At 41.0% G+C, this 455776-nt stretch overlaps 9 protein-coding genes and 1 long non-coding RNA gene across 16 annotated transcripts in view; 7 read left to right on the forward strand and 3 right to left on the reverse strand.

Moving 5' to 3' along the window:
- Window positions 1–3070, forward strand: part of rgs8 (regulator of G protein signaling 8) — a gene marked incomplete at both ends in the record, with an annotated part of 9146 nt that extends 6076 nt beyond the window's left edge. Inside the window, 2 exons of the mRNA XM_080431722.1 lie at window positions 1979–2145; window positions 2873–3070. Of these exons, the coding sequence (XP_080287848.1) occupies window positions 1979–2145; window positions 2873–3070 (365 nt within the window). The remainder of the gene's footprint in view (window positions 1–1978; window positions 2146–2872) is intronic.
- A 21364-nt stretch (window positions 3071–24434) lies between these two features.
- Window positions 24435–26382, forward strand: rgs16 (regulator of G protein signaling 16; the record flags this gene model as incomplete). Its single annotated transcript, XM_080429872.1, has 5 exons — window positions 24435–24478; window positions 24738–24821; window positions 24932–24993; window positions 25329–25495; window positions 26176–26382. The coding sequence occupies 5 exons, from the start codon at window positions 24435–24437 to the stop codon at window positions 26380–26382; spliced, it is 564 nt and encodes a 187-aa protein (XP_080285998.1).
- A 23085-nt stretch (window positions 26383–49467) lies between these two features.
- Window positions 49468–61571, forward strand: rgs5a (regulator of G protein signaling 5a). Its single transcript, XM_080432014.1, has 5 exons — window positions 49468–49707; window positions 50589–50702; window positions 51441–51502; window positions 56399–56565; window positions 58515–61571. Exons 1-5 carry the CDS (start codon window positions 49664–49666, stop codon window positions 58677–58679), a joined length of 552 nt encoding a protein of 183 aa, XP_080288140.1. The 5' UTR covers window positions 49468–49663; the 3' UTR covers window positions 58680–61571.
- A 12031-nt stretch (window positions 61572–73602) lies between these two features.
- rgs4 (regulator of G protein signaling 4) lies at window positions 73603–80283 on the reverse strand. Its single transcript, XM_080430333.1, has 5 exons — window positions 80133–80283; window positions 79659–79760; window positions 78368–78432; window positions 75355–75518; window positions 73603–74788 (listed from the first exon to the last, which is right to left on the reverse strand). The coding sequence occupies exons 1-5, from the start codon at window positions 80174–80176 to the stop codon at window positions 74552–74554; spliced, it is 612 nt and encodes a 203-aa protein (XP_080286459.1). The 5' UTR covers window positions 80177–80283; the 3' UTR covers window positions 73603–74551.
- A 22268-nt stretch (window positions 80284–102551) lies between these two features.
- On the forward strand, window positions 102552–109388 carry fetub (fetuin B). The gene is made up of 7 exons (XM_080430357.1): window positions 102552–102817; window positions 103017–103130; window positions 103848–103935; window positions 104549–104715; window positions 104999–105118; window positions 105873–105944; window positions 107881–109388. The coding sequence occupies exons 1-7, from the start codon at window positions 102608–102610 to the stop codon at window positions 108622–108624; spliced, it is 1515 nt and encodes a 504-aa protein (XP_080286483.1). The 5' UTR covers window positions 102552–102607; the 3' UTR covers window positions 108625–109388.
- Window positions 109389–111421: 2033 nt separating this feature from the next.
- Window positions 111422–115778, forward strand: LOC308086352 (fetuin-B-like; the record flags this gene model as incomplete). The annotated part of the gene is made up of 7 exons (XM_080429873.1): window positions 111422–111634; window positions 112302–112415; window positions 112669–112747; window positions 113286–113452; window positions 114992–115105; window positions 115287–115409; window positions 115512–115778. 7 exons carry the CDS (start codon window positions 111422–111424, stop codon window positions 115776–115778), a joined length of 1077 nt encoding a protein of 358 aa, XP_080285999.1.
- Window positions 115779–118800: 3022 nt separating this feature from the next.
- Window positions 118801–130539, reverse strand: LOC308086588 (cytochrome P450 3A56-like). 3 transcript variants are annotated; one of them, XM_080430197.1, is made up of 14 exons: window positions 130414–130539; window positions 129553–129652; window positions 128343–128395; window positions 127193–127292; window positions 125674–125793; window positions 124752–124837; window positions 123460–123608; window positions 123003–123127; window positions 121535–121610; window positions 121169–121329; window positions 120318–120544; window positions 119404–119566; window positions 119075–119191; window positions 118831–118876 (listed from the first exon to the last, which is right to left on the reverse strand). In XM_080430197.1, exons 1-13 carry the CDS (start codon window positions 130491–130493, stop codon window positions 119114–119116), a joined length of 1518 nt encoding a protein of 505 aa, XP_080286323.1. In that variant the 5' UTR covers window positions 130494–130539; the 3' UTR covers window positions 118831–118876; window positions 119075–119113. The 3 variants fall into 3 exon arrangements, with proteins under 3 accessions (XP_080286322.1, XP_080286324.1, XP_080286323.1); XM_080430196.1 differs by having other exon boundaries at window positions 118801–119191; XM_080430198.1 differs by lacking the exon at window positions 125674–125793 and having other exon boundaries at window positions 118801–119191.
- Window positions 130540–132129: 1590 nt separating this feature from the next.
- On the forward strand, window positions 132130–146516 carry uhmk1 (U2AF homology motif (UHM) kinase 1). Of its 3 annotated transcripts, none has more exons than XM_080431718.1 (11): window positions 132130–132600; window positions 133046–133192; window positions 133886–134146; window positions 135134–135281; window positions 138759–138945; window positions 140156–140353; window positions 140993–141087; window positions 141281–141357; window positions 141452–141550; window positions 141910–141998; window positions 143735–146516. In XM_080431718.1, the coding sequence occupies exons 2-11, from the start codon at window positions 133072–133074 to the stop codon at window positions 143879–143881; spliced, it is 1422 nt and encodes a 473-aa protein (XP_080287844.1). In that variant the 5' UTR covers window positions 132130–132600; window positions 133046–133071; the 3' UTR covers window positions 143882–146516. The 3 variants fall into 3 exon arrangements, with proteins under 3 accessions (XP_080287844.1, XP_080287845.1, XP_080287846.1); XM_080431719.1 differs by having other exon boundaries at window positions 133892–134146; XM_080431720.1 differs by having other exon boundaries at window positions 133895–134146.
- Window positions 146517–164828: 18312 nt separating this feature from the next.
- Window positions 164829–165921, forward strand: LOC308087668. Its single transcript, XR_013933359.1, has 2 exons — window positions 164829–165687; window positions 165744–165921. It is a non-coding gene; the product is annotated as an uncharacterized lncRNA (long non-coding RNA).
- A 4093-nt stretch (window positions 165922–170014) lies between these two features.
- On the reverse strand, window positions 170015–451671 carry nos1apa (nitric oxide synthase 1 (neuronal) adaptor protein a). Of its 3 annotated transcripts, none has more exons than XM_080431716.1 (13): window positions 451086–451671; window positions 449929–450000; window positions 365848–365940; window positions 360464–360522; window positions 328139–328247; window positions 311864–312005; window positions 300105–300292; window positions 279387–279554; window positions 258184–258349; window positions 250705–250881; window positions 222749–222945; window positions 220377–220489; window positions 170015–170763 (listed from the first exon to the last, which is right to left on the reverse strand). In XM_080431716.1, the coding sequence occupies exons 1-13, from the start codon at window positions 451188–451190 to the stop codon at window positions 170109–170111; spliced, it is 2244 nt and encodes a 747-aa protein (XP_080287842.1). In that variant the 5' UTR covers window positions 451191–451671; the 3' UTR covers window positions 170015–170108. The 3 variants fall into 3 exon arrangements, with proteins under 3 accessions (XP_080287842.1, XP_080287841.1, XP_080287843.1); XM_080431715.1 differs by having other exon boundaries at window positions 279387–279560; XM_080431717.1 differs by lacking the exons at window positions 449929–450000; window positions 451086–451671 and having other exon boundaries at window positions 279387–279560; window positions 360464–360519; window positions 365844–365864.
- Window positions 451672–455776: the final 4105 nt, after the last annotated feature.

Below are 455776 nucleotides of genomic sequence, written 5' to 3' on the forward strand. Positions count from 1 at the left end.
TAACTAAATAATAACTATGTTGGATCCACTGGAACACTGGTTATTTTCCTGAGAAGTAATGGTTTTGAACATTAGGCATGTAACGATTACTCAACTCACGATACGATTCAAATCACGATACTACAGTAGGTTCACGATACGATTTTTCACAATTTCTTTTACACAAAATTAGTTTCCAGACAAATGACCAAAAAAACGTTTTAAAATGATTTCTCTTACACAAATCCAATATTTTCTTCTTTATTTTTTATTTTTTTACAATACTGTGTTTTGTCTTATCCTCTTTTCAATACAGTAGCAAATGACTGAAAACTCTTTGTATCAATTCTCTTACAAAGATCCTGCATTTTCTTCTTTTTTTCCTGCTGTTTGCATCTGTGCATCGCGAGTACATTTTCTATTAAACCGATTTCAATTGCCACCAGTTTGAATCAATTTTAATTGATTTACAATATATCGTTACATGCCTATTGGACATACAAGGTTTCCGCTCAACACCGACAATAGACACGTGCACGCACCACTTACCTGTGCACATAAGTAGTGTGAGCAATAAGGACATTACCGCTTGTTGTTCCCAGGTTAGGACGTACAGTAGAGAATGTTCTTGCTTTTAAATTAGATTTCCCCCTGAATTGATTTAAGCCATTCAATCCGGGAACGCATCTGTGTCACTTTCGATTTATTTGCCTATTCAAAAATAGCAGATATACAAGCTCACTCGTAGATCTGCTATTTATTTTTTTTATCGTGAAAATGGGTGCAAGATTTCTGCAAATCTTTGAATATAATTTTTTTAAAGCGAACATTAAGTTCACTTTAAAAATAGATGTGTTCAACGATTTGCACAAACTTTCACGATTTTTCAAAAATAGCAGATCTACAAGCTCGTATATCTAGCTTGTATATCTGCTATTTTTATAGCCTATTTTTATAGCCAAATAAATCAAAAATGACACAGATGCGTTCCCGGATTGAATGAGTTAAACCATCCTCACACTTCCTGTGCTTTGTAGCTAACTGTATTTTCACGACTGGCCTTGAGCCAAATAGCCTGTCTACGCCGATGGGTTCTCAAAGTGGGCTCCGGGGACCCTCAGGGGTCCTTGAGGCTGCTGTTTTCCAAAGATATTGAAAAACGTTGTAGATTTTGGAACACAAATCTTGTATAGGGGTCCCTAGCACGAAAATATTTCAGATGCGGGCATGAGTGGCCAAATACCAATTAATTTGTTTGGGGTTTTTTGTATTTACTTTTTGTTTTTGAATGAGATATAAAGTATTGTTTTACTATAAATGTTTTTGCTTGTGTAAATAATTTGAATTCTTCTTCTAGATCAGGGCATTTAAATGAGAATGGCCAGTAATTGTTAATTGTCCTTATTTGCAATTCCTTAATTAGAAAATGAAACAAAATAACATTTATTTATTTCTTATTAGACTAATACAGCACTTGTTTAGGGTAAAGTCGCCGATCATCTCACTACAAATAGTTTCTGTATGCAGCGACTAACCCTTTGTAAAGCCAACCCGATGAGGAGAAAAAATAATGTGGAAACAGCATGCCACCATGACACAGGCCAGTAGGAAAACATGCCCTCCCTCCTTGTTATCCTTGGATGATCACTTATCTTGAGTGATGAAGACAAGAAGAAAAAAAACATAAGGCTTTGACAAGAGCCTTGTGTGATGACTTGTTTGTGTTCCATTCGTGGGAGACAGTTTCCTGTGTCCGGGAACATGAGGGTGACCCGTATCAGGACAATATCGGTGTATAGAATGCACATTAAATTGCTGCACGTTCCCCATGATCGAATACTGGAAAAACACCGGTAGCAGAGCAGCAGGCACGCCGTGCTGCTTAGAACACGCAGTGCCAATGCTGTGTGATATATCCATCACTTTTGTAACAGTTATTGATGTTTTACCGCCTCCTCCTCGCTCTCTCACTACCTGATTCATTGTGTCCATTCTCCAGATGGCCTGGCTGCCTTCAGGGCCTTCCTCAAGACCGAGTTCAGTGATGAGAACATTGAGTTCTGGATGGCCTGTGAGGAATATAAAAAAGTCAAGAACTCGGCCAAGCTGGTGTCCAAAGCTAACAAGATCTATAAGGAGTTCATTGATGTTAAGGCACCCAGAGAGGTAGGGGTGTGCGGCTACTGCTTATTATCAAAGTCATTGTAAATAATTCCCTATGTAAACTGCTCAAATCACCAGTGGTGTAAAGTAACTAAGTACATTTACTCAACTACTATGTACTGTTTTTACTTTAGTGGGGTATTTTGAATTTTCAGTACTTTTACTCAACTACATCTCAGAGGCAAATATTGTACTTTTACTCCACTACAAATATTTGAAAACTTTAGTTACTAGTTACCTTTTAGATTTCGATTTTTATCACTAAAGATACATTAACTCTACATATATTTCGGCAATTTGAAAATAGCCGATTTACAAGCTCACAACGTGTCGCTATGCGACGCGTTGTGAGCTTGTAGATCTGCTATTTTCAAAAGGAAATGGGACATTCTGCATAATGACTACTTTCTACTTTTGGTACTTTAAGTACATTTTGATGGCAATACTTTTCTACTTTTACGAATTCCGGACCTTTACTTGTAACGGAGTATTTCTATATTGCAGTATTGATACTTTTACTTAAAAGTATAACATTTTAGTACTTTTTCCACCACTGCAAATACAGTATAGTGAAGAGAATAATGGACTGTTATCTAGCATAATAAAGGCTATTTTATACTTCATACAAGCCTGTGTCGTGTTGCTCGATGCTTATCGACAACACAATGAAGTCTGCATTCCACTGGTTTTGAGAGCAAAACACATGAGTTCTCATTTGTTCACCATCAAGGTGAATATTGACTGCCACACCAGAGCGAGGACAAAGCAGGGCTTGGAGGAGCCAAGCCCAGCCAGCCTCAACGAGATCCAGGCCAAGATCTACAGCCTCATGGAGAAAGACTCCTACCCGCGCTTCCTCAGGTCCAAGATGTACCAGGACATTGTTGTCAACAGGACGCACTCACACAACCAGCGGAGGTCTGTCTGAGGACGTCTGACGAGGACCCCAAAAGGACATTATAACCATCAGTCACATTCTGACATGAATTCTCAATAGGCCCTATGCACAGCAGCCATATTTTCACTTCCTTCACAGGTGTTACCAATGATACTAATGAAGGCTCTGTTCCATTTAGAGTAGCACAGTGGTTCTCAGTTTTTTTGGGCGGTGAAACCGCCCCTATAAGTGAGGTTTGGATATTTGTACAACAAATCCTGCGCTGTGATTGGCCAAAAATGACCCCGCCTAACCCTGCACCGTGATTGGCCAATTACAGTCTATTCAGGACTGTGATTGGCCAGTGTCACATGACACATGTGCATAGCCCTATATAAGAAACCATAACTTAAAAAAAAACATAAATTTGTTTTTTTTAAGTTATGGTTTCTTCCATCATAAAGAGTGTTTCAATAAATGTATTTATTCTTTGTACATGATTGGTTGACTCCATTCAGTAATGTGATTAGCTAGCAAGACACCGCCCACTTCACACAGGGTGTGATTTTTCCATTTCCACGACCCTCATAACTCTGAGAGCGTACAAATGGAACCATTTGGTTCCATTTGTACACTCTCAGAGTTACACACCCGTAACGGGCCATTTGGAAACCCCTTAAGGAGCCATGAGGGTCCCTGAACCCACATTTTAGTCCCACTGGTGTTGCAGAGTGTATCCAGTGAACCAACATGCACAATATCAGCACCCTGACTCTGTTTGATAAGAATGGAACAGAGCCTTCATTAGTATCATTGGTAACACCTGTGAATGTCTTCACACTATGGCTGCTGTGCATAGAGCGTATTCACTGTGAATCCCAAAGCAGTGGTTTTCAAACGTTTTGTGCCCAAGGAATATCTCAAGGTACACTGTATTCATAGCAAAAATAGCCGATCTTACAATCTCACAATAAACATTGTAGGCTTGTATATTGGCTATGTTTGCTATTGCAATTTGGTCTGTGTGTGTGTGTGTGTGTGTGTGTGTGTGTGTGTGTGTGTGTGTGTGTGTGTGTGTGTGTGTGTGTGTGTGTGTGTGTGTGTGTGTGTGTGTGTGCGTGCGTGCGTGCGTGCGTGCGTGCGTGTGTGTTTGTTTGCCTATAAAGATATGCCCAAAATAGGGATGCCGGATTGGAAGTGATTAAAATATCTACAGTATTTTTAGGGTATAGGATTTGCCTGCGTATTGGGTAATGAAATGTCAACAAAAAATTCGGATATAGCACATTTAAAAAAAAAAAAATTACAGTTGTATACAGTTGTCTCACAGCACACAGTCTGGGAACCAAACATACAGGATACAAATGATCGGACAATATTATGTTTTTTTATTTAGTCAACAACGTGATTCTTTTAGATAACACAGGTTTGCGGGCTGCACTGTACAGAGAAGGAGATTGGAGGAGAAGGAAGTCATTCTTTCTTCAGAATGAGGTCACCTGATCTGATGTGGTTGTTTAGTATGTTTATAAGAACCGTTCCATGACTGAACACTTATTGGTATGTGGGGGTACATTAGAATCGAGCAGAAATTAGTAATTCACTCACTCCAGGAAGCTGAGATTTGCTTAATAATAAGCAAATGTAGTAATACAAGGGAACCAGGGGACCTGGTACTGCCAGACCCCTAGTGGTTGAAATCTGAATGGCCGGAAATCCGAATGGCCGACAGAGCACTACGTCACGCTAAGCTTGGCCAATCAAAAAGAGGGACATGCAAGCACCATATATGGACAAAAACGTTGAACCGGGAGGAAAAACATTGACCGGGAGGAAAAGAGGGACCGACAAAGCCTCATGTAGGCCTGACCCCCTGGGTCTGGCAATAATTAGAAAAGCACATATGTCCACCAGACTGGGTTGCCTATCCAGGGCTGTGTAAGTCATGGGTTGCAGCCCTCAGGTCATGAGGAAGCTGGGGGGGATAGCATGTGATTAGCATCATTTTTGGAAGAAATAGGCCCAGCCCACACATTTTTTGAACCAATTACAGGGCAGGCAAACATTATGGAATATCAAAACCATGTTTGACGCTCATTGTCACATGACTCCCGAGAACATTTGTACCTAATTTGGTGATGCCATTTTTAACATTTACAAAGCCAAAGTGCAGTGACTACGTATTTGGACACACCAACTTATTTGTGTATTCCAAAGGTCAAATTAGCCTTCGTGATTTGGGGCATGAACAATTACCTCAAGAACAGATGTACATTTATTGTAATATCACTTATATGCGGATATCTCATTTGGCTGACCAGTTGAATCAATTTTATTTATTTATAAAAAAAATAAAAAAATCCCACGATTTTGTAACCCTTTTTCACCCGGTGCCTTTTTCACCCGGTGCCTTTTTCACCCGGTGCCAAGGAAACACTGGTTGGAAAGTTATTCCTAGGGTATGGGCGCTGATGACACGGAGGAGAAGACACGCCCACAGAGTCCCCGGTGGGAATCGAACCCATGACCCTCTAGCTGTGAGGGGACAGCGCTACCGACTGCCCCACCGTGCCCCTGAATCACTTTTAAACCCATTTTTCAGTGATTTTTGTTTCCGTAGTTACTGCACTTTGGCTTTGTAGGGCTTCCAATTTTGATGTTTAGAGGCTCCTCAATGTGGGACCCAAATTTGGTATAGATTGAATACTGCGTTCATGATTTTTGCAATTTCTTTGTGAAATAGGCCACTAGCCAATCGTAGCCTCTATCGGAATGGAATATGAAAAATCGTCGGAATGGTTCATATTTATCAAATGACTGCAGGGGTAATGTGTACGGATCTGTGTGAGTTGTGGACTAAATCTGTTAGTAGTAGCAAAAAGCATGTTTTGAAGAAAATACTAAATGGCAGAAAATCCAATAAGGCGTGGCGAGGCGTGTAAGTGGTGTATATTATGTAAAGTTGCATCATGATCCAATTCTGAATGAACTGACCAAGCTCAAGGAATAAAGCATGAAAACTGACTCATATCACTGACTCATACTGTATCACATTACTTATATGTGTATATATATATTATATATATGTGTGTGTACAGTATGTATGTACTGTATGTATGTATGTATGTATAAATAAAATATGTGTTGAGAGAAGACATGCATAGTAAATGTTGCACTAATAGACACTGATTCTTCAGAATTTGTGTGACTGTAAAAAAAGAAAAAGAAAGAAAAACTAGAAAAAGTGCTCCTCTGAGCACAGGTCTCCACCAGGTCAGGTAGGCTATTGTGGCCTCCCTATGAAAGGCCAATGTGAAAAGGGTGCCATTTGTTCTCAGGCCTTTCACGGCTCACAATTTGAGACATTTTGTTCCAGAAATGTGTTTTGCAAAAATCTACAGTACCTGCTGGTGGTGCTATAACAGGCCAATGTGAAAAGGATGGCATGTCTTCCTCTGCCTAGTGGGAATGTGCGCGCAACATTTCACTGAAATCGCACGCTTGCGTTCATGATTTGAGGCATTTTGTTCAAAATAGAAGCCAATGTTAGCCAATTAGGATGGAATATGAAATATATCGGACAGATCCGTCTTGACTATAGATACTGTGTACCGATTTGCGTGATCTTTGGACATAATCTGTAGGAGTAATATCCAAAAATTTGTTTCACAAAAGTCGGCCTACTGGTGGCGCTATATAAAGCAAATGTGAAAAATGCAGGGCAGAGGCGTGCAAAGTTTCACGCAGATCGGTGCAATTATAGGTAAAAAAGAATCAGCCTGTTATAGCGCCACCATGAGGCTGATTTGAACATTTTCAAGGGGATTTTTTTCCTCAGCCTAGTGAGAATGTGCTTGCGCAATTTTACGGAAATCGCACACTGCATTCATGATTTGAGGCATTTTGTTCAAAACAGACCAATCCTGCAAACTTTGGAAGCCAATCTTAGCCAATCAGGATGGAATATGGAAAATCGGACAGATCTGTGTTGATCACATGACTATAGAGATACTGTGTAGCGATTTGCGTGACTTTTGGACAAAATCTGTAGGAGTAATATAAAAATTTTTTTTTGCAAAATCTGCCTCATGGGGGCGCTATAACAGGCCGATCTGAAAAGTTGGGGGCAGAGGTTCTGCTCTGTCATCCATGGAGTGTGTGTTTCACAGCGACCGGGCCAACAGTGCCAGAGATTAGCTGCTCGGAGACAGACGGACACACGGACACACGGACGGACGGACAGGGTGCAAAACATAGTCACCTCCGCAGGCCGAAGGCTTAGCCGAGACTATGTTTTGCAACCTGTCCGTCCGTCCGTCCGTGTGTCCGTCTGTCTGCGAGCAGCTAATCTCCGGCATAATAGTGTTTGGGAGCACCACCTACCATCAGCTTCCAGTACTTGCCTTGAAACAGTGCCTGAGAGAGAGAGAGGCCTAATAGTGGAGTTGTGTTCCTGTAGAACAAAGCCTACAGGAACACAACTCAACTATAACTCACATGCCTTGTGTGTGTTGTGTGCGCAATATGTGCATGTGTGTCTGTATGTTTATGAACAAAGTGTCAGTCACATTGCAATAGAATAAATGCATGTAATCAGTAAACTCATGTATGTGGTTCAACTGAAGCAGCATGACTAAAATATCCCTAGTGCACAGACTGGAACTCATATAGGCTGCTGGAATGCAGAATTAATATGTTGTTATTGAATGAATGTTAATAAGCGTGGTCCTAAGGCCAGCTCAGCATCACAAAGCTACATTATAATTCTCCATCCTGTCAGAGGAGTCATTCTTTCGCACAGATAGTGTGTCTTCATCACAATATGCCCAAATATGGATTACTGATGTCATAGTACTGACACAATTCAAATCATAGATTTTGCTAAAATAGCCATTCAGGTTGAGTAACGTCATTAGCTATTCCATATAATTATGGCATCACACAATGATATCACAACATCATTATTACATCAGATTGTTCTTTTAAATGTCGGTATTGCAGGGCAATTTGTTTCCAGCAACTTCTGGAACCTCTTCTGTAAATTAGTTGCGCTGATTCACAAAGTGGTGCTGGTGTGTGAAATGTTTCACTGGACGATAAATCTGAAAGGAGGACATAAGAATTACTACCCAGTTGCTGTGGTAGTTGGACACAGGCTGTACTCATTTGGAGGATATAATAACAACAACAACAGTGATCAGATTGAAGTCCACATATTCAACACAGTGTCCCTACGCTGGAGGAAGTTGCCCCCATGGACAAATGGAAGAGGAGAACGTCGCCTTGAGGTTCCCTGCGTGCGCAGGGGCCACACAGCTGTTCTGGTAGAAGATATTGTCTACATCTGGGGGGGATATCCTTACTGTAACGTGCTTTATTCATTTAATGTTGACAACCACAGATGGTCCAAACCCAATATTGCCGGTACTGTTCCAAAGGAGAGGTACCACCACTCAGCCTGTGTCTTGAGGAAGGTCATGTATATTTATGGAGGAAACACCCAGCTGACTGGACGCACTAATGACATCTACAAGTTGGACACCACCCCAATGGTCTGGTCTTTAATTAACACCAGAGGAACGCCACCAATTTCATCATGGCACTCTGCCATCATCAACGGGACTAAGATGTTTGTATTTGGGGGCTGGGGGGGCCAGGGGGACGTCTACAACAATATCACAGTGTTTGACACAGAGACCAACTGCTGGCTGAGCAAACCCTCTGTACAGCTTCATGCAGTACGCAGTGGTCATTCAGCCTTTGCATACAATGGAGAGCTGTACATAGTTGGTGGCGAAAACTGGAACCAGACCTTCAATGATCTGTGGAAATTCAATCCACAGACCTTCTCATGGAAGAAGGTTGAGCCCAAAGGGAAATCCCTGTGTGGTAGGTATTGGATGGCTTGTTGCATGGTGGGAGAACGTATCATAATCTTTGGAAGATGCAACACACCTGGTGACCTGTATACAGTTAGTATCTTAGATTTAAGTCCTAATCTGAAGACGTTATGCAAGCTAGCAGTTATTCAGTACGGTGTGGAGCAGTCTGAACTACCACATGACATCAGGTGGGAACTGGCTGTCATGACTGCCAACAATAACTGAAAACAGCATAGCCCTATAAAAAGAGAAAACAACTGTGATCCCACTATAAATACATAAACAACTAAACAACTAAACAAATACATAAAAAGTGCTCCTCGGAGCACAGGTCTCCACCAGGTCAGGTAGGTTATTGTGGGCCAGCAATGTTCGGAATTCGCCAGTCAGGATGGAATATGAAAAATTAAACATAGCCGTCTTGATCACATGACTATAGAGAGCATGTGTACCGATTTGCGTGAAATTTTGATCAAATCTGAAGGAGTACTGTAAAAAAATGTGTTTAGCAAAAAACGGCCTCCTGGTAGCGCTATGACAAGCCCATGTGAGAAATTTGTGAGGTTCTGCACTGGTATCCAGGGAGTGTGTGTGCACAGTTTCGCTGCGATCAAGCCAAAAGTACCGGAGATTAGCTGTTCACAGACGGACCGACACACGGACACACACACGGACGGACGGACAGGGTGAAAAACATAGTCTCCCCATGCCATCGGCCTGGCGAAGACAAAAAGGTTGACTGACTGTATGTGTCGGAGAACTTAAGATTTCCAGACAGAAAACGTCAGTATTGGGGCACTTGAGTGGTGCAGGGGTAAAGTACTTGCCCACCACCTCTAGGAGTGTGTGTGGGCGTTCAAATCCACCTCAATGCATCCAGCTTGGCCGAGCATCAGATACGAACACACACAACTGGCCCATGTTCCAGGGAGAGAGATATCTGTCACTGATATTTGTCCCTACAGGCTGGGGCAGCACCTGTCAGTGGAGATTGTCGAGCAGGAGGAGTATACAGTATAGGACCATGACTCAACCTCCTCCTCACTGGCAGGTGAGCCAGGAGGGCATAACAGCAGTGGCAGGCAGTAGGAGGAATTAATTAGCATAATGACTATGGGAAGAAAAAGGAGTGAAAAATTGGCTACTCTGAAAAAATACAATAAAAAAAAATATCTGTATTTAAATTTTAAGAACACATATAGAACTGCTTGCTGTTCCAGGAATAATAATAATAAAAAAGTATTTATCAAAACAAACTGAAAACAATGAGCAAGAAGTATTATTTTCTTTTTTATTATAGAAAGGCCTTTCGATACAAGTATGTTTTAAAGTGTCATTTATAACAAAACACTGATTTAGCAAGCCTGAGCTCTTCAGGCGTGTCAGTCCTGACAGAGTTGAGGAGCCCTGACAGCAAAGGCACAAAGTCACCATTGTCTTCAGCCTCGGTCAGCAGGTAACTAATAATGTTTTCAAATGTAGCCCACGTGTAATCTTAACATCCAAAGTTGCACATCTAGATCAAGTCAATAGTTCTGATAGTTCTGATGCTCTAGTTTGGTGTGTCAGACCTGAAATGAGTCAAGGTTCAAGGTTTAAGGTTGAGTTTATTTGTCATTCCATCATTCTGTATACATACAGTATGAAAAAAACTACATTCCTCAGGACATAATATAGATATAATATAAAGATACATGGACAGTTTCAATTGAGACCAGTGCTATTAGGCCTACCAAAAGCTACAATTTAGGACCTGAGTTGAAATATATATTAAAAAAAATACCATAATATGAAGAAAGTATAGTGCAATATTTTGTATTATTTTCTTTTTTTATAACTGCTAACCACACTGAGTCACTGCTTCCAAGTCTTGACTCACTAAAAGCAAAGCAGAAGTACAGTAAATAGAAGTAAAAACCAGACATTTATGGGTGTTCTTTCATCATACAGTATGCTTCCACGGCTCTCTTTGCCCTTTCAGTATCTGGGACACCAGTGGGATGGAGCTGCTGCCCACCATGCAACAAACCACTACACATCCATTGATTTTCTTGTTGCCTTGGCTGTGTTTAGTCACTCTGGGAATGAAGAGCGTGTTGAAAGTAGGACAGCTCTCTAATACTCTGCAGGAAAAAAAACACACTTGCCTATCTGGGCCACTTCTAGATAGAAGAGAACATAGTTTCATTGTCATTCATCAATCATGTAATAGTGAAATTGAAGGTGTTATATGCTATTGGTTGTTGGTTACGAAACTTTAATTCCAGTGAATGTAACAGAACACTCGAACACTGTGTGTGCGTGCGTGCGTGCGTGCGTGCGTGCGGGCGGGCGGGCGGGCGGGCGGGCGGGCGTGCGTGCGTGCGTGCGTGCGTGCGTGCGTGCGTGCGTGCGTGCGTGCGTGCGTGCGTGCGTGCGTGCGTGTGTGTGCGTGTGGGTGTGTGCTTGCGTGCGTGCGTGTGTGCATGTGTCAGTTGAATCTACATCATCTACATAAGGGATTATACAAGTGCGCCATTGAGCATTGAGCCATTCTTTCCTGACACTTGTTTCCTTCTCTCTCTCACACTCTCTTGTTGTCATTGCCTCTTCCTGACCCTCTTCTCAAACTTTCTATTTTTCTCTTTTTTTCCTCTTCTCTCCCCTATCTATCCCCTCTAGTCTCTCCGGTCACTTAATCAAACACAGACAGTACCCATGGTGGACCACTGTAATAACTATGATCAAGTACAGGCTAGGCAGCTGATGGTGCCCTGTTAGCTGGCTCCATTCAAGACACAAAGAACATTGGCAGACATAGAAAAAAGACAGACAAATAATCTAGGCTAAATGGCACATCTCAATTCAATTATGCAGGAGGCTCTATAAGCAAAATATATATGTTGCTATTTCTCCCTCACTATCTCTTTCTCTCTAATTAGAATTGGACCAAAAATATCAACACGGAATGGATCACTTCTCTATTTGTTCCCCTTCACTTTCGCTCACAAACAAGTAACCTGCTTGTCAGATATTGACATCTATTGTTTGTTATGATCTCCAAGGTAGAAGGTACATTCACACTGTGATGCTGTGATCATTTGAAAATGTTCAAATATCACTCTTATTATTTCAGTCTGACATGTTGAAATCCATTTGCGGGGGTGTGGGAGAAAAACAAAGCCACTCAGCGTGGAGTTAATGAGTGACTTCCCCACTTTGAGCTAATGTGGTAAAAGGACCAAACACGCTGAGTCATTCTACTACCGTTCATGGTTTTGTTGGAATGAGCAACACGTGGGTTCAGCAATCAATTAAGTGGTTTATTATTAAGACCCATAGGCTGTGTCAACTGGACTCCAGGGAGTGTGCATGCACAGTTTCACACCGATCGGTCCAACGGTGACGGAGATACATGGACGGACAGGGGCGAATACATAAAAATCTAAAAACACTACCAGCAATGAATGAGAGAATGAGTATAATGACAGTATGCCCAACACCTCATCCTGCACAATGCAGAAACAAATGCACACAATCAGTGTCGTCAGGGTGTCAACAGAATACACTGATATCAATACAGTGTCAACAGTATTATCAGTACAATGACCACACCCAGTGTCACTGAGGAATAGAACACACTGATGAGTGATGATAGTATGATACAGTATCGCCCTTCTTGCTCAATTGCCCATGATAGCTTCCAGCTTCGACACTGTTCCCCAACAGCCTGTTCAGAATGCTTGTATCCCCAACACTGCTGTAACTCTCCCAGCAGGCAATTGCAAACAAGAGGGCACTAGACACACTACAGACTGATAGAACATCTGCAGCACCCTGAAGGACCTGACCCTTCTCAGTTAATAAAACAACATGCTCCCACCCTTGCTATATACAATACTGATAGCTATCAGACCAGCAATGTATTGCCTAGTTGTCCATGATCTCTGCCAACCTACATTAGTTAATCATTAGTTAAGCAAAGTTACTTAATACATGAATTCATGATGAATTCATGATGAATTCATGATGAATTCATGCTTGATTAATGCTTAATTAACACTTAATTAACGCTTAATTAACGCTTAAATAATGTATTAAGTAATCATAAATTAAGTGTTAAAGAGCTGGTGCCATATTTTTGCACTTTTTCTGTTTTTCATGTGTCTATGAGGTTGATAGAACTTCATTAAGCCCCCCGGTGGTGTTTTTATGGTGTTTTATGTCTTCTCTGACTATTTGGAGTTTCTTCCTGGAGGCTGAAACCTTGAGAGTCAAACGTGCCAATAGAGAAACAGCGCTTTAGTGACATCACAAAGCCATACCCTCCCCCTCATTATCATAACACAACAGGCGTGGGCATGAGGAGGAGGAGGGACTAGGACAGGTGGGTGGTGCTAAGGTGGTGGAGGAGGTGCTAAGGTGAGAACCAGGTATACTTAATGAACTGGAGGCGTGTCCACATAAAAACAACATTTTAACACTTACTGTCATTTTTTTTTTTTTTTTTAATCCTTACATAATAATAATACCTTATGATCAGGTTTTAGGGTTGAAAAATATCATGGCACCCCATCTTTAATTACGGGTACCTTATGAGCAAAGTGTTACCAGCGAACTACTGGGAGTGACATATGTGTCCGTGTTGAAGCGGAAGTCGGAGGCGTAGAGGGTGACAGCACAGTGGTGACAGGAAGGGTGACAGCACAGTGACAGTGCCCTGTGACATTCATAAGTGTGTATGGGAAAACCCATCACACTCCATCCCAGGAAAAGATTCACAGAGAAAATTGCAGGGACAGATCATTCAACCCTTGAGGCTGCAACACTTGAGGTTGAAAACGAATGGCTGGATTCTGAAACATGCCTTTGTTGTGACTGATTACATTTCATCCATCCTACTGATGGCACTTTGATGTTTTATATTTTATGTTACATTGGAACAGGTACACCAAAATCATGGCAATGACTCTAGTTTTAATAACGACCGATATGAATCGGTTGTCGTCCCATCTCCACGACAGCAGTTAAAATGAATAAATGTGTAAGAATGTAATCTGTAATCTTAATTCACACATTATGCAGGCATACCGAGGTTTAATGCACACATCCAACTGCAAGTGCACGCGCGCGCACGCACACACGCACACACACACACACACACACACACACACACATGCACGAATGTGCAGACCTAAAAACCATGTGCACTCACCCTCTACACATAGTCTACCTTAAATGAGAAGCACCACCTCTAATACCAAACATCTGAACTTTTTTTTAGTTTTTTTTTTAGTTTTTTTTTCAAGACTCACTGCTTATCAGGCTCGACTGAGTTCAGTCAGGACAGGAAAGGAGCTCCAGGGGAGCTGTTATTGTCCATGCTGTTGCCCAGAGACACACTTCACTGGTTACTGTTTAATAAAGAGTCACACAGAGGCACAGTGAGCATCTGGCTGCTTGAGCCCCCTGAGGGCAGTCAGACAGATGAGCACCCTGAAGCTCTCTCTCTCTCTCTCTCTCACACTCACACACACACACACACACACACACACACACACACACACACACACACACACACACACACACACACACACACACACACACACACACACACACACACACACACACACACACACACACACACACACAAACACACACACACACACACACACAGTAAGTGGGACCATCGACACATGTTGGGGAAGAACATTAAAATGACTATTAACCGTAACTTGTGCCATATTTTGTGTCATATATATTGTTAAGACAGCTGAGATTTTAATGAACCCTTTTTCTGGGCATGTCATAATAGCAACAGGGTCTTTTCTTTTCTTAGAATAAAATGTCCAATATTATTTAAGCTATAATAATATTTTTGTTCTTCAGTTTGTGACATCCATCTGTCTATACATTGCAGGAATGTGTGTGTGTGTGTGTGTGTGTCTGTTTGTCCCAGGCATAACTCGGGCACCGTCCGGCCGATCGACTTCAAACTTGCTGCGTGTCACCGATGCTATATTATATGGAACTATACAGGAGATGGGCCCCTACTGGGCGGGGCTTCTTTCGCTCTACAGGAGTTGGGAAGCCCCTTCGGTGGGCGTCACATTCTAATACAGCCCAAATACCAAATTGCAGCACTGGCCTCAGTGGCTTGCCTCGTTAATCTTTAGACTCCCAACCCACACCTCATGGGGTCGAATCCCGCTGCCACCACTTCTTTTTCCAACAACCGTGGACTTTGAACCGACAGAGGCGCGCCGTCTCAAGCGAACTTGAGCCACGGTTATGTACCGATAGGCACAGGATTGTAAATACATGTTGTGGGAGATCGTTTGCCCCAACTGCCACTCAAAGTGACTGCTGGCCTGGTCTTTTCCGGGACTTTCCCAACTCCAGTGCACTCAAATAGCTGGCGTCACCTATGACGCCTGGATGGTTTGTTTGTACCGAGTGGGAAATTGGCTTCCCTGATCGGCCACTCCAACCCATTGGCTTCCCGGACTGAACACGCTTTGAGTCAGACTTTCAATTGAGGTCATTCAGCGTGAGTGACCATTTCGAGAGACCTTCAAATACAAGTAAACAAACAGCAGAGAATATACCAGGAAACATGACAGACACTTCCTGTGGCATTGAACTGAGACTGCATGTGGTCATTGATTTTACTTTCTGTATTTCTCATATAAAGGAAGATATTTTTCCTCCTTGTGTGTGTATGTGTGTTTTGTATGGTGTATGGGTGAGCATAAACTCTGACATATCTTCAGGTGATGTTTGCCTGAAGATAGGGGGAAACACATCCCTGTTCACCTCTTTTACTTGCAGTACATTTACCACAAAATAATCATCATTATTAAAATATTAACATAATACCTATGCTCGCGCACCTAACCTCAGGTAGTCTGCACCGATATACTATGTGTAAATATGTAGGTGCATTGTTGTTTTTATATTTATCTTTCCATAACTTTCCATAAATGTATTAACCATAACTTGTGCCATATTTTGTGTCATATATATTGTTAAGACAGCTGAGATTTTAATTAACCCTTTTTCTGGGCATGTCATAATAGCAACAGGGTATTTTCTTTTCTTAGAATAAAATGTCCAATAGTATTTAAGCTTTAACAATATTTTTTTCTTCAGTTTGTGACATCTGTCTACATTGCAGGAATGTGTGTGTGTGTGTGTGTGTCTGTTTGTCCCAGGCATAACTCGGGCACCGTCCGGCCGATCGACTTCAAACTTGCTGCGTGTCACCGATTATATACTATACAGGAGATCAATTTAGTGCCAATATTATTTTGTACTTGTAAAAATATTTTGTATTTGTAAACAAATTTTGTATTTGTAAAAAATATATTTGTATTCGTAAAAATAATTTGTACTCGTAAAAAATATCTGTATTCGTAAATAAAAGATTTGTATTCGTAAAAAAAAGATTTGTATTCGTAAAAAAAAGTTTTGTATTTGTAAGCAAAAGATTTTTATTCGTAAGATAAAAATGTGTCCATAAAAAAAAGACTTTTTTGCTATATATATTTTTTTGTGTGTTTGTAACATGTGTTAAACATGTTGTAATTGTAGAATTATATTTACAATGAACATTGTGACCAGAAAAAAAATAACTGTTTCTACGGATTGCAAAACTTTCTACAGATTGCAAAACTTTCTACAAGTTGCAAAACTTTATTTTTGGCACTCTGCACTTCCGGGTCTGAGCCAATCACGTGAGGCCTTTCCCACTACCCAATCATAAAGCTCCATAGGTCTCCATGGCAACATGGCAAACGGGGTTGCCATGTTGCAACCCCAAGAGTTTTAGCTGCAACATAATTCCATTGCTCAGGAAATAAACAACGGATTACAATAATATAACATTCCCTATAATCAGTAACATGTAGGTGATACCTATGTCTATCAAATATGGTTTTATTATCAAAGGCTAGATCGAGTTTAGAAAGCAAACAGGTAATGTCAGGGGGCCTCAGTGCGGCTGCAGAGTTTGATTGAGCGTGAGACTAGGACACTCATTATCCCACATGCCATATGTCAAAATGACCGGCTTCACCGGGAATCGTGCGCGTGTATTTTGCTAAGAGATTGGTTACATAGTTTAATTGATATTAATTTATTAGTGCATTAAATTTCCCCATCCACTTTAATGGGAAAATGAGAAAACTTGATTTCAAGTATTTTTTTCTTAGAAACTGTAAGGGCTAGACTAAGACTTGGAGGGGAGGTTCATAATTTAGTCCGAAATTATCCAAAAACAAAAATACACCAGTCGGCCTCATGGTGGTGCTATAAAAGCCCCCTTTACGTTTTGGCCTTTAACTTTTGAACCGTAGGTCGTAAAATAAAAATCTTTTTTTCGCTAGCTTCCTTGGGTCATGACGCAACTCCCCATATAGGCCACGCCCATCTGCGTGAGGATAGATTTTCCGCCATTTTGAATTTTCTTCAAAACACACTTTTAGCTCCTCCTCCCACATATTTTGTCCAAATTTCACAAAATTCGGTACACATGATCTCTGGACACATCCCTGTTCACCTCTTTTACTTGCAGTACATTTACCACAAAATAATCATCATTATTAAAATATTAACATAATACCTATGCTCGCGCACCTTATGTTTAACCTCAGGTAGTCTGCACCGATATACTATGTGTAAATTTTTTATATTTATCTTTCGCTCTCTTCTTGTTCCCCCTGCCCCCCTCTTCTTCGTCCTTTCTATTTTTACGGAAATAACAACGACGATGGAAAAATGAATTACACCCACTGTTTTACACCGGTAAACCTGTGATGTGACAATAAAGTTGATTCTGATTCTGACCTGCTAGCATTGCGTAACACCCGTATGACTGTGTAAAATACTTTAACCATGCCTTAAGTTACATGCTCATATTTTGCCAAACAGTACTGTACACATATTGCAAATATGAATGGTTTAAATTCTAGTCTTACTAGCCTTAGGGGTGTGCCGATACACTAATTTCACCAAACGATACGATACGATATTTGGCTCACAACTTCGATACGATTTCGATACGATACGATACGCACTTTTTTTATTATGAAAAATATATGGGGGAGAAAAAAAGCAAATGCAAACAAATAATTCTGTTTTTGCATTATTCAGATATGCGAACTTGTAGCTTTTCAGCTACAATAGCCGTTTTGAATCAAAATAGGGCAATAGTGTGATACCTGACCCGAAAAAAAAACATGTTGTCACCCTTTTCACCTCGGGGCTGTTTGCATGCCTGATTATTATTATTGTAAAAAAAAAAAAAAAAAAAAAAAGAAGTTTTTTTTTTTTTTTGAAAACGATATTTTTTTTTTCTCAAAACGATACATATCGTCACGAAAACGTATCGCGATATATCGCGGGACGATATATCGGCACACCCCTAACTAGCCTACATCTTGTCCTTGTATTTAACAAACCACTGCTACACAAAGTGTTACTTTAATCTGGACTCTCTCAGTTAAAATAACACCTGTACACTGTAGGTTCCCCTCACAAGCTTAAACTGTACAATAGGCAGTTGTTATTATTATTAACTGTTATTATTAACTGTTGCACCTTCAAGACCATAACCCAAATTCATGCAGACGCCCAACTTGCCATCATATAATCCCGTTTTATCAGTTGATGGTTGACGTAATGCTCTAGAGCAGGGGTAGGCAACCGTAGGCACGGGTGCAAACATTGGCACAGGGGAGGGTGATCACTGGCACACTGGCATAAGTGTGAGAGAGAGATTTTTCTTTTAACATGTATTTATTTCTTTTTTTAACGTTTAGTTTCAGTTAAATTAAGTCTCCTCACATCTATGTACAAATGTACACATGCTGCACATAATTCTACATTCAATAAAACTCCTAACTCTGACTGGGAAGGGAGTCTGAGAGATAGGTGAGGTTATTGCTCTGAGTCTAATGATCATTAGCCTGGCGTTGCCCAGACTGATAACGTGGATTCACACTCACGTTCCTCTGATACCGGGGAGGAACATGAGAGTGAATCCACGTTATCAGTCTGGCCAATGCCAGGCTAAATGATCATTACATCCTGATGTGAAAGAAAATATTTATAAAGAAGAAGAAGAAAATAAAGGTTGTTATGCATATAGCCTATGGTATGGTATGGTGTGGTCATAATCAAACTTAATGTTGATATTGCACACTGATTATCAAGAAAATGAAAACTTGGCACTTCATGTCAACTACGTTGCCGACCCCTGCTCTAGTGGTTGTATCAGTGCAAGTATATAGGCCGTTTTCTCTGGTATCTTATATATACACGTGACAATACCTCAAGAAGGGCATCATAACAGCACCCCCCCTGTGGAGAATTCTTCATAAATCATACTAATTCCTCCTTTCTCGAGCTCACAGCTGAACCTATGAAGGTCATGTCTGAAAGCTCCACGCTGAGCTCAAGATAATCTCTCCGTCTCTCTCTCTCTGTCTCTCTCTCTGTATCTCCCTCGCTCTCCCTCTCTCTACTGTAGATGAAGAATCGAGCAGAGGAAGAAAAAGAAAAGAGGACATGTAACTGGAGTGTAAGGTAAAGGGAACTAAATGCAGATAAGGAGGAGCGTATTGTGAATGCCTTGCATGGGAGCATTGAAGAATCTGAAGAAGACAAGTCACAGTCATATGACTCATATGACATATGACTCAAGTCCATTAAAAGGACAACCTTGTCAGTCTTTTCTTAACGCTTTTTTCCCCTAAATTTAGAGTAGCCAATAATTGTTTTGCCCTTTTTCTCCCCAATTTAGTCGTTATGCCAATTAATTCCTCGCCACACACATTTCTGTGTTGTCACTGCTGTCATATCCTACTGACTCACCTGCCAGTGAGGAGCCTCCACCAGGAGGACGTAGAGTCTTCGTCCTACTCCTCCCGCCCAACACTCCCCGCTGACAGGTGCCGCCCCGCCCCCAGCCCATAGGAGTACGCGCAATGACCGATATCAACCTCCCCGCCCGGCTTCCCTCCCTCGAACACGGGCCAATTGTGTTCGTCTAGGCGCTCGACAAAGCTGGAAGCACCACGGTGGATTCGAACTCACAACCTCTGTGGAGGTGGGCAGGGACTTTACCACTGCGCCACCCGAGCGCCTAACCACTTGAACCCTAGTGTCCCTATTATGGGGGCGAACCTGCAGCGGTAATAGCCATTCTACAAGCTTACAACACGTCACATTTTGCGCCAGTAGAGTGGTTAACCATGATTAGTGACATGATTAATTGCATTCTTATGCAGTTCTTAAAAACCACATACAGTAGAAAATGCATAAAAAGTACGTGTGAAGATTTCATGAATACTGCACAATATCTTCCAGGCAAGTAAGATGATATTGTTTAGTTGACTGTTTTATTTTACTTTTTGTGCCCAAGTCATACCAACGGGCAAGACAAAATCTCAAGGCACCGACAATGCAAAACAAATAAACTTTTTGTTTTAACTTGAAAAGTGCACTCCTCTAAGCGCAGACCTCCGCCAGGCCAGGTTGGCTACCCAAAACGGAATTAGATTTAAAATCTTATTAATGCATCTTCATCACACGACTTCAGAGATTACAGATTTGTGGTCAAAATCTGTACGAGTGGTAGCAAAAAGATTTGTGGTACATTTTGCACAAAATGTACCCCTCGCGCAAACTTTGAAAGCCAATTAAACATCTGACAGATACATCTTCATCATCTGACTGCAGAGATAATGCGAACCAATTTGCATGCAAATTGGAGTGTTCAGAGTTCAGACAAGCACTCCCTGACAACTGGTACTGGACGTAGTGCACGAAACTCAGTACTGGGGGCAGCGTCACTAACAGACTTGCCAAACAAATCCTCTTCAAAGGCATGCATAAACACCTGACATGCGTGCATATGCATGTCTGTTAGCCCGCCTCTGATTGGACAACAGACCCACGTGACAACCAACCAGTCTAGGAAGTAAATAGAAGACCTAACTAACACCTGAAAGGGGGTTCAGGTGGAGCATGGTTCAGGTGGAGCAGAAGGCGGTAGCGGAGCCTCTGTGGCGCTGAGCTGTTGGTGGCCAGCAAGGGCTCCTGGACACTGGGCGAGGTACACTGGTGGCGGTGGGAATGATGCCGACCACGGCTACTCCTGGTGGCCCCAAGACGGACAGGTTCAGGGAGCACTGGGTCCCAGGCTTATGCACCCAAGCTTTATTGATGGAGCAGGCTAGGTCGCTAGCCAACTGGAGGCTAGTAGGCCGGGTGCTAGCTGACAGCAACACAGGATGGGAAGCAGGGGACACTGGAGCTACTGGTTCAGTCTTAACAGGGCGGTTGCTGGATAGCAAAGATGCCAACATGGTGGTCAGTTGTCTTGCTCTTCCATCCACCAGACTGGCAAGGTTTGGTCTCGTCTTCGTAAAACAAATAAACCTCTCTCAGGGCCAACCTGAGAGCCGTCTCCTGCTGCCGAACACAGGTAGCTACACATAGCTATTGATAGCAAGGAGGTCGTCGTCAATTTCCTGGAGTTCTGATGGGTCCATTGTGGCCAGTTTGTACTGTCACGGTGTGTCATGTGAAGACCCAGAAGCAGAACCAAGCAGGCAGACCGAGGAAGTGATGATGTATTAACAAAACTCACATTGCTGTGTAGCAGGGGTATTTATACACAGACAGGAACACACTGTAACATTGACTACAAACTGGCAAGGGAATACTGAACACAGGGACACAGGACACAGGTGAGCACCATAAGGACAATTAACGCATCAGGTGAACACATTTGCTAAGTAAAACAGGAAACTAGGACAAAATTACATAATAAAAGTAGGGGCACCGTTTTATGTCTGCGCTATTGGGTGCGCAACGTGCGCGAGCAACGCGCGCGGGCAACGCGCGGCCAGCGTGAAAATGTAAAAAAGTTTTTTTGCGGGTTTGTTTTTTAATGCAGTTAATTCGGTTAATTTGGTACAAAAAATTGTTTTTTCTTTTTCTCTTTTTGTGATGAGTTTGTGATGGGTGCTCGTCATTTCTCCTGGATGCTTTAGCCCCGAGGCACCCACAGTATCGGCGCCCTTGTGTGTGTGTGTGTGTGTGTGTGTGTGTGTGTGTGTGTGTGTGTGTGTGTGTGTGTGTGTGTGTGTGTGTGTGTGTGTGTGTGCGTGTGCGTGCGTGTTCCAAGGACAGTAAATCCTCATTTTGCCGGAAACCTACTTCAGTTAATTGTGCCTTTACACCACCTTGAACACGAGCCATTTTCCTTTCCCATGTGACTGATGGAAACCTAGATGGAGGTTGAGTGGGCTGACATCATCACAGTGGTGTGTGTGTGTGTGTGTGTGTGTGTGTGTGTGTGTGTGTGTGTGTGTGTGTGTGTGTGTGTGTGTGTGTGTGTGTGTGTGTGTGTAGGCGTTTGGGTTCCCACAGGCCTTTCAGACCAACACAAGCCTTTGATTTCCTGATAATAAAGGGTACAATTGAATGTTCCCTTATATTGCGGTGCTAAAGAGATTAGGTAACACTCAAATTGTTCTCTTCTCCCCTATGAGCTATCCACAGTACATCCGCAATGTTACAGATGGATAAATGAACACGGATTGAGGCATTTATTACTACACATTGGATGGCCAACGTTACGCAAATCCTACATTTACTTTTACTATCTCCTTGCTGTCAGGCAGAAACCTCATAACTCCATAATTCAAAGTATTTAAGTTTTTCCGTAAATGAACGCCCTATTTCATCATACAAATACGGCCATTTTCACGCAAAAGAAGAGGAACGGTTTTGGACGTTCTCCACCCAACACCGGCGATGAGGCCGTTTACAGCAGGGTTCTTCAACAGGGGGTACAGGACCCCTAGGGGGTCCTCAGAGTTACTACAGGAGGTCCCGCCAAATCTTTGTGTCATAGGATATATATTTTTTAATTTAATAGCACCAATAGCAGCAATAGCATCCCTATTCTAAGGAGAACTTTTGCCAAAAATAGCAGATCTCACAACACCTCGCGCTGCAAGGCGTTGTGAGCTTGTAGATCGGCTATTTTTGGCAAAGAGAAGGAAAAAGGAGCAGACTAAGTACATAGTGAAAGGTCAACTTTACTAAGTATTGACGGTTTAAGTGGTTAGATGTCTGAAAATACACATGAATCTAACATACACTGATGATAGTGCTGTCAAACAATCTATGAAAAAGTTTAAACCGCATTTCCGATATGTTGTGGGGGGGGGGTCCATGCGTCATCTCTCTCTCAGATAGGGGGTCCTTGGCCTGAAAAACGTTGAAGATCAGTGGTTTACAGCATATAGTGTACATTCTTCACGCACAATTATTTCCATACACTGTTGTGTAGAGTAGACTGACTGTTCTCAAGGCTGATTGAACCGTTTTCCCACAGCATAGCTCAGAGGTGAACAAACTGGGTCATGAGAGATGTCTTGCAGAGTGTGTACAGCAATATCAGAAATGCAATGAATTAGTCGATAATCATGTTTGTTAACTGCCATGTTGTTAGATGGATTTGTTTCTGTATTTTTATGAGAAGGCTTTAGTGTGCCTTAACATTAATAGTTTGCCCGAAGAAGACCTTGCTTTTGGTCAAAACATGTTGTTTGTCCTCGGCTGAAAAAAGACAAAGCAAACAATATTTGCTTGCAAACATTTTCATTTTTATCTCCACAACAAGTGCCAAAGGCGCTGTGCGTGCGTGCGTGCGTGCGTGCGTGCGTGCGTGCGTGCGTGCGTGCGTGCGTGCGAGCGAGCCGCGTCCGGAATCTTCTTCCTAATTCATTCAAAATTGTTTGTTTATTTACTAAAAGAGTGACTTTCAGACCTGTTTCACCAGTGGAAGTCGATTTAGATTTCTCGCTAATATGTGGACTTGGACGAGCATAATTACGCTTTGCTAGAGGTTTGAGGTTGTGTAGTTACCACAACCTCAAACCATTACCAAAGTATAATTATGCATAAAGTTAATGTCCACATCTGATTAGCACCAACATACAAAATGTGTTATTTTCCCTACACCAAATAAAAAATATAGACAGTTATACACACACACATGTCTGAGCACATGTGCAACACACTGTATGGGAAGTTCCTATTGTGGGTTTAATGTTTTTGGAGAGGCCGGATACAGTGAAACAATTTTTACCATGGCAACATTTCAGGGACACTGAAAATTGGAACACAGAATTATAAGCTTACAATACATCGTTTTTATCAATTTGTCAGCTAATGTACTGGCTTGTCCTTGCCCCCCACCCTTTCCTCCCATTCTGCTCTCTCTCTCTCTCTCTCTCTCTCTCTCTCTCTCAACCCCCACCTCCTCCCGCCATGTGATTGGCTGAGAGGGCTGATGACGCGTTAGAGGTAGCAGTATATAATCTCTGTTCCGCTACGTTGCAGACACTGCTGCTGCTGCTGCTCCGCCTCCTCCTCTCTTGAGGTTTGCCTGACGGATAACACACTACAAGCTACTGTACGACGCCTGCAGTACAGCACTGCGCTGAGCTGAGCATCACCGCCGCTGCTACACAATGTGCAAAGGACTTGCATCACTGCCTAACTCCTGTTTGGAAAGGTACGTCAGACCTTCTGGCTTTTATGATTAAAAATTAAATGATTTGGATTGTAATGAGGATTGGGGGTAGAGTATAGTTTACAGAAATTAAGTAATATAATATAAAATAAATACAAGTGCATTGCCATGGACTACCAAATTGAATCGTTAACACAACCGGCACCTCATATACATCAATTTACTTGTAATGAAATGTTTCCGTAAATATGTATTCAAAGACTACGTTAAACTGATCATGTTTTTGTTTCCTTTTTTCCAGGGCTAAGGGACTGAAAGCAAGGCTTGGAAGTATTTTGCTGAAACCAGATTGGAGTCTTTCTCGCTGCAAAATATGGAAAAATAGGTAAGCCTTGGGAATATTACATCCTATTTAATGTGCATATAAACAGCTTGATGCATTTATTAAAATGCCAGGTCAATCCTAATAGTGCTGGGTCCCTGTGTGTTTCCCAGGCCTGACCTGCAGGAATGCTTGAGGTGGAAAGAGTCCTTTGAAAATCTCCTTGCAAGTAAACGTAAGTAGGCTTTTTAGACTTGACCAATGTCTTGACACCTTCACACAAATACACTATACATAAATGAGCACACAGGCACACACGCACGCACGCACGCACGCACTCACGCATGCACTCACACACCCACACCCACATGCACGCTCATGCGCACGCACGCACCCACACACACGCGTGCACACGTGCACACACACACACACACACGCGCGCGTGAGCGCACACACACACACACGTGCACACACACGCACACACGCACACACGCAGACTATCACATACACAGTGCCATAGGAATCATGTTGTTTGTCAGAATTAACACCGGCCTCTCTCTGCTCCCTCAGATGGACTGTGTGCCTTCACAGATTTCCTGGTGTCTGAGTTCAGCGAGGAAAACATTGCGTTCTACTTCGCCTGTGAGCAATACAAGTGCATCAAATCTGCTGCAAGGCTGCCAGCTAAAGCCCAGAAGATCTACGATGAATTCATTGGCATTGATGCGCCCCGAGAGGTAAGAAGCAACCTTATTTAAATTGAGTCCTAGAACTTGAATATAGACACATTATCTATTATTATACTTGTCTACACCAGTGGTTCTCAAACTTTTTCATGTCAAGGACCCCCAAATTTACACTTATTAGCCGGCGGCCCGGCGGACCCCCATTTGAAAAGATATGCCAGGGACCCCCATAAGAGAACATTTTTTACAGCTCTAGCAGTGATTTTCAACCATTTTAATTTCAAGGACCCCCAGTTTGACATGCATTATTAGACTACGGACCCCGATGTAATGGCATTTATATCTCTGGGACCCCAATTTATATTGTAAAATCAATGTTAATTTAACTCTGAGAGTGTACAAATGGAACCGAATGGACCCGTTAGGGTCCATTCGGTTTCATTTGTACACTCTCTGAGTTACAGAACCATAAGGGTCCATTTGGTTCCTAACTATCCATCATTTAAGCTGGGGACCCCCTGGAACTGACCCCTGGGGGTCCCCAGACTCCACTTTGAGAAACAATGGTCTACACTATAGTTTCTACAATATAATTGTTTCAAAAACAATAGTGCTGCAACAATCTTATGTGCTGTACAACAACACACACACGTCCACAGAGAACGACGCATAATGACCAAAGTTGCCGTGTACTAACTACCTGCTGTCTATGCTTCACTCTTTGTCTCTAGGTCAACATTGACCACGAGACACGTGACATCACCACAGCCAACCTGCTGGCACCCTCTGGCTCTTGTTTTGATCTGGCTCAGCACAGGATCTACATGCTGATGGCCAAAGACTGCTACCCTCGCTTCCTGCGCTCCCCAGTGTACAGGGAGCTGACCATCCAAGCCGGCAGCAAGACCTTCAAACAGCCCCAACAGGAGAACATATGAAGGTGAAGAAGACGTGGTCGCCTTAAGGGTGGTTGAGAATACATGGAAGGCTCGATGGCCGTTAAAGCGCTTGATGTTTGCGGGATGAGGCCCGGACAAACGCGGAGAGACCGCGGGAACTTGTCAAGGTGGCTTCTAGAAGTGGATGGATGTATTGTGCGGGCAGCCGAACGCCATCTAACATTGAGGTGCATTGAGGAAGAAAATGAGAAACGGAACGGGAGAAGGGGAGAAAGAAATGAGAAGCGCGCAGAGGCAGAACGGGGAGGTTCCTCTAAGTGGACTGTTGAAATGCAACATCAGTGGAGCTGATAGAAATATCAAGAAATTAAGGTCTTTTGTTCATGTGCTGTAGTAAACAGGCTACGTGACAATCAGACAAAATGCCAGTTGTGGGAGAATGCCTTTTCTTTGCCTTTAAGCAGACTCTCTCAATTTTGATGCGCAATCGACAGAGACTAACAATGTTTATGAACAGGCACATAATTTGTCTTTATTTATTGTATTTATTTGTTCCAAGTCTAAAATATATTGTATTTATTTGTTCCATGTCTAAAATATATTGTATTTATTTGTTCCAAGTCTTAATTTATATATATATATATATTTTTGTTTTTACAAAACAGACCAAAAATAATGCCATATTTATGGTGCCATATTTATATTAATGTGTTGATGATGTTTTTTTAGTTTTGTTATTTCAAAATACTGTTTAATAATTCTTTGAAAAATAAAGTATGACAAGAAATGTGTTTTTATTTTCATTACATTTTCTTACAAATAATATTTTTTACCAAACATAACCACATCCATAACCTGTTTTGTCCTTTGTAATGTTCACACTTTTTTCCTTTTTTCCCCTCAAGTGATTAAATTAAATTCCTGAAACATCCTCAAAACTATACGTGCAATCCCTGCAACAGTTAAAGTATTTTACGAAACAACAAATAAAATATGATAAATATAATAAAAAAAAATGAAATACTTAAATAAACAAAGACAAACATGGCAATTATCAGCATAGTGTCAACCCTGATTACATAATGATGTACCTTATACCAGTGGTTCTCAAAGTGGGGTTCAGAGACCCTTAGGGTTCCTCTCTAAATGGACCCTTACAGGTCTGTAACTCTGAGAGTTAAGGGGGTCTCGCCTCTCTGTTTGTCCACAACATTTCATCCACATCACACCTGATATTGTGCGTTGCATTGCACAGAGGAGAAAGCCTTCTTGTATGCCGAAGCTATGCCCTGCAAGCCTCAACCGTGATGTCCTCACAAAAAAATTGCTTCAGTATAAAGTCATTAAGGTTATGGTGATTGTAGAATTCCACCTCCGCTGAGAAGAATTAGGCTACTCAGTAGGGTTGGGAAAAGGTCAATAGGGTGGTAGGAACTGTGGGTACCCACCGAATCTAGTTCACTTTACCAGCCATGATGCCATGCTACACTACAGTATAGTTTCATATGGATTGCACAGATTAATAGAGTTCTCTTGACTTATTATTATTATTATCATTATTATAATCTTAGTTCTCTTTCAGGCTGCTGATGAAACTCCTGACTTTGTTCAGGTTGAATCCTGTCTCATCTACATACACATTTAATGTGTGGGGGGTTTTAATTGCTTCCAGCTCCATTACACTCTGCAAAACATACAAAACTAGAAAAAGTGCTCCTCGGAGCACAGGTATCCGCCAGGTCAGGTAGGTTATTTTGGCCTCCTGGTGGCGCTATAATAGGCCAATGTGAAAAGGGTGCTATTTATTCCTAGGCCGTGCACGGCAATGCATGATTTGAGGCATTTTGTTCTAAAAATTTGTTTTGCTAAATTTGACCTGCTGGTGGCGCTATAACAGGCCAATGTTAAAAGGGTGGCATTTGTTCCTCAACGTAGTGCGAATGTGCATTCAAAGTTTCACCGCAATCGGACGCTGCGTTCATGATTTGCGGCATTTTGTTCAAAACGGGCCACTCCTGCAAACATTACATGTCAATGTTAGCCAATCAGGATGGAATATGAAAAATCAAACAGATCCGTCTTGATCACATGACTATAGAGATCATGTGTACCGATTTGCGTGAAATTTGGATCAAATCTGAAGGCTTAATATAAAAAAATGTGTTTTACATAAGTCTGCCTCCTGGTGGCGCTATAAAAAGCAAATGTGAAAAATGCAGGGCAAAGGTTTTTCCTTGGCCTTTAGAGAGTGTGCATACAAAGTTTTACACTGATCGGTGCAGTTATAGGTAAAAACACGAATCGGCCTGTTACAGCGCCACCATGAGGCTGATTTGAACATTTTCAAATGGCATTTCTTCCTCTGCCTAATGGGAATGTGTGTGCAAAATTTCACAGAAATTGCATGCTGTGTTCATGATTTGAGGCATTTTGTTCGAAACGGAGTACTCCTGCTAACTTTGAAAGCCAATTTTTGCCAATCAGGATGGAATATGAAAAATCTGAAATGAGCCATTTCTTTTAATGACTATAGAGATAATGTGTACTGATTTGCGGGATCTTTGGCCAAAATCTGTAGGAGTACTGTCCAAAAATGTGTTTTGCACAAATTGGCCTCCTGGTGGCGCTATAAAAGTCCCATGTGAAAAAGTTGGAGCAGAGGTTCTGCTCTAGCATCCAGGGAGTGTGTGTGCACAGTTTCGCTGCGATCAAGCCAACGGTGCCAGAGATTAGCTGTACACAAAATGACAGAATGACGGACGGACACACGGACGGACGGACAGGGGGTAAAACATACTCTCTCGCCATGCCTTTCGGCCTGGCGGAGACAACAAGGTAGCTTAGAAAATACAGGAACCCTGTACCCAGTGTTGCCAGATTCTGTGAGAGAAACAAGCAACCAGGTCTAGGAAAACCAGCCCAGAAGAAGCGACTATGGGCCACATGAGTACTTTAACATGTACATCAGCTATTTGAAAATAGCTGATCTACAAGCTCACAACGCGTCGCGATGCGACGCGTTGTGAGCTTGTAGATCGGTTATTTTAAAATAAAATCTTGCGGGGAAATTATAATAAGCAGATCTGGCAACCCTGCCTGTACCTGTATACGTAGTTGCTGCACCCTGTGGAGAGACTCGCCGTGTTGATCTGAAAGATGTCATCTTGTACAACAGCACTCTGAATCTCCACAAATGAAATCTAATGACATTTGACCTCACCCTGACTAGACTACTTCTAATGTATCTCCTTTTTTACATGTAAATACTGCTCCTCTGTTACACACAGAGGGTCAATTATATAATTATATAAATGGAAATAAAGGGAAAAGATTATTGAACTGAAAGTCAATGGATACTGATTGAAATGTTATGCAACGACTGAGTTTGCGCTAATGATGTTAAGTACTCTACTGTATGCAATATGTTGTATAATCAGTAATCACATCATTGTTCATGAACGTCTGGGTGAGATGAGGCATCATCATTTGTGTGACTGAATGCAGAAAAGATGGTTATTGAAAAGGTTTGCTTTTCAATAGAGCTACAAAATGAGACATCACTTGTATAGATTGACCCAACAGTTAGAAGTACACCTTATAGAAATATGTGTATCTGAAAACTGTCATTCTGAGGAAAAAGGTCTTCATAAGTTTTTTACAAGGCTCAGCCTTAGCCATAATTTGCCCGTGGTTGACCGTGTGGTCCACAATTGTTGCTTCTGTGTTCTCGTCTCCCCCATTGCCATACCACAACTCGTTCCCCTGACAACGGCTTGCTCTTGCTCCATTCTCAGCAACACAATTCACTTGTAACCTTGCTGTACAATGTGCTAATCATGAGAATTGAATCTTCACAATTTGTACCTGTGAAAGCAGAGACTGGTTATTATTACCTTCTTCAACTTTGAGAAAATGATGTAATCTGCATTTCCTTACTGTTACCTCACATCTTTGTTTACTGCACACACGGATGATCAAATACCCAGCGAGTTGACACGTGTGATTATTTGCAATTTCCTGATAGAGCGGATAATGCCTGTATATATATTTGCTCATTGCCACAGCACATTCAGCAGCTCAGGTGATGTGATAACAGGCCTGTTAGTCCCATGATCACCATGGCAACCATTCTAAACTGCACTGCAGGACTCTTAACAATGGTGAAAAGGGGATAGTTTCAGGCTTTTGTCCAGAGACATCGACCTAAGAACGGTGGTGTGAATTTGACAACATCATTTCTTGGAAACCGGAAGTGCGAGGAGATGGTAGTAGACTATCAACGTAATACCGACAGCCATAAAAATTGACATGACACATTGTGTTTACACAAGCCATCTCAACCTTGCCCTATAAATGACAATAAACCTGACTCAATGACAATAAAGAATGGCTGGAGAATTGGCCGCTGCTCTCTCTGCCAGACAAGCTTACAACCATGGCATTTGCAGGGCTGCTAATGGACCCCAATCATTTCATAGAGAGGACGGACAGTATGTAAAACCTCTGAAGGGTCAATTTAGATCATGTTTACAGGTGGTGGATGACAATGCTGACTATCTGCTTTGTGTTCTTTCAATATGGGAAAGATGAGTGATTGGTTGGTTGGTAAATTGCACTGCTACTGCAGCAAATGCACAAAAGCGTGGCCGAATTTCTGCTTTGTGTATTTAAATGTCATCAATGAGTAGGGGGCCAGTATCAGGTGGAAGACAGCTGGTATGCACACACCTGCTGCATATTAACATCCCATAATGCAGCCTCTTACTCCATGGTAACCCACAGACAGTAGCCTAATATCTTGTGTGGAGAAAAGAGCGCTTAATGTTGAATACTGATTTGCCATTGCAGTGCATCAGTGTCATTAAAGAGCAATACAACTAAGGTTTCCTTTTCTTGTACCCTTAATAAAATTGTGTTCTTATAACCACTTATACCCTATACGTTCTTACATTGACCGGGGTACCACAGGGGTCTGTACTTGGCCCCTCTTTTTTGTCTCCACCAGGCCGAAAGGCATGACCGAGACTATGTTTTGCACCCTTTCCGTCCGTCGCTGCGAAACTGTGCACACACACTCCCTGAATGCCAAAGCCGAACCTCTGCCCCGAATTTTTCAGATTGGCTTGTTATAGTGCCACCAGGAGGCCGATTTTTGCAAAACTAATTGTTTTATATTACTCCTCCAGATTTTGTCCAAACATCACGCAAATCGGTACACAGTATCTCTATAGTCATGTGATCAACAAGGATTTGTCCGATATTTCATATTCCATCCTAATTGGCTAACAATGGCTTCTAAAGTTTGCAGGATTGGTCCGTTTGGAAGAAAATGCCTCAAATCATGAACGCAGCATGCAATTTCCGTGAAATTTTGCACGCACATTCCCACTAGGCCGAGGAAGAAATAACACCATTTTCCCCTTGGCCTGTTATAACGCCACCAGCAGGTCTAATTTAGCACAACAATTTTTTTGGAACAAACTGCCTCAAATCATGAATGCAGTGTCCAATTGCCGTGAAAGGCCTAAGAAGAAATGCCACCCTTTTCACATTGGCCTATTATAGCGCCACCAGGAGGCCACAATAACCTACCTGACCTGGTGGAGACCTGTGCTCCGAGGAGCACTTTTTCTAGTTTCCCCTAATATAACAATCTCTCCTCCTAAAATAGCTGATCTACAAGCTCACAATGTGTCACGTTGCAACTATTTTCTTTGTTAAATAGGGACGCTATGTTGGTACAGGTGGTGGAGATGGAGACTGAGCTGCACTGATGACTCATCAATGAGCACTTTACTGAGTGAATGTGTTGTGAGCTTGTAGAATGGCATGCTTTCAGCGCACAACGCCAGCGCATGACTAAGTAGTGCCTATACTGTACCATGTACTGTAATTAACTACTATAATATAGTATGGTAATTATAGAACAGTATTTATTGTACGGTAATCATTCAAAACAGAAAACTAAGACAACTAAAAAGCAAGCAGGACTTCATTATTAAATGGTGACTTTTCTTTTCTTTGCATGGATCATCTATATGATATTGGCCATGCAGCATGAATAAGCAACTGTAACTTAAGGCTGTTTAACATGGCCAGTTTTAGCAAGTAAATGCAATAACATAGGCGTAGCATTCAATGGATAGATCCAAGAATAAAATGTATCCTTTTAATGTAAAAAACAACAACTACTGGTACTACTACTAGCCTACAACTGATTGTTTTTGCTGTATATAGGGCTGAAGTTTTGTAATAATAATAAAAATCTACAAAGTAACTAGTAAGTAAAGTTTTCAAATAATTGTAGTGGAGTAAAAGTAATATTTGCCTCTGCGATGTACTGTAGTAGAAGTAAAAGTAGTGAAAATTGGAAATAAAGTAAAGTTTTACAGCAAAGTAAAAAAAAAAACTCACAATTTTACTTGAGCACAGTACTTGAGTAAATGTACTTAGTTACTTTACACCTCTGTGTTTAGCTGTCACATACAGTACCACATCTATGTGAGTATAGCACCATTGGCTGTAGGTACTGTAGCACTGACACCTAGTGGACATATTTGACATTTAACAATATTCCTACTCACCTAACTTTTGACCATTCATAAATGCACCTCCCCAAAGAACACGCACACGCACGCGCACGCACACACACACACACACACACACACACACACACACACACACACACACACACACACACACACACACACACACACACACACACACACACACACACACACACACACACACACACACACGTTTGTTTCTTTAAAGTTCATGTTTTTATTTACAGCAGTGACGTTGACTACATGACAAACAACAACAAAAGGCAATGCGTATGCAACTTTTTTCATGGACGATGGTTATTCCATACTGTTGACGATAACTGAGTGAATCATTATTTCATTTTTTATAGTGAGAAGACCTTTGTGGGTGTTATCTAATAGCTCATGATAAATAGAATTGAAAATTGGGAAGGGCTTGCACTGAGACTGAGCTATATGATCTCAATTCAACTATACTGAGAATAGGTGATGAAAGCTATAGCTACTAAGCTTGAGAAATAAATCCCAAGAAAGAGAATACAACTCTGTCTAAAATGCCATTGTGTGATACGAATATGATCACAACCTAACGATAATATTATATAATAAACTCCTCCACATGTGATTTTTTTTTGTTAAAGATATTTTTGGGGCATTTCTGCCTTTATTGGATAGGACAGTGAAAGAGTGACACACATGTGATTTTGAATTAAGTTTCACACTAGGGGGCGCTGAAGGCCTGTGAGTAAAACAATATATTATCGTTTGACTTTTATGGAGTGCTCAAACACTTTCATATAGGCTAGGGCTAGTCTTAATTTGGTATTTCAAGTGGACATATTAATGTCAGTATGAATGCATTTCTTTAGATATACAGGACAATGTAATATGTAAGACAACAAGGGGTTAAAACGATTTTAAAAGAGTCTTAAAGAGAGAAAAGAGAGTTTTAAATTCATCCATTTGTAACTGACAATGATGTAGATATAGGGGCTGTGGATGTGTGTTGGGCAGAGGACAAGACCTTTGACAGAAAAAGTACTACATTTTTTTCTTAAGTAAATTAAAGTATCAATACTGCAATGTAGAAAGTGAAAGTCTGGAATAAAAAATGTACTTGAAAAAAGTACAAAAGTACTGGGATCAAAATGTACTTAAAGTGACAAAAGTAGAAAGTACTCGTTATGCAGAATGTCCCGTTTCTCAAGGTATCATAATGTATGTATAAAAAAAATACAAACTGACAACGCGTTGTGAGCTTGTAGATCAGCTTATTTTCAAATAACCAAAGTTAAATAGGGCTGAAGTGGTTAATGTATGTTTTTAGGCCTACTAATAATTCAAATCTACAAAGTAACTAGTAACTAAAGTTCTCAAATAATTGTAGTGGAGTAAAAGTACAATATTTGCCTCTGAGATGTAGTAGAGTAGAAGTAAAAGTATAGCAAATTGGAAATACACCACTAAAGTAAAAGTAAAAAAAAAAAGTAAAAAAAGTAACTCAATGATACTTCCAAAACGTAAATGAAGTCCACGATCATAACACCAGAGGCAGCTCCGGCGGATCATGTTCAACCCAGATTTGGCTCAACAAAAGGGAATGAACTCGTTCTCATGCTATTCAACAAAAATGTGGAATGCCCTATCAAAAGGAGTAAAGGAGTGTAAAACCCTACTCACTTTCAAAACTGCCCTAAAGAAACACCTTCAGGAGGCTGCAATTTGAAAATGGCCCCTGTCAGAGTCTTAACCTACGTCCCCCCCTAACCCCCCCCCCCCCACCACTGAAATGTATGAGCCATATACAGTAGGCTACTGTACAGTGCATCTACCTATAGAGCCTGTAATATGGGCATTGTGTCGATAAGATAACATCCTACATTTATGTTTGGTTTCAAAACGTACTGGTTTTAAATAGCTGACGGTAATAAGCTGTATTTTATCTCTGTGCTTTGGGAAGTACACATGAGCACATATTTGTTATTTTGCCCTGAGCGTCAGATTGAATCTGTGTGTGTTACATAACTAAGTATAGCATGCCCTAGTGGGGCCCCGTCCTATTAGTCTACCCTGGGGCCCCTGCCACCATAACATAGTTACGGCACTGACCCTCAGGGTGTACACATGAAACACATGAAACACTTACAGGTCCATTTGGTTTCATTGATTGATTGATTGATAGATTGAGACTGAGAGAAGACAAATATAAAAAATATATTATGAATAAGCATGAAAAGCATTAAAAAGGTGTCACTGGGAATAGTAATCCTTTGTTTGTTGCATATAGCCCATATGTAACTAAAACTAGTAGTCCACATGATCAGATTTAAATGAACCCATTAAAACAGGAAAAGCATAATTTTCCTCATTTTGTGTGTCATTTTAGATTTTTGCGTTGGCTATTAAAAAAAAAATCTGCTATTTTTGAATAATACATTTTTGAAAAATCGTGAAAATGGGTGCTAATCTTTGAATGCATATCTTTTTTAAGCGAACATTTTTAACTCAAATCTTTGCTTCTGGGACCCCCTGGAACAAAATATTTTGAGATGGGGGGTCCGCGGTCAAATATATAATTTTGGGGTCCTTGACATGAAAAAGTTTGAAAACCACTGATATTATAGCAAAACATAATGTTTTTTTCTTTGTTGGGATTTAGAAGACATTTGTAGAAGGAAAAATGTTTGCTTTAAAAATTGCTTTAAAAAAAAATCCATGATTTTTCAAAGAAAATAGCAGATCTACAAGCTCGTAGCGCGGCACTCGGTACACATATGCGTTCCGGGTCTTAAAGGGTTAAAAAAGGATTTGACTGTGCATCGTGGCCTAGAATGCACCCACAGATAATAACTTTTGAGTGATGGACACATTCACATAATCACACTCTACATACATGTTAAGGATAGAGTCTGGGCCCCTCTCCATAGCCATGAAGACAGGAGAAGCTCCAGATGACCCGATGTGCACATTCCATCTGCATCTCCCCCAGGATATCAGCTCCCCAGTCGGGCCGCACCTCTCTGCTTGGCCTGGCCTGGGCCCCCCCTTGAGCTATAAGCCTCAAAGGGAATACGTTTCCTCCCCGAAGTCTCTCGGTACTGTACCCCACGCAGCAAAGTTTCCATCATATTTTGGCAAGTCGACATACTTGATGTTGTCATAACAGAGGAGAGAAGGAAAGAGCTCATGTGACCTTGATATTATTATTTTGTCATTTGAGATTTTCCTTTTTCTTATGATTATCTGCAATTTCTGAAAGCTTGTACGTAAAATAATTTCACCCACTCCTTTACACCTGTAAAGTTGAGATATAGATGTGACAATAAACTTGAAGTTGAATTTGATGTGACTACTAGTAGGAGAGGCATAGGATGCAAAGTACAGAAGTACAAATTCTAATACTTTGTAGTGTCAACCTCTATTGCTTTGAGGTGACCGCAAAGTAGACGAAAGGATAATTGAGGAGTATTCGTGAAAGGACAAACTGAATGCGATCGAATGAATATATATGAGAGAGAGAGAGAGAGAGAGAGAGAGAGAGAGAGAGAGAGAGAGAGAGAGGATCAGAAAGGATAAAAAATGACAACACTTGAAGCGTGGGAAATGTCTTGTCGAGTGTCCCAAGTGGAAGAGGAAAACTGTGGTATCGGTGACCCTGGGATGCTCAGGGTTCAGACCTTCTGTCCCCAGCACACGCACACGCACACACACACACACACACACACACACACACACACACACACACACACACACACACACACACACACACACACACACACACACACACACACACCATAGCATAGAGCCATACAGCTTCAGATGCTGCAAGTCTGTTGCGTCATTCACTCTCCTGATCATGAGATCATAAAGAGTTCAGCTGCTCACTGTGTTTTGACATTTACTGACAGTGCAGCTATTTCAGTTACAGTCAGTGGTGGAAAAAGTACTAATTTTGTTTTACTTAAGTAAAAGTATCAATACTGCAATGTAGAAATACTCTGTTAGAAGTGAAAGTCCGGAATTCAAAGTTGACTTGGGTCAACTTTGACCCAAGTATTTATCACGACGCATTGTGAGCTTGTAGATCGGCTATTCTCAAATGACCGAAATTTAGGGCTGAAGTGGTTAATGTATGTTTTGTAATAATAAATAAATAATAAATAAATACACTTGTTTGTGAAAATGACAACATGAAAGCGTCCCTATTCTGGGGCAAACATTTGGTGAAAACAGCAGACCTACAAGCTCAAAACACATCGCCTTGCAACATATTGTGAGCTTGTAGATCGGGTATTTATGGTGAGAGATTTGGTGTAGAGGGAAGAAAGGGAGCGGACAAAGCCATATGGGGGACCACTGTCAACTAAGTCATTTGTATTTTATTTTTGGAGATTTCATTGATCCCACTGGGGTGATTCAGTTTCAGCTTCAGCCAGCTGATTGCTGCTCAGATGGTCATGATGAGCGCTCAGGGGGCAGAGGTTGTTTGGGGTTAAGCGTCTTGCTCAGGGACACGTTGACACGTAGACACGGGCGGGCTGTTAGGCGAACTGGTGACCTTCTGAATACCAGACGGTCTCTCTACCCACTAAGATACGGCCGCCCAAGTACAGTATGGTTTAAGTGGTTTGCCTTAACCTTGACAATGGACAACATAGATGTACTGTAGGCTATACTGCAATCTGGGAACCCAGCGCCAAATGAAAAGGAAAAACAGCGCCCTCTGCTGTTTTTGACTATCTCAGATGGCTCAGGGAGGAAGTTGACGTAGCACCCGTGCGCAAGGAAACCAGGGTTTTGGTCTGCCTTCAGCGCATCACTTCCGGTGGTGCGACTATGTTTTCATTCCCACTAACAATATTTCTACACGGAACACTAACACCACTTCTCCCGGAGAACATGGATCGATTTGGTTATAAGCCCATTTGTTTCTATGATGAAAGAGCAAGTTAAAATGTGAATATCTTTCCGTGGTTTTGTCTTCTCCGCGGACGCTATTGTTAAATTAGTTTCAGTTTGTTTCGAGTGGGGAAGGATCGACGGACACGTAAATCCCGCCCACTACATTTGATTGGGTAAAGCGCGGCCTGCTTCCTGATCTGAAGGCACGCCCACTTGTAGGCCAGTGCGTACGCGATATGACGAACCCGAACCCCCCCGCCAGATTCAAACGCAGAGCAGAATCTGTTCTTGAGAGATTAGCTACTGTAACCGGTGGTGGAAAAGTACTCACATTTCTTACTTAAGTAAAAGTATCAATACTGCATTGTAGAATTACTCTGTTACAAGTAAAAGTCCGGAATTCAAATATTACTTGAGTAAAAGTACAAAAGTATTGGCGTCAAAATATACTTAAAGTACCAAAAGTAAAAGTACTCATTAAAGAGAATGTCCCATTTCAAGTTTTCAAATGTATAAAAATCGCGACGCATTGTGAGCTTGTAGATCGGCTATTTTCAAATGGCTGAAATGTATATCGGGCTGAAGTGGTTAATGTATGTTTTGTAATAATAATCTAAATCTGCAAAGTAACTAGTAACTAAAGTTTTAAAATAATTGTAGTGGAGTAAAAGTACAATATTTGCCTCTGATATGTAGTGGAGTAGAACTAAAAGTACAGAAATGTGGAAATACTCCAGTAAAGTAAAACAAACCTCAACATTGTACCTAAGTGCAGTACTTGAGTAAATGTACTTAGTTACTTTCCACCTCTGAACATTGAAGATACAAATCTTCAGTGACGTATATTTTTGTGTTTAGTTCACGTAAAGGCTTTGAACGCACACCTGCCAGATCTACTCACACGTGGGTTTTTAAACACAATGATCACACGGACATATTTCAGCTGTAGACGCAATAATGACGACCAGATGTTGGAACCAAAACAAAGCCTGTCATCTAAGTAAGAGGATTATAGCAGAGTATTAGATATTGGTCAGATGTTGAGAGTCAAGGGGCCCTTTATTTCTACCGAACTGAAAGCTCTTTTGTCATATTTTCATAACAAGCGGGCTCTGGGTCTAGTCTATCCTGACTTGCTTTCTCTAGGTCATATACTTATGGGACATCAACCAAAAGTGTCTGTCTGTCTGGTTCCATAGAAGTTGGAACATTTAGTGCAAGATATCAGCTGTTAAAACACATTTTAGAGACTGTTTTTACACAGTACATATACTTACTTTGCCCACTAGCCCACTGGTTCTCAAAGTGGGGTCCGGCAACCCCCAGGGGTCCTTGAGGGAGTTCCAGGGGGTCCCCAGCTAAGTGATGGATCGTAGGAACCAAATGGACCCTTATTGGTCTGTAACTCATAGAGTATACAAATGGAACCAAATGGACCCTAACGGGTCCATTTGGTTCCATTTGTACACTCTCAGAGTTAAATTAACATAGATTTTAGAATATAAATTGGGGTCCCAGAGATAGAAAATTAGAAATGTAATTAAATGGGGGTCCGTAGCCTAACGCATGTCAAACTGGGGGTCCTGGAAATGAAAATGGTTGAGAATCACTGCTAGAGCCGTAAAAAGCTTCTCCTATGGGGTCCCTGCAGGCATATCTTTTCAAATGGGGGTCCGCGGGCTAATAAGTGTCAAGTTGACTTGGGGGTCCTTGACATGAACAAGTTTGAGAACCACTGCACTAGCCTGTGTCTTGTTTTGTTTTCCTGTTTTATTCACAACCAAGAAACTTTTCTGGTCAAGGACTAAAACCTTATAGAGGCCAAAAAAAGGGAATAGAAATACCAACTTCAGTGACTATACTTACAGTTATACAGTAATCTTGAAGCCTAATTTTAATGTAAGACATGATAATTGACTTTGTTGTAAATACCACCATGGTATTGTTGTATGCGAGCACAGAAAACCGCTTGATTATAAGAGACATGTTCACATTAGCATCATTATCAAAATATCCTGCTTATTGCATAATCAACCATGAACCACTCAGTCGCTTCCCACGTACACGACTAGCACTAGGGTTAGGGTTAGGGTTAGGTGGGGGGTGGGATCCATGCCTATAGACAAGAAAATGCCGCCACAATCTGTTTTTTTTTTGTTTTCTTCACTGGTATCAATAAGCAGTGGCCTCTATTCACTGATCAATCTTACAAATATATGTGGCTATTATTGATATAATCATTTAAATGTGACACTTTAAAAAAAACCTAATTCTCAACCTCTGGCAACCGCCAAATTTTTTTAATTTAATTTTCAAAATCATTCACAGCAGGCAGCAATGTTATAGTTTACAAAACCTCTGTCAGACCTGAGAAGCATGCACAGACATATTCCTTGGCAGGAAGACCATTTCCTTTTCACTGACTGGGACCAAATCAATGTTACAGTTCCCACGTGGGAGTCAGTTTGACCAGCACATAATAAACACAGAGCACAGCTGAATTAATGATACGTTATATCTCCCAAAAAGCCGACAAAGTGGTCATATCACATCTCCATTAATGTGCTCCTCGGTGCATTAACCCCTCCTCCATGTGAACATGCCAAACATACTATGGACTTGTATGAGTTCTATAGGCAACAACAAGCTATTAAGCTATTAATTTCCCACCGTTGGAGCTATTATGCAACCAGCTCGGTCTTCCGTTCACTGGCCATTTCCAGCTTCACAGAAGCCAAGCGGTCACCTCAAACTGTTGCTATTTTCCATAGTGGCTTAGCTACAGTGTCAAGTTTGGTTTGGCCAGTGGTTATCACATCAGTGTAAAGGCTATTTGTTCTGGTTTTTCCCCCAAAACCTATGAGAAACCAAACACAGTTATACTACTAGAGTACAGACCTAGACTGAGAACTTTGTGATAATCACTTGATGTGCAGCTGAGGTTATCTAGTAGTTCATCAGAAGCTGATTTGGAAGTTTCTTGATTGTACAAACCAACACAGCTTTGCAAATGTTTCTTTTAGATTTCTATCCAGTGTACCAGGATTTTCGCAGCTCATATTATGTTATCTACTATCTACTCATATCTATGTTAAGTACTTAAATCAAATTATTAACTGCAATAGTTATTAACAGGGTTAGTACTACAGTATCCGTTATGTACTGAACAATAAATATAGTCGTTGGGGAGGTATGATAATTGTTTAGTTGGAATATGGAAGATATGGAAGATAACCTGATGAATTAATTTGTTTGGCATTAGTGTTACATTAACACTATACAGACCGACAACAGATTGACTGTTGATTATGTTTTCTCTGAATGAAGAATGATTTGTTTCTCTAAGCCTGGAATGATAACCAACACACCATTATTTATACTCAGATTTTGTTCACCCCTTAATATTCAGGCCTGGTTGCATAACAGACAAAGGCATTGTAATTCCAAAGAAAACAGCTTCTGTAGCTCTATCCTACTCTGTTTAACCCTTTCAGACCGAGAACGCATCTGTGTCATTTTAAGATTTCTTTGGCTATTCAAAAATAGCAGATATACAAGCTCATAGCGCTGCACCGAGTGCCGCACTATGAGCTTGTATATCTGCTATTTTTGAAAAATCTAGAAAATTCGTACACATCTATGAATATACATTCTACAAATGTCTTCTAAATCCTGACAGTTTTTTTAAACAATATTTGCGACAATATCAGTGGTTCTCAGACCTTTTAATGTCGAGGACCCCCAAAATGTGTATTTGGCCGCGGACCCCCATCTCGAAATATGTTGTTCCAGGGACCCCCCCAGAATCAAAGATTTGAGTTAAAGATTTTCGCTTTAAAAATGAATACATTCAAAGATTTGCACCCATTTTCACGATTTTTCAAAAATAGCAGATCTACAAGCTCATGGTGCGGCACTCGCACCTTCCTGGTCTGAATGGGTTAAGAACCAGGTTTACCGGAAAAGCCTTCGCAAATAAACGTCTTTGTGAAAGCAATTAATCGTGCTGTGGGAAAACCAGTTTAATTTCCTTTCGCAGGCCTCTGGACACAGCACAGAGAAACTGGACACCTTCTCAGGCCTTCGGCCCCATGTCCGAAGATCAGCCCACAGGAAAGAACATCCACAATTTCACAGTAGCGTCGCAATATCAGTATAGAGTGATGTTACATACAGTTTTTCGTTTTGCATTGACTTGATGCTGTCAAAATGAACACCATGAACCTCAACATGTCATAATAGGCAAACATTACTCGAAAATAGCAGATCTACAAGCTCACAATGTGTTTGCAACGCAATGCATTGTGAGCTTGTAGAGCTGCTATTGCCGGCAAAGAGATTTGGTAGGCTATAGAGTGAAAAAAATGTACCTGTTGCAAAATGGGGTGTGGGATCATCAAAGTGATAAATTCAGGTTAGATATATGTAAACCGTTTGTACGATTTCACTTACATTACATTACAATCATTTAGCAGACGCTTTTATCCAAAGCGACTTACAATAAGTGCATTCAACATAGGTAGGGAAGGAAACTACTAATCACCAGAAGTCTTAAGTGCATTCTCTTCTAAAACAAGCAACTAAGAGTATACCTAGCGCTAAGGTAAAAGTGCAATATATCAGCTACCTACTTTCTTAAACAGATGAGACAAATAGGAAAATCAAATGAGCTCCAATAAAACAAGAGCTCGTACAACTAGTTAACAACAAGTAGGCAAGGTGAAAAGGAAGGGTAGTGTTTCCTTAAAAGAAGGACATATGGTGGGATTGATTCATGTTTCCAAATCAATTGACAAGTTGAATCAAGGTTGAATTCAACTATGCTCCTATAGAGCGGGCCAACGCGTCGTCACCACGGGGGCGGGGGGCGGGGGGAGGGTGGCATAGTAGCGCAGACATGTTTGTTTTGGGCAATGTTAAGTCAACCTGGTTTATACCCCTCAAAGATGTCCGCTGCTACCAAAAGACACTTGTTGACGCCCCCTTCAGGATTTTTGGCACGCTCTAGGCACACCAGAATGCTTCAGTAAGTGTAAATGTACATGGAGACGAGGAGCTGGTTCAAATTGAGAAGTTGTACCTTGACACAATGAGACATGATAAGAGGAGAGGGATCAATGTATTTTATATAATGTTTGTCAACAAGTATTTGTCTGGCAGGCTGTTTCAGGACAACATCTGGGGACTGTCAGAATAGTGAACAGAGAATCTTTGTTCATTTTATCACAAAAGGCCCTGCTGCTTCTGACATTACTGTTGGTCCTAGCCACTAACTTTCTCCCAATCACACGTATATTAGTCCGCTCAAATATATTGAAGCGCACGCACGCACGCACGCACGCACGCACGCACGCACGCACGCACGCACACACACACACACACACACACACACACACACACACACACACACACACACACACACACACACACACACACACACACACACACACACACACACACACACACACACACACCACTCTCTCTTGCAGCACCCATAGCTGGCATTTATCTCAGAGTTCCTATTGTTGACCTTTTGCCTAAGGGGGAAGTGAGTCAAACGTCAGTAGAACTGTCTGAGATCTCCAACTGCTGAGCCGTGGAGTCATAACAACCCAGAGAGATTAGCCTACGATCAGTGTTCATTGGCATTTCTCGAATAATGTCAGGCAGAGATTACATTTGCCTTCCTGTTTGGCTATAAAGTGTTTGTTTTATTTTCTGCCCTGAAAGAGAGAGATTATGGCAAATACCACCTGTTATTGCACTCAGACAACAAAACAATAGTAGCATGTAACCGCTATCATACAAACCATGGCGAAAGGCTGGTACATTTTTCCTTGCCAATTGACAATATTCACACGGTGGCCATTTTGCTTTTATGTTATCTTCGGCATAAGAGAAAAAGTGTTTACTTCCTAACTTTTGTTGAGATGAACAAAAAAAAGCATAAATTCTAAGATCAAATATCCAGACTTTGCAGCACAAGTGTCATCAATCATATTTTGTATACAGAGGCATCACTTCAGTAAAAACAAACAACAACAAAGAACTAGAGGGTGGCAAAAAAGTGACCTCTTCAAAAATATTTTGGAAAATATAAAATTAACCAAATGTGTTTTGCCTATAATGACAGGTAGAGAAGATGTACATAAAATAACTGAATTTGAGGTTAATGTGAACGCTCTGGGGTGGAAATTGCCATCCCCTGGGACTCCAAATGACGCCCACGGTTGTATAACATGTTTCATGACCTCATCATCAAGGTTGAGTTCTGGGTTATAGTTGTAGCTCCCAAACTCTGGAACGAGTTTCCGTTGGCCTCTACGTCACTGTCTATCTTTAAATCCTGTCTTAAAACACATCTTTATTCCTTTTTATCCTTTTATTTCCTTTTAAATCACTATGAGAATAGCTTTGTTTTTCTTTTTTTCTCATGGTCTTATTGCCTAGATTATCTTATTGTCCTTTTTGTCTTTTAAATTGGTCTTCACGTTTTTATTGAGTTGTTTATGGTTCTTGTTATTTTTGATTGTACAGCATTTTTTGTATGTGCTTAATAAATAAAGGATTGCATCAACATTCAAAAGCACTTTGCATTAGCACTCATGTACAATGAAATTAGTCAGCATTTTAATCGGTACACTCGTGAAACTGCATGAAATCACATCAGACGTCTCACACTTCCAATGTTCAGGCACAAGTTCAGAAAATACAAAAGGGTCGCTGAAGAGTTTCGGAGCCGCAAATGAATTTCAACAGACGGCGTTCATATTGGATATCTTCTGTTTCATGTATTCTTTTTCCCTTTCAAATCCCTATTCACCATCTCTTCATATGAATCCATACTGTATGACAGTGATGACAGCATACTGGAGACCATTAAGTCCGGGTGGGAGTCTTTTATTATGTTGGTTGTGCTTTCAGCTGCCGATATTCACTTTCTGAGGGTAAGAGCTGTCAGTGGGGTAAACAAAGCGCCCGGCTGCCAACCACCGGTCCCAGTTTATTTGAACAGTACTCAGGCAATTGCCACAGTGCCTAAGTACACATCCACTCAAAGGGCTTTCTCTCGCTGACCTTGTCGCTTCCAGTAATTCAGTATAATGAAAACAAACTCCTGTGTGACATTGTATGCATGACTTGTCTGTGGACCACGCTACTTTAGCTTTTTGTCCCGGCTTGCTATAACTAAGCAAACATACAGCGTTTCTTTTTTAAGTCGCCATAGATCAGTGGTTTCCGAATCTTTTCTGGATCAGGGCCCACTTGAATATCGCAAAAGCGCACGTGGCCCAGTCCACCCCATCTGACCACTTAATACGGCTGCCGAGTTAAGTGGGTCAGGTGGATCAATGGAAACAATGGAGTATACTGTATTTTAAGTTCCTACTGTATTTAGACGCAAGTTTACGGATCTGCTATTAACTAATAACTAATAACTAATAGAAGAACTAATAAAAGAACTGTAGAGACAAATTGGTCTTAACAACAGTCCAGGAGCAACGACACACATTCAACACATGTAATTGGTGGTGAAATTAACCCATTCAATCCGGGAACGCATCTATCTCTGTCATTTTAGATCTTCTTTGGCTATTCAAAAATAGCAGATATACAAGCTCATACATGAGCTGGTACATTTGCTGTTTTAGAAAAATCATGGAAATTTGTGCAAGTCTGTACAAATGTCTTCTAAATCCTAACAGTGGAAAAACGTATGTTTTCATATCAGTGGTTCTCAAACTTTTTCATGTCAAGGCCCCCCAAAATGTTGTTTTTGGCCGCCGATCCCCATCAAAATATGTTTTTTCCAGGGACCCCCAGCAAAGATTTGAGTTAAAAATGTTGTTTAAAAAAAGATATGTATTCAAAGATTTGCACTTAATGTTCAAGATTTTTCAAAACTCGCTGCCGCGCTAAGGTAAGCTGTAGCTAAAATCTAAAATGACACAAATGTGTTCCCGGATTAAATGGGTTAAGTAATAAGAAATACTGGCCCCAACAACGCCCTCACTATAGGGCAGTGGCGGCGGGAAGCATGGGCAACGGCCCGGGCAACAGGCACATTAATCACCGTGGCAGCTCTCAGACCAGTGAGAGCGTACAGTTCACTTCGCTACATAAGACGGCACTATGTGGGGCAGACCGTAGCGCATTGTTGGCGCACGAGACAGGAAGTGTACGGGGAAGTGTAGGGACGAGGTGGGCAAATTCAGTCCATGTTTCAGCGGGAGGCAAGAGCTCAAACTGGCAGGGCAGTTGCCCAGGCTGCCACTGCTTCTGCGCTACACACCGAAAAATAAAAGGTGCCAACTGGAAACAAAACTAGTTCTTCAAAGTGTCGCACTGCGACACGTTGTGAGCTCGTAGATCTGCTATTTTTGATGAATGTCTGCCTATTAAGACATGGTTTAAGAGTTCAAATGTTCCTCAAAGAACTAGATGAGGAACATGAAGAACCATTCACTAGATCAAATTGTTCTTTAGTAGTTGATGGTTCTTTGTGGAACCGTATAGCCTTTTAAAGAACCATTTAAGAACCATTATTTTTCTGTGTATACAGTGAGGGTGTTACAGTATGTTGTTGGGGCCTGGGGGGGGGGGTTGGGGGGGCATTTTCCCTGGCATGGTTTGGGTGCACTTGTCCCCTTAGAGGGAAGGGTCACTGCAATTGTCATGGTCAGTGTCAGTGATCACCTTTATACTATATGGAACATTTCTATTCTCATGCTGGGAGCGGTCACAGGATGACAATCTCATCTACAGGCCATGAGGGGTTTACGGAATGATTTGATCGATATGAAAATGACGTGAATCATATGCTATAGCCTTTGCAGTCACCAGATCTCAACTCAATTGAATACCTTTTTTTTTTTTTTTTGATTTTGGACGGCTCTCCACCACCATCATCAAAATGAGGGAAATGAGGGAATTACTTTTGAATGGTGTTCCATACCTCCAGCAGAGTTCCAGAGACTTATACAATCTCTACCAAGGCGCAAATAAAGCTGTTCTGGAGGTGTGTGGTGGCCCAACACCTTACCAAGTGTGTTTTTCCTTTCATTTGTCACGTCTATATGAGCCATACCGTACTGTATGTATATTTTTATATTCATTATGACCACCTGCAACAGAGCTGGATGTAGTTTGATTGTTAGCAGAATATCTCCTAGGTTATGAATGAATTCATATTAAACTTAGTGGGAAGGTTGGATGGTTCCCGCCAGGGACGCTGTGGGCGCTGGGGGGCGTGTTCTCTCCTCCGCGTCATCAGTGCGTCATCAGCGCCAATACCCTACGTGGGGTTGGCGAAAAAGCCTCTCTGTGTGGAGTTTGCATGTTCTCCCCGTGTCTCCTAGGGTAGGTACCCTCACAAAAACATGCAGTAATCCTGGTCTCTATACTGCCTCCCCCTGGTCAGCCGGGGCGCCTGATGAAGGGGAAAGGAACTGGTTGGAATAACGTGTTCCTTCCACACGCTACTGTCGGGTGAAAAGAAGCGACTTGCTAGCTCTCATGCATTGAAGGAGGCATGAGCTCGGCTCTAGGCTCTAGCTCCCTAGGCTGGCAGAGGGAGTGTAGCGCCAAGGATTACATAGGCAATTGGTACTGGGTGAAAAAATGGGTTACAAAATCGTGGAATAAAAATCTAGTAGAGAGGAAGGTAGGATGGGGCAAGGGAGAAGTGATTAACTTATTTAAATTATAACTAATTTGATTGCTCAAAGGGGTTTGTTGCAGAGGGTGTGATTTCTCATAAAAAATACATACTGTATAACTTCTGAGCAGTTCCATATAACACAAAATGGGGGCGCTGGAGTGCTCACTTTTGGCCACTGAACATACAGTACACTACAGTATACTGTAGTGTAGGTAAACTATCCGACATGTGAATAGCATTTCTTGACAATTACTGTATCTAGGATTTGCGGAGGTATGCACTGAGGGCCAGTGGTGCATGGAAAGTAACTGTAGGTACATTTACTCAAGTACTGTACTTTTTAAGTACAATTGAGGTATTTTTACTTTACTGGAGTATTTTACATGTTCAGTACTTTTACTACTCCACTACATCTCAGAGGAAAATATTTCACTTTTACTCCACTACAATTATGAAAACTTTAGTTACTAGTTACTTTGTAGATTTGTAATATTTGTACAAAACACACTAACCACTTCAGCCCTATGTATATTTCTGCCATTTGAAAATAGCCGATCTACAAGCTCACAATGCGTCACGATGCAAGGCATTGTGAGCTTGTAGATCGGCTATTTTCTAAAGATTTTTTATACATTTTGAACTTTAAGTATATTTTTATGACGATACTTTAGTACTTTTTACTCAAGTACATTTTGATACGGGACTTCTACTTGTAACAGAGTATATCTAAATGTCAGTATTGATACTTTTACTTAAGTAAAAAAAATTGAGTACTTTTTCCACCACTGCTGAGTGCCAACTCTCGAGTTTAAATACTGTTTGGAGCTACAGCCTCAGAGCAGGTTATTACAACCTACATGATTAGGTGCACTTTCTTAAGGGCACTTGGGCTATAAAGTGCCAAGAACTAAACAGTCTCCTTGATGGTCCTGCCAACACACCACTCACATTTAAGAACACTGGAACCCAAATAACCATGTTCATGAAATTGGCCTTACATAACAAGGCTGTGGAGCGTTTGGCATTATTTTTGTTTTATTATATATGTATTATTTTTGTTTTAATGACAAATGTGTCCAAAATAGGTAGCCTACAGTATGCCAGGGTGAATGTGGTTTTATGCTGATGAAATTGTGTTAAAATTAGATGCCACGCTTAGTTTTACCATGACAAGTGCACCTTGTCTTTATGATGTCCATAACTATAGATCATTGGATATGAAGTGTTTGTGCCAATATTGTTTCTGGAGTAGACTGCAATGTATAGATGTATGTTTTTAACTGAATGCCATGTCTTGAATTAAATCTCCAGGGAGTTAAGTAATATTTTGTATATATATATATATTATAAAAATGTCATAATACGGTTCTACAAGTGATAATATTATTGTCATTGCCTATATGAATTAGACAATTTTATAACCATAACCATAACTCTGATCCCAAATCAAACACTTCTCTTTCACTCAAAGCGGGAGTGTGTCTATGTTCCCTGGGTTCTATGTTCCCAGGGTTCTATGTTCCCTGCTTACCTAACCCTAAACCTAAACCTAACCCTAACCCTAGTGGGGAACATAGAACCCGGGGAACATAGGGATGACCCCCCCTAAAGCAGTGGTTTTCATATCAAGGTCCATTATTTATTCGGCATTTGAGCCATGGACCACCATTTGATGAGATTTTGCCTCTCAGACCCAAAACTTAGAATGTCTAATTCTTGGATAAGATTTTGTCCACAATTCCATGCTGTATTGATGTTGGTACCATAGGAGAGATAACAGGCAAACGTTTATCAAAATGAACAATTATTTAATTAAGTAATCTATAAGGGTCCATTTGGTTACCAACTCTCCATCATTTAGCTGGGGACCACCTGGAACCCCGTCAAGGACCACCGGTGGTCCCCGGACCACTGATTGAGAAAGGGCTGACTGAGTCCATCCCATATTGTTCCTAGACCAGTTGTTCAATTCAAGCCCTTCCTTCCCATCCAGAAACCCAGGCTCCACAGCTGCTTGGTGTTAGACAGTAGATCCTAATCTGATTGGACTAGCGGTTGGCCCAGAGCCCAAAGGGCGTTTATTCTGTATGTATATACTCCATGTGCCGAAAGCCACATTCAGAAGGAGACAGACTGAGATACAAGCACTTTGTTTTGGATTTTTGGACTTTTTGGATTCACAGTAAACTTTGGAACTGAGCGCAGTTGGATAATGTGTAGAGGATTAGCAGCCTTACCCCAGACATGTCTGGTTAGGTGAGCTATGTCCTTGATCTATATGTATTGTTGTTGTTGTTTTTTATTACATACTATGCTTAGATGGGTATGTGTATTCCTGTGGGTATATTCATGTTTTTTGGACCACTCCAGTTCTTACTGTAGAATCTCTCATTAATATGTGTTGATATTTTACTCCAATGGTTTCTCAATAGATTTTATTTCTTTTTTTGTTTTGTTTTAATAATAATTTTCCATTTAAAATTTTCAGTTGTCAAATGAAGTTCTACATATTATGCAGTGCTAAATTATTTAACAAAAATATCAAATATCGATAAAAAAAATAATTTTAAAGCTAATTGTGACTTGCAGAGTTGACTCGTGAACATGTTTTGCATAATAAATAATGGCATAACTATAATCATACTATATAATAGTATAAATGTAAAATGTTGCAGATTCTTTGTTCTACATGTTGAACATAGAAAAATATACATTACGAGGCGCGGATGGCCTAGTGGTTATGGCACGGCTCTGTTGCAGCCTGACAGCGAGTCACGAGTTCGATTCCCGGGCCGGTGGATCTTTCCTTTGTGTCACTCTGCGACTCTCTCCCCGTTTCCTGTCATATCTCCACTCAGTCCACTGTACTATGAATAAAGCCCCTATAAAAATCTACTACTACTGGCTCTTTAGTACAATTATTCATAGGATCTCTAAGATTTGCCGTTACTGTTTACCTCGTTTCTTCATCTTTAATAACTAAACTTAGTTATTTCATACAAATGTTTTCTTCTGTGACAAATTTAGGTTGGAAATAATTTAGTCTCAGCTTACAAATCAAAGGGTAAATGTTTTATACATTTTGCATGAATAAAACATGATTTTTGTCATCATGGTATCTGTCTTCTATTTCCCAGGGCTAAAGAGATTAAGAGTAAACTGGGAGTTTTTCTTCAGAAGCCTGAGAATGCCATTGACCTGATCATCCCCTACCCGGAAAAAACTGAGAAGAAGCCAGAAAAGCTTCTGAAGTAAGTACTCTCCTTTTATCTTTCAGCCTAATAAAGCGATAGATAGTCATGTCTGGTGGGGTAGATATGTACTTCTGTGCGGAAAAATAACTTCAACTTCAACTTTAAATGACTTTATGTTCCTTTCGGAACTTCATTTTTGCAGCGGTGAAAACAATATAGAAACAGATTACGCTTCATAATTGATGTCAGAAAAGATCCAATTGCAGGTATGAGATGTGGAGATCAATGGTTTGAAACATCATCTTCCCATTCACAGGCACTGATTGCACTAAACAATTTTTAGGGCGACAGAATGAAGGGGATCTCTGATAATCAAACCAAAGAAAGATGGTCCCGCTCACTGTCTGGAACATGAAAAAATGTTGACGTTTCGGTCGTTAGACCTTCATCAGGTCTAACGACCGAAACGTCTTCTTCTAAAAAAAACTATTGCTACAGTACAGAATACCAAGGTTTTTGGTATTCTGTAATGCATTACCATGTGGGAAGGACTGGGATTGAAATAATTGATTTATAACAATATATAACAAAATGATTGTACGGTATACAATGCACACAATATGAAAAGCTATGCAGTCCTCTATCTTTGAGTTTTTATACATTGTTTTAATCATTTGTCACATTTGTCACATTGCGCTCACTTGCTAATGTCAAAGTGTAAGTGTGTATACAAAATGTAACTTGTAATATGCCAGCTGTTCTCGATTTAAAAACTCTCTTTCTCTCTGTTTCTAGACCTACCCCTGAGGAGGCTGCTCAATGGAAGGAGTCACTGGACATGGTTCTGTCCCACAACTGTAAGTTTGACTGATACTGTACACACACACACACACACACACACACACACACACACACACACGCAAGGACTTTTATGAACGGACCTGTTAGACAAAGTATTTTAAATGTAACTGTGCTGTTTTACATTTTTTGCCTAATAAAAATATTCAATCAATCAAAGGTAGGGTAAGTGATTTACTTTGGTTAAAATAAGTGTTAAATAGCTCTATATTCTGATAGAACTCATTGCTATAGAGTGTTTGTTCAGTAAAAGGAGTCTCCCATGTCTCTCCAGCTCTTTATTAAACAGAAAATGCATTTTCAGTGCTCTCTCCTGCAATTTTGTCACCTACCTGAAAATGTACAAATTCTGTTTAGTAAAGAGCTGGAGAGACCCCTGTGACCGAACAAACGCTCTGTAGCAATGATTACTATCAGAATATAGTACTTTAACCTTTTAACAAAATATATATATATATATATATATATACCAAAAAATATCACTTACCCTACATTTAACTATAAGTCTGAGACTCAAAGTTCACAAACAGTCATAGACACCTGGCTGTACCTTAAATCACTAGGTTTGTTTTCTTTTTAATCTGTTGTATCACAACCGCCATGGTACAGAGCGGTCTACCTTCGGTTTCCCAAAGTATTTGTAGCAGTGGTGGTCCCAGTAATGGTCCCATTTCGCAAGTTTTCAAATGTATAACTTCTTTTGAAAATAGCAGATCTACAAGCTCACAATGCGTCGTTGTGAGCTTGTAGATCGGCTATTTTCCAATGGCCGAAATGTGTATAGGGCTGAAGTGGTTATAGGATAAGGATAATTCCTTTTAACAGGACGTTCATGAAAGTCCTTGCGGGCTTGTTTCCAATGAGGGCCTGTGAGCAATTAGGGGTTAAGAGTCTTGCTCAGGGACAAATTTCATTTCATCGACACACATGCTGGCGTGGCCTGGAATCGTACCTGGGGCAACCAGGGCCTCTGGCTCCCTAGGCGGGCTCACTAACCACTCAGCTAATGTATGTTTTGTGATAATAATACAAATCTACAAAGTAACTAAAGTTTTCAAATAATTGTAGTGGAGTAAAAGTGCAATATTTGCCTCTGAGATGTAGTGGAGTAGAAGTGAAAGTACTGAAAATTTGGAAATACTCCAGTGAAGTAAAAAAAAATACCTCAAAATGTTACTTAAGTACAGTACTTGAGTAAATGTACTTAGTTACTTTCCACCACTGATTTGTAGCCAACTTAATATTAGCCAATGTCTTGCATTTTTCCACATACACATTCTTACAAAGATTTTCCAACATGACAAAATACATATTTTTTAAAAGGCCCTTGTTGTAAGCTATTATTGTATGATGACTGTGAGTCAGCTAGCTCAGTGGTGACGGCATCACTTAAAGTAACCAAATCACGGGAAAGAATATCCAGAGTATTTTGACGTTTATAAACGATCCACAGTCTCAAGAGTTATTTATCAAAGTAGTGTACAGTACACAGATGCACATAAGGGTTTAATCACCTTACGAGTCATCACTTTGTTACCGTAGCAACCTGATCCATTATTCACACAGCACACGGCTAGGTATGCATTACAAAGCTCATAAAGCAGCGGCAAGACGTCTGTTTGATTTATTAACGTACTGTAAGGCTTGCTTGGCAGGAATTAGCCCTTGTATAAAGACAGAACTATATATAGAGCTAACAGTACACAGTCCCAGGGGCATTATTGGTCATTAGGAGAAACAGAGGAGTTAAACCTTGGGAAACAAGCCCCTGTGTACGCCAGAGACCAGACACCGGGCTCCGGTGTTTACACCTGTGTCGGAAAAGCACACAGAAAGACCCCAGAGCAGAGCAAGATTGATCGTTAACTCTTCCTCTTTGGTATTGGTATGTGTAAACTCTCCGCTAAAAAACGCACCATTTAATAACTTCTGTGTGTCTAAACAACCTTGATTCCAGATGCTTGGGACCAGTTAAAATATACAGTGACATGGTCTAATTGTGTTGTTTAAACTTTAAATATGCTTATTTGGCATGTGTGAAAGTGAGTTCTCTGTTACACCATGGGTTACAACCATGGAACAAGATTCAATGGGTGGCTAAGTTTCTTCAAGCAGCCCCATCAATTAAATATTCAGTGGAAGAGAGCAAGGCACTGGGAAATAGAGGGGGCATCAGAGAAAGCAATAGGGAGGACGACTAATAGAAATATACAGTGAGGGGGACAGAGGGAGAAAGATATTTGCTTATTTATACATGGCCACTTGAAAGTGTGCGTGCTTTTTGTGTGTATCTTACCACAGACATGTTTTGTGTGTTGTGGTAACATCTCTAGGGAGGTCTCAAGGCTTCTCACAACATTATGCAAGTAGCTGCAAAATACTGTGCTGTTATTATTTATCCTTTACATTACATTATTCTTTATGGGCATGTTCATTCTTGATTCATACGGGATACTCAATACATTATTATTATGTCACTCAAATCTGGAAATATTTCGGACAAATAATTATATAAAATATTGCTATAATACATAATGTAATGTATATCATGCAAGAATAATGGCATCACAGGTTACCACTGTTACACTTATTTTTTTTTCTTTCAGGTTGATACAGTGTACAAGCAATTGTAGAATTGTGCAGTGAGTTTTATTGGAGTGCCAGTGTTGCAAAACTGTTTCCTCTAATAAAGGACAATTTAATTTAGTTTGAAGGTACACAGTTTGGAGTTTGGAGGCTGGTACGCAGCACTATCAAAGTGCTGTTATAGTGTCAAGTACATACAGTATTGGTGAGGTCTGGTATTAGTTAATTAATTAATGAATTCATTACTATGTTGACTAATCTAAGAAAAACATAATAATAAAACAAGGCTGCATGAAAGGCATGAGTGATACATGATTGCACAGTCAAAACATGAAACAGTTTGCAGTAACGAACAAACGTTAACATTTCTTCTCTGGCGATTGAGTTGCCTAAACAGTGCTGAGCATACAGTCAGTGGAGTTATTATTACAGTACATTAAAACAGCGGGCGACGTCGAGGCGAGCATTCTGCGAAAAGCCGATCTACAAGCTCACAACACTTTGCAACTTGGCACGTTGTGAGCTTGTAGATCAGCCATTTTTGGTGAAGCGATTTGGCATATAGACGGAAAAAGGAGGGGAACCAAGCAGAGAGCCCTAGTGTGACCTCGGTCAGCTAAGTATAGGGTTTTAAGCGGTTCACTAAACTGAGAGTGGCCGAGGGCAGGTTGATGAACCTGCCTGAACCTGGTTGATACCTATATTGCAAGGACAGTGTGAGAATATTGTGCAGCTAAATTATGTTGAAAATTGTGGACAAATGAATGGGCAGACAGAAAGTCAGACAGACAGACAGACAGACAGACAAACAGACAGACATTTCATGTATGTCAGAAGTGCTTCCGTATACAAACAACCTCTCCTAAGGAGAAGAGGATGTTTCGGTGTTCTTGTGACATTAAAAAGTGCCATCATGTGCGTGGGACCGTGGGTGTAAACTGCGTACTTTCACATGGTTCTGACGCCAGTGAGACTGAGGGTCCCTTCACAGAGACAGAAATTTGCATTGACAGAGCATTTTACATACTTAATTTACGCAGAATGCTCGCCTTGCCGCCGCAAGTGAGTTTCACAGTTGGTATCCATAGCAATGGAGGGGAATGGAGGGTAACCACTCAAATTGATGTCCACTTATGTGGAGATCAATTTGAGTGAGAGGTTGTTGGTCTGGTCACACACACTCGCACGCACGCACGCACGCACGCACGCACGCACGCACACACACACACACACACACACACACACACACACACACACACACACACACACACACACACACACACACACACACACACACACACACACACACACACACACACACACACACACACACACACACACACACACACACACACACACACACACACACAATTGTGTGGGCATGGGCATGTTTTAATTCGTTGTCCTCGCTTGCCACTCAGTGCTATTTTGAACCAAGCTAGCCATTAGATCGCAGATAAATGCCTGCAGCAGTGACAGAATGCTTATCATCATCAGCATGTGTTTTACAGACAATGGGAAACGTCATGGGTATTGTATTGCATTACAATGCTCCTCATAATAGCACATGTTTCCACACAATTCCACTCATATGTAGCCTAGCTACTAGTGTAAACTATACTATACACTTTCCAGCATTCTTTTTGTTTCTGTAGCTGTTTGACTATAATTCATCACAGTTAAGTCTGGGTTTTTGGGGTGGTGAAATTTGATACCTATCTTAGATTTGTTACAAAAAATGCTAATACAAAAACTCTAATTAAAAATATATTTTTAGCATTTGTTATTAATCTCTGAGCATTTTAAGTGGATAGCATTTAAGTCGTCAGATCCTCCTTCCAATGAGTAAAATGTTAAATTTCTATGTCTGTAGTGTTGACTGCAACTGGCGTACTCAAAGACTATAATATCAAGAATATGTTTGAGAGAGGAGCTTGTGTGTCTTTGGGACGGGGCAGGGTCAGTTTAGCTTGTTTTGTCTCCCATAACCAGGCAAAACATACACAAATTACAATTTCAGCAAACACAACATTGATAAGTCTAAACCCTGTTATCCATTCATATAACATTCTAAAATACTAAGACTAAGTGGTGTGTTCATTTCACAACCTCTTAGGCCTATCGTGATTGGCAAACAAAGAATGTTGTCAAAGTTAACACTAGGATGGTTTATACTATAGCAACATCCCCATATTACTTCTCCTATCTCTGTCTCTGTTTACACTTATATATTTCTCTCTCAACCACACTTCCTCTCTCTCTCTCCGCCCACCCATCTACTGTACCTATTGTGTCCCTCTGTCTCATAGATGGAGTGGCTGCCTTCCGTACCTTCCTGCAGACTGAGTTCAGTGAGGAGAACATTGAGTTCTGGATGGCCTGTGAGGAGTTCAAGAAGACCAAGAACCCAGTGAAGATGGCCACAAAGGCCAAGAAGATCTATGAGGACTTCATCCAGACCGAGGGGCCCAGAGAGGTCAGACACTTACAGTATATGGACTACTATGAAATAAGCCTTTTTTTTTCAACCAAACATGATAAGAAACAGAATTATGACAGTGAGTTTCAAATGTAACACAGCTGCCTGGTGAAAAACAAGACAGAGTTTAAAATCCGTGCCAGCAGCCCAAACTGTGCTGCCTCATACACCCAAACGAACCAAAGTAGCTTGAACCGAGTCGCCAGTGGTTTAAAGTAACTAAGTACATTTACTCAAGTACTGTACTTAAGTACAATTCTGAGGTACTTTTACTTTACTGGAGTATTAAAAAAAAATCAGTACTTTTACTACTCCACTACATCTCAGAGGCAAATATTGTACTTTTACTCCACTACAATTATTTGAAAACTTTAGTTACTATTTACTTTTCAGATATAAATTATTACATTATATAACATACATTAACCACTTTAGCCCTATTTTATACATAGGCTATTTGAAAATAGCCGATCTACAAGCTCACAACGCGTCGCACCTGAGCTTGTAGATCTGCTATTTTCAAACAGTTTAGTACTTTTACTTTTGGTACTTTAAGTACGTTTTGATACCAAATTTTGAATTCCGGACTTTTACTTGTAATGGAGTACGTCTATATTGCAGTATTGATACTTTTACTTAAATCAAATATTTGAGTACTTTTTCCACCAGTGCGAGTCGCCGACATTGCCATCCTTAGCGTCATTTTTTTAAATATTGTTTGGGAACACTGTGTTGGGCAGTGTTGGCCCACGCCACTAGGGGCTAAAAAGTGAAAGTAAACTGTCTTCCTGTAAAAGCTGTTTTTGATAGACTCACCAGCTAAAGCTACATTTACCAGAATTTCCTTTAGTGTTCCCGGACGTACTGCAAGGGATTTACAGTGCATTGCCTGAAGGTGATAAAAAATACATTAGCAATTGTCACATTGTTGATGGAAGGATGGAAGACATTGACTTTGGACATACTTTTAAAACTACTTTCTGTGGCATTAAATCAGAAGTCCTTGATAAAAGACATACTGCTGGAGAGACAGAGGGGGTTTATTATGGTAGTGCAGGACTTTGAGGGAGACTGGGGGTGTCATGAGGGAAGTTGTAAAACACAAATGGATAAATGTTTTCAGGAATTATGACTCATGGAAAAAGAGATTTAAAAGCCCTTGAGTGCACTGACTCTACAGTCAGCATCCTTTCCAAATGATTGTAAGCCAAACTTTCTAAGTTTAACTTTTATCCATTAAAATGAGTAAAGTGTACAAGCGTTTCCAGTTTCCTTTTGGATGACTTTTAGATTAATCTGTTTGGGATTAGGGCAATTGCTGCAGTGATAATGATGACAATGATGATGATATACTGATGATGATGTTGTATGTGAGGCCCCTACTTCCTCCTCTCATCTTTTTCCTCTTCCTTCTTTCTCTTCAGCATCATCAGTAACATAGTGATCATCATCATCATGCTGGTCATGAGCATTATCATTTCCATTAACCCATTAAGACCTGAGGCCGATTCTACAAAATGTCTCCTAAATCCTTTTTTTGGAAAAACGTATGTTACTATGGCAGTGGTTCTCAAACTTTTTCATGTCAAGGACCCCCAAAATAATATGTATTTGGCCGCGGACCAATCTCAAAATATGTTGTTCCAGGGACCCCCATGAAGCAAAGATTTGAGTTACAAATGTTAGCTTTAAAAAAAGATATATAAAGATTTGCAAAAAAAATCACAGATTTTTCAAAAATAGCAGATATACAAGCTCATAGCGCGGCACTCGCTGTGTAAAAATAATGCTTTTTAGCTCAAATAAAAAAATGACACAGATGCGTTCCAGGTCCTAATGGGTTCAATTCCATATCTCCGATCCTGTTCACTCTCATTGTTTTTGAATGCAAGTCAACTGCACACCTTGACCGTCCTGTCCTGTCCCGTCCACCCTCCCACCTATAGGTGAACATTGACCACTACACCAAGGACGTGACCCTCAGGAACCTGGTGAACCTCTCCTCTGAGACCTTTGACGTCGCCCAGAAGAGGATCTTCGCCCTGATGGAGAAAGACTCCTTCGCTCGCTTTCTCAGATCAGAGCAGTACCAGGAGCTGCTGGCCAACTAAACCAGCTGTGTGTCGGGGTGGTGTTCCAGCAACAGTTATCCACATAACAAAAAACTAAACAAAAAACAGGGAAGTGATTTGAAACTAAGGAGAAACTAAAGCATTATCTTTAATATTTGCCCCTTAAAGGCAAATCGCAGATATCTAGAACATAGTACAAGTTTAAGATTCGTATAAGTTTAAGATTCGTATGCACTATTTACATTTTCTGAAGGCATTTTCTGAAGGCATTGTACATTACCTCTGAAAATAATTAATAAAGTGGAACACCCCACCCATTCACACCTGAGTGTTAAGCATGAGGGGACAACATCTAGAACGTGAAAACAATTTGAAAACAACAAAATAATTCTTACCACTTATTCAGTTCTACTGTAGTTTTTTTCCTCACACATTTTGAATATATAGGCTACAGAGTTGTGATAAAAGTGCGACCACCAAGACGAGTTTCATTTTAACCAGTGAAACTCAAAGTCCAGCATGTTGAAGGTTGTTATATTGCTTAAGACTTAAAAAGCCTTAAATTGGCCATTAAAAAGGTTAAAATGAAAAATGACATGATAAAAAGTTGTTTTGATTTGTTAACTTTCAACCTCTATCAGACAATGACGACAAAGTAAGCCCTATTATCCACATAACAGCGTGATTCTTACTTCATCGCACGGCAGTGTCGCAAGCCAAAAATAGCGGGATCTAAAAGTTCACAACTTGTTGTGGATACGACGGCTTGTGAGCTTGTAGGCCTGCTATTTTTGGCTTGCAACGGAGCATACATTGGGCATTATTCAGACAGGAGATGCAGTGACAATGAATTCTGTCTACTTTGTGTAGCTTTCTCAAGGAGGGACATTATGAGGAAGCTTCATTCCAGAGTTTCTGGAGAGGGTAGTAAGTCTGACCTTCCATAGCCAGATCTTAGTCACACAGTATCTAGTCCAGGAGTTCCCAAACTTTTCCAGATAATCAACTAATCACTTCAGCCCTATTACAAAAATGGTGAAAAGAGCTAATCTACAAGCTCAAGACATGTCACGATGAGCTGGTAGCTGTGCTATTTTCACTATTTCGACTGATTGTTTGCAAATTCTTGAAAAATCGTATTTTATTTATTTTTCAAATCATTTAAATAATAATGAATAACCCCAAAAAAAAATGTCCGTGACCCAAAATTGGGTTCCGACTCAGTGTTTGGGAACCACTGATCTAGCCCATCCAAACTTCTGTCTGGGGGTGTACAGTACAGTAGGTGGGATAACGGATGGGGAAATCTTTTTTATCCTCTTCAGTATTACATTCACACAAACCTTTTCAAGTAGTCAACGGGAAAGTAATGGATGGACTAATACAATAAAAATAGAGCTCTCTCACACACACACACACACACACACACACACACACACACACACACACACACACACACACACACACACACACACACACACACACACACACACACACACACACACACACACACACACACACACACACACACACACACACACACAGCAAGTAAGTTTAGATTTCAACCAAACACCCTTTGGTTCTAATGCATTCTGTTAGAGCCATCCATGGGAACAGTATGGTGTAGTTGGCACAGTGGTTAGACTCGTTGAGGCTACCACGACATGGCAAGTTGAGATGGGAAAACCGAGTAGGAGGGAATCTCAGAATAAGAAGTGAACACAGCAGTGGTTTTACAGAAGGTTATTTCCCCACCCCATTTTCCCATTTGAATCATAATAATGCTAGTCCTCGTAGGATTAGTTACTCAATAAGGCAATACCCAGCTATACCCAGATATCCTGTTCTACAGTATGGACATTAAGTATGGGATTTGAAGAGCATATTAGCCAAACGTTTCAGACACCAGCAGGATTTAGCTGCTCTCTCAATAATTCCCAATTATATCACATTGACAATTCAGAGCTGGTCTTTGCGTGTGTTAAAAACATTATATGCTCTGCTCTTACCACTAACAAGGACCCTTGCTAATCCGCAAAATAACAATAAATACTACTTATAACAAAATGATAATCACACAAATAGCTAAAATTCTGAATTCATATTCATTTTGGCACTTGATGGTTTCACAGTTGACTTTTACTAATAACCTAATACTATGTCACTCTTTTCTTTCAACGATTTGAGACAAAGATGGATCCAAGAGTGCATTCAATGTTCGCATGCATAATGAAAGAATCTCACTTATAAACGTAGCCTATAGACCAATGTAGCAGTCCTTATTTGTGATTATATTTACTGTTGCATGCTCTTAATACTTAAGTGTCACATTCATTAACAAGTATATTACTATCTAGCATAATGTTTAAGTCTTAGTTGTCCCCACCTTTCCACACAATTAAGTCAGGTGGTTACTAAATATTCCTTGCATTTTAAACACACAGTATTTCACAACCAATCAAACATCTTAAGTGTATAGCAAATCTGAATGATAGACGCGTGTTCACGTTCCATGCCTGAACCTCATTTACAAAACAAAAAACATATTTTCGCAGTGGCTTTGATGACGGAGGGTTCCCATTGGCATAGATTGACCAATCTAGTGCTGTAACCCACTGTCAGCATTCACTAACTAATGGAAAGAAGCTCAATAGGGACTTATTCAATGCTGGGTAGTGGGTACACATTATTTGATATAGCATATGCATGTATATGTTTTGTAGTCAACCACATAAAAGACTAAATGCATAACATTCCTGAAGATGTATTTATTTTTTACATGTAAATATCTACCAAAATAAGTGTTTGTGTCTTAAATTATTCTTAAATACAGTGGAATCCATAACTCTCAGAAATGGAGCGCTGGTGAGGATTATCCATAGAGAAGAACGTGTCTTTTCACTGTCATAAAAGAGGAAACATCTAACTCTCCATTGTCACTTTGTTTTTCTTCGCAAATATCAATTTCTAATGTATCTTTGCACACAGGAATCATGAGTTATATACATACAACATACACTCATTATTTGCTTCATCAGGGATAAGATTACCACAAAACATGGCCCATGTCTAGGCCTGCCTAATCCCCACAGATTCAATATTTGAGATACACAGCAATTTGATTGTTTGTTTTAGGTTAATCAGTAATGTTTAACCTGTTTTTTAAATATACATGAATACTAAAGAAACAACAGAAGCAAAACAAAACAATTAGAGGGAGATCTATTACTCCTCATCTGGAAATCCTTTCTTTCTTCCCTCAGCCTCAGTTCTCTGTTACAAGAAAAGGTCTGGAATTAAAAAAATAAGTACAAAAGTATTGGTATCAAAATGTACTTTAAGTACCAAAAGTAGAAAGTACTCAAAAATCCTTTGAAAATAGCAGATCTATAAGCTCACAATATGTCGCATCGCGACGCATTGCCAGATCGGCTATTTTCAAATGGCCGAGATGTATATACAGTAGGGCTGAAGTGGTGAATGTAATGTTATGTAATAATAATCAAAATCTACAAATTAACTAGTAACTAAAGTTTTCAAATAATTGTAGTGGAGTAAAAGTACAATATTTGCCTCTGAGATGTAGTGGAGTACATGTAAAAGTACTGAAAACTGGAAATACTCCAGTAAAGTAAAAAAAATACCTCACTTGAGTAAAATGTACTTAGCTACTTTATACCACTGGTCTAGGGACCTTACCGGGTGCATGGCTCAGAACAGCTCATATAACAGAAAGAGCATGGGCAGCATGCGGGTGATCTTTCTGCTTCCACAGAACAAAGCAAGATGAGAGGACTGCACCACATAGAACAGGGGTGGGCAACTTTGATGATGGAGAGGGCCACTATATTTCCACTCTCACTCCAGAGGGCCACATTGCATATACTGTCAGACACCTCTTATCTCCATATTTTAACTTTTTTTTCGTAAATTAATGCCGTACTAATGGCATTCTTTGTCACACAAAAGTAGCAAAAATAGCCGATCTACAAGCTCAAAACGCGTCGCAGCGCGACGCGTTTTGAGCTTGTAGATCTGCTATTTTTGCTATTTTTGATTTGGAATCCCGATTTTTTTTTGTGCAATTTTTTTATTGGAATCCTGAAAAGTAGCATTTTTATTTAATTTCAGATGCATTTAGTTATACTTATGTTAACTTTATTAACTTAAATACAAATACATTGGACATAAAAAAGACAATAGAATGTTTATACTAGTCATTAAGCTACTATAATATACATGTAGACTGAAGTAGCCTAATTAAAGCGGGTCATGTTTGCATGTTTGGAATTGTAGCAGCTGAAATCAATAATAATATCAGTATACCGATATTAACCTATGGGCCGCATTAAGTGAAGGTGGGGGCCGCATGTGGAACCCGGGCCGCCAGTTGCCCATGTATGACATAGAATAAGCAAAAATGTCAAAGAGCTGCGAGTAGAAAACAGACGGGAAACCGATGTTCTGCACGAGCGGCTGTCAACACAAACACTGTCAGACGCTATAGCATGGATGCATTCATTACTGCCACAGATCCTAGAAATAAACGAAGGATCATGGCCTTTATAGGTCCCCAAAGGAAGTAATGACATTTCTGACAAAACGTCTCATAGGCAAAATGCATTGCTTGTACATGTTATGCACCATCTTCAATGTTCTCCAGTGGCCACCTTGTAGCCCGATAATCGTGACAGGTCTTGCAAACAAACCTCACTTTGAAACAGAGAAAAGTCCACAAAAAAATGAGCTGCTAAAACAGATAAAGGTTATATAAATCAAAACTGACATTTTGACTATATGATGGATAATAGAACGTTATTAATCCCTGCTAAAATTATGAGGGGCTGATGAGAGAGCTTTTTTTCCCCCCACATCCTTTTTTCCACGTCTGAAATATGACCCCTGTTCTACCAAATGAACTAGAAGATACGATCTTTCATTTGAGCCGAGAACACAGGGCTGACGGCATTACCTGATAAGATCATCACAGAGGTTTCAGGAGACTGATTGATGTGCTCCGCTTTGCCAACGATCGCTATTAGCCCCTCTATTAACAGAAGGGAGCCGCAGACATGTTTTCAAATATGCCTCCTGGAGCACTAAACAGTGACTGGACAGGAGATAAGGAGCCACACAAGTTAAAAGACTTTACTTATACTTAAGTAAAACATTTGAGTACTTTTCCCACCACTGATATTCCCATTACGATTTTTTTGGGGAAAAAAATATACTCCCACTCCCAGTGTCTAAAATTAGACTATGTTGATTGAGACTGAGACCATACATATATAGAGTATTGTTAATGTTTGCTCAAGCTTCATAAAAGGCAGAGGCCATGGGTACCCTACTGTGTAGGCTCTGTGAGGCGACTCGAATCAGATTGTACACTTGGCTCCACTTAAAAGACATGGGAATGTTCTGAGAAACTTTGATAACATTGTGTCAACGTGTTCTCATGGCTTGAGCGCGTATGCGCTTATTTTTTTGCTTTTGTTTTTACATTCATATTTTAATAATGACTAGCTGTCCGCAGCAATTGGTCTTCAAAAAAACTAACCGTATAGCTCTGTACCGTGACGCTCCTTTAGACTGTAGGCTACATACTGTATAGGCAACTTCTTATTTATAAAGGGTTTGTGCTTTCAGAATCAGTTTTATTGACACATACAGGTTTAAATCAGGAGGTGAAATTTGTTTTAGTGCAAACTCCATCATTTTGTTGTTTTCCAGAAAAGAGAGGGAGAGGAGGGGGAAAAAATCAAAGATATCTACACATCCTATGTTAAAATTGTCTTAAGGGAGGACCGGCGGGCAGACCTCTGACGTCACGCTCATGTCACGCCCAATGCAACCACGCCCAAATATGGAGTGTGTTGTCTAACCTCAATGTGTCGCCATGGCATCAGGCGCACACAAATCAGGAACCTAATATCCAGTCGCACATGTTTGGGGTGCAGCTCGAGGTCTCTGAGCTTTGTGTTAAGCCTTGCTGGCACTATGGTATTGAATGCTGAGCTGTAGTCCATGAACAACATACGTATGTTCTTGTCCAATGGATCAGTTTTGACAATATGCAAATTGCCAGCCTCTCAAAGCATTTTCTGACTATTGGGGGAGAGTGGCAGGTCTACAATCATTCAGGAATGTCACTTCGGAGTGCTGGGGGTGGACATTTTGAAGCCTGCGGGGACCACAGACCCTGGGAGATCGAGGGGAGAGGTTAAAAATGTCCGCAAAATCTCCCGCCAGCTGGTCTGCATATGAGGCCTGGGATCCCGTCAGGGCATGCAGCCTGCTGACGGATGTTCACGCGTTTGAAGGCTGCGCTGCACGTCAGCCTCCGAGATGTTTAGTGGGTGGACTCCCCAGGTGGTGCTGCTCATCATCATCGCTGGTTAATGTCAATGCTATCCGTCAGCTCAGTTTGGTGCTGACCCCGTCAGGTTGCTGTTGGGTGGAGCTGGTCTCGAACCGGTCATAATGGCTATTCAGGTCACCGGGGAGGGAGGCAGGTCGGTTCTTCGCATAAACAGTACATATAAGCTATGTATGTATATTTCATATGAAAGTAATTTTTTTAAAACAATGTCAATGCAAGCTTTCACTAGCCTGGTTCCAGACCATAGACCCCGCCCACTCTTTGAGTGAAGCTCCACGCAGCTTCAGTCTGATAATCAGGCTAAGCTTTCACATCAATGACGAAGTTTCGCAGAGCGAAAATGCGGCTCTTATTTTTTCACTCCGCGGTCGAATTTTGCTGCCGACTGCTACACCTCTGACCAATCAAAATGGTAGGCCAGGGGTCTTCAACAGGGGGTCCGAGACCCTTAGGGTGTCCTCAGAGCTACTACAGGGGTTGAACCCCGAGCATCCCCTATGGGGGGAACATTCACAGAAAATAGCCGATCTACAAGATAACAACAACGCGTCGTACACTACTTGAACCCAGTTGGGAACCTCTGTGTCACGGGGCAACCCGTGCCCTATAGACAAGAACAGTAACTTTACATGCACACAAACTATATAACTGCTTCCAGTTAAAGGGGAAATCCACCCATTTTCAATATTTAACTATGTCATTAATATAGCATAAAGGAGTTGTGTGGGAATAAGAAAAAATTAAAAAAAAAATTAACATTGCAAAAAAATGTAACATTGCAAAAAAATTAACATTGCAAATTACACCATGATGAGTCATCACAGTGTAATTTGCAATGTTAATTTTTTTGCAATGTTACATTTTTTTGCAATGTTAATTTTTTTTTTTTTTTTTTATTATTTCCACACAACTCCTTTATGCTATATTAATGACATAGTTAAATATTGAAAATGGGTGGATTTCCCCTTTAACATCAAGCCGGCTTGGAAGTGTCTTATTTTGTATTGCATGTTTTCTTACAATCATCATGGACATCTGTGCATTCATTGACAAAGATCACAAGGACTATTCAATGGTTTTAAGCTTTTCTATTATATATTTGAAAGTGTGTGAAATGAGTGATTGTTTGTCACCTGTCTCTCCTTTGCAGTACTGGCGGCAATCCTGCTTGCTTGGGAGGTGCCAAGTACTGTAGAGGAGGGGTGTTTGTCCATGTTTAAGAGTACTCTGTTTTAAGTTTGGGAATTCATTGGTGCTTGGGAAATGTATTTGAATTGTTGGTAAATTCCTTATGTAATTGTGCAAGTAACTCATGGCCCATAATGTAGCTTTATTTGAGTTAATTGATTACCAATTACAGGGTCATTGTCTTGGTAGGATCCACCTGGTATAAAGGGCAGGTTGGGTAGGCCAAGTTTAGTGTGTGTTTGGCTGGCAACAGACAACAGTCAGGGGAGAGAGCTGCAGGGCCTTAGTTGTAGTAAGGTATAGCCTGGTACAGTATAGCTCTGCCTGAGTTGTTTTGTCCTTTTGTCCGCAGTTATCCATTTTTTTTAAGTCTACATTTAGACGTCTTTATTATTTTTGATTCCTTTCGGTTAACCTATGAATTTTTCCTAGGCCTGCACTGTAAATACTGCACAGGACTGTTGGTGTTTGTTGTTTTGGGAGAAATAAATATACCCAAACCTACATTCTGGACTTTGTCAACCTTTTTGGAGCCTTGAGCCATCGGCCAACCATCACACTCTGTATTAGAGGAAGACCCAAAAAGGGAAGCAGGCCTGACTATAACAGTGCATTTCATATATATTTTTAGGTGGATTGCTCAATTGATCGTACATTAACCACTATACCACTATACGTTCATAATAGGCAAGCATTCTGCTAAACTAGCCGATCTGCACGATCACAGCACATTGCGAGGTTCTGAGATTGTAGATCGGCTATTTTCGGCGAACAGTTTGTTACATAGGGGGGTGGGGGGAGGCCAAGTAAAATGACATTGCATAAATGGCCCTTTAACGTGTACCGACGATGAGTCACACGTGTGATTTAAATCAGGTCAGAGACAATCAGCTTCAATAATGTTGCAGTAATAGGACAAAGATAGAACACACCAAAGAGATACGAGTCATTTCAGATACCCTGCAGTGTCTCTGTTCTCTCCACTGGACACTAGACCAGACATCCAGACCCATCCCTCATCCCATCCATGTGCTGTACTGTGTGTGTGTGTGTGTGTGTGCGTGTGCGTGTGCGTGTGCGTGTGTGTGTGTGTGTGTGTGCGTGCGTGTGAGTGTGCCTGTGTATGTGTGTGTTCATTCATAACGCAGACAGTAGTGTGAGCTGCGTGTGACAGAGTGAGCATGCATGTGTTTGTACGTGCTTTACTGCATGGTAGCCTCTGTGTGATCACGTTAGACCCACAGAACCTTCTATTAGACCTTAATGAGCAGGCCTTACTGCTGCCTGGAGGGACAGGGTCAGGACACAACAAAGAGAAGAGAGAACAGAGATAAATCACCTCAGCAGTTCTGGAAAAAAAAACATGCAGACCAAAGTAACAGGGTGAAGCTTTGGACCATTATGAAACTTCAAAGGCCGCAATAGAAAATGATTCATCAATCATCAGTAATAAGTTATTTACATTATGGAAAAATAAATAATATCCAATTCATGGGGGGGATACTTTACTTCATTTTAATTCCTCATTATTATTATTGCTTTTCTTTATTTATTTTTAAATATCTTTAGGACAAATGTACTTGATTTACTAGGGCCTAGGGCTAGGCTATTCTCGCTCCATGATTTTGTCTCTCTCTGTCTGTCTGTGAATCTGTCTGTGAGCAGCAAATCTCAGACACCGCTGGACCGGTCTGTGTGAAACTTTGTACACTCATTATCAGAGGGCCAAGGAAGAATCTCTTTTGCAAATTTGGAAAAATCTGCCTCATGGTGGCGCTATGACAGGCCGCTTCACGTTTTGGCCTATAACTCTTGAACCGTTCAGTAGGGCGTGAAAAGAAATGGTCTTATGAGTCATGTGACAGTGACCATTAAACTGGGTTTTTTTATACTCTATACCGTTTGCCTGTAATTGCCTTCACAAATTTGTGGGCAGGGCCTATTTCTTACAATGAACACCATAGATCATGAATGCAACATCCAATCATATCCAAATTGGAATCACAGTGTTTTGTTGAGGGGCCTCTATAGACCATATTCACACGGCGGCCATATTGGAATTTAACCACCCCGTTGCCGTGGAAACCGGGGTGGCACTTCATTGACTTAATAGCAACATGGCCGCCGTGTGAATATGGTCTATGGAGCGCACCTCCAAAACCGCTTTGACTTCTACCCATAGGGGGGCGCCACAAACTCAAACAGCTGTACCGTCTGTCGTTGGAGCGTCCTTGTGTGATGGCTGGATAGAACTGATCCAGCTCTGGTGGAGATCTTTGCTCAGAGGAGAGCACTTTTCTAGTCTGCAGTCTGTACTCATCCATCACCGAAAAAGCCTTTTTAGTATCTCATAATGAAGAGATGTATTCTTTGTGAACTGTAGCTGCACTTAGGCTATGGGTCCGGTTTGTAGACCGGGTGAAAGTTTAAATTGAAGATGACCCCAACATGGTACATGACATAAGACTTCCTTGTTTCTCACACTAGCTTAAAAAAGTGGAGTCCTATTACTCCTATCGCTGGCAAGTATGGGTCACCACTACCAATCTAACCTAGATGCCTAATTTACAAAATCATCAAATTTATCCTCTCACATGTTTACAGTGGTGTCAGTGATAGTAGATTACATTAATCTGACAGTGTGGGTATTACATATTTCATTGACAAATAGCATGCTGTGAGTATAATAATTCTCTTGAAAATGCCTAAATAGGATCAGTGAGAACATTCATGAAGGCACAGGAATGGTAACGGCAGATGGGAGATGGAGACTTAAATATGAAACAAGTACCGGTGTTAAGAGTTTTTCATTGCAGTTATACCAGAGCTATATATATGTCTCAGAAGTTGTTTTCCTTCTCAACCCACACGTTTATGTTTTTAACATACAAGCCCTGTGTGCTTTGTGTTATGGGTTGGCTGTTTTCCCCTACCCCCCCTATGTGTCTGGTCTGTCTTGTGTGTGTAGTGTAGTGTTGTAGTGTACTGTAAGCGTACTGTAAGTGTCTTCCTGGGATTGGCATTTCAATTCCCTGATGATGTGGAGCTGCCTGCACACCTGGGATTCATCTAATCATCAATCCCTGGTTCTTCATTCCAGCCTTTGCTAGTTAGTTCAGTTGCCAATGGGTGTTGACACTGTGCCTCGGCTCCTCAGTTTAGTTTGTTAATTTAGCTCGTCTCAAGCAATTGTCTCCCTGTGCCTCCGATTACACCCGGTGACAATCCACGCCTGCCTGCCAACCAGCTGCCTTGCTTCATTTGCATCATTCATCTCACTCCCGTAGAGATGCTGATCACCCCTGCCAGTGACACGTTATTATGAATTCCACCACCGTTATGGGATAGACCCGCCTTACTACCGCTTTTCTAGGGAGACTGGCCGCTGTGATTGGCCAGTAGTCACTGTGATTGACAGTTCTTGTTTTTGCCACTATGCCTAAACCTAACCTTAACCCTAACCTCAGAAAAACTATGCCTAAACCTGACCTTAACCCTAACCCTAAATCTATGCATAAACCTAACTGTTGTAATTGCAGGCTGTTAGCTGGTTTGTGGAATAGCACTTGGACATCGGAATACCAGTTAAAGTATTAGGACCAGGTGACCAGGACCAGATGGATAAAATATTTAACAGTTCTGTTTTATTTGTGATGGCAATGGCAGACAGGTGATGGACATGATGATGCAAGAGTTGATGGAAACAGTGATGATTTTAAGGCTATGGAAACAAAGAAAACCATAGTAGTAAAGTACACATAATAACTAGGAAGGTACTTACTCAAATAATGCATCAAAGGAACTCAGGGATAACTAGAAAAAGTGCTCCTCGGAGCGCAGTTCTCCGCCAGGTCAGGTATGTTATTGTGGCCTCCTGGTGGCGCTATAATAGGCCAATGTGAAAAGGGTGGCATTTATTCGTAGGCCTTTCATGGCAATTGGACACTGCATTCATGATTTGAGGCATTTTGTTCCAAAAATGTGTTTTGCTAAATTAGACCTGCTGGTGGCGCTATAACAGGATATCGTGAAAAGGGTGGCATTTCTTCCTCGGCCTAGTGGGAATGTGCGTGTGAAGTTTCACGAAATCACATGCTGCGTTCATGATTTGAGGCATTTTGTTCAAAACTGACCAATCCTGCAAACTTTGGAAGCCAACCTTAGCCAATGAGGATGGAATATAGGAAATCAGACAGATTCGTGTTGATCACATGACTATAGAGATACTGTGTACCGATTTGCATGATGTTTGGATAAAATCTGTAAGAGTAATATCCAAAAATGTCCACAAATCGGCCTCCTGGTGGCGCTATAACAAGCCCATGTGAAGAATTTGGGGAAGAGGTTCTGAATTGGCATCCAGGGAGTGTGTGTGCACAGTTTCGCAGCGACCGGGCCAACGGTACCGGAGATTAGCTGCTCGCGGAAGGACAGGACACACGGACGGACGGACGGACGGACAGGGGGTAAAACATACTCTCTCGCCATGCCATTCGGCCTGGCGGAGACAACAAACAGGAAACTAAACTGAACAGGGAACCAAAACACAAATGACAGCATGCCTCTCTCAACCTGCAGTGAAGTGGCTGCGTTTTAAAGGGCCCACTGCAATTAGGTGCAGGTGGTGCTAATCACAATCACAAAGGTGTGCAGTGTGAATACTCAGTCTATAGCTACTCCCACCTGGGACTGTGCAGGAGGGGATTTTCTACACTAACCCTAACCCTAACCCTATAACCTTGACCTTAACCCTAACCCTAACCTTAACCTCAGTAAAACTACTGTATGCCTGCCTGTCAGGGAGCCAATCAGACACAGGTATGGTGGATCTATCCCATAACGTTGGTGCAATCCATAACAACGCGCCAGTGACACTGTTTTCTACTGAAATCCTGCCTGCTCTATGTTCCCATCTCTCGAAAACAGTCAGTGAGTCTAATCTCACTTAGACACTATAGCCAGACTATCCTCCGTTACATCAGCTTGTTAGCTTGACGGGACCTCTGCAAGAAGTGCTGTTACAGTGGAATGGACAAGTTTGAATTTTTTTCACACAAATTACAAACATGCACACACTAGTGTCATTTTCCCAAACAAAACCTTACATAGTTACAGATGACCTTTTGTCAAATTCACATGACACTCTCAATTATCATGAAGTTGGTGTTTTGGCACGGAAAACTAGAACTGCAATCGTTCACGAAGCAATCCACACTTTGCTTTTTAATGCTATTAACAACATTGCCACGTTGTTCTGACCGGGTAGAAAGAGTTGAGAAAAGAGGAGAAGGAGAGGAGAATAGACAAGAGGAAGGGAGGATAGTTGAGAGGAGGAGACACAACAATGCGTTGCTGCGCAACTAAGGCGTGCAACTAAGTATAAATCAGGCATTACTGATTCAGACTCTAAATATAGCCTATATCCAGGCTCCTTCTCATCGGACGGTTTCAGAGAATTCTGCAGCAGACGAACACACTGAAAGAGCAAGTGTAAATATTTAGGAATATTTGTCCCTGTTCTGTCTGTTAAAGTCAGATTTACACAAGCGTTGGAATTAAACAAGCACATTTATACCAATTTTATTGGAGGGAGAGAAGTAAGCACGAGGTTGTGCATCACAATACACTGTCCTTAAATAGGCATGTGATGAGACTTGTCTTCATGGAGGTAAACCTAAACTAACATGTCTACAAGTGCTTTTGGTTTTATGGCTGGGTATTTTCTTTTTCTTTTTTCTCTCTTCCTTATTCTTTTTTTGGGGGTGACTTTTATTCCTTGTATAGTAACTCTGCATTCGAAAGTTCATTGGATTGTGCAACCATATAAAGTATACAAACTTGGAGTGATAGATGGATTTTCTTTGAAGCACTTGAACAAAGCAGAGAATAAAATGAGAAACAATGTGCAAAATTGTGAAAGCTGTATAGGGTTGTGATGTTTTCAATAGTTGTGTGTGTTTATGAGTTCCTGACAAACACGTCTCTAGGTCATCCTCAGGTGAAGCCCACAAAGACGATATGTGTGCACAGTGACCAGCCAGCCTCATTCTCCCGGCAACCATAAGTATCTTCTCTCTCACCCTTGGTTAGTAACTGGCTGTACAGATGCTTGTTGTATTGTTGCTTGAACGTATAGGCCATATTTTGTTTGTGACTTTGTGGACATCAAACCAGTTGATAGGGGAACAAATTGTCGTCCCCAATTTGAATTTATTGAACTTTCATAAGGTTAGGGTAAGGGTTATGCTTAGCCCCTTTTGGGCTATAAGCATTGTAAACTAAGCATTGTAAACCTTATTTTGAATTTGGGATGACGGTCATGAGGGTCATCCCAAATAAAATAAAAGGGTATACACTATACAGGGTTCCGATCGGGGCTAGGGTTACGCTTAGCATTCATCTGTTAGGGTTATTGTTAGGTTGCTTATGGTTAACGTAAAGGGATACAGAATTAATTCATAAGCAGTGTCCCTAGGAGTTTGTAAAGCAAATGTGTTCATGTGCTAGTGTGCATAAGAGCAATGACTTCAGGAAGGGGAGGTGACAGTTAAAATTACCTCCCATTCCATCCAAACTACATAACTCCTGTTGTCCATTTACAGTATCTTTAGCTGAATTTATGTAATCAAATGATGGGGGTGTTTCGGATGGGATCGTTTTCCTTGGTTAGGAAACTTTGTCATTCAAATTGGTGTCATTCTCCAATACTTTGCCCAAAACAGGTTCATTTCATTCTTTTTTATTTTTTATTCATAAATAAGTCACATACAGTACATGCAAGATACAATTTATATAAACACTGTAAAAAATGCAGTTTTACTGTTCTTCTGCTAAGAGCATTTGTCGTTTATAACATAATCCTATTCACGTATCCTGCACACAGTTTAGGCATTTAGCAGACACTCTTAATCCAGGATTAAGAGCGTCTGCTAAAACATGTCTGCTAAAACACATGACTGATACATGACTAAATCCAAACAGTTTGATGAAAAGTAGGTATAAAACAGAGATATCGGTTAACAACTTTTACTTCAAGTTCAAATGTTTAACATTCAAATGATATGTATGAGCTAATGATTACTGTATAATATTGAAGTGAGCTCAGCACTCTCAATAGAACAATACGGAAGAATACATTGTCAGGTACAGTACAGAATGTTTTCATTATTTCACAGTTTAAGTGCTGTGTTATAGTACATCAGGGCACGCTGTTACCATCATTACATTTAATGATGTGGAAAGACTACTTTGTAATGGTTCAGATGATGCATAACATGTTGTTCAACTGACATGATTTAACAATGGCAGTTAACATTGAGACATTGAGACATTGTAACAGACATAAAAAACATTTTCATAATACAGTATATCTGTATATTTGAGCAAGTGCACGTGTTATCTGTGTGTGTGTGTGTGTGTGTGTGTGTGTGTGTGTGTGTGTGTGTGTGTGTGTGTGTGTGTGTGTGTGTGTGTGTGTGTGTGTGTGTGTGTGTGTGTGTCAATATTAACCAGTCCTGACTCTGATACCCAGTTACGAAAGGTGAATTTCTGCAGCATATACAGTATAATATAATTATTATTTTTATTATTATATATTTGTTTTTAGTTTTTAGTTTAGTTTAGTTTTTTTTTTTTGTATGATTTATTGTTTCCTGTCTCTCTAGTGAGAGACAGGAAACCACGGGCAGAGAGAGTAAAGACACGTGAGACAAGACAAGGAGTCAATTCAAACTCGGGTCCTCACGTTCATAAAGAGCCATAGATAAGAGCACACGATCTGTACACCAACTGACTGAGTCGCCAGGCGCACCACTACAGCTACGATACACACTATACTGTACATATCCACTAGAACAGCTTTAAACAATTGCTTGCATTCGAGCTTATTCATTGTACATGTAGAAGCCCTTGACGACTGACAATCACAGATCATTTAGGGAAACATAATGGCAAAAAAATAATGGCAAATTTATTCTTTGCCACATGACCCTTTGGATGTGTAGGCTAAGTGCTGCTTGACTGAAAAAGCACAGACATTTATTCCAGTTGAAATAACACCATTCACTTATTGAAAGGGTAGTGATTACAATAATGACACCGCTCAAAAAATGCACCTTTGAGGCATTAGAGAGGGTAATTAAAAAAACAAATAACCTTAATGTTAAATCACGATGCGAGACAGCGATAAGCTCCCACTTGTGTGTCCTTAAAGCAAGATACATTTTCTTTACAACACATCGGTCATAGAGCAAATAAACACATCCTATTGCCTTTCTAAAATAGCTACCTTCTCACTGACATACACATTTTCCATCTGTTGCACGACATAGCCTGGTCTTTCTTTCTAGGCACCGTTGGTCAATGCCTCCCTGCTTTCTAAAATGTTTCTTTTCTTGCCCTTCCTCTCATGAGTGGCAGACGTCTGAGACAGGTCCTGGATCAGTTTGGAGTTGAGGAAGCGTCTGTACGAGTCTTTCTCCATCAAGGTGTAGATCATCCTCTGAGCCTCGTCGAAACAAGACGGGCCGGCACTCTCAAGGTTCTGCCTCGTCTCCTCTCTGGTTGCAGCGTCTAGATTTACCTTCAAAGACACAGGGATAAATGTTTAGGTTGATGCACACGATGTATATAGGAATGGGCAAACAGTTGCAAATCTTCATGCCAAATGTGTTTTAAGTACATCTAGGACATGATCACCATAGTTCCAAAATAAATCTTAAAAAATAATAAAATGTAACAAAATGAAACATCTTTTTAATAGTTTGTGTGGAACATGGTTATTATCGGACTCATGTTTGACTAAAGCTGAGATTTATATAACTTTGGCTATTCCACTTGAAAGCTGGAAGAGTTTTTTTGTATTTACTCAGGCAGCCAAGTGTTAGATCATCAAAATGTGAGTGTTATCTAAATGTGTCCTTAGCACACCATTCATATCGAATCCAAGGCCTGCACAACTAAAACTATGTGCTGAACGATTGATTATATTACTGCCACGTTTACAGCAGTACCTTGGAAATACAGTGTAACACTTGGCTCTGAACCAAACCATTATTCTCATGTAATCAGTGCTGTAAGTTTAGTGGTTAATGGATATGTACAGTACTATCTTTTCCCCCTCGCAAATCAAGGGAAACTTTGAATTACCTCATTCGGTGACTCTACTGCAACATACTGCTGATAGATCAGCTTGGCTCTTTCACACATCTTGTCAGTCGTGATCTTCTTGTAGTCCTGGCAAACTTTCCAGAACTCCATGTTTTCCTCACTAAATTCTGACCTCAGGAATTTGGTGAAGACCACACAGCCACCTATAGCACAGAGTGAAGAAATGATGACACTGTTAACAAAATGTTTAAGATATATTTGCTGTATGATTTCTTTCTGGTCCATAGAGGACCACAGGAGGAAATAAATCCACGAGATGGGAGCACAGTTTTTTAAAGTAGCAAACTGTACACGCCTCCATAACTCTATTTGTGTTATCCTACAATAAGGCCTGTTTCTCAGATTTTACACTATTAGCTATATTAACTATATTAGCTTTCATGTTATCTATTTACAGATGAATGTTTGTTAACCACTTGAACCCCCAACACCCCCTATTCTGGGGGGGGGAACATTTGGCAGAAATACACGATCTACAAGCTCACAAAGCGAGAGAAGCTATCAGGGATCCTAGTTCGACCCCTGGCTCCCCCTGGCTTTATGTCGAAGTGACCTTGAGCAAGCCGCCTGACCCCTAACAGCTCCCGATCAGCAGGTTTCATGGTTGCCTCCGCCGTCGGTGTGAATGTGTGTGTGAATGGGTAAATAAAACACATTTTAAAGTGCTTTGGATAAAGACGCTATAGAAATGCAGACCGTTTGTTCCATGATTGCAGCTGTAGAGCAGTGGTTCTCAAACTATGGGTCGGGACCCCCAGGGGGGTCCCCACATGATTGTGAGGGGGTCCCCAGATGACAGTGAAAGTGAAGTGACAATTTAAGGACTTTTAAGAGCTTTTTTAATACCTTAGGCTCAAACAAAAAGAAAGAAAGAATAGAAGAAGACCATTATCTAGTCAAGTAATCAAGTTATCAAGTAATCAGCAAACTATACTATCAAAACTGGTCAAACATTGGCCACATAGTCAAATAATATAAGAAAAAGGCAAATATTTTGAAAAGAGAACATCTTCAAGCTCTTGCGAGGCGTGTAGATCTGCTATTTTCACAATATTTATCTGTGGAACCGAGTCAAACTAAATGTAATGCCTCAACTCCTACATTCCAAGTGCTTGTCAGGGTCCCCCAGTTCAATTACGATTATTTCGGGGGGTCTGAAAAGGTTGAGAACCACTGCTGTATGCAGCGCAATACATAAAACCTCAATGAGAATGAAGATGAGAAGAGACTTCACTGAAAATTATAATATTCAGTATTCTTCCGGGAAATGTTTACTGCACCACTGTTGGCGTAACGGTGCTGCCTGGTAATGACGTTGATATACCGACACTACACGACGGCTAACACTAGAACATAAAATAAGCAAAAGAAGACAGGGACGGATGAGAGGAAGTTGTACAGTAGACAGATAGGTTTGGGAAGAGATGGGGAAGACATCACAGTGTTGGGGGGTCAGTGGCTGAGGCTTTGGAATGCAGGAGGTCAAGGCCCTGCTGGTTCTCATGAGGCCATTGCTCCCACTTTGTGTCAACAGCCCCAATGCTCAGGGGACCGACATACACCCACGCATAAACTTACATGCACACAAACTATTTTATGCACACACAAACACAAACACATACACTTACAAACACACACACACACACACACATCACAGCACACTGCAGTTGGCCTTTAAGGACCACTGAAGCAGTGTCTCCAGACACGTAGGATGCATCTGTCTTATGAGAACGCATGAGTGTCTACGCTTCCGTGCGCGAGTGCGTGTGTGCGTGTGTGTGCGTGTATGTTGAATTAGCATGTGTTTGTACTGTATGTGTGTGTTCCAGCCAAGTCTCCCTAACTTCCTATTAACGTCATAAATAGCAACTTCCCAGTGCATGAGAAGATCCATTACCCGAGAGACCAAGTAAGGATGCAAATTTAAAGGAATTTTTCCATCACCAATATGTGTTACCCTTAACGAACATTCATTGGTTAATAGACAACATGAAAGCAAAATATCTTATGATATACAGAATACAAAATGCATGTTATATTCCTCAAAATCTGAGAAACAGGCATTATTGTAGGATAACAACAAAGGTAGAGTTATGAAGGTTTGTATGCTACTTTGGGGGGGGGGGGGTGGGGGGCATGTCATTTCCTCCTGTCCATTCACTGTTGCTAGATCATATCAGTCCGTCTTTCATATGGTCATTCAGTTAAAAGATTGCTTCTCTCCGTCATGTCAAGTCAAAAGACAATTAAGGACAAATTGTAGTTAAAATGATATTAGTTTGAAAATGGAAAAGTCACGTTCTGTCTTCAGGTCCGTGAAAAAAGATGTGTGAAAGTGAGTGAGGTGTTGCTATGGAGATACATTTAATTACAACTAAATTTAGCTGTGCATATATGTGACGGAAGTGACTGGTTGTGTGAGTGAACTTTGGTGCATGTATTTTCCTTATAGACATCTCAACCAAACAATGAGTTGTCTTCGTTTAAATGGAATGAAGCTATTCATATGTATCCCTAAGTTAGGGATAAACATAAATGGAACGAACCTATTCATATTTATCCCTAAGTTAAGGATAAATATAAATCGCTTTGTTCCATTTAAACGGAGACAGCTCATTGATTCAATTGAAATCTGAAATGTAAATCTCATCACTTAAATTCTTATTAGCAATTCATCTAAAGTCGATTATTTGTTAACATCCCTGGAACCAAGCCACACAACTACATTAGTACACCAGCCACAGAGACTATAGAGAAGTTAAAAGTTCTCCAGTTAGGGATAATTATTTGTAAATGACAGGCGTGTGTTGGCCACATAATTGCAACATCCAGCCACAGCCAGATTGGATCAGTGTTTACCTCGTCATCCACTTTGACATGAGCTCTGCTGGGCAGCCGCGGTGAGCCACCACTATGAGCAATTTGGGGCTTTTAGTTGAGCTCATAAAATGCTATACCAGTTGGACTCTATTTGAACAAGTGGGGAACTTACTTTCACTGTTCAGCAGGTGGTTGAAGGACTCCTTCCATTTTGCCACCTCAGCTGCTGGAGGAACTCTAAACCGAGAAAATAAAATGCAAAAGGTTATGAAAAGACAATGGTCTTTTAATTGCGGGGGGGGAGGGGGTGGGGGTACCAGGGGGTCCCCAGCGAAATTAATTAACATAGCGTCACAATCATTTTTACCACTTAGCTTTGGCTATTCAAAAATAGCAGATCTGTGTGCAAATCTTTGAATGTATGTATTTTTTTAAAGTGAACATTTTTAACACAAATCTTTGCTTCTGGGGGTCCCTGGAACAAAACATTTTCAGATGGGGGTCTGCGGCCAAATATACATCAATTTAGGGGTTGAAAAAAGGGTTGAAAACCACCGCTGTATACAATTGCACACAAGTGCATGGGACTGTCTATCCACGGTATATCTGTAGTATTATTGTCAGCTACATACTGCAGGGCATGTCAGCTATAGGCACCATAATAATAATTATTATCTAACCCTATTACGTGATCTGACTCATGATATGACTCAATATGATGATAACAGTAATATGCATTATAGTATGTATACAGTATCATGTTGGCATGGTGTAAACAGGGGGATGAACAATGTTGCTGCTTAGTACATGTGATTATGGGATAAAGTGATTATTGAGGATTATCTGTGTCTGTAGAGGATCGGGTTCTTAGAAAGGCTATTGGAAGGCTAATGCCAGATGCTGCAGACAGTTAATCTGCTCAGAGAGAACAATAAAAGCTCTCTCCTCGGTACAGATCCTGACGACTGTCATTGTAACCTTTCCGTCCTGAAACAACCTAATGCTAAAAATAAACATAATGGCATTGGACACTTAATCGATGCTCTAATCCAATTAAAACAAAGGGCATATTGTATTGATCGAATCTGGTCTCACATCCATTTGCCTGTTATGGCCTCATTTATTCAAGTGTGGATCGTTGCCCAAAAGGGTCGTTAATGGGGAACATTAGCATGTGTGTATGTAATTTCAATGTTTTCCAATATTGTGATATGATATTACATGATCTGTAAAGTTGTAGTTCTGTACCTTATTTCACACCGTTTCTACGCAGTAAAATCCTCAGTATTTAATTAAAACTTGGAATTAGTTAAATTAAACACTGAAGACTACATGTATCATATTATGTGTAGTGTAGGTGTGTCACTGCAATATGTGTTGATGACCATAGAAAGAATAGTTGGAACAATAGACCATAACAGATGAATGAAAAAAAAGCAGGTGTTGGGTTTATTTCTGCTAACCTCTTTTCAGTGGCAGCCTTTCTTTTCACCGTCTTCTGATCATCTCCATGTGCTTCAGGCTTCTGCAGTAAGAAGCCTATCTTGTGCTTGATTTCTTTGGCACTGCGAGAGATCAGCAAATACATCCAGTTACACATGTGAACTGCAATGTCATGCTCTTGACAACCAAATAGAGGCTTAATGCGTGTACAAACACAATCTAATCAATGAGCCATTATAGAGAATAACTATGGTGTAGATTCTAGCTTCTTTAGAAGTGACATTATTATTCTCTTGTCACCATGAAGAGTTAAACCAGTATTTGTAACTGAAAAACATTTTATTTCAAATGGAAAGTGACCACACTCATAGACTCATCTGCATTTTATAATCTGTAAACTTAACATCACTGATTATGCAAAATGTCCTATGATTTAATCTAAACGGCTAGAAGCTATCTTGAATGACCTGTTGCATAACCAAAACAAGTCTTACCTTTTCAAGCATGTTGCAGGGAGTGCTGCTAATCCTTTACACATGGTGGACTACAGATCCGGGATCCAATGGACAGTAAGAATTATTATTAACACGGGTCGACAGGAACAATAATATGTGTGACTTCAGGCTTGTACTAGAATCTTCTTAGCCAGTGAGATGTGTATAGACCCTCTCCACCCCCAAGAGTGGTTTTATAGCATCACAGTCCTCAGAGTCAAGTGACTGTCCAATCACACCAGCCTTTTCTATTTTGTGTGTAGCCTATGTGTAGAGAGAGAGAGGGAGAGAGGGTGGGGGTTGTTTTCATCTTCTGTTAGGGGAAATTTACTGCAGGCAGGAGAGTACTGTGCGAAACAAAACCAAAGGCAAAGAATATTTCCACTCAAGGGGAGAATGGATATGGCTTTTCATCTTCGTAAAAAAACATTGTACTCTGAGTCAGACAATGTACTCTGACTCAGACAATGTACTCTGAGTCTGACTAAGTCTTTCCAAATGGTGGCTATATTTTTCAATCCAAGTCTAACAGGTATATAACCTGACACTTATAATATGAACCCATTAAGACCTGAGGCCGATTCTACAAATGTCTTCTAAATCCTAACAGTTTTCTGAAAAGCTACTGTCGCTATATCAGTGGTGCTCAAACTTTTTCATGTCAAGGACCCCCAAAATGATATGTATAGGGACCCCCAGAGGCAAATATTTGAGTAAAAAAAAGGTCCCTTTAAAATATACATATATTCAAATATTTAAAAACAAAATTCAAAAATAGCAGATCTACAAGCTCACATTGTATATCTGCTATTTTTGAATAGCCAAAGTATAAAATATGGATAAAGTGGTTACACATGATGCTTTCCCGGTTTGAATGGGTTAAGGCAGTGAGTAATGGTGATCATAAATGAGCTGACAAAATTTAAAAGTTGAATGTTAACCGTTGTTGAATTCCAGGTATGCCCAATTTTGCAAGGAATATTTAGTTCATTTGGTCAGAACTCGGCCATGACATATATGGGTACATCGGTCCGATCGACGGTTCTGGACAACCGGATCTCAACCGGATCTCAACCGGATCTCAACCGGATCTCCATAATATATGCCTATGGGCATATCGGTCAGAGTGGGAATACATGCCCAACCCGGTTGTGCATTACCCCTGGTACCCGTCTGTCTGAGTCCCTTTTGCCCAAGTATGGAGTTCCGTGTCAGGTATACCAAAATATTGAGTCTAGCCCAGTCTGTGATCATCATACTCCCTTATAGAGAGTTGCGGATTTATGAATATTTTTGGGAGATTCGCTGACCCTCGGGACTTCAAGAGAGGAAAAAAGTAAAACAAATCAACAAAAGATATCTACATACACATAGCATATCCATCCAGTACAGTACATGAGGTTAGATGTAAGGTGCATCAGCATAGCAGCTAGTACTGTACATGATATTAGACATTGGGCGGCAGTGGCTCAGGGTTAGAGTGGCCGGACAGCAACCTTGAGGTTCCCAGTTCGATCCCGGGCTCCCCCAGAGTTGGTGTCGTAGTGTCCTTGAGCAAGACACTGAACCCCTAATTGCTCCCGATGAGCAGGTTGGTGCCTTGCATGGTTTCCGCCGCCATCAGTGTATGAATGTGTGTGTGACTGGGTGAAAGTAATGCACAATCTATGTAAAGCGCTTTGGATAAAAGCGCTACATAAATGCACCATTTACCATTTACATTAAGGTGCAAAAACAATATCAGCATGTTGTAGACGAGATCAGTGTCAGGGCATTGTCAGGTTCAACCACATCGGCCTCAAAAAGGTAGCTTTCACTGGTACAATCCACAGGAAAAAAACAGGGAAAGGGAAAAGTCCCATGGCCAGTCAGCTCTACGTAGCCAGGCTCACCAGTAAAATTCCTTCTTGTGTAACAGAGATGCACTGTTTTGGGGTAAACTATACCCTAAAGCAAGAACACACGTTAGACAGACGATCAGGGTCTCCGCTTACAGATACGTCTGTTGACATCGAAATTCAATGTAGGGGCTAGAAGTGGGTGGAAACTATTATGGGAATGTAAAGATTTACGATGGACCCTGACTTTTTGGTCCTGGGTCTATGACCAGGCTCGGTGCCCCCTGGGACAGAATTCTTTCCTCATCAAAGAATTCCAAAGCCTTGGAATTATTTTCTTACAAGTCTGCCGTCCACACCTTTTGGGAGTTAAGCAGTACTTCTTTGAAAATCCTTTTTTTTTGTTCATGAATTCATGTGCAGAATCTGGGGGGGATGAGATCAGTGGAGTTCCCTCTGGTGTTGTGCCCGTGGGCGTTTCTCACTCTTTTGAAGTACGTAGTTTGACAGGTACATGTGCACTGGTCCCTTGAGTATCTTGAAAACCAGGCCCATTGCAAGTTGCTGTACTGTACTCTGTCCTCTACCCTGAGCCATACCACCCTATAGCATAATGAGCAGGGGTTAAGGTGAGTCCAATAGGTGTGAGGTCTAGAGATTGGTTTGTTTTGAGAGGTCTGTACATGTATTTCTTGACATAATTATTGTGTTCGTTTACAGAGACCCCCATTCAATCAAATTAATTAAAACCATAATCATAATTTATGATTTTAGAACAGCCATTTGAACAGCCATTTGCCATTAGCTTGTTCATGCGTTATTCCTTTCTACGCCGTGGCGTGATTCAGTGAAGACCCCCTCTGATTGGCCAGTACTCACTGACTTCCCACTGGCAATGACTCTAGTCAGCGGCCGCGCCACTAACCATGACCTTACAAAAACGATGCCTAACGATGCCTTTTTTTTTTTTATTGAATGAAATAACATAACCGTAACATAACCCTAACCCTAAAAATGAAATAAAGTAACCAAAAAACGAAAAGAAACTAACAAAATCCGCCCAAAAAACGGCCCCCCCAGGCCCCCCCCCCACCCCAGGGAGCAGGGGGGGGGGCACTTCAATTTGAGGTCGCCCGGGGCACCACATAGTGCTAATCTGGCCCTGCTCCCTCCTGTCTTGCATTAGGGTCTTGAGCTCTGCAGTGTTGCTAGCTCCGCTGCCACACCGCAGTGTGTCTACTTAGGTGGAGTGCCTCTTTCCTCTCGTAGTGTGCTGCCTCCCACAGTGTTAGTTTGCTCGTGATCAGTTTCGGGTGCCTGACACCAGTGTTGATTTCGCCGACTAAAACAATGCCGAAAAATGTCGTCGACTAACTTTTTTCACTGACGAAAACTAAATAAAAACTAAATAAAAGCTAAGCTATGATGACTAAAACTAAGACTTAAAGGGGTAGTTCACCCCCAAAATAACTTTTTTTCTATTGATTACTGACCATCTGGAGCCTTGAATTCATAGATATTTTTTTGTTTTTGTCACATTCCTAAGCCAATAATTTGATTATAATAAATGTGTCCCCATTGATTCCGGTAGGAGACACAAATGCATTTGTGTCTCCTACCGGAATCAATGGGGCTAAATTTATTATAATCAAATAATAAAGGAAGGAATGCGACAAAAACAAAAAAATATCCATGAATTCAAGGCTCCATGGGGTGAGTAATCAATAGAAAAAAAGTTATTTGGGGGGTGAACTACCCCTTTAATATATTGACAATTTCGTCAACAAATAAAAACTAGCCTAAAATGTTAGTGAGGGAATAGTGGAGAAGAGATCCAGTAGAACTAAGACTAAGTCATTTTATGGTTGGTTGCGCTAGGGTGTTGCGCTCTGAAAACAGCAGATCTACAATCTCACGTGTCGCGCTGCGATGCGTTGTGAGCTTGTAGATCGGCTATTTTCAGCACGCAACCAAGAGTAAAATCAGCCATTACGACACCATCAAGGCCAGCCAAAATACATTTTAGTCGACTAAATCAACTGTAGATTTAGTCGGCTATAATCTTATGATATTTAATCAACTAGAAATAAAACATTTCAGATGACTAGAATGTGACAAAAACTAAATGGAATTTTATTCAAAAGACTATGACTAAAACAAAATCTAAATTTGCTGTCAAAATCAACACTGCCTGACACATGCCCTGCCAGCCTCATCCTTCTCTCTCTGACCTATAGTCCGTGACCCACGGGAGGCTTCCATAAAGGGCCACGTTTCTGATGTGGTCCGCCCGTGTTACATCAAGTGCCATTCGTAGCATTCTTGTGTAGGCGCCATCCAGGGCCTTTAATTCCTGCTGTATAGTGAGTGTCCATGTCGACCCCGTATACAGCAGCACTGATTACTGTAGCCACAAACAGCCGCCTCTTGAGGTCATCTTCCATTTTAGATTTCCAGACATGCATTAGAATCAAATGTATTTATACACACTTATTCTCTCTCTCTCTCACACACACACACACACACACACACACACACACACACACACACACACACACACACACACACACACACACACACACACACACACACACACACACACACACACACACACACACACACACACACACACACACACACACACACACACACACACACACACACACACACACAATGTATGACCTCACACCTGACCCCATAGACCCTCTCCTTTCATCTTATTCCAGGAATCAGCCCAGATTCCTTCCTGGCTGATCTAAGAGCAGTGTAGCTGAACCAGACACACATACCTCTCTGCCGATTAGCAGGACAACCACATGTTGGCATTTAACGCCCTGGAAGGGTGCCACACAACCCACCTACCCTGCTGATCTTACAGATTGTTCTTCTACTAGGACATCTGACACGAAATAATGTGTGCTCTATTGAAATGGCTTCGTATAAATGTCTAACAGTAAATTGTGTGTGTGTGTGTGTGTGTGTGTGTGTGTGTGTGTGTGTGTGTGTGTGTGTAATTATGCTTGTGCATGTGAGCGTGCGTGTGTGTGTGTGTGTGTGTGTGTCTGTATCTGTGTGTGTGTGTGTGTGTGTGTCTGTGTAATTATGTGTGCGTGCGTGCATGTGTGTGTGTGTGTGTGCGTTTGTGTGTGTAAATTGGTGCCTTTATTGGTGCATGTATGATGTAATGTTTTGGTTCAACATAATAAAGCATGACATCTTAAGAGCAGTATCTCATTAAGCAGTCAATGTACCTTCAGCTGTAAAGGAAATGACCTGGGGCATAGTAAATGTCCTTGGAGAGAAAATATGGTTTGAGTCACAGAGTCTATGGAGTGCACACACACACACGCACACACGCACACACGCACACGCACACACGCACAAGCACACACAGGTGGCCAAGACCCAACAGTGATTAGTGTGTCTTGCAGAGATCGTACGATCAAATGGAAAACATCTGGCAGATGTTAACGGAATTTTTGGTGTGTGTTTGTGTGCGCGTGTTTGATATAACAATCTAATCTAAGACTATTTTGAGTTTGCAACAATCTCTAGTCACGTTCCTGATGGTTACACACTGCTGCTAAATGCACAGTTATAGCTCAAAAACATGTTTCTATTTAGATTGATCCCAGTTTGTTTGGATCACCTTCTCCTGTGAGCCGCTGAATTAATGACTGTGAATCTGCTTGTGTTGTTGATGGAATGACACCCATACTCAGCTGCAGGGTTGTAGTGTTACATTGACATTGACCTATCATATACTGTGACTCAAGAGGTCCCTTATTTTGGCATAACTGCAGGTTAACTGCAGGTCAAGTTGAAGTTGTTTTTGCGCATATGTAGTGTATACACTACATCAGACATTTCAGCCTTGTGGGATTTCAGTCCTTTTCACTTTGATCAAGACTGCAGTTGTTTTGTTTTATTATCTCCGCCAGCCCGAAAGGCATGGCGAGAGAGTATGTTTTGCCCCCTGTCCGTCCGTCCGTCCGTCCGTGTGTGTGTGTGTCCGTCTGTGAACAGCTAATCTCCGGCACCGTTGGCTTGATCGCAGCGAAACTGTGCACACACACTCCCTGGATGCCAATTCCGAACCTCTGCCCCAAGTTTTTCACATGGGCCTTTTATAGCGCCACCGGGAGGCCGATTTGTGCAAAACATATTTTTTGTCAGTACTCAAAAATCATGCAAATTGGTACACAGTATCTCTATAGTCATTAAACGAAACATATCAGACTTTTCATATTCCATCCTGATTGGCTAAAAATGGCTTCCAAAGTTTGTAGGAGTGCTCCGTTTTGAACAAAATGCCTCAAATCTTGAACACAGCATGCAATTTCCGTGAAATTTTGCACGCATATTTCCACCATGCCGAGGAAGAAATGCCACTTGGAAATCTTCAGATCAGCCTCATGGTGGCGCAGGCCGATTCATGTTTTTACCTATAACGGCACCGATCTGTGTAAAACTTTGTATGTGCACTCCCTAGAGGTCAAGGAAAAACCTTTGCCCTGCTTTTTTCACATCTGCCTTTTATAGCGCCACCAGGAGGCCGACTTATGTAAACAAATTTTTTTATATTACTCCTTCCAATTTTATCCAAATTTCACACAAATCGGTACACATGATCTCCATAGTCATGTGATCAAGACGGATGTGTTTGATTTTTCATATTCCATCCTCATTGGCTAAGATTGACATCTAAAGTTTGCAGTAGTGGCTTGTTTTGAACAAAATTCTGCAAATCATGAACGCACCGTTCGATTGCGGTCAAACTTTGCACGCACATTCACACTATGTTGAGGAACAAATGCCACCCTTTTAACATTGGTCTGTTATAGCGCCACTGGCAGGTCTAATTTAGCAAAACACATTTTTTGAACAAAATGTCTCAAATCATGAATGCAGTGTCCGATTTCCGGCCTAAGAAGAAATGGCACCCTTTTCACATTGGCCTATTATAGCGCCACCAGGAGGCCACAATAACCTACCTGACCTGGCGGAGACCTGTGCTCCGAGGAGCACTTTTTCTAGTTACGTTCTGTAGCACCCAGAACACATGTTCAGCGACCTCAACCCAATCCCAGCCACTCAGTACAAACAAATGTGGTAAGAAAATGTTACAGCCTTGTGCCTAAGAATAATGCTCATGCTTCCATTTGGCAACGAATAGGCTACTCAGCCCTGGATCTCAACCTTCCATCGTTGGTGCATTTGATTGACTGATGGCACTGTGCCATATTAAAAGCATTGACTGCCTGTACAGTTGGTAGTCTTTGAAGTTGGTCATTTTTTTAAGTTAAAATTTCAAGTTACATTTTAAATGAATAAATGTTTACATAAAAATCATAAGTATGGAAAAATCATTCCTCTTCAGTACAAGAGATAGGAGCTGGCTGGGGCGCATGTTGCCTTCACCCAAAAATATATACACATACAGTAGTAACCGTATTGATTGTTACTGCTGCTTATTCTGTCATATTGGTCATGGCAAGCTTCACCTTCTAGTGCATGTATGTCTATTGACGCACTTGCAAATCATTAAAATCATCACAACTTGTGGTTTGGTTGTTACAAATGCCAGACATGCAGGTAGGATACAGGACACTTGGTTAAAATGCAGTTTTCCATTTGACCATAATACTAGGCCTAGATCGTAACGATAATAGCTATAAAACAAAACAGGTTTTTGTCTCCATTATATAATATACATGAAATGTGCATTGTGTTTTATTTTTACATTGTGGAAATGGTTTTTCAATCTGTACGTTCCGATCCTGCTTAACTTTGCAGGTCAGAACACAGCTCATCAACTTATTTACTGAAATAAATTAACATTGTGAAAAAAGGCAATTAAAAATGTAATGGTGTAACACTGACAATCTGCTTTCTAATATGTTCTATCGCAGTGAAAGGACACAAATATTTATTCGAAGACATTATAAGTCCATAAAAGTATGGACTATTGAAATTCATTATACAGTATACTGTAATATAACAGCATTTTATCAATAATAGCCACAGAACATCATCAGTTATGTCTGTCTTTCACAAACAATTTACTACTCCTATGATCTGACTGCCCAGCAAATACAAATAAAACTCACTCCTTAATTGTATCATCGATTGTTGCCGATCTTTGAGGCTAGTTACTAGACAGATGCTGGTTTGATGTTTGCCTGGTATTCTAGTTACTTTATATAGCACTTCATTGATTTATTTGCGCAATATTTACTTGATTATCCTGTCATCTGTTGACTGTTGGGTCATGCCACTTACTCTGATCAGTGATCAGACAAACAGGAAGACATTTTATTCAACTTAAAAACAAAGTGATTATTTAAAACTAAATTTGATGTCTTTGCTATTCTTCACACAGTTATTTTATTATTTGTGTTAACTGAGAGACAATTCGGTTGAACACAGCAGCAGCAGGACATGCAGCAGGTTATGGCTTATGAAACGGTGTGAGGTGTTGACATTTTGTTCTGTTTCATGCACACCTGTCTGCCTGATAAAACCTCAGCAGCAATGGCCTTCTCTCAACAGTCTTCTTTTAACTATAGGGCTCCATACAGTGCCTCATTGTGTCTGCAGAGTCTGAGTGACAAAGGTACAGGGTCTTACGTCAAATGTATTTAACACACACAAGCCTGTTCAAACACAGTGGGAGGTTCAGAAAAGCCTTTTAAATTGAGGCAGCTAATTTCTGGAGTTACATAAGCGTTAAGACAATAACATAATTAAGAACTAGAAAAGTGTGCTCCTCGGAGCACATATCTCCGCCAGGCCTGGTTGCCTACCCAGGGCTGTGTCAGTTGTGGGGTGCAGCTGTCAGTACACGACGAAGCTGCCGGGGAATATAATTTGTACGAGAGACTGTGCAACTGTTCATGGCCAGTGAAATTTAGTTTTTTGTGATAAATAGGGCCCGCCCACAAATTTGTCAAGGCAATTATAGGCAAACGGTATGGATAGCCAATCTGTATGGAATATGACAAATCTGTATGATACATGTTCATCACATGACTCCAGACATTTGGGGCAAAATGTTTAGGAATAGTAGCAAAATGTGTTTTGAAGATAATGCTAAATGGCGGAAAATCGAGTTGGGGTGAAATGGCCGTGGTCTAGATGGAGAGTTCGGTCATGATCCAAGGAATCCAGGGGAAACAAATATTGATGGGACGACCTAATGGTTATAGGGTAAAGCGGCCTGTTATAGTGCCATAGTTTAGTTTGGCCTACTGTCCCAGATAAGCAGTGCACAGACAGACACACGTACAGGGGGAAAACATAATCTCCACCTCCAGGCCAGGGAGATTTATTTATTCTATCACTTATTTACATATTAATATCTTTCCGGGCCAGTGATTATATTAGTCCTAAATCTTGAATGCAGTGTTTAGTTACCACGCGTTACCTGGACAGCCCATAACAGCTACTCATGTGACGGCTAATTAGGCTGATGTGAAAGGAATCCTTTACTTCTATTTTAGGCTGGGTGGTATAAGTGAGGCATGTTGCCAAAGCAAAGTATCATCCTTAATGCGTACTGTGCCGCCATCTTTCTGTGAGGACTGTTGTGGCCACAACAGTAATTGACCGATTTTCAGTCAATAGGAAATCATTCAAAAGATAATTAGCGTGCAATGACTGTGCTTGTGCTTTTGTAGTGTGAAAGCTGTTGCATGTGTGCATCTGTGTCCATTAGCCCCAACAGTCAGACACGAGAGAGAGAGAGAGAGAGATTTGCAGATGGCTCGCTCTAAAGGTCAGAGACAAAACAGTGGCTGCCCTTTTGACCATACTGTCAGCCCTGCTGGAAGATGTAAGCCTCATAAACCACATCATTTGACAGGGAATGGTTCCCGCAAAGTGCCCCGTGTCTGCGAATCACATCTGCTACACCTCGACCTGTCTTCTCGCCTCCTCGCTGATGGGTGAGCTAACAGCAGAGCCCACACATTAGCCTTTTGCTTCATTACCGGTGCAATGGATCGAGCTACATCTGTCATCCTCTAGACTAGATAGGCACATGTCATGTAAAAAGGCACTCTATCAAGTAGGGATGAGAGGAGAATGAAAATGAGGAGGGGAAAAGTGGAGCTCATTGAGAGATTCATTGATGCACAAGATAAAAAATTATAAATAATAAAGATATGTGAGGAAAACCATTTATTCCAGTTTTTAGTTGGCTCACGATATTCTGGACAGCCCCAATTAAAACGAAACGTACCTTTGAAAAATAACATCACAATGAAATGTAGCGCGCTGGATTCTCAAAGAAATGTATTTTCATACGGTACTGAAAAGAGAGGTAAACATTGGCTTCTTTGAAGACCAAACAACCACGGTATGCTTTGAGAAATGGTCTCCCTTTCCATGATAATACTGGAACAGTTCTATTTAGCCATGTATACTTGAACAATAACTCACTTCAGACCAACAATCCCCATAGCAGTGATATGATATATATAATATATGCCGGGAGTATAGTATATATATATATATATATATATATATATATATATATATATATATATATATATATATATATATATATATATATATATATATATATGAAAAGGGATGGACCTTCCATAAGGAAGGGACTGCACACTCCAGAGAACAGAGATGGACAACTTACTACTGCATTAATTGATTTATTAGCACAACGCGTTTTGCGTTGAGCTTCGTCAGGTGCTATATGGTATTGCACCTGACGAAGATTGTAAAAACAATCAATAGTTGCAGCTACATCAAACAACTTGTTTGTATCAAGTTGTATATAAACATTATAAAATGTTTTTCCTGACACTGATCATCAAAGCATTTGATGGCCTACAATGATGTTCATAGCCAATCAATGTCCTCTTTCTGCATCGTCCATTTAAGGTGGAAAAGTGGGCTTTTCCAGCCTGATCGCCAGAGAATTAGTATACATTGCACGGATCCAGTGCATGTCATTCCGTGCATAGTCGCCTAGAAACCCCGAAATTCCGTGCATATGTACGGCGAGTCCCACGGTGGGCGTAACCAGTCGCAACCCGGAAAAACACGGAAGCAGAGCAGTCCCCACAACAAAATTTACGATTCTGTGCCTATCGGTACATAACTCAAACGGTGCTGAGTAGGCACAAGGGAATGTCGCAACGTTCGGGACGGCAACTCGCTCGCTTTAGCTCGCTCGGTGGCCCCTTACGTGGCGACAATTCCCTTGAGACTGCGCGCCTCCGAAATGGTTTAGTCACAATGGGGGAGATGTGAGGCGGCTATGCACGGAATTTCGGGCTTTCCAGTTGTCTATTCACGGATTTTCAAAAACGTTCAAAGAGAACGTTTCCTCTGGCGATCGGGTTGGCTTTTCAGTTGAGACTTGCTCTATCCACTTCTACTCTCAAATCAATGGAGATCAAAGTTCACCTTTAATTATTTTATGGATATCTCCTTGACCTACCCTGATGGTTTTTCTCAGCTGAGAATTAATGTAGAAAGACATTAGATTTAATAGCCATGGTAAATGATTATTATACCACCCCTATCAACCAATTAGATTGTGATTTGTGTGATTTGACGAACCCCTTTAATAATTAAGAAATAACTCACAACAGCCCATATCATTATCCTGTATCCCAGCTAAGGGAGGTCCTTTGCATTTGGCAGACAACCCCCAGCTATGATATAATCACAACATAGCTTGGAGGGTTATTGCTTTTAAAAAATGGTTACTAAATATGGCAGCATAAATAATGTAGACACGTTCCAATTAAAGTTAATAATAACAATTTCATTTCATTTCTACAAGAAATTACCCCCCCCCCCCCCCCCCCCCGACTGCCTTCAGTCTGCATAGCAACAAAGCAGTTGCTATGCAACATTTACCTTCTTTTCTCCCAAGTTTGTCAATATCATCTTTCTGCAGTTCTGTGTATCATCCTATTTTAGGTGGTGTTTTCCCCAGAGACATGCATTGCACTAACTTCTATAGTTAGGCCTCTATGGAGGTCAATGTTACCCTTATGTAAATGTTGTTATTGTTATTGTGACATTGCGATTCAAATTTGGGGTTTGATTGGATGTTGCTTGATATATGGATTTTTGTGGCCCCTCCCACTCATTTTGGAAGCCAAATCATTCAACACAATTACATCTTTGTTCTTTTGTGTTCCTGTGTAGGAGGAGGAGGCCAGCCTGCATGCCAGAGGTATAATATTTTCAGATGGGGGTCCGCGGACAAATACTTCTGGAGGTCCTTGACGTGAAAAAAAAGGGAACCACTGGTTTAAAAAACCTTAGGACGCAAGCCCAAATAAGCAACTACACTTTAAAAACAAGGCCCAAAATCCAAAACCCAAAATGGCAACACTGGTAAACAGGAAACCTGTTGATATGGCCGGGGCTCCCCACCGCTCCCCAAATCCTGCTGTTGGATGGAGTGGAGTGCTGGAGGTGCAATGAAAATGATGGTACTTTGGTCCACATGCTGTGGTGCTGCACAGAGATACAGGAGTTCTGATTCACTATCCATAGCTAGCTCTACATTCAAGCAATCACTGGCCAAGACACACCACAGCAGATAAACACCAGCAGGCACAGCTCTGGGGTGCATCAGTCATACTAACGAAGAAATAATAAGAAACAGAATCAAGCACTCAATTTGTCTTGGTGTATGAAACATACATGAAACATGTGACAATTGTGACAGCAACCTGCCTAACCGTCATATGGTTTTTTTCACCAACACTGAACAGAATCGTATAGACCAATTATTTGTTTTCCAACATTGAGACTGGATGCACAGGTGATTGTTTCATGCAATCAATTCTCAACCTGTTGTTTCGGGGTGCGCACCCCAACCCCCTCTTGTGTGTTGGCTAGTGCTGCGCGCCCTAGCGAGACCTGACAGAATGGGTTTCATTTGCAACCAGTATGACGCTTGCAACCAGTGTGACGTCGTCTGTTAAGGGGTCTATTAGTTTCCTGACAGCATTTCAACAAGAAATGTTGTTTCATGTCACCGACATAAAAAGACAAACGCGGCCAAGTGTCTACGTGAGCCATTTCTGGGTCAGTTCAATGGTTTTGTTTATGCATGACAGTTCATGCACCACCTGGGACTAATAATGAGCGACCACTAACAGATTTACCATTAAAGAAAGCCTTCTGTCTGTCAATTGATGGGAATTACAGTAGCACGAGGAGGAGAAAACAAGCAAGCAAACTTTTTCCAGCTTCTTTACCTAATGAGCCATTAAACGGCTTCTGTGATGCTGTTTGTGTGGAAGAAGAGGGGTCGGTGCACATGTGGCCACGGTTTATAAGCCTGCGTATGCTCAGGAGCCGCTCACATGCTCAGCTGTGTGAGCCATAATGAGCTGTGATGTGGCTACGTGTGGAACAACACGCACAGATGTTGTCAGGCAACCACCACCCCCACCTTTGATCTTATGCATGGAGAGCAAGATGATGGATAGAACGGCGTGTGTGTGTGTGTGTGTGCCCGCGCGCGTGCGTGCGTGCGGGCTGCCAACCCTTCTGCACTGCAGGAGTTTCCTTGATTTCAACCACATCTCCTTGAGGACTCCTTGATTGTAATTTGTCCATGATTTTCCTTTGATTCTGCTGCTTTGCGTGGCAACCCGTGTCAGAGGTAAACATAAGACTGCCCCTCTGCTCAGTACACACCCCACTGATATGCAGCCAGGGCTATTCATGTTCATTTTCTGGGTTTAGTTTGTTGGGTTTCACAATTCACATGCAAATCAAAGGTTAGCCTACCCTTTTAGCTTAGCTTCCCTAGCTTAGCCCCCCCCCTGTTTAATGGTTGACTGTTGCCTACCGGCCGATTGGCCCCGGATATAGCATATAGCTGTTGGTGTGTGTGTGTGTGTGTGTGTGTGTGTGTGTGTGTGTGTGTGTGTGTGTGTGTGTGTGTGTGTGTGTGTGTGTGTGTGTGTGTGTGTGTGTGTGTGTGTGTGTGTGTGTGTGTGTGTGTGTGTGTGTGTGTGTGTGTGTGTGTGTGTCTGTGTGTGTGTGTGTGTGTGTGTCTGTGTGTGTGTGTCTTGTGGTTAGAGTGTCCACTCCAGCCTGAGACTGGGAGGCCAGGGTTCATACCACAGACTATAAAACATGTGTCTCAATGCCTCCCTGCTTGGCTCTCAGCATCAAGGGTTGGATTGGGGGCAAGTCCCTGACCTATGGGGCCACTGGCCACTGGCCACATGGCCCGGGAACCGCTGATTGCCAAGGCTATACTTACTTCGGTGTGTGTCATTGCTGCGCGCCAAAAACAGCCACGATGTGAGCTTGGAGATCTGCTATATTTAAGCCTCTCACTTACCATGAAACAGGCTCTTTCCAAGAATATTTCTAATGTCCCAATATGGGCAATATGGGGGGGGGGGGGGGATAAAGCAAGTATCATGACAACAAGAAGATATTCTTCCGATATCAATAAATATGACAATATAATATAATTAGGTACGGTTAATCACATGCCAAATTATCTATGGGTTATGTTGGATTGCAGGATAATGGGAACTCAAACTATAGACACAGTATTGCTTTGTAATGATCATTTAATTAGAGAATATGTGTTTTACAATATAAAAATCCCATGATACAATTACAGTGATACTGCAGATGATAAGCGATAAATATCAATATTGCTCAGCCCTATCCACCGATTAATAATGTGTTTGCCTGTGTAGATGATATATTGGATTTCACTGCTTTGTGGAGTACTCATCCAAAAGCACTTTCAATTCTGCCCATAGCTGCTGCTACAAATGCAGTGCAAGTTGCAGTGTATGGCGTATAAATGCTACCAAAGGCCAGATCCTACAAATTTGAAATTGACTTGCACCAAATGACACGTTCCACATCCATACTATGTGACCACAACAAACGGGAAACTTTCGTCTTATGTAAGCTCTGGCTAGGATAAGTGTGTGTGTGTGTGTGTGTGTGTGTGTGTGTGTGTGTGTGTGTGTGTGTGTGTGTGTGTGTGTGTGTGTGTGTGTGTGTGTGTGTGTGTGTGTGTGTGTGTGTGTGTGTGTGTGTGTGTGTGTGTGTGTGGCATGCGCGTGTGAGAAAGAATGTGAGGGAGTGGGTGTGCAAGTGAGTGTTCCATGGATGACGTTCTGCTTATGTTTGTATATCAGCCACTATTTTGGTCCAAGAACAGTTATTCTTTTTCTTTTTTCTCCCCCCATATCACACTCCAGTGACTTCCCGGAGGAACAGCACAGTGCAGCACACAGGGATGGGAAACTAAGTTGGCCCTTCAATTTACAGCTCCTCCATTGCTGTCATATTATCAATCAGTAACTACACTAATATGGTAGAATATGAATTGCAATACAGATGCAGATTGTACACAAATCTCAGTGTTAATTTAATTCTGAGAGTGTACAACTGTACACTACTAGACAGACAGACAGACAGACAGACAGACAGACAGACAGACAAGAACAGGCCGTGTGTTTCAGTGTTTTTGTCAAGCTAGCAAGTCCAAGCATATCCCATGACTTAGTCTTTGTTCAACCCAGATTTGGCACAAACAAGGGAATGAACTCTTTCTCATGCTATGCAACAAAAATGTGGAATGCCCTACCAAAAGGAGTAAAGGCGTGTAAAACCCTACTCACTTTCAAAACTGCCCTAAAAAACTATTATTCTCAAATTCCTATATAGCGCAACAACTTGAATTGTTTGTTTGCTCTTAGGCAGGAAAAATACTGGAATTGTGTTGAGAAAAAACAAAGGTAGGCCTAATTTAGGGAAAATAAGAGGAGTTGTAAAAAGTATAAAGTGCTTTCAGAGCTCCAACAGAAACACTGTGGCGGGTAAGATCAATGAGGCTGGACTAGTCGACAAGATAAAATGTTTTTGAGGCCTCCCGGTGTCAACACTATGGTGAGAACCTCCAATTTACTCCCCTTTCCTGTCCATAATTCCACTGACCTCTCCCACCCCATCTTCCGCCCAGCTGATCTAAGTCACCAATCCCAGTTAAAACAACCCTGGTCTTGACATCTAAGATCGGTCACGGTTCCCATGTGGATTATTCCTTGCATCATAGCGATGACGTTCTTACTCAGTGGTGGATAAAGTACTCAACTCTACTCCAGTACAGATGCTCCTGGTCAAATAGCCTATAACTCAACTGTCAAAACTGTACTTGAGATAAAGTACTGGAGAATTTGCGTTTAAACAAAGTATAAAACAAAACAAAAAACATTTTCAGAAATCTATCTATATTTGTGCAGAATCTCTGCATGTGAGTGAGTGTGTGTATCGGTCCTTCGGCTATCTCAAGAACAGATTGAAACTAGAAAATGTGCTCCTCGGAGCACAGGTCTCCGCCAGTACTGTTCCTGATTAATCCTGTCTTACCTATTTATATTACATATTGTCACGTGTCACTTGACCAATGTTAGCTTGGCTGATGGAAGCTCACTTCAAAAAATATAAATGATTTTTTGAAGTGACACACCTATTTATAGGTTTTTATTTCGTCATGCGTCTCGCTAGCCAATCAAAAGCATTGGTGACAACATAGTGTCACGTGTCACGTGAAGCTTGACCAATGTTAGCTTGGCTGAGACGGGGGGACACACGGAAGGACAAGAACGTGACACGTGACAATATTACATATTGTCACGTGTCACTTGACCAATGTTAGCTTGACCAATGTTACCTCACTTCAAAAACATAAATGGCTTTTTGAAGTGACACACCTATTTATAGGATTTTATTTCGTCATGAGTCTCGCTAGCCAATCAAAAGCATTGGTGACAACATATTGTCACGTGTCACGTGAAGTTTGACCAATGTTAGCTTGGCTAGGGGGGGGACACACAGTGGGACGGGAACGAAAACATACTCTCCACCTCTGGCGGAGACAAATATATCTATAAATTCCCCAAATCCCCATATATGGTCTTATCAGCGGTTGTGATCTCCATATAGGGCCAGGCCATATAGACAGACAGATTGAGATAAGATCTCCAAATAAAAGGTACACAGTCAGCCAACAGGTTTTTGCCAGACCCAAGGGGTCGGGCTTACATGAGGCTTTGTACCTGTTTCGTCCATACATGGGCATGGTCACTTTGTCCTCCGGCCCCAGCCAAAAAAAAGTCTGTCACTTTGTCCTCCGGCCCCAGCCAAAAAAAAATCTGTCCCCCTTTCGTCCCCTTTCGTCACGAACTATTCATGACATCATTATTATGTCACAAGTATGTAATTAAGTAAAGCTCATCATACTAGAACTTCATTCTGGGTCTGGCAGAACCAGGTCTCCTGGTCTTGTTTATAATAACAATAGGCTCATAATACATGCATCCACACATAAGTGAGAGCATGCAAAGTAAGACTGGGTGAAGAAGACAGTGGCCGTCTAGGAGATTACTTTGAATACTAAATGAGTGTGCCATTATATCTATTGTTAAGTTAACGTGTGAAGTACTTTGACACTCTCATGGCCAGTGGTCATTGTCACCTCAGTAGCCACACCCAAGCCTTCACATGGAAGTGCTCGGACACACACATTATCATCTGAAAAAGGCCACTGAAGTGCACATTCTTCCTAGCCCCAGCCCCTCCTCCAGCATATCAGGTACGCTAATTATTGTGGTTTGAGTATTACTACGTATAGCGTATACTGGTAGAACACACCACTTGGTGCAACAGGTATTGCAGAGCCAATGGGGGCATGTGTTCCCAACAGACATTGGCCTAGTCAAAAATGGTTGTGGAATGTGGATCGACTATTTTCATTTTTCCTAGAAATGTAGTGGAGTCAAATGTACAATATTAGTCTTTGAAAAGTAGCAGAGTGAAAGTTCAGGTATTTAAAGAAATTACATAAGTACATTACTCAGGGTAATGTACTTTTTTATTGTCCACCGCTGTCCTTACTGAGAGAATAAGAATTAAGTAATATTAGGGCATACACTACTAATATTTTGTCTTTAATAATGAATATACAGTAGGGTTTGGGTTACTGAATAATGTCATATAGGTCCCGGACCCCCTGTTGAAGACCCCTGCTTTAGACTAAATGCACTTCTGAATGCAAGTGCTTTATGACTTGAGTTGTTGTCCTGACAATGTTTGGAACTATAGCACCACCCTGTGTTTGGAATTGGGTATGGCAACCTTAAAGCCAAATTCACCCTTATAAGCATGTCCAAGTGAAAATAATTTATATTGGATTAAAACAAAACCTGGAAATATCAGTGGTTTTGCATAGACCATAAAGCATTGTAATAGTCTCCATAGCAGTCTCCGTTTCAGAGTAACACTGAGAATACATGGTTGTGATTAGAAATGTGCCAAAAACCAAAAGGTAAACATCTAAACTGTTTAGACAGTTAGACACGTATTATCCTATGAACATGTACATTTGATGTTAAAATTGCATGGGTTGGTGTCACAAAACGTGTCACTAACCGGATTTGATTCTGAGAGTGTACACAGCGTGTGTGTGTGTGTGTGTGTGTGTGTGTGTGTGTGTGTGTGTGTGTGTGTGTGTGTGTGTGTGTGTGTGTGTGTGTGTGTGTGTGTGTATGATTGGAAAACCAGTGTCCGTTTTCTTCACGCCCCCCAAACCGGGACTAGGGGGGACGATGATTTACGATTGTCCAAGACTAAGTTCCTATTATTGTGGGTGAAATGTCAAAGACAATGTTTGAGAGTATTAACAGACTGTGAAATCGAAACATTAGTTGAGGCGGTAGCAAAAAAAAAAAAATTATTTGGTGGCCTATTAGTGGCAATGCTGATGCATATCAAACAAAAAGGAAAAGGGGAGGGAGTGGGAAATATTTGCTCATGTTGTAAATACTTTCACTGTGAAAAAGTTTTGGGACGTCAAACGGGGGGCCAAAAAGCTGAGCGGTGCACTTAACCACTTAGACCCTATATACTTACTATATACCTTTTACCTCAACACCAAATCTCTTCTGTGAAAATAGCCGCTCTACAAGCTCACAACGTGTGAGGAGCCACAGCCCTCCAGGGGGAGGAGATGACACTGTAGCGTTCCAGACCACCACATGGCTGGCTGGTACCTGGAGCCAAACAGCTGTCACTGGAATTGTCAGCAAAGTCCAGGGAGAGAGCGATGCCCAGATATTTGGGACAAAATGTGTCGGCCCATTCTTTCATAATGATTTGTACCAGTCGATAAAAATGGCACTGAACCTGAGAGAAAATACTTTTTCATGTAAATATAATGTAGCAACTAAGTAGCAAATTCTTATCTGATCCTGGCCAGATACACCAAAGGAAAATCGCTCAAACGTTATGTTGCTTTGACATTTTATTGTCGTATTGACTACTCCACGGAGTCAAAGAACAGTAAAATCATCAAACTTAGGTTCCTGCAAAATCTCTCCTCGTGAGCACTTGCTAAATATCTGAGTGCACCAGAGTATGTGCACCACGTATTGTCTTATGTCAGACTTCCTTTTCATAAAATACACGCACATGCAGAACCACCCCTCCAACACGCTCACATACCTACTGTGTACAAAAATGATACACCCCCACCCACACAAGCACACTGCCAGACACACTATCACGTATAGGGATCGGAGTGTATGCCACTCAGTTTGTGCGTTTACTGTAAGTTAAACAGGGTATAGTCATGCCCAGACAATTCTCTCTCTTATATAACTGTACCTGACAGCTATTGCAACAGCAACAGAAAATGTATTGATTTTCTTGCAAAGTTCTGTAGATTCCAGGGACTGTTTGTTTGGTTCTTAAAAAGGTCAAATGATTCACTGCTGCTGTGCAAGATATTGCCAACTTGTATCTGAGTTGTTTGGTTAAAAGCGAGGGCTTTGGGGCACCCAAGGCAAATGCACAGAGGCAGGGTTAAACAATTGAGGTCCACAGACATTCAATATCACTATGGAAAAATGTAGCAATATAGCAGTGGGTATTGTGTCATCGTCTCTTATAGTAATAATATCAACTGAAGTGATATGCAGACTGTGGCAGACTGTGTAGGCAACACAACACGGTGAGTGCTTGTTCTGCAGACTGATGGTTGCATGTGAAAAACCTGCAAAAAAAGACAAAAGACACACACATCCCATAACCTGCTAGGCTGCGTGCTGGATCAAAAGTTCAACGAGTGGAAAAATAAATGAAATCCGCACATCAGTGTAATACTCCCAATTTGTGGAATTTATTGGTAACGTTTCGAGCCGGGATTGAGGCTCTTCTTCAGACCTTAATAATCGGTGCAGACACAGGCAGCTTAAATTCAAGTGTCATGCAGGTGATACCTGTTCAGAAGTCTGGTGCAATGACTTCTGATGCACTGGTCCGGCATTGCTTGACTTGCTTGCCGAGGCCACAGTAGCGGTGTGAACAGTTGGGGTGGGGTGATGAATGGCCCTGGTGGTGATCCACGTCTCAGCCTTTCTTTACACACCGTTTCTAGCATAATATTCCCTGGAGGTAAATGTAAATGCCTCACTGTAGAGGATTGGTAGCAGACAATGGAAGAATTAGCTGCAACTCCCAAATGTGAAGTTCACAAAAACCTAAGCTGTTAAAAACTCTATGAGCATTCAATTATCTGCAGTGCTGTGATGTACCTAGTTGTCTGAACAGACGTTACTCAATAAAAGCTAATAATAGCGATTACACTTGATTGCAAGGTATAGGTTGCAAAGAAAACTGACCTTTATACTAATAGATGTAAAATGACCTACTTTAAACCAAATTCAACAGTTACACAGCGGAGTTACTAAAATGAGTAGAGTCAACAAAAATGTGTACCACTTTAAACAGGCTTCACTCAGGCTTTGTGGAAGATTACTGACCTTAGCCCATGTAAACAATCACTGCAACTAGTGCATTATTAGCTGAGCTCCTACCTCTGCAACTAAATCTAAGACTGTCTACAAGAGGTAGGAGAGTACTTTGACTGCATGAGGCTGTCCTATATTGTACTATCACTGTATGACAATGCTCAAGGAAAGAGTTCATGTGTATAAGTGGCCTTTATTGAAGGACTTCTCATTGCATATTGTGTTGATGTTTCAAAAGGAGGTCAAGCGATGGCACGTTTCACAAACTAAATATTGAAATTGTTACATTATTAATGTGCAAAAAAAAACTATAAACAAAGTTTAAAATCAAAAGGAGGTCAAGCTAAAGTCATGTCAACTATACTAAACTAAACACAGTTTAATTACAATTAAGACAAAGAATTGGCTCTTGGACAATCAGGCTACTTTAGCTTAATCAAACAACTGCATTTTCACTAGTAGTAACCTTTAGACATTGATTTTCCTGTGTGGAAAGCAAGGAAGAGAAAAATCACCAATACATTTGGAAATAGCAGGCTGCTATGGCAAAACAGAGTATGGATTCTCGCACTCTCAACGCTCAACAAACATTGACGTAGCACACTGTGTTTAAGATTGAGCTCTTTGTTTTGAATGGGCGCCATTTACTTTGAGCACTTTTCTGCACTTTGTACCTTTTAGCTGATGACTGCATTCCCCCTTGTCATCCTGTGGAGAATATGAACTGACTTGCCTTTGACCTAATAAGAGATGAAGAAGTCTAGCAGCATTCAGGACTGTTAAGCCTTTCTTTTCTTTGTATTATCATCCATAATTCCTATTTATTCCACCATGGTACACTGTCTTTATTGTATACTCTAATCTTATACTATACGTATGTACGGCATATATTTTCACTGTAGATATTGCATAATGTGGCCATTAGTGTTAAACTGCTAGACTGGGGATCCACACAATGAAGACATGCAGTGTCATGCCAGAGAGTGAGAGGAATATGCTGCAGGGCTGAAAGCTCCTGGTTGATGAGCTCCGTTTGCAAGTCTATGCAGAAACTGATGACATCTACTGATTGATTGGCAGATAGATGGATTCAAACCAGCGCAGGATTCCATAGACAAGGGCGTGTGACAGGGAGCATAAGTGTGTGTGTGTGTGTGTGTGTGTGTGTGTGTGTGTGTGTGTGTGTGTGTGTGTGTGTGTGTGTGTGTGTGTGTGTGTGTGTGTGTGTGTGTGTGTGTGTGTGTGTGTGTGTGTGTGTGTGTGTGTGTGTTTTGAGTCAAAAGGTCAATTTGACCTGGAGCCATGAAGGGTGGGTGCCCACGCTGAGTGAGTGTTTGCAGGGCCTGAGGGGGAGGTTTGGCACCACAATCAGGAGAAGGAACAGACAGGAGGAGGAGGCGTACAGGGTTGGGGGCAGTGTTGCCAGATTCCGTGAGAGAAACAAGCAACCAGGTCTAGGAAAACCAGCCCAAAAGAAGCGACTCACTATGGGCCACATGAGCACTTTAACATACACATCAGCTATTTGAAAATAGCAGATCTACAAGCTCACAACGTGTCTTGTAGATCGGCTATTTTCAAATAAAATATTGTGGGAAAATTATAATAAGCAGATCTGGCAACCCTGGTTGGGGGGTGGGGGCTTTAGAGGGGACTAACATTTGGAGCAGAGTATATAAGGCCCTCCCTCTCCCTACATTTATCTCTACCACCAAAGTATTTAGTCAGTGTGTGTGTGTGTGTGTGTGAGAGACAGAGAGAGCTTGACAAAGACAGACAGACTAGGTACTCCACCATGAAGCAGTGTGCGTTGACCCTGTTGGTGATCGGGTTGGTGTGCGTCCACGGCGCACCGGTGGAGCAGGGAGGCGTGGAGCCAGGCTCGTGCCAGGACGCACAGGCACTCGGCGCAGCGGGTCTAGCAGTCACCGAGATCAACAAAGACCGTCAAGAAGGCTTCGTCCTGAGCCTGCACCGTCTGGCTAATGTCAACATGATGAAACACGTGAGTCAAGAATTTTATATGATGAAAATGCAGCAACAAAATACCCAAATTGTGTAATCCTAACGCAGTCTTTGGTGCTTATGTGTACATTTTTTGTACAGGACAGAAGGAGTTCTGTGATAGGCTGGAAATTTATGTTGAGTTCATCCTGGTCTTCATGAGAATTCACGTTTTCTCATGTAACGTATATATTTTGCAGGGAGAGACAGGAGTGGTGTTCTACTTGACACTGGACGTTGTGGAAACCAACTGCCATGTTCTCAGCAGGAAGAACTGGAAGACCTGTGAAGTTCGCACTGCTGATGACACACCGGTTAGTAAAACACATTTGCTCATTTACACACACACACACACACTTTATTTGCATCTTCTATTCAAACTAAAACGTGTTAATTGACTAGGGCTATGCATATTTATATCTTTTGATACTTAAATGTGGTGCTATCTGTCTTTTGTCCAGGAACAACAACCTTTATTTCAATTCAAATAGCACACACACACACACACACACACACACACACACACACACACACACACACACACACACACACACACACACACACACACACACACACACACACACACACACACACACACACACACACACACACACACACACACACACACACACACACACACACAGCTTTTATGTTATACATTAATTGTACCATCGACCCTATCCTCTTCATATTCATTAAATATATTTAAAAAAAAACATATTGCAAAATTACAAACAAAAACTTTAGGTAGCACATAAGGAAAATGTTGGCTTGATGTTTTGGGGGTTTCTTTTGACATGCTATTTGTAACATAGTGGGGAAGATGTGTATTGGAAATTCAATTGTTATCATGGAAGTCTTCATTTGAACCAATAGGTAATGTTGGCTCTAATTTAGATTAACTGTGCAAACACACTTATGTCATGTCAGCAAAAAAAAAACAAAAAACACAATAATTATGCAAACACATTGAAAATGTCACTGTTCAAATCCACATCCAGTATTAATGTATTTTTTTCTGCACTGTATAGGTGTATGGACAGTGCAAAGCATCCATTTTCATCAGCAGGGTGCACAGAGTGGTGCGTCTCTACAAATACAACTGTATGATCAGACCAGGTAAAAACAAAACTGTGCAAACTGTATATTGAAATAGGTTTGATTTCCAAAACTGACGTCCATTTACCCTTGCCCATTACTACAGGTACAATATGTATAACCCAGTGTGTATGAATTTGTTTTTCCGCACTCAAATTGTACTCAATGAAAAGCAGTAAAATAAACAATTACCACTGTTTTCATTGACTTAACCCATTAAGACCGGGAACGCATCTGTGTCACGCATCAAGATCTGCTATTCAAAAATAGCAGATCTACAAGCTCATAGCGCGGCGCTACGAGCTTGTAGATCTGCAAAAACAAAAATCAAATCGTGAACATTTGTGCAAATCTATGAATATATATATTTTTAAAGCGAACATTTGTAACTCAAATCTTTGCTTCTGGGGGGTCCCTGGAACAAATTATTTTGAGATGGTGGTCCGCGGACGAATACATATCATTTTGGGGGTCCTTGACATGATTTTTTTTGAGAACCACTGATATAGCAACATAGGTTTTTTTCAAAAAATTGTTAGAATTTAGTAGACATTTTGTAGAATCGGCCTCAGGTCTTAATGGGTTCATCACGCTCCATTCAATGTACACTAACACACCATCTCTCCAACTCCAGTTCCAGCAGAAAAGGTGCATGAGGTGTGCCCTGACTGCCCCTCCCACATTGCCAAGGATAACACTGAGATCCTGAAAGCAGCCTCCCTCTCCCTGGAGAAGTTCAACAAGGATAGTGCGCTAGCCAATAACTTCGCCTTGCTCAACATCACTCGGGCAACCACCTCGGTCAGTGTGTGTGTGTGTGTGTGTGTGTGTGTGTGTGTGTGTGTGTGTGTGTGTGTGTGTGTGTGTGTGTGTGTGTGTGTGTGTGTGTGTGTGTGTGTGTGTGTGTGTGTGTGTGTGTGTGTGTGTGTATTGAGTTAGCAGTTATTCACTTGTTGTTCATAGAATATATGCTTTTCACATTTATACGCTTTTCACATTTTTATCTAACTTTGAACCATGGAATCATTGAATTGCGACATGTTATCTAATGACTGTGTATGTGTGTGTGTGTGTGTGTTCTCAGATGGGCGGTATGGGTATGATGCTCTACAATGTAGAATACACTGTACAGGAGACCGCCTGTGCCAAGAGCGCTGACTCAACAAAGGCGGATCAGTGCCCCCCAATGGAGTGCGAGTTTGCTGTAAGTTACAACGGTTTGCAAACCGAGAGGGTGTCAGACTTTTTCTTTTCAAAATATTTTCTAAGTCTACTAGTGTATGGAAGGAATTAGACCAGGGGTCTTCAACGTTTTCAGGCCAAGGACCCCTTAGCCGAGAGAGAGATGAAGCAGGGACCCCCCCACTACATATTGTATACAATTGTGTTGCAGATTACAATTTTTCATAGATTTCGTAGAGTTTCATAGACCTTGACAGCACTATCATCAGTGTATGGCATGCTGGATTAATGTGTATTTTCAGACATTTAACCACTTGAACCATCAATACTTAGTCTGCTCTTTTCCCCCCCTCAACATCAAACCTCTTTGCCAAAAATAGCCGATCTACAAGCTCACACGTTGTGAGCTTGTAGATCTGCTATTTTTGGCTAATGTTCCACTCAGAATAGGGATGCTAGGGTTCAAGTGGTTAATGTAAAAAACATGATCCTATCACACAAAGATTTGGCGGACCCCCTGTAGTAACTCTGAGGACCCCCTACAGGTCCCGGACCCCCTGTTGAAGACCCCTGAATTCGACAGTACAAAACAAAATAATTAATCCTACATTTTAAATTCAAATTATAAACAGGATCTCAAATAACAAAAGGCGCTTAACTCGGCATAATTAATGATGGGTGGTGGTTGTTGTTGTTTTGTATAGGCTAACACCAGTGATTTCAAGCATGTAAATTCTAATGTCTTTTTTTGTAATCTCTTCTCCTCTCCATCACAGCACAAAGGGCATTGCAAGGGTAGCACACATGCTGATGACGTCTCTGTAGAGTGTGAGATCTATGAGCCTGAGGTAAGATTTCTCTTAAGTCTTCCACTCTACACACACACAGTGGTGTAAAGTAACTAAGTACATTTACTCAAGTACTGTACTTAACCCTCGTAGGGTCTTCGTGTTTTAGTCACACCCAGGGCCTTCGGGTCACTTAGACCCGAAGGCCCTGTGTGAAAATTTTCATTTTCATGAAAATGAAAATTTTCATTTTCATATCACATGTTTAGTACAGTAAATAAGGCAAATAGAAGAAGTTTCATAGAGAAAAAAAAATGTTTACATACGTTTAATTCATGTTGAAAATGTTAAACCGGGTCAAAAGGACCCGAGGACCCTACGAGGGTTAAGTACAATTTTTTTAGGTACTTTTGCTTTACTGGAGTATTTACACTTGTGTATACTTTTACTCCATCTCAGAGGCAAAAACAGCCCAGTGTAAACTCAGTCCTATAGACAGACCTCGGACGGGCGTGCACTCCCGTTTATATTCATACCCCTACCCAGGAGAGGGGGCGTGGCTGTGGAAAGGGGGCGCGCCTGTAAAAAAAAGGCTACGGCCAGAGTATATTTCTGTAACACAGTAACGCCACTAGATGGAGGCAGTGGGCTTTGTGGATCACAGGTCATGTTGCAGAACGTGCTTGTACAATGATACATACAGGCCTCTATTTTGGACCGAACTGGCTATTTCCACTAATTTGGGATTTAGGACAAGGCAAGGGGCGTTGCCCTGCAAAAGTTGCCATTTTGGGACACCTGCCTTACCCGCAAAACACCTGCACTACCCGTTACATTAAGCATAAGTGTGGTTTGGGCGTTACAATGATAAAAAACAATCACTCTGCCAGATGCCATTGCCTTTAAGAGAAGATGCGCAAGCCATTATCCCCAATCCAACCTTACGCAATCCTTTAAGTCTGCTTAAAGGAGTAAATTGCGTGACTCTCACTCTCAAAGGGTGAGACTTGGCAGCAGGCTACTGCTTGACAAGTAATAATCTGTCTCATATTGGTCCGTGTTCATTGAAGATGTGTGTTGTTGTGCCGTGCGCTCAGCTAGGTTTCGATTGTGTATATATACTTCGTTTGGCGGGCGGTATCACGCACCAAAAATAGCCGATACAAGCTCACAACACCTCGCGTTGCGACACGTTGTGGGCTTGTAAATCGGCTATAATTCTGCGCACGCACTGCATGGCATGGGGCTCAATTAAGTAAATTTTACTGTCTGCAGGTGCGGGCCAACGGATGCACAGGGATTTCTACAGTTTACAGACAGAGGAGACTAGGGGGCATTCTTACAAAATTAAAGGCTGCATTCCAGTTCAGGAGAGTTTTGACAGAGGTAATTCTCTTGAATGCTGGCCTCAGTGCCTTCGAGTACAGCATGGAGAAAGGGCATTTGTTGTTTTTTTCACCATTATAAATGCTGCATCCATGGTTTGGCGAGGGCACTTTTTACCGACAGACATAAAAGGGCAGGGGCTCAAGCCCCCTTTGATGTCTATGTGTGCACGTGCATGGCAGGCGCTCTCTACCAAACCAAGTTTGCATTGCGGGTGGTTTTAGATTCAACTATACACTTTCCCAAACGTGTGCGGACAAAATAGCAATTTTGGGGATAATGCAACAACACGCCCAAGGCCACACCTCCAGCCGCAAATAGTGGAGTCGGCATAATGAATAGCGGGTATAGCGGGCCCAAAATAGTGTTTAGGGACAGTGTCAGCTCCCTTATCCCTAATTCACGGGTAAGGGGACGAAATTCACAGCTAGGGGGCCGCGGGTGCGGCTTTAACAGTGCAAAAATAGAACCCAAAGATCTTAACACATGTAATCTGTGTCATGCACAACACATACTGTACACAGTCGAATTGGATATGTTTATATCCAATTAATTCTTGTTAATCTTTGTTCTGTATGTAACTGGCTGTTCTTGACGTCATTTTCCCCAGGCTGCTGAGAATGAAAAGAAGCTCCACCTGCTGGGAGGAGAGACAGACCACAGCCACACCGACTCCCACGCGGAGGGCGTGGACCAAACACACGATGCCGCACACAATGCCACGCAAGGGCACCCCCACGACCACGCGCACGACCACACCAAGAGCCACCAGCAACACGACGCGACTCTCACACATGGGGAGAGCAGCGACCATCACCACACGCACGACCACGAGGGGGGCCAAGCGCACTCTCACGACCACTCCCACGACCACGGGCACGGACACGACCACGTTCACGCTCACCACGCCAAGGCACACGACCACAGCGGCGATCTACCCAACCAGCACCACGCGTACCACCCCGACACGCACACGCACGACCACGACCACGAGCACGCCCTGGACCATGACCACAAGCACGTTCACCTGCACGAGCACGAGCACCACCACCATCACCACGAGCACAAGCACGAGCCTCACTCGCATCCAGAGGGCATGGTGAGAGTGCTGCCCGCCCTCGGCCAGCCCATGACCCTCCCCTCCTTCCCTGACCAACCGGCTGCAGGCCCTGAAGTGGGAGTCACCCTGCCCCTCACCCAGGACCCCCAGATCCCCGGCCAGCGGGAGCCCACCATCCTGCCCTTCCCCTCGTCCGTCGCTCCCGATTGCCCGGCCAAGGCCCCGACGAAGGAGGGAATTGACCTGGTGTCAAAGCTCTTTGCTGAAGATCCCATGTTCAAGGTTGCTGCGTGAGGAAGACAGCTGCTGCTCCCCGGGGAACGGAACTGATCTGGACACATGCGTGCGACATACACATCCTGAAATATTGTGTAAAGTCTGGCTAATGGGGACTTTAACAGAGAGGAAGATGGATGAGAGGAGAAGTTTTACTGTCATTCCATTCCATTGCTCTCCTTATACAATGCTTCCACCTACCTCACATAATATTCTGCATAATCTAGAAGGATGACTATATTATCAAGAATCAACCCCTATACTGCCTCTCTACCCATCACTAAACTGTGAATTCCCTATTCACCACTACATCATCCAGTCTCTACTGCACAGTGAATAGGTAAATGCCTTTAATGCCTTATAGCCGTACATTTGATAAAGTCATTGAATGTCCCGGCATAACAATACTGTTCCCAAGACTACACCAATGTCTCATTGATCACATGACACAGCACAGATCTAAGTCGTGATGTTTCACCCATCAGTCGAGACCGAGGGTGTCTATCCACCTTTCAATGTGCTAGACCCCTGGGAGATGGATTGCTCAGGTGGAGCGTTGCGCCTTTAGGTCCCAGTACTCACGGCACGACTTAGTTACCCAAGCTGTGCTATTTGTTCACCTAAAAACATGTTTATAATGCAGATTCATGCCTATGCATGCTGGTAAACATTTACGTGTTTATATATTGTTCCATGTTCACGTGATTGACTGCACAAAACAATAAATACCAGCGACACTCAACTGTTTTTTTTGTCTTCATTGACAAAGTTAATTCCATAATGCCTGATATATCGTTGTTTTACACCACAAACCCAACAAGCTTAACAGGAATTCTCATTTGTTAATTTGTACTTGAAATGTATGAATATTAAGGTCTTCATGTTTTGTTTCCAGTGTGCTGGTGCAGTAAAATAATACAAAATAAAATGTCTTGCTACAATCTTTCTACCAACAGCCTTCAACAAATCCATCATTTATTTTTACAGAGATGACAGTTCCGTGCTTTGAAGAAGTGTATTAGATTCCTCATGACAGGTATCCAAAACTACAATACAATTAATCTCTGGAATTAAATAGTTACACAGACTATTGGAGGTGTCTTGATGCTACAGTATATTGACAAAGTGTGCATATTGAATGTGTAGTAGATTTGAGTCAGAAAACATTGAAGTCTCTTTTGGATAATAAAGTATACATACATTGATGCAAAGATCCCACATATAGGCCTGTTTTAAAAGAATATGGCACCTCAGTTTGTTATTAATTTTGAGACTTATTTTACAACATTCAAGAGACAGGAAGGATATGGGATATGAGTGTCAGGTTTTGTTGCTTAACATACTTCATCCATACATACGGATGTACACCATTTTTGGGTATACACTAGTTTATAGTGAACTTGAGTCAAAAGCTTATTATTATTATTTATTATCATTATTATAACAGCCACAAGATAATCACTGTAAATAGCTCCTGTCTGTGTACTGATCGACAACTTAGAAAACAGACAACCACAACTGTACCTCCTTGAAAATAAGGTATGTTTTTGTGACAAACCTTTTACTTTATTTTCAAATCATACATTTAGTTATACATGCGATATGTGAAAATAATTAGGGCTGACACAATGTTATTTGTGTCAATATTTGGGTAACATTTCTACACAGGGAAAACAGTATAGGAGCCAGAAAGGGTTTCAGAGCAACCATATGACAGATTTACAATGATGTAATTACAAAAAGCTGTCACTGTAATTCACCAGTGCAGTGTGATTTCTCTCATCCTGAGAATAGCCTACTTCCTAAACCTAAGATTTACACATTAGAACAATTATGGCTCACATTATATTCAGACCCAAAAGGTGTCACATAAATCATATACAATCAGCCTGCAATATTTGTGCTTTTTTAAACTATCGCCTGATAGGGCACAAGTTTTATCTATCAATACCATACCTAAAATCAATAATAGTTAAATAATATGTATACCATTTAATATGGTATACATATATTTTAATACCATTAAAATATTTCACCATAAATGTGTGGTGTGGACTACTGAAACAAATATTTCAAGAAGTCAAATGGAAGGAATCTTTTGTATAGGCCTACATGTAGGAGTGGATAATGGATCTGCAGTTGACTTCTGGAAATAACTCAATTCCATCACTGAATGACACTTGAATCAATGACACTGATTCGAAACACCTGCTCCTTAACCTATAAATTATCCTTGATGTTAAGGTTCCTATCAAACCCTGACTACCTCTGTCCTCTCTCAAAATGTTGGCTCAGCAATTTATACATTTTTTGCATCGAAACTCAGTCTAGACACGATAGCCTAATTGGGCTATTTGCTCAATGATGACATTCTCTCCATTTAACAAACAACCATGATCTGATATACATACCATTTACCTTACTCCCCCAGTGTCCTATGACCCCGTTAGGTTATCAGACCAAGCCATTGGCCTATAGCAGATAGCAGCTGTTTGCTTGTCCTTTGAGAAAGGGGGGAAAGTCCAGCAGTCCCCATCGAGCAATTTGTAGCCCAAAACACATCATTCTATAGACTCGTTCTTCTCACATGTTTAGCTGTCAGAATAGCTGGCTGCTGTTTGGTGATTAAACTAGCAGTGCGAGATAAGAAAGATCTGTGCCAAGGATTGGCGTAGGCCTTCCCGCGGTCATTAGCATTGATGCTATACTGTAGCCGCTGAAGCTTCAGAGTTTCAGTATAAACTAGCAGTAACGGTTAAGGGTAGCGGCCGGCTTTTAGCTGTGGTGGGAACACCGTGTTTGTGTGTGTTTCGGGATGACTGCAAATGTGTGCCTGCTGGCCCTGTGTCTGGCCGCGCTGTGGCAGGGGACCACGGCCACGCCACAACCAGACAACCCTGGCTGTGGGAGCCCTGAGGCAGTGCGGGTGGCGGAGGAGGCCCTGGAACAGATCAACCAGGACCGGACGCAAGGATACATCCTCAGCCTCAACAGACTGTATGACATGTCACACTCTGCAGCTGAAAAGGTGTGTACAACGCACGTACGCACACACGCACACACACTCTCTCTTTTTACAGCCACATCTTTGTTAAAGACGATGAAATGCTAATAATGCCTGATTTAGACATGTCACGCAACAAAAACAGCATAGCCTATACATATTTCTTTCTTCTATATGGAAAAAAAACGAATGAAAAGGTAATAGGGCAAAACCATGGCCCTCATACAATACGCTCCAATTATAAATCAGGCTTATACTATGGCTGGTCTCTAGTATGCCATCTTGAAAGACATAAGTCAACAACAAAAAGAAAAGGGAGAGTTGCAAAGAGTGCTTGTTAGCACTAGTAGAAGTGTACTAACTATTAAATCATTCAACCAATTGTGTGTTTTATTCATGGGTTTCTGTGTTTCTGCATGAAGTTAAAAGCAGGAGCTGTCCAACATGCTGGCACACAGCAGCTACCACCTAAATGAAACACTCCCACAATGTTATTTACAATGTTATTGTGTGTTTACCCGTCAAAATATCAGCTGTGATAAGGGCTAATACCTGTAACCTTATTCAGAGACTTAACTGTCATTCAGTGGCATGCGAAATTGAAGTAGTTTGTGTGTTTGTTTGTTTGTTTGATTGATTTGAAAGTCTTCCCATCTCTTTCTCTCACGTCTATTTATTTCTCTCTGTTCAGGAGAAAGGTGGCCTGCTCTACAAGTTGACCATAGATGTCTTAGAGACCAAATGTCACGTGACCAGCAGGAAGCCATGGAAACAGTGTGAAGTCAGGGACATTGGTGCAGTTCCAGTGAGTATCAGTAGGGGATGCTACCATATCACTCAAACACAAACACAATACACACTAGCAGTGTCTCAGAGCTTTTTCTAGTTAATTAATTATCCTAAGTCCTACTCCTCAAATAGCCTACTCATTCAGAAAGTTAGATCTAGTTTCAGTTCCTGTGTGTGTGTGTGTGTGTGTGTGTGTGTGTGTGTGTGTGTGTGTGTGTGTGTGTGTGTGTGTGTGTGTGTGTGTGTGTGTGTGTGTGTGTCTTGGACAGGTGTATGGAGAGTGTCAGGTGTCCATTCATGTCGGTACTGAAGTGGAACTACAGAGCTACTTGTGCAAAATTCGTCAAGGTACAGTGCTGAAATTCGCACAGGATTAGATAACAGGTTAAAACATTAACAGTGCCAGTTGAGCAACTGATTTAAGGGTATTTTGATGTATTTTGAAGTGGTAATGAGGAGTAGAATTCACACAGCACAAATCTATAACAGCAAGAAGCCGCAAGCTCACAGAAATGTCAAGCATTTATCTGGCTATCCGGAAATGAACAAGTACACAATCTGAAAACAATACATCTCAGAAGTGGCTGGGTAATTAGTGTCACAGAGGAAGATTTAGCATTGCATCAATGAAGGGAAAGAGGTCAAGCAGTTAATTCGTCAGATGGTAAAAAAGAACAGGTTTCTTCCCCCCCCCCCCCCCCCCTTTTTTTTTAAAGGCACTTAAGAAGTAGAGAAGTAGTAAATTACATGTCAGGAACAAACTATAATTTATTTTATAACAGTGCACTAAAAAGTGTGATTATCAGAGCTAGGTGCTGGATTGTTACCTAAACCAGAATGCAATTTGACAGTTTGACATCTCATTAATTTAACTCGTTGTGTTTAGTTCCTGCCACAGCAGTGGTGGATGTGTGCCCCGACTGCCCCACAGCTGATAACCTAAATGATCCCATCGTCATGGAGACAGCCAACCTGTCACTGCAGAGATTCAACACAGAGAGCCGCTTAGCCAAGTACTTCACCTTGGAAAATATTACAAAAGCCAGTTCACAGGTCAGGTTTCAACAAACTAACCAACCCCTCACACACACACACACACACACACACACACACACACACACACACACACACACACACACACACACACACACACACACACACACACACACACACACACACACACACACACACACACACACACACACACACACACACACACACACACACACACACACACAATAAAAAGATGAGGGAGGGATGCATGATTACATGATTTAAAGGCATCATATAAATAGCCAATAGGCCTGCCCTACATAAAGATAAAGAAAACACAACTAATACATACAGTACATACATACACAAATGCAATAAAATACAACTAAAATGCATTCCAATAACAGTAGTGATCATGGCCTGTATAGGGGTTGGGTAGTAGGATTATTATTTTAAATGTTCTTATTTAAAATATCCAGTGCAGATGGCACAAATGAATTCTTCTTGTACACCTTTTTAGTTAATGGGACCCTAAGCCTCCTGCCTGATGGTAATAGCTGAAAAGATGAGTGAACAGGGTGGGTAGAGTCATTATAAACCTGAATTGCCTTTTTGGTTATGGAGCGGTTGTACAGTAGGCTATATCTCCTGAAGTTGCATTTGTTTGTCTCCAAGTTAGTTGACTACCGGGGTGAGCTTGTTCCTCTAACTGAGAGGTGTTAAAAGTGAGAGCACTCTCAGTGAGTGACCTGTAGACCATGGTCAGCATGTGTTTACTAGCATTGAAACTTCTCAGTTTCCTGAGAAGATGCCTTTTTATAAATGCTATCGGCATTGGTCTGAAAGGTCCAATGCAGATATCTCACTTATCTCACGTATAAACCAAAGTCAGTAGACAAACTAGACCTAGTAGGTCTACATTTCACATGTGTTTTAAAGAAAGGAACCAACAACATAGGAAGCCTCATTATCTTCAACTATTAGCTAAGCCTGTGTCTGCTCTGCACTAGTGTTGATTTCTTCGACTAAAACTATGACGAAAAATATTCGTCGACTACCTTTTTTCACTGACGAAAACTAAATAAAAACTAAGCTATGATGACAAATACAAAGACTAAATATATTGACAATTTCATCAATAAATAAAAACTAGACTAAAATGTTAGTGAGGGATCTAGTGGAGAAGAGATCCAGTAGAAATAAGACCAGTCATTTTATGTTTAGTTGCGCTCGGGTGTTGCGATCTGAAAATAGCAGATCTACAAGCTTGTAGATAGGCTATTTTCAGCATGCAACCAAGTGTAAAATCAGCCATTACGACGCCAGCAGGGCACCGCTAAAATACATTTTAGTCGACTAAATCAACTGTAGATTTAGTCGACTAAAACTGGACTAAAATATGACTAAAACTAAATAGAATTTTTAATTTTAAAATTAAAACTAAATCAAAAGGTGCTGTCAAAATCAACACTGCTCTGCAAGCAAATCATTTCACAAAATATGCCATCACAGTTCAATCAACATCCAACTGACAGGATGACACACGTGCCTGCGTGCACGCACACTCACACGTGTGTTTTGGGGTGTTTGTATTCTCAGTGGAATGAAGGCCCATCATACTTTGTGGAGTTCACCATTCTGGAGACAATATGCTCCAAGCAAACTGCTCCTGAGGAACTGGGCAACTGCACACTCATGGACTGTCAGTTTGCTGTGAGTAGTACGGCGCGAGCACGCACACACACACACACGCACACACACGTCAAGGATTTTAAGAATTGGACCAGTACTCAGCAATAAAACTGTAGTGTTTCAGATGACTGGTTTGTGATAACAGATAACAGGTTAACAACTTTCATATGTGCAAGTCCAGCTATTCTGTGTTATCTCCCAGCATAGGGGCTTTTGTTTGGGCTCACACACAGCCCATGAGGACCAGTTTGAAGTAAGAATGCCTGCCAAAGTTAAGGAGAATAGACAGCCAGTGGATGTGCAGTGTGAAATCTACGAACCTGAGGTATCTGACTACACTACACAGTAGAGCTTACATATCTGACTGCATTCCACTTGACTTGTTAAGTCAGGACCTTGTTCAAGGTTTTTCTATTGTTCTCTATAGGCTGCCAAGGTGGAGGAGCGGGCCCATGCCAAAGCAGACAATGGGCAACACAGTGGACATCAGCAGCACAACCATTCACATCTGCACCCCCACGAGCATGTCCACTCTGCAACACTCACTACCACCCCTAGCTCTGGCCTGACCAAGCCCAGGGGCTCTCTAGGGGCTATAGTTGAGCTTCCTGCCTCTTCGAGGTCTTCCCCAGTAGCAAGCTTCTGTCCTGGCCCTCGCAGGCATCACTTGGGATTGGACAGACTTAAACTCTGATCACCCGTACCTGGGCTATTGGTTGAATTGGGGTTGGGTCAATGGATGTTTCCGATTGACTGTCCAAACTGCAACTTTCCTACCATAAACTGGAATGAACATGGGGTAATATGAACCTGGGGTATAGCCAAGGGGCAAACCCCTGTTCGCTGGAATTGAAGCTCACTTCCGGGTTCTCGTTCGGCCTGCTGTTCCTATTAATGGCCCAGCAGATGTCCGTAATTCACTTTCTACTGGTCTCAATAAGATATCTCAATACAACTGAATGAGGTTTTGGGGCGGACTTTATACTTGATTTTATTACCTTCTAAACCTTTTCATAAACACTTTGTTTTCAATCGCTAGTTTAAAGTCTTTTTTAAATCATCATGATATGGATTTAGTAAATTATGGTCCCATTAATTTTAAAATGGAATATAAAGTAGGGAATGTTTCTAGGGTTTCTACTGAGTGAAGACCCGCCCTCGCTGCGGTTGCAGCCAATAGCATTAACAGTGGCGTCAATTCAGAAAAAGCTAAGGTATGGCAAGGTCATATGACGGCATTAATATCAAAGGCCACCAAACACTCATAGGCTAATAGTATGCCAAACAAAGGCTACATTGTAACTTGTCAATGTGCACAAATGGCTTGACAACATAAGCCTTTTCAAATGCAGTCTCATCCCTCTACTACAAACATAAATAAATCAAATACATTCAAACGTCTTGTACAGCATGAGACGACGGGTTTTGCACTTGAAATGTCTACAATTGAATTTTAGTTCAAACCTTCAGTTAAATATCTCTCAAACTTTTTAGTGACTTGTTTCAGTGAAGGTGTTGAGGGCGTGAATTGCTGCCCTGCCTGCCCACTTGCCCAGTCTTTTGCTAAGTAATATCAGTCGCCTAATCACCACAACAGCAAGCAGAAATGTACATGCAGTTTGTGATAATCCAACGGTATGGACATTGGACACGTTTGGAGTAGCTGTCGGGGGGAGATTTTCTGCCCGTCCATCTATCGTTAAGCAGAGACGTCAGGGGGGCAAAGCGTTATTGTTCCCCCCCCCCCCCCTCTTCGGTCAGTCTTTCAGGCCAGGGCACGCAAGAGCTCACTTGAGTGGGCAGCTTTCCTTGCCTCTATGAAGGATATGCTTCTAGCCAACACAATGTGCTGATCAACTGTCATTTTCTTTAACATAAGCAATTCCGTTTTCAGAGTGGCACAGTTAGAGAGCAAAACAGAGAAATAGCCTTCTTAGAGATTCTATTCATTAGCCTACTATGCAACAGCAAAACACAACATTATCACATGAACAGACCAGTTACAGAGAAGACCAGTTTCACTCCAAACGCAGCAAATAAAAGTTGAAGAGAATAAGCAAGCAGTAGCCTAAGCCTACTGATGCCTTAAAAGTGAGCATATATACATTTGATGTCACACAGACACACACATCAAGGAAGCAAAAAAAATAAGAAAGACAAGTGACGAAAGGTACACAGATTGCTGTCTTACCTTAAGATGATGAACTTAATGAAAACAGGCATGATGATTAGTCCAACAGTGGATATAGTATTATTTTACCAAAAGTAAACAACTGTCTGCCACTGACTTGAAAAAAAACCTGCTAATTAACAATAATGCATTGCACCTGTGCTGACCTACTGAACCGGGGAATATACCATCTGTCAAGATAGGGGGAATATAGGTGTTGAGAATATAATATAAGCTTGTGAAAGCCATTTGTAGTTATGTTACAGTAATTTAATAACAGAATAATCAACGCTGATAGACATAGAGACATTCATGAATTTATTTTATAAAGCACATTTTATTTTTTCCATTAGCCACATACCCAGACTGACTCTCTTGTGATTGGTGGGTCCCTATTACCTGGCTAGCTAACACAATACATTTTACTTAAAACATTGCCCCATGTATATGCACCCTCAATACATATTTACATTAACCACTGAGCCTACTAAATATACACACCCCACATACATGGTTAAATTAATTACAGTCGACGCCAATCTCCCCTCTATCCACTTCCCACTTGGTATCACCCTCCCGGAACTAATATATAGGGTGCGTGTTCCTGGGAGAACCTCTTTGACCCGAACACCTCCCTTGGAAGGGGGTGAGAAGAGACAGAGGTAAGTTTAGACATCAGAGATTCACATTCCCTTTACAATCCTCTTCACCAGTCTAACCATTATACTAATTAAAAAGTATGCTACTACTGTGGAGTCCGACTAATGTGCCCTATCTGTTCATTCGTAGGTGTATGATGAGATCGGCACCTCCAGAGTGAAATAATAAATAAAATGTAATATAATAAATGCATTTGTCACAATCGGTGTCTTTATTTCCCTATAGCCTACAATACCTATGCAGAGCTGTGTTTAAATATTAATTAGGTCCAGTAACGGCGACCCGTTGTTACAACGCTGACGTCATCAACATGGCGTCACAGACTGGCTTAGACTCCATATTTGATCATGCCCGACATGAACTCCACATATGGGCATTGGTCCAATGGAGCCAGAGATTAACTGTTCACAGACACACGGACAGACAGGGCGAATAAAATTCTTATAATTTGCCTGATTTAACTATAGGAAATTCTAGGAAATCCAGAGCTTAATATCGGACAGACATGACAATAAACAGGACACATTGCCTGCAATACCGGATTTTGGTGGGATGTATTGTCATTATAAGAGTGGAAATGAATGTCACAGGTACACATTATTTTATCAAAGGGAAGCATATAGATGGAACACAATAAAGGGCCCAAATGGATCTCTGCGGATCATCACATGGGATGCTAGAAGCGTTACTGTACCAAAATGTCCACCAGGGTCCAGCCATTATGAAACTAATACTTGACTTTATAAGTCATATTTCATTTTATAGGACTTCGTAAGTATAATAAAAGGTTTCATAATGTGTTATGATTGTAATAAAGCATTTAAGAGTGCTTAAAACTATAATTACAGACTTATAAGCATATTATAATAATTATAATGCAGAAATTATAAAACATATGTGGAAAAACTAAATGTGTGGAGGTACTGTACTAAGTTGGCCTACTGGTAGTGTGCAAACAAAGTCTGGTGCTAATCTGTCCAGCGGGTTGCAAAATTAGCTCCAGACAAACACACACACAGAGACACGCCGTAAGAAAGTTGTAAATATTAGCAGCCATCGTATAATTTTATGCTCTGTTGAATCATATTTGATTTTTTGTAGCTTTCATCTTTTTATCTCCATTAGCCATCATCAGAGAGAGACAAAATGTATCACTAAACATATTTGTAGATGCCCCCGAGAACAGTTACTGCTTCTCCTTAGATACAGTTTCTCGGAGCAAACTTCAGTTGGATTGGCTTAACTGGCTGGAACATATTGTTAAACTCCAAGGGAATCTGAAAGAAGAACATGGAGTTAAAATCAGAACCCAGAGAGTATGCAGCCTTTCATTCTAAACACATAATTACACCAGCAACCTGGTCTGGTTTCACTTTAGTGAAATCAGTAGGTATAGTTTGTATTCCTACTAAAAACCTACATACTCTATGCCATACAGTATGTGGTAAAGTTGAATGAAATGTGCATTTGAGTGCAATTATAAGCTCACTATTGTGTCTTTGCAGGTCTCCACATTGTAAGTCTGCAGGAGACGTACAAGCACCATCTTCATGGTCAGGACAGCAAAGCGCATCCCAACACAATTACGAGGACCGATTCCAAACGGCAGATAGACGTATGGGTTTATATTGTGCTTGTTTTCTTTACTGAACCTGCAAAAGCAAAAAAGCACACACAAAAGCACACATACTAAACTGTTAATGTTAAAATACTATTCAGAGTAACTGAATAGTATTTTATTTTATTGAATAATATTTTAGTAGGTAATATTGAAGGTAGTCTATACCCAAAAAGTATAATTTGTGTATCAATTACTCACCTCCTGATGCCGTGAATACCTGATGACAAATGTTTAATTTTGCATGCCCCCAACAAAAAAACAAAAATACCCTCATGGACTAATGTGTTTCCCACGAATCCCACATGAGCACATGCTGCACAAGTAGTTTGGCAATTTGTTACTTTTTTATATTTTGCTGTTAAACATAATCTCTGACTCTTTTGCATTAAGAATGGCTTATCGGCCCTATCCATTGGCTTATTGGTATTCGTGTTCTGTGTGAAGTTTAAAAACAAACTACTCAATGCAACAATTGGCGAGTAATGAACACATATTTTTTGGGGTATACAATCCCTTTAAGTTAGTGAGAACAGTTTTGCAACAATTCTGCAATGAGTTGTTGTAAATGCACCAGCAATTTAGTTGGTTAAATGAATTGCCAAATGCCCCCTTTCTTCTGCGTGTTTTGTTATTATTGACATATTTTATGAACACATTGGGCCTGAATTCACTAAGCTGTTTACACCCATATTGTAAACAGCTTCATGGTCTTAAATGGGGGCGTGTAATATCCTTCTCTTTTAAGATGGCTCCTTGACAAAAAAAAAAAAGCATGTTGATACCTTTCTGGTTGGAAGAGCTCGGGGTCGTTCCAGTACTGCGGGTCCTTGTGTAACACCAACACAGGGATCCCCACCAGGGTGTTCTCAGGGATGGTGATGCCGTTGACTTGGATGGTCGTTTTGCACGCCCTCTCCAGCCGAGGTGCGGTAGGAAGCAAACGCATGGACTCACTAATGACCTGATCCAGGTACTGTAGGTCCATCAAACCCTCATATGAAAAAGGAGCCTGGAGCCAAAAGGTAGATTTAATAAAAATGAGCAGACAGGAGATGTACCGTATGTGATGAACACTGATGTTCTTGAAATGCATACAGTAATGCCATTGACAGCTTTCATCATGTGCTGTGAACTGGCAGAGATTCAAATAAAAAAGGATTAGTTCACCCAGAAATAAAAATTAATCTTCTCACCCTCATGCCAGTTGTAATACAGGTGTTTCTTTGTCCACATCGGGCCAGAACTACAGCAGATTCTCAGAAAAGAACTGAAGTCAACAGTGACCAGTTCTTTGAGTTGCCAAATAGGGCAAAACATTTCCATAAAACTTTTTTTGAAAATGCATGCGCACCCAAACCTCAGACATTTAAACGCAGAGAAGTGTGGGGAATTTTACATTCTGAAGTAGAGCATAAGTATAGTTATTTTTAAAAGAACTATGTACCATTAACTTCACTTCTTTTAGAGACTCTGCTTTTTGCGCTGGCAAACTCCCTTTGTAATGTAGAGAAAGAAACTTCATCTGTGTTTCAACTGGTATGAGAGTGACTGGATAGTGAATTCATATTTTTGGGAGAACTATCCAGGCAGCTGACACAGAATGTAAAATATTTACAACATAAGATTTAATTACATCTTTTGGGACATTGGCATCTATTTCTTCCTGCAAGGTCCGCATTACGTCAGGGTTGATTGCCAGGTTATAAAGGATGAAGCTCAGAGTGGTACTGGTGGTATCATAACCACCAAAGATGAAAATAAATGACTGGGAGAGGATCTCAGTTTCAGTTAACCCTGTAGCAAAAATAAAAATAACTTTACTAAAAACACACACAAATACAATGTATCCATACAGTATTCACATACTGGGCTTGGTGGCATACCAATAAGGCAATGACAAGGCTTTTTTTGTATTTTTGAAGAGGTTAGAATGACTCAATTTAATCCATTTATATGTGGCGGAAGAAAATAAATGTAATTGAAAAATATACCATCATACCTTTGCTCGGCTGTTCATTCTTTAGTGCCGTCTCTGATATCTCATTCTGAATCATCAGCTGTAGGAAGTCTCGACTCTGGACAACAAATACAAATCCTTACATTGATGTATATGTCCTGATGAAGATCTGAATAGATCGAAACGCGATAAAAACACAGCAGAGCTTTTTCTGCATCACCAGTGTGCGTGCACTACTTTCTTCATACATCCTTACATCCCCCTTGTACCAAAAATGATGTTTAGCAGCTCTTAATTGCTATATGATTATCTTTTTAACATGGCTAAAAATTGTCTATTGGCGCTCGGGTGGCGCAGTGGTTAAGTCCCTGCCCACCACCACGGAGGTTGTAGGTTCGAATCCACCGTTGACGGAATTGTCAATCCCTGCTATTTCACTGTGTTCTGTGAGATCAGGCTGGTAGGTGAGTCAGTAGGATACGACAGCAGTGACAACACACAGAAATGTGTGTGGGGAGGAATAAATTGGCATAACGACTAAATTGGGGAGAAAAGGAATTGGCTACTCTACCTTAAAAAATAAAATAAAAAGGTCTATAAAGAGAAAACTGCCAATATGCTCCCACTGTTTATTGCAAGTTCAATGCTTTTGATCACACCTGGACCTTCACCTGATGGAAGATGACGTGATCGAAATGTTGAACTTGCAATAAACAGTGGGAGTGGAACAGTGGCGCAACAAGCCAACACTGGAGGCGGGGCGGTCAACGTGCTGCTAGCAACAGCTACTGGGCTCTGCCAAAATTCTACTACTGCATCTCTGTATACAGTATTATTTACTATTTTATGGCACGGGTGGCTAGGCCTGTCACAATTATTATTACATAATAGTGTATAATTGCGATAGTAATCGCAATTATTTGAATAATCGCAATTCTTTTGTCATAATCGTCAATCAGTTTCAGCTATTTACGCTATTTTATACCTTTCTTTTTAAGTATAAAATGTATTAATATGTCAGTAATTTCTTTGCAAATTTCAGTTATTTGTCATATCTACCCTGTGCATTTTTTTTATAACGAGGCAAACATATTCATATGTTCAATGCCAAAAACACAATTAAATCGTTAATCCCAATTATTAGTGTGATAATTAATCGTCAACTTAAATTTGTAATCGTGACAGCCCTACGGGTGGCCCCTAAATGTCACAGGGCCCCAACGCAACTGCGTGGTATATTACACCCCTGGAGTGGACTTTGTTTTCTATGTTTTTGCTGCACCTGGACACTAGAGTGGATGTGCAAGCACTAGGTTTCTTATCTATAATAACCCTTTAAGAGCACCCATCCATTAGTCACCTTATCGGTTTTTGTCAGAGCAAGGTGGAATCTAATCTTTTTGCTTACCAGCTCTGATAAATATTTTGAAGAAACTTTCTTAGTCATTTCATTAAATGTTGTTAGTTTTTTTACCCAAAGGTCATTTGCAAGTAAAATAATGAGGCTTACAGAGTTATCTGCGTGATGCTGGCCTTTAAATCTCTTGATGACATTCAAGCAGAAGTCCACGCTGTCTTTCGGGAACATTGAAACACCCAACAGCTTCAAAAGATGTGATGAGAAGGGGACAAACACTGAAAAGAGAAATAATTGGTTATCAGCATCTTAGCTTTTGCTTCTGTGCTGTGATTTAGGCCATGCATTAAGAGATTCCCTTCACTCTCATTGTACAGTAGGTCTGTGAAGGTTCTAGAAATCATACTTTTGACACATAAATTAACCCCAACAAAGCAGCTTCTGTCAATATAAACGATTACATTTTTTGTATATAATGTACACACAAGAATGTAACAAAATATGCTTCATAGACTGCCCTTACTTACATTATTACGGCTTGTCAAAGACATAATTCACTATTGATGCTATTGTGTAATTTGAAAATGTACCAACAGATCAGACTACATACTTATGAGAAAAACGAGCCATAGTCTCCCGCTTATGTTCACAACGTTCTTGACGTGACTGGCAAGAGGGTCATCTGGGTTGTTGACAGAGTTCGTATCCACACCAAACGACGCGCTGGTCACAACATCTAAACTGTAGGGCGCCACGAACCTAAAACAAAAGGTTTTATTTTTGTTATGATTTATTTATGGCTTTTATATATTTAGTTTGAACACATTAACACCACAAACATCGTTCCCCGAGACATAGCATAAACATGACATAAGACAAAAGACATAAACCACATACTACAAAAACAGAGGGGAAACAAAAAAAGAGGGTTTCTTTGAGGGATCAAGACAATTGGGTCTCAGTCAATTTGTTAGAACACAACAGACAACTTTAGGCCCGTCACAATCATTGCATAATCATTTATTCAATTAATATATATATTTTTAGATAATCACAATAATTTTTGCATAATCATATTACATTATCATTTATTCAATTAATCAATCATTTGAGATAATCACAATTATTTTGCATAATCATTTCCAAGTTGAAAAATAGTATATTTTTTAATAACGGAAATAACAGAAGTTCACAACGCGTCGCAATGCAATACGTTGTGAGCTTGTAGATCGGCTATTTCCGCCATTTTTGTTTTGAAAATATAAAGTTATTAAAAATGTCAGTATTTTTTTTGTATATTTAAGTTATCTGTCATATCTGCAGTGTGGAATTTTTCTTTACGAAGCCTAAAAGGCTAACAGAAAGGTAATTATTGTCTATATGTTCCAATGTTCATTGGATACAATTAAATCATTAATCACAATTATTTGTATGGCAATTAATCATCAAGTAAAACTATTATACACACAAGGCGACTGGGTGCACTTGTTGCGAACGCGGGAGGAGGCGCGGCGAAGCCGCGCCTCCGACCAAGTGGAGCTTACTATATCATCGTGCTTGCGGTGTGTGTGTGTGTGTCCCATATTTATGGTCTCTTTCCGTCTGTGTTCACGCTCTCATTCTCTCATTGGCTCGCCGGCGAGAGATTGTGCCTGATCCCATTGGTTCACCGATCTGTCCGTCAACCCCCGCCCCGTTAACACAACATTACGAGCGACGCCCACTGCACTCTGGTTGGTTGCGAAATGAAACACTTCCTCATACCGAGTACACCGACCCGCTGGGCCAGGCTTTTATTTTTTAGCAAAACTAAGCAATAAAAGCCTGGAGATCGAGGCGAATCTGCGTTCGCCTCCAGCGTTCGCGCGTCTTACTTGTAGGTTATACTGCTTGAAAACATACCTTTTAATGTCAACAGATTCATCCAAATTGGTTTTCCCTATAGTCTCAACGAGTCTGTCTGCATACTGCTGTACATTAGGGAACACCTTCACGATAGGAAAAAAACAAACAAATCAACAAACCATTATGTAATTGTATCCATGATATATACCCCACAATTGTACAAATGGTTTGCTTGTTTTTGTCTTCATTCCTCATAGGAATACACAAAGAGAGAAATTAAGCTGTCACACACACACACACACACACACACACACACACACACACACACACACACACACACACACACACACACACACACACACACACACACACACACACACACACACACACACACACACACACACACACACACACACGATATCTCATGATTGGTCAGCTAACCGTCGTATTGCCTTTGTGGTTGTCAGTTATCAGCACAATGGGGTTTACCGCACCAACAGCAGAAACCATGTTTGGTGGCTGAGTTTTATGCAATGTCTGATATGGGAAGTTCCTTAAGCAGTGAGCAGAGAGCAATTTTTCTGTGCTGACAGGTTCCGTATAACGTAATAAAGTAAGATACAGCAGTTGACAAATCAGCACAAATTATCACCCTATACCTACCTTCACCTGGGGCAAATAAACAGCATGTGATCAAATGTCTTGTATATTACACAAATAGCTGTGTTAGAGGGGAACTTGCCAACTTGCGTGAACACGTCTCGTGTGTGAAAACATGATTAACAATTCCCAATGCGTTCTGTGGGGCAAGAGTTCACTTGGCACTCTCACCACTGAATATTCACAGCCAACATGATGTGATTATGAATTATGTAGGCTGGCGGGGAAAGTCCCCCTTTAAGATTAGTCAATTTGTGAATGACAATTGACACATGCCATTTCACTACATAGTCATATTAGGACCAAAATATGTTATTACCTGCCTCAGCCTTCCGCTAGTGAAAGACGGAGATACAGTACTCCGAATTCTCTTCCACCTTTCATCTTTAACCACTGACATTCCATCTGCCATGGGCCCCATAAAGTCTTTATCCAGGTCCTGTGAACATGAGCATACCTGTGATTAGCACCACATGTGTCTATGAATGCATCCTATTCTTATGCCACTCGTACTACTGTGATGGAGAGACAGCAAAGAAGGCATAGATGGGGGAGATCAGTCTGTTACACCCATAGACTGTATAAAATGAATGGACAGCGTTACGCCCCTAGACTCTACAGACAGCAAATGAAGCCGATTGTTCAGCTGTGTGCAATCCGCCATCTTTCAATATCGCGCCATATCGCGTCATATCCTGCAGAATGACAACAGACCATTATTGGTTGGGTAATCTCTCAAGAACAGATTCTGCTCTGCGTTGGAATCTGTCGGGGAGGTTCGTCATAACATGTACGCAGTAGCCTACAAGTGGGCGTGCCTTCAGATCAGGAAGCAGGCCGCGCTTTACCCAATCAAATGTAGTGGGCGGGATTCACGTGTCCGTCGATCCTTCCCCTCTCGAAACCAACCGAAACTAATTTAACAATAGCGTCCGCGGAGCAGACAAAACCACGGAAAGATATTCACATTTTAACTTGTTCTTTCATCATAGAAACAAGTGGGCTTATAACCAAAACAATCCATGTTCTCTGGGAGAAGTGGTGTTAGTGTTCCGTGTAGAAATATTGTTAGTGGGAATGAAAACATAGTCGCACCACCGGAAGTGATGCGCTGAAGGCAGACCAAAACCTCGGTTTCCTTGCGCACGGGTGCTACGTTTTCTTCCTCCCAGAGCCAACTGAGATAGTCAAAAACAGCAGAGGGCGCTGTTTTTCCTTTTCATTTGGTGCTGGGTTCCCAGATTGTTGGTTGTGTAGCTTGTCAATCAAATCATCCCGCCCCTCGTAGAGCATAACCGACTTTATCGTCAATTTGAAAATGAATGGGACCATAGTTTACCAAAACGCATATCATGATGATTGAAAGGAGACTTTAAACTAGCGACTGGAAGCATATAGTATTTATGACAATTTTTATTAAGGTAAGAAAATCTAGTCTAAAGTTTGTCAAAAACCCATCCGCTTGCGTTAAAATAAATTCTTTCTGACACCAGCAGGGGTAAAACAGCGAAACTACAGGCCATTCATATGAACTGTCTCTTGTACATTGGCGCCAATGTAAAAATCTCAGGCTGGCCCCTTGGTTATACCCCATGGATCATAACCCTGTGTTTGGTAAACAGAAAAGCTCTTCTGAACTTATGGAGTTATGAAGTTCAATGTTCATGACAATGATAGCTATGGCCATAGGGGGAAAAAAATTATTAAAGATACAATTGAAATGTAATATTAGCTCAACTATACCATGACCTGAGCACACATACAACCACTGGTTTCAAATAACATCTGACTGGCAGAAGTGTTGCATGAATATGATACTGTGTGTGTAGCCATCTCACCCTGCGGTTGGTAAACACGGAGTAGCATTCCTTCACCAGGATAGTTTTAATCATCTCAGGATCTGCCACCATTACCGTCGGTATGCGTCCTTCAAATGTCCTACACATGAACACCATGATATCACAGTATGAAGAAATTATTAAGTTCTTAGGAAAAACTATTTTTTTCTCTCCGTGTGTGTGTGTGTTTGCCTGCCATGTATGTGCCGTATTTGCGCGGCGTGTTTTCATAGAGGCGAGAGGCGTGTCTAGTACCATAGCTTGGGAGGACGAGACCGCCCGTTCAGAGTATGGGAAAGTGGCTCAAAGGACAGCCAGTGATTGAAAACATGTCGCGAATATGTCAAACACATGGATGACTAGTAGGTCAGTCTCTTCTTAGACCAGATTGCAAGCTGGTAAAAATAGACATGCAATGATGCAAACAGAACATTATTTTGGGCGTGTGGCTTCTTATCCTTTCTCAGCACCAAATAGAAGATGAGGTCTTTGTTTGTCTGTAATGTTCAGCTGACATGGCCCTTGTGCCTGCAGCTCTGTGATGCCTGACACTTGTAGCTTTTGCCCACTACAAAAGCTACAGAATAAGGTTGAGCTGCTACAAAAGCTACAGAATAAGGTTGAGCAGGCTTCAACTCTTTTTTCTTTCTTTCAGGTAAGCTTCACATGCAATAATCGCAGGCACAAGCTGGCAGGTTAACCCCAGCCACAATAAAATGAATGGAACGAATAATTAGGCCTGACCTCTAGTAGTCGACTAATTAGTCGAGGGGTGTCTGAGTCGACTGCCAATCTCTTAGTTGAATTGTAAAAATAAATACAAAATATAAATAAATAAATTGTCAAAAGAAATTGGCCTAGTTTGTTATATTATATAATAATAATTAAAAAAATAAAAAAATGTATGTGTGGTGTTGCATTAGTCGACTGCCAGTCGACTATTATTGGCAATTAGTCGCCAATCAGATTCGACTATACAAATCCTTAGTAGAGGACAGGCCTAATATATATATATATATATATATATATATATATATAAACATAATCTACTGTAGGCTCTTGCAGAGTTATCTGGCATAATTATGTAGTTCTTGTGGAGTTTCTTAGTTCTTAGTTCTAATTCATACAAACAGATGAACTTCATACTTACCCCCACACATTCCCATACTTTCTATAGCATTCACGGTCAAAACCCTCAATGCCCTGCAACATTTCAGGAACAGTAGTATTAGTATTACAGAGAATGCAGAAATGTCAAGAAGGAAAAAGTAACCAAAACATTCTAACACAGTGACAATGGTGATAGCATTATTAGCCTACTATGACAATCAAAAAACTTAAGAGTTCAGAATAGAATACTAATTGTTTTTGTGGTCATTGCATGATGAACTTGATAATAATAGTAGTAGTAATAATTATAATAATACAAATAATGATTAATATTCAACATTTCATGCCAAAAGGCCATTTCAAAAAGCTTGAACCTTTAGTAATTCGACCTAACTGGAAAGGTCCCATTATATAACCTGATAGAAGTAGGCCAAAGTCACCTCGGTTCACACTTGAGCACAGTAAAACATGCATTTGGCGACCTCTGGAGTCAAATAATTCTATGAATGAGCTTTATTGGCATGAGAAAACACACGTTTACATCAAAATATAATAAAAACAGTTGAAAATGGGGAAAGTATATACAGTTGGAGGGGGTACAGCATTGTGTAAACAGAACTATGTCACATAATTGCGTCATTATATACATGTTATATATACAGGGTATAAAGCTTTTTGGAACAAATAGCAATCTTTTGCAGTCACTTTGGGACAAAGAGCAGCATTTTTTTCTCTCAAAACTATTTAAATAGTATACAAAAAAAGCCTCAGATTTAAAATGTGTTTAAAGGTACAGTAGGAGCTCTGTTTATATGTGCAGATTCTCTGCAGAAGGTCTAGAGCAGTGGTTCTCAACCTTTTCAGGCCGTGACCCCCCAAAATAATCATATTTGAACTGAGGACCCCCCACCCTCCTCAATTAGCACTTGTAATTGAGGAGTTGAGGATTACATTTAGTTTGACTCTGTTCCACAGATAAATATTGTGAAAATAGCAGATCTACAAGCTCACAACATTTCACAATATTTACGTCTTTCTTATATTATTTGACAATTTGGCCAATGTTTGACCAGTTTTTATAGTGTAGTTTGCTTCTATGCAGTAAAGTTGTTTTATTTTGTATTAAAAAGGTCTTAAAAGTCCTTAAATTGTCACTTCACTGTCATCTGGGGACCCCAACCCCAATACCATGTGGGGACACAAACCGAGGTCTACTCGGCTGCACTGTTGCTTGGATGGAGAGCACTTACTTTAGTCATGGTGTATGACAAGGTTCCAATGAAAGGCAGGGGCTTCGGTCCTTGAATCCCCAGCTTCTTGTAAAAGCCATAGTATGGCCAAAGACCATATCTAGGTGACGCAAAAGCAAGGACACCCATAAATATTGTTGCACAATCGCATTGTATGGTCAGGTGCGGCATCATCATAAAGATTGTGCAACAGTTATGATTGTTATGATTGAGGAAATGTAGAGTAAATGTAGAGCTGCTGAGCTGATTAGTTGTCACTATTATTTATAATAGTCCTGATTGTCCATGATTTATAAAACTCCTGCTGTTCGACCATAGTAGCCAGTGGTGGAAAGTAACTAAGTACAGTAGGCCTACTGTACTTATTTACAATTACAAGTTTTTATTATTTTTTTTAACTTTTACTGGAGTATTTCCAATTTTCAATACTTTTACTTCTCCACTACATTTCAGAGGCAAATATTGTACTTTTACTCCACTACAATTCTTTGAAAACTTTAGTTTCTTTGCAGATATAAATTACTACATTATAAAAACATACATGATGCTGTCTGTTTAATAGTAAATATCATAATCATAATGATACTTGTTTCCCTCATTTCAAACAGTATAAGTTATACTGTTTGAAATGAGGGAAACAATGTTGAGCCTAGGTGTAGACTACTTGTCTGTAAATATGTAGAAAATAATTGTCACAACGTATAGTTCTGTCGAACGTGACCATGACATAAGGCAAAAAAAACGGTTTAAGGAAATATTCAGACATGGATATGGCAGCTGGCCAACTGCGCAACTTGGGGAATGCAACACAACAATCCAAGTAAAGGCAGAAAGAAGGATGAATTCATATTTCATACTCACAATAACAGCAGAGTGAACAACAGAACAAGGAGGGTCCACGTAGTCGCTGAAAACAACGGCAAGGCAAACATTCCGATCATATTGTTAGTTGTTCGCCTGCTTCTATGTCTCTAAACTAAATACAACTGATTTACAAACAACGTCATTTAGCCTAATAATCAATCACCCACAGGCTGGGAGGAGCAAAGATCAGTGTAGGAAGTAGGAGCTATGGGCTCAACGTCAGTCTCAAGTTCAAAGCCTACTAGAATATTCATTGACAGATAGTCAGTGTTAAATTGTGCTAGAGTAGGACTGGGTCTGGTTATATTATACCTCTATGGTCTGGGTAGCCTTAGATCAAGACTCTCGTAGATTTGATCGATTTTGACTTTTAAAAAAAAAAAAAAAAATATATATATATATATATATATATATATATATATATATATATATATATATATATATATATATATATATATATATATATATATATATACGAGAGTTTTAGCTACCAACCCCCCAAATTGCCCTTAAATGTCAGCTCCAAAGCCCGTATTTCTTCAAACATGTACAAATGCAAAATATAAGGTGCTTACCCGCTTGCCCCAAATATTAACTCGGTGTCCGTTGTGTTTGTGCAATGTGTTAACCCATATTTTTCAATAAAGAAGTGTTTTAATCCCGTCTGTGGCCGATTCTGTCGGAAGTTCCCAATGGGCAGTAGTCACGGGGCGCATCCGGTGAAAGCCGGAATTACACTCAATGTAAACATGAAGTAAACGAGGGGGAAACCATACACCCTCCTGTACGGTAGGTGGCGCAAAGCCTCTACAGCAGCTCTATAGTTGTCTCACAAGCAGTGTTGCCATGTCCGCTTATTATAAGCGACTTTGGGCTTGTTTTTCTGTAAAGTTGCTTGAAAATATTGGTAGTTGCGGGTTTCCGTTTTTAGGGCTTGTTTCTAAAGTGTAGTTGTTTATTTGGGCTTGTTTCTAGAGCCTAGCCCCCCCCCCAACTGTTTACTGTACATATTTTTGTTTTCAAACTGTTTTTATGATGTTTTGCATAATCTGTCTGTCATGAAATGTCTCCATGTATTGAGTTCAAAGGACCCCAATGGAAACAAGCCATAGGCTTTCTTGGGTTTTAAATCCTCTTAGCAGACCTTGTATTGAACTGTACTTTCCTGTGCTTTTTTTTTTGCAAACTGCTAATAAAGTATTCAATCAATCAATCAATCAATCAATCAATCAAAGTGTAGTTGTTTATTTGGGCTTGTTTCTAATGTGTAGTTGTTTATTTGGGCTTGTTTCTAAAGTGTAGTTGTTTATTTGGGCTTGTTTCTAAAGTGTAGTTGTTTATTTGGGCTTAATTGTTTCTAAAGTGTAGATGCTTATTTGGGTTTCTTATATTTGGCCATGGATCAGAAAATATGTTGCGTCAATTAAGGTCCAGGCCAGGGACCCCATACAAAATGTGTGTAATTAAAATGTTTCAAAAACATTTATTCAAGACTTTTCTTTGAAAATAGCAGATCTACAAGCTCACTACGCGTCGTGGTGCGACGTGTTGTGAGCTTGTAGATCTGACATTTTCAAATAGCCGCTGCATATCGGTTTGAAGCTTCTCTTTTGGGCCTTGTTTTCGTAGACCTGGTTGCTTGTTTCTCTCGCAAAAAAATATGGCAACACTGGCCCGGAAGTGAGGTTGATCTAGTGAAAACATCAACAAGAAGCAGCATTAATGCTCCTCTCAGCAGCTTAATGAGCTGAAACTTCAGCTGTCATTGAAGCCGAAGAAATATATCATGTTACTATTAATTTAGCTGATATATACGTTGCTTTGCTTAACGCTTTAATGCAATGTTATGGGGCGAAGATTCAACATTCACACTGTTATAAAACGGTTGGTTTGCTGCTCCAACAACTCTGTGGCTAGCCAGTACTCCAAAAGGAACTAGCTAACTTTGTGTGAAGTCATTCAGGAGGCTTCATTCAGCAAACAATCATCTTATTAATAATAATGCAGTTTATTAGTAGTTTTAGTCCAGTGCTGGTAATGGTTGCAGTGTTCTTGTTAACTGGCTGCTGTTGACCGGTCGTTGGAGTTGGTAGAAATGCTCCTGCAGCTGCTGGAAGCTGACAACAGTGGTGGAAAGTAACTAATTACATGTACTCAAGTACTGTACTTAATTACAATTTTGAGGTACTTTTACTTTACTTGAGCATTTCCAATTTTCAGTACTTTTTAATTTTACTCCACTAACATCTCAGAGGAAAATATTGCACTGTTTACTCCACTACAAAGTAACTAAGTACATTTACTCAAGTACTGTACTTGATTAAAATGTTGAGGTACTTTTACTTTACTTGAGTATTTCCAATTTTCAATACTTTTACTTCTAACCCCACTACATCTCAGAGGCAGATTTTAATACATTTTGAAAACCTTTGACATGGGTTATTCTGCATAAATGGGTACTTTTACTTTTGACACTAAGTATGGTTTGATGCCAATACTTTTGTACTTTTTACTCAAGTAAATTTCGAATTCTAGACTCTTACTTGTAACAGAGTATTTCTGCCTTGAATCTCTCATTTAAGTACAACATTTGACTACTTTTACCAACCACCTGCCTGTCAAACTCTAGCTGGCTGCGGCTCCATCGCTTCTCTAATGGCTCACTGCAGCTCCTCTGACCCGACAACAACAACAACAACACGTCCACAACAACAACAACAACAACAACACACCACCATGATGGCAGAGGCACCAGGAGGAGGAGGGGATGGAGGAGGTAGGGATGTCACCATTACAAATTTAAGTTGACGATCAATTGTCACACAAGTAATTGCGATTAACGATTCAATTGCGTTTTTTTGGCATCGAACATTGGGAACATAGTGCAATTTTAATTTCTGTTTGTTTTTTTATTTGCCTCATAATCACACATTGCACATGGCAGATATGACAAATAACTTAAATATACAAAGAAATGACTGACACATTTGGTCATTTTAGTAAGTAAGGTACGTATTTTTTTTATTGCAGAAATAGCAGATCTACAAGCATACAACACGTTCGTGACGTGCTGTATGCTTGATGCTGATCTGCTATTTCTGCAATTTTTGGAAAATGTTTGAAAACGTATGAATATCTTCCCACATATATATATGTGGAATATATATATATATATATATATATATATATATATTTTATATTTTATATTTATATATATTTTTTTTTTCCACATTTGGTAATTTTATATTTTCCAAAGACAAGTTTAAAAAATATATATTTTTGGAAAATGTTTGAAAACGCAAAAAATATTTTTGGAAAATGTTTGAAAACGCAAACAATATTTTTGGAAAACGTATGAATATCTTTCCACATGGAAACAATTATGACGATTATACAAAATAATTGCGATTACCTCAAATAATTGCGATTTAGACGTTTATGTAATAATTTATATTATTAATAATGACAGGCCTAGGAGGAGGAGGAGGAGGAGGTGGTGTCGTAGACCAGAGCATGAAGCCAGTCCTGTTCGAGATCTTCGGGGAGATCTGGAACGTCCAGTCGCGCCTGGGCCAGGGCGTCTCGGCCTCCGTGTACAGGGTGAGCTCGGGCAGAGCCACCACCACCACGGCCGCCGTCAAGGAGTTCACCGCCGGCACTCAGGGAGGAGACTACGGGTATCACAAGGAGCGGTCCGTGCTGGAGGACATCCAGGGGCACAAGAACATAGGTAAATAATCACGTTTCCTTCCTCCCCACACACACACACGCACCACCGTGTACTCGCGGTAAAATCCTGTGTTACAAATGGATAAACTGAGGATTTGACCATGCACGTGCACACATAGACATGAACGGGGGGCTTGAGCCCCTGCCCTTTTACCCCTCTCCAGACTGATCTTTTTCTTCTTCTTTTAAACCAAAAAAGACATTTCAACTGCCCCTAGCGGCCTAACGGTAAGGCTGAGATGGCAGTGGATGTGTTAGATGCATGCAGCTCAAAGCGAACTTTCCTCAGGTATCTAGTTTGTCGCCGTCCGACCTTCCTAGCCCGTGTTATTGAAGAAAAAGCTGGCTTCATGTATTGAAGGAAGCATGAGCTCATGAGTTCGGGGCTCTCCCTAGGCTGGCAGGGGTAGAGTAGCGCACAGGGTGAAAAAAATGGGTTACAAAAATCGTGGGATAAAGATTATAAATAAAAAATGGAATGCGACAAAAACAAAAAAAATCTCCATGAATTCAAGGCTTCATGGGGTGTGTAATTGATAGAAAATAAGTAATTTTGTGGGTGAACTACTCCTTTAAATTGTGGAATTTAAAGGAGTAGTATATTTGCCAGACCCAAGGGTACATGAGGCTTTGTACCTGTTTCGTCCATACATGGGCATGGTCACTTTGTCCTCCGGCCCCAGCCAAAAAAAAGTCTGTCACTTTGTCCTCCGGCCCCAGCCAAAAAAAAATCTGTCCCCCTTTCGTCCCCTTTCGTCACGAACTATTCATGACATCATTATTATGTCACAAGTATGTAATTAGGTAAAGCTCGTCATACTAGAACTTCATTCTGGGTCTGGCAGAACCAGGTCTCCTGGTCTTGTTTATTGCGTGATGACTATGAGAATTCTGCATGATTCATATCCCAAGCCATAGTTAAAACATAGGAGAAAGGCAAGTTTATAGTAATATAGATTTCCTTTGTTCTTTTTTTTGTTGTTGCCAGTGACGCTGTATGGAGTGTTCACCAATCACAGCTGTAGTGTCGGTGTGTCAACGCGCTGTCTGCTGCTGGAACTGTTGGATGTCAGTGTGTCCGAGCTGTTGGTGAGAGGGATTGCTCTGGCAGCCAGTAGTGACACCCAGGGTGACAGGTAGGACATTGTTTCTTCTATGGACTTAGTTATGATAGGTCTGAAACGTCCATCACCACCATAAAAAGATTCTCCAAACTAACCCATTAAGACCTGAAGCCGATTGCCGATGTGGTGCCCGGGGATCGGCTACTGCCGGTCCTCTGCAGGTAGACTCGTGCTCTAGGCGTATAGCGTACTTCGACATGAAGGTGGCCAGGTCGTCAAAGGTGACCTTCACGCTCTTAAACTCTTACCTCCGCTACGAGCTCGAACCACTTCCCTTGCGCCTCGTAGGGTAACCTCCTGGCGATGCCCAACAGGCTGGAGGAGCCATCTCTGAGCTTGCTGCACGTCATCGGCCGTCATCTTCTTATCGACACTCTGTAGGAACCCGGCGAAGCGCTCGTAGTCCCCGGCCGTTCTCAACTCGGGCCAGTTGTGGGCCTTCATGTGGAGCGCTTCGAGGACGTTCTCTCCGTAGGTCTCGTCGAGTTTCTTGATGGCGGCAGTGAGTGCTGTCTAGGGGTGTCGGAAAAAATCGATTCGAATACGAATCGCGATTCTACTGTTGGACGATTCAGAATCGATTCTCATTTTAAAAAAATCGATTTAAAAATAAATAAATTAAAAAACAATATATATATATATATAATTTTTTTTGGAGGATCTTGGATTTACCTTTGTGTTTGCATTATTATCAGTTGATAAAATGATAAAAAGATCCTGAAATCCTATGTTTTGAATCAAGAATCGTTTTGAATCGAGAATCGTTTTGAATCGAGAATCGTTAGTTTTGAAAAAATCGATAAAAATCGGAATCGTGACACCAAGAATCGGAATCGATTCGTGAGATAGCAGACGATTCACAGCCCTAGTGCTGTCTTGGGGTTTGAGTGGAATCGGCAGTCTTCGACTAGCTGGTGGGGTCTCCCCTTCGTGAGGGAAGACAGGAGGTCGAGTTTCTCGTTGTCGTCCATGTGTTCGGAGCAGGCCTCCACACTGGATAAGAAATTGAGATAGACGAGATGGTCGCCGTCGAAGGGTGGAATGGTGGAGGTGGGAAGGCGTCTCGCCTGCTGCAGTTGCGATGTCAAGAACTGCAGCACTTCCATCATCTGCTGGTGGTGCTGAACCTGCACTGGCATCATCTGCTGGTGGTGCTGAACCTGTTTTCGTTGGAAGAAGGTGGCTTCCAAGTGGGTGGCGGTGGTGGACGGCTCTGGGTCCGGGTTGTGGGTGGCGGTAATGGATGGTGTGTGTGCGTGCGCGCCATGCGTTTATGCGCTCTATACGTGCTGCTGGTACATGCCATAACATACTGGCTGCAAAAAACTGTCGGCCGCGCACAACCTGCGTTCCAACAGCGGGCAACCATAGTTTGGTGTGGCCGTGCCCGAACAGAGTATTTCTGCATTGCAGTATTGATACTTTTACTTAAGTAAAACATGTGAATACTTTTTTCCACCACTGTACTCAACACAGCATGGAAGAAGGCTTTAGGTGCAGCACTGCTGGAAAACAGCTAAGTGCATTTACTCAAGTATATGCTACTTTTGGATTTTGAGGGTACTTTACTTGAGTGTGTCCGTTTGTCAATACTTTATTCTTCTACCCCACTACATCTCAGAGGCAAGTATTGCACTTTTACAATTCAGTGCAATTATTTGAAAACTTTAGTTACAAGTAGATTACAAAACATACATGAACTACTCAAGCCCTATTTCATACTAACTTGATCTATTCCAGCGGTTCTCAATCTTTTTTTTTTGGCCAGCGACCCTCTTTCCCTAACTGGGTCTCATTATTGATCACAAACGGCAATCAAAAAGTGCCCAATTGATGGAGGTAGCAAACAGCAGCATTCTTATTAATATGTCCACTGTAACATGCATAAGAGCATTATGGACTGTGATCACGTGATCTGTCTTTTATGAATCTGTGCCAGTGAGTATTTATTTATTCATTTAGTTTTTTGTTTTTGTTCTTCACGGACAGTTTTTCTCTGTTGCTTTTGGTAGTCATGGCTGCCAGTTCCCACCTGAGGTTATGAGGGAGTTCCATCTGCTCCGGGCCGTACTGAATAACTGCTAGCTTGCATAACGTCTTGAGACTAGGACTAAAGTCCAAGATGGCCAGGTCACTGAGAGTGTCGTCTCCTCCAAAGATGATGACACGATCTCCCACCATGCAACTACAGCGACTCCCTGAACGTGGGCCCTCCCCTTTGGGCTCAACCTTCTTCCAGGAGAAGGTTTTGGGATTGAACTTCCACAGATCACATAAGTCCTTTTTAAAGTTGCGGCCACCAAATATGTACAGCTCTCCATTGTAGGCAAAGGCGGCATGACCACAGCGTCTTTCTGGACGAAGCCGTGCAACAGGCGTGCTCAGCCAGCAATTGGTCTCTGTGTCAAACACTCTGATGTCCCCGACATCCCCGTTGGCGTAGCAGGATCGTGGCCCCAGGCCACAAAACAAAAACATCTTTGTGCCGATGATGGTGGCAGTGTGGCTTGGTGAGAATGGTGGAGCGCCTCCGGTGTTAATTGAAGACCAGGCCATTGTGGTGGTGTCCAACTTGTAGATGGTCAGCAAGCTGTATGCTCCAAGCATATACATTACTTTCCCCAAGACACAGGCTGATTGGGCCTCCATCAACTGTGACACAGTCCCAGAAATATTAGGCTTGAACCATCTGTGGGTGTCGACATTGAATGCATAATGCCTGTTGCAGTGAATATGCCCTAGCCACATGTAGATGATATCTTCCATCAGCACAGCTGTGACCTCACAGGGATGATCTTCTCTTAAAGTTGTCCTCGCTGGTGGCAGCTTCATCCAGCATAAAGACACTGTGTTGAAAACGTTCACATCAATTCTGATGCAGTGGGTCACATGGTGTACACTTCCAAAGGTGTACATCTTGTGAGCCACTGCAATAGCGGCACAACCGAATCCTTTTGATTCTCCATGTAGACGCACGGTCCAGCTGAACATTTCTCACACCGTAGATGGTTGATGCAGCTGCCTTTATGTGAATGAGAATGATGTCATACGATCGTAGGGCGACGTTACGCTGGCGTCGTGTCCATAATCGGGCGTAATGTCGCGCTGTCATCGTCGTCTTGGCAACACCGATTCTACAAAATGTCTTCTAAATCCTAAAAAAAACTATGTTTCTAAAGCAGTGGTTCTGAAACCTTTTTATGTCAAGGACCCCCAAAGTGATGTATTTGGCCGCGGTCCCCCATCTCAAAATATTCTGTTCCAGGGACCCCCAGAAGCAAAGATTTGAGTAAAAATTTTACCTTTTTTTTGTATTCAAAGATTTGCACACATTTTCACGATTTTTCTAAAATAGCAGATCTACAAGCTCGTAGCGCGGCACTCGGTGCCTTGTATATCTGCTATTTTTGAATAGCCAAAGTGTCAAATAATGCTTTTTTTAGCTCAAATGCAAAAGTGACACAGGTCTTAATGGGTTAATCCATGCAGGCCCCATCAAGGCCACTCCATGTGGATGGTGCAGCACTGTGCCAGGGATGTCCTGGAAGCCCTGGCCTTCCTCCACAGGGAAGGATACGTCCACGCAGACCTGAAACCACGTAACGTCCTCTGGAGCGCCGACGACGAATGTTTCAAGCTCATCGACTTTGGCCTCAGTTTCAAAGAGGGAAACCAGGTTTGTCTTTCTTGGCTGCGTTCGTTTTTCTGGTGTGGGGAAAGAGGCAGTGTGAATCCACGCCGGTGAATCTTAAAGGGGTATTTTGCTTTGAAACACTCATTTATTTTATTTATTTCATTTTCAAAAGAAATTATTTAAAGAAAATGAAAAAGTAATTGAAAAAAACACGGCCTTTCCTGACGTATATTAGAAAGACAATATCAGACACCAGAACCAGGGCCCTGTGTTTTCAATAAGTCTATCATGGTTAAAATTGGAGTCTGAAGTTATAATGGGTCTTATATAGGATCTGATTGAAAAAAATATTTCAAATATCTAATGTTGAATCAAGCTACTTTCTGGGGTGCACATAAAAGTCAGAGTAGACGTTAAAGCGTTCATGACATTCAGTTTTACAACACATTAAAAGTGTTTGTCATGGTCCTTCAAACGTGTATAAAAAGTTTTAACTGAAAATTCATGCAGGTGTTTTTCTCTCACATTTCTAAAGCCTTTTCAACTGCAATGAAAAAAATCACACCCAGTGTGAAGTGGGCGGTGTGGTCACAGTGGTCATCACAGTGATGGAAGTTCACTGAAAGAAAAGTAATATTGTGGACCAACCATTGTACACCCCTAACTTAAAAAAACCCATAAATGTGTTTTTTTTAAGTGCATAGTCCTATTCATAGGGCTATGCACATGTGTCATGTTTCACTAGCCAATAACAGTCCTGAATAGACTGTGATTGGCCAATCACGGTGCAGGGTTAGGGGGTACACTGGTGGCCAATCACAGCGCAGGGTTGGGGGGGTGCAATTTCCAAACCTCACATATAGGGGCGGTTTCACCGCCCAAAAATAAATCTTTGTCTGCGGGTGTCGCTGTTGAGGGATTTTGCCTGTCAATCATCGCCTCTGCTCTGCCCCCCCCCCCCCCCAAAGGAAAGGATAGGGGAGGGGAGGGGCGAGAAGGAGTGTGGGCGGGAATAATGGACCGTGACCTCACAGTCCAAGGGCCAATCACAGATTACTTTTCAGCCTAATTATTCAGAAAACCCCAGACCACAGAAAATCCACTGAATGTTCAAAGTTCAGTTTTTTGGGGTCTAATTGAAAACATGAAAAATTAAAAAAGTGAAAATGAATGTCATAGAACATTTAAAATGACCCCAGAAGTGTTTTAAAGTGAAATACCAAAAATAAAATCAATCAATCAATCTCCCCAGGATGTAAAGTACATCCAGACAGACGGGTACCGCGCGCCAGAGGCTGAGCTTCAGAACAGCTTAGCCCAGGCCGGGGTGGAGATGGAAGGGGACTCCGGCGGCACCGCGGCCATCGACCTGTGGAGCCTTGGCATCATCCTGCTGGAGATGTACTCAGGAATCAAACTCAAAGAGACTGTCCGCTCCCAGGAGTGGAAGGTATGCTAAAACAAGCCTTAGAGATCATGGGTGGATTATAGATTGATGGATTGTTTTTTAACCGGGAAAGCATCTCTTGTCATTTTGATGTCTATGGCTATTCAAAAATAGCAGATATACAAGCTCATAGTGCCGCGCTACGAGCTTGTATATCTGCACATTTTTAATGGCAGATATAAAATTAAAAAAAATCACACCCAGTCTGAAGTGGGCGGTGTGGTCATCACAGTGGTCATCACAGTGATGGAAGCTCACTTAAAAAAAAAGCTTTTTTTAAAGTGCGTAGTCCTATTTATAGGTTATTAATTTCATCATGTGTCTCGCTAGCCAATCACAGTGCTGAATAGTCAGCCAATAGAGTCAGCCAATCACAGTACAGCTAGGTGTGTACTAATGCTAGGGCTGTACTAATTATGAGCCAATCACAGTACAGCGAAGGGTGTACTAATGAGGTGTCCCAACCCCACTTATAGGGGCGGCTACACCGCCCCAAAAAGTATACAATTATGGTTATAGCTCAAATCTAAAATGACACAGATGCGTTCCCGGATTGAATGGGTTAATCTTGCTATGTGTCAGTAAAAGGAAACAATACAGTAGAACGGCATCCTTATGCTTTCTGTTTTCTGCTGCTTTTAGGACAACAGTGCTGCCATAGTAGACCACATCTTTGCCAGTAACAGTCTGGTCTGCCCTGCCATCCCTGTGTATCACCTCAGAGACCTTATCAAAAGGTAACTAACACACACTTAAGATTAATATGCCATAGCCCTCAAAGAAAGATTTTTGGTATTTAAGAATGATGTAATGATTCTGTTCTTTCCAGTTGTTATGCTACTTTAGTTTTTACCATTATGCAGAAAAATGTACTGCCTCTTAGTTGCACAGTTGATTTACTACATTTACGTTGTGTGTTTGTATATGCAGCATGCTTCACAATGACCCCAAGCACAGATGTACAGCTGACACTGCCCTCCTGAGCCCACTCTTCAGCATTCCCTTTGGTATGTGTCAGAAATATCAAGCACAACATAAAGAACAGACACGCAAACACACCAATGCTGTCCACTCACCCAGAATGAATGTCTTTCCTCTCAGCCCCTCACATCGAGGACCTGGTTCTGTTGCCCTCTCCAGTCCTGCGTCTGCTCAACCTTATTGATGACAGCCACTTGCACAATGAAGAGGAGTATGAAGGTATAGCGCCATTAGAAATATGTTTGGTGTCCAAGTGTCTTTTAGCGTTTTTACTCATTATCATTAAATGTAAAAAGGCAAACGTGTGTTGTGATAACAGACTTTCTGGTACATAATTAGATATTAAGAGTACAAGGTAACTGTTTTGTTTTTTCTGTCAGAAACAGAAACTCACACTGGCGCGCGCGCACACACACACACACACACACACACACACACACACACACACACACACACACACACACACACAGAATCCATGACAAAGTTCTGAAACCCCAAAAAGTTAATCTGGGTGGACTTACCTGAGTTTTCTGAATATTTATTTTCTTTGTTAAAGACTAATGTCTTGTTTTCCTCAGACATACTGGAGGACATGAAAGAGGAGTGCCAGAAGTATGGTTCAGTGGTTTCTCTACTCATCCCTAAGGAGAATCCAGGAAAAGGACAGGTTAGATAACCCCAACCCCTACAGAATCAGAATCATCTTTATTGTCACGTCACAGGTGTACAGGTGTAAAACAGTGGGTAATTTTTTTTTTGGAGCAAGTTCCATAGTTTTTCAGAAAGACAGAGAAAAAAAGAAAAGAAAAAAACAAACAAGGTATCTACATATTAACACATAGCATGTCCATCCATACGGTACTGTACATGAGGTTTAGACATGAAGTGCGTAGCAGCTGGTATATACTGGTCATGACATTATTAACACATTGACTGCCAATCACGTAGATCTACGCGAACCGATTTAAAGCCGCCACGTGCCAATCGCGTAGATCTACGTGAAGTGAATTTTTTTAAATTATTTTTTTAATGTTTTTTTTTCTTCAATTTCACCCAAAGACCAAGGAGATATGATTAGTTGAAGATCTAGACTCCTATCCACTTCCTTGTTAACTTAAAACTTAAAAAGTCTGTATTTCGGCTCCTGAGTACTTTTTTTTTTCCAATGAAAAACTCTGGCACTGGCTAAAGAAATATGAAAATAATTCTGGCAGTTAATGTATTAAGGTGCAACTGCTGTGTTTCCCGACATGTTACCTGAGCCACTTTCACATATGAGCACTGGAAAAGGTCCGGGGAATCAGGTCGGGACATTGTCCGGTGTTGGTCGTTCATACATGTAGCATGCAACAGGAGAATGTCCGTTTCAGATGCGTTCACACATTAACTCATTCAGTGCCAAAAATATTTCTGGCTATATCACCCCTGTGCCCAGGCCAAAAATACATTGTAAAAGTGCTTAGGAGCCGAGATACAGCCTTTTTCAGTAAGAAGTTAAACAAGAAGTGAATGGAGCAGAAAATCTTCAAATCATCATATCTTGGGTTCTTGGGTTTTAATTATTATTTTTTTTCATGACGTCGGCGACGTCATTGGCGCTCTGGGCTTATAAAAACGTGACGTCAGTGACGTCAATGGCACTGAATGAGTTAAGGTAAAAAATACTCCCATTTGATAAGGTGAGGGGCGGGGTCTGGGTAGTAGACACACACATTAGCTACTCTCACTTAAAAATAACACAGGCACAGCCTGAGGGAGATGCCAGGTCTCTATACAGCCAAGTGCACACTGCTCGTTGTCTACAATTAGGCCACTGCGGTAGTAAAGAGGGACGTTTATTTTCGATCTGTTAATATTCCAACTCGAACGCTAATAATCTGTGAATATTCCAACTCGAACGCTAATAATCTGTGAATATTCCAACTCGAACGCTAATAATCGGTGAATATTCCAACTCGAACGCTGATAAAAAGCACAATGATCAAACTGGTTTTCAGTTCTCTCTCTCTCTCTCTCCAAACACCTCGGGAGGACAATAGAAGCGTCAGCAACACGTCCACGCTGAATGTAAATTCACCGGACAATCACTGTGTCCATTAGTCAATGGTCCTGCCCGCATAAAATATGTTGCATGTCCGATCCTACTGATCCAGAATATTGGATTTATACATACTGTACAGCCCCTCCGTTTGAACTCTGGAAAACTTCCATAATACAGTGCCTGTTTGAAAGTGGCTCTGGTTGGTTATTTTCTGTGTTCCTTACCTGACAAAGAATGTTTAAAGACTATGCTTTTTTGTACCAAAATATATTTTATGTCCGTCTCCGTGCTTCTCACCATCACCTGTGTCTCATTCATTCAATAATTAACTTTGCCTATGTGTTTACCTGTGTTTTCATCAGGTGTTTGTGGAGTACGCCACCTCCAGTGACTCCAAAGAGGCCCAGAGGCTACTGACGGGCCGTACCTTTGACGGGAAGTTTGTGGTGGCTACCTTTTATCCCCTTAGCGCTTATAAGAGAGGCTACTTATACCAGACTGTGCAGTGAGGTTACCTCACCCAACAGTTCGATTTATACTTCGGCGTGTTGAAAAGTGGTTTCCCAGCTGTTTTGTCTGAAAAGACAGTAATCCAATTATTTTGAATCATGAGTTAATTGCAGAAGTAAAAAAAACAAAACAAATTGTAACCGTTGCATGTTCCTGTGTGCCGTTCACCAGATAACTGTGATTCATGCAAGAGTATAAATCGAACTTATAGTGAGGACCGCAGACAGACAGTCCAGGTATCTATTGTAGTTGCTATCGTATCATTGCACATCCATTTTGATAATTTCCTGACCTGCGTCCGTTTATGTTGAACTAATCTAAAGTCACATCCGAGTAAATTAGTTTAGATTAACCTATTTATGCAATTAATTCAGGGATGTGATCTGCGGTACAAAAAGCTGCGAAAAGGTAATCTCCCAGCAGAAACAAAATCCTGAAATCCTGATGCACGTTTGAAATGACATCCCTGTGGACTGAAATATATGTGTGGTGAAAAGGTAGTGTTATTTACCTCCGTTACAAAAAACACTGATACAACTACATTTGTCTTCCTTTGTGTTGGTTTATAAAACTTTAATGAGAGGAAGAGAGAATAGTACACATGGTATGTATCCTGCTTGTGTTGGGCGCCCTCCTAATGGTTTGTCGTGACCCATCCACACAGTAAAATCCTCACCAAGGAACCAAATGGACCTGGGATTTTACTGTGTAGGGTCTACCACAATTTTTGTTGCCACTCTGGGCCTTTGTGTCTCAGTGCTCTGTCCTGTAGCCTTATGCTTTGTAGCTCATTATTTACAAAGATATACATAGTACGTGTGTACACACAATATACAATCAGCTGTGACCTCCTGTGATGAGAACATACAGTGAGCTTTGTAAATATTGCGGCAGCACATTGTTTTTGGCCTCCTCACTCGTGATTTATGAGCTGAAGTGACATCGACTATGCATGTCATTTCAATTTGTGTCTCAATTTCAGGTAGTATATAAGGGCACCTTCAAAACCTGATCTTATCAAGTTATCAGCCATGTGCAGAACACAGCACACAGTAAGCTGCTAAGAATCACTGACTGAACCGGGGCTGCGTTTCTCCAAAGTGTTCGCTTGATGTGGCGTAAAGATATCTTTAAGTTAAAGCAAACAATCTGTACTTTTGCCTCAACCACTGTCATTTCACTTCTTAAGTCACTGTACTGAGGCAAAACTTAAAACAAATGTGCGTCTCTCTCCCAGCTCGTATTAAGCTAAATACTATAGACATCACCATATGATGTCGCCATTGTAAAGGTTCCACTTTTTACATGCTTGTGGTACTATTGCTCCATCCGAAGAAGAATTACTTAAAAAAAAGTCTTGGTACACATACAGAATAGATGCATGCCTAATCACTGGACAAGGTGTTAGGTTAATGTGAACAGTACCACGTGAAACAAAGGCTAGTTGTGTAAACTGTCATTGCAAAAGTTGGACAACAGATTAGAGATAAAAGTATTTTACGGATCGCTTGACACCGTCCTCCTGCCGTTTGACTTGTGGAAATACTGTAAATAATGCCCTGTACCAGTTGGATGTTTGTAACAGTAGGGGCACAGATGTTTCCTAACATTAGATGACAAGAATGTGAGATCATTTCTTTGAGCACAAGTCAGATGTGATAAGCCTGGCCTGCAGAAACAAACATCAAGATTATTTTTAAGACGAGATTATATTACTGCACCTTACGTCTTATCTTACTACATTCACAAATAATTTTGATGGTTTGAAGAGATGTTAACACTAGTTATACCTTCAAGGATTTTAACAATGTACACGATCAGAAATAATGGAAATGTCGTGAATCCAGCAAAATTGTCAAACACATGGTAAGATAATTGTCTTAAAATATAAGAATAGGTTGATAAATCCTACATGAGATAATGAGTTGCTAAGTAGAGAATATATACAGTATATATATATGTGTATATATATATATACTGTATATTATCATTGTTATTTTGGCCGTACAATCTAACACCTTACTATAATATTTAGAATCCAAAACGTGGTTGTTTTCTCTTCTTTGACGCCATCTAGTGGTTGATACATGTAGCACCAATTACAGCACTGCTGTCACAGCTAAAGGCCAGATGAAATTTGCACAAGTGCCCTGAGACTCACAAGCTATAACCAAAATGTTGCTACAGCAGCAACGCTGTGCTGCAACTTGTGTGCATAAATGTATGATGTAGCCCAATCCTCCGTGGATGGATGCCTTAGAAAACCATTCCCTTGTGAAGTCCTGGCCCTGTGATAAGCAAAGCATTGTTTTTGTTTTTTTTTAGAATAGAGAAGCATATAATAAAATGGATCGCTATTTGTTTATTTCTACATATCAAGAAATTGTGGAAGTTATCCCATCTTGTAGAGCACAATTTACAGTGCTAAAGTCCTATCCTGTCAAAATGCGTTAGAAGTTTTATATGACTAAGGAGATGGAATTTCTGTTATATGGATCCAGTCGGTGTTGTTCAGCAACAGCTGGGTGTAGTAAGTCTCTCGTTCAAAACCCTATGTTGAAAAAAAGTTACAATGTCATACCCTCCAAAGTACAACAAAACATGTTATTTTATGTAGCCTATATGAAAGGTAGGGACCACTTTTGTGGCCTAAGGGTAGACTCATAATTTGTTCCAAATTAGACTCCACCTGACTATAGCACTTTTTGACTATCCATCTGTGGTGCATTAGTAAAAAATCCACCTATTTTTGTATTTTTTTAAAACATATTTATATATTGTATTGCCTGCAGTGCGATCCACCCATATTTATTGCAGATTGGTCTGATTTTTATGAGAAAGCTAGGTTGGCCAGCCAAGCAGAACTGAAACGGATCTTACAGCTGCATGCTTATCAAAAGGGTGCTGTTTGTAATAATAGTTTGGCAGTACAATTCCAGTGGTAGTCAGACATTTTGTTTAATCCAAATGTGGAGAGAAAGGAATATATATGGATACCAAGGCATTTAAAGTGTAGTGGAATATGTGATATCACATGGAGTTAGATAGATACAGTTTGGCATCATAGCATCTCTAAATGAACACAAATGGTCAGGGTATTTATAATTTAGTTTTCTGTAGCAATGCTGAGCCTGGCTAATAGACCAGCTACACAAAACACATCTCAATTAATGCTAACCTGGAAGGGCAAACAAATAGGTTAGCGTTTTCTTGGGCAAAGTTAGAACATGGGTCTTCAGCTCCATTGGGTTATATTGTGCTACGGAGAGACGTTAGAACTTGTGTATTTAAGCTGAAGAACATAAGTTGGAATTGCTAGTGTATGAGCTTTTTTTCCCCATTGTCTGTTGTTGTTTTGATAATGCATGACAAATCTATGTGTGGATGTTATGCTATGATCAGCCTAGCGTGATTTGTCTTATTGAGGGTGTGCAAGTGTTTGTACGTCGTCGTGAACTTGAGGATGTTGCATGCACTGGGATATTCTTTGACCGTACTGTCAGACGGCCATGCTGTTTGTGACCTCACTGAATATGATCTGAAAGGCAAACGTAATGTATGCACTGAGAGGACTCGGATATCCGTGCTGTGGAAATGGCTGAGTTTTGTCTAATTTTGGTTGTTGGAATTGTATTCATATTTTCACCAGCACAGGTATATTGTGTTTTGAAATAGAATTCTTCCATTTATCCATTCGTAGTCTTCCACTTATGAACTGAGCTTGTCTTCCACAGCTCTATACTGCCTGGTCCCAGCTGAAACACTGATCAGGTTGTCCCACTTCATGTTAGCACTGATCCCCCTTCAAAGCCCAGAATACATGAGCACAGGGACAAGCGGTTAAGAGTCTGAAGTGTTGTTTCATAAAAGATAGTAATACATATATTTTATTTTCTTCATTTTATCAATGTATTGTATCATACATTTTTCTTTTTTTGTGACAAAACTATCCAATGAATAGCCACTTTTTAAAACACACTGCCTTTATAGATACATACCACACATTTGATTAAAGCACTGGTTAAATTGACCTAAACGAATTCCATAATCTCAGATTTGGAATGTTGATATGAGTATTGATTGATATTGAGACAATTTGTGTTGGTTGTAGTTTACACAGACAAGGCTGTACTTTATTTATGTTATTACCCTGCCGGTATGAATTTTAAGTTATTTTAACTGAATTCAAAGAAGTCAGTGTATCCAGCTACTGGTACTGCCTGTTTCTTGCTAGTCTGCAGCAAGTGCTGCTCAGACTTTGGTGCAAACGTTAGTCCCCCGTCACTTTTCTGACTGCAAAGCTTGGTGGTGTGAGGGTCGCATATTAGTGACACTATGCTTGCACCTGTATGTTTTGGGAGGATGATATCAAACTATTAGACCCAAATATTTGTTCCATGTGACCTAATTATTGTAATATCAAGTTGCTTTTTTTGCTGTAAGGTCCTCTTCTGTTATAGTAGTTCAAAATTGTAGAGAATTCGGATATGGAAAATTTGTCATGGAGCTTTTTGTCATGTACACTGTTATTAACTTAACTGATGGCAATTTGTCTCATTTTAGACAAGAGAATAGATTTAATTTAGATTGTCTTTTTTCTTCTTATTTCCATTTAGAAGATTAATACCGGTATGAAATTCATATCCTTGTTTGCTATTTTGATATTTATTCTTATGTTAAGTGTGGTTGTAGGTCTCTTCTAAAGACATCTGCTGATAAAAGAAAAGTGAAACATTAAATTAAAGCCCTATTTTCACAGAGCCAAAGTGCAGGAAGTATAGTGGAAATTTGGAAATTCATCTCACGTGAAAACGGCCACTGATCTTGCATGGCAGACGTTTTGGCTTTCGAACTTTTACGGCCAACTACCTACTCTAGTAATATTTCCTGAATGTACTGGGGGGATAAAAATGTCCCTTTTGTGAAAACGCATAACGTAATTTTACCGGATAGCGTCATGACGTTGAGCATTGATTTCAGCCAGAGAGAGACCGTCAGTCCGTCACCACAATGATACTTTAGTGAAAACGGTGGTTTATCAGGCAATACCAGAACATTTGCTGCCAATGAGGGCATGTGAAAACGGCCTCTCCCATTGCCATTCCAGCAAGTTATGCTAATTATTTTAGCTGGAATAACTCTGGCACTGTAGTGAAAACGTGGCTTAAATGAAGGCGTTGACAAGCCTTGAATGAAGACATATTTAGGTAACAGGGAATCCTAGTGATATTGAAAATAGATATTGGAGAGGTCCAGAATGAGTAGGGCACATAAAGGTTCTCTTGAACTATGGTGGAGATGGACTGCAACTCTGGTAAATGTGTGTACACACCGATCAGGTAAAACTTTGAGCAAAGGAGAGGGCGGAGAAGAGGAGAGAGATTGAGAATAGTGATTTAAGTGTCTCAGACAGCGTAGCGTCACACTTTGCTTTGGGCCTCAGGCATTTCTTGAAGTGACAGTCAATGTTCTTTATCTTAATCTGCAGGACAGCCTCACCCGCATATCCCAAAGTGCTTCATGTCACAATGCAGAAACAAGTGGGCAACTCCAACTGCCTGTTAACCCTGGGCTCTTTACGAAGGGAGCGATGCCTGCATGTCATTGAGATGCAACATTTCCAGTGGTAGAAAAAGTACTCAAATGTTTTACTTAAGTGAAAGTATCAATACTGCAATGCAGAAGTACTCTGTTACAAGTACAAGTCCGGGATTCAAAACGTACTTGAGGAAAAGTACAAAAGTATGGGTATCAAAATGTACTTAAAGTACTAAAATGTTTGAAAATAGCAGATCTACAAGCTCACAACGCGTCACGTTGTGAGCTTGTAGATCGGCTATTTTCAAATAGCCTAGGTATAAATAGGGCTAAAGTGATTAATGTATGTTTTATAATGCAATAAGTTATATCTGCAAAGTAACTAGTAACTAAAGTTTTCAAATAATTGTAGCGGAGTAAAAGTACAATATTTGCCTCTGAGATGTAGTGGAGTAGAAGTAAAAGTATAGACAATTGGAAATACTCCAGTACAGTAAAAGTACCTCAAAAATTGTAGTTAAGTACAGTACTTGAATAAATGTACTTGGTTACTTTACACCATTGAGCATTTCTGATGTATCGTAGTTAACATGGTGTGGTGCTTCTATTACAGTCAGGCAGGCACATCACAGAAATCAGGCGCTGGACCTTTCTTCCTCACTTACAATGCTGCCCTCCACTGACCTTGCTTGATCGGACATGACCTCCTAGTCTATCAGTTGTTTTTTAGTTGGTATGCATGAAATCATGCCCGCTGTGCTTGAACTCTCAGAACTCTGAGAGACTATGGCTTTGCTATTTGGGGCAAGACAGAGATGAATGCAGATGGAGAAACAGTAGAGACAGGGGACCCCATTAGATGGGAACGGGCAGGGGTGAAGAGCAGCCTGATATGCACTCTGCTCCGGGGCTCATGGGGTGATAGAAGTGATTCTGGATCTTATGTACCAAGCAGAAGAAGACATTACAGGCTTGTGGTCCTGCTTTAGTTGTCAGTTTTCTTTAATCTCACTTTGGCCTCTGACACTATTATCTCTCTGCGTCGTTCATTGGACATGACTTCAAGGCCTAACATTAATAAGCTCTGCGTGTGTGTGTGTGTGTGTGTGTGTGTGTGTGTGTGTGTTGTTTTAATTATGTGTGCAGGCATACTGTATAGACATTTTGTGGACTTTGTGAAAATGCAAGTTCTGGTAGGCAGAGAGTTGGAGATTGCAAGTGCTCAAATCAGCGATGCAAACACATGTAGGGTGGAAAAAAGAGAGCTACCCGAAGTAAAAAAAACAAAAACAGCGTAGGTGGCCTAACCAGTACTTTGAAGTCCTTCTGGTACTTCTTAATTAATAATTACACAGACATACACGCACGCGTTTCGGAGCCTTCCTCAGCATGGAACACGTTCCTCTGAGGAATACCATGTATAGACCCCTGCAGGACCCCGGTCGACTAACTATAGGGTTTATGTGGATAACAGTGTAACCATGTAACAAACTCCTCATTTGCTGACGTGAATTGGAGATGCTATTTGTATTCAGATCAGCCAAGAGACGGGTTGTAATTTTATTTCCAGAATAAGACAAAATGACTGACAAATGGGAAATTGTTTGCATTTTCTGCTGTGCAAGAGTAGGATAATTACATCCATCCATGAGTAACTGTTGCACAAGAAGTGCATCACTTTCCTCAAATTCTCTCATTCTGAAAATGAGTGGTACGGGTGCCACATGCAGTATTAGTTGCAGCAGAATGTATTTAAAAATGTATATATATATATATATATATATCTGCATTAGAGTATAGTAACCAGTTCGTAAAGTGGCCAGAATATGGGGGGACCTTGCACTCCAGGACCCTTTGAAAGCCGATTATGATAATGTATAACAGAGAAATGTATCATATAATTTCCTATTGGTGAAATATTATTAATACTTGCATTTTCAAATTGGATTTTAGAGGTTAGAGTTGGGAAATCTGGTGTGGGTGTAGAATTACTCACTCCTAAAAAGGTCAGTAACTGTGTTGTTGGAGCTAACCACCATAAAAGTTCCAGCGTTTCTAAGGTAGTGTGTCCACCAAAGCGTCTTTTTCCTGAGGCCAGCATATTCTTTTAATTATTTGCAATGGGAGCATCGCATATTTATACAATGCTGCAAATGGCAGCAGTGTGAGGAGGCACTGAGCACTACACGTTTGGCATTTCTTTCCTGGTCGCTTGATAGTTGAAACATGTTCAACTTTGGGTAAAAACGCTGCACTCATCAATGTCACTTTTTTTAACAAGCCGTCCAACCACAGTGGAGGAGGTGCGGGACACAAAGACTAGCCGTCACATCTGTACATGACATCAGTTCTCGCCAAGATGTTTCCTTGTCCACAAAATTTCATGAAACTACATAGATAGGCAGGTCCATCCGTCAACTCCCTGCATGTTTCAGCCTTCCCTTAATCCAAAGCAACAAGGGCCTGAACAAGTTTGTGGCGACATTTGTAAAAAAAGAAAAAAAAAAAGAATATTTCGTCTAGCAACCAAAACGTCTCAACTAAAAAAAAACGTTTCCGAGGCTGGGCATTTTTGTCAGGGAAAAACACTTTCGCTGTCATATGGACTGCATTATAGTTTGAATGACTGCAGTTCGTTGTACCGCCACTGGGGGGCATTGATTTGATCTGCACAAAGGGAGAAAGTTGCATTGGAATGCTGGTGGAGGAAATGTATCTCCTCTGTTCTGTATTACGACCAGGTCTGTGAAATTAGTTTGGCACCGCCGTGTTCCAGTCGCTGCTTGGTTTGGTGCTTTAGTGGTTGCAGTTGTTAAGTGTGGAGTGATAACTCTAACTGAAAGGAATAAGAACACACCTTGGGTGAAGATAATCACTGCTACAATCAACAGTCTGTGATACATGTTACATACATGCTTGCGAGTGGGTAAAAAGGGTGATAGCATTGTGTGGATAGAGAAGAGTCTGCCACAACAATAGCGGGGTCCTTGGGCATGCTTCCCCGGAAGAAAATGGTGCAAGATGTTCGCTTTACATGCTCATTTGTAGTTACTTTTAAGTATGTTTGTTTGTTATATTTGTTAAGACGCTGTTCCACTGTCTTTACAATTGATTTTACCCGTCAGTTCGTTAGGTATCGAACCAATATGACTAGTAAGTATATCATCAGATATGTCGATGCTTGTTCTTGACTCCGTTTTTTCAGGTTTATCATTCATAGCACCATGAGGAATAGCTTTCTGTTATCAGTTATGTGACCTATATAGATTTCTATTTAGAGAAGTGGAGAATTTGAGGAGTTTGCCAATTGCAATCTCAGTATATGTCGAGATGTCAGTCAGAACTCTTTGTGATATTTTCCTCCATGCAAATCTGAGTGTGTGTGTGTGTGTGTGTGTGTGTTTGTGTTACCACTGAAGCGCTGTTTGCCTGCACTGAGCAATCTTAAAGTACAAAGACTTTGTGAGACTAAAATAGAAACTGAAAAGCTATAAAGAAGAGTGCATGTTCCAAAGTTGTCAGACATTTTTACCCTGATGACTATGATAATCCATTCCTTTTAACAAAGCACACTTCAGTACAAAACGACAATTCTTTACACTACAGCACACAAAATGAAATCTTTAATGATATTTATAAAGTTTCTCAGCGAGGGAACCATAGATTAGGTTCCATCCATCTAATTTACTGGATTATTTCACTCAAGTTAAAGCTGACCAGTCCCTTTGACCAAGAAGACAAAAAAATGATGTACCGTAATATCTTTGGGCCTCTGGCCACTTGCTTAGACTGTGACTGAGTTTGTTAACGACCCAACTCAAACCTGATGAAAAAAAAGTTTGTTCAAACTTGAAACGAGGTCCAATGTAAACTGACTGAAACTTTAATTTATTTTTAAACAATGTTGTCACATTATGCAACAACAATGCTCAAACCTTATTTAAACCTGACTAAGTAATCAATTCAACCTGACATGACTTGAATCTGCTGTAGTCTTGTCTTGGCTTAAGAATTACATGTGAAACTGTCAGCTTCTGGCTTTGACAAACTGTTTCTGAGCTTAATTTAGAATATATAAAAAAAATATTATGGATTCATTTGTGAATCTATTACAAACTTTATATGTTCTAGTTTTATTACATTCAAAATGGCTCAATAAAACGTTTTCTTTGTAATTTGTCAAAAGACAGTTCTAATTTCCATTGTTGCCTTTACATCATGACATCCTGTCAAACCAAAAACAACTTCCCTTGTTTTTCTTTTTTTTAAGCCTGCTTGGTTAAGATTGATGAATGTTGTGTTGCTGTTGTACACAGGATATCAATTTGATAATTTTGGAAAGGACAGTGAGATATTTCTAGAAGTATGATTACCTAGGTCTGCATGCTCTCATTTTTTAAATTGATCATGCAAAACATTTTGAAGAATTGGTACAAATGTTCCCATTTGTTTTTGTGAGAACCTAAATGTAAGTTAAATTAATGATTTAAAGGTTTGTGAACTTAAAGGATACTACTACTGTACTTCACACACAGTAGTAGTATCCTATCAGGACTTGCATAGCAATACTACAAAGACAACTATGTAAACCTGCTTCTTGATGAACTACAAACGGATGAATGTAAAAAGTTGAATCATAGTACTCGTGCTGTTGTTTCAAGATCTCACAATAAAAACTATGCTTTACTTGAACTGAAAATGTGTCTCAGCTTGTTATTCCAATTTCCATTAAATCACCTTTACTCACTGAGAGAATCCACTGTTATATTTATGGTGTGGGCAAGTGTGTTTCTGGATGTAACCTCCAATTTTGAGAAAATGTTTTACGCACCTGTTAAGTAAAAATGTGTGAAACCCTCACTGATGTAAAAAAGGAAAGAATGTCCAAAATGAAGTCTACTGTTGAAAACTCGATTGATTCACAATGTGTGCAAAAAGTGTTTTTCTACATGGGTGCACATTTCTCCCATTTTACCTCAATATTGAAGAACTAACAAAATTCAGGAGTAGCAATCAAATCCCTGGATCTGATTGCTACATTCACCTTCCTTTTAGCCCCCTAGCCTAACCCAGACGAGTCCCCAATATAGCCACCTGGATTTGAACCCTGGTCCAGAAGGCAAACATCTACTGCTAACCCAAAAGAGAATTTCCCCCTGGTTGTCTAAGCCAAAAACCTGTTAAATTATCAAAACGCTAGAGTGTTTGACCACCAGCTTCTCAAGGCAAGCAGGCATTAGAAAGCCACAACAGAAACTTGAAATGCAGTATGATATTCTTACCTACAGGGAGCAGCATAACCTTGCAACAAGATGTCTCAAACTCCTACCGTAGTAGATTCCTTTACATTCTTTCTGTTGTCCCTACCTATTGACCAGTCTGCTGCTAACTACGCTGACAGCAAAGCCGACCTCACAGGCACAACAAATAAATATATCATTTAACAAGCTGGCCATCGATTTCCATCACTCTGGGATGGATTGTTATACCGTGTACGTTTTTACCAAGTGATGAAACGCTTTCCACGTGTTTCTGTATCTATATAGATCCAGAAATATATATATATATATATATATATTCTTAAACACCCATTTTGGTGCTGTAGAGTAGCCTTTAGGAAGTTATTTCTGTACTCTACAGAACATCTGATATCTGGACCTCTGATGGTGCTCAAATCTAATCGAAGAACCATTCAGATGTTAGATTGGATCTTTAAATGATATGGTTGTATAAAACACATTTTATTTCACAAAAATTGTTCGGAACAATCTCTTTAGGAATCAGGGTTAGGGGAGTTGAACAGAGAGATGTGGAATAGATATGTCAAATTCTGTAAAGACGTTGTCTGCAGGGAGAAGTAACGAAAAGCTCAGTTTTTCCATAGTACTTAAAAAATAAAGCAACCTACCGATGGTGATACTCTCACTAACCTGGGTGTAGCAAAGTGGTGTATGCTTTAAGCTGACTGACCTGACTGCACATTAATAATTTCCGATACAAAATGGGAACAGGAAGAACGCAGTAAAAAAAATAGAGTACCTAATGCTGGCAACTTGGCAAACGCAAGAGTGGTTGAATATACACGGGCACTAAGGTTTTATGCATCAGTAATCTTGCTGGAGGGGTTTTGTCTGGAGTATGATCAGAATTATGAAAATATATGTATATGAAAATATACAAGGACATTGCCTTAGTGAGGTTGGTGTAGTACAGAAACGCATGTTTAAAAGTAGAAAAAACTCTTTGGCAAAGAAATTCCAAAACAAGGTTCTCTTTTAGTGTAAGTGGGTGACAGTGAAGTTACATGGTAAAACAAAAGGGGGAAGACCAAGGCACTCTTGTGGGAACATTAAAAAGCCTTTATTGTATGTATGTAATGTAATGTGTATTGTACGTCAAAACTAGGCTGATGAAAGCTGTGTGCCGCAAATCTTAGGTGCACTATAGTTTTTATTCTTGCCTATGCATTTGCCAATAAAATTGTCCACATGAGTACCGTGGTCTTCTCCCTTATTTGACAAATATTTAAGTATTTACATGTTATGCTCTCAGAAATATAATTGTATATGCTGAGTTTCCAGCACCACACCGCACCTTATGGCCTTGCACTGCCCAGCACCCAAAATATCTCCCGTTTCTATAGAACAATAGTACCCCCTCTCAAGTCCACAGCTATGCGTAGCAGACTACGGTCATTGACACTCCTTTGTAATGTACCTACACACCTGGAGGAGCGCAAATACACTTTAGTCTAACAAAACATCATGACCACGGCCAATCGGTAGCAAGCAGTGTTACATGTCACTGGTTTGGCCCTGTTTGGCCTGCCCGGGTCCTTGTATATGGAGACAACGGCACAAGCAGGCGGTGCGGGGACTGGTATGTGGCAACGCAGCCTAAGATACACAACATAAAGCATAAGACTACATACAGTACAGTACATAGTCTTATCCTTTTTTTTGTTTGTATGTACGTATGTGTTGTGAGCACTGACCAACACCAATACAAGAGGCAGAGAGGCTTGAATTTCAAAGTCTTTTAATACAGGAAAAATCTTACAGGATTTTCAATTGTATTTTTTCAATTGACAACAAGAACAAACCCAGAAACCTTACTTTGTCACACGTTATAGCAAAGTAGCTCTTAGATCAAACACATCAAACAAAAACTGGGACATTGAGAGTGACAGTTCTTTACGGGAGGTATTCAGTGAACCCCCAGAAATGAGTTCCAGAAGGGCCCCAACTATCAAAGACAAAATAGTCAGGAGTTACCTTCCTGTTTCCAAACATGACACATGGCTTTGCCGACCTAAGGGTAATTTATGTTGTGGTACTTGCAATTACTGTGCAAATATGGTAAAAACAGACTTTTTCATATACTGTATGTGTTTTGCAACAAAACCTATCTTATCACCAGTTTTATACACTGCAATGCAACCCATGTTGTGTATCGACTTGAATGCACTTGTGGTTGCTTTTATTTACTGTAGGTCTTACAAAAAGGAGAATGTGTGACAGAGTAGCCGAGTATAGGTATGCTATTTGTACTGGTAATGTGCATTATCCTAAGGCCAAACATTACATTGAAGCCCAACATGGGAGTGATACAACTCTAAGAGTGTCTGGTATTGAAGTCATCAGCTCTGATGCCAGGGGTGGGGACAAAATCAAACGCCTCAAACAAAGAGAGGCATACTGGATTTATACCCTTAAGGGCACCAGTTACCCGGGCCTCAATGAGGACTTTGACCTCTCATCCTTCCTATATTTATTGCCTTGGTTCTGAATTATTTAAACATTATATATATACCATTCTTGAGAAGGATTATCTTTTTTTTAATACCCTTCAATTGTGCCAGGAAAAACATATTTAAAAGATCCAAGTGTTGACTATTAAAAAAAGTAATGGGCCAACATCACTTTTATATTTTATTTATTTTTATTTAGATAAAGTATTCCATAAGTTGGCATATCGGAGTTGTTATCTTACGTAGTTGACTAAATGTTATAATTCATTCAACAGCACAGTCCTAGTGAGTAGCCAATAATTTGTTTCAATGTTGCTAAGAGTTCTCTTAATGCTAATAAAATTACACAAATTAAACCATAGGAAAGACTTCAGGGCCTCACTGGGACACATCTGTGTAGGACTACACCTATAAATAGGGTTACTCTGTGTCTCTTTGTTTCATTACACCCTGAAGAAGGCGCAAGCCGACAGCGTTGGTGTATTTTAATGTCTCTAGCCCAAATACAATACCTACAAAATCCACCTTGAGTGCCTGAACCGGGATCTTTTATGCCTTTTTTACAAATTCTTTCCTCTGAGGGATGCCAGTAGCACTCCTGTAACTTATTTTTTCCCACTTCAAATATGTATCGTTCCACTTCAAAAATGTTGTGTTCATGATGTGTTCCACTGGAAAAATGTATCGTTCCACTTCAAAGGTGTGAGCTTAAAACTCCCAGGTATAATATTAACATAACCTATTTTTTTATCACATGCTTTGAAAGGAAAGTTGGAAACTGTAAGCCAGTTTCCCAACAAGATGAGTGGTGTGCTGGAGAACCCATTACCCCACATGTCTGTCTGTGTGCTGGAGAACCCACTATCCCATCTGTCTGTCTGGGTGCTAGAGAACCAGCAACATCTCATCAAATGGTGGTCCGTGGCTCAAATGCCGAATGAATAATGGACCTTGACATGAAAAAGGTTGAAAACCACTGTGCTAGAGGAAAGGTCATGGCTGGTCGGGGTTCATAGCATCATTCAAGGCAATCCGCCCATTAGATTTTGAGATATCTTGTGTGCAATTATAAATGACGACCTGACGACGGTGCTAGGCCAGAGGAAAGACCATGGGTGGTCACCACGGGGTCACCAACATCATCCCCCAGGGAGTGCAGAAACTTTCATGGCAATTCAACCAGTCGTTTCCAAGATTATGACGTTTAACCCATTAAGACCGGGAACGCATCTGTGTCATTTTAGATTTTAGTTATAGCCATTCTTTTATACTTTGGCTATTAAAAAATAGCAGTTCTACAAGCTTTATGAGCTCGTAGATATGCAAAAAAAAAACAAAACATGAAAATCTGTGCAAATCTTTGAATATATGTTTTTTAAAGCGAACATTTGTAACTTATATCTTTGCTTCTGGGGATTCTACAAATGTCTTCTAAATCCTAACAGTTTTTTTGGAAAATAAATGATGTTGCTATAATATCAGTGGTTCTCAAACTTTTTTCATGTCAAGTACCACCCAAAATGATGTGAATGTATGTCCACGGAACCCCCTCTCAAAATATGTTGTTCCAGAGACCCCCCAGAAGCAAAGATTTGCGTTAAAAATGTACATATTCAAAGATTTGCACACATTTTCATGACTTTTCAAAAGAAAATTGCCAAAGAAATCTAAAAATGAGTTCCCGGATTGACCAAAGTGCTCTGGACTGACTGACTGTCCCCACGTCGCCTTAGAGCATTGCTGCAAGCAGGGATCAAAATACATGAATAAAAATCCTGCCAAGGACCACAAACACCAAAGATGCTTCACAGCATGCCAGAGTTGTGAAAGACGGGTGCAATCACTGTGTCAGACCTGCTTCCCCAGAGAGAGAGAGGGAGAGAGAGAGAGAGAGGCAGAGAAAGACAGGTGTGAAGAACAGAATAAGAGGAAAATAAAACTGCCATGGAAGGAAGACCAATGGGAATGTGATATGCTGAAAAGCTCTCCCACGTCTTTCTCTCTGAATTCACTTGTTTTTTTTCCATTAACCTAGTTCAGTGGTCTTCAACCTTTTTCATATCAAGGTCCATTATTTATTGGGCATTTGAGCCACGGACCACCATGAGATTTAGACTCTCAGACCCAAAAAACTTGTCCACAATTCCATGCTGTATTGATGTTGGTACCAATAGAAAAGATAACAGGCCAACGTTGATCAAAATAACAATTATTTAATTAAGTAATGTAGATGTTTAACAATAATTTAACTCTTGATAGCGTAAAATGAAACCTAATGGACCCATCAAGCTCTTTAAGGGTTCATTTGGTTATCAACTCTCCATCATTTAGCTGGGGACCACCTGGAACCCCCTCTCAAGGACCACTGGTGGTCCCCGGACCACTGGTTAAGTACCACTGATCTAATGTATGAATTTTATGTGGTTTAATTGTGTGGAATGTACTATAACTACCTAACCAGAGGCTCAGTGGTGTTGGCTTGCCTTGGATGACATATCTCTCTCTCTCTCTCTTGCTCTCTCTCTCTGTCCCTCTCTCACACACACACGCCCACAAACTTTCCCCACTGTGTGATCCATAAGCATGATAAGAACTCTATCCAGCCAGCTGGCAATGACTAATGCCTTGGCAGGCAGCTTCTCCTAGGGGTCAAGGATTCTTGGCTGTGAGCTGGGAGTCAGCGAGCATTCCTGCGGAGAGACTGAGTGGATTACACCTCTCGATAGAATGTGTCAGGAAGAAAAGAGATGGGAGCTATAGAAAGAGGAGAAGAAAGGGACAGAGATTCACAAGACAAGGACTCACCTTGTCACCAGTACTCACCAGTTGTCTGTGGATCTGTCTGTTATACCCTTATTGTTACTGACCATGATACTGACATCATACATATATATACTGTATATCTGTCTGTCTCTTATATGTCATCATGATTTGTGTGCATGGGAACTCATTTTAAACATGCTTAGTGCTTTCATGAGTTATCCAGTTTAGTAGACCTTGTATTGTGAATCGTACTTCCATCTACTGTTTCTCATGTCTTACTAAATAAAGTACATCAATCAATCAAACCATGACACTGACATGATACTGACCATGATACTGACATGATACTGACCATGATACTGATTTTAGGAATGATTCAATAACCGTTCATTACCTTGTATGCAACTGTTTATACCGATTCTTGTCAACTAGTGTATATTTTGGTGCCAACATTCTGCAAAGATATCAGATATTCTAGCTCACAACACATCGCAACGTGACATGCTGTGAGCTTGTAAATCAGCTATTTTCGGCGAAGAGATGTAGTGTGTGTGTGGGGGGGGGTACCAAGTACAGAGCCCTGGGGGATCCCGGTCAAGCACATAGGGTTTTTAATTGAACTGGCTAGACCTTGTGTTAACACTCAACGGAGCTGTCACTCTTTTTCTCGTGCGTGTTTTCCCCAGTTCTTTGGCTCTCAGCATCTCACCCTCCATCCATCAATGCATCTGGATTTTCCAATTTGTCCCTTAAGCGTGTGCCTCGTGTGAGTTAAGGCGAGGACACCCGAGGACCGTGGCACCACTGACACAGCCTCTTAGAGTAATGAATGAGTCGTTCAACGCAAATTAATTAAATTCAGCATTAATTAATTAGATCTTTCATTGATCCGACTCTCCGCTACCCACTTGCCAGTTTGCACCAGTCAAACGGAGAACGAGTGTGAGAATTGGGGTGGGTGTGTGTGTGTGTGTGTGTGTGTGTGTGTGTGTGTGTGTGTGTGTGTGTGTGTGTGTGTGTGTGTGTGTGTGTGTGTGTGTGTGTGTGTGTGTGTGTGTGTGTGTGTGTGGTGCTACTACTGCAGTGTTTCTCAAATGGGGGTACATGTACGTGAAAGAAAGTGGAAAATGAATGAAAGAACAAACAAAAGATTATGTTTAACTATGAAACATGAAGAAACTTTGTGTGGACCTAATGATCTGTAAAGTTTTAAACCAAACGAAATCAAAAACTTTATAGCACAACTGTTACTGAGTAGAAATTAATACTTATTTGCACCACATATTGACATAAAAATTAGAATTTTGATGTCAATATTTTCTATACATGCACACTATGCAGTATTCTTGGATTCAGAAAGCAGGTAAAGGGGGTACAGAAGTCAAAAAAGTTTGAGAAACACTGTACTACTGTATAACGGTGGTCTTAACACCGCACAGCACTTCTCACCAACAAAAAAAATGTCAAGCTATCATTCTATATTTTAGCTGACCGTGTCCACTTTAATAACAAAGGAGAGGTGTCAATGAATGACTAATGGCTACCAGAAAGGCTGTGCAACTAGTGTGAGCTTCAGTGAATTGGATGCATTGCAGTGAAGCCCATTTTCTAAGTAGCCTATGCACATTATTATAGTATTGAGTGTGAGTGTGCACCTGCTCTCCACAGATAGGTTAGACCTACAAGCTCACAACGCGTCACATTCGCGGTGCGTTGTAAGCTTGCAGGTCAGCTATTTTGGACGCGCGACACCGGCGTGTGACGAAGTATGAGTGGGGCTTAATCATCTTGGCCCTAAACACATCTTGCCCCTTTTACAGTGGAACAAAAGTTATCTTGGTGCTAAAGCGAAGGCAGTACTGGACTTAACGAGTGAACCGGATCATAATGAAACATTATCAACAGGTGATAAAGTCTAAATTAATCTGACAAATTGTTAAAAAGCATCCAAGTACACAGCGTCCATGTACACTGTCTGTTTAATTACAACACATAGTAGTAATCTGTCCCCTTCTTGAGCTGTCCTGCCGTTCAGCACACAGTACCAGTGGTCGACCAAGTACTGAAATGTTTTACTTAAGTAAATGTATCAATGCCACAATTTAGAAAAACTCTGTTACAAGAAAAAGTCTTGTATGCAAAATGTATTCGAGTAAAAGTATATACGTATTGGCATCAAAATGTACTTAAAGTACTCATTATGTAGATTATGTCTCATTTCACAAGTGTTCAAAATCTTTTGAAAATAGCAGATCTACAAGCTCACAACGCGTCGCTTTGCGACGCATTGTGAGCTTGTAGATCGGCTATTTTCAAATATCCAAAGTATATAGGGATGAATTGGTTAATGCATGTGTTGTAATAATAACAAAGATCTACAATGTAACTAGCAACTAAAGTTTTCAAATAATTGTAGTGGAGTAAAAAGTACAATATTTGCCTCTGAGGTGTAGTGGAGTATAAGTAAAAGCATTGAAAAGTAAAGTAAAAATATCTCAAAACTGTACTTAAATTAAGTACAGTATTTAGTTACTTCCCACCACTGCACAGTAAACTGCGTAGATACTAGTCTGGAATCTCTGTGTGGAACCTGCATTTCCGAGGGGCAAATAAAAAAAATGGTCTCTGTTGATAAACCCGCCCCCATATTTGCATACTGGGCCCTGATTGGTCGCTCACAACTTCGGAGGAAGAGAAATCCAATTTCTATTGAGAGGGGCCAGACCTAATCTGCCGAGGGCACTTTATTTTTTGCCATGGCAGGTTCGTCAGGAACCAGGCTACAGTACACCCACATGGCGAGGAACAATGAGCCAGAGAAGGAAAGAAAAATGTGAACATGAACACGTTTGATATCTAGATAGTGAAAAGGACACGACAGGAGGTTTTATCTCTTCCGTCTAGTCTCTCTCAAATCTAAGAAAAAACATAAGTGTCCATGCAGTGGTGGAAAGTAACTAAGTACATTTACTTAAGTACTGTACTTAAGTACAACTTTGAGGTATTTGTGCTTTACTTGAGTATTAACAGTTTCAAATACTTTTCCTTCTACTCCACTACATCTCGGATCCAAATATTGTACTTTTACTCCACTACATTTATTTGAAAACTTGAGTTACATTGTAGATTTGATTATTTTTTACAAAACATACGTTAACCACTTCAGCCCTATTTACATTTTGGCCACTTGAAAATAGCCGATCTACAAGCTCACAATGTGTCGCATTTTCAAAAGATTTTTATACATTTGAAAACCTGAAAAAGGACATTCTGCATAATGAGAACTTTTACTTTTGGTACTTTAAGTACATTTTGACACCAATACTTTTGTACTTTTACTCAAGAACATTTTGAATTCTGGACTTTTACTTGTAACAGAGTATTTCTACATTGCAGTATCGATACTTTTACTTGAGTAAAAAAAAAAGGTACTTCTCCCACCACCGTGTACGTGCACAACCGCTGACGCTTATGTGATGTGACATGGACTCGGATATGAGGCCACTAGACGTGTACAAACAAAGACACCTTCATGTTAAGTCCCATTATCCTGCTTTTTCTGTCTTTTATATCGGTTTGACATTCACCCCCATTATCTGACAAATCTGAGTGTTCAGCCTGGATGAGGATGCCCTGCTAATCTCCAGCTCTTATGGGGGCGACAGTGTCACAGCGCTGTTGATGCAGGCACCGGCTGCCTGCTTTAACAGAATGGACACAGAGATGCATTGCACTGATGTCAAGCGACTCGGCAATGATCTCCTGCTCGATGCGATGGCTTTGTAAATCACTCAAAGAACTTCTCATTATTCAGTTCATACTGGTTTTTCAAAGCAGGTCATCACAGAGCTGATCATTTGTTGCCACTCTGCTCGTTCCAAGGACAACCTGCAGGACAATTTCACTCTCAGATTTCCCTCAAGATGCATACAAAATCAGGAAAAATGCATTTGTGATTCCAAGTGATAACTGACATTCCTCTTCTCACAGAGGACCAAACGCTCGAGAGACATTTTTTAGCATACTTTGAAACCGAGTTTTATAGAAGCTGCAGCCAGAATAATAACCTAAAAAAACAGTGAGCTAAGTTTAATGTTTCAAGTACTTGATACGAGGACATTTTGAAGACACTTCCAAATCTTTCGTCTTTCAACAAATCCTGGTTGAAAGAACAGCGTGCCAGTCAGCAAGCAAGCCAGACAGCCAGATGGGCAGACAGCCAGATGTCGAGGACATTTGTTGTATTATGCATGAAGGCCCAGTTTCTTTTGCAAATAGAATGTGAAAATAAATAAGCATTTGAATTATTAATATATTGCAAGACGGGTCTTAGTTAATTGTTTGTTCTCAGCAGCATTGAGCTCGGAACTAAATAAATCAACGCATGCCGCAGTACCTCCATGGGCATGGGTGTTGTTTAAGGTCACAACAGTATCACAAACAAGGCAAACATACATCCAGATAAATAAAAGGTGTCACCACAAGATAATTATGCCCAACACATTTTAATTGGGCATTATATATTCTTAGGGGATTTCATGCTGAATTTGCATCATTGTAGCAGTCTTGGTCGTTATGGTTATGAGGAAGACCTTTCTGTCATGGGCATGTAAGGTCTTCATTTACTACAAGTTTAAAGAATTGAGATACAACGATGCAAACCCCACGAAAACAGGAAGTGTGGCTGGCAGTGTTGAATGGAAGACTGGTTGCCATGGTTATAGGAATGTAATGACAACAGGCATTAAAAGGGCAGGATATGCCCAGAATAAATGGACAAAATAATCTGTTTCAAAGATTCAAGCAGGAAAACAGCTTGGTACTGCTGGCAGTGGCATGTTAATCTATCAAACAAACATCAAGAAATTCACAAAAGTCAAGAAATTGTGATTAGGTCTAAATTTCATTTCCACAATTTAAAGGTTTACAGTAGTTACAGAACATAATACATGTAAAAAGAGATATATCAATAAAAGAAAGTGGAATAAACATAATTTCCATAGAAGAGATTTCAATTAATATTCAAATAGTAATATAAATCAAAATAAAATAAAATAAACATCTGATGTTTGCTTGAACAGGTCTTTTGTCTATTGTGTCGACAAACACAAAAGCTTTCATGTGCAAACATTAGCTTCCTTCATGACAATCACTGAAATTCTATTGACCTGTATTAGCTCGCAATTAAAAATAACATGGAACATTGTATGCAATATGATTGACCAATTCCTGCTCCTGCTAATATAAAACAGATCATTGTCTTTACTAAATTCTATCATTGTATATCAAAATAAATCAATTTCAATCATTTGTTTGAACAGCAATATTTCTCTCATATTCACATAGACATTTGAAAAAGATAAAGATATAAAATATACTGATAAAATGTACATCAACATTCCTTCATATAGCTCAATATATATATGTAAAAAATAAAAAACCTGTACTTCAGTGGTCAGCAAAGCATCCATAACCTTGACTAGGGCTGTAGTGAAAAGAATGCCTAAAAATGCCCTTTGCCCTGCTTCGATTTTGTGGTATTATAAAAGATGTCAAGGAGAGGTTTTGAGGATGTATAAGGCATTTTATATTATTTTAATCCAACATTGGTTGTAGCTATATCTATGAGGCACCTGCAATGGTCTAGTGTTCTAACATATTGAATCCTCACCTTGATAAAGAATGCTTGTCTGTGTGTGTGTGTGTGTGTGTGTGTGTGTGTGTGTGTGTGTGTGTGTGTGTGTGTGTGTGTGTGTGTGTGTGTGTGTGTGTGTGTGTGTGTGTGTGTGTGTGCGTGCGTGCGCGGGCAGTGCATTTCTTTATGACTGAAATAGTGAATATGCAGCTTTTATCGTCGTTCATCGCTGTTGGGTATAAACCTTGTTTCTCAATCTTTAAATGATTTTTTTCTTTCTCTCATAAATTAATGCCCCATTTCATAATGTCGTTACGTTTCAATGACATAGTGTCATTGAAACGTAGCGAAAATAGCCGATCTACAAGTTAATAATGCACTGCATCGCTAGAAATCAATGTTTCTGCTCGTCAGCGACAGAAGCTTTCAGGTGGTTATCGTTTGGTTATGTTCTGTAAGGTAAAAAGAATCTTCTAAGCCGGGTATCAGTTATGCTTATCCAACTAGTACATTCAGATGTTAATGACCTTATCACTCGTATGATACTGCATTATCCTTTTCAGGTTAAGTAAAAAACAATAGCACTTTTTAACTTGTTAAAAAAATGAACTTAAAACTTGTTTTGGTTGGCATACATGTGGGAGTCTGCTTTTGCAACATGTGACACAAATGTCACATGCTATTCTTATTTTCAGAAATTATTGATATATTACCCCATAATCACTTCTAACTCATTAACATGCTCCCTTATGGCAGGAGGGGCTTTTGGAAAGCATCACGTAATTACCAGAGTTACAGGGTAACACTGTTTGATAACAGGCAATATGGATACTGTATACTTTAGGCCTCAGCAAAGGTGTTATCTCAGCTAAATACACATGACACACCTTATGTATGTAGTGGTTACATTTGGACCCTGGTGAGATGACTCACCTTCTTTAATTTAAAGCACAGCCCAAATGCAAGCGCTATTAATCAAAGTACCTCTGCAGGGCTGCCCCACAGAATGCTCCAGAGCAGCAATTCATGCAGTGTGTGTTACATCTATTGATGCGGTCTTCTCTTAAAGGGATATTTCACTTTCAAATAAAATAAACATAAAACATATATATAAAAAAATAATGACAAAAGTAATCACAGCCCCCTCACACATTAGAATGTCCTACTAATGCGTGAGGGGGCCGTGATTTTTTCATTACTTTTTTCATTTATTTTTTATACATTTGTTTTATGTTTATTTTATTTAGCAACTTATTGGTTACATCTGCCCCTAAAAGAGCAGATGTACAAGCTCACAACACACCACAATGCGGCACGTTGTGAGCTTGTAGATCTGTTATTTTGGAAAGATTGAAAATATTCACCTATAATGTCATGGCCAAAATAGGGATGCCAGGTTGAAGGTGATTAATGCAACAAATGCAGATAAGTTAGGTTTGTGAATAACTTGCCCCTACTGTATGGAATGGCTTGACTTTGGTACTTTGCATATTAAACTTGCCACACACAAAAAAAGAAAGAAAGAAATGCATTAAAATCTATGGACTGGCTTTTGTGATATCTTTTTTGAAACATCTTCAGCAGACTCGAGTCTCTCTGTTTCTCCTGAAAATGGCTTTTAATTACAGTCACTTTGGCTTGTCACTTTCAGGTCAAATGAACCTACTTTGCTGCTTTCTGTTTATGGCTCATTGTCTCTAATCTCGCTCAAACTAACTTGTCATTGATTCCCTCTTCACATACCATCCATCCTCGCCCGCTGTGCCATCTTTCAGGGTTGGGAAATGTTGGGAGTTCAAATCTTAGTTTTTAAAGGTATCCTTTCTTGGCCTGGATCAAGTCCCATGAATCACTCACGTCACTGTCGTGTGTAGCTCTCATTAGTCTCACTTAGCCTGACAATCGGAGATCTCCGTCTACCGGGGAATTTCTGGGGGCGCATCGGCCTGTGATTGGCTGAGACGGAGGGAAGGGAGCGCTCATTTTGCCTCACGGGATTAACGATTCCGTCCACCACGGCTTTGCTAACTCTGACAGCGCGCTCGTCGACACGTGCGGCCACCGGCCACACGCTCACTGGGGCCGCGGCCTGACAGCCTCAGGCTAAGCGCATCTTACCTTGTTGACGTAAAAAAAAAAAGTCCCATGTTTCCAGAAGGCGGCATACCCGTTTCCTGTTCATTTTTCCATATCTTCGTTTGATTGGCTCGGCCAGAAGATTCGAACCGTTCAAACTCATATGAAAGTGTCATGTGCAGTGGTGGAAAGTAACTAAGTACATTTACTTAAGTACTGTACTTAAGTACAATTTTGAGGTATTTGTACTTTACTTGAGTATTTCCAATTTCCAATACTTTTACTTCTACTCCACTACATCTCAGAGGCAAATATTGTACTTTTACTCCACTACAATTATTTGAAAACTTTAGTTACTAGTTACTTTGCAGATATAAACTATGATATAATAAAACATACATTAACCACTTTAGCCCTATTTTATACATAGGCTATTTGAAAATAGCAGATCTACAAGCTCACAACGCGTCGCGATGCGACGCGTTGTGAGCTTGTAGATCGGCTATTTTCAAATATTTAGTACTTTTACTTTTGGTACTTCAAGTACATTTTGATGCCAATACTTTTGTAAGTAAATTAAATTTAAAGTAAAGTAAATTTTTTATTCTGGACTTTTACTTGTAACAGAGTATTTTTATTTTGCAGTATTGGTACTTTTACTTAAGTAAAGAATTTGAGTACTTTTTCCACCACTGGTCATGTGTCTCCGGTTCAAATCTTCTGCCAAGCCAATAATAAGTAAGTAAATGAACCGCTCTGGGAAAGTGAACCGGAACAGGAAATGAACACAGTATGCCACTTTCTGGACACATGGGACTAACAGTTATGCACAGAGCCTTTTGTGCTGTTCATGGGACAGGAAGTAGTTACCAGTCTGAGGAGGCAGTTCAGGCACACAGGGACGCATTATCGTCATGTGAACAAAACCACTCAGTTGCCTTACATTGTCCAGGGATAAAATAGGGGGACAATAGCAGGCAATTGACCTTATACTCACACGGCAGCCGTGCCTGTCTCATAAATTCCCGAGACCTGTGATACTGGAGCCATGCCATCATTACGTTAATTTGAACGTAATAATGAAATATTTAATGACCCTACCCGTAAAACTATGTTTCACTTCAAATTCTGAGTGAATTAAAAGTGAACTGACTAACATACCATCTATCATCCTTCCACATTACTTCACGTCGTGCCACTTCCACCTTATGCCAAAAAAGATTGCATTCAGGATTTAAATACCATTCTGTTTGAATTCAATATCTGGTGACTGGTCAGGGTTGAGTGTGTGACAGATATGCAGAATCATGTTTTACCCATTTCACAAGTAACATTACTAGATTAATAAAACATCATGGAGCACTTAATTTAAGTGTTCAAAAATCATTATGAAGGCATTCTGTACTGTAATATCCATACTACATGTTATCAAACAAAATCAACTAGCTTCATAAAATGATATGTCAATGAGAAATGCTCTATTAACTAACATTAGAATCCATTATTATCTGTATTATAAAAGTATTACCAAGATTCCCACTTCAGTTGGAATGAACCAATTTTTCCAATAGTTTTTTCATGCATCGGTGAGTGCAGGTCACTATGTACTTGATACCATTTGTTTGGACAAGAGACGTGTCTTTGTGTCAGACTTGTTAATATCATCCTACTACTCAGAGATGCTTGATAGATAGTAGAGATGATGGTGAAAGTCTGATCACCTGTGATATGTTATACAGCCTACTGGATGAAGCCCACATATCCTGACCCTGTCCTGCTTAAGAAATGCTTTTAACAATTCATTTTCCTCATTGAGATCGTCCAAGCAACTCGATCCACTCCATTTAATCAGACTAAAAGTCAAAAGGCAGTGACATATAACCTTTCTGCTGGGCGGGCTGAGGTCAACAGAGTTCAATTAACTCACTCGCTGCTTAGGTCCAGAAAAGGGCAAAATAAAATACAGTTTCAAATCATCTAGTTATGGTGCATTTGGATTATCTTTGAAGACTCTTCAACAGCCTCGTTAGTGGAAGAAAAACAGAGCTAAATCAGATACATTTTATTCCCAATTAACCCATTAAGACCGGGAACGCATCTGCGTATTTTTTTTTATTTCTTTGGCTATTCAAAAATAGCAGATATACAAGCTCATAGCGCGTATTTTTGAAAAAAAAATTGAAAATTTGTGCAAATCTTTGAATATATATTTTTAAAGCGAACATTTATTAAATACGTTGTTCCAGGGACCCACCCTGAAGCAAAGATTTGAGTTATAAAGGTTCGCTTCAAAGATTTGCACAAATTTTCAAGATTTTTCTAAAGTAGCAGATCTAGAAGCTCATAGCGCGGCACTCGGTGCCGCGCTATGAGCTTGTATATCTGCTATTTTTTAATAGTCAAAGAAATCTTAAAATGACACAGATGCGTTCCCGGATTGAATGGGTTAAGGTCGTCGACCTCCTCACTCGAACGACAACAGGTCCGGGTGGGGTTCCGCCTCCTCGGCATTATTCAGCCCCAAGCCCCTCCTGCAGAGGGCGCCGTTCTCCAGCAGCCCCTCCTCGCTCAGGCTGATGCGGTGGGGGGCTTTCCCGGAGCGAGGGGTGGAAGCCAGCCGGGCCTCGCCGCAGGGCTTATTGGCTCTGGGCTCCGGCAGAGGGTCTTTGTGTATGACGTCCGGTACCGAGAGCTGGAGCTGGGTCTGATGATGGCTCTCCGCGTCTCCCTCGCTCCTCCTCTCCTCCTCCTCACCTCCCGAGCCCGACACTCCTCCGTCCGCCTTCCCGTTGCTCTCGGCCGTCTCGTCCGGCGGGGAGGCGAGCTCCTCCATCCCTCCGTTCTCCTCCCCCTCCGCGCCGTCCCCCTTTTCGCCTGCGCTGCGCGGCCCGGGCCCGCTCGGCAGGGTGTGGTCCTCCTTGCCGATGAGGGGCGTCTTGTCTTGCGGGGTGGAGGAGACAAAAGAGGAGGAGGAGGAGTCGGGCGGCGTCTCGGGGGAGGCGACCACGGGGTCCGAGGAGATCATCATGTCCTGGGTGGTCTTCAGGGCGCGGGGGAGGCGCTTCTTCAGCGTCGGGGGAGGGGGGTCCAGCCGAGGGAAGGAGTCCAGGGAGATGTGGCTGAATATTCGAAGAGCAGTGGGAGATGGAGAGATGGGAGAAAAAAAGAAGGATAGACATAGAGCAGTGGTTATCAAACTTTTTCACGTCAAGGTACCCCCAAAATGATATGTATTTGGGCGCGGACCCCCATCTCAAAATATTTAGTTCCAGGGACCCCCAGAAGCAAAGCTTTGAGTAAGAAATGTTTAAAAATATATATTCAAAAGTTTTGCACAAATGTTCACGATTTTTCAGATCTACAAGCCCGCGCTATGAGCTTGTACATCTGCTATTTTTGAATAGCCAAAGTATAAAAGGTTGAAGTGGTTAAAACTATTGTGATGCTATATTAATACATTTCGCTTGGGACACCCTGGAACCACCCCAAGGACCCCTGGGGGTCCCCGGACCCCACTTTGAGAACCAATGACATAGAGGATAAGTTGTCAATTATCATTACTAGCTATATTATGAATTCCAGAAGCCGATAGATAGCAAACAGCAGACAGACAATAGAGCAGGCACCCTGATATCACCTTGAACAGCAATGGATAAAACATGTCAGGTTGACAGTGAGATGACAAATATGGAGCCAGGCTGAGTTAGGCTAAAATATGACATTATTATATTAATTTGACTGGTTAGATCTATAAATCTAGATCTTATCAATATTGTCCACAAAAGACATAGTTTAACTCCATCAGGGGGCAATAGGGTTTAGTTTAGAATATGTTATTTCTGTGGTTGCTGAAGTGCTGAGCTTAAAATGTACAAGAAATATCAAAGCAAGTCAAAGCGTTGTGTGTCAGTATAAAATAATTAAAATTCTTCATTTGGAAAAAGTGTTATGGGCATAAAAGGGACACAGGCAGACAGATACAGAGATCTCCATACATGGGCATAAACGGAACACAGACATACATATAGTATAGTTGTTGCAGACATCACTGTTTATACTAAATAATTGCGTTATAATGCAATGACATCACACTGTCATCATCACAAACTGTGTGATTTGTCCTTTAAATGACGTGTCAAATAAAGAAAGCAACATTTAGCAACTTTTAGTGTGTCAACTAATATTCTATCAACTAACCCCGGATAATTACGGTAGTTGGTAACATTGTTTGACGGTGGTGCTCGTGTGTAAAATGTTGCAGTGGACGGTACATCTGAGAGAAGGACCAAAGGTCGGTCGTGCTGCTGCTGTTGCAGTAGGACACAAGGTGTACTGCTTCGGAGGGGAAAATAACATCAGTAATCAGATTGAAGTCCACATCTTTAATACAGTGGCTTTACGCTGGTTAAAGTTGCTCCCAGTGACAACTAGAAGAGGAAAATGTCCCCGTAATGTCCCCTCGAATCGCCGGGGCCACACAGCTGTGCTGATAGGAGATGTTATCTACATCTGGGGCGGGTTTGGATACTGTGACTGGCTCTATGCATTTGATGTCAACACCCACAGATGGTTCTTGCCCAGGGTTTCTGGGACGGTTCCACAGGCAAGTTGGGGCCATTCAGCCTGTGTTTTGGGGAAGGTCATGTATATCTATGGAGGAAACCGGCTTAGTTCTACCTCACGCACTAATGACATCCACAAGTTGGACACCACTATAATGGTCTGGTCTTTCATTTACAACAGAGGCACACCAGGACCTCTTTCAGTATATCACTCTGCCACCATCATCGGGACAAAGATGTTTGTATTTGGGGGCATAGGGTACATGAACCAATACAACAACTTAGGAGTGTTTGACACAGAGATAAACTGCTGGCTGAGCACACCTTCTTCACCTTTTCCTCCAGAAAGTCGCTACGGTAATTCAGCCTTTGCCTACAATGGAGAGCTGTACATATTTGGTGGCAAAACGAACGAAACCTTGTTCAATGATCTGTGGCAATTCAACCCAGAGACTTCCTGGAAGAAGGTTGAGCCCAACGGAAAAGGCCCGTGTCCAATCTCTAGTATGCACTGTTGCATTGTGGGATATCATGTCATCTTCTTTGGAGGATACAAAGAAGACAACACACTCGCTGATGACCTTTACATCTTAGATTTGAATCCAAGTTTGAAGATGCTGTGCAAGCTAGCAGTAATTCAGTACGGTCTTGAGCAGTCAGAACTCCCACATGACATCAGGTGGGAACTGGCAGCCATGACTAAAAACACTAGCCTGGCATTGCCAAACTAATATCACTGCATATAGATATTAGTCTGGAGTCTCTGTTTGGAACCTGCATTTCAAAGGAACGGATAAAAAAAAACTGTGATAAACCCGTCCCATATTTGCATACTGGTTCCTGATTGGTGCACCACAACTTCGGGGGCAGTGAAATCCAATCACAACCGAGTGGGGCCAGACTAATCTGCCGAGGGCTATTATTTTATTTATTTTTTACACTGGCAGATTCGTCTGGTTTCCAGGATAAAAAGAACACTTGAAAGGTTCACATGCTCAGTGGAGCACACATCTCTGCCAGGAAGTGCAAACAGTCTATAACGTGAGTCGTCTATGACATATCAATGACGTATGACTCCATAATTGTTTCAGCCAGATTCAACAGACATTGACTTCCATAATAAAATTAAGGTTAAATATGTCATAAAATATATATAACAGATTTTGGGGAAAAAAACATGTATGTGTAGGAGGGTACTTCTGTGGCCCAGCAGCATGCACAAAAAAAAAGGAGTAAAGACAAAGAAAAATTGTGCCATGGTTATCAAACTTTTTCACGTCAAGGTACCCCCAAAATGATATGTATTTGGGCGCGGACCCCCATCTCAAAATATTTAGTTCCAGGGACCCCCAGAAGCAAAGATTTGAGTAAGAAATGTTCGCTTTAAAAAATATATATATTCAAAAGTTTTGCACAAATGTTCACGATTTTCAGATCTACAAGCCCGCGCTATGAGCTTGTACATCTGCTATTTTTGAATAGCCAAAGTATAAAAGGTTGAAGTGGTTAAAACTATTGTGATGCTATATTAATACATTTCGCTTGGGACACCCTGGAACCACCCCAAGGACCCCTGGGGGTCCCCGGACCCCACTTTGAGAACCAATGACATAGAGGATAAGTTGTCAATTATCATTACTAGCTATATTATGAATTCCAGAAGCCGATAGATAGCACACAGCAGACAGACAATAGAGCAGGCACCCTGATATCAGCTTGAACAGCAAGGCCCTGACTTATGGATAAAACATGTCAGGTTGACAGTGAGATGACAAATATGGAGCCAGGCTGAGTTAGGCTAAAATATGACATTATTATATTAATTTGACTGGTTAGATCTATAAATATAGATCTTATCAATATTGTCCACAAAATACATAGTTTAACTCCATCAGGGGGCAATAGGATTTAGTTTAGAATATGTTATTTCTGCGGTTGCTGAAGTGCTGAGCTTAAAATGTACAAGAAATATCAAAGCAAGTCAAAGCGTTGTGTGTCAGTATAAAATAATTCAAATTCTTCATTTGGAAAAAGTGTTATGGGCATAAAAGGGACACAGGCAGACAGATACAGAGATCTCCATACATGGGCATAAACGGAACACAGACATACAAATAGTATAGTTGTTGCAGACATCACTGTTTATACTAAATAATTGCGTTATAATGCAATGACATCACACTGTCATCATCACAAACTGTGTGATTTGTCCTTTAAATGACGTGTCAAATAAAGAAAGAAACATTTATCAACTTTTAGTGTGTCGACTAATATTCTATCAACTAAACCCGGATAATTACGGTAGTTGGTAACATTGTTTGACGGTGGTGCTGGTGTGTAAAATGTTGCAGTGGACGGTACATCTGAGAGAAGGACCAAAGTTCGGTCAAGCTGCTGCTGTTGCAGTAGGACACAAGGTGTACTGCTTCGGATGGGAAAAGAACATCAGGAATTACATCAGTAATCAGATTGAAGTCCACATCTTTAATACAGTGGCTTTACGCTGGTTAAAGTTGCTCCCAGTGACAACTAGAAGAGGAAAATGTCCCCGTAATGTCCCCTCGAGTCGCCGGGGCCACACAGCTGTGCTGATGGGAGATGTTATCTACATCTGGGGCGGGTTTGGATACTGTGACTGGCTCTATGCATTTGATGTCAACACCCACACATGGTTCTTGCCCAGGGTTTCTGGGACGGTTCCACAGGCAAGTTGGGGCCATTCAGCCTGTGTTTTGGGGAAGGTCATGTATATCTATGGAGGATACCGGCATAGTTCTACCACACGCACTAATGACATCCACAAGTTGGACACCACTACAATGGTCTGGTCTTTCATTTACACCAGAGGCACACCAGGACCTCTTTCAGTATATCACTCTGCCACCATCATCGGGACAAAGATGTTTGTATTTGGGGGCATAGAGTACATGAACCAATACAACAACTTACGAGTGTTTGACACAGAGATAAACTGCTGGCTGAGCACGCCTTCTTCACCTTTTCCTCCAGAAAGTCGCTACTGTAATTCAGCCTTTGCCTACAATGGAGAGCTGTACATATTTGGTGGCGAAATGAACGAAACCTTGTTCAATGATCTGTGGCAATTCAACCCAGAGAGTTCCTGGAAGAAGGTTGAGCCCAACGGGAAAGGCCCGTGTCCAATCTATGGTATGAGCTGTTGCATTGTGGGATATCATGTCATCTTCTTTGGAGGATACAAAGAAGACAACACACTCGCTGATGACCTTTACATCTTAGATTTGAATCCAAGTTTGAAGATGCTGTGCAAGCTAGCAGTAATTCAGTACGGTCTTGAGCAGTCAGAACTCCCACATGACATCAGGTGGGAACTGGCTGTCATGACTAAAACACTAGCCTGGCATAGCCAGACTAATATCACTGCGTATAGATATTAGTCTGGAGTCTCTGTTTGGAACCTGCATTTCAAAGGGACGGATTTTAAAAAATGGTGATAAACCCGTCCCATATTTGCATACTGGTTCCTGATTGGTGCACCACAACTTGCGGGGGCAGTGAAATCCAATCACAACCGAGTGGGGCCAGACTAATCTGCTGAGGGCTATTATTTTATTTATTTTTTACACTGGCATATTCGTCTGGTTTCCAGCATAAAAAGAACACTTGAAAGGTTCACATGCTCAGTGGAGCACACATCTCTGCCAGGAAGTGCAAACAGTCTATAACGTCAGTCGTCTATGACATATCAATGACGTATGACTCCATAATTGTTTCAGCCAGATTCAACCGACATTGACTTCCATAATAAAATTAAGGTTAAATATGTCATAAAATATATAAAACAGATTTTGGGAAAAAAAACATGTATGTGTAGGAGGGTACTTCTGTGGCCCAGCAGCATGCACAAAAAAAGGAGTAAAGACAAAGAAAAATTGTGCCGTAGTTATCAAACTTTTTCACGTCAAGGTACCCCCAAAATGATATGTATTTGGGCGCGGACCCCCATCTCAAAATATTTAGTTCCAGGGACCCCCAGAAGCAAAGATTTGAGTAAGAAATGTTCGCTTTAAAAATATATATATTCAAAAGTTTTGCACAAATGTTCACGATTTTTCAGATCTACAAGCCCGCGCTATGAGCTTGTACATCTGCTATTTTTGAATAGCCAAAGTATAAAAGGTTGAAGTGGTTAAAACTATTGTGATGCTATATTAATACATGTCGCTTGGGACACCCTGGAACCACCCCAAGGACCCCTGGGGGTCCCCGGACCCCACTTTGAGAACCAATGACATAGAGGATAAGTTGTCAATTATCATTACTAACTATATTATGAATTCCAGAAGCCGATAGATAGCACACAGCAGACAGACAATAGAGCAGGCACCCTGATATCAGCTTGAACAGCAAGGCCCTGACTTATGGATAAAACATGTCAGGTTGACAGTGAGACGACAAATATGGAGCCAGGCTGAGTTAGGCTAAAATATGACATTATTATATTAATTTGACTGGTTAGATCTATAAATCTAGATCTTATCAATATTGTCCACAAAATACATGGTTTAACTCCATCAGGGGGCAATAGGATTTAGTTTAGAATATGTTATTTCTGTGGTTGCTGAAGTGCTGAGCTTAAAATGTACAAGAAATATCAAAGCAAGTCAAAGCGTTGTGTGTCAGTATAAAATAATTCAAATTCTTCATTTGGAAAAAGTGTTATGGGCATAAAAGGGACACAGGCAGACAGATACAGAGATCTCCATACATGGGCATAAACGGAACACAGACATACAAATAGTATAGTTGTTGCAGACATCACTGTTTATACTAAATAATTGCGTTATAATGCAATGACATCACACTGTCATCATCACAAACTGTGTGATTTGTCCTTTAAATGACGTGTCAAATAAAGAAAGCAACACTTAGCAACTTTTAGTGTGTCGACTAATATTCTATCAACTAACCCTGGATAATTACGGTAGTTGGTAACATTGTTTGACGGTGGTGCTGGTGTGTAAAATGTTGCAGTGGACGGTACATCTGAGAGAAGGACCAAAGGTCGGTCGTGCTGCTGCTGTTGCAGTAGGACACAAGGTGTACTGCTTCGGAGAGGAAGAGAACATCAGTAATCAGATTGAAGTCCACATCTTTAATACAGTGGCTTTACGCTGGTTAAAGTTGCTCCCAGTGACAACTAGAAGAGGAAAATGTCCCCGTAATGTCCCCTCGAGTCGCCGGGGCCACACAGCTGTGCTGATGGGAGATGTTATCTACATCTGGGGCGGGTTTGAATACTGTGACTGGCTCTATGCATTTGATGTCAACACCCACAGATGGTTCTTGCCCAGGGTTTCTGGGACGGTTCCACAGGCAAGTTGGGGCCATTCAGCCTGTGTTTTGGGGAAGGTCATGTATATCTATGGAGGACACCGGCATAGTTCTACCTCACGCAATAATGACATCCACAAGTTGGACACCACTACAATGGTCTGGTCTTTCATTTATACCAGAGGCACACCAGGACCTCTTTCAGTATATCACTCTGCCACCATCATCGGGACAAAGATGTTTGTATTTGGGGGCATAGGGTACATGACTCAATACAACAACTTAGGAGTGTTTGACACAGAGATAAACTGCTGGCTGAGCACACCTTCTTCACCTTTTCCTCCAGAAAGTCGCTACGGTAATTCAGCCTTTGCCTACAATGGAGAGCTGTACATATTTGGTGGCGAAACGAACGAAACCTTGGTCAATGATCTGTGGAAATTCAACCCAGAGACTTCCTGGAAGAAGGTTGAGCCCAACGGGAAAGGCCTGTGTCCAATCGCTGGTATGAGCTGTTGCATTGTGGGATATCATGTCATCTTCTTTGGAGGATACAAAGGAGACACGTCAGACAAGACACTCGCTGATGACCTCTACATCTTAGATTTGAATCCAAGTTTGAAGATGCTGTGCAAGCTAGCAGTAATTCAGTACAGTCTTGAGCAGTCAGAACTCCCACATGACATCAGGTGGGAACTGGCAGCTATGACTAAAAACACTAGCCTGGCATTGCCAGACTAATATCACTGCATATAGATATTAGTCTGGAGTCTCTGTTTGGAACCTGCATTTCAAAGGGACGGATTAAAATAAACGGTGATAAACCCGTCCCATATTTGCATACTGGTTCCTGATTGGTGCACCACAACTTGCGGGGGCAGTGAAATCCAATCACAACCGAGTGGGGCCAGACTAATCTGCCGAGGGCTATTATTTTATTTATTTTTTACACTGGCAGATTCGTCTGGTTTCCAGGATTAAAAAAAACACTTGAAAGGCTCACATGCTCAGTGGAGCACACATCTCTGCCAGGAAGTGCAAACAGTCTATAACGTCAGTCGTCTATGACATATCAATGACGTATGACTCCATAATTGTTTCAACCGACATTGACTTCCATAATAAAATTAAGGTTAAATATGTCATAAAATATATAAAACAGATTTTGGGAAAAAAAACATGTATGTGTAGGAGGGTACTTCTGTGGCCCAGCAGCATGCACAAAAAAAGGAGTAAAGACAAAGAAAAATTGTGCCGTAGTTATCAAACTTTTTCACGTCAAGGTACCCCCAAAATGATATGTATTTGGGCGCGGACCCCCATCTCAAAATATTTAGTTCCAGGGACCCCCAGAAGCAAAGATTTGAGTAAGAAATGTTCGCTTTAAAAATATATATATTCAAAAGTTTTGCACAAATGTTCACGATTTTTCAGATCTACAAGTCCGCGCTATGAGCTTGTACATCTGCTATTTTTGAATAGCCAAAGTATAAAAGGTTGAAGTGGTTAAAACTATTGTGATGCTATATTAATACATGTCGCTTGGGACACCCTGGAACCACCCCAAGGACCCCTGGGGGTCCCCGGACCCCACTTTGAGAACCAATGACATAGAGGATAAGTTGTCAATTATCATTACTAACTATATTATGAATTCCAGAAGCCGATAGATAGCACACAGCAGACAGACAATAGAGCAGGCACCCTGATATCAGCTTGAACAGCAAGGCCCTGACTTATGGATAAAACATGTCAGGTTGACAGTGAGATGACAAATATGGAGCCAGGCTGAGTTAGGCTAAAATATGACATTATTATATTAATTTGACTGGTTAGATCTATAAATCTAGATCTTATCAATATTGTCCACAAAATACATAGTTTAACTCCATCAGGGGACAATAGGATTTAGTTTAGAATATGTTATTTCTGTGGTTGCTGAAGTGCTGAGCTTAAAATGTACAAGAAATATCAAAGCAAGTCAAAGCGTTGTGTGTCAGTATAAAATAATTCAAATTCTTCGTTTGGAAAAAGTGTTATGGGCATAAAAGGGACACAGGCAGACAGATACAGAGATCTCCATACATGGGCATAAACGGAACACAGACATACATATAGTATAGTTGTTGCAGACATCACTGTTTATACTAAATAATTGTGTTATAATGCAATGACATCACACTGTCATCATCACAAACTGTGTGATTTGTCCTTTAAATGACGTGTCAAATAAAGAAAGAAACATTTATCAACTTTTAGTGTGTCGACTAATATTCTATCAACTAAACCCGGATAATTACGGTAGTTGGTAACATTGTTTGACGGTGGTGCTGGTGTGTAAAATGTTGCAGTGGACGGTACATCTGAGAGAAGGACCAAAGTTCGGTCAAGCTGCTGCTGTTGCAGTAGGACACAAGGTGTACTGCTTCGGATGGGAAAAGAACATCAGGAATTACATCAGTAATCAGATTGAAGTCCACATCTTTAATACAGTGGCTTTACGCTGGTTAAAGTTGCTCCCAGTGACAACTAGAAGAGGAAAATGTCCCCGTAATGTCCCCTCGAGTTGCTGGGGCCACACAGCTGTGCTGATGGGAGAGCCCAGGGTTTCTGGGACGGTTCCACAGGCAAGTTGGGGCCATTCAGCCTGTGTTTTGGGGAAGGTCATGTATATCTATGGAGGATACCGGCATAGTTCTACCTCACGCAATAATGACATCCATAATGACATCCACAAGTTGGACACCACTACAATGGTCTGGTCTTTCATTTACACCAGAGGCACACCAGGACCTCTTTCAGTATATCACTCTGCCACCATCATCGGGACAAAGATGTTTGTATTTGGGGGCATAGGGTACATGAACCAATACAACAACTTACGAGTGTTTGACACAGAGATAAACTGCTGGCTGAGCACACCTTCTTCACCTTTTCTTCCAGAAAATCGCTACTGTAATTCAGCCTTTGCCTACAATGGAGAGCTGTACATATTTGGTGGCGAAACGAACAAAACCTTGGTCAATGATCTGTGGAAATTCAACCCAGAGACTTCCTGGAAGAAGGTTGAGCCCAACGGGAAAGGCCTGTGTCCAACCTCTTGTATGCGCTGTTGCATTGTGGGATATCAAGTCATCTTCTTTGGAGGATACAAAGGAGACAACACACTCGCTGATGACCTCTACATCTTAGATTTGAATCCAAGTTTGAAGATGCTGTGCAAGCTAGCAGTAATTCAGTACGGTCTTGAGCAGTCAGAACTCCCACATGACATCAGGTGGGAACTGGCTGTCATGACTAAAAACACTAGCCTGGCATAGCCAGACTAATATCACTACATATAGATATTAGTCTGGAGTCTCTGTTTGGAACCTGCATTTCAAAGGGACGGATTTAAAAAATGGTGATAAACCCGTCCCATATTTGCATACTGGTTCCTGATTGGTGCACCACAACTTGCGGGGGCAGTGAAATCCAATCACAACCGAGTGGGGCCAGACTAATCTGCCGAGGGCTATTATTTTATTTATTTTCTACACTGGCAGATTCGTCTGGTTTCCAGGATAAAAAGAACACTTGAAAGGTTCACATGCTCAGTGGAGCACACATCTCTGCCAGGAAGTGCAAACAGTCTATAACGTCAGTCGTCTATGACATATCAATGACGTATGACTCCATAATTGTTTCAGCCAGATTCATCCGACATTGACTTCCATAATAAAATTAAGGTTAAATATGTCATAAAATATATAAAACAGATTTTGGGAAAAAAAAACATGTATGTGTAGGAGGGTACTTCTGTGGCCCAGCAGCATGCACAAAAAAAGGAGTAAAGACAAAGAAAAATTGTGCCGTGGTTATCAAACTTTTTCACGTCAAGGTACCCCCAAAATGATATGTATTTGGGCGCGGACCCCCATCTCAAAATATTTAGTTCCAGGGACCCCCAGAAGCAAAGATTTGAGTAAGAAATGTTCGCTTTAAAAAAATATATATATTCAAAAGTTTTGCACAAATGTTCACGATTTTTCAGATCTACAAGCCTGCGCTATGAGCTTGTACATCTGCTATTTTTGAATAGCCAAAGTATAAAAGGTTGAAGTGGTTAAAACTATTGTGATGCTATATTAATACATGTCGCTTGGGACACCCTGGAACCACCCCAAGGACCCCTGGGGGTCCCCGGACCCCACTTTGAGAACCAATGACATAGAGGATAAGTTGTCAATTATCATTACTAGCTATATTATGAATTCCAGAAGCCGATAGATAGCACACAGCAGACAGACAATAGAGCAGGCACCCTGATATCAGCTTGAACACCAAGGCCCTGACTTATGGATAAAACATGTCAGGTTGACAGTGAGATGACAAATATGGAGCCAGGCTGAGTTAGGCTAAAATATGACATTATTATGTTAATTTGACTGGTTAGATCTATAAATATAGATCTTATCAATATTGTCCACAAAATACATAGTTTAACTCCATCAGGGGGCAATAGGATTTAGTTTAGAATGTTATTTCTGTGGTTGCTGAAGTGCTGAGCTTAAAATGTACAAGAAATATCAAAGCAAGTCAAAGCGTTGTGTGTCAGTAAAAAATAATTCAAATTCTTCGTTTGGAAAAAGTGTTATGGGCATAAAAGGGACACAGGCAGACAGATACAGAGATCTCCATACATGGGCATAAACGGAACACAGACATACAAATAGTACAGTTGTTGCAGACATCACTGTTTATACTAAATAATTGCGTTATAATGCAATGACATCACACTGTCATCATCACAAACTGTGTGATTTGTCCTTTAAATGACGTGTCAAATAAAGAAAGCAACATTTAGCAACTTTTAGTGTGTCGACTAATATTCTATCAACTAACCCCGGATAATTACGGTAGTTGGTAACATTGTTTGACGGTGGTGCTGGTGTGTAAAATGTTGCAGTGGACGGTACATCTGAGAGAAGGACCAAAGGTCGGTCGTGCTGCTGCTGTTGCAGTAGGACACAAGGTGTACTGCTTCGGAGAGGAAGAGAACATCAGTAATCAGATTGAAGTCCACATCTTTAATACAGTGGCTTTACGCTGGTTAAAGTTGCTCCCAGTGACAACTAGAAGAGGAAAATGTCCCCGTAATGTCCCCTCGAGTCGCCGGGGCCACACAGCTGTGCTGATAGGAGATGTTATCTACATCTGGGGCGGGTTTGAATACTGTGACTGGCTCTATGCATTTGATGTCAACACCCACAGATGGTTCTTGCCCAGGGTTTCTGGGACGGTTCCACAGATAAGTTGGGGCCATTCAGCCTGTGTTTTGGAGAAGGTCATGTATATCTATGGAGGATACCGGCATAGTTCTACCTCACACAATAATGACATCCACAAGTTGGACACCACTACAATGGTCTGGTCTTTCATTTACACCAGAGGCACACCAGGACCTCTTTCAGTATATCACTCTGCCACCATCATCGGGACAAAGATGTTTGTATTTGGGGGCATAGAGTACATGAACCAATACAACAACTTACGAGTGTTTGACACAGAGATAAACTGCTGGCTGAGCACGCCTTCTTCACCTTTTCCTCCAGAAAGTCGCTACTGTAATTCAGCCTTTGCCTACAATGGAGAGCTGTACATATTTGGTGGCGAAATGAACGAAACCTTGTTCAATGATCTGTGGCAATTCAACCCAGAGAGTTCCTGGAAGAAGGTTGAGCCCAACGGGAAAGGCCCGTGTCCAATCTATGGTATGAGCTGTTGCATTGTGGGATATCATGTCATCTTCTTTGGAGGATACAAAGAAGACAACACACTCGCTGATGACCTTTACATCTTAGATTTGAATCCAAGTTTGAAGATGCTGTGCAAGCTAGCAGTAATTCAGTACGGTCTTGAGCAGTCAGAACTCCCACATGACATCAGGTGGGAACTGGCTGTCATGACTAAAAACACTAGCCTGGCATAGCCAGACTAATATCACTGCGTATAGATATTAGTCTGGAGTCTCTGTTTGGAACCTGCATTTCAAAGGGACGGATTTTAAAAAATGGTGATAAACCCGTCCCATATTTGCATACTGGTTCCTGATTGGTGCACCACAACTTGCGGGGGCAGTGAAATCCAATCACAACCGAGTGGGGCCAGACTAATCTGCCGAGGGCTATTAATTTATTTATTTTTTACACTGGCAGATTCGTCTGGTTTCCAGGATTAAGAAAAACACTTGAAAGGTTCACATGCTCAGTGGAGCACACATCTCTGCCAGGAAGTGCAAACAGTCTATAACGTCAGTCGTCTATGACATATCAATGACGTATGACTCCATAATTGTTTCAGCCAGATTCATCCGACATTGACTTCCATAATAAAATTAAGGTTAAATATGTCATAAAATATATAAAACAGATTTTGGGGAAAAAAACATGTATGTGTAGGAGGGTACTTCTGTGGCCCAGCAGCATGCACAAAAAAAGGAGTAAAGACAAAGAAAAATTGTGCCGTGGTTATCAAACCTTTTCACGTCAAGGTACCCCCAAAATGATATGTATTTGGGCGCGGACCCCCATCTCAAAATATTTCGTTCCAGGGACCCCCAGAAGCAAAGATTTGAGTAAGAAATGTTCGCTTTAAAAATATATATATTCAAAAGTTTTGCACAAAATGTTCACGAATGTTCAGATCTACAAGCCCGCGCTATGAGCTTGTACATCTGCTATTTTTGAATAGCCAAAGTATAAAAGGTTGAAGTGGTTAAAACTATTGTGATGCTATATTAATACATGTCACTTGGGACACCCTGGAACCACCCCAAGGACCCCTGGGGGTCCCCGGACCCCACTTTGAGAACCAATTACATAGAGGATAAGTTGTCAATTATCATTACTAGCTATATTATGAATTCCAGAAGCCGATAGATAGCACACAGCAGACAGACAATAGAGCAGGCACCCTGATATCACCTTGAACAGCAAGGCCCTGACTTATGGATAAAACTTGTCAGGTTGACAGTGAGATGACAAATATGGAGCCAGGCTGAGTTAGGCTAAAATATGACATTATTATATTAATTTGACTGGTTAGATCTATAAATATAGATCTTATCAATATTGTCCACAAAATACATGGTTTAACTCCATCAGGGGGCAATAGGATTTAGTTTAGAATATGTTATTTCTGTGGTTGCTGAAGTGCTGAGCTTAAAATGTACAAGAAATATCAAAGCAAGTCAAAGCGTTGTGTGTCAGTATAAAATAATTCAAATTCTTCATTTGGAAAAAGTGTTATGGGCATAAAAGGGACACAGGCAGACAGATACAGAGATCTCCATACATGGGCATAAACGGAACACAGACATACATATAGTATAGTTGTTGCAGACATCACTGTTTATACTAAATAATTGCGTTATAATGCAATGACATCACACTGTCATCATCACAAACTGTGTGATTTGTCCTTTAAATGACGTGTCAAATAAAGAAAGAAACATTTATCAACTTTTAGTGTGTCAACTAATATTCTATCAACTAAACCCGGATAATTACGGTAGTTGGTAACATTGTTTGACGGTGGTGCTGGTGTGTAAAATGTTGCAGTGGACGGTACATCTGAGAGAAGGACCAAAGTTCGGTCGTGCTGCTGCTGTTGCAGTAGGACACAAGGTGTACTGCTTCGGATGGGAAAAGAACATCAGTAATCAGATTGAAGTCCACATCTTTAATACAGTGGCTTTACGCTGGTTAAAGTTGCTCCCAGTGACAACTAGAAGAGGAAAATGTCCCCGTAATGTCCCCTCAAGTCTCTTGGGCCACACAGCTGTGCTGATGGGAGATGTTATCTACATCTGGGGCGGGTTTGGATACTGTATCTGGCTCTATACATTTGATGTCAACACCCACAGATGGTTCTTGCCCAAGGTTTCTGGGACGGTTCCACAGGCAAGTTGGGGCCATTCAGCCTGTGTTTTGGGGAAGGTCATGTATATCTATGGAGGATACCGGCATAGTTCTACCTCACGCAATAATGACATCCACAAGTTGGACACCACTACAATGGTCTGGTCTTTCATTTACACCAGAGGCACACCAGGACCTCTTTCAGTATATCACTCTGCCACCATCATCGGGACAAAGATGTTTGTTTTTGGGGGCATAGGGTACATGAACCAATACAACAACTTAGGAGTGTTTGACACAGAGATAAACTGCTGGCTGAGCACACCTTCTTCACCTTTTCTTCCAGAAAGTCGCAACTTTAATTCAGCCTTTGCCTACAATGGAGAGCTGTACATATTTGGTGGCAAAACGAACGAAACCTTGGTCAATGATCTGTGGAAATTCAACCCAGAGACTTCCTGGAAGAAGGTTGAGCCCAACGGGAAAGGCCCGTGTCCAACCTCTTGTATGCGCTGTTGCATTGTGGGATATCAAGTCATCTTCTTTGGAGGATACAAAGGAGACAACACACTCGCTGATGACCTCTACATCTTAGATTTGAATCCAAGTTTGAAGATGCTGTGCAAGCTAGCAGTAATTCAGTACGGTCTTGAGCAGTCAGAACTCCCACATGACATCAGGTGGGAACTGGCAGCCATGACTAAAAACACTAGCCTGGCATAGCCAGACTAATATCACTGTATATAGATATTAGTCTGGAGTCTCTGTTTGGAACCTGCATTTCAAAGGGACGGATTAAAAAAACTGGTGATAAACCCGTCCCATATTTGCATACTGGTTCCTGATTGGTGCACCACAACTTCGGGGGCAGTGAAATCCAATCACAACCGAGTGGGGCCAGACTAATCTGCCGAGGGCTATTATTTTATTTATTTTTTACACTGGCAGATTCGTCTGGTTTCCAGGATAAAAAGAACACTTGAAAGGTTCACATGCTCAGTGGAGCACACATCTCTGCCAGGAAGTGCAAACAGTCTATAACGTCAGTCGTCTATGACATATCAATGACGTATGACTCCATAATTGTTTCAGCCAGATTCAACCGACATTGACTTCCATAATAAAATTAAGGTTAAATATGTCATAAAATATATAAAACAGATTTTGGGGAAAAAAACATGTATATGTAGGAGGGTACTTCTGTGGCCAAGCAGCATGCACAAAAAAAAGGAGTAAAGACAAAGAAAAATTGTGCCATGGTTATCAAACTTTTTCACGTCAAGGTACCCCCAAAATGATATGTATTTGGGCGCGGACCCCCATCTCAAAATATTTAGTTCCAGGGACCCCCAGAAGCAAAGATTTGAGTAAGAAATGTTCGCTTTGAAAATATATATATTCAAAAGTTTTGCACAAATGTTCACGATTTTTCAGATCTACAAGCCCGCGCTATGAGCTTGTACATCTGCTATTTTTGAATAGCCAAAGTATAAAAGGTTGAAGTGGTTAAAACTATTGTGATGCTATATTAATACATGTCGCTTGGGACACCCTGGAACCACCCCAAGGACCCCTGGGGGTCCCCGGACCCCACTTTGAGAACCAATGACATAGAGGATAAGTTGTCAATTATCATTACTAACTATATTATGAATTCCAGAAGCCGATAGATAGCACACAGCAGACAGACAATAGAGCAGGCACCCTGATATCAGCTTGAACAGCAAGGCCCTGACTTATGGATAAAACTTGTCAGGTTGACAGTGAGATGACAAATATGGAGCCAGGCTGAGTTAGGCTAAAATATGACAGTATTATATTAATTTGACTGGTTAGATCTATAAATCTAGATCTTATCAATATTGTCCACAAAATACAAAGTTTAACTCCATCAGGGGGCAATAGGATTTAGTTTAGAATATGTTATTTCTGTGGTTGCTGAAGTGCTGAGCTTAAAATGTACAAGAAATATCAAAGCAAGTCAAAGCGTTGTGTGTCAGTATAAAATAATTCAAATTCTTCATTTGGAAAAAGTGTTATGGGCATAAAAGGGACACAGGCAGACAGATACAGAGATCTCCATACATGGGCATAAACGGAACACAGACATACAAATAGTAGTATAGTTGTTGCAGACATCACTGTTTATACTAAATAATTGCGTTATAATGCAATGACATCACACTGTCATCATCACAAACTGTGTGATTTGTCCTTTAAATGACGTGTCAAATAAAGAAAGCAACATTTAGCAACTTTTAGTGTGTCGACTAATATTCTATCAGCTAACCCCGGATAATTACGGTAGTTGGTAACATTGTTTGACGGTGGTGCAGGTGTGTAAAATGTTGCAGTGGACGGTACATCTGAGAGAAGGACCAAAGGTCGGTCGTGCTGCTGCTGTTGCAGTAGGACACAAGGTGTACTGCTTCAAAGGGGAAAATAACATCAGTAATCAGACTGAAGTCCACATCTTTAATACAGTGGCTTTACGCTGGTTAAAGTTGCTCCCAGTGACAACTAGAAGAGGAAAATGTCCCCGTAATGTCCCCTCAAGTCGCTTGGGCCACACAGCTGTGCTCATGGGAGATGTTATCTACATCTGGGGCGGGTTTGGATACCTTGACTGGCTCTATGCATTTGATGTCAACACCCACACATGGTTCTTGCCCAGGGTTTCTGGGACGGTTCCACAGGCAAGTTGGGGCCATTCAGCCTGTGTTTTGGGGAAGGTCATGTATATCTATGGAGGACACCGGCATAGTTCTACCCCACGCAATAATGACATCCACAAGTTGGACACCACTACAATGGTCTGGTCTTTCATTTACACCAGAGGCACACCAGGACCTCTTTCAGTATATCACTCTGCCACCATCATCGGGACAAAGATGTTTGTATTTGGGGGCATAGGGTACATGAACCAATACAACAACTTAGGAGTGTTTGACACAGAGATAAACTGCTGGCTGAGCACACCTTCTTCACCTTTTCTTCCAGAAAATCGCTGCCGTAATTCAGCCTTTGCCTACAATGGAGAGCTGTACATATTTGGTGGCGAAACGAACGAAACCTTGGTCAATGATCTGTGGCAATTCAACCCAGAGACTTCATGGAAGAAGGTTGAGCCCAACGGGAAAGGCCCGTGTCCAATCGCTGGTATGAGCTGTTGCATTGTGGGATATCATGTCATCTTCTTTGGAGGATACAAAAGAGACACGTCAGACAACACATACGCTGATGACCTCTACATCTTAGATTTGAATCCAAGTTTGAAGATGCTGTGCAAGCTAGCAGTAATTCAGTACGGTCTTGAGCAGTCAGAACTCCCACATGACATCAGGTGGGAACTGACAGCTATGACTAAAAACACTAGCCTGGCATAGCCAGACTAATATCACTGCAAATAGATAGATATTAGTCTGGAGTCTCTGTTTGGAACCTGCATTTCAAAGGGACGGATAAAAAAAACAGGTGATAAACCCGTCCCATATTTGCATACTGGTTCCTGATTGGTGCACCACAACTTCGGGGGCAGTGAAATCCAATCACAACCGAGTGGGGCCAGACTAATCTGCCGAGGGCTATTATTTTATTTATTTTTTACACAGACAGATTTGGCAGATTCGTCTGGTTTCCAGGATAAAAAAAACACTTGAAAGGTTCACATGCTCAGTGGAGCACACATCTCTGCCAGGAAGTGCAAACAGTCTATAACGTCAGTCGTCTATGACATATCAATGACGTATGACTCCATAATTGTTTCAGCCAGATTCAACAGACATTGACTTCCATAATAAAATTAAGGTTAAATATGTCATAAAATATATAAAACAGATTTTGGGAAAAAAACATGTATGTGTAGGAGGGTACTTCTGTGGCCCAGCAGCATGAACAAAAAAAGGAGTAAAGACAAAGAAAAATTGTGCCGTGGTTATCAAACTTTTTCACGTCAAGGTACCCCCAAAATGATATGTATTTGGGCGCGGACCCCCATCTCAAAATATTTAGTTCCAGGGACCCCCAGAAGCAAAGATTTGAGTAAGAAATGTTTGCTTTAAAAATATATATATTCAAAAGTTTTGCACAAATGTTCACGATTTTTCAGATCAACAAGCCCGCGCTATGAGCTTGTACATCTTCTATTTTTGAATAGCCAAAGTATAAAAGGTTGAAGTGGTTAAAACTATTGTGATGCTATATTAATACATTTTGCTTGGGACACCCTGGAACCACCCCAAGGACCCCTGGGGGTCCCCGGACCCCACTTTGAGAACCAATGACATAGAGGATAAGTTGTCAATTATCATTACTAACTATATTATGAATTCCAGAAGCCGATAGATAGCACACAGCAGACAGACAATAGAGCAGGCACCCTGATATCAGCTTGAACAGCAAGGCCCTGACTTATGGATAAAACATGTCAGGTTGACAGTGAGATGACAAATATGGAGCCAGGCTGAGTTAGGCTAAAATATGACATTATTATATTAATTTGACTGGTTAGATCTATAAATATAGATCTTATCAATATTGTCCACAAAATACATAGTTTAACTCCATCAGGGGGCAATAGGATTTAGTTTAGAATATGTTATTTCTGTGGTTGCTGAAGTGCTGAGCTTAAAATGTACAAGAAATATCAAAGCAAGTCAAAGCGTTGTGTGTCAGTATAAAATAATTCAAATTCTTCGTTTGGAAAAAGTGTTATGGGCATAAAAGGGACACAGGCAGACAGATACAGAGATCTCCATACATGGGCATAAACGGAACACAGACATACATATAGTATAGTTGTTGCAGACATCACTGTTTATACTAAATAATTGCGTTATAATGCAATGACATCACACTGTCATCATCACAAACTGTGTGATTTGTCCTTTAAATGACGTGTCAAATAAAGACAGCAACATTTAGCAACTTTTAGTGTGTCAACTAATATTCTATCAACTAACCCCGGATAATTACGGTAGTTGGTAACCTTGTTTGACGGTGGTGCTGGTGTGTAAAATGTTGCAGTGGACGGTACATCTGAGAGAAGGACCAAAGGTCGGTCGTGCTGCTGCTGTTGCAGTAGGACACAAGGTGTACTGCTTCGGAGGGGAAAATAACATCAGTAATCAGATTGAAGTCCACATCTTTAATACAGTGGCTTTACGCTGGTTAAAGTTGCTCCCAGTGACAACTAGAAGAGGAAAATGTCCCCGTAATGTCCCCTCAAGTTACTTGGGCCACACAGCTGTGCTCATGGGAGATGTTATCTACATCTGGGGCGGGTTTGGATACTGTGACTGGCTCTATGCATTTGATGTCAACACCCACACATGGTTCTTGCCCAGGGTTTCTGGGACGGTTCCACAGGCAAGTTGGGGCCATTCAGCCTGTGTTTTGGGGAAGGTCATGTATATCTATGGAGGATACCGGCATAGTCCTACCTCACGCAATAATGACATCCACAAGTTGGACACCACTACAATGGTCTGGTCTTTCATTTACACCAGAGGCACACCAGGACCTCTTTCAGTATATCACTCTGCCACCATTATCGGGACAAAGATGTTTGTATTTGGGGGCATAGGGTACATGAACCAATACAACAACTTAGGAGTGTTTGACACAGAGATAAACTGCTGGCTGAGCACGCCTTCTTCACCTTTTCTTCCAGAAAGTCGCAACTTTAATTCAGCCTTTGCCTACAATGGAGAGCTGTACATATTTGGTGGCAAAACGAACGAAACCTTGGTCAATGATCTGTGGAAATTCAACCCAGAGACTTCCTGGAAGAAGGTTGAGCCCAACGGGAAAGGCCTGTGTCCAATCTCTGGTATGAGCTGTTGCATTGTGGGATGTCATGTCATCTTCTTTGGAGGATACAAAAGAGACACGTCAGACAACACACTCGCTGATGACCTCTACATCTTAGATTTGAATCCAAGTTTGAAGATGCTGTGCAAGCTAGCAGTAATTCAGTACGGTCTTGAGCAGTCAGAACTCCCACATGACATCAGGTGGGAACTGGCAGCCATGACTAAAAAACACTAGCCTGGCATAGCCAGACTAATATCACTGCGTATAGATATTAGTCTGGAGTCTCTGTTTGGAACCTGCATTTCAAAGGGACGGATTAAAAAAACTGGTGATAAACCCGTCCCATATTTGCATACTGGTTCCTGATTGGTGCACCACAACTTCGGGGGCAGTGAAATCCAATCACAACCGAGTGGGGCCAGACTAATCTGCCGAGGGCTATTATTTTATTTATTTTTTACACTGGCAGATTCGTCTGGTTTCCAGGATAAAAAGAACACTTGAAAGGTTCACATGCTCAGTGGAGCACACATCTCTGCCAGGAAGTGCAAACAGTCTATAACGTCAGTCGTCTATGACATATCAATGACGTATGACTCCATAATTGTTTCAGCCAGATTCATCCGACATTGACTTCCATAATAAAATTAAGGTTAAATATGTCATAAAATATATAAAACAGATTTTGGGAAAAAAACATGTATGTGTAGGAGGGTACTTCTGTGGCCCAGCAGCATGCACAAAAAAAAGGAGTAAAGACAAAGAAAAATTGTGCCATGGTTATCAAACTTTTTCACGTCAAGGTACCCCCAAAATGATATGTATTTGGGCGCGGACCCCCATCTCAAAATATTTAGTTCCAGGGACCCCCAGAAGCAAAGATTTGAGTAAGAAATGTTCGCTTTAAAAATATATATATTCAAAAGTTTTGCACAAATGTTCACGATTTTTCAGATCTACAAGCCCGCGCTATGAGCTTGTACATCTGCTATTTTTGAATAGCCAAAGTATAAAAGGTTGAAGTGGTTAAAACTATTGTGATGCTATATTAATACATGTCGCTTGGGACACCCTGGAACCACCCCAAGGACCCCTGGGGGTCCCCGGACCCCACTTTGAGAACCAATGACATAGAGGATAAGTTGTCAATTATCATTACTAGCTATATTATGAATTCCAGAAGCCGATAGATAGCACACAGCAGACAGACAATAGAGCAGGCACCCTGATATCAGCTTGAACAGCAAGGCCCTGACTTATGGATAAAACATGTCAGGTTGACAGTGAGACGACAAATATGGAGCCAGGCTGAGTTAGGCTAAAATATGACATTATTATATTAATTTGACTGGTTAGATCTATAAATCTAGATCTTATCAATATTGTCCACAAAATACATAGTTTAACTCCATCAGGGGGCAATAGGATTTAGTTTAGAATATGTTATTTCTGTGGTTGCTGAAGTGCTGAGCTTAAAATGTACAAGAAATATCAAAGCAAGTCAAAGCGTTGTGTGTCAGTATAAAATAATTCAAATTCTTCATTTGGAAAAAGTGTCATGGGCATAAAAGGGACACAGGCAGACAGATACAGAGATCTCCATACATGGGCATAAACGGAACACAGACATACAAATAGTATAGTTGTTGCAGACATCACTGTTTATACTAAATAATTGCGTTATAATGCAATGACATCACACTGTCATCATCACAAACTGTGTGATTTGTCCTTTAAATGACGTGTCAAATAAAGACAGCAACATTTAGCAACTTTTAGTGTGTCGACTAATATTCTATCAACTAACCCCGGATAATTACGGTAGTTGGTAACATTGTTTGACGGTGGTGCTGGTGTGTAAAATGTTGCAGTGGACGGTACATCTGAGAGAGTGGACGGTACATCTGAGAGAAGGACCAAAGGTCGGTCGTGCTGCTGCTGTTGCAGTAGGACACAAGGTGTACTGCTTCGGAGGGGAAAAGAACATCAGTAATCAGATTGAAGTCCACATCTTTAATACAGTGGCTTTACGCTGGTTAAAGTTGCTCCCAGTGACAACTAGAAGAGGAAAATGTCCCCGTAATGTCCCCTCGAGTTGCTGGGGCCACACAGCTGTGCTGATGGGAGGTGTTATCTACATCTGGGGCGGGTTTGGATACCGTGACTGGCTCTATGCATTTGATGTCAACACCCACACATGGTTCTTGCCCAGGGTTTCTGGGACGGTTCCACAGGCAAGTTGGGGCCATTCAGCCTGTGTTTTGGGGAAGGTCATGTATATCTATGGAGGATACCGGCATAGTTCTACCTCACGCAATAATGACATCCATAATGACATCCACAAGTTGGACACCACTACAATGGTCTGGTCTTTCATTTACACCAGAGGCACACCAGGACCTCTTTCAGTATATCACTCTGCCACCATCATCGGGACAAAGATGTTTGTATTTGGGGGCATAGGGTACATGAACCAATGCAACAACTTCGGAGTGTTTGACACAGAGATAAACTGCTGGCTGAGCACACCTTCTTCACCTTTTCTTCCAGAAAGTCGCTACTGTAATTCAGCCTTTGCCTACAATGGAGAGCTGTACGTATTTGGTGGCAAAACGAACGAAACCTTGGTCAATGATCTGTGGCAATTCAACCCAGAGAGTTCCTGGAAGAAGGTTGAGCCCAACGGAAAAGGCCCGTGTCCAATCTCTAGTATGCACTGTTGCATTGTGGGATATCATGTCATCTTCTTTGGAGGATACAAAGAAGACAACACACTCGCTGATGACCTCTACATCTTAGATTTGAATCCAAGTTTGAAGATGCTGTGCAAGCTAGCAGTAATTCAGTACGGTCTTGAGCAGTCAGAACTCCCACATGACATCAGGTGGGAACTGGCAGCTATGACTAAAAACACTAGCCTGGCATAGCCAGACTAATATCACTGTATATAGATATTAGTCTGGAGTCTCTGTTTGGAACCTGCATTTCAAAGGGAGGGATTAAAAAAACGGGTGATAAACCCGTCCCATATTTGCATACTGGTTCCTGATTGGTGCACCACAACTTCGGTGGCAGTGAAATCCAATCACAACCGAGTGGGGCCAGACTAATCTGCCGAGGGCTATTATTTAATTTATCTTTCACACAGACAGATTTAGCAGATTCGTCTAGTTTCCAGGATAAAAAAAAAAACACTTGAAAGGTTCACATGCTCAGTGGAGCACACATCTCTGCCAGGAAGTGCAAACAGTCTATAACGTCAGTCGTCTATGACATATCAATGACATATGACTCCATAATTGTTTCAGCCAGATTCAACCGACATTGACTTCCATAATAAAATTAAGGTTAAATATGTCATAAAATATATAAAACAGATTTTGGGAAAAAAAATCACACCCAGTGTGAAGAGAGTGGTGCCTTTCATGAGTTCATTTCATTAGTTACTTTTTACAGACTTTGATGACTTCAAAGTATTTTGACTCATTTTAAGTACTTTAAAATGTTTGTACAGATTTGTACGTGTTTTTACTCATTTTAACATCTTTTAAGTATTTTTACTCATTTTAAGTATTTATACTCAGTTTAGGAACTTTAAAGTATCTTTACTAATATTTAAGTATTTTTACTCAAAAGTGTGTGTGTGTGTGTGTGTGTGTGTGTGTGTGTGTGTGTGTGTGTGTGTGTGTGTGTGTACTGTACGGTACTGTACTGTACGGTCTGTACTGTACTGTACGGTCTGTACTGTACTGTACTGTACTGTACTGTACTGTACTACTGTACTGTACTGTACTGTACGTGCTGTACTGTACTGTGCTGTACTGTACCGTACCGTACCGTACCGTACTGTACTGTACCGTACTGTACTGTACCGTACTGTGCTGTACTGTACTGTACTGTACGGTCTGTACTGTACTGTACTGTACTGTACTGTACGGTCTGTACTGTACTGTACTGTATGGTCTGTACTGTACTGTACTGTACTGTACTGTACTGTACTGTACTGTACTGTACTGTACGGTCTGTACTGTACTGTACTGTACTGTATTGTACAGTCTGTACTGTACTGGACTGTACTGTACCTGTACTGTACCTCTACCTGTACTGTACTGTACTGTACTGTACTGTACTGTACGGTCTGTACTGTACTGTACTGTACTGTACGGTCTGTACTGTACGTACTGTACTGTACTGTACTGTACTGTACTGTACCTGTATGGTTGCATCTTTGTGTTGCAATCAGCCGCAGCTGTTGAGGCTGTGCTCAAACATACAGAGAGGCTGTGCTCATACAGAGAGGCCGTGCTCATACACACAGACGGACACACAGACAGACACACAGACACACAGACAGACACACACCCAGACAAAGTCAGTCATTGGAGTGGCTAGCACCACTCAAAAACATGTATGTGTAGGAGGGTACTTCTGTGGCCCAGCAGCATGCACAAAAAAAGGAGTAAAGACAAAGAAAAATTGTGCCGTAGTTATCAAATTTTTTCACGTCAAGGTACCCCCAAAATGATATGTATTTGGGCGCGGACCCCCATCTCAAAATATTTAGTTCCAGGGACCCCCAGAAGCAAAGATTTGAGTAAGAAATGTTCGCTTTAAAAATATATATATTCAAAAGTTTTGCACAAATGTTCACGATTTTTCAGATCTACAAGCCCGCGCTATGAGCTTGTACATCTGCTATTTTTGAATAGCCAAAGTATAAAAGGTTGAAGTGGTTAAAACTATTGTGATGCTATATTAATACATGTCGCTTGGGACACCCTGGAACCACCCCAAGGACCCCTGGGGGTCCCCGGACCCCACTTTGAGAACCAATGACATAGAGGATAAGTTGTCAATTATCATTACTAACTATATTATGAATTCCAGAAGCCGATAGATAGCACACAGCAGACAGACAATAGAGCAGGCACCCTGATATCAGCTTGAACAGCAAGGCCCTGACTAATGGATAAAACATGTCAGGTTGACAGTGAGACGACAAATATGGAGCCAGGCTGAGTTAGGCTAAAATATGACATTATTATATTAATTTGACTGGTTAGATCTATAAATCTAGATCTTATCAATATTGTCCACAAAATACATGGTTTAACTCCATCAGGGGGCAATAGGATTTAGTTTAGAATATGTTATTTCTGTGGTTGCTGAAGTGCTGAGCTTAAAATGTGCAAGAAATATCAAAGCAAGTCAAAGCGTTGTGTGTCAGTATAAAATAATTCAAATTCTTCGTTTGGAAAAAGTGTTATGGGCATAAAAGGGACACAGGCAGACAGATACAGAGATCTCCATACATGGGCATAAACGGAACACAGACATACAAATAGTATAGTTGTTGCAGACATCACTGTTTATACTAAATAATTGCGTTATAATGCAATGACATCACACTGTCATCATCACAAACTGTGTGATTTGTCCTTTAAATGACGTGTCAAATAAAGAAAGCAACATTTATCAACTTTTAGTGTGTCGACTAATAATCTATCAACTAACCCCGGATAATTACGGTAGTTGGTAACATTGTTTGACGGTGGTGCTGGTGTGTAAAATGTTGCAGTGGACGGTACATCTGAGAGAAGGACCAAAGGTCGGTCGTGCTGCTGCTGTTGCAGTAGGACACAAGGTGTACTGCTTCGGAGGGGAAAATAACATCAGTAATCAGATTGAAGTCCACATCTTTAATACAGTGGCTTTACGCTGGTTAAAGTTGCTCCCAGTGACAACTAGAAGAGGAAAATGTCCCCGTAATGTCCCCTCAAGTCTCTTGGGCCACACAGCTGTGCTGATGGGAGATGTTATCTACATCTGGGGCGGGTTTGGATACTGTATTTGGCTCTATACATTTGATGTCAACACCCACACATGGTTCTTGCCCAAGGTTTCTGGGACGGTTCCACAGGCAAGTTGGGGCCATTCAGCCTGTGTTTTGGGGAAGGTCATGTATATCTATGGAGGATACCGGCATAGTTCTACCCCACGCAATAATGACATCCACAAGTTGGACACCACTACAATGGTCTGGTCTTTCATTTACACCAGAGGCACACCAGGACCTCTTTCAGTATATCACTCTGCCACCATCATCGGGACAAAGATGTTTGTATTTGGGGGCATAGGGTACATGAACCAATACAACAACTTAGGAGTGTTTGACACAGAGATAAACTGCTGGCTGAGCACGCCTTCTTCACCTTTTCCTCCAGAAAGTCGCTACGGTAATTCAGCCTTTGCCTACAATGGAGAGCTGTACATATTTGGTGGCGAAACGAACGAAACCTTGGTCAATGATCTGTGGCAATTCAACCCAGAGACTTCCTGGAAGAAGGTTGAGCCCAACGGAAAAGGCCCGTGTCCAATCTCTAGTATGCACTGTTGCATTGTGGGATATCATGTCATCTTCTTTGGAGGATACAAAGAAGACAACACACTCGCTGATGACCTTTACATCTTAGATTTGAATCCAAGTTTGAAGATGCTGTGCAAGCTAGCAGTAATTCAGTACGGTCTTGAGCAGTCAGAACTCCCACATGACATCAGGTGGGAACTGGCTGTCATGACTAAAAAACACTAGCCTGGCATAGCCAGACTAATATCACTGCATATAGATATTAGTCTGAAGTCTCTGTTTGGAACCTGCATTTCAAAGGGACGGATTAAAAAAACTGGTGATAAACCCGTCCCATATTTGCATACTGGTTCCTGATTGGTGCACCACAACTTCGGGGGCAGTGAAATCCAATCACAACCGAGTGGGGCCAGACTAATCTGCCGAGGGCTATTATTTTATTTATTTTTTACACTGGCAGATTCGTTTGGTTTCCAGGATAAAAAGAACACTTGAAAGGTTCACATGCTCAGTGGAGCACACATCTCTGCCAGGAAGTCCAAACAGTCTATAACGTCAGTCGTCTATGACATATCAATGACGTATGACTCCATAATTGTTTCAGCCAGATTCAACCGACATTGACTTCCATAATAAAATTAAGGTTAAATATGTCATAAAATATATAAAACAGATTTTGGGAAAAAAAACATGTATGTGTAGGAGGGTACTTCTGTGGCCCAGCAGCATGCACAAAAAAAGGAGTAAAGACAAAGAAAAATTGTGCCGTGGTTATCAAACTTTTTCACGTCAAGGTACCCCCAAAATGATATGTATTTGGGCGCGGACCCCCATCTCAAAATATTTAGTTCCAGGGACCCCCAGAAGCAAAGATTTGAGTAAGAAATGTTCGCTTTAAAAATATATATTCAAAAGTTTTGCACAAATGTTCACGATTTTTCAGATCTACAAGCCCCGCGCTATGAGCTTGTACATCTGCTATTTTTGAATAGCCAAAGTATAAAAGGTTGAAGTGGTTAAAACTATTGTGATGCTATATTAATACATTTCGCTTGGGACACCCTGGAACCACCCCAAGGACCCCTGGGGGTCCCCGGACCCCACTTTGAGAACCAATGACATAGAGGATAAGTTGTCAATTATCATTACTAACTATATTATGAATTCCAGAAGCCGATAGATAGCACACAGCAGACAGACAATAGAGCAGGCACCCTGATATCAGCTTGAACAGCAAGGCCCTGACTTATGGATAAAACTTGTCAGGTTGACAGTGAGATGACAAATATGGAGCCAGGCTGAGTTAGGCTAAAATATGACATTATTATATTAATTTGACTGGTTAGATCTATAAATCTAGATCTTATCAATATTGTCCACAAAATACATAGTTTAACTCCATCAGGGGGCAATAGGATTTAGTTTAGAATATGTTATTTCTGTGGTTGCTGAAGTGCTGAGCTTAAAATGTACAAGAAATATCAAAGCAAGTCAAAGCGTTGTGTGTCAGTATAAAATAATTCAAATTCTTCGTTTGGAAAAAGTGTTATGGGCATAAAAGGGACACAGGCAGACAGATACAGAGATCTCCATACATGGGCATAAACGGAACACAGACATACAAATAGTATAGTTGTTGCAGACATCACTGTTTATACTAAATAATTGCGTTATAATGCAATGACATCACACTGTCATCATCACAAACTGTGTGATTGTCCTTTAAATGACGTGTCAAATAAAGACAGCAACATTTAGCAACTTTTAGTGTGTCGACTAATAATCTATCAACTAACCCCGGATAATTACGGTAGTTGGTAACATTGTTTGACGGTGGTGCTGGTGTGTAAAATGTTGCAGTGGACGGTACATCTGAGAGAAGGACGAAAGGTCGGTCGTGCTGCTGCTGTTGCAGTAGGACACAAGGTGTACTGCTTCGGGGGGGAAAATAACATCAGTAATCAGATTGAAGTCCACATCTTTAATACAGTGGCTTTACGCTGGTTAAAGTTGCTCCCAGTGACAACTAGAAGAGGAAAATGTCCCCGTAATGTCCCCTCAAGTTACTTGGGCCACACAGCTGTGCTGATGGGAGATGTTATCTACATCTGGGGCGGGTTTGGATACTGTGACAGGCTCTATGCATTTGATGTCAACACCCACACATGGTTCTTGCCCAGGGTTTCTGGGACGGTTCCACAGGCAAGTTGGGGCCATTCAGCCTGTGTTTTGGAGAAGGTCATGTATATCTATGGAGGATACCGGCATAGTTCTACCTCACGCAATAATGACATCCACAAGTTGGACACCACTACAATGGTCTGGTCTTTCATTTACACCAGAGGCACACCAGGACCTCTTTCAGTATATCACTCTGCCACCATCATCGGGACAAAGATGTTTGTATTTGGGGGCATAGAACCAATACAACAATACATTGGGGGCATGAACCAATACAACAACTTACGAGTGTTTGACACAGAGATAAACTGCTGGCTGAGCACGCCTTCTTCACCTTTTCCTCCAGAAAGTCGCTACTGTAATTCAGCCTTTGCCTACAATGGAGAGCTGTACATATTTGGTGGCGAAATGAACGAAACCTTGTTCAATGATCTGTGGCAATTCAACCCAGAGAGTTCCTGGAAGAAGGTTGAGCCCAACGGGAAAGGCCCGTGTCCAATCTATGGTATGAGCTGTTGCATTGTGGGATATCATGTCATCTTCTTTGGAGGATACAAAGAAGACAACACACTCGCTGATGACCTTTACATCTTAGATTTGAATCCAAGTTTGAAGATGCTGTGCAAGCTAGCAGTAATTCAGTACGGTCTTGAGCAGTCAGAACTCCCACATGACATCAGGTGGGAACTGGCTGTCATGACTAAAAACACTAGCCTGGCATAGCCAGACTAATATCACTGCGTATAGATATTAGTCTGGAGTCTCTGTTTGGAACCTGCATTTCAAAGGGACGGATTTTAAAAAATGGTGATAAACCCGTCCCATATTTGCATACTGGTTCCTGATTGGTGCACCACAACTTCGGGGGAAGTGAAATCCAATCACGACCGAGTGGGGCCAGACTAATCTGCCGAGGGCAATTATTTTATTTATCTTTTACACAGACAGATTTGGCAGATTCGTCTGGTTTCCAGGATAAAAAAAACACTTGAAAGGTTCACATGCTCAGTGGAGCACACATCTCTGCCAGGAAGTGCAAACAGTCTATAACGTCAGTCGTCTATGACATATCAATGACGTATGACTCCATAATTGTTTCAGCCAGATTCATCCGACATTGACTCCCATAATAAAATTAAGGTTAAATATGTCATAAAATATATAAAACAGATTTTGGGAAAAAAAAACATGTATGTGTAGGGGGGTACTTCTGTGGCCCAGCAGCATGCACAAAAAAAGGAGTAAAGACAAAGAAAAATTGTGCCGTAGTTATCAAACTTTTTCACGTCAAGGTACCCCCAAAATGATATGTATTTGGGCGCGGACCCCCATCTCAAAATATTTAGTTCCAGGGACCCCCAGAAGCAAAGATTTGAGTAAGAAATGTTCGCTTTAAAAATATATATATTCAAAAGTTTTGCACAAATGTTCACGATTTTTCAGATCTACAAGCCCGCGCTATGAGCTTGTACATCTGCTATTTTTGAATAGCCAAAGTATAAAAGGTTGAAGTGGTTAAAACTATTGTGATGCTATATTAATACATGTCGCTTGGGACACCCTGGAACCACCCCAAGGACCCCTGGGGGTCCCCGGACCCCACTTTGAGAACCAATGACATAGAGGATAAGTTGTCAATTATCATTACTAGCTATATTATGAATTCCAGAAGCCGATAGATAGCACACAGCAGACAGACAATAGAGCAGGCACCCTGATATCAGCTTGAACAGCAAGGCCCTGATTTATGGATAAAACGTGTCAGGTTGACAGTGAGATGACAAATATGGAGCCAGGCTGAGTTAGGCTAAAATATGACATTATTATATTAATTTGACTGGTTAGATCTATAAATATAGATCTTATCAATATTGTCCACAAAATACATAGTTTAACTCCATCAGGGGGCCATAGGATTTAGTTTAGAATATGTTATTTCTGTGGTTGCTGAAGTGCTGAGCTTAAAATGTACAAGAAATATCAAAGCAAGTCAAAGCGTTGTGTGTCAGTATAAAATAATTCAAATTCTTCGTTTGGAAAAAGTGTTATGGGCATAAAAGGGACACAGGCAGACAGATACAGAGATCTCCATACATGGGCATAAACGGAACACAGACATACAAATAGTATAGTTGTTGCAGACATCACTGTTCATACTAAATAATTGCGTTATAATGCAATGACATCACACTGTCATCATCACAAACTGTGTGATTTGTCCTTTAAATGACGTGTCAAATAAAGACAGCAACATTTAGCAACTTTTAGTGTGTCAACTAATATTCTATCAACTAACCCCGGATAATTACGGTAGTTGGTAACATTGTTTGACGGTGGTGCTGGTGTGTAAAATGTTGCAGTGGACGGTACATCTGAGAGAAGGACCAAAGGTCGGTCGTGCTGCTGCTGTTGCAGTAGGACACAAGGTGTACTGCTTCGGAGGGGAAAATAACATCAGTAATCAGATTGAAGTCCACATCTTTAATGCAGTGGCTTTACGCTGGTTAAAGTTGCTCCCAGTGACAACTAGAAGAGGAAAATGTCCCCGTAATGTCCCCTCGAGTTGCTGGGGCCACACAGCTGTGCTGATGGGAGATGTTATCTACATCTGGGGCGGGTTTGGATACCGTGACTGGCTCTATGCATTTGATGTCAACACCCACACATGGTTCTTGCCCAGGGTTTCTGGGACGGTTCCACAGGCAAGTTGGGGCCATTCAGCCTGTGTTTTGGGGAAGGTCATGTATATCTATGGAGGATACCGGCATAGTTCTACCTCACGCAATAATGACATCCACAAGTTGGACACCACTACAATGGTCTGGTCTTTCATTTACACCAGAGGCACACCAGGACCTCTTTCAGTATATCACTCTGCCACCATCATCGGGACAAAGATGTTTGTATTTGGGGGCATAGGGTACATGAACCAATACAACAACTTACGAGTGTTTGACACAGAGATAAACTGCTGGCTGAGCACACCTTCTTCACCTTTTCTTCCAGAAAGTCGCTACTGTAATTCAGCCTTTGCCTACAATGGAGAGCTGTACGTATTTGGTGGCAAAACGAACGAAATCTTGTTCAATGATCTGTGGCAATTCAACCCAGAGACTTCCTGGAAGAAGGTTGAGCCCAACGGAAAAGGCCCGTGTCCAATCTCTAGTATGCACTGTTGCATTGTGGGATATCATGTCATCTTCTTTGGAGGATACAAAGAAGACAACACACTCGCTGATGACCTTTACATCTTAGATTTGAATCCAAGTTTGAAGATGCTGTGCAAGCTAGCAGTAATTCAGTACGGTCTTGAGCAGTCAGAACTCCCACATGACATCAGGTGGGAACTGGCTGTCATGACTAAAAACACTAGCCTGGCATAGCCAGACTAATATCACTGCATATAGATATTAGTCTGGAGTCTCTGTTTGGAACCTGCATTTCAAAGGGACGGATTTTAAAAAATGGTGATAAACCCGTCCCATATTTGCATACTGGTTCCTGATTGGTGCACCACAACTTGCGGGGGCAGTGAAATCCAATCACAACCGAGTGGGGCCAGACTAATCTGCCGAGGGCTATTATTTTATTTATTTTTTACACTGGCAGATTCGTCTGGTTTCCAGGATTAAAAAAAACACTTGAAAGGTTCACATGCTCAGTGGAGCACACATCTCTGCCAGGAAGTGGAAACAGTCTATAACGTCAGTTGTCTATGACATATCAATGACGTATGACTCCATAATTGTTTCAGCCAGATTCAACCGACATTGACTTCCATAATAAAATTAAGGTTAAATATGTCATAAAATATATAAAACAGATTTTGGGAAAAAAAACATGTATGTGTAGGAGGGTACTTCTGTGGCCCAGCAGCATGCACAAAAAAAGGAGTAAAGACAAAGAAAAACTGTGCCGTAGTTATCAAATTTTTTCACGTCAAGGTACCCCCAAAATGATATGTATTTGGGCGCGGACCCCCATCTCAAAATATTTAGTTCCAGGGACCCCCAGAAGCAAAGATTTGAGTAAGAAATGTTCGCTTTAAAAATATATATATTCAAAAGTTTTGCACAAATGTTCACGATTTTTCAGATCTACAAGCCCGCGCTATGAGCTTGTACATCTGCTATTTTTGAATTGCCAAAGTATAAAAGGTTGAAGTGGTTAAAACTATTGTGATGCTATATTAATACATTTCGCTTGGGACACCCTGGAACCACCCAAAGGACCCCACTTTGAGAACCAATGACATAGAGGATAAGTTGTCAATTATCATTACTAACTATATTATGAATTCCAGAAGCCGATAGATAGCACACAGCAGACAGACAATAGAGCAGGCACCCTGATATCAGCTTGAACAGCAAGGCCCTGACTTATGGATAAAACATGTCAGGTTGACAGTGAGATGACAAATATGGAGCCAGGCTGAGTTAGGCTAAAATATGACATTATTATATTAATTTGACTGGTTAGATCTATAAATATAGATCTTATCAATATTGTCCACAAAATACATAGTTTAACTCCATCAGGGGGCAATAGGATTTAGTTTAGAATATGTTATTTCTGTGGTTGCTGAAGTGCTGAGCTTAAAATGTACAAGAAATATCAAAGCAAGTCAAAGCGTTGTGTGTCAGTATAAAATAATTCAAATTCTTCATTTGGAAAAAGTGTTATGGGCATAAAAGGGACACAGGCAGACAGATACAGAGATCTCCATACATGGGCATAAACGGAACACAGACATACAAATAGTATAGTTGTTGCAGACATCACTGTTTATACTAAATAATTGCGTTATAATGCAATGACATCACACTGTCATCATCACAAACTGTGTGATTTGTCCTTTAAATGACGTGTCAAATAAAGACAGCAACATTTAGCAACCTTTAGTGTGTCGACTAATATTCTATCAACTAACCCCGGATAATTACGGTAGTTGGTAACATTGTTTGACGGTGGTGCTGGTGTGTAAAATGTTGCAGTGGACGGTACATCTGAGAGAAGGACCAAAGGTCGGTCGTGCTGCTGCTGTTGCAGTAGGACACAAGGTGTACTGCTTCGGAGAGGAAGAGAACATCAGTAATCAGATTGAAGTCCACATCTTTAATACAGTGGCTTTACGCTGGTTAAAGTTGCTCCCAGTGACAACTAGAAGAGGAAAATGTCCCCGTAATGTCCCCTCGAGTCGCCGGGGCCAAACAGCTGTGCTGATGGGAGATGTTATCTACATCTGGGGCGGGTTTGAATACTGTGACTGGCTCTATGCATTTGATGTCAACACCCACAGATGGTTCTTGCCCAGGGTTTCTGGGACGGTTCCACAGGCAAGTTGGGGCCATTCAGCCTGTGTTTTGGGGAAGGTCATGTATATCTATGGAGGATACCGGCATAGTTCTACCTCACGCAATAATGACATCCACAAGTTGGACACCACTACAATGGTCTGGTCTTTCATTTACACCAGAGGCACACCAGGACCTCTTTCAGTATATCACTCTGCCACCATCATCGGGACAAAGATGTTTGTATTTGGGGGCATAGGGTACATGAACCAATACAACAACTTAGGAGTGTTTGACACAGAGATAAACTGCTGGCTGAGCACACCTTCTTCACCTTTTCTTCCAGAAAATCGCTACTGTAATTCAGCCTTTGCCTACAATGGAGAGCTGTACATATTTGGTGGCAAAACGAACGAAATCTTGTTCAATCATCTGTGGCAATTCAACCCAGAGAGTTCCTGGAAGAAGGTTGAGCCCAACGGAAAAGGCCCGTGTCCAATCTCTAGTATGCACTGTTGCATTGTGGGATATCATGTCATCTTCTTTGGAGGATACAAAGAAGACAACACACTCGCTGATGACCTTTACATCTTAGATTTGAATCCAAGTTTGAAGATGCTGTGCAAGCTAGCAGTAATTCAGTACGGTCTTGAGCAGTCAGAACTCCCACATGACATCAGGTGGGAACTGGCTGTCATGACTAAAAACACTAGCCTGGCATAGCCAGACTAATATCACTACATATAGATATTAGTCTCTGTTTGGAACCTGCATTTCAAAGGGACGGATTTTAAAAATGGTGATAAACCCGTCCCATATTTGCATACTGGTTCCTGATTGGTGCACCACAACTTGCTGGGGCAGTGAAATCCAATCACAACCGAGTGGGGCCAGACTAATCTGCCGAGGGCTATTATTTTATTTATTTTTTACACTGGCAGATTCGTCTGGTTTCCAGGATTAAAAAAAAACACTTGAAAGGTTCACATGCTCAGTGGAGCACACATTTCTGCCAGGAAGTGCAAACAGTCTATAACGTCAGTCGTCTATGACATATCAATGACGTATGACTCCATAATTGTTTCAGCCAGATTCATCCGACATTGACTTCCATAATAAAATTAAGGTTCAATATGTCATAAAATATATAAAACAGATTTTGGGAAAAAAAACATGTATGTGTAGGAGGGTACTTATGTGGCCCAGCAGCATGCACAAAAAAAGGAGTAAAGACAAAGAAAAATTGTGCCGATTACTCCAGTGGTTTGTGAGATCAGGCACGGTCGGACACAAAACGGGTATAACCTTCCCCTTTGTCATCGGCCTCGCAGAGATAAAAAAATCACACCCAGTGTGAAGTGGGCGGTGTGGTCATCACAGTGGTCATCATAGTGATGGAAGCTCACTTCAAAAAAGAAATACATTTATTGAAAAGAATCTTTATTGGTCATCATAGTGATGGAAGTCCATAATCTTATTTATAGGTTATTAATGTCATCATGTGTCTCGCTAGCCAATCACAGTGCTGAATAGAGTCAGCCAAAAGAGTCAGCCAATCACAGTACAGCTAACTGGGCCAGCTGGGCCAATCACAGTGCAGGAAACTAATACTAATGAGATGTCCCAACCCCACTTATAGGGGCGGCTACACCGCCCAAAAAAGAGAATAATAATAATAACTAGAAGGTACTGTTCCTGAAGAAACAGTGTGGGATCGCTAAGAATGTTGATGGTATTGAGTATTGATAGTGTTAGTAGAGTTAAAGGTTTGAAAGTTTTAAAGGTTTTAAAGGTTTTAAAGGTTTTAAAGGTTTTAAAGGTTCTAAAGTTTTGAAAGGTTCTAAAGGTTTGAAAGGTTTAAGAGGTTTGAAAGGTTTGAAAGGTTTAAGAGGTTCTAAAGGTTTGAAAGGTTCTAAAGGTTCTAAAGGTTCTAAAGCTTTGAATGGTTCTAAAGGTTTGAAAGGTTTGAAAGGTTTGAAAGGTTTAAGAGGTTCTAAAGGTTTGAAAGGTTTAAGAGGTTCTACAGGTTTGAAAGGTTCTAAAGGTTTGAAAGGTTTGAAAGGTTTAAGAGGTTCTAAAGGTTTAAGAGGTTCTAAAGGTTTGAAAGGTTCTAAAGGGTATTTACTTTAAATTATTTTTAGTCACTTTATTTACTTTAAAGTATTTTTTACTAATTTTTACAACTTTTAAGTATTTTTACTATTTTTTTCAACTTAAGTATTTTTACTCATGTTGAGTACTTTTAAGTATTTTTACTCAGTATAAGTACTTTTAAGTATTTGTACTCAATATAAGTACTCTTAAGTATTTTTACTCAAGGTATTTACTTTAAAGTATTTTTAGTCACTTTATTTACTTTAAAGTAGCTTTTACTAATTTTTACAACTTTTAAGTATTTTTACTCTTTTTATCAACTTTTAAGTATTTTTACTCTTTTTATCAACTTTTAAGTATTTTTACTATTTAAAAAGTGAAATATCTCTAAAAGTACAAATTATTTAAAAAAATTCTAATGGTAGCCAATATGTCCTAAGTAGGCTGAACGTTATAGAGTTGGAACGGAGTTTCTATCTAAAAGTATGAATTTCTCCATTGAAATGAATGGGAGTTTTTTAGAAGTAAAAAGTGAAATATCTCTAAAAGTACAAATTATTTCAAAAATTCAAATGGTAGCCGACATGTCCTGAGTAGGCCGAACGTTGAAGAGTTGGAACGGAGTTTGTAGCTAAAAGTATGAAGGACTAGTTAGACGTCAAAAAACGGTGTTGACAATAACAGTAGTGTGATCGCTTTAGCGATCCCACAATAAACATTTAAAACTTCTGCTTTTATTCACACTCACTTTAACAATTATTATAACTAGAAGTTATAATAATTGATAAAATACATCTACGAGAGTCTTTATCTAAGGCTACTTAAATACTTAATAACTGAAACTGCTCATTTTACATTGTTAACCAGTAATTTAATGCTATACTGGATTGTTTTTGTCAATGTGATCAGGGCAAGAAGGTTGTGTCCCACTGTTGTAGAGTAATATGCTGAATTTCTCATATAGATCATCAGTGACAGTAACTTTTGTATGAATATTGTTCATGTTTGTGGAGTAATTTTTTTCAGTATAACCCTCGATTCATAGTGTTAATTTAAAATGAGATATTCCTCTAAATCTGGGTAGAAATGTAAAAAAAAAGACATCATCCGGCCGGCGCCAGCAATAGGTGCCCTTTTGAAATTCCAGCCCCTGCCTCTCCAAATCCCTCTGCACGTCTCTCAGGGGGAGGGGCTGCCGGCAGTAGATCTTTAAGGCAACAACCGTCGACGCGCGAGGCGTTGTTAGCTTGTAGATCTGTTGTCCAAGGCTGGTGATCATTTTGACATGCGGAAGTGATTTGCATATGTATTGGGGCATAATGCGTTTCATATTAATTGTACATCGTGCAAGTGCAGTAACGGTATGGGAAGCAGCTGTTGTTACAGGCAGAATATTGAGGAATTTTACGGGAAAGTGTGGAGTTAGTTGGGCCATGTGTCTGCTTGGAGACTGGCACCATACATTCGTGTACACTCCATGAGCGTGCTTGACAATTAATGTGGCAAGATACTCGTCTTCTTTTTTGTGGACAATGAGTGAAACCGTGTTTACAAAAAATAATGACCGTCCGTGTTTACTCAGGCTGATCCCCAGACTGACAGCAAATTACCTTTTGGTAATCACCATAGCGATAACAGAGTTGTTCTGATTACTTCTGTGAGAGGTTTTTCTCCCAGAGGTGACAGGCAAACAATACACAAACCCATTTTAGCTCGGTAAGCATTCTATCCGGACTTCATGAGGGTTTATATTATCCCATTAAGACCCCGTTTTTTTTTCCCCTTGTCATTTTAGATTTGAACCACTTTAACCATTATTATATACTTTGGGCTATTCAAAAATAGCAGATATACAAGCTCATAGCGCGGCACCGAGTGCCGCGCTATGAGCTTGTATATCTGCTATTTTTGAAAAATCATGAACATTTGTGCAAATCTTTGAAAATATATATTTTTTTAAAGCGAACATTTGTAACTCAAATCTATGCTTCTGGGGGTCCCTGGAACTAAATATTTTGAGATGGGGGTCCGCCGCCAAATACATATACTGTAGTTTGACATGAAAAAGTTTGAGAACCACTGATATTAATAGCAACAAAATTGTTTCAGAAAACTGGATTTAGAAGACATTTGTAGAATCGGCCTCAATGGGTTATAGTGCAAGTAAATAGTTCATTCTTATTAGCTGGAAGGGGCGTGTAGATTCATTTACAGATTACCACGCAAGTAACAAAGTATCACCATTCTAAACTATGTGGCTATTACAAGCTCTCCGCTGAGCTATCAGCTAATCCACAAATACCGTTTTGACCCTCTGCACGGCTGTAGATACATAACATTACAGTAATTTTCTTCTGCTGAGTGAACATCTTGGCAGCATTAAAATAGAGCTGACAAAACAGTTTGATGTTTTAGTTTGGGAATTGGGATTACCTGCAAAGTATAGCCAACGCAGCCAATGTAAGCTAGCAGAACATTTTTAACATCAGCCGGTGGCCTATACCATTCAAGCACAGTTGCCAATAAAGGCAATTGCCAACTAACGTTGTTGCCACTAATTACTTTATCTAATTTCCCAAAGAAATGTTTATTCTTCTCGCTAATTTGTTTTATCTTTGGCCAGCAGCCATGATGTAGAGGAGATAACACATGGAAATGACAAATAAAACCCTCCCTGCAGGGGGAAACCCCACAAATGATCAGACTGCAACCAGATACAATGTGAATTATCCTTCCATCTAAAACCAACGACCAATAATCTGGTAGTTAATGGTATTTGTTTTATAGTTTATTTTCCCCTTATTGTGTGTTTAATGGTATTTGTTTTTTAGTTTTTTCCCTTATTGTGTGTTTAACCACTTAAACCCTATATTCTTCATTGGACCAGGGCCTCCGAGGGTCCCCTCCTTTTCTCCCTCTCGCTACACCAAAATGGCAAATATACTTTACAAGCTCATTGTGAGCTTGTAGATCTGCTATTTTTGCTGAATGTTTGCCCTGCAGAATAGGGATGCTATAGGGTTTCATCGTGTAATATTGTAATGAGCACTGTATCAAAGCCATTACACTTCGCTGCTGTTGCGATTATCTCACCAACAAATAGTTATTATAGTCACACAGTACAAATTAGCAGATTGAGGAGCAGCTTTGGTAAATTGCACCGTCACACCCACCCAGACCCACTAAAGCATTGGTTCTCAAACCTTTTCATGTCAAGGACCCCCAAAATGATATGTATTTGGCTGCAGACCCCCATCTCAAAAATAATTTGTGCCAGGGATTTAAAAACAATAGCAGATCTACAAGCTCATATTAACACATTTTGCTGGGGACCCCCTGGTACCCCCCAAGGACCCCTGCGGGTCCCCGAACGCCACTTTGAGAACCACTGCATTAACAAATTAAGACAGAGAAAGCATATACGTTGTTATACCTTTAAAACCAGGAAAGCATCTGTCTCATGGTCATGGTCATTTAGATGGTGCTATGTATAAAGCAACAGGATAAAAAATGTAATAATAATAACTAGAAAAAGTGCTCCTCGGAGCACAGGTCTCCGCCAGGTCAGGTAGGCTATTGTGGCCTCCCTATAAAAGGCCAATGTGAAAAGGGTGCCATTTCTTCTCAGGCCTTTCACGGCTCACAATTTGAGGCATTTTGTTCCAGAAATTTGTTTTGCAAAAACCTACCTGCTAGTGGTGCTATAACATGCAGGCCAAAGTGAAAAGGATGGTGAAGCATTTCACGGAAATCGCACGCTGCATTGATGATTTCAGGCATTTTGTTCAAAATAGAAGCCAATGTTAGCCAATTAGGATGGAATATGAAATACAGTATATCGGACAGATTCGTCTTGATCACATGACTAATAGAGATATTAGAGATACTGATATGATATGACTAACTGATATGAGAGATACTGTGTACCGATTTGCGTGATCTTTGGACAGAATCTGTAGGAGTAATATCCAAAAATGTGTTTCACAAAAGTTGGCCTCCTGGTGGCGCTATAAAAAGAAAATGGGAAAAATGCAGGGCAGAGGTTTTTCCTTGGCTTCTAGGGAGGGTGCATGCAAAGTTTCACGCAGATCGGTGGAGTTATCGGTCAAAATGTGAATCGGCCTGTTATAGCGCCACTGTAGAAAACATTCAGGGCATATTTGCCAGCAATAGCCTATATATGGAGATCCCCATAGATGGAGACGATATACCTGCAAAGTCGTCATAGGGACCTAAACGTGCCATATGTACGGAGTCTGACATCAGCGAACCCTTCCCAGAAACTCCATGTATAGACATAACTGACGTCATGGTCCCATATTTGGGCATAACTAACATAGGCAGCTCCATATATAGAGACGTCTGACACTATCTGACATCACCATAGTGATGTCAGGACCGCCATCCAGCATTATAAGAGGGGCTTAACACCCCTCGGTAGTTCAGTTCCAGCAGCTACTCTGAGAGAGATTCATCACTAACAGGACGAGAAGCATCAAAGAGAATCCAGTTGGTTAGCACAGCCTAAAGCATATTCTCGAAGTGGCCTTGGATCTGGTTAACGAGTCAGTCGATGATAGTTTCTATATCCACCATGAGGCTGATTTGAACATTTTCAAGTGGCATTTTTTTCCTCAGCCTAGTGGGAATGTGCGTGTACAATTTCACGAAAATCGCACACTGCGTTCATGATTTCAGGCATTTTGTTCAAAACGGACCAATCCTGCAAACTTTGGAAGCCAATCTTAGCAAATCAGGATGGAATAAGGAAAATCGGACAGATCCGTGTTGATCACATGACTATAGAGATACTGTGTACCGATTTGTGTGACTTTTGGACAAAATCTGTAGGAGTAATATTTTTTTTTTTAAATTGCAAAAATCTGCCTCACGGTGGCGCTATAACAGGCCGATCTGAAAAGTTGGGGGCAGAGGTTCTGCTCTGTCGTCCAGGGAGTGTGTGTTCCACAGCGACCGGGCCAACAGTGCCGGAGATTAGCTGCTCACAGACAGACGGACACACGGACGGACGGACAGGGTGCAAAACATAGTCACCTCCACAGGCCGAAGGCATAGCCGAGACTATGTTTTGCACCCTGTCCGTCCGTCCGTGTGTCCGTCTGTCTGCGGGCAGCTAATCTCCGGCATAATAGTGTTTGGGACCACCACCTACCATCAGCTTCCAGTACTCGCCTTGAAACAGTGCCTGGGATTGAAGCCAGAACCCTTGCGATTCAAAGGCGAGCGCTCTACTGACTTAGCTACCCGGACACACAACTGTACAGCTATAGAGGCTATGCGTGTGACATCATCGTACCCGGAAGTTATGCGGGAACGCCAACTGAGTGGCAAAAAAAACTACTTTCTGGCCTCGACAGTCCATTCATCCAAACAGAAAAGTCCTATCTGATTGTATTAAACGACGTTAAACTCACCAACATGGCAGCTGTACAGAAAGCTTCAATTATCCTCTTTCTGAATGCAAAGTTTGTGTTTCTTAAAAATCCACCGTAGACAGATGTTACGAGTTACTTTCTGTCAATAAATTCCGTGCAGGTGATTATTTTTCTAAGTGTCAGAGTTTGGAAGCGCTCGTTTTCAAAAAGGCAACGTCCTGCAGCCTCCTGCATTATGTGCATATTTAGAAACAGGTGGTACACAGGATTGTTGAGTGATTTCCAACGAGCGCTTCCAAACTCCAGTGCTCCATGCTGCTCAATGTTTTGCCACTCAATCTAAATGAAGGGGAGGGGTGTCCCGGTGGAAAAGTGACGCATGTGCATACTCTCTATATACAGATAGATACATTGATAGATGGATGTATGGATCATCACTCAGTGGCAGGACTCAAGCTGATAACTTAACACAGAGAGAGAGAGAGAGAGAGAGAGAGAGAGAGAGAGAGAGAGAGAGAGAGAGAGAGAGAGGCCTAATAGTGGAGTTGTCTTCCTGTAAAACAAAGCCTTTGCTCTAGTCTGTAACTCACATACCTTGTGTGTGTTGTGTGCGCAATATGTGTGTCTGTATGTTTATGAACAAAGTGTTAAGTCACATTGCAATAGAATACATGCATGTAATCAGTAAACTCATGTATGTGGTTCAACTGAAGCAGCATGACTAAAATACTCCTAGTGCACAGACTGGAACTCATACAGGCTGCTGGAATGCAGAATTCATATTTTGTTATTGAATGAATGTTAATAAGCGTGGTCCTAATGCCAGCTCAGCATCACAAAGAAACGTTATAATTCTCCCTCCTGTCAGAGGAGTCATTAATTCACACATATAGTATGTTTTATCACACTATGCCCAAATATGGATTACTGATGTCATAGTATTGACACAATTCAGATCATGGATTTAGCTAAAATAGCCATTCAGGTTGAGTAACGTCATTAGCTATTCCATATAATGATGTCATCACGCAATGACATCACAACATCATTATTACATCAGATGTAATTGTCCTTTTAAATTGTTTAAATTGCAGGGCAATTAAAACTGCCCTGCTTTCTAGCAACCTCTTCTGTAAATTAGTTGCGCTGATTCACAAAGTGGTGCTGGTGTGTGAAATGTTGCACTGGACGATACGTCTGAAAGAAGGACATAAGAATTACTACCCAGTTGCTGTGGTAGTTGGACACAGGCTGTACTCATTTGGAGGATATAGTAACCAGAACTACAGTGATCAGATTGAAGTCCACATATTCAACACAGTGTCTCTACGCTGGAGGAAGTTGCCCCCATGGACAAATGGAAGAGGAGAACGTCGCCTTGAGGTTCCCTGCGTGCGTATGGGCCACACAGCTGTTCTGGTAGAAGATATTGTCTACATCTGGGGGGGACTTCCTTACTGTAACGTGCTTTATTCATTTAATGTTGACAACCACAGATGGTCCAAACCCAATATTGCCGGTACTGTTCCAAAGGAGAGGTACCAACACTCAGCCTGTGTCTTGAGGAAGGTCATGTTTATCTATGGAGGACTCACCCAGCTGACTGGACACACTACTAATGACATCCACAAGTTGGACACCACCACGATGGTCTGGTCTTTAATTATCACCAGAGGAACTCCACCGTCTGTTTCATCACGTCACTCTGCCACCATCATCGGGACAAAGTTGTTTGTATTTGTGTACCAGGGTAACTACTACAGAAACATCACAGTGTTTGACACAGAGACCAACTGCTGGCTGAGCAAACCTTCTGCACAGCTTCATTCAAAAGGACGCGGTTATAATTCAGCCTTTGCCTACAATGGAGAGCTGTACATATTTGGTGGCGGAAACTGGAACCAGATCTTCAATGATCTCTGGACATTCAATCCACAGACCTTCTCATGGAAGAAGGTTGAGCCCAAAGGGAAAGCCCCGTGTGGGAGGTATTGGATGGGTTGTTGCATGGTGGGAGAACGTATCTTCCTCTTTGGAGGATACAACACATCTGATGACCTGTATATCTTAGATTTAAGTCCTAATCTGAAGATGTTATGCAAGCTAGCAGTTATTCAGTACGGTGTGGAGCAGTCTGAACTCCCACATAACATCAGGTGGGAACTGGCTGTCATGACTGCCAACAATAACTGAAAACAACATAGCCCTATAAAAAGAGAAAACAACTGTGATCCCACTATAAGTAAATAAACAACTAAACAACTAAACAAATACATAAATACTAGAAAAAGTGCTCCTCGGAGCACAGGTCTCCGCCAAGTCAGGTAGGTTATTGTGGGCCAGCAATGTTCGGAATTCGCCAGTCAGGATGGAATATGAAAAAGTCATATGGATGTCTTGATTACTTGACTATAGAGATAAGGTGTACCGATTTGCGTGATGTTTGGACACAATTTGTATAGGAGTAATATGAATAAAAAGAGTGCAAAAATCGGCCTCCTGGTGGCACTATAATAAGGCAATATTAAAAGTGTGGCATTTCTTCCTCAACGTAGTGCAAATCTGCATGCAAAGTTTCACCACAATCGGATTCTGCGTTCATGATTCGCGGCATTTAGTTCAAAATGGGCCACTCCTGCAAACTTTAGATCAAACAATCTTAGCCAATCAGGATGGAATACGAAAAATTTAACAAGAGCCGTCTTGATCACATGACTATAGAGAGCATGTGTACCGATTTGCGTGAAATTTGGATAAAATAAAAATAATAAAATACATACGTATACATAAGTCGTCCTCCTGGTGGCGCTATAAAAAGCAGATGTGGAAAAATGCAGGCAAACATTTTCCTTTGACCTCTATAGGGAGTGTACATACAAAGTTTTACACACATCGTGCAGTTATAGGTAAAAACGCAACTTGGCCTGTTATAGCGCCACCATGAGGCCGATGTGAAGATGTTCAAGTGACATTTCTTCCTTGGCCTAGTGGGAATCTGCGTGCAAAATTTCACGGAAATCGCACGCTGTGTTCATGATTTGAGGCATTTTGTTGAAAATGTGCTCCTAACTTTGGAAGCCAATCTTAGCCAATCAGGATGGAATATGAAAAATCTGGAAGACTCGTTTTGTTACTGTGTACCGATTTGCGTGATGTTTGGACAAAATCTGTAGGAGTACTGTAAAAAAAATGTTTTGCAAAAAACTGCCTCCTGGTGGCGCTATGACAGGCCCATGTAAGAAAATTGGGGCAGAGGTACTGCTCTGGCATCCAGGGAGTGTGTGCGCACAGTTTCGCTTCGATCAAGCCAAAGGTACCGGAGATTAGCTGTTCACACACGGACACACACGGGTGCAAAACCCCATGCCTATGGCCTGGCGGAGACAATAAAATATTTTCTGAAAACTTAGGTTAGGATTTAGAAGGCGTTGTTTTTAAATCGGCCTCGGGTCTAAACAGCTTAAAATACAACCTTTTTGTCTTCAGCTAGAGAGCAATCAGATCAATGTTTCTCTGAAGCAAAACTGCTCTCTATAAGTAAAGGCAAAGAAACAATGGTGTGCGTGCGTGCGTGCGTGCGTGCGTGCGTGCGTGCGGTAGAGCAGGAGAAGAGAGAAACAGTGTGTATGTACAGTAAGTAATGAACACAGAGGTTTAAGTAAAAGCCAATTCCATTTAATCCGAGAGTTCCGAGAGTTAAAGTGAATTAACATTTGATTTGATTTCAGACTTCCAACAAAGCCAGCCTTGTTTTATCTGTGATCATTAATTGAAAAAGAAAACATGTTTAGGGACACATTGCATTCAATTATTCACAAATCCTTTGCTGGAGACCCCCTGGAACCCCCTGAAGGACCCCTGAGGGTCCCAGGAACCCACTTTGAGAACCACTGTTCTAAAGTGTCTAAACGGAAATACAGGAAGTACAGAGAGCTACAGGAAGTCCGGTAGGCTGGAAAACATGCAGTGAGTGGTGGAAAGTACATTTACTTAAGTACTGTAATTAAGTACAATTTTGAGGTATTGTACTTTACTTGAGTATTTCCAATTTCCAATACTTTTACTCCACTACATCTCAGAGGAAAATATGGTACTTTTACTCCACTACATTTATTTGAAAACTTTAGTTACTTTATAGATTTTGTTTATTATTACAAAACATACATTAACCACTTAACGCCCTGTTTACATTTCGGCCATTTGAAAATAGCCGATCTACGAGCTCACAATGCGTCGCGATACATATACATTTGAAATGGGACATTCTGAACAATGAGGACTTTTACTTTTGGTACTTTAAGTAAATTTTTATACCAATACTTTTGTACTTTTACTCAAGCACATTTTTAATTCCGGACTTTGACTTGTAACAGAGTATTTCTACATTGTAGTATTGATACTTTTACTTAAGTGATACATTTGAGTACTTTTTCCACCACTGAAAACATGTAGGCCTATACTTCCGGGTAGACGCGTTTGGCAGTAGTTCTTTTTGCAGGCTTAATCTCCTGGTGAGGTGGAGATAAAAGTGGAAACGGGGTTAGAGTGATATTACTAGCAACTCCAATAAATAACGTCATCACTGGTTTATTGCGTCCATAACATTTGGGCTCAAACAGCCTTTTTTATAGTGTCTTGACACATCAAGATGTGACTGTTATGGATGCAATAAACCAGTCATATGTAATTCTCTGATTAGTTTTTTGGATGTGCTTCTATTTTTTTTTTAACCCATTAAGACCTGAAGTCGATTGTACAATTGTCTTCTAAATCCCAACAGTTTTTTTTTTAACTTATGTTGCTACTGTATATCAGTGGTGCTCAAACTCTTTCATGTCAAGGACCCCCAAAATTATATGTATTTGGCCGTAGACCCCCATAGATTTTGTTCCAGGGACCCCCAGAAGCAAAGATTTGAAATAATATGTATATTCAAAGATTTGCACACATTTTCACGATTTTTCAAAAATAGCAGATCTACAAGCTCATAGCGCGGCACTGAATAGCACTGAATAGCCCGAAGTGTAAAATAATGCTAATAAATGACACAGATGCGTTCCAGGTCTTAATGGATTAAACTATTGGACCGTCTTTTTTTGGACTTGGCACTCCACCTCGAGAAGCATTTAGTTGAGTCACACTCTACTAAAAACTCAATTTATACTACAATTATCTCTCCTCAATATGTTGCTCACCGAAAAGAACAGATTGCACCAAGTTGTTATTTTCAGTGGGCGTGTGGCTAAGAATAAATCAGGCTTTACACCTCCAAAAACCATCTCCTGATTTATGAATAGTCAGTTAAATTAAGCTCTTTCAACCACTCTCCTTTTTGGCCTTTTTTTTTTTGCAATGCCCTGCTGCTATGCATTCATCAAGTTACACACATTCACACTCAGTGGTGTTAAGTAACTAAGTACTCAAGTTATTTACTCAAGTACTGTAATTCTGAGGTATTTCTTTACTTTAGTGGAGTATTTACAATTTTCAGTACTTTTACTTCTGCTCCACTACATCTTAGAGGCAAACATTGTACTCTTAAGGTCCTTACACACCGGCGAATATGCGAATATACGCAAAATTCGGACTCGTTCCGAATAATTAAAAGACGCTTTTTCGCTTCGCGAAACTGATGTGGACGCTTGCATTGACTTTATAAGGTTTAAAAAAAAAACGTATTTATTCGCATGAAGAATTCGCCCCGGTGTGTAAGGACCTTTACTCCACTACAATTATTTGTCAACTTAGGTTACTAGTTACAAAACATACATTACCCACTACAGCCCTATATACATTTCGGCCATTTGAAAATAGCCGATCTACAAGCTCACAATGTGTCTATTTTCAAATGATTTTTATACATTTGAAAACTTGTGAAATGGGACATTGTGCATAATGAGTACTCTTACTTTTGGTACTTTAGGTACATTTTGATACCAATACTTTTGTACTTTTACTCAAGTAAATTTTTAATTCCGGACTTTTACTTGTAACAGAGTATTTCTACATGTCAGTATTGATACTTCTACACTACATTACATTACATTACATAACATTACATTACAGTCATTTAGCAGACGCTTTTATCCAAAGCGACTTGCAATAAGTGCATTCAACATAGGTAGGGAACGAAACTACTAATCACCAGAAGTCTTAAGTGCATTTCCTGCAAAAACAAGCAACCAAGAGTATACCTAGCGCTAAGTTAAAAGTGCAATATATCAGCTACCTACTTTCTTAAACAGATGAGACAAAATAGCAAATGAGCATGAGCTAAAACAAATAAGTGTATCAACTAAACAAGATCCAATAAAACAATACAACAATAAAACAAGAGTTTGTACAACTAGTTAACAAGTAGGCCAGGCAAAGAGGAAGGGTAGTGTTTCCTGAAGAGGTGGGTTTTCAGCCTGCGGCAAAAGATGGGCAGTGACTCTGCTGTCCTGACATCAGTGGGAAGTTCATTCCACCACTGTGGGGCCAGAACAGAAAAAAGTCGTGACCGTGTCGATCTACCAGAAGGACCCTTGAGCGACGAGGCAATCAGTCGCCCCGAGGTGGCAGACCGAAGTGGGCGACTTCGGTCTGACTTCGGTCTACTTCTACTTAAGTACAAGATTGTAGTACTTTTTCCACCACACTGTTCACACTTGAGATATAACCGTTACAACCACAGTCAGCAAACCCATGGTCACTGATCACTGATCAGCTCCCCTGTCACATTTGATTAACTGCCTTGCTCAAGGGCACCTTAGCAGCAGTGGCTAACACGAGTGGAGAATACAGTATTGCTAATTCATTTTCACAGCCCAGATTTGCCCAGCAATGGAGAATCATAATGGTGACATTCTGTCAGTTACAATCTATCATTATTTTTCTACCATTATAGTTGTATGGCTAGACCTGTTAGTCCTAGGTTCTATGATCTTTAACCTCGTTTCCAGTCACAGCCTTATCTCATCTCACGAGGAGCAAAGCTTGGAAAATAACTACAGTAGGGCAGGATTTCCATTGTATGAACTCCCCCCAGAAGCTGTCTTTTTTCGTTTTTTTTCATGACCTGGGAATGTGAACAGATCTGCACAGCATCAATGTCACTTCCTTTAGGGTGGTACTTCCTTTACTTTCAAGAAGCAGATCTTGTCCAGTTCTTTCTTTGTTGCTCCCTGCCGATGGCCACATAATGCCACATTATTTATCTTTCCTCAAAAAAAGATTATACAAAATATGTATTCATTTGTGTAAACATGTAAACTACAGCACTATGATAATCAATATTATTCATGTTAATATTGATGTCACTCACTGCTTTGAGAGTGTGTGTGTGTGTGTGTGTGTGTGTGTGTGTGTGTGTGTGTGTGTGTGTGTGTGTGTTAGAGATAGCATGCGCCTTTGACCTTAGCCTAGAGGAGGCCTTTAAGACCAAGGTCATTAAATACCAACCACTCCTACATACCATCTCAGAGCTGGGTTATAGGTGCAGACTATTTGGTTTTATATTCAGCAGCCTGGGACATACTCACAGACTGGTTGTTAGAGGGCTTCAACAACTTAGGATGCCCAAAAAGGAGGCAAAAAGGCTGGCAAAGTATTGTGCTATCTCTGCTATAATTGGCAGTCGCCATATATGGCGGGAGACGCTGTTACATATACCCATAGAGTACTGAGTGACTTGCCTATTGTATCATGAAAACATGTGCCATGATTTTGTGAATGTAACCCAACTGCACCTATAATATTTGTGTCCCTGCATGTATTCTCCTTTATGTGGACATAAATAAATGGTTAAAATGTGTGCGTGTGTGTGTACCTGTTGGCAGTAGTCTGGTTGTTGGTCCATACTGCTCCAACGTTCTTGTTGACCTCAGTTACACCGATGTCTCCATGGTGACTGGGCTCCTTCCTCCTCAACAGGTCATTGACCTGGGGGACCACAGTAGAGACGTTAACGACGTTAGCTGAGAGAACATGGTAAAAGGCAAGGGTACTGTACTTTCATTTCTCATTAATTATATCACGCCATAGAGCAGGGGTCTTCAACCTTTTCAGGCCAGGGACCCCCAAACTGATGGGGAGATGGAGCAGGGACCCCCTACCTCGTAGGGTAGGGGGGGCTACCACATATATTGTATATTTATGTATACAATTGTGTTTTATATTGCCTGCTCCTATACGCACCTGCCCCAGTAGGTGTGCAAAACAAAAAATTATCTACAAAATATGTATAAACATACCATGTTATTGTGCATTGTGCCTCCATTTATCTGTTTGCTATGGATTCATGTTATGTTTAAAGACAATTTGACATTTTGAAAAAAAAAAGAAAAAAAAAAGTTTTTTTTTTTCAAACAAAAATATTGTTTAATCAAACAGCAATTTCGCGGACCCCCTGCAGTACCTCCGCGGACCCCCTGTTGAAGACCTCTGCCATAGAGAATACTAATTTCTGATTAGCCGGAGGTTTTTCTAAGTTAATATTCATAATAGAAATGGTGCCGTTTTAATGGTTACTTAGGCTAATGGATTTCAAGATGACTTTTGACCTTTTGGGGGGAACATAAAATGTAGTGTGTGTGTGTGTGCGTGCGCGCGCGCGCGTGCATGCGTGTGTGTGTGTGTGGTCAGCTACCCAGTTCTAGGTCCTTATTACTACGACTTCTTCCATTTGCTGCAGTAGTAAGGTAACGTTTATTCCAAAGTTGATCAAAAATAATGCCAACGCAATGATTACATTCAAAGACTGCACTGCCCCAAAATATGAATAAATGATTCGTTTTAATTCTTGGTAAGAGGCCATATGGTGTAAAGAGGTATAATCAAGGTATAATCAACTTCAGCCGTGCCGTTATCTGAAAATAATGCAGCCTGTGGAGGCAACTTCCCCTGCACCTCACATTACAGGGTTATTAGCCTCCACATTATGCATTATTTTTCAATAACCACACAGCTTGCTGTTGATTATGCCTTACGGCACCATATTACACAAACGTTTCCTGGTGGAAGTGTGCAATGGACCTCCGTTTGTGAGTGGGAGTGTGTCCACTCCACAGTGAGATGGTATTGTACAGAAGGTTACTGTTACTGTTATAATATGGCAAATGCCAATGAATCCTTTTAAGAGAAATGTTCAAATTAAATGTATTTTCTCCTTCCAGTATGTAGGATTGTGGGCTTATAACAGAATGTATCATAAGAAACAAGCACTGGTGTAAAGTACATTTACTCAAGTACTGTACTTTAAGTACACGTTTGAGGTATTTTTGGGCGGTGAAACCGCCCCTATAAGTGAGATTTGGAAAAATGTACAAATATCTTGGGCAGTGAAACCGGCCCTAAAAGTTTGTAGAATTATCCTGCGCTGTGATTGGCCAATCACAATCTATTCAGGACTGTGATTGGCCAGTGTCACATGACACATGTGCATAGCCCTATGTGATTGGCCAGTGTCACATGACACATGTGCATAGCCCTATATAAGCAACCATAACTTAAAAAAAACCAAATTATTGTTTTTTTTAAGTTATGGTTTTGTCCATCATAAAGTGTGTTTTACAAAAGATAAATGTATTTATCTTTTGTACATGATTGATCGACTCCATTCAGTATTGTGATTAGCTAGCAAGACACATGCTGACACTAAGTGGCTCTTTCAGATCAAAGCATATATATTGGTTGACTCCATTCAGTATTGTGGTTAGCTAGGAAGACACCGCCCACTTCACACAGGGTGTGATTTTTACTTTAATGGAGTATTTCCATTTTTCAGTACTTTTACTTGTACTCCACTACATCTCAGAGGCAAATATTGCACTTTTACTCCACTAGAATGATTTAAAAACTTTAGTTACTAGTTACTTTGCAGATATACATTATTATATTATAAAACATACATTAACCACTTCAGCCCCTATTTTATACCTAGGCTATTATGTGACGCATTGTAAGCTTGTAGATCTGCTATTTTCAAACATTTTAGTACTTTTGCTTTTGGTACTTTAAGTACATTTTGACACCAATACTTTTGTACTTTTACTCAAGTAATTTTTATTTATTTATTCCAGACTTTCTACATTGCGGTATTGATACTTTTACTTAAGTAAAACATTTGAGGTACTTTTTTCCACCACTGGAAACAAGCATAAGAGTTGTATGATCTGTAGATCTGCTGGTGTGGGGGCTAACCTTCGCCCCGACAGCCTTGCCCAGGTTAAGAGCGTTCTTCAGCCTTTGTTGGCCTCCAGAGGACAAGGAGTCGACGGAGTTGTTGCCCACGCTGGGGAGAGTGGATCCTGGGGAGCGGCGGGACAACGGCTGGCCCAGCCTGGAGGTCTGAGGACTCTGCTGCTGAGCGATGGAATTCTCGAACATACTCTGATCAACTGGGATGAGTAAAAGAGAGAGAGAGCGAGAGAGGAGGAAGAGTAAGGACGGAAAATGAGGGACAGAGGAAGGGATGAGGGGGAGGGATGGAAGGGACAGGGAGGTAAGGATTAGTGAGTACATTCAGCCACAAAAATGCAGACATCTCTCTTTTGCCACACACATTGAAGCACGGGGCTTAATCCGTTGAAACTGGGAACGCTGTGTCATTTTAGATTTCTTTGGCTATTCAAAAGTAGCAGCGAGTGCCGCGCTATGAGCTTGCAGATCTGCTATTTTTTTTTTATCGTGAAAATGTGTGCAAATCTTTGAATATATACTGTATATTTTTAAAGCGAACATTTGTAACTCAAGTCTTTGCTTCTGGAGGTCCCTGGAACAAAATATTTTACAAATGTTCGCTTTAAAAAATATATATACGATTTTTCTAAAATAGCATATATGTTCTATGGAGATATATGTAGGGGGAGAGGGATAGAGACAACGCGGCACTCTGTGCCACGCTATGAGCTTGTATATCTGCTATTTTTTATAGCTAAGTATCCACAAGTTTCCTAGGGCGTTGTGGGCATCACTTCCTGTCGATTTGATCCCTGATTCCAATATCAAATCGACAGGAGGTGATGCCCACAACGCCCTAGGAAACTAGTGGATAAAATAATGGTTATAGCTCAAATCTAAAACGACACAAATGCGTTCCTGGATTGAATAGGTTAAGATAAACATTAAAACACATACACATACCAAAATAAAACACACAAACACAATGTTTACATGAAGAACCAAATGCACGACAGAACCATGCTTTCATCTTCCTGTGTCTGAGTGTCTACAGCTCTGTACAACAACACTTGCTGTCGATTCGTCAGAGAATATAATTGGGGTTTCATGACAGGAATGCACAGAAGATAACAATATGGAATCCAAATGACATAATATGCCACAACCAATGTCGATACTATATGCATTACAGAGTAATGAATAAGTCATGACATGTATACAGTAGCAACGCACGCACGCATGCACATAAGAAAGCAGCAACGGCACCAATAACAAATAAAAGCTGAACTGGAGCAGTGTTGCCAGATGGGAAAAGTTCTATTAACGTACCGGAGGCTTAAAATTATCATATTTGAAAGAAAACTATCGTACACAGCCAAAAAAGATAAATCACAGGTGTAAATATGTAATTTTACAAAAGAATTGCGTATTTATTCAAGAAACAACCTTGTTTGAGACTCCTACGAGATAAAAAACGCATCACATATGCTGCGTGGAAGCAGGCAACTTGCTGAACCTTACACAAATAAAGCCTGAAACTGGACTAGAGAGACGCGACCTGTGTTTTTAATGCCTCCAAATACAGATCTAGGATTTACTGATTTACTGACTTATTTTGAAAGGCCAAACCGGATCCCGAATCAGCAGCCAGGGAATTAAGTAAATGCACTCACTTTTTTTGAATATGGCGAAATTATCGTAATTTTTTAAAGTATTGATCATACATCTTTTACAGAGGGTAAAATTATAGTACAAATACGATAATTATCGTACATCTGGCAACACTGAACTGGACAAAAAATGCAGTGTGGAAAAAGAGCGGGAACAGAAAAGAGGAAGTCGGGGTGATTGTCAAACCACACGAGAAGACGAAGTGTCTTACCTCTTGAAGAGAGACATTTCTCGGAAAGCATTTTGAGTAAGACATAAAAAGCGCCTTAAAGTTTAAGCACAGTTTATTGCTGGACTTTATTTCGTCATTAGAACAAAGCAGTCACAAGACGTGCATTTCAATGTAACGGTTTACTTTACACTGTACAGAGCGATTCTCAAGCTGTTCTCGACCAGAGCCCACTTGGAAAAAAAAGTGTTTGCGGGTTTGCGGCCCACCCATCTGACCAATGGAACCAACAATAAGTTCCTATTTAGTTGTGTCACAATGAAAACTCTTGAAAAATTTATATTAATGTTATATTATTATTCAAATCATAAGTGTTTTGCCAATTACTTAGGGGCCCACTTTCAGTATCCTCTGTGAGGATACCCACAGCTTTGAGAATCACTAATGGAGTATCACTATTAATTCTGAATCATAACTAGAGCCTGACCGATATATCGTTTGGCTGATGTATCGCCATTATGTTACTTGTTGGATGATGGGCCATATCATTTTCCTAAAATAACAGGTTTACAAGCTCACAAATCACAAGGTCGTCATGCATTGTGAGCTTGTACACCGGCTGTGTTTTTTATATATTTTTTGAATAGGGCTTAGTGCTTAAATAAAATATTTTTAGTTTAATCAAATGTAAGTTTTTCAAATAGATTTCAAGATTTCGCCCTCTCTCTTTTTTTTTAACACAAAACATTGATAGTCAGTGGCTAAGACTCCCCAAAAGCAGGGTCGACATCGATCCCAAAAAAATCTGGCATTGGTCCGGTCGGGCTCTAATTAAAATGCCAGGCACATTCTAGACCGGAACACACTCATCCACTGATGAGTTGTTTCCACACCATCGGACAAATGCAGCAGAACTGTAATAGCCTCTTATGAGGAGACAAGTCAGGGGTGGTAATGACTATGAGCACAGCCCCGAGCAATAACCCGGAGAGACTCCTCCAGGTCGGGTAAATGGAAGGGAAAGAATCTCCAATGTTAATCAGCGGGACGTGCAGAAGCCGGCAAAAAATAGGGTAACCTTGACTCCCCCTTTAACCCATTAAGATCGGGAACGCAAAGTCATTTTAAGATTTCTTTGGCTATTCAAAAAATAGCAGATATGCGAGCTCATAGCTCATAGCTTGTAGATCTGCTATTTATTTTTTTTTCGTGAAAGTTTGTGCGAATCTTTGAATATATATTTCTTAAAGCAAATATAATATATAAATATATATATAAATTTGTAACTCCAATCTTTGCTTCTGGAGAGTTCTACAAATGTCTTCTAAATCCTAACAGTTTTTTGAAAAAGTTGCTACAATCAAAATGATATGTATTTGGCCGCGGACCCCCCATCTCAAATTCTTTAGTTCCAGGGACCCCCAGAAGCAAAGATCTGAGTTAAAATTGTATATATTCAAAGATTTGCACACATTTTCACGATAAAAAAAAAGAAAATAGCAGATCTACAAGCTCATAGCGCGGCACTCGGTGCCGTGCTATGAGCTTGTATATCTGCTATTTTTGAATAGCCAAAGAAATCTTAAAATGACAGACGCTTTCCCGGCCTTAATGGATTAACACACTGTAAATATCCCACTAACTGCCACACCCTTGAGATCTACAAACCATATTAAAGCTCAAGGCCCACGGAAATTGGTCCCATAGAATCAACATCATAAAAGGGGGGTTTATAAGAGAGAGATTTAGAAGAGAGGGAAGGAGGGAAAAGGGAGATATATGCAGGGGGAGAGGGAGAGAGACAACGCAACAGAGAAAGCAATATACTGTAGACTCATAAAAGCCAGAGCAGACCTTACATCAAGTACTTGTATGAGAAGAGAGAGGTAGGGAAAGAAGGCAGAGAGACATGCAACAAGTATACTTTCATAAAGATAATTTGTGTCAACGTGTATGTATGTCAGCGTGTGTGATGATAGCTTTTTATGCTAATAGTCAGTAGACAAATATACATTTGAGGCCTTATGATTCATTATTGGAAAAAAAAAATCTATTGTGCTTTCAAGGTGCTATCGTTTTCTCATATGAATCATGTCAAAATCTCTTATTTCACTGAATGGGCTGTAAAATATTCATAGAGATCCCTGTCCAATAATAGGCATGTCCCCCTTCCCGATTCAACTCGCAATGGTACAGAAGTAATGGACAGACTTAGTAATCTAATAAAAGCGGTTGTCCTGTGAAGGGAATTTCAATGACACAAAGAAACCCTTCTAGGTAAAGAAATGTGCCTTCAAAATGCATGACTCCAAAATGCTCGATGTCTTTTCAGTGCCAAGGAACTGTTCCCTGAACTTTTCCCCCGTTAAAACGATGCGTTTGCGGCGGGCATGGCACGAGTGATTTCTAACAACTGGAAACCAGCCCAGACCTCTATGCTCAAATACATACAAGATGTGATTTATCACCCCAATTTATGTCCATTCCCTTCCTGGACAGCCATGTAAGGGCACTTTTAATCTTCCTGCTCCCTTCTCCATTACCTTCATCCACGTGCATAGAGACAGGTATCTCATGCAAGGCTATTAATAGTAGGCTACTCCAACACTATACAATTTCCATACAGATGTACAAAAAACTGTTCCGTATGCAGCAGTGGTTCTCAAACATTTTCATGTCAAGGATGTGTTTGGCCGCAGAGCCCCATTTGAACATATTTTGTGCCAGGGACCCCCATAAGAGAAGATCTCTATTATAGTTGCAAGTACCTCTCTCCATCGGAAGAGGGAGACAATGGACATAAATCTTAAGGAATTGTAGACAAGTTTCAGGTACGTTTTCATGTTCCTACAGAAACTGCTGACACCATGATGCTCTGTGTGAAACACACCAACATTATTTGCTGGAACATCTGTGATTTTGACAGTTAATTTAAAGAAATAGCAGTAATCTAAATATAATGTCTAAAACCACAGGGACCAGATGGTATTGTTTCTGCTCTGCACTGTCATGAATCTCCATCACAACATGCAGCTGTTCAGCATGGTCAAAACTGAGCCAGTATTACTGGAATCAGAAAACACCCATCACGCTAAACCTGACATTACTGTACTGTCAGTAACCCCAGTTACTGTAATAGGTTTTTAAGTTGTGATAGATTTTTTTTTGTTAGTTCATTAGTTATTACAGATGGAAAAAAAGAGAGAAAGGTTCAAAAATGAATCATCGTAATTAAGTTTTAATCACAGTGAATAATAACGCTAAAGAGCTCTTCATTTCACAGATCTCTGGAGGCCTGTTTGTTTAATCCTTGAAGAGGGCTGTGCCACAAGCACAGCTCGGTGTGTGTGTGTGCATATGTATGTTTTCTTTTAATTACCAGAAATGCCTTGGGGATTCCAGCTGTAATGATTATAGCTCATTAACACTGAAATGAGTCTTTTCCTTTCATCAGACCTACCGAGGATAAAGCATATATGGATATAGACGACAATGTGAGCAGCAATTAACATTTCACAAAAGACAGTCCGTGTCGAAAAGCAAGGTTGGGAAGGTTATTTTACATATTTAGAATTCATTACCAAATCCACTGAGTATAATTTACTGCAGAATTGTATTTCTAGCTTTATTAAAATATGGACTTCATTTGATTTTCATAATTTAAAGATTTATGAAATGATTTTCATGACTTTTCTCCTTTAATTCCAGTAATATTTTTTATGTTATCAGATTAATGTACTCGTCTTGTAACCCTGTCAATCATTCACAGAGAGTAATGAGGGAAGATAGGTGAGCAAAATGTAGAAGTGGGGAATAAAAAGCGGCCATTTATTGAGTTTAAGGCAGAGTGCAGTTACATTTTCCCAGGGTGCAGTTTCTACTGAATAAGCTGAGGCGGTAATCAATGGCTACTTCTCGAGCTGTTCAACTAACAATGAATAGGAGTTGTTCAGTTGGCTTTGATAGTACCGAGAGTGATTTTTGGAGAGACACACAGTATGTATGTTCTGGAACTCTACTATAAAATAAAACTTAGTATCAACAAACACACTGTTTTTTAGCATTCTGTCTAAAACATTATTTTGGCGTGGATTATTATAATTTTTTCGAAGTTGGATTGAAATATGATTTTAAAGACTGTTTTTCTTACATGTATCAGTTAGTCTTTCACAAAATAATGAAAACATGAAGTTGTGTAAACTGTTATTTAATTTCCAATGCATTTACTATGAACAGTTGACCTAATGCATTCCGACGATGCTGTACAATGTTATATCAATGACAAAGATACAGTAGAGTAGACAGCCATCCCCTTCACTACAACATAAAAAGGTCAAATACAGCTTTGACTTGAAATATTCATAAACCTTGAAATTCTGTGAATGGTGTAACAAAATCAGAAAGTACATTTTGACACATGTACATGTTTTTTTCCCCAAATGAGACCAAATGCACAATTCCTCAGCCCTCAGCTGACATAATCTTAGTTTTCCTCGGCTTGCAAGGTGAGTTGTAGCGATGTTGTAGAGATACACAGTAAAATCCTGCGTGTTAATTTAAGAGAGTACAAATGGAACCGTAATAGTCCATCTAGTTGCATTTGCAGATGCTCAGTTACAAATGGATATATTAACACTGAGGATTTTGGGATGTGTTCATGGCGAGAAGGGGTGTACTTGAGGTGGGGCGCTACAGAGCTTTTGACTAGTTGTTTGAGCTGCACGTTGTGAGCTTGTACATCTGCTATTTTCAAACATTTTAGTACTTTTACTTTTGGTACTTTAATGACATTTTGATACCAATACTTTGGTACTTTTACTCAAGTACATTTTAAATTCCGGACTTTTACTTGTAACAGAGTATTTCTACAGTTTTGTATTTCTCTGCAGTATTGATACTTTTACTTAGGTAAAACATTTGAGTACTTTTTCCACCACTGTCTGTAGGTGTAGGCATAATGTCAGATGTTCTGAAGCAGTCCAAAGAGAACGTTTGGATTATGGATTCATGAATTAAATGACAGAGGTGACATCAGGTAAATGTATATGACAACACCAAAGTGTCCCCATTATGCAAGAAAAATAAATAGAATAACATTCGATAAATATTGTGGGGTTAATAAATAGGCCTACATATTAAAGAGGTTATTTCAATCGGCGATCGCTCACGTGCGTGTGTATGCGCGAGCGTGTGCACGTGCGCGGGACGTAGCGCTCCACTAGTAAACACATTCCACGGTACACCACTGATGACGAGGGAACTAGCGGAGTTGTTGCCAACCTGTCAGAGTAACACAAGAAGATTTGAGTTCGAGTAGATGATCAGGTGCTACTATGAAGTAGCAAATGAATATTTAAACCATTCAATCCGGGAACGCATAGCCGTGTCATTTATTTTAGATGTCTTTGGCTATTCAAAAGTAGCAGATCCACAAGCTCATAGTACGGCACCGAGTGCTGCGCTACAAGCTTGTAGATCTGCTATTTTTATTTGAAAAACATTTGTGTAAATTTTTGAATATATGTTTAAAGCGATTTTTTTTAACTCAAATCTTTGCTTGTGGGGATTCTACAAATGTCTTCTAAATCCAATTATTTATTTATTTTTAAGTTAGGTTGCCATAATATCAGTGGTTCTCAAACTTTGTCAAGGACCACACAAAATGACATGTATTGGGTCCGGACCACCCCCCCCCCCATCTCAAAATATGTTGTTAAAAAAATCCAAATGGTTAAAAGTTTAGTATGACATTTTGTAATCTATTGGGCATTGTCCTCCTTTATCATAGTGAGGAATAGCGATTAATCATGATCAAGTTGAACTATTAATTTCCTCTCTCAGAGAGCAAGTCTGACTTTAACTCGACTCTGACAGTCAATGTGAGGCCTGTAATTAGCTTGGCAACATGGATCAAAGTGCCAATCCCCAAACTTTTGTAACTTTGTTCTTAGCTGAGGGTAACCCACTTCTGTCACAGAGATGAAGCACACACAGAGCACACACACACACACACACACATCCACAGGGCAGCCAGCACACACACATGCACACAACTATACGCCAACACACTATCCCTTGACACTCTTGTCCACAGAAAATAACAATAACAATGGAGATGAAAGCAGCTGTGATTGTGACTCCCAGACGGCAGTGGCCTCACAGATAATGTTGTCTCAGAGAGTAATGGATAGATGAACACATCAGGAGATGAGTGATGTACTGATGTACCCCCCCGCCCCCCCTCCACCCACAAACACACACAACCATTATCACTGGCCTGTTCAATTATGGCTCTCCACTTATAGAGGGTGTCAGTGCGTGCGTGTGTAATATCTGACTATAACTGCACAATGGATGAGATCCGATATTCCCTTAAACAAACCTAAACATCATGGTCAGAACAGCAACCTCAACCTCCACACCTTAGTACGTATTTACAGAGCAGTTTTCATCTCTAGATTCTCTACTGTATGAATGTGAGGCATGGACCATCTATCTAATTAATTGTGTGTTGGCATTGAACATTGGAACATAATGAACAAAATAAATACAAATGTTTGCCTTTTGGGCTTCGTAATCGAAAATTGCACGGGGCAGATATGACAAATAACTTAAATATACAAAAAAAATATTAACATATTAAATATGTATTTAAATTTGCAGAAATAGCTGATCTACAAGCTTACAATGTTGTAAGCTTGTAGATCTGTTATTTCTGCTTTTTTTTATATTTGAAAATGTGTGAACATTTTTCAACATGTAGACGACTATGACAATTATGCAAAAAATATTGCGATTATCTCATATAACTGCGATTAGACGATTATATAATAATTGTGACAGGCCTATCTACAGGCACCGTCTCAGAAGCCTGGAGAACCTTCCGTGTCAGATGCCGCCCGGATGGATCCTCGGGCATCGCTTGGAAGGACAGGGTGCCGTACACAGAGGACGCTGTAGCGTGGAGTCTACCCTGAACCACCATCAACCCCGGTGGTTGGGGCATGCGTTACTCACATGCCCAGCCAGACACTCCCGCAAAAAAAAAAGGTCCTCTACGGCCAGGTGCACCTTGGTCAACCAAGTCCCTTGCTTCCTGCCGCAACCTCTGGTGCTCTCAATTCTCACTGGGAGTGAATTTTATGGAACATCTGCGCTCACAACACCACGTAGCAAAGCGTGCAAAGAGGCACGCTCACAACGCCACCCGTCCCCCTCAGTCCCACTTTCATATGCCCGGTCTGCAACTGTGGATCCAGGATCAGACTGTTCAGCCACCAAAAGACTCACAAATAGTATAAGATGGTCATCATCATCGAATATGACGGACAACCAGCAAGCTAGTGTGACGCTAGTGTGACACACACACACACACACCCCCACACACACCCCCCCCCACACACACACACACCCCCCCCCACACACACACACACACACACACACACACACACACACACACACACACACACACACACACACACACACACACACACACACACACACACACACACACACACACACACACACACACACACACACACACACACACACACACACACACACACACACACACACACACGGCAGGGCATCCATCAATATTTCAGAGAGGCTCATTATAGCTTGAATGATTTAAGTGGGGGGGCTTTGGTGCAGACAGTGCAGCAGAGACAGTCTCACAGTTTTTGGTCTGATGGTCTGATGAGACACACCACAAGACACGATTAACGGAAAGCCTTCTTCACCAAGTTTTCCTGTTTCTCATTGAGTGACTGTATTGCCTGATTAGTTGGGTGCCGGTGTCGTGCACCTTAAATAGCAGATATGCAAGCTCTGGCTATTTTTTGTGTCTGAAAACCCACGCACAGCTATACATAACTCAGGCGCATCGGTCGCCGATTTATTTTCAGTGGGATGAGGTGTCGAGTCAAACTAAGCACTGCATCATGTGACGCTATTTTCACTTCACCACCATTACCGCCAACATTTTAAGAGTTTGTTCATGTATTTTTTCAAAGCATTTTGTGTTTTAATTAAGCACAGAGGGAGTCGGGTACAAACTGGGTACACCAGTAAATCGTCAGTGTTGATTCCATTTTGAGAATGGACCAAAATAGTCCATTCAGTTACATTTGTAGACATGGTGCGCTGCCAGCAAGTTCACAATGACAACAGAGCTGAAGCCCTGTTAGCTGAGCTAGCAAGTCCTGCTTTGGCTGCATGTCCCACTTCCAACCACCTTTTCCAAAATGTTCAACTCTAAACAGCCACACGATCAGAGGGGCTTGACTTAATAACCCCAACACAAAATAGTTGCAAAGACTTTTTAGCTGCATTATGCTCCAATTTCAATTTAAAAGTATTACTCATGAATGGTGTTAACTAAAGTGCCGTCAGCTCAAAAGCCTTTTGTGTCAGCTCACATGTTATCCTCACCAATGAGGTCTATCAAACAAGAAAGGAGAACACGGGTATCTTTCAAATCCTCTTCCAATGCATCAGTCATCAGCTGTTTTGTCCTTTAGCAGCCTTAGCATCAAAGTCTGACACTCCTCTCACTCGTCGTGCCAGGTGAGAACAGAGGGCTGAGTGAGATATGAGACTGGTCTGTTTGTCAGTCTAAAAGCAGAGGTGTAGCTATGGGTGGGCCTGGCTGGGCACCCACTTAAAAATGAGTAGCCTGTAACCAACAAAGTTACAAAGCATTGGCAAATCAAATGTAAAAAAATATTTGATTCCAGTGCCTGATGCCACTGCTGCTGAGGCACTGAATGGGCACTGAACTCAACAACACACAGGCATTATGCTGACACTGGAAGCAGCCCAGGGCCCGTGCCTGAAGAATGTGACCCAGCAGAGCTGTCGAGGACTTCTCCATCAGAACCTGTCTGCAGTCCATGAACCGGAGACTCAAACAAGAATGACAAGCTTTCCTGGAACTGTCATATGTTGTCAAAGTCTACTAAAGTACATTCTGAGTTCAGAAAGTCAGACTTTTCTTATTAGGCTCCTAATTCTTGGAATGACAGTTGAATTTGAAAATGTATGTTCTCCTTTTTTTTTGCACAGTTCAAATCCATGATCACTAACCATTGTTTGTCAACGTGCAATTGCTTTTGTTTTGTACATTTGTTTTATATTTTATCTCATTTATGTTTGTTTTTTTCAAGTTTAAATAAAGGTTTGAACTGAATATCAGGAAAATCACACTGCTTCTCTGGTGTATTGACTTGGAGTGGATTGAGTAATAGCAGATCAAAGGACGGCAGGACGCCATCTTTCGCAAATACTCACAATCTTGCTCTAAACTCAAAAACAGAAAAGGTGCATGCTCTAGCACTTACTGTAGTAATCTGTTGGCATACAGAGAAAGCCATATGCCAATAAATAACTGTGGGACTGTGCTAAACTACATGCATGGGGATGCTGGTTATGCAGCATTTGTTGAGGGAAATGTGGTATTACAGTATATTGCCATGATGTGTGCCAAAAATACTCTCAGGGGTAATAGAGAAACAAGAACTGGCTCTAAATAGAGGCAACTTTTTGGGAAATGTTCAAGTCAGTTTCAAAGTATGACCCAAAAGTTGAAAACAGGCTCCAGCTTCCATGCAATACTACACTGATGAGCCCCCAACATTCAGAATGAGCTACGGGAATGTGCAGCCTCATTATTGCTACAAAAATCAAGGACGAATTAAACCACCTACACTTTGACATAATTGCAGATGAGTACAAAGACCAATCCAACAGTGAGCTGTGTGTCTTCATTTCATTAATGGGGGTGATCAAGCAGAGGGCTGTTGGATTTGCTGACACGGCTGGCACATATAATAGGCTATCTGCAGACTTGAGGTACTGGAACCACTGGAGATGGATCAATCCGTTTGCCAGGGTGTGTGTGTGTGCATGTTGTTCTGAAACAAACCTTCCCACAGGCTATTTATATACAGTACATTGCTGGTAAAGTGTCAGGAAATGTCTGCACCTTTTTAGACATTGTGATTCAGCTATAATTGAGCTGTGATTCAGCTATAATTGAGCTGTGATTCAGCTGTAGGCTATAGCTTCATGTCCGGAGCCCGCAGACACATACACACACACTACAGTACATGCAATTGCAAAAGCAAATTGGCACCAATTGGAAGCTAATTGAGCTCCATCGCTGGATCTGTAAGTAAAACACTACTTGACATGATACTAGACTAGAGAGTCTGGTTGGGCTTTCAGAAGAAAGTGGACAGACACAGTTAGAAGAGTTTCTGTTACAGCAAATCCAAACAAAAAGTTCACATGTTTGCCAGTGATAATTGGCAAACTATTTGACTTTCCAACAAAAGGACTACCGAGTTCTACCAGATTATGTGTCTCAGTCAGACTGCATTGATCTATTATTATAAAACAAGACACAGTATCTGGATAATTGGTTTGAATCCACTTACATATGATAGCCTACAAAATATCAGTTGAAATCCTTTCGAATCATTTTGAACAATGCCTACACTTCAGCAAAGTTTGTTGTGATTGGTCTAATCTTGGTCTAATTGTGTGGAGAGTGGAGACTGTGATTGGTGTAGCAGCGTCAGCTGACCTGTGTGGTTCTCATGCGTCTTGTGTTGTAGGCAGGGACATACAGGTCTACTTTTATGGGGACATGCATACAGACCAAACCTGCTCTATAGGGCTGGCCCCTTTTCCCCAATGTGAACACAATGACAAAGGTTATTATAACCCGGCCAATGACAACATGTGCGGTGGAGAGACTTTTCTCAACGACAAATACCTGTAGGATAAAAATAAGACTGATAGCTTCAATGTAACCTCAGCCTTAGATTATTTTTTTACAGGAATTGTCAGACTCATTCACTATGAGGAAATCATATCTAACTAAGTCTATGGCTTCCTTGTCCTGTAGTCCTAATTATACATTAATATGACCCCAGGAAGATATCAAAGACCTAAGATGTTACTTTTTTGCCAAAGTTAATTTGTCAGGCTATTTTGTTTTCTGTTTTTTCTGCATCATACAAAAATAGTGATGACATGGAATTATTTGCAAAGTTGGTTGTGAATGTTACCGGAGTGTGCTGTGCTTTGCAGGTTTATTATATAATAACATGGCTTGTTTTGACGCTTAATACTCTATAAAGTCGCTGCCGTTTTCGTTGTTCCTACATCTATTACGGGGTGCTTGTTCAGATTCTGAATATAATGTCTTAACTAGTAGTAACTAACTGAACAAGAGTGGATTGGACAGCAGGCCAGTGGGAACACCTTTGTGCTTGTAATGTACTGTAAATGTTATTGAGCTATTAATGGAATGAATTGTACGGCTCATCCACTTTCATTCAGGCCCAACAGCAATTTAATTTCTGTCTAAGCCAGTGATCTAAAGAGCTACTGTAAGAAACGTTTTTTATGTATGTATGTTTTAATGTTTTGCAGCCACAAAAGTCTTACTATACAGTTAATGTACACTATGACCTGTTGAAAGTGAATGTCTGCCTATGCTGTGCCTCAAAAGTTAAACGGAGAGACTGACAAGACAGAGAAGAGAAGTTTTTAGAAAGAAAGAAAGAAAGAAAGAAGGGGGGAGCAGGAGAAAGGAGACAAAGGAGACAGAGGAGAAGAACTGGATATTGTAGTTCCACATGTTGGTTCAACCCCACTCTCATCCATATCAAACACCATCACATCCATAATTGATTTACTATTTGGCACGCCACCGTCTGCCCCGGCCCACAAATGTGTGTGTGTGTGTGTGTGTGTGTGTGTGCGCGTGCGTGCGTGCGTGCGTGCGTGCGTGCGTGTGCGCGCGTGTTAGACAGAAAGATCCCATGCATGAATGTAATGTTCCAAGGGGAATTAAGTTCCTGGGAAAAAAAGACATGCCTGTCAAAACCCCAGGAAATGTGGATTTTCTTTGTGTGTGTTCCTTCTGAGAGCAATATATTCCTGTGCTTCTATTATTAACAGAGATAGATATGTGCATGCATAAGCGTGTCTCTCTAATTGAGGTCATGTAGAGTATATTATTTGGGAGTAGCATTTGGTTAGACAAGCAACCTAATGATGGGGAGGTTGTTATCAATAACCGGCAATACACCCTAAAGGCACTTAAGTCTTAATGCGACTCCCCAGCTTCTCAGGAAACCAACAATATATAAGACTTTGCTGCACCGGGCATTTGCCACTGGATTGTGTGCCTGTGTACAGTATGTGCAGCCAAACAATTACTCCCCTTAGCTGTTATGGTTCGGCTGTTCCATACTCCCACACCCAGTGCTGTTGCTGGTTTCCCCTTCCCTGTAATTGTTGTTGGTTCCCTGTTTGTTCTTGTTCTCTCTCTCTCTCTCTCTCTCTCTCTCTCTCTGTGTCTGTCTGAACATGGTTCCCCTTCATGCTGCCAATCAATCTGCACACCTGCTACTCATCCACCCATCAAGCTCCAGAAGTTTATATTCCATTTCTATACTCCAGTCTTTGCCAGATCGCTCAGTTAGGGGGGGGGGGGGGGGGGGGGGGGGCAACATTGAACTAAATATGTTATGTCTCTCGGACACTGATCCGCAATGCTCTTATCCAGAGCGACTTTGAAAGTGTGGGATCAGAGTATATGTCATGAACCCTAAAGACAAACAACAGGGTAAATGGTCATGTAAGAAGAACATTAAATAAGTAGCCAAACGAACATACTGTATATCTGTTTATCATTATACGACAAAAAGCAAAACAAATAAAAGTGCTCACAGGAATAAAATGAAAGATTAACTATATTATTTATGAGAGTGGCAGAGTGCACTTTAGTGTTATTTTCATGAACGATGCACAACGACATGCATTATTTTGTCCTATTAAATCTCTTTACTTCATTCTGCACAAGCAGTAAATTGTGAATTATTGCGTATTAACGTATTTTAGGATTAAGTTAAAGTTACTTTAGCCTACACTTAATTAATTCCTAGGCACTAATATTACTTAGGGTGATTGTTACCATAATTGTGTCCATGTGATAAGGTGGGCAACACATTTTAACTTCAAGTTGATAATAAAATGTGACTGTTAGTGTCACTTTTATGTTTTTGTCCTCAGTTTCCTGCTCCAGAATGCAAAAACTTTGTCATAAAGTGTTGTCATAAACAAGTGTTGTCATAAATATGAGTTTATTTCATGAGCCTGTGCAGTACACTATGGAGTGCAAAACACAAAGAGGACCGGTCCTATCGTGCTGGTACCTTTAGTTAGAATTAATTTCATAGACTGATCAGCTGGTTGACATGCTTTAGCTGCATGCACTAATTACTTCATTTTTATGTCAATTTAGACATATGGGGGGCTGCTGTCTTTTAAATTCCCTGGCTGGTTTTTATTCCCAGCTGAACTTTGTTTAACCTCATTAAAGGGATAGTTCACCCCCAAAATGACTTTTTTTCTATCGATTAGTCACCCCATGAAGAATTCTTTTTGTTTTTGTCGCATTTCTAAGCCAATAATTTGATGACCGGCAGCAGTTCCGGTAGGAGACCCAAAGAGTCTCCTTTGTGTCTCCTACCGGAACCGGTGCCTACCGGTCCGCTGGTCATCAAATTATTGGCTTAGAAATTAGACAAAAAACTAAAAAATATCCATGAATTCAAGTCTCCATGGGTTGACTAATCGATAGAGAAAAAAAATATTTTTTGGGGTGAACTATCTCCCTATCACTATCTCTAACTATCTTTTGGGGTGTCCCTGGTTTGGGTGTGTCTTGCAGGAATTGTCAAAAAAAAACAGAAATTACAAAAATAGCTGATCTACAGTCACAATGTGATGCTTTGTGAGCTTGTACTGTAGATCTATATTATATTATATATATAGGACTTAATTGGTTAACCCATTAAGACCGGGAGAAGCATCCGTGTCATTTTTAGATTTGAGCTAAAAAAGTATTATTTTACACTTTGGCTATTCAAAAATAGCAGATACAAGTTTGAGAACCACTGATATAGTGACATAAGTTTTTCAAAAAACAGAGACATTTTGTAGAATCGGCCTCAGGTCTTAATGGGTTAACTGTGCCTCCAGGTCCACTTCCAGGTTTTTTCGGTCTGTCTTCTGCGCTCTGTGCTCTTGCCAGCCTGCCTCGCTTAGCATCTTGCCAACCCACTTTCCCAAATGACAGCTCAGTTCACCCCGTCTGCTCCGCTCCACTGTTGTTCTGGTGCAGCTCATCATCAAAAGTCTTCTCAGTAAATCTACGTTTTTGAACCACTGCCAGCTTTGTGCCTGAGTTCTGCTATCTGGGTCCCTAATAACTAAAACCAACATACTGTAGTAGCAGCTGCAAGTTAACATTTGTGTGAAATTGTATGGTTGTTATTCAAATTCGCTTGCTTTAACACATTCAATGCGGGGTGAGCTATGAGCTTGTAGATCTGCTTTAAAAAAAAAAAAAAGAAAAAGAAATTAAGCGAACATTTGTCAAATATTTTGTTCCAGGGATCCCAAAAATAGCAGATCTACAAGCTCATAGCGCGGCACTCGGTGCTGCGCTATGAGCTTGTAGATCTGCTATTTTTCTACAGCCAAATAAATCTAAAAGTGACACAGATGCGTTCCCGGTCTTAATGGGTTAAAACGAGGACCGGGAAGAATAGATCGGGATCGCCAATTATTTTTATGCTGATCGACCCGCAAACAAAACATGTCTTACAAAACCCAACATGGAGACCTTGATAAAAGGATAAAAGATGTTCTGTGTCTTTCAAGACTCTCTCCCATCTGCATTCCTCACTACTTGCCTCCTTCTCTCTCTCTCTCTCTCTCTCTCTCTCGCTCCCTGTGTGGCTACCACCCGCTCGCTTCCTTTTCAAGCTCAGCTTGTCGTTAGTGTGTGCATCTTTGCCATCTCACTGCTTTGACTGGTTGTGTAAAGACTCAAGAGGGGCTTATGAGAGCTAAAGAGACAGAGATACACAGAGACAGGAACACGGTAAAATGCTCAGTGTTCTAACGCAGAGACTGTTCAAATGAGGACAGACAGGCCGGCAGAGTGACGGATTTACGAAAGACTACAGAGTGCGCGACAGACAGGACTTTAACCCTGTCACTTTTTCCATGTCAAGGACCCCCACAAATTTGGCCGTGGACCCCCCATCTCAAAATATGTAGTTCCAGGGACCCCCAAGAGGCAAAGATTTGAGTTACAAATGTTCGCTAAAAATAGTATATATTTTCAAAGATTTGCACACATTTTCATGATTTTTCAAAAATAGTAGATCTACAAGCTCATAGCGCGGCACTCGGTGCCGTGCTATGAGCTTGTAGATCTGCTATTTTTTTAATAGCCAAAGTACAAAATAATGGTTCAAGTGGTTACACAGATGTGTTCCCGGTCTTAATGGGTAAATTGTACTTTGACATGAGAGCAGTTTGTTACTGCGGCCATTTAAATCTCACCACATCTCTCACTGCATTATACTCCTCCATTGTTGGATCATGAAGGCAGATCGCCGACACATCCCAGATGTTGACCCACCGCAGAGATCCAGTCGGTAATAATTAAGGCCAGTTCTGCAAAAAGGCCCGTTCTATCCCCAAAATCTGTTTGCAAGATGCAAGATGAGCCAAGATACTTGCACGCACACTCACACGGACGAACACAGTTTTAGATTGGGGGGAATTTACAGAGTAGTTTGTTAGTTTGTTAGTGTTAAGTTTGTCCAGGTTGGGCTTCATTCAATAATGCTTGGGTCAGGGGATTAATAGCTCTGGCTTCTAACATTCTTTATTCCCCTTTGCTGTTCTGTAGACACGGCCATTAATTTTACTGCTCCAGAGTGTGTGTGTGTGTGTGTATGTGTATGTGTATGTGTATGTGTGTGTGTGTGTGTGTGTGTGTGTGTGTGCGCGCGCATATGTGCACTCAAAGCTGTAATTCCACATGCCCTTGTCAGCGTTATTTCCCAATTGAGAAGGCCTTACTTAACCCCTGCACGGTAAAACCCTCAGTGTTGATTTGATTTTCAAAATGGACCAATGGGTCCATCTGGGTCTATTAAAATACAGAGGATTTTCCTGTGTACTATAGTAATAGATTCTCTTTTTCTTTGTTCAGACTGCAGGTAAATCTGTTTGTTTCTCAAACGATCTTTAAGACCGACTGCCCACACTGTTATTTGCAAGTGATCAGATTGATTGTGTATTCAGAGTCAGACGTCGTCGACCATTCTGCGTTGGTTGTAGTAACGGCGTAACGACACAGGCATGAATAATACTTAATTTATCGGTCAACACTGTTGTAGGACGGTGTTACGTGCTGAAAATAGCTTATCGTATCTTAACTCTCACGTTATATTCAAGGGGCAGCCTGGGCAGCCTGTGGGCCAAATCCAGCCCCTGGGGAACTGTATTGTGGACACAGGACACAATTATAGCAATAACAATTATTATTGGATGGTTGGTTGCACAACGACAATAGCATGGGGATGACCATTTTGAATATTCATAAAAAATGTTAACCGAAAGTCATTAACAGTTAATTAACCATTAACTGATAAGAATAAAACGTAGGCTACTATTTAGAGTGGAGGAATGTCTGTTACTCACTCAGGGTCCCAAATGAACAACCTGAGTGTCGCTTTTCACCTGTCGGAAATAGCCAATCTACAATCTCATAATCTCTCAAGAACAGCTTCTGCACTGCGTTGGAATCTGTCGGGGAGGTTCGTCATAACGAGTGCGCATTCAGATCAGGAAGTAGGCCGCGCTTTACCCAATCACATGTAGTGGGCGGGATTCACATGTCCGTCGATCTTTCCCCCTCGAAACAAACCGAAACTAATTTAACAATAGCGTCCGCGGAGCAGACAAAACCACGGAAATATATTCACATTTTAACTTACTCTTTCATCATAGAAACAAGTGGGCTTATAACCAAAACGATCCATGTTCTCTGGGAGAAGTGGTGTTAGTGTTCCGTGTAGAAATATTGTTAGTGGGAATGAAAACATAGTCGCACCAACCGGAAGCACAAGGAAACCGGTGTTTGTGATGCGCCTTCAGCGCATCACAAACACCGGTTTCCTTGTGCTCTGGTGTTACGTTATCGTCCGCCCAGAGCCAACAGACATAGAACAAACAGCAGAGGGCGCTGTTTTTCATTTTCAGTTGGTGATGGGTTCCCAGATTGACAATCTCATAACGTAATAATGAATTGCATTTTTATAGCGCTTTTCTAAGTACTCAAAGCGCTTTACAATGGTTCACTCATTCATCACACATTGGGAGGTAACGTAGGGGTATTCAACAAGATTAGGCAAACAATTGTAAAATGTGATTATTGACCTGGCCACCGCGAGTATTCTGACAATGGGTATTCCATAACCGGAGGAGCATGCGTTCCCAATGGGCATCGCCCTAGTATTTGGCCCTAGTATATTTCAACCTTGGAATGACAAAACCAAGTTCTTTTTTAAACCATCTAATTCCAATCTGGATAGACAAACAAATAATCAGATTTGGGCTGCCAGTCTGAACATAGACTTACGGTATGATTGTTGGTTTGTGTCTGTGTCAGCTCTATTTGTACCTAGTACTTACAATTCACCTTGGGTAATCCCTGGTGTTCACAACAGAGAGCTAATTTTCAGCATGCACGTGTATATTTGTTTGGGTGTGTGCTGGTGTGTCAGGAGTTGAACTTGACACAATGAGTGTTGGTGCATGTTTTCTTCAGTGGTGTAGAGTAACTAAGTACATTTACTCAAGTACTGTACTTAAGTAAAAGTCTGAGGTATTCTTTACTTTATTTCCAATTTTCAGTACTTTTACTTCTATTCCACTCCATCTCAGAGGCAAATATTATACTTAATTACTCCACTACAATTATTTGAAAACTTTAGTTACTAGTTATTGATTATTATTACAAAACATACATTAACCACTTCGGCTCTATATACATCTCGGCCATTTGAAAATAGCAGATCTACAAGCTCACAGCGCATTGTGAGCTTGCAGATCTGCTATTTTCAAAAGATTTGTATACATTTGAAAACTTGTGAAATGGCACATTCTGCATAATGAGTACCTTCTACTTTCTGTACTTCCAAGGACATTTTGATACCATTACTTTTGTACTTTTACTCAAGTACATTTTGAATTCCGGACTTTTCTACATTGCAGTATTGATTCTTTTACTTAAGTAAAAAAGAATATGAGTTTTTCCACCACTGGGCATGAGTTGAACATGACGGAGGTGTCATGGGGGCGTCGGTGGTGCATGTGTTTTGCTCCACGTGCGTCTCTCTGTCCCCGCGGCAGGAGGACAGGATGACTGAACGTGTATTGATCACAGCAAGCTGCTTGGTCGCCCCTCTACTTAACCCCACTTTCACAGAGACGATGGCTGGGAGGCAGCGATCAATGGGAGCCGCCGAACTCTACTCCGTTCTGTTCTATCACAGACACACTGCCTGCCTGCCTGGACAGGCCTGAACGCATAATGATAAGAGAGAGAGAGAGAGAGAGAGAGAGAGGGGAAACTCAGCAATCCTATAATATACCAATTCAGCAAGGCTGTTCCATTACTCACACAACATGCACAACACCCTGCTACATCGATATGAATACAGTATACAGTATATGCGCTAAAGCCAGTGGTGGAAAAAGTACTCAAGATATTTTACTTAAGTAAAAAGTAGCCATACCACAATATAAAAGTAGTCTGTTACAAGTAAAAGGCCTGTGTTCAAAATGTTACTCGAGTAAAAGTACAAAAGTATTGGCATCAAAATATACTTAAAGTACCAAAAGTAAAAGTACTAAAATGTTTGAAAATAGCAGATCTACAAGCTCACAACGCGATGCGTTGTGAGCTTGTAGATCGTCTATTTTCAAATAGCCTATGTACTGTATGAAACAGGGCTAAAGTGGTTAATGTGTGTTTTATAATATAGTAATTTATATCGGCAAAGTAACAAGTAACAAATAATTGTAGAGGAGTAAAATATATTTATATTTGCCTCTGAAATGTAGTGGAGTAGAAGTAAAAGTATTGAACATTGGAAATACTCCAGTAAAGTAAAAGTACCTCAAAATTGTACTTAAGTACAGTACTTGAGTAAATGTACTTAGTTACTTTACACCACCACTGGCTAAAGCTATATGCACACACTTTATCTCGCACATGTGGTTATAAGATGCCAAACCCATCAGTCTACTGATGCTATCCTCAACTCAGATCCTGTTCATTTAGTTCCATTTATACGCTCTTCTGAGTTAAAATAACCATATTAATGGCTGCTATTTGACTGTGCACATACACACAAGTGTATGTGCATACATGTACGCACGCACGCATGCCCCTCTTCCATGCAAAAGCCCCATAATTCAAATATATCCAATGCATTTCTTGGAGGTGAATCAATACCCACTTAAGACCGAGGGAACGAGTTCAAACCTTTACAACCCACTTATGTTCAAGCATGCATTGCTTGCTTGCACAAACGCACACATGCACGCTCGCATGCACGGAAAATAATCTTGCCGGTTTGTCATTTCCTTCCATCAACACACAATGGCATGGGCTGTAACAACAGATCCCAGTACAGGCACGGTATTCATCACTTTACAATATCCATAGAGAGATCATCTGTCTTCCTCTCTATACCACTGGGGTCTGTATGAGATTCTTGACCTTCAACTAAGAAAGCATCGGGTCTGAGGCCAAGAAGGAGAAAGCTTGCATTTATAATTAATGTTAAATTAAAAAGTCATGGAATGAACGTTTATCACTCATTTCTGTGCTTATGTCCTTAGAGGGAGGAGAGAGTGAGAGTGAGAGAGAGAGAGAGAGAGAGGGGTAGCCTCTGGACTTTTTTTTTAAAATAGGTGAATAGTAATTACATTTCAAAGATGACATTGAAGTCCTTGTTGTGGGACCTTGTCATTATACAAATCACTGTAAGTATCTGAAGATGTTGTTGTTGGGGTATTTGCCAAGTACATTTGCACATACCTGGAATTTATCCTCTGCATTTATCCATACCAACTATAAGGAGCAGTTAGTGTCTTGCTCAGGGACAATTACGGAGTTCAAGCTGCATGTGCAGTTTATAGTTGGCTTTTAAATTCATTCTAATGTTGATTAACTCTCTCAGTGCCAATGAAATAAAAAAATATGTTCATACTGTGCCAGCAATTTTAGTAAAGTAAAAAGTAATAAAGTAAAAAAAAAAGTGCTTAGGAAGCGAGATACAGCCTTTTTCAGTTATAAGTTAAACAAGGAGTGGATGGAGCTGCAAATCTTCAGATAATGATATCTTGGGTTCTGAAAAAAAAAATTAACTCAGGATTTTTCGTTCTCGGCACTGAGGGCATTCAGAAAAAACTCTGGATATCTCGTTGTGTGGCACTGAGAGAGTTAACATACATGGCATTATTTTTCTTTAATAATGACTCATTTACTGCCAATAACGCATATATGCGTTCTATTGAATCCATCACTTGCCTGCCAATAACGCATAAATGCGTTCTATTGAAAAAAAAAAAAAAAAAAACTACTTTTTTTTTTTTTATTTGACCCAAAGACCAAGGAGATATGATTTTTCGAAGATCTAGACTCCTATCCACTTCCTTGTTAACTTAAAACTTAAAAATTCTGTATCTCGGCTCCTGAGTACTTTTTGTTTTTCAATTAAAAATCTCTGGCAGCCAACAGCTAAAAATCTGAAATAACTCTGGCAGCTGGTGAGTTAATACCACCAACTAATACACTAAAGCGGTTGGGTTGGAAAACTATACCCAACCTCCTTGTATTAATTGTGTAATATGAGTGATGGATTTGGACTGTACGAAAACAAAGTCAATTTCCCAGGATTTCCCAGGATAGTGGCTTCATTTCCCCTTCCAGAAAATGTCTCATTTTCGTGAAAATACTGTCCGCCTTTACATTGATTGTACTCATATCCTCATAAATCTTTTTATGTATATTTGAATAAAACGTACAATAGACTGAGGAACACAGTATATTTTCTATTATTTGACCACGTACAGTAAATAAAATGTTTGTTCTTAACTAATATTTATTATTTATTTAACAAAGTAACTGTAGTCGTAGGAAGCTTGCACAAAATAATTGAATGCACTCCTTTATACTTTGTACTTCTCTTATTGCAGATAAAAGAAACAATAAAGTTGAGTGAGGAGCCAACATTCTCTCCCTAGTTGTGCTCAATTTATTTTGCCGATTTCCAGGGATAATAGAATAGTTCTTAATGTCTTCGTGAGGTTACTGGCGGGGACATTTAATTGTTAAAGGTGGACAGAAGAAATGCTTTGACAGAAGAAGTGTTTTTACCTTAGTATTTTTCTCAAGGCAGCTCTGGGGGGAGAGGCATTAAAATGCACAAAAGAAGAGAGAAAGGGATGAGGAGAGTGCAGCTTGAAAACAGAAAGGACACACTGTGCAAAGAAGCACAGAACAGCACGTCGAGACTGCCGTCTGTCCCCTGTCTGTCTGTTTTAAATGTCTGTCGTCTCGGTCAAGCAGGTTCAAACAGGGGAGTTCTGAAGACAAAGCAAGCCAATGACCACACAACGTGCAAGCAAATACACACGTTCACTCTAGAGCCCGACTGATTTATCAGTCAGACAATTTCATCAGCAGATAAATACAAGCAGAAAGATAACATGTTGAATATATAAGAAAGAACACTGGTATATCGATATCGTAATTTTGTTCATCGCCAATATCGGTATCCGACCCAAAAAATACAGTATCGGTCTGACTCCGATTCACTTAAATCGATCGCCACAAATGAACTGCTTACACATATACACTCATATACTGAACACACAAACACCCACTCACACATCCGCATGGTTGGCTGCCTCCACACACGCATTCACACGCATGCACACGCACTCTATTTCTCATCCGAGAACAAATTGGCGAGAATTGGCACTTCTGCCCAGATTGCCTTTAATAGGATAAAAATCACACTCTCAATGTTTTCCCTCAAACATCAATACCTGAGGCCTCTCTAATTTGCTTTGATCATGTCACACAAAGGCTCTGCGCAACGTTTAGACACATGCTGGGATTTGGCCCATTTGATGATGAAATCTCTCGAATCTGTATTTGCTTTGCCAACAGACGATAAAAACTAGACTTCTCCAATTTGACTGGGACACCGCTTTGAAACGGCAAAGCGCTCAAGTGCTCTCTCTGCGCTACACAGGCGGATAGTGTTTAATACTGCACTTCGCCTACAGACCATACACTAAGAGTTGGGCTTATAACAAAAGAGGCCACTTCAGACTGTCATCTGTGAGCCAACGTTCTGACACGCGGAGAAGTGGATTTGTTTACGCTGGTTGAGAAGTATCAAACAGCGTTCCTCGAGATCTGCTTAATCCATTAAGACCTGGAACGCATCTGTGTCGCTTTTTGATTTGAGCAAAAAAAACATTATTTTACACTTTGGCTATTCAAAAATAGCAGATATACAAGCTCAAAGATCTGCTTTTTTTTTTTTTTTTTTTTTTTTTATGTGTGCAAATCTTTGAATATTCTTTAAAAGCAGTTTTAACTCAAATCTTTGCTTCTGGGGGTTCCTGGAACTAAATATTTTGAGATGGGGGTCCGCGGCCAAATACATATAATTTTGGGGGTCCTTGACATGACAATGTCAAGGACAAAGTCAAGCACCACTGATAAAGCAACATTAAAATTTTCAGAAAACTGTTAGGATTTAGAAGACATTTGTAGAATCGGCCTCAGGTCTAAATGGGTTAATCCAGACTTTGCATAAATTAAAGAGCGTGGTGTATGAGACGAATCGGACGATGAATGAAAACGGTTAACGCATACGCACACGCCTCTGCTGTCAAGTCAAATAAGGACAGAACACTGCCACAGCTTCACAGAAGAAACAAAAAACAATTTCTACTTTCTAAAGTGGAAATGATAATACTTTGGCCTCAGAAATGGCAAAACAAAAAGGTTCCCCAGTAGTGATGCGCGGGTCGGGTTTTTTCGTGACCCGCCCCGCCCCGGTACCGAACCCGCCTCAACCCGCGCCACAAAACGATATATAAATCAACGACTCGACCCGCCCCGCGACCCGCGGTGAAAAAAAAGAAGATAATCATGAGTGAGTGTGAGTGAACTACTGCGCGACACCGTAGCCTACATCGTACATCAGTATAAACAAATTAATATATGTTTTGGCCTTTACATCTAGCAACCTTAATATGCAAAACCTACAGCTTGTGTTTAGTTTTGTTAATGTTATACATGAATGATGGCGCAAGGGAGGTTGATTACTTGCCTTAGTTGCCTGCATTGTGTATGTGTGTCACCAACTTTCGCCACTAACACTTTATCCATTGCAGACAGACAGTCACTGTGCTTGCTTGTATAATATCCACGACCCATACGAGTTCTGGTTTTGACGGGTTTTATTATCGTCAAATGGGTCCGGCTTGGTTCATATTCTATCACTTCGGGACCCCGGTTCTGTTTATCATTACACCCGAGCGAACCACCCGTACGCAGCGCTGATTAGGAGGAGATGCAGCTGTGTAAAGCTTAATTTGTCCTTCGCCGTATGGCGGTGTTGTTGCGTATCGAGAATAGCAGACATAGAAGCTCACAACGCGGCGAGGAGTTGCGACGTGTTATGAGCATGGTACGAAGAATAGGCTGATCTATCGGATAACTGCAGCGCTGTGAGACACAGCAGCACCAGGCTGTCGGGAATGAACCCACACTGACATCGTCAGATCATGATAAAAACTTTAAATAATTATGATGGGTTTTAATGGTAGTTTTATCCAAATATTAATATTAACTCTTTGACTGCGGTAAGTGCGGTTGACTCGCTAACGCGTCAATTACTAGTTTGTCCAGTTGGCCGTCGACGCGTTAGACGCGTTGGACGCGCGTTCATTGTTTAATCTCTGATCGTCTATTTGCTGCTCTCTACTGGTGGAACCATTGTATGTGTTCAAAACCGCAGCTAGACTTACTATATGAAAATTAAATAACAAAATAACAAAAACAAAAAAAACACGAAAATCGCTGGCACTGGGGAAGTACTTTATGAAAATACTCTGGCAGTCAAAGAGTTAATAATAGGCTTAAATGTATTATTTTTTTTACGTGTGAGAGTGGTGTTGATGACCCGCAACACCCGCAACACCCGCAACCCGCATAATTGCCTCTGAAATCTTGACTGTCCGCCCGCGCCGCGGGTTGACCCGCGGGTAACGGGTCAACCCGCGCATCACTATTCCCCAGGCAAGGTATTATTTTCCAGTGTCATTCATGGACACGGTCTAAAACAGCAACCTGGTAGAATGGGTCTCTGTGGGTCACACTTCAGCTGTTAAGCCTGAGTTACACTTAGTTGTGTGCAGGTGTAATTTAATTAAGTATAAAACAGGCATTAGGCTTCTAGCATGACTGACAGTCTTTATCCCCGCTGAAAGCACCCTCTTGAATTACACAAAGTGCAGGGCTTTCGTTCCCATCTCTTTTGCACAAGCATCCCCGTGATACAGCGGTATGAGTGAGTACACTCACATAACAGTTTGAAGAAACTCGGCAAAGCCTTGACATTAAGAGTTTTAGTCACAATATTGGGGTAACACTGTCCAGCTGAATTACTGCCATTCCTCAATTAGATTAATGGGAATCTCCGTAAGCCTCAAACAACTAGCATGTTAATTTGCAGCTGGAGGTACTCGTTAGTCTCAGAGTGACGGTAAACTGCCGAAAAGCTATTCCAGGAGAGCTGAAAGGACATTGGCAAAGAAAAACATCATCAAACAAACCAGAATTCACCATTTGAAAGTTCGCCTTGAAGTCTGTTTGCGAGACATTTTGTACATACACTGTGTACGCCTGCAAGAAGAGAGACAAAAACATATCTACTGTGTACTGTAGTTGGGGGTGGTCACAACGGCTTAGCCTCCACACTGTTTAACCAGGCGTGTGTGTGTGTGTGTGTGTGTGTGTGTGTGTGTGTGTGTGTGTGTGTGTGTGTGTGTGTGTGTGTGTGTGTGTGTGTGTGTGTGTGTGTGTGTGTGTGTGTGTGTGTGTGTGTGTGTGTGTGTGTACATAAATGCATGTGAGGGAGTGTGAGGAAAAACAGAGAGAGAAAAAGTGTTAACTCAGAGGATGCAAATGGAACAAAATTTAACTCTTAGTAACGTACATATGGATGAATTAATACTGAGGATTCTACTGTGTAAGAGAGTTTAAGTGAAGTAAAGGAAAAGAAACAGAGAGAAATAAATATGTGTAGAGCATGTACTAGAATAGAAGCAAATAATCTTCTCCTGAGACACTTTATGCATGTGTGTGTGTGTGTGTGTGTGTGTGTGTGTGCAAGACAGTAAGAGGGATTTCATATGTGTGCGCGTCAGCAGAGGTCAATCTGCAACATGGTTTCCCGGAGCTGTCTTATAACTAAGATTATCCACGTTCGAGTGTGACGGGGCCTGATCTAAATAAAAAATAAATAAACAATGTAGAGGACGTCAATTGATACGGTTTAAAGCCAAGGCTCGGAACTGAGAATGATGCAAACGGAATGCTGTTTAACATATTCCCCCCCCTGTCGTGGTCAGCGTTTTCTGCACCTCCATTGTTCCCAAGGACATTTGGGGGTTGAAAGGCAGCAGTTTAGCGTACAGTGTCACATCTTTAGTGCTAGAATGGTTTTTGGGGGAACGGGTTATAAAGTGTTTCACACCGCTATCTCATCGCCCAAGCAGTCGGGGGGACCCCGGCTGTTGAGAACATTGAGCAGTCTCAGCGTCTCCTCGTCCGCCCCCCAGCCATAGATCTCCATTTCCCTGTCCTCCTCCTCCTCCTCCTCCTCATCATCGCTATCGTCCGTGTTGGACTCGTATTCCGAGGCGATCCCCGACTCGCGGAACCTGGCGAAGTCCAGGAGGCCCAGAGACTTGGCGTTGGACTTCGCTTCGCCCTCGGAGACGACCCCCTGACCTTTCCCCTCCGACCTGTCGCCCCACAGCCAGGGCGTAGGCGTAGGAGGCAGCGGCGCCGGTCGCGCGAGGAGGGGGAGAGGTCCGGGGGGTCCCGGGAGGAAACGGAAACACTCCAGCTTGACAAGACACTGGTCCCTACCTAGAGGGCTTCCCAACGCCCCGCCGCCGCCGGACGAGGAGAAGACGTTGCTGGTCCCGTCGCCCAGGAAGGGAAGGTTCGGGGCGGCTACCTCGGGCTTGGGCGTGGTGGGCTCGCACAGCACCGGGGGCACGGTGGAGCGGAAGGTGATCTCCAAGAGACTGTCCTGGGACCCCACTGCAGAGGAGGAGAGACGAGAGGCAGAGGAGGAGAGAGAGACGGAAAGAGAGAGAGAGAAAGAGAGCAGGAGGGATGGGCACAAGAGGGAGGTAGAGAGGAAACCAACAGGGAGACATAGGATTTTATTTTACACATTGAACATTCCATCAGGCTCTCAACCAGCCATGCACTTTATTTGAATTCAGCCATTAACCCATTCAGACCGGGAGAAGCATCTGTGTCATTTTTAGATTTGAGCTAAAAAGCATTATTTGGCAATTAAAAAATAGCAGATATACAAGCTCATAGCGCGGCACTCGAGATCTGCTATTTTTGAAAAATCGTGAAAATGTGTGCAAATCTTTGAATATACATATTTTTAAAGCGAAGACTTGTAGCTCAAATCTTTGCTTCTGGGGGTCACTGGAACAAAATATTTTGAGATGGGGGTCGGCGGCCAAATACATACATTTTGGGGTCCTTGACATGAAAAAGTTTGAGAACCACCGACATAGAAACATACGTATTTCAAAAAACAGGATTTAGAAGACATTTTGTAGAATCGGCCTCAGGTCTTAATGGGTTAACAACCAAGTACTGTAGGGGCTCCATTACTGCTCTCGCAGGAACAACATACATTGTTACAGTGTCAATATGGTGAGCAGAACCCATCCATTCAGTATATTTAAACCCTATATACAGTACTGAGTTGACAGCGGTGCCGCAATGCTCTATACTAGGTATTTTTTCCTCTACACCAAATCTCTTTCCCGAAAATAACAGATCTACAACGCTTGAATGTTTGCCCCAGAATAGGGATGCTAGTAGTGATGCGCAGGCCGACCCGTAGCCCGCAGGTTGAACCGCAGGGCGGGCGGACGGGTTATAGATTACGATGCAATTCTCACGGGCGGGCAAGGCGGGTCAACCCACAATCTCTCTCTCTCAATTCAATTCAATTCAAATAGCTTTATTGGCATGAATGTAACAATTGCAATAGCAATATTGCCAAAGCATCAAGTGCAGTAATAAAGAGAAGAGTTATAATACAGCAGAAATGCTCTCTCTCCCTCTCTCTCTCCTGGGCCTATATAAAATGTAGCCTATTTGGTCATGTGATAGTTTTGCTGTCTCCGCATCTGCTGTCATTGAGTGACACCAGCTGACTGTGCTTAATGGTTGATTGATACAACTTCTTGGATGTCCGCGATTAATTGTAGCCCAAACAAAGCGAGACACGAGACTACAGCCCCTGCCCCCTGATCAAGAACTAAAGCCACAGTTTTCGATTGTTGGAAAAGCCACAATATTTGTTAAACTCAAAAGACTAAAGAACACTGGGTGTGGATCAATCACTGTGGGAAGCCAAGGGGACGATCATTTCGTTGTGGATTAGCTAGTATGGCTTGGAATTTGCAACAGCAATGGCATTGAACATGAACTTGGATTTGGACCTGGACTGCTTCCGGGAGGGCCGTGAGTATGCTACAACAGAACATTATGAATGATATGCTGCGCTGATAAAGCCGGCTTTCTTTTTGTTTTTTTTGGCGGACCGGGTAGTTGATTTGTATCAATTTTTGCGGGACGGGTTGGGCTCGGGTGCGGGGCGGACGGGGCGGGTAATAAAAAAAACCTGACCCGCGCATCCCTAGATGCTAGGGTTCAAGTGGTTCCCTTTTACAGCCACATAGTGGGACCATAAACTTGTGCCCGTGGGAATAAGATGGATTACTGGTGAGGTGAGTGAATGTATAGTGTAGAAGATTGAGGTCCAAAAATAAAATCAAAATCAAATAGAAACACTCTGAAATGGGGGAAATGGCCGCCTAATGCATATCAAGCTGGGGGTCCTTGAAAATGAAAAAGGTTGAACATCACAGCAGACTGCGAGCTCAGAGGAAGGAGAGGAGGGTAAAAAGCCTCCCTGGGACCAAGTATTGAACTACGATAATATTACCAGCATGCGGTTATACCTCTCAGCAGCAGCCCACTAGGCACTGACAGCCTCACACTGAGAGGGCATGAAATGCAACTAAAAGCTGTAAAATACCGTGTAATGCTTTTAAAAAAACGAAATAAAAGGCACTTTACAAGGGAAGCAGAGTGGTGACAGAGTGAGTGATTCAGTGATTCACTGACTCAGCCAATGAGTGTCCTGCCCTCCCACTCTCACTAATGTATTCACTGAGTGAGTGAGTGAGATGCAACTCTATAGTGTTAGCTATATCTCTAATTTCGTCAGATTAGAGCTACTGTATTGACTGTGAAAGAAGCAGAGGCAGCAGCAGAAGAAGCAGCAGCTGAAACAATGCGTAAAAATGTGTTTCTCTCATATCCTGAGATAAGGTTAAGGCTTTGTACAGGATGTAAACAGGCTGAACTGTGACAGAAGAAAGGATATAGTCTGTTTGAACAGCTACGGTTGACTAAGAGGCTTTACAAAGTTGTGAAACTGTAGCCAATGGGATAAAGATTTCAACAAACTTTTCAGTATTTTACCCGTATTGCCTCTAAGATTATCGGACTTCCCACACCCACACTTTCTGTATGAACAATAAAGCCCTCACGTGTTTAGCACTCACTAGGGATGGCCAAATGGAGACATTTTATTAACCGGTTACCGTTAGGCCTTAACACATTGACTGCCAATCGCGTAGATCTACGCAAACCTATTTAAAGCCGCCACGTGCCAATCGCGTAGATCTACGCGAACCACCGGTTCGTGTAGATTTCACAAAAAGTGCACTTTCTGAATTTTTTTATCCACTTCCGTTTCCGGTAGCACCACCGGAAACGGAATTATTTGGGATCCGGTTTTGCCGATCCCGTCGGCCCCCATTCTAATGACGAAACTGAAACTCCATTTTCTCCTTATAGTTTTTTCTCCTCGCATATCACTGTTTAACGTAAACCGTTCTAACTACAACATGGATGCCCCGTTTGACACGTGGTCTTCACTGGTAGAAGCAGGGAGATGTCCGCGATGTTTACAGACAGTGCACAGCTCAATCTTAAGGATTTTAACAAGGTCTATGGCGACGTGAAAAAAACTAAAAAACAACAATAACACGTTGGCACTGGTGAGTACATTATGAGATTAACGTCTGGCAAGGAATGTGTTAACGGTTAATTAATCGATAACCGTTAAAGGTAGGGTAAGTGATATTTTTTGGTTAAAACAAAAAGTATTTTGTTAAAAGGTTAAAATACTATATTCTGATAGTAATCATTGCTATAGAGTGTTTTTTCAGCAACAGATGTCTCCATGTCTCTCCAGCTCTTTAATAAACAGAAAATGCATTTTTCGGTAGGTGTCAAAATCTCAGCCAATCAGGAGAAAGTACCCATTTTTAAGCTTAATTTGTATAGTGTTCCAGTTCCAATTTTGTCTGCTAATTTCTTAGTGTCATCACTTCCAATTTCACTTGTTTAATCTGTATCCTGATTGAGTTCTCTGTCCTGGTTGGATAAAATTGGAAATGAAACTGAAACTGAAACGAAAATGCATTTTCTGTTTAATAAAGAGGTAGAGAGACAAGGAGACTCCTAATACTGAACAAACACTCTATAGCAATGAGTACTATCAGAATATAGAGCTATTTAACACTTATTTTAACCAAAGCAAATCACTTACCCTACCTTTAAGAAGGTTTTTTTTTTTTTTTTTTTAACGGTTAACCATTAACCGTTAGTGTTAACCGGTGGCCAATTTCTTAACGGTTAACGTTTAACGGTTATCGGTTGGCCAACCCTAGCACTCACAATAGCAAATGACACTGATCATCACCTACAACATTGGTTCTCAAAGTGGGGTCCGGGGACCCCCAGGGGTCCTTGAGGGAGTTCCAGGGGGTCCCCAGCTAAATGATGGATAGTTTGAAACCAAATGGACCCTTATGGGTCTGTAACTCTGAGAATATACAAATGGTACACTCTCAGAGCTAAATTAACATTGATTTTACAATATGAATTGGGGTCCCAGAGAAATGCCATTAAATGGGGGTCCGTAGCCTAATGCATGTCAAACTGGGGGTCCTTGAAATTAAAATGGTTGAGAATCACTGCTAGAGAGTCGTAAAAATCTTCTCTTATGGGGGTCCCTGGCATATCTTTTCAAATTGGGGTCCACAGGCTAATAAGTGTCAATTTGGGGGTCCTTGACATGAAAAAGTTTGAGAACCAATGCCCTACAATACATGGTCAATTCAGACTCATGCCATCTAGACAAAGATACAGAACTTTGAAATGGCAAAAAGTTAATTTTAGTAGGAGTTTTGTCGCTTTAGCCATCACTGCACTAAACAAACTGCCTCGCTGATACGATGGTTCCGTGCATACTGGGGACTTTGTATCGTCTTGGTGTTATGTTGTTTTGTGCTATATGGTTATGTGTTTTTCTGTTGGAACAGACTGTGATGATGAATAGTGTCTGTTTGGATATTCTATTTTGCCTTATTGTTTTCCGAGGTTCGACTCGGATTCCATTCTACCTGCATTCTGTGTGTTCTGACCTTTTTACCACCTCTGAATTGTGGAACTTGTTTGCTCCTTTTTTGCTAGATTGTTTGCTTGATCGGATTGCCTATACCTGCCTCACCATGCTGGAAGCCTTGTCCACCTTTGCCTTTGATGAATTATTTAAATTGTGTGGAGAACGCCTTCTGCCCCCTCTGTGAATGTCTGGTTTAGTCAATTTGGTCAGGTAGCAACTCTAGAACAGCTCTCTTTCAGTCTTATTGACAAAGTACACAGCTACCTGTTAAAATGGGAGAAGTGGGAGGCACTCGCTGGGGGCAACTGTTTAAATGTGAAAAGAGCTGACTCATGTCTGAACTGTACTTTCCGATGTTTGAATAACAAAACAAAAAACCCACCGCCCTATTTTGTTGTTTTATTTTTATTTATGGTTTTATTTCTTGTTCCCTTTTGTTTTATCCTGTTACTTTTTTGCTATATTTGTTTGCTTCTTCTAAAATGTTGCAAATGTCCTTTTGTGAATTGAAAAGCAATGAAAAAAAACAATCGTAAAAAAAATGTATACTTTATTTGAACCTGCTCAGCCACACAACGTAAGAATTTTATACTTGGGCATCATGCATTCATGTTTATTGTTGTGCACACATGCTGTCATGCGTGTGTGCATCTACATGCATGTGAAGTGTGTGCTTGACACATGCATACTGGTGTGTGTAGGGCTGGGTGCGGTAACCGCAATACCGCCATACCGCGGTACGGTATACCGCACCGCACGTCAGGTTCATTACCGCGATATAAAAAAAAAAAAAAAAAAATTATATAATTTTTTTTTTTTTTAAATATGTTTTAAATTATTTTTTTGTGGAGGTACCCCGGGGCCGGGGGTCAACAGGAGTCGGAGCAGGGCCAGTCCATTATTATTAAACTGGGGGTTTGCTTTTGTGTGTGTGCCTGATAATTAATTATTTCTTGGCTTTAGTATTACAGAAATTGTTAGATTGAATATATATATAGTCTACCCACACAACACAGACATATAAAAAGTAAGCATAAGCTGTTTGAGTTACATTATTTTCAAGTACTTAGCTTACATATATATATATATATATATATATATATATATATATATATATATATATATATATATATATATATATATATATATATATATATATGTGTATGTGTATATGAATATGTGTGTGTATATATATATATATATATATATATATATATATATATATATATATATATATATATATATATATATATATATATATATATATATATATATATATATATATATATGTGTATGTGTATATATATAAATATATATATATATATGTATATATATATATATGTATGTATGTATATGTATGTATATATATATATACTCAGATCCGTAGACCGACCCATCACCCGTGATTATTTCAAAATACGAACCAGACCCGCCCGTCAAATAAACGACCCGTTGTCCGCCCGTTTATCCGTGTAAAATGTAAATCCTATTGAAAAGTGTGTTGAAAAAGATAGCAACCTTCAACAACAGCGCTACATTCAGTGGTCAGGTTTGTACAGAAATCAAGTGAAGACGGAGGAGCGAGCTTAAGACACGCGCGAACGCGCATCTACGCAGCACACATGTGTCGTTGTTTACGTCATCACATAGTTTTAATTTGAAGGTTTAACAGGATGTTCAATGTGTTTTTGTGAGTTAAGATAACTGACCAGCATGAGCATGCTCCGTGCAGTTGTGCTGTGTTAAGTTACACAAGTTACGTTGTTTGGGCGGAAACAGTGCTCTCTGATTTTCACAATAAATACCCGCCCGCGATTAGTTCAGTACCGCCCGTCCCCGTACCCGTTATCTTATCAAAGTAAAATTTTCACCCGTTTTCACCCGTCAAACGCGGGTATCCGGCCTGTTGCAGGACTCTGATATATATCTATATCTATATATAGATATATATATATATATATATATATATATATATAGATAGCTTGGGTCGGAGTCACCAGTGTAATTTCACTCTCATATATATACCTCGTCGTACGATAGTGTCTTACATCACGTAACAAAAAGAGCAGATCTACAAGCTCACCAAGCTTGTAGATCTGCTATTTCCGGCAGCCGAGACCAATCGATTGACGGCATTCACGGCACTGACGCAAAACATACGACGGTTTCATTTCTTTCATAAGTTTCATAACAAACGGGGATAGATTCCCTACTTTACTTAATCCTAATAGTTTTTATCTGAGATAGGGCTTTCCAATAATCTTTGACGGATTACGCTAACATCATGGTCATGGAATATAAACATTAGGAACGATGCCAGTCGGCCACGCAGACTGGTTAACTACGAGAGATGAGAGAAAACATCATCCAGGTATTTCTCTCTTTTACTTGTAACTGAGTATTTTCACATTTCAGTATTGATACTTTTACTTAAGTACAAGATTTGAGCAATTTTCCACCACTGCTTAAGAGCAAAACTTATTTTTGTTCGGCTTACTTCAGACAATGCAACAGCATAGGTGATGATAATAATAATAATGACGACGGTGCAAAACCCACCGTCGGTAACGGCGCGGTAACGGTAACGGCGCGGTAACGGTAACAACGCGGTAGCGGTAATGGCGCGGTAACGGTAACGGTAACCCGCGGTTCTTTAAAATTGGCGCGTGCATGAGGCGGTAAATACCGCCGTACCGTACCGTAACGGGGAGTAATTACCGCGGAAAATAAAAATCCATACCGCCCCAGCCCTAGGTGTGTGCAGTGTATATGCACATGCCTGCATGTGTTATCACATGCCTGCATGTGTTACCATGTGCACTCACTAGAGTTGGGTCCAGCGAACTTGACCTCCAGCTCCTGGAGCTGTTTGACCAGCAGGGAGATGTGCTGCAGCAAGTCCTTGTTCTGCAGCAGCAGCTGGTGGACACGTGCCTGGGCCTCCAGGCGGGCCGTAGCCTCCGCACTCAACTGGTCCTTTAGCAGCTGGACCTGTGGAAGATAGATGAAGACAAGTCAGAAGAAGCAGTGATAGGGGGTTAGTTAAGTTAAAACAGAGAGGTAATCAATTCTCCCATTTTTACCAGGTTGCTTGCAGCCTGGTCTAGGAAGAGACTGATCAACTAGTAAACATTTTCTCAACACTATTAGGCGACCTTTTCATCATTGGCTGTCCTTTAAGCCAATGGGGAGACTGGCTGTCCTTTAAGCCAATGGGGATACTTCCCCATACTCTGAACGACGGGCGTCCTCCCATGCTATGGGATCATAGCCCAGAACAAAAAAAAAGTGTGGTCGTCGCCACCAAACTAACTATTGACTTGACTCCTTATACACACACACAGCGCCCCCTCCATCAGCGATTTGTTACTCCGCCAGCGAAAGGGTACAGGACCACGGGTCCATTTGGTTCCGTGCGGGGACGCTGGAGAGAGCAACCTGGTATTAACACATTAACCGCCAAGACCGTAGTCCTACGGGCCGTTAAATCCAACTGTTAAGCGCCGAGACCGTAGCCCTACGGGCTGCGGTCTTTTCGCGCATGCGCGGTCCGGGTGCACTTTCGGAATTTTTTTGATCCACTTCCGTTTCCGGTTTGATGACAGGAAATAGAATTATTTGGGATCCGGTTTTGACGATCACGCCCGCTCCCATTCTACAGACGAAACTGAAACTCAATTCTCTTCCTGTAGTTTTTTCTCCTCGCATTTCACTGTTTAACGTAATCCGCTCCAACTCAAACATGGATGCCCCGTTTGACACGTGGTTTTCACTGGGAGATACAGGGAGATCTCGCGGATGTAAACAGACCGTGTAGCGCTCAATCTTAAGGATTTTAACAAGATCTATGGCGACATGAAAAAAACAAAAAAACAACAAAAACACCTTGGCACTGGTGAGTACATTATGAGATTAGCCCTTGGCAGTGGATGTGTTAATATCATGACTGCGTCATCATTTCTTGTTTTTGTCAAATCATTGAAAAAGCCGTCTTTCAACAACTTCTTGGCACGGGTTTGATATCTTTCAGTCTGGATTTTGACAACGAAAAATAAAACAAGTCCTGCACACTGTCTTCAAATGCAATTAGATTTTAATGGGAAACGTTTCCCATTAAAATCTTTTTAATTGCATTTGATGAAGTGTGTCTTTTTCAGTGCGTTGGCCCTTCGTTTGGTCTTCTCCTACGCACCTGTCGCCTTTGTAGGTGTGCAAGAGCACTTGCTTTTTAAGGATTTTGTTCAGAACCCAAGATATGATGATTTGAAGATTTGCTGCTCCATTCACTTCTTGTTTAACTTATTACTGAAAGCACTTTTTTTTTACAATGAATTTTGGCTGTGGCACTCAGAACCAAACTGCCATAAATAAGCATGGCACTGAATGAGTTAAGACCTGAGGCCGATTCTACAAATGTCTTTTAAATCCTAAGAAACCTTTTTAGAAACCTATGTTGCTATAATATCAGTGGTTCTCAAACCTTTTCATGTCAAGGACCCCCAAAATTATATGTATTTGGCAGAAGCAAAGATTTGAGTTACAAATGTTCGCTTTAAAAATATATATATTCAAAGATTTGTACACATTTTCACGATTTTTCAAAAACAGCAGATCTACATAGCGCGGCACTCGGTGCCTCGCTATGAGCTTGTAGATCTGCTGTTTTTGAATAGCCAAAGAAATCTTAAAATGACACAGATGCGACCGTCCCGGTCTTAAAGGGTTAAACACAGACAGGGGCAAAATGTCAGTCTCATTAGGCTATAACTAGATCTCAGTGCTGCTAATGATGACAATGAGATCGCGGGAAACCTGAAGTAGCGGAAGTCGCCTGTGGGTGAAACTTTTCCCACACAGATTTTTCAGTGAAGGCACAGTGAAGCTTTTCTCACACTAGAAAAGCTTTACCTTGTTTGGGGTAAAGCTATCCCAACAGTGTGGGGAAAAGCTTTATAAGAAAGTGCCTTCATTGAAACGTCCATCATCAGTATCCCAGCAGCCAGGACAGGTCATTTATCACTGCAGCTGAAAAAGGCTCAACAAATTTCAAATTATTGGCTTAGGAATGAGACGAAAACAAAAACAATATCCATGAATTCAAGTCTCTATGGGGTGACTAATCGATAGAAAAAAAGTCATATTAGGGACAATGGGGGTGAACTATTCCTTTAAAGGACTTGTCCGTGTCCATGCATTGTACTTCAGTAGACTGGACTACTGTAACAGTGTCTTTAAAGGTTATCCCTAAAAAATAGATCAGACCACTGCCGTTGATTCAGAACGCTGCTGACAGGTGACTGAGCCTCTGTCTGCTGACTGAGATTACTTGAGAAAGTACCCTTGTTGGCAATACTGTATCACATGGTCTCTTACACTCACACGCACGCACGCACGCACGCGGACACTGGACACTGGACAGTGTGTGAGTGCATGCAGTGGTGTGTTCTAGTTTTTTTTTCGGAGGGCATACAATAATCATTCCCTGCACGAAATGCGTGTGGTCAATGGATGAAATGCTTAGCAGTAATAGCAGTGGTGGTAAAAGTACTCAAATGTTTTACTTAAGTAAAAGTATCAATATACTACAATGTAGAAATACTGTACTACAAGTGAAAAGTCCGGAATTAAAATTGTACTTGACTAAAAAGTACAAAAGTATTGGTATCAATTATCAAAATGTACTTAAAGAACCAAAAGTAAAAGTAGGGCCTACTCATTGAGCAGAATGTCCCATTTCAGAAGTTCAAAATATAAAAAACAATCTTTTGAAAATAGCAGATCTTGTAATATTAACACAAATCTACAAAGCAACTATTAACTAAAGTTTTCAAATAATTGTAGTGGAGTCAAAAGTACAATATTTGCCTCTGAGATGTAGTGGAGTGGGAAGTACTGCAAATTGGATATACTCCAGTAAAGTAAAAATTGTACTTAAGTACAGCACTTGAGTAAATGTACTTTACACCACTGCTAACTGGCTGAGCTGCCAGGCACCTCCGGCCTAGTCCCTACCCTACCCCACCATATTGTACTGGTACAGCTTCTTTTCCATGGCTCCTTTAAGATTAAAGCAGACCAGAATCTCCATAAAACTTATATTGCGTTGTGAATCATTTATAATGGAAGGGAGGCAGACAGGGAGACGAGAAGAAAGAGAGATCTCCTTCATTCCCCTCTTACGCAGAGATTCATTCACAATCACACATCCTATCACACTATGACATACACACACACACACACACACACACACACACACACACACACACACACACACTCACAAACACACATATCCTTGTACTGCTATACTTATGAGGACATCAACTGATCCCCCCCACCCGCCCAAACCTCAACCATACATGCCCCACATTATTCTTTTACCCAAGTGTAATTCTAACCCCTCATCCTAAAACAACTTCTTGATTCAAGAAATACAACAAGATAATAATACTGGATTTAACCCATAAAGACCGGGAAAGCATCTGTCATTTATTTTAGATTTTGACCACTTTAACCATTATCTTATACTTTGATTTAAAATCCCGTTGTCAAGGACCACCCACAATGATACGTATTTGTCCGCAGATCTGCAAGCTCATAGCGCAGCACTCGGTGCCGCGCAATGAGCTTGTATATCTGCTATTTTTGAATAGCCAAAGAAATCTTAAGTGACACAGATGCGTTCCCAATCTTAATGGGTTAAGAAATAAAAACGACAGATCCAATAAAAAAATATATAATTACAGGTAAAAAAGAACTAAAACCTTTGAGCAGCAGATAGCGTTCTAAAGCAGTGTCGGGCACAGATTCTTGTGTCTTACTTCAAAGTGTTCTCCAAGTGAAATGCACGAGAAGCTGTATATGTGTCAATAGTTAGATCAATCTTGGAGTAAATATTGTTTTGTTTTGCATGAATAGCTATAACGTGGTGTTCATAGTGTTAAACAGTTGCCTTCAGAAGAATGGTCTGATGGATGATAATGGAGAGATGGTGAAGGTCAGTCTGAAGCATTGTGCTTTATTTATCGTACGATGGTGACGCTTGCCGAAAGGAGGCGATCTACAAGCTCACAACTCGTCGTGCGAGCCACATTTATTTATATAGCACATTTAAACACAACAGCAGTTGACCTAAAGTGCTTTCCAAAACAATAGCATCAGCATCTGCGCTTAGGGCTGACGCTGATTGCAGACTCTGACTGGCTCTTCCACTTTTTTGTTTCCTACAAAAAGCCCACACAGCGATTGGGGGCCAGACCGGTCTGCAGAAGACACATAAGGTGAATTCACGCGACCCGGGATGGTTTACCAGCCTAAAAGCTGACCCAAAAGGACCCGCTATTTATCTCAGAGGTTTTAATTCACTCTTGTTTTTATTGCCTGCGAAGCATTTTGTGACTGTCCTGAAAAGCACTGACAGATCAATAATAATTACCAGTCTTTGAGTCTGTGCCATGTTAAATTACATACTTTTGTGTGGCAAGGTCACTGAAAAAAAGGTGGACGGTTTTCAGAGCCGATAGAAACCGCTTTGTATCATGTGGATGGACCGATGGAGGGAAAAGCCATTCTGAGGCATAATGATGACTTCCCAGGGTCCCTGGATTCCCATTTCAGCCCAGTGTGGGCCCCCGCTTTCATAAAACTCTGTTGCCATGGTAGCACGGAGGCCATTGGCCGGTGGTTTCAGTGAAGACGGAGATCAAAATAAACACGGACATGCATAAAAAGGTTGCCACTAAAACAATAACTCATGGGCACTCTTTTTTTTACATTAACCCTTTAAGACCGGGAACGCATCTCTGTGTGTCATTTTTTTATTTCTTTGGCTGTTCAAAAATAGCAGATCTACAAGCTCATGAGCTATGAGCTTGTAGATCTGCTATTTTTGGAAAGAAATCTTGAAAATGTGTGCAAATCTTTGAATATATATATATACATTTTTAACTCAAATATTTGCTTCTGGGGGTCCCTGTAACAACATATTTTGAGATGGGGGGGGGGTCCACGGAGAAATACATATCATTTTGGGGGTCCTTAATCTCTCAAGAACAGATTCTGCTCTGCGTTGGAATCTGTCGGGGAGGTTCGTCATAACGTGTCGTGTACGCACTGACCTACAAGTGGGCGTGCCTTCAGATCAGGAAGCAGGCCGCGCTTTACCCAATCAAATGTAGTGGGCGGGATTCACGTGTCCGTCGATCCTTCCCCACTGGAAACCAACCGAAACTAATTTAACAATAGCGTCCGCGGAGCAGACAAAACCACGGAAAGATATTCACATTTTAACTTTCATCATAGAAACAAGTGGGCTTATAACCAAAACAAATGTTCTCTGGGAGAAGTGGTGTTAGTGTTCCGTGTAGAAATATTGTTAGTGGGAATGAAAACATAGTCGCACCACCGGAAGTGAAAGGCTGAAGGCAGACCAAAACCCCGGTTTCCTTGCGCACGGGTGCTCCATTTTGCTCCCCCCAGAGTAGGGCTGCACGATATATCGTCATCGTATCGATATCTCGATATGAACGTGCGCGATGTCCGTATCGCAAAAGGCAACGATGTTGACGATATAACATTTCCCCTGCATGTACAGCTCAGATCGTCCTAAATGCACAGCTAAGGCCCGGCTGCCGCTGGCCAGCCAACCACAAACCTCATTTCATGCTTTCCTTAGATCGACAGCTGAAGTCAACCAATCACAAACATCCCCTTGAGCAAAGCAGGAAACACGGTCTCTCTCACACACACACACACACACAAACACAAACACACACACCACAGCGCGGAGGCGGAGAGAAAGAAAAGGGGGAGAGAGATGAATGAGGAAGATAGCAGCACCGGGGCAGAATCGGCTGCAGATTCTGCAAATTTGGTCGTGAAAAGTAAATCAAGCTCTATTGTTTGGAGATATTTCGGTTTCAGAAAGGAGGATGTAAAACAGAGCGAGGTGTTGTGCAGGACGTGCCTCCGCATTGTCGCGACAAAGAAAGGCAACACAACCAACCTGTTTCATCACCTAGAAAAACACCACAAAACACTGTATGAGGAGAGCCAAGCAATAAAAGAGACTCAGGGGCCAGGGCCATCCTCCCGTGTCAAGCCCAAGCAAAGTCGGATTGACGATGCATTCAGTAGTGTAACGCCATACGAGAAGACGTCCTCCAGACACAAAGAGATTACAGACGCCATAACGTACCATATTGCAAAAGATATGATGCCCGTGTATTCAGTCGACAAAGAGGGCTTCCACAAAATGGTTCGGACACTTGACAAACGTTACAAAATACCGTCTCGAAACCATTTTAGTGATAAAGCCATTCCCCAACTTTACAATCAGACCAAGATGCGTGTTGAGGCTGAGCTCCATGACATTGATTATTTTGCCACAACGACCGACTTGTGGTCGAGCCGAACGACTGAACCCTACATGAGTTTAACTGCCCATTTCATCACAAAGAACTTCGAGCTGAAAACCCGATGTTTGCAGACTTCCTTCTTCCCCGTGGAGCATACTGGAGTTAACATAGCGCTTGAGATGAAAACTGCGTTAGCAGACTGGGGCATGCTAGAGGAGCAGCAGGTGTGTGTGACCACTGACAACGCATCAAACATGATCAAAGCACTGGAAGAGAATAAGTGGATCCGACTACAGTGCTTCGGGCACAGGCTACACCTAGCAATAGGTACGTTTTGCTGTTTATTTTTAATTACTTTGTTTAGAACACATTTTGAAATGCAGAAAATCATTTATTTTTTCATCATTTTTGTTATCTTACATTTTATTATACCCTGGCAAAGTTGATTGATTGTATTGTTGCAATGTGTTGTGTGAACTTGCAGAGTTAGTGTTTTAATAGACCACTTGCATGATTATGTCATGTGGGTGTTTTTTTTTAATAATTTATGGAACAGAATAGCTGGGCTCACCTGAGGGAGGGAGAGACAGGGGAGTGTGTGTGTGTGTGTGTGTGTGTGTGTGTGTGTGTGTGTGTGTGTGTGTGTGTGTGTGTGTGTGTGTGTGTGTGTGTGTGTGTGTGAGAGAGAGAGAGAGAGAGGGGGGAGAGAGGAGAGGAGGAGAGAGAGGGAGAGAGAGAGAGAGAGGGGGGGGAGAGAGGAGAGGAGGAGAGAGAGGGAGAGAGAGAGAGAGAGAGAGAGAGGGGGAGAGAGATGGAACAATATGTGTTAATGTGTGGTTAATTCATATATTTTGTTTGTACATATCTTCTCTAGAAAATGCAGTGAAAAGTGAGCAGCGGATCAGCCGTACAACAGCCGTCTGCAAAAAGTTGGTGTGCCACTTTTCACACAGCTGGAAAAAGAAGGTGGCACTTCAGAAGGCCCAGAAGAAATTCGACCTTCCAGATCATGAACTCATCACTGAGTGCCAAACTCGATGGGGCTCCAGGCTGCTCATGATTGACAGGATCCTGGAGCAGAGGACAGCACTGGCATATGTCCTCTCAGAGGACCCAAAAACACGACACCTAGTTCTAGGGCATCAGGAGCTAGATGTACTGGAGTCGGTCAGCAAGGCACTGGGACCACTGCTTGAGTTCACTGATGCTCTGTCAGGGGAAGAGTATGTAAGTGTCTCACACCTCAAGCCAGTACTGAGCCTTTTCAACACAACTCTCTTGGCACCAAAGGAGGGGGACACTAACTTGACAAAGTCCTTGAAAAATAAAATATTAGAGTACTTGAATAGCAAGTATGAAGATAAAGTCACACAAGAGCTACTGGATGTGGCATCCTTCTTAGACCCAAGATACAAGACCCAGTACATCACTGAAGACAACATTCCCATCATCAAAGCCAGACTGGTAGAAGAGATCAAGACGCTGGAACTCAAGGTAAATATAATTATTAGAATGGAATGTATGAAATAGAAAACTGTTAATTCTATTGTATTATCTTACATTTAAGTACATATTTATAAGTGTACACTGAGCTGAACATTGTGGTCTTCATACAGTAATGATTATCATTATATGATGTTGTATTATAATATTTCAACATGAAATAATGAAATTGCTTTCTTCTTTTTGTCTATTTTATTTTAGAGTCCTGGGGGCATCAGAGTCAGAGTAGAAGAAGATCCACTCCCACCCACCAAAAAGAAGAAGAAGACGTTGGCAAGCTTCTTCAAAACCTCCACTGCCAGTGCCACTGCCACAGCACCAGTTGATCCCACTGCTGCCATAGAAGCTGAGCTGAACAGCTATCTACTGGTCACGCCAATTGACAATGAAGAGGACCCGCTTCTGTGGTGGAATAAATACAAGGTGAACTTTCCCCGGCTCAGCAACATGGCAAGAAAATATTTGTGTGTGCCAGCCACCAGCTCTCCCTCAGAGAGAGTCTTCAGCACAGGGGGTAATATTGTTAGTTGTGAGAGATCCTGTCTGGCGCCAGAAATGGTTAATAAGCTGGTGTTCCTTGCAAAGAATCTCTAGAAGTCGTGCACACAAATATTAATGCACAGGGTGGCCAGAGATGGTGAAATAGGGGGATGGGACTTGAGACTGATACTTTGACTGCTGAATCGTACAAGGTGGTGCACTGACTGACTGTGCACATGGGGTGATCACTGCCTGTGCCTCCTTTTTATTTTTGTTTAATTTCTTTTTATGCACACATTCATACAGTACCAAGATGCACCTACCTCTATTCTGAATGTGAAAAGGGAAAGATTGTTTACTTACACTGTCCAATGTTTACTTACACTGTCCAATACAATAAGAGAAAGAGGTACTACTGATTCTCTGTTGTATGTTATGTTGGACTGTTGCACTAATGTTCTGATGAGTAAAATATTTTGTTAAGTAACTATACATTTATGCAAGCACTTGCACTGTTGTTGTTAGTTACACTATTGTCAAAGAAGAGCTGCAATATTTTTTGTATTTCTTATCTAAATGCAGGCTAAGATAGTGATTGGTCTTTTACAGTTCAGTTACTGTATGATCAATAAAATATTCATTTTCTTTCCTATATACATTTTGGAATAGGATATTCTGTTTTTGTGAAATAATGCTTAGCATTGTTAGATGTAAAATACTGTTGAATTTGGTCAAAGCAGAGCTGTAGCAAAATGTTTGATTACAGTATAACTTGGTGGCAGTATATTCATGTTGATTGACACATTTGACAGTGATTGGTCTGTTCTGGTCAATAAAACTGCACTTTTCCACGTCCATTTGGTATCATTATGCAGTTTTTTTTTAAGAATGCTTAGTTTTCACTGTTTATTTTAGTCATATCGTATCGTATCGATATCGAGATATCTGCCATATATATCGTGATATGAATTTTTGTCCATATCGTGCAGCCCTACCCCAGAGCTAACTGAGATAGTAACAAACAGCAGAGGTCGCTGTTTTTCCTTTTCAGTTGGCTCTGGGTTCCCAGATTGGGGGGTCCTTGACATGAAAAAAGTTTGAGAACCACTGATATTATATAGCAACACAAGTTTTTTTCAATCAGGATTTAGAAGACATTTGTAGAATCCCCCAGAAGCAAAGATCTGAGTTAAAAATGTTCACTTCTAAAATGTATATATTTAAAGGCCATTTTCAAGATTTTTCAAAAATAGCTTGTAGATCTGCTATTTTTGAATAGCCAAAGATATCTAAAAATGACACACAGATGCGTTCCCGGTCTTAACGGGTTAAACTGCTCCACCTCCAGTGGAAGCACTGAATCACCACATGGCGATGTGATATGCTTGTGACGTTTTTCTTTTCACTACTCTCATTTACTTTGGCTTATTTTCCCTCTTCTCTTCTCCTCTTTCCATCCCACACACACACATACAGTACACACCAATGCTGTCCTTCTTTGTGACCCCGACCTCGGGTTGCTACTCACTTCTTCACACACTAATGAAGAACCAGTGGGGTGCAGCAGAGACACAAATAGAGTCACAATTCACTGTTTCAGTCTCGAGGCCACTGTACACATTCCTCTGAATTCTTTCTCTCCTCCCTGCCACTTGTAGTGTAGTCAAAGAGCGATCTACTTCCATTATCCCCGGCTTGCAGCAGCAAATAGATGTGATTCTAGACTGCATTTGGCTGCAAGTGGCTGCAGCACACCTCATTTGTAATGACTGGCACCCTGATGATGGCACATGCCCATGTAATTTACAGCCGTGCGGCTCCTTGGAGCGTCAGCCAGCACACAAGAGTGATCTATGGAGGGTGAGGACTGGACTCTGACTGGGGCACCGCGGCGTGTGCTGCAGTCAACCCTGCGAGCAGGAGTGGGAAAAGTACTCAAATGTTTTACTTAGGTAAAAGTATCAATACTGCATTGTAGAATTACAAGTAAAAGTCCGGAATTCAAAATGTACTTGAGTAAAAGTATACATTATTGGCATCAACATGTACTTAAAGTACCTAAAGTAAAAGTACTCATTATGCAGAATGTCCCAAATGTTTTCAAATGTCTAAAAATCTTTTGAAAATAGCAGATCTGCAAGCTCACAATGCGTCGCATCGCGACGCATTGTGAGCTTGTAGATCGGCTATTTTCAAATGGCCGAAATGTACTGAAGTGGTTAATGTATGTTTTGTAATAATAATCTAAATCTACAAAGTAACTAGTACCTAAAGTTTTCAAATAACTGTAGTCGAGTAAAAGTACAATATTTGCCTCTGAGATGTAGTGGAGTAGAAGTAAAACTATTGGAAATTCTTTTTAGGTACAAATACCTAAAAATTTTACTTATGTACAGTAATTGAGTACATCTAATTTCCACCACTGGTTGCTAGCATCCCTATTCTGGACACATCATAATAGGCAATATTTTATGAAAAAGGGCAAAAATTGCAGATCTACAAGCTCACAACAGCTATCCAATGCAAGTATCATAGTGCTTATAGTGGATGCTAATTTGTGACACCCGTCCCTCCCTCGAAAAGGTTAATAACATCAATCAGCAGCGATGGAGGAAGAATGATAAGTTAGGCCGGACATAACCTGCTCTGGAAATGCTGAATCTGCAGCCTCACAGCGTTGTCTACATCTGACCAAGAACGAATTACAACCACAAGGTTGAAATCGATTTCTGTGTGACTGTCTGAGGAGGTTGTTGTTTTTATTTATATTTTTTATGATATGACACTTATGACATTTGTGCACTACATTAATTTAGAATAAATCGGGTCTGGTCCAACAGATAAGATGAGGTGATGAGAGAAATATGACAGAATAAAATAGATTCAATAAAAGAAGAAATAACGTCAAACAATTTTGCATTGTTTTGCATCTCCCTATTTTCTGGTTGTCCTTGAATGTCTGCACGACCCTGGTGATGTTCCAGACAGAACAAGACCGATTATTCTAGGTTGTTGGTATTCAAATCAACTGAGTTTTCAAATTATTTAGTTTCAGGACACCCATTTTAATCAAACAGGGTGTCAAGAAATCGTGATAGAAGGGATACCGAGGGTGAATCTGCTGCTTGAAAAACAGAATTACAAAATGGTTTATAAATGCCTCAACAAGCCTTCATTATCACAGTGTCAGGGGGGATTTGCACCTTTGGTTTGTCTGCTGCGACTTAATGGAATATTTTATTTAAATATTTTAATTATCGCACACAACGCACAGCCATGAGGTCAGCCTATCCGCTTTCAATATGCTCAGATATTGATCTGGGGTGGGGGTCAATATGCTCCAATATTGACCCCCATACTCCTCAATAACGACCTGAAGGGCACCCTATAGGTCCACTAAACCCTTAGACCAGACCACCTTTTTGTTTTGATTAGCTGTTTTGGAGGATATGATGAAGCCTTGTTCAAGTAAAAAAAAACTAAATAAAAAAACAACTAGGTGGTATTTAATACATACTAAGTTTCAGTTTGTTTTAATAGTTACACACAACATATTGGATTTCACAATTATGTAATTGTATCTGCAATTTGGACAGGTCCAATGGATTCCTAGGCCACAAAACAAAGGGTTTGACACAACAATTACTTGTCTAGGGTAAATGATGAGGGAGTATTTTAATGCATTTTTAGCCATTGGATGCCATCTTAAAAATGACAGCTTTCTAGTGGTCAGACTTTGGTAGACTTTTAGTATGTTATTAAGGACACCTAATACTACAACAAACAGTTGAGAATCCTTTTGTTGCAATTTATTTAGGGTAGAGTTTTTTTTTTTCTTCATATGCACCCGCCTATTAGAAGTATTCGGATATACACTGCGCAGATTATCCGAAGCTGGACAAAAACTCGCCTTGCCTATTCTGGACAGCCCTACTTTTCAGACAGGATTGCTTTCATTATGCTACCCACCCACAACCAAAACCCTTTGATGTGAATAAAAGGACTGGAAAAATCCCACAACATCCTTTCTACCCCCTTTTCTTTTCATTTTTGGAAGGAAGAGGTATGGAGAAGTGTGCACAGGAGAAATGATGAGGACAATATTTTAAAATGTCACTCCACCTCGAGCGTACAGCATGAGTGAAAAAGTACATGCCTGAGGGAGAGAAATCTAGAGAAAATTACTGAGAAACTGAAAAAGTGAGAATAACACACAACAACCAAGCAAGCATAAGTGCACAGACGCTGCTTTTCTTCCGCTCCATGTTAATGAATGCAGCTGTTCTCACTGGCCACGCACGGACGCTCCTCTTGCCATCCATCCAGCCATCCATCTTTCAACCGCTTATCCGGAATCGGGTCGCGGGGGTAACAGTTCCAACAGATGATTTTTTTGTATATACTTTTATTTTATTTTTCAGGATGCTTTTTTTGTACATAGTGGTATTTTTTTTCTCTGTTTCTTATGTGGATTTGAACTGTTTGGTTGCTACTATATATGTCTATGAAATTAATTCAAGGACCCCAACGGAAACAAGTCCGCAAGGACTTTTTTGGTCGGACCTTTTAGACAAAAGTATTATAAATGTAACTGTGTTGTTTTACATTCTTTTGCCTAATAAAATTTTCAATCAATCAATCAAGAGATTTCCATACGTCCCTTTCCAGAGCAACATCAGCAACTTCCTCCTGGGGGATCCCGAGGCGTTCCCAGGCCAGTGTGGAGATATAATCCCCCCCATCTGGTCCTCGGTCTGCCACGGGGCAATCTGGGAACCCATAGCCAAATGAGAAGGAAAAACAGCACCCTCTGCTGTTTGTACTATCTCACTTGGCTTTGGGACAATGACGACGGATCACCCGTGCGCAAGGAAACCAGGGTTTTGGTCTGCCTTCAGCGTTTCACTTCCGATGGTGCGACTATGTTTTCATTCCCACTAACAATATTTCTACACGGAACGCTAACACCACTTCTCCCAGAGAACATGGATCGTTTTGGTTATAAGCCCACTTGTTTCTATGATAAAAGAGCAAGTTAAAATGTGAATATCTTTTCGTGGTTTTGTCTGCTCCGCGGACGCTATTGTTAAATTAGTTTTGGTTGGTTTCGAGTGGGGAAGGATCGGCGGACACGTAAATCCCGCCCACTACATTTGATTGGGTAAAGCGCGGCCTGCTTCCTGATCTCAAGGCACGCCCACTTGTAGCCCAGTGTGTACACGTTATGACGAACCTTCACGACAGATTCCAACGCAGAGCAGAATCTGTTCTTGAGAGATTAGCCACGGGGTGTCTTCCCAGTGGGACTTGCAACGAGGATCTCCCTAGGGCATCCGCACTAGATGCCCGAACTACCTAAGCTGGCTCCTTTCCAAGTCGAGGAGCAACGGTTTTACTGAACTTCTCACCCTATCTCTAAGGGAGAGGCCGGCCACCCGTCTGAGAAAACTAATTTCGGCCGCTTGTGTGTGCTCCTCTTGCGCGCGTGAATATTTTCTTTCTGCTCAGGGCAGATAAAAAAAAGTTACTTTGAATATAGGATGACCAGACGTCCCGCTGTGGCCGGGTTTGGCGAGAACAGTTGCGCACAAACAATAAAGCGTGTGTGCTTGCTCTTTTTTGGTGGGTTCGGTGTGTCAGAATTTGGAGGGAGAGAGAGAGAGAAAGACTGAGAAATAAAGATATACAGACACTACATGCTTGGTAGACTGAAATAGGCAGATTCTCGTTAGGCATTGACAGAAACAGAACGCTTCATCATTTAAAAAAGATCCACTTCAAACAGCCGCTATACTTTCACTTCTGACTTCATTAAAAAGAATAAATTGGGACTTCCACACAGTGATGATTCCATGGCGTGGCCTAAATACAGAGGCACTGTAGTGCAGAAAATCACCCATTAACTCAGAAGTGGCTTGATACATTGTGTGGGACGCGTTTCGGTACATTTGCAACAGATCGGCACTTTGCCAGCCTGGATTGATGGGTTTCTATGGTGCTTATCAACAGAGTTAACCCATTAAGACCTGAAGCCGATTACACAAATGTCTTCTAAATCCCAACAGTATTCTGAAAAAACGTATGTTTTTATATCAGTGGTTCTCAAACTTTTTCATGTCACGGACCCCAAAAATTATATGTATTTGGCCGCCGACCCTCATCTCAAAATATGTTGTTCCAGGGACCCCCAGAAGCAAAGATTTGAGTTAAAAATGTTTTGCACACATTTTCACGATTTTTCAAAAATAGCAGATCTACAAGCTCATAGCGCGGCACTCGGTGCCGCGCTATGAGCTTGTATATCTGCTATTTTTCAATAGCCAAAGTGCAAAAGAATGCTTTTTTAGCTCAAATAAAAAAATGACACAGATGCGTTCCAGGTCTTAATAGGTTAATGTGCAAGGCAGAGCAAAATGCTATATCCATGGAGAGTTCGGAATGACCCCTTAGGTTGTCCTTCACTGCTGATTAGGGATCAGCTTCTCAGCCCCTTTTCTATTTTATTTCATTTGTTTGAAACTGACCCAAGGACGAGGGTGTCCATTGGCAGTCTACTCCTACAACTATACACAATAATGAATAAACTAACTTGGCTGACCTTGGTGAAAGATCACTGACCAACATTGTTTTTAAATAGTATGACAAACAATATCCAAAGACAAGATCATACTTCTTTCCGTATCAGTTGTTTCCACCACACAGTATGAGGAATACTTATCCTGGTTGCGGTCTTATTCAGCATACAGTATATGATGTTTGTATGCACATTTAAGGAAGGAAGGACGGACGGAAGGACATACCATTTGAGTCTAAGTACAACCCTGAAAGCTACTGTCTGAAAAAGACCTTTACCAGTAGTCAATGACAGCCTGATAAGTCTGCCACACACACACACACACACACACACACACACACACACACACACACACACACACACACACACACACACACACACACACACACACACACACACACACACACACACACACACACACACACACACACACACACACACACCTACCTGGGGGGCTATGGGGGCTATCTTAAAGAGTGAGGAGGGCTAGCTCCATCAGTGAAGGTCAAACACTGGTCCAGTTGTAATATGACTCAATATGAATGCAAGGAGAGAGAGAGAGAAAGAAGGAGAGAGTATGTGTGTGCGCCGTGCCTGTCAATATGGATGAAGAGCCATAATTATGTAAGGCTTTAGTCTGTCTGAAGCGCTTACTTGCATTAAACATGACTAGTCATTTCTACTGTATATCTGTCTGTTTGTGTATTTATGATGTATTTCCATATCTATGTCTCTCTTATAAATATCTGTAAGCATTTCCTTTGACAAGGGGTGATACATTAAGAATCACCCGCTAAGTGAAAAGACCACAAAGATAAAGAAATACGTTTGTGTGTGTCGGCAAGTAATAATCATCTGTGATACCCCCGTGGGATACTTTTAATTTACACATCAAAGTATGTGACCCAAAGGGATCCAGAGCTGTGTACACACAGAGAGAGAGAGAGAGAGAGAGAGAGAGAGAGAGAGAGTTGAATACTTGCTAATGGGTACCTTTTCATCAGTTAATACAAGCAGTCAAACACATATTATAAAGTCCTTTTACTTTTATAACGTACTTTAACGTGATATGCATAATAATCGCATTCCTTCAAACTGTAACTTTCTTAGATTTCTTAACATTAAATTAAACCAAAACTAAATATATTGTATAGGTCTAGCATACTTATTTTGAAAAATGTTCAGTCCTCAAAAACAAATCATGCAGCAGAGCATTACAATTTTACAATTTTATATACAGAAATAAGGTTTTCACATCTTTTCACAGCTGTAGGTTAAGTAGCTACTGACCTCTATGAGGCGGCCGGGGGACGAAAGGCAAAATATGACCCTTTTGGCTCAACATAGCAGACCTACACGCTCTCATCGCATCCCATTGCGGTGTGTTGTGAGCGTGTAGATCGGTTGTACTTCGGCGTTAACATCACAGATGATTTGACTGAGAAATGTGCCCAGATTGTCAGCTTTGAAAATACTGGGTGACTTTTTTAATGTGGACTTAATCTCAATCAACAATCCCTCAGAGGGAGTATCAGTAGTGTTATCATGTATAGCTTAACATAAAGCACTAGGTCAATGCGGAAGTAACTGAAAAATCAACAATAAACCTTAGCAGGCTAATAATCGATCACATAATGTCACTGCATCAAATCGTCCACGTCCACATCGCAATGCATTTAATAAGTTCCACACCTCTAGTGCATGTGTGTATAAAACAGCCATTTAATGACTTCAAATACGTTGCATTACTCCAAGATGTACTGTAGTTACTGCACTCACCAATTCATCCAGCTTTCCCTAATTTTTTACTTCAATTTAATTCAAATCATGGCGTTAAAGGAAAGGTCAATCACTGCAAATAGTTTTGCCGGAAATATAGCTGACTGAGCTTGCAAGCTATAATTTAGATGCCACAGGGGTTCTAACTGTTAAGAGTCTGGCCCAGGGGAGGCTATGTGTTGTGTTGTGAGTAACTCTGGCCCCGGGGAGGCTCTGTGTTAGCAGAAAGAAAGCTAGCAGAGAGTTAAGAGCTCATAGGTCACACAGAACCACCTCAGGGTTTGAAAGATTTCACACTGGGTGACCTTTACTGCTCCACAGCAGCCACGAATAACAAGTAGATAGTAACTATTGTTGATCTATCAAATAATAATAAGAGTTTGCAGACTTTGCACCTATTTTTGAGGCGCACGCACTGCTCTAGTCAGCAGCACAATAGAACCCATAGAGTTAATTTAACTTAGAGAGTAAACAATGGGACCAAATCAACCCTTATGGGTTCATTTGGTTCCATTTGTACACTCTTGGATTTCATTTTACGGTGTGTTGAGGATTGTGGTGGGTCGGGTCGGTGAAAGCAAAAGGTGGAGAGCAGAGAGAGGCAGGGAGAGTCTAACAGGATGATTGAGTACAACTGTGGTTAACTTTTAAATGAAATACTTTTAGAACTCCTGACAGAATGGAAGTGAAGTTAAAGGGACCTCTTGTCCCCCTGTAACAAAACAACTGTGATGAATATATATTTTAAATCGTCTAGATCCTGTTTGGTGGATAGTGTTGTTTCTACCTTTGACAGTGGCCTCAGTAGAATGCAATGCAAGAAGTATTTTCAAATTCTGCCACATAAATGTCCAGCAGTGACAAGAATCACTGTAAGCATAGTTATGTCCTGGCAAACTTCTGAGTAACAACATGAGGTTTAGGGTATAAAAGTTCAACACAGGGAAGTAGGGGAACACTTGGCTCGTTTGTGTGTGTGTGTGTGTGTGTGTGTGTGTGTGTGTGTGTGTGTGTGTGTGTGTGTGTGTGTGTGTGTGTGTGTGTGTGTGTGTGTGTGTGTGTGTGTGTGTGTGTGTGTGTGTGCGCGCGAGAGAGTGAGAGTGTGTGTGTGCGTGCACACATGCGTGAGGCTACAAAATTGTGTTTCCTAATCTAGTGACCTTTTCCTAAAGGGTACCTGGAATAGACGATTGAGATTTTGTGTGCATGTGAGTTGTGTAAGAATGTGTACAACCGTGCAAATTCACATACGTGTGTATGATAATGTGAGCTAGTAATAGCTGCTGTAGTACTTAGTGATGTCTCACAGTGGTTAGACAGGCTTGGTACTGTAATACAGTAGTATTGCAGAACTATATGTCAGTGGCATGGGAGACAAGGCTGCAGTTAAACCGGCGTCTTCGGCCTTTTATTGTTTTTAATATGTGCCCTGTCGTCTAATTAAACTAAGGCTTTTTAACCAAATCCTTGCTCGAATGTGCTTGGAATTTACCCATTTGATGGGCCCCATCGTGTTCCTGTTTTGATTTGTTTTAAAGATTTGTTTTTGGCTTTTTATTGATAAAAAGATAGACAGGAAAGAGGGAGAGAGAAACGAGGAGAGACATGCGGCAACGGTCGTTGGGAACGGGACTCGAACCGGCAACGCGCTGTCAGGCTACATTGAGCCTAGGTGCCCGGACCGCTAGGCCAGCGATTCGGGCCCGTGTTCCCGTTTTGACTTTGTGAGCACCTCGTCACCACCTGGACTGGAGTCTTCACCCATTGAACTCTTAAGAGGCACTCGGCTCGTCTCTGTTCTTTGAGCAGTTAATGTGGTTAGAGACAATTGCTCTCAGCTGTTATATCGAAAGTGTTATACTGGTGTTTTTATGTCGGTGTTTTCTTTCCGTTTCAGGTCCAGCTCCAGACTGATGACCTGAATGCAGGACACCTGTGTTGGTGTGGGAGCACGAACCCTACAGAGCAGCCTAAGGGCGAAGTAGCCACAGTACGTGTTGGCAAGCTGCGGTGGATGAAATAGTCGGGCATCCCGACACTAAAGGAAATGACTAGAGTCCTAGAAATGTGTGAAATTGAAGTACAATTAAGTAAAATGAAGCTCATAAAAAGAACTTGCGGTCTACCATGTCCCATGAGACATTAAAAGAGTTTCACAGTCACAGAGTGTCAACTTGCCCAAAAAATTTACTTTACATTTTATTTTATCGTGCGCCAATTAATTCATGCATGCTTATTTAGTCATCTATGGGCATTCAGCATATAACATGACCAGTACGCATTTACATTTGAAAGATTTACCGTGATGGGTAATTAAAAGGCAAATGGTTTATAATGTGTGCAATAATGAAGTATATAGGCCTATGTTTTGGCTGTTTAAGGTCCCAATATATTTATCGTTTTCCATGCAAATCTGACATATCGCAGGCTAATGTTCAGATTATTCAATAACACGTTTTTTTAACATAATTTTCCATGGACAACTTCAAAGCATTGCATTTGGGATTGGAATGATAGCCTGTGTCTAATAGGATTTTGGTGGTGGAGCTACCCTTGTAGTTAGCCCATTATGCTATATTTGGATTTGCATGTGGGAGATGAGAGCTCCTTTGCCGTGTGCAAATGGAACATGCATTGTGAATGAGTTATGACCACTCAGCGCAGTCGGAACGTGGGGGGAGGGGGGGGGGGGGGCTTTGGAGATCATTCTATCCCGGGCATGGGCAAGACTGCTTGGCACCCCTGCCCAAAGAACGCTGACGAACACTAGTTTATAGGTCTGGGATTCAAAGTGCAAGCAGGCATTTCAGACTGTTAACTTATTTTTTATGTAGCTTTCCAGTTCTTGCTGTTCCCAATTTTACTGCCCCATTTAAACTAGAGGTGCTGTAGATGCCAGTAGTGCTGGTGCTGGAGGAGAAGCCGTTCTGATTCAGGAGGTTGATTCATAAAGGCATCGACCACCCCCGTCTGTTATTTCTCTAAGAAATGCTCTCATTCCCAGAGAAATTACAATACAATTGAGGAGGAAGCTTTGGCTTTGTTGTGGGCCTTATAGAATGTTGAGGTCTCATGTTGGCTCCTCTCCATAGCCTGTTATTGTTCAAACAGACAAATAACCCCTTGGTATTTTTACTCCTTTTCTAAAGGAGGCAGAGTCATATACGATCTTCCGTCGTCCGTTGGTCTGTCTGTCCGTCTATCCGTCTGTCTGTCTGCTTGTCCGGGGCAAATCTCACAACCCGCTCGACCAATCAGCGGCAAATATAATTATTGTGCACGTTGCCTTTTTCAAAATATGTTTTTGAAATGTTCAAATATTTAACTTTAAATTTGACAATGGACGTCAAAGGGGTTCAGATAAGGCTGAAACCTTGCCTAAATGTATAGTCATACGTACGTCACAGATGATTGACATTATAGAATGGGCAAAGGTCCCTTCTTTAGTTAGTTCTCTCCCTCAGTCTGCAGTCATTTGTTTGGGTTAAGGTTATTGTTAATTTTGTTTGGTTAATAAACATTTGTCCTTAATAAACCTTAATCCATCTTTTGTTGCGGTTTGCAAGTCAGCTGTAACAAAAGTATGAAATGCATTACTGTTGACAAAACTCTTGTTTGGTGTACCGTGGTCCTTAGGGAGCCTTTCTCTTTCTCTGTGACATGAATAAGAGGTTGTTGATTCAAGGCTTTGTTGCTTCAAGGCTTTCCAGCTGTATTATTATGCACAAAGAGAGAAATAGCCTAATATAATACAACTAGGCACACAAATAGAGCTCACTTGTATGGTGAAGACCATTAGGGAGTAGGAGTAGCACCCAAAAAGAGTATTTTGAGTGTGTGTGTGTGTGTGTGTGTGTGTGTGTGTGTGTGTGTGTGAGAGAGAGAGCGAGTAAGTGAGTGAGATAGCTAGAGCATTGGTTCTCAAAGTGGGGTCCGGGGACCCCCAGGGGTCCTTGAAGGAGTTCCAGGGGGTCCCCAGCTAAATGATGGATAGTTAGGAACCAAATGGACCCTTATGTGTCTATAATTCTGAGAGTGTACAAATGGAACCATTTGTACACTCTCAGACTTAAATTAACATTGATTTTACAATATATATTGGGGTCCCAGAGATAGAAATGCCATTACATGGGGGTCCGTAGCCTAATGCATGTCAAATTGGGGGTCCTTGAAATTGAAATAGTTGAGAATCACTGCTAGAGCCGTAAAAATCGTCTCTTACGGGGGTCCCTGCCTGGCATATCTTTTCAAATGGGGGGGCCACAGGCTAATAAGTGTCAAGTTGAGGGTCCCTTGACATGAAAAAGTTTGAGAGCCACTGAGCTAGAGAGAGACCTACCTGTGCCACGGCCACATGCGTCTGCTGCTGTTGCTGTGTGAGTTGCTGCTGTAGCAGCTGGATCTGGTGGTGGATGGACAGGGGGGTGGCTGGAGGAGCCGGTACAACACACGCAGGAAGCAGCATCCTGGGGGTAGCCAACAGCAGAGAGCACTCCTCTGGAGGAACCTGGACCTGGGAGAGGAGGAGGAGAGACATATCGGGTTAATGTAGGAGGAAGGGGACAGTGGTGGGAAAAGTACTCAAATGTTTTACTTAAGTAAAAGTATCAATACTGCAATGTAGAAGTACTCTGAGTCTGTTACAAGTAAAAGTAAAAGTACAAAAGTATCGGTATCAAAATGTACTTAAAGTACCAAAAGTAAAAGTACTAAAATGTTTGAAAATAGCAGATCTACAAGCTCACAACGGGCCGCGATGCGACACGTTCCAAGCTTGTAGATCGTCCATATTCAAATAGCCTAGGTATAAAATAGGGCTAAAGTGGTTAATCTATGTTTTATAATGTAATAATTTATATCTGCAAAGTACCTAGTAACTAAAGTTTTCAAATAATTGTAGAAAGTACAGTAAGTATTGTAAAAATACAATATTTGCCTCTGAGATGTAGTGGAGTAGAAGTGAAAGTATAGACAATTGAAAATACTCCAGTAAAGTAAAAGTATACTTTTTTTTTTTACTTAAGTACAGTACTTGAGTAAATGTTCTTAGTTACTTTATTTCAGTTTCACCCAAGCTGACGGCTTTGCAGATGGTTGGTTATGCTGAGCGCTCAGAGGGGAGAAGTTAGGGATTAAGTGTCTTCCTCAGGGACACTTTTGACACATAAGACTGGGGCCGGGGGGGGGCGAACCGGTGACCTTCTGATTACCAGGCGCCCTCTCTACCCACTAAGCTACAGCCACCCCAGGGAGAGAGAGAGGAAGAGAAAAGCAAGAGAGAGAGAGAGAGAGAGAGAGAGAGAGAGAGAGAGAGAAAGAGCAACCAAGTCCTCACACAGAGTCCCTTCTCTCACTTCTTATGCTCTTTGCACGTTTAGATTTTGAGCTATCTTGTGTGCAATAAGGAATTCTGGCCAAAGGGCATGAAAGGCACCAAAATCAGTAGGATTCATCCTCCGGGGATCATGAAAGTGCACAGCAAATTCCATGGCAATCCAGTTAGTAGTTACACGATATCTTGTCTGGCACACTTAAGGGCCATTCACAGTGAGCACTATAACTGTAACTATAAAAGTATAGTTTTAAAAATCGTTCTAAGTCAAGTGGATGGCAGAATTCACACAGACTATAAAAGAAATACAATGGTGAACGATAGTTATATTTATAGTTATCGCGCCCGGTGGGAATGGCACTTTACACCACATACCTATGTGCTAAAAGACAATTGAAGAGAGATAGAGAGAGAAAGAGGGATTGAGGTGAAGAGGAATGGTTCATTGAGCAGAAGGAGAGATTTGGGGCCATATTGACTATAAGCATGTGGGTAATTACCACCTGGGCCGTAAACATTCGTGGCACCATGAATGTTCAATTTAGCGGCGTATTTACTAAGATGTATGAGCACAGCTGCTATTTAAAGCGCCTGTCACATGAAAGTTCACCTTTTCTCTGTTTATGATCATTTTGGGGGGTTCTGTGACAACATTGTTCCTGTAAAGCAGTTTGTTTATGCTTAAAAGGTAGGGTAAGTGATATGTTTAGGTCAAAACAAAAAGTGTTTTGTTAAAAGGCTCTATATTGTGATATTAATCATCACTATTGAGTTTTTGTTCAATAACAGGGGTCTCCCCATCTCTCCAGCTCTTTAATAAACAGTAAATACATTTTCAGGTGGGATTGCCAATTTGAGCCAATCAGGATAAATAACCCATTAATCAGCTTCAATTTGATAGTGTTCCAGTTCCAATTCTGTCGGCTCATTTCTTTCACTTATTCATCCTGTATCCTGTATGAGTCCTCTCTCCTGATTGGATAAAATTGGCATCCTGAACTGCAATACATATATTTTCTGTTCATTAAAGAGCTGGAGAGATAGGGAGACCCCTGTTAACACATTGACCGCCGGGCCCGTAGTTCTACGGGCCGTTAAATCCAACGGTTAAGCGCCGATCCCGTAGCCTACGGGCTGTGGTGCTTTTTCCTTTTTTTTTTTTTTCAATTTTCCAGGGGGACCATTTTCAGTGTAACACCACCCGAAATCGACCGGAAGTGCGATCACGTTTTTTGTTTCCCGTCTGCCTCCATTATAAGTCGTACACAAAAAGCCCTGTAAAACCTGTACAGGACATGTAGTTTTTCATCCTCGCATTTCCCATGTTAACATAAACGATCAGAACTCAAACATGGCGGCTCCGTTTGACACGCGGTCTCGACGAGTAGACACCAGGACATGTGCCCGTTGTTTACAAACAGTGGATCGGGCAATCTAAAGGATTTTAACGGGGCCTATGGCGACCTGAAAAAAACAAAAAACAACAATAAAACCTTGGCACTGGTGAGTACATTATGAGATTAGCCCTTGGCGGTGGATGTGTTAATGATTTAAAAAAAAAAACAGTATAGCAGTGATTGCTATTGGAACATAGAGCTTCAACCTTTTAACAAAACGTTTTATCACTTACTGTACATCACCTTTGAGCAGGGCATATGGATACATTTTCAATCTCTCCTCTCATATGTGGGTGGTCCAGCATCAGAGCATATTAAAATACATAATGCATGAACACAACGTCGGCTATTTTCTAGTGGTGCTACTTTTCTCTCAGGTCACACAGCACAACAGTACGGGACCTTAGTAAACATCGTCAGACACCATCTGTTTTGTTAGCTTTAAAAAATATTAATAAAATAAAAATAACCCTGATAATACGGCTCTGAGAGGCATGAGATAATGGACAAGGGTGGAGAGGTTATTAGGATTCAGATAACTGAGAAAAAGGTGAAGACAGGGAGGGAGGGAGAGAGAGAGAGAGAACCTTGGTCCAGCGGGACATTGCCAATGTCACGTCCTCCTTGGGACAGTGTGATGTATGTCTCAATTCAAAATGTGTCACAGTGTCACACAGTGGAACTCACAGAATTAATATAAACCCATAATGAAAAAAGTTTCACATAGAAGGAAAACCAAGGTTGAACCAACCAAATAAAAGAAACATTTCTTCTCTTTATTGTATCTCTTTTATGCTTTACTTTTTTCTTTCTCCCTCTCCAGAGAGAGTACACAGTAGCATTCTCAGTGTTAATTTAAGATAACATTTGTATACTCTCACTCAGCAGACAGAGAGAGGGAGGAAGGGAAGGAGGGGGGGAGTGTGTGTGTGTGTGTGTGTGTGTGTGTGTGTGTGTGTGTGTGTGTGTGAGCGTGCGCGTATGCATGTGAGAGAGACAGAGAAATATGAACTACGATGGCAAAAAGAGATAAGTTGAGGACTGTTGAAGGCTGAGTTATTGTGCCATTCAGGAGATTAAATTATGGATCTGTCAAAGGCTGATACTATGATTAACTAATGATTCTGCAGTTATCAATAATGTAAGGCGGTGCAAAATGTCGATGTATTGAGATCTGCTCTTGCAATAAGCTGGAGGAGTTGCTGCTGTCATAGCAATGCGTCCTAGTCATTCCAAGAGTTCAGCATTCTGAACAGTAAAATCCTCAGTATTCATTTGTAAACGTGTAACTTATGTGTGTACAAATGTAAGCAAATGGCATTTGATTACATTCGTACATTCCCAGAGTAAAACGTGCGACGAGCCACGCATTTGAGAAAACCTTTCATGCCCATGCACTGCACAGCCACACCAGAACATGCTCTCAGCTTCCCAGGCTCCAAAACACAGAGCCATTCTCCACACTGCGTTTGAGAACCACTGGTATAACATACGTTTTTTCAAAAAACTGTTAGGATTTAGAAGACATTTGTAAAGATTTGCACACATTTTCATGATTTTTCAAATAAATAGCAGATCTACAAGGGTTAACCCTAACCCTAACCCTTGTATGTCTGCTATTTTTGAATAGCCAAAGAAATCCAAAAATTACACAGATGTGTTCCCGGATTGAATGGGTTAAATGCAGAGTTCATAGACATCTCCTGACCATCCCTCACTCTGACTGTTGAGCTGCGGTGAACCGTATGATTGGCCAATTGATACAAACAAACAAAAATTGCAGCCACATCGACACGAAATAGTAGTGACACTTGTACAATGATAGTTGATACGAATGGAGATTCTGTTCCATTTAGTGTAGCAGAGCCTTTTCAGTAAGTCAACATGCACCCTAATAGCAGCACCCGACTCAGTTTGACCGAAATTGAATACAACCTTAATTACTATCATATCACCTTTGATTACCCTACTATTTCATGTCAATTGGCTGCCGTGAAAAGGGGTGAATTGGTGTCCAATCATGTGGGCTGGTGGGCTGAGTGGTATGCAGGGTTTCATTCCAACCAGACAGCACAGTGTGATTTCAATCACTCCCCTCCTGTCTGGGTGAGAAGTGCCAATTAGTGAAATCATCTCCTGGTACAGTTTTTGGTTGGAATGACAACCTGCATTATATAAAATAGCTCTTTCCTGAACTCTTTCGTGCAGTACATGATTGGACCCAGCTGTTCTACATGAGCCATGTAACAGCCCATTCCTAGTCAATGGGCATGGAGTGTTCTGGGCCTTCGATGCTCACTACCGGCACGTTTTGCTTTGTTTTTCAAATTTGAATACTCAGGCGATTGAATTATATCAGTGGTTCTCGTTTTCCTGCCATGGACCCCCAAATTGAATGTATTCGGTCACGGACCCCCACCTGAAAATACATTGTGCCAGGGACCCTCAGAAGCAAAGATTTGAGTTCAAAATGTTCGCCTTAAAAAAAAAAAGAAGATTTGCACACATTTTCGAGATCTTTCAAAAATAGCAGATCTACCAGCTCGTAGATCTGCTATTTTTGAATAGCCAAAGTATAAAACCTGGATAAAGTGGTTAAAATAATTGTGTCGCTTTATTAACTCATTTTGCTGGGGACCCCCTGGTAGCCTACCCCACCAAGGACCCCTGGGGGTCCCCGGACCGCACCTTGAGAAACAATGAATTATATTCACAATAACATTCATGCCAGTACTTTTTTTGTTTGTTGCGAAAACAGCAACAGAGAACCATGTGAGACGCATCGAAAGCACTCGCACTATTAAAAAAAAATGTAAATGGCCAGCAGAAAGGACATTGTCTCGAACAGGACAGGATGTCCAAGATATTCTGGCGACTGTTCTAACTCTAGCAGCCATTCACTTACATAGAAATAGAAGGTGATGCTTTGACAATGATGGATGGGTCTTATCCTTCTTGTTCCTCCTCCAGAGAGACTATATGCTAATATGTGTTACACCTCTGCATCCATATTCTGAACTGTCCTCTGCTGTACTTTGGGCTGATGACCATTTTACAATGTCAGAGTTTACAACAGTGTGTGTGTGTGTGTGTGTGTGTGTGTGTGTGTGTGTGTGTGTGTGTGTGTGTGTGTGTGTGTGTGTGTGTGTGTGTGTGTGTGTGTGTGTGTGTGTGTGTGTGCATGTGTGTACACATGTGCATGTGTGTTTCCATTAATTAAACTTTAGTTAGAGAATCACACCCCCAAAAACCATCTGTGTCTCATTAACCGCCTTCTGGTGATACATTGCACGCGCGCGCACACGCGCACACACACACACACACAATGTCACAGGGGTGGTGTGCGTACGTATAAGAGTGATAGTCCGTCTGTCCTAAGTGTGATGGTTCAATGAGAGGGTGTGAGAGAAAAATAAAACAATGAAATAAAGCATTAGAGAGCAATAAACGGAGTGAGAGAACAACAGCAAGAAAGCTAATGAGCTAAAGAAGATATGTGAGATTAAAGGCATCATAAAGCAGCTTTGTGTGGTGAAGAAGAGAAGTGCTCCTTTAACAGTCAGTCAGTCAGTCGGTCTCCAAGAGACACAAACGAAACCTCCTCCTTCCCATCACTCCATGCCAGATGATGCCAGAAAATGACTCTGGGCTGTCAACCAGATCGAGTCTGAAGATGGGAAAACTGTAAAACTGTTGCAGCTTTGACACAGTGAGCGTTGCCAAGCTAAGGGGCTGCAGAGTGAATAAGATTGAGGAGAAGTGGTGTGATGAAGGGCATATTGCTGCCTCTTAAGTACTGCAGAGTCTTGTATCTGTGGTGCCCAGGGACACTTACAGTCCCATAAACACATTATAGAGAGATAAATTCATGCTTTTCGGCTCGACCAGAAGGCCAACCCTCTATCGTGAATGTCACTGATTGACTGAATGATTAACTGGCTGGAGTCATTCACTGACTGATGAAGTTACAGCCTTGTTCGGCCAGTAGGCCTAACGACGAACTAGCCAATCACAGCTCAAATATCCCTCTAGGCCAGGGGTCTTCAACGTTTTTTTCAGGCCAAGGACCCCCTAGCTGAGAGAGAGATAAAGCAGGGACCATCTAAAACCATGTTTTAGATTAAACTTTTTTTTTTTACTTGGTCTGCTCTTTTTTTTTTTTACATCAAAATGTAGTGTATGCACTTATGGCCTACCTGCACCCTCTGGACATTTGTTTTGCCTGAATACAAACAAAGAGTGGAGCCAAGTGCAACACATATTCAGACCACGAGACACTAAGAGTGTGTCCATCATGCTCTAGGTTATGTCAAGCTCTGAAGGTCAGAGTAAACAGTCAGCCATACAGACACACACAGAGATGGATACTGAGAGTTAGAGAGACCACCAGAAAGGCAGACAACTGTGCAGAGACAAACTGACCGACAGGCAGGCAGGCAGTGAGAAATCTTAAAACAGAGGCAGATAGAAAGAGAGAGACACAAGTCACACAAAGTCACACAAAGCCCTTGGTTGTTGCTTTAGGCAACAGAAAGGCCCTGTTTTGTTGAGGCAGTAACAGCGAAAAAACCTGGGTGTGAGCCATATGACCAAATTGCAGGCAGTGACTTCTTTGGAATCATCATTTATGAAACAGTGAACATAACAGTAACAAAAATGCTGATTAGATGAAAGATCACAGACACGGAAAGCCTGGAACTTATTTATTAGCTTTGTTTTTAAATATATGTATTTTACGCACAAATCTGCATGTAAAATGTTACATTTGTCTGGTAAATTAGAATCTTATGAGCCTCGTTGGTCGGCAAAAAGAAAGTGGAAACCTCGGTCTGAAGAGAGATTAACATCTTCAAACAGTCTAATTCTGTGTGTTTACTCGATGGAATGAGAAAACTAAATCCATCCATGAACACAGAATTCCAGAGATGTTTACTGCCTTCTAATCCAATAAAAGTAGAAACCAGATTAAAACATTTCGAATGAGCGTCGGAGTCAAAACTAAATGCAGGAAAATGCGGTAGAGAGGATTCACTAACCAACTAGAGCTGTTCCTTACAGAGGCATACACTGCTAATGCACCATCATTTACAGTCAATACACAGGGACAGTCTGACATCCAAGCACAACCAGCAAATATGTCAGAACGTGCGTGCATGTGTGTGGGTGTGTGCACGCACAGACACACACACACACACACACACAGATAAGTATACACAGTAAACGGTACAAACACACAACAACAGGACCTTAACCCACACATCTGTCATCTAGTCATTTATTTTTCACTTCTCCATGACAAAGAAGGATGGAGGGAGGGGAGCGGAGGAACCCAGGGACAAGTTACAAATGAGAGAGAGAAGGTAGAGAGGCAGTTACTATGGGAAGAAAGAAACGGACAGATTGAGAGGAGACCTTTAACGAAGGGGGGAAGGAGGGGGGGTGAAAGAGAGGAGAGGTAAAGAGAGATAAATGAGATGGGGAGGAGAGTCGTCTCTCCTCCTCCTCCTGGGGTGATTACGCTGGCTTCTCCCTGCTATCTATCCTGTACATCTGACAGATTGTTCCCTCCCACACACACACACACACACACACACACACACACACACACACACACACACTAACACGCACACATACATAATAAAACATGCAGAGGTGAGACAAGTTTCTAGCCGGCTTGACAGCTGACAGCTCTAACAACCTCTGTGGCAGACAGACACCACATTAGATTTGCAACTTCATCCAGGGTTGTCTTTAGACAGGGACACATCAAAGTCCCAGCTATGCCTCCACCATTCCCCTGGCTGGTTTAGCATTTATCAAATGCATTAGCAGTGCACCCTCCAGAAATATATCAATTGCAATGCAATGCAATCCCCAGAAATAGCCAGTCTACAACAACACGACACGACACAACGTTGACGCGTTGTGAGCTTGTAGATCTACCATTTTCGCCGAATGTTCGCCCCCCAGAATATGAACGCTATGTTCAGGAATAGTTTGGTGACCACCGGAGAGACGGGTGACAGCCGGGATGTAGACGGCACCCGGGAGCAGTATGGGTTAGCGCCCCCCAGCCTGTGTCTTCCGTGAGGAAGAAGCCCAACAAATCCACGGTGAGGCCTTTACGAGGGCCATTCAAGCAAGCCGCAAGTGGAGCCTGCAGTACCACCACGGCCCAAGACACCGTCACGCCAGAATGAAATGTTTGGAACGGGGGGGGAGTCTGGTGCAACGCTCAGGTCCTGGACCTTGTGAGACGGAGGAGGAGCCCGGCCAGGAGGCCATCCACAGAGCCTAGTCCCTCCACGTGCCAGAGCCTCTCCTCCCCTAGTCCCGGCTGAGTAGTTCCGGAGAAGCAGACTGAGTGGCCCTGTCTCTCCCTAAGAGGACTGACCGTGGGTACAGTAGCTACTGGGACGGAGGTTGGGGCTTGATCAACCTCGGCTTGGTAGTGTTGATTTCGTCGACTAAAACTATGACGAAAAATGTTCGTTGACTACCTTTTTTCACTGACGAAAATGAAATAAAAACTAAATAAAAACTAAGCTACGATAACTAAAACTAAGACTCAATACATTGACAATTTCGTCAACAAATAAAAACTAGACTAAAATGTTAGTGAGGGACTAGTGGAGAAGAGATCCAGTAGAACTAAAAGACAAGTCATTTTATGCTTGGTTGCACTCAGGTGTTGTGCTATGAAAATAGCAGATCTACAAGCTCACAACGCGTCGCAGCGCGACGCGTTGTGAGCTTGTAGATCAGCTATTTTCAGCATGCAACCAAGTGTAAAATCAGCCATTACGACGCCATCAAGGCACCGTGTAGATTTAGTCGACTAAAACATTCCAGATGACTAAAATATGACTAAAACTAAATGGGATTTTATTCAAAAGTGACTAAAACTAAAATTTGTCAAAATCAACACTACGGCTGGGTCACGTGACCTGGGCGAGGGTGTATGTTGTTGCGAGACCCGAAACACCCGATGACCCCAGGCTACAACACTGATGATACGTCCCAGTTGCATCCATGTGATGTTTTTCCGTTATGACATGTGGTCATAACCACTTACGCCCTATATACACTTTCTTGCACAACAAATAACAAAAAGAGCTGATCTAAAAGCTTAAAATGTCACATTGGGATCTTGTAGATCTGCTACCTTCACTGTTTTAGAAGAGTTTTGAACATTTTCGCCTAGAATGACATACCCAAGATAGGGATGCCAGATTGTAAGTGGTTAACCCATTCAATCCGGGAACGCATCCGTGTCATTTTAGATTTTAGCTATAACCATTACTTTATACTTTGGCTATTAAAAAATAGCAAATATACAAGCTCATAGGGCGGCACAGAGTGCACACGATTTGCTTCTGGGGGTCCCTGGAACAAAATATTTTGAGACGGGGGTCCGGGGCCAAATACATATAATTTTGGGGGTCCTTGACATGAAAAAGTTTGAGAACCACTGATATTATAGCAACGTACGTTTTTTTCAGAAAACTGTTAGGATTTAGAAGACATTTGTAGAATCCCCCAGAAGCAAAGATTTGAGTTACAAATGTTAGCTTTAAAAAAAAATATATATACATATTCAAAGATTTGCACACATTTTTCACGATTTTTCCAAAAATAGCAGACCTACAAGCTCATAGCACCGTGCCTGTAGATCTGCTATTTTTTGAATAGCCAAAGAAATATTAAAATGACACGGATGCGTTCCCGGTCTTAATGGGTTAAGGGAATGTGTTCAAGCACACTCACCCGTGTCACAGGTAGTTACAACAGTCAGTTTCAACCGACAATGACAAGAAGTGACTTTGGTAGATTCTAGACATAACAGATGGGCTGACAAGGGATTCAGTGTCGACAAGTTCTTTGTGGTGTACATTTTTGAACTTTGAATAAACCCAGCTCTGCTGGTCCAAGCTAAAAAAAAAGAGTCCTTGTCCTTTTACAGGTCCCAGGGTTGCTGAACATAATATTTGACAGCTGGCTTTGTTATATACAGTAACCGTTGGCTGGATCCTGGAGGTGATAAACAAAACCCGGATCATATTTATGTTCTGAATTTATATCTGGCGCTCTCTCTATAGACCACATCCAGTACGCAGTAAAATCCTCTCTGAGTTAATTTAACCAATTAAGACCAATATGTACTAAACCAGTGGTTCTCAACCAGTGGTCCGGGGACCACCAGTGGTCCTTGAAGGGGTTCCAGGTGGTCGACAGCTAAATGATGGAGAGTTGGTAACCAAATAGACCCTTATTAGGTAGATCTTTAACTCTTGTGTAAAATGACTCATTTTATAGTCTCAAGAGTTAAATTATTGTTAAACAAAATATATAAGTCTTGGGTCTGAGAGGCTAAATCTCATCAAACGGTCGTTCGTGGCACAAATGCCGAATAAATAATGGACCTTGATATGAAAAAGGGTTGAAAACGTAAAAAGTAGGGTGTTAATTTACCAAAAAATACAAAAAGTTAAAATACGGAGATAAGAGGTGCCCGACATCCCTGCTGGTTACTGTTATCGACAGAAGCAGCTGGGAGACACTATGAATATTTCCATATGACCAGGGGGGAGTCATGGTCAAATTAACTACAGACCATCAAATGTATGAGGCAGCTCAGTCTAAAACACTAGAGACCGTATTAACTCTTTAAGACCGGGAACGCATCTGTGTCACTTTTTGATTTGAGCTAAAAAGCATTATTTTATACTTGAGCTTGTAGATCTGCTATTTTTGAAAAATCGTGAAAATGTGTGCAAATCTTTTAATATATATTAATATATATAATATATATGTTTTAAAGCAAACATTTTTAACTCAAATCTTTGCTTCTGGGGGGTCCCTGGAACTAAACATTTTGAGATGGGGGTCGGCGGCCGAATACATATAATTTTGGGGGTCCTTGACATGAAAAAGTTTGAGCACCACTGATATAGAAACATACGTTTTTTCAGAATACTGTTGGGATTTAGAAGACATTTGTAGAATCGGCTTCAGGTCTTAATGGGTTAAAAGTTTGAGTGTTTGAAGTGTTTCACATAACTGAATATCGTTCATCGAGAGAAACCTCTCATCTCCATATTTTCACTTTGTTTTTTTTTCCCCCCCTAAATTAATGATGCCCTATATGAACATAGTACAGTTTCATACAAAAGTGTCAAAAGTAGCAGATCTACAAGCTCGAAACGCTGGACAAAGCGGTATGTTTTGAGCTTGTCGATCTGCTACTTTTGCTACTTTTGAATTTGAATGCTGAAAAGAAACTGTTTTGGAGTTTCCACCCCACAGAGACGATATGCAAATTCTACTGTTTTACATAATCGTGCATCCGTGTGTGTGTGTGTGTGTGTGTGTGTGTGTGTGTGTGTGTGTGTGTGTGTGTGTGTGTGTGTGTGTGTGTGTGTGTGTGTGTGTGTGGGTGTGTGTGTGTGTGTGTGTGTGTGCGTGTCCAACATGCATGTGCGTGCGTAGCACAAATGCTGGAGTGTGGTTAATGTTCTGCAGTATGTGGGGGTGTGTTGGATTGTGATCAGACATGTGTCATGCCAGCCGGTTGTGTGTTTTCACTAGCCCTGAGGGTAGAGAAGTAATGGAGTGTTAGCCAGGCTGAGCCAGGCAGGCAGCATGGGGTGCAGGTGCTGTTGGAATTAAGCCTTCTATTCTGTTTACCAAACTTGGCCGGGCACAAACACACTAGACAAGATCGATATGAACTATATAATTGCCCCCCTTTCCTGAAGTAGAATCAGGTGGTAGCTGCGCATTTAAAAATGTATGAAACGAATCATCTTGCAAACACTTTTCCCTCATATTTGTACAAATCGTTGATTTTGTTCTTAAATATCATAGGAATAAATGTGTCAAAATAAGTTTGGGGGGACTGTGGATAAAACGGATTAGGGCAAACTTTGTCAAGTCAAAGAGGGAATAACAGTCGGTACCAGTGGTGTAAAATAACTAAGTACATTTACTCAAGTACTGCACTTAAAGGGCAAGACCACTTTGGTAGAGGTTTGGGTTGTGTAGTTACCTTGCCATGATGTAACTCCAAAGGTGGACAAGAAATACAAAATAATTGCTCCATTGATTAGAAATTGATAATTCAAAATATGCTCCTCATTGACTTACATTGTACGGTAAAACTGCTCTCAAAGTCACTCTTTTAGCACAAAAACGAACGCAAACAAAGTTGATTCAGACAATATAGAACATCACCAAACCCAGTACTGTTTTTTTTTTAAATAAAAATGTCAACTTCCTGTTGATTTTGCCATTTTTAATAAGATCTTCAAATAGTAAAATCAACAGGAAGTTGACATTTTTATTAAAAAAACAAACAGTACTGGGTTTGGTGATGCTCTATATTGTCTGAATCAGCTATGTTTGGGTTCATTTATGTGCTAAAAGAATGACTTTGAGAGCTGTTTTACCGTACAATGTAAGTCAATGAGGAGCATATTTTGAATTATCAATTTCTAATCAATGGAGCAATTATTTTAATTTCTTGCCCACCTTTGGAGTTACATCATGGCAAGGTAACTACACAACCCAAACCTCTACCAAAGTGGTCTTACCCTTTAAGTTAATTTTGAGGTACTTTTACGTTACTGGAGTATTTCCAATTTTAAGTACTTTTACTTCTACTCCACTACATCTCAGAGGCAAATATTGTACTTTTACTCCACCATAATTATTTGAAAACGTTAGTTACTAGTTACTTTGCAGGTATAAATCATTATATTAAAATACATACATTAACCACTTTAGCCCTATTTTATACCTGGGCTATTTGAAAATAGCCGATCAACGCGTCGCGATGAGAGGCGTTGTGAGCTTGTAGATCTGCTTTTTTCAAACATTTTAGTACTTTTACTTTTGGTACTTTAAGTACATTTTGATAACAATAATGTTGTACTTTTACACAAGTAAATGTTGAATTCCGGACTTTTACTTGTAACAGAGTACTTATACATTGCAGTATTGATAATTTTACTTAAGTAAAACACTTTTCCCACCACTGCAGTCGGTATACACTTTTCTCTGAATCTCTCTGGGTTGCCGTCTAGACAGTGAATTGACAAGCCAAGCTACTAATCATTACTCTCATCAAATGTTTTCACAGACTGCAGCTAATCAAGCCATGCGAGGTCCATGGGAACAGACCGGACCAAATGAGAGCCGCGCTGTCAGTCCGGGCTTGAACTCCCGGGTCTGATCAAACGTCTGGTCAAGGAGTGAGGTAAGCTTAGCCTGCTGAGTCAGACTGAGCCCTGCTAATGAGCGTCTCCATGGCGTTCCCACTGAGCCTTCAGACGCTACCAGGGGACATCCTGTTCCCACAGCTGACCTCAATCTCCATCCACGTAGTGTTAATGTAACTCTGTGATGAAAGAGTGTGATATGGAGAAAAGCTAGTGGTGGAAAAAGTACTCAAATGTTTTTACGTTAAGTAAAAGTATCAATACTGCAATGTAGAAGTACTCTGTTACTAAGTAAAAGTCCGGAATTAAAAATGTACTTGAGTAAAAGTACAAAGGTATTGGTATCAAAATGTACTTAAAGTACCAAAAGTAAAAGTACTAAAATGTTTGAAAATAGCAGATCTACAAGCCCACAACGCGTCTTATCGCGACGCGTTGTGAGCTTGTAGATCTGCTATTTTCAAATAGCCTATGTATAAAATGGGGCTTAAGTGGTTAATGTATGTTTTATAATAATAAGGATTTATATCGGCAAAGTAACTACTAATTACAGTTTTCAAATAATTGTAGTGGAGTAAAAGTACAATATTTGCCTCTGAGATATAGTGGAGTAGAAGTAAAAGTACTGAAAAAAGTAAATACTCCAGTATAGTAAAAGTAACTCGAAATTGTACAGTACTTGAGTAAATGTACTTTAGTTACTTTACACCACTGGAGAATAGAAAGAAAGTGAAAAAAATAAAAAAAAATAAACAGAAGAATAAAGCAGAATAGAGAGCCACAAACCCATTTATTAAAACCTTTCGCCCATGTGCATCTAATCGAGAACAGATTGCATTAAAAAAAAGACAAAAGTATGAGAAATTAAATGGTGGAATGTAAAATCTCTGGCAGGGGACACGCCCCAATAATAATACTGTCTGACGCAGTAACCTCCAACTACGTCTCTCTCTGTCTCGCATTTTCTAGGACAAATAGTAAATAGTAGCACAAAGTCCTTTGAAGTGGTGTCTGTCAGATATACACAGGTCTACACTGTCTTTCAGTGGTCTTTCACACCAGTAAGTGACACTTGAATACCTGATGATCAAGTGGAGGAAACTTGGAAACATGCAACACGAAATGGAAGCTATTAATGACGTCAGTGTGATATTTGATGTGGTCAGTTATGGTGGACTAAAGCAGTAGTTCTAAAATGTTTTCGTGCCAAGGACACCCAAATTGATGTATATTTAGCCGCGGACCCCCATCTGAAAATGTTTTGTGCCAGGGACCCCCAGAAGACAAGATTTGTGTAAAAACAAACAATAAAAGATATTTAAAAATGTTCTAACACTTCCAAGATTTTTCAAAAATGTTCAAAAATAGCAGGTGTACATGCTCGCAGCGCGACAACAAGTGAGTTTGAATAGCCAACATATAAATGGATAAATAATAAAAAATGATTGTGATGCTATAATAACTACTTTTCCTGGGGACCCCCTGGAACCCCCGGACACCACTTTGATAACCACTGGACTTAAGTATGTAAAATTTCCACCGTAGAAGTCATTATATAACCTCTCAAACAAGCCAACTTAACAGTGTGTGGTGCATGTACTGTATGTGTAGTTGCGCAAGGTATGTCGTCACGGTTGTATGCTGGTGTCAATCAGACATGGGCTTGCGTGTCTCCCTCTCTCTCTCTCGCTTTATGTGCGTCAGTTTAGGCGTTGTGTGGAAGAGACAGACATAATCTGCTCCAATAACAACCAAACTACTTCTCAAGAACAATGTTGGTGTAAGAGACTCACTGAATGTTTACAACGCGGCTCTGCAGGAGTCTAGTCATGGTTTGTGTGTAGCTAATTTTGCAAACCGCTGTACCGATCAGTGCTAAATCTCTTGTACACACTGCCAGTAGGCCAGAGAAGTATACACTGATGAGAATAGAAAGGAAAAGCAAAGAAAAATAGTGAAAGACAAAGATTTAGACAGAGAGAGAGAGAGAATGAACGGATATGTCTATGATAAATGACTAAATAATGAGTAGATGAGTCAGAGACAATTAGACAGAGCAAACACGAGAGCCATAGTAGGGTCAGGCCCTGCATGCTGATACCATCTTGGCCTCCAGCCTTGTGAGACTGCTGTTGGTTTTGTATTAAAAATAGCATTTAGTCTCAACTTCACACACACACAGTCAGGCCAAGACAAAGGGTCCATTGCAGCTAGAAAAACCTTGAATATTATCCACAGTAAGAATTACTGAGCCAAGCAATATTGTCACATCACTTAGCTTCAAGTCAGTGAAATGTCAAGCCATTGCATTTTTATGATGGCTTTTCTGGAGAGGAGAGGTGAAAACTGTGTGTGTGTGTGTGTGTGTGTGTGTGTGTGTGTGTGTTTTTTGAGTGATGTGTGTTTTGGCTGTGTGGTACAGAGATCACAATTCTCCTGCCAGCCCAGCAACAGATGCCAACAACAACTTCCACTTAACCTATAGCCTGACTACCAACACACACACACACACACACACACACACACCTGAACAACTTACAAAAATGAATGAAACCTACAAAACAAAACAAAAAACATGCGCACACACACACACACACACACACACGAAATGTACATGAAGAAAGAGAATACAACAGAATTTAAGCTGCAATAACTGATTTCTGACCAGAGGGAATTTCGGACCCTAAATCAAGACAGCCTAATAATGACGTGGCAGTTCGTGAATGAAGCAGCATGACTTGCAAATCAGTATGCAGAGGCGAAGGGAAAATCTGAGTGGCATCATCCCTGCATCGACAAAGTGCCCGTGGTAATGTCGGCTTTGGCCTTAATGGAAATAGCTAAGAGATACATTATCAACTAGCTACTACTGTATACACTTTTGACATTAGTTAAACTTTAACCTGTACAGACCCTTCCACTTTTTAGGCTTCTGGATTGCAGACAGGCCTACGTACTATATGAGACAGGAGAGGTGTTCGGTCACTCGTATACGTCTGTATGCTTTTATTCATATTTTGTTTGAGGTTGTCTTTATTGTGACGTTACTCTTCTTCAATGCTCTTAGTGACTTTTAAAGGTCTATGGCGCCTGAATTTCCCCTACGGGAATCAATCTCTCGCTCTCTCTCTCACACACACACACACACACACACACACAAGACACGCTTAAAGGTCTTAGTAGATTGCCTCTCAAAAGAATGAGGACAAGGCGATAGAAAAGAAATGTACAGACAAAGAAAGGGAGAACGACTGGGACAAAGAATATGAGACACAGAAACAAGACAGACAACGAGTGAGATGCGGGTAGACAGAAGTTAAGTGTGCTCAGACAGTGATGGGTGTCTGAGCGCTGTGACTGCTGCCATGAATCACTTCATACACACATCAGGGTGTTAGTCAGACCGACAGACAACAGAAAGAAGGGTCAGACGCAAATCGCTTTCCTAGGCAGACGGGGACGCGTTTTGCAGGCAGTCTACCAACCTTCCCTGCCTCGATGAATTTCTGTCAACCCGGGGAGTCCCTGGCGCTCCTCCAAAAGACGTGAGGCGCATAGAGAACGGAAACTTTCACTCACATTTATATAACGATTCAAAAAAAGACACCCCCAGCTGTGTGTGTGTGTGTGAGAGAGTGAGTGAGAGAATGAAGCATTCTAGTTGCATTTATGCTTCCTGTTGACAGCAGAATGGTCTCCTGCTCTAGCCCATTTAGACCTGGAACACATCTGTGTCACTTTTTCATTTGAGCTAAAAAGCATTATTTTACACTTTGGCTATTCAAAAATAGCTGATATACAAGCTCATAGCGCGGCACCGAGTGCCGCGCTACGAGCTTGTAGATCTGCTATTTTTGAAAAATTGTGAAAATGTGTGCAAATCTTTGAATATATACTGTTTTAAAGCGAACATTTTTAACTAAATTCTTTGCTTCTGGGGGGTCCCTGGAACAACATTTTGAGATGGGGGTCGGCGGCCAAATACATATCATTTGGGGGGCCTTTGACACGAAAAAGTTTGAGCACCACTGATATAGAAACGTGTGTTTTTTCAGAAAACCGTTGGGATTTAGAAGACATTTGTAGAATCGGCCTCAGGTCTTAATGGGCTAGAGTTGCAATTGCAGACATAATCATATCGCCATTTTGTTCAGTGAAGAATTAAATTGCATTCTGAATTGCAATTCACAATACACATCACTGTACATATTGTCTAGATAAATGTGGGGATCAGATTTGCTTGAATGAAGATAACGTGAAGCTTGATTATTGAAGTACGATATCACGAAACGTCTTTATAACTAAATTGTTGCTGTCTAATAAGTATGACTTTGCGGTAGTCAACATTTCAAAGATTCTTCCACCTCAATTAATCTAAATGACTGCAACGTTACTCATCCATAAAGACAAGTCCTTCAGAGTCATTGTAAGAGTCCTGACTTGACCTCATTGACACAGACCCCGGGGCAGAGGAGACACAGAGCGGGTCATTTGAAGGCAGAGCACTGGAAGCTCTGTCAGTCTAACGGGAGCTGACAGGACCAGAATGAACTTTTAACACTCACAGGCTGCTTTCCCTTTCATGAGCTTCCAGAAGAAAACCTGCGGCCAATGAAATCCCTCCGCTAACGGGCACACAATTGTGTGGAACAAATGCATATACGTGTGTTCTCAAACTCTCAAGACCAGGTTACACACTCCTATGTCCACAAATATTCCGGTATAATCCATCAAGCTGTTAAAAGCGACAAATGTGAAGTCATGGGGGCACACGCACACATACATTACATGGACGCACACGCACACACACACACACACACACACACACACACACACACACACCCTCCCGAGCTAGTGCAATGACCTGAGAACAGAGGTCACTGCTGAGAGAAGGTTGTTTCAGTGATTTCACGCTGTGTTGCTTTCAATCAGGAGCCCCTATTGAAAGGCCTCATAACCCTAATGTTAATGGGGCCAAAGAACTGTATAAAAGCAGCACACTTTCTTAAACCATGGAGCCACAATGGGTCGCAGGCCCTCTGGTGATGATGGGTCTCCATCTGAAAGGAGCACTAAAAATCTGATTTGGCTGGAATTCACTGTTCTAGACCAGTGGTTCTGAAAGCAAAAGACTCCCGCCCACCGTCTTCAAATGCAATTAAAAAGTTTTAATGGGAATAACAACGTTTCGGTCTGTTAGACCTTCATCAGGTTATCTTGTAGGTGGTTCTGAAAGTGGGGTCTGGGGGGACCCCAGGGGGTCCTTGAGGGGGTTCCAAAGGGGTCCCCCAGCAAAATTAGTTAATATAGAGTCAATATCAGTTTAACCACTTTAAACCTATATTATATCGGCTATTTGAACACCTTGAAAACATTTGAACAATTTTGAATATTTTTGAAACAACACAAATCTTGTATGGGGGTTATTTTGTTCCAGGGACCCCCAGAAGCAAAGATTTGAGTTACAAACGTTCGCTTTAAAAAAATATATGTATTCAAAGATTTGCACAAAATGTTCAAGATTTTTCAAAAATAGCAGATCTACAAGCTATATATATAGCTAAAGAGAAAAAGTGCTTGGCACATATATCTACCTTGATGTATGCATTTCTTGAGTGCAAGGAATCTTTCCAACTAAAATACGTCGCCATAATAAAACAGCTTATAGAGAGAGCTGTCTAACAAGACAAGCATTTTCTGAGGCCGGCAGAACAGACTCCATTGTCTCCATCTGTCCCTCTGCATCACTGTTGCATTCTGTATAGTGCAGTGATGGAATAGCAATAACAAAAAGATGAAAATATACAGAATTGTACCCACTCACCCCAAAATCCAAGGTCTCTAAAATGTAATCTCGGCATAATGCCGAGATTACATTTTAGAGACCTTGGATACATTCACTCTCTTCCCCACCTATCTATCAATGTCGTAGTGTTCATTCATATCGTCTCCTCACAACAGCAACCATAATTATATATACGAGATTCCAAGGAAATAACAATGTATGCTGCTTCTCCAATCCAGCTCATAGTAGCAATACAGCCCCCATGGGAAGATCTAAAGATTAGGCCCTAAAATATGTCTCTGGTTATGCTGTAGATTAGGCTGGTGGAAGTGCGTTCTTCAGATCAGGAGCCAGTAGTCAAGCCCAACTGAGCTGTATCAGATCTCTTGCACATCACTGATTAACACACAGAGGAATTGGCTGACAAATGTTTCATAACATTCAGCTGCCAACATAACGCTGAAAGAGTTTCCTTTTTTTTCCATAGAAAGAAAGAGTCGGACTCTTTGCCAGAGAGAGAGAAACAGGTCAACAGGCTGAGTGTGACAGAATGACAGGTTGCTCATTCCACACATAAGCGCACATATCCGCTCTGCTCCGCTAAGGCTCACCTTGAGTACTGATTAGATTTCAGTTTAACCCTTTAAGACCGGGAACGCATCTGTGTGTCATTTTTAGATGTTTTTGGCTATTCAAAAATAGCAGCACTCGGTGCCACGCTATGAGCTTGTAGATCTGCAATTTTTCAAAAATCGTGAAATTGGGTGCAAATATTTGAATATATATATATTTTTAAAGCGAACATTTGTAACTCAAATCTTTGCTTCTGGGGATCCTACAAATGTCTTCTAAATCCTAACAGTTAAAAAAAATAAAAACGTATGTTGCTATAATATCAGTGGTTCTCAAACATTTTCATGTCAAGGACCACCCAAATGATATGTATGTGGCCACGGACCCCCATGTCAAAATATGTTGTTCCATGGACCCCCCAGAAGCAAAGATTTGAGTTAAAAATGTTCGCTTAAAAAAAATTATATTGAAAGATTTGCACATATTTTCCACGATTTTTCCAAAAATAGCAGATCTACAAGCTCATAGCGCGGCGCCGAGCTCGTATATCTGCTATTTTTGAATAGCCCAAAGACATCGAAAATGATGTTCCCGGATTGAATGGCTTAAAAGCTCCATTTCCTAAACAGAGTCACTGACAGGGAGCGAGACTCACCGATTTTGCGTCAAAGGGCAGCTTCACCCTCTGTGTACACCCAAATAAACATAGACACAAGAAATACACACACACACACACACACACACAGTTCACCTTGCTGTCTGTGTGGTTGTGGTCGGTGGTCTTGGCCGTGGCGTCCAGGTCTGTCACACCTCGGTTTAGGTTCAACTCATCCACCGTGCTGTCAGCCACCGGTAATGGAATGGTCTCCTCCTCCTCCGCATCGATGTCCGTCTCCTCAGCAACGGTCACGGACGTTTCCGCGCCCGTCAGCTCTCGGTCTAAGCCGGACAAAGCACACATACACACAGGGAGATGAGCACGCATGCCTGCAGACACACGCCAAGTCAGACACGCACACGTATGCATGAGTATGTACACACACGCACGCATGGTGGGGAACACACAAAGAGAAAAGTGTTAGGCTGGTGAGAAAGGATACATGTGCATAGGTTGCATAAACTCAGAGACGCACGTGAAAACTGTGGCGACCTTATTTCACCAACTATGCTTGTGTGTGTACTAGGCCTGTCCCCGACTAAGGATTTGTATAGTCGAATCTGATTGGCGATTAATTGCCAATAGTCGACTGGCAGTCGACTAATGCAACACCCAGAAAAAATAAAAAAATTAAAAAATTAAAATGATTCGACTGAGATTGGCAGTTGAATCAGTCTGATTCGACTGCCAATCTCTCAATTAAATCATGCAAAAAATATGTTATGCAATAGAGCAGTGTTTATCAACCCTGGCAAACGTCCCAATTTTGGGCCGGGGCTACTGCTGAGGTGTGCCGCTCCATTTGAAGAAGGTTTAAAAAAATATCATTTTGAAGAAGAAAAAAAAATTTTTTTTTTTTTTTTTTTTTTTACAATAATAATAATCAGGCATGCAAACAGCCCCGAGGTGAAAAGGGTGACAACATGCAGTTTTTTTTCGGGTCAGGTGTCACACTATTGCCCTATTTGGATTCAAAACGGCTAGTGGAAGCTGAAAAGCTACAAGTTTGCATGTCTGAATAATGCAAAAACAGAAATATTTGTTTGCATTTGCTTTTTTTCTCCCCCATATATTTTCATAATAAAAAAGTGCGTATCGTATCGTATCGAAATCGTATCGAAGTTGTGTGCCCAATATCGTATCGTATCGTTTTAGTGTGTGTGTATATATATATACCGTACGTATATATACTGTATATATATAATTATATATATATACCGTATATCTAGGTGTGCCCTGGGATCTTTTGGCTATGCCAGGTGTGCCTTGGCACAAAAAAGGTTGATAAACACTGCAATAGAGGAACATTCCATTTGGGCTGTAGGGGTGCTTAGTGTCTGATTTAACATATACAGTACTTGTTTGGTTTCTCCCAATAAATCATGATGTATATCCTATTTTTGGCAAACTATTAGTTAATTAATATAACAAACTAGGCCAATCTCTCGGTCGAATAATAAAAAAAATAAAAAATAAAATTGAAAAACTTAAATGTAATTTCTTTATAATTTGGAGATTGGCAGTCGACTCAGACACCCCTCGACTAATTAGTCGACTAATCGAGGTCAGGCCTAGTGTGTACAGTATGTATATACTTGTATAGTGTGTACACACAGGTATCATGAGTGTGCTTTGTGGTATTATGCCTGCTTTATACAATCTACAAGCGTTGCATTGTGAGCTTGTAGATCGGCTATCTTCATTGTGCGACACCGGCACGAAAATAAGTGTAAGTCAGGTTCTGAAGGAAGGGAAAGTGCATGCCAGCCAACGGGTGGTTGGGAGAGAAGTGGTAACAACTAGCATAAACATACACAGTGGTTCTCAAACATTTTCACATCAAGGACCGCCAAATTGGCACTGTATATGTATTAGGCCCCGGACAGCCATTTGAAAAAGATGTGTGCAAGGAGCCCCCATAACAGAAGATTTTTACCATTAGATTGAATACAGAATTCTATCTATGATTTAAAAGCCATTCTTATACATTCTTTCATTGGGCTAACTTCTTGCAAGTGAAATTCAACTATTCTTAATTTTGCTGGGGACTCCCTGGAACCCCCTCACGGACCCCAGACCACTTTGAGAACCACTGCAAATTAGGGTACAGTTAAACTAAAAACTATAACAAAACAACTGTACTATAAGTATATTATACACACACTTGCGTGCTGACCAAAGCAGTTTCATAACTAATTCATAGCTAACTCATTAAATCTGAAACATTTATTTAAAGTGCATTATCACCAACAGAGGTCTCAGCAAACTTCACATTAAAATGTAATGACTAAAATTGATATTCCAGCCAAATAACTAATAGAATATTCAGATATGAATAAAGAGGAGAAAGGGTGGAATAATGCAAACGGATCTTCTATGACAGAGGTATTGTTCATCTCATTTTCAGCCTGCATGAACTGCCTTCTTGAGGATATAACATTTCGGATGGCACATAACTTCCTACAGCTGAATGAAGGCCAGTTTGATGTTGTCCTATTTGGTCCTTTCAAACTGGCCTTCATTCAGCTGTAGGAAATAAAAACTGGTCTTGGCAAATTGTCCATCCTCGTTAAACCCCTTGTCAAAAACCTTGGTGTGAGGGACGTACTGTAGTTGGACCAGCTGTGCCGCAGAGCGTCACTGCCTTTGTTTTTCAGTCTTTTGTCTCATTCACTGCTATAACTTCAGTATCTCACTTTACAAATGTTGTTTGCTAATTGCTATTACTTTTATTATTGGTATTTCTGACATATATATATATATTTTTTTTTTTGTTCAGGAGCTCCAATAACCCATTTGAAAATAGAAACATTCTATTTCAAATACTATCCCAGCTATAACTACAAAATATTTTGCTTCATAGGAAATTACACGTTGTAAGTAAAGCGTAAAATAAGTAGAACTAACAAAACAAATCGTCAAAACAAAACAACCTTTTTTATGAAGGCCTGCTTCCAGCAATCAACCTCAAGACAATTAACTCATGAAAATATCTATGAATCACAATAATAACATGACACTCAATACAATAGTCGATAAAAAGAAAGAAAGAGATATAATCTCAGCCTTGTTGTCACTTGCTGCTTCCAGACACCTGACATCTAATAACTATGACAACAACATGCTGTTGCAGCGGTCTAACAGGGATGAAATGAAGGCGTGGGTGAGTGTTTCGGCAAGGGGGCGGCTGGGTGTCAGGGGGAGGCAGAGAGACGGCCAATGTTCCTAAGGTGGAAGAAGGCTGTTTTAACGATGTGGTTCACGTGGGGGAGGAATAAAAGGGTAGGGTAAAAAATGTCACCTAGGACATTCTCTGGACGCGGTTCTCTTTGCTTTGGCCAACTTGTTTCTGAGCAGCTGTTATTTTCATAATGTTATTAATAGAGGTCTATGTGTCACCTGTGAGCGCAGTTTCTCCACAAATTCCTCAGTGATGGTCCAAGATGAATCGACACCACGACTAAATAACGACAATTGAGCTACATCAGTCACGTCAGTGCTCACACATCAATTGCAACAGAGAAGACGACTTAACCTCGCTTTTTGTAGTTGTCTGTTCAAATCGCTTGCAATGTCTCACATTCTCTCTGCCATAGCATTCCTTGACAAGTTGATATTAGCAGCAAACGCCTGTCTCCTCTCAGGGCACATAACCAACTCAGCCATTGCCAGCAGGCATACTTTGACGAATTCCCCCACGGAAATTATGTCTTTGATGCAGCTTCATCGTGACTTTTAGTGAATACGGAACACATACTCCTGCATACTTATACATATTTTTCTCTGTGCAACATGTCAGTGTTATCTATTGCACAAGCCAGTTGTTGGGAGCATAAGCAGCTGAACTCGTGGAGGAAAAAAGCGATATATCCAATTAGCCTTGAATATCCCAACCACAGCAGCAGTCTCTTCCTCAGATTTACTACCGGGGAATGGTAATAGGGAGTGCTCCATTCATACTGTGAATGAGGACACAGATGGAACTCTGGTGGTGTATTTGACGATATAATGATGGTGAAATGTATGCAAAGCGAGAGAGAGACGAGGGGGAATGTAAGGTAACTGTCTCCATTGTTCTGATACAACAAGTTTCCGTCCAGGAGGAGACAGAGTGGCAGAGCAGCCAGCAACGAGCAGTCAGCGGTATGAGCTTGTATATCTGCTATTTTTGGTAAAAATCGTGTTTTAAAGCGACGTTTTTTAACTCAAATCTTTGCTTCTGGGGGTCCCTGGAACAACATATTTTGAGATGGGGGTCCGTGGCCAAATGCATATCATTTTGGGGGTCCTTGACATGGAGAAGCAACATACTGTTAGGATTTAGATTTTTTTTTTAGATATGTATTTGGCTGCGGACCCCCATCTCAAAATGTTTTGTTCCAGGGACCCCCAGAATCAAAGATTTGAGTTACAAATGTTCGCTTTATAAATATATATTTTAAAAGATTTGAGAAGATATGAGCTTGTATATCTGCTATTTTTGAATAGCCAAATAAATCGAAACATGACACAGATGCGTTACCGGTACTAATGGATTAAGTCCAGACCCAAAACTTACTTTCGATTTTTGGCTTGTGCCTAGGCCTTGCCTATGTCTTGCTATTTGTTTGTTGTATGGGTGATTCTAGCTACCTCCTGTGGTCTGTTGGTCACTTTGGTCAATGAGAGTTGTTTTTACATCTGCTTTATGAATACATTTGATTTGACCTTTATTACCAGAGCTCTGCCTCCGACCACAAAAGTGTGCAATCTCTTCCCCGACACCATTGGCTGAAGAAACATTTTCTTCCCTTACTTGCTGTCACTTGCAATTTGCAAAGAGGTTTACCAGTGAATGCATCACTTGCCAGATCAGAGATGAGATTACCTCTTCCATGGTTTGATCAAAGTATTCAGAAAGGGCGTTAAATGTTCCTTCTTAACCCATTCAACACGGGAACGCATAGGCTACTGTGTCATTTTAGATTTTATTATTCTATACTTTGGGCTATTCAAAAATAGCAGTTCTACAAGCTCATTTTTAGATTTTTAGCTATAACCATTATTTTATACTTTGGGCTATTAAAAAAAAAAGCAGATCTACAAGCTCATAGCAGATCTGCTATTTCTTTGAAAAATCATGAAAATGTGTGCAAATCTTTGAATATTATATATTAAAGAGAAAAAAATATTACGCAAATCTTTGCTTATGGGGATTCTACAAATGTCTTCTAAATCCTAACATATATATTTTTTCCAACTTATGTTGCTATAATATCAGTGGTTCTCAGACTTTTTTATGTCAAGGACCCCCAAAATGACCCCCAGAAGCAAATATTTGAGTTAAAATGTATATACAAATTCAAATATTTGCACACATTTTCAGTTTTTTTCTCTCCAAAAATAGCAGATCTACAAGCTCGGCACTGTGCCGCGCTATGGGCTCGTAATATCTGCTATTTTTGAATAGCCAAAGAAATCTAAGATGACATGGGTTTGGGGGGATTGAATGGGTTAACTGTACCTCTCTCAGTACGGCTCTCCCTTCTTCCCTCATTGTCAAATCCCCCCGTTTCCTACAACCCCCTTGTCAGAGCTGCAACCTCTGCCCTGCTATTCTGCTCCCAGCACTGTCCTCCACTCATTACCAGCCTCCTCCCATGCTGTCCATGCCCTTCCACTCTCTCTAATAATTTGTCCCTGTGCCATCAACCTGCTTCCGGCATGTTTCTCTCCTGCTCTCTCTCCCCCTTCACTCCCCTACGGCAATACTCCATGAAAGACAAATAAAGCATATGGAATAGAGAAATGGACCCACTTGAAAACAAGACGGTTCACCTCAAGGGGTTTATCCTTCTAATAATAAATGCAAGAGCATTACTTTTTCCTCGGAAGATCCGCTTCTTCAGTCAATTTATGTGCTTTAGAGTCCAAAGTTGTTTCTGAATTTTTGCTCAGTGGGTTTTAATGGCCCAGCTGCATCCATCATCTTTTTGGCTTTGATTTGTCTTTTTATGGTGAGGGCTCCTAGGAACGCAAACCGCAGGGTCGGTCAGCGCCAAATTTCTTGTGCACGCTGCCAGTATAGGCCAAGGAAGTAAATCCCTGAAACATATTAGGAATTTTTGTTTTGGGTGTGAATATTTTTCATGCATCTATAAATGAACATTATTCTCTGTATCTCTGTGGGTGTGTCCCGCATATCTCAAGAACCGCCCGACCGATCAAAATCAAAAATTACATTTGTTCTTCTGCTATGCCACAAAAATGTGGAATGCTCTACCAACAGTCATAAAAACATCTCCTTCAAAACTGCTCTAAAAGAGCTCTTACAGGTGGCTGCAATTCGGAACTGGCCCCTGTAAAAAGTGAGTCCACCCCCCCCCCCCTTTTTTTTTTTTTCACTCGTTTATATGATGTTTTTGCATAGTATTGTATATTTATCTGTCATTAAATGTTTTGATGAATTGAGTACCAAGGGCCCCAATGGAAACAAGCCATAGTGCGTTCTTGGGTTTAAAATCCTCTTAACAGACCAGTATTTAACTGTACTTCCCTGTGCTTGTCTTTGCAAACTGTTAATAAAGTATTCAATCAAATCAATCAAACTTCAAACTTGGCGTGTGTGTCACCGAGAACCAGAGGGAGTGCAGTGCCAGGCACTGCAGAGTGGAAAGGTGGGATCAACGGTTGTCCAGAAATATCTATAAATCCACAAGCTCTAAAAATAGATCTATAAATCCACAATCTCTATGTGTTTTTGTGTCTGTGTCCCTTTTATACCCACATATAGAGAGATACTGTACCACTGGAGTTTGTACCACAGACTACATTTAAGTCTGATCGTTGATAGGTAAGATTTGGGGTACCCTTTACATTTCACACAACATTTTATGTTAACTGCACTAGTTTAGAGGTGAGTGCCACCCACTGTACTTGTGTTTGATCGTTAGGGTAGAAGGATCATGTTTGTTCAGTGGTTTGTTTAGATTAGACCGTTTCTTGGTTCAGTTAGTGGGTAGTGGGTTTTTGTTTAATTGATTTTTATCCCTTACTGTTTTAGTTTGGACCTTCACTTTTTTTTTCTTTTTTGGAAATATTGAATTGACTTCATCCATCAGTTTTCCTCCATCACTGACTGGATACATGTTGCTGTCCCTTACCCCCGTAGACCTCCTATTAGGGACATACAGCCAGTTACAGCACCCCTACCCAGCACACCATACTGTACATGCAGACAATCTGCAACTAATGCCACTGGTAGAGGTTGTAATAGAGCCCACAGTCAGTCACACAGGAGGACAGACTGTGACCATGTACTTATGTATTTATTGACAATGGTTCATGTCATTTTACTCCGACCTTGCACTCTGTCGTTGAGCTCTGGATAAGAGCGCCCACTACATTCCTAAATTGTAATTATCATTGCAGAGATGCAAACTGCAAGTAGGGTTGCGTATGCTGCAGTCAACAGAGCAGACGGAACAAGCACTTACAGCTGCACAGCTGCAAATCCGTTGCCCTTTGAACGTCACACCTGTGTGCACTGCTTCAAATGAGAAAGCAAAGGAACCCTTCAAGTCCTGCAGAGAGGAAGTTTTGGGGATAGGTCACACCATCCCTTGGGCAGGTCACCTCGAATTCATGTGCATCTCCAAAGGGTTTTTACTGGCCATGCATGTACAGCCAAGTCAAGGATTATTGTAAAACTTGTCCACAATGCTAGTTGACAGCAGCACGGCTACTATACTGCCCCCTGTACCTCTTGCTCCATAGTCTGCCCCAACGCTCCTGATTTCGTGTATAGAGGGGCGGGTGTATAGAGCCGGCGAGAGATTGCGGCTGATCCCATTGGTTCACCGATCTGTCCGTCAACCCCCGCCCCGTTAACACAACATTACGAGCGACGCCCACTGCACTCTGGTTGGTTGGGAAATGAAACACTTCCTCATACCCAGTACAGGCTATGGTTGGGCCAGGCTTTTATTTTTTAGCAAAACTAAGCAATAAAAGCCTGGAGATCGAGGCTACTTGCTCCACTTCCTGTCATCTGTACTCCATTTGAACATATACAGTAGGCATAGATATAGTGGGCCCAGTGGAGAGGAAGCCAGGCAGGGAACAAAGTTTATAGTGGTCGTTAGTGACTATACCACCAGATACCCCAAGGCTTTCCCTTTGATAGAGGTGACCGCTAAGCAGGTAGCCTCAGCCTCGCTGACGTTGTTTTCTCTCAGGTATGGACAGTGTTGCCAGATTATGTGAGAGAAACAAGCAACCAGGTCTAGGAAAACCAGCCCAAAAGCAGCGACTATGGGCCACATGAGCACTTTAACATATACATCAGTTATTTGAAAATAGCAGATCTACAAGCTCACAACGCGTCGCGATGCAGCACTATGGCTACAGTACTGCTGCTGTGGTATCCTGTCTGCACACAACAAGAATGCCTCCACCAAAGAAGAAGAGACTTGTTCAAAACCCTAAAACCTTTTAGTCCTTGAGAAGATTTACAAAGACTAAAACTAAGCTAGAAAATAGTCATTTCCTATACAAACATGGCTCCTACTATTTATACACCTGTGAACCTAATTAATATTAATCACACATTAAGGTCATTAAGATGATATTTTGCAATGCTGGTCTCGCCACGAGTTGACTCGCATACTATATCAGCGGTTCTGTGCGCATTGGGCACATGTAGGCGCTCGCGCATGCACGCGACGTCATTAAAATACCGTTCCACCGGGGGGGGGGGGGGGGGGGGGGATCACCATTGCACCACTGCCCCCTACTATACCACCTTCAGACAGATGGCTTGCTTGAGCATTTCAGCTAGACTCTGAAAGGAATGCTGAGGACATTTGTGTCAGAGTGGAAATCACTGGGACAAATGGCTGCCATTTCTTTTGTTTGCATACCGTGAAATCCCCCCCCCCCCACCCCCCAAGCCTCAATGGGCTTTTCACCTTTAGAGCTGCTTTACGCCCACCAGTAAAGTACTCTCTTATTTTAAGAGTATGCGAGCCAAGAACAAAAAGTTCCACACACCGACCTTCACTCGATCATTAAAGAAAATGTGTTTTAATCCCTCGCTACCTTCTTTCCAGCGTCTGTTCAGATGCCTGAATACTGAAGGTCCTTGACCAAAATGTCGAGTTTTTTAAGCTATTTTTCTCGAGCAAGTGAAGACAGTGTGCGGGTATTTATATTCTTTGATCTGTGAACGTGTTTACTCCATCAACACACCTATCACAAAGACAAAACCCAGGTGTGCATAATGCTTTTGATTACCAAGAATACGAGTGCCAACAAGATTTGTTTTTGTTTTTCTTGAATATCCATCCTTTTTTCTTCTTATAATCAGAAAACGTGCAAGCGACGCCTTAAGTTTGTCTGATTCCTAAGCGGGGATGCAGGTGCTTCGCTTGTTCCATTGTTCAGACACCTCTGCTCTTATCTCCACCTCCTTCCCCTTCTCTTTCCATTACCATGATAATTAGCATCGAATAAGCTCCAGATAAGCGCCTCGGCTCCTTGGATAATTGATTCCCTGTGCTTTCACATATTATGAACTATGTAAAATTGCTGCAGCAATTACGGCAGCAATTTCTTGTTTCCACAAACAATTACCTTCTCTTTATGTTTTAAACCTTTGGTAGCTCTTGTATAATAACAAGCTCACGCTGAGCTATGGTCGTAGCACCGGCCAGCACACTGCATGGACAAGGCCCAACATTTCAGACACTGTCGGAGCTGTGCAACGCAACGGCTCGTGGACAGCAGTCCTTGACCTCGTCGCTGTGAATGACCAAAGAAGCTATTTGCCATGTTTAACCCATTACGACCGGGAACCCATCTGTGTAATTGTTTTAGATTTCTTTGGGCTATTAAAAAATGCTATTTTAGAAAAAACGAGATTTTTTTTTTACACATTTTTGAATATAAATTATATTCTAATTTTTTTTAACAAACTTTGATGTTGCTATATGCAGTGCTGCTCCAACTTTTCCATGTCAAGGACCCCCAAAATGATATGTATTAGGCCACAGACCCCCATCTCAAAATATGTTGTTCCAGGGACCCCCAGAAGCACAGATCGGAGTTAAAAATGTTCGCTTTAAAACATATATATATATATTCAAAGATTTGCTCTAGATTTTTCAAATAATAGCAGATCTACAAGCTCATAGCGCGGCACAGAGTGCCGCGCTATGAGCTTGTATATCTGCTATTTTTTAATAGCCCAAAGAAATCTTAAAATGACACACAGATGCGTTCCAGGTCTTAATAGGTTAAGTCATGATGTGGACATTTCTAGGTGTTACTGAGGAAATGCATTAGCACCCTTTGCATTCCCTAAATCGCTTGCTGAATGTGTGCAGGCACGCGCACACATGCACATGTACAATACATACACCCTGTGCCTTTGGGCTATAGCTACGGGAAGGATAAAGAGGGGCTCAGCCCCTCAACTGCTCCATTGCTTTTTTCCTGAAGGTTGACTCATCAGTAACATGCATCACATCACTCTCTCCGTCTTGAGTACAAAGCATGCAGGGAGTACACTAGGAGTCTGTATAGTCTGGGTCTGTAGAATGTGTAGATATCGTGAGCCATGGGTGCCGTCCATTTGTAAGGCGTGACAGTGGTATGTGCCTGACGGAATACATGAACATACATATCCTTGCTGTCAAGCGGAAACCAAAACTGCTACTATGTCAGAAAACGGGAAAAGAAAGTCAGTAACTGCCAGTATACATTAATAAACTCACCCACTGCCAGCGATTTTTGTGTTTTAGAACCTTTTCAAGTAGTCACAGAATATTTATCTCCAGTATGATCGATCCCCTGATGGTTGCTAATCACGGAGGGCTTCACTGTGTGGTTTCACAAATGTCAACGGGTCATCGCGACCTCGTTGACATTATGTTGTCTGCCTTTGAAAATAGCATGTCTCAACAAAAAATACATAGTAAAAAAAAAAAGTACACAGGAGCCGAGATACAGCATTTTTAAGTAATAAGTTAACCAGGAAGTGAATGGAGCAGTAAATCTTCGGATCACGTTATCTCTGGTTCTGTGTGAAAAAAACTAACACATATTTTTGGTGTTTTTTTTGCGTCTAACGCATCAATGGCCATGTGGACCAAGTACCAATTGACTCGAAAACGCGTCCATGGCAGTAAAAGAGTTAATACTTTTCATTGGATTCAATATTTAGAAACCCCACAGACTTAACCACTTAAAGCAGCAAGAATTGCCTACATGCTCACAATGCGTCGTATAGTGACACGTTGTGAGCTTGTAGATATTAGCTTGCAGCTATATTTGTGTGACACTGTAGTATGATGAAGTAGGGCATTAATTAAACATAAAACTTTGAGATATGAGGTAGATACCTCAAATGTACTGTATATATGTCTATAGTGGGTAGACATATATGATGATGTTTCATGAGTGCATTCCATTGTTATCTTGCATAGTCACTCTCACTATGTCTGCATTCACTGCAGCCTGCTCTATCTCAAATGAATAAGCATGTTGTCACCAAACATAAATGCCTATCAATCAACTGAAAGGTCACATTTTGCATCGTCAAACAGCTGCAAGGGAAATAAAAGAGCAATTTTCCAAACCATCCTCTCGGTGGAAGAGCGATAAAGTGACAGTGATTCACTTTGAACTGCGTTCAATAAAAAAGGTGGGACTTCTACCATGCCTGTAATTATGCAGAAATGTACCCTTTTGAGTAAGATGTGTGAGCGTGTGTGTGTGTGTGTGTGTGTGTGTGTGTGTGTGTGTGTGTGTGTGTGTGTGTGTGTGTGTGTGTGTGTGTGTGTGTGTGTGTGTGTGTGTGTGTGTGTGTGTACCTGTGACAGACGAGTCGTTGCAGATCTTTTCACTGTTGCAGTCCTCCTGTCCGTCCGCGTTCTGCTGTGTGTGCAGCAGACTGAGTTTGTGGCACACTTCAAAGGCCTGGCCCACTGTCCGCACAATCCGCATGGCCTGACTCTGGGGACGAGAAACAACACAGAGTGAGCAGGAGAGAAAGGAAAGAGAGAAGAGTGAAAGACAAGAGGGAGTCTATGGTGCTGCTGATAACGCCAGTCTTGCCTAAATATGGAGGGATGGCAGTACTGAGAACATGGATTATGAATTCACAAAATGTGAAAAATAGGAACAGAGATTTGTCACGATCGGTTCAGTGGTTTGCGAGATAAGCCGCGGAGACACACACACACACTTAAGTTGGCAGAGAACAGAGAAATAGAAAAACAAAGATAACGAGAGAAGAGTAAAAGAGTAAGAAACGTGAAAGAAAGACAAGTTCTCTTTAGTTCTTTGGTGCTGGATCTATGCAGCGTTTGCACGCGTGTGTGTGTGCGTGAGTGCGCCTGCCTGTATTTCTCCTCTCTCACCATCTGCCCTGCTGTTTAAAAGGCAGGTCAGGTGAAACCATGTGGGTGCCTCAATCTGTTATCAACCTTCTGCCGTTCAGCTTCTCAGAAGAAAAGGCAGGAGAGGAAGGGAGCGAGGGAAAATTTCATTACAGGGCATCGAGGCCTAGCCCCCAAATGCTATTGATCCATCGCTTGAACCATAGCACTGCGTTGTTGAAGAACCCAAAAAACACCTGAACAGCTCACTCTGCAGACAAAACTGTTCTCGGCCTCAGCCCCGCCCCCGGGTATAAAGACTTTGCGCCGAGTTGAGACTAAGCCCAAACTATCAACCGAATATTATCTGGCCCAGCAGCAATACACAATATTCATCTGGGCTCCATATTAAATTGAAAACTGGGAATGCAGCAGGTGGTGCTACGCCTGAGACTCAGATGAGAACGGGGCATTTGGCCTACACCCAGAGAAGTTTTGGAGAATAAGAAACTAAAACTCTGGCATCTCCAGAGCAGCACTGAGGGATTTCTGCAGCAACATTAGAGCATAACCGATCCTGGCGAGGGCTGCTTGGTGCTGGATTGCCAGCCAGAGATATTGTGGCAAGAGTAGGACAGCCACCCGTCCCAGGTGTTCTCCTCTGTGGGCAGACGGGATAGAAATGAGATACTTAGTAAAACCCACAGTGTTCATTTATTTCCACCCTGCTGGTCTCTCTCAACACATTCTCATCTCCTCATCTCGCCACACATCGGCACTCTTGTCTATCCAATCTATATTGTACCGTATGTTCAAGGTACCCTTTCACATCTGGAAAAGACGCTCCTGGTGTTCAATAGACTCCTTTGTTAACCTCTCAAGGCTGTGTGTTACACAATTTAAGCTCTCGTTCAGGGTTCAGCACCATACTGCATTGTATGACTCAGTGGAGAGAGTAAACCCCCAGCAATTAACATTAGTATTATTGTTTATATAACTATGAAGTGATATTACACAATACACATGCATGATAATCAGTGTAAGTAAGTAACTCAGTAAGTAGTCAGTACTCCGTTACAAGTAAAAGTCTAAATTTACTTGAGTAAAAGTACAAGAGTTTTGGTTCCGCAATGTACTTAAAGTACCAAAAGTAAAAGTACTAAAATGTTTGAAAATAGCAGATCTACAAGCTCACAACGCGTCACGATGCGACGCGTTGTGAGCTTGTAGATTGGCTATTTTCAAATAGCCTAGGTATAAGGGCTAAAGTGGTTAATGTATGTTTTATAATGTAACATATTTATATCTGCAATGTAGCTAGTAACTAAAGTTTTAAAATAATTGTAGTGGAGTACAGTACTTGAGTAAATGTACTTAGTTACTTTACACCACTGATGATAATTGCTGCACTGTTCAGTTGGTGGCCACCAGTATTGTCAGTAGTTGAGGGAGTCTCGAGATCCCATAGCATGGACGGATGGGCCTGTTGGATGGTCATGCCATGGTTGACTAGCTGGATGGGTGTCAGGGAGACACCACAAACAATAAGCTTAAGTTAGATATTACACTATCAGGCATAAACATTACCCAATATCCTCAGACAGACACGCACTACAAGACAAACCTGTATAATGCATGGTCAGACCAGAGGATTTTACAATCAGGAAGTAAACCTGACGGTGGAAACCCATGTTAATGAATGTCCAGATGCGTACGGACTCTATTTTATTACCAAATGAACACACCATTTTAACACATCAGGTTTTTTAACCCCCCTCCCCCATTACTGGTTAATAACAAAACAGACAGACAAAGAAAAATAAATAATTATTAGTGACAACAGTTACCGGCCCTCCCAGTACGGCCAGTAGCCAATTTTAATATATATATATTAGGCTCCTTGGTTTGTATGCCTCCAAAACTGCCGCTTTAGATTTAACGTAGGAGTCCATTTTCAGTTCCAGATGTGAAAGGGTAGGTTGGGCACTGGGCAGTACTACTCTAAGCCCAGTAAAGCTTTGTCAATCCAATCAGCATCCATTATGTCCGCTGCGGACGTAATGGGTAATGGATGCTGATTTGATTGACAAAAGCTTCAATATGATACGAGCTGTGGATGAGAATGGGCTGCCTCTCTCCCTCCCTCCCTCCCTCTCTCTCTCTCTCTCTCTCTCTCCAGTTATTCTCACAACACCACCCCTTCTCTCTTTGTATACTGTAGTTCAACTCTTCAGGATCAAGACGGTTTTGTTTCACCACACAGCACTGGTTATCTCTCCTTCTTTGTTCTTGGTCTCTCTCCCCATAGTCTCTACTGTATATTCAATATTTCTACCTCACACGGTTCTCTGGCCTGCAATAAGTGCTTTCCTTTGAGGCTGTTCCAGATGCACAAACATAATGGAGACAGGTGTGCATTGTGTGAGAAAACAAGTTCTTGTAATATACCACCAACATTCCACCTACGCCTTCTGCTCCTACGAGATACACAATGCCTGATTGAAACCAAAAGGTACGACTGTAGGTATTTCAGCCACCTCAACCTCCATGTTTACAAGCGGATTACTCCGCTTGTAAACATGCGCATTAGTCCTGACCAATCAACTGGCCATATATTGCAGTTGGTTAAGTTTAGGCATGGTTTGGTGTGGTTTAATTTGTTAATTGTAGTTTAACGACTTCACCCATTTTCAACCTAAATCTTCATATAATTGGTCCTCACTAATGCTCATGATAAAATGGTGCAATTTCTCTCTACTCAGTCTATGTCTTATAGGAGGGCTGCGGACACTTCAGAAACCTGGTAGGCAGGTTTTGTTTTTCAAACACAATTTAATTTTTTGGGTTTTTTTGGGCAGTGAAACCGCCCCTATATGTGAGGTTTGGACAGGGGGTCCCATTGCATCCCCCCAACCCTGCGCTGTGATTGGCCACCATTGTACCCCCCTAACCCTGCACCGTGATTGGCCAATCACAGTCTATTCAGGACTGTGATTGGCTAGTGAAACATGACACATGTGCATAGCCCTATAAATAGGACTATGCACTTAAAAAAAACGCATTTATGTTTTTTTTTAAGTTAGGGGTGTACAATGTTTGGTCCACAATATTACTTTTCTTCCATCACTTCTTCCATCACTGTGATGACCACACCGCCCACTTCACACTGGGTGTGATTTTTTATGTTATTACCGCAATAACAATGGCTTCTATTATAGCATGCTAACTTCGCAGGAATAGAAAGCCTGCAGTAAGGGGCACGGTGGCGCAGTCGGTAGCGCTGTCGCCTCACAGCTAGAAGGTCCTGGGGCGCTAGGGGCGTGTCCTCTCCTCCGCGTCATCAGTGCCCATACCCTAGGTGGGGTTGGCAAAAGGGCCTTTCTGTGTGGAGTTTGCATGTTCTCCCCGTGTCCCCTAGGGTAGGTACCCTAAAAAAAACATGCAGTAATTGTGGTCTCTATACTGCCTCCCCCTGGTCAGCCAGGGCGCCTGATGGAGGGGAAAGGAACTGGTTGGAATAACGTGTTCCTTCCACGCGCTACGTCCAACTGGGGAAACTCCCCCCTGTCAGGTGATAAGGTTTGTTAGCGCTCATGCATTGAAGGAAGCATGAGCTCGGCTCTGGGCTCTCCCTCGGCTGGCAGAGGGAGTGTAGCGCCCAGGATTACTTTGACAATTGGCACTGGGTGAAAAAAGAATGGGGTTGCAAAATCGTGGGATATTTTTTTTTAAATAAAATAAAAAAGCCTGCCGTTTCTATTAGCTTGGATTCCTCATCGATGTCACTGGTAAGTGTCCACACCCCACAGAGTAAGTAGACAAAAATGGTGGCATATTATGGTGAATGTTAGTGAGGACCAATTATATGATGACTGGTTGAAAATGGGTGAAGTCGTCCTTTAAGATTAGATACCATTAGTATGGTTATGTTTAGACATGGGTTTGGTATGGTTAGGGTAAGGATCTGGGGAGCGCCCAACATCCTAATAGTGTTTGCTGATGGCTGAATATATCCACTGCCAAAAGACAATTACACTTAATGGCTTATCAATCTTTCTCTCCATCCTTTCACCCAAACCCTCTGTGGCCCCAAACTCCCTTCTATTCCCTCTTTCTCTCCATCCTCTCTCATGCTCCAAGTCTCTGTCTCTCTCTCTCCCCCAACAATAAGCATGGCGCCTGAGATCATCATTCTCAATTGTGTGATACAATCACATTTTATCAAAAGCGCTTATTATATTCCCAGATTGCCCACAGATGTTGGGGACTTTCAGAGCCCATTCCGAGGCAAACACAACAGCGCCGACACAGAGGAGGGACAAAGGGATCAAAACACACTAGAAAAGAGTAAACGAGGCGAGAACGTTGGGGGAATTTGGTTCTGATTAGAACCGGCCGCTCCCCTCGCCTTCTTCACACACGCTCGCTCTCTCTCCTCCATTGTTTAGTCTTTCACTCAAGTCCACCACACTTTATTTACTGGCCGTGCATCGGGGAATTGCAGGGAACAACAAGACAAAAAAGGTGTTGCAAAGAAAGGCTACAATAGCACAAAATTACCTCCACTTCTGTTAACCCATTCAATCCGGAAACACATCTCTGTCATTTTAGATTTATTTGGCTATTTTTTTGAAAAATCGTGAAAACTTGTGCAAATCTTTAAATATATATTTTTGTGAAAATGTTTTGTTCCAGGGACCCCCAGATGCAAATATTTGAGTTACAAATATTCGCTTTAAAAAATAATATATATATTCAAAGATTTGCACACATTTTCACGATTTTTCAAAAATAGCAGATCTACAAGCTCATAGCGCGGCACCAACCATGCCGCGCTATGAGCTTGTATATCTGCTATTTTTGAATAGCCAAACAAATCTAAAATGACAGATGCATCCTCCGGATTGAATGGGTTAAGACATTGAGCAGTGTAGGCACAATAATGTTGGCCCTAATGTTCACAAAAGGCTTTCATTTCTTTGAGAAGATTAAAAAAAGAGGGGGGGGGTGGGTTGAGGTGGGGGGGTTTCCCCATCAGGGAGTGTGTGCAGTGCACCAAGATCAGCGATGAATTTATATTAGTGAATGGAAGGGTTTGTGTGTGTAGTAAATAATGTGTATTGCACTGATGATATGTCACTATGTCAGTGACTCTTCTGAAGCTTGTTTTGTGGATTAACCCTTTAAGATCGGGAACGCATCTGTGTGTCATTTTAAGATTTCTTTGGCTAGTTGCTTTGGCTAAAATAGCAGATCTACAAGCTCGTTGTAGATCTGCTATTTTTGAAAAAATCGTGAACATTTGTGCAAATCTTTGAATATATATATTTTTTTAAAGTGAACATTTTTAACTCAAATCTTTGCTTCTGGGGGGTCCCTGGAACAACACATTTTGAGATGGGGGTCAGCGGCCAAATACATATCATTTTGGGGGTCCTTGACATGAAAAAGTTTGAGAACCACTGATGTACAGTAGCAACATAGCTTTTTTTTTTTAAAACTGATTAGAAGACATTTTGTAGAATCGGCCTCAGGTCTTAACACATTGACTGCCAGAGTTTTTTCAAAAAGTCTGTAGCCTCTGCCAGGGTTTTGAGCGATTTTGGTACCTTTTCGCATAGCCACAGAATATTTTTCTCCAGTATGATTGATCCCAGATAATTTCTAATCACAGATGAGATTCAGGTGTGGTTTCACAAATGTCAACGAGGTCATTATGACCTTGTTGTCATGTGTTGTTTGATGTTTGAAAATAGCTCAAAACCAGTAGTTTCAAACCAAAAAACAATGTGAATTGTTTGTCCGTTTGAATTTTAACATTGAAGTGGATGGAGCAGCAAATCTTTGGAAATTGTTATCTCCTTATTCGTTTGGAATATCGAAAGAGTGTCAATACTAAATAATTAGAGAATTTTTTTTTTTTTTTTTTTTTTGAAAAAATGTTTTTTTTTTTTTCTCAGGACGTTTTTAAACGTCTTTGGCAGGCAATAGCTGAATGCTAAGCAGTTAAGCAGTTAATGGGTTAAACACTAAAGGGGAGGGCATCCCCATATATTCCCTCTCTCTCTCTCTCTCTCTCCCTCCCTCCCTCCCTCCCTCTCCCTCCCTCTTTCTCTTGTTTGAGTCTGGGGCTAACAACACAGACCGCGAATCGCCAGCTCCATTGTCCTAATGACAAGCTTTGTCTGCGTAATTGCCATCCCTTTGTTCCAACACTGGATGCCAACGTACTCCCCTCCTTCATTCAGCCAATGCCAATTAGCAAGCATTATGGTTTCACAGACAGTCATTAGCACTGACACGGCTCAGGTGTAACGTTGAATACTGAGAGAGAGAGAGAGAGAGAGAGGGAGAGACTAGAGTGGAAAGGATCATTAACCTAGGGTTATTATATAGAGGACATACAGTGATGCTATAAACCCACTAGTTTTAACTGTCTGTGTACGGAAGAACACAAGGGAACTCTATGTCTTCATCGCCAGCATGTGCAGAGACCCTCACCAAGTCGGAACAGCGATGCTATAGGTGGGTCAAGACCGGGAACGCATCCGTGTAATTTTCAGATTTCTTTGGCTATTAAAAAAATAGCAGATCTACAAGCTCATAGCGCGGCACTCGGTGCTGCGCTATGAGCTTGTAGATCTGCTATTTTTTTAAAAATTGTGAACATTTGTGCAAATCTTTGAACGACCACGAAGAGTGTGGTGACATCTGGAGAGACAGAGAACGGCCGGAGAAACGGCGACCCGGGGGTTGGAGAGGTATGGCAGCCCAAACCACTTCTTCCGCGAGGAAGAACAAAAAATGCTACAGGCTGCGGTGAAAAACCTGCAGGGAAGGGTTTAATCCATCAAGGCAGATTGAGAGGTCTGTGCCCAGTAGCAAGGACGACGCAACGCACAGAAAATCCCCTACTTCTCGTCAGACGAAGGAGGAGACGGGCCCGGAGGCAACCCACAGTGCCTAGAGAGCCTCCTTAGTGTCGCCAACATCTGCTGCTAACATCTCACCTAACCTGGCCTGGCATTTGGCCGGACTGATGGCGTCCGCGTTGTCGGTCTGGCTAGTGCCAGACTAATGCTAACCCCCTAATTAGCACCGTCTCTAACCCTCAAGAGTGGGGGCAGTAGCATGCCACTTGGACACAGGCCGGGGTCTGATCAGCCTCGGTCGGGTCGCCTGGAGGAGTGTCTGTTACAAGACCCGAAACACCCAGTGACTCCAGGTATAACAACACTGATGATGTGTCCAAGTGTGTGCATCAGTTGATGTTTTATTAACTTGAATATATAATTTTTTTTTGGGCGGTGAAACCGCCCCTATAAGTGAGGTTTGGATATTTGTACAACAAATCCTGCGCTGTGATTGGCCAAAAAGTACCCCGCCTAACCCTGCACCGTGATTGGCCAATCACAGTCTATTCAGGACTGTGATTGGCCAGTGTCACATGACACATGTGCATAGCCCTATATAAGAAACCATAACTTTAAAAAAAAACATAAATTTGTTTTTTTTAAGTTATGGTTTCTTCCATCATAAAGAGTGTTTCAATAAATGTATTTATTTTTTGTACATGATTGGTTGACTCCATTCAGTATTGTGATTAGCTAGCAAGACACCGCCCACTTCACACAGGGTGTGATTTTTTATTTTTAAGCGAACATTTGTAACTCAAATCTTTGCCACTATAATATCAGTATATTGTATTTGTGCATCTCAAAATATTTTGTTCCGGGGACCCCCGGTAGCAAGTATTTGAGTTACAAATGTTCGCTTAAAAAACATATATTCAAAGATTTGCACAAAGTGCATTTAAAAAATCTGATCTGCAAGCTAAACCCTTGCCAAATAGTGGTTCAAATCTAAAATGACTTTCCGGGCTTAAATGGGTTAAATACATTTGTTTTCTAAGATTAAAGAAAACCACTGTTGGAATATAGGTCTTCAGAGACAGTGGCAGAGACGATGAACAGAGCCAAAGCAGAGTTGAACATAAAATCGCTTCACTAAACACAAGTGTGGAATTTCCTTAGTAAGTGTGTCCTACTACTGTTATGTCTGTTGCTGCTGTGACATCTGAATTTCCCTCTGGGGATCGATAAAGGTTTATCTTAATGCCAATGGAGTGGCTTGAACACACTACATCATGATGATGATTAGAGTCTTTTTTTTAATCTTAAGTGATTCTTCTGCTTTATGCAGTAAACAAAGAGTGGGGAGTGGAGTGTCTTCAGCCGTGGCAATAAATGAAAAGCAATTGTTAAATTGAGAGGAAAGATTGCCTGCTAGATAAGACCCTGACCACTGATTATAAATCTAGTGCTTGATCAGCATCAGCAGGAGGCATCATCGCCCTCACATTATCGTCGCTGTTGGGCAGAAAACCTTCCATCTCCATATTTCATCCTTTTATGTTGTTTTTTTCTTTCATAAATTAATGCCCTATTTTATATGTCGCCATATGACAGTATTGCGCAAAAGTAGCTCAAATAGCTTATCTAGCAGCTCACAACGCATGCTGTGAACAGAGTTTCACCTATAATGTTGGACTGGTATGCCCAAAATGGTATAGCCAGGTTGAAAATGGTTAATTATGGGGGATAACCGAAGGGGATGTTTAAAAAACACAAGAAAGCACTGACCTTGAAATTGCTGGTAAACCTGCCGGTAAATGTAATTATGCGATGTTATGAACTAGTGGACGCATCCGTGGGGGGATATGCGCACATGATCTGGCAACCCGGGGGGGAGTTCGTCCCATACAGTAGCTTGCGGGGCCATCCCACAGCTGGGCAGCCCCGTGACCATGGTGACCTTCTTTGACACAAAAACGCTAATAAACAGCTGAGATTTGGTGAAATGGTAATGGTCAATGGCTGTGTGCAAATTCAGATCAATTGCTCCATGCCACTGAGGAGAACCGGGCAGAACCAATTTTGACCATGACACCACTACAGAGCATTGTCAAATTATAGGAGGATATATTGTCTTGTCTTGTCTAGTCATGTGATGTATACATTTTAAATATATATTTTTTAAAAAAGATAATTATGTCTATGTGTTTTGTACATTTTTAACCAATTAAAAATATAAACAAGCGTTTGTGGCTAAATAGTAACTACAGTAGAAACAGGTATTTTTTTCCCATTTCCTGTAAAGTAGTTCCGTTTTGGACATACAGCGTTTCTGGTGGACTGCAACGCTATGCTGTGAGCCTATGAGCTTGAAATGATCAGACTTAAATTAGCAGACGTCAAACGAGAGTATCTGGTTACAGGGCAACGACCCAGAGAGAGACCCATAAAACCCTAAGACAGTGTCATTAACACATCACAGATGAGACAAGAACATTTACTGCTCCCCATTATAAGGGTTTATGACGTCGGATCACTGGTCCTGCATCAAAACCTTGTAACCACTAAAAGGACACTGTTCAGGGATTTAAAAAAAGACAACAAAAAAACTGAAAAATCTGAATTTTTATTCATTACATGTTTATTGGTATGAAGTGGGCAATGAATGGGTTTCACTGGTATGCTTAACTCATTAAGACCGGGAACGCATCTGTGTCATTTTAGATTTCTTTGGGCTATTCAAAAATAGCAGATATACAAACTCATAGCGCGGCACCGAGTGCCGTGCTACGAGCTTGTAGATCTGCTATTTCTTCGAAAAATCCTGAAAATATGTGCAAATCTTTGAATGTATATATTTTTTAAGCGAACAAATGTAACTGTCTAATGTCTCACCAAATGTCTTAATTTTTCTAAAAAACTATTGTTGCTATATCAGCGGTGCTCAAACTTTTTCTTGTCAAGGACCCCCAAAATTATGTTTTTGACCGCCGATCCCCATCAAAATATGTTGTTCCAGGGACCTCCCAGAAGCAAAGATTTGAGTTACAAATGTTCACTTAAAAAAAAAAATATATATAATTATTCAAAGATTTGCACGAATTTTCAAAAATAGCAGATATACAAGCTCATAGCGCGGCACTCGGTGCCACGCTATGAGCTTGTATATCTGCTATTTTTTAATAGCCAAAGAATAAAATAATGGCTATAGCTAAAATCTAAAATGACACAGATGCGTTCCTGGTCTTAATGGGTTAAAGGACCACGTATGGTCTCAAATAGAAGAGGTCGTCAAGTTGACGGCAGAGATATCCAAGTGACATTCTCATTACCAGGTTTAAGAGCCCGTGCCGTGTCTCATCATTTCTATCTTAATGTGCATCTCTGTTCACGCTTGGCCCGTTAATGTTTTTATGCCACATTGGTTAAGATACAGGATAGCGATTAGAGGGAGGGGGAGAAAGTATATCCTTGGAGAGCATTCAGCAATATACTGTATATAGCATTGGATTCCGCAAACCGAAAACACTGATGGATACGATAGCACTCGCAACATTTTCACACATCATCACCGTCAATGATTAATGACTTGCTCACACACTGAATGGGTAGCATAGCGCCACCTAGTGAAATAGAGGACATTCACTTCCACTAAACTTAACCACCAAAAGAGCTGGATTCAAAGCTGGCTCATTACCCCTCACGGTAAACAACAGATATTCCGACCAGCGGTGTACAGGTAACCAGTGTTGATTGATTGAATATTTTATTAGGCAAAACATTTAAAACAGCACAATTACATTTAAAATACTTTGACTAAAAGGTCTGACCTTGCGGTCTTGTTTCCATTGAGGTCCTTGGGATTCAATTCATAGTCATATAGTAGCACCAAACAGTTCAAATATCAACACAAAAATACAGAAAAATAACACTATATGTACAAACAATGGGGGGGGAGTCAAAGCAGGGGGGGATCATCTTTCTGATGGTAAAATGGTAAAATGGTGAATTTTTTGAGGGATGGGGTAGACTATTCCAAACCATCTCATACATAAGCAAAGGCCTCAGGAAGGGATTTTTGTGTTGCCCGGTTGCCTACAGTGTTTTAAAACAGTTCCTCTCGTGTGAAAAAAAAAACAACCATGTACAGTAAATTATCTAGGGGAAAGAATGGATGAATCGCCATGAGACGCATGTCGATGCCACGTGTAAAGAGGCCTGAGTTTAACCTCCCAGTGTCCTACTTGAAAGCGAGAGATGGACAGAGTCCAGTTTAATTCAGAGGATAGTGCCATATCTTCCAAGAACGGAGAGCTATTACGCAACACACACACACAGCTCTCAGCCCAGACAATGATGTGTCCTCTGACGAATCCCACTGGTCACTAACCCTCACTTAAAGTGTACCTGATGAAGGCCAGGTCGTTAATTAGCCTCCTTTAGACTGCCAGATGGGAAATGGGAGGCAGAGAGAGAAAGAGAGAGAGATAGAGATAAAGAGAGAGAGAGAGTCTCTTCGCAGCAGCCAAGGAGCAAACGGCGAGAGAGAGAGAGGGTTGAAGAGTCACTACAAGGGCAAACATGAGAGAAAGCGTCGAGGGAGAGATGAAGAGGGAGGCCGTACTGGCGTTGGTGTCTAAGGCAATAGGGCAGAAAAGCCTTTCAACATCCATATGATTTAAAGCCCAACCATTCACTGCTGCTCATTACACAGAAATAAAATCTACTTAATCTCCTCCTCAATGTTCTCAGTGTTGTACCTTCATCCTTATCCGTCCTCTCCATCTAAACACTGCAGACAACCGCTGCTTTGAACGGCGTTTCACACGTTTGACATGAAATACGTGGCACCTTCCATACATTTTTCAACAGGCAAAAAAAAAAAGCCTTTCTCATTTTCTAAATTGCCTTTCATTTTTCACTCTCTTGCTCATTGTGCGCCTCCCTCTCTCTCGTCTTGCTCCTCTCTCGCTACATCTCCCTTTGTAGTGAGTGCCTCGTGAGATTTTCCAGGCTTATTCCCATAGTAAGGAGGATGAAGTGTTTAAATAGGATCATGTCCATCCCCTTCCATCACTACTAAAACCCCGCGAGTACGCTACCTCCACGCAACACTGACTTCTTAAGCCCGAGTTACACTCCGTTGCACACAGGTGTTGCGCACCGCAAATAGCCGATTGACAAGCTCACGACACGACGCGGCGTGGCGCGTTGTGAGCTTGTAGATCTGCCATTTTAAGTGTGCGACACCGGCGCACAATTAAGTATAAATCAAGCATTACAAAACACGCATGCGTACACATCTATACAGAGAGGAGCGCGAGCACATACACACAAAAAATGACATGCATGTGTACTGTACACACACAGCAATACATGCACACACACACAAGCACATACACAACCTCAAAGTCACGCAACAAAGTGTGACCTTGTGGCATCGGGGCCTCAGGGCGCAAATTTGCCCTGAGAAAAATCTTTGTATTTGCTTTACTTTCCATTTTGTCTTCTCTCTGGAAAGTGTGACGTGCCTGCAGTGGTGTAAAGTAACTAAGTACATTTACTCAAGCACTGTACTTAAGTACAATTTTTAGGTATTTGTACTTAAGTTGAGTATCTCCAATTTACAATACTTTTACTTCTACTCCTATATACATTTCGGCCATTTGAAAATAGCCGATCTACAAGCTCACAATGAGTCGCGATGCGACGCATTGTGAGCTTGTAGATCTGCTATTTTCAAACGATTTTCATACATTAAAAAACTTGTGAAATGGGACATTCTGCATATTGAGTACTTTCTACTTTGGTACTTTAACACATTGGGTGCCAGCATTTTTTCATAACAACTTACGTTGGGTGCCAGCATTCTCCCCATTGACTGCGCTTTGCTGTTTAAAGCTCTAGACTCCACGAGGAGCAAATCCATGTAAAAAAAAACATCCATTCATGTTGCGCGATGACCCTGGCTACAGCCTGGAACGATAACATTTCACTCGCGAGTTACAATGGGGGGGGATCGCGCATCGCGCATGACCGGTTTTCCCCACCGGAAACAGATTCGGAGATATAGGTGTTTTAAAGAAGGAAATAGACAGGAAGTGGATGGGAGCCATGTTTTTGTTTTTCCGGTGATCTATCTGGCCTATCCTTCTCAAGATCACAATGGGTACTCCCAGAGCTGCTCTAGCCCCGCCCGTGTGGAGAAAAACGAAAAAAACAAAAAGACATATTTCACGGTCTGGACCGTGTTCGGCACCGGACCGCTACTCTGCGCAAACACGGTTCAGACCGTGTTTGGCACCCGATGTGTTAAGACAGTACATGTTGATACCAATACTTTCATATTTTTACTCAAGTAAATTTTTTATTCAATACTTGTAACGGAGCATTTCTATACTGCTGTATTGATACTTTTACTTGAGTAAAACATTTGAGTACTTTTTCCACTGCTTGCCTGTAGGGTCTAGCTATCTGTGCGAGAGCGTATCTGTCAGTGTGCCTGTATGGATGAGCCCGCCTGTGTGTCAGTGTGTGTGTGTGGATATCTGACTGGCAATCATTCACCCAAGCGAGCCTTGAGCTTACGACCGTTGCACCGGGCCTCAGCAGCTGAAGTGGAAAACAGGGGACCCATATATTTCTAGCGCTCCTGTCACGCGTTTGAGCATTATTGCGACTTTGTTTCCACAAAGCTGTCAAGAAAGACACTTCGTCATTGAAGACGGGCTCAGGCTATTTCTTCACTAAACCCTTCACCACGATTACAGGCCCACAGGTCTAGAGGAATCTAGATTATTCTTCTAAAGAGCAAGACCCCGCTGTGTGCACCGGCATCAGAGGAATGGCAGGGCCCTGACTGAGAACGTCACAGGATACACAGGGTGGGAGCTACTGCCTTAAAGCTGCAATCTGTAAGATTTAATGTCCTACCCCGGGATTCAAATCCAGGTCTCCCGTGCGAGGGCTAGACATTTCTACTGCTGAGCTAAGACCGCTTGGGCAGGGGTGATATTACACTTTGAACTTGAAATACCTCTTGTCAAAATACCTCTTGTCAACCTGTGTTCCTAACCGAACACAGGATAAAATATATTCTCATAGTAGAGCAGGGAGATCACCTCCAACCACTGCATATGTGCTAAATTATATATTGTGCAACATACTCTACAATAAGGATTGGTCAAAATCTAAGTTTTATTCACATACAAAAAGCTTCTGGATTGTAGCTTTTTAACTATTGTCGGTGGCAATTACTGTACATGTCAGTACATCAATAAAAATGCATACAGGGATGGATGGATGTTTTTGGTTAATTTCTTTACATAGGGCTACAGCAGTGCTAAACTACAGTAGGTCAATGGGTCAGCAATATAAACATAAAACAAGATATAACCAGGTTGCTTATTTCTCTCACTAAACATGGCAACGTTTTTAGATCCCATATGGTTGCTTATTTCTCTCACTAAACATGGCAACGTTGAAAGGCCAAATGAGGAACAGCGCCACAGTTCATAGAGATACATACAGTGGCCGAACACAGTCTTGCGGGTCGTCTTTAGATCCCATATTCTGAGAGGACATTGAGCCCTCATTGGCTAAAGGACCAGCCAATGAGGAAAAAGTCACGACTAGCAAACAAGTCAGGACTAGCGAGTGTAGATATAGACCAGGTTTGGCAACCTGGTAAAAATGCATACAGGGATGGATGGATGTTTTTGGTTAATTTCTTTACATAGGGCTACAGCAGTGCTAAACTACAGTAGGTCAATGGGTCAGCAATATAAACATTAAAAAAATGTTGGGGAATGTTTTGGGGAAGTGTGCAGCACTGCAACACACACCGCATTGTGCTTCAAACTGCATTTTATTACTGGAAGTCTTTCAGAAAGTGCTGCCTGCAGATGATTGTGTGGGCCTACTACAGTGTGTTTCCTCCCGCATTATTGCAAGCAATTGCATTATCTTTTGTCTGGGCCTAAATGATGCATGAAAATGTATATCTACCCCCCTATCTATATCCCATTAAATTAATCTCAACAGCCAAGCAACACAGCCAACCTTTGGGGTTCAAAAACAAGACAGCAGATGATGGGAGCCCTGTAGCGGAACTAAGAAGCCTTATATGATGGCAGGGATTTTGGCGGAGGAGCTCTGCATATACCGACCGTTAGTTAGGTCTCATTTGTTTGTTACATCTGCAACTCCTACAAACAGCAGCGGTGCAGAACACCGTCTCTCACAAGCCCTGATGTATACTCTGCAGCATGACAGTGTCCAGTCAGTGGTGGGAAAAGTATCAATGTAGAAATACTCTGTTACAAGTGAAAGTCCGGAATTTGAAATTTACTTGAGTAAAAGTACACAAGCATTGATATCAAAATGTACTTATAGTACCAAAAGTAGAAAGTACTCATTATGCAGAATGTCCCATTTCCAAGTTTTCAAATGTATGAAAATCATTTGAAAATAGCAGATCTACAAGCTCACAATGTGTTGCATCGCGACACATTGTGAGCTTGTAGAATGTCTATTTTCAAATGGCCAAAATGTGTATAGGGCTGAAGTGGTTAATGTATGTTTTGTAATAATAATCAAAATCTACAAAGTAACTAGTAACTAAAGTTTTCAAATAATTGTAGTTTAGTAAAAGTACAATATTTGCCTCTGAGATATAGTGGAGTAGAAGTAAGAGTACTGGAAATTGGAAATACACCAGTAAACTTAAGTACAGTACTTGAGTAAATACACTTAGTTACTTTACACCACTGCCAGTGTCACACGCCGAAAACAGCCGATCTACAAGCTCACAACGGTTTGTGATGCAACGCGTTCCGTGCTTGTAGGTTTGCTATTCTTGGCACGCATCAATGTCGTGCGACGGAGTAAAAGAATGAGGCAACACTCGGCTCACCTTCTTCTTGGACTTGAACACATTGCAGCGGAAAACGTTGCTCTGTCCATCTCTGGCGATGTAGCTGAATATCTTCAGGTCCTGGGAATCATGAGACACGTAGAATATCCTGGAAGACATAATGTGAATTTAGGTTTGAGATAAAAAAGTAATAATAAAATACACAAAATGTCACGATAGGGAGATACAGATACAGGAGGACCATTGAGATGAGATCATATTGCACATAACTTATTTCAGACATTGAAAAAGGCATAAGAACATAAGTAAAGAGGGATACAGTGAGAAATACATGTATGCACACTAATGCAGTGGTTCTCAAACCTTTTCATGTCAAGGACCCCCAAATTGATATGTATATTTGGCCGCGGACCCCCATCTCAAAAAATGTAGTTCCAGGGACCCCCAGAAGCAAATATTTGAGTTACAACTGTTCGCTTTAAAAAATATATGCATTCAAAGATTTGCACACATTTTCAAGATTTTTCAAAAATAGCAGATCTACAAGCTCGTAGCGCGGCACTCGGTGCCGCGCTATGAGCTTGTAGGTCTGCTATTTTTTAATAGCCAAAGTGTGATAGAATAATGTGGAAGGAAAACAGGAAAAGAAAATGAAACATAATCAGAAGACACACAATATCGTACGAGGTAGAGGAGATAGGGAGAACTAAGCCAGAGACCAAAATAGAGCAATCTCTGGTGAGGGGAAAGATTGAGCACGGACAGATATGTAATATCCTACAGGAGGGCAGGGGGGGGAGATATAAGTTACTGAGAAAAACAGGCCGTCCCCCCGCCAAGGAGAAATAGTGAGAAATAATAAATAATATCCTGCAGGAGGGAGGACACTGTGTTCAAAGATCTATGGTGTGAGTTGTACAAAAATTATGATGACATCAGAAGACCCTAAGGCTTAATTTATACTTTGTCGCATGAACGTGTCACTCGACCAAAATTATGTATCTTCAAATGAAACACATTTCAGTTGAGTACAAACTAGAAAAATGTGCTCCTCGGAGCAGAGGCTTCTGCCAGGCCAGGTAGTAGAAGTCAATCTTAGGCAATCAGGATGAAATATGAAAAGTCTGTCTTGATCACATGACTACAGAGATAATGTGTACCGATTTGAATGACGTTTGGACAAAATCAGTAGGAATAATATTAAAAAAAAGTCTTCTGGCCTCCAGGGAGTGTGTGTGCACAGTTTCACACTGGTCGGTCCAACGGTGCCGGAGATTAGCTGTACACAGACGGACTGACGGACACACACACACACACACACACACACACACACACACACACACATAGATGGACGTGTGTGTGTGTGTCGCCGCCTTAGGCCTGGAGGAGACAATAAGCCGCCTTCAGGCTAAAGGAAGGTTTTTACTGCCATGGACCCAAAGCAAAACCAAAGACAGGGATGTATCTGTGGAACCCAAACATACTTTTGATCCAAACAGCAAAGAAATTTGGCCAAGATACATTTTGTATCCTTTTTAGTTTTTCTCTCTCTCGCTCTCTTTTGGCATTGATTAGAATGATTACTGATGCATGATAAAACATTCATGGAAACATGTAACAAATGAGCTACATTCAAACCGCAGGATGCAGCAATTATGGTACTGCATGCATACTGGCTGATTAGCTGTTTGAGACCATTTTCTCTCAAAAACGGAGGCTTATACAGTCGATTTGTAAATTGACCTCTTTGGGAATATGTAGGACAAGAATAACATTGAAATGTTAGGGGGAAAAAACGAACTTCACAAAACCTCAAATGTGTTTTCAGCTACATCCTACTGACTTTGGCAGAACAGGTTAACATTGTGTTCGTGTTTGTGTGTTTAGCCTCTCTCATCCAAACCTCAGTGACAGTTCTGTGGTGTGTGTTTTGGCACTTTCGGCCCCCGGGCCACCCAGCTAGCATATGGATGATGTCATGATGATGACCACCAAGTCTTCTGGCAGCTCCAGACAGAAATCCTATAAATTCTGTCCTGAAGTCAGTGTGTCTATACGCACACACCAAGCTCACTCAGAGCTCTCTACTGTATCTTTAACCCATTAAGACCGGGAAAGCATCGGTGTCATTTTTTTTAATTTCTTTGGCTATTCAAAAATAGCAGATCTACAAGCTCATAGCGCGGCTCATAGCTACGAGCTTGTAGATCTGCTATTTTTGGGGGGGGGAAATAGTCAAGATTATTGAAAATCTTTGAATATATATTTTTTCAAAGCGAACATTTGTAACTCAAATCTTTGCTTCTGGGGGATTCTACAAATGTCTTCTAAATCCTACAGTTTTTTTGAAAAACGTATGTTTCTATCTCAGGTTCTCAAACTTTTTTCATGTCAAGGACCCCCAGAATTATATGTATTTGGCCGCCGACCCCCATCTCAAAATATTTAGTTCCAGAAGCAAAAAATGTGGTTAAAAATCTTTGCTTTAAAAAAATATATATTTAAAGATTTTCACAAATTTTCAAGATTTTTCTAAAATAGCAGCTATACAAGCTCATAGTGCGGCACCCGGTGCCGCGCTATGAGCTTGTATGTCTGCTATTTTTGAATAGCCAAAGAAATAAAAAGAAATGACACACAGATGCGTTCCCGGTTTTAATGGGTTAAACTTTGAGAGTAAAACAAAACATTTTGTCTCCTTTACCGACTAACGTGCCAACAGGGAGAGAGAGAGAGAGAGAGAGAGAGATCGCAGGCAACGATAAAAGAGACATTATCAGTTGGCAGTAAGTGTACCTTGCCAGAGGTAAACCAGAAAGAGCTTAGTTAGACTGGACTAGTTGACAAATCCCCCAGCAATGCACACGTGACAGCGCAGATATATCTCCATCAACTGTCTTTTGCACCAAAGCTTGCCAAACATCTGCTACACACAGACACACAGCAGATACAATGTGTGTTCAATTAACAATGAGTGAACGAACGTAATCAAATGGACCCATAAGGCTCCATTTGGTTACATTTGTTTAGTCTTCTTTGAGTTTACAAATGGATACACGAACACTGAGGATTTTGGTCCAAGACAGTAGAAAGCAAAATACATGTGTGAATCCCTCCTACTGCATAAAATCGTCATAACTGCTAGTTTGGAGTTCTTGGCATTGCTTGAATTTACTTGGTACGCCGCAATGACATAATGTTTTATACTGAATATCTACCGTGGCCCAACAACCACTAAACCATACTGAAAAGTTATTTTCTGACTTTTTTCAGTTTTACATTTTCTTTCAACTTTCATTGCAAGTGTGTCTTATTTGTTTGTATTGTCTTTTTGTGTTAATGGTACAACAAGATACCAGGGTTGTGGCTCTTTCGGAGCGGGAACTTTGGTGGGTGGTAGGGGTAAAATACACTGTTTTATTTTTGGTTTCTTTCTGATTACCAATACACAGGTTTCAGTTTTTGTAATATATTATTCATTTTATGTATTTTTGGAGACTGTATTCATCTGACTGCAACAAAGCACTGTCAAGCGAAACCTCAAATTTACAGACAACCACTAAACTAAACCATACTCCAAAGTTATTTTCTGATTACCAATACGATAAGAAACGTTTCAGTTTGAACAAATAATATATTATTAATTTTAAGTATTTTTGGAGACTGTATTCATCTGACTGCAACAAAGCACTGTCAAGCGAAACCTAAAATTTACAGACGAAAAAAAAAAAGTGCACTCTTCAGAGCCTAGTTCTCCACCAGGCCTGGTTGCCTACCCAGGGCTGGGTCAGTCGTGGGGTACAGCAGTCAGGACACGAGGACGCTGTGGGGTGAAATCGAGTTTGTACGACAGATGGTGCAACTTAGGTGCCATTTTCATAAACATTAGGCCCCGGGCACAATTCTGTGAATCTAATTACAGGCAGACGATATGGAGTATGAAAACCTTGTTTGACCGCGGCCTTCATTTCTCAGCATCACACAAAAGGAGATACTCAGGATACAGCCTTCAGTTAAACATTAGGTAATATTATGCATGAGCCAAAACCACTTCTTCAAAACAACCTCTCATCTACAATTGCACAGATGCCAATGCCATTTTATTTTATTACATTACTATTCTTACTATAAATAGCTATACTAATGTACACCATTATTATATTATGCGCTATTTATGTAGCTTTTTGAGCTATTACACTTTATTCTGACTTTCGTGATTCAGATTTTCTATTATTAGTATTATTATTATCATCTCATCCATATTGAGTATTTCACTCCTGCAATATAGTTACAGTTGTACCATAAGCAGCACAATAAATAAACATGAACCCTTGAACAGTAATAAAACCTGTGAACTTGAACATTAGTAAGTAATGACAAAAACAAACCACTTCTAACTCACTTTTTTTTTTACTAATAACTAGGTCTTTGAGAGACGGGGAGAAGGGGGAGCAATCTTTCTGAGCAAGTTGAAGGACAATTAATAATTTAAGAGGAAGATATATTGAGTGAGATTAAAAGTGCATTAGTGACTTAAAGAGCAACTGACAGAAAGATTAGGACTGAATAAATACAGTGAGAGAACGTGTAGATTTAGGAGGGTGTAGAGAAGGGAGCGAGTGAAAAACAAGGGAGGGAGATTTTGACTGTATAAGTAAGTGAAGGTAGGAGAGAGAGAACAGCTCTGAGTGGATGATTTATGACTCTGCCGCTCAGTTAACTCTTTAAGACCGGAAACACATCTGAGTGTCATTTTTTAGATTTCTTTAGGCTATTCAAAAATAGCAGATATACAAGCTCATAGCGCGGCACTCGCGCTATGAGCTTGTAGATCTGATATTTTTGAAAAATCATGAAAAGTTGTGCAAATATTTTCTTTTTTTTTCTTTTTTTTTTGCGGACATTTGTAACTCAAATCTTTGCTTCTGGGGGTTCCTGGAACTAAATATTTTACAAATGTTTGCTTTAAAAAATATATAATCCAAGATTTTGGATTGATAGATTTTTAGAATTTTCAAGATTTAAAAAAAAATTGCAGATCTACAAGCTCATAACGTGGCACTCAGTGCCGCGCTATGAGCTTGTATATCTGCTATTTTTGAATAGCCAAAGAAATCTAAAAATGACACACAGATGCGTTCCCGGTCTTAATGGGTTAAGCCCGACTTAAACTTTGCTGTACGACGGTGTTGCATGACAAAAAATAGCCAATCTACCAACTCACAACACATTGCAGAAGCGACACGTTGTGAGCTTGCGGATCGGCTATTTTCCATCAACAACTGAATCGTGACAATGGCTGGAATGGCCTCTGTCAGCAAAAATACTTTTGAAAAGCGATAAGCGGCAAATACAGACACATCCAATCACACATGCACACATAAAAACACTCTGGTCCATTCATGCAGCTTTCAACAAGAACCTCAGTGTCGCGATAACAAGGGCAAGACATCACTCTAATTGACCACACATACAGTACACACAGTTAAAGCTATTAATTAGCCCTCTTGTTAACCCATTAAGACCTGAAGCCGATTCTACTAAATGTCTTCTAAATCCCAACAGTATTCTGAAAAACGTATGTTTCTATATCGGTGGTGAATGGTGATCAAACTTTTTCATGTCAAGGACCCCCAAAATTATATGTATTTGGTCGTGGAACCCCCATCTCAAAATATTTTGTTCCAGGGGGTCCCAGAAGCAAAGATTTGAGTTAAAAATGTTCGCTTTAAAAATATATATATTCAAAGATTTGCACACATTTTCACGATTTCTCAAAAATAGCAGATCTACAAGCTCGTAGCGCGGCACTCGGTGCCACGCTACGAGCTTGTCGATCTGCTATTTTTGAATAGCCAAAGTGTAAAATAATGCTTTTTTAGCTCAAATCAAAAAGTGACATAGATGCGTCCCCGGTCTTAATGGGTTAATGGTCTGAATTTATCATGCAGGGCCCAGGGGGCTTCGATATGATGTCTGAGTAATTAAGTAGGCTTGTTTCAGAGGGCCCTGGCCATTGTCCCCGTGATAAATGGCTGCCCGTGAAATACAACCGCTATAAATCACAGACGTTAAGAGGCACTGCACCCCACACACACACATGCAAACACACACACACACAGCACACACATCCATGACCACAGCAATGTACACATCGATGTCTAAGAAGGAGATGCATATACTCAAACAAAGCTATTAAAAGTTAATACTGTGTGTGTGTGTGTGTGTGTGTGTGTGTGTGTGTGTGTGTGTGTGTGTGTGTGTGTGTGGGTGGGTGGGTGGGTGGGTGGGTGGGTGTGTGTGTGTGTGTGTGTGTGTGTGTGTGTGTGTGTGTGTGTTCGTGTATTTTCTGCCCATCTTATCCTCAATTAATTTATATTTAGCATCATGGTCTAGAATAAAAGACAAATTTTTTTTTCCATTAATATGATCTCTGAGCATTTAACATCCTGTTATTGGAAATCCATAAGAGGCCACTGTAACGGCTCAGTAATACTATTCCCAGATGGGATATCGTCTGAACATGACCCTGAAAACTGAACCCAAGGATACTTGGAGAGACAAAGACAGCCCACATCAGTCTATTGAGTCAGGGCGCTGTGGCTTCCTGGAAGGGCATTCTGGCCCTCTCATCATTTCCTCCGTGAGGAAATCCATCCAGGGGAGGGTGTCCTTGTGGTTCGGCGTGCTGTGGTGCATACTAGGGCTAGGCTACCACACACTACAATGGAATGGTTATGAGAGAGAGTGGCATCGCCAGAGCCCTCGTACACGGCGAAACACAAAGTGGGAACACAGAAGTGTGACAGTGCAATTAACCAGTGGTGGGAATTAACCAAGTACATTTACTCAAGTACTGTACTTAAGTACACTTTTCAGGATGTTTTACTTTACCTGAGTACTTTTACTTCTACTCCACTACATCTCAGAGGCAAATATTGTACTTTTACTCCACAACATTTATTTGAAAACTTTAGTTACTAGTTACTTTGTAGGTTTTGATTATTATTACAAAACATACATTAACCCCTTCAGCCCTGTTTAAACTTTGGCCATTTGAAAATAGCCGATCTACAAGCTCACAATGCATCGCATTGTGAGCTTATAGATCTGCTATTTTCAAAAGATTTTTATAGTTGAAAACTTGTGAAACGGGGCATTGTGCATAATGAGCACTTTCTACTTCTAAGTGCATTTTGATACCAATACTTTTGTACTTTTACTGAAGTACATTTTGAATTCCGGACTTTTACTTGTAAAAGAGTATTTCTACATTGCAGTATTGATACTTTAACTTAAGTAAAACATTTGAGTACTTTTTCCACTACTGCAATTAACACTCAGAATTTTGCAGTGTACCATTGTTGAATGTCAGCCACTCTCCTCTCCCTCTTCTTCTTCCCACTCTCAAAATACTGTAGTATAAGTTGTAGCTGTAGCAGTAGTGGTAGTAGTTGCGGTAGTAGCAGCAGCAACGGTACAGTAGCAGCATAATAATAGTAGTATTTGTAAAAGCAACAATATTAATACAGTAGTGCAGTACAGTAGTAAAGTTAAGTATCTGAACGACACAAATAATGCAAATATTTGGAGTGAAAGGTGACAGTGGAGTACGACATTTCTCGCCTTTTTGTTTTTTAATTTCCAAACAGAAACCACACAGAGAAAAGGTCAACAATAATTTCACTCCTGAACTGTATCGTTTTTTTATATTAAATTATGAAATATCAAGTACAGCCAGTGCCATGGTTACAGCAGTCAATAGCAAATAGTTGCAGTGACTATGCAATAAAACTGAAAAAAATACTTCAGCTAAAGGACTGAGCAGATTCTCATATTTAAATATTGTGTTCTGGGAAGCTGCAAGTGTTTGGCTAAGATAAGAAAGCATAGTTGAGAAAGCGTGTGTGTATTTTGTCCGTGCATGCTACAGCTCACCATCTATCAACTGCTGATTGTTACAGATCTGGAGAAATATAAAGTTGCAGGCCACTTTAAAAACTTAAAAAACTAACCAACAAATCAACACCAGAGAGACCAGATCAGCTGTGTTTCAGTTTCATGTCAAGACGTGGCGTGACCAGAGAAAGCAGAAAAATCACGATGAAAGAGGAATATCCCGTAAACCTAATCTCACACGTGCCTATATCAAACCGACCCATGCATACATAATTGTTTCTCAATGTCAGAGAGATGCTGGCAATGTTGAAGCAGTTAAGGGTCATCCGCACCAAGAATGATAACGACAAAAAAGACGTGAGCATCCACAATGATGAACGATTACCATTAACGTCAACTACCAGAGTTCCTACCCGAACACAGGGTCTAAACTTCTCCCACCTTCAACCACTGCAATTGTACTATTTATATTGTATCACCATACTCTACTATATACTGTAGATTGGTAAAAAAAAATAATAATAATAATGGTTTATTCAGCAAACAAAGTTCCAGATTGCAACTTTAAGAAAGAATCTGATGGATGACAACCCTTCAGGATCACCTGGGTAACTCACTGTCACCCTCAGTCACCATGGCTCCTAGGAATTCCATCCTTGAAAACTTTTGTATTTATTCACTGAAGACGTGAGTGACTGTATCTATTATCCTGGGTTCTTTTTTTTCTTTCTTTTCACGATTTTTTTACCCTTTTTTTTTTTTTTTGAAGTGATCCTGGGGGCTACACTCCCCTCACCAGCCTAGGGAGCCCAGGGCCGAGCTCATGCCTCCTTCAATGCATGAGAGCCAACTGACCTTATTATCACCTGACAGGGGGGAGTTTCCCCCGGTAGGACGTAGCGCGTGGAAGGAATACGTTATTCCAACCAGTTCCCCTTCTCCTCCATCAGGGTTATCCTGGGTTCGAATTTGTAGGGCAGACAAAATGTTCCCAGTGTGATGGAGAGGTTTGTTTGTGCCCGCAGGCATGCATACTAGGCCTCAACAGAGCATATGTACAGTAATACATACTGTACACGGCAATGCCTGGCCTGGCCTTGACCGAAATCTTGAAGGATTACTAACACCACGGCACATTACTTTCTTGCATTCAAGAACACACTTTTCCAGGCCGTTTCATGGTTGAGAAAGTACACGGTTGTGAGAAACAAAAACAAACCTCCAGGGCAGGGCTCTCAAACGCTAAGGAAAAGTAGCCCAGAAACTGTATGCAAGTGGTTCTCAACCAGTGGTCCGGGGACCACCAGTGGTCCTTGAGGGGGTTCCAGGTGGTCCCCAGCTAAATGATGGAGAGTTGGTAGCCAAATGGACCCTTATAGATCTTTAACTCCGTTTGGTTTCATTTTACTCTCTCAAGAGTTACATTATTGTTAAACATCTGCAATTTACAAGAAGTCTACACAATTGTTATTTTGCCTGTTATCTCTCCTATGGTACCAACATCAATACAGCATGGAATTGTGGACAAAATCATATCCGACGATAACAAAATATTCTATGTCTTCGGTCTGAGAGGCTAAATCTCATCAAATGGTGGTCCGTGGCCTAAATGCTCAATAAATAATGGACCTTGATATGAAAAAGGTCAAAAACCACCGCTGTATGCCATGATGTTGCGGAGCAGGAAGGAAGGAAGGCAGGCAGGGAGGCAGGCACGGAGGAATGAAAGAAGGCAAGACGGAAAGGTACAGTAGGAAAATGGACAGGACTTAGAAAGTGGAGAGAAGAAAGGCAGCAATAGAGAGGAAAAGAGGGAGAGAGTAAGGTGTAACCTTGCTGTAGGGAAGACAGAGAGAAAGAAAGAGACACACTGGCTGCTGGGAGGTAAATTGGAGGCTAGAAGGATAGACCAGCATAACACTGTATGTTTAATCAACACAGGACCAAAACACCATTATATGCTGTACTTTACACCCAGGTTGACCCAATTTAATTTGCTTTGCAGAATTGTTACATTAAAATGTCATCTTGAACTTGGAAGGCAAACCAGCTCAGAAAGTACATGGAGTGCATTTTTAATTAGCCCTTTAAGACCGGGAACGCATCTGTGTGCAATTTTAGATGTTAACCACTTTAACCATTATCTTATACTTTGGCTATTCAAAAATAGCAGATATACAAGCTCATAGCGCGGCACTCGGTGCCGCGCTGTGAGCTTGTAGATCTGCTATTTTTGAAAAATCTTAAGACATTTGTGCAAATCTTTGAATATATATATTTTTCAAAGTGAACATTTGTAACTCAAATCTTTGCTTCTGGGGGATTCTACAAATGTCTTCTAAATCCTAACTATAATCAGTGGTTCTCAAACCTTTTCATGTCAAGGACCCCCAAAATGACATGTATTTGGCCGCCGACCCCCATCTCAAAATATGTTGTTCCAGGGACCCCCAGAAGCAAAGATTTGAGTAAAGAATGTTTGCTAAAAAATATATATATATTCAAAAAGTTGCGCACATTTTCACGATTTTTCAAAGATAGCAGATCTACAAGCTCGCTATGAGCTTGTAGATCTACTATTTTTGAATAGCCAAAGTATAAATGAATGGTTAAAGTGGTCGCACAGATGAGTTCCCGGTTTGAATGGGTTAAAGACAACAGAGGGGAAATACAGGGACTCTATTTATCTGTCTGGACCAAAGCCTGCAGAGAATGAAGGGGAAAGTGGGGGAGAAAAAGGAGAGGATCAGTGACAACAACAACAACAAACTAGACGCGTCGCAATTCAGGGCAATTGCAAAGTGTGGTTGCGCCGACGCGAGTCGCGGGTCGCTGCCGCCGGGACTCGGGGAATAAGCTGGGAGGAATACCGTCGGAGGCCGCGTGACGTGCCATTCGAATCGGGTGTCAATCGGATCCTGCCTTCGTGATACATGCCGTTTTGATTTTAGGAAATAGGCCCCTCCCACAAATGTAAAGGGCCAATCATATTGTCTAGTCACTCCTGATATCACTTTTATTTCATTTTGAGAGGATTGATCCCCCCAAAAATCATATTTTTGCATCAAACGGTTACGTTTTGTGCATTTGTGGCGCCCCCTATGGGTCAAAGTGGAAATACTTTTGGGGATTCGTTGAGTAAACCACCCTCGATATGTGACTCAAATTTGGGATTGACTGGACGTTTCGTTAGTGATTTGTGGCCTTTTTTGTAAAACGGTTCCCTTCCGCTAACTTTGGAAGCCATTTACGGACGAACGGTATGGACTATCAAAATTCTGTTTCACTCCAGATTATCGCATGGGTCCAGAGATCATGTGTACCGATTTTTGTGAAATTTGGAGAAAATATGTGGGAGGAGGAGCTAAAAGTGTGTTTTGAAGAAAATTCAAAATGGCGGAAAATCTATCCTGACGCAAATGGGCGTGGCCTATATGGGGAGTTGCGTCATGACCCAAGGAATCTAGGGGGAAAAAGATTTTTATTCTAGGACCTACGGTTCAAAAGTTATAGGCCAAAAACGTAAAGTGGGCTGTTATAGCGCCACCATGAGGCCGAATGGTGTGATTATTTATTTAAATAATTTCGGACTAAATTATAAACCTCCCCTCCAAATCTGGTAACTCTAGCTCTTACGGTTTCTGAGAAAAAAATACTTGAATTTGAGTTTTTTCACTTTTCCATTAAAGTGGATGGGGACATTTAATGCACTAATAAATCAATATCAATAAAACTATCCAACCAATCTCTTAACAAGATACAAGCACACGATTCCCGGTGAGGCCGGTCATTTTGACATATGGCACTAAATTGGGAAAAATAAACTGTGGGAGGAGTAGCGAATAGAAAAAAAGTTTATCTAGAGAAAAAGTTTCTGTAAAACAATAGTCTGGTTGCCCATTCGGGCAACCACACTAACTAAAAAAAACTGCACCATGGCAATACATCACCCAGACTAAATAAGACATGTCTACCAGCAGCATTAGGAAGGGAGAGATAAATCGGGTGAGTGAACGGAGGAAGTAAAAGGAGAAAAGGACGGATGAGACCGAAAACACCAGTCATACATCACACGGTGTTAAATGGACACCAGGGCCATTAAGACTGGACTAGAGACAGAGAGATGGACAGAGGAAAAAGGGATGCAGCACACTGTAAAAGTGCTCATTTAACCCCTTCAAATTCAGGAACGTCATTTTAGATTTTTAGCTATAACCATTATTTTATACACAAAATAGCAGATATATAAGGCAGCTCACGGCATGGCACCGAATGCCGTGCTACAAGCTTGTAGATCTGATATATCGTTTTAAAAAATCGTGAAAATTTGTGCAAATCTTTTAAAATATATGTTTTTTAAAGCGACATTTTTTTAACTAAAATCTTTGCTTCTGGGGGATTCTACAAATGTCTTCTAAATCTTTTTTTTTTTAACTTATGTTGCTATAATATCGTGGTTCTCAGACTTTTTTTCATGTCAAGGAGCCCCAAAATGATATATCAAGGATTTGAGTTAAAAATCATTCAAATATTTTCACAACTTGGTTCACGATTTTTCAAAAATAGCAGATCCACAAGCTCACGGAGCGGCACAAATCTGCTATTTTTGAATATCCCCAAGAAATCTAAAGTGACACAGATGCGTTCCCGGACTGAATGGGTTAACTGCAAGGAGAGACAGGGAGTCAGGGCTGCTCCTCACCTCTAATACAAACTTCCCAAACGTCTTTTTGCTCAAGACTCAAAAGACAAATTAGACGTCTCTCCCCTGGACCCAAAACTAGGGAAAATATATCTACAAGCTTCACACCAAAGGAAAGCAGATGTACAAGCTCCCAACAAAAAGGGTCTGCGACCCTAAAAAATGGGTCCGCGACCCACCGTTTGGGAAACATTGCCTCTAATGCTTCTTTTACACGTTGAAATGGTGAGAACTCTTCTTCTTGCCCACTGCTCCACACCTGTATTTCTTTCCCTTCCGCTCCATCTGCTCATCTCTCTCTATCCCTATATGTGTATGCAGACACATGGGTGAATCACTCCAAAAAGGTGTGTGCCTTGTCTGGCTGCGAGTCTGCATGTCTGCTGAGGCTTAACACAGACATGTGTGTTTCTCGAAGCATAGCCGAGGTACACAGTAAAATCCCTCGTGTTAATTTAACTCTGAAGACCCTTTACAGGTCCATTTTATATACCCCATATACAGTATGATAGTTATACCTGAAGCTATGCGTTTCACATGCTTCTGTCAATATTATGACATCCTCTAAAATAATTAACCTTGAAGCTTGGGTTCTGGATTTCTTCTAAAGATCTTTGGGTATTAGGGCACCGACGGCTGAGTGGTTAAGGGATGCATACCAGGCACATATAGGCTCTGATACAGCCTGACAGGGAGTCCCTGGGGAGTGACCTTTTCTGCGTGTCTCTCCCTAACTCTCTCGCCATTTCCTGTCAATCTACACTGTTCTATTAAAACAAAAGGCAGAAACACCCCAATGTCTTAAAAAAGAAGAAGAAAGAAACCTTTGGGTATGCCGCGAAGAAGACCTCTGGTGTGTGTGTGTGTGTGTGTGTGTCCGTGTACGTAGCACCTCAGGCAAATTCACCACACATACATATGCATGCAAACAATTCCAATAAAAAGGAAACTACTAACTTGAACTGAAAGACCACATGCTGCATGCCTATTAGTCATAGGCATGCTGTGTATGCAAGTCATGCCGTGTGTGTGTGTGTGTGTGTGTGTGTGTGTGTGTGTGTGTGTGTGTGTGTGTGTGTGTGTGTGTGTGTGTGTGTGTGTGTGTGTGTGTGTGTGTGTATTTATGTGTCTTACGGAAGTGCTCATCCATGGTAAATTTCCTACAGGGAAATTTAGGCTTTATACTAAAGATAGAGTGAAGGAAAACTGCACAAAGCTTTGAAAAATGTGTCATTTGCATGCATTGCACTGTGTGCATTTTATAGTCCCAAATGCAGTAGGTGTTCATGTGCAAATGTCCATGTGTGCATGTACGTACTACGTACGCATATACAGTGAGCCAACACCTTACCAGCTCATCCCCAGATACTGTACTATTATGGAAAACCCCAGTACAAAGATAAATGTCAAGAGGAAGTGGAACGGTTTAGTAAAATACCTCGACTGTACAGTCATTTGTACACAGTCAGGTAGGGTTGCAGAATGTACACAACCACATTAACCCTGGCATCCCTATTTTGGTCACATTTTCAAAATAATTCATATATATATATAACACTCACACACTCGGAGACAAGCTGCAGAATAAGGTTTCTCTGTACAGGGAAAACACCACTCACATATTCAGTCAATAATGGACGCACACACAGGCATACAGTAACAAATAGAAAAAAGGTAAACACACACACAGGTAAAAGCAGTGGCAATGATGAAGAATGAGGAGGGAGAGATAGAAAGGAACAGAATGAGATGCAGAAAGCGAGGAGAGTAACAGAGAGAAAACCTGTTTGTTTTTGTTTCTGTTTATCTTGAGACACATCAGCATGCTGATGCTTTGGCAATGTTGTCCTTATCCTGCATATAAAGTTTGTTGTATTGAACCGATAGCACAACGACTGAAGTAACAGAGACAGGGGGAGGAAGATGGCGACGGGGCAGAGCAAGAGAGAGAGAAACAGAGAGAGACAAAGGAAGAGATACATGGATGCATTGCAAACACAACAATTAAATAATTTTCATTCAAATTCAATGGAGCTCTCTACAGCAGCTTAATAGGAGGATGAATAGAGGATGGGAACCTCATAATTCTCAAAGAAACACGGCCACTTGTGAATTGTAATAAGGCCGTGTGTTTTCCTTTGGAACCTTTTCACGCAAAATGATGATATTGAACAAATCTTCAACAAGCATGTTATGCGATATGAGCCGTGACCAGCCCTCAGTTTGTGCTGGAGGCATCGGATAGACAGACTGACCGACAGGATTATACTGGTTTACGCCAGCTGAGTGGCAAACTTCAGCATGCAAAGCACAACATCTATGAAAGTACATTAACTGATAAGATACATATCTTTACCTATGAGTTCTTGGCAGAAACAGCTGCAACATGAGGTGTGAATATTTCTGAAAAGGTTTAGGCAAAATGTTGTCTTCTGAGATATCTAGAAGAGATAGTGTGCTAAAACCATTCGTCTTGCATGCAATTGGAGTTAGAAACACTAATTTTCATGAAAGGAAGGAAAGCATGAAGATAAAGGCCTATAGTAATTTAAGCAGGATACCTTTTACATTGGACAGGAATATCCTGTTAAAAAGGATTGGTAACACTTTACTGCCCAGTAGGGATGACATATAAGGCATTTGTCTTGGTGATACAGTATGGTGTAGACTGTAGAGGCAACTGTTAACACTACTGTATGTAGAGCGGACTACTGACACATAGACAGTACATGACTGATAGTTCAACAGGACATTGTGTAACATACCATTCTGACTGCAGAAACTAGGCCACTTCAGTTTGACATTGTCATATCACACATTTACAGATGTGAAAGTGGACTTATTTTCCATACAAGCTAGAAGCTACCCAGTACCCCATAAAAATTGCAGTCACATACCGTGAATAAGAAAAAGGAGAATAAAACAATTATTTAACCCATTAAGACCTGAAGCCGATTCTACAAATGTCTTCTAAATCCCAACAGTATTCTGAAAAAAAATTATGTTTCTATATCAGTGGTGCTCAAACTTTTTCATGTCAAGGACCCCCAAAATGATATGTATTTGGCCATCTCAAAATATTTTGTTCCAGGGACCCCCAGAAGCAGAGATTTGAGTTAAAAATGTTTGCTTTAAAACAATATATATTCCAAGATTTGCACACATTTTCACGATTTCTCAAAAATAGCAGATCTACAAGCTCGTAGCTCGGCACTCTGTGCCGCGCTATGAGCTTGTAGATCTGCTATTTTTGAATAGCCAAAGTGTAAAATAAGGCTTTTTAGCTCAAATCAAAAAGTGGCACAGATGCGTTCCAGGCCTTAAAGGATCTACACCATGAATTAAAAAAATATATATATATTTAATATCATTTATATACGTTTATGTCCCTCAAACGTTTTTCAAAAGGTTTGAGCCTAAATCAAGCCTCAGATATACCCATTCCAACTAACTTCTCTCTGGCTTATAAAGCACTTTCACCTGCAATACCACATTGTCCTGTTTGGCACGGGCGCTTGAGCCAGTTTGTATGCATGTTATCTCCTGGTTCTGTGTGGAAAATATATATATTTTTTTTTAGGGATTGTTCGGGTGAAAATCAGTTTGGTCTGTTTTGAGACCAATTTACAGAAAACCCCAGATATGCTGTGAAAACTGGGGTATTTTTTGGGATAGAAGAGATGTAGGGGACCAAAATCACACAAAAAAGAAGGAAAAGTTAAGATTCATGGTGTAGTCCCTTTAATGGGTTAAAAAGTCAAATATAAAGTGTGTACTAAGAAAAGTAAAAGCAGAGTACAATACCTCTTGTACAAGTAAGAGACTTCTCGTAGCAGCATACATCAAATATGTATGAAATGTGTGGGAATGGAGTATATATTCACAGTCGTGTAAAACATGTGATAGTGCAGTGTAACGGGAGCTTACGTCTAACATGGAAAGGGCTCAGTGCCTGTTCAGCAGCGTGGCTGTGATAGTTGGAATATATAACCTGATAACGTGTGTGGGTTCAAGTGATGAATTATAAACTATATAGTAAAGGCCTGGCGAGACCTGGCTCTTTCAGAACAGCTGAAACTATAAGACCCCCGCTGCTTTACAAATGTTTAGTCTGTGCAGTCATTTACACAGTAAGGGGGACAGCCAGGCTGGCCTTATTGCGGGGGAAGACACAGTTGTGTGTTCTGAGTGCCGGTGTTTAAGTCTGGCTCATGTTATTTTTCAAAACATTTGGGCAGCCGTCCAAGCACTGTAATAAGACAGAGAGGTCTCTGGTTGGAATGTGGAGTTTATCTCCTCCAATGGCTGCAGGAAATGGTTCTCCTGTGTTTTCACACTGCTATTTGGAATACTGGTGTGCTTTTTAATCCAATCTGACACAGTTTGAGAAAATGGTTTTCTAATTCCATTGGAATAAAAAAAAAAGTACTTTGTTGAAATTAACCGGTTGCTCTTGAAAGACTTCCAGCAGTGCATTTGCCATGGGCTTAAATGCTAATGTTTCTATGCCATGTTTTGGCACCTCATTATTTCTTGGCATAAAACTGGTTCTTTTGAGATATCCTAATTCTGTGTGGTGTTCCTCTGGGAGAGAGAAGAGTATTGAATTCAACTGGACAGTCCATCTCACAACACAAATGGAGAGGTGTCCCTTTTGGAACCTCAACCTCTTAGGTACTACTCACGGCCAAAGCACTGCTCCACTTCTCTCCCAACTTGCTACAAAAATCGCTCATGCAAAAGTATAGAAGTACTTCTATTTTATTTTCCACCTTCACATGTGTCTCCTTTTATAATAATCATAAAGTGCTCTATATTTCATCTCGCAATTTACTTCCGGGTGTTCCGTTTTGAACAGCCAATCATCTGCGAGATAGTGAGCACGGAGAGGGAGAGAGAGAGAGAGAGAGAGAGAGAGAGGGGTGAGAGAGAGAGCGCGAGAGAAAGAGGGACGTGCAAGACAGCGACACAGACAGAGAGGGAGAGAGAGGGAGGGAGAGAGAGAGAGGGGTGAGAGAGAGCTCGAGAGAGAGAGAGTGAGGGGGGGAGGGGGAGAGAGAGAGACAAGGAGAGCGTGTGTGTGTGTGTGTGTGTGTGTGTGCAGTGGTGTAAAGTAATTAAGTACATTTACTCAAGTACTGTACTTAAGTACAATTTTGAGGTACTTTTACTTTTCTGGAGTATTTCCAATTGTCTATACTTTTACTTCTACTCCACTACATATCAGAGGCAAATATTGTACTTTTACTCCACTACAATTATTTGAAAACTTTAGTTACTAATTACTTTCAAGATATAAATTATTATTATTATTATTTATTATTATTATTATAAAACATAGATTAACCACGTTAGCCCTATTTTATACCTAGACTATTTGAAAATAGCCGATCTACAAGCTCACAACGCGTCGCAATGCGACGCGTTATGAGCTTGTAGATCTGCTATTTTCAAATATTTTAGTACTTTTACTTTTGGTACTTTAAGTACATTTTGATGCCAATACTTTTGTACTTTTACTCAAGTAAATTTTGAATTCTGGACTTTTACTTGTAACAAAGTATTTATATAATAGGCCCTATTGTCTAGGCTCTTTTCGTTCAGTTTCGTTCCCATCAAGTGGATCTAAATAATCTCTGCTTCTTAAAAAAGATCTATTGGTAGTAAGTAAGAAACAAAGGTTTCGCCATCTGTTTTGGCGCATTTTGTTTTTAATCAGTGTTTAAAAGTCGGTACTATTTTCTTAGCAGCGTAGTAATACTTTCAAAGGGGTGGTGCGGTTTTTGGCACGTGATTCCCGTTACAGCCAATGGGGTCGCCTCGTTACTCTCACCATTTCCTGCAACAACAGCCATGGCAACGCTAACGTCCGACGAAAAGAACTCAAAACGAAGAAAATATCCTTCAAAAGCACGTCAAAAGGACTCGAACCGATGCTATATGAATCTTATGTCTGTCCAGAAAGAAGAGGTTCAGGAATTTACACGGACAAGATGGGATATAACTACAACTAGCCATGGATACACGACGGTCGTCTGTCCCGACCGAACTTCAACCAGGTGTTTGCACTTTTCCATTTACGGCCCGTACATCTACATAAACGTTCAGATTTCAAATATAAAGTGCTTACCGCATGGCCACTAATGTCACAATTCTGTAGGGTCCCGCAGAAGTATCCGTATATTCCGTATTGTTCAATAAAGAGTATTCTTAACCGATCGGTGGCCATTTTCTCATTGATTTATAATGTATCAGAGTGCAATACACCTCCCATCCGATAGGGTCGCGTGGTTGAAAGGATATGGTGAAAATGGCCACCGATCGGATTAACATGCTTTTTATTGAACAATACGGAAGATATAGGTACTTCTCTGGGCCCGTACATAATTGTAACATCCATGGCCATAGGTAAGCATTTTAAATCTGAAATATGAACGTTTATGTAGATGTACGGGCCGTTAATGGAGAAAGTGCAAACACATGGTTGAATGTTTCAGGGCTACTACAGAATGTGTGTCAACGTTACTTATAAACGTCAACATTGTGTGGATATGGGTTCTTACAAGCCTCCTGAGGACGCTGGGTTTCACGCAACATTCTACCAGCGTGTTATTGACAAAAAGACATTAATGTGATTAATGTGAGAGGAAAACGGCAGAAGGATCAACTCTCTCAAACAGAAACGTCAGCAGGTGAGGGGGGGGGGGGGGGGTACTCGCATTTTAACATGAGAGACTGAAATAATTTATTGTGTTATCAGATAAAAACATCTATTGAAAATAGCAGATCTACAAGCTCAGAACGCATCACAACGCGTTGTGAGCTTGTAGATCTGCTATTTTCAATAGATTTATTTGGGGGGAGACACATTTTAACATGAGACTGAAATCATTTTTTATGTTATCACATGAAAAAAATCAATTGAAAATAGCATATCTATAAGCTCAAAACACATCACGTTGTGAAAGTAAAACTAACTCAAAATTCTACTTTGAGTACAGTAGCCTACTTTAGTAAATGTACTTAGTTACTTTACACCACTGAAAGTACAGGTACTAAAAAAACCTACAGTACTCAAGTAATTGTCCTTTCTTGCCGTCCACCACTGCATCTCACCAGTGCTGATAAAGCCCATAAGCTAATTGGCAATATGGCCAAGTAAGAGATTGTAAACAAAACATGCGTGTCAATATTGGACTGTCAAATATTGATTTGTCATTTTATGATTGTATGGGTGCTATTACTGTATTTTAAACATTCCCGTGTCATTTCATCCATGTTCCATCTCTGTGATAACTCAGACATCTTTACATCGTTAACAGCTAATACACCAGATGTTGTGATTGATAAAGAGTCCAGGGAAGTGTCTGTATTAGATAGCCTGCACCTTTGACTTTAGCCTAGAGGAAGCCTTTATGACCAAGATCATTAAATACCAACCACTCCTACATACCATCTCAGAGCTGGGCTATTAGGTGCAGACTATTTGTTTTTATATTTGGCAGCCTATAGGACATACCCACATACTGGCTGTTAGAGGGTTTCAACAACTTGGGATGCCCAAAAAGAAGGCAAAAAGGTTGGCAAAGTATTGTGCTGTCTCTGTTGTAATTGGCGGAGACGGTGTTACTTATACCCATAGAGTACTGAGTGACATGCCTATTGTATCATGAAAACATATTCCAGGATTATGTGAATGTAACCTTACTGCACCTATAATATTTGTGTCCCTGTATGTTTCTCCTTTATGTGGACATAAATAAATGGTTAAAATGTGTGTGTGTGTGTGTGTGTGTGTGTGTGTGTGTGTGTGTGTGTGTGTGTGTGTGTGTGTGTGTGTGTGTGTGTGTGTGTGTGTGTGTGTGTGTGTGTGTGTGGAAATGAACCACCCTTCGCTGACCGCTACAAGATCTTCTGTGAGAGAGTCATCCGCCATGGCTTATAGTTGACCAAGAGGTGCTGAAAATAAACCAGCTACAAAGGATGTTCGTAAACACAGTGAAGAAGCATGAGGACCTTGATGCTTCAAACTACAGGTAACTCAAATACCATGGGTGTCTTTGACAGTTCTGGGAAACAAAACAAAAACCTTTATGCTGAAAAGTATATTATAGATGTATTCCCTCACAAAAGAGTATATTTAAACTAAATTGGCTATCATTGTGAATACATCTTTACTTACACACTTGTGCTCATCTTTCCCTAACATTTTATGATGCAGGCAGGATAAATTGAAGCGGAGGTTGACCCCTGATTTCCCCCAGCTGGTTTTTCACTGCCCTACCAAGTGCAACATCTCTGAACATACATACATGTCCTTCCTAGGTATTTTTAGGAAAAAGGTTTGGTGATGCTGCAAGACATACGCATTGAGTCAAGTTGGTGCCCCAAATCCATTAATGGTGTGATCAGTGGTCATCCAGAGGAGATGCAGTCTGCACTTTAATATTTTGTCATATTTGTATACTATTTTGCTGCCGTTGCACTGTCAACCAACATTTCTCTGTTCATACCTGTGAGTGACACAGAAGGCCTGATCTTGTGGGTGGGTGGGAGGGTTGATGTACAAATGACACATGCTGTGACACACTTTGGTATTTTAATAAATATTGTATACCATATGTTGTAATAATTTGGAGCTTTATTTATTTTAGTCTAGTCCATTTTTGGCATTATTCCAATCTAGGGGGCTGATTTTCAGCCATTTTGGGCCAAGGAGTGCTGCTTTTTTCCCCTACCTTTCAGTACACAGTAGGTTGTGACATTTTCATGTATGAAATATAAGCTTTTATCTAAATGTACTATGTGTATGTTTCATTGTGCTGGGCGCCGATCACTTCAGTAGAAGCGTTTTCTTTCTACATTTCATGATCAAAATTCAAATATGAGTACACTAAGGCACCAACACTTGTTTCAGGTGTTAGGTACATGTATTTATGACATTTGAGAAAGATTTTGTGTTGCCAAAAACACATTTTACAAGCAAAAACAGCAGCACAAGATTTTCGTTTTTTGGTTATTCACTTTTATACACATTTCTGGCTTGTGAAAAAATACTGCAGGATTTTGTGCGGAGAAATTTTAACCCAAAGTCCACAAGGGTATTGTCTATGCAAAAATGCATTGAAAAAGTAGATCCAAGTCGTGGGAACGAAATTCATTTTCTAGGCACTTTTTGGTGGGTCACCACACGGCCTATAATGCAGTATTGATACTTTTACTTAAGTAAAACATTTGAGTACTTTTTCCACCACTCTGTGTGTGTGTGTGTGTGTGTGTGTGTGTGTGTGTGTGTGTGTGTGTGTGTGTGTGTGTGTGTGTGTGTGTGTGTGTGTGTGTGTGTGTGTGTGTGTGTGTGAGAGCGCGAGAGAAAGAGGGAGAGAGAGAGGGAGGGAGGGAGAGAGGGAGGGAGGGGGAGAGAGAGATGATGAAGGAACGACACACAGCTGTGCGCAATGACTGCACAGACAGAGAGGCGCGCTATGACTGCACAGACAGAGAGGGAGAGAGAGGGAGAGAGAGAGAGAGGGGTGAGAGAGAGAGAGAGAGAGAGAGAGAGAGGGGGAGGGAGAGAGAGAGAGAGAGGGGGAGGGAGAGAGAGAGAGAGAGGGGGAGGGGGAGAGAGAGAGACAAGGAGAGCGTGTGTGTGTGTGTGTGTGTGTGTGTGTGTGTGTGAGCGCGCGAGAGAAAGAGGGAGAGAGGGAGGGAGGGAGGGAGGGAGAGAGGGAGGGAGGGAGGGAGGGAGGGAGGGAGGGAGAGAGGGAGAGAGGGAGGGAGGGAGGGAGAGAGGGAGGGAGAGAGAGAGGGAGGGAGGGAGAGAGGGAGGGAGGGAGGGAGGGAGGGAGGGAGAGAGGGAGGGAGGGAGGGAGGGAGGGAGGGAGGGAGGGAAGGAGGGGGAGAGAGAGATGATGAAGGAACGACACACAGCTGTGCGCAATGACTGCACAGACAGACAGACAGGAGAAGCACAGGCTGCACAGCTGATTTTACTTTACTTTATTTGTTTATTTAGACAGGACAGAGCATATTAATGAACGTCACATGAACGTAAATACACCGGATTTAGCAAAGATGCTAATTTTCATCCGCAGTCCTCACACAAAACATAAAGACAGAAAAACAATAACATCAGAAAACAGACAAACGGTGAAATACAATTACATTACATCACATAGCCTAAAAAACCTAAAATATGATCACAAATGGTTGCAGCTTTGGTTTTCAAGCAACCATCTTTTCACATTGAATTTAAAAGATGGAAATGTAGCACAATCCCTTATATGTAGAGGAAGGCCATTCCATGCTACACAACCCTGTACTGAGAGGACATTTTGACCGAAGGTTGTTTGCCGGTGCGGCACTTCACAATCTCCTCGAGTGGTTGCTCTGGTACTGATTCCTCTTTCAGGCTTCCTTTTAATGAATTCCCTTAGGGGGGGCGGGCACAGACCATGTAAGGTCTTGTATATGACCCCAACCTGTTTGAACTTTTTGAAATTGTCGAAGCTAAAAAAATTGAGCCTCCTGAGTATGTTACAATGATGATAATTGATGATTTTCAGCGTTCGCTGTTGTGATAACTATTAAAGTTTCTAAAACGTAACTTTCAAGTGACGTTTATAGGGGGAAACATGATGAAAGCATTTGTTTTCGCATTGGTAGGTCAGGAAAAAATTAGAATACTATAATAAAATTAAAATTACATTAAAAAATATATATCTTTTTTTTAAAACTACATTCAAATGGCAATTTTAGCATTCGATTTACAAAAGAGAGAGACACAGACACGGAGAGAAAAAAATACTCGGGGGGGGTGGGGGGGGGGGGCACAACACGGCCGATCGATCTACACCAGACTTTTCATAGCGAGCGTATGCGTGGTGCGCACAGCGCGTTTGTTTAGATCCAAGTGATTATCAATGATACCGGCTACACCAGGCGCGCGGATACGCTGTTATATTATCTTATTAATTCACGGCCGATCTACACCAGACTTTTTAAAGCACGCGTATGCGTGGCGCGTAGAGCGCGTTTGTTTAGATCCAATTGATATCAATGATAGCGGCTACACCAGGCGCGTGGATACGCGAGTCCCGCATACGCAGGCTTTAAAATAGGACTGGATCTAAAAGTGCGTATGTGCGTGTGTGCGTATATGCGTGTGTGCGCGAAAAAAGTCTGGTGTGTTTCCACCGTCATTCGAACTCTGTAGAACTTCTCCGTGTTGTGTGTGTGTGTGTGTGTGTGTGTGTGTGTGTGTGTGTGTGTGTGTGTGTGTGTGTGAGAGAGAGAGACACACACACTGCCTTAACAGTTGCGTGCATTAGCACACAATGAGGCTAAAGGAAACATTCTGTCTAAATCACTAAATCTCCAGTTTGCTAATTCACTACTTCTACTACTACTTCCCTATTTGAAACTTTCAATTTCTCTAAATATTATACACTTTCACGCCAGCCTACCCAGCCAGCACGCCCATTGCGTCCCATATGGTTTCAAGGTGGGCTAAACCATATGGGCCCCATGTCGGCAATGTCAGCGGGATCCACTTGGGTCCCAACTGGGATGCCCATGTGGGATATAAGTGGGTTCTATCTGGGCCTTAGGTGGGTCCCACCTAGGCAATTCTATGTGGGACCAAGGTGGGTCCTAACTGGGTTGCCCATGTGGGCTATAGGTGGGTCCTACCTGGGCACTAGGTGGGCCCCAACTAGGCAACTCTATGTGGGACTGAGGTGGGTCCTAACTGGGTTTGCCCATGTGGGCTTTAAGTGGGTACTACCTGGGCCCTAGGTGGGCCCCAATTTGGCAATTTATGTGGGGCTGACATGGGACCCATATGGTTTCAAGGTGGGCTGAACTATATGGGCCCACTTGGGCTTTCCCGTGTGGGCTATACGTGGGTTCTACCTGGGCCTTAGGTGGGCCCCACCTAGGAAATTATATGTGGGACCGAGGTGGGTCCCAACTGGGTTGCCGATGTGGGCTTTAGGTGGGTTCTACCTGGGCCCTAGGTGGAACCCAACTAGGCAATTTTATGTGGGACCGAACCTTATTGGACAGACAGGGGGACAAACACACAGGGACAGAGACAGAGGGGAGCACAGGACACTCAGTGTTGCCATGTCCTCTGATTATAAGCGAATTTGCCTTACTTTTCACCACAGTGTTGCCATGTCCCACAATTCTAAACGACTTTGCCCTACTTTCACGCAATACTCTCGCTCACACTGTGAGGTGGCTGTAAGGTGGATCTGCGATGCGAAGTGTACGACGCGTCACGCTAGATGTGAGGGCCGCGCAGCGGCCCGAACTTCTAGTTAAGTCAAAAGAGAAGTGCCCAGCTTAGATAGAGATTGTATAGGAATAAATTAGGTTCTTGAGAGGCAGTTACGATCTGGGCTGTACATTTAAATCTGAGACCTGTGTGTGTGTGTGTGTGTGTGTGTGTGTGTGTGTGTGTGTGTGTGTGTGTGTGTGTGTGTGTGTGTGTGCAAGTACAGTGGAGTGCACACACACCCTATATCAGTGATTGTGTTCCTTATCGCGCTATCAGGGTGTGCTTCGAATGCACAAACAAAAGATTGATAGTAATTGACTGTGTGCAAAGCCCTCGCTAGTGGGGCGCACACACACACACACAGATGCCAGGGACGCAGCCAAAAGTCTGCTAGCTAACATACTGTAGACTGGAGGGTGACGATTAGTGTGGGCTGGCCGCAACAGAGTACATGACAGTAATTACCACAATGACAATCAGTAATGTGTTCATGCATGCATTAATGTGTACACAAAATTCTTGGGTAAAATCTCACACACACACACCTTCTCTTTGACCTCACACTCGCACTTCACGAAGGCAGCCAGGAGGCTTATCATGCGCTGTCAAGCTGTTTAACTGAGCCTGTGAGCTAGAGAAGAGACTAGCCAAGCCTACAGTAACACAGACATCACACTAGAAAGCTGAAGGGGCCCAGACAGGCTGCAGAATTACAGCAATCAGCCAGGTCTCTAAAGGGGGAAATAACACTTCAATAGCATATGGTCTAAAGCTCGCCACATTGTAGACCATCTGGAGACATGAACTCTTGCCCAAAATCGTAAAAACCAGAGAACCAAAGCCTTGAACCTACTCAACAACATGCAAACATCTGATGCCGTTTCATGGAAAATGATTAAGAGAAGCGTGTGCCTCATTCATATGTGTGCACGCATATACACACACACACACAAACACACACATTTTGTGGATTAAAAACAAACCAACCAACAACCATTCATGAATGACTCAGCTATGAATCAGCTCCAGATTAGTACCGTCTGCACAACATAACAATGAAGATGAATAGATGAAGTGTTCCCGTCTGAACTATGGGGATTATGTTGTGTATACAGTATATAGCATAGTATATATGTGTGCATTGTACATATTCCGTGTCGGCAAGTGTGAATCGTTACCTTGAATCAAAGAGACAGTTCAAAGGGACTATTGATTGAGATACTCTTTACGCTTCCTCCGTTTCTGTCTTGGGAGCAGAAACTCGAGAGGGAATGGTTTCATATTCCACGATACTTTGCAATTATTTTTAATGAATCGATTGCCAGTGCACCAATGTGTAAAAACTTAAACACCCTGCCCTTAGCTTACTGAGTTAGGTGGATACAAACAAACACTTTACATGTACCTGATTTCCATATCAAAAAAGTTATGTAAATAAATAGTTTCCATCCCAAATACTGCTAGTGTGTTGCTCCATGTATGGATCGTGTCAAGGTTGTGTTTCACGATGTCCTGGGGTTTTTCCTGATTCAAAAATGTGTGTGTGTAAATGTAAGTGAGTATGAAGTGTGTGTGTGCGAGCAAGCGTGTGTGTGTGTATGTGTGTGCACTAGTGTGCGTGCGTGCGTTGATCCAGAGACTCAAATATATTCCTGATATATTCCTTATTGAGTCAATCTGCTGGTTATGCCCCGAGGCTCTGTGAAAGAGGGCAGCTGTAATGAAACACCCACAACCTCACACTTATTGTGTGTGTGTGCGTGTGCGTGTGCGTGTGTGTGTGTGTGTGTGTGTGTGTGTGCACGCGCGTGCGTGCGTACAGTAACATTGAGGAAGCAAAACACAGAGGCAGAATAAAGTCGGGAGAGTGTATATGTTTATGTTTACAGAGGAGAAAGATGAACTGTATCTTTGTGTTTGTTTTCTTGTATTGGTAACGAGGACCCAGATGAAAAGAACCAGGAAATTCCTTGAAAATTAGAAATCTCATTTGCTCCCTAGAATAGAGGAAGAATGTGCCTTAGGCCAGGCCAACAAGTTTGGATTTCTGTATCAAGACACTGACTGAACGTAGTTTAATTGGACGACACACGGAGGTTAAGACACCACACTCCATATTTGTGCATAACTGCATTGGGAACTCCTTATATGGTTATGGCTGAGTCATGGTGACATGAGCATGACAACGTGGTCCGCCCGGCCGGTCCTCCCTCAAGCCAATTTCATATAGGAAGAGGTTTTAACCGCTACACTAATTGAGCTGTTTCATTAACAGAGGAAAGAGGTAAAATGCTACTACACAGAAATTGATGCGAGAAAATAATAATATATAAGACGTCTGTCTGTCTGTCTCTCTCTCTACGGACTTTTGAGACAGACAGACAGACAGACAGAAACCAATGTGTGTCTGAACATTTCTAAAATGACAGAGATGCGTTCCTGACTGCCCGACGCTGAACAGAAAACCCAATCAAAATGTAAACGCTCTAAGCACACTTAATTATTGCTAGTTATTATTATTATTATTAATAATAATAATATAAGACATCTATCTGTATGTCTGTCTGTCTGTCTGTTTGAAACAAAAAAAAGTGACTCCAAAGCGCCACCTCGTGGTAGTATTTGGAACTAAATTTACTGCACGAGCGGGTGAGGCAAATGAGGCAAGTGATATCATCATGAGAAACGACAAAGTCAATAGGCACCGACTGTATGTATACAGGTACACGCACACGCACACACACACGCACACATGCACAGGATGATGGGGAAGAAGGGTAGTGATTATTATTATTATCAGTCCTGCTATGATGTGTTACAAGCTACAAATCAGCCTGTTGGATTGCATATTTGAGAAATAGCCAGCCCACAAAAAATAAAATAATAATGAAAGCATTAAGTCCTTTAACATTGGGGTACAAATACAGGACAGTTCCTACAACTACACAGAATGTGTGTGTGTGTGTGTGTGCGTGTGTGCGTGCGTGCGTGCGAGCGTGCGTGCGTGCGTGCGTGCGTGCGTGCGTGCGTGCGTGCGTGCGTGTGCGCCCGCCCGCCCCCGCCCATGCGCTCGCATGTGTGCGAGTGCTTTTACAGTAACGCCCCCCTACTGATATTTCCTGATACATGTATCAGTTCCAGGGAACAGTTCCTGTAATGGACAGTGTAATCTCATCTCTGTCGCCTAGCATGTCTGCCTCAACAACAACACGAACCTTCTAACAGAACAATCACTCTGAGATCTGTAGAGGCAATCTACTACTGGAGTGTAAAATGTACAGTACTTTTCGATTGAAAGGGAATATTGCAATGTGGTGCTGTGCGCGCGCGTGAGTGTGTGCGTGCGTGCGTGGGTGCGTGTGTAAAAGAATACCATTGGCAACAACTAAAATGTGCAGTATCACCAATTAAAAGTGCAACGATGGATTAAACACAGCCAAATTGTGGTCCATAAAAAATACAATACCCAACAGACTATACAAGCAACCATACAAAGACAGTTAACAGTACACATAGGACAAGCGACTTAACAAAGGTGTGTGTGTGTGTGTGTGTGTGTGTGTGTGTGTGTGTGTGTGTGTGTGTGTGTGTGTGTGTGTGTGTGTGTGTGTGTGTGTGTGTGTGTGTGTGTGTGTGTGATGAAAATGAAAATGTGTTAACATTATGTTGAGTTCTCAAGTCAGGTGGAACTTTAGTAGGCCTAAGTGTAGCTTATGAGCTTGTTGTTGTTAGTACAGCTACAGTAGAGTCCATGCAGTCGGATTGGTCCAAGTTGTCAAATCAAGCAATAGAACACAAGAGGGAGTGTGTTATGGTAAATAACATCACTGTGAATTTGAATAACATCGCATCAAAACAGTAATCTTATTTACTAAAACACACGACCTTGAGTGTTCTATTGCTTTTATACAATACACAGCTTGTTTCATAATGTGAATTAAACGCTGCAAGATCACGTTTTGAAGAATAATTACTTCTGTTGCTAAATCACTCCTACCTAGATGTGAATTTGCAATACCATCATGGCCTGTGATGTTTTAGCAAATAATACACAGCTCTCGGCCAATCATATTGCTTGATCAGAATATCCTTATCCTCTTATTTTGGTTCAAATTAATACATTATTCAAGTGTGTGTGAACATTGGGCTGGTGGCTCAGCCAGTTAGCGTGCAGACCGTACGCTCCTAGTGAGCACGAGGACCTGCCAGTTCAAGTGCATCCTGACTGTCTTGTATCGCATGTCTCTCCTCTCGCATGTCTCTCCTCTCTTTCTGCCCTTGGTTTTCCGTCTCTTTACAATGACAATGATAAGTAAAGTAAACAATTTAAATAAATCTTTAAATAAGTCTGTGAAAAAAATGGTATTTAAATGCATCGTAGATGGGCGATACGACTTCAAATCAATATCACGATTATTTCAAACTTTTGCCTCGATTACATTAATCAATCTAAATACTTTGATTGGCTATTTTCACTATTTTTGTACACCACCATTGGACAACAAAGTATAATACAGAATTAAGTGGTTAATCAGACTAATCAATGTAGTCGATTATAATAATTTGGTTCTTTTCATGCCGAAAAATAGAATAAAATAAAAACAACCTTGCTTCTACATTATTCTGTTATAAGTCGGTTATTGTTTCTAAATATCAGTTTTGATATATTTTTGGTTAATTGCCCAGCCCTAGTGTGAAGGTTTCTCTGTGTGTTATCTGTGTGAGCTCCCATGTCTGTGTGTACACTTGCATACATGTGTCTTACAGGTGGTCTGCAGCATCATGTGTGTGCATGTGTGATAAATAATCTCAGAGGTGGTTTCCTACAGTGCTGGTGTTGCATAATGTTCTGGTCAGCAGCTGGGACTGTCTGAGGGCCAGCCATCTCAACTTGGGCACATGTGCAAGCTTAAGTTCAAAGAGAAACCCACGTGGGGATTTCTATGGACCTCAGCTAAACCCTCCCAAAAGATTAGCCACGCATTGTCCATTTGCAGAGCGCCAGAGAAACTCACTGGGGAGCGTTTAGAACAGAAATACTCCTCTTTGATGTGCGTTTTTCTGCTCTGTCTCTCGGGGAGCTGGATGAGCAAACTGTATGTAACACATTAGCATTTGTAATATGGAGCACAGCACTGCCATACACAAATGGACTCCCATGCCCCATCCTCTTACGGTTCAGAACCCAAGATATCATGATTTGAAAATGTTCTGCTCCATTCACTGCTTGTTTAACTTCTTACTGAAAAAGGCTGTATCTCGGCTCCTAAGCACTTTTTTTTTACAATGAATTTTGGCTCTGGCACTCAGAGCCAAACTGCCAGAAATAAGTCAGGCACTGAATGAGTTAAGCTTTATTCAAGAATGCTCAAAAATAGCGAGCAAGCGAGAGCGAGCTGAAACTCCACGTTGGAGCTTCAGAGAGAGTCCAGGTAGACTTGGTACAGCTCTATGATGAGGGTGAATGAGGAATTCTCAAAAAGATCTATGAGTGACACCTGACATCATATTGTCAGCTGTAAAATGCTCCTCAGGGCATCCTTCCAGGAGGTTAACCTCTGTTGCCCTTTAGCCAGAGAAGGAAGCCTTTTCCACGCATGCCTCATCAATGTTTTGTAGACAAGCATGTGCTGCTGCTCTGTTGTAGCCTAGTTTCTGCCTTCTATCACACCAGCTACTGAACCTTCCACAATAACCAAGACTCCACACAGAGATCCCTCAACCCTGCATCTTGGAATCATTTCCCTAAAATGGAAAGTAGATTGCAAATGGTGTGGAACTTTTATTACCTTTCTAAACGTTTTAGTTGCCATAGGATCAAGATTAAATATGATATTGGCCGTTTGTGTGCTTTTTCAAAACAATGAATACGCTAGTCGGGGGAAATAACAAAATGTCCAATAAATATGAAAAGCTACTCTTGTGGAAAGGCTATCATATATTATATTCCTTGTATTGACCCTATAAGCAATTTAGTAGTAGGTTTTACCCACTGAAATGGTAAGGATATCTGGCCTGGCCCATGGACTATATAAGCAGAGAGATGCTTACAATAACAGCCTGGGCAAAATGTATCTTTCTGACAGAATAATTTCCAAAGCCTGAACTCCCAACTGGGCTACTTGTGGAACGTCTAAGCCGTGTGTGCAAGTTGTGTGTCTCAATGAGAAATGAGTCATTATGCACAGACTAAGGACTGTCTAGGTGTCGACAACAGAACTAGTCTCCACTCTTCAGCTCCTCTCTCTCTGGTATATGGAGTACATCCACTACATCGCTAGCTTTGAAATGCAGAACTGCATCTGGGCCTTTGTGTCGGAATGTGCATGTGTGCACGTTAGTGTGTCTGCTGGCAATTATGTGCAGACATTACACTGCGTTTCTCATATTTCTTGATCGTCTCATTGCCTCCATCTCTCTACCTGCGCTGTGTGTGTGTGTGTGTGTGTGTGTGTGTGTGTGTGTGTGTGTGTGTGTGTGTGTGTGTGTGTGTGTGTGTGTGTGTGTGTGTGTGTGTGTGTGAGTGTGCGCACGTGTGCGTGCGTGTGTGTTCATAAGACCTTTACACCCTTCTTTCATCACACAGGCCATGACATATATAGGCCTTGATTCACTCAATCCATTTGGCTCAAGGATAATCCTCTGACTTGGACTCAAGCCACAGTCTCTTGCTATCATGTGTGCGTATACACACATACATACTTGTTGAGTGGCGGGGAGAATGTAATGTAAGTTATTAAAAACATAGATCCATATCTTGATATTAGCACCAGAGAGAGAGATGCATCACCAGCATAGACACATACACACCTACCTAATACAGCCTAGATCCACACCAATACACAGACGAAGAAACACATAATCCACATCAATACACAGACGAAGAAACACTTAATCCACACCAATAAACAGACGAAGAAACAGATAAATCCAAGTGGAAAGCCACAAATACACAAAATGTGTGTATATTCTAGGCGTACAAACTGGAGTCTGTAAAACCATTTGACACAGCAAGGAGTCTAAGCCCGCTATGGGTTCAATAGCCCTAACCATTGGTTTGTGAAATTGAATCTGCAAACCCCTACACAGGAACATCATGGAGAGATCGGAACAACCATCCTCACCATCCTATGTATAGTTTCACACTTATAATCCCAATGTCCCATAGAAGGAGGCGTAGAGGAGGTTCATCTGGAGCTAATGAGCTGTGTCCGTACATGCTGCCGTGCTACTGTGAAAACCATGGGGCGAAATGGCATGCTGCAATTCTTTTGGCGATGATGAATTTCAATCCAACATGTGGTATAATATACCAATTGGAAATTGGCATTTTGTAAATTGGCATGTACAGTATGCCAAAGTTCCATCAGCTCTGACAAAATGACCGAAAGATGTGCAAATCCAGAAAATATTTGCGGAGTTGAGGGAGCTAATCATTGTCATTGATTTGATGCACTGTTTGAGTTTTAAACAGCTTCCTTACCTGTAAATGGGGTCCTGCATCACCATCATCTTGCTCTCATCCCATGTCCACTCCTTCTTCTGTGGAAACAAATAAAACAAAGTGGTCCCTTACACCAGTGATCATCACCCTATTCTGGGCATAGATAAACATTCGGCAAAAATAGCCAATCTACAAGTTCACAATCGCATTGCTATTTTTGAGATTTGGTGTACAGGGGGGAAATCCAAGTACAGACCCCTGAGGAATCCCAGTCAATGAAGTATTTTGGTTAATTTCAAGGATCTCCAGTTTGATATGCATTAAGATCACAGACCCCCCAAAGGATACTGCGATGCAATCTACTCTCTAAAGTCCTCTCTAAAAAGTTTGAACTCTCAAAACCAGTACCTTACAACAACCGCTCCCAAACATAATGTTGAGTAAATGTTTTTGAATGTAAAATGGTTGGTTGACCTTGGCTTGAGCCAAAATAAATTCCCTTTATAACAAGGGGATAAAGGGCTTTTTACTGTATATCATCAAAGTGTGTTTGTATGCACAACCCATAAGAAGATATACTGTGAACAGATGTAGAGTGGTTCGACCATGTCAGAAATATGCAATTGACCCTCCTGGAGGTGTCATAATATCAATCATGTAAGCAGCTGTGATGGGAGGTCCGGTCCCCACTGGACAACTTAATAACCCCAATTACATGTCTACTCTCAAAGTCACCTCTCCTCCCGTATCCAAGCCTGGTTCCTATACCTTGGTTCTTATCTGGTCTGGGTTCTGATGGACGGGGGGACTGTCAAATCTGTACTGGTAACTATTTCATTTTCAGCTCATTAAGAAGTCTATCTGTTTACTATTAATATCCATGTCATCTCCATCTTCATCTGTCCCTGGATCTCTCTCTCTCTCTCTCTTCCTCTCGCTCGCTGTGATTGAATCTAGTCCAATTTAATGTCACAAACAAAATGTCAGCCTTCTAATTCACAGGAATTATTTCCCTATATATTGATTTCCATCTCTGCTAAGCGCCGCTGCCATAATCGCTCCAATAGCATACCTCTGTGGCACGCACACACACACACACACTAGACTGAGGGATGTTAACCCACTCGATCCGGGAACACATCTGTCATTTTAAGATTTCTTTGGCTATTAAAAAATAGCAGATCTACAAGCTCATAGCGCGGCACTCGGTGCCGCACTATGAGCTTGTAGATCTGATATTTTTTAATAGCCAAGGAGGCTATTTTTTTAATAGCCAAGGAGGCTATTTTTTTAATAGCCATGGAGGCTAACACATGGTTCCTCTGTCCCACGAACCGCTTTCATTTCGAAAACAAATCTTTGAATATATTTATATATTTTTAAAGCGATCGTTTTTAACTCAAATCTTTGCGTCTGGGGGATTCCACAAATGTCTTCTAAATCCTAACAGTTTTTTTTATTTTTTATTATGTTGCCATACAATGGTTCTCAAACTTTTTTCATGTCATGGACCACCCAAATGTTGTTCCAGGGACCCCCAGAAGCAAAGATTTGAGTTAAAAAAATTGCTTTAAAAAGATATATATACGTTCAAAGATTTGCACAAATTGTCATGATAAAAAAAAATAGCAGATCTACAAGCTCATAGCGCGGCACTCGGTGAGCTTGTATATCTGCTATTTTTGAATAGCCCAAAGCATAAAATAATGGTTAAAGTGGTTCCCGGTCTGAATGGGTTAAACGGATGGCTGGTGGTCATACTGACACTTGTGGCAGGGAGGAGAGAGAGCCACGCGAGGGGACCAGACAGGTGGAAGAGGCTAACACATGGTTCCTCTGTCCCACGAACCGCTTTCATTCTGCTCTCATGGCACCAATTAGTCCCACATCAGGATTATTGACTTCAATTTACCCATGACTGTCAATAGAACAACAGACAGGGACATTCACCCCGTCCTTCCAGTCTCCCAGGGAGAGAGAGAGAGGAGAAAACAATTTACTGCTGTCCCTTTTGATTTATACTTCGCCATACGCTGTGTCCTCAGTGTTAACCCATTAAGACCTGAAGCCGATTCTACAAATGTCTTCTAAATCCCAACAGTATTCTGAAAAAACGAATGTTTCTATATCAGTGGTGCTCAAATGTCAAGGACCCCCAAAATGATATGCATTTGGCCGCCGACCCCCATCTCAAAATATTTTGTTCCAGGGACCCCCCATAAGCAAATATTTCAGTTAAAAATGTTCGCTTTAAACAATAGATATTCAAAGATTTGCACACATTTTCACAATTTTTCAAAAATAGCAGATCTACAAGCTGGTAGCACGGCACTCGGTGCCGCGCTATGAGCTTGTATATCTGCTATTTTTGAATAGCAAAAGTATATAATAATGGTTTAAGTGGTTACACAGATGTGTTCCCGGTCTTAATGGGTTAATTTAACTCTGGTCCATTTGGTTCCATTTCTACACTCTCAGAGTTGCAAATAGATAAATTAACACAGTTTTGTTTTACAGTGTATGGCACTGTTGTTCACTGAAAATGAAAGATTTTCAGTGAACACCAACAACTATGAATCACTAGGGCTTTAGTTTTTCTCTGTAGCATTACCGGTAGTTGTTTCTAAGTAAGAGACAATGCTGCTCACTTTGTACGGAACAAAAAAAAAACAGTGTTGTACATTCCAAAGGTTGGAAAGGTCTTACAGTCGATGTTAATTTCATTGCTCGGGGTCCCGCAGAGGATAGCCGACCTCTGCCCACAACCCGCTGGATGATGTTTGTGCGGTAAGAAGAACAAGTGCCTCCTCTGAAAACAGCGAAAGTGGTCGATGCAGATTGATGGAGTGAGATAAAAAAAAATGAGAGAATAAAAAAAACTATGTGTAAAAGGGACATGGACAGGACTACAGAATGGACTCCCCTAAACTCTGTTTACTCGTTTATCTCCTTGTCACTTCCTCTGTGCTTCTCGTCTGTCTCGTCTTGTTGGCTCTGTCTCCGTGGATTCCAGCCATGCAGCTTTCCTCGCATCGCGAAACACTTTGCTCGTCATCAAAGTCTTAGCACTCCCTTAAGGCTTCACCTCTCCTCTCTCTTCTTCTGCTCCTTTCACCTCATTCTCTCACCCACACATAGCTTTCCTCACCTCCTTTCTTTTCGCATAATGTCTCTTTCATCCCTTCCCGTCCTTCTTTCTAGGGCCTGACAGAAATGTGGGTTTGGCCGTCTGGCCAATATATCGGCCATTATTTGACTTAGTATGCAGCCAGAGTGTCGTGTCCTAGCATCCCTATTTTAGGCATCATAGGAGATTTTTTTATTACGTTTTCAAAACGTTTAAAAACGTACTAAAGACTAAATTGGCCAAAATACCGGTCAAAACATTGGTAACCTCTGGTCCAGGTCCAGGACAAAATCGGGATCGGAACCAAAAATCTGGCGTCAGTCGGGCTCTACTTTCATTCCTTCCACTGATTTCTTTCCTCTCGTCTTCATCACCTTCCCCTCTGCTAATCTTCCTCCACTCCTCTCCTCTAATTACATTACGTCATCGCCTCCTCTTACTGCCAGCCAGAAAGTGAACTGAACACAGGAAATAAATGTAACCGGTTCCTTAAGACCAGGAAATGACAGGGCTTACAAAAGGGCTGTGTAGGAGACTTAAGTGAGAAGGGTAATCACAAAAAAAGAGCTTTGGGGTCTGAAGAGAATATTGTGAGGGGTTTGGGCTCTGTGACGTCTCTGTGACTCAGTAAGGGACATCATAAGGGACCACCCGCCCCCCCAAAGAGTGGGGTAGCTAGGGGGTGTTCTGTGAAATTGAGATCTGTGAAATCTAATGCATGTCACAGAATGTATTTCTCTAACACCCCTTAACTAAATAACTGTCATAAGGGCAATCCATGTTATTGTCTATTCACAGCTTCAGCCATATACCGAAAGCAGCAACTAGATGGTGATTGAAAATCTGACATAGCCGCACGCACGCTCTACGTACTGTAGGCTACACAGACAGTGGTGTATCACAGATCGTCTGCTCACCCAGTTTGGTCCATTATTCAATCCGGGAACGCATCTACAAACTGGTTTCTGAAAAATGTATGTTGCTATTTCAGTGGTGCTGAAACTGTTTCATGTCAAGGGCCCCCAAAGTTATATATGTTTTTGGCCGCTGACCCCCATCTCAAAATATTTTGTTCCAGGGACCCCCTCAGAAGCAAAGGTTTGAGTTACAAAAAATAAATATATTCAATGATTTGAATAGCGCTGCGCTTGGTGCCGCGCTATGAGCTTGTACATCTGCTATTTCTGAATAGCCAGAGACATCTAAAATGACACGGATGCGACATTGATTGGTAGCTACATCTTTATTTTTTCTATGATCTGAACAGGGATTTGTTGTTCACAACGTGGCATTATCAGGGTAAGATAGGATCCATAGTGAGTTTACAAGGTCCTTTCGGATTAGCTTGTGTCAGAGATGCAGGACGTGTATAGTGTTCAACATCACCGCATGGCCCGTCATTAGTCTGAAACTTGAAAACAAACAGCTGCAATCCTGATTATCTTTTAGAACAATCGTGCTTTGCTTCCGACTTGTAAAAGTAATGTATTTTAGATGGGAATGCAAAGTACAGGTCAGTTTTTAAGTATCATTTTGTCTGACCTTGAGCTCCACAAGAATTGTCATGGTGATGCAATGAATATTTTGGCTCTATGGCTCTTGCTTTGGTATTGAAATGATATTGTGGTGACATGCGAGACGGTGAGCAAAGCTCTCTCCCAAGTATGACGAACTGACAGAAGAAGACAACATTTTCACTCAGAGGGAGGGAGGGGGGGGCGGCAGTAGCTAAATGGATAGTGAGTCGACCACAGAATTGCCATGTCCCCAGTTCCATTCTAGCAGGAGGTCTGTGTCCCTCGATCAATTTCATGTCTCTCTACACCATTGGTTCTCAAAGTGACCCCCAGGGGTCCTTGAGGGAGTTCCAGGGGGTCCCCAGGTAAATGATAGGTAGTTAGGAACCAAATGGACCCTTATGAGTCTGTAACTCTGAGAGTGTAGAAATGGAACCAAATGGATCCGTTACATTTGTACACTCTCAAGAGTTAAATTGACATTGATTTTACAACATAAATTGGGGTCCCAGAGATAGAAATGCCATTAAATGAGGGTCCGTACTCCGTAGCCTAATGCATGTCAAACTGGGGGTCCTTGAAATTAAAATGGCTGAAAATCACTGCTAGAGCCGTAAAAATCTTCTCTCATGGGGGTCCTTGGCATATCTTTTCAAATGGGGGTCCGCAAACTAATAAGTGTCAATTTGGGGGTCCTTGACATGAAAAAGTTTGAGGACCACTGCTCTACAAAGTCCTGTCTAAATAAAAACAAACAATACAAAACACATATCACTCACTTTTTTCTTTTTCCTCAGGTTGATTTTGACGCCGTCCACCGACACCACGATGTTGACCTTCTTTTTCTTGATGTTTTTCACTTTGAACTCATACTGCAGAGAGGGGGAGAGAGAGAGAGAGAAAAGAGATATCCATTAAGATTAGCAGGGTCATGGGGACAAGGAGCAAGTCCGCTCCCGGGCCAAGTAGTAATCTGGACTCCAGGACATTCTGTATGACCAGTCAACCTTGGAAGCAGAGACAGATAAGGACAGACAACTAACTGTAACAGTTGTACAGAAGAAAAAAAAGATATGTACAGAGATGTCTCCATAACCACTTTTACTGTCCCTTTCACTTTCATAACATCTGTGTCAGCATGCTGTAACATGGCGTTTTAGTAATACATTTAATACTAGTGCTATAAATGTGTCACCATTAAAATGGCACCGTCAAAAAATGTTATCAAGGTTCCTGCTACACTGTTGTGCCACACCCAAGGGGACTTCCGTGGAAAATCCTACTCTGCCGAGGCAGAATAACATGGGTGGATAAAGGGGACATGTAGCACTCCCATGTATACCAGTTAATGTGTCCTTGAGCAAGGCAATCAGCCCCTAATCATTGTCCCAGTGGAGCTACTTGGTCAGAGTGGTGGAAAAAGTACTCAAATGTTTTACTTAAGTAAAAGTATCAATACTGCAAAATAAAAATACTCTGTTACAAGTAAAAGTCCGGGATTCAAAATGAGCTTGAGTAAAAGTACAAAAGTATTGGAATCAAAATGTACTTGAAGTACCAATAGTAAAAGTACTCATTATGCAGAATGTCCCATTTCACAAATTTCAAATGTGTAAAATGTCTAAAAATATTTTGAAAATAGCAGATCTACAAGCTCAAAGATGCGACGCATTGTGAGCTTGTAGATCTGCTATTTTCAAATGGCCGGAATGTATATAGGGCTGAAGTGGGTAATGTATGTTTTGGAATAATAATCAAAATCTACAAAGTAACTAGTAACTAAAGTGTTCAAATAATTGTAGTGGAGTAAAAGTACAATATTTGTAGAGATGTAGTGGAGTAGAAGTGAAAGTATTGAAAATTGAAAATATTCCAGTAAAGTAAAAATACCTCAAAATGTTACTTAAGTACAGTACTTGAGTAAATGTACTTAGTTACTTTACACCACTGGTACTGGGAGGCTCTCAGTTGTGTATACGCACAACTGTATAAATGTGGGGCAGGTTACACGGCTCGTTGTTGGCTCATGGTCGTCAGACTCAATGTCTTACGATGGAGGATCGTCAGCAAAAAGTCCAGGAAATTGGCTTGGTTGTAAAAGATGTCTGTGGTTGTTGGTCTGAGGAGGTCTGTGGTTGGTCAATTCATGCCTCCGGGCATTTTTATTTTCCTTTTTTGTCTTACGGGAGGTTCTTATCCACTTTTCAATACTTGTGCTTCAGATGTTATACAATATCCATCACTCCACCAGTGACTGCAAGAGTAGTAACAATGCAACCACTGTGTTTAACCCATTAAGACCGGGAACGCATCTGTGTGTCATTTTTAGACTTCTTTGGCTAATAAAAAATAGCAGATATACAAGCTCATAGCACGGCACCGAGTGCCGCGCTATGAGCTTGTAGATCTGCTATTTTTGAAAAATCTTGAACATTTGTGCAAATTTTTGAATATATTCTTTAAAGCTAACATATGTAACTCAAATCTTTGCTTCTGGGGGTCCCTGGAACAACATATTTTGAGATGGGGGTCCATGGCCAAACACAAAAGTTAGAGAACCACTATTTATAGCAACATACGTTTAAAAAAAACGAAAAACTGTTAGGATTTAGAAGACATTTTGTAGAATCCCCCTGAAGCAAAATAAAAAAAATAGCAGATCTACATGAGCTTGTAGATCTGACATTTTTTAATAGCCAAATAAATCTGAAATGACACACAGATGCGTTCCCGGTCTTAAAGGTATCATGACATTCATTTTCACTTTTTTTATTTTCAATGTTTTATTTGGGGTTTTATGACCTCAATTACACCCAAAAAACCTGAACTTAAAACATTCAGTGGATTTTCTGTGGTCTGGGGTTTTCTGAATAATTAGGCTGAAAAGTAATCTGAGCTTGGCCCTTCGACAGTGAGGTCACTGTCGAATAATCCCGCCCACTCTCCTCCTCGCCCCTCCCCTCCCCTATCCTTTCCTTTGGGGGGGGCGGAGCAGAGGCGATGATTGACAGGCAAAATCCCTCACCAGCGACACCCGCAGGCAAAGATTTCTTTTTTCATTGCAGTTGAAAAGGCTTTAGAAATGTGAGAGAAAAACACCTGCCATTGATCACTGGAATGGAATTTTCACTTAAAACTTTTTGTACACTTTTGAAGGACCAGGACAAAGACTTTGAATGTGGTGTAAAAGTGAATGTCATTAAACCTTTAATGGGTTAATTCGGCTATCTGTGTGCTTTATAGAGACAGCCTCTCTGAAAGGAGATTTCCGTGAACTGTGTAACTGGAAATGAACCTGCCAGAGTGGCTAAAGGAAATGTGAGTTACCATGTGGCTTTCCTCTGGAACGGTTGTCCTGAGCTGTCCTTTAATAAAGCACCAGTAGAACTTGCTACGGCAATGAACCTTTCTTGCATAGATGAAACACCATAAAGGAAATAAGGTAAGGAACAGAATAACAGCCAAATAGTGTTGATAACTGCACACGGTTGCAGCTTACGTACAATATATTGCACAGTCCTATAATTCTTGCTTTTTTTGCTGTGTCTATTACTTTTGTAGAACAGTGAACTTTACAAGAACTTCCACAGAGCATATCTAACACACCGTGCACCGACAAGTTGACAACTCATTCTTATTTACAGCAACAACAAAAATGTTCCCTCTCGAGCAGCAAGCAATTATTTACAGTCTTAAAGGCCTCAGGGGACGACTTATGAAGGAGGGTTACAGCCTTTCTGTATGGTACACTCAGTGAAAGAACCAGTTCTGAACTGGTTCTACATTATTGACAATATCAACGCAAGTGACCTTTATTTTATTTTTATTTTTTTGGGGGGGTGAGGAGTTGAACTTGTTACAATGGAGAGAGACGGGAAACACAGAGAGAAAGTAGAGAAGTGAAATTCAGCAAATGGCAGGGAATCTAACCGGGTATTTGAGCCTATGGGCACCCTAACCACTCGGTTATCGCCCCAACGCAGGTGACTTTTCCAGACCCTACTCTGAAAGGGCACGTTTAAAAAGGGATAGTTCACCCAAAACATTTTTTTCAATCGATTAGTCGCCGCATGGAGACTGTCTCAGACTCAAAAGATTGTCTCATTCCGAAGCCAATCATTTGATGACCAGCGGACCGGTAGGCAGTGGTTCCAGTAGGACACACAAAGGAGACTCTTTGTGTCTCCTACCGGAACCGCTGCCGGTCATCAAATGATTGGAATCCATGGGGTGACTAATCGATAGAAAGTCATTTTGGGGGTGAACTATCCCTAGAAACTAGAACTAGAGACAGAAATTGGTTATAATAACTGTTACTGACAGCACAGGTACTGTAGACACAGCTGTGGGCACTTGCACTTGTCTTCCCAGGTGTGTGTGTGTGTGTGTGTATAAATATATATGTGTGTGTTTGTGTCTGTGTGTCTGTGTGTCCGTGTGTGTCCGTGTGTGTGTGTGTGTGTGTGTGTGTCTGTGTGCGCGAGCGCAGAGGACTCTCCAGGCATGAAGACCGGTGCCATATTTGCCATATTGCCAGGCAGACAAAATCCATACACCGCTAACAAGCCAGTGTAGTGGTGGTACTGCATGTTGAAACCAGGTATCAGTGACACACTGGTCTAACTCTACACACCACATGGGGGAAGGTGGTACTCAAATTGAGAGTATTTATAGAGTCATCCAACAGGGACTGCACATACACTAAATATTGCATTGGAATGTGGAAGGCCACTGTGTGGAGCGTTGGTAACAGGACAGCTCTTATAGTAGCATTAGCCATGCTGGGCATCGATCCCCTGGGGCTTGTTATTCAGGCAATGTGATATGAAGCCGTTCACACTAAAAAAAAAAAAGGTGAAAGGTGACCTAAAAAGGACCAAAAATTCATAACCCAAACCATGCTGGACGTCTTTAAATATTTAGAAAAATATCCACATTGTTGTCATGTGTTCTTGTATTGGATACCGTGAGGATTAGCATTGTCCTCAGGCTAAAGGTACCTCCCTCGCCGACAATTCGCACTGCAGAATTTTAATAATGAGCCGAGATGTCAATCCACCCCATTTCTAATTTAATGTTTCACGCTAATGATCAAAATGATGAGCATATTTGTCACAGGAATATGATAAACAGCCCCGCTGAATGAACACAGTCACACTGTGGTCAGCAGACCTTTTGTCACAGTCAATTTGAAAACCATAAATCAGACTGCAGCTCCGTCCCATGCACTCTCCCTGATGGGACTCATGAGCATTGTTCAACGTCGGTTCAGCGGCAACGATAAAGACATCTAAAACAAAATGCTGACCCATTAATCCATTAAGACCGGGGAACGCATCTGTGTCTTTTTAAGATTTATTTAGCTATTCAAAAATCTTGAAAATTTGTGAAAATATTTGATTATATATTTTTTTTATGGATTTATTTTTACTCAAATCTTTGCTTCTGGGGGTCCCTAATTACAACATATTTTGAGATGGGGGTCCGTGTCCAAATACATATCATTTTGGTGGTCCTTGACATGAAAAACCACCAATATAGAAACATACGTTTTTCTAAGAACTGTAGGATTTAGAAGACATTTAGCAGAATCCCCAGAAGCAAAGATTTGAGTTAGAAATGTTTGCTTTAAAAATGTATATATTCAAAGATTTGCACAAACTTTCACGATTAAAAAAAGAGGCAGATATACAAGCTCGTAGCGCGGCACTCGGGGCTGCGCTACGAGCTTGTATATCTGCTATTTATGAATAGTCAAAATGACAAATTATTTCCCGGTCTAAATGCGTTAAGAAAGAAAGAGAGAAACAGAGTGTGTGTGGGTGTGGGTGTGGGTGTGTGTGTGTGTGTGTGTGTATGTGTGTGTGTGTGTGTGTGTGTGTGAGGATTGAGCAATTTCACACAGTAGTTGGGAGAGATCCCTCGTACTCTATTCTATTGCCCAGTGCAGATGTTGCGAGTTGAAATTGAATTCTAGTGAAACACCTGCCACTTTTACAGGAGGTCACATAGACACACGGTCTGGAAAGAAATAAGTTATGTATGAGCTGTATCTGTCTCTGTGTATGAATGTATCTGCCCATCTGTGTCACTCCGTCTGTCAATCCAGGCAATGTATTTATTTATTTATTTATCTTATTATCCTGCCAATTTGGTCGGTGCCAATTCCCCCATGTGTCTAGTCCCTGTCACTCACTGTCTGCCAACCCGTACTGTTGTTATTGGGAGAGGGTACGGACCACCAAGTCTCCTCCGAACACACAGAGTCATAAAAAAGGACCCCCAAGGAAACAAGCCATAGTGCTTTCTTTGGTTTAACCCATTAAGACCTGGAACGCATCTGTGTCATTTTTTTATTTGAGCAAAAAAAATCATTATTTTACACTTTGGCTATTCAAAAATAGCAGATATACAAGCTCATAGCGCGGCACCGAGTGCCGCGCTATGAGCTTGCAGATCTGCTATTTTTGAAAAATCATGAAAATGTGTGCAAATCTTTGAATATATACCTTTTTAAAGCGAACATTTGTAACTCAAATCGTTGCTTCTGGGGGGTCCCTGGAACAAAATATTTTGAGATGGGGGTCCGCGGCCAAATACATATAATTTTGGGGGTCCTTGACATGAAAAAGTTTGAGAACCACTGACAGCAACATTGTTTTGTTTTTTTTTCAAAAAAAGTTAGGATTTAGAAGACATTTTGTAGAATCGGCTTCAGGTCTTAATGGGTTTAACAGAGCTTGTATTGCACTGTACTTCCCAGTGCTTGTCTTTGCAAACTGTTAATAAAAGTATTCAATCAAAAACAAAATCAATCAATCAATCAGTCGCTTCTTTTCACCTGTGACAGCGAGGAGTTTCACTGTGAGGACGCAAGGCGTGCGGAAAACATGCAATGCCAGCATTCTTTTGTATAAATCCGTGCCACCGTGCCTTGTTTTTGCAAACTGTTAATAAAGTATTCAATCAATAAAAATAAATAATTTTTTTCCTGCTCCCTGCTGCTGAACAGGCAGGCAGACAAACCTGTAGGAGACACTAGTGCAGCGACAGAGATAAGCTTCTCTTGTCAGCTTCCTGCCCGCAAAAACACTGCCAATTGTGTTCGTTAGAGCGCCTGGCCAAGCCGGAGGCACCGTGGAGGATTCTAAACTGTCTCCACAGTGGTTGGAAGGAACTTATTTAACCCCATGTGCCACAACGGACACGCAAGCCAATTTATTTGTTTTTATTTAATAAGTCGGTCAACCTGTGTCCATCTTGTCTTCCATCTTTCTGTTATTCACCAGGCTATAGCCTGCCTGGTGAATATAGATATAAAACATACATGGGCAACTGGCGGCCTTCACTTAATGCGGCCCGCAGGTTAATATCGGAATACTGATATATTATTCATTTCAGCTGTTAAATAAAAATGTTTCTTTTCAGGCTTCCAATTAAAAAAATTAAATAAAAAAAAACAGGATTCCAATAAAAAAATAGCAAAAATAGCAGATCTACAAGCTTTTGAGCTTGTAGATCGGCTACTTTTGTGTGACATTAATTTACGAAAAAAAGTTAAAATACGGAAAAAAATATATGTCTGCCAGTATATGCAATGTGGCCCTCTGGAGTGAGTGCGGAAATACAGTATAGTGGCCCTCTCCATCATCAAAGTTGCCCACCGCAAGATATAGAATATAGATATTCAGCTACAGTAGTGTCAGTCTGCTTACCAGTAAATAGCATCTGTCTGGCAGAACACGGTTCTGTTTGCAAATCAGCAAGCCAATATCGGTCCATCTGTCTATAAATGTCAGAGAAGTGTCTGTCATATTCAGTCAAGATCGGTTCCAACGGTCAGAATGGGATGGGGCCTCGTGTGATGTACACAGAGCTGAATGACAGGAGGATGTTTTGTATGGAAAATGGGCAGCGGATAAGTCGTGATGACCCAAAGAGATGACCCATCTCAATATTGTGCAAAATGATGTTGTGCAGAGCAGTTGGTGAGGACAAGGACAGGAAACACAACAAACCTACACACAGTCAAAATCCTGGGTGTTAAGTTAACTCTGGGAGTGTGTACACATGTAACCAAATAAGTTACGGAGTTACAAATGGATAAATCAACACTTGAGGATTTTACTGTGTATCATCACCTCGAATACAACCACACTTATATTAACCCATTCAATCCGGGAAGGCATGTGTGTCATTTTAGATTTTAGCTATAACCATTATTTTATATACTTTGGCTATTGAAAAATAGCAGATATACAAGCTTGTAGATCTTCTATTTTTGAAAAATCATGAAAATGTGTGCAAATCTTTGTATATATTTTTGAAAGCAAACCTTTCTAAAATATTTTGTTCCAGGGACCTCCAGAAGCAAATATTTGAGTTACAAATGTTCGCTTTAAAAATACATATATTCAAAGATTTTCACACATTTTCACGATTTTTCTAAAATAGCAAAGTGCCGTGCTATGAGCTTGTAGATCTGCTATTTTTGAATAGCAAAATAAATCTAAAATTACAGATGCGCTCCCGGTTATAATAGGTTAAGAATTCTCACAGCGAAGATAGCCTGAAGGGTAGTTAAATATAGATCTATAATATTGAATTGCACATCACCGTTGCAATGTCCAACAACTTAATCACACATCATATATATTTTCATATACAGTTATCTATGGTGCAGCCCTGATCAGTATTCCTACTGCACCCATTTCTGTGTCTGTGTCTGTCACAGTCTGTCAGCTACAGCCTGTCAGACAGACTATGTGCTCGTTGAGTGGGTTTGCACTATACGGTATATAGGCTACAGTACATGATCCTACACACAGTACTTACTTGTCATGCATGTCACAGCTTCCATCTAACCTATTAAGACCTGAATCCATTCTTAAAAATGTTTTCTAAATCCTAACAGTTTTTTGAAAAAAAACAAAAAAAATGTTTAAGATTTTTCAAAAATAGCAGATCTACAAGCTCATAGCGCGGCACTCGGTGCCGCGCTATGAGCTTGTATATCTGCTATTTTTGAATAGCCCAAAGAAATCTAAAGTGACACAGATGCGTTCCAGGTCTTAATGGGCTAAAGTAGAATACATGGTGATGCTAGAATCAAGCTGTATACCTTGCTGGCCAATTACAAAACACGTATTACCTGCAACACTGCACTAGTGCCGTAAGGTGAATGTTTTATTGAGTCGATATCACAGGAAAACATGGGAGAGTGGTGAAGCGGACACTCTCTGGAGTGTGTGTGCGTGTGCGTGTGCGTGTGTGTGTTTTAAACTGTACATGTTTTTCAGCTGTAGCAACTGTGAGTCAGTCATTATGGGATAGAGAAAATTGAGCGAGATAGATTCCAAGGTGTTCTCTTCTCTGCAAGTGTTTTTGTGTGCCATTGTGTGAAGCTGTACTGTTGTTTATTTGGATCCCCCTTAGTTAATACCTTAGCAGCAGACTCTTCCTGGGGTCCACACAAAAATAAATTGCATTACATGAAAACATATTACATGACAGTATAGGAAAACAGTTAAATAATTTATAACAGTCAGTAATATGGCCAATATATCTATCGTTGCTGTCCGGCAAAAACCAGCTAACTCCATTTTGACGCTTTTGCATTTTTTTTCCCATAAATCAGGGCTATTGAACACCCTTTACGTCTGTGTGTTGGTAAAAAAAATATTGAACCAATGAAAAGCATTAAAATCCTCAACTTTCTGCTAAACCAGCGAAGTCCACCGGAGTTAGCTGGTTTTGCTGACTCCAGGCTCCACCCCCTTTTGACCTCCAACCTCATTGTGAGCTTGGAGGTCCATTCAGCTGTTCTTAGCAATGATGAACAAAACCTCCTAACTCTACTTTTTTTCCATTTCCTGCAAAATGAACATTTTGGAGTTAGCTGGTTCCTGCCGGACAGCAGAGATATTATATTGATACTTTGATATGAGACTATATAACATTATGACAATATTGATATTGTGGTATTTGCCCCAATAATAGTGATATTTGGTTTTGCCTACTCTATAACATCCAGCCCTAGCTTTGGTAAATATCTACTTTGAGTGTGTGCCCTGTGCATGTGTGGCATGTACGAAGGCTGAGGTCAGAGCCCAGTCAGCATCACTCCATGAGAGAGTGAGGGACGCATTAACACTGAAAGAAGCTGAGGTTAGCCAGCAATCCAATCAGTTCCTTCACCCCAGGTTACAACTATGTGCTGACCACAATACTCGCTGCTGCTGCTCCTCTGTGTGTGTGTGTGTGCGTGTGCGTGTGCGTGTGTGTGTGTGTGTGTTTGAGTCAGTAAAACAATTCAGCTGACATGAACGATTACAATTTGAGAATAAATCAGTAGAGCTTTTCATATTCTGTATGTACTACTGATTGTGAGACACAAGCTTTCATTTGTACGGCACTTTTCACAACAAAGTGCTTTACAGAAATCAGGATCAAAACAAACAAGACTTGTGTTTTGTTCTTAACCCATTAAGACCTGAAGCCGATTCTACAAAATGTCTTCTAAATCCCAACATTATTCTGAAAAACGTATGTTTCTATATCAGTGGTGCTCAAACGACCCCCATCTCAAAATAGTTTGTTCCAGGGACCCCCAGAAGCAAAGATTTGAATAAAAAATTTTGCACCAATTTTCAAGAAAAAAAAATAGCAGATCTACAAGCTCATAGTGCGGCACTCGGTGCCGCACTATGAGCTTGTATATCTGCTATTTTTCAATAGCCCAAAGAAATCTTACAATGACAGAGATGCGTTCCCGGTCTTAAAGGGTTAACGGAAGAAGATAACAGGACAATTAGGACAGAGACAATGAGGGAAATCAAATAGATCAAATGGATAAATAAATCAAATCTGGGGGGAAATAGTATAACATGACAGAAATACAATAACAAAACGTGCTGCTCTTTGGAGAGTATTCTCCTGTCCGCAGTCAAGAAACCCATCAATAAACCTGTATGAGCAAACCCAAGAGAAATGTGCCTTCCTTCAGAGATTTGTGTATACATGAGAAGATAGACAAAGAGAGAGAGAGAGAGAGAGAGAGAGAGTGGCAGACAGACAACAGCTCTCCAATGAGTGTTAGCACTGAGTCTGCAAAAGTGTGCAAGTAAGTTCAAAGTAAGACGGAGTGGTGTTTGTGCATCTAAAGTATGTGCGAACAGAGAAATGCACCTGTCTACAACGTTAGACATTGATGTATTCAGTATGAGAACGTGTCAAGACGTGTCTGCTACACTGACTGATTGATATCCTCTGAGACCATTTACCAAAGCAGCTATTTGATAGATTTCAAAACCAGGCTCGTCTCCAATGTGCCGTAATGTGAAAAATAGCATGGGCTCGTCTGTGTGTGTGTGTGTGTGTTCCAACCACATCGTTCAGTCCCCATCAACCAACAAGATGTCCATTAAGAGGACATGGAACTCCATCGCCGTTATCGTTTACCATTTGAAGCAGCCGCAAATGTCTTCATCTTCATGAAATGGTAAATGGTGCATTTATATAGCGCTTTTATCCAAAGCGCCTTACATAGATTGTGCATTACATTCACCCATTCACACACACACACTCATACACCGATGGCGGAGGAAACCATGCAAGGCACCAACCTGCTCATCGGAAGCAATTAGGGGTTCAGCGTCTTGCTCAAGGACACTTCGACACAAACTCTGCGGGAACCCGGGATCGAACTGGGAACCTCACGGTTCCCATCCGGCCACTCTACTACCCCTGAGCCACTGCCGCCCCTACATTTGTACACTCTCAGGTTTATGGCTAAATTAACGCTGAGGACTGTGTATTGCAAATTTGCAAAACACTACAAACTACAGTATGCTATAAACAGCTAATTTATGGTGGAAGCATTTAATTAATTTGATGTCTATGAACTGAGATAGGATGTTGCATTTTGATGCGTACATTTCATCACAGCATGAATATAACAGGCATGAATATCCTGTGCGTTACCAAGAAAATATTGAACTTCGGCAAAACTTCCATAACAAGCATGTTACTTATGCTGCACATGTGCCAACTCACCACAAGTACTACTTGAGACTGCCAAGTAATGATGGGATATGTGTGTGTGTGTGTGTGTGTGTGTGTGTGTGTGTGTGTGTGTGTGTGTGTGTGTGTGTGTGTGTGTGTAAACACACAATGAAGATGAATAGTGGAAACCAAAATAGGCTCAACCTGTCACGCAAACACTGTTGCTTTGTCTTGTCATTCAGCCAACGTTTACGGTCCATATTTCCATTATTTCCTGATAAACAAGTCATTATTTCCTGAAGGTCCCTACCTCCAGTGCCTCCTGCAATCCATCATTTTGCCAACAAAAGAAGGCAACGCGCCGACACAATGGTGTCCTGCGAACAAAATGCTATTTTCACTCACAAGAAATATCAGCCGAGAGCCAGGAGGCCAACATGAAAAGGCTTTTGCATTTCCCAATGATGGCTGCGACTGCGAACGTATTCAGAGGCAAAGTTCACGTTTTTGCCACATATACTACAGACTTCACAGACACCCAAACACACACACACACACACACACACACACACACACAAACACAATGGCATAGAGAGCAGGGGCAGTCAATTATAGTATTCACACCGGTATAGACACCGCAGCCAGCCAGGGGAGACCTTTCAAAAGGTGCCAGGTCCTGAAATTACACAACCTATTATTTAGCTCTTTGACAAAAGGGCTGTTTTAAAGGCCTTATGGTGCTGCCGTTGTGCGAGTTCCCCCTCCATCTTGTTTATAGAGAACACGGTCTCTCTGCCAGCCTCGTGTCTGGACCCTGCTAAATCAGCCGGACCTTTCCTGACCTGGTCAGATGCACACACACACACATACACAGAGACATAAACATGCACAAAATGTGCACACGCACACACACACACACACACACACACACACACACACACACACACACACACACAGAGAGTTGCAATCAATCTTAACCAACGCCATTAGGGCTGCTTGGCCTATACAGATTAAAATCCTGTGTGCAAATGGGTCCATTTGGTTACATTTGTACACTCTTGGGAGTTAACCCATTCAAACCCGGAACGCATCTGGGTAACAACTTTAACCGTTATTTTACACTTTGGCTATTCAAAAATAGCAGATATACAAGCTCATAGCGCGGCACCGAGTGCCGCGCTATGAGCTTGTATATCTGCTATTTTGTAGATCTGCTATTTTTGAAAAATCTCGAACATTTGTGCGAATATTAGAATATATCCTTTTTAAAGGGAACATTTTGACTCAAATCTGTGCTTCATATTGGGCGTCCCTGGAACAACATATTTTGAGATGGGGGTCCGCGGCCAAATAGATGGGTTTCCGCGCGACGTCATCACAGAGCAGAGTGCGCAATCTGCGCATGCGGGTGGTAGAACGAACCGGAAGCGCCATTCACTCTGTTGTTATTTTCGGGATTTAGATAGGCATAATGCTGCTATTTTAGGCATAATAGGCATAATGCTGCTATTATATACAAACAGATCCAACTTCCGACAAATCATTTTTATTGAGTAAAGAAGATATTACAAACTGCATCATTTAATCTACTTTCATTAAACCCGGTGAAGACCATTTCTTTTATGAATGTACATTTGACTAGAGCTGCTGCGGGTAATAGCGCCCTCTACTGCTCAACCCTCCACTGCGCGCGCATCATCCTCTCATGTTTACAAACAGGAAACCCATCTATACATTTTGGGGGTCCTTGACATGAAAAAGTTTGAGAACCACTGATATTATAGGAACATACGGTTTTCAGAAAACGGTCAGGATTTGTAGATACGTTCCTGGATTGAACGGGTTAAAATGAACACTCAGGCTTTTTCTGTGAGCTCGCCCATCTTAGGCACAGATCTACAGATCTACAGCGGTGACACCTCTACAAAGAGGAGATAGCAATGCTGTCAGGTGGAAACCTCATATGATTCAAATGCGACACATTGTGAGCTTGTAGATCAGCTATTTTTGCTACTTTTGTGTGACACTGTGGCATGACGAAGTAGGGCATTCATTTATGAAAAAAACGTACAAAGTTAATCCATTAGGACCGGGAACGCATCTGTGCCATTTTAAGATTTCTTTGGCTATATTAAAAAAATAGCAGATATACAAGCTCATAGCGTGGCATCGAGCGCTAAAGCTTGAGCTTGAATTGAACATTTGTAACTCAAATCTTTGCTTCTGGGGGTCTCCTGGAACAAAACTAATTGAGATGGGGGTTTGCGGCCAAATACATCTAAAAACGTTTTCTCAGTTTTTATATTTTTATTGAATTTTTAAAATTTTCCACATACAGCAACTGACATGGACATACTCTTAACAAAACAAGACAAACATGGTCAAACAAGTAGGGGGGGGGGGGGATCCTCCAGTTCCATTGTTCATCAACACCATCAGTATACAGTGAAAAACAAAAAAAGCATAGCCAGGCGCTTAAGACAGGTCACAACACTCCATATAGCTCATGGTCACATTGATGCATCGGCATAATCATCAAAGTCCTATCTAAGGGGAGGGTTCAGTCCCACAGTACATTGACCTTTTAGAAGGATCCGAGAGATTTCGGCGGGGAATTAGTCTATTAGTGGGGCCCACAACTTCAGAAACGAGGCTTCATTGCCTCTGTGTACTGCACACAGTCTTTCATGGGGGAGTACACCAAAGATCTCTTTATACCTAAAAATGTTTTCTAAATCCTAACAGTATGTAGCTATATAAGTGGAGCTCCAACTTTTACATGTCAAGGACCCCCAAAATTATATGTATTTGGCCGCGGACCCCCATCTCAAAATATTTTGTTCCAGGGACCCCCATGAAGAAATAAAAAATGTTTGCTTTAAAACATTATATTCAAAGATTTGCACACATTTTCAAGATAAAAAAAAATAGCAGCTCATAGCGTGAGTGCCACGCTATGAGCTTGTATATCTGCTATTTTTTGGAATAGCCAAAGAAATCCTAAAATGACACAGATGCGTTCCCGGTCTTAATGGATTAAAATAATGGACATAAGAGGTTTCTGGGCAACGGCAACGATAGACGGAGAGAGAGAGAGAGAAAAGGGAGTGTGAGGTTGAAAGAGAGAGAGAGTGACAAGGACGTAAAAGTGAGGAGTAGACAGGCTGATAGAGAAAGGCGAGGGACAGAGATAGAGTCACATAATGACCACCTGACAGGGTCATGGAGGGTTATATACACACACACACACGCTGACACTCACCGCAAATATCATTTTGTCACCACAGCTAAAAGCGAAGAGCAGATACCAGTGTCCAATGTTAGGCCTGTGTGATAGCAGACTATAACAGGGTATTGAGTAGGTCTGTGCGATAAGAGGATAAAAAAATCAAATATCGTAATATTATTTTTCAGGCAAAGGACCCCCTAGCAGAGAGAGATAAAGCAGGGACCCCCAACTACATATTGAATAAAATTGTGTTGCAGTGTGTTTCATAGATTTCATAGATAGCTTCATTGACTTGTTTTGACATACATTATCTTTACTATTAATATGTTGGATTCGTGTTAATGTGTATTTTATGACAGTTAACATTTTAAACCCTCAATACTAAGTCAATTTGACCGTTGGCTCTGTACTTGGTCTGCCCTTTTTCCCCTCTACAAATTATCGGAAAATAGCCGATCTACAAGCTCACAACGCCTCACAGTGCGATGCGTTGCGAGCTTGTAGATCTGCTATTTTCTGATAATGTTCCCCGTTTTTTTGGTGGACCCCCTGCAGATTTGGTGGAACCCCATAGCACGGCACTGAGTGTCGTGCTATGAGCTTGTAGATCTGCTATTTTTGAAAAATCTTGAAAATGTGTGCAAATCTTCGAATATATATATATTTTAAAGCGAACATTTGTAACTCAAATCTTTGCTTCTAGGTGGGTCCCTGGAAGAAAATATTTGACAAATGTTTGCTTTAAAAAAATATACATTCAAAGATTTGTACAACATTTTTCAAAAATAGCAGATCTGCAAGCTCATAGCGCGGCACTCGGTGCCACGCTATGAGCTTGTAGATCTGCAATTTTTGAATAGCACAAGAAATCTAAATGACAGATGCGTTCCCGGATTGAATGGGTTAAATTCACTGCAGTGGTGGGGCTCTGAGTCTGAAGCCTTATTGGTTGCCATGCCGATGGTGTGCAACACCATTGCAAGACGAAGTCCAAATCAGGCTTAGTCGGCCAGTCCGTCCAACACCGGTACTGTATGTTGTAGGTCCAGTACAGTAGTAGTTAAATGTTGCTCCAAAACCTCTTCTGTTTTCACATTCACATCACCCATTTGACGGTTTGTTTGGGGTTTTGTCGTGTCTTGTTTATCCATGGTTATTTTGCCCTGTTTACATCACACAAGGGCCCATGTGATTGGATCATTTCATTTGTATGCAGAGAGCAGATTACACGATTTGATATCCTCATTATTAGCCCCTTGCGAACCTGTATAATATTCATATTACAAGTTCGTATCACTATGAAGAAATACATCATGCATTCCTATTTAAAAAAAATACCTTCAAGTAAGAAAAGGCTAATTTATACTTTATGACACATGTCGACACTTGTCATAAGTATACATTTGCCCTTACACTGATCAGTGCCACTTGGGCCTACGTACATGCCCACTAAAGACTGTCAGGATAAATCGTTATCATAGAATGATAGAAATAGTCGGTACCACACACTACGTCTAACCAGGGAACCTCCCCCCTGTCAGGTGATAAGAAGCGGCTTGCTAGCTCTCATGCATTGAAGGAGGCATGAGCTCGGCTCTCCCTAGGCTGGCAGAGGGAGTGTAGCGCCCAGGATTACTTAGACAATTGGCACTGGGTGAAAAAACCCGGTTACAAAATCGTGGGATAAAAATAAAAATAAAGTTCATGTCCAAACCTTGTATTTATAATAGTTTCTCATCAACACTTTACAGATCCTCAGACATCAACAGTAACACTACAGATCCTCAGACATCAACAGTAACACTACAGATCCTCAGACATCAACAGTAACACTACAGATCCTCAGACATCAACAGCAACACTACAGATCCTCAGACATCAACAGTAACACTACATATCCTCAGACATCAACAGCAACACTACAGATCCTCAGACCTTTAAAATAAATCTACAAGTAACCACTGAGTGTCTGTTTTCTCACCTTGCAAGGGGAACACGTATTTCTTTGAATTGGGGTCAAATTGTGTCAAAGCCGGACATGCAAGGTTTCCATTCGACCAAGGCAACATACCATGTTCAGTATCCGTTCAGTGCTTCAGCGTCAACGAATGATTATATTTGAGCTTATTTCAAACTTAAATTCCCAAAAGGACTTTCTTCTCTTCCCCTGCCTCATATGCCCACAAACCAGCCTCTACCCTCTTTCCTTTCTAGCATTTATCTTAATCTTCTATTCTTTCACCTTTGTGCATTCAAGCATAACACTTCATCTTTACGTTCTTCTCCCTCTCTCTCATATCATATTTGACACCCTCTTCCATGGTCATATTGGTACAGAGCAAACACGTCTCCCACAGCCGCGCTTTATCAGTTCTCCTCAGTCTCTTTCACTTCTGTCTCAGCCTCCCTTTGCTCTAACGTTCTCCCTCTTCTCCTCCCTTGCTCCCCGGCTGTTCAATGCCAAGCAAAATTGTTTGCATAGGGACGTTTCATTTTCATAAAGCAGAGTGTTTAAGTATCGTCAACGACCTAAATAAAAACAAGACAGCAGTGTGTGAAAGCGGAGACGAGCATGTAAAGAAAAGCAGTTTAGTAACGCACCATAGTAACAACTAGAAAAAGTGCTCCTCGGAGCACAGGTCTCCGCCAGGTCAGGTACGTTATTGTGGCCTCCTGGTGGCCAATGTGAAACAGGCCAATGTGAAAAGGGTGGCATTTCTTCTTCGGCGTAGTGGGAATGTGTGTGTGAAATTTCACGGAAATCGCAAGCTGCGTTCATGATTTGAGGCATTTTGTTGAAAACGGACCAATCCTGCAAACTTTCAAAGCCAACCTTAGCCAATCAGGATGGAATATGGAAAATCGGACAGATCCGTGTTGATCACACGACTATAGAGATACTATGTACTGATTTGCATGACGTTTGGATAAAATCTGTAAGGGTAAATGGGTTTTGCACAAATCGGCCTCCTGGTGGCGCTATAACAGGCCGATGTGAAAAATGTGGGGCAGAGGTTCCGAATTGGCATCCAGGGAGCGTGTGTGCACAGTTTCGGAGCGACCGGGCCAACGGTGCCGGAGATTGGCTGGTCGCAGACAGACGGACACACGGACGGACAGGGGGTAAAACATACTCTCGCCATGCCTTTTGGCCTGGCGGAGACAATAATAACATGAACACCAAAGCACATGCACAGACACACACAGGCACATGCTAGCCTCCAAAATGTCATTGAATTATCTCTCCGCTTGTCAGGATATAAGAACTTTAAAGTCGGATTAAAGTGATATTTTGCTGTGGTGTTACCTTGTTTATTTTTCTGTTTGTTGTGTGTTTGAGCACCGAGAGACCACCATAGATAGATAGTCAAGGTTTTCTTTTATATCTTATCTTGCTCTTTAACTCTTTGACTGCCAGAGTATTTTCATAAAGTACTCCCCCATTGCCAGCAATTTTTGTGTTTTTTTTATTTTTTGAAAATTTTCATGAAAATAATTGTTCAGACTGTTTTTTAAAGACGCCGCACAAATCCGCCACCAGAGAGCAGCACATGATAGCTTGATCAGCTCCTGGTGTCACTGTTACCCTTCTTGGGCGATTAGACAAGGAAAACCATGAAAACGGATGTGACGTCCTCCCAGATTGTTTTGATCGTCAGAATTACGTTGTGATACACGACGGCGATGACTGATCGTCACCCAGACCATAGATTATAGAAGAGAAGCTGTCCGTTTGTCCGTCATACCGTGTGAAAAACCGTTTGTTTACCTATTTTGGACGAAATGACCGGGGGAAAATAATCAAAAACCGGAAACGGAACCCAGGACATGAAACCGGATGCAGATATGGGTGAAGTAAGTGGAACTCGAGAATAACATTGAATTTTAAGCAGCATAGCGCGATCAGAGATTAAACAATGAACGCAAATCCAACGCGTCTAACGCGTCAATGGCGTGGGTGGATTAAGTAGTTATTGACGCGTTTTCGAGTCAATGGCGTTTATAGAGTTAACAAGTGTGGAGGAAAAATAAACTGATAATGCATTTCTCTAGGTTGCATCCATTGATCCTTTATGAAATAGGCTGTAAAATCCTCAGTGTTCATTTATCTTGGAGAGTATACAAATGGACCCGTAAGGGTATGAAGATTTAACTGCAAAAGTAAAATCCTCTGTGTTCATTTATGTTCAGTATGTAACTCAGAGAGTGTAAAATGTTTGGTTGCATTTGCTCACCCTCAAGAGTTAAAGTAACACTCAGGGGTTTGCATAGTGTTTCAGTGCAGTGGAAGCCAGTAGTAACCCATCAGGATGATAGGATTCATTGATTCATTAAATGCATGGTCTCTTCTCTGTCTCCAGGGGTCTGTCCTCGTTAGTCTCTTGCGTTCTCCTTTTGGCCCCTCGTCTCTCGTCTCTCCTGGGCTTTGTACTGCTTATGTGCTCCACCTGTCTTCTCTAGTGTCTCCCTTGAGCTCTCTAAAACAGCCCCCATGTCTCTGAACCTCTCGGTCTCCAAAGACTCCTTTATACTCCGTTGCATGGCAGCGTTAGTCGCTCGCGATGCGTTTAGACTGAGAGCTTGTAGATCGGCCGTTTTTCGGCAACGGATACCCTCGTGTGACGGGAGTATAAATTAACCCATTAAGACCTGAAGCCGATTCTACAAATGTCTTCTAAATCCCAACAGTATTCTGAAAATAAAACGTATGTTTCTATATCAGTGGTTCTCAAAGTTTTTCATGTCAAGGACCCCCAAAATTATGTGTGTTTGGCCGCCGACCCCCATCTCAAAATAGTTTGTTCCAGGGACCCCTCAGAAGCAAAGAGTTAAAAATGTTCGCTTTGAAACAATATATTCAAAGATTTGCACACATTTTCACGATTTTTCAAAAATAGCAGATCTACAAGCTCGTAGTGCGGCACTCTGTGCCGCGCTGAGCAAAAAGTGACACAGATGCGTTCCTGGTCTTAATGGGTTAAGCATAGTCTCTCCACCTCTCTTACCTTTTCTCTCGCTCTTTGTCTACTTCTCGCTAAAAGGAGGCAGACACAATAACAGTAACAAGCTGACATCTGTCTGGAGGTGCTGCTTTCCTTTAGTCTCTCGCTCTCTCTCTCTCTCTCTCAAGCCTAATTCATGCTTTGGTGAATAAGTGTCGAGTGACAAATTAAGCATTTATCAACAACAACAACAACACCCACCACCTGTGTCTCCATGTCTCTGTCTGCATTTACTATAATTCTCTTTTTAACCCATTCAACCCGGGAACGCATCTGTGTCATTTTAAGGTGTCTTTGGCTATTAAAAAAATTGCAGATATACAAGCTTGTAGATCTGCTATTTATTTATTTTAAAATCGTATTTTTTTGGCAAATCTTAGAATATATTTTCAACAAATGTCTTCTAAATCAAAATGATATGTATTTGGCCGCGGACCCCCATCTCAAAATATTTTGTAACAGGGACCCTTGCTATTTAAAAATATTTGCAGATCTATAAGCTCTCTGTGTCGCGCTATGAGCTTGTATATCTGCTATTTTTTAATAGCCAAATAAATCTAAAATGACAGAGATGCCTTCCTGGATTGAATGGGTTAAGCAGAGCATTGATGAATTGACTGATGGAGGTCTTCCTCTCCTCTTATTGAGATCTGTCAACAAAACAATCCTTCCTTTTGCCAAAGAATAAGAATAGTCTATAATAGTCAGCCAAACCCAATGTAGGGACTGGAGGTTTTTGACAGATCACTTCATTCATTGTGCATTCATTTTCAGGCGTCTTGCTTTTGCTGATACTCAAGTAAAAGTATCAATACTGCAATGTAGAAATACTCCAGAATGTAATTGAGTAAAAGTACGAAGGTATTGGTATCAAAATGTACTTAAAGTACCAAAAGTAGAAAGTACTCATTATGCAGAATGTCCCATTTCACAAGTTTTCAAATGTACAAAATGTATAAAAATCTTTTGAAAATAGCAGATCTACAAGTTCACAATGCATCGCGATGCGACGCATTGAGCTTGTAGATCGTCTATTTTCAAATGGCGAAATGTATATAGGGCTGAAGTGGTCAATGTATGTTTTGTAATAATAATCCAAATCTACAAAGTAACTAATAAGTAAAGTTTTCAAATACATGTAGTGGAGTAAACGTACAATATTTGCCTCTGAGATGTAGTGGAGTAGAAGTAAAACACTGAAAAGTGGAAATACTCCAGTAAAGTAAAAATACCACAAAAAAAAGTTTACTTTACACCACTGCCACCAAGAGGATCTAACTGATCGGCATAATAATCATCTCGTTATGGTGTTTGATTTTGGTTGAGTTCAGGGTCATCAAGTTCTTCCTCCCTCATTTAAAAAAAAACATCTCTGAATGTGGGGGCATGCAGCGATTGTCCTTCTGAAACGGTCCTCTGCAAAACTGTTGGAAATTGGAAGCACACAATAGCCTGTTATGTCATTTTAGCTGTAGCATTAAGATCACTCACTGGAACAAAGGGCACTAATTGGAAGGACTAATTGGAAAGGGTGTCTCTGTAATACATCATAACATTATGTACAGAGAAATCTCTGCACAACGAATGTCCCCCCTGGATGAAGACATTTAAATCTTTGTTATATAGAAAATATGTATCGGTTATATAACATTTGTACACTTTCAGTTTTTTTTTAAATACAGAGATTTTACAGTGTAGATCTGTATGGATAATATGTGCATTAGTGGGCAGAGATTTGTGCATTAGTGGGCAGAGATTTGTGCATTAGTGGGCAGAGATTTGTGCATTAGTGGGCAGAGATTTGTGCATTAGTGGGCAGAGATTTCAGAGACGGTCATTACCATGTCAGAGCCTGCAAATCAAACATATTAAGTGAGAATGTACAGTACTTTCCGCAGCACATGTGTACAGTGTCAGTGCTGATTTTGACAGCAAATTTTGATTTAGTTTTAGTCATAGTCTTTTGAATACAATTCCATTTAGTTTTAGTCATATTTTAGTCACCTGAAATGTTTTAGTTTTTGTCTGGTTTTAGTCGACTAAATATCATAAGATTATAGTCGACTAAATGTACAGTTGATTTAGTCGACTAAAATGTATTTTGGCGGTGCCTTGATGGTGTCGTAATGGCTACCTGAAAATAGCAGATCTACAAGCTCACAACGCGTCGCGCTGCGACGCGTTGTGAGCTTGTAGATCTGCTATTTTCAGAGCGCAACACCCACGCGCAACCAAACATAAAATGACTTGTCTTTTAGTTCTACTGGATCTCTTCTCCACTAGTCCCTGTCTAACATTTTAGTCTAGTTTTTATTTGTGGACGAAATTGTCAATATATTTAGTCTTAGTTTTAGTCATCATCGCTTAGTTTTTATTTTGTTTTTATTTAGTTTTCGTCAGTGAAAAAAGGTAGTCGACGAAAATTTTTCGTCATAGTTTTAGTCGACGAAATCAACACTGGTGCATGTGTATACGCGCATGTCTATGTGTAAACCGACGTGCATGTTAGCATGTGTGTTTACCAAGTGTAACCAGGCAGACTGGAATCCAGAGAACTTTATCTGCAGTGTGGGTGGACTTTTTCCTTCTTTGTACATGTTCAGCCTACTTTTAAAATGTCACGTGGGACAGGGTTTGTTTTTTGCCATTTCTCCAGACACCTAATTAAGGCATTTTGGTTCAGCATGTAGGCCATTTCTTAGCCAATCTCCTGAAAGCTAAAAGCCTCCACTGTAGTCTACAGTGGCTACACACAGCCATATGAAGTCAGAGAGAAAAAGTGAGAGAAACTAGAAAAAAGTCCTCCTCGGAGCACAGGTCTCCTCCGCCAGGTCAGGTACAGTAGGTTATTGTGGGCCAGCAATGTTCGGAATTCAGTCATGACCATAGGCATAATGTGTAGCAATGTGCGTGATGTTTGGACAAAATGTGTGGGAGTAATATTTTAAAAAGTGTGTTTTGCTAAAATGGTGCTATAATAGGCCAATGCGAACGGCCTAACGGACGGACAGGGGTGCAAAACAGTCTCTCAAAAAAAGAGAGCACGAGAGAGAGAGAGAATGGAGTCTGAATAAAACATTTAAAGTGAAAAGGCCATAATGATGATCCTGTGAGTGTTAATCGTAAAAAAAAACCTGCAGGCCAACTCGAGACCCACTGTGCCACTTGCATTCTGCATTTATTGTTTTTTTTTTTCAAAGTAAGCGCAGCTGTATAATATATTCAGAAAGAAATACAGGGACCGTTCCACAACGATGGCTTTAGACAGCCTGACGAGTACACAGCGTGTCTGCATGCATCCGGGTGCGAGTCTGAATGTCAAGTATTAAAATGAGAAAAAACGCAGAGGGGAGGGCAGTAATATGAAATCAACCACTCTTGAGCACTCAGCCTAGTGTAATGGCGGGTAAAAAAAAGGTCATGCTCAGTGGCTAGACAAGGTTACGTTTATCATAAACGTAACCTTGGCTAGCCACTGAGCAAGACTTTTTTTTTACCATACATAACCGGTTTATGTGTGGGGAAATCCACGTTTTACAGAACGCAGTAAAATCCTCAGTGTACTGAGGATTTTTACTGTGGCATAAACATCTCCAGGTTAATGACCACAATTCATGTAAAATAAATTATGTAACGCCTGTAAACAAACAGACAGCCGGTCCTAACGACACAGGTCACCACACAGTATCGGTTGTCTGTCTATATATGACTGTATACTCTTATACTGTTATCTGCTGCTTTTTAAATACCTCACCTTGTTGATATTTTCTTTAAACCGTGAAGTTATGTACATGTCTGTTTTTACATCTGCTGCTTTAATTGCCTCATCCCACTGCTATTTTTAACTATGCACCTTATGTATATTTTACCCTCCCCATGTTGGTATAGGACCAGTTTTTTTTTCTCTTTCCACCTTTCTTGACACTGCGTTGATGGAGCTTGCATGACAAAGCATTTCAGACATTTTATTTTTACACCTGTAAACTTATGATGTGACAATCAAGTTGAGTTGAATGGAGTTGGGTGAGGGTCAGGACACACTCATAATCTAATAAGCCTTTTTCACTTGGGACTCACAATATGTGTTCTTAACTTTGGCTTAAAACACCTCAAATTCAATGGACCAGAGTACCGCCTTCACAAGCACTAACACATGCACAGCCATGCTCCCAAACAAACAATACTCCCTGATCCTCACTTTATCAGGCCTCCATGCAACAATGCCCTATGCATTAATGCATTAATGAAAAAAAAGTTACAAAAACACACACGCGCACACACACACACACACGCACGCAAATGCAAACATAAACAGAATGGGAGTCTCCTGACAACCAATTAAAGATAGCACCCTTCGCTGTTGACAAGGTGTGTTGGTTGGAATTAAATTACAGCAAAGGTTCAGAGGGGTTTCTGTCTGCTGCGATAAAGCTCTCCATGATGACACTGCAGAGGATTATCAGGTCTTAACGTTTTAATTGTCACTTTAATGAAGTCGCTCCGTATTCAATTAAACGGCATCCGGTTCCAAGACCATATGAAGGATTAGGTTTGGTTGGTTGTTGTGGGGTGACAACTGCATACAGGGTCACACACACACACACACACACACACACACAGAGCTGACATTCAATTCAATCTGTATCACATGTTGAATACATGTTCAAATCGTGAAAACAAATGTCAACACGTACCTGCCGAGAAATATTAAATCAGGACTTAACACTGGTAATTAGCATTTTACAACGATTTTCGTTATCATCACCGGCAAGCTGAAGGCAGGCGGGAGATCATATTTTCACCGCTGGGGTTGTTTGTTCATGCCACACGCACACCATTCAGTTGACGTCCACGTCTGATTAAAATCAACACAATAAATGCACATGCACTGAACACACAGATGGAGAGAGATATTACCTATGTTGGATCCAAAACATCAATATCACTAAAAAGCAACAAGTTTGAAAGCCTGAAATGGGGAGAAAAAAATTGAATAAAAATGTCCCCACAACATGTGATTCAAATCATATAATACATAATGTCGAAAGCCCCTCTAATATCAATAGGTAAGATTCAAAAGATGTTTATTATATATTAATAGACAAAAAAGATTGACACACTGTTGAGCTGACTTTCAAATTATTCATTCCCAACTTTCTGATGATCCCTATATTTCAATTGTATTCCCGGTTAACGCCTGTTAATACCCATGTATTCCCATTAATTCCCATGGAAAGTTTCCACCTCTGAAATCCGCTGAAACTCTACTTTCTTGGCAAAAAAACCTTAGCAAAACTTAACATATAAAAACAAACAAAAACAAATGTTCAGAACAGATTTCATATTTTATTTCCTAGTTCATGGTATTTACAATGTGCAAATCTGCACGGTTTATTAAAAAGGTAGCAAATCTCTAGATGAGTTTACGCTCCACTGCATTCCTGCTGGTAATCTGGAGCCTGGCGCCGAGACGAGAGGCAATTAATCTCACAGATCTTCCCCCGTCTTCACTTCATTGTGCATGCATTGCACACAAAATATGCATTGACAATAGACATGCATGTGTAATGCAGGACACAACACATGCACGATGAAAAAGAGACACACATTATACGCTAACGTATGATACGTGAATAGAGTTCTTATAAACTATAATAAAATATGCAGCCACATGCATATGTCGCAGTGAATGTGAGAAATCACTAGTAGGGATTATCCAAAATCCCTAACCTGACAGTGATTTCTCACATTCGCTGTAACACATACGTTATGTCTGCTAGACTCACAAGTGCACAATGAAATGCAGTCACAAAGGAGTACACACACACACACACACACGAAGAGTTCTTATATTCTTCAGCAGAGAATCTGCCTAATAGGTATACGTCAGACTTTTTTGATTTGTTTACCTGGTCTCCTAGTTTCTTTGAGGCAATACATTGTTCTCTTTGCACTCTATTTAACCCATTAAGACCTGGAACGCATCTGTGTCACTGAGTGCCGCGCTACGAGCTTGTAGATTCTGCTATTTTTGAAAAAATCTTGAAAATGTGTGCAATCTGTTGGGATTTAGAAGACATTGTAGAATCGGCTTCAGGTCTTAATGGGTTAAGTGAACATTTTGTTAAGGTTCATGCTTACTCTGATCTTGAAGAGCGTGTGCTAAATAATGAAATTCTAAATTGTGATAGTGTTATTAGTTGAGCCACGAAGCGACTGCAAAACTATGGTGACAGTCTGTCTATATATTGCATGTATGTGTATGCCGCTCTGTCCGCAATGACTCAATACACTATTATCACATCACAAAAACAGGCCATGATGAAACTAGATCTCTCAATAACTCGATACATAAAATATGATGTCATAAAAGGTCAAGGTGATGATCAATACATTGTCGTACATAACTTCTGAACATTACCATCATAGAAGGATGACCATGACAGCACTTGAGTTGAAAGCTCGTCTCAGGCCATTTTTAAGACACTGAGGTTATCTGGCAATGAGCTACAGTATAATGCAGCTCAACTACGCACACCTCTATGTTCGAATCTTTTAGCAAACCAACACGAACCACTTTATTATTACCCTGATAACATACTTACAGTTTTGCAAACAAAATGTTAAAAATGGCCTTCGTTTTTTTTTTAAGATTAAGGAGACATCGGGAACTCGGGACGGCACTAAATAAACTCTGAATCTTAATTCAAAACACAGGCAAAATGTTAAGAGTGCTGTGTTTTGGATCTCACCGTTTTCATTAGGCACAGTGTCTAGCTAGCAGTGGTATGCCGAGTACACTGGAGGCAGCAACTCTCCCATTCATCACACAGGGCTGGAACATCTGGACAGATATATTGCCAACACATATCTTCTCCTCTGGGCATCCAGGATACAGCAGAGACACACACACACACAGAGACTGGGACATCAGCCCATGAGGCATGCGTTTCCTGGGCAACTAAATAAACAGCCTCTCACCTATATTCCAACTCCTTGGAGACCTTAGGGTAAGGATGGCTCATGAGCCTACTTCTGGCGGGTCACTGATTTATGAACAGATGGAGCAGTCACTACAGTATGTATGTCACTAAGCCACTGTGTATGCTAAGCTGCCTGCTACTCCCGTTTACTACAGAGAAAATTAATGTTTCAATGCAGTCGTTCATAATCTAGCGATATGTGTCGCCACAATTGATGAATTTGAATTTGAATTTGCTTCACTGAACTTTCTCAAACTAAATGTTATTATTAACCCTTTTAGACCGGGAACGCATATGTGTGTCATTTTAAGATTTCTTTGGCTATTCAAAAATAGCAGATATACAAGCTATGAGCTTGTAGATCTGCAAGTTTTTTTTTTGTTTTGTTTAAATCTTTGAATATATATTTTGTTCCAGGGACTCCCAGAAACAAAGATTTGAGTTACAAATCTTTATGTCTTTAAAAAACATATATATTCAAAGATTTGCACCAATGTTTCACGCTAAAAAAAAAATAGCAGATCTATAAGCTCATAGCTATGAGCTTATATATCTGCTATTTTTGAATAGCCAAAGAAATCTAAAAATGACACACGGATGCGTTCCCGGTCTTAATGGGTTAAAACGTGCAAAATCTACGCTAGCAAATGACTAATAGGCCACATCAGCTTCCAGACATGGCTAATTAATTTCCCATTTTAGGTCCCAGGCAGAAAAACGTTTTAGTGGCCCATAGAGGAAGTGCCGTGGTTCCTCCTGTTCATATTTCTGCAGCACAAACTTCTCTGTATAAAACAATGTTCCTCTTTTTTTTTCTCCAGTAATTTTGTCTCACCACTCATCCATGAGCCATATACTCCATGGCTGGAACACATAAGAAAAACAACAACCAGGGCAAATCAATAATTGTCCCGTTAAAAAACATGTCTCTCAAAAACAGCCGTTAGGGTAATTTGGATGTCACACCTACTATTACTGACCTCCAGAAAATGTGAAAATGCCTGCTTATGTCTTCCATACAGTTTATAGTCATGTATATGCCTGCAGCCTGCCCCTAGGAGCTTAGTGGCATTATCTCTGATTGCTCCCCTGTGGTGACTACAGTATGGTTATGATAATGCCAGGGTTAGGAGGGTAGAGAATCATTATGGTTATGATAAAGCCAGTGGCAGGAGCAGTGGTGGAAAAAGTACTCAAATGTTTTACTTAAGTAAAAGTATCAATACTGCAATGTAGAAGTACTCTGTTACAAGTAAAAGAGGAATTCAAAATTGACTTGAGTAAAAGTACAAAAGCATTGGTATCAAAATGTACTTAAAGTACCAAAAGTAAAAGTACTAAAATGTTTGAAAATAGCAGATCTACAAGCTCACAACCGCGACGCGTTGTGAGCTTGTAGATCGGCTATTTTCAAATAGTCTAGGTATAAAATAGGGCTACAGTGGTTAATGTATGTTTTATAATGTAATAATTTATATCTGCAAAGTAACTAGTAACTAAAGCTGTCAAATAATTGTAGTGGAGTAAAAGTATAATATTTGCCTCTGAGATGTAGCGGAGTAGAAGTAAAAGTGTAGACAATTGGAAATACTCCAGTAAAGTAAAAGTACCTCAAAATTGTACTTAAGTACAGTACTTGAGTAAATGTACTCAGTTACTTTACACCACTGGGTAGGAGTTCCATCCACACAAACGCTATAGAAATGTATGAACTCTTCTACAAGGTGCTTTGGATAAAAACAAAAAGGGGCATCTAAATGCATAATATGACGCGGGAGGAAAGATTTTCTTCTATTATTCTGTGTATTTCTTTTCTTTTTTCCAGCGAAAGCACCGTTTCTTTCATACCCTTCATCCACTAGTCATAAACACAGCGGTATCCCACCACGGGGTCAGTATTTCTGCCACACATAAACACTAATGTAGCAGAATCATGGCCTGCTGCAGCAATTCCCATTCTCTGCAAGAATCAAAGAAATGGCGTTTTTATTTTACTGGCTTGGCACCGCTGACCACCTGCCACAATCTCACTATACTCAGAGGGAAACATATGTGGCCCTGAGGCGAAACACCCCACCGTCTCTCCTATCTCTGTGCTGATGCACTGTGTATAGGCATGTACAAACGTACAGTACACAGGCAGACACAGACACGCAACTAGGTAAGCAGAGGTGTAAAGTTACTAAGTACATTTACTCAAGTACTGTACTTAAGTAAATATTTTTGGTATTTTTACTTTACTGGTGTATTTCCAATTTTCTGTACTTTTACTTCTACTCCACTACATCTCAGAGGCAAATATTGTACTTTTACTATTTGAAAACTTGAGTTACTAGTTGCTTTGTAGATTTTGATTATTACTACAATACATACATTACCCACTTCAGCCCTATATACCTTTCGGCCTTTTGAAAATAGCCGATCTACAAGCATACATTGATTTGATACATTTGAAAGCTTGTGAAATGGGACATTCTGCATAACGAGTACTTTTACTTTTGTACTTTAGGTATATTTTTATACCAATACTTTTGTACTTTTACTCAAGTACATTTTGAATACCAGACTTTTACTTGTAACAGAGTATTTCTACATTGTGGTATTGATACTTTTACTAAAAAAAAATGAGTACTGTTTACACCACTGTAGGTAAGCAAGCACCAATAGAATTCTTTGAGGCCATTAATGAAATCTGATTACTCTACATATAAGCCATAAAGCCGACCATTACAAGACTTTTAGCCTAAATGCTGGTGGTATAATGGCAACAGGCTCTAAAGTTTATTATTGCTGGAGCCGTGGCAAGGCAATGGCTGGGGGCTCAAAGTTCTACAATCTTATCAGCTGTACCAGTAGCTTCCCGGTAGGGGAGAAAAGAGTAATCAACTTGAACATGGGAGTAAGGGATGAGCTAAGGCATTCCTCAGGCCTAATGTCAGCCACAATCCAAATAAACAAAAATGAAAGTAACTTTTATGTCAGTAGCACACATGGATTATGCACCATTGGGAAATTATTCTTGGCTCTTGTTTAATCACTTAGGCCCACTTCATCTAATGACAGTATCACATGGAAATAGCTGATCTATAAGCTCACAACGCATCACATTGCAACGTGTTATGAGCCTGTAGATCTGCTATTTTCTTCTTTTTTTGTGTGTGAAAATCTTTGCCTATAATGACATGCCGGGTTGAAAGTGGTTAAATCAATCAGATGCATCATTAGTCTATCGCATTAGTTATTTTAATTATGCCAGTGTCAGAATTAAAATGACGTCAATGTTCAAACTTGAACACAATTCAGTTAAGGAAAACATTTTCGTTTCATTCATTTTCGTTTTATCTCGAAAATGAAACTACACTATGCCATTGTGGTATTTTAATGATGTTTAGTCTAGGCTCTGACCAATTCAGTCTCTGTGGTGCACCTAGACGTCACAGCATTACTGCCGTATCGATACAGAAGTAACCTCTGTATCGATACGCACATCAGCAAGGACTACTACGTATCGATATATTGCCGTATCAAGCACAGCCCATACTGCCACAGAGTAAAAATAAAAAGGACTGAATTGAGGTTTTATTTTCTCCTAGTGGTGACATATCTCAGGGTTTTTTGTTCTGTTTCTTCGCAACTGCCTGTCTAACAAGTGAGAATTGTGTGAATCCTTCTGCAATATAAAGTAAGGATTGCGAGAGAAATACTTTTCTCCTAGTTGTGACATATCTCCAAATTCTGATGTTTTATCAAGCAATTGCCTATCTAACAAACTTGAGAATTGTGTGAATTCTGAGATTTCTGCGAGAAAGAAAATACCTTTTTCTTTTTAGTCAGTGGTGAAAATTGCATCCGCAGTCAGCTGATCATTTATTTATATTAGAGTTGTAAAAACAATCTTCCTAATGCATCCCAAATTATGTTTTGAGGCAGTGACCTAAATGAAATCCTAAAATCATGCTGTGGTTGCCAAAAGTGTCACAGAATTGCCATATTGAAAATGAAGGTGATCTGGGTTCATTACAGCTTCCCACAGTGGAGGCATGGTGTGGGTGATATTGGGCTTAGTTTGCTAATAGTTAAGTGAAATATTTTAGCTTGCTTGCACTGTGCTTGCACTTCTTTTATTTGGACCGTCATAAGAATTAAAGTCTAAATTGGTTTCTATATTCAGTGAATAGAGGCATTACCTTCAACTCTTTCCTCTGCTGTCATTTTATGAAGCCAGTGCAGGACATTACTGTAACCTATAAACGGGAACATTTCCTTTTCATGCAAATACTTTCAAATATGACCTGTAGGGCCCGTTCTGGGTATCAGCTTTTAGGAGAGCATTGAAAGCTTCAGAAAAGGCTCAGCACCCACTCAAAAGTTCCATTCCGTACTAAAACCGCTAGCAAAGTTAGCTGTCAAACTCTGGCAACTCTAACAAGATACAAGACAGAGCACACAGTCTATAATTTCTCTACTCGAAATGACTATTCCACAAACCTTTGAATAGTATACAGACATAACTGTCAATACCACCGACATGTCTAGGAGGACCAACTGGAACATTTGACTTTAATAGCCCTCAATGAATCTTGAAGGTGATAGAAACACATTGTTATTTAAAATGTCACCCATAGTGAAGACCGACCAAATATTTACGCTCAACTGGTGTTCACCGTCACAAGGAATAGCAAAGATAGTATATTATTAGCCCCTCAGACTGAATAATTCTGAAAAATATATAGAACGCTATAGAGTCAAAAAAGTAACGACTCGCGGGCCATTGACAATGGCCTGCGACAAGGCATTCTCAAGGTAATTACCAAGGCACAACCTTTTGGAGTGATTTTTCTTTAAAACGTTTATTTTGTTGGCTTAAAGACGTAGCGAAATAAAAATAAATATGTTTTTCACACTTTTAGAGCATACCCGCGGTCATAATGAGGACATATCCATGAATAGATTGTGTACTATTTTGTATTTTTATATCAAAAGTCCCTAAAATTCAAAATGTTTTTTTTTAAAGATATTTTTTTTTGGCTTTTAAGCCTTTATTAATAGGACAGTAGGCTGACAGGAAATGGGGAGAGAGAAGGGGGCATGCAGTGACATGCAGCAAAGGCCGTCGGGATCGGGAGTTCGAACCCGCGACACGCTGTCAGGCTGGTTTACCAGCCTAGGTGCTCAGACAGTTACGCCAACCGTCCGGGCCTAGATAGACCTATCTTATTATAAATGAATGTTGATTTCATTCACCTGTTTGATTCCCATAGCTCACGTTCTTCCACTCGCACCTGATTTTAATTAGGGAGACATAATTGGCCTGCTACGTTCTTTATCCAACTCAAGATGACGGCCAGACGGCGGTGCATTACTAGTTTTAAACTCAAACGGCAGATTAAAATATGTATCTGACAATATTGGAGGTGAGAAGTAAGCAACGTAGTAAACATAAACATGCTTCACACTGTCCCTCTCATTCTCCTTCGGGCTGCGTGAGATGTAGGAATGCATTGCAAGCTACAAACATAGCCTTCTCTGGCTAATGTCTTCCCATAGCCCAAGGGGATGGGACCTTCTGATTGGTTCAGAAACATACAGGCTACCGTTTCAGACTGAAACTCCAAAATAATGACCAAAAGATTATGACAAAAAAAAAATCACCTGTACTTTAACATTTGGTGGTTGTGTGAATGGTAATTATTTTGAGACAGCCTTGTTTTTAGTACGTCTTCACAGCTTCAAACGCCATTGTGAATCCCTGTTTAACTCAATTATTGTTTTATTTATCACCTTTTTCCCAATAGGGTGTCTGGCAAGCGCTTCATTTAATTTCCACCCGGCCCATTCAATATCCTGACCGGTACAGCAATCAAGAACACTCTCATCCTCATCTCACACACCACCACGGACCACTTCCCCTGCACTCCATGCATACGCGCCTCTTTGTTCAGGCAACCGATAGGTTGCCAGACAAAATTGGATTTCCCACTGGTGTATTCAAATGGAATTGCTGGGGAAGGAATCCTTCGACCAAACAAGATTAAATGCGCACAAGCGAGAGAGAAAAAAGCGATGGAGAAAGAGAGATGGAGAAAGAAGAGATAAGATGAACCGTCTTGTTTCTCAGAGGAGAGAATATGAAAAGGCCGTCACTCGGTGGAGAGATGGCTGAATAGGGCCGTAGGAGGACACTAATAGAAAAGGGGGGATGAGGAGCTTTGCTTGAGGAGATGGGCGTGGTACCTAGGAGCTTGAGAGTTTGCTGTCTTTAAAGTGCCCTCAGGTTTGATGTGGTGCGAGGTGGCAGAGGGAAAAGAAGTGGGAAATGAAATTGAGCAGAGTTAACAAAGACATAACTCACTGGAGTGACATAAGTACAGACAGAGAGAGAGGGAGAGGGAGAAAGAGAGAGGGAGGGAGACAGACAGAGAGAGACAGAGAGAAAGTAGAGATCAAAAGACAGAAAATGGGTGCCCTCAGCTGCCTTTCTTCCCGTCGTCTCCCAATTCCTTTCCAGTGACAGGTAATATTAGATATGGAACAGGTAATATTAGATATGGAACAGGTAATATTAGATACGGAACCGAGAAGGCGTCAGTGATATGTGTAATGTGTCCTCCAGAGAAACACAGACTAGACTACAAGGAAAACGCTACAGTAAAATCCTCACCGTTTGTTTAACTCTGAGTGCACAAATGTTACAGATCCACTTAGTTACAACACTCTGAGAGTTGCCATTGGATACATTAACACTGGGGATTTTACCTTTGTAAAGCATGCCAAAGATGTTCCAACATTTTTAATTCAGTTATGAATTAATTAACTGATGCTTTCATGCAATCTTCCGCAAAACACTTTTCTCATTACCTCACAAAAGAATATCAAACATTCATAGTCGGTGGAATTTCAATTAGAGAAAGGTATTGTTACTTTGTAAATGTTTCCCCTACTTCCATGTTTCCAAGTGTCCCCCTGGTAAAAGAACAAGAGTCACACAGCGCTAAAGAACAAATTAAACATTCCTCCAACGCAGCTCCATTACTATTCAAACTCTCACAGCGGAGTGGATTAATCCAAGTTTCTGCTATTCTATTACGTTTGGGGCTTAAATCCCTTTTTCTTCCCCCAGCTCACTTTTCATCACAAATTAATTCCCTCATATCCGATGATGCTCACACACGCTCGCCCCACTAGTCTCCTTCATTACAGCTCCATCACTCTATCCCCGCGGAGCCGGCCAATGACCACTTACTGTATACCCTATACTTTGTTGACCAGGAGGTCCCCCAGTGGTCTATACTAGGCCCCACTGTATTGTCACTCCTCACCAAATCTATTCACCGAAAATAGCCGACCTACAAGCTCAGTTGCAACGTGTTGCGAGCTTGTAGATCTGCTACTATCTAACATTCACCCATTATAGAGTACCGAAGTCTGACGTAATTTACACATAATACCTGGGTCGCGATTTTTTCCCCCGTTCTGAATTCCCATAGACTTGTTTAATATGGCATCAAATAAGAACTGTGTTCCAAAAATAAAGAAATGATCCCGGCGGTTTGACTCTTATGGATATGAAGCATCAACTGACGGTGAGAAAACGCTAATGTTACTTCCGCCGAATTAGTATTTTTTTTGTGCCAGAAACGGACTGTTTCAAATATGAGTGACTGACTATCATAAACAATACAGAGCCACCTCGCTGACAATATCGCAGAGACAGTTTGTTTATTTTTGGACCATGAGGCGATTCTAAGATGACCCAATGTTATCCTCCATAGAGGAAATTACTTTACGACCCAGGGGATGGACGAGTGACGTCAGGACTTGTACTCTATGACATACCCAGAATAGGTACCCTAGGGTTCATATGGTTAAAACATTAAAGGCAGTCAAAAGTGTAGTGCTGGAGGTGTGTAAATTACCGTGGCGGGACCAGGCATGGAGAAAAGGGCAGGGAAGGGAGAGAGAGAGGGGCGGGGGAGAGAGAGAGAGATTGAGAGAGAGACCGGGCCTTTCATCATAATATTTGTGGCGGTTCTTGGGGGGTTGGGAAGGTTGAAAATAGCCAGGCTCCTCGGAGGAGCAAAGGCCACTCACTCAGAGTGTTGAGTCGCCTAGCCTGACTCAACATCACCACTTTGCTCTAAAGTTGTTTCACTGTGTGTGTGTGCGTGCGTGCGTGCGTGCGTGTCAACAGCAGCTTCAAACAGCCATCTGTTGTTGCAGATATGTATGCAGGTCCTCGAGCCACAAACAAGAGCTGGAAGGAACTGGAGGGTGCGTCTCATTTCTGGCAGAAAAGTAAAAGAAATTATGCCTTTGTGACTCCTTTCTTTTAACATTGTGTCCTCACCATACACCTCTCCTCTTGGCAGAAGTCCCTGTCACTACTTGTGTGTCAGTAACCATGATGCATGGAGACAGACTTGGACGAGGACTCTTTCTCACTCACACTGTTACGCAAACACACACGTCACACACACACTATACATGCACAGCATGCATGCAGCGCACACCGACAGAAAGAGGCCGACTTGACACTATGTTATGGTACAAACTTTGCTCGGAGAAATCCTTGTCATTGGGAGTGCTTATCAAAGCCTCAAACTCGCAAAGGAGATCACAATCAAAGCTGACAGCGGAGATGTCTCTCTCTTTCCACAGATAGACAGACAGCTCTGCTTGTGATGGAGCAACTCCCCAAGAAAGTTTTCACATTTTAAAGTGTAACATACCTGCCAGATAATAAGTCCTGCAATATTACTGTTATATGATCTGATCTGAGATCAGTGGTTCTCAAACTTCTTCGTGCCAAGGACCCCCAAATTGATATACATATGTTGTGGCCGCGGACCCCCAACTGAAAATATGTTGTGCCATGGACCCCCTGAAGCAAAGATTTGTGTTAAAAATGTTCGCCTTTAAAAAAAAAAAGATTGAAAGATTTGCACAGATTTTCAAGATTTTTCTAAAATAGCAGATCTACAGAGTGCCGCACTATGAGCTATGAATTATCTGCAATTTTTGAATAGCCAAAGTACAAAATATGAATAAAGGGGATGTGACGCTTTATTAACTCATTTTGCTGGGGACCCCCTGGTACCCCCAAGGACCCCTAATGTTCACATTGTCCATATGGCTCATACACCCCTGACCTACTGTAATTCTCATTCATTTTCCTTTTTTTCCCTCTCATCTGCTGTAATGTTATTTCTTCAGTCAAAGTCAAGTCAACTTCCTTGTGTGTGAACATACCTGACCAATAAACAGATTCTGATACTTTCGTGGCATCTGTGTATTGTGTGTAGTTTATTTTATATGAAATGAGTGGTTCATGGTCACATTATCAGTATAATGATACAGCCTGATTGCTTCCTCTTAAGAAATATGACACCTGGTTAAACATTATAGTTCATTTGTATAAATTATCCTCTTATTTATAATGCATTCAAAAAGTAAAATGTGTCCTTTGACATGCATTTATAAAAGCATTCAAAACAGAATACAAATGAGCATTGTCTGATGGAATAAAAATACTAGGGATGGGAAATGACTCATATTTTGCGAGTCGATGTGTCGAGGGCATTTATCGATGTGTCGATCGATTTCTTTTCTTTTTTTTGTTGTTGCTGCGCAGCAGTTAAGAGGAGAGCCAAACTGAGCTTTCCTTTAAGCACCACAACTGCTGCACCCATCATGTTTCCAATTTGCATCAAAGCCTAATGAACTCAACTTTTTGCCCCATCCCTAAAAAACACATGTCTAACTTCCACATCCAACTAGATCTGGTCGATTAGTCATGCAGTCATCTTGAAAGACTAGGGTATTCTGCCCACAGCCAGGTCTTTCTGAGTGAACACACAACACAGCTCTACAAGCATGCATAACTGATACCAATTAACCTTTCAATTAACATCTACAATGGATTCTTAATCGGCAGTGGGACTGGAAATGGATTACGGGCCTGCTTCTGATGGGTCTCTACATGACTGGAGTGCTAATGTGTTTTAATGAGTGTGCGTGTGAGGGCAAGAACATGGGTTCACAGCTGAATACATTTGCATGGCGATGCAAGTTTATCCCTGCTGACTACTTCAGGATAAGGTAAGGTTAATATATTCTTCAGCGTAGCATGGTAAACACATGGTTATTTATTTATATATATTTTGTAAAGTAGTAGAGATAGGCAGGAAACTGGGAGAGAGTGACGGGAGTAACACGCAGCAAAGGTCATCGGGCTCGGGACTCGAATCCACGTCTCGCTGTCAGGCTACATTAGAGCTTATATATGTGGTATGCGGGCCTTAACCGCTAGGCCAGCGGCGCCCGACACTCTAGATTATTAAACAGTCATTTCAATCTCTTAGTTACTAAGGACTCTGAAGGAGACTGTGTGTGTGTGTGCGTGCAGCTTTGAGTTCATGCCTCTCTGTGTGTCTCTCACGCGGTCATTACACCTCTCCTCCACCAGCTCCAACCGTTATCCAGCCTACACCTATTCAAAGTAACCATAGTAACGGCCCGCCACCCAACTGCACTTTCATTGTTGCCTTCATCGTCATGCAGGACACCTGAACCGCTGCCAATCTCTGATCTGATCCTCATTTGCATAATTTCAAGAATGGCACTGACACTTAGAAAGGGATTCCATGCATGGAAGGAGAATTTAGAAGATATTGAACAAATATAACAAGTCTAGAAAGTGGTGTGTGTGTGTGTGTGTGTGTGTGTGTGTGTGTGTGTGTGTGTGTGTGTGTGTGTGTGTGTGTGTGTGTGTGTGTGTGAGACAAGGATTTTGTCTTTTTTTATTTGTCCCCAATATCCTAGATCAGTGGTTCCCAAACTGGGAGTCGGGACCCCTCAAATTATTTTGGGGGGGTCCCCGAGATGATTGGCTTAAGATTGTTTTCTCGCTCGACAGTAAACCAACCAACATACAGTATGAGTGTATACAGGGTATCTGTACATTTCTAAAGTGAAAATTTAATTACTTTTAAGATTGTGAAAATAGCCGATCTACAAAGCTCACAACGCCTCGTAGTGCAAAATCTTCGAAAGAATTTGAATTGAATGTTGTATTAGTTTCTATTTGAGAGCATTTAACTTATAAGCAAACAAATAAAGGAATGAGCACAAATTTTGATAGATGAAAAATAAACACATTTAACTTTATTTTATTTAACCACTTAAAGGGGAAATCCACCCATTTTCAATATTTAACTATGTCATTAATATAGCATAAAGGAGTTGTGTGGAAATAAGAAAAAAATAAAAAAAAAATTAACATTGCAAAAAAATGTAACATTGAAAAAAAATTAACATTGCAAATTACACTGTGATGACTCATCATGGTGTAATTTGCAATGTTAATTTTTTTGCAATGTTACATTTTTTTGCAATGTTAATTTTTTTTTTAATTTTTTCTTATTTCCACACAACTCCTTTATGCTATATTAATGACATAGTTAAATATTGAAAATGGGTGGATTTCCCCTTTAAGCCCTATTTTAAAAAAAATAGTGTGCGTGCGTGTGTAGGTGTGTGTCCCAAAAGGATTACGTCTGGGATACTTCTGTTTTATTTGTCCCCTCGTCCAGCTCCACGCTCCGACGTCTGCAAGAGGCCATGTTATTGGAAAAACTTGTGTCAACCGCCACCCAGCAGAGCGGAACAGAGACGTGCTTGTGGTTGAACAACAATGTTAACACATGTCCTCTGTCTAGTATCTCTGAGTGAAGTTTGGAGAGCTTTGGCCCTTAAGGGCCAACGTCTGCCACCAAGACAGGATAAATATACCAACACTCTGGGTGAGAAACAATCTACCACCAAGAGGGGAAAAAAGCCTTCTGGGCAGGATTAGATGTCAGGAAAGTTTCAACACATAATGCACAGACAGAGAGCACACAGACTGCAAGAATGGAAGAGGAAGCACGTCTGAACGTTGGTCTATAGATCAACGTGACTCATGTGGGCGCTTATGAGGGAAGTTAACGCTCTCTTGATATTACTTCTCTTTGACCATGTTTAGCCTCACATGAATTAAAAAAGTGTATTATGTACTCTGTGTGTGTCTGTGTCTGTCTGTCTGTCTGTCTGTGTGACTGTGTGTGTGTGTATATATACTGTATGTGTGTATGTGTGCACGTGCGTGCATGTGGAAAATCAGTCAGATTGAAAAAGGAGCACTCTTTTTCCGGCGGGCGCGAGACGGAGCGAGCAGGAAGCTTCAATGTCGCCGCGTGCGCTACAAAACATGCTTTATTTATGACATGTACTGTATGGGCAAAGTGTGTGAGTGTGTTTTTTTTTTTTTTAACCCATTAAGGCCTGAGGTTCCGATTCTACAAAATGTCTTCTAAATCCTAACAGTTTTTTGAAAAATAAATATGTTTCTACATCAGTAGTTCTCAAACTTTTTCATGTGAAGGACCCCAAAATGTATGGCCACGGACCTCCATCTCAAAATATTTTGTTCCAGGGACCCCCAGAAGCAAAGATTTGAGTTACACATGTTCGCTTAATATATACTGTATATAAATATATATATTCAAAGATTTGCACATATTTTCTAGATATTTTTTTTTTGCCAAAGTGTAAAATAATGCTTTTTAGCTCAAATCAAAAAATGACACAGATGCGTTCCAGGTCTTAATGGGTTAAACCAATCAGTCCTGCCACTCCATAAAAATCCGTCTTTGAGACTGCAGGTATTACGTTTCCACCCAGCATGTGTTAGCATTGTGTGTAGTAGTACTGGTGGTGAGTGGGAAGCGTAGAGAATACTGTGTGTATGCCACTGAGCTTCTATATGAACAGTGAAGTCACTTTCCCATCCCAACCAGCTCTCTCCCCTGCATGTGTCACCACAGAGATACCGTATGAGGCCAAGAGCTCAGCTACATTCCAGGATAAGGCTCTGTGCCAGTATCACTCTGTCACTGTGTGTGTGTGCAATACCCTGTATGTGATGTGATCATGTAGTCACACGCACACACTTGAGAAAAACACCTGCATTCAAGTTTGTGTTTTTGTTAGCAGTGATGCTTGTCAGGGGCTTGTTGCTGAATAGCCAACGCTCACTTGTTCAGTGTTGGTTTATGACTGAATAAACCACAAGGAAGGGACACAGGGAGGGCAAGTGTGTACGGGAAACTTTATTTACAAAGCACCTTTAAAAACAAGAGTTACAAAGTGCTGTGAAGGGAGAGAGGAGCTGCCACCCTGCCTGAAAGAATTCCATTAGTCTTGGTCTCAGTGACAAGTTTTAATGTCACTAGAACTAAATTAATTAATTTGTTCCAAACAGCTGCATAGTGAAAACCAAAGTGATAACTTAATACTGAGAGTGTGAAATGGACCTTGTTCTACAGGGTATGAGTTAAATGAACACTCTGGACTTCACTAGTGTTGGTAAGTAATATGTCAATATTTAAAGCGCGCGCACACACACACACACACACACACACACACACACACACACACACACACACACACACACACACACACACACACACACACACACACACACACACACACACACACACACACACACACACACACACACACACACACACACACACACACACACACACACACACACACACACACACACACACACACACCCCTAGTTGCCCTGAGAAACACAGGATAAGTCTGAGACAAGCTTAAACAGTTTGACCTCTAATTAACACACAGGAGAAAACCCCTCATACTCTCTCCACACTCTACCCTTTACGTTTTTCATTCTTATCTTGATCATTAGCTATCTGCTGTATGCAGCGTGACGTCCCATCTGCCCAAGGCTACGAGCCAAAGGCGTTTGTATAGTCCTGGATGATATATGGACTCTGTTAACCCATTGAATCCGGGAACGCATCTGTGTCATTTTAGATTTCTTTGGGCTATTCAAAACTAGCAGATATACAAGCTCGTGCCGCGCTATGAGCTTGTAGATCTGCTATTTCTTTTTTGAAAAATCTTGAAAATGTGTGCAAATCTTTGAATATCTATTTTTCCATAGTCAACATTTTAAACTCTATTACAACTTCTGGGGGGTCCCTGGAACAAAACATTTTGAGATGGGGGTCCGCAGCCAAAATTCATATAATTTTGGGGGTCCTTGACAGTTTGAGAACCACAGATATAACATATTTTTTTTTTTAACTGTTAGGATTTAGAAGACATTTGTAGAATTTCCCAGAAGCAAAGATTTGAGTAACAAATGTTTGCTTTGAAAAATATATATATAAAAAGATTTGCTCAAATTTAAAGATTTTTCAAAAATAGCAGATCTACAAGCTCATAGCGCGGCACTTGGTGCCGCGCTATGAGCTTGTATATCTGCTATTTTTGAATAGCCCAAAGAAATCTTAAAATGACACACAGATGCGTTCCAGGTCTTAAAGGGTTAATACTCCGGGCAGTAAAAATTATTATAACTGCTCCATTATTAACAGCACATTACTTCCGATACACTACTGTCTGGACTCTTTTGTAATGGATGGACTCTGGCCCAGTCAAGGATTTGGCCCTAAATTAGCCATGAAAAATGTTGTCATTATATGTATAGTTCCAGACAAATGGGCTTCCCTGCAGTGGGACCAAGGTTTAAATTATGAAGTCATAAATAGGCGTTGAGAAGGTTTCAATTGGCATTCACTTGGGGATTTGGATCTGTTCATTTCCACCATTTCAGCTGGAAGGTTGAAGCAGTTTGAGTGGTGAGAAGATAATTGATAATCACAGCCAGAGTGATTTATAACTTAGTCATTTGACATGGTTTTCAGTCAATTATATACTGTGTAAGTGCAGTCCACTTATTATCATCAAGTAGTAAAGTGGTCACGTATAAAATAAGTGTAAATCGAAACATATTAACCCATTAAGACCTGGAACGCATCTGTGTCATTTTTAGATTTGAGCTAAAAAGCATTATTTTACACTTTGGCCATTCAAAAATAGCAGATATACAAGCTCATAGCGCAGCACCGAGTGCCATGCTACGAGCTTGTAGATCTGCAAATATTGTTTTAAAGCGAACATTTTTAACTCAAATCTTTGCTTCTGGGGGTCCCTGGAACAAAATATTTTGAGGTGGGGGTCGGCGGCCAAATACATATAATTTTGGGGGTCCTTGACATAGTAGAAAATGCCTGCAAAACTTATCTACTGGACTACTACTACTTGAACCCTATATATTTTGTTGACCGGGTCCTCGAGTGCTCTATCCTTGGCCCACTCCCTTTCCCCCCTCAAACTACAAGCTCACAACGCCTCACATTGCGATGGGTTGTGAGTTTGTAGAGCTGCTATTTTTTGCTGAATGTTTGCTGAAAGAAATTGCAGAATCATCAGAAGTGAAATAGTCAGTTTTAGCAATAAATGTAGTTTGTATACTCATTGAGACTGGAGCCAGAATCTCTTATTTCAGCAACAAAATGACAACACACTTTAGTGGTTTATTTTATTACTCTACTACTCAATACTGCAAACCATAATCGATCAAAGAGAACGGATGCTGTAAAATCTTAAGTCAACTAAAGGGCCATGTCAGGATAAAGGACTCGGAGAAGAATTATGTTTTAGCGTACAATATATAATGTACAGCTGGCTCCTTGCCCAACAGTAAGTTATTAGCACACATTTATATTCTTGTGTAGGCCATGTACATAAAAAGCTTACACACTCATATAACCACAGGAACACCCACACGCACACTCGTCTCAACGCCCTCATGTACACACAGCTTGTTTTTCTAGTTGTACCAGCATTTGTATTACGTTTAAACAGAGTCCGCCTGGAGTTCAAACAGATAACGCTGACAATAAACAATGCATTGTCTCGTAATTTATGGAGGGGGTTCTTAACACAGTACTTTCTCAAACACGATTTCCCCAATGACTTTGGCATTTAAACTGGGAACTTTCTAACCTTGACGAGGTGTTTTGCCAGTTAGCGTACATTGCCATTCACTTTAGGCGGGCAACAAAGCTACACTCACTAAATAAGAAAAAGAGGTTGCGCATCAACAATGGGTTCTCAGTGGAGTGCTAGACCCAAACTCAGTATACATATAAAAAAAGGAATTAAAAAAATTCCAAAAAGGTAGCACATCCAAAAAAATTCAATTAAATGGAGGACAAATTACTCACATTTCCACTTTTTTTATTGGCACACCAATAAATTGAACGCTTACGCGTTTCGGCTATGAGCCTTCCTCAGTAGCAAGCTACACTCACCTTCACAGAATAGCAGTTACTCTGCTGTTGGCCTTAGCTTGAGGACACTCGCTCAAATAGTTGCATTTTTGATTATTATCAATATAATTTGCCAACCAAACAGATTCACGAATTCATTCAATCCATTACCCACAGCACGATAGGCTATAAATAAAAGAGATGGGGGGATTTAATTAGAAAGAAAGAACAAAATCTAATCACCATTGACACCATTTGTTTATTTAAACATCAGTGATGATGTCTACTTCCATTAGCATCATCAGAAACCAGACCAAAGCTCAAAAACAGAGGGAGTATGCAAATTGTGTGCTACTGATAAAATGGAGCCAAGTTTTCTCACTTATCGCTCTATATCCCTCTACACATGAAAGAGAAGGGAGAGAAACAACGTAAGAATTAATCCATTAAGAGCGGGAACGCATCTGTGTCATTTAAGATTTTTTGGGCAATTAAAAAAATAGCAGATCTACAAGCTCATTTTTTAAGCGAACGCCAATCTTTTCCTCATGGGGGTTTCTGGAACAAAATATTTTGAGATGGAGGTCCATGGCCAAATACATATAACTCTGGGGGTCCTTGACATGAAACATGAGAACCACTGATATAGAAACACTTTTTTTTTAACTGTAGGTTTTAGAAGACATTTGTAGAATCCCCAGAAGAAAAAATGTTGTTACAAATGTTTGCTTTAAAAATATATACAGTATATATTCAAAGATTTGCACACATTTTCACGATTTTTCAAAAAATAGCAGATCTACAAGCTCGTAGCGCGGCACTCGTGCTATGAGCTTGTAGATCTGCTATTTTTGAATAGCCACAGAAATCTAAAAATGGCACAGATTCTATCCCCGTCTTAATGGGTTAAGAAAGTGACAGAATGAGAAATTTAATGAGATACTGTAAGAAAGAGCCATTGTTATTTCAGAGCTGGAGGAGAGAGAGGACGATAAGATACACTTTGCTGAATAATTATAATATCCTGGCTTACGACCACTTGCAAACCACTTAACTGTGAACACTTCTCTCATATCTGTCTGTCTGTCAAATAATACACGTGGTCTTCTGCCAGACATTACATCTATATAGCCTGAAGGGCTGTGAGTCAGCGCCCGTGGTTCGTTCCATCGACAACATTGTGTTGGCTAAAGAAATCTTTCCTAATAATGTGTTTGGGAGGCTGTTGGTCTCATCGGTTCCAAGTAACACTCCCGCCCTCCTCCCCCTGAGGGAAAGAGCCAACGTACACACTACACAGGGGACTTTGCATTTCACTTCTCCGATTGGATTTCATTTAGGCCCCCGTCTTGAGTTAAAATCAGGCCGATTGGTTTTGAGAACAGGCTGTGCGGGCCATGAAGAAGAGGTAGATAAGATTATTATTGGACTGGAAACTACACAAAAAGTATAGAGGTGTCAAATGTTTAAACAAAAATAACAACAGGAATACAAAATAATTATCCTGAAAAGAAAAAATCCATTCACTGTCAAATTCTCCCAGGCAGGGATTGAAATGTCACTACACACAAAAAAGAAATCCTTTAGTGTTAATTTTGGCCTAAGTCTGAGAGTGTAAAAATTGCATTTGGTTTTATTTGCACACTTTTGGCATCAAATGAACACAGACTCTTTTACTGTGTAGCATGCTCGTTAAGGTGTTTGTGACACGTTTCAAAGTGGGACGCCAGGTTATGGAGTGTCTAGCCAATCAGACCTGCTGAGCTAAAAGGCAGGAAAACAAAGTTCCCTTCCTGCCTCCAGGTGTTGTTAATCATTCACGTTAACCTGACTTCCCTGGGTAGACAGGAAAAGAGGAACAAACAATGACGCCTCCGCTGCCCACTGCAAAACTATGGAAACTCGCCTATAATGAACCAGTCGGGTTTCTTTCATGTGAAAAAAATTGGCAATTCCTCTTAGAGAGCAATTGCTGGCACTAAAGTAAACATGCTTATGTGTATTTTGCTGCTATTTTAAGATTTTTTTAAACAATTGCAAAACAGTCACATTTTAGTAGCCTGGCTCCAGACCTAGACCCCGCCCACTCCACTGAGTGAACTAAGCTTCAGTCTGATAATCAGAATAACATTTTAGGAGGCGGCAATCTGTACACACTTTTGTTGTTGTTCATTACAGGCACAAAAAAGGGGGAAATCCTTTGTATGCAATAGTTTGCTATAAAATGAAATGTGAGCAGTTTTGAGTGTTGTTCCTTGTGCTATTGATGCACACACACTCACACAGACTAACATTGTTTGATGTTATACCCCAACCATACATATTTTAACCAAAGAATATCCGCGTTGTCGGTCTGGCTAGTGCCAGGCTAACCCTAACCCCTATTAGCACTGTCTATAACCCCAGTGGGTGCAGTGGCATGCCACTTGGACACAGGCCGGGGTCCTCGAAACACCCAGTGACTCCAGCTAACAACACTGATGTGTCCAAGTTTGTGCGTCAGTTGATGTTTTATTAACATCATATATCAATATAGATGTTCTTATTCTTTATGATACTGTAGATACTTTTAAATAAATGATAGGTAGCCAAATGGTTAGAGGTACAAAGAAACAGTCACATGATGGCAACGCTAACAATTTGTGCTGTGCATGTACAGCCCAGCTTACTGTAGTAGGTAGAGAGACCAGTGTTGCCAGATTCTGTGAGAGAAACAAGCAACCAGGTCTAGGAAAACCAGCCCAAAAGAAGCGACTATGGGCCACATGAGCAATTTAACATATACATCAGCTATTTGAAAATAACAGATCTACAAGCTCACAACGTGTCGCGATGCGACGCATCGAAATTATAATAAGCAGATCTAGCAAGTGGCAACCCTGAGAGAGACTGTCTGGTAATCAGAATCTCACCGTTTCCCCCCCCCTCCTGATCCACCCAGTACACATGTTGAAGTGTCCCTGAGCATGACTCTTAACCCCTGAGAAAGACTCTTAACCCCTAACAGCCCCCCCCCCCCCCGCCCCCCCGAGCGCTCATCATGATCATCTAAAGCAGCCATCAGCTGGGTGAAAATGAACAGAATTTCCCAGAGTACAAAGGACCCCAATGGAAACGAGCCATAGCGCTTTCTTGGGTTTGAAATCCTCTTCACAGACCTTGTATGAATGAATGAACCATTGTAAAGCGCTTTGAGCACTTGGAAAAGCGCTATAAAAATGCAATTCAATTCATTATTATTGAACTGAACTTCCCTGTGCTTAAGTCTTTGCAAACTGTTAATAAAGTATTCAATCAATTTCTGTGTAATGCAGCACATCGCGTTCATCGGCTATTTTCAGCAAACAAAGACAATTATTAATTGTATTGGGCTTTATCTTCCTCCTGGTGTTTCTCTGACACTTTCTGAGTGGGTGTTCTTCTATGAGTAGCTATAGAAGCATAGCTCGGTGTTCTCATCGAACCAGGAAGAGGGCTCCTCACACATACCTAGGGTGTAGACCAGTCCAGCATACATAGGAAAATCCTCAGGGTTAATGTAACACGGGTTCTTTTGGTTACATTTGTTCCAGTTTATAAATGGATAAATGTACTGCTCAGTCCCGCAGGATATGTCAATCTTCTCTGTGTGTGTGTGTGTGTGTGTGTGTGTGTGTGTGTGTGTGTGTGTGTGTGTGTGTGTGTGTCTCCAAAAAAGAACTATTCAATTTTGGCTTCATATTTTGCTGTCTTTCATTAAATATGTATGGGGCAGGGATCACAAAAGGAGTAAGAAAGATAGAGCAGACATCTGGCTTCATCATTCTCTGGGCAGCCCTATACAGTCAGATTATGATTACAGTATGTGCAGCCAGCTTTCCATACTAACACCTAGTTTACAATTAGTATATATTACAAACATTACTGCTACAGTCATTATTGCTATTGCAAAACACTTTTCAAAATCACTGTCACTCAGCAATTGACCAGACAACAACTTTGACATACATATCATCAAGTAAGTGTACAAACTAAAGTGACCTTTGTCATCAGTGTGTTAAAATTGTCACTTTCACCTACAGTCCACGTTCAAGTGACCACAATTTACGAGTGACTAGCCACTACTAGCATCTGTACAACACTGTGGGAATAACATTGTTACTTCTCCATCAGGATTGCATTTCCCCCGCTTTCACTTATGCCCGATTTATACTTGTTCGAGAATGATGTTGCACACCGGAAATAGTCGAGCTTGTATCAATTTCCAATTTTCTGTGTGTAACACTGATGCAAAACTAAGTATAAATCATCAGCTTTACACCGTTTGTGTATACAATTACAGGGAGACAGAAAGGCCCAAATGTGCAACAGGTGCACTAGATGCATAAAATATAAATAATCAAAATCACTTTTAAATGGTCTCTATTATCACGTTGACAGCCACATAATCCATGGTAAATATAGCATGACTGTTTCACCTATCCCAGATGTTAAAACGGCTGAATGTGAAAACTATGATTAGCTTGCATATCAATATGAGTGCAAATTGCAGGGTCATTCAATGATCATTGGCCCCATTCAGACAAACAAGCAATAACATTAAAAGCCTTTGCAATAATACGAACCACAAAGATGGATGTAAAGAGACCTTACTAGACTCGACCTAAATAATGACGAGGACTAGGGATGCACAATATTGAAAATTAGGTTTACTTATATCCAATAACCGATTATTTTCATGGTGACATCCACCAATATCAATATTGACATTTTGGCTGATATCCGATTATTTTCATGGACATATCGACGATATATCGATATTGCAATATCGGTTTCAACCAGTAGGGCTTGCCATACAACTATTATAATGTAACCGTGATGCTGGGTGCACATTTCAAAAAACTAAAAACAATACTTTGTTATGATCTGATGTATTAGGCCTACTGATCTGTCCAATACAGATAATTATCGAGTGACAGCGATTTATTTCGTGCATCGCTACTGAGAAGCCCTATCCTGGACCTGAAAACCGTCCATCCATGTCAGTCAACAATCTTATTGAGAAATAAGACAGTGGAGAAACATATTTTGAACAAGGTCCAATTTTACAAGCATATACTTTATAAATAGTGGATTGTGAGGAGAAAGACAGCTTCCCTCTAGGCTTTCATTTCCCCATCCATCTAGTGGGTTCTCAAACTCCTAGAATCAATTAGTATTTGACAAGATAAATGTCCAATGTTATGACGTGCTAATTCTAATAAAGAGACGAGAGTAGGCTTACTTGTCCATATACCCACCAGTCAGTCACTAGTTTCAACAGCACTGTTGGATCTGAAATAGTTAACTATTAACCACACTAACTCTGGCGTCACTATTTTGGGATAGTTCGAAACGTATCAAGACGCGTTGTGAGCTTGTAGATTGTCCATTTTCAGACTGGACAACAGACACAGAGTGATATGCCATCTCTATAAGGTAAAATCCTCTGCATTACTTTAACTCTGAGAATGTACAAAATATAATCAAATGGGACACAGAAGGGTCCATTTTGTTACATTTATACACAGTTACAAATTCATGAATTAACACTGAGGATTTTTACTGTGTATCTAAGGGAGGGAGTCTCTTGTACACACATAGCTGGAGGATATTTTCTGTATCTCTGCAGTCCAATCAGACAGCTGAAAGGCTGACATTTTCTATTAGTTTTGTGTTGACAGTCTCTATTAGTTTTGTGTTATTGTCGCAGCAGGGTTTCTCAGATGTTTTTTGCCATGGAACCAAGGAGTAACTGTGAAGATATGACAGCACTATGTAGCACCAACATCATTCCCAGTCAGTCTCCATTCCACAAAGCCATACCTACTGTATCAACAGAGAATGTTTGTATTTGCCACATCATGCACTTACAAGAACTTCACTGTCTGCGATGTTGTTACAGCTATATTGTATTTAATGCCTCCTCAGCAGTGTGGTCAAAAAGAAAAAGAAAAGCAGTGCAAATACCATATATTGCTTTGCGAAACAGACATGCATTTATAAATATATATATCTCACTCACATAAGTGGCTGTACAGTGCAATATAATAGTGAATACTGTGGATGGGCACATGGTGTGCTAGATATGTGCAACAGTTTATGCGAGTCCACATAAACTTTGTTTAGTGTTTTGAGTTGAAGGCTTATGGCTTGGGGACAGCACTGTCACTGAGCCTGCTGCATTGGGACCTGATGCTGGTACTGTTTGCCAGATGCTAACAGAGTGAACAGTCCATAGCTGAGGTGACTTGAGTGGACTGGAGTCCATGATAATTCTAAAATAAATCATGGTGACTTGCTTCTGGCCATGAGGGAGATTTCCGACACAAAACATTGTGTGCGCGCACACACACACACACACACACACACACACACACACACACACACACACACACACACACACACAGTACTCTTAACAGTACTCAACAAAGGGGTGCCTGGTGGCGATTCGAGAGGGTTCAAGTTCGAATCTGACTCCCATCATGTTTTGCATGTCGCTCTTCTCTCTGAACTTGATTTCCTGTCTCTCTTCACTCTACTATCTAATAAAGCAAAACATGTGTTCATTTAACGAGAGTGTAATCGCTAAACCAATTTTTTACACCCTCATTTTACACTCTCAAATGAACACTTAGGATCTTCCTGCGCAGCATGACTTTGAATGTCCTTTTTCCACCTCTAATATTTTAGCCGCAGTCCAAGCCGTATGCTGTGGTTTCAACATTTGGGCATCATTACTGCAAAAGGACGCTGGTTAATGATGGCAAATAGTTATATAAATAAACCATTGTATCAGAATGAGAACATTTATCATTATGCCAGGGTCCGACAAAGCTGCTGGACCAGAACCCAACCCTCCTCTACTCATTACCACACCATCACTGTTTCACAGTGGAGCCACATAATAAGTATAGTAAAGTGGAGTTGAAAAGCCTTAACCCTGAGATAAATCTTCCACTGAAATTGCGCACTACACTACCCTAATACTAGAATTTAATACCCATTAGCCATGCATATAGTTGAAGCCAGTGGCTACTGATGCATGAACAAAGGAATACAGCATCTGTGTACACTATGTATGCTCGGCGATCATAACTGTATGAGGATTTTGACATTGAACATTTTAGAGTGTGTACCAGTTTCACACCATTGTTTTATACAGTTTGCTCAGGTCTTTTCCTGTTATGAAAGAAGGCAATTATGCTGCTGGTGGACAAACCATAGTCTGGACAAACCCTTGGAGGATGGAACGCTGGAGCATGCAAATGTGTGTGTAGGCAATGGAGGAAAGAAATGTATCCCCATACAATCCACTGGGTAAAGAAACCATGTATCGTCCAAGAATTTGAATTTTTGCAATTCTCACTTTAAACATGTAAAATCAACCTTTATGTCTCTAGTCTCAAAGTTGCAGTATTCCAAAGTTTCTGCAAAAGACAGCCCATCAAAAGGCATACTTGAGAATTTAAGACCAGCCTGAGGTTGTTCATCTCAGTCTTGGACTAGACAAATGAAAGTAGCCCCTGGCTCTTCGTCAATGAGGCCGGCGAGGAAAATTCACTCCGTTTTACCTCCAGTTATGGATTCAGCAATTAAAAGTGACTTTAAATAGTATCCATTTATACACCAAAGAATATGCCACAGGTGCTGCCATATTTCAAACCACAGGTGCTGCCATACTTCAAACCACTCCGATTGTAGGGTTTATAAATATTTCACAGATTCGGTTACAGTGTCAGCATGGTGATATAAAACTTTAAAAAGCTGCAGCCTGGTGCTCTTCATTACCGCACTACAGCCAAATCTACTGTGACAGTGTATTAAAATTATATTGATAAAATGTTCCTACTCCCAGTTATCTAACTACAAACATGAGTCCTGAGGTGGTTTGGGCTTTCATTGTGGATGATCTAGCCTTCAACTACACAGCAGCTAGCCTTACACCTACGCTCCCAGAAAACCTGCTACAACTCTCAATTGTTTTAAATAAAAGGTATTGACTTTTCTGTTTGCTGCTGCCTTTTACTGAGGATTTTTTATTCTTGTACTGCAGTACAGTGTTTCCCCTAGGATGCAGTTGTAGCAGTGGTGTTGAATATTTCTCAAAATATACAATACCACTACCTACCTCAAAGTCAGGTGTCTTTGAGATTGACCGGTGTCGCGGAGTCATGGCAAAACAGAGGCTTCTTTTTGTATGCTAAGATCATTATTAAGATGGAACTTCCAAGTCTTTATTTCACAGAAGTTTCCTTGCACATTCCAATCAAGTGATTAGGTTTCATCAAACGTCAAGTTTAATTTATACTCCATCGTGCAACGATGTTGCTTGCTTGACAAAAAGAACAGATCCACAAGGAATCAACACATTGCATTGTGACACAATGATAGCTTTTAAATCGGTTCCTTTTGGGAGGCGATTCAGTCTATAGAGGACTCTTTTTTATGTCTTCGGGAAATTATAATCCTGATCAGCATTGGTTTGTTCCATCTATCCCGTGTTCAGAATGGGATAGAACATTTGATCTGTTTTTATCTTTTATCTTTATATTGCATAATCAAAATGCTGACTAAACATTGGGCTGGCCCGAATTCCATTTCTTATGATCAAAGCTTTGTTGGGAGATTTTCCAATGAAAAAACTGCTAGCGTCCTAAATGTCCTAATACAGTCATTATCTAGCCAGATATCCAGCTAAATCTCCAAGGTTCAGTGCCAGTCACTTCATAACAAGGATTGAGGCCACATGAAGCAGCCACTGGTTGACATGAATGTGTAGTGGCCGGAAAGGTAGTCCCCTCATTGGGACTAATTATCTTGAGTCCCCTTCTGAAATTATTCCATTTCCAAGGAGATCAGACACATACTGTACCATACGTTGCATTCCAGCAGCTTAGTTCTACAAGACGTCTCTACAGTGATGGGTTTAATCCATTAAGACCGGGAACATGTGTGTAATTTTAAGATTTATTTGGCTATTAAAAAATATATACAAGCTCATAGCAGGGCACCGAGTGTCACGCTATGGGCTTGTATATCTGCTATTTAATTTTTTTTTTGAATATTTGTGCAAGTCTTTGAATATATAAAAAAAAATTAAGCAAACATTTTTAACTCAATCCCTCCCGGTCCCTGGAACAACATATTTGGGGGACCCTTGACATGAAAAGCCACTGATTATAGCAACATATATATATTTTAAACTGTTAGGATTTAGAAGACATCTGTGGAACCCCCAGAAGCAAAGATTTAAGTTACAAATGTTTGCTTAAAAAAATATACATTCAAAGATTTGCAAAACTTTTCATGATTTTTCAAAGAATTGCAGCTCTACAAGCTCATATAATGGTTAACGTGGTTAAAATCTAAGATGACAGATGCGTTCCCGGTCTTAATGGGTTAAAGAGACGTTCTAGAGGATTAGTAGCCAATTTGAAGCACGGCAGGCAGAGCATACTTGGGATACAAAAACTAAAAGTCACTCTCAACCCCATTCAGAAATCAGATTCCATTACAGACAGCATTAGGCCCATTACGTGTGGCCCAGCTATCTTTGTCAGTATCTCATCTATGTTTAGAACATGACGTCACAATGCTCTTCGCCAACTTCCTCTCCTCCCTCTCTTTTTTTTCCTCCTTCAAGGTCTGTTAGTGGTTGTGTGTTGTGTTGAGTTCCTTCCTTTAGTTCAAACATCTGGGCTTCCATCACCAAATCACTGAGTCACTGTAAACAATTATTAGCTTAAGAAGAGGCTTTGTATTGTATTAACTTATCAAGCTTTGTTTACAGTACATATTTTCGATTTCTACTTGTTTATTTGATGTTTTTGCATAGTATTGTGTATTTGTCATGTACAAAGGACTCCAATGGAAACAAGCCATAGTGCTTTCTTGGGCTTAAAATCCTCTTAACAGACCTTGTATTGAACTGTACTGCCCTGTGCTCGTCTTTGCAAACTTTTAATAAAGTATTCAATCAAAAGCTTATTTCAAGATATCCAGTAACATTTTATTATAGCACTGGCAGCTAAATCAGCCAGTTTGAAGGAAATATTTGGATACAATTATTTCAAGACTTTTAGCTTGTAAAAAACTCACTACAAGCAGCACACTACAATGACCATGAAACTGTAGTTACACGTACAGTCAAACATTCATGAAAACAAATTATGCTCATAATTTTTGCAGTGAAGGTACATTGTTCAAAGCCATACTGAACCAGGCCCAGCTAAGCCCAGGCCAAATGTATTGTTCTCCCATTTCCCCTCTATGAAACCCCCTTCCTGAAACCAACACACACTCCCCTGGATACAACCCACTTGCCAATGATAAAGCGCTCATTCCAGATTCCAGCTGAGAGGGGCAGGTCAGTGGAAATGTTGACTTTACACACATCCTGAGCATGAAATAGCTCTTCTTAAAAGACAAAAAGCAGCAATAATCCTGCACACACCACTTGCATACACAGTTGCTTGCACACACACATAATTACCAAAAGACTATTACAGTATGTGTGGCTAGATGTTCTCCTATATGAGTTTTCTTTTCAATATATTTACACCAATACTACATGCCAAAGATGATATTATTTGTTGCCTGAGCAGAGCACAATGTTATTTCAGTAAGACCCTGTTAGTTATCTAACTGCTAGCTATTTTGCAGGGTTACAAATCCCTGCTCCAAGGCACTGCAACATGTTCAGGGAGGGCAACGCATTACTTGTGATTCACTTCCTCCCTCTATCAGATTTTACCAGCCAGTCTGTGGATTTATACCAGTTACATTTTGTTGTTTGTTTATTGCGAGTCCGCACCTACGGACAACTTCCACCCCTATCCTAGAATCTACGTTGATTTGTTATTTGTTTTGTCATTCTTTTCTCTGTACTTCATTCTTCCTCAGTAGTAAACATGGAGTCGTGAGCTGATCTCAATCTGACTCCTACACAATCAGCCAATAAAAAAAAAATAGAAGTGCTCCTCGGAGCACAAGTCTCCGCCAGGTCAGGTAGGTTATTGTGGCCTCCTGGTGGCACTATAATAGGCCAATGTGAAAAAGGGTGCCATTTCTTCTTAGGCCTTTCACGGCAATTTGACACTGCATTCATGATTTGAGGCATGTTGTTCCAAAAATGTGTTTTGCTAAATTAGACCTGCTGGTGGCGCTATAACAGGCCAATGTGAAAATGGTGGCATTTCTTCCTCGGCCTATTGGCCTAGTGGGAATGTGCGGAAATGTCAAAAATGTGGGGCAAATTTCGCAGCGACCGGGCCAACAGTGCCGGAGATTAGCTGCTCACAGACAGATGGACAGACGGACACACTGACGGACGGACGGACAGGGTGCAAAACATAGTCTCGCCTGGCGGAGACAAAAACACTACACCGACACACTAAATGAGACCAGCCAACAAGGGAAACTTTTGTTTGTTTGTTTGTTGTGTTTTTTTTGCTGTCTCTACGGTGGTCCAGTGGTATGCCATTTCTCGGGGGATCTGGGGGTATATCCTGTCTCTGTGGGGGTCCGGGGGTATGTCCTGTCTCTAGGGGGGTCTATCCTGTCCCGCTGAGTAGAAGGCTACTGGCTACACTGTGTCATTATGACATCATGGCCTTTCTTCCTGTGCATGTTGTTTTGCGGTGTGCAAGTAAAGCATGGCTGCCCTTGTTTGCATAGTTTATTTCTTTATGGTAGAGAATGCACCTTGCATGACCCCTCTATTAGATCCCTCAATGGTCTTGTCCATTTAACCTAAAATGTTGATCTCTAATTTCAGTCATCACCAGCAACACTAAATCCCTGCATCCACCTGCTTTACTACCAGTGCATAATTGTCTCCGCCAGGCCGAAGGCATGGCCGAGACTATGTTTTTGCACCCTGTCAGACCGTCCGTCCGTGAGCAGCTAATCTCCAGTCGATGTGAAACTGTGCACACACACTCCCTGGATGCCAGAGCAGAACATCTGCCCCAGACTTTTCACATCTGCCTTTTATAGCGCCACCAGGAGGCCGATTTTTGCAAAACCCATTTCTTGATATTACTCCTACAGATTTTGTCCAAACATCACGCAAAATCGGTACACATTATCTCTGTGGTCATGTGATCAAAACGGATCTGTCAGATTTTTCATATTCCATCCTGATTGGGAAATTTCGAACACTGCTGGCCCACAATGACCTACCTGACCTGATGGCAACCTGTGCTCCGAGCAGCACTCTTTCCAGTTAACAATGCGTTCATGCAGGTCACAGACCGTCTCTGTGTCCAGTCTTTCAGGGCTCAAGCTGTATACTGTGACACACTTGATTGATTGGATCCACCTCTTCAGGGGCATGTTGCCCTTTGTTGAGAGTCGATTCACGCACAATCAAAGAAGCAGCACTCTTTTCCTTTGAATAGACTCTCACCCCCATCCACCCCCACCCATTTGAGCTGCACAAATCACGTAGGTTACCTATTTTAGATTCAAAACGGCACATTTCACCTGAAGGTGACAAGTAAACAAACATGCCAGTTAACCAGCTGCTAAGTGATTGATCTTGTTAGTGCCTTGTGTGAATTCCTCGAGGCTGCAAGGTCTACTTTCATGCTGCATCAACAAGGCCACATGCCAGTAATGAATCAAGATTCCACTGCACAATAGTGTTCGTAGGACTGACTTGTGGGAACTTTGGATGTGGGTAGCCGAGTGTAACCGGAGTCTGAAAATATGCAGTTTTGGGTCAGTACGATACCAGGACAAAAGAATCCTGTCCACCAAAAATTATACCCAGGGGCAACTTGTGTGATGTCATATTTGAAACAATCAATGAAAATATCTTCAGATGGGAGGAGAAAAAAATCAACACATCTGTCAGTAAATGCCAACTGACAAAGCCTCCTAATAGGCTCTATGCACAGCAACCATATTGGATGGAAATTGGGCCTCTACCTTACTTCCTTCACAGGTGTTACCAATGATACTAATGAAGGCTCTGGTCCATTTCGTGTAGCACAGTGCTCCTCAAACCTTTTAATTTCTAGGACCCCCATAACTCTGAGAGTGTACAAATGGAACCAAATGGACCCGTACACTCTCAGAGTTACACACCCGCAAGGGGCCATTTGGAACCCCCCTCTGTTTCCAGTGAGCCAACATGCACAATGTCAGCACAGACTCTGTTTGACCTGAATGGAACAGAGCCTTAATTAGTATCATTGGTAAATGGTAACACCTGTGAAGGAAGTAAGAAGAGGCCCAATTTCTTTCCAATATGGCTGCTGTGCATAGAGCCTATCCCTCATACAAGCAAGTAAATAAAAAAGCTGTGAGAAATTGTGATGTAACACTTTCGCTTGTTCCAATACGGATGCATCTGGTGGTGCACAATGCATGTGTACCACGAGTCCATGTGTAACACATGGACTCGTATGAGCCGGCCATCGCATCTGCCAAAACTCCTTCACAAACTTCATCATCATGGGACTTGGCAGTTGCTGAATGACACGTTTTTCTCTCCAAACTCAATTTATGAGCAACTCCTACTACTCCTACAACTACTGTTAATTTAACTAAGTGTAACATTTTACATTTACGAGTTTGTTTGTACACTTTCGGAAATAAATTATTCTGAATTTTACTGTGTACCTTCTTCTGCCAACGGTCAAAGTATATACAAATGTAAACTTGCTATTGTAGTATTTCCTCTAGATTCTTAGTCATGAGGGAACTGGTTCCGAGAACTGTTGTCACTGTTCAATTGTGTTCAAAGTTTTAAATGGTCACCAATATATATTTTTTTATATAATAATAGTCAATAATTTGACTAATGTAACATATTGTCCGAGTTAGCTGCCAGGCGAATAATTGAAGCAAATGTTTAGCTGAACTATTCAGTGAAACTGTTGTCAAGGAGCCACGATGAGTGAATACACTGTTCAGCGTCCCATCTATTTTATTCAGTGCTCATCTAAATGAATCATCATTTGGATTAATTTCATTGAGATTGGCTCATGTAACTGCAGCTGACAAGACACGCATCGGAATCAGAACAGTTTTATCTCTAAATAGAAATGACATCAAATGAACCATATGATTAATGATCATTATCAAAGGCAAACTCAATGTAGAAAGATATTCCCTGTATAGGCCCGCTGTTCCACGCCACAGATGCTCCGCTTCCGAAATGCTCTCGGTGGGGTTTAAATGTACAGATGACGGAACAAAACCACGTTGCAGACTCAACGTCATAGATCCACACCCGGTGGAATCCAGGTCTTACAGTGCAGTACAAAACCTAGTCTATGTCTAGGCTCTGTTCAGTTAGAGCTGTGTGCCAAGCATACGGCAGCATTGTGAAGGCCTGTGCAATTGACATCCTCACCTCGACAGACACAGGTCAGTCAAGAAATTGGCTTCAAGTGAACTTGACTAACTCTGAATGAACTCTCGATGTATATATTTCTAACACATAATTTGGCATCAAGACATGGGGCTGACACAAATCCATAGGCTGCTGCCCAGGGCTCACTCGTGTCAAGCATCAGGCTGGAACACCTGCAAATATTTGAATTAATTGAATTAAATGAAAAAGACAGTGATATGGATGGAATGGAAGAAAGTTGGGGGGTGAGAGAGAGACGGCCACAGAACGCACACATCAGTCACTGTCGGGGCGTACGTGGACATGCATGAAATTGTGCTCCAATCAACCTCTCGCTAGCAGCAGTGTGATGGATGACAATGATAGCAAGGGCAGTGATCTCCAGTGTCCCGACTAAACCTGAACCAATTAAGTGGTGCGATTTCTCCTGCTGTGAAAATGGAGCTATCAGCCAGCTATATAATCTGCCGCATCACTATTCTGAGTCTGACGCCGTTGCAACTTGCACGGCAGAGTGAATGACCGTCATGTCAGCCACAGTAAAAACTAGAGCCTGACCGATATATGCGTCTGGCCGATACGTCTGTCATTATTAGACTTTTTTTAAGACACGATTTTTAGCAAGTTGCAACTAGCTGGCTACAAGCTCATACTGTAGCTCCACAAGCTTGTAGATCAGCCATTTTTGAATAGGGCTCAAGACATTAAATAAATTAATGTTCTGTTGATGTGTGTATGTTATATTTCCTTGTTCACATTTTCTTTCTTTTACAAAAAAGTCGGTACATTGTCCGGTGTTTCACACATGTAGCATGTAACAGGAGAACGTCCGTTTCAGCTGCGTTTCACACATGAAGGTAAATAGCCTGTTTGATAAGGTGAGGTGCGGAGTCTGGGTAGTATACGCACACATTAGCTACTACCACTTAAATATAACACAGGCACAGCCTGAGAGAGATGCAAGGATCAAATGCAATCTTTCTTATTTCCTTCCACAGAAGGAGGAACATGACAGATAAATTGAATTGCTTGACATGCGGTCTCCCCTTGATGCACCCGTGAAAAACACACAAAACATCTTTCCTACCATAGTAGGCCTGTAGACCACGAGCTACAACCGACTTTTCATTTGAACGAGCTGTCCTTCGAGCTGGAAAAATAACATTGGTCTCTGTACAGACTGCACACTGCACAGGGAAGCACAGATGTAGCTCGTTGTCTGTAATTACTAAAGAGCCATTTGTGTTTTGTTTTGCTTATGAGCCATAGACCATATTCACACGGCGGCCATATTGGAATTTAACATTGAAAGTGCCGCCACCCGGGGTGGCTACTTTCATTGACTTCATAGAAACATGGCCGCCGTGTGAATATGGTCTATTGACCATGGAAGTTCGATCAGTGAATATTTCCAACACAAACGCTAATAAAAAGCAGAATGAATAAACATTTTTTCAAGTAACTATGGGCAGTGGTGTAATGGTGATTTTCTTTCCAGGGGAACGGTATTTTAATGACGTCACATGCACACCGCCACCGGTAAACCTGTTATGCAAAGTAGCCATTTGGGTACTTGGCTCGTGAATCTAGGGGGGTGAAAATTTACCAGGTATCCCATGTAGCGACCAAAACACCACTGACTATAGGTTTCTCTCTCTCCAAACACCTCGGGAGGAGGGGAGGCGCTTCTCTCCTCGACAATATAAGCGTCATCAACACGTTCACTTGCTAAATGTACATTCACCGGACAATCACTGTGTCCATTCACACATAGAACGGTTTGAGCCAAATCGGACATTACCCGGACTCAACTCAAGGATCCTGCCAGCATAAAGTCTGTTGCATGTCCGATCCCACTGGGACAGAATGTTGCAATTCATACATCCAACCCCTCCGTTTGAAGTCTGGAAAACTTCCATAATGCAGTGCATGTGTTAAAGTGACTAGAGAGAGGGAAAGAGAGGGAAATTAATGAAAGTAATTGACAGATGGTGGTTGAGTAGTGACAGGGGCGTAGATCGGTGAGAGAACCCAAAAGAAACAGCAGAGAAGTAGAATTGAGGCTAAGATTACAAAAAGCGATTGGAGGAGCGACAATGGGACTTGGAGAGGTCAGTGGAAGTGGTTAACCCATTCAATCCGGGAACGCATCTGTGTCACTTAGATTTCTTTGATATGAACACTCATATTTGATATAGAAGCTCATAGCGTGGCACAAGAGTGCTGCGCTATGAGCTTGTAGATCTGCTTTTTCTTTTTTTTTTTATCGTGAAAATGTGTGCAAATCTTTGAATATAATTGTAGCCTATACATTTTTAACTCAAATATTTGCTTCTGGGGGTCCCTGGTACGGGGGGGGGAGGTCCGGGGACAAATACATCATTTTGGGGGTTCTTGACATGAAAAAAGTTTAAGAACCACTGATATTATAGCAACATAAGAACAAATACAAAAAACTGTTAGGATTTAGAAGACAAGCAAAGATTTGAGTTAAAAAATATTCGCTCTAAAAAATATATAGATTGGAAAGATGTGCACAAATTTTCACAATTTTTCAAAAGAAATAGCAGATCTACAAGCTCATAGCCACGCCATGAGCTTGTAGATCTGCTATTTTGGAATAAATATAAAATATAAAGTATAAAATAATGGTTATGGCTAAAAATCTAAAATTATGCGTATGATGTAGGCTATTGCGTTCCCGGATTGAATGTGTTAATCCGAAAAACAAGGAGCCTATGCCTAAAAGCAAGGCTGACAGCAGCAGACTGCTGCTCTAATGAAAGTGTCTGCGAGGAGGAGAACGTTTCATTAGAACCCTATTGGAGTGTGACATCAGCGAACGCAATTTCATTTTCATCACACACACACACCACAATACTCCTGTCAATCGAACGCTCTCAATTTAACCCATTCAATCCGGGAACGCATCGGTGTCATTTTAGATTTCTTTGGCTAGTTCAAAAATAGCAAATATACAGTACAAGCCATAGCGCGGCACTCGGTGCCGCCCTATGAGCTTGTAGATCTGCTATTTTTGAATAGCCAAAGAAGTCTTAAAATGACACAGATGCGTTCCCGGTCTTAACACATTGATTGCCTAGATCGAGTTAACTCGTTTTTAGAATCTATCGCTTGATTGCCTAGATCGAGTTAACTCGTTTTTACATTTTTGGGGGAAAATTCCACAAGGGGCGACCTAACACAGCTTTGGAATGATCGATCGTCTCTCAGAGAAGAAAAATGTGGATGTGACATCATTCCAAAAAACGTCACTTCCATCCGCCCCAATGATGGGATTTTCAGAAAAACGGCTGTAACTCAGTTTCTTTTTTTTCCATTGAAAACCACCCGTTTTCAGCGGACCAAAGCTCCAAAATGGCGGATTGCGGTTGGAAACTTGTCGTTCCCATGGATACACAGATCCTTCCGTCTACTCACAGGAAACTTTTTCCGTGTGTTTTTTTTACACAATGTCGGTTCCACGGCGTTTCAAATATCATCGGATTGAGGTAATTATACGCCGGCACGGGGATAGAAAACTATGTTTAATATCTTGGCAATCAATGTGTTAATGGGTTAATATTACTGATCCAAAAGGCAAGTGAATTATTTGAAGCGACTCAAAAAGGGTATAGAGGCCCCCAATAAGACTTCTAAAGCTTGTATGGCGTTTCATGCAGGATACCAGTGAGCACTGGCATCGTAAAACCCTAATGAGTAATGAATACGAGAGGACGCTCCCATTTAACTACTAACATTAAGGTAATAATGTTCTCAAACACCATTATTGGCAAATGCATTGTTATTATGACCTGAACCGCAATGCTGCAGGGGGATGGCCCAGTGACACGGTAAAGATTTGAACACTTTAATGGGAATTATATAGGGTATCTGATCTTTATTTGGTAGATTTAACAGCTATTCTAACTTCATAATGGAGGGGATGAGTGCCCCCGACAGTCTGTTCAATAAGTGAACTGAAGCCAAGCATCTTGGGAGTGCTGAGAGGGAGGGGAATTGATAAATTGTCATGAAAGACAGCCTGGAGGAGGAGGAGAAGGAGGAGGAGGGCTATTTAGATCAGTGATTCTCAACCTTTTTAATTACAAAGAATCCCCAGTTTGATATGCATTTTGACCACGACCCCCATTTGACAAGATTTTCTTCTTTTTTTTAACTATCTCTGAGTCCCCAAACTACACTGTGAAATCCCCGAATCATGGAACCAAATGGAACGGTCCATTTTGTACAGCATCAGAGTTAAGGGTCCATGTGGTTCATAACTATATCAATCATTTAGTTGGGGACCCCCTGCTGGAACCCTGGATAGGTCGGGCAAGGCATTTTGCAGCATTAACCCATTCAACCCAGGAACGGATTTAGATTTTTTGCTATAACCATTATGTTATACATTGGCTATTCAAAAATTGCAGATCTACAAGCTCATATGAGCTTGTAGATCTGCTATTTTTGAATAGCCAATTTATAAAATATGGCTAAAATCGAAAATGACACAGATGCGTTCCCGGATCGAATGGATTAAGACACAGCAGAGGAAAGGTGGTGAGAACAGGAAGGTTTCCCTGCACCCTGTCCTATTGAGACTGAGGACAGAGAGGAAACAGCAGCAGGGCTGTTCTGGAGCTCAGTGAAGAGAAGACTGTGATGAAGCCAAGTCCCACAACTGATGGATGAGGGTATCTCCAAGGGCACAACAGGAGCAGCAGCAGATGACTGTATTAAAATTATCACTCAAGACTGTCAGAGAGAGTGTGTGTGTGTGTGTGTGTGTGTGTGTGTGTGTGTGTGTGTGTGTGTGTGTGTGTGTGTTTATCAGTGTCTCATTGTGCTTTTTTGTAGTATGTGAAAGCGTGTATTAATACCTCAGACCATGTCTGTGCATGTACTTCATCAGGTGTTTGTCCTGAACGACACGTTGTTCTTTAATTAAGTACGTTTTGCAATTTCATGATAGCGTGCAGGATCGCTCTCTTTTACACGCCTGTATATTCGGTGTGCATCGGCCTTTAGTCAAGTAAATATTTTGTGAAAGCACCAAAAGCCATCCGCATAATATTGTCACAATATCGATATCGAGGAGGTATTTGGTCCAAACATATTAGTAGCGGAGATTAGATTTTGTCAGTCAGCCCTCAGTTGACATGGAAAGAAATGAAACCCAGCGCTGATGGAAGCAGACACTCCCAGGAGGAGCAGAGCTACAGGTATGGCACCTACAGGTATGCAGAGCATGCTGAGCCAGTATGTGGAGAATGTGACCTCTGTGAGTCACCGGCGTTATCAGCAACACTGATCACGTGTTCATTTAACCCCTTCAATCCGGGAACGCATATTGTGTCGTTTTAGAATTGTTTTGCTATAACCATTATTTTATACTTTGGGCTATTCAAAAAAAGCAGATCTACAAGCTCATAGCACGGCACCGAGTGCCGCGCTACGAGCTTGTAGATCTGCTTTTTGTTTTGTTGAAAAATCTTGAAAATGTTTGAAAATCTTTGAATATATACAGTATATGTAGACATTTTTAACACAAATATTTGCTTCTGATTCTACAAATGTCTTCTAAATCCTAACAGTTTTTTTTTTAAAACATATGTTTTTAAACATAATATCAGTGGTGTAAAAATGCACTCTATTCAGTTACTAAATGGATAAATTAACACTGTGTCCAAATGGACCCGCATTTTACACTCAAATTAACACTGTGTAGAGGAGCATGACACAACAGGTGAAGGAGGTCGATACGAAGGAGATGAAGATGGAGGGAGGAGGAGGAGGGCGGCAGGGAGGAAGGGGAAGTGGGTATAGAAGGAAGGAGGATATAAAGAGATGGGAGGAGAAAGGCACGGAGGAGGAAGAACAGAGAAAGGAAGGAGACGGAGCAGAGAAGAGGACGAGGCGGAAAAGGAGTAGACGCGAGTACTATGGAACGAACAAGACAAGGGCACCACTGTCACAAACCTCCACCCACGTCCACGACCTTGGCATCATTCTCGACCCTTCCCGCTCCCTCAGGTCTGGTACCGCCAACGTCCTGGAGGTCCCCATGACCACATTACTTTTGCTGTCCTAACCCTAACCCAACTGTGGAATGCACTCCCCATTAATATCAGAGAAGCCACCACCTTCCAATCCTTCGAAACCGCTCTCCAAACCCACCTCTTCAATATGGCTTTCCCCAGCCAATTGCACACACACACCGCTGTTTCAATGATTCCTTAGTCTAAGCCTTTTCTTAGTGTTTTTCCTAATAATGTTTTCTATAGAAAAGTGCTATATAAATTTGAGATATTAGTATTATTATTATTAAGGGAATCATAGAGCTACATATTATCTAGAAAGTGCACAGAAAATCCCCACCTACTCATTTCAATGAAACTTGCTCACCCGGCGCATACTCCCCGGAAGTACCGATCCTTCCGGGTTTGGGCCGGTGGGTTTGATGACATGATGGGCCCATTAAGCATGATGCACATTAGTGTCCTTTATGCGCTTACGTCACAAACTACCTCCATACGCAAGCCTGTGAGTCGAGCCCATTGGTCAAGCCCATTTTGCTTGTTCATGTTTTGGGCCCAAGCTTTGCAGAGCCAGAGTTGGCCACCTTTTTTGCTTCAAAAAGCTCTCCTCGTCCTGGGGGCTTGGAGGGAATATAGGCACAGAAAAGAAGGATGAGAAGGAAGAGAGAGAGAGAGCCGAAGCGGTTCAGTTGGTTTCTGTAACGTGTTGGTTCCCCAAAAAGACCCCTGTAGGTCTTCATAAGAACACGTCCACTTTATAAACTGAGGGCTAAAGAAGGAAGAGAGGTGGCAGTCCTGTGAGGACTGCTGAGGCCCAGACAGTGCTGCTTGGCAGAGTGGAACGCTGGCTGTCAAAGGCATTGTGTGTGTGGTCTGTGAGCTGGCTGTAATCCTCTAATGACAGTGAGCTAGAGGTGCCAGCTCCCTGCGTGCAACGTGTGTGTCAGCGTAAATTTTCCTGATGTTTTCTTGTTCACTCTCAGCATCTTTCGTTCCCACTGTCTCTCTTATGCCCCCCCCCCCCCCCACTCACACACACACACACACACACACACAAAGGGTCATCTTTTGAGTGTGAAAGGAATTGTGTAAAAGAATGGTCCCAAAGTGCAGTCAGTCATTGGATAACAGCAGCTTCTAGGGACAAAACAACTACAAAATCTCAGCCGTCTTCACGGTTGCGCCTCAGGGGGACGACGACATAAGACTGATCCCTAGAAAAGGCACAAAAGCACTTAAAACATGGTAAAGCCACAGAGTCAGACCACACTGGCTGGTAGACAGACAAAACAGACCATCAGAGAGCACCATTGTCGGCCACACGGCCCCGGGGCAGATCCAGGCACAAGCATCAATGTATCTCGACCTTAAGCACCTTGTAAGACACGGGTGGCAAAGCTGAGACCATGACAGTGGCTTCTCTTTTAACCCATTAAGACCGGGAACGCATTCGTGTCATTTTTACATTTCTTTGGCTATTAAAAAATAGTAGATATACAAGCTCATAGCGCGGCACAGAGTGCCGCGCTATGAGCTTGTATATCTACTATTTTTGAAAAATTGTGAAAATGTGTGCAAATCTTTGAATATATATATTTTTAAAGCGAATATTTGTAACTCAAATCTTTGTTTCTGGGGGTCCCTGGAACAAAATATTTTACAAATGTTCGCTTAAAAATATATATATTCAAAGATTTGCACAAATGTGCACGATTAAAATAGCAGATCTACAAGCTCGTAGCACGGCACTCAGTGCTGCGGTATGAGCTTGTAAATCTGCTATTTTTTAATAGCCCAAATAAATCTAAAAATGACACACAGATGCGTTCCTGGTCTTAATGGGTTAAACAACTATAACCATTGGACAAAAGCACAAGTTCCAAGTGTCAGAAGAATCCTTGTCTACAAAACCTTTTTAATAAATAAAAATGGCAGAGATTCAGCGAGCTCATGATGGATCTGTCTGTCTGTCGATAGCGAGAAGATAGATAGCGATAAAGAGACACATAGGGAAAAAGAAAGAGACAGACGTTATATGAGAAGGAAAAAAACAGCACAGTAAAGAAGTACAGATTCAACAGAACGAATGTATTAACAGTCTAGTGGGAGGAGAACACAAGAGACTGAAAAGTGTAATATTAGTAGAATGGGTCATGTCTCTCAACATGATCTCCCATGAGGTTTCCATGGTATCGCTGTGCGGCAGCCATCTACACAGCACTCAACCTCCTGCCATTCCTATCTGATTCTCTTAGCTAAAAGCACATCACAGCCTGAGTCAGCGTACCAGCCAGCAAACTAAAGGAGGAGGTATAGGGGCAGAATGTGAACACACTTCATTCTGGTCTGCTGACAAGTCCCTTCAAGGCGGTGGGGGGGGGCTGCTATATCCACTCTCCCGAAATGGGAGGATATCTTTATTATACGTCTTTATTATACACAAACAGTAAAGATCACCGGATCGGGACCCCCCCACACCCACCTAAAGCCTGATTTATACTTAATTGCGCATCGTGTCGCGCACCACAAGCTACAAGCTCACAGCTTGAGCTTGTAGATTGGCTATTTCAGGTGTGCGACCTCGCGTGCAACTAAAACCCTAGTATTATGTGGGGACCTCTGGTCATTTAGAAATCAAATTACCCCCTGACGTCTGTGTTGTTGTTTTTTGCTGTGAGCACTGGATAAGCGAAAGTCTGTATTTTACTTGAAATTACGGACACAGTATTACATTTATTTAATATTACAGTATTTATTCACTCTGATTGAAATCATTCTGATTCTGATTGAGAGTCCCAACGAGCCAATTAAACTAATGATCAACGTACCAGAGGCGTTGGAGACTCCCAGAACGACAGGCAACGCATCACATCGTTCTCCCAGATCATGGGATGAAGACAAGTTGCATATTAATAGCAGATCTACAAGCTTTAACAAACGTGTGCACCCTTGGTTGCGATATAAAAGGAATAAAAATGACAAAAGAGAATGGAGCATATGTTTTGAATGTGAATGTTTTGTGCGTTATTTACCGACTGATAGATTGCTTGTTAGAAAAGAACCGGACTGGACTACTATTATCATAGGACCACCGTGTTTGCTGAAATATGGTAGGTAATTTGGCCTGTAATAACTACTTTACAAATAACAGACATGGTGATTAAAAAAACGGATGTAATACTAGTCCCGTGCGAATAGGGCTTTAAATCAGGCCTAATGCACAGACAGCAGGTGTATCTATCTATGCACGTGTGTGCTCATCACGTTCACTCCTCCGCTCACTGCCATAGCAGAGATGAAAAGCAAGCGTTAGCACAAAAAAAGAAACGGTTGGGAGATTTATAGTCATTTATACCCGGCCATACATCCTCATGGGGTCGGGGAATAAAACGAAAATGTCTAACCCCCTTTTTTAATGAATTAACCCATTAAGACCGGGAACTCATCTGTGTCATTTTCAGATTTCTTTGGGTAGCATAAAATAGCAGATCTACGAGCTCATAGTGCGGCAGTGCCGCGCTATGAGCTTGTAGAACTGCTATTTCCTTTGAAAAAAAATTGTGAAAAAAGTCTTAGAATATTATGTAATATATATTTACATTTTTAACTCAGATCTTTGCTTCTGGGGGTCCCTGGGACAAAATATTTTGAGATGGGGGTCTGCGGCCAAATACATATCATTTTGGGTGGTCCTTGAAATGAAAAAGTTTGAGAACCACTGATTATAGCAACATACGTTTAAAAAAAAAAAACTGTTAGGATTTAGAAGACATTTGTAGAATTCCCCAGAAGCAAAGATTTGAGTTAAAAATGTATTTGGACACATTTTCACGATTTTTCACAAAGAAATTGCAGATCTACAAGCTCATAGCACGGCACTCTGTGCCGCGCTATGAGCTTGTAGATCTGCTATTTTATTTAAAATTTTTAATAGCCAAAGATATCCAAAATTGACACAGAGATGCGTTCCCGGTCTTAATGGGTTAAGTGACTTCTTGGCTACATGGGTATTACTATCAACCCCCTTCCCCTGCCCAACCCCCCAGGAGCAACCGAGAGGGTGTGGTTCCTGGATATTTATCTCTGGGTTACTTAACGTTTCTGAGATTAAAATGTTAATAGAAACTCAGTGGAATGAGTTATATATCCATGGCACGGCAGACGTTAATTAAAAGGAGGTGGGGGTGGTCAAATTAAGACTGCGTCTCCATTAATTACAGCTGGGGCTAACAAAGCCCCCCCCCCCCCTCCTCCCGTTTCTGAGAAAAGAAGCAGTGAATCACCCAAAGTTTCACTCCAGCGCTTGATGAAAGGGAGGACAAAGTGACTGGCTGGACAGAATGCTGAGAGAGAGAGGATAGCAGGGGAAAAGAAAAGACAGGCTGGCAAGTGAGAGGAGGCCACGAAGAAGATGGACGAAAGTATGAGTACATTAATGACAAAAATTGGGAAGGGTCTTCCATTGGGAAGGGTCTCCCAGCAGGAGAAGGAGCAAGAGCTGCAGAGTTAACCACTTATAAGGCCGAAAATGTGGGGCATGGTTCTGCTCTGGCCTCCAGGGAGTGTGAGTGCAGTTTTCACGCCGATCGGTCCAACGGTGCCGGAGATTAGCTGTTCACAGACGGACGGACGGATACATACACACACACACACACACACACGCACACGCACACACACACACGCACACAAAGACGGACGGAGAGGGGTGAAAAAAAACGGACTAGGACAGGCCTTTTGGCCTGGTGGAGACAAAAAGAGATGGAAGAAGAACCGAGTTGTATTGTGGAAACCAGTCAAGTATGCAGTTGAGGTGGGGCAGCGTGGTGTGGGTGTGGGGGGGGGGGGGGGGTGTCTCTGTGTCAGTGATGCACAGAGCTGCAGTCAAGTCAGATACACAAACAGCTCTTTGATGAGAGAGAGGGCACTCTGACATGAAAGCTGTTGGCCTGAGTCTGCCACAAGTAGAGGGCTTCAAATAAGAGTGCTAGCATGCAGGAATTCATGCACGTGCACGCGCCGCCGCGGCCGCTGCGCGCACGCACGCACGCACGCACGCACGCACGCACGCACGCACGCACGCACGCACGCACGCACGCACGCACGCACGCACGCACGCACGCACGCACGCACGCACGCACGCACGCACGCACGCACGCACACACCCATAGCGGTGCTGGCTAGCCAAGAGCAAGTCATTTTCATAACAGGAAATTGACACCCACCAGCCAAAGTGGGAATGATGGTCATTGAAATGATATCGAGCCGACAGCCAAATAGCCCTTCTTTCCTTCCCTGTAAGTTCAAGAGGCATTTTTTTTCAAAGCACTCTCTCGGAAAGTAATGGTGAATTAAAGAATGGGTGAGGGTCACAAGGATGAGGGAGTTATGTGTGTCCCACGACAGCAAAAGTGAAGGAGTCACACTATGCGGTGTTTGGTTTGCTCTGTTGCTGCAGCACCTTCTCAAAAGGATACCAAAGAGCAACCTAACACTGGTTTTATTAAATTGCTAATTTTACCACATGAACCTTACAGGCAAACATTGTGTGAAAATAGCCCATCTACAATCACAACGTGTCATAACACGCCACGTGGTGAGATTGTAGATCGGCTATTTTTGGCAAAGAGATTTGGTGTGGGAGGAGAAAAAAGAGGGGACCGTGGTCAATACAGTTTTGTTGTTGTAGTTCCTTTAAGTGTCGCATATTGTGATTTCAGTGGCAAAATTATTTCAGAAACTGCACCATTACCTTTGGTAGGCTGCAGAGTTCTATTGTGCTTATTCAATTAGGCTATATTACAGAATAGAAACAAACTGGGTCAACTTTCATTGCGCGGATCATGTGTAATTTGTATTAAGCAGAGTGCTCATACATCATTCAAATCATCATCATCATCATCAATCATTCTTTACTTGGTCCTTGACTGTATTATCAACCACTTCAACAAGGTTGTTTGAGTTCTATAAGATACAACATTTGAGACAGTAGAGCACCTCTCAGTACCACATTACAAACAAGCTAGTTCATGGGCTCCACACTAACTTTCCCAATGGTAGCACTGGTGCTACTAACCTACTCGGATTGTTAGGTCACACAATCACGTTTGGTCACATGGGTCATTGTCGTTTGGTACAGCAAGATATTAATTACCTTGCATGTAGATGGTCAGTTGTCTTACCCTCACTACACTAGTTTTGCATTGATGTAAAGATTGATAGTGACTTGATATTTGCAAAATACATTAATCTGAACATTCCATGAGTAGTGGCTGACAAAGTAGGTCATCTGCTGTTATATAATTGTAAAAGAAAACATAACAAAACTTTAAAACAAAAACAATTATCAAATAAAAGCAATGCACTTACTTGAACTCTGTTTTTACTTTTTATCAGGCTATATTTAATTGTCTTGTGTGTTTTTACTGCCCCTCAGTAGACAAATTGAGTTGTATGACATGACAGCGAGTTGGACAAGCCAACCATCTCTGTGTACTATATAGAGTCAGAGAGAGCCTACATGAGCTCTAAACCCTGGCATTGTATGTAGTGCAATTGACTTGACATCAGTACTTGCCAACCATCTCTGTACTGTGTAGTCAGACAGAGTCTACATAAGCTCTAAACCCTGGCATTGTACGTAGTGCAATTGACTTGACATCAGTACTTGAACGCAGCGAGCCTACACGAGCCCTAAAGCCTGGCGTTGCCTCACTTGTGGGTAGAAAAAAACAGAGCGTGTCCTTTATTATAACCAAGCACTTCTAGATTAGAACTAATTGTGCTTCCAGTCTGAGTACTGCCGACGGCGGGGGCGCTTTGAAGAATAGAAGGATTGTTTGGCGCGTTTCATCTTCAGCGGTGCTACATACAAGCACAGCACACTGATGATGAAAGTGCAGGCAGGGAGAGACCGACTGAGCCAGCGAAGAAGAGAAAAGTACTACTTTCACAATGGCTACCGCAGTATATGCTGGAGGAGCACCAAAACAGCATAATGATCCTCGTGTGACCGTGTGAAAGTTTAACCACATGAACCACAGTGTCCCAATAGTGGGGGCGAACATTTGGCAAAAGATTGCAGATCTACAAGCTCACAATACACGACACAGTGTGATCTTGTAGATCAGCTATTTTCAGCGACGAGAACCAAACAAGTCAACCACTTAACTAGAGCCCGACCGATGCCAGATTTTTGGGTCCGATGCCGATACCGATTTTGAGAGTCCTGGACCACCGATTGCCGATGTTTTTGACCGATATTTTGTAATTAAATAAAAAGATAAAAAATAATTTTCAAAAACGTATAAACTTAATTTTTTCATTAAAGTTAAGACTACAAGATTGAGAACATTTAAATAAAATGCAATCACATTATAACAAATAAACATGAATACAATTATTTGAAAACTTTAGTTACTAGTCACTTTGTAGATTTGAATTATTAATATTATTACTAAACATGCATTAACCACAAGTCTTCAGCCCTTTTTAAACTTCGGCTATTTGCAGTGGTGGAAAGTAACTAAGTACATTTACTAAATTACTGTACTTAATTACAGTACAATTTTGAGGTATTTGTATTTCACTTGAGTATTTCCAATTTCCAATACTTTTACTTCTACTCCACTACATCTCAGAGGCAAATATTATACTTTTACTCCACTACAAGTATTTGAAAACTAGTTATTAGTTACTTTGAATATTTTGATTATTATTACAAAACATACATTAACCACTTCAGCCCTATATAGGGCCATTTGAAATTAGCTGATCTGCAAGCTTGTAGATCTGCTATTTTCAAAAGATTTTTATACATTTGAGAACTTGAAATTGATTGAAATTTGATGCCAATACTTTTACTCAAGTACATTTTGAATTTCAGACTTTTACTCGTAACAGAGTATTTCTATATTGCAGTATTGATACTTTTACTTAAGTAAAACATTTTAGTACTTTTTCCACCACTGGCTATTTGAAAATAGCAGATCTACAAGCTCACAAGTCACAACATGTTGCTATGCAGTGCTTTGTGAGCTTGTAGATCTACTATTTTCAAAACATTTTCATACATAATGATATAAAGGAGTGCACTTCTAAATTTAGGATTTGGTTTTGGTCAATTGATTTAGTTTTCATATTACATTGACATGACGCTGTCACCGCATCCTGCAACAGACGTGCTCATGCAGAGCCCGTCCATCGATTGGTTGTGAAATCGCCCTGACAACCAACAACAACCAATAAAACCCACAACTGTCCCTTCGGACTATAGGATCCATTCTAAACTATGGGATTGTACAACTTGCGTCGAGTCACACAGGCTTGAGGCTTTGAGCACAACAAAACTGTGTCCTTGTATTTTAGTTATAAACAAAGAGTCACACTATGCGGTGTTTGGTTTGCTCTGTTGCTGCAGCACCTTCTCAAAAGGATACCAAAGAGCAACCTAACACTGGTTTTATTAAATTGCTAATTTTACCACATGAACCTTACAGGCAAACATTGTGTGAAAATAGCCCATCTACAATCACAACGTGTCATAACACGCCACGTGGTGAGATTGTAGATCGGCTATTTTTGGCAAAGAGATTTGGTGTGGGAGGAGAAAAAAGAGGGGACCGTGGTCAATACAGTTTTGTTGTTGTAGTTCCTTTAAGTGTCGCATATTGTGATTTCAGTGGCAAAATTATTTCAGAAACTGCACCATTACCTTTGGTAGGCTGCAGAGTTCTATTGTGCTTATTCAATTAGGCTATATTACAGAATAGAAACAAACTGGGTCAACTTTCATTGCGCGGATCATGTGTAATTTGTATTAAGCAGAGTGCTCATACATCATTCAAATCATCATCATCATCATCAATCATTCTTTACTTGGTCCTTGACTGTATTATCAACCACTTCAACAAGGTTGTTTGAGTTCTATAAGATACAACATTTGAGACAGTAGAGCACCTCTCAGTACCACATTACAAACAAGCTAGTTCATGGGCTCCACACTAACTTTCCCAATGGTAGCACTGGTGCTACTAACCTACTCGGATTGTTAGGTCACACAATCACGTTTGGTCACATGGGTCATTGTCGTTTGGTACAGCAAGATATTAATTACCTTGCATGTAGATGGTCAGTTGTCTTACCCTCACTACACTAGTTTTGCATTGATGTAAAGATTGATAGTGACTTGATATTTGCAAAATACATTAATCTGAACATTCCATGAGTAGTGGCTGACAAAGTAGGTCATCTGCTGTTATATAATTGTAAAAGAAAACATAACAAAACTTTAAAACAAAAACAATTATCAAATAAAAGCAATGCACTTACTTGAACTCTGTTTTTACTTTTTATCAGGCTATATTTAATTGTCTTGTGTGTTTTTACTGCCCCTCAGTAGACAAATTGAGTTGTATGACATGACAGCGAGTTGGACAAGCCAACCATCTCTGTGTACTATATAGAGTCAGAGAGAGCCTACATGAGCTCTAAACCCTGGCATTGTATGTAGTGCAATTGACTTGACATCAGTACTTGCCAACCATCTCTGTACTGTGTAGTCAGACAGAGTCTACATAAGCTCTAAACCCTGGCATTGTACGTAGTGCAATTGACTTGACATCAGTACTTGAACGCAGCGAGCCTACACGAGCCCTAAAGCCTGGCGTTGCCTCACTTGTGGGTAGAAAAAAACAGAGCGTGTCCTTTATTATAACCAAGCACTTCTAGATTAGAACTAATTGTGCTTCCAGTCTGAGTACTGCCGACGGCGGGGGCGCTTTGAAGAATAGAAGGATTGTTTGGCGCGTTTCATCTTCAGCGGTGCTACATACAAGCACAGCACACTGATGATGAAAGTGCAGGCAGGGAGAGACCGACTGAGCCAGCGAAGAAGAGAAAAGTACTACTTTCACAATGGCTACCGCAGTATATGCTGGAGGAGCACCAAAACAGCATAATGATCCTCGTGTGACCGTGTGAAAGTTTAACCACATGAACCACAGTGTCCCAATAGTGGGGGCGAACATTTGGCAAAAGATTGCAGATCTACAAGCTCACAATACACGACACAGTGTGATCTTGTAGATCAGCTATTTTCAGCGACGAGAACCAAACAAGTCAACCACTTAACTAGAGCCCGACCGATGCCAGATTTTTGGGTCCGATGCCGATACCGATTTTGAGAGTCCTGGACCACCGATTGCCGATGTTTTTGACCGATATTTTGTAATTAAATAAAAAGATAAAAAATAATTTTCAAAAACGTATAAACTTAATTTTTTCATTAAAGTTAAGACTACAAGATTGAGAACATTTAAATAAAATGCAATCACATTATAACAAATAAACATGAATACAATTATTTGAAAACTTTAGTTACTAGTCACTTTGTAGATTTGAATTATTAATATTATTACTAAACATGCATTAACCACAAGTCTTCAGCCCTTTTTAAACTTCGGCTATTTGCAGTGGTGGAAAGTAACTAAGTACATTTACTAAATTACTGTACTTAATTACAGTACAATTTTGAGGTATTTGTATTTCACTTGAGTATTTCCAATTTCCAATACTTTTACTTCTACTCCACTACATCTCAGAGGCAAATATTATACTTTTACTCCACTACAAGTATTTGAAAACTAGTTATTAGTTACTTTGAATATTTTGATTATTATTACAAAACATACATTAACCACTTCAGCCCTATATAGGGCCATTTGAAATTAGCTGATCTGCAAGCTTGTAGATCTGCTATTTTCAAAAGATTTTTATACATTTGAGAACTTGAAATTGATTGAAATTTGATGCCAATACTTTTACTCAAGTACATTTTGAATTTCAGACTTTTACTCGTAACAGAGTATTTCTATATTGCAGTATTGATACTTTTACTTAAGTAAAACATTTTAGTACTTTTTCCACCACTGGCTATTTGAAAATAGCAGATCTACAAGCTCACAAGTCACAACATGTTGCTATGCAGTGCTTTGTGAGCTTGTAGATCTACTATTTTCAAAACATTTTCATACATAATGATATAAAGGAGTGCACTTCTAAATTTAGGATTTGGTTTTGGTCAATTGATTTAGTTTTCATATTACATTGACATGACGCTGTCACCGCATCCTGCAACAGACGTGCTCATGCAGAGCCCGTCCATCGATTGGTTGTGAAATCGCCCTGACAACCAACAACAACCAATAAAACCCACAACTGTCCCTTCGGACTATAGGATCCATTCTAAACTATGGGATTGTACAACTTGCGTCGAGTCACACAGGCTTGAGGCTTTGAGCACAACAAAACTGTGTCCTTGTATTTTAGTTATAAACAAAGTCTTGCTGAGAGCAAAATGAACGGCCCAAGGTAAGGGTAATGCTTTACAAAGTTGTAAGAGGAATCCCTAGGCTTCATCTGACTGACCATCTTGTCCGTGTCTGATGAAAAGTGAAAGTAAATGAAACTCGCCCCAAATCACGCTCACCCCCATTCTTTTTCGCGGACCGACGGTTCTTGCATTTGTTTGATGATAAGGTTAGAACATAGTTTTACTGTGGTTACGTTTAGAAATAAGGTTAGGTAGGTTTAGGCATAGTTTACTGAAGTTACGTTTGTGAATACCGCGGGATTTTCCCCGGGGCGATTGTGTTTTAGGGCGACTGTGTTTTGGGGCGAGAGTTTTGGTATTCACCGTGCGTCTGCCAAGCCGCACTCCTCCGCTCAGAAACAGCGCGGAGATGTTAAATTAACGTCTCACTCAGACAGACGTTAATATATATTTCTTTAGCGATATACAAGTAGCTTAGAAGATTGTAGTAGCCTATGCCCAATTGCCCATAAAAATATATACCTAACAGTTGCATCATGATCCATAAATTAACGAGCCTCGCGTCGAGTCATTCATATCATTTATTAATTAATTGAGCTTGGTCTCTCTAGAAGGCATAGTGGTAGATAAGTCGTAAAGCGCTTTGAGTAAGTTTGAGTACTTAGAAAAGCGCCATATAAATGCAATTCATTATTATTATCATTATTATCATCTCTCTCAGTATTGAGAGATTGTTGAGAAAAACTAGCAATCTTTGTGGATTTCACATAAATAAATATAAACACCTTTACCGCAGCTGCGCAGCAATTGCACAATCAGTGAAAATATTGACAAAAACATCGGAATGATTGTTGTAAGAATTGAACGAGCTAAAACCTTTTAAACAAAAAGATTACAGTTTTCATATACTATCATTTATTAACATTGAACAGCACCTGTGCCCCTCCTTCTATTTTATTTTATTATTATATAAGATGATGTTTGGCAACATATGTGATGTCTATTGTTTGTTTTTTTGTTTTATGCGTTTTGTTTTTGAAAACTTAATAAAATGTAAGTGAAAAAAAAAAACGAAAAAAATGAAAAAAAAAAAAAAATACATCGGAACATCGGGGGAAATAATGACCGATGTCCGATGTCAGCATCGGGGTCCAAAATGACCGATGTATCGGTCGGGCTCTACACTTAACCCTAGTGGTTAACTTGCACACTCAAAACAAAGGTTGCATGTGTGACCATTTTGATTGCAGTCTGGAACCCTGCTAAGGTATGACACTGTTACACAAATCCAGGTCAGTTGTTTTTCTGTTGGTTTCTTACTACTAATATTTCTCTATCATTCCATGCACATGCCATGTGTCTTAATGGCCCACATGCTTAAATCCGCTCAGCAGCTGGAGAATGACAAAGCTAGTTAACCATTAACCAGTGTGTAAAGATAAAGATACCGTTCCAATGAGAATTACGTCCTGGCCACACAGCTACATCAATGATCTCTGGTCAATAGCAGATAGAGAGAGGGGCAGAGTGTAATCAGTACACATCAATAGATAAACACGACTTAACTGCATAAGCAATTACTTTTAAATTAAACTACAGTAACTTGAGCTTTCCCAATAGTTATCATACTCTTTACAAGGACAAAGTAGAGGGAGATCGGTTTGAGTGGAGGCAATCATTACTGCAGAATAGCTTGCGATCTGACCTTTTTAAACTCCAAGCCAGTGGTTCTCAAAGTAGGGTCCAGGGACACTCAGGGTTCCCTTGAGGGGATTAAAATGGACCCTTAAAAAAGGTCTGTATACTCTGAGAGTGTACACGGTCCTTGAAATTAAAAAGATTGAGAACCACTGCTCTAAGCCTGTCACTTAAGAAAGGCTTCTGAACAGCGCACCATCCCCAACTACCCGAGCTCAACAAAAACAGAAAGGGTTTGCCAGAGCGCAAAGTGATGTTTGAGAAGGCCATCCAAAAGGTTTTGAAAGAAAAGCTTTTAGAAATCAATCATTCTCTACATAGCAGGGAAGCTGTTAAAGAAACCCAACTGAGAAGCTATGAAGAGAGACTGAGTCAATATTCCTCCTGAAAGGAGAGCGTGAACCCATCTCTCTCTTCTGTGTCTTGTACAATCCTGACATCACTGACTCATCATGTATTAGTTAAGGGAACCACTTATAAAATTCCACTTATTTCTGCCTGTTGGATCCTCTTTTCTTGTAACTTGCCTTTTTTTCCCCCCTCCACTGCACGCCTAACATTCTCATCTATGAAAGCTTCATTTGTATTGTGGAATTAGCAACACATTTTAGTAGGGCTCTAAAATTATAAACCTGATTATTTAATTGCAATCACAATTACACATAATCACAAAGATGACCTTTGGTGGAAATTATATAGTTTTTTAAAATATATTTTGGGGGCTTTTTCTGCCTTTATTGATAGGCTGCCTTTATTGATAGGAACAGTAGACTGACAGGAAATGGGGAGAGAGACGCGGCAAAGGTCGTCGGGATTGGGAGTTGAACCCGCGACACCAGATTACCAGTCTAGGTGCCCAGACGGTTACGCCAACCGCCCCGACCTGGTGCTTGTCAGTGTCCTATCTTTGGTCAAATAGTACATAAATGTCTGTGATTGTATTGTTCCTCTATGAGCCTGATGGCTAGTGGAGAGATGGGTTAGTGTTCTGGTTGTTAATCCTTGTATAATGTGAGGAGACGAGACGAAGGCAAGGTGCAGCAGCTGCACCTTGCCAACAGAATAAAATGTTTGGATTAATTGGCAAGTCTCATAATTATATAATTGTGAAACCTAAAACTGAAACTTACATTAGTGAAGTAATGATAGCCATATGTTTTGTTGTTGAATAAAAAGTGAACACTGAGTGTGGCCCCTCTAGTACCGGAATCGTACGACATGCAAATTCATGAATAAAACATGGCAACACAAGAAGCATGGATCTTGCTTCAGTTGTATATTGCAGAAAAGGACAAAAAGCCGAAGTGATGTTGCCAACAAGAAAGCCCTCCTGACTGTTGCCAGTAAAGATTTCAGTTCAAGGTAGAATCAGCTGTTATCAATTATTAATGATTTTGGCAGTTGGCACCCATTGACAAATGAACTACAACTGCCGGCAGTAAGGGTCAGTGAACAGGAATTCAATCAGGGAGGGAAATGCAAAGCCACTCTCCCGCTCTAATTGGAAGGGACCTTCACTAAAGGTACCATCCACTTGACACTGAATTGGAGAAGGAGAATTACATTAATCAAGATCAGAAAAAAATTATTAATGTTCTTGAAAGTAGCCCTGTGTGTTAAATAGCAAATGTTTCTCAGCAAGCTTGAATATGTAGGTAAATCTTTTTCAACGCGTGTGCTCGCGCGCATGCTAGTGTGTGTGCGTGTGTGTTGGGGATACACAACGAGCCAGACAGACTGTCATAGTGTACAGTTGAAAGAGACAGGATCGAGCCTCCATTACTGTCTCTTCCTGTCTCTGTATGTGAAGCCTGGATTATTGTTCCTGTGAGAGTACTTTTGACTTGTCTGAGTGAATTTCCCTTCAACGGACGGTGCTGCCATTTCCCTGAGGCCACAGAGTTTCTGTGGTGAGAAAACAGTTCTAAACGGAATTTAAGTCAGACGTGTTCACCAAGGTGCTGACAGACTGGGATTGGGTGTGTGGGTGTGATCCAATTTGGGTCCCCGAGTCCAACTTGCACTGGTATTTCACCAAAGTTAAGTAAATTGAAGAAAGCAGATGCATTGTGTCAAGAAGCAGTAACTATCGTGAGAAATTACAGAGTAGATGAGGCTCCATAGTAATGATGCAGCTGCATGCTTGTGAAATAGGTCCCAGTCCTCAGGTAAGCCTTAAAGGTTTCATGACGTTCAGTTTTACCACACATTAAAAGTCTTTGTCATGGTCCTTCAAACGTGTATAGAAAGTTTTAACAAAAAATCCACTCCATTGATCCATGGCAGGTGTTTTTCTCTCACATTTCTAAAGCCTTTTCAACTGCAATGAAAAAAGAAATCTTTGCCTGCGGGTGTCGCTGGTGAGGGATTTTGCCTGTCAATCATCGCCTCTGCTCCGCCCCCCCCAAAGGAAAGGATAGGTGAGGGGAGGGGCGAGGAGGAGAGTGGGCGGGATTAATCGGCTGTGACCTCACTGCCGAAGGGCCAAGCTCAGATTACTTTTCAGCCTAATTATTCAGAAAACCCCAGACCACAGAAAATCCACTGAATGTTAAAAGTTCAGATTTTTTGGGTGTAATTGAGGTCATAAAACCCCCCAAAAAAAGAAAGAGAAAATGAATGTCATAGAACCTTTAAACCTCATTTCACAACCTAGGGGCCATTTGTTTTGCTCTTCAACAGCAGTCTAGCTAGCCGACAAAACCAAGTGCTTAAAGCGCTTTCTGTGTGTGCATCCTGCACTATCGGACTTAACACAAAGAGTCTTGGGTGAGGAAGCTATTTATTAAACAAGGATGGATTAATTGGACAGGCGCCAAGCCTCTATACCCCATTAGTGTTAATCAAATTGGTGCACAAGTAAACCCTAGCTGGCACTAATTAAAAGCAGCAGGAGAGAAGAGAATGAGGGGCAAACAGGAGAAAACACAGCCACTGCATGCATGCATGCATCCATGCTTGCATGCGTGTTTGTGTTTGTGTTTGTGTTTGTGTTTGTGTGTGTGTGTGTGTGTGTGTGTGTGTGTGTGTGTGTGTGTGTGTGCATGTCAGAGGACCTTTGAAGAGTGAAACACATATCCATGTAGGCCAATTAATCCAGCTAGTCATCCAATGTCAACAAAGCTGTGGCTCTTATGTAATAACTGAAACATCACCTCAACACAGCGATCCAAACACATTCACTGTTAAAAAAAAAAGAGCTTGAAAAAAAAAATCACAAAACAGCACCATATTATAAAGATCTACAAGGTGAAAACGCCTATGTTGTATGCTTATAAAAATAAGAAATCCTATTAAATATACAATAAGAGACAGATTGTAAGTAAATTGTGTTTGTTTTTTATTAACAGTATAGAAAATACCATTAACTGTCAAATGAGCACTTGCTTAAATGTTCTGCTGAGCAAGTGGAGGATATTTAAATCAAGTTAGTCCTTCCGTGAGTAACTGTTGCACTAGAAGTGCAATGCTTTCCTCAAACTCTATCATTCTCACATTATTGAATAACTGTACATCTGTACTTTTTGCAAACTGTTAATAAAGTATTCAAGCAAATATAAAATATCAAGTTAGTCCAGCTGCACTTAAGACAAAAGGGGGCTACCATGTGATGTTACTATGACATTTTTATTACAGACATTTAGTGCATGCTTTTTACTTAATGTGTGCCATCCATCAGTTTTCAGACAATAAATGTCAATTTAAAAAAAAATCATTGTACTGCAAATCTAACAGATTGTGAACAGTCCCACAGCAGTACCAAAAGTCAATGGAAATGGTCAGTACTTCTCATGAGAATGTGTTTATCACTGGAAAACTGTTGCCCAATGGGCCCAGCTACGGTTAAAAGTCCTGATCTTCACTGGCTAGATTATACTAGCTGGGATCTTCCTCTGATGCAATGATACCCTTTCCTTTGGCTCTCCCGTACCACATTATCCTCCCACAGTCAATTAACCCAGCAAAGGCAGATAAATGAGAAAATAATACCTTTAATTCAGGGTAAAGGTCTCCTCTCCTGTTAAGCAGATAAGCTACTACTGTAGGCTACTTCCATAATTGCTCATTTAATTTATAACGCCATTTTCATTACAGAGCCTCATCTCAGCAGACTCTACACTGTATGTGATTGGTGAGTTTCGGGTGAGCAGAGAGTCATTTCCATTAGGAAATATTTTCTCTTTCAGAAACTCCTCTCCAGTTAAATCCCAGGGAATACCCAGGAATCCATGTCTTTCATATCCAATATTTAGAGACAGAACCGAAGGGGAAAATAAATCAGATAGCTGCATGCCACACTACTTTCGATGGTGTCCTAAGGATTTGTCTCCGTAAAGCCTGTAATTCTGGTTGCACCGTAATGATGTAATGACGGTCCTTAATATTCCTTAGCCCCATTACCTGGCTTGTGCATTTTCATACACACGCGAACCCAACAAAAATTGTCATCCCATTCCCTAGACCCGTGGTTTTTGAAAATAGCTGATCTACAAGTTTCACAAGGCGTTGTTGCCAGCTTGGGGATCGGCCATTTGCAAATAGCCGACGTAGGGTTAAACTGATTTTGAAGCTACAGTATATTACAAATGTCCTGGGGACCCCTTTAAGAACCACTGCCCTAGTCTAGACAGACTGAAAGATGGAGGGAGTTAGGTCATGCCTCCCGGTGGAGATTTGCACTCCACTGAGCGCATCTTGTAAAAAGATCCCATTAAGACCTGAGGCCGGTTCTACAAATGCCTTCTAAACCAGTAGTTCTTTCAAGATTTATCAAAAATGTTCAAAAATAGCAGATTTACAAGCTCGCAGCGCGGCTTGTAGATCTGCTATTTTTGAATAGCCCACGCAAAAATCTAAAATGACGCAGATGCTTTACCGGTTTGAATGGGTTAACATTTTGGGGTCAATATTCATTATTCTGCAGTAACGCTGCAAAAATGGGAAGTTGTGCAAGTAGCCTGGAAGCCACTAATTCAGGCTGATTCAGATTCGCTACGTTATTTTTTTCTCACTTTGAGAAGCGAAGTGAGAAAAAAAAAAAACGTTAAACGTATAGTAGCAATCAGTCTGGATTCCAGGCTACTGTGCAAGTGTGCATATGAGAAACATGTTACAGAGACTGAGACACAAAGAGAAAGAACCACCTTGTCCGTTAACTGCGAACTGCATTTAGCTCCTAGTGGCCTTTTCCTGCTTTTTAACATGCGATTGGTTTTTTTACCAGGTCTTGGCTCACAAAAAGGTGACTCCAAGCACACAATGAACAATGATACTTCTCTCATCAACAAGTTGCCTAGCAACCCACATGACTCCAACCGACTCTACAGACAAGAGGGAGGCGGAGAGAGAAACTTGGAAAAGAGCAGGCCCAGTGGGAAGCATTGCATTCCTTAACCCCCGCTCCACAACACTCCAGAGGGGATCAGAGTAACACTAGAGAGTGTAGGATGAGAGAGGACGATATACCCAGTATCAGTGGTAGAAAAAGTACTCACAACTTTTTACTTCAGTAAAAGTAGCAGTACTGCAATGTATAAATACTCTGTTACAAGTAAAAGTCTGGTATTCAGAATTTACTTGAGTAGAAGTACAAAAGTATTGGCATCAAAATATACTTAAAGTACCAAAAGTAAAAGTACTCATTAAGCAGTAGGTCCCATTTCAAGTTTTCAAACTGTATAAAAATCGTTTGAAAATAGCAGATCTACAAGCTCGCGCATTGTGAGCTTGTAGATCGGCTAATTTCAAATGGCTACCGTAATGCATCAGAAAACACTGCCAGGGGTAGTATATCTTATTATTAGAGGCATAAGGCTGCAGTAGGTATTTACATATCTGTGAAGTCCTAAAGGAATATACTAGTCTGGACAAAGTAGCTCTTTGATTAACTTCATTCAGATGAAACTACAACAATAGTACTCTTCACATATGTTTATCACTGCCTTTTTGACTAAATGATAAAGAATAACAATATGTTCAATTTAAATCATGAATCTTTTAGCTTTTTTAAGTAATACATATCACGTTCAACAGCTGTCTAAAATCAGAACGTGACACTTGTCAGTTACAGCGATAGGCTACCTGTGGCTGAGAGAGAATCAAGACTGTGTTTTTGGGCCGTTTTCTCACTAAAAAGGAGCCAAACCAAAGCTAGTTTTCCTGCCAACAACAGCTGCCATAGCAGCACACTGGGAGGTCCGCTTTATAGCAGGGGGTTCTGTCTCTATAAAAGGTTAATAGGATAATTGCGCAGCTTTTGCTTTGACTAGTATCTGTCACCCATCTATGTGTGTGCATCTATGCATGGCTGTAGCCCAGTGGTGGGAAAAGTACTCACAAAATACTCTGTTGCAAGTAAAAGTCTGGAATTAAGAATGTACGTGAGTAAAAGTACAGGTATTAAAATGTACTTAAAGTACCAAAAGTAGAAAGCACTCATTATGCAGAATGTCCCATTTTACAAGTTTTCAAAGCTAACAATGTGTCGCATCGCGATGCATTGTGAGCTTGTAGATCTGCCATTTTCAAATGGTCAACATGTATATAGGGATGAAGTGGATAATGTATGTTTTGTAAAAATAATCAAAATCTAAAAAGTAACTAGTAACATAAGTTTTCATATAAATTGTAGTGGAGTAAAAGTACAATACTTGCCTCTGAGATGTATTGGAGTAGAAGTAAAAGTATTGAAAATTGGAAATACGCTATTCACAAAATGTTTGTGTTACGAAGTTTAAAGTTATCTGAGAGAAGTCGCATTATGCATATACGATTACAATAGAAATATCGATCAAAAATGATGCGGTCTGTTACGTGTGTGTTGTGTCAGGAACATAATCTGGGTCAAGTTGCCAAAAAGTCAACTCTTGCACATATTCTTAATGGCAGTCTTATTTGCAATTTTGGGTAAAATTTTGGGCGTACACTAATTTTTAACATTAGGTAAGCCTTCAGTTAGAAGTAAGAAGTGGCTTAGGGGCTATTCCAGAAAGAGGAGGACATTTTTTTTATTTTGGGGAACCAATTGGGAGAGGGAGAGAAAGAAAGCGCCAAAATCCTGCATGTCTTCCAGTCCAGTGCACTGCTTCAAAAGACCAGCCACATCTCTAAAGGAGCACATGGGAGGGAGACCTTATGAATGTCTCCTAAGGCTATACACATTGAAACACTATGTTGTAGGTCTAAAATGACAGCTATTAGTCTACATTCATTCTTGTTTCTCTCTCTTATAATACTGTATGCAACACTCTTAAGGCAGGACCACCCAATAGTTGAAGCAACCAGCAGCACTGTGTGCAGTCAGTCAATACAACTAAATGATGTGCAGTGATGGAACATTTTTTACTTCAGTAAAAGTATCAATACTGCAATGTAGATATATACTCTGTTACAAGTAGAAGTCCCTAATTCAAAATGCACTTGAGTAAAAGTACAAAAGTATCGGCATCAAAATATACTTAAAAGGACTAAAAGTAAACAGACTCATTGTGCACAATGTCCCATTTCACAAGTTCAAAATGTATTAAAGATGCGACGCATTGTGAGCTTGTAGATCTGCTATTTTCAAATGGCCAAAATGTATATAGGGCTGAAGTGGTTAATGTATGTTTTGTATTCATCCAAATGTACAAAGTAACTAGTAACTAAGGTTTTCATATAATTAGTAATTCTAAAAAGTACAATATTTTCTTCTGATATGTAGTGGGGTAGAAGTGAAAGTATTGAAAATAGTAAATACTGAACAAAGTAAAAAATACCTCAAAATGTTCCTTAAGTACAGTACTTGAGTACATGTACTTAGTTACTTTCCACCAGTGATGCTGATGTGATATAATTCTGAACATGACCAGATATACCAGACACAATAACAAGCCTCAAACAGTTCCAGACCAACTCACCCGGATTCTCCTCTTAATTGTAACCAGATACTTGTATCCAGATATTCTTAAATTGTATCCAGATACAAAAACAAGCCTCAGATATAGATCCACTCACCCGTATCCTCCTCATAGCAGCCACTATCTCCACTCTGCTGTTTGGTCGGGTCACATCCAGGCTGCCGATGTACTGGAAAAAACACAACACAGTGAACACACCATTCATTAAACATGGATAAAACACAACACAGTGAACACACCATTCATTAAACATGGATTCAACATCGGCCAAAGGTCGGCCAAAGTCAAGTCTCAGTTTAAAAAAAATAAAAAATAAAAACTCTTCGGGCACAAAATTGTCGTATTTAGACTAACACTTGTGTCACTGTGGACGGTTAATGACAGACACACTGAGAGTTAAATAGTAGCTACTCTAACTTGTATATAAGCCACATATTTTTGGTCAGCTAAAACAGCAGCAGTGGGGGAAAAAGTACTCAAATGTACTAAGTAAAAGTATCAATACTGTAATATAGAAATACCCTTTTGCAAGTAAACGTCCGGAATTCAAAATGCACTTGAGTAAAAGTATTGTCATCAACATGTACTTAAAGTACCAAAAGTAAAAGTACTCATTATGCAGAATGTCCCATTTCAAGTTTTCTAATGTATAAAAAATCTCATGAAAATAGCAGATCTACAATTAAGCTCACAATGCGCAACGTATTGTGTCGCAATCCAAAATATGGCCAAAATGAAGTGGTTAATACATGTTTTGTAATAATAATCTAAATCTACAAAGTAACTAGTAACTAAAGTTTTCAAGTAATTGTAGTGGAGTAAAATATCTCAATATTTGCCTCTGAGATGATGTAGTGGGGTAATTGGAAATACTCAAGTAAAGCTAAAACATACCTACAAATTGTACTTGAGTACAGTACTTGAGTAAATGTACTTAGTTACTTTATACCACTGAACAGCAGGCGAAGAGAAAAACTAAAGTCAACTTTGACTTCATAATGAGTCTGTCGGTGCAACACACGGACGACAGAGTCTCTTTCCCCGGTGTTTGGCCCAGACAGACAGACAGGGTTTTGAGGTTAGGTTTAGGCATCATTTCTGTGAGGTTAGGGTTAGGTTTTGGCATAGTTTTAGTCAAGTTAAATGTTAGTGTTTGGACGCAATCAAAGCGAAACCCCAATGAGGGAGTCCCTTGCTGCTACACAGTATACACACACACACACACACACACACAGCTGACATGAATGAATTCACCTTGGCTTCGAAGTTGATCCCATGCTGGAATGCTTCCTCGTTGTGCAGAGGAATCCTTAAATCATGACCATCATCCACCAGGTTGTACTTGGTTTTTCCAGGCATGGTGGCAACAACAATAATAATCCTTCTTCAAGAGGAAATGAAGGGGAAAAAAGAAGAATGTCGGGGAAATGGACAAAAACTAAAATCCGTTACATAAAGAGATCCAGAGCAGTCCCAGATGGCTCGGTAGTGCTGCTGCTAGTCATCCATCACAGAGAGAGAGAGAGAGGCTACAATGTATCCCGGGTGGAGGATCGCTACAATGTAACCACAATGTAACAGTCTTAAAGCGGACAAAGTGGCAACTTAGTATCTGTGTGCACACTTTGTTTCAGCTGATCTCCAAGCAGCAACGACCCACTGCAACCTGCCGTCTGTCTACATTAACAACCCAGAGAGGTCCCCGTAGAAGAACTCCAAAGAGTGGTGTGTGTGTGTGTGTGTGTGTGTGTGTGTGTGCGTGCTTGAAGGGGGTCCGCGGGGCCGATCCGCGCAGGAATAAACGCTGTTTTCCTACTTTCCCCTCCGTGGTGAACTTCCCTCCAGCATTGTTATGTGTCCAGCCTCCTCTCTCTCCCTCCACACAGGGCTCCACGGGAACACAGTGTGTGATTGGAGGAAACCTGGGGATTCCACCTGTTTTCATTGGAACACTGAGTCGCATCATACGTTTGTAGGAGGGGGGAAATCTGTTTGGTACCAGCCCCCCCCCCACGGTAAGCAGTGGTGGTAAATAAAAGTATCAATACCACGATGTAAAAATACTCTGTTACAACAAGTAAAAGTTTGGTATTCAATCATTGACTTGGGTAAAAGTATTGGTATCAAAATATACTTAAAGTAGGCCTACCAAAAGTGAGAGACTCAGAGAGTGTGTGTGTGTGTGTGTGTGTGTGTGTGTGTGTGTGTGTGTGTGTGTGTGTGTGTGTGTGTGTGTGTGTGTGTGTGTGTGTGTGTGTGTGTGTGTGTGTGTGTGTGTGTGTGTGTGTGCGTGCGTGCGTGCGTGCGTGCGTGTGTGTGTGTGTGTGTGTGTGTGTGTGTGTGTGTGTGTGTGTGTGTGTGTGTTTGTGTGTGTGTGTGTGTGTGTGTGTGTGTGTGTGAGTAGAAGTGAAAGTATAAAAACAATTGTACTCAACTAAAAAAATACTCAAGTAGAGTAAAAAATACCTCAAAATCTTACTTAAGTACAGTACTTGAGTAAATGTACTTTGTTACTTTACACCACTGCTGGTAAGCCGTGAACTGTCAACCACGCGCTGAAGACAATTCATTATGAGTGTATAAATTCCATTGAAAGTATCTCACTTCAGAGAAATATATCTTTGTTTGGTTAAAACAGAAGTGTAGCAGGGTTTGGGTAAACAGACAAACACATGTAAAACCATTTCTGTGATCGAGACAGGGGCAAACAAAGGGCAATGCTGCCGACTAGCGGCCACATCCACCATCTGCTTTCTCTTCTCTCTCTCTCTCTCTCTCTCTCTCTCTCTCTCTCTCTCTCTCTCTCTCTCTCTCTCTCTCTCTCTCTCTCTCTCTCTCTCTCTCTCTCTCTCTCTCTCTCTCTTCTCTCTCTCTCTCTCAGAGAAATATGCAGTAGACAACTTTAAAATACAAACCAAAGAATTATTATATTTTGTTATTGGTCAAGTTTTCCAGCTCTCTCTGGGTGTTTGTAATCTGTGGGAGGTATGTGTCTCTGATGTCCTGGTACAGTTGGCAGGTAGACAGTAGTTAGAAAGTGCAGCTCAGTCAGTTTCCACCTCATGTTGTGTGCAGTGAGCGCACCCTCTGTCTTCTCCTGTTCAATGAGTCTGGTCTCAGTGGTCTGGTACATAGTCGTCAAGGATGCCCATCGTTTCGGATCAGTCACAGTGCTCAGGTACTTTGCATTTCGCCACTGTGTGTTCTCTGCAGTGGTGGGAAAAGTAGGCTACTCACAATTTTTACTTAAGTAAAAGTATCAATACTGCAACATAGAAATACTCCAAGTAAAAGTCCGGAATTCAAAATGTACTTGAGTAAAACTATAAAAGTATTGGCATTAAGATTGACTGCCAGAATTATTTCATAATTTTTTAGCCAGTGCCAGAGTTTTTCATTGGAAAAAAAAAAGTACTCAGGAGCCGAAATACAGCATTTTTAAGTTTTAAGTTAACAAGGAAGTGGATAGGAGTCTAGATCTTCAACTAATCATATCTCCTTGGTCTTTGGGTGAAATTGGAAAAAAAAAACATTAAAAAACAAAATATTCTTTTTTTTTTTTTTTTTTAACTTCACGTAGATCTACGCGATTGGCACGTGGCGGCTTTAAAGCGGTTCGCGTAGATCTACGTGATTGGCAGTCAATGTGTTAAAATGTACTTAAAGGGGAAATCCACCCATTTTCAATATTTAACTATGTCATTAATATAGCATAAAGGAGTTGTGTGGAAATAAGAAAAAAATAAAAAAATATTTAACATTGCAAAAAAATTTAACATTGCAAAAAAATTAACATTGCAAATTACACCATGATGAGTCATCACAGTGTAATTTGCAATGTTAATTTTTTTGCAATGTTAATTTTTTTTGCAATGTTAATTTTTTTTTTAATTTTTTCTTATTTCCACACAACTCCTTTATGCTATATTAATGACATAGTTAAATATTGAAAATGGGTGGATTTCCCCTTTAAGGTGCCAAAAGTAAAAGTAGTCATTATGCAGAATCTCCCATTTCAAGGTTTTAAATGTATAAAAATCTTTTGAAAATAGCAGATCTACAAGCTCACAATGTGTCGCGATGCGACGCATTGTGAGGTTGTAGATCTGCTATTTTCAAATGGCCGAAATGTAAATAGGGCTGAAGTGGTTAATGTATGTTTTGTAATAATAATAAAAATCTACAAAGTAACTAGTAACTATAGTTTTAAAATAATTGTAGTGGAGTTTGTGGAGGACAATTTAAGACGTGGTAAGCCTACATACCATTGCTTATGTTCATACACATATATAATGTAGTTGTTCTGTTGCATAATACACCCCATCTGCGTCAACTAGAAAGTAAAGATGCGATTCTCCCCTCAAGCTTTCCTAAGGAAACAAGGAAAGGAGAAATAGGGCAGCAGTAATTCCCATTCTCAACTCAACATTTCATTTGGAAGATATAAATTACTGTTGCTAATGGTTTCCTATAGAGGCTCACATTCAAGCAGAAATGTTGTGGAATTTCAGGAGGCTATTGTGTTCCAATAGCTTCCTAAAAGAGATAGAGAAGAACCTTTATGATCCCTACATTAAGCGGATTGTGGACACCAGTGCATGGTTACACTCAAGCTAACAACAAACACTACACATACTGTATGAATTATTCTGGAGCAAAGCTTGACATTTGTGACATGATCAAATCTAGCTAATTACAATGGGTTATGATCAAATATTTTTTCCCTTTCTCACAAAAAAAGGAGTGAACGTTTTGAGCTATGTTAAGTTTTGTGGTTCAGGCACTACATCTTGGGGGGGGGGGCACACTAACTCCCACACACACACACACACACGTATGTAATTAGAAAGTGCCGATTTGTTGCCACTTTTTGCACGTTATGTTGACCTCATGCACATACCTGCTGTTTTTTAATGCTATGTTATATATTATGTACATAATTGATTTTGTTCTTTTTGACATGTTCCTTCTTGCTCTCCCTCTCTCTGTCCCCCCTCCCCCTTTTATTTCTGAAAACCACAAAATGATGTAGTAGGTAAATACTCCTGCCATTGCCCTATATATACCGTATAGCTAGGAGTTGGGTCAAATTTTGTGGACACATTTCCCCAAGGGACCTCCTTAATACATAACATACAGTACACACACATTAAAGTAATTACAGTAATATTAATAAAATATGAGACAGATTTGACGGTAATATCCATCAAAATGAAGATAGACTCGATGGAAGAGGGTCCTATATTGCTCATGAATCATGATATTGAAATGACACAGGCTGATGGGACTGACCAATGGTAAACTGCTACATTATATCTCATCTGTCTCATCTGTCTTTTCTATGGAAAGGTCAACTTTCCAGAGAAACACCATGTGGTGTTCAGTGTTCACCTAGTATAAGGTCAGTGTGTCAGATGCAGTCTTTAACACTATGGAGCCCCATACCCGCACGCGCTCACACGCACACACACACACGCACGCACGCACGCACGCACGCACGCACGCACGCACGCACGCACGCACGCACGCACGCACGCACGCACGCACGCACGCACGCACGCACGCACGCACGCACGCACGCACGCACACACACACACACACACACACACACACACACACACACACACACACACACACACACACACACACACACACACACACACACACACACACACACACACACACACACACAAACACACACACACACACACACACACACACACCACAGGTGGAATGGAGGCTCTGCTTATGTATCCATTAAATGCTTATGTGTGCCATTCATGTACCACATGTACTATATTGGCCCACACACACACTTCTCTGCAGAGATGCACATATACGTACAGCATGAGACTCTTGAGCTGAATTAATTATGGCAGTGTGACACAAAGACTTACATTTAAAAAATGTTATAATTGCCAAACCTCTTACAAAGTTAACATTAC

The sequence above is a fragment of the Gymnoscopelus braueri genome, assembly GCF_963280865.1.
Source record: "Gymnoscopelus braueri genome assembly, chromosome: 6".
In the NCBI taxonomy this organism is placed as follows: Eukaryota; Metazoa; Chordata; class Actinopteri; order Myctophiformes; family Myctophidae; genus Gymnoscopelus; species Gymnoscopelus braueri.

What these genes read in the sequence shown, in the direction of transcription:
- uhmk1 (XM_080431718.1), top strand. Translation starts at nt 133,072, where the DNA reads ATGGCTCACTGCAGCTCCTCTGACCCGACAACAACAACAACAACACGT. An exon ending in GTTTCAAAGAGGGAAACCAG is followed by an intron (nt 138,946 to 140,155) that starts GTTTGTCTTTCT and finishes CAATCTCCCCAG; the next exon opens with GATGTAAAGTACATCCAGAC. An exon ending in TCCGCTCCCAGGAGTGGAAG is followed by an intron (nt 140,354 to 140,992) that starts GTATGCTAAAAC and finishes TGCTGCTTTTAG; the next exon opens with GACAACAGTGCTGCCATAGT.
- rgs4 (XM_080430333.1), bottom strand. Translation starts at nt 80,176, where the DNA reads ATGTGTAAAGGATTAGCAGCACTCCCTGCAACATGCTTGAAAAG. An exon ending in AAGGCTGCCACTGAAAAGAG is followed by an intron (nt 78,433 to 79,658) that starts GTTAGCAGAAAT and finishes TTCTCGGTTTAG; the next exon opens with AGTTCCTCCAGCAGCTGAGG. An exon ending in CCACCTGCTGAACAGTGAAA is followed by an intron (nt 75,519 to 78,367) that starts GTAAGTTCCCCA and finishes TCTGTGCTATAG; the next exon opens with GTGGCTGTGTGGTCTTCACC.
- nos1apa (XM_080431715.1), bottom strand. Translation starts at nt 451,190, where the DNA reads ATGCCTGGAAAAACCAAGTACAACCTGGTGGATGATGGTCATGATTTA. An exon ending in TGTTCAAGTCCAAGAAGAAG is followed by an intron (nt 312,006 to 328,138) that starts GTGAGCCGAGTG and finishes TCTCGTCCCCAG; the next exon opens with AGTCAGGCCATGCGGATTGT. An exon ending in GTTCGCTGGACCCAACTCTA is followed by an intron (nt 250,882 to 258,183) that starts GTGAGTGCACAT and finishes CCTCCTCTGCAG; the next exon opens with TGGGGTCCCAGGACAGTCTC.
- rgs5a (XM_080432014.1), top strand. Translation starts at nt 49,664, where the DNA reads ATGTGTAGAGGATTAGCAGCCTTACCCCAGACATGTCTGGTTAG. An exon ending in AAGCCAGAAAAGCTTCTGAA is followed by an intron (nt 50,703 to 51,440) that starts GTAAGTACTCTC and finishes CTCTGTTTCTAG; the next exon opens with ACCTACCCCTGAGGAGGCTG. An exon ending in CATGGTTCTGTCCCACAACT is followed by an intron (nt 51,503 to 56,398) that starts GTAAGTTTGACT and finishes TCTGTCTCATAG; the next exon opens with ATGGAGTGGCTGCCTTCCGT.
- LOC308086588 (XM_080430196.1), bottom strand. Translation starts at nt 130,493, where the DNA reads ATGATCGGAATGTTTGCCTTGCCGTTGTTTTCAGCGACTACGTGGACC. An exon ending in CTAGCGGAAGGCTGAGGCAG is followed by an intron (nt 124,838 to 125,673) that starts GTAATAACATAT and finishes CCTATCGTGAAG; the next exon opens with GTGTTCCCTAATGTACAGCA. An exon ending in AGACCTGCAAAGACACAATA is followed by an intron (nt 119,192 to 119,403) that starts GTGAGCTTATAA and finishes TTCTTCTTTCAG; the next exon opens with ATTCCCTTGGAGTTTAACAA.
- fetub (XM_080430357.1), top strand. Translation starts at nt 102,608, where the DNA reads ATGAAGCAGTGTGCGTTGACCCTGTTGGTGATCGGGTTGGTGTGCGTC. An exon ending in ATGTCAACATGATGAAACAC is followed by an intron (nt 102,818 to 103,016) that starts GTGAGTCAAGAA and finishes TATATTTTGCAG; the next exon opens with GGAGAGACAGGAGTGGTGTT. An exon ending in GCACTGCTGATGACACACCG is followed by an intron (nt 103,131 to 103,847) that starts GTTAGTAAAACA and finishes TGCACTGTATAG; the next exon opens with GTGTATGGACAGTGCAAAGC.